The sequence below is a fragment of the Lemur catta genome, chromosome 9 (genome assembly GCF_020740605.2).
Source record: "Lemur catta isolate mLemCat1 chromosome 9, mLemCat1.pri, whole genome shotgun sequence".
Classification (NCBI taxonomy): domain Eukaryota; kingdom Metazoa; phylum Chordata; class Mammalia; order Primates; family Lemuridae; genus Lemur; species Lemur catta.
Window position 1 is genome coordinate 89416416 of NC_059136.1, and position 576716 is coordinate 89993131.

Below are 576716 nucleotides of genomic sequence, written 5' to 3' on the forward strand. Positions count from 1 at the left end.
AAATGGATAAAGAAAATGTGGGATATATACACTCAGACACACACACACGCACACACACACATAGGAACATATTTTAGCCTTAAAAGAGAAGAAAATCCCGTCATTTGTGGAAACATAAACCTGGAGGAGTGAAATAAACCAGACACGAGAACAAATACTGTATGGTCTCAATATGTGGAAATGCTGTGTGATAACACTTAATGTGTAAAATTTTAAAAACGTTGAACTCATAGATGCAGAGAGTCAGGGCCTGGGGAGAGGAGAAATGGGAAGACGTTGGTCAAACAGTATATACTTTCAGGTATAAGATGGACAAGTTCTGGGAGTCTAAAGTACAGCATGGGAACTATAGTTAATAATACTGTATTATTTACTTGAAATTTGACAAGAGAGCAGGTTTTAGGTGCCTTCACTGTGCATGTCTGTACACACATGCACACACACACACACAGAATGGTAACTGGGTGGTGATGGATACAGTAATTAATTTTATAGTGGTAATCATTACATATGTATAGTTATATCAAATCATCACATTGTACATCTGAATATATACAATTTTTATTTGTCAATTAAATATATATGTATATATTTTGAGACAGGGTCTCCCTCTGTCACCCTGGGTAGAGTGCAGTGGTGTCATCACAGCTCACTGCAGCCTCAAACTCCTAGGCTCAAGTGACCCTCCTGCCTCAGCCTCCCAAGTAGCTGGGACTACAGGTGCGTGCCATGACACCTGGCTGATTTTTCTAGTTTGAGTAGAGACAGGGTCTCACTCTTGCTCAGGCTGGTCTTGGACTCCTGAGCTGAACCAGTCCTCCTGCCTCAGCCTCCCAGAGTGCTAGGATTACAGGTGTGAGCCACCGCATCTGGCCTATTTTTTAATAATCTGCTTTCTAGTAGAACCAAGCACTGATTCATTGTTTTTTGAACTCAAGTCATTCCTGAAAAAAAAAAAAAGAAAAATTAAGTTTTGTCTGGAAGAATGAAATATATCCTTACAGGAAAGTTTTGGAAAAATCAGAGAACATAATCCCCCTTCCCTTCTAACCCACCTTACCGTGTTGCTGGCTTTTTACTGCCATCCTTTCCTACAGTGCTCTTCTCTGTTGTCTTTCTCCCCCTTCCTTCCCCACCCATACATTGTTCCTCTGATTTTATTGGTAAGAAAAATAAAATTCCTTGAAAACAGTAACTGATCATAGTCACCAACCTATCCCCAGCATCAAGCACAATGCCAAGAATATAACAGGTACCCAATAAATGCTTACTGGATAAATTTTGAAAGGCCTATATGATATCAAGAAAATAAGCAGAAAGAATCAGAACTCTCTATGCAATATAGTGCATACCCTCAAAGAGAGGAGCCACATTAGGAAATACTCTTAGATTGCTGTGATGAGGAGCCCCAATGAACCAGATTGCCCCACGTCCACACTCCTTTGCAATGAGTTGTCGCTTTTCCCATCGAAAGGTAGAGTCTATTTTTCCACTGTCTTGAATCTGGACTGACTTTGTAAATTTTTTTAACTAATAGAATATAAGGTAAGGCACATCCTACAAATCACAAAGCCTAGTCCTTCAAAGATTTTATAGATTCTTCTCTTGCTTTCTTGGAAGCCAGATGCCAGCATACTACGACGAAGCTGGGTCCAGACTACTGGAGGATGAGAGGCCCCGTGGAGGAGAGCCACGTTGCCCTAGTCAACAGCCAGCACCGACCGCTAGGCACAGGAGTGAGGCCAGCTGGACACCAGCTCTGGTCAAGCCATTTGTGATACGCAGCAGAACCCCCTAGACTCCGATCCCACAGAATTCTGAGAAATGGTCACTGCTGTCTTGTCGGGAGGGCAGTTACCCAGCAGTGGAACTCTGAAGCACTCTACCATGTCCAGGCTGTCAGTACCTCTCCTCCCACCACCACTGTCTGAAGTCTGTGGTCCTTAGGACAAGGCTGCAGCTACTTTCTCAGGTTCAGAACATTCCTCAGGCTCCCCCAGCCAGCTGCTGCTCAGAATCCACTTGCTCTCATCCATTTTCCTAAAATTCTGTGCCTTTGCCTTGAACCTAGATCCTCCGTCTCTGGCTGGCTCCCTCAAACGAATTATTCTGTGGTCTGCTTGATTCTCATTCGAAATTTTCTCCTGTGGACCTGCCACTTAGGTCGTCTCCTGGGTTCCACAAAGTGCAGCCCATGGAGGACTGACCCTCTTCTTGTACACTCGTGTCCCACGCCTGGGAACATTCCTGGGACACACAATGCCTAGGAACTTGGTTCTTTAAAAAGGGGGCTCAGATCAATACTTTAACTTGGGATATTTTGAAGAAGAAAAAAAAAAAAGCTGTGGATAATAGAAAAACAATGGTGAAACATTATCCTGAACACAAAACGGTCCCCTCTCTCTATGTTCCATCAGAAACCTTACCACTTTTTATAGTGAGTTTTTAGCTTTTATATAATATGTGCAAATGCTCAACAGTGATTTCCAGAAAACTCTTCACCAATTGATCGTGTTGTCATTTATTATCCCAGGAATAGCCTTGCCTGTTTATTTGGTTCTGTGGTGGTATTTATAAGCTTCTGACCTGGGTCTAGAGTTTTCTATGGTGACATTCTTCTCTCATTAATTGCCTAGATATTTTGGAAATAATCATTGTTTCAAGTTCCTTTTAGTACCAATAGTCACTATCTGATTGGAATCCCAGCTGAAAATGACAGCAACCCCTTCCAGAGTCGCACCACTAACCTGCCTCCTGGCTGCTACGTAGGGTTGTTCTGCTTGGGTCTTTCACAGCTATAATCACTGCACCTGCAGATTCAGCTGCTGGGCCCGTGGAAGCCCAATATAGCAGGTGTCAGTGGCAATCACTCTGTGTCTGCTCTTCTCTGCTCTCTAGCTTTCTCTCCAGGCCATGCGTGGGCTCCCTCCTGAATACTCATTTATAAACCAAGATCAGAATTTAGGCTCTGAACTTAGCACTAACCTTTCCATTTAGTCTCACCCATTGACAGCCACTCTCCAGAGGAGTGAGGGAGGCTGCAAGTTTTCCTAGAAAAAAATGAGTCACTTGTTGGCAATTATCTTCCTACAGAGACATCATGCGTCTGTGCCAACCGGGAAGGAAAGGGTGTAGCTCAACTTCCACAAATCAAAGTGCATCAGCAGAGTGCATATCCCCATTTTAGTCCAAATTTTAACATTATATATAATAATGTGCATCTGAGTAACAATTCTCACAAGGAAACCAGCAGGCATATGTTACAGGGATGGTGCAAGTATAAACATTATATTTTCTTGGCTCTAGAATTTTGGTGTTCTCTTTAAAGACAGTATTTCTAATTATGCTCTAAATGAGGACTAGTTAGAGGAGAAATGGTTGGGAGAAAATGAGAAGAGCAAGTTTCTCTTCTTCTCATGGTTTCAAGACTGAACCAGAGGAAGATGCTGTGATCTCTACCTATCTGATGCTCATATTTGATCAAACTGCCTGTAAGGAGGAGGCGCTAGAGAAATACCCCAGGGAAAGTGCAACATAAAGTTCCACCTAAGCAGATAGATACGAAGCATCTGTCCCCAGTCCAGGGGCTCCCACGCTTTAGGATTCTGACATTTTCTGGGACACCAAGGGTGTGGCAGAGTAAAAAATTGCATGAGTTTTAGAGTCAGAAAGACCTAGGTCCTAATGCACACTCTGCTACTTTCTGCCTTCTGACTTTGGGCAGCATTTTCATATTTATTAAGACAATGTTGCCTCATAACATGTTATAGCAATGAAGATAAAAATGTAAGTAAAGTGCTTGGGCTTGGTGGCTCACACCTGTAATCCTAGCACTCTGGGAGGCCAAAGTGGGAGGATTGCTTGAGCTCAGGAGTTTGAGACCAGTCTGAGCAAGAGCAAGACCCCATCTCTACAAAAAATAGAAAAATTAGACAGGCATGGTGGTGCACACCTGTGGTCCTGGCTACTCAAGAGGATGAGGGATGAGGATTACTTGAGCACAGGCAGTTGAGGTTGCAGTGAGCTATGATCACACCACTATACTCTGGCCCCAGGTGACAGAGTGAGACCCTGTCTCGAAAAAAATGTAAGTAAAGTGATAAAATATGGCTGTATTTTCACCTGTAACTTATCTTATGAACTAATCAGTTTGCATTAAATATAATTCACAAAACTAACATGCATCCTTTAATAAATTCTCTATAGCTTTTTTAGCTCTCTCAGGATGCTGGGACAGTTTTTTCTACAATGCCTGCTCACCCACCTTAGTTTACTAAAAAGAGAAGTGCCTAAACCAAACTACACCATTATGTCACCCCGGAGCCCACACTCATGAAAAAATACTTCTTGTCTCCAAAACTGTGCTGCTGGTTGTCCAGGAGTCTACTTTCTTGACAACACCACTGTGACAAGGGCCTCTATAGACAGAATCCACAATGGTCCAGGGTTGCATTAAAGACCAGACTCTGCTCTGTGCTAAAGCTGGGCACAAGGATCACTATGACCTTATAATGCTGAAGACCAGTCCAGACCTCTCCTAAACTTCTAGATGCGATGTAATTACAATGGCATTAACAGCCACCATTGTGTATCAGTGCTGTGAGTGCTATATGTCAGGCATTGTAGTAAAAGTTTTATGTTCATTATCAACTCTCATCCTCTAACAACCCTATGAGATATTATTATCTGCATTTTATAAATAGATAATTAAAACTTAGAGGAGTTAAACACCCAAAACCACAGGGCTAGACAGTGGTGGAGCTGGGATTAAAATTCAGGCTTTTAAGCCACTTTATTAGTGTTTTTCAAGTATTTTTTTCAGCGACAAATGCCTTTTATCTAAACAGTGCCCAGATCCATAATAAATAAAATGGACAAACCCAGCTGGTGTGGCTTAAGTGTATGCAGATGCTAAGAAACACCCCCGGACAGAACACTGGGATCTGTAAAACAAAGTGAAAATCACTCACTCACTAAGCTGCCTCCTCCAAATTGTGTGTAGGAAATTACTTTGAGGAGTATCAAGTGCCACAAGTTTTTTTTTTTTTTTTTTTTTTTTGGAGACAGCTGGTCTTGAGCTCCTGACCTCAATCGATCCTGCCACCTCAGCCTCTCCAGTAGCTGGGACTACAGGAGCAGGCCACTGCACCTGGCTAAGTGCCACAAACTTCTTAAGAAAAATTTGAAGCAGTAGAAGTGCTGCAGTGTTGAGAGACCCAGCACACTGGTCGGCTTTCCATCCTCAGTTTAGTCCGAGCACTCTCCTCCCTGCTGCACTGGGCTGGGCTCACCGTGCCATTTCTACTGACCACAGAAGCCCCTTCATGTAACTTACAAAGAGGGAGAAAAGAATGTGGGTCATCCACTGTGACCGTTAATTTTATGTGTCAACTTGACCAGGTTATAGATGCCCAGAGAGCTGCCAAAATACCATTTCTTGTGTTTGTGAGGATGTTTCTGGAAGAAATTCACATTTGAATTTGGGACTCAGTAAAGTAGATGCCCTCCCAGGTGTGAGTGGGCATCACCGGATCTGCTGAGGGTCTGAATAGAACAAAGAGGTGGAGGAAGGTTGAATTCTCTCTCCACCTGTCTGCTTGAGCTGGGAAATCGATCCTCTCCTGACCGCAGCACTCCTTGTTCTCAGGCCTGAAGACCCAGACGGCATAGGCTGTCTACACACCCGTCCGCCCCTCAGAGCCACTCCAGTGGCCTGAGCTGTCAGGACCACCACCCAGGGAAGGGACTGTGCATTCAGCCTGTCACGGCATTACTGCGGGTTTCCAGTGTCTGTGCCAAGGCACCCTCGTGTAGCGCTGACCTTGCACTGCATTTATTCAGCCCAGCCTTTTACTCAACACTGCCAACTTTTTGCTTGACATTTCCATCATTCATGGGTCTCAGTGGTCTATTTCACCCTCTGTTTTCATTTTCACTGCTTTTCTCAACTTCAGCATTTCTGACATTTGATGTCAAAAATGGTCATTTTCTCAGAAACTGGAATTTACAGATTACCTTTGAGAACTGTCAGTTTGCTGGAAAATATAATAGCTCTGGTCCTCAGAGGACTGAGCTCTGTTTATTTGGTGAGCACATGAAGAGGCCCTTCGGCTTGGTCTGCTGATTAGGTATGCTTTGGTGATCACTTTCCAGAGTTGTGGGGGCCCTCGTGGTTCTCAACTTAGGGAAGCTGATGACTCCCCGTCCTGCACCCTGAATGACAGTCTCGCAAACCGTGACAAAGTAGTGCAAGATCTAATAGTTCATGTGCATACCTTTTTACCTTTTTTTTCTGTAATTCATTTGTTAAGGGGACCCAAACAAATTAGTAGTAAAAGATGTGCAACTTTGAATAAAAAGATGTACAACTTGGAGAAGAAATTTTAGAATGAGTTCACAATTATGCACCATGTGTAACACATATTACTGTATAACCCCTGTCTCAGCATTCAATTGCCCAAAAGCTGCTGAAACCAGTACCAACCAAATGGAGCATTAGTATTTACCACATTCAGGAGATATTAAAACTGTAAGGTGTAAATGTGCCTACAGAAAGTGCACAAATTTTAAAATTCTACCTCTTGATCAGTGTGGTGTGTTTCTAGGATAGACCACATATCAGGCACATTACTAGATTATTTGCCTTGACTTTTAAGCAATCTCTCGGGAAATGTCAGGGCTTCTTTAACATCTTTTTCACGTACCTTAGCTGGGAATCATTCCAAAATATTCTGTTCTGCTTACGTATAATCCACATCTGCTCTGTAAACAACCATGACTGTATGCTTGAAAAATAAGCACAGACCTGGATTCTAAAGTTAACCAAATGAATTCTTCATTAGGAAACATAAAATGAGAAGGAAAATATCAAATTTGTTAAAATATTAATAAAATTTTTAAAATATTATTTTACTTATTGAAAAGAAAAAGTAGTTTAAGATAATTATTTTAGAAAGACAAATATATGTGTTTTAAAAAATCAATGTGTATAACCTGAGCTTTTGTACCCCCATGAAGAGCTAAAATAAAAAAAAAAAAATCAATTCCTAAAGTAATAATTCAGAGGAAATACTATCCATTTCACTTAGGGCTTTTGCCATCATTTAATGGATGGGCCTCCTATCACATTTAAAATACTGTTTAAGATATAAAACTAAAGGTAAAATGCAATTGCATCTATGTGAACCCCTGAAAGAACAAATCTAATCTGTAGTGCCGGCAAGCAAATCAGTGGTTGCCCAGGCTGGGAAATAGCGGGAGAGAATAATTGAGAAGAGCCCAAGAGAACTTGTGGGGGTGAGAGCAACATTCTACATCTTGATTGTGGTGGGGGTTTCACGGGTACGCACATTTGTCAAAACCCACGGAATTGTTCGCTTAAAAGGGGTAGTTTTATTGAATGGAAATTATGCTTCCATAAAGATGACTCAAAAGGAAATCTAAGGCACATATATTTTTAAAGTATATTTATTATTTAAACCAAGGTATATCTCTCACCTAATTTTGAGCATCATACTTAAAAACTTTAATGTCTCAAAATTCTTCATAATTATTGTTTCCATGCCTTTCTCTTTTTCTGTCATGTTCCACCACTGACCTCTACTGAGCAGTAAGTAGATTTTATTATAAGAAAATGTTAAAGTTTTTGTCTTGATAGGTTTTCTTCCTCCTAGTTACTGTTTCTCCAGAAATGTTGTTTATTAAAATTGTTACATCTAATCAATGCATTTCTATTAGAATGGGCCATAAAGGAATCTGCACGTCAGGGTAACCGTGAGTCCACTGGAAGTGCTAAGTACACTTAAAACTTATTTGCCTTGGAGTAGAGTCTGTGGAAATCATTCTCCCGTCTCTTTCCAAAGAGCCTTAAATTTTTTATAACATTTTAAAAATAAATGTCCTGTCTTCCAAGATACTGGATAGTTTTCTATTGCTGTTGTAGCAAACTACCACAAACTTTGTGGCTCAAAACAATACCAGTCTATAATCTTATTGGGTGTCGGCAGTCAGAAATGAGTTTTACAGAATTAAAGTCCACGTGTGACAGAGCTGTGTTCCTGTGTGGAAGCTCTAGAGAACAAGCTGTTTCTTTGCCTTTTCCAGCTTCAAGAGGTTGCCTGACTTGTGACTCTTTCCTACATCTTCAAGGCACATCACTGCAACCTCCACTTCCATTGTCACATCACCTTCTCCCCCCGGGCACTCCTGCCCCCCTCTCACAAGTACCCATGTGGTGACGTTGGGCCCACCCAGACGATGCAGGATAATCTTCCCATCTCAAGGTCCTTGACTTAACCACACCTGCAAAGTCCCTTTTCTGTGTAAAGTATCACACTCACAAGTTCTGGGGATTAGGACCTGGACATCTTTGGAGGACCATTCCACCTACCACAGTGTCCAAAATCCATTAGTAATAAATCATTCAAAAATGAAATGGACTAAACAACAAAAGTCAAACAACCAGATTAAAAACTGAACAAAACATTTGAATAGACACTTTTCCAAACAAGGTGTACAAATGACCAACAAGTGCATTAAAAGATGTTTCAGTGACATTTGTCAATAGAGAATGCAAATCAAAACCACAACAAGGCACCATTTCACAATTATGAGGATGGCTATTACCAAATAGTAATGATAATAGCAATAATAGAAAATAAGAGTTGTCAAGTATGTGGAGAGATTGGAACCTTCCTTCATACTTTGGTAATGGCAATGTAAAATGGTGCAGCATCTATGCTAAAGAGATTGGTGATTCCTCGCCAAATTATTATTATTATTATTTTTTTTGAGACAGAATCTTGCTCTGTTGCCCAAGATAGAGTGCCATGGTGTCAGCCTTGCCCACAGCAACCTCAAACTCCTGGGCTCAAGCGATCCTCCTGCCTCAGCCTCCCGAGTAGCTGGGACTACAGGCATGCACCACCATGCCCAGCTAATTTTTTCTATATATATTTTTAGCTGTCCATATAATTTCTTTCTATTTTTAGCTAGAGACAGGGTCTCGTTCTTGCTCAGGCTGGTCTCGAACTCCTGACCTCGAGCGATTCACCCGCCTCGGCCTCCCAGAGTGCTAGGATTACAGATGTGAGCCAATGCGCCCAGCCTTCTCACCAAATTATATATGAAATTACCACATGACCTGACAATTCTACTTCTGTTAATAGGTATAAACACAAAAAAAATTGAAAACAAATGTTCTAACAAAACGTGCACAAGAATGTTCACAGCACCACTGCTCACAGCAGGCTTCCTCCAAGGATCATGCATATAGAAATGAGTGTTGTAAGTAAAGAAAGGAATGTAGACTGTACATAGCCTGAATCATACATTTAAACTGGATGGCAAGTTGATATGAGCTGCTAAATAGCAACAATAACAAAAAAATATATTAAGGCTTGTGTGGACATATATACATGATAATTTGATTTTATTTAAAATGCCCACAGCTCTCAAAATGTGCTTCGAGACACCCCAGAGTGACACCCAAGGGACATTGCAAGATATTTTAAATTTTCAAGGGAAACACTGGGTACTCAATATCTGCTTGACACCCTGCAAATGACTGGCTTGTGGAGAGTGAAGGGAAAGGAAGGGGAGGGACATTTTTCAAAATTTAAAAGTCAGGCTGTGTGTGGGTGATTTCGGTAGCCACACCAGCGATGCGCTGTGATGGGCAGGCTGAGGGAAGCCTTGTCAACAACAGGCAGGCAGAAGGACTGGACCAGAGAGCGGAGAGTGGCTGGGCTGAGGCCACTGTGGTTAATGAGGGGAAAGAGCTCAACACAGGTGACAGCCCTACTCAGGAAGAGGTCTGGTTGGGGCCCTGAAAGGCAGAGAGGATCTGGCCATGCTGTTGCTGTGACCAGTGTTCCCCCAAACGTGGGCACGAGGGACTTAGCTAGAACTGGGGGATGTCCTTTCACTGTAATGGCTATGTACATATTTCTGTGGATTTTAAGTATATACCTAGCACGAGATGCCCAATTTCACAGGATTGTTAATATTTCTAACAGGAGGGCCGATGCAGGCAAGCTTTGTTGCTCATCTGACACATACAGCACGGACTGCACACTACCCCAGAGTTGGTAGGTGGATGTGTCTGAACTCACAAAGATGATAGGTGAGTGTCAGAAATCTGAAAAACCTTGTTTATCATGATTCCCCAAGAAACTGGCCTTGAACTTTCACAAACTGCAGAGCCTCGTTACCAAAATTGTTTTACCATGCACAGCCTAACTTCGGGAGAAAGCAGTTTGCTTGCTGATGAGTCTGGGCAGGAGAATATTTGCTTGGAAATTGTGAAAGAAGCAAGATAAACACTCCATGTCCAGAGAGGTGCAGGCTAGAGATCCCCAGATGTAAAAGTAAAGAACAGTCCATAGGCGTGTATAGAAATGAAATCAGGCTTCTGCATATTTTGAATACCTAACATGGCACAAGTCCAATAGTAAAAATCTTTCTGTAATCATAAACTGCATCATTTTATATCTGATCTCTCTTTTTGCCAAAGGAAAAAAAGAGTTTGCATTTATTAGGAGTTTATCATTCTAAAGGAATAATATAATAATTAAATTCAAGATAAAATATTCTTATTATTAGTTTCCTTCTCTAAAGCACAATCTTCAGAAAGGACTGTAAAAATGTAATATTTTGTGTTATTATTTCCCCACACTGATTTTCAGCAATTTCCAAAGTATTTCCTGTTTTTAGTGCTGTAATCCACTTATACCCTCCTCAGGGAAAATGATGATCAAGGATTATTTCTTGTTAAATGCTCTGGATTTATTCCAGTTTGTTTTGTAATAAAAAACATTCTAGAATATATTAGTTGGTAGGAATGAAGCAGGGGTGGTAAGAACAAGCTTCTTTAACGGGAGCATGTGCCACATGTAGAACATGTTGAAATGCCACTGAAGCAGAAGATAAAAACAGAGCTGAGTGCTGCGAATTACTGAAAACGTGTGTGTGTGTGTGTGTGTGTGTGCGCACGCGCATGTACAGGGAAAGAGAGATATCCCTACTCAATTTTTTAAATGTGGATTGTCTTTTTGTGCTAGAAAGCAGGATAGATTTCAAATATTTTCATTGCTGCTAAGTAGTTTTCCCCAAGGAGAAGAAAACAATGCAATAGAGCATTCATTCATATAATGAATTACTACTGAATTAATAAAATACAAATAAACTCTTGTCTCTATGGATACAAGTGTGATTTGTTCAGCACAAGAAATCGTAACATTCCCAACTCCAAATCCAAATGTATGTGAAAATTAAAAGCAGCAGGTACCTACAGTGTTTACAAACTAACTTCAGAATTCACTCAGCAAGTGGGCTCGTGTATAAATGAAAGTCACAGAACATGATAGGACCCATCCTTGCCAGGATGGGGAATGAGACATGTAGAAGTAATCAGAACAAAAGGTTAGAAGTGCTTGGTTCTAAAATGAGATTATAAATGATGGGTAGTGGGAGATCACTGTGCCTGAGGGCAATCAGGAAGGCTTCGTGGAGGAAGCAGCATTTGATTTGCACTCTGAGGACAAGTATGACTTATTATGTAGAGATAGGTAGGAATGGCAGAAAGAAATTCTGGACAGAGGAGCCAGAATAAGCAAAGCATCAAAGATGGAAAAGCATGGGATGGGCAGCCTTCAGGGAACAATGAATTCAGTTTGGGAAAAGCCAATGTCTATGAAGGAAATTACTCGTCATAGTTAATACTAAGTATAAGGTATATGCCAGTCACTGTTACAACATCTCATATGTAGTGTCTTACTCAGTCATCCCCACAATCCTATGATGTGAGTACTATTTTTGTCACAATGTTAAAAGGAGGAAACTAGAGGGCAGTAAGTTTGAGGAACTTGCTGGAGTTTCCTCAGCTGGGAAGGAGCAAGGCTGGTGTTCAAACCCTAGAAGTCTGATTTCAGAGCCTATATTCTTAACCAAAGCAGTATATTCTACCCCAATATTTTATCCACGCCTTCCGCCCTAGTTGTGCTTCTCCTCCTGGATTCTTTGTCTCCGTAAACAGCACCCCATCCACCCAGGAGCTTGTGCCAGAAATCGGGGGCCATCCTTGACTTCTTCCTCCCCATCACCCCCACATCCCATCCATCAGCAAATCTGGGAGTATCTACACCCCGTATTTGTCTCCAATCTCCTGCTTCTCCATTTCCTCTGCCTCTCTTGTAGTCCAGGTCACCCTCATCATCACCTGGGCTGATATACAGCCTCCTCCACGGCCCCACGCCCTCTAGTCTCCCTTCCCTCAGAACGATGGTCCTCAAAGTTTGGTTCCAGCATCAGCATTTTTAGCACTTCCTGGAGAGGAGCTTGTCAGAGATGCAGATTCTCAGGCTGTCCCAGATCTACTTGGGGTGGGACAGCAATAGTGTTCCAACAACCTCTTCAGAGGATTCCGACCCACAGTGAAGTTTGAGAACCACTGCCTCACATCGTTTATCCACACTGCAACCTCAGCGCACGTTCCAACGTGCAAAGTAGATCAAGCCCTTTCTTGTGCTGATTAATTTTTGCACATTTCAGCTTCTGTTCTTTCTTCGGAGAAATCAGCCTACTCAGTCCAGGTCCCCTGGGCATCCGCCGCTGCTGTCACATTTCCCTAGCAAAGCACTCATCCTGCTCCCTGCTCCCCTGGAACTATTCGTCTATAGATCTGCCTTTTATCTGCACACTCTGCAGAGGAAGGGATGGAATTTGTCTGGCTCATCAACATATCCCTGGCACTTAATAGGGAGGCTTTTATGGTCTGTGATAATCCTTTGTGGAAGAAAGGGAGAAAGAAAAGGAAAGAAAAAAAAAGAGAGAAGAGAAAAAGAGAAGAGGAGAGGAGAGGAGAGGAGAGGAAGTAACAGCTAAGGTCATATCCTGGAAAATCTGAATGTCAGGCTTAAAAATTAAAACTTCAGTAGATAATGGGAGCCATTGAAGGCTTCCGAGCTGGGGCCAGGGGTGGGGGTGAGTGTTGGTTGTAGAGAACAAGGCTACAGTGACCAAATCACAACAGAAGCTTACTCAGTGGGCCACGGTGTGCGGGACAGACTGGGCAGCAAGAGGGCAGCCAGGATGGGCAGAGACATCCTCCAAGCAAAAGACAATGAGGGCCTGAAACGCAGAACAGCTTTTATAGGAAATGGAACAGGAATAAACAAATGTTACTTGGCTCCTGGTTAGCTGGCCAGAGCAATCCAGAGGTAATCAACCCAGAAAATGCTTATATTTCAAATCCAGGTAAATACAGATGGTGATGCTACTAACAAAAAACAATAAATATGGAAGGTAAACTGAGTTCTGACCGAAGGGATCATGAGCTTAGGGATGCGTTTGTCCAAGGCAACCCCACTGTGGGTTGTCTGGATGAAAAAGTCTAGCGTAAATGTGCGAGTGGACTCAGGAGAGGCCTAAAGAGACAGGCTTTGGGCACATCTATCTACAGAGAGTTCAGAGTTGAAGCCACAAGACAGTCTGTTGCCTGAGACAACTGGTAATAAGTAATAATAACCTATAAACCCACAAATTTAAAAATTAAGTCAAGTCAATAGCATTCCCTGCCTCAGTTCCACTCCCTGGGATAATAGTACTAAAGTGTTCACCGTGCATCCTTCTTGTGCTTATTCATATATAGCCCAGGGCTTACCTTGGAATACACTCCCATAGCAAAAATCCATACCCTTCAAATTCATTCTCCAACAACACTTAACAAATACTATTCGGCAAATGGACTCCAGCTCCGAAGCACACAAATCCAAAATTACGTTGCTACAGAGCAAAATACATAAAATCCTAATGTGCCTAATTAATAGGACTAAAGTATCTTATTAAAATGTAGAATTCTTAAACCATACACTCAAATATTCAAATGTCAGTTTTTAATGGAGAAAAGAATTATAAGTATGATGTTCATTAAGCATTTAAACACTTCAGATGGCTGATTTGATATTCAATTGTGGTTGCTTTACCTTCCTATAAATATTCAGATCAAAAAATAATAATTATGCTAAGGAAGCTATAAAAGCTTTTATGAATTTAGCCTTTTTCAGTAGAGGTAGAGGTATAAATATCCAACGAGGATACCTGCATCATTAGCGTGGACCCCACTCCAACAAGCAGGAAAGCTGGCTAATAAATCAGCTCTTTGGACAGTATAAACAAAGACAATAAAGAACATTTTTGTTCCATTCAGGTAGACTTTCTAAATCTTTGATAAGATAGTGTCCATGGGACTAGCAAACTTCAAAAGAGAAAAGTACTTATTTGTTCTACCAGTGGAACGAATGGCTAATGTCTATCCTTCTCTTAGAATATACATTCATGAGGATGTTTCTGTGCTGTTCTCCCCACACCTTAGTAGCAATACACAGGGTAGATGATCAATATAAGTGAAATAGATGAGTGAATGAGGCCTCCCCATCTGAGTTTCCTATCAAAACCCGATCACTTCAGACTACATTCACGTGTGTCAGGTGTATGCTTACTTGTGGATATTTACATTCCTCATGTTTCATTTCAAAGGGGAGAAAGAAAGAAAATTCTAACTTCCCTGGAGGCCTTCTCTTCTGGCCTAATATCTCCAGAGAGCTCTGCTTGACCTGTCCTTTCAAAGATAGCTTCCCAAAGATTATTTTCAAAATTACCAAGTCAGCAATTCCACATTTTGTAAGCATGTGACCTAAGATCTCATTTGTTTTTCCCTTCCATTATTAATAAATTATCACTGTTAGGAAGATATACAAAATAAAGGTCAAAAAAATCTTCTTAGCAGAGCAAAAAATGGTTTACATGTAATATTTATTATGTTTATTTTAGGAAGATGAGAATGTTCCTATTTTGGTTATATTGAAACTAACAGTGAAAATTTTCCTCAATTAATCTGAGCAGCTTTTACAGAAACTATATGAAGGGACTTAAAGTTTGTGGAAAAATGGAATTAAAAGGTAAAAATAAAAAATATAAACTTTATTTCTCAACATAAACTCCATCAAATTCAAGACACTTTTATAAATAACACCAGCCAATTAGCCCATCCCTGAAGAACTGAAGGTTCTGGGAACTTAACCATATTGATGCAGTCTTTTTAGATAAGGAAACAAAAAGAAGTCAGAGGAGCCACATCAGGACTGTAAGGTGGATGTCTAACGAGAGTGTGACGTGACACTCACAAAATTGCCCTTGTTTAGTGAGCGGAATAAGCAGAATCGTTGCTATGGTGGAGAAGGACTCTCTGGTGGAGATTTCCTAGGGTGCTTTTCAGCTAACTCTTCGGCTAACTTTCTCAAAACACTCTCTCATAATAAGCAGATGTTATCACTTTGGCTTTCCTGAACGTTAACGAGCAAAATGCCTTGAACATCCCCAAACGCTCTGACCATGACCTTTGCTCTTCAACGGTCTGCTTTTGCTTTGACTGGACCACTACCTCTCTGCAGCCACTGCTTTGATTGTACTTTGCCTTCCGAACTGTACTGGTGAAGCCGTGTTTCACCTCCTGTTACAATTCTTTGAAGAGATGCTTCAGGATCTTGATCCCACTTGTTTCAAGTTTCCAGTGAAAGTTCTACTCTTCTTTGCAGCCTATCTGGGTGCGATGGTTTTGGCACCCATCAAGTGGAAAGTTTGCTCAACTTTAATTTTTAAGTCAGAATTGTGTAAGCTGAACTAACTGAGATGTCTATGGCATTGGCTGTTGTCTGTGCTATTAATTGTCAGTCTTCTCCAATTAGGACACGAACAAAATTGTTTCCTAACAAATTGATGTGGATGGTCTGCTGCTGCTGCAGGCTTTATTTTCAACATCATCTTGTCCCTTTGTAAAATGAGTTACCATTTGTAAACTGCTGATTTCTTTGAGGTATTGTCCCCACAAACTTTTCATACAGCATCAGTGATTTCACAATTCTTCCAGCCAAGCTTCACCGTCGATGTGATGTCTGTTCTTGCTTGAATTTTAGCAGAATTTATGTTGCTCTTGTAGGGACTCTTTTCAAACTGATGTCTTAACCTTCTTAGTGCCTCAAATTAGATCCTGCTCAGACATGTTACAACAAGTTAGTATGAGTTTATTTGGGTTCAGAAACTTTTGAAATCTGTGTATAACATAATATGCATTTTCCATGAAATTTTTGAAGACTCCTTGTATTTTTTAAATGAAGTACATTCAAATATATTTTGTTTGATGTTCTCAGCAATCATGTGAAAAAATAGGGATTCCTATTTTATAGATAAGAAAATTGAGGCTCAGAAGTGTTTAAAAACATACTTAAAGTTCCAGAGCTAAGAAGAAAAGGAACAGATATATAAACCTTGATCCATCTGCTCTTCCCACCAGCTGAATCTCAGGAAAAGAAAAGGTTGGTTTGTTTGTTGTTTGTTGTTTGTTTTTCAGCTATTTCAAATATTAATTCTTAAACCAGGCAAGCACTGTTTCCACTAGATCTCACTGCCTAATCTCTTGTTAGGGTATTATAGAAGATAATTGCTATGTAGGAATAGATTAAATTCTCCCAGGAAAGTTTCCCATATGTGGCTAAAAACCACACAAGCCATGAATACTTAGGCTTCAAATCACCTGAGCATACAAGAAGTCAGTTCCAGAATGCACAGTTGTAGAACTGCTCTGTCAATTTTATTTGTTTTTAAATTAACATTTGTATACCCTCCCATTGCTAATGCCTCCAGTGACCTTCTAGACTGATATTGCCTCCAAAGAACTAGAAAAACTGCCTGCTCACTAAATTAGTCAGCAACAGAAGGATAACCTACTGTTCCCAGCCCATCAAGATTTTTAGATAACTCCGGCTAGACCTAGCCATTGCACAAATGTCTTAGTTATACGTGAATGGTTGGCAGAGAATTTTTTTTTTATTTCAGAATATTATGAGGGTACAAATGCTTTGGTTACATATAGTGCCTTTGCACGGCCCAAGTTGGAGCTACTAGTGTGACCAACACCCAGACATCATGCACCATATCCATTAGGTGTGAATTTACCCATCCCCTTCTCCCCTCTCTCACCTGCCTGATGCCCTATGAATGTTATTTCCATATGTGCACATAAGTGTTGATCAGTTAGTACCAATTTAATGGCAAGTACAAGTGGTGCTTGTTTTTCCATTCTTGTGATACTTCACTTAGAAGAATGGGCTCCAGCTCCATCCAGGATAGTACAAGGGGTATTAGTTCATCGTTGTTTTGTGTGGCTGAGTAGTACCTAGGTGAAGGAGAAGTTTCAGGTCTCTCATAGTCACAGATGATATGAGGGGTCCTATATCTTCTGTACCCAGGAGACTCTATCCTGTATCTCCAGAGGTCACACTTACTATGGAAATGCCACCAGAAAATATTTGATACTGTAGAAAGTGAGGCAAGCTCTTCTGCAGAGGGTGTTACTTTTTAAGGCATTTTATTCAGGCTCAACATTTTTACTATACTACAGCCCACTTAAAAATAGATCACATATGATGCCATATGGACTTAAATGGAGGTTGTCTGAATTGGGTTAGCTCTTGGGTTCTGGTGCAATGGACAGAGGGCCAGATTTGGAGTAATGCCTGGATATAACCACAGCTCCACCATCTGTTCACTGGTAACTGTAAGTGAGTCCCTTAGTTTCCCTGATCTTGTTTCCTCATCAATAAAGTGAGGGATTTTAGTACAGGGAATTACTAACGTGTCTTTCAGAGCTAATATCTCCAAAATGTATTATCCAGTTCGGGTACCCTCCAGCTGACACAGCTCCATGCTCCACTTCTGAAGAAGCTGAGTTCTTGCGACCTCACCCTGTGTCACCCAAAACAGCAGGAAAAGGATGCAGCAAGTTTGATTCTGTTTGTTCCGAGAATAGGAAAGCCACATAGAAGCAGTGTTTTAAAGAGAAATCTATAGTTAGGAGCGACAAAGATTTGAAACAGATGTTAGCAGAAAAAAAAGGGGGGAGGAGCACAGTTGTAATTACACTTGGCGATGCTTTCTAAACAGCATATATTCAGTTAAATAGGGGGAGTTTGCTGCAGGCCAAGAGAACAAAGGACAAGCAGGTTCAGAAAAGTTCCGTGTTAAGGCAGACTTAAAGAGACAGGGAAAAACCCAAAGGCACAGTGTTGACCTAGTGGAGGGAACAGTGCTGGAAATGTGCAGCAGATGTGAGGAGTGAGGGAGCTGGCACAGAGCTGGCATGTGGGGAGCATCAGCTGATTGCTGGTGAGTGTCATCAGACCATCGCTCTGAGCAGGGATTTCGTCATCAAATGACTCGTCTCTTGGAAAATAAAACAAGAGCTCCTGTCTCTAACAGGGTGACAGATGTATCTCAGTGGAGTGCAGACTAGGCAGGAGTATGAATGGCAGAATAAAAGCTGAAGAATTCATCCAAGATCTGGTCAGGACAGGCTCATGAAAATCTGGGGTAATAATGACAAGAAACACCTTTTTGAAGGAGATGTGTGGATAAACCTACTTTGGGGTGGAAGCTGAGCCCCAGGCCTGTGACAGCTGGAAGGGAGCCGCTCTGCTCCGAGGAGGGGAGAGGAATTTGACTTTGGTGTAGAATCCAGAGGGCAGGAGAGAGGGGTCCAAGGGAGAGCTGAAGGAGGAAGCAGAAAGGAGCCCTGGTGGCCAAAGCCAGGAGGTGGCTGTGCAGAGCGCAGCAGGGACTACCCGGGATTGTGAAGTTGTTCCTGCATAGGGAGTGACATGACGCCCTCCACCACCTCCCCAGGGAAATCCTCAGTAAGCGCTTCAGTCCTCACTCTAGGAAGCCTGTTTGGTGCTCTGAGTCCCATCGCCCAGGCCCCTCGGATTCCAGCCAGCACCATGCTGGCCGTTTCTGTGACAGCTCACACACTCTTCTGATCCTGGCCATCTCAGAGGCCACAGCAACCGCTCTGCGGGCGTGGGACCTGGAAGGACAGGGACCTGGAATGTCCCACCGCGAACAATTCCTGGCGGCACTCTGTACCTTCCACAGAAGCCCTGCTGTCTACAGCGGCGACCTTGATAACAGGCCGTTTGACTTTTCCTCCTTTTGTGACTCACACTCCTGCCCCCTCACCTCAGCTTCCTGAGATCACCTCCCAGATGAACGCCTCGCACTGAGTTCTTGTCTCAGTTTGCTTTGGAGAGAACCCAAACCTAAGACACCATTGTGTTTGTGTGAACCAAGTCTTCACATCACAAGCAGGCACTGTGTCCTGCATTCAGCCTGACAAACAGCGAACCAGCGACTGCCTACATGGATGCAAGTCTCACAGACAAGACACAGTGACATCGGGTGACACTAGGAATTGCTATCAAGGATGCGTCTCCCTTTCTTTCATTCTCTGTACCTTTCCATCAGAGTATCTGGCTGCCTCATTCCCCTATGTCCTGCAAGCAACACCAACTACACAAACATTCAAGTTAAAAAATGGGCAAAAGATTTGAATAGACACTTCACAAAGGAAGACATACAAATTACCAATAAACACATAAAAAATCCTCAACATCATTAGTCACCAGGGGAAAGAAAATTTCCACAAGGATAAACTGCTATACACTCACTAAGGTGGCTAAAATGAAGAATTATAGCATCAAGTTCTGATCTGAGTGTAGAGCAACTGATGGTAGGAATATAAAATGGTACAACTGCTCTGTAAAACAGTTTGGAAGTTTTATACAAAACTAAACAAATACTTATTGCCTAGCAATTCCATTCGAGAAATCTTCCCCAAGAGAAGTGTAAACATAACCCCAAAAGTCTTATACAAGAATGTTCATAGCAGCTTTATTTATAACAGAAAAGCCATGGAAGCAGTCCAGGTGTCCAAAAGTAGGAGAACAAATAAACAAATTCTAGCATTTTTATATAAGCTAATACTACTCAGCAATAAAAACAAAAAATAAATTATTATATAAACGTGGATAAATATGCAACTATTGCTGAGCAAAAGGAGCCTTATAAAGAGAGAATATACTAGATTTCATTTATATGAAGGTTCTAGGATACGCAAAACTAATCTATGTAATTGCAAAAAGGAAAAAGAATGGGGGTAGGTAAGGACAGTGGTTGGCTGGAAAAGGAAGGTAGGAGAGATCTTCCCAGTGTGAAGAAAAATTCTGTATCTTGATGGGGTTTGGAGTTACACATCTTTTTGTGTTTGTCAAACCCAATAGGATGGTACATTTAAGATTTGTGCATTCTACTCAATGTAAATTTTACCTTAAAGAGAGCAAAAAAGAACTGTAAACAAATACTGAATTGTAATTAATGATACATATGATTAAGTATTTAGTAGGAAATACACTAGTATCTGCAACTCACTATGAAATGCAGTAAAAATAGATTAAGATGTGGATAGAGAGGTGATACAGTAAACGTGATAAAATGTGAATTGTAGTATCTAGGTGTTAGTATATGGGTGCTCATTATCCTTTCAACTTTTTGATGTATTTGAAATTTTTTATAATCTGATGTTCAAAAAAATCAGGAATGACAACAAAAAGAGAATATTTCCTTTTATTAAAAAATTACTATGTGCCATGCTCTGTTAGCATCATGATATCTTATTTATTAATCCTCTCAAAATCCTGAGGGGTGGATATGACTACCCCCTTCCCCTCAGGAGAGAAAACTAACATGCAGAGAGGTTAAATTAACTTTTCCAAGATCAAATGGCAGAAAATAAAATGTTGCAACCATTTTGGAAAACACTTTGGCAGTATTATATAAAACCAAAAAAAAAAAGAAAAATACTTTTGAATTTGTTGAGCCATGCATTGTGGCCTAAAATATGATCAATCTTGGAGAATGTTCCATGTGCTGATGAGAAGAATGTATTAATATATTCAGTAGTTTTTGGGTAAAATGTTCTTTAAATGTCTGTTAGGCCCATTTCTTCTAGAGTCCATTTAAGTCCAGCATTTATTTATTTATTTTCTCCTTGGATGGTCTGTCCCATCCTGTCAGTAGGGTATTGAACTCCCCAGCAATTATGATGCTGCTGTTTCTCTCTTTGCTTAGATCTAGTAAAATTTGCTTTATGAATCTGGGCACTGCTGTGTTAGGTGCATAAATATTTTGGATTGTTATGTCTTCTTGTTGAATTGCTCCCTTTGCCATTACATAGTGACTATCTTGGTCTTCCTTTGCTATTTTCGATTTAAAGACAATTTTATCTGATATGAAAATGGCTACACCTGCTTTCTTTTGATTTCCACAGAAATCATATCATGTGTCTTCTCAGACCACAGTGGAACAAATCTAGAATAAAACCAGAAATTGACTCCAAGAGAAACACTCAGTTCTACACAAAGTCATGGAAATCAAACAACTTTGGCAGTATCTTTCACAGAGCAGAAGTTTTGAACTTTAATGAAGTGCAACTTATCAATTATTTCTTTGAATCATGTCCTTGATGTATCTAAAAAAGTCATCATGGTACTCGAGGCCATCAATATTTTCTCCACAGGGCCTAATTTTGAGGACCAGGTTTCCAAGGTACTGGCTACTCCACCTCACTGGAACTCTCCTTTGTAAAATGGGGAAAATAATAGCACATGGTTTGAGTGAGACTAAGTGAAATAATAATATAAGGAGCCTCCTGTAAAGGCACTAGGAATATTACTATGGAACCACGCAAAAAGCAGGAACACTAAGGACACTTAACACTGAAACCATTCCCACTTCCTCCTGTTTTTCTGTGTGGCATGAGAAAATTCTAGCTGGAGCTAAGTTGGGACTTGCAAACAGGGATACCTGTCCTACCAGCTGTGAATACTTGAGCCAACTAATTAATCTCCCCTGCCTCAGTTCCTTCTCTGTAACAGGAATAATGATAGTTTCCAGCACTTGGAATTGTCATATTAAATGAATTAACACATAGAAGAGGTCCTGGAACAAAACAAGGGGTCTTTAGAGGTTGGTAGATATTACTAGTGATGTTGTTGATATTGTTATAGTTGCTGTTGTTTGGCCATTGGAGACCCTGTCTGAGCTGTCAGGACTTAGCAGCTTCTGGTTAGTCCTTCCTGCCACTCTCCTCCTTCTGTCACCCTCTCGGCTGTATGTGTCTTTGTCTCAACTACTCACAATATGAAGCTGAAGTGTGTGTGTGTATGTATGTGTGTTAATTTGTGCCTTATTTATTGCATAATTAACAACTTATTGCACAATAATTTCTTATTTCTAATTTTTACAATGAATTGTAGTTATTATTTTATGTTTCTCTATCCACTCACATTCACTCCTTTCTCCTCAACGTCGTTCCCCTATCATTGCCAAAGTTAAACAAGCTGAATGTAGCTTACGTGGCTTTGTACTGTGAATTGCCTGTGCTGGGTCAACAGCCTTCAACAGAACAAAAATTTTTCCCATCTCTGAAACTTCCTTTCTCTTATTTCTATACCCATTGCATTGCTAAGACAATAATCTTACTTTAAGATTCATTTTTCTTTCAGAGATATTCAAAATGAGCAGATTTGGCTGATGCTCAAAACCAACATCAATTTGGCATTCTAGACATGAAAAAAATAAAAGCGATGTCATCAATTATATAACAGCCTAGCAAACTTCAAGTGCAGAAAACACAGACATCATAGGCAGTATAAAATGGTTTGAAACCCTGACCTGCCACTATTAGCTGTGTGATAGTGAGCAAGTCACTTAACCCCTCTGAACCTCAGTTACCTTATCTATAAAATTAGGATAATAATATGTATCTCTTTGTGCTGTTGTGAAAATTAAATGAGATAATTACATACCTTAAAGTGCTTACTATACAAGCTGGCCTTGTGAAACACTAACAAATGGTTTTAAGCCAATGATTTTAACTGTGAATTGTCACTTTTGTACAAATTTAAACTTTGGACAATACCCAAGCTTTCCTAAAAATCTTTAATTTATTAGATATGTGTACAATATAGGTAGTTTTGTTCTAAACTATTTCAAATGACCTACAGCCGTGGTCTCTCTTGTTTATGGGCCTGACTTATTTCGAGCCCTATTATCATGCATGACCAGGAAGAAATTAAAGTAGCCTTTATTTTTCTTTCTGAAACTTAACACAAGCTGACAGACCATAAGCAGCAATTTCTGCATCCTGTGTCGGTTCCAAGGAGTATACCAGCCACACCCCCTGACCTCCTCCTGACCCATCATTCTCTACCATTCCTCTGGGAACCACAGGAAACTTACTCTCCTTCCCTCCTCTTTGCTTTACCCCCTAAGATCAAATAAAAATTGTGAAACCTCCAAATTCCTTTCAAAACATTGTACAGTACTTGTTTGTTGAAAGAAAGCAGGAGAGAAGAAAAGCCTCTGAGAAGGGGCTGACGAGCAGGACAACCACAGAATCAGCAAGGCGTATGCAATTCTGGAAAGGGGCTTAGCTGAAGATGACTCTGGATTTGGTGGGGACAAGTGTACCCTTAGGACGCATCTATTATTGAAATATCAAGAGGCTAATGAACTGGTTGGTGGAGGAGAAACTTTCAGTCCAGTCCTGGACTGGTAATTGTGTGAGCTTGGACAAATTTGATATGACATCCAGAAGTGGGGATGAAACTTGCTTTCATCCAATTGATGTTTGTAAGATTTCTTTGGGAACTTAGCAAAAACATTTTGAATGCTAAACTCAATTTGATTTTCAAAAAGCGAATCTTGAAGGTCTCCTAATCTACTTTAAAATACACATCTTTGGTGTTAAATTCAGTGTCAAATCTAGTATTCATTTAACAGTGAATTCAGTATGGAATTAAAGATGATTAATGTTTTTACATGAAAAAGCTATGCATGCTGCCTGAAAACTTCTAAAGCCAGTTATTCTTTTTCATTATTAGAAAAGTAATTTGGAAGAATAGGGTTGCCAGACTTAGCCAATAAAATACAGGACTCCTGTATTCTGAGATTCAGATTTGACCAGGGGTCCTGTGTTATATCTGGTAACCCTAAATCAGAGACCAATTCAAAAATAAAGGAAATTTTAAAAATAAAAAAAAAACATGCTGACAATCACATGGAACTAGGCTGGGCTGGGGCTGGTATCAGATTCATTGATAGCAGACAGTGAGATACTGGACTCTGATTCTGCAGATCAAAAAGATCCAGATAGAACAAGAGAAATTAGTTTTAATATTAACAAGTAAAAATTTAATGTCTAGTCCAGGCACGGTTGCTCATATCTATAATCCCAGCACTTCAGGAGGCCAAGACAGGAGGATCATTTGAGCGCAGAAGTTTGAGACCAGCCTGGGCAACATAGTGAGACCCTTGTATCTACAATTTTTTTTTTTAAATTAGCTGGGTGTGGTGGTGTGCATCTGTCCTAGCTACTTGGGAAGCTGAGGTGGGAAAATCATTTGAACTCAGGCATTCAAGGCTGCAGTGAGCTATGATCAGGCCACTATACTCCAGCCTGGAGTGAGACCTTGTCTCTAAAAAAATCAATTTATTTATTCATTCATTCATTAAAATAAAAAATACAAGATTTAACATCAATAATTAACATTTATAAATGCTTAAAAATTTACAAAGATCTGCCAGCAACCTATCAGAAATATGGGAAAAGGCTGTGGAAGTAAAGTTTACAAAAGACTAAGTCCAGATGCCTATGAAACATGAAAAAAGATGGGGAAATACAAAAAAGTAATTGAGCTATTATTACAGCCATCAAGATGACCCTTAAGTGCCCAGCTAGAAAAGCGACAGCATTTTATCCCAAGTAAAATGGCTTTCGGTGGGATGATGTGAATCCATGTTCACCCTGAGAATGTTTGTGTAAAGGACAATTTGAGAAGAACCTTAACTGGCATATTGCTATGTAGTTCTAGCACTAATCACCTGAAGTCAACACAGACCCCACGAGGTAAAGGCTCAGTTCTCTACATACCTGTCCCTACTTCAGATGCCAGCTGTAAGTTCAGAAGGTCCCCAAGCCACCCATACATCTGGCCAACTGACTACAAATTTAGTGTTTCCCAATCCCCCTCAGGTTCGATAATTCACTAGAATGACTCAGAGAACTCAGAAATGCACTATTCTTATGATTCCTATTTGGTTATAAAAGACACAACTGAGAAACAGACAAATAAAGAGAAACACAGAGTCAAATCTGAAAGGGTCCCAAATGCAAAGTGTCTTCCCTCTCCTTATGGAATCAAGGCGTGTCACCTGCCCAGCACGATGATGTGTCCACCAACCAAGAAGGATCACTGAGCTTCAGTGTCTGGAGTTCTTATTAGGGTTTTATTAAGTAGGCACAATTGATTAAATCATTGGCCACATGACTAAATTCAGTCTCCAGCTGTCTTCACCTCCTTGGAAGTTAGGGGTGTGAACTAAAATAAAATTATAAGCCCCCCAGTGAACTGAATGGACCCACTGTTGGCCAAAGAGACCCCAGAAAAAACCTTAAAGCTGAGTTGGCAGCCAGGAGGAGAAGGGAGGTCAGACACACCTAGTTATGCCCTGTTCCTTTTGGAGTTATTCTTTTTAACAAAAAGATACTTAAATCATTAACAGGCCTGAGGCCATGCAAGACAAAGCTTACACCACATCTGCAGGCCATCCATTTACTTAACAGATCGCTGGAGTTTGTGTATATGTGCGGGGGCTTGTCTCTGATTAACAAACTTCCTTATCTTAACTTCAAACATTCCAAACTTTTAGACAAAGTTCCATTTCTTTAACCAATTATAAATCAAAGAATTTACAAACCCACCCATAACCTATAAGCTCCTGCTTCAAGATTGCAAGGTTTTCGGATGGTCGGGGCCAGAGAAAGAAAGATGAGCAGAGTAGAAAGGGGTAAGCAATGAGGCTTTATTGGAGCGCTCCCAGGCAAGGGTAATAGGTCCCAAAAGAGCGGCCCGGGCGAGGTTCATGGGTCCCGGGAGAGAGGGGCCTGAGAAGTCACGCCGCCCAGACATTTTGTGTGGGCTTATATATGTTTTAGAGCTGGGGGATGGGGGGTTTTCTGTGTGAAGAGTTTTGGCACGGAGAGTTAGGAATTTTCCATTACGGTTTTAGGGTGAGTATTGAGAACTAGAAGGGGCTGGTATGTATAGATTCCAGGAACCGAGATCCTTATCAGGGTAACCATCCAGGTGTGGCTATTCTTTAGCTTAGCTGGGCCTTGCAGGCATTGTTTTTGGCAGGTCTCCTGGGCTTCTTCTTTTTTTTCATTACGGAGGGGAGGGTCCCCGCCACCAGCGTTACAAAGATGTCTTGCCTTTTCAGGCCAAACCAACAGATGCCTTCCATGTATTGATTTATGATTTCATATACAATTGCTGTCTCCCTAAAATGTATAAAACCAAACTGTAACCCACCCACAGTGGGTGCTCAAGGCTTCTTTGGTGTGGCTCTCTGGACCATGGTCACACACTTGGCCCAGAATAAGTCTCTACATTATTTTACAGAGTTTGGGTTCTTTTCCATTGACAGGGAGCTGAAAGTCCCAACCTCCTAATCCATGCTTGGCCTTTCTGGGGACCAGCCCCCCTCCTGAAGCTATCTAAGGGCCTACCACAAGTCATCTCATTAGCATAAAGTCACGTGATCCAGGAGACTCATGAATAACAAAGACACTACTATCACTCAGGAAATTCCAAGGGTTTCAGAAGCTCCATTCCAGACACCAAGGCCGAAGACCAAATTCTTTATTACACAGTAAGGAGTGAGGAAGGAGAGAAGAAAGCAGCAAGCACTTGAAAAGGTAAAAGTCTCTAGAACAATGTTTTTGAAACTTGGGATTATAACACATTCATGAGTAAAAAACAAACCAATTTAGTCCATTGAGAACTGGCATTGTCTTTAATAGAATATAACAACAGAATAGGATAGGATAGACCCGAATATATCATGTGTAATAAGGATAAATGTTATTTTGTAAAATTTTATATGTACAAATGTCAGGTAGTTAGCAAGGGATTCTGGGTCTCCTAGTGATAAAAGTTTGTGTGCCTTGCCTTGGTGCAATTGTCCCACCTGGGAAGAGCAAGGGTGGGCATATTAGCCCAGACCACTTCACCCACTATAAGCCGAGTTAGGCCTGAGACAGTTAGGCCTGAGACACTCCCAAGATTATAATCTCCCACGAGGGGGAGGGGGCAGAGGGACAGGGGTAGGGAAAGCACTGCCCAAAGTCAACCCCCACTTATTTTTCTTAGCTCATCTTAAGCACAGAACTTCTGCACTGCTCTAAGTTACCTTCAAAGGGCCTTTAAACAAGAGCTCTAAGTTTCTAGAGGTCTCCAGGTAGGCTCTGTCTGGCCCAAAGCAATAGCATGAAAAGCAAAAGCAGAACTTGGTAGCTTTCTTCTGATTTTATCCACCCACTGCTTCTCCAATACTTCCTACCATTCACTAAAGCCACTCTCCACTCACATACCACCCTGTTCTTCCCCACCCCTGAGTTTCTCAGGTCTTTCAGTTCTTTGTGTTTTCTATCCTTCCTCCAGCATTGATCTCATGTGGGGTGTTAACTAAAGAAAATGACAAGGTTCAAAAATTTGGAAAGGAGAGCTTTATTTTTCATAAAGAGTTGCAGTCCATGGGTGGCCATTCCACAGGTTGGAAAGGAGAGCCCTGGCCAGAAGCCTGGAATACATACTTGAAGCCAGAGACAATGGAAACAGGAATTTATACTGAGTGAGATGACCAAATATACATATTTAACAAGCTATAGGAGGAGACATGAATATTCATGAAAGGAAACATGCACATGCACAATTGAGCTTTATGCCCCTTTATGGGGTCCATAAGGTAGAAAACCGTGGCCTTTTTCTTCAAAAGGTGAAGCAAGGACACAAAAACCCTCTCTATGTGTGCTCCATAGACTGGTTAAAACCATTCCATGGTTGGTAATCTTTTATCAGGAAAGAATGCTGGTTAACTGTGGTGCTGAAACCATAAACATGGAGGAGTAGATCACAAGATTGGTTTCTGTTTAGCTGTTAGATAAAAAAGCCTGATGGCCATTAGCAAAGTATAATGAGGCAAGTCTGACTTCCCAACCCATCATGGCTGGGAACTCAGTTTTAAGGTTTCTCTGGGGTCCCCTTGGCCAAGAGGAGGTCCATTCAGTCTATAGGAGGCTTAGAAATTTATTTTAGTTCACAGGGGATATAACGAAATCGGTGTTTGGGTAGAAACTGGAAACTGATCATTAGTTCCTTAGCACATCCAAATTAAAGGGCTTCTTTTACACACAAGTACAATCTAACACTGCCTCCAGACTTGTCTGGTGCAGCAGAAGAGGAGAGGGCAGGTAAAGGGGAGAAGCCCTAGTGATTCTCAGAAGAGGGCTCTTAGCAGAGGAAGGAAATGATACTCTTTAGTTATAAGATAGCAAACTTCAAGGAGCTATTTGAGTAGGGTGCTGAGAACATGTATTTGCAAAGGATCAGTGTTTGCCCTGTAAGACTTTAAGAGCCTATCATTATGCGGAGACATTAAACTTTCTTTCTCTAAACAGTTACCAGGTGCACTACCTTGTTTCCGAAGCAAACTCTCTTTCATAACAATGCAGGTGTTCAGAAGGCACTTGGCACCATAGGCCTGCCGCTCAGGGATGCACAACATCACCAGGTGACAAGGACAATGGAAGGCATGGCAGCTGATGAAATGTGAGAGAAAGGGACAGAGTAAGAGGTAGAGAAGGTGATGCTAGAACAGTGGTGGACCCCAGTAGGGAGCAGTGAGAGAGAAGGAAGCAAAACCAACAGCAGGGGACTGAAGAAGCCAGGGAAATCAAGTTTTCCATGAAACAAAGAATAGTTGCATGTGTCTAAAGCCCTAGTCAGGCCAAGGTCAGCCAGGAATGAAAGTGTCCTGAGTTTTAGGAACAAGGAGGTTGTGGAATACAGAGTGTTGGAAGCAGAAAGCAAAATTTAATTAGGGGTAAATTGATAGTGAGAGAGGCAACAAGTGTGGGCAACTATTCCAGGAAGTTCTGTTGTCAAGTGGAGGAGGTAGAGAGGAAATGGGAAAAGTTTTATATGTTAAAGAATTGAGCACATTCAAATGACTAAGTCAATAGTTCTCAACCACGGCCACAAAGTAATACCACCTGGGAAGCTTTAAAAAATACCTATAGCCAGACCCTGCCCAGAGATATTCTGATTAAGTCGGTCTAGAGTAAGGCCAATTTTCTCTTTTTTGGGAGCTCCCTAGGTGATTCGGATGCGCAGCCATATTTGGAGCCACTGTGTAAGGGAAGGACACAGGAGAGAGGGAGACAGAGAAAATGCATGAGACAAAAATAATAATCATTGCAATAAAAGGGTCTCAAGCAGAAGCGGAGGACTCAGTTTTAGCGGAGAGAGATTTCTTCCATGGGGAAAAGAGAAAGGGAGGAAAGGATGGGTTTAGAAGTAGGCAAGTTTGTGGCTAAGATATGGAAGGAGGTCCAGAAGTTCCTGTCTGATCGCCTGTACTTTCTCTGTGAAGTAGGAAGAAAAGCCACCCGCCCAGGGGCAGGGGGAGAAGCTGGAGAGGAGATCAGGGAGAGCAGAGAAGGGTTGGAATGGTGGCTACAACAGGAGCCTGAAACAGAATGTCTGACATTGTCAAGGACCCATGGAGGATGTGGTTAGGTGACTTGCTCTGGCAGTGGTGAGACTGCAGGTCTGTGCATACGGGCAAAGCCGACAATTGCAGTTATATGGGTCATGATTGGGAGACTGGGGGTAGGATGGGAAAACTGCAGGCAGAGGGCGTCATAGGTGTGGATTGCAGGATCTGGGCCAAATAGAGGTGGAACTGAAGAGAGAAGGGGGCTGGTGGGAAGGAAATGGAAAAGTCCAGAGGCTGGAAGGGTCAGTGAGGTTGAAAAGTAATGTAGCAAGAGAAGCAAGTAAGAAAGGGGGAAGATAAGAATGTTGCAATCTGAGAACAGGTGTTAGAGTTTGAGTCTTCAGATATGGACAGAGCTGGATGACAACCAGATCTGGGCACAGCCAAGAGTGTGCGTGGCCAGGGCAAAATCGGAAAAAAATAGGAAAAAGCAGCATCAGAACATCCATTCCATTTTCCCAAATATTTCAATGAAGTGAGTTTTACTTATATATAGTATAATAATATATATAATATATACTGTATAGTGTGGATACTTATAAACTATATGTAATGTATATTTATAACTATAGTTCGCCTAGCCCATCCAGCATGTTTTGGAAAACATCAAAGTGAGGAAAGGAAAGAAAACTCCCACATAAATATATATGGATAAAAAGGACCGCATGAACATAAACTAAAATGTTAACAGTGATATCATGGTTATTTTTTTTCCTCTTTATTTTTCCAAATACTGTACAATGATCAAATAGTATTTCCACAATCATAAAAAGCAATACATTTACATTTAAAAAGAGAATGATTTATCCAAAATGAACTTTGCTCATTCAGGATATCTCAGTCCTTAAGGAAGTAACATTATGAACAACAGAACATATTGCAATGTGTCAGTACAGAGTACCTAATGCAAACAAGTAATTCCAATGAGTCACTTTCTTTCCGGCTCATTTTTAACTACGAGATAGCAATCAGGCCCAATTATTTAGACTTATAAATATTTACTCTCAAGACAACTTCCTTATGCCGATAATGTTGACTTACTAAATACAAGTTGACATTGACATATTATAATTCAAGGCTTCCTTTCTTAAGCGTTATATATTGAATTGAGCAAATTTTATGAAGGAGAAAAAGAAGAAAGAGGACAAAGAAGACCTTCTCTAACTGCCCAAATTTAACTTGCAACCTCTCCAACAAACACACACATATATTTCCTATTCCCCTTTTCAGCCTTATTTGCCTCCACGGCACTTATGAACACACTATCTGTGCCACTGGCATGTGTGAAATCTGATACGTACATCCATGTATCTTGGGTATATATTAAATCAGAAATTCTGGTTTACCTGGTCTTTGATAGGACATAAGCCTTGCTGCTTTTTAAAGGCCCAAAGGTGATTCTTGTGAGCAGCCAGCATTCTATATAATCGACTCAGTTGAATCAAAATGGAATTTTGGGAGCCTTAGTCCTTTGTTCCATGAATATCAAGAAACTCTCTTGGCTGTTAACATTCCTGTTAGCTTTAATGTCCCAGCCATTCTGAATACCTGGTTATTTGGTTCCCACCTCATTGCCGGCTGGGAGAACCCTGATGTACCTATCCTTGGCATCTGCCTCTGCATCCCCTTTGGGAACTATAACTTAACAAGCCAATTGAAAATGAGGAAAATGAACTCCCGAGGTACTTCAAAAAGGCAAACTGAAAGAAAAACCGTCGATGGAAAGGTGCACCTGCAGCGACTTGTAAAGCGTTGCTTTAAAATGTTTAGTGGTGACTGGAGAGCCACAGCTGGCAAGGTCACAGAGGAGGGTTGTAATGAGCTTCAGCAGAAACCCTGGAGCGACAGCTGGCAGAGCTTGCAGAGGGCCGCCTTAAGGAAGTTCCTCAGGAATACGAAGCGGCAGCTGGCAGAACTGTTAAAGACAAAACTAACTCAGATGACATTTAACCATGCTTTTAAAAAATCGCTTTATCAATCAGCATCATTTTTTTTAAGTTTTGCTTTTGAAATAATTATAGATTTATAGGAAACTGCCAAAATACAGGAGGTCCCATGTCCCTTCCACTCAGTTTCCCCTAATGGTTGCATCTTGTGTAACCATAGTACGATATCAAAACCAGGACATTGACATTGGAAGAATGAGTGTGTAGTTTGCTGTCATTTTTATCACATGTGTATCATGTAACAATCACTGCAATTGAGATACAAAATTATTCCATCATTTTTTTCATTTCTCTAGGATAAATTCCCAGAAGAGTGATTGCTGCATCTTCTTGGTGGATTGATATTTTTATCATGATGCCCTTCTCTGTACCTGATAATATTATTTGCTACTTTTTAATGTCTACTTCATGTGATTTCCTCTGACTAATGTTGACATAGAATACCTTTTTCCATTATTTTATTTTCAGCCTACCTATATTGTTATATTTGAACTTAACTTCTTATAGATAGCATATAATTGGATCATGTTTTAAATCTTAATAAAAAGCTATCTTTTAGGGCAGTTTTAGGTTTACAGGAAAAATTGAGCAGAAGTAGAGAATTCTGTATACCCTCTGTGTCCTAACTTTCCCCTCTTCTCACAATTTCCCTACTATTAGCATCTTGCATTCGTGTGGAACATCTGTTACAATTTATTAACCAATTTTGATATATTATCATTAACTGAAGTACAATATTTACATTAGGCTCACTGTGTTGTACATTCTGAGGGTTCGACAAATACATCATGTCATGTATGTGCCACTGCAGTGTCATACAGAAGAATTTCACTGTCCTAAAAATGCCATGTGCTCCACCTATTCATCCCTCCCCCACAAGCCCCTGACAACCACTGATATTTCTATTATTACTACCTCTGTGGGAATCATAACCTACCTAACTGTAAAAAAATGATAAACTAGAATGAAGTTAGCTGAAAAATAATTCAAGTGGGATCAAATTTCTATAAGCAAAATAAACAGAGCAAATGATTAGTTCTTATTGAATTAATGAAAAATTACCATCCTATTTTAAGCTCATTTTAAATTTGATATAAATATTTTTGCTTAATGATCACCTTTTAAACCAGGAGTTAATATTTTTCTTTAACTCTCAGTAGTCTGCTTGCCAAAGTACAAATAGGCAATTAGACATTCCAAATATGAAGACAGAGTATGTTCTTTGGGCTCCAACACGCTGATGTTTATAGCAACTTTAACTCAGGAAAAGGTGACTTTGCTACCTCCTATATAATTTGTGTATGCTATTTTCAGCTACTACTGATATTTTGTACAACTGAGAGTAAAATGTTTTCTTATTTAAAATAAGCAATGGCAATAGAGATATTGTAGATTTATCTTGAAAGTGATTGAAACTTTAATAGAAATGGAAGTCTTCAGGAATAATAAAATTTGCTTGTACAATACAAATCAAAAGCTATCCCAGGAAGTATGCAAATTCCACCCATTACCCTCAGCAATCTTGAATCTCCAGTTTATGAAGAGTATGTGATGTCTACTCCGAGCCTGCTTTGTTCCACAGCCCAATTCTCCCCACATCTTCCCCTTCCCAGCTGTCCACATAACCACCCCAACAGGATGTACACCAGTGTGTTAGGGGTTACTACTGCCAGATGCCGTATCCTATATCTCCAAGAACCAAGGAAACCTCAAGTAGCCTCCAGAGAAGAAATGGGACTGGTCAGTCTAACTGAGCCCACTATGCTGTTTCATAAGCCCTCCACCCTCTTTCCAGTGCCCTCTTATCTTAAGCGACTAATTAGACAGGACACAAATTGTCCAGATATTCATTCATTATTTATTCCCTAAATACTTATTACCTACTATGTGCCACGTATGTTTTAGGTATTGGGGAAATGACAGTGAACAAAGCAAATTCTCTGCTCTCTGGCCAGGGACTGGGGACCATAGACTTGGGGTATCCACCTCTGTCCACATCTAAAGACTCAAATTCTAACGCCTGTTCTCAGATTGCAACATTCTCATCTTCCCCCTTTCTTACTTGCTTTTCTCACTAACTTACTTTTCAACCTCACTTATCCTTCCAGCTTCTGGACCTTTCCAATTCCTTCCCACCAGCCCCCTTCTCTCTTCAGTTCCACCTCTATTTGGCCCAGATCCTGCAATTCACACCTATGACACCCTCTGCCTGCGGTTTTCCCATCCTACCCCCAGTCTCCCAATCATGAGCCAATATAACTGCAGCTGTTCTCTTTGCCCATCGGCACAGACCTGGGTGCGGTCTCACCACTGCTAGAAAAAGTCACCTAACCACATAGACAGGTCCCACCACATCCTCCATGGGTCCTTGACAATGTCAGACATTCTGTTTCAGGCTCCTGTTGCAGCCACCATTCCAACCCTTCTCTGCTCTCCCTAATATCCTCTCCAGCTTCTCCCCTTGGCCCTGAGCAGATGGCTTTTCTTCCTACTTCACAGAGAAAATACAAACACCTAATCTGCCGGCACCTTGATCTTGGGCTTCCCAGGTTTCAGAATTGTGAGAAACAAATTTTTATTATTTTTAAATTACCCAGTCTGTGATAGTTTTAAATTAAATACCAGACAGGAGGTGACCATTATAATATCTAAAATTTGTTTTGCTCCCAAGAACCAATTTACACCCTCCTGGGGGCAATATCTCCCCTGCTGAAAGTGCACACTGTAATGTGACTTGAGTTTTAGTTCTTCTTAACTTACTATGCCACCTTTTGCAAGTCACTCTCACTCTTTGAGATTCAATTTTTTCATTTGTAAAATGAAGAGGCTGAACAACATGCTCTTGAAGACTCATTTGCAGCCCTGGAGTCCTAGGACTTTTATTAATGTACGGTATGCATTCAAACACTGCAGCTGGCTCCTCCTGCCCTCCCTGCCCCCTGTCCACACCACCTTTACAGGCAGAGGGAGAAGGTAGCGTGCTGTATTGTGATTGTTAGTTTCCACCCAAGGCTCCCTCAAAAACCATATGAACTTCCTGAGGACAAAGTCCACATGCATGTGGTACAGTACCTGGCACGATGTTAGCACTTGATCAATGTTTGTATCAATAGAACAGGCCACACAGTAGACTCGCAGATTGAACTAGCTGAAAGTGTCAGTGTTAGAACATTTTGACAGTAATTTCATAGCTTAACTCATGTACAGTGGAATTAAATGGCACCTGCCTTGTACCGTAGCTCACAGGGCAGCATCTGACATGTCAAGGGGTCAAGAAATGTTTAAAGAAGGAAAAAAAGTTTAAAGTAAGAGAGAGGGAAAGGTCAGAGAAGACATATCTCTACAAATTTTATGTTTATTTAAAGACTTCTAGTAACTTTAGCTATAGTTGATTGTTCTTCCCTAAACCCAGCAGGTTAGTTAATGAACTTGGTCAAAATTGAGTATGTAGGGATATTACCATTGAAAAATTTTATACTCTTTATAGTATAAACCCATGTCATAAAATTAAGAAGCAAAATTGCTTACATTTGTAAAGCACTTTCTAGTTTCCTAGGGACTGTCTCATTAATTGTCACATTGTAGCCTCCAGAAAAGTTTCATAAGGAAATGCAACTGAATAAATCCACTGAACCAGTAACAGATCATTCCTTTGTTAACCACATTTATATCTTGTGCAGAGATCTCAAGCAATGCTAGTTGATAGTACTCAAAGCTGTCTTCAGTACAAGATAACCCATTTGCCACTGTTGCCCACTAACCCTGTGAATAGACTAAGAAAATGCAAGAGACTGTTTCCAGTAGCGGCTACCAAGACTTAACATCACGGAATGCAAAGGGTAGAAGTTAACTTTATCTTCTAGTGTGGATATTATTAACCTTGGGTATGTGAGTCTCCAAAATTGTCTAGAAAACTTTGTGGCCATGAGAACGTTTCTCATGATGGTCCGTAGCTTCCATCAGATAGATTATCAAAGACTAACGGGCTCCACGATGACAGCCCACTATTTACATATGAGACAAGTGAGCCAGGAGAGGCCAAGGAAGTCTCTTGGAGTTCCACAACACAGCTAATTGGAGGCAGAATCTGATTTATGGCACTTTTAGCTAAATGCTATTTTCCTCTGTTGCTCAAGTGCATTCAGGAGCCGTGAGTTTATGACCCCAGTCAGGGAATAGTTATATCCACGTGTAACTTACAGTATGCAAGGATCTTGCACATGGCTGCCTAGTTTATCCTGAGGACCCAGTATTTAATTGGATGAGTTAGCATTGCCTTAATTATACTATTTCAGAAGTATACAGAAAATGAGTCATTTTCACAAGGAGAAAATTTAGTGTGCAATAAAATTTGAATAGAACTGGTAATGCTTCATGATTACAGATTAACACATATATTCAGTTTCCTTGGAAATGCTTAGGCAGAGGATATTATTTAACTATTAAGAAATTTGGAGCAAATCTAATTTCTAACCTAGAATATAATTAACTCATGTATAAAAAATAGCAGTAAAGATACTGACAAAGCTGATCATACTCATATAAAAGTCAAGGACAAATTTTTAAAGGGCACCAATGCTAATGTTTGAAGTGGGAATATAGGAAATGTTAGTAGAATTATGGGCAATAAAATTTCCTAATTTTTGTATGTGGGAATTTTCTCAAATTATCTGAATAGTACTTTTTTGATGCTAGTTGTCTTATCAAGAAGAATATAATCTAAGGAGAAGCAATTAATTGAATGGTTAGTTTGTGTGAAAATAAGAAAACATTGTAGCTAGTTTTAAAAATAGCCTTTTACACTCTCATTCAGGTTCCTTCCTCCACTCAGATCTTTATATGCTTTCCCCACATCAAAACTAGCTCTCAAGAGAAAGGTCATGGTATAAATATTGTCATGTTTATGTGGCAAATCTCAAAAACTGCAAGAAAACACACACACACTATGTGTGTTACCTTATTATCAAATTGGCACATGTCCACATATTTTCTGATATTACACGGTGCTGAAAATAGGATAAACTCTTCATGGATCTGAGGAAAGAAAGCACCAGCTTCAAAGTGCAGTGGCCACGGTGAGTGCACTCTCTGTGGTTCTTGGGCAGCCAACAAAGTTCCCCAAAGGGTCGTAGGAAGCACCACTCTCCATTCTTTCAAAGCCTTCCAGATCACCCTGAAGTGTGGAGAGAAGGAGATGAACAGAGGGGCCTTGGACCCCAAGATTCCCCCAAGCAGGAAGAGCTTGCTGGGGATGCCAAAGGTGGAGCTGGAGTGAGGTGCTGTGTCCCTGTGGCTTTGCTCCCTGTCCCTTTAGCAGGAAGGGATTACACTGGCAGCCACCTTGAAGAGCCACAGGGTAAGACAAGGACTTCTGAAAACTGTCTTTACAGTTCTTCTAACTGTAATGGGGCTCTCTGGGTGGTATGAGTTGGTGATAAGCAAGTAAGAAAATGTGGGAGAAAGGGTAGGAAGAGACAGAGACAGTGTGGGGTAGCCAACCATTGGTCACTGTCACAAGACAGGAAGGGCAAAGGGCACTTCCCTCTCCCCGTTGTTGTTCCAGTTTTTGGCCATCCAGAAAACTGTAGGAAAGTGTTCAGAACAGTCACAGAATTAGGACCTTGCAACAGGGAATTAGGATCCATGCAACAGGGAATATTTTAGAGACGGTATCACAAAGCGTCATTCCATTAGCCAACACTGGCCCAAGGGCCAGCCGACCATGTGCAAGGCCTTGTGGTAAGGCTGGGAGGATAACAGAAGTGATAACAAGGGGTTCTCTCCCTAAGTGTCTTGAAATCTGATTATGACCTGCAGATGGTAGCAACTGTGAGAAACCCTTCTCTACTCCTGCTAGAATAACTGAGAAGAGTGATGCCAGGTTTGGAGTGAGGGCTTCTGAGATAGTGGTTGTGTTTGCCCTGGGGAAGCAGTGAGCTCCAGAGAGTTGGAATTCTGCCAGTGCTGCTTCCTTGGCAGGCCTTGCACTATTGCCTATTGGCAATGGCTCCCCTTTCCCACTCCTGATTATAAATTCTTTTGGCCAGTGTCTCTGGCATGGTGCCTTACTTATTGCAGAGTTGTTATTTTGTAAGATCAGAGCCACAGGCAGGCCAATTTTTTTGCCAGTCATGCTGAACTTGCCATCCTTCCACTCCCACAACTTGGATTTTCCCTGGGAGTTTTAATAGTGGGGATAGGAAGAAGGAGGGTTTTCTGTTGATTGATGGAGATTCTTCCCAGGAGCTTTAGGTCTTGTAACCTGCCTTCTAGCCTCAGCCATGGAAAACATTTTAATTCTGAGTGCACAGCATATCCCACACCTACACTGGTCACAGGCCAGGGGAAAAGGGCCAGAGGGTAAGGGACCAGAAGGTGACCACACTCTGAATTCTCCTCTTTCCTTTGTGCCCAACATGTATACCAGAGTGATATGAGGTTCCAACAAAGGTGGTTTTGAAGGAGAACAGCCTAGAGAAAACCAGAAGGGCAGAAGGCATAGGTATCCCCTACATGTGTCCTTGATGCTTTGAAGAAGGGGATGATAAAGACTGAGCGGCACATTGTCGTGCTTGCTCATGGCCACTCCTGCTCTCTGACTGTCTGTGTGGGAGTCACCCTGCACACACAGCAGGGAGCAGGCTTGAGTGAGCATAATTCACTGAGAATTGCTATTTATAGATCTGCTCCTTCTGGGCAGCCCATCCTTGACAAGAACCTGAATTTGAGTCTAACGAGTTCAGTTCAATATCTTTAATACTCGAAGTGATTCTTTTACCTTGAGACTTGACTTTCTTTTTTTAAGGATTAGATGAAATATGAACTGACAGTGTACCATAACTTACGTGAAATTTACTAGGCTCTTAATGCACATGTACACACGTCCAACCAACTATAAATGATATTGAATATAATTCTGGTGTTAGATCAACCTCTCCTAACTCAGAAATAGAATAAAAGACTCAGTCAAAGCTAGCTAATGGGGCAAACCTTTTTTCCCTTCTCTCCCTTCCAAGTTTTATGTCATTCATAGATGATCTTCTCTATCCCATGCTGGTCTTATTTGAAAGTCATATCATTTTTGTGAGGTTCTCATTCTAATTTGATAGAGTTTATCTGGGTATAATTGATCAGATTTCATGTTCTAAGTAGGTATTCATTAAATGTAGTTCTCTACCTTAGGCTACCATATTCCCTAAGTGATTACTGCACAGATTCATGTGATGGTTCATTCTCTTCCCATGCTTGCTTTTTAATTTCTTAGTTCACTATTCACTACTGCCCACAGTTGTGTGATGGGATAAAGGTTAAATGGGCTACCTATACCTATTTTTAAGAAAATAATTTCTTTTCCGCATAGTGCTACTTGAAAAGATTTTCCCTTCTGTCAAAAGGACATTGACTTTATATTTCTTCTGTTACTACCAAAAATATAAACCCTTACCTGCAGCTGCCCAGTGTTTTAATGGCTAACCATTTCATATCTACACAGAGTGCTCACCAAGAACCTTTCATCCTGAGGGGTACTACAGAGCTGGAGGGCTAAACTAAAAGGGTGACAAGTGAGGAGTCTGGAGAAAGCATACCCCAGGCAGAGGAACAGCAAGTGCAAAGAACCCAAGATGAAAAGTTTGTGTAATACCAGCTTGACTTTAGACACTGTCCTGCTCACCAGGAATACAGAAATGAGAACGTCAATAGTCCTCATGGTCTGTAGCCTACACATAGTTTCGTAAATATTGTTTATAACTTATTTTCACATAAGCCCTAGCATTATTTTGAGCTGTTCATATTTGATTTCAATTTTCTCAAATTTTGGAAAGAGAAATCTCTTGGGATATATCTAACCAGTGAAAACTTCTGCACTTAGATTTTCACACAAGTGCTTCTGTGTGCACACCTTTTGGTAACTGCATTCCTCAATTCTTCTTTTGTATCACAGCTAGAAATACTAAATGCAATATGGATACCTTAAAGAAGTAGAGAAAACAGAATTTTATACAGCTTGTGAAGTAGCTGCTTGGAAACAATTTCCACTAAATTTTATTAGATTAATATGCTTTTTGGCACTAGGAAAAGGGGCCTTAGTGAACATCTAGGATGTTGGTATCTCTCTAACTCAAAGGGATCTGCCAAGAGAAATGAGTCTGTCATTTGATGAAGTCAGTATTGTAGCAGTTCCATGAAGAATTACAAAATATTCCAGACTACTTGTTTATTAGCCACAATATAATGCTAAACAAGTTTTAAAGTAATGGATACTGCACTTCTTAAAGTAAAGAAATACTGTAGAATTTCAAATATATTAGCAGTAGTCTTTAGGTTAATAAAATCTTGTTGCAAGGATACAGGAAGACGCTCTTTATTTTTTATGCTTGCAAACTCTTTGGCAAAGTCTCAGGATTTTTTTTGTAGGGGCTCAGTAATGTTTGTCATGTGCTTATGAAATTACAGAATAGATTCAAGTCCAAATGATGACAATGTAAAAAGGGCTGAGTTAATACTAATTTTATGTAGTATATGTATGATTTCCCATCAACTATCAAGGATTCAGGTTGACTAATTAATTCAGTTTATACAGTTTCACATATGGTAATAACACTATTCAATGTAAGGCAAATCCATCTGTTTATATATTTAGACTTGGTGAAATTGGAGGATTCTAGAAGCTAGTTTTAGAATACTTTTATTTAGATCAGAGACTTGTTTCCACCTGAAAAGATGATTGTTTTCATTAAAGATATAAAAATAATTAGTTATACACAAATCCCACTCCCCCAACACACACATTAGTTTGATCCTTGAGGCAAAGGATATAGTTTAAGTAAAATTCTTATCTTGCAAACAATTTATTTAATCTTTGCGATTTCGCCACATTTTCTTTTATTTCTCTATTACTTTCTAAACATTCCTAAATCACATTAATATTTCCTGTACACACTATAGAATTGTCATGCATATATTAATAATTAGTAGTTATTTTATAATTATTTGGCTTTTTCTTCATGCCTAAGGTTCTTTCCGGCATTAAGTCTGAGACTTGGGAAGAGTCAGTTAATTCTATCATTTTCCTATGCTAGGAAACTTAAAAACTAGCAATAGCCATTACTTAAATGCTATTTATTAGGAAAGACTTTGACACTAGAAGTACTAATTCTGATACAAAATATAAAGAATTGAAATGAAAAAAGACACAAGAGATTTCTTCAACAATAAAATTTCAGATCATTTCCCCATATTGCAACAATATTTCCAATTCTATTTTTGACTACACTGAAAATTGCTTTTACCTCATATAAATTCATTCTATGTATTTATGATGTAGACTCTAGCCAAGCTTATTTTTTGTAAGATGATATAAAGTCAAAGTGTTTGGTTAAAATGATAGTTTATTTACTTGTGGAGATGTAACTCATAGGGAAAAAACTGCTTTGAGAATACTGAGTACAGAATACCTTAAAAGTGCCCTTGTATAATACTTACCAATATAGATTTCATTGCAACAAATTCCATTAATATAGTATGAAAACATAAAATTGAATCATGAACAGTTGAAATTCAATTTTTTCCCCACTATGGCCCAATTTAGTATGATAAATAAAGATGAAGAAATAATCATTTTTAGTTTGCAATAATAAAATTTCACATTAGGAAGGTTGCATAAAAATGAGAAGCACTTTCTAGGAAGCAGGTTAAAGTGGAACTTCAATGCAATGTTTTCGTAGGTATAAGTAAGGCCAGAAATATTTAATTTGGAAACCATTTGACTGGAGGTTGCAAAAGGTCAAAGTAGGAAAAAAAACAAAAACTAGGGCAAATGGTATTCTCCAGTTCTCACTTGCAAATCCCAGTGAAGCCGATGGAAAGTTTATGGAAATATCCAAAAGACACATTTGCCCTAGTTCAAAAGCTCTATTAAATTAATAATTTAATACATTGTCCTAGTTAAGTCTTGTCTTTATGGTCCTTTTAACATTATTTTACCTAGGATTTGTTCATAGCTTGCTTGGAAATTACAGAAAAGTAGATAAGCTAATAAGGGACATTTGACCTCTGACTTAACTTCAGAGATACTTTGACTCCCTCACCCTCCCCACCCTACAGTGAGGAAAGGTCCTATGTAAAGAAATTCATGAATCCAAGAAAAGCTTTGTGATTTTTAATGCCCACAAAGTGGGAAGTATAGATAGATATAAAATGTATAATTCTGATACTTAGTTTAGGAGAATTTAGTCTCTGAAACTCTAATACTGAGTGCATAAATGTCATTGTAGCTGTTTCCTTGTGGTACAAGGAGGAACTAGTAGCCTCTTACTTTCTGTGATACATATTTACAAAGCCTCTATTTTGGCCTGGTACTGCCCACGGCACACAGCAATGTACCTCATCAATGGTACCAGATTTAGTTTCTGGAAATGCAGGAGCAAAGCATCACTTCATGGCATTTTGGAGTTAGCTGTTAGAGAAATTTGATCTCCTCAGAGAGGTGGACTTTGATAAGTGGCTACCATTGGGCTTTAGACCTATCTTTTCAGGTGGGACCAAGGAGGCTTTCTAGAGACATCTGCTAAGAGAAGAGGAAGCCCGGTGAGACATTCCTCATTCAAAACTACCACAGACTGGGGAGCCAGAGCAACTGAGTTCATACTCCTGCTCTACTACTTACCACTTCTGTGACCTTACTTTAATCTCTCTGAGCTTCAGTTGCCTCGTTCCCTCCAAAATGGACACAATAAAAGGGTTTTGTGAGAATTTGAGAGTTAAAATATTTTGGGGACCAAGAGCATTGTTTTTTGCAGCTTAGCTCTCATTATTATTTTATATTAAGTACTCTCCCTCAGATTTGTTTCTTAGCTCAATACTCTTCCCAACGCCCCCCGCCCCCGAAATAATGTCATAGGGGCTTGTAATGGGGCCTGAATGGCAGAAAGGTTATGTAGAGGCAGAGGAAGATGAGATAGAAGCTGAAAGAGCTGCTTCAGTGAAAACTCTGTGAACTCTCCCCTCCACAACCTCATCTAACACTATTTGACGAAAAGTAGAGAGAGCATGCCCCTCACTGCTGCACACCCCTCGGTGGGCTCTGTGCATCGTTTGAGCAGTGCTCAGCCGCATCTGGCCACCGCAGCTGAAGAGGCAGAGCGGGGGAGCCTGCCAGAGGCGGGGGTGAGTGGTTTGGGGGGCTGGAGAAGAGGAATAAAGCCAGATGTCACACAGCAACCACACTCTCTGGTTCCTGAGCCCTCCTGAGACATTCCCTGGGGGTGATACGAAACATGATCCAGAATAGGGGGCGGACGAGTTCTTAGGAAATTGACACAAATGTATCAAATCATCAAACATAGTTCTTGCTTGTCTATTACACACCAGGCAGGGTATCAGCAATTGGTGACACAAAGATGCTGAGGACGTCCCTGACCTCAAGTCCTCGTCTGGTTCATCCTCGTGCCCATTTTTACTACGCTATTACGATTTCGGAGGAAGCACAGGCCGGGGCACACTCTGTGAGGACACACCAGGCGACCCATGGTTGGGACACCGAGGAAAGATGACTACAGGTGTTGGCCTGGCAGACGGAGATTTCAGATAGAGGGTGCCGTCCAGGGTAAGAAAATGAACTTTTCGTGTCACATTTGCGTTTTCATGTCTTAACTAAGATTCTCTGAAAATATTGATGGCACAAAGGAAGTAAATTCCTGCTTAAAACGCCAAAGGGATGACTGCTATGGCTTACGCGTTGAACTAGTCCTAATATCACCATTTCAGAAATGTCTTAACGTTAATGCTGACAAGAAACAGGCGTCTCTCGCAAGAAGCGGGATCGCATTCCCCCGCGTGTAGGGCAAGCGGACGCGAACAGAACCCCCGGCGCAGGCCAAGGGGCGGCGCGCTCCGCCCAGCGCGGCCCGTGTCCGCCCGCCGCGCCCCGCCCCCCATCCCGGTCGAGCGGGGTGCGCCAACGCTCGCGAGAGCCCTCCCGGCTTCCACGTTTGCCACGTTCCAAAGAACCGGGACAGACGGGAAAGCCAAAAGCCGCCCTCGCTCACAGGCGGCTGTGTCGCGCCAGAACGGCCCCAAGTCTGCAGGGGGCGGGGAAGCGCATCAGGGTACCGCCACCTCATAGAGGCCGTTGCGATTGGCTCGCACCCGCCGTCACTCAGCCCTCAGCGGGCGGGGCGAGGCCGGGAAGGGGCGTGGCCGGGCGGGCGAGCCGCGCGCTCTCGCCTCCGGAGGGAGTCACAGGTCCGGCGCACGCGAGGGCCGGGCGCGCGCAACCGGCACGCGGGTGAAAGTCCTCGGAGGCGCGGCGGGCGGTGCGTAGGCACGGGCTCTGCCGCAGGAGCCGCGGCCCGCACCCGCTCCAGCGCCCGCGGCGGTCAGTGGCCACAGGCCCGCCGTGTCCCCCCGCGCACTGAGGTCCCCACCGGCCCTCGCCAGCCCTCGCGCAGCGTGCGATGGCCCCGCGCAAGAATGCCAAGGGCGGCGGCGGCAATAGCAGCAGCAGTGGCTCCGGCAGCGGCAGCACGAGCGCGGGCAGCAGTGGAGGCAGCAGCAGCCCCGGGGCCCGGAGAGGTCAGAGGCCCTGGGGGTCCGGGGTCCGGGGCCGGGCCTTGGGGTGGGACCCCGGGCGGCGGCGGGCGCTGCGGGTCCATCTCCCCAGGTCCCGCCGCGCGCCTCCTTCATCCTCCGCTTCGCTCCTCCTTTGGGCGCGGGGCGGAGGCCGCGCTCGCCAGGCCGGGCTGGCGGGCGGAGCAGGGTACGCGCCCTGGTGTTGGCCAAGTCGGGAACCCCCTTCCTGGCAGTTCCCACACCTGCAGGGCGCAGCCGAGATGGAGGTCATTGATCGACTCTTTCTTGGCGTACTGTGGACTTGAAGATGGGAGTAGAGAACAATTTATCTTTGCCTTGCATGTTTTGGGGGAGTTTGAAAATGAGCCAAAGTCAGGGAAAGTAAGTTCCTGCCCAACCAGCAGTTTTTCAGTGTACCTCAAAGGAGAGAATATTCCGGGGGTGGGGGCGGGTGAAGTGGGGGGGGGGTAGTTGGGAGTGATTTGAATGTTCTTGCAAAAATGTTTTTGCTTTTATATGACTTTCTTAACAGGCATTTCAAATGCCTTTAAAATATCACAGAATGCCATGAAATACTGGACAAATTTCTCTATTTTTACCTTTTTTGCTTAAAAAAAATCGATTGGTTATTCACCTTTTTCCTTCTCTATGTGCATACCCGGCAGAGCTGAGGACAGATGTTTTAAATCTGTTTCATCTCATATTTCAGTGGTTCTCGGTTTCTTTTATACTTCCTTTGACTCATATTTAGGATATTGAACCTGGAAGACACATGTGTATTGAATGTGAGCTGTAAACTTCACTTGAAATGGTTTAGACTCTTTGCTGACATCTGCATGTAATGGAGTCATAAATATGAAGAAAATAGATAGCTATAATCATGCTTCAAAGAGCTATTTTAATTACAGCACTTGTCGCTATCTGAAATTATCTTCTTATTTTCTTGTGTATTGCATTTGTCGCATTCTCTCCTCTTCATTTCTTATCCCCAATTCCTAGAATGGTCCTGTCCCATAATAGGTGCTCAATAAATATTTGATTAGTGAATGTATGAATTTAAATGGTGAAAGTAATGCAATTAAATCCATTGCACACATTTACATTCTAAGAACTATTAATATTTGTATTCTAAATGGAAAGAGATAAACAGTTTGAAGTTCAGTGCAAGCTTATTAATTCACCTTTGACATAAGTAAAAGTTTGTTCCTTTTTCACTTGTTTTTCAACGTCAGTTACTTTAACATGGAGAGGGGTAGATTAACTGCCTCAGGTGACTGGGCGTACCCTTTTTAACATTTCTAAATGAGAGCCCATTGTGAGCCTTATGTGTGAAGCAGAGGAAGCTGACAGACTTGAATGTTAATTGTTTCAAAAGTTTTTTGTGGCTATTTACAAGTGAAACATTTGTTTGCTCCATTTTATCCTTTGTGCTTTTGAGTAGAGAACTGATTGCATCTGAGGAAGTCACTTTATGTGGTCTGTTACTGGTAAGAATTAATATTGGGAAATGTGTGTCATGTTTCTACCCCAACCAATAAATATTTGAACCTTTTTAACAGACAGATGATAAGTTTAGGAAATGTTATGACCTAAGTTAATTTATCCTGACAGTCATACTCAGGCATTTGAGAGCAAGCTCTGTCCATATGTGAGATCCACACAGCCTTTTAAGCATTTTACACATTGAATCCATAATTGTCTTGAAATAGATATAGTATGTAAAAGAGAGAATATGTAAAAGAGAGAGAAATACCTATGTTACAAAAAACGAACAAAAAGTTGATGTTGGAGCCCTGCATGTTATGTAATGAGTATTCTTTTTCCGCAGCCATTTTTTTTTTTAGTAAATATTGTGTTCTGACTGTGTGTCAGGTAGAAGGCACTAGAAATGGAAACCAGGATTCTTTCCATCATCCTAACCTGAACAGTTACCTTGAAGTGTGAAAGTGTGATTATATTGTTTTCTTACAGCAGGATATACCTCAAAGATAAAGCCAACTTTTATTGCTGTGTTTATCTAGTGGTTGAGGTGTGGACATTGTGCAAACCATTCCCATCTGCTGGAGAAATAAAAGCTGAAGAATTTTCAGCAGTCCCATTACTGTGAGGCCCATCTAGGTCCCTGCTCTAATCATATAGATAAGGAAATTAGTGCTGAGAAAGATTGTCTAGTTCATCGAAGGTGATTTAGTTCATGGAAACTCAACTAGTCACTGGAATAACCAAGACTAGAACCCAAGTTCTCTGTTAGTCATTCATTTTTCCATACTACTTGAATTTTAGGTTCTCTAATATGTAAGATTTTACGGGAATGGGGAGTTAAACTAGATTATCAAATTTCCTTCTGGCACTCTCTCCATGACATTACTACATTTACTTATTGAAGAAAAGTGCACTTTTGTCATATCATCAGTTAAATATCCTTTGACCAAAATTGTGTTTGAAACAGTATATTTGAAAATCTTGGTTTGAGAAGTACATCGATTCATAGTATTTTAAGGTGTTTGCTCTGAGAATCAGAAGTTGATGGCATTGGTCGTACTAAACATTATTATTTTTTATTTTTTGTGTAAAAGTATGGGGTAAAAAGGACCCAGTCCTTTGAAGCATGCATTTTAGGGAAAAGGTGATTTTCTGGCCAGATTGTTTATCTTGGTGGTTGTTTCATTGAAAAGTGATTTGGAAGCTGGAATTATGGGTTTTATATTACAGAGATTTTTAAAGCAAGTGTCTGCCTTTTATTTCCTTCAACTTAAATTAAGAAATGATAAAGTGGTTTTCTACAGAGTTCAATTTCACTTTTTTTAGTTTTATTCTTTATAATGTAAAAGAAACATGAAGAAATAAGATATCTTAACTTTAATTTGTATATAGAATTTAATTTGCCTGGCAAACTGGGACCAGGAGAAGCTTTTTTCAAATTTATTTATTTGAAAATTTTTGGTGAAGGATCATGATGTCCTTTTGGACACTTCTGTGTGTAATGTTTTTTGTTGGTTTAGTTTTTCCCTTTCACCCACTCCTTCCTTGTATCTTCTAGCATGCTTTCTGTCTGCCTGTTTATTTTGTGTGAGTGTCCTGCTACTGTATTACGCTTGACCGGTAGGTGTCACTGTAGAACACTTCCCTCCCCCTTCAATTTGAAGCTTCAGGTTACATAACAGCGATTAGTTTTATTACTATTAAATATTATTTAACCAATCTGTACATACTCAAAAATACTGATGGACAATTACTTAAAAACTCTTAGCTACTACTGCTTTTTAATTCTCTCAAGGTCTCTAACAGTAGATTTTGAAATTTAGTGGTAAGAATTTATCCCAACCAGCCTTTTTATTTAGGCTTAATTAGAATAAAATATAATTCTGTAAAACGGAATATTCAAAGATTCATTTTATGGGTATTAATCATTTAGAAAAACACTTCTCAGTTTTTTTAATTTTTTCTTTCAGTGTTGCCTAGATTATTAAGTAACTAACAGGTGCAGTTCACTGCTGGTTGCATTCTGCAGCCCTTACATGGAGGGGCCCTAGTGAAATTTCCTTTCTTTACCCAGAGACTATCAGTTAGGGGCAGCTGCTTAATCTTCCATTACTCATCCTAGGATGAAAAGATAGGAAGGCCATAATTCTTCCTCAACAAGAATTGTCTATTTTGTGTTCAGTTGAACAGCATTTTATCGAGCCTGGCCAGATCATATGAAACCAAGTACTAAAAAATGTGCTGAGGGGGTTCATGAACACAATTCTAAAAGACCAGTTAACCTCTGGTTGGCTGGGGAAGTGAAAGAAAGATCTGTGTTTTAGTGTGCTTTTAAATCACCTGAGTCATAGAGATTATTAGAAAATGAATGTATGAGGTTTTCATTTTCAGCAAAGTACCAAGAAACTAACTTGGATAAAGGCTTTTGTAGGCTCTCCACCCTATTTTTAGTTAGTATCAGCTATGTAACCTCTGCGCTTTCTGGTCTCAACAGGAAAAAACCTTTTTCTCCAGAAAGGTGTGGTAGTTTGGGAGAAAGAATCTGATGACCTGGATCACGTTCATTTAAGAACTGTGTGGCAAGTTGCTCAAAATCTCTAGTCCCAGATTCCTCAAACCGAATTATTCTCTGCTTTCAGAGTAGCCCTAAGACCTATTTCATGTGACTTCATGCTTCTCCGGTGTTTCCATTAAAGTGCTTCTAATGATAGGGGTGAATGCAAAACTTTGGAGAATATAAAACTGTAGATCTAAGCAGGCCATTGCATGCTTGAAATTTTTTGAATGATTTATTGGATAATATTTATTTTATATTTGATAGCTTCTGTACTTTAAATAATATGGATGCTTTTGAGGTAGTGCTTATACTGTGTCTTTGGGTCCCCCTGATACATTTCTGTCTGCTTTGGGGGGAGGGGTTGTAAGTATTTATTTGCCCCTTAGCCCTCAAGTTGCTGATTTGCCCTCTGATTGCTCAGGGGTCTGTAACATTTTATATTACCAGGGCTCGGATACATTTTAGTCTTTTGATGCTATTCCAGCCACTGTTGCAACATCATGAAAATATGCAACTTAGTTTGACTCTTGGATACTTCTACATCACTTCTAAGTGCTTTGACTTCATTCTGTACCAAGGTATAAAAATGTTTTTTAATGAATCTCCCTTTGATAAAGCCTTTATGGACATAGAACCTATCTACAGCTTAGTCAAATTTCTGGGGAAAAGCGTCAGCCTTCTGTCAGGAGCTGTGGAGGTGCAGGAGCTGGTTTATTGGCTGCAGTGTGTGCTACCCTGGCATCCGCTCTGCACTGCACACACGTCTCTGGGTGAGTGTGTGTCTGCTTTGGGCTGCAGTCCTGGCTATTTCTATTAGAGGACTAGAGATTCAGGGTGTTCATTTCTTCTTACCTCCCCGTGTACCACTGTAAGGGTATATTCTGGAGTCCAGAGCTTTAACCTTTTTACTTTCTTCTGGTGCTGCTAGGAGCCAAGGTGGTATTTTCTTGTCAGTCATCTTTAGTTTTTAAAAAAATTTTATTATTTTATTCCTCTAAGATGAGGGATGCTTCAGGCATTTGTTCTGCTGTTTTCAGGGATGTGTCTTGGTTACCTTTAACTGATGTGGTTATCTTTTAATGGCAAATCGCTGAATGTAATTTAATTCTGATCACATTGATGACAGCTAAGGACAAATTTGTTCTAGATAACCTATTAGATTTAAGGGAAATTTTGAGCTCATTTGGTGATAAATGTTTTCAATAATAGTTGCAGAAGATCTTTTGAAGGATCTGGGCTGTTCTTTGGCTCCCTGTGCGATCCAGGTGGCTTGCCCTGTGTGACTGTTATCGTCTTTCTGTGCTCTAGGGCAGCGAGGGTCAGTGAATCAAATTGGGGTGGGGTAGGGGGCGTTGTCCAGTTATAACAGCGTTCCTCATGGACAGTCCTGGTAGTGGAAACCACTATTGCTGTACTTGGAGAAATGCCAGCACTTCCCTCCTACCTGTGTGACCACACGGGTAACCCAGTGACTCATTCTGTATGGAAGCCAGCAAGGATCAGTCTTAATTTTAAAGCAGGAAAATATTGTTTGATAAAATAATTTTATTCCACAGCCAGCATTGTGTTTACGCAGGTCTGACAGCCATTCATTCTACCATGCCACGATGTAGACTCATTGCTATTTTGTTGTCTGTCCTGTCTATAAATTGTTTCTGGTTTACTATACTGCTGTTATACACATTTTCCCCTCCTATCTTTTACAGTCTGCTTTTGATTTCAATTTTTTTTTGAAGTGGTATACTGGAAATCTTCTTTTTGATCTTAGGTTCACATGTAAATTTTATTTAGGAGCAGTTAATTTTTTTTTTACATGAACTTAAAAATCTGTGTTATAAATGTTTGTTGAAAATAAACTAGTGTTTAACTTTACTTTTCAACTTTTCAATTCTTTGAATCAAATTTTTTTTTTGTTTGTTTGTTTGGAGACAGGGTCTTGCTCTGTCACCCAGTCTAGAGTGTAGTGGTGTCATCATAGCTTAATGCAACCTCAGACTCCTGGCCTCAAGTGATCCTACCACCTTGGCCTCCCAAAGTGCTAGGATTATAGGCTCATGCCTATAATCCTAGTTTTGTAAATTATTCAATGGACTTGCTTTTTGGCAGAGAGCCTTTTCTAACTTCTAGAATAAAAATATTTCCATGTGCTGCTCCTTAAAACCATATCTTCTTGAAATATTACATACTTAGGACCTGTAAATAGATATAAAAGGTAATATAGTGAATACCCATGTACCTATCATATAGATGAAGAAGTGAAACATTATCAGATTCTTCGATTTTCCTCTTCTGTGGCATTCCTTCCCACCCATTCTTACATATTTTATGATAGTCTTTATAATAATAATATATGCACAAAATAAAATGTATTATATAATGTTACATTGGACATTACACATTATATATCCATACATGTAAAATGTACCTATTGTTAAAACAATATATTTGAAAACTGCTTAGAAAGTGTATCTATATTCCTATGTATAGAAATATGTATACACACACACACACACACACACACACACACACTTATTTAGCATGTGTTAAAAGTTTTGTGAATAGGATCTTAGTTGGCAAAGCAGTTTGACACCATTTGTTTGAAATTCCTCCAAACTCTAGTTCTTTATTTTCATATATACATAGTTCTGCACTGTATGAATGTGCCACTTTTCATTTAGCCATCCTGCTGTCGAAAGCCACTTTGGTTTTCTTTTCTTTCAAGCAATGTTGCCTTCAACACTCTTGTATTTTTCTGTTTGTTATTGTTTGTTTTGTATTTGTAGTATTGATTTGTAGAATTTCTTTCTACATCCTGTACTTCTTGAGTATCTGTATGATAAAGGGCTTCTCACAGTCTGATTATTCACATTGTCATTTTCTGTGGTATATTTTGAACAGAATTTTAAGATTTTAATGTATTAATAATACATTTTTAAGTTTCTACTTTACGGTTCATGCCTTTGTGCTTTATTTAATACATCCTTTCTAGTAACACAGAGATCATAAAACATTCTCTTATTTTCTTCTGAAAGATCTGAAATTTTGCCTTTTCACATGTATATCTCTGAACTATCAGGTATAGAATTTTATTATATATATTGTGAATAGGGATTTAATTCAGTATTTTAAAAACATGGATAATGAAAACGTCCTGTGCCACTAATTGATGTCTTCTTTCTACACTAATCTTCAGTATCATTTCTTGTGTATAAATATGTGGGGCTCTACTTTGTTCCAGGCATGTAGGGGCAGCACCTAACTGAGTTGCTCTCTAGAGCTTTGTAGTAAGTATCTGATGGGACATGTCCTTCTATTTTGTCTTTTTCACCATTGTCCTTGCTGATTTAACACTTTTTTATATTCCATATGCTAGAATTTGCTTATTGAGTTTCATGAAAAATATTTGGGTATTTTGGGTGGCATTGTATTGAATTTATAGAACAATTTGACACAGATACACATTTATAATATTAAATCTTTCTATATATGAGCATAGTGTAATTTTTCTATTTAAGTCTTACAATTTTTATAATTTTACCCAAAACTCATGCACATCTTTTATTAGATTTAGTCCAAGTACTTTATATTTCAAAAATAATTTTGATAGTCTTTTTAACCAACATTTTATTATGAAAATTTAAAAATATGTATCTATGTTGAAAGAATTTTACAATGACCCCACCACCTAGATTCTACTGAGGGTAACATCTGGATATATTTGCTTTATGTAATATCCAACAGTCAATTAATCATATTCTTTTTTGCATTTCAAAGTAAGTTATAGAAATCAGTATGCCTCACTCTCGTAAACATTTACGCATGCCTGTCATTAACTGTAGCTCAACATTTGTTTGTTTTCCCTCTGAGGTAAAATTTTCACACAGTGAATTCCACAAATTTTAGTGTGTGATTTGAGGAGTTTTTATAACTGTGTCCAACTGTGAAACTCACAACCTATCAAGATAGAGAGTATTTCCATCACTTCAGAAAGTTCTCTCAAGCCCCTTCCTTGCCCCCACCTCTGCCATCAGAGACAACCATCATATTAATTTTTTTGACCATACATTACTGTTGCCTGTTCTGAAACTTTCTTTTGCAGGTTCTTTTTATGTAAGGGCTTCTTTCACTCAGCATATTTTTGAAGTTCATTTATGTTGTTGTGTATCAGTCCCTTGTTCTGTTTTATTGCGAGGTAGTCTTCCATTGTGTGACTTGTAGCACAGTTTTTTATCCATTATTTTACTGATGGACAGCTGGGCTATTCCTAGTTTTGAACTATCATGAAGAAAATTCTATGACTATTACAGAAACCTTTTCTTTTTTGGACATATGTTTTCATTTCTCTTGAGCAAATAACTAAGAAGGATTACTGGGCTATAGGGTAGGTATATGTTTAGTTTTATTACAAAAACTGCCAAATTTTTACAGAACAGTTGTACAATATATTTTACACTGCTACTGACAACGTGTGGGAATTCTGGTTGTTGTTTACATATGTTACCAATATGCAGTGTTGTCAGTCTTTTTAATTTTAGCCATTCTGTGTACAGTGGCTTCTCATTGCAGTTTACATTTGCGTTTCCCTGATGACTAATGATGTCAAGCATTTTTCTTGGGCTTATTGGCCATACCCATTATCTTCTTTTGTGAAGTTGCTCTTTTGCTCTTTTGCCACTTTTTAATTGTTTTTTTCCTCTTTTTTTTGTTATTGAGCTGTAATGCTTTATATATTCTGGATAGAAGTTCCTCTCAGATATATATATTGCAAATATTTCTCCCAATCTGTAACTTACCTTTTCATTTTCTTATTTTTAATGTTGATATTTACTTTATTTTTTCTTTTCTGTTTTGTTTTCTGTATCCTAAGAAACTTTTCTTCTTCCCAAATCATAAACCTATCTTCCTATATTTTCTTCTACAAGTTTTATAGTTTTATTTTTCATATTTAGGTCTCTGGTCCTTCTCAAATTAATTTTGGTTTAGGTTTCTCCATATGAATTTTCAGTTGTTATGACACCATTTCTGGAAAAGACTTTGCTTTCATCATTGGATTGCTTTTGGTGCCTCTGTCACAAAGCACGTGGCAGTGTAAGTATAGACCTATTTCTGGGCTCCCTATTCTGGTTTATTTATTTATTTTTGTCATCTGTTTGTCCTTATTCCTGTACCCACACAGTCTTGATTACTCTGGCTGTGTAGTTATTATTAAAACCAAGTAGTGTGAATCCTCCAACTTTGTTGATCCTTTTACATAGCTCTGAGTATTCTAAGTACTTTGTATATCTGTATACACTTTAGAATCAGCTTGTCAATTTCTACAGAATATAGCATGCTTGGATTTATGATTAGAATTATGTTAGATGTGTAGACCAAGTTTGGGAGAATTAACAATCCCATTGATGATTGTGTCTTCCACTCCATGGTGATGATGTATCTCTTCATTTATTTAGGTCTTTAATTGCTTTCTGCCTTGTTTTGTAGTTTTTGGTGCAGAGATCTTACATATGTTTTGCTAAATATTTTTCTAAATATTCTATGCTTTTTGATGCTATTGTTAAGTCATAGTTTTAAAAATTTTACTTTGCCATTTGCTGCTATTATATAGACATAGAACTGATACTTGTACCTTATATCATGTACTTTGCTAAATTCATTTATTCATTTTTAGGAGTTTTTAGGGGAATATATTCTTTGGCATTTTCTATGTAAACATCATGTCACTTGTGAATAGAGACAGTCTCACCTCCTTTCCAGTCTTTCTTGCGTTACTTCACTAATTAGGACCTCCAGTATTGTGTTGAATACAGGTGATGACAGTAGACAGTCTGGCTTTTTTCCTGATTTTAGTGGTAAAGTGTTTGGTAAGTAAGTAGAATAGGTGACTCTAGGTATTTTATAGATGCTCTTTATTGGATTGTGGCATTCTTTTGTATTTCTGGATTGAGAATTTTTTTCAAATCCTTTTTTTCATCAAAGCCCTACTCAGTAAAGATGAATTATCCTTTTTATATATTGCTTTATTTGCTAATATTTTGTCCACAGTTTTGCATCTGTGTTTTTGCTGGACATGTCTGTCATTTCCTTCCCTTTGTCTTCCCTTCCTTCTCCTCCCTCCCCCTGTGCCCCTTCCTCCTCTTCTCTCACTTCCTTGCCTTAGTGTAGGAATTATAATTACTACTGTGTATTTTCTCTGCATCTGTTGAGATTATATATGTGGTTTTTTTGTTCTTCCATATTTAATTGGTAAATTATAATAATATACATTGTAATTTAAAACCACCTTTACATTTCTGGAAAAAATCTAACCTAGGGAATTTATAAATATTTTTCAGTATTATTGGATTAGTGAATATATCCATGAGTGAAATTGACCTGAAATTTTCTTTTCTGGTTTTGTTATCAAGGTTATTCTAGCTGCATAAATGAATTTAAGAGTATTTCCTCTTTTTTTCTGTTCTTTGGAATAGTTTGATTTGGAGTAGTTATTTGGCAGAACTCATCTGAACCTTTTTGTCATTTTTATCCTGCACTGGGTGGGGTGTGGGTCTCAGGGAAAACTGCTTTGCTTTTAAAATATTTATGGGACTATTTAAATTTTCTGTTTCTTCTTGAGTCAGGTTGGCTAAGTTAGGTTTTCCGTTTTTTTGTAGAGTAAGTTATATTTTATGAAAACTTTTTGTCTTTTGAAGTTTTAAACGTACAAACAGTTGTGTATGCTTTTACCTGTACCTCTTGTAAACAGAATATAGCCATTGCATGCCTGTTATTCCCTGGCAATAAAGTAAAAATACTCTTAAAAATCGCTAAATAATAAGCTTTTTTAAAGTTTTAGCTGTTTCTTAGACACTAAGCATTTTTGCTGAGTTTATTAAAGTGAAAAGTCTCTCTTTATAAAATAGGTGGAATATTCTAGTATCTGTGAGAAAGTAAGCCATTTAATACTGGCCATTTAGTTTGATTAACTTGATCTGGTGCCCATTTTCCTCCTTAAATGGTAGTGACTAGCACTAGATGTATTGCTTTGTTCAGAATGGAGCTTATTGTTTTCATGAACAAAACATAATGCTTATTTCTTGAACCTTAAGATTTGTTTGATTATTTTGTGGTTTTTAGCAAATCAGTCTATTTATTTGTTACCAGTAAATATATAATACCTGGAGGCCTCGGGTACCCGGCACAGATTCAAGACTCAATTAGTGACAGGTTCTATGGCTTCTCCAGAGGTACTAGTAGATTTATGTGCGAACATAGCCCAATGTTTCAGTTACGTATTTGCTCTGTGTTACTATAGAGATAGAATATTTTAAAGATGAAATTAATATATATGAAGGTGCAAAGCTACTAAGCCACTTGTATTTATTATGTTTTCTTCTAGAGGTAGTGGACTATTTGTGTTGATAAGACCCCAAGGTAACTTTTAGAATTCTCTTGTGATCAGTGAGACATTTAGAATGAATAAGGGTAGAGTAAGATTGAGTAAAAGAGCACAATTTACTAGCTTAAGTAGGTACTGATTTGGAATAAACTTGAAATAAACTGGGTACATTCAAGACCTTCCTCCTTAGCTGGTCCTTCACCAGTATCTTGTGATATTTCTGTGTGTTCTTAGTTTTTACTTACCCGCTTTTTTAACACGAGCTGTTTCACATCTTTAACTCTTTGAGCCAATACCTTGCTTTTTCTCTTTCAATTTTGGCAAATGGCTTCCTCTCATTTTGCAGAGAAACCAGAAGGCATCCTTTAAGAGCTCCCTGGTCTGTTGTATGATGGCCGTGGGTTGGCCTTTGAGTCACACGACATTGAGAGCCGACTGAGTTGAGGCTGATTAACCCCCTCGTGTGTAGACAGGATTGAGGGCCTACAATGGCTACAAAAGCCAGTGCAGTTGAGACTCTTGAGGAGTGATTGCTTTAATTGGACATGAAAATACCCAACAACGGAGCTTTTGGGGCACATCTTTACTCTGTGTAGTTCAGTAAAACTCCTTTTCTTTCTTTGGACTCAGGAGGAGGCCCAAGAGGCTGGTGGGTAAGTAGTGGTGAGCCAGCATCACAGTTAGAACTTAAAATCTTGGCAGTCACAGCTATTAGGGACCTTTGGGTCCCCACCCACCCAAGGGAGAAGCACAGGCTGGGGCAGGAGTGCTGAGCCTCTCTGAGGGAGCCCACAGTGGACTGGGACACCATTTTCTAGGGAATATCGGCTTTTTGCGGGGAGGGGACAGGGTCTTGATCTGTTGTCCAGGCTGGAGTGCCATGGCATCAGCCTAGCTCACAGGAACCTCAAACTCCTAGATTCAAGCAATCCTTCTGCCTCCTGAGTAGCTGGGACTACAGGCGCGCAACCAAGCCTGGCTAATTTTTTCTATTTATAGTAGAGACATGGTTTCGCTCTTGCTCAGCTGGTCTCAAACTCCTAACCTCAAGTGATCCTCCTGCCTCAGCCTCCCAGAGTGCTGGAATTACAGGCATGAGCTACCGCACCTGGCCTAGGACACCATTTTCTTATGGACCTTGAGCTGTCGCGTATCTTCTCCCGCGGAGCTCTCCTTCTCCACCCCCTCCTACAGCATGTACCCCTTGCTTTAGTCTCTCACTTAATGGAAGAAGTAGAGTAGTACAGGTTCCTTTTCTTCTCTCCTTCCCTTCAAGTATTTCTGGCCAAAGTCAACAGAGACTAAGACTTAATCCTAAATCCACTGGGCTCTTCTTGTTGTTTTTTTAAAATCTACTCCTTAAATGATAATCTTCCCAGGATTTTTTGGTTGGCCGCCTTCCAATCTCATGCTGCACACTCTCCATAGCTTTAACTACTACCTTTTCATGGCCCCTAATTCCATTGCACTCCTGAGCTATAGACTTAAATACTAACAATACTAGGGAAAAAAAGCAGCTACCACTGAGTGCTAACTATATGTCAGATATTGTGTACTTCTTTCTGTTTTGGTATTTGATTCTCACAGTAACTCTCTAAATTCTCTTTTTCTGGATGGAGAAATGGAAGGTTAGAGAGACTCACTTGTGAAAGATCATGGAGCTAGTAAAAATCTAAACTGGAGTTAAACCCTAAGTCTGACTCTAGAGCTCCTTTAGTTGAACATTTCAGATTCTCATTGGTGGTTAGATGACTCCTAGCTGGTCCTGTTTCATCCATCTGTCAGAGCCGTCTTTATGAAGTGGAAGTTAGATCATGTCCACTTCTTTATTTGAAAACCCCAGGTAGTTCCACAAAGTGTTCAAGGTGTAGTTCAGATTCCTTGGCATGGTGTAGGAGGTTCTTATGTTCTCCCTGCCCCTAGCGGTTCCTAGCCTTGTCCTCTTTGTGTTGCTGCTCCCACCATATTAAATCACTCTGGCCTCGGCTTGTTCAGGCTGTCTCTTCTTCTAGCACCACTCACTGCCTTGCCTTTCTCATCTGACCTTTGTATTATCCTTCAGGATTCAGTTCCCTCGTCAGATCTTCCTTACTCTCTCCCTCCATCCCCATGGACTGGGTTTGGTAACCTCGCTTCCCCACCCCCACTGTATTCTTCTATAGAACTTCACCGTTTTGGTGATACGGTTCCTTTGGCAGATGAAAGTGTGAGCCAATCATGCTATTAGGCAACAAAACAGCATCAAACTGAACTGGACCTGAGTACTAGCTCTGCCGCTTACTAATTTTTGAACCTTGAGTAAGTCATCAAACCTCTGTAAACATCTTTACATCCTTCTTCATCTTTAAAGTCATGGAGAACTTACAATTATGAAGATTGACTGCAAAGTGACTGCTCATCGTGTTTTGTAGATACAATTATTATATGAGGTGGTGATGATATTACTCTGAACAAAACAGATACTTTGTTTTGTACTGTAATGATTTGTTGTCATTCATTCCTGCTTGATTGTAAGGGCACCATCTATGTTAGGAACGACACTAGACTCAAACTCACATAAGTAACTAGGACATTTATTTCATTTAAAAAGAAAATTAGAGGTAGGGCTGATCAGACGTGGTATGATCAATGGCATGAAATGTCCTCAGGGACTCACAGTCCTCCTGCTTTTCTACTTACTCTCAGAATAGGTGCCACCTAAGGCTGGTTCCCCTGTGGGTCCAAGGTGGCAGCCAGTGGCAGTTGGGATTGTGTACTTCCTTGTTCACATTTAGCAGAAGAAAAGGGGCTTTTTTTTCTCTTATATGTAGAGCAGACTCCCTGCTTCTCATTGGTTCATATTGGCTTAGGCCTGCCTGTCTGAACCGGGCTGCAGAGGGATTACCACGATAGTTTAGATCAGGGGTTGGTATTGCTGGCCATCCAATCTCTGTGGCAGCTACTCAACTCTGCTATTGTAGCATGAAAGCAACTATAGACAATAGGGTGAGCAGATGGGTACAATTGTGTTCCAATAAAGCTTTATTTAAGGGCACTGAAATTTGAGTTTTTCTTCTTTGATTTCTTTTCAATTGTTTTAAAAAGTGAAACTATTCTTAGCACTTGGTCCATACAGAAAACAGGAGGTGGGCCATAGTTTGCTAACCTGGGAAGGTTACTGCTAATGTTTGATATAGGTAACTCCCATATTTTGGTTTCTTTTTATCTCTAGTGCTGAAATGACTGCCTGGACATAGTAGGGGCTCAATAATCAATACTGTTAGTAGGTACTCAGTACACAAAAAGTTATTCAATATCTGTTGGAATGAACAAATATAGGTATCATATTTCCCTCTACTAGGCCAAAAGGACATTGAGGATAAGGGATAAGGGTGGCTGTGTTTTTATTTTTTTTGCACTTCCTTGAATGTAGTAAGTACTCACAAGTTAACGTGTTTCATGGGTAGGTCTTTTTTTGTTTTTTTAAGGTTTATGTTATGGACAAGAGCACAGATCAAAAGCCCTGTTGATGTTTATAAGCATTAGAATTAAAGACAAAGCAAAATTATTATGAATGTGTATACTTCATTACTGTAGAGAATTGTTTAAATAGGTCAAGTCTGTTAAGTAATAGGTACTGCTTAGGCACCATGTTATTAATAGTAGCTTCCACACAGCAAGCTTAAGATGCTGTTCTGACGCCATGAGAGGCATTCCCAATACTCTGTCATCCCTAGTTAGTTATTGTGATTGGGAAGAAGGTTGGGCAGAAGCAGACATTTTATTTGTTCTGGGTTTTTGTGAAATTAGAGAAGCACTACTTACTTTGTAAGATCTAGATTTTCCCCTTACTTTATTTTTAAACATGACTCAAAGATAGGCTAAAATTATTTCTGTGAATACTGAAGTATGGAGTAATTTGCTAAATTTTTTCCCCCTGTTTTTGGCTTTGTCTTTTAAAATTCTCTTGTAAGAATTAAGACTATTTCTTCTTTGACATAAGATTAAAGTATGTGAGTTTTGATTAAAAAATATAAAACTATTAAGTGAACAAGGCTAACATTTGTAAAGAATAGTTGGGAACAGACTTACCTTAGAATGCTGTGTCTTTAAAATTCCACATCATGATTCTCCCCAAATGATTATTTCTATCTGTATTGTCCCATATACCCTTTTACCCTGCCATAGTAGTTACCAAAGTGAATTTTAATTGCCTTTTTATTTTTCTCCTACACTGGATTGTAAGCTAGGTGGGCTCTCTTGTTCATTGCTGTACCACAGTGTAGGGGTTTAAATAGTAATTTCTGGATGAATGAATATTCTGGTGCATAGAGAAAACCATGAAAGCCATTTAAAATTTGCCATTCTAAGATCTTTATGTCTTACAATCCATGTTAGCCTACAGAGCTGGAAGTGCCTTGTGTTGCTGATCTGAATTTTGTGTTGACCAGAAATGCTCCATGTAGAGCAATGCAAGATGGTGTTAAAACTCTTTAACCACTGCCACAGCGGAGGCACCGTGCCCTGGTCAGCACAGCGCCTGGACAGCGTACCTGTGCTGCCCGCCGGAACGTTGGCTTCTCTGTAACTTGCGTAAAGCTCGAAGAGTTCAGCCTTTGCAGCTAGTCAGATCCTTTTGGGGCCATACTCCTGTGAACCTTTGGCAGCAGACTAGTTTATTCTGGAACACAGCCAAAAGACCATCGTCGGAAACAGTTTCCTGCCTGTCAGCACAGATAGTGGGGTGCTTGGTCATTTTTGTTCTGTTGATGGTTGACCTCAGCCAGGGGAAAGTGGGGGTGCATTTGGTGAAGCTGGGGCTGAGGGAGGGCTGTGGAGGGGGTCCAGAGCACCATGAGTCGGGGAGAGTAGGGCGAGGGGGCAGCTCTGAACATGGCGGTGACATTGGCTTGGATTGGGGCACGTTGGAAGGAGAAGCACAGACAGGCAGCCGAGTCTGATGAAGCTGACGGAGCACCAGCTGCACCTGCCCCGGCCGCTCCTGCTCCTCACCCAGTGTGGCCTTCCTTCCGATGTTGTGTGGGTTTGTGTTTGAAATACTCGTGTAGGTTGGGGTTGCTTTGTCATTGAGATGGTACAAAAATAATTTATGTTTATCATCTAGATTGTTGTGGGGATGAGGCATAAACTGTCCAGTGAGAGGAGTGAGCACTTGCTGTGTTCCAAGCTCTGCTCAGGAGTGAGAGGACACAGCAGCAAAACCTAGTGCCCGCCTCTGGGAAAGTTGCCGTCAGGTGGGCTGCAGAGTGGAAAGTATTTGTGGAGTGAATGAGGTGTGCGTGATCAAGGAGCAGGGAATAGAAGACCAAGATGAAGAAGGGCTGAGGCTTTTCAGAAGTCTCCAAACCCCAAATACAGCTTCCTGTGTATTTAACCTTTGGGGAATCACAAAAATTAGAAGAGATTGCAAGGACACTCTAGGGACAAATGTCCCATTTTTCTTAAAGGAAAGAAAGATAAATTCAGAGCAACTATAAACTGATGTCTCATGGCAATCCTAGGCAAATTTTAGAATTAAAAATTATTTTTAAATGCTTAGAAAAGAAAGCCGTGAACACTAGGACACACCACAGGTTTACTGAGTACAGGTTACTTAAAAAAAATTATTTATGCATTCTGTAGACTAGCAGGTCAGGATACAATCTGGTAATTTATCCTGACTTTGCCAAGGCATTTAACACCATCTCTGAAAATCTCCCTGTGCCTGAGATGGTAAACATTGGTCATATGCACAGCTTGAATCGTAGCTGATGGTAGAACTGTGCCCAGAGTGCTGATGTAATGGGTTGATGTCACCCTCAAGAGAAACCTGTCCAATTAATGCTTATTAAATTGTGTTTGGCACAAAGCTGTGAGGGAAATCTAGTACCCGGAGGGAAGGAGATTCTGTGTAAAAGAATGGCCCAGGCTGAGCTGATGGACTTGAACATGGTTAACACAGTTTTGCAAAGCGAATTCACTGCAGAGGATAAAATGAAAGAGGTTTGAAGTAAGTATTTGCAGTTTTTAAAGAGGCCTAGTTTTTTTTGTTTTGTTCTGTTTTTTGTTTTTTTTTAATTGCTTGCAGTCTCAGGGAGTTGCCTGCATGATGTGGCTAAGCAAAAAGGCCCGTTCGGTAGTTAATGTTATTAGTGACTAGAGTTGGGGGTGCAGATCCCATGGTTTCGGTTGGACTGCACATGGGGTAGAGGTTTGAGTTGTGGGCCTGCGGGTTAGGAGGGAGACAGTGATGGAGGTTGCTCAGAGGAGAGCATCTTTTGGTGCTTGGGTGAGGCTGTGTTAACCCCACTGTGAGGGAAAGGAGAACCCTCCTGGGGGCATCACCATATCCCAGGAGTCTGAACGATTTCCATGTGGTGGAGAAGTTAGATTTATTCTCCCAGTTGAATCTGAGCCAAAACTCAGGACATCCACTCGAGAATGTTCAGCAAGCAGCTGGAGATGTGTGAGCAGAAGTTGTATGTAGGGGAGGTCAGGTGGAGCCTGGGTCTCAGAGGCTGATTTGGTATTTCAGGCCTGGCTTAAGAGATTGATCCTTGACTTCTTTTATCTTCTTTTTTTAAAAAAAACCTCATTTTATTTTTGTTTTTATTTTTGATATTTTTTAAGCTTTTAATTTTGAAACTTTTAAACCTATATGACAGCAAAAAGATTAGTACATGGAGACTCACATACTCTTCACCTGGCTTTGGCAACTGTTAGCATTTTGTCGCATTTGCTGTCTGTCTTTGTCATTTTGTCTGTTTTTGGCTTTCTTGGTTTCTCTGTGAAAGTAGGATGTTGTCATCGTGTGTCCCTCACCTAACTCCGTTGCCCACCTATCTCCTAACAACAAGAACATTCTCCTCCACAACTACAACAGTGTTCTCAAACCCAAGAACTTGAACATCAATACTGTATTGTCTAAATGTACTTCATATTCAGATTTTTCTAGTTATCTCTAGAAGCATCCCTAGAACTGGTAGCTTTTTTTTTTTTTTTTTGACTTATCTAGAATCCAATCATGAATGAACCTGGGAAGTTTTTAACATTTCAGATTCTTAGCCCTTACCTCTGGAGATTCCCATTCTTTAGACCTGGAAATCTGTATTTTTCCAGATTTTTAATTTGAAAAATTTAAGTCTTCAAGACAGTTACAAGCGAAGTACGCTGAATAATGTTTTCTTCATTTAGATTTACCAGTTGTTAGCATTTTGATGTGTTTGCATTCTACTTCTCTAGACACATTCATACTTGTCTTTTTTTTTTTTTTTTTTGCTGCTGAACCATTTCAAAATTAAATCAAGATACTTTACCCCTAAATTCTTCCTCATGTTTTCCCTATGAACAAGGATATGTTTCTATTTAGCCACAGTGTGATTATCACGCTAAGGAAATTTAACACTGGTTTACTATTGTTACCTAATATAAAGTCCATATTCACATTTTCATAATTTACCAAACTGCTCATCTAACCTTGATTCATCATATCTCTATTATATAAAAATTTTTATAAGTTTTCTTTAATTACTAAAATATATTTTTTCCTACAAAGTCTCACAGGTAAACTATATGCCTTCCTGTATAATATGTTGCTTTTTGTGATTTTTCTAAAGATTTTATGAGATGAATAGGATCAAAATCACAGTAAAGAGAAACTTTTATTTTTTTCCTGTTTTGACTGTCTGGTAATTTAATTTTAGAAGTTAAGGTTTTTAAGAATAAGAATCATGAATTTTTAAAATTGGAATGGACATGAGAGGTAATATACTTCATTCATTAATTTCATCTTACTGAGGCCCATAAAACAAGGAACTTTCACAAAATATTGTGCTAATTCCCAGCCCACAGAATTTTCCAAGTAGAGTCCAGCAGAAGAGTGTGTTAGATGAGGTGAGAATTTTTTTTTTAATTTTATTTCTGGGGGAGGGATAAGAACAAAGAAAGAAAGAAAAATATATGTGTGCATACATGTAAACAAAGCAAATGTGGCAAAATGTTAATAATTGGTAAATTCAGGTATAGGGTATACAAGTGCTTCATTACACTAATCTTCTTACTGTACATTTGTTTTAAAGTTTCAAAATAAAATATTGAGAAAATATAAAAACAAAACACAAATTAATTTTTTAAAGAAGTCAAGGGTTTTAAGTGTTGCCCTGGCTTTTGGGTGACAGAAGAATAAGACTGATTCTATCCAGTTGAATTTTGATGACTAGCTTAGAAATTTTTTTGACTCATCATAGCTAATGAAAATTCTCCTCAAATTTTTCAAAATTCTCTTGCTTTTACCCTCTGGTATCCTCCACTAGCAGACAATTTTGTTGCCATATTGGCCTCTGATTTTGAGACCTTCCTTTTCACTCTGCGTGGTTGGAGCTAAAAACAGGCTTCTGTTAATGGTTGAATGTCACAGATCCAATGGTTGTGTAGGGTAAGTCCTGAAATAGATACCATGTTTCAGAATGTCAGGCATGGAAACCCTGTTAAGTTTCAAGTAACAATTTTCAACTTAGTGGTACGTTTAAAATATATAAAATTAATACTTTAGATATCATCAAAATTAAAAACTTTTATCCACGGAAGATGTCATTAAGAAAATGAACAGGAAAACCACAGAGTAGGAGAAAATATTGTAACATGCATCTGTTAAAGGACAGGTGTTCAGGAAGTACAAAGAATTCCTATAATTCAATTAAATAAAAATAGGCAAATGTGAAAATGATTTGAACAGATAGTTCACAAAAGAAGAAAAATAAATGTCTAATAAGCACATGAAAGAAATGTTCAACATCATGGGTTGTCAGGGAAATGCAAGTTAAAATTAAAAAGATTAATAAACCAAATGGTAGGAAGGTTATAGAGCAATAGAACTCAAATTCTAGGTGAATACATAAAATGGTAGAACCACTTTGTGAAAAATTCTGGCAGTGTCTTATAATACTAAGTATACATATGCCCTATGACCCAGCAATTCCACTTTTACATGTTTACCTAGGAGAAGTGTAGGCATATGGTGTTCAAGGGAGTCTTGCAGGAGCATATTCCTAGCAGCTTTTTTCATAATAGTTCACAATGGGAAGTGACAAGGTTTCTCCCAGAGGAGAATGGATACACTCTGATGTACTCTGTATATATCACTCAGCTGTACGCATATGTCCCTACATTCATGTACGCTCATATATGCCTACAGCGGAATACTGCCCAGTCATAAAAAGGAATGAACTGCTGCTACAGGTAAGACGTGTGACTCACAGGAACATAAAGCTGAGGGAGAGGAGCCTCAAACAAGTTCATATTGTATGATGCCATTTTTATGAAATTCCAAAAAGTAATCTGTGCAAAAAATAGTAGAACAATGGGGCCACCTCTGAGGGTGGGGATGGGGTGAAATGTTAACGGGAAGGACCGTGAGGGAACATGTTAATGTTCTAGATCTTGATAGAGACTTGAGTTGTACATTTGTTAAAACTCAGGGAATGTAGTATGCTTAAAATTAATACATTTCATTTTATGTAAACTTTACATTAAACTGTAAAAAAATGTTGGAGTATAGTCTATGATATACAAGCTGCATTATTATTTAGGGGGTGTGTACTGATGTCTACAATTTACTTTGAAATGCATTATACAAATAAGGTAGATTAATGGATGGATATAGAGAGATGAATAGATATGACATAAGCAATGTCATTAAATGTTAATATTGTAGTAGAACCTAAGTATTAAGAATTCTTTCAGTTTTATTGTGTTTTGGGGAAATTTTTATAATAAAACATTGGGGAAATATTCATAAGTTAATTGTTTGAGTCATAGGAAATAGCCATTTTTAGGGTCAAAAAATGGTCACATACTGGCAATTTCTTATGGTTGAGCTTACCATGTGACAGCACATTTTGTAGCCATTTTATTTGGCCATCTCTATCCAACAAGGCACTAACAGGAAATAGCTTTGTTTGCCTGCAGTCATTGTGCTCAGTTGGGCTAGATTCATCTCCTCTTTGCTCTGGAGAGCAGAGGCTCTTGACTATCCCTGGGACAGATTCCTTCACATCCTAGTCACTCTCTGTTTTTAAAAGTGTGTCTGGTTTAGATCCGATCTCATTTTCAGTGTGGAAGTTCTTGTCTCCCCTTTGCAGCAGGGCGGGAGGGGCCTGCAGGAGGGAAGGATTGAGTTGTGCTCTCCCACAGTCTGCCTTTGGGCTGTGCCTGGGAGGAAGAGGGGGAAAGGCCTTCCTCACTTCTCAGGCCCCTCTGCTGGTTGATAGTTGAGAAGTCAGTCTCCTTCTAGGCATCCTTGGTCTCTGCAAGGGATTCTCTTGCAGTACCTCTCTCTCACGTGGCTTTAGGAGAGGGAATTTTGGAATTCACAAATGAATATTTGTACCTTACCAAGTTGGTTGAAAACTCAGATTCACTATTCTACAGAAGTGTGGTTATTCAGCTTTTGGCAAAGTTGTGAAATTTCTACTGGAGAGAGATACATGTTTATATGTAAGAAAGGTCACAGTTCATGTAGTTGGGGAGAAGGACACTGTTCACACATCACCAGTTTGTTTGATTGGTCATGATTTTTTTCAAGGAGTTGGGCAAACCATACACTCTGAAGGAGCAGTCCCCACAAGACTGCCCTCACTTCAGACACCAGGTGTAATTTAAGGGGCCCCCAGGGCCACTGTGACTTCAGACCACCTGGCCTCAAATTTGAGGTCCCCATAAACACACTCAGGGTTGGTAATTCACTAGAATGACTCACAGAACTCAGGAAAGTGCTGTGTTTACCATTGCAGTTGTACTGCCGTGAGAGGATACACATTAGCACCATCCAAAGGAGGAGCCAGGAGGGTAAAGTCTGGGCAGGTTCTGAGCACGAATTTCCATTGTCCTCAGGGATGTGGTACCTCCTGGCATCGATGTGCAATGATGCATATGGAGTATTGCAACTGGGGGAGCTCATCCCAGCCCTTGGTAACCTCCCTAGTTCTTGGGGCTTGATCACATGCTGCATGCATGGCTGACCTTGAGTTTCCTCCCTGTCCTCCAGAGATCAGAACTGATACAGTGTGTCCCAAAGCCCACGTGGTTAAGCTGTCCAGTGGCCAAAAACCCCAGGCAAACAAAGACACTCCTATCAGGCAGGACATTCCAGGGACCTAGAAACCCCATTTAAGTAGCTGAAAGCAAAGGCCAGACCTTTCTTTGGATAAAGTTAATTCTTCACTACGCAATTTTTAGTTGCAGCCATTCTTACTTTTTGTTGATTAGTTATTCACCTTCATTATTATTATTTAGTCTTTTGTTTGCTAATGAGACACCTGGTGGCTGGCAGCCCCTAGGTAGCTTCAGAATGGGGCTGGTCACAGGAGAGACCAAAGCAGGTTTCCAGCCCCACCCCCCAACCTTCAGGGAGGAGAGAGGGGCCAAAGGTTAAGTTGATCACCAGTGTCCAGTGGTTTAATCAATCATGCCTATGCAATGACGCTTCTGTAAAAGTTCGGAAGGGCTGGGTTCCTGCAGCTTCCGGATAGCTGAAGAAGGCTGCTGCAGGGTGGCATGCCCAGAGAGGGCATGGGAGCTCCGAGCCCCTTCCCACATACCTTGACCTGTGTGTCTCTTCCATCTGGCTGTTCATCTGTATCCTTTGTAATAAACTAAGTGTTTTTCTGAGTTCTACAAGCTGCTCTAGCAAACTAATTGAACTCGAGAAGGGGGTCATGGGAACCCTGATTTATAGCTTGGTCGTTCAGAAGTTTAGGGGACACTACCTGGGATGGCCATCTGAAGTGGGGGGTAGTCTCGTGGGACTGAGCCCTCAACCTGTGGGGGAGTCATGGCAGATCAGTGCCATGGAACGACAGAGGAGCAGGCAAGTTTCGTGAGTCAGAGAGTGACTTGAATGATGAATTGTGGACTCTAAAATAGATACAGAAATATGTGAAGGCCGGAGGTGAAGAAGGGATAGGAGAGAAGGAGAAGTCAGAGAACTACAGGATCCAAGAAGAAATTATTGAGTAAATACACTGGAAAAATAGGAGATTGTGATCAAAGAGTGAATGTTTCCATTCTATGCATCACCTGGGGATGGAACCTAAACCCTGGCCTGTGAAGGTGGTTTTCCCCAGCTGTGGGGGCATGTTTAGTAGGCTTTGCTCACTGTCTGCAGAGTGGCCGTATTTTACTTTGGTGATACTGGTTATGAGGTTTAAAGTTAGGACTCGCTCATGTTTACTTGGGGTCCTATCTGCAGATGAAACATTTTTTGGTTGTGCCATCCAACAAGAATGCAGATGTGATTAGGAAGGTGAGTCGGGGTGCGTGTATGACAAGATCCATGGTCAGAATGAGTGTTGGATATAGAATGGGGATGGGAGCAAGGTCTCTGGGGATGAAGAACTGAAGGGAAGAGAACCTGTCCTGTTGGCCACGGATCAACATTGAGACCACGTGGTTATTGGCTGGAATTGGCCTGTAGAAGACTGGAGTGTGGGTTGGGGGTGGGGGAGGTGCTGGAGGGGGTAGGTGGCCTTGGTGAGGCACATAGTGGGTCCTCTAATTAGATGACATGGGCCTCAGAGGAGCAGGGTTTTGTTGTTGTCAGCATTTTCTTTTTCAGGGTGTAAGGATATTATGGTCTGGAAATTGGTAAAAACAAGAGCTACTACTTCCTCCTTCCCCCAGCCCCTAAGAATTAGAGAGGAATAGTACAGTATTCCTTATGTTTGGTCCCAAGACCAGCAGCATCAGATCATCTGGGACTTAAAGTACCAGTTCTCAGGTCTGGCTCTAGCCCTACAGAACCAGGAACTCTGGGGGTGGGAGCAGCCATCTGTGTTTTCACACGTCCTCTGTGACTCAGTTTGAGAACCACTGCTGCAATGACAGCCGGTTGAGGGTGGGGAAAGGAAGTATTCAGCGCCGATCCATGAGAAGGCTGGATTTTCACCTCATAGGTTTTTGGGGGCAGGTAGAGCCCTCGACTCAGAGGCCCTGGCTCCTGTGGTCTCCAGTGGTCTCAGGCAGATATTAATGGCCTCAGAACATTTGCTGGAGGTTTGGTCTTTCCTTGGACCTAGGAGTTGCTATTATTTCCAGCAGCTATTACAAGGAATAGTAAAGGAAAATACCACTTTAGTTGTTTTTGCTAGGATTTTAAAACATGATTTGTTATCTACAAATTGCATTTATTTTTAAACTTTTTGTACATTCTTCATCATAAAAATGAATTGCTGTTATAAGAAGTAGTTGCTTGAAATTGTGAATTTTTCCTTATAAAAAGTGTTGTGATAGAATAAGTGATATTTCAGAGAGTTTTTGCCTGATCTCCCTATCTAAATATTAATAAAGGTATGCCATTGTCTTTGTGAACCGAGGAGGAAAGACATTTTATCCAAATAACTATTCAACTATTGCAAAAGATAAGAGAAGGTTAACTATAAGACTTGAGAAAATGTTTGGTAAATATTCCCCTAGAGGAATAACTGGAACTGTGTTGAAGAAGCCTCCAGAGTGAGGTATACCTAGATGTTAACAGCTGTGATTCTTGTGTTAGTTCAGCATGTGACCATTGACCTGTAGTTTAGAATGCAGCTGGCCTTGCCCAGGCCAGTAAAGAGAGAGGTGAAACCCTAGCTATGCTGGCAGTTTCAGAGGAAGGTAGGATTATGAAGAGAGCTGTGAATTGGAGGTGAGATTTGTGCACTAGTCCTGATTGAGTCAATACAAATTTGTTGCACAGATGACTTCTGCAAATATTTGTATGCGTAGTTTGTGTCAAGACACATTGAGGCACAGAACTGATGACTTCCCCCCCCAAAAAATGTAATGGAAAAGCCAGGAAGCAAACCCACTTGTCTGAGTCTGAACCATACCAAGCTGCCCACCTTGTGAGTGTGGCCGTTTGATTTCCAGTGGCCGCACCCATGCAGGCTCTCTTGTCGCTCTCATTCCCCCGCACCAAAAAAAAAAAAAAAAAAAAAAAAAACCACAACAAAAGACAGTTTCCAGAATATTTCTCTAATAAATTTGTATGGCTGTGGGATGGTGGGTCATCTTAAACCTCTATTAACAAGTGATTCGTTATCATTTAATGTTTTAGCAAGCACGAACTTCAGTGGGACAGATCTTGAGGAAAGGAATGGGGGAAGTATAATACTTGGTCAGGGGATACCTAAGACACGTGTCAATTTTGTTCATGTGGCCATGATGCCTGCTTCACTCTGTTCCAAATCTGGGCCACTAAGTATTAATACTGTAGGTTACAGACTCTTCTTGAAAGCATTTAAATGTTTAATTTGCCTGTGAAACCTTCAATTTGAGTGAAAAAATTAAAGACTTATAAACAACTTTGAAAGGTTGCTGCCTTGCTCTAGATACTATTTGTGCTAAATTAATTTAGTATACTAATCAGAACTCTGATGAATTTGTGAACTGCTAATCTTAGATCAGTGAAGAAGGGTGTTAAAATTGGGCTGATTTTATTTCCCAAAAGAGACTATTTGGAGATGGTGTTGGGGAGGAATAGAAAAAAATCAGAATGCAGTTGTATAATCTCTTTCTAGTTCCCTTTCAAGGTAGTGTTTCCTAGGTCACTGTTCTCACTGCTGAAGATTTCTTTCTTTCCTTCTCCTCTCCCAGCCTTCCTCCACTCCCTCCCTCCAGTCCTTCTTTCCTGCCCTCTCTCCCTCCTTCTCCTGTGAAGCATTTGGTGGTGTTGCATTATTTTTGCTGTTGGAGGAATTACTCCTGAGATGACAATATCTGTAAGTCAGAATTCTTGAGCATTAATTAATTTCTTACCATTTATCGTTCTCTTTCGTTCAAACAAACTAAGTCACAGTTTTTTGTTGTAGGCATTTGATTAGATTCTGAAGGGCCAAATGGAGCTGTGTCTGGGCTTGGGGCCACAATTTATAGCAAGAGCTGTTTCTGTTTTGAATGAGTTAGTGCTTAAGCTAAAGCCATTAAAGCCTGCTTCTAAGAAAACAAAACTGCCAGCACAATTTGTTTCATTTCATTTTTTTCCAGCATGCTTGATTTTGAAGGAGTTGGAGTTCGGAGCTAGGACCAACTGAGAATGGAATTTGTAAGTGGGAGAAAGGCTGTCGAGTTGGAGTTGTTAGGAGTACATTTCAGTCTGAGTGATTAGCAGCATTTGGCCATGAGGTAGAGGCCTCTAAAAATAACTGGTGAGCAGAGTTTGCAGTCAGGTCCAATTTCAGCTTTAGCTAGAGGCCTTGGCCAAGCAGGGGTTGGCCATTCTAGAGCTCTGGTAAGGAAGGGCTTGCGGTGTGCCCCAAACCTGCCGATAGTGCTTTGATTTTTTTTTCTTGTATTTATTATTCATGGATTGAAGAAATCAAAATGGCTGAAGATAAAGGTATATTTTTGTTATTTGGGTTAAAAGTGGTTTTGGATTTAGCTGACAGCTTTTTGCTTTTATTTTCAGTTGTGCTGTTAAAGTATTTTTGGCTAAGTGCTTTTAACTGCGTCGTCGTCTTTTTCTATTTTGAACTCCTGGAGACATCAACTTTTCACAGTGGTTGAATTTTTCATGGAATAATCTATCTTTAATTTGAACATGTTTTGGTGTCTTAATTTAAAGTGTCTTTTGGTATATTACACTACTGGAGGCTATATTTTACAAACTTCAAAAAATGTAGAAGCTGCCTTCCTCAGTCTTATAAGTTAATTATAATGAATTTAAAATAATTGAGTATATTCAGATTTTACATAAAATAATAATAAACTTAAGGAATATATATCCAGTCTCATGTTAATGAACCTTAATTGGTTCAAGTAAAGACTTACTATATATGGAAACTGACCTACTGTTCTATTGAGCAGATAATAAATGCAAAGAAAAAACACTAGAATTTTATTTTATTTTAAATCGACTCATTAATCTTCAAGTGTTCTTTGATGATGTGTTGAATTTACTTTTTTATATATGTTTGTTTTTGCTTTCATTTGTAAATTAAGAATCTTTCCACTAATTGATAGTAGACTACATTCATTTACTCCTGATGTTGAAAATTTATATAAGAAAAAAATAGGTATATGAAAACTGCTTCTCGGACCTTTGTAAGCAGTATACGATTCTACTATGAGAATAGAGAATGTGAGCATCTCCACTGGAAATGTGGTTTGGAATAATTGGTTAAAATGGATCACTCACCCAGTCTGAAAAAACATGTATCTGACTTTTAATTCCTTCAGAAGACATTTCTCCCCCACCATGGATTAAAGTAATCTGCATAGTTAGATAAATTCAGCTGTTACTTCTGACCCACTTTGAGCAGTTCTTGGTTCCCAAAGGGCGACATTTTTGTAGCATGGAAAAATAACCAGTTTTTATGGTTTTTAAAAGTTTAAATGTATAGAGTTTATATGTAAATATGAAATTTCCAGCATAATGCTAACTAAAACTTATAAATGGTTGATTTATTTATCATTAACATTAATGGTAGTTCAGTTAGTAGGCCAGTTAAGTAATTGACTACTGTTCGGGTGTTGGAATACATCTTCTATATTCCCTTTCCTTGACCAGATAAAGTTACGTATTGCCCCTAGTCTACTTTTCACTTTGGACTATTTGGACTATGCTTCCCATAATAATTTTCTGTTTCGTACTCTGTGGGAACATTTTCTGATTTGGAGTTTATGTATTTTTGATGGAACAACATAAAAAAATTGAATCACATAGTTCTTGCCATATTCATAACTTCAGTAAAAATTCCTTTTGACTAATGCCTGGGAGTACAGGTTGAACCTGGAATCAGAAAATGAAAAGAAGACTTTTAGGTTTATTCTGATCTTGGAAATTGGGACAACTCCTAGATGTTCTTCCAGAATACCTTTGTAACAAAGTACTGGTGCCAGGTTTGCTTAGGGAGTTATAAACCCTCTTGAAGGGTTTGTCTTACTATGCTTTCATCAATTTCGTTGGGCAGAAACTGATATGCCCTTTGGGACCATGCACACCAAATTTACAAAGTGACATATCAAGAGTATATTATTGGGGCCGGGCGCGGTGGCTCACGCCTATAATCCTAGCACTCTGGGAGGCCGAGGCCGGTGGATCGTGTGAGCTCAGGAGTTCGAGACCAGCCTGAGCAAGAGCGAGACCCTATCTCTACTAAAAATAGAAAGAAATTAGCCAAAACAACTAAAATATATACAAAAAAATATTAGCCGGGCATGGTGGCGCATGCCTGTAGTCCCAGCTACTTGGGAGGCTGAGGCAGTAGGATTGCTTGAGCCCAGGAGTTTGAGGTTGCTGTGAGCTAGGCTGATGCCACGGCACTCACTCTAGCCCGGGCAACAGAGTGAGACTGTCTCAAAAAAAAAAAAAAAAAAAGTATATTATTGGCTGTTGATAAAAAAGTTCTCCAAAAAAGGTGTCTTAGGAAAGATTCCCATTTATAATTTAGTGTTTTATTCCTTTATGGAATTAGTAAACATTAACGGTAATAAGTTGATAAATCTGTTTAATAAAAGTTAGTTTGAATGAAAATATTTCTAAGATTTATTATGCATTTCTTGCATTCTTAAACAGATTGATATTTTAATGACAGAATCAACAGGGATATCAGTTATTACCTTGTACTAAAGATTATTTTAAGGACCTGGGGTCTGCCTACAAGTAATCACAAGGGCTTCGCAGCACTCTGCTTTCCTAGTTCTTGGTCTGCTCTTGCTGCAGGATCCTGCCCTTTACAGATTTTCCCTCAAACAGCGCTTCCTTGCTTTGAGTCATTTGGGTTAGATTGCCTCTGAACTCTAATCTGTAGTTTTGTGCACTGAGTTAGCAAAGTTGATTGAAGTTGTTAGAATTGTGTCTAAAGTAAATATAAACAGATTCTCAGTGAAGATTTTACTGTGTATTTGGTTCTTTCTCTCCTCCTGCTCCCAGTCCCTCTCTGTTTTGGTACATGCATTTATTTAGGTTTTTTTTAGGAAGCCTTTTTCCCACCTTTTCCTTATATTTGGTGTTGCAGGTCAGTAACTTATGTGAATGTCACAGAATTAGCTTGGATAAATGATACGTAACTTTTGAGAGTCTCAGAAACTTTCCTCTCCCATTTCTGCTTTAAGAAAGAGATAGAGGCCGGGGGTGGTGGCTCACGCCTGTAATGCTAGCACTGTGGAAGGCTGAGGCGGGAGGATCGCAAGAGGTCAGGAGTTCGAGAACAGCCTGAACAAGAGTGAGACTCCATCTCCACTAAAAATAGAAAGAAATTATATGGACAACTAAAAATATATATAGAAAAAATTAGCCGGACATGGTGGCACATGCCTGTAGTCCCAGCTACTCGGGAGGGTGAGGCAAGAGGATCTCTTGAGCCCAGGAGTTTGAGGTTGCTGTGAGCTAGGCTGACGCCTTGGCACTCACTCTAGCCCGGGCAACAGAGTGAGACTCTGTCTCAAAAAAAAAATAAAGAGGTAGAAATAGAGAAAATTGAATTTTGAGTTCAAGTTATTATTTTGTTTTATTAGCTATTTCATGATAGACTTTTTTTGAATAGTATCATCTTGAGTATACTTTTATTGATGTACACATTTTGAAAACTTAATTATTGGGTAAAATTTTTCTTGCATCCACATACTGAATAAATATTAAATTAATGAAGGGCTGAACTATATTTAGGCTAGCTATTTTCCAGTTAATGAGGAACAATATAAGAGACTGGTGTCAATTACAGAATGTTCAAGAGAAGATAAGGCAAGAACCCCATTTTACTGAAGTTTCAGTATTCATTTTACATAAAAATTTAAATTTCATTCTTAGAGGCAATGAGAAGCCAAGGCAGGAAGTTCTTAGTCATTAGCTATTATAGTTCTATCTTTACGCTTAGTGTTGTACACAAATGGGTATGTATGCATATATCTATATGTTATGTAGAAATAAGGGTTTCTAAAAAATAATAGTCTTAGAAAAAAGTCTTTATAAAACTTCATAAAAGTTTAATAAATTAAACATATAATATTGCTGCTGAATCTGTGAAACCTCCCTGCCCCCACAGAAGCCTACTCACTTTTATAAATCTTTTCTTGTTTTTAAATTTTAGTGGTGGTTTATTTTGTATTTTTTAAAATAATTTATATGCATAAGACACAAAACATATTGGAAATCATCATTTCCACCACCAGAACTGCAGAAATTCTCACCCAGTCTTCCCCTCCCATGGCTGTGTTGAGGTAATGAAACAGTGATGCCTGTTTGAAGTTGATTTAATATGCAAGAATGTCATCTGTGCCCAGCAAGTATTTTTTTAATGTATAAGTTATGTTTTTATATAGCCAGTTTCTATATAGATCATGTTAGAAACAAAGTTGGTAGCTGTGTGTTATTTGGTAAGCATATTTTTATAAATTTACTGTATGATTATTTAGAAATCTCACCCTTCCTGATGGGTATGTTAATATTTAAAGAGCATCAGAAGATGGAATTATTTGACTTTTTCTTTAAGAAGGAAATTTGTTTTATTTAGTCTTCATAACTGTATGTACTTAGACATAGATAAATATACATATATGTTTGAGTATACATACACACATACATACCCAGACTGACTTAGGTTTTATGGACCCTTTTGAAAAATTTATCTAATGTGGGTTTTAAAAATATATATATTCTTTTAAGAAGAAGAGTTTTATTTTTTCTTCCAGAAGAGTATATTGGCAAATTCTAGATTAGAGCTAGTGAGGCTTTCTGAAATCATGTTATTTGGCCAACTCATAATGGATCAAGGAACTCAGATCAGGTCAGGGTATGTGGAGGTCAGGGTGTGTTCCTAGTTCTACCCAACTTGCACGGGTGGGTTTGGGAGAATCATTTCATCTTTCTTCTGTAAAACAGGTGATTATTCCTGTCCTTACTCGGTGGTTCTCAACCAGGCACTGCCCCCCTGTAGAGGACATGTGGAAATGTTTGGGGTATTTTTATTTATCATAAGCCTTGGAAGCTACTTGCCTTTGGATCCCGAGGAAAGCAGGGAAGCCAGATGTCCTGCAGTGTGAAAAACACTCATACAGGATAAAGCATTGTGTTGCATAAACATCCAGAAATGCCTTCTGGAGCAGCACTGACAAGACACAGTGAGGATCACATGCAGCAATGTATGCGAAAGCACTTTAACAGCAGTTCCACGTGTTGCATAAGTAAATACAAGGCAGTGTCTTTTTTCTACCTGGTTGATACATTTTTTGCTTTCTCCGAGGCATTTTGGGATATGATATATCCTTTTAATTTAGTTATTAATATTTACATATTAATATGTATTCCTTCTTAAGGGAAATTTGAATATTTTATGTCCTTTTAAAGACAATGTTGACTATTTTCTATTAATATCACATGACTTATTGTTTTGTTTATTTTTGACTGTAAGAAGAATATTTACAAAGGAATATGAGTTAAATTAAACGTATTAAGCGTGATAAATGGCAATTTTGGTGGACAGCAGTTTACAGATCTGCTTTCTACATTGAGACAGGTGTGAATGAGCCTTTTCCTGTTTCCTTAGGCCCCAGTGGATCTTGTCAAGGCATAGGAATGAGTTGTGCTGTTTTGCTTCTCTTTGTCCCTGAACTCTTTTTCATATAAATAGTTTCCTTCTTTTTTCTCTCTTTCTCTCTTTGGCTAAGCATATGGAGTAGCTGTGGGGGTAGATATTTTCTTCTGTGTCAGTCAACAGAGTTTTTAAGATTCTACAGAAACAAAATGAGACTGAGAAAAAAATCTGGCTATGTTTCTATTTCTATGTGGTTTCATTAGGTTGTTGATAAGCTCTAAACTTTACAGGAAGTAATATTCAGGTAGTTTTGATAAAGAACTTGGAAGGAAGGAATATACATATTATATCAACTCTTTCTTTTTCAAAAAATCATTAGCCCATAAGTAGTTTATTTCTTCCATTACTTCAAGGTTAGGGCTGTTTTGTGTTGAGTCTAAGAAGAAACTTTTCTGTTTTCAAAAATGTTTATTTTGTGTAACATGTTTTGAGAATTTAAGTAAAACTAATATTTTTGAAATTATCTACCATTGTACGTACTATCAAATTATTGGAGAAACAATTTAGTGTGAAAAGGGGTATCCAATGAAGTGTTTTCGTCTTATATAAGTGACATTTTATATTTATTTCTAAACAGAGACAAAACACAAGAACGGGAAGAAAGGAGGACTTTCTGGAAGTTCATTCTTCACGTGGTTTATGGTCATTGCATTGCTGGGAGTCTGGACGTCCGTAGCTGTTGTTTGGTTTGAACTTGTTGATTATGAGGAGGTTCTAGGTAAGAATTTTTACATCATTTATGTGAATTTATAAGAGAGTAAATGACAGCTTAGTAATCCTAAATATTTGTTGTCTTCTTTTTGGTAGTTAATTTCTGTAGCCTTTCAGTAGATCTCAAGAGACTGGGAATAGAAAGGGATGTGATCAGAGTTGACTTGAAGTAGTAGCTTTTGAATTTCTTTGAACATGACCTGTAGTTTAAAAAAAAAAAAAAGTCTTTATATGTGTGTCTGTCACACAGGGAGTCTTACCAAGCAGTACTCATTTTCACCGTATGCAGTACTCCATAATTTCTATTCAATTTTATTATAAATTTAAAAAATACTTGATCGTAAGCCACTGAATTTATTTAAGGACCTACTAATGGATCAGAGCCACACAATCTGCAAAACCCTCCTTTTCAAAGCGCACCCCTCCGTGTCTCTGTTGGGATAGGGGTATGTGTGTACAGGTGCTGGGGTGGGTGTGTGCGGGGGGGGGGGGGGGGGCGGGGGTGTGTGTGTGTGTGTGTGTGTGTGTGTGTGTGTGTGGTCTGTTTGCTGTTCTAAGGAAGTTGCCATGATACTTCTGATAGTTTCTTCCTTTCTCTTTTTCCTTTTCTCTCCCCATAATCACTGTACTTTTTCATAATTTTTTATGTTAATGATTATTTTTGGAGTCACATTCTTTTTTTTTATGCTTCTCTAAAAATCTTTTTTTTAAATTGAGGTAAAATTCATATAACATAAAATTCTATATCATAAATATTTGAAAATACACACTTCAGTGGTTTTTAGTACATTCATCATTTCATGCAACCATCAGCATTATCTAATTCCAGAATATTTCCATGATCCCCTTCTCCCAAAATATTGAATCCCCTCCTCCTTCTTCTCCTGGCAGACTCTAATTTACTTTCTGTGTATGTGGTTTTGCTTATTCTGGGCATTTCATATAATAGAATCATGCGATATATGGACTTTTGTGTCTGCCTTTTTACACTTAGTATGTTTTTAAGGTTCGATACTTATTCCATCTTCTGGCTGTGTAATATTCCATGATACAGATACACCACATTGTGCTTATCTGTTCATCAGTGATGGACATTTGGGTTGTTCCCACCATTGTGAATAGTGGCCCTTCTCTTTGGTAAGCCGGTGGCAGACGTGGACCTGTCACTGGCAAAAATGCTGCTTGTCTACATACACAGTGTTTGCCTAGAAGATCCCTCTTCCATCAGACCTCCAGTGCTTCTGCTTTACTTGCTAGATTATAGCCATCTTTCGGGGAGGGGGGGGAAGGCAAAGAATAACAAAATATGTTTACATATGATCTGTTTTTCACTGAAGTTTTCCATTTTTTTTTACTTAAAGGAAAATATCTCTAGGTAGATTAATAGACAAATAGAGGGAGAATTTTAGTCAGGAGACAAACTTCTGAGTAGATCTGTGCTTTTACTGACTGACAGTGATATGTTGCTAGGGAATGCATGCATGTTCAATGAAAGAAGGGATTTTAAGTATTTATACCTTTCAGCACAAGTAACAGGTCTCGTGTTTTTACATGCATGCAGCCAAAGCAAAGGACTTTCGTTATAACTTATCGGAGGTACTTCAAGGTAGGCTACTGGAGATACATTTTAAGTCTACTCATGTTCGTCTCTAAAACCTCATTCTACTAATTTAGGGTATCACCTGCATTGGAGGATGTGTGTATTAGGGCCAATTTCACCTTATAAGTTTGTGTGGAAAGATAATATTTTCTATTCTTTAGTGTAGAGCTCTGTACCATGTATAGCCTTGACCTGCACATTAGTACTTTTCATTTTCTTAGCAATGAAATGAGAGCATCCTCATGTCTTTATTATTATTATCATTTTAAATGTGTGTGTGCTTGCTAAGTCGGACTTCTACATAGCAAGATTTTCCTAAGTAGACCAAGGGCTCTGGGGAGATAAAGATTGATCATAGCTATAGCTACCCTGTGCTTGCTCTTATGCAATCTTTTAATATGCTTTGTGCTAAAGAAATGGTAACAGTGCTGCTAATTTTTTTTTAGTACTATTGTTGTATTTGTGAATGCATTTAAAATATTGCTGTACATTATTACGGTTCTCCACAGTCATTGTCCAATGATGAATTGTAAGTCATGATGATTTTAGGATGTTTTTTAGGAGGTTGAATGTATTTAACTATTTGTAATGCTAAACATAACAGTGCTCCTTGTGATAAGGCATTAAAGCCTTAAAATACATGTTTACTAATTTTGAGGGGTAAATTCCTTGGCGGTATCATCTTCTCAGCATACCTGCTTTAATCCCCTTTTTCCCTTAGTAATAGATGGCCAGTGCTGATTAAGCTTGTAAGTAGAATAACCATAAGTTTGTTTGTAATTTCTCGAAGCATCCAGTTTTACATAGTTTATTTCCAGAAAGTCTTTTTTTTTTAAAGGTTGATTCATGATACTTCTGTTGTAAATCATCATTGTAAGATATAAAATTAACTGCCCTTTATTTTTATAACTTATGCTGCATGTTAATTTATTTATATTTAGTCTTTGAGGCTGGGCTGATTCTTTCTTTTGCTTTGGATATTAATAGTTTGATGAAATTTCATACTGTAGACATTAAATTTCATATAACTGTTAGAAATGTATTGATATTGTTTCTTTTATATGTTTAAAACTTTACCTAGAATATTTTTAACGGTATAGTAAAAAATTATTCTGAAGTGATTAGATCAGGGTATTGTCATATTATGTCAGTTTTTAGAATTTATTAGGTGAACATTTCCTGAGTCTCTAAGTGAATTGCCTACCATTTTTAGGTAAGAAATCTATTTGGCATCACTTTGCGGGATTAAAAGAGCAGAGAATTGCATCAGTTGGTAACATTTATGACTGATGGGCAGGACTGCAATAAGTGGTGATAGCTTATTAAATTGGTTTTCCCTTTTGTTCCTGTATCTGTCATTCCTCCCTATTGTAGGAAAACTAGGAATCTATGATGCTGATGGTGATGGAGATTTTGATGTGGACGATGCCAAAGTTTTATTAGGCAAGTACATGTTTTATTTTTTGTTAGTGATGACAAAATTCTGGAAACAAAAGAATATTTTTGCTTTAATAATACCTGTGTCAATAGTATATGTATTTTATGAAAGATATTTTCTCGTTAAATCATATATTTCATTCCTGTTGAAATTTGAAATGGCTTAATTATTTTTCCCATAAACTCTCACATTTCAATTTACTTTTTTAGTATATAAATATATAGCTCTTATACATATATTTTTTAATAAGTATAATAATTTCATGTATGTTTTCAGACTTAAAGTACTTCATATTCTGAGCTTAACATTTGAAAATATAGATAATGGCCTAGTCTTTCAAATATGGTAATTGTAGCCATTCTTCATTGTCATTAGACATAATTCACTTTCATTTGAAAATGTAAATTTCTGTAGGCTTACATAAGTTTGTTTTGAAATAAAATCATGGTAGTAAACATCTTAAATATTCTATGCATATTTTAAAGGTAACATTAAAATAAGGATGCCTAGTATTTTGACCAGGTGTTCTTATTTTGGAAGTCTTGGACTCCTCTATTTGTGATCAGAATTACTTATCTTTATCATTGAGCTGTTGCTTGTAATAAATAATGATGTGGTATTCCCTCATTTGTTTTAAAATGCTGTCTTCCTGAAAAGGATGGTGCTAATTTTAATGTGCAAATTTTGTGTAATCTGGCCCGGTGAGATTTCCTTTGCATGTATATGTAGCAATAATATATATTAAAACTTTTTACGTAAAAGTCTTTAGAAAAATAATGGATATGGCATGGTATTATACACTAAGCTTAATAGAATAATGACCCAAAGAAATTCTTCCTAGGTAGACTATTTTGTGTATATTTCATAGACATAAAAACATGGGAGGATACTACATCTGTAACCAAAGAAACTGTTTTCAGTAGATTAATCTCACCACCTTATAAAGCAATAAGTTCTAAATATGAAAAAGGTTTTAGTTGTGATTAAGTGTCATAAAGCTTCTTAATTTTGACCTCTCTTAGTTTATGTTTTCTTATTACTGCTCAGTGGGAATTAGTGTCTGCTGCTTAACAGTAGAAGCTCCTATCTTAACCTTAATGAGGTTTTCTATGGACTTCTGTCATTGCATATGTAAATATGAGTTTCTGTAAATATATTAAATCCTCAGATAACTATAATCCTGCTATGTGAAAGAAATAAAATTATATGGAACTTAACATATCAGGATGATGGTAATTTCCTTGCCTATAAATGTTCATTACTCCATTATAGTACTTAATCTTAAACGATGAATTCTGAATAGGGAAGCTTTTTATTTTAAAGATAACTTCATGTAGGCCAAGTTCCCTTATTTTTAGAAATAATATTACTTCTCATCTACTGTATTTTATTAAAACATGTTTCTTCAGTGGAACACACTGATTTCTATGACAAATTATTACATTAATAACTTGATTTTTAGTATATTTGAAATTTCAAAAGTTATTCCCTTTATGGCTTTTAATCACTAAGAGGTTAAGTAATTGTACTTTGCAAAGTGCTATTTGCAGGTGTAGCATTAGCAAATTGTAAATTGTCCCTTTTATAAGAATTATATACTCTAAGGTGGAACCAAATTTGTTGAATCTCAAGATCTATTTTGTTAATTTTACTAATAAATGCATAAAGAAAGATAAGGCTAACATGAAGAAACTATTTTACTGTACACAGGTACTAGTTCACAAAAAACAAACCAAAGGTGAACTGTGAGGCTCACTTAACACCTCTAACTTATTTCTACAGTGCTTGAATTCTCTGCAAAAAATATAACCTTAACTTGCATTAAATTTTATGACTAAAGTTCTTTTCTGGTTTGTGAGATCATTGTACCTTAGTTGTGCCTCTGTTACTGCCATGTGATTGCAAAGACAGAACCTGGTGAAATTATTGGGGGAACAGAGGCTTTAGTGGATTCTCTGTGATCAGGAAGAGATTATGGGGGGAGTAAGTTCAGTGAGCATATACCCAGGAAGAAGCCAGACTTCTAGGGTATATTTTCACTGAAGAGGCAGCTTAGGGGTTGAGCTTAAACTTAAGGTAGAAGGAGTCCAAGAGGAGGGAGGATGTTAGGAAATCAGATGAGAGTTTGGCATGGCAGGGCTAGTAATAGTTGAGTTATGTTGAACTTTCATAGATTTAGCATTTATTTCATTAATATTTTTTTCCAGATTCTTAAATCTGCATATACCTAAATCATAGAAATTTGGGGGAAATGTATGCATTCCTGTTTACATTTGTTTCACATTTTGAAGCTTGGCTTTTCTTGTGAAATATAAAGAGAGAATTAAATATGTGTGAGTAAATGAAGATCAATAGCTATCATTAATTTCATTATTATTTCTGTCCAAGGCCTTTCTGATTCTCTTTGAAAATATACCATTTACATAGTTTCCTATTTTCTCTTCTGATTCACTTTGAAAATATACTAAGCCTGTTCTCCATTTACACAACCTCCTATTTTTGTGGCCACATTATCTAAAATAAAAGTCTCTTTGGTTTTAGTTTGGGTTATTGAAAACCACATTGTTTGGAAATAAATATTTTTTAAAAACTTATTTCCCAAATAAAATCAACAGGAAAATGATCTGCGGACTAAATGCTGAGAGTAACATCTTAGAGTAACACCACCTAAGGATTACATGGTTGTCTTTTTGCCCTGTGACTAGCACCTGGCTGGCATCCTATCAGGTATGGCTGGAGAGCAGAAGGGAAGCCAATCAGCACTTCCTAGACACTTGCTAAACATTTGTAGACTGGATGGATGCTTGAGAGAGCTGACAGGAGGAGAGGACTGGACCTCGCCAAGCCAAAGGCATTGATACCATTTTCTTTGCTGGAAGCCTATTCTTAGAGGTTAAGAAGGAATTACATACCCAAAATATTTTCTTTTTCTCTTTGGCCTAGTATTTTGTCTTAAGAACCACAGGAAGGTTGTGTGGCTGGGTAAACAGTTTTGTTCTCATGCTTTTGCATATTTGTTGCACACTTCAACCTGTCATACTGAAGGACAGAACAATTTTATATTCAATACTTGGAAGTACTTATATTGGAAAGTGGAGAAAATAAAAGTGTTTATACTAAATATGCAGCTATAGTGTTTCAATGCAGGAATAAGAAGCAATGTTATTCCCACAGAGACTTGGGTGAGAATACAGACCTTCTCTGTTCAAAGCATTTGTCAACTGTTAAATTCAGTGAAAAAACATGCTGGGCTTGCCAGGAAATAATTTAAATACTGACTGCAATTTGTGTCCACCTCCCCCCCCTCACCAATAACATGAAGAATGGCATGATATCTTCTTTTGACCAAGGTGGAGAAAATCCATTGTAATCTTTAAAACTTAAATTAGTTGTCTTATTATTATTTTTTGTATGCTACCCTTGATTGCCGGTAGTTATATTATGTGGAGAAATTGTGTTTTGCCAAACTTTTAAGTGACTGAATTAGTGGTCATGACTGGAAATCTCTGTGGTTGTGGATGTTCACACTTCTTACAGCCAGAACACTCCACCCAATTTTTCCATCTCGTAATTATGGGGCCATGCTGTAGATAGCTTGGCAGTATTGGTAGATTTTGATACCTACTGGAGCTAAGATACTTTCCTACCCAAAGCCAGTTCTTCACAGGAAAAAAAATATGATAAAAAAAATGTATATATACTGTAATTTCTTTCGATCATGGGGGCCTATTTTGAGTCTAGTACTAAAAATGATAGGATTCAGGGTCTCTGCAGTAGAAGCTGATTTCACAGGTTAATGAGGAGAGGAGCTTGCAATGTTCCTATTGCAAATGGCTGGCTAAGGCCTTGATCAAATTTCATATCAATAGGCAGAGTGAATTATTATTAATAGCTGACTCTTATTAATGGCCAGAATTACAGGGCCATGAGTCAGTTGCCAGAGTTTTATAGAGCTACCATATTTAATAGTGTTAAAATGTAAGTATTTAATTTTAAGTATTAAAGTTATCTAAGTTACACGATTTGAATGCATTTATGCCCGTCTGTAGGTATGGTAAACAGTAATCCTGCTAACATATAAACCCCAGAGTTTCCTAAGTTAACTCTAGGTCTTAAGGGGAAAAGTTTGAGGAAATAGCCTTTTTATTATAAAATAATAAATAAGTATATACATGCACACATACATATATATTAAATATATATACACACACATACATAAATAAACTTTTGTATAACCAACTCTCGATAATGTTGGTAGCTGAGCAAACCCGGAAGCTGTCAGAAGTATACCCATTTTTTCCCCATACTGCTTTTATTTCCTCTTCCCATTATTGTCAACCGATTACCCTCTGTTGATTTTGGCCGATACAATTTTGTCAAGTTTTCAGCTCCAGACTGTCTGATGAGAGAAAGGCAAACTTGGTTAGGGGCTGGTAGGAATGGGGAGAATCGGTCAAACCAAGACTATCCTTTTAGTACATGTGATTGAGGGTTGATTGTAAGGTGTGCATTTTAATTGACTTCTTTATTTTCCAAAGTGTCTTTTCTGTAAACCTCTGTGACCATGATGCACATCCTTTTTGAGATCGACCTTCCTCAACTTCTTTTTTCCACCTAACTACTCTCCTTATTTTCTCTTTCTCTCTTCCTTTATTCTTATGTAGGCCTGACCAAAGATGGCAGTAATGAAAATATTGATTCCCTTGAGGAAGTCCTTAATATTTTAGCAGAGGAAAGTTCAGATTGGTTTTATGGTTTCCTCTCATTTCTCTATGATATAATGACTCCTTTTGAAATGCTAGAAGAAGAAGAAGACGAAAGTGAAACCGCAGATGGTGTTGATGGTACGTCACAGAATGAAGGGGTTCAGGGAAAGACTTGCGTCATATTGGATTTACATAACCAGTAACTTTGATTCAGGGACCGAAGTCATTGGCCTGTGAAAACCTGAAGCAGTCTCCTTTTCCTTTTCTTTCCTTTGCTTATGCAGGGCTTACCGTGCAGTGGGGCAGTTGTGATCTCGCCCAGTGCAGCTATTAGCTAGTCCCTCGCTCTGCTCCCCCACTTCTAGTGAAGGAAGTGGCATTCCTCACTCTTGTAGTTGTCTACAAAGTACACTGAAATTGATGTTCTTGGTGGTATAATTGGTTTCTGTATCGTTTTGTTTCTACTTATGTATTTACTGAACTACATTTGGAAACTTAACAATAGCAAATTGTGTTGTGGTTAACACTTCATGCTTGTCCTGCTAACACTATTAATTAAGATGATTCTAATGGACTTACGAAAATATTTCTGGCATGATTTATAAGTTAAATACTTCTCTGTTGATCCCTAACATGACTGATGTATAAAATGAAGGTTCTTTAAAAAGCTGGTATTTTTTTATTGTGACTTGTTTAGGTTCACTGACTTGTCAGATAGGTCCATACAAATTTCAATGTAAAATTCTGTATTAATGGTGCTTTTAAGATAATTTAAAAATAACTCCATGTTTTTGCCTTCGGGTAGTTAAATTACTGTATTCGGATAGTAATATAAAATTTTTCTGTCTATGAAAGCAAAATTTATTTTTAATTTCATTTCCAAATATACATCCAGAGAAAGTAATTTGTATTTTTTTTTAAGGTAGGCATATTATACGAGAGGGAAAATGTGAATATGTATCTTAACTAATGTTGTACATATTAAAATTATTCATCCTAAATAAAGTCTTTTTCCATTTTTTTCATTCATTAACTTATTAATTCGCTATCAATTCTGGCTCCGATATGATGTGATTTTTAGAATTGTAAATTAAATTTATTATGTGGCAATTCTATTTTAGGAGAATAAATTTTTCCTGTTAGAAAACCTTAAAAAACATCTTTAAGTCAGTTTCTTTAAAATGAGTTTAGTATTGCTTCAATAATAACAAAAACAATTATATCAGCTATATATAAAATGGATTTCTTAAAAGAAGAAATGCATTTCTCACTCATTTCCCCCCTCAAACAAAGCTCTTAAAGGATGAAAATGGGTAAGACCTAAGACCTTTTGGTTTCTGTTACACTTTGAAGGTATGGTGTTTTGTGTTTTTAAATCTCTTTTGAGCTTCTCTAAAATTTTGCTTAGTTTGATTCTCCATAGAGCTTAAAATCTGAAAATGTTTGCATTTTTTTACATTGAACCATAATAATATCTACTTTTCAAATATTTCTTGTTTGTCTATATTTGATCAAATTATTTTCAGTAAGTGGACCATTCATCCATTTATTCTGAGGGGGATATGACAAATTTCGTTTTTGTTAGAAATCACTCTTGTAGGTTATCATAATGATAGCCTGAAAGTAAAAGTCTCAAATCAAAGCACAGGAAATTTATGCCCTCCGCCTGCTACTTATGTGTGTCAGGGATGACTGTCCAATTTGCTGATCTTAGTAAAAAACAAACATTCTGTAGCTACTTTTGGACATGGATATGCATGTGGTACACTGGATAGTGATCTCCTAAAGTTTAAATGGCTATTAAAACTCTAGTTTGTCTTCCTCTTATTATTCAGGAAATATGTTTTATTCTGTTAATGTTTCTGACAACCAAAAGCCTCTGATTTCCAAGTAATCAAGCACTCCAGCTAAGCCATCATTTAGTAGAATGTTCCACAACAAAAGAGTATTTATCATGTAATAATAATCTTTCTGAAAGTTTATTCAGCAATAGTCCATATTTATTGTGTCTTCTACTTTGAATTTAAGTACTAGGAAATATCAGAGTTCATTAGGTTTAAATTCAAAAGCAATCTTAGGCCCCACCCAATGAAATTCACTTAGCCAGGTGTCTGGGATATATTTTTTAAAGCAATCATATTAATGTATCATTACTACTAACACTAGAAGATATTTGATAACTTTATGAGAAGTAATTTGTGTGTTAAAAATGTTTGGAATTATTAATTTCTCATCAGTTTTTTTTTTTTGTCATGATACTAATGCACATTTTATGTACAGAAATTAATTATGCTTTATTTTTGTAAGTGAAAAACAAGAATGTGAGATAATAATTTGCTATTTGTTTTGTACCACCTTCAATTAGCCCCTTTGAAAAGTCTCTGATGAGGGTAAAAATACAGACAACTGATGAACCCCTGACTTCTGTGACTTCCTTCAATTTGTGCCTAAGGCTTTTTGTGTGTGTGAGAGAGAAAATAAAGTTGTTTCCAAAAGTGTGGCATAAGGTGTTTTGAAGCTGATCAAAATTATTTGCTTAAGTTTTATTTATTATGTTATAATTCTTAATTTTCTAGGGTTTTTTTTTAATACCTCTCTGTTTCATAATATAAATATTTTTCTAGCTCGTGTCTTTTAAACTTAGGAAGTAACTTAAAAAGGCAAAATTGTATCCTCTACATTTGAATATTTATTTATAGTTATGGAATTTTAAGTCGTACTATATTTACTCTGTGCTTTTTCAGTTTTGAACAAAGAAACCCTGCAAATGTGCTCTGTATTGAGACGTAGCGATGTTTCCTCAGAGTTGCTGTTCTTGCTTCTTCAAATGTGCTGACATTTCTCCGGTTGAGGAGGCCCTGGGTTCTCTGGAGTGTGGCACAAAAACAAGGCAGTGACACTCCGGGGGTTCATTTCTGCACTTTAGCTTCTTTCAGCCCTGATTTTCTCTGGGACATGAGTGGTGTGTGTCAGTCAGTTGGAGAAGTGACTCCTGGGTGCTCAAGCCACCCAGTCCCTGAGGCCTGGCTATCTGCTCACTGCCTGTGGGGATCCCGCAGACGCCTCGGGGCCCAGGTCGTGATGCAATGCCTGCTTTGTCGTCTTGTCCTTGATTCTTTATTCTAGAAATGACCTCCCTGTCTTATAGAGCTGTATCCAGACATGTAAGAAAATCTTTTGTCTGTTTGATTTCTGGTTTGTTTTTATTTACAGTTAGGCAGACAGAACAAAATGTTTCCTTGTCTATCCTGATGTATGTAACAGGGATGTATCAGAAGCAGATCTAGCCCAGCCGGTTATCCTTAATTTGATCACTTGACAGTTATGCCATTTGGGGATTGATGCTCAGCGACCCTTTCTAAGTAAGACTCTGGGCTAGCTCTGTATGTCTATAAAACATATGGGAAGTTTTCTGTGATTTGGCTGTGGAATCCTCTTTGATCACAATGCATATTTGGAACATTTATAAGAAACTCACTGACTCAGACTGTATTTTTCTGAGTTGATTGATGGAACAAGTTTGCTGAATTGTCTGCCTCTATTATTTGTTGAGATAACCCTGTAAATGCTTAGGAGTAGATACTAACTCACTTGTGGACTTCTTGAATCTAGGAACCAGGTCTTAGGTTTTATTTGAATCCTCCTTTAAAGCTGAATGCCACATATGATATTCATTAATATCACATGAATAATATATGCTGGTCTTAGTCCTGAGGAGGGAGAGTGTCAGGAGCTCCTCATTGCATGATAAAATACTAAGTTTTTTTTTTTTTTTTGAAAAGCAAATTAAATAAGTGATAAAATTATTAGACTATTTTTTGGGGGGGGAAAGAAGTGACATTTTGAAGTTCATACAACAAGCTGATCTATGCTAACAAAGGTCTTCAGGTGACCTTTCCGATATCTCATTTGTATTTGAACCTGGGTTTTACTTTGTTCAAATGCTCAGTCTCTAGATGCGATCCCTTCCTGTTCTTTCTTGCAGTTCTCTTATGTTCTGTTCCTCCTTTCCCCACTTATCATAGAGGGTTGGTGGGTTTTTAGCTTCCTTTTTTAAAGAGAAAAATGTCTATAATATTATCATTACATCTATTTAAAAAGAAAAAGAAAATTGGTGTAGTGTCCTGAGATGCATTTTACCAAAACTAGACATCTGGAGCAAAGTCTGCCTAGCTCACAGGACCATTACTTAGTAGACATTTGGGGCCTCTTTTTGCTGCCTGTAGTAAATGGTGAAATGATTATGATGTTCCAGTAGAGGAAAGAGGAAGATGACAAGCTGCAGCTCAGAACGGCCGTAGGTCTCGCCAGCAACTGTAAGAGTGGCCAAAATGACCTGGGTGTGAGGTGGTGTCCACGCGACTGATTCAAAAGCTCACTGTAAGTTTGCAGTAGCTACTTGGGTGTCTGTAATGGAGCCGGTCTTCTTAAATCATGTCTGTTGCATGTGGTGGAGCCACAGGTCCAGCCATTGGCTTAATAATTCAAACATTTTAGTTTCAGAGAGAACATTTCATTTAGAAAATGCTTGTGGGATAGTGGCTGTAAGGTAGTTGCCAAAACAGCGTAAAGTACCTTTAGGCAATTTGTTCTAAGGGGAGAATGTAAGGCCTGCTTTTTTCAAATTTTTGTCACCCAAGCTATTAATAATAATCACCTTTAAAACCATCAGAATAAACATACAAGTGTGAAAAGAAAGTGTACAACACGGTGGTGCCTTTTGTGCCATTCTTTTTGACTTTAACCACATCCTAATGCCTCTTTGATGACTGCCTTAAATTGGAATGTACTCTGTCAGTAAAAACTTTTAGCCAAATGGATCACAGAATACCAAGATGCTTCCTTTTCAGCTCTAATTGATAGCATTTTCTCCATACTACTTGGAAAGTATTTATAAAAAGCCATCGTGTTTCATGAATTTTATTGTTAGATGGAATTGTTCCTCCCCACCCCAAGCACTGGCTATGGTAGGAAAGAGAGCAAAGAAGAAAAACAGGGCGTGCTTGTTGATTTTTGGCATCAACCATAATTACAAATGATAGGACTGAATTCTGTCAAGAATTAGAAAGAAAAGCGGGTCTTACACACCAGCCTGTGGTTTTCTCTGCGGCCACTTCTCTAATACCCCCAAACTCATGTTTTTTCTCCCTACGTGTTGTCACTAACCCTGGATTACCACTGACCCCTGTCCCAACCACTGCACTTCACATTGTTGCAGGAAAAAAGTCTGTCATAAAGTTACCTGAATTGAACCTCTGGGGCGCTGGTTGCTCTGATGGCCACTCTCTCTGGTGGGTACTCTAAACCTTTTCCACACTCCCCCATCTCCCAGGGCTGTTTCATTCCTCTGTAGAGATGATTTTGCCTTCTGCTTTCCTGAGATACTCACCTCTGGTTCGGGTTCCATTGTCTTCTCTCTTCTGTGTAAAACATTACTATCTCAGAATTTTTTTTGAGCCATCATCTCCTTCTCATTCATTCGTCATTTTCTCAGACATCGCATCTTCTGGTTTCCAGAGCTAACCCTTTCCCTGTGCCTGTTCCTTTTCCTTCTGACCTCATCACTCTTTTCTTTCTCTCTCTCACTACTCCGCTTCTTTTTGTTATAGACATGCCCACATTTCCTCTACCTTCAAAGTACTTGCAGATAAAATCCTTCAAAACTTTGTTTCTTTTCTGCCCCTCAGAATCTTGGGAGAGTCCGTGTACAATCCGTTTTTTTCTAAGGAGGTGTGGGAAGCCTTGTGAGCACCTTTCTTTCCACCTGTGTTTTCTCATCATTGCAGTGTGACTGTCTTCTTTACCACTTGCAAACTGTAATCTGAAGAACCTTAGGGGGGACATTTAGTGACTGACATAATTCGGTAGTGTCCTAAGCTTTTGTTCAGGCCTTTCTTCCTAAAACTGATCATTTCACTTTTAGAACACCACATTTTCTTGACTTCCTTTTGTTTCATAGTCATTTGGGGCTCCTTTGATAACTTCCTGTTTGGGATATTGTGTTTTCTTCTTGTGTGTACACTTTCCTTCAGAGACTGAATATGGTGATTGTTTAAATGATTAGCTCAGTCTTTACAATGTCAAAAATACTGAAAAATTATTGACTATATTTTTTAAGTTCAGAAAAGCTAGCATAAGATGTGTTATGCTTTGTTAGTTTGTATCACTGTAAGGATTTATATCCAAACTGGAAAAGTTTAAAATAAAGCAGAGTACTCATTATTGTTTCATATTTCACTACTAAAATGATGCTATCTAATATTTTGGCTGATTCATGGCAAAAGTTAACTCTAGCCTTTTCATCAGTACAGCTCTTTTTAACTAGAGCATAGCAGTGGGCGGGGAGTGGGATAGTCTGGTCTCTGTCACTCTGCTTTTTAACAGGAAAAATCTGGGCCTGCTGTGGGGGGAACCATGCAGGCATCGGAAGGGGGATGCTAGCAGTCTTAAACGTGTAATTGAATGCTTTATGCTAATATGTTTTACATACTGAATAATACTTGTGTATTTAAAAGTTGGAATTACACAAATAGGTTTGATATTTTATTCTGAGATAAACTTTAGTGAGGAGTGGTCCAAAATAGCATTCAGTTGTATGCTGTTTTTGGCAGAGTTTAAGAAAGAATGCAATGTCTGGAAAATAATTGTTATACACAGACACACACATACACAGGTTATGGTTGTCTATGTATTTCAAGTAATTGGACAGATACAACCACATGGAGTGAGTCACAGTGAGTCACATGTTTTTTTTTTTATGTAGTCAGTGGTAAGATATACTGATACTTTGTTGAAGAAGGGTGATGGTGATATTTTAACCAAAATAAATTGCCATTTTCAAATGGATTACCTCATTTGATGGAAACGAATAGAGAAAGGGGAAAGGAATTTAGGAACAAAGGATGATTTGAACAATATAACAGGAGTACAAACATCTTATAGTGAAAGTGGGAGTATGATTATAGTTTTGAGAAACATACAGAATGGGTTCTACAGTTTACAGCAGGAATAAATGTCAAATGGCTTAGAGGGCTTTCTTGTGACTCCACCTGAAACCTTAGTTCTTGAGTGGCAGGTTGTGAATGGTGCTGCCCATCTCCCTTGGGAGAGGAACATCAAGCACCACACTTCCAGCCCTAATATGCTTAAGAAAGGGATGGGTGACTTAAAATTCAACTTCAGAAGGTTTGTCAGGACATGAATACAAAACAGCATTTATGTGGCCAGAAGATAGAGTTGGGAAGATCAGGTGAGTGGGACGCTAAGTACAGCCTGGTTGGAATAAGACTGCTCTAAAAGCATCCTGTGGTATTGATGTTTATTAGAAGGTCAACAATAAATACGTCATCAGAACTTTCATTTGCCAAGAGAGGAAATAGAAAGCTGTTGGAAAGTTTTTAGAGTGAAAAAGTTAATATGTATCTACATAATAGTGTCATTCTTTCTTGTACAATTTTTTAAAAAAGAAAACTTAGAATGATGGAGAGAAGTAATAATTGTTCAAACAGTAAAGATGAAAATTCTATCAAAATATGCTGTCCCTTTTTGGATGGCATATGTGGTTGTGTAGTGAAGTAAGGTCCTTGGTCCTTCACCACAGTGTTTGTTATTGGTCATCTGTGACCCAAGCAGAGGTCCACAACCAAGAACAAAATGCCATTTTTTGGTGGTATCAGGCATTTCTAATGCCAACAGTTCTTAAAGGTCTAAGGCCAGTTGTGAGGGTGATTAAATCATAGGCTGATTACATGCATTTATCTGAAATAAATAGTGACAGTAAGGCATTAAAGTGACTGACACATAAATAATAGACACTTGTATGTTGAAGGAATATTTTTTAATGGTAAATTTAAGTAACTTAATTTGTTTCATAGAGGCATCAATTTTTAACTATTTTTATAGATACTTATGTTTGAATTGCTTTAACTTTCTGTTCGTAACCTATTTTCATCTTATAAATACCAACAGAAGGACCTGGTGGGGTAGCCAAAAGAAAAGCTAAGGCTAAAGGTATTTTCTATTTTTTAAATTAGCCTTGAATGAATCCAGTTTAATGCTTGAAAATGCATGACATTTTCTGAGTATGTAGCTACTAATGCTAAACATTATTGCTTTTTGGTCTTACCTGGGTGCACCTTAGGTTATAAGTAGTTTTGTCAAGATGTCATTGAAGAATTTTTGGCCTCAAGCCTATAATTTTAAGCAATTGCCATTTCATGTTATCAGAACAGTGTAATAGTCTTTAAACTAAGAACGTATATATTGTACCAATACTATGTATTTTTTATAATATATATGTTACCTTTACATATACACAGCCTACCTTGCTCCCTAAAACCTTTCTTGGTTTGACTTGCTGTTTGAATTACTACTGGAAAAAAGATGAAGTTATCAGTGGTTGATTTTATTTCTCCAAAAGCTCTCAAAAAGTCTGTCTTAGAGCACAATAAAAGCTAGTATATCAAAGGTGTAGTAGTTTTCAATAAAATGAAAACTTAAGTATATAATCTGGAGCAGTGTATTACATTGGTATAGAATTGGCTGTATTTTGTATTGTAATTCATTAAAAATTATTATACCTGTCAACTATTATATATAGACTAACAGCTCAACATTATAGCCTTACTTTATATCCCTCTGGTTTTTCCTGCTGATATGTAAATAGTTGTGTCCTTTGTGGATAGGGGCATGGGGATGTGCATGAATTTCTTTGTAAACTTGCGACATTCTTGTAAGTGTTCAATTCAAGTGCTTGGCATATTGTTTGTGGGTTTTTTTTTGTGTGTGTGTGTGTGTGCGCACGCGAAGTATGAACAGATGAGACTTTTACTGTATTATTTACAAGGTTTTGTGATTTGTTTTTTAAGATTAGGAAATTTTAATGTTTTAACCTTGTATCCCACCTGAATAATTCCTGGGAAGAAAACAATTTTTACTGTTTTATTTTTACATAAATATGATGAAATAAATGACCAATAAGGCATAATTTTACTTCTTGATCTAGACAGGCAAATTAAACATTAAGGATTTAAGTTTTTAAAAACAGTTCGTAGAGTAAGACCCGATAGCCTTGCACAAGCATCTTACCCTTTTGCAATGCCATTATCTATGTTACCATACAAACAGCAGTGAAGCAGAATGAAGACTCAGAGGATGATTCTGAATGAATAATATTCTGTATTCTTACTGGGTTTTAATAAGATTTTCAGGAGGAACTGAAGAATTTCCTCATTGATCACCAGGAAATTCAGTTAATAGAGAAATTCTATGATATTTTTGTTGGTTAATCAAGATTTATTAGATTTCCTAGAAAGATACAATGCTGTTTTTAGTAAGTACCATAAATCTGATACTCATATTGAATAACATTTTGTGCTATGTGAGTTTCACATGATTTTAATGGGTAAAAACATCTTCCACATTTTATCATATTGAAGAAATCTTTCATTTTCTTTGTTGCTGCTTAAATGCTGCATTGTACAGTAAACACTTTACCTTACAATTTCCTAGCACGAGTGCAAACAGGTGAAATTCGTAGCTTTTGCTAACCGCTCTATTAAACTTTATGTAAAGCAAGTTGAAAGCAGTATCTTCTATGAGATTTGGAATTAGCTGTGTGTTCCATTTAATTGCTTTCTCACCCCTATGAACATAGAAGACGTGTACGTTGGTTTGATTGGCTCTGCATAAACTAACAGGGAAGCATACTTAAAGGAATACTAATTTTATGATATTGAATACAAGCAGAAAATTCTAATTTGTCATTTTAAACACTATAGATAATGATTTTAACATTTCATACACATTGAAATTGTTTTTTGCTTAGCTGAAAAATTAAATGATAATTTTCATTTGCACGTATTTGTTTTCAAGGATTGTAAGCACATAATTTAAGGATACAATATTTTGTTTGAGCAAAAACTTTTTAATTATCTTATACATAAATTTACAAGTTATGAAAAATTTGCTCTTGCATTGCCAATGTTCCTTTAATTATGTCATTATAGTTATGAAGTGTGAATTGTTAGCACTTTATGTAAAGTACTACCTTTATGGATGCCCTTGTTTTTATAATGTTGCATGTTAACCTTCTTTTATGACAAGTCATATCATATTTCAAGCTGGAAAAATGTGACCAGCTTCTAGCATTTCTTTTACAATTGATACTTTATAGAGGTTTGCATCTGTTTTTGGCCAACTTAAATAATAGTGAATTAAAGTAAGTTTTTGAATGAGCATTTCCTGTGTGTGGGGAGGTAAATAAACAGACAATACCTTTTCACTAACCCACTGTTTTATGAATTAAGAGATGCTGTCAATAAACATTTTTTCCTTTGATTGGAAAACCTGAAAGTTAAAGAACTCACTAAAGAAGAGCTCAAGAAGGAAAAAGAGAAACCTGAGTCAAGGAAGGAAAGTAAGAATGAAGAGAGAAAAAAGGGGAAGAAAGAAAAGGAGGATGACCGGAAGGAGAAGAAAATTGCTGATGCAGATATGTCCAGGAAAGAGTCCCCTAAGGGGAAAAAGGACAGAGAAAAGGAGAAAGTGGACCTAGAGAAAAGTGCTAAAACCAAGGAAAATAGGAAAAAGTCAACAAATATTAAGGATATTTCTAGTAAAATGGCATCCCGAGACAAAGATGACAGAAAGGAAAGTAGAAGTTCTACCAGACACGCACACTTAGCAAGGGGAAATAACCAGAAAGGAAAGGACTAAAGCTCTGACATACCATCCCAGGAAGTGGTGATATTCTTCATTGTGATTTGCTGCTAAAGGGCATAGAAAATTTAATGTCGCCCTGGGTGGGGAATATGTGTAAATTAACCACTGAATGTGTTTATTGGTGCTCAGCAAGTAAATTTGAAATTTAAATACACTGTCCGTGATTCTAAATTTAAAAGATGAACCTTTTTAAAAAAGTCATAAAATGTGTAATAATTTCTATTTTTAATTTATTGATCGTGTATCAGAAAAATGTATATGTATACTATGAATTATAATGGATTTATTAATATATCGAATACTTCCATTGGAGTTAAATAAAAATATTAAGATTTTAAATAGTATTTCTATGCAGAGTAACTCTTTCAAATATGCCAAATACTTAGGGAAATAAGAAGTTACCCTTTTTCTCTATTTGCCCTTTGATTTTTCCCCTCCTTTCCCTTCCCAAGTCTCTGTTTGCCTCTCCTCTTCTGCGGGTACCTCGCAGGCTCTTGTGCGACCTCCTCTCCCCAGTTCCCCCTCCCCTCATTTTTCAGGGGCCACCCCTTCCTCAGGCTCCTCCCAGGTCCTCCTCTGCCTTTGCCCATCTCTCCCCTTTTCTAATCTCTCCTACCCCAGTTTTGACGTTCTCCTTTCCCTCCCTCCTCACCCCTGACCTCTCCTCAGCCACCCTTCCCTTTCCCACCAGTTTCCATCCCTGCCCTTCTCTTGTCATCCAAAATAGTTATGCCTACTGTGTGCCAGCTACACTGCTCTGGGAACCCTGGATAGAGCCACAAATAAGAAGGGATTTGATTTAAGAACACTTTTATTTATGATGTCTTTGCTGTCTCAGAGTAGTTATAGAAAGGCTTTCATTATTTCAAATTAGGATGTCCTTTCGTTTTATATCACACTGTTTTTCAGTTGTTTTGGTTGAATGGCATATATTTTTCATATTTGATTGTGTTATAATTTACTGTTTCTAAGAAATTGCAAATTTGAGATCTAACTAAAGGTCAGAATTTAGCTCCTCAGAAAACATTTAAAACAAAATTTCAGTAAGAGATACATTTCTACAAATGGTATATACTATTCTGTGCATGAAGTTTTAAATCTCTAATGGTGACTATTGGTTGATAATGAGAAGAGCAGCCTGATTATTTATAAAACCATGCTAATAACAAAAATAAATAAATAAAACTGTTTATATCCAACAGTTTTAAAATCACTGTTTGAATCAAAAGTGCTGCCACAAAGATGTTATTTTGAAAAAATATTTTTCCTATAAAGAGATTAAAAAATAGAGATTTTTAGGCTAATTAAAGATGGTTTCAAGTCAGAAATGAGTAGTTTAAGTGTAAATATTTCTAAAAGTATCATGCACCTTTTTTTTCTATGCTGGTACCTTTTATTCTTTAAAATCAAACAGACGTTTAGTTGACAAAAATTCCAACTAACAAAATTATACAGCAAGGGGGAAATCCTGGAGAAAATCTAATCTAGTATCTCTAATCTAATGCTGTTATTTTATTGCTTAAGAACTAAGGCCCAAAGAACTTGTAATATGTGATGACTTAGAGTTTTATATGTTGATTATTCAGGATTTTGCTCTTGTTTTTATGGAGTATAAGAACACAGTAACCCAAACAGGGAATTTTTTGGCTCCTTTAGTTGACAGATCCGGGAGCACTGGCTTCAGGTGAACAGAGGCCAGTCCAGCTCTGTATCGGAGCTCTCTCTTTCTCACTAGCTCACTTCCCAAATAGAGGCTCTGCTGGTTTCTGCCTGGCTTTATCCTACAGGGAGATGCTGCCATTGATGACCACAATGGTGCTCAGCAGGCCCCAGACTCATCTTTCTGGTTTACCAATCCCAGTGCAGAGGCAGCTTTCTGGAATGGCTCTGGAAGAAAAGTCCCTGGCAGAATTCTGATTGGCCTGGCTAGGCCTGGTGAACGTTTGTGACTGTTTTTGTAGTTGGGGATGGGTTAGTCTTCCCAGGCTGGATCCTGTGCACAAAGGTTTGGGGTGGGAGTTGAGTGAGTCCCACCCAAACTCTATGAAATGTAGGGCTTCTGGGACAAGAAAGAGGAGGTTCTGACTGAGAACTGGATAGAATAAGAAGCAAAACAGATGTTACCACACATGTAAAAGTTAACAAGATTTTCAAAATATATCCAAATGTTAGATCTTGCTGCTGAGATAAATGGATTGATTTTTTGTATGTGTGTATGCAAAATTTTCAGTGTGACTTTCTCTATAGATTTTTTTTTTTTGTTCTCCCTTGCAGAAGGGCAGAGAATTATCATTGGATTTACTGAGAGCATTCTTGTAATTTTTGCCCTGGTTTTTGAAGTTCAGTGGCTAGGGGGCAGAAAATACATAAATGCTAAATTCTAAGCAAATGAGTGAAAACGTTTTAGAATAACCTAATTGGCATAAGTGTAAAAGCATTGTTGCTATTTAGGAAAGTACTTTGAAATGCTTTGGTTCAGTTATTGATTTTTCCATTCTCTTTCAGCTTAAGAGTTCAAACATCTACTAAAACATTTAAAGGTATTTTAAGAGCACTTGTGGACTGAGACTGGCTTTATTTTCTTCCTTTCATTTTATTTTTCCCCTTCCTTTCCTTCAGTAAATGAAGGCTTCAACTGAATTTTATTGAAGTTCAGGTCACACTGTATCCAGGTGCATTTAACACTTAAGATTCAGTGAAACACTTAGTACATAATAAGCTTTCTGTCGTGATTAATGGGTTAAAATTATGCTTCTATTCTTAGTTTTATGTTCTTTATTAAGTAGGTAGTTATTTCTGTATTGTTCAATTTCAGATTGTTTTCTCTAATGATGATTAAAACCAGAAAGGTTACCCTTTTTAAATAAGTCAGCTAAAAACAGGGACAAAGATTTTATAATACCAAGTAGTTGGGAGTCAGAAGTTTTGGGGAAAAGCTGAAAAATTAAAATTAAATACTAAATGTAAGTTTATTTTTTCATATCCCTAACATTTTGAGTTAAATTACATTATGATGTGATACTTTGAGTTTTTAAAAAATGACATTATTAGTATAATTTTCCTTAACACATTTGAGTAGCACGATCATCTTTAAGATGGTCAGTTTTGTGAAAATATTTGAGTGTCTGTCAGTTTTGCCAAGAATCTTTTTCTGTCCTTTAATATTCAGATTACTTACTGAACTCTTTTCTTCATTTGTTGTGACATCTAACTTCTGTTTCATTTCATAATGGCTTTGTGTGGGAATTTTAGTTATTCTGAACATCAGTTGTAATCACCTTATCACCTTGAAACCTTTTAATTTTTTTAATGAGACTTTCAGTTTTACTTTATGGATAATTTGCATTGTATATAGATGATCCTATCAACATTTCACAGTGAGAGAGAGACTGGTAAAGAAATGAACGTGAATCAGCATGATTAGTTGAGTTAACTCAGGAAGACTGCTTGAGTTAATTCTGTAAGTGGTTGGCTGATAGAAAATATTTTATATTATGACCTGTTTAGCCATGCAACTTTGTAACTTCAGAGGTTCTCATAATGAATACTTAGATAATAAAGACTCCCTATAGACATTTCCGTGAAAAAAAAAGGAGTAAACAAGTATGATTTTTTTAAATTTTAAATATTTTAAGTTAACTGTAATGTCATTTTGCATGAAATGGGTGTGGTGACTTAGGCTATGTCCTCTGACTATGGTTTCTTTCTCCTGTACAGTCCTCCACTATTCCTTCTGTTAATGTTCATTGGTAATAATTCTCAAAATTGATTACTCAGAATATTTTACTGTTAAATGCATCTCAGAAATGGTTGTTTTCCTCATTTGTAAATTGGAGATAATAACCTGTCCCTGAGGGTGGTTGTGAGAACCAGCTGATGTTACGTGTATGTAAGCAGCCCTACATTGTTAGACACTCAGTTTTCCATTTTTTTTTGGTATAGAATAATGGTAACAGTTCAACCAAGCCCTGTCAGTCAGTGGTTAAAAATTTGGAAGTGCTGAAACTATGATTCCTACTCCTACTTTTGTCAACAGTTTGTGAGATAAATCCTAAGTTCTTTACCCTTTGTAATGAATGTGTCTTTGTGAAATGATGTACTGGCTCCTAATTTGTTCCGCTGAGATCATTGAGAGGACAAATGAAAATAATTATAAATGTTACATATGTGTAAAGCCATAAGAATGCTTAGTTTTTTTTAAAGGAAACTGCTTCAACGTGAAAACACAAGATATAAAATGTAAAGGTCAGAAAAAAGTTATGACGTTAACTGTAGTCTTAAGTATATGGTACAATTGAGAAGTTTAACCATCTAATTGTGAAAAACATATTTATAGGTTTGTTTTATATTCAGAGAATATTTTTCCTTAGATGTGATTTTATGGTCGTTAGAGATTTTCTGCTCTGGTCCACAAAAACTTTTTTAATCCCTAATATCTAATTCTTCAGGTCTCGTTGTAACTATGTTTCATTGGAAAAAGGTATTTATCATTCTTCCACAGGATAATAGGAACATATTAAGTTTTACTTTTAAATATTCTCCAGAATTCTTTTGGTTATGTCTATGGTGTTAAATCTATTCAAATTAGTTTACATGGACAAAAATCATTGATTGCCTTCTATAATTGTAATGCCCAGGGGTAGTTTTGGTTTTTTTCTTTTGTTATGCTGAATTTGGGTACTCAAGTAATATTCTCAGTCTCTTTCTTATCTCTGCACTCTCCAGGCATTTGGGCTTCCTTCTTAGACAGAGTATCTCCTATGCTCATCTTCAACCCTAATCCTTGTGGGGTGGGAGGTAAGAAAGCTGTGATTGGCAGCTGGGTGATGTGAGTGCCCACTCTTAAAATTGTTGGTAAAGGATTCTGTAAAAGTAAATGGGCTGTTAGAAAAGCAAATGTTGGGTAAAGGAAAAGCGGTTTCCCCAAATTAATGTGCTTTTCCCAGAAGAAGGAAGAATAGGTGCAGGGTAGGCTAACACAGTGGATGTTTGTACACCAGTCTTCATCTGCCCTGAAAGCAGGCAGATTATGGAGTTTGTTTTCCCCTACTGCTCCCCATCCCAGTCCTGCCTCTGCCCCTGCCCAAATACAGAGTTGCGTGAGTTGGGCCAAAGTGGATATATCAGAATAGGAAGCCATGCGGAGTAGAGAGATCTCATCCCAACCCTTGGTCAGCAATACTTATAGACAATTGAAAGAATATAAGAGAATATTGGCATAATGACAAATACTACCCTGTAGTTATCAGGCAAGTTAGGTTTATTTTATTGAGCTCTCTCCATTTTCCCCCTATTCTATCTAAAGGGAAAGTTTCTGTTAATTAGGAAATTAAAGGGTGAGTATTACGTAGCAGACCCATAGAGTCATTTTCATGAAAATCTTGTTTGGGTTAATCTGAAAGAATCCTCAGTAACAATCTTTGATCTCTTTCCCTTCTTCCTCCATTTGCCTAAGGATATAATCGCATGAACTAGATGTTTGTTCCTGGTTTGGCTATCATTTTTACACAGAAACCAGTTTCTACAAGAGCTTTGTAAGCTCTACACAGTAGTAAATCATCCGTTTGTTTTTTCTTTGTTCTCACTTCATACCTCATTTGATTTCACTTTATGTATCTATTTAGGGCTCCATAGTGAGTCAGATATATGCTCATCACAGAGGTCTGCCTTTCATTTACAGCTTGCCTTAAGCATTACTTCTCTTATATCCTAAGAGCTTAGGGGAGGAAGATCAACACTTAACTCAAAGATTTGGTGTTATTTTTGATAATTTTATAAACACCCACATGCTGTGTCTGTAGTTGCCATTTATTGACTCATTCAACAAATACTCCTGTGTACCTGCAGCGCGCGGGGGCTGGTGAGGCACTGGAGATGGAAGGGGTGGTGGTGGCTGTGGTCCCTGCAGTGAAGTGCTAGGAGACAAACAAGGGCTGAGGGAGGAAACAATGAAACTGGAGCTGTTGTCAGTATTGCTCACTGTTTCCTGTGCCTAGAAAGTACGCCGGGCCTGTGTGGTGGGCCGCCCGGGCCTCTCCTGCAGGACTCAGCTCCGTCATTGTGGCTGCACCCAGGTGTCTCTGATCCTCCCCGGTGGCTGGAGTCTGCGTGCTTCAGTTGTCCCACTCACCACCTTGCCTCATTCCTGGACTTTGCTGCTAGGCTGCGATGTATCTCCTGTACCTAGCCTGGTGACTGGCAGTAGGCATTCAGTGCTTGCTTGCTGAAGGATGAGCGTACGAAGCAGCTCGTTTACAAGTATTTCAGGTCCGTATATACTGTTGAAGAACATTAGAAAGAAGAAAAATGTTTTTTTAAAAAAAGAAAACGCTGAAGATTCCTCAGTTAATTGTAGCATGTTTTAACTACCTTGGAAGTTGCCTGTAACCGTGTTTATATCGCTCTGTGTGTGAGTATATGCGCATAAAAAAGGGGGTGTGTGCGTACATAGGTTTCTTTAGAAGAAATAAAGGGAAAAAATAAGTTGTTTTAAAAGTGTATATTTCCTGGATTTAAATTCTCATGTAGTTCTTAAAACCCTTCTAATGGTTACTGTTTTATCTCCTTTTTGTATTTGTGGAAACCGAAGTTGTGGCGGTGGTAATGTCGGTGGAATTCACATGGCCTGCTTGGCTCAAGTGCCAAGCTCCTGCACGCTGTGTCGTGTTTAACTGTACTTTGCAAGATGTTAAAATGAGTCCATTCCTTCCAATCTTTGTGGAGTCCTGCAATGTTTAATTTTTTTGTAGCTTATGTCTTCTTTTTGAAATCTGTCTGTCCATCTCGGGTCATGTAAAGATTCTTTGAATCTGGAATGGCCCTTACTGTATATCACGGGGCAGTTTTTGGTTTGTGGTAGTCTAGGATTTTGGTAAGTTCTGAGACTTCTGTTAGTATACTGAATAAGATCTATATTCACTTTTTATACAAGCTGATACAACAAGGATTGGCATGGTCAATTAGTATGTGTGCCTTTCTGGTGTATTGATTTCCCTGAATATTTCTCAAGTTTCATGTACCTGTTAGCCCTATTCTTGGGGTATATTGGAATACACTACTAGACTACTTGCGATTGAAGCAGTAGCCGTCCTGAGCACTTACCCTTCGTGAATAACTGTAGCTGGAGTAACCTGAATCGGCAAGACCAAAATTTTCATCAATCTGCATGCCATTGATTGCAAACTCCTGTCCTCAAGCAATCCTCCAGCCTTGGCCTCCCAAAGTGCTGGGATTACAGGCATGAGCCAGCTCACCTGGCCTCAGTCTGTACACCATTGAATTAGTAAACCAAAGATTAAAAACCTAATTTTAAAAAATGCCTAGCTTTTTATGGTCTAGGTGTATGAAAGCCTATGAAGCAAAGTAATTTGTAATTCTCTTCCAGATTTTGTTGAGGGATCAGCTTTCTTATAACTCTTAGGAAAAGTCAATTTCTTCATGTTCACTCAGAACGCAGCCCTGCGACCCCGTGTCCCAGGCCTTTCTGATGCTCACTCCTCTCCTGCAGCTCTGGCCCCCTGGCTCCTCCCTCCAGCAGACTTGGTCCCAGCTGAGGAATTTTGTATAGTCATGCGCCTCATAATGACATTTTGGTCAATGACAGACTGTGTATATGATAGTGGTCCTATAAGATTTTCACTGTGCTTTTTTTGTGTTTGGATGTATTTAGTTACACAGATACTCACCATGGTGGTACAGTCACCTACGGTGTTAAATACAGGAACATGCTGTACAGGTGTGTAACTCAAGGGCAATGGGTTCTACCGTATAGCCTAGGTGTGTAATAGACTGTCCCCTCTAGGTTTGTGTAAATACACTCTGTGATGTTCACACAATGACAGAATTACCTAATGACGCATTTCCCAGAATGTATCCCTGTTGTTAAGTGACGCGTGACTGTACATGCTGTTCCCATTACCTGGAGTGCTCTTCCCTGTGTAAGTTACACAGCCGCATCCCTGATTTCCTTCAGGAGTCTCTTCACATGTTATCAGTGAGTCCTTCCCTCCTCAGTTTATTGTAAATAGCCCCTCCCTTCCCTTAACATCCTCCCTGTCTCAAGTCTTCCTCATACCATTTATACTCTAAATAGCTCATGTTTCTTATTTTTAAATTGCTCTCTCCCCCTGGAAGATGGGGGTGTTGTACGTTCATTTACTGTAGAGCAGTGCTTTGCATGAATAGGTGCTGAATAAATATTTGTTGAATGAATGAATGCAATGGGCAATTCAGTAAGTATACGACTATGACATACTCATGGAAAGAAATACATTGATTCTTTGCCATTATGGTCAGGGGTAGCTGGGCAGCAGTGAATAAAGTAAGCTAATCCTGGGCTCAGGTATCCGTGTCAGTTATCAAATTTGCTAGGAGTGGTTGATTTAAAGTGCTAATTTCACTCACTTTTTATAGCTTCTTCTGATTTTAATTAAAATTAGAGGAATAACTATATGGTTATTAAATGCAAATGTCTTTTAATTTCCAAATTTAAAGAACTAAAAGCCAGGTATGTTTTAAGGAAATGAAGTTATTTTCTGAGTCACGTCATGGCCATTGTGGTAGACGTGCGGCATATTTGCAACCCCAGACCATGGCTGTGGGCAGCTGTGATCATCCTGTTCCTCTCGCCAGCCCAGAGAAGGAAGTGGGTTCCGGTTCTGACTGTAAAAACTGAAAGGGAAGGCTCCTGGGAACTTCTAGGAAGATTTCCTCAAGCCTAAGAAAAGCAGAGCAAGAGGTCATCTTTCTACTTCTGGACATCGTCTTGTTTGAAAGAATCTTTCAGTGAGGGGAGCCCGGATTGCCACGGGAGGATGGAGCTAGGCTGAGAGCCATCCAGCCTACCTGTCCGCTTCTCGTTTAGTTAGAGAATGAATTTCCTTCTTGCTCAAGCTGTTGTTGGGTGGTGTTTTGTTAAATGCAGCCCTGGGAACATCAAAACTGATACATCCATTTCGTAACATAAGTTTGAACATTTATTTCACTGTTACTTCCTTGCCATTTGTACCTCAATAAATCCAGTTTGAAAAACATTCCTTTGTGAATTGACCTTATGTGCATTTTTTTCTCTTTTAATTTTTATTTTTTGCCTCAAATCTTAGAAGCAAATGAGTCGCCAAAAGTTTTTTGGAAACACCAAAATAAAAGCTTATAGGGCAGATTTTTCCATATGGGTTACTAAAGCAATTCTAATTAATTTTTTTAAAGTTTATAGGGGTCTGGGGAAGGAGATGTATTAATGTGATCCTCAGCTTCTTTGAGGCTTACAATACTGTTTATTTCTGTGCTGATTTCATCTCTAGAAATAGCTGTGACCAAGTATTAATAAGCTTATAATTCATCTGCCACTTTGGACAGACAAAAATAGCTGCTCAATATTTTCTGCTGTTATATGCTTTCATTTTTATGTTTTTCTTACATTTTGCTATTTCAATTTCAATTTTAGAGACATAACTCCCCATTGCTTTCGAGAAAGCTGACTTTGAGGGGCATTGCATTCTGTATATTGGTATACTAGTAGTTCTCAAATACTTTGGCATCAGAATTTTTTTTTTTTTTCCCCAAATGAAACCTTTCTCAAAATCCCTTAAGGATGGGGTTTTCAGGCATTTAAAATCTTTATTGTTTGGTAGGAAAATATTTCATTGCTTACTTAATCACGGAGTACGGTTTGAGAGCCTGCCACATACAGGGTTAATGAAGAATGACCCTGTAAGTTTTCCTTCAAACTAAGGTACTTTGGAGAGTGAAATAATTATTCCAGGACAACAGACATTGGGACAATTGGGACTGTCCCAGGCAAACCAGGCTCGTGGTACTGAAATGATGGACATCGTAGCAGAGATACGGATCTCTGGTAAAGGGTGGTAGAGAATTGATGTGAGCATCATTCCCACTTCTACAACCCCAAGCCCTCCAGTGCAGCTCAGCAGCCCTGACCCTGGAGGGAACCTCTGCCCCCAGGTACGCAGAGCAGTCACACCGCTGGGGTGTTCAGCCCTCAGCAGGCGTTTGTTGAGCAGTCGCTCTGTGTGTCAGATGTTAGCTGAGGTACTGAGAGTGCAAATTCATTTATTCAACAGAACTTGGAAACGAATAGTTCCATACCACTAACCACTGAGGGATGTAAGAATGGATTATTTAAATGGAAACAGGCAGGGCAGCCCTGAATTTCAATTTAAATGTGATGTCTTTTACCAGGCTTTCTTCCCTACCCTCCACCCCCTGAAATTGAACTACTGTGAGGACCTGTGGATGTTCGTATGTGATCCTTTTGGAATCTGTGTTATAGTTAGAGGTCACAAAGGTGTAGAACACAACTGTATGTGTCATGTTGGGTGTACTAGTGGTAGGTGTCATGTGGAAGTAGTGTTGGAAAGAGTAACTAGAGGAGATACAAGTGATGTGGAGGGGTCTTGTGTGTCTCTATCTCTCTGTCTCTGTAAGATTTGGGAAGAAGAATGTGGAAGTATGTTTTTTTCATTAAGAGAAAAATGAAGAGAGAGAAAAGGGAATGAAAAGGAAAAACAGATAATCAAAAAGTAGAGTAAAGTGCATTGAACTGAGAATTTTCCATACCACAGTAGTACATGAAGAGCTGTGCAAAGATGCTTAAGGTTAGAAAATCGCCTCTCACATCTGGCTTGGCCCTTCCACTGGTACACACAGCACACTCCCTTTAGTGACAGCTCCTGGTGTGACATTCTTAATGACATGCCGTCTTAACGAGTCTAGGATTCAGTAAATGGAATCTTGAGACTCTTGACCCTGGTTTAGTTTTCTAAATAGTTGTATTTAATTGAGGATATTTTTTAGTGATTCACATATAAAATATCAAAGAACTAACTTAGTATAATGGATTTTAGACTGGTGTTTGACTTTAGTTTTCATGTTAATTTACCCTGATGTCTTATTTTCCTTAAGATCAAAAAAAGGAACTTTTTTCCCATATCTTTTAGCCATTGTAAAATAACATGATTACTAGTGTTACTTTTAGAAGATTGTAAATAGTGAGTTATGTATGATTTCTTCTTATTTTGAACAGTTTTTTTCCCCAAGGAGAATAAATAATTATATATAAAACAAAATTTGGAGTGTACCTGAATACCAGAAAGTTCAGGTACATCTTAGTTGTCTCATTGCTGAATTCAAACTTCAGGACTTAGGAATTAATTAGTAACTTATGAACACAAGAGGAGCTTGAACTCATTGAAGTTCTTTTGGTAAGTTTAGACATGCCTGTATTTTAGAGATTCGTGAACACTTAAACAATGATTTTTGTTTTATTTTTAAGTGAAAGGCTAACTTAAACAAAGATACTAAAGGTCCATGTGAAATTAAAGAGCAAACTATTAATATTTTCCTACTGCAGTTTTTAAGCCTGTAATATTAGAAACTATGCATTGTTTGCACTGTGGATTCATTGTTTCAGAATATTATTTTTCCTGGATTAGTATGTCAAAAAAAGCAAAATAAAAAAAAAACCAAAAAAATAAAACTTAAGTTAACTTTGTGAATAAAAAATGCAGGACTTAAAGAAAGATCTGCTTCAGAGCCAACAGTCGCACCAGAAGAGCCCGAGCCATATGCTGACCCAGAGGAGGCTCCCATGAGGGCAGGTAAGTTGTCCTCATCCTTCAAGTCTCACTGGGATGTGCCTTAGCCTGACAGGCATCCCAATTGCAGTTTACAGAACCATGTTTTATCCAGAATTTGTTTCACATTTTTACAGAATATTGAGCTACTTTTTCTTCTCCTTTGAAATCTTATAGTAAACAAAATTTTTCTAGTAAAAATTTGCACAGGATAATTTTAATTTTTGAGAGATAAAAAATCTTAGGCACAGCATTTGTTCTTTGTCCAAGACCACACAGAATCCTCATGAACTGAGTGTTATGTTTCTTGATTCCAATTCTAGCACTACAGTACCATGTTACATTGAAAGTAAAAATACACACGTTATACACTAGTGTCATCATTTGTCACGTGATTTAATAGAGTAGGTCTAGTGGGTTCTCAATCTTTTTTATATGAGGGTCAATTACATCGACACCTGTCCACATCATGTGATCCTCTGTGAAGCCTGTCTTGCATCTGCGTGGATCAAGTATCTCCACAGTTACCCAAGGGCCTCTGATCCATAGGATGGAAAATCCTGAAATATTTTAATAAATCAGTAAATTAAATTTTAATCCATTAGTATCATTTCTTATTTATGGTATGGTATTTATTATAAAGTACTATATGGTTTCTGCACATTTTTCGTTTACCCAGTTCTCAAGAACTTTGGTTTCTTTCCGCCACCTGTTGGAAGTGTTAGGTATGACACGGCATATTTACTGCAGCCGAAGTAAATACGGTCCAGAACCGTACTTTAGGCTGATTTTATCACTGTGTACTGATAAATAATATTGTATTTTCCTTCCTTCTTTTTAAGATAATTGAGTTGCTCTGAGTTTTGTTCAGCTCATAATCCTAGGAGAGTTTACTGTCTCCCTTTCATTCCTGTAGAATTGCTACAATCATACCATGGCTCTGGAACAAGAAATGAATTTTTTTAATTTTTTTTTTAACATACATTTAAATGTGTGTTTGGATTTAGCAACTCAAATTTTACTTTGCACTAAAAAAAAAAAAAAATTATTCTTTAACCCACTGCTGTCCGGCTTCTGCCTCCACTAACCCTTTCCTGGGGTGAGGAAGAGCGCTTACAAAATCATGGAAAATTGAAATGGCGTGGTGTACTCACTAAGTTCAAAGCCAGTGCTGGTAGCAGATGATTCTGGAGAAGTCTCTGAGGGCTCAGTTGTGGAGGTCTTACATTCTCTTCCAAGGAGTTTAGGTTTTCACCTGTTTGGGCAAAGGAAGCCATTAAAGGCTTAGGCAAAAAAGCAGAGTGCACCACTTCTAGTAACGCAAATTATATTCTCTTCAGATGGTGCTTTCAGCAGTTGTGAAACTGGGCATCCAGTTAGGAAGCCAACGTAGGCATTGTGGGAGGATGGGGGAAGAATGGAGATTGGCAGACTCTTCTGTAGTTGTAAGAGAGTACGTATAAAAGTGGCTTGTGAAATATAAATATCTATAAAAATAGAAGGCATTTTTGTGCTTTAGAAATGGTTTTGTAGTATGATTAGCATAATAGATATTAAACTTTTTCCCTACCTGAAGTTCAAATTAACTTCTTCCAATTTTTTCTCGGAAGATTAGCTTTTGTAAATAAGTGATGTCACTGACATCATTTCACATGACAGCATTTATGATACCAAGTCTGGTGCTACTGTTATTCACTGAACATAGAGTATGTTTGTTAGAGAATTTATAATGGTGTCAATGTAATTATAGCTTCTTGTTCCTGTGTCATGTTGCAAGTGAGTCTGATAATCTAATAAGCACCACAGTGGTGGTGTCGGAATGTCATTGTCAGTGTTCATTTTTGTAATTCACATTTATTTGAATCTGTGGATCTGACTGTCAGATGTGTTTCTCCAAAGCTGAAAGGATTGTCTGTTACAATGTAGGGTCTTCCTGACATCTGGGAGTGGTCGGCCAACCCTGAGAACCCTCCGTCCTCACACCAGCAAGGGTGTCCTCTCTCCGCTCAGGGGAGGCAGTGGCTGACCATATACATTAATCTATATTGACTTTGTCATCTAGATTTTTATCTTTAGTTCCCAGTATTTCTCTTTATGAAAGCTTTTGTTATTAGTGTGAATTGTATTATTAATAATTACAAACTGAAGTCATTTTGCTCTTTGTGAGGCTTTTATTTAAAATAAAAATATGAGCCTGAATTACTTTTCTTTCTTTAAAAATCTTATTGGAAGTCTTTTAACACTTACATCTGCTGGGGAAAAAAAACCAATTTATAGTATCTACCATGTTTGTCAACAAAGGAAAAAACATGCTAAACTGATATAAAAAGGATGCATAATTGCTTAGCCACATATATTTATTTTAACATCTAGGCATAAATTCCATATTTGAGTGTTAGAGTTCCACATTAATGTTTGAATTTTTCTACTTAGTTATGTTTTGTAATTATTTTAGAACCCCGATATATCGAAGATGAAGTAACAGAACAAATTCAGCCCCTTCTCCATGACATGGTATACACAGAACATGGTATGAATTCAAATCTATTGTTTTGTCATGAATTACTAATGTATGTTTAGTTACGTGACTTGGACGTTACTTTAAAATTTAACTGTTAGTTGGATGTTTGGATTATTTTCTTAAAATTTTTAAATTCAAAGTTATTAGAGTACAAGTATTACTTTTGAGTAGCCCAGACGTATTTTATTTTACCCCACCTGATGGTGAAGAAGCTTACTCCATACATGTAAGAGAGAAATGGTGGGAATAAATGCACATACGCAAATTGGGACCAGTGATCCATCAGGAGTAGATGGGAAGACAGAGAGGAGGAAAACAGGACACAACTGAGCTATGATGGGTTATCTAGGTGCTGCCATCCACCCTCAGACTTCACTTCCTGCTTGGCTGGGCACCAAAACAAAGCAGAGACGTTTTTAGTAATATAGGCTAGATTACCAGAAAGGAAAAAACACAAGAATATAAAGGATTTTCCCAGCACTTAGAGCTAAACCATTTCTCATGTGGAGCTCTGTGTAGTGGATACTAAATGATAGTTCAGAAACCAGTGTTAGGATTTCATAAGGCTGCTTATTAAAGCCTCCCTTTATGAAAACAGAGACAGTGACCCCAAAATGTAACTCGTGAAGGGATCGTGAGGGGGCAGAACACTGGTATCTTATTACTCCTGATGGTTTGGTAAGGTCCTAAATGTCCTAAAGAAAAAAAAATGAGTTTCTTAAAAATAAACAAACAATCCCTGTCATTTAAACTGTTTTTGCTGATGTTGCTGGGGGTATAGGAGCCTGTGCCCTTTTATTGCCGGCTGCTTTACAGGCCAGAAAGCCACTTCGTCTGCCTGTGTGAGCAAGCACAGGCTTCCCTTCCCTCCAGCTTTTTCTCTAACTTTAACCTAATGCAAGGAAGATGCAGCCTAAATAAGGGATTTCATTATAATGGGTGAGTGGTCTAACCGGGAAACCCAGGATGCTCTGTGAGGCTCACCCCGACTCCAGGTCAGAGAGGCTTCCTGGAGGAAGTGACTGCTTCACTTAGGAGCTGGAGGCTGGTGTAGAACTTACTCGCCGCTGAGGCACGAGGGCATCTGAAGGTATTTCAGAATGGCTGGCACGTGGAACACGTAGGAGGAGTGTGCTGAGAGAAAGGGTATTTTTACCTGATTCTGAGAGTAATCGAAGCCATCGGGGAGGGTGTTGAGGAGTGCTGTGTATTCTGTCTGCAGCATGAAAAACGCATGGGAGGGATGCAGGCGGTCAGCAGGGAGACCGGGTGGAGGGTTGTGCTGGTAACCCAAGTGAGTGGGGATGGTTGGCCAAACTCCGAGTAGCCAACGGTGGGGATGGAGAGCCGCCTTCTTGGACCTGTTCTTTTCTCTGTCGAGACTTTCTCCTTAGGAATCACACATATGGTCCATGGCTTTAAATATTGTTTATATGTTGGTGACTTCTGAATCTATAGCTGCTGCCCTGATCAATCCAGGTTTATCCAGCTGCATAAGACATTTCCATTTGGATGTCTCATCAGTGTTTCAGACTTAAAATATGCCTAACGCAGAACTCGTGATTCTTCCCCATTTCACAGCTCCTCTCTACCCTGAACCCCAGCACCACTCTTAGTCGCCTGCTATGTTTTAGTTAATGGCTTCCTTTCCCACTTAGTTGCTTAAGCTAAAAACCCAGGAGTTTCTGTTGATTTCTCACTCTTCTCCCTTCACATATCTAATCCATCAGCAAGTCCTATCGGCATTGCCGCTGACACCTATCCTGGCCCTCCAGGGCCTCAGCGGTGCCTGTGGCCTCTTGCCACAACTGCTGCTGTAGCACCCGCCTGGGTCTCCCTGTTTGCATCCTTGCTCCTCTATAACCTGTCAGGCGTGGCCCAGCCAGCTGTGCCTTATCTGGTCACAGCCTGCTTCTCCTTATCAGTTATTTTTCTCTAGCCCACTGGCCTCTCCCTTTTCTTTGAAATGGCTCAGCCCACCCCTCCCTTGGAGCCCCTGCACCTGATATGTCTTTGGCTGTGATATTTCTCACCCCACCTGATCTTCACATCTCATGACAGCATGGCTCCCTGTCGTCCGCACCCCGGTGCATCCCACGTTGGGATTCAGGTCCTGCATCTGCCATTGGTTAGCTGCATGGCTTTAGCAAAGTGTCTCTAGTTCTTCATCTGTCCGAGTGAGATACCAGTACCCACCTCATAGGGGTGCTGTAACAGCCGCAGAGCCCTTGCCAATGCCCAGGGTCTACTTAACCCTCGGAAAGGTCTGTTCATACCAGGCTGTCCCTGACTGAGCAGTGGAGGCTCAAAAGTAGTGTACCATGTTTGGCTGGTTTCCCTACTGAAAACAGGGACATTGCCATTGAACAGAGAACTAAGTCCTGCTAATGTAAAACTCATCAAATTGCACTGGCTAGAATGACAGCAGAATAAGAAAAGAGGGATAGGGTAAGAAGAAAAACAGTAGTAAAATTCGCAGCAGGAATTAGAATTGGTGATTGGTTTGCTGAGTAGCAGAAAATCTGAAATGAAGAGGAAAATACAGTAAGCTATGATGAAAAGACAGAAGACAAATAAATAGTGTGACATAAATAGGGCTGCCTGGTTCAGTAACACCTGAGAGCCTAACCATGCCACTGTAAAGGAAGAGTAACCAAGGAAGCCTTCCTGCAGTTTGGGGGTGGGGTCGGAATTCAGCAGCAGTGGGAAGTAGTAGTAATTTTATTACTGAAATGATAATAACACCTAAGTACTTACCATGGGCCATACATTTTTCTAAGTGTTTTAATCTTCCCAACAAGGCTATGAATAGGTACTATTATTCCCATTTTATGTAAGAGAAATCTTAGGCTCTGAGTAGTTAGATAATCTCTCCACAGTCACACAGCTGGTGTGGAAGAGCTTAAATCCAGAACCATGTGTTCCATACCCCACACGCCTACTCTCTGCGCTGCACAGCAAAGTCCAGCTCGTGCAAGGTCTGTAGCTCAAGTGTTGTGTGTGGGAGATAGTCTGCTGGAAGCCACATCACGTTATTGGGGTAATTTTTAGGCCCAGTAACAATGTAAACCGTGTTACAGTGGAATAATGTAGCATGTCCAACATCTACACAAAGGAAGCAGAACAGCGTAGTATATCACAGAAGTTAATCTCAGAAGAAAGAAAGGGCATCTTTGCATAACTTAAAGGCTAACCATAGGAATGTTTGGACACACAGCGTCATACAAGTCAACCTATGACCTAGCATATGATTTCGACAGGTGGCTAGCTGTTCTTTGCTGTAGAATGTTTGAATGGTTCTCTAAAGTTGTTACATAGAATTTTATGTCAATTTTCAGTAAAAGGTCATAGTGTGACCTTTTCTCTGAACCCAGTGAAAATCAGAGGCAAATATGATAATAATTGTGAAGTTTTTATTCATTAATTCATCAGATATTTATTGAGTACGTCCTATGGCTACGCATGGCCCTAGGTGCTGGGCATCCATAGTGAACAATATAATATGAGGTCCCTGTCCTTGGTGAGTTCACGTTCTAATGAGAGGAGACCACCCTCCTCCCCGCTGAGGCAGACTGCACTTGGCCAGAGTGAGGGACAGCAGCATCTGCAGTGGCCAGAGGACAGGCAGAGACTGCCCAGCAGCAGGAGGGGGGTGGCAGCCCTTCCAAGGGGCATCTGTGTCTAAGTTGGCTGTGGCCAGTGGGCCCTCACTGTAGCCTGCTGTCCCTTTGTCCATTGCCATAGCTGAAGGAGAAGACCTGCAGCAACAAGAGGGTGGACCGGTGGGAGAACCACAACCAGAGGATAACGATTTCCTTACAGCAACTGACGTAGATGATCAATTCGAGACCCTGGAACCTGAAACATTTCATGAAGGTAGAGCACTTTTTTTCTGTTTGTTTGTTTCAGAATAAAATACGATAGATGATTTATAATTATAATTACTGAAGCTTTTCTTAAACTCCTTTAAAACTAATATTTAACTTATCTAAATTCTTTTAAGTTGAAGCTTAAAGCTTCAATTAAAGTGATTTTTTCCCCCAAATAAATAGATATTCTGATTTTGCTTCAAAGTACTATTAAGAGAAACTTAAAGTATATAAATTTCTTATGAAAAGCAAGTGAAATACTTTAACAAACTACTTTTCCTATATTCTCCTGCCTAGGTTGCCATTTGTTATGTGAAATTCAAACAACCAGTGAAATATTTGACTTGATAATTTTTCTCAGGCTCTAGTTCAACATGAACTCTGTAACGACTGTGGGTAGAACACATTTCTTAGCTTCTATACCAGGCACCAGCAAGCTGTTTCTGTAAATAGACAGATAGTAAATATTTTAGGCTTTGTGGACCATACAGCCTCTGTCGCAATGACTCAGCTCTGCTGTCAGCACAAAAGCCGCCAGAGACAATACCTAAATGGGTCAATATGGCTGTGTTTCTATAAAACTTTACTTACAGAATCCTACACAATACAGCTGGTAAATGGTTGCAAGGACTTTTTTAAAGCATAAAAGTAATGAAAAAGTAAAGTTCATCTCCTCACAGTGTTTAATATATTGAGAATTTGCTTTAGAAGCAGGCAGCTCCTAATTTATCAGAGGATGTATTTCAAAAAGCTTATATCCATGCTTGTTTGAAAGGCATGGGTAGAAGCTCTCTAGAAAACAGTGGGACAGGTCTGGAAAGTAGAACGCTGTAGTGAAATGTGAAGTGGACTAGAGATTAGCACTTCTCCTGGTCCAGCCTTTGTCACTGTGTTACTCTGTATAAACCGTCCTCTCTCTTTAGCACAATGTGTTGGTGTTCATCAGCCTGGGGTTATTGAGGGGATCAAGTATGAGAATGTGTGAGACATTTCGGAGTGTAGCTCTGGTGAAAGATGAAGTGTTAAGCAGACATTTAATATTTCCATGTTTCATTTTAATAGTTATTTCTTTTGAAATAAAATTAATCATAAGCATAGATTCTGAATATACCAGACTATGTACACCATTTTTTATAAAAGTAGTAATATCAATCTGATGTTTTTTCAGAAACTGTGGACAGTTACCATGGGGAAGAGACAGGTGAGATTTTAATTTAACACTCTTCTTTCTCAATTATAATGAGTCTTTTCCTTTGAGACATCATCATAAGATTATATATTTAATATTACCTACTATTTATTAGTAACAATATAAATTATTTAATATATCACATGATATGTACTTAATAATTTTATTACATATCATGTATTAATATATTATCTTGTGAATATAGCTTTTGTGTTTTGAAGTCTATTTCTTAAGGATAAATTCCTAGTAGTGGAATTATGAGTTTTGTAGCCTTAAGTTACAGAGTCAACGTAATATCAGACTTGTGTTTGGTCACGGTGTCATGCACCCCCGAAGGTACCCTGGAGACGGATGCATCATCTGTCAGTAAGCCTGTGTCGTTGGCTAGTTTTTCTTCCAGTGTGGGAACAGATCATTCTTACTGTGCTTGAGGACCATGCGATATTGTTGACTGGCGTTTAGGACTTGTATCATTTTAACAATATGTATCTGTAAAAACTAGAACTATGTTTTGGTCTAAGAGAAGCATGGAGTGCCCAGTATCGGGTCCAAATGAGGGCAGGCTCGCTCTGCAGCAGGTTCTTGCTGGCTGGGCAGGAAGACTCACCTGCACTGCTCTCTTTTTTTTCTCTCTGTCTCTCTCATTTTTATTTGCTGGCTGTAGTTGAATCTGCATAAACTAAATGAGAATATAGCTTTATTATTCTGTGGTAGGGCTATAAACCCACTGATGATGAGGACTGCCTTATTCATCTTTGTATTTGGCATTTAGCGTAGTTAATAACTATTTGTTCTATGAGTGGACATGTTTGAACATCATTAGGCTTTGATTTCACATTTCTACCATTACTAGAAATTGTACTTTTCTGGTTTCGATGATTGCATGTAATCCTTATTCCAGACACATTTGTAATTTCCTAATTATTTCTCAACTTGTAGTTTCACAGGACTATAATCAGGATATGGAAGAGATGATGTATGAACAGGAAAATCCAGGTTTGTGAATGTTAAAATTATTGATATGTGTTTCTGTTTGAAGCAGTGGTCAAGGCCTTTTAAACCCGGGGTTAATGATTCGCTCTGATGAAACACAGATTTCTTTATACTTATAGTCACTTTTGATTGCCCATATATTTATAGAGATTTTTGAATATGATTTATATTACATGGGGAAATGAGGGAAAAAGGAGTTGTGTTTTTCAAACCACTACAAAGATTTTGGTCTTTGTAGGTAGGATGTTGCAAAGAATATTTGGAAATTGAAGAGGTGGGATGATGTAGCAGAGTCAGGCTGGGTGCAAATCCTTGTTCTGTTTCCTATCTCTTCCTGTCTTTGTGATGTAGCAAATTAGGGAACATTATTCAGCTTAAATTTTATGAAATGATAATGACAATATCTGCCTTACAAGGTTGTGAAGATGAGAATTAATTTGTGAATCTTTTAGAATGGCATCTGGTAATGTGTTTGGTTTTTTCATTTTTGGCAATGGTGTGTTTTTGTTTTTCTAGATTCCAGTGAACCAGTAATAGATGATGAAAGACTGCACCATGATGCAGGTATTAAATGAATGTTTTCATTAGATTTTAAATGTTACTTAATGTTTTTCAATTGCAGTGCGATGTTTACATGGTGATTTTTCTTTTAAAGGAGTCAAAGAAGTAATTTTAGCACCCAATGCATGACATTTTGTCTTGTAACAAAATTAGACTATTAAAAGAACATCAGACTTTCATATTTCATCCTATCTACTAACGCCTCCATAACAAGACATGATGTTAAATCCTAACGCTACTTCTGGGCATCTTTTTCTGTGCCAATTTGAGGAATTTTGTTTGACGATAATTTACCTGCCCTTTTCCTTTAGTTGCTTTTGGGCAGAGGCATTTACTACTGCCTGTGCAGACATTAATGTTTAAAGGAATAGAATTCTGTGTTTGAGATTAAGTTGTTGTTGTTTTTTAGCAAAGCAGTTATACAGAGTGACTCATTTAATATTTTGTGTTTATTCTCTTTTTTTTTTGCAGATGGTGTAACATATCAAGACTATGATGAGCAAGGTTTGAAAATGCTTCTTAATCTTAAGCCACATACTTGTTTTAGAATATGCCATAGTTTGACTATAAAACATAGAGAATTATGTTTTAAGCTATAAATATCATAACTTAAAATATCCCCGTAAATGGTAGTTTTCAAAGAATTCCCTTGGGGAGATTGCCTATTCCAGCAGTTCTGCCAATGGCTAAATAATTTCCTAAATTCCTTACAATCATTAGAAGGCAGTTACCAGTTATTCAAGAAAAGTGATCTCATTATTTTATAGCCATTTCCCTCTTGATTAAAATATGTATGAACTGCTACTTTAGTCAAGAGCTTAACTACTCTTGCTGATTCTACAAATTAATCCTACTCTCAGAGATGACTGATTTGCCAACTTGAGGAAGGTTAAGAAGAATTGGGTTCCAGGCTTAAAGACAACATGGAGAAAATAGTTCTGGCAAATTTGTGGCATGGGCAGCATCTGATTCAGATTTAAGCCATTGTAACTCCTCTGTGTCCAAGCATTTCATGTACTGTTTTATTGAATCCATGAAGTAGATCATATTTTCTCTACTTCCCAGAAATAAGGTTCAAAGAACATAAATAATTTGTCCAAGATTGTATGACTAAGAAATGATACAGCCAGGCATTGTGGCTCAAGTTTATAACCCCAGCAACTTGGGCAGCTTGAGGATCTCTTGAGACCAGGAGTTCAAGAACAGTCTGGGCAACATAGCAAGACCTCATCTCAAAAAAAAAAAAAAGAAAAAGAAAGAAAAGAAAAAAATTAGCCACACATGGTAGTGTGCACCTGTAGTCCCAGTTACTCAGGAGGCTGAGGCAGGGGATCACTTGAGCCCAGAAGTTCTAGGCTGCAGTGAGCTATGATTGTACCACTGTACTTCTTTGAGCCTGGGTGACAGAGTGACAACTCATCTCTTAAAAAAAAAAAAAGAGAGAGAAATGATACAGCCAATGATGTATCCTTTTTATTTCATTATCTTCAAATATGATTCTCCAGAAAGAGGTCAGTTGGGTGTAAGTTTGTGTGTAAAGCAGGAAAGATGAAGAAATATGTCATGATTGAGTGGAATATGGAAGACTTTGCACATTCTATATGGTTTTAGGGCTTGAAGTTCAAATATAAGTAACATAGGATTCCTCCTTTCAAGGAGTTCTGATAGCTGGTGATTCACAATTGAAGAAAATTAGAAATGACTATGTGTAGACCTGATTTTGTTAATTTAAGACTTGAGACCCTACCAAGGTCATCATCCGTAGTGGCTATTTTTAATGGTATATAAATGATACCATTGGAAGAACCCTGGATTGTGTCTGTTGGTACTGATAATTGTTTTCATAAGAAGTTAAAGAACTTGGCCCTGAGATTGTATTTAGATTTTCTTTCCAATCTTGAATTTGAAGAAGAGAATAGGAATTTACAAATTAAATGTGTGTAGAGATGGGATTTGAGATACTTTTTTCATTTCTGCCAACCATTATAGTGTTTTTTGAAAATTTACTAGAAAGAACATGTTTGCAATGCGATTTGCGGACTAGATCTAAAGGAATTTGAAATCAAACCTGTGAGAAGTATAAAATTAGATACGATGCTAAAAAGATTGTAAAAATGAATATATTAATTTTAGAGGTATCAAAATAAATGTAATTTAAATGTTAAGAAAGGATAATTAGTATGACCTAAGGGATCATCAAGATTTGCTAAGATACTTTGGATTACCTTGCTATAGAACATTTTTTTTTTTTTTTTAAAGATAGAGTCTCGCTCTCTTATCTGGGCTAGAGTGCCATGGTGTCAGCCTAGCTCACTGTAACCTCCAACACCTGGGCTCAAGCAATCCTCCTGTCTCAGCCTCCCAAGTAGCTGGGACTACAGGGGTGCCCCACCATGCCTGGCTAATTTTTTTTTTTCTTTCTGTTTTTAGTTACCTGGATACTTTTTTCTATTTTTAGTAGAGACAGGGTCAAACATAAACGTTTTCAAGCCTAATAGATCTAATTAAACAGAGGATTATTCACTATATTGCTAAAAAGATAGCATATCTTTGTGGAATTCGGAACCAGACTAGGGAAACCAAGTAACTGTCATATAAGTGAAGCTATAAGTAGAGTAAAAACAAAACCATCTTTCAGTAAGAGAACAGAATATATTCTGTATTAAACTCCCCAACTTCAGACCCTGGAAAACATATGGATTGCTAGAGCCATCTCAAGAACCAGCTCTCCACTTAAGATACAGAAAGCATCCCACCCACATTGGACAAACCCAGGAAGCAACAGCACAGTCTTGCCATCTGATTGATTTGTTTATTCGTACACTGCATATTTATGTAGTATCTTGTCTCCAAAATGTACAACATTGGAGCAGTTCTAGTGAGGAACACACGCATGGTACGTGTTTGGATATGGATCTGATATTTTAGCAGGGGGGTAGAAATTAAACAATTTCAATGTAGTCTTCAATTATAGTTGTGATAAGTGCTGGGGAGAACAAGTAGAGTGTGTAAGAAGAGCACATAATAGAGACCTTCCCCGGTTTGTGGATGAGGCCAGGCCTTCCGAATTTTGAGCTAAGGTGAGGGCAGTGGGCAGGCAAGGGGAGAGCTTCCAGGACCGTCATGTGAGGTCTCAGAGGTGAACTTGCTAGAAGAGGGACAGGGCTGAGATGGTCCAGAGGATGCCTGTAAAGGAGGCCAAGGACATTCATCTTCACCTTAGGGTGCTGTGCAGGGGCACCCCCAAATCAGACCTGCACTTTGAAAAGATCGAGGGGGTAAAATCAGCAGGGCTTGATGTGCGGGTGTAGCTGGGGAGAGAGCAAGGTGCCAAGAACCATGTCCACTCTTCTGGCTCTGCAGCCGGATGGCTGCGGGGGCTCGTCCTAAGACAAGACAGACCGGAAGACAGGGACAGGGTGGGAGGTCATAAGTTCAGTCTGTGCATGTTGACAGTGATATTTCTTTGAGGCATCTAAGAGGAGAGATCAAATAAGCCATTTGCTGGTGCTTGGCTCTCAGAAGGCAAGTCTAGTTTGTAGTGTGGGGATTACCCGTGTATATGTGGTCATTGGGGCCAAACTCTGAGATCCCTTAGAGCAGATAGAGGGGGACCAGGGGATGTTCTATGGCTGGACTTTGAAGAAGCCCAACATTTAATGCCTGCTAAGAAAAAGATGACGTGATAAGGAAGATTGAGAAGGAGAGTACGGTCACACTGAAGTCCGGGGTAATGGTGTTTGGACAGGAAGGCGTGTTGCAACGAGGCCTAATTCTGTAACTGCTGGCTGGTGCCTCTCGGCTTAGACGAGGTGCTCGCTGGTGGTCCCGGTGGTCAGGGCCTGCGGGCAGGTGGGAGTGGATTGAGGAGGGGAGGTGCAAGGAGGAGCCATTGTCACATGTGGACGCCTCCTTGAGGAAGTTAGATTGTGAAGTGGAGGAAAGAGAGAATGACAGAAGCAAGCTCAAGGAAGGGTCACTTTGTTATTTTTAAGTTGGTAGAGGCGTGAGCGTATTTAAATGTGGGTGCCACTCGGGGACAGAGTGAGCACACGTTCACTGCTTCCTAGTCTTCCTAATGCCTCCAAAAGGACACAGTGATATGTTAAAAATAGTCCCCCCCATACCCAATGCTGGGAATAATTTCTGAAAGATAATAGGTATTTACAAATATTTCTTTATTAAATGAATAAAAGAAAAAATTTATTACTATGCGGGGAAAACAAGAAAGTTTGCTTGTAGTGAACCAGAAAACTGGAGGCATTTTGGAAGGTCAGGCTGACTGAGAAAGCAGCACTCTGGGCACGGGAGAGGACCCCGCAGAGAGGAGCCTGCTTACAGCAGGGCAGAGGAGAAGCACGGAGCCTCGTGCGGGGGAATGAGAGGAGGAACGGGCAGTGCGCCTGGTCAGGGCCGTGCGTTGAGCCTGACAGCTGACCCCGCATTCGTGGGCTGGCGGCAGAGTCCTTTGCCCCCAGGTTAAAGATCTGAGCATTGTTCCATAAACAAAGATCCCTGGTGAAAACTGGGATCCAGGATGATTAGCAGGGTAGAGCTTCAGCTAACTCAAAAGCTCCACCACAAACATGGAGAAAATTTACAAAGGTGATAAGCAGCTAACAGAATTTAAAGCCAGGACTGTTTCGGTCCAGACCAAACTCTTCCCCACCCCTCTCTAGTCTGCTCTTTCCCAGTGACTAAGCCCTGCACGTTCAAAGGTGGATAAAATGTTGTCTCTGCCCTTGAAACATGTTAAGTTTTGTGTTACAATAAAAGTTATGCAGTGCTATAAACGATTATTTTTTTCTGTTTTTTTTAATAGTATATGAACCTTCAGAAAACGAACCTTTGGAAAATGAACCTTCAGAAAATGAAGCGATAGAAATCTCCGGTGAGTTTATTCTGTAAATGGATGTTTCTTGCAAGTTAATACCCCCCTATATTTGTTAAAACTCTTGTAACGTGTGGAACAAAGAATCAATGTAGTGAGAAATACAAGACACTTTCAAGTCATCAAAAAGTAATTGGGTATTGAAATTTAAGTTGAAATTAAAGTTGATATCCTAGTATAAGTACTCTCTATAAAAAGACCCAGTCTAAAAAGAGCCGAATTTAGATATCTGAGTGGATAGGAGTTAATTTAGGAGCCTGAGGGGAGGTGAGTTAATGTAAGATGTGTTTGCTTTTTTTAGATAATGCTGTGGAAGATTCAAGCATAATTTCAGAAGGTAAGTTAATTTCATAGAAATAGTTTTACCTTCCATTGAAGAGTATGTTCATTTATTCAACAAGTATTTATTGAGCATTTTCTACTTGCTATCTCTGCAGTGCTCGAGAGCTAACAGTGTAAGAGTCTAAGGCAGAAGTCCTGTGTTTATTGGGGCAGGCATTCCAGTGGCCAAACAGATGATAAATAAAGTAATTAAAGTTTATGAAAAGTGCAATGCTGGCAATAAAAACAGAATACTGTAACAGGCAACTGCTGAGGGTGTGGAGGCCTGAATGGGGTAGGCGACCTCCTGTGAGGCAGTGATCCAATGAAAAGGGGTTAGAGTGGGTAGAGGTGGGTTGAAAGTTGGGTCCTTTGTGTTGTTTTCAGCTAGAAATAAAACCTTTTTATTGGAAGTGAAGAATGGTTTCTGACAAACAAAAATAGTTGCACATATTAAATAGCGGTGCTTAAATGCAGCTTAGGTTTATGTCGTTCTTAACAGTTTATGATATATTGTAATTCTTTCACGTATATTATTTCAGTTGCCTCTCACAGTAGACACTGAGGAGGAGGTAGAGCAGAGATCTTTGTACTTATTTCACAAATGAAGAACTGAAACCAGAGCAGTCAGGTGACTGGCTGGCCCCAGGCTCCATGGCTGTAAGTGGCCGAGCAGGTGTGTGACCCAGAGTGGAGCCCAAAGTTGACCACGTGGCGACACGTGTGATTTAACAACAATAAGTTGCCGCAGGTAGCATGGAACGGAAAATTTTGTTCATGGAATTACTTTCAGAATTCATTTAAGAGCAGCTGATTGTCAATTTCCAGATTGAATGTTACTGGTTTTGAGCTTGGTTAGGCAGAATGGATAATGGGATGGAACAGGCAACAAATGGAGGAGGTCGGTGTGGAGGGAGGGAGACTACAGTTGCCCTCACTTGGCAGCTGGGGCAGACTCTGCATGGTGCTGCAGGTCCCCTGTGTGCCAGCAGCTTCCTCCCCATGTGGCGGGGCTGGGTGGAGGTGAGATTTCCTCCTTCATACTAATGTTCTGAAGAATATAGCTGAGTCTGTATATTTATTCAGCAGGAATCAGAAAATAGAAACCCCAAATCTCCAGGAAGAACTTCATCCAACCTACCCCACATAGGTTTTGTATAAAAGAACTAACAGCGCATTGTACAATTTGACCCTGCCTTTCTTGGATTAGAAATACAGTTTTTTCTTAAGACTTTTCAGGCATTTTGATAAGCTGAGAGAGGTCATGGCAGAGACTGCTAAGGGAATCCCCTTTGGTGGACGAGGTGCGTGGGGCTGTGCGTGTGCTTCCCAGCCTGCTGCTTCTGGGCTGGGCCCCTGCAGCCCCTGCATGGACAGTGAGGCAGGCACATCTTCACACACCCACCAACCTTCTCTTCCCCCCTCTCCTCTTATCTTGGCTGATTGCTTCAATATCTACTGGGATTCCCAACCCAGAACCCTGAGAGTCATTACTGAGTCCTCCTCTCCCCCTGTCTCTAGACCTAGTCCCAAGCCCTGTTAATAGATGCCTTAAACATTTCCCAAATCCATTCTTTTTCCTAAAGCTCTTGTCCTAGTGATCTGGCTCAGCCCCTTGTCATCTTCCTGGATAATGACAGTCTCGCCTTCTAGCTGGTCATCTTGACTTCTTATTTGTCCCCTTCCTATCCTCCTTGCACATGCCATCAGGATGATGTGTGCAGAAGTACACGTCTCACTGTACCAGTCCTGTGTTTAACTGTCTGTTATTCTCTGTCTGTGTCGGCCGGGTTACTTTCCTTTGCAGATAAATAGATGGACACAGATCCTTCAGGACCTTGCAGGGCCTACTAAGGACTTTGGATTATTTTCTAGACATAGTGTAAATTTGGGAAATACTTAAGTGAGATATGGCATAACCTGATTTATGTTGCAAAGAATTATATCTACTTCTAGCTAAAGAATGATTGGATAGAACAAGGATGGAAGAGGGGACCACCCTGCCAGGAAATTATTTTGGACTACTCCAGGGAAGTGATTGTGGTGGCCTAGAGTAAGATCATGGCAGTGGGAATGGAGGAGAAAGTGGTGAACTTGAGATATATTTTAAAATTAAAATTAATGAACTTTTCTGATAGTTGTGAAGCAAAGAAAAGGAATAGGGGAGGCCTTTGGGGTGGTTTGAGTAACTGCTGAATGATGGGGCCATTTCCTGAGAAGAAGAAAACTAGGATGTAGAAGGAACTGGTTTAGGGCAGAAAATAAGAGGCTCCGTATTAGGCATTTGAAGTCTGGGAGGTAGTGTGAGATATCCAAGCGGAGTGTCAAGTGCAGAGTTGAATATGCTAATCTGAGCTAGTTGGGCAGGATCTAAGATGAATATAAATGTTTGGGAACTGTCACCATGAAGATGGTATTAAATCCGTGGAAACTGACGTGGTCATTTTGGAGGTGAGTGCAGAGAGTAGAGAGGCAGCCCAGTGACTGAGCTCTGAGGAACCCCACTATTGTGAGCTGGGTAAACAACCACTGAGTCAGGAGGAAAACAGAAGAAAAGAAGTAGAGAAGGAAAAGAGGGAATATGTTCCATGGTGCTGACTGGCCCCGGAATTTCAGGACTGGGAAGTATCTGTTGCATTTGGCAATGTGGAAATTGTTGGTGATCTTTCCAAAAACCGTTTGAGTGAATTGGTGGGAGTGAAAGCTGTACTGAATGAAGTGGGTTCAAAAAGCCTTGGAGTAAGGAAAAGTAGGCTGTCTGAATATAATAGTTAACCTTTCAGGTTATGCTGATATAATTAATTCACTATTTCCTTTTTAAAAATCCTCTTACTAAATACATCATATACCAAAAGAAGTTTCAGATGGGTTTGTTGAATGTGTATTTTTCAGAATAAAAATCGATGGTATAACATCAGTGATGGAAATAACAAAGGAAGCAAGTAATACTTTATTATATACCACAGTTTTATACCTACAATGACAAAAATGAAAGAAATTCTGAGAAAAATATTGGCAAAGTTGGTAAAGTACTAATATGTCTCTAAATACTTAAGAACCAAATAAACAGGCAAACCTATTAAGCCAGTCGCAACATGGAAAGCTACTGAGGAATTGCTGTACTGCCACTGTAGGAAGGAAATATGTCAGAACGCTAACAGTGGTTAGTGGGAATATGTGTGATCGTTTTTTGTTTCTTTTACTTTTATGTAAAATATTTCCAAATATTCTATTTTGAGCACATGTCATTTTTATAATTAGAAGCAAATGAATACAAGAAGAAAAATGATTAAAATAGCTGCATAAATATCTTATATTTTAGAAATTGCTATTAAAAAATTCCTCCTTTTGACCAACCTGTTACAATTCTTAAGGAGCAAAAGGAAAGGTGATATAATCTTATTTCTAGGTTAAGGTAATGTTAAATGGGTCGTTAGGTTTAAGCATGTTAAAATGTGATGTAACTTGATACAGCAAATCAGGTCACTATGTCTTTATGTCATTGGATGGGGGTGTCTGCAGTCTCTTCCGTCATAATTGGGTTGAAGCAGCCAAAGAAAAAGACGAGATATTAAAAGTTCACATCTATATCTTTGACTAGTCTTAGAATGTGTTATCTTGAATATTATTTTTCAAAAACAACTTTGTTAAGCATAGTGTTTGTTTTTAAGATTCAATTGCAATTCGATTTCATTGTTTCATTAATGTTAAAACTAGGGTTATGAGGTAAAAACTTTCCAAGAAGAAACTCTTTAATGAAGAACCAGGATACCTTAAGCATCTTTCTTCAGCTTTTTTGTCAAGTGTGATGCAAAATTGTGGTGAAAACCTAGGTTTCAGTCTTATCTCCTTCGCTGGGCAATGGAGTTTTAAGGTTAGTCAGGCAGGTCATGTTGTCAAGCCTGTTGTGCAGAACAGCTGAGAAATACACATTCTGCTAAGCTGTAACTAGCTCTTCCTTGTTGTGAGGGTGCAAAAACCTAATATTTTTATGGCAACTGTAATTGAATTTTTAAACTCTGTAAAAAATACTCACCATAACTTAAATACTGGCGATCAGTATTTTAAGCACTGGTCAGCAATATGTAATGGCTAATACCTTTGTTTATTTCAGAAGTAAGTGTCCCCCCAGTAGAAGAACACCAGGAAGTACCACCAGGTGTGGCATTTTGTTAGTTATATTTAACTCTTTTATTGGATAACTGCTATTAATATCAGCAGTAGCTTTATAACAAGTCTATGAAAGGTAAAACATCTGGAGAGAGAAGGGTTTAACTACTGAAATTTAAAATTTTTCTGTGTTTTGATCAGTTGAGCCAAAGTGATGGAAAGTACACATCAGATTCAGTGTAGTACGTATTTGTTGGGCTAGAATTGGAGGAATATTAATGGTCATATGATTTTGCCATCATAAATGGTGGTAGTAGAAGAAGTTAGGGGTTTTGTTTTCTTTTCCTTTTTGGTTGACAGGCCATTTGACAGAGGATGTGGAGTCAGAATTGCCTTAGGGTGGAAGTCGGATGGTGCATAAATTATGACTCTACTGTTGCTCCCCATTCCCCGCCTTCCTTGAGAGCTTCTTGGGGCCCTGTGGCCATCCAGGCTGCCTGGGGCTTGTCGACACCCTAGGGTCTCTCCTTTCAGCCCACTATATCAAGCCCAGGTTCTCCACCTTTCCCTGCATTCCTCTACCTGTCCGCTCTCCTCGTCAGTGAGTTTAAGGAATGGGAACAGCATTTCCACTGAGGCCCGTACTTTCCAGTGCATTTTAGAGAAGACATAAACTATACCTGCAGTCAGAAATTAGCATATAAACCTGGTTCTCATAGTGGAAAAGAATGTTCTATTAAAAGAGGATTTTTCATTTCTCAAGTATATTTCTTCTCATTTCTGTGTTTCTTTTCTTTTTTTTATCTTGTGTCATATTTATTTGTTCAGTGTTTACTCATACTTTTTGCATTGTGGTTAATGTGAATTTTGTAGCAATGATGTGCGTTACTGTTGATTGAATTTGGTAGAAATAATTGGGCCTGCCAAAATTTATTAAATACTAAAATTTCAGGAAAAAAACAGCAAAATCATCAAAGAATATTTTTAGTTATGCATCAGCTTATCTTTGCTTACTTTGTGGAATTAAATAGTTTAGATTTGATCATTGTCATACTATGTACATCTATGATAATAATAATAATATAGAAACAAATACTTAAGAAACCTGAATTGTTGGTATTATAATATGAATGAGAAAAGGAGTCCATGGAGAAATTGAGTTTTTACATGCTGATTACTAGGCAATGTGCATTTATGTTTAGAAGACATGTACAGGGCAAGGAAAGTGGATATTTACATCCTATAACATTAATATTTTTCAAGTTACAGATCATATTTTTTAATATTGATCTAATTTTTATGAAGGTCTTAAACATAATATTTTCTGACCAGAAATCTCTGTGTTTTTATTTCAATGTTTTTTAAACTGAGCCCAAGAATTTATTTGGACCATGAATATAAAATAACCAAGTGGTCGGGGTGATGAAATAAGGGGCTTTTTAGGTGAGATATTGAACAACCGAAGCACGTAAAAAGATTTGATTAATGTGCATAGTTTCTGACACTTAATAAACTCCTAGTAAATGGTGGCTATGACTACTATTGTTTAGTAATTAATTACGTGATCTTTGAGGTAGATCAAGGGAAGCTAAATTCTGAAAGACCCCTTATCAAGAAGTTGTAACCTGTAACTTGGTATCATAAAAGCTTGATTGACCCTTTGTGTCGTTGTAATTTGACTTTGCCAAAGTGAGTGGAAGGCTGAGAGTCAGCAGTACAGTCATATGTGACTTAATATTTCTGGGAAATGCATTGTTAGGTGATTTTTTTCATTGTGCGAACATCATAGAGCACTTACACAAACCTAGATGGCACAGCCTACCGCACACCTAGGCTGCGTGGCACAGCCTGTTGCTCCTAGGCCACACACCTGTGCACAGGTTACTGTACTGAGTACTCCAGGCAGTTGTAACATGGTGGTACATGTGTATCTGAACATAGAAAAGGTATAATAAAAATATAGTATAAAAGTTAAATGGTGCAACTTTATAGGACACTTACCGTGATTGGAGCTTGCAGGACTGGAAGTTGCTCTGGGTGAGTCAGTGAGTGAGTGGTGAGTGAATTTGAAGGCCTAGGACATTGCTGTACACTGTAGACTTTAGGCTACACTAAATTTATAAAATAAATTTTCCTTCTTTAATAAATTAACTTTAGCTTACTGTAACTTTTTTACTTCATAAACATCTTAATTTTTTAACTTTTTGACTCTTTTGCAGTAATACTTAGCTTAAAACACAAGCCATCTACAGCTGTACAAAAATATTTCCATTCTTTATATTCTTTTCTATAAGCTTTTTATTATTTTTACTTTTTTTTTTTTTTTTTTTTTTTTTCACTTTTTGGACTTTTTGTTCTGAAGTAAGACACAAACACACACAGTAGGCTAGGCCCACACAAGGTCAGGATCATCAACATCACTGTCTTCCACCTCCACATCTTGTCCCACGGGAAGATCTTGGAGGTCAGTAACAAGCACAGAGCTGTCATCTCCTATGGTAACAATGCCTTCTTCTGGAATGCCTCCCGAAGGACCTGCCTAAGGCTATCTTCCAGTTGACTTTTTGTTTTTATTAAGTAGAAGGAGCACATTCTAAAATAATGGTGAAAAGCATAGTATAGTAAATACATAAACCAGTAGTAACATAGTCACTTATTATCATTGTCAAGTATTATGTACTGTACATAATTGTATGTGCTGTGCTTTTATATGACTGGCAGCACAGCAGGCGTATTTATGTCACCACAACCATGCAAGTACTGCGTGCACTGCAGCCTTAAGACAGCTACGACATCAGGAGGCAACAGAAATGTTTCGGCTCCATTAGAATCTTACGGGACCACCACTGCATATTCAGTCTGTCCAAAATGTTGTTATGTGGTGCATGGTTGTGGTTACTTTTAACCATGGTTGTAGTTACTTTTTGCACTTGGGTTGCTTATTTTCCATAAGTCTTAGTCATATTCTTAGTCTTACCTCATATTACAATTTTTTATTATGTGATCAGGCAAAATAATATACATAAACCTATATTCATGATATTTTTTACAGTACATTGACTGCTTTTGTAATAGTGTTTAATTATGTATCTGATTGCAGAAACTGCAGGAATGCTGATTGTAGGGCCTGCCTCCTTACTACCTTTCAATCTTTAAAATTCTCTTATTCAGTGGAAAACTCAAATTGAGGACTTCTGCAAAATGCTGGATATTAGTTCACCTGGCTCTCAGAACCTAACTGATGATTAATTTGCCTTCCCTGATTATTCTGAGAGTAGGTTATACAGTCTTAATATGGTTTACAAAGTTTATAGTAATCTAGTTGTGGGTGTGCTAATCCCATGGGGCATTGTCACCATTGTCTTCAGCCACACTGTGGGAGACAGTGAACTTTCACATTTGTTAAGCATGGTGGAGGTGCTGTTCCAAGCACATTGCATGGATTAACCTTTAATAGAGGTAGACGCGCTGTTGGCCTCTATTTTACAGGTGAGAACCCTGAAGCCCAGCCAGGCAAACTAACCTTCCGCTGGTCACAGCTGACAAGCGGCAGTAGGGCTGATCCCTGCATTTCAGTTCCAGAGTCCACACTCAGCTGCTGTTTTTCAGAGGATTTTAAATAAATGAGCCTAAGAGCCGATGAGACTTTTGAGAGCTATTTTGGTGTGATAAAATTATTATTATTATTATTTTTGGAGACAGTCTTGCTCTGTCACGGGGCTAGAGTACAGTGGTGTCAGCCTAGCTCACTGCAACCTCAAACTCCCGGGCTCAAGCAATCCTCCTGCCTCAGCCTCCTGAGTAGCTGGGTGAGCGTCACTGCCATGCCCTGCTAATTTTTCTATTTTTAGTAGAGTCGGGGTTTCATTCTTACTCAGGCTGGTCTCGAACTCCTGAGCTCAATCAGTCCTCCTGCCTCGGCCTCCTAGAGTGCTAGAATTATAGGAGTGAGCTGCTGCATCTGGCCTAGTGTGATAAAATTAGACACATCATATTCTTTGGCATCTTTCTCTTAATCTATGCTAGTTCATCACTTAGGACTCGGAAGTATCGAAGATTTAATTATCTATGGTAGAAGAATAAATTGCCTGATAATTTAAATTTTGCCTTCATCCCTTTATATTATAAATGAATAAGTGCTTTACAGGTCTATTCTTACCAAGGATGTAGAAGCTCAATCCTAAATTGATTTTTCTGATATTAGAAGTCAACCATTTTGTAAACTGATTCTGGAATTCCTATTCCTTTAGCAGGCACCTTTCCCCTCAAACTCATATTTTTACTTGAAATCATACAGCATATTTCTAGCAACATGACAGCGTAAATGCACATGGCACAAACTGAATGAATTATGAAGGAATCATTTATGAAATTCACTAGCGTAAAATTTCCTGCCAAACAGTACTAAAGGCCCTATGATTAACTGGGTCTATTAACTATTTTTCTGTTATACCATGCCAGAAAAGAGTTTTAAAAGTTAATTCTATGTTTTATATGATCATGTTATTCAGAGTGGGGCTCTGTGAGCATCATGGTTTCTGAGTAATTCTGCTGCCCCCGTCTCTTTGAAAATGAAGATAACGCTTGCAACTCATCCCACTGTTGATGCTCTAGCAGTGGTGACAGTTCTACTCCATTGCATCCTCCCAGCACTTTCACTCAAGCCTTTCTGTCATCCATAAGGCCTATGACCAGTTTTAGGCTAGTAGCATCAGAGGTCTTAGGCAAGGGCAGAGGTTGACATCATGTTCTTAGCAGCCAATGTTAAATAAGTGCTATACACACACACACATATATTTACACACACACAATTTTTATTAATCATTTATTCAAAAACTATAAATCAAGCAACTACTGTGATACAGGTTCTGTGTTGGGCAGTGAAGATACACAGTCAACAACATGGTCCCTGCCCTGGTGTGACTCACAGTCCTGTGGGTGCACAGTGCAGTGTGACAGTCTGATGCCATTGCACTGTCAGAGCGGTGTGCAGGCAGCCCACAGAAGGAGTGGTAACTCACCCAGCTGCAGAGCGGGTGGTGCAGAGAGGGAGGTGAGGCCTCCCGTGTGCTGTCGTGGCCGTGCTAGTTTTAGCTGAGTTGGGCGATGCGGATAGGAGCTACAGGAGCTGGCAGGCGGGGAGCAGGGGAAGCAAGTGCTCACAGAGCACCAAGACCAGGACAGTGTGCCAGGTAGGGGTGCTGGGGGTCAAGGTGGAAACGTAGGCAGGCATCTATCTCTTCCCGGTGTTTAGAAGTTTGGATCTTGCCTAAAAGTGACAGGAAGCCACTGAAAAAGTCCAGACAGGGGTCACATGATCAGATGCAGCTGTGGAAAGAGTGGTTAGGCAAGGAGGTATAGACGCTACACTGTAAGGGCAGCTGCAGGCTAAGCTAGCAATGGCGGGAGCTTGGCCGTGGAAGAGCGCATGGAAAGGAGACCTCGGTTTCAGGGAAACTGGAGTTGGAAAGGATCTGGTGGGAGAGAGGGAGGGCGAGGCTGGTTCCTGGGTGGAGTCCTTGTGAATGATTGGCAGAGCCTCCGTGGAGACAGACGCAGGAGGAATGGAGAGCCGCGGAAGGCTCTCGGGCTGGTGTGGGAGCTGTTGGGTTCGCGCCTAAGGGGCCGCTTCTGAGTGGAGTCTTCTGTAGACATTGAGGAGCGTATATTCGAATTGTCCAGAATGGCAACTGAACTTCTAGTTTGTTTGCCTTTTTATGAATACTCACCCTTATGCTTTGAACAACTTCCCGTTGTCTTAAGGTACTTTTGAAATGTTTCTTCCTCTCAATGTCTGGAAAATTGTTAAATTCAGAGAGAACTTAAAGTCAAGCTCATTTTTCAAAACTTTTTCTACTGAGGTGTAATTTACACACAGGGAAGTAAGTGTTCAAATGTTGAAGTTTTGCACGTGTTATACAGCCTTGTGCCCACTGCTCGGATCAGGATACACAACACTTGTAGCACCCAAACATGTCTCCCTCTTCCTCCTTCTTAGTAATATCCCAACCAGAGGTAACCACTGTTCTGATTTTTATCATCACAGATTAATTTTATCTGCTTTTGAATGTAATATAAATAGAACCATAAACATACACACACACACACACACACACTTGCTTTTGTGATTGGTTTCTGTTGCTCAACGTCATGTGCCTCAGTTTCATCCATCCTGTTAAGTATAGTAATTTGGTATTATGCATAACTCTTTTCTATAAATATATGATAATTTTTTATCCATTCTGCTATCAATGGATATAGTGATTTTTTTCCAGTTTTTTCTTGCGACTATGAGGAAGGCTACTATGAATATTCTTGTCTTTTTGGTGGATCTAACACTCATTCCTGTTGGATTTATAGTTGTTCTACATTAGCATGAAACAATTCTACTTATGTAAAAACTTTGGTTACACATACGTGCGTGTAGATAGATAAATAGATGGATAGAAGTTGAGAGGAAGAAAGGGAGGAAATACCATCATCCAGCTTTAGAAATTATATCAAAGTTTTGCTGGACCTTTCTGTACACCAGCTCCTTTTCCAATCTAATTGTAACATAAATCCAATGCTTAATAGTGAGATAAATCATATACTAAAGTTTGGAATGAAAAAATATTTGTAAAATGTTGGATAGAAATGAGTTTTGCTTCTTTTAAAATACTATATACTTTTCTTATCAACCATTTATATTATCAATAACATTTAAACATTGAAATAAAATTATGAAAATAATATATTTGAAATGTGGCTTACAGTGCCCAGTTGTTCCTTGAAAATTCTTTCTCTATTTTTCAAACACCACACTAGATTTCTATTTATTTCTTTTACAGTGAAAATATTGATGGGAGAAAGAAATATAATGCTTGTGTTTCTCAAAAGATTGAGATGATTTAGTTCAAATGTAATTCTCAAGTGCCCTAAAAAGCCTCCAATTTTCATCAGAAGCTTTGCAAGTGATCCCCAGGGACTTCTGTGGGTAGTAATTCTGTTACCAAGTTATCTTTAAAAATAAAAACAAAAAAGCATTTACTTCTGTTGGTGGGTTTTTAAAAAAGTAGAATGAAAATGAAGCAATTTCACAGTCTATGTCTGGTTGGTCCTTTAATAGATTTCCCCTTATTTTTGCAGATACTTAAAGCTTCAGAAAGACTGCCCCTACTACCACAGGAGGACCAGACTAACCATACGCTCCAAAAGATGGCTGTGATAGATCTTGTGAAGTAATTACTGAGCAGATCAAGATCTTTGGGAAAGAACACTAAAGATGTGTTGAATGCATTATAGTCCACTGGCATTTTAGTGTATTTTTATTTTTTATTTTTTTTTTAGAAACTAATGTTTCTAAAAAATGTAATGTTACATTCCTGCATGTCCTTTTTTGATAGACTTAGTAGATCCATTGGATTTCTTTTCCTTTTTCTCATTTTCTGACACAGCTTTTAGTTTTACCTGAATTTATGTGTGTTTTTTTGGACAATAGTTAATAATTATATTGATGATATAGCAGCAATTGTCTTGGTTAGGGCTTTAATACATTACTAGTAATTAACACTAACTATGTTGGACTGACTTGCGTAAAATCTGCATTAAATGTGATTTAAAAGCCATTAAGAGTGCCTTGCATCAGCACTCTTAAAACACTAACAGATCTTCATTAGCTGTGAAGATCTGAGTTGTAATATGTCTGCACTGGTATTCTTATCAAAAATTTCTACAGTAGCTTCAGGGATTCAGGTTAAAACTCAAATTTTGAGATTTGTGTAGCTTTTAGCTGGTTGATTAGAAAAATTTAATATGTTAATGGAAGTTTTAAATTATCATCATTATTTTGCAAAATGAGAGAAAGTCTAAAGTTTCTTGTTGAGATACAAGGAAAAAGAATGGCCTGCTATATTGTGCAAACATGCTTTCTGACACCTCAGATTGATCATCTAATAGCAATAGCTGTAGTCCATTCAGCCACTTACTTAAATTTTAGAAAATCTGTATAAATCACTGGTGTATAACTTAAAGATTGCTCTGCTTTTGGCTAATTAAGTAATGCCCTTGCAGCACTAGAGACTGCTCAGTGCTCTTACCAGATGAGCTCAGTCACGCCTCTGGTCGGGTTGATTTAGGATTTATGAAAAGCACTCCCAGAGCCCGATGCCTGCTGCTGTTTCACAACGGACGAGCCCTTTCCTTTTTACACTGAAGTTTTTCTGATGTATTTAATGTGGTTTATTTTGGGCTCCGACATAGTTGCTGTGATGAAAATATTCCTTTGTTAGAAAAGAAGGGTAGCCACCACATCATTTTGAAAGAACCATGAGCTATAAGAAAAGCCGTAAGAAGTGGTTTCATTGATAGCTCTTGATTATGTTAACATTAAGATAAAGTGACTTTATTTTTTCCTGCTTTTAGAGTTAAAATTAAAGAGATTCTATATTTTTATCATTATAGATCATAGTTACAATGTGTAGTGAGTTCTGCATGCTGACTCAATGTGTAACGAAACCCAAAATAATAAGTTAGTAAGTAAAGCAATAGTTTTCTAAAGCTGTGATATGGGTGATTCAGAGTTGATACTCAAATTATAATAAAGCTCTTCATATTGTGAACTATAGAACACTACTTTTTATAAAGCCATATTTTTTTAGGAAACTTAGAAGTGACATTAAAACTGATAAATGAGTAAAATAAGTTTTACCAGATTTTTGTATATAATCATCTCTAGAACTCCGGAAATTGAGGATTCATTATGCTGTGATCAACTTCAAATATTTTTTAATTCCAAATATCTGAATTAATGAGCCTTGTCTTTACAAATAAGTGCCGTTGGGCAACATCAATGGATTTTCTAAAAATAATGTAAATGTCTTCTGTTAAAATGTTATTCGAGTGCAATAAAATACAGAAGAATTCTTCTCTATATTGTCATTATTTTTAAGTACATTAAGCATTTTATATATTGTTGCATAATAAAATCAGTTCATTTTATGCTTACTAGTTAGAAGAGAGTTGCATTTTTGATGACTAAAATCACAAAGGAATACCATCAGCCCCTTTTCTTAATGTATTTCTAATAGGTAATGCTTATGTAACATAGACTATTATGCTCCATTGCCAGGGGCAGCATTAAAATGAAATAGCTCCTGCATCCATCCTTTGTAGGCCTTTGTCCTGCACCTAGAAGTTGTGGGTGTTTCCTGGTGAGCACCCGCCCTCCCCCATGGCCGTCAAACTGTGAAAACACTAATTTCATTGTGAGGGGGTGGAAGTGCAGAAGAGGGCATGGAAGGTTCTCTTTCCTTTTCTCTCTCATTTCCAATCTTCATTCTCTGGACAAAAAAGGAGAACTAGACAAGTAAGGAAGAAGTTCCTGAGGTTCTAGAAAGGGTTAGTTTCAACTCCAGCCCATTCAGAAGAAATAATAAGAATAAAGACTTTAAGGGTAAGCAGACCCACTATTACTGAATGTAGCTACTCTGCTGAGTATTTCAGATGTGTTAGGGAGTCGAGTTTTCTCAGCAGATGGTGTTATCCCAGTTTGCAGATGAACAAAGGAAGGGTTGGAGAGGTGGGAGTACCTGCTGGCCTGTGGTTACACACCTGTGTTCTGGAGCGAATTCTCAGGCAGCAGGTGCAAGGTGGAGGCAGTTGGAGGAAGGCCAAAGAGCAGATAGGAGGCCAGTAGTATATGTAATAGTTGATGAAACTGACTAGTAACAAGTGATAGCAATACAGCGCGTGCTAAGGAAATGCTAGCAGAGAGAAGGAGGGAGACAGGAAGGATGTGACTTGAAGACTGGGCAATGTGGGTGCTCAGGGAGAGAGCAATGTGCCAGGTCCAGGTTTGGGGAGTGAACAGATGCCCATGTCATGAGGCACTCGGAAGGGTGAGTATGCCTGGGAGGAAGTTAGCTTAGGACGTGTGTTTCATCCAACAAGAACTGCTCAGAAGCCAGATGAGCACAGTAACTGGAACATAATGAGGGTATAGTACATCTGAATTCACAGAAGAGATTTTTTCAATGGTTGCATGACAGTTTTTAAAAGATCAATATCCCATTTTTTTAAGTAAGGCTCATCTTGTTCTGATAAAATTATGTTGAAAGGAGAAAAAACAATAATGTTAGAAGAGAGAATGCATAGCATCTTTTAATTTTTGGTTATGAATATTTATTTAAACACTAAATATGAGTTACAAGTGAGCTTGTACTTCTGTAATTTTGGGGGGTGGGCTGAGCATATAGCTCCCTTTAATTAATGAACTGGCCATTTTTGGGATATACAGAGTTTGATTAAAGGTAGTATATTAGGAAGTATGGCCTCTGAAATTGGCATTATTCTGTAACCCTAGACAAGATTGCTTAGCCTCTCTAAGTTTCTATGCCTAAATTTCCTTATCTGTAAAATTATAGCTACCTCCTATGGCTGATGAGAAGTTTAAATGGGATAATCTGCATTATGTGCTTAGAAAAATACCTGGCATATAGTAAGTGCTCAATAAGTCATTTTCTTTTTGGGCACAGCAAGGTCCATATGAAGTCCCCCAGAGAAGCATAGGTACAGAAAATAAAGCAGAGTAGCACTTTAGCTGTGCAGAATGCTAGTGAGGTTGGCTGCATCTCGCAGAAAATGCCTTTACCTAAGCTAAATGTAAGCACTACAAACCAGAGAGGCTACAGCATCTCTGCTGTGTATTTTCTCCATATCCAAACATGTCTCAGAGTTCAGCTCGTTACATGAGATGAGGGACAGGGGACACGGGATGAGAAAAAGACCTTTTGCCCTGGGGCCTGGAGTGACCTGGGTCTGGCCTGTCACTCCACCTTTGGAACTGCATGGGAGGATGAGGGAGGGTGGTGGCTCTTGTTTCTGGGAGCATGTCCAGCCACACTCACCCTTCAAACTTCCGGGAGGAAGTAAGTCCAGAGGACGTGGGGAGACCTGGCCAGGGCCCTCATACTGGATCAGCACCTGCCACTTCTATTTGGAATGCGATCAATTCAAACCACTCCCCCCCTTCCTTATTCCCCGCTGAGGGGTGGGGTGATGGCTGAGGGGTGGGGTGATGTGTGGAGAGCTCTGAACTCCCTTCATGACGGCACCCGCCTGTGCTATCTAGTTAGGTTAGACACTTGCATTTGGTGCTTGATTTTTCAAGTCCCACTAGCCACGCGCACTTACTGGTGGACGTGGAAGATTGCAGTCTTCCTGCAGGTACTGCCGACCTACTAGAAAGAGCTTCAGGACTGAGGTTTTTAATGCTTTTCTGCTTTGCTGTATCCCCGATTTTTGCAGAGTGCCAGGCAAACATTAGTAAGTGCTCAGTTAATGTTTACTGAGTGAATGGTACCGAATGATCTAGTTCAGCTACCTAACTTTTTTAAAGAAGGAAGTTGTAGTTAGTAAGATCAGAAATTCTATAACATTCAACAGAGATCTGCAAGTTTGTTCTGTCTTCTTTTAAATATCCTGCATTCCACTCGGAGCACGGCCCAGGAGGTATGTGCAGCCAACTTCGTAAAACCTACGCTTTGCAAAAGTCAAGACCTGTACTTCTCCATCCCTTCATTTCTCTTTCAAGAAGAGTATGGGGTGGTACAGTGGAAAGAACATATGGTTTGGAATCCTGTAAACTGCTGCCTTGATAGCTTCGGGCACTCTAATTTCTCAGCCTCAGCCCCCTCCTGTGCACAAAGGGGGGTAAGGCCTGGCCTGCAGGGTGTGAGGGAACAAGAGGACCCATAAGCGACTTAGCCTGGCGAACTAGACTTCAAAGTTAGTTCCCTTTTCTTCCTCTTATCTAAAGTCTCAAAGGAGCAAAAACATTTGACCTGTAAAAAAGCCCCTCCCTGCATTATAGCCTGCCTCAGATTTATTTTTTACCTCCCCAGATTTAAATGTTTTGTATGAGTGAATGTGGGAGACATGGGGCTGACAAATGGAGTGGTCCGTGTCGGTACCTTTGACCCCGTCTTTAGTGGTACCCATATGCCCCGGCATCTACTGTGGGGAAAGGACAGAGTCTTCAAAACTCTGCCTGATCCCTAACACATGTGTGTATACGTGTATTCCTAGAAATACCCAAAGACTAGATGAGTACCTACTGGGGCCATAATCAACTGGTCTACCTTGAAAATGAACTTGATCCTAATCTACATTAAACACTAGGCCTGATACGAAGTTATAGATGCAGAAATGAGGATGTAGACACATGGTCATCTCATATGCTGTTATTTTCCATGTGAGGGGTGGGTGTTCTTTGGTCCATGCTCTGGGTGGGTGTCACTGTGCTCAGTAACCCCATTCATGGGAGAGACATTGACTGTGATTAACCTAATGTGAGGCATAATGTGACACAGGTGAGCTCTTGGGTTCACCTTGGGCTTCTCAGCAAGTGAGCGAATGGTGTACACCTGGGCTTCAGTGCCAGCTTCCCCAGTGGATCATCTATCTGTGCATGTGACGTCCTTAGAGTAGCAAGACTAATACTGATATTCCAAGTACTGTGACATGCTGCGTTCCTGTAAAGCATACGGTATCAATTATAAAAGTAGTCTTATGGTTTTAGGAGACAATAAAAATGTTGAACAAGCTTTGATGACAGCTCCTCACCCTGTTTGCCTTTGTACCCATAGCGACACTTGGAGTGGGTGGACATCACCCACTCCAACTGCCTTATCGTACAGCCAGGGACCACTTAGCCTGGTGCTGTACCTACCTAGTCTCTGCTTGGTGACTTTTCTAAGTAATTTAAATGAGCCTAAGTCTTGATATTTTGTAATGAATTTCATGTGTAAAGAATTCTGGATTTAGGCAAATTGAATTGTATGCTCAGAATATCTTTCTTAAATTACATTTATTTGAATTCATTCAAATACTGTCCTACATTTTGAGTTATTGAATGGTGACTTACACAGTACTTATTATGTTTTGTCTTTAATTTTCAGAAACAAATAAAAAAATGGATGATCCAGAACCAAAAGAGAAAGGTGAGATTGTCAAATAAACAGCCTTTAAAATATACTTAGAAAAAAGTCATCATACCATCCAAGAATAACATGATTTTATTTTATATCACTAATTAAAAGAAATTACCACTGGGGTTTTCAATGATTTTATCAACAAACATTTACTAATATTTTATGTAAACATTAAGAGCTAAGGCTCAGAGAGAGATTGCCTGTTTTTTTATTCTAGTTTTGTCATCCACTGTATGTGTGTCTTTGGGAGAATTACCTAACCTTTGTGCCTCAGTTTCCTCTTCTGTAATAACAGGAATAATAAGAGTGCCAACTTCAGAAGGTTGTGTTTCCACAATAGTAATTAAATAAAAATATACAAAAAGTGCATAAAGCAATATTTAACACAGGGAAGACACTTAGGAAATATTAAGTATTATTTATTTTTGATATGTTGACAGCTATGCTAGGTATAGGAATCCAAAGATTGCTAGAACATGATATCTTTTTGCAAGGAGCTTTGATTTATTAGAAGGAAAGACATTCAAACAAAGATACAGCCTATAGAAAGAATTAAATCTGCCTTCCAAAAGTTTATTACAAAGGCATTCTAAGAAATTTAATAACACATAGTATTTTAGTTGAACTCTCAGAGAGGTTCATAAACTTACTCAGAGTGAGGAACTATTTTTAATGTCAGCAAATTATATGGATGATCATAGAGTAGTGGTTATATTTTTAGTATCCATTGACTGATAAGCTCTTTAATGATGAGATGTTATTACAATTTCAGGGATGCCTTTAATTGAATTTGTAGTGATGAAAACAGTATCTACATATGAATCTACTTGTACGTACAATGCACAAGATATTACTTAGTGTGTACATACTATTTGGTAACTGTGGAGTTGCTGGCCTCTGGCTGCAATTTCACAACCCACAGGCTGAGAACTAAGCATCTGCCTCATGCAATTTTTTTTGTCACTAGTTGTTTTAAATTTTTGTCAAAGTAATACAAGGATATGGTTTAGAAAGTTAAACGTTAGCATGAAAAACAGCAGTCCTCTCCCCCACCACTCCCTATCCCTGAATTCCACTCACCAACTCTTGTAGCTGTTTCCTTCTAGTACTTCCTAATGCATTTCTAAATGACTTGTTAATTCTGGCATTTTCTCCTCAATATTGGGAACTGTTGGTTGACTTTGTTGTACAGATGATTGGGATTAGCTCGATCATCGTGCTTGCCCAAGCTCTCCAGTGCCTAACTGTAATAGACAGTGATGAATGCCAGAGCAGGAAGGAGCATAGCAGCAGCTTTTTTTTTTTTTTTTTTTTTTTTGAGACAATCTCGCTTTGTTGCCCGGGCTAGAGTGAGTGCCGTGGTGTCAGCCTAGCTCACAGCAACCTCAAACTCCTGGGCTTAAGTGATCCTACTGCCTCAGCCTCCCGAGTAGCTGGGACTACAGGCATGCGCCACCATGCCCGGCTAATCTTTTTTCTATATATATTTTTAGTTGTCCAGATAATTTATTTCTATTTTTAGTAGAGACAGGGTCTCGCTCAGGCTGGTCTCGAACTCCTGACTTCGAGCGATCCACCCGCCTCGGCCTCCCAGAGGGCTAGGATTACAGGCGTGAGCCACCGCGCCTGTCCATAGCAGCAGCTTTTCATAGCTGATCACGTCTTCTGCTTCAGACATGGCCTTCACCTGGCTTGCTGGATGCCACATGCTCTTGGTTTTTCTCCTACTCTCTGCAGTTTGCTTCTTCTCAGGCTCTTTGAATGGATACTGCCCATCTCCCAGAACAGTAAAGATTGGAGTGCCCCAGTATGCAGTCCTTGGAGCATTTCTCCAGCTACACGTACTCCCTTGATGGTCTCATCTCATCTCCTGGCTTTATGCCAAAGACTGTCACATTTACCCACAGCCTGGGTCTCTTCTCTGAACTCTAGACTGGTGTGTCCAGCTGTCTACATGGTACCTACATGGTAACCTCAGTTGGTTGTCTCATAATCACTTCGAACATAACAGGTCTAAAACCTAACTCCTGATCTTCCCCCCTCAAAATGTACTCCTCCTACAAGCCTTCTCTTTCATGCCTCGCTGTCATTCCATCAGCAACTCTTGGTAGAATTCCTTCAACCCAGAATACACTGAGAATCCAGCTACTTCCTGCCACCTTCACTCACTGCCACCAGGTCCAAGCCACACCATTTCTTGCCTAGATCATTCCAGTTGTCTCCTAACTGGTCTTTCTGCTTGCACTTTGGGTTCTCTATAGTCTTTCTCAATGCAGTAGCTACGGTGACCCTTTTTTAAAACCTGAGTCATATCATGTTGCTAAGATTCCTCCAACATCTTTGTATCTTCTTCAGAGTAAAAGCAAAGTCCTTTGCAGTGGTTTACAAGGCCTCATACCATCCGTTCTCCCTTCCTCGTCTTCTACAGGTTTCCCCTCCACCTTCATGTCATGCAATTCTCCCTGTCTGCTCCCTCCATTCTAGCAACACGGGCTTCCACGCCAAGCACACACGCCCACAAGGCTTGCTGCTTTAGTTCTGCTCCACGGCTGCCCTCTCAGTGAGCCTCCCTGACCCCGGTCTTATTTAAGATTGCAACCCCTTACAGCCCATGCTCTCTTTCCTCGCTGTATTTTCTCTATTGCACTGTCATCACGTGATATAGTCGGTAGTTTTGTTCTTTAGTGTTTATTATCTGGACCTCTCATACGTTTCCGTGAAGACATATTTTTCTTTGTTTTGCTCACTGCTGCACCTCCTAGGCCTAGAACCGCGATGGGCACACGGTAGGCACTCAGTAAATCTCCGTTGAATGAATTTCTGTTATTTTTTAATGAATAAGGATCAACATCAAAAGACATAAAAGGCTGTAAAATCCAAACTGAAGGAGTAAGAGCCAGAACCCAGATGGAACTCCTAGGATGAGAATCTGTGGAGACCCGGCCTGAGTGGGTGGTGCGGGCAGGGGCCTCTGCTGCTGCTGGTCCCGCTGTCCCTGGGGGCGCAGCGTCGCATGGTCTGCCGTGGCTCAGTGGGTCAGAGCTCCGTGGTCTCACGCTGTCTAGAGCATGAAACTAACAAGGAAAAGAAAATCTTCATTTAAAAACCGTTTAACCTTAAATGTCTTCATCTAGAAATGACGATAGTGATTCTTACGCCTCACAGAGTACACACCACAGCAGAAAGATAAAATGGAAACAATATCTGTAAATAATGAACACAGTCTGGTACTATTATTATCCAAATATCTGGACTTTGGGTTGCTTTGATTAGCAGTTAGATTGGTTGATTTGGGGATCTAACGTAGGTGTGCATTTAAAAAAAATTAATATCTACTATCATAGTTATTAATAATTATAAAAGCTAAGGTATTTTTAGGCTCCAAAGTAAGTCACACATAATTTAAAAATAAAGGACAGTTTTAAAAATATCAAATAAATATAGCATTATGTAAAAATCACAAATGTGATTCTCATCACTCAGTTTGCCTTGGACCGATGAGCATTTCATTACGTGGCTCCAAGGCAAAGCCACCACTGCTGTAGCAGACTGGGGCCACGTCCCAGCGCCAAGTTCACTCAAGTCTCGCTCCTCACGATCCTGGATTCCAGGGTGTCACAGAGAAGGGTGAGAAAACAAGCCCTCTTTGTCCTTTATTCATATTTTCATTTGCTACATTGGTTAGGGAAATGAACACTTTTAAGGAAAATTCTGGTTTTCTTTTTTCCTTTTCTTTTTTAAGAGATGGTGTCTTGGTACTTTGCCCAGGCTGGACTGGGACTCCTGGGCTCGAGGGATCCTCCTGTCTTAGCCTCCCAAGTAGCTGGGACTACAGGTGGACGCCACTGTGCCTGGCTAAAATCCTAGTTTTCCTAACAAGCCCCCATCTTTACCCTCCTTCCTGCATGGCTTTAAGACTTGAGTTATGTATCAGATTCAAACCAACCCTACAAATCACCACATTCCCATTACAATTGCATTCAGTTACATATAATTTAAAAAAAACTGAAATTTTAGTGTCTTGAAAAGACAGGAGTTTATTACTTACCCTCATAAATAGCCTAGGACTAGTTTAATGGCTCATGAAGGACCCAGTTTCTCTCTTGCCATTCTGCCATCTTTAGTCCCTAACTTCCTGTTCCCAAGGGGCTGTCCTCACCACCAGTCACTATAGCTACATCCGGATAACAGGGAGGAGGACTGCAGCAGGAGTAGGCCTCTTAGAAGAACTACATTTAACTGACAGAATTTTGTTAAAGCTAAAACTCAGGGTTCTAGTTCTAAGGAAGAAGGGAATATTGAATATCACAAGGAAGCAGTAATTAGCAATCTTGGCATGCAGGATTTTACTCCTTTTGTTACCAAAATGTGTTCGACCACCATATTTTAGGAACATACCTACTGTTCCAGGCTAAAAAGCTTGATAGATCATCAGAATATGTATTTTGAAAAACAATAAATTTCCTAACATTCACCAAAAAAAACCCCAAACCCACAGATCCCTTCATCCCCTTAAATGTTTGCATGCCTGCTACACGCCAGGCATTGTTCTGGACAGGCGGGCCCAGGTGAGAGCAGGACAGACACGCTTCCTGCTTTGGGGGAGCTCACACCTCAGCAGGGAGAACAGCAATACACACAAAAACAAATTGTGATGAGGGTTCTGAGGACACAAAGCAGGGGAGTGTGCTGGAGGGAGAAGTTCTCTCTGGTGGTTAGTGATGTGATCCAGGCAGCCGTGCAAGGACTGAGAGCACTTTGAGCTGGGGAACAGTTTGTGCAAAAGTCCTGATAAGGGAGAGAAGGGCCGGAGAGGCTGGAGTGCCCTGAACAAGCCGAGAGTGCGTGAGATACAGTTAAAGAAAGTCTGGGACCAGACTGTTGCAGGAGTCGGACGTGTTTCTCCATACCGAGGGGCGCCATCCCCAGCCCAGGCCTCCTCTGTACCAGCAGAGCCCTTGCTCAGTCACACATTGACTGTTCGCTTCTAGGAGGTCCACGGCAGTGCATTCTTAAAAGGGAGGGCTGGGGAGGCCAGAGTGTAGGTGTGGTTGATTGCAAAGCTGCCCAGACCTGCCGCTCACAGGGCATTCCTGGGCCCACGACTCTGCCCCTCGTGGGCCAGGGCTCCCGGTTCAGCCTCAGCGGCCGGCGCTGCCCTGCCTGGTGTCCTGTGTGCACAGGTCTCACCTCTGGGAGCCCTGATCCCAAAGGGGGTGTTCGTGGGGAGTGGGGGGCCGGGGTCTCTGGAACCTGGTCAGTTCAACAGCTTCTCTTGACAGGTTTGTCACTCTCTGAGCATTTAAAATTGGCAGTTTAGATCAGTACCAACGAAAAGATGTTTGTAACTAAAGTATTTTATTAAGGGTGAAATGCGAGAATAGTAAGAATTAACAGAAATGATGAATCAGTGTTACCATAGATTCACCGAAAATCCTCTTCAAGCAAATTGTCAGCTTTGGGAATCCCATGTATTTTTTACTCAAATAGATTCTCATGATGTTGTTAACTGGTAGGGAAGAGGGAAGGCGAAACATTCCATTTTTGGAATATGTAGTAAAAAAATTGAATGTGCTTCAACAGTCAGACTTTAGTTTCATAATAACAGAAATTGAGATTTTTTTCAATGGCAGTTATAAATTTGTCTCAGGATGAATTATTAGGTTGACAAATTTTACCTGTATTATCTCCCCTCTAGAATATTGATGAGAAACTACTGATGACATTGGGAAGATATTGTTTTCACTTAGAATTAATAAATCTATGATCCCTTTGTTCTTTTAGAGAATCAGATTTAGCCTATTTTGGTGGAGTCACAGGATTGGAATAAGGTTATTTCAAAATAGGCCCTCATTTGGAGATGTCCGATTCTTAAATCGAATCAGATTATTTGTATCTGTTTTAGATAAAATTGCTATATGGGCTTCTCCCCACTGGATGTCATCTTTGCCCGCATATTCCAGATTCCACAGTCACAAAGTGTGTGAACCGCAGAGTAATGCAATGCAAAAATGGCTCATTAGATGCTAAATTTAAACAATTATTTTTATTCATCGATTTATTCAATACACATTGAGTCCTTAATGGGCCAGACACTGTTTTAGGCACTAGGGCTAAACCAGTCAATAAAACAAAGTTCTAGCTCTCTCTGTACTCACATTTTAATGTGTTGGTGTGGGCTGGTAGGGGATGGATATGTTGTTTTTAAAAGTTAGAATATAACAGGCAGGGATAAATGTGCAAAGGAATATAAAACAGGGAAAGAGAAGAGAGAATGACAGTAGATAGGAGGTGTTGCTTAGATGTCACTGAGACAGGCCTCTTGGAGAGTGTCATTTAAGCAGAGATTTTTGAACAGGCAGGGGAGTGAGCTGCTCCGCCATGTGGGCGCAGAGCTTTGCGGGGTGGAGTAGTGTGCTCCTAGTCCCTGCATCATGTGTGTTTAGCCTGTGTGAGGCTCAGAAAGGAGGTGATTGCTGGCGAGAACTGTGTGAAGGTAGAGAGAGTGTAGGAGCGTGAGAGACACAGTTGAAGGCCAAAGTAAGGACTTTGCAGTGAGGTGGGAAGCCGGTGGGAGACTGAGCAGAAGATGGATATGATCTGCCTTATGTTTTCAAAGGCTCATTCCGGCAGGAGGGGTGCAAGATTGGCAGCAGGGAGACCATTAAGAGACTGCTGCCGTAGTCCAGGTGAGATGGCGATGACCCGGATCAGGATGTAGGGTGGAGGTGGTGAGTGGTGTTTAGATTCTGCATGTCTTTGGATATAAAGTCAGTAGGGTCTGCTACTGGGTGGGCTAATGGGGCATGAGAGAGAGAGAGGAGTCAAACACAACTCTAAGCTTCTTAAAAAGGTGTGCTTTGACAAATTCACTGAGCACAAAAATAGGCAGTATGTTACTGATTTAGTATAGATCAAATGTCAGTCATTAGTTGAGGATTTCTGTGCCTTTAAAGAAATTTGAAGAACAATGGAATACCCATACCTACAAAAAGGAAATGTGTTTTTGCTTGTGTATGTGTATATGTTAGATAAAATTATATTTGTATTGTTGACTTTTCCTGAAATTTTTAAAAGTTTAGACTAATATTTATATCCCATTATATTGTTCATTACAATTAAGGATATATTTAAAAAGAATATATTGTGAATGTCTTATTAAAAGGCATTTAAAGATTTCCTGGTTACTGTTTGTAGTCTTTTAAAAAGTACTAATCAGTGCCCTAACAAAACACCAGATGGCACTAGAAAACAAGTCACATTTATACTAACAGCAATCACATTTGTAATGCAACTTAAAAGAAAAGGCTGCGATGGTTATATTATAGCCAGTAAATCAGCTTGATGCAACTAGTAGCTCATATGGTAAGCTCTTAGTTTTCTGTGGTCATAAAAAAAATAGGTAGAACATACATGGTTAATAATCAACATTATTCAGAAGTTTTCTTATTAAAAACAATCTCCGGTGAAGTTTTTCCTATGATTCTTATACATGTACATAACATATTTGTGCAAAGTTGTTCTGCATTGCTCTGAGGATAAAAACTAAACTCCTTAGTACAGCACATAAGGCATGTCAGGATATAGCTCCTGCCTATGGCTTTTCTATTTGCAGTGCTCTTTCTTATCTCTCTGCTTGCCTTTCCTCTCTTTACTCCTATGTACTAGAACTGAGCTTAGAAGTTATCTTTTTCAGGAGGCCTTTTCTGACTGCATTCCTCTCTCCTGCCCCACACCAGGTGTGCTTCTCCTTTGTGTCCTCAAGACACCTTGTGCTTATAGATTTGTAGGGCGTATTTTCAGTTTTTCTCTTAATTTATATGCAAAAAAGCTTATTAAGGGTAGGAGGCATGACCATCCCTTCCCCGTTGTATTAATCATAGTTGTTGGGGTTCTCCAGAGAAACAAAACCAATAGAGTGTGTGTGTGTGTGTGTGTGTGTGTGTTTACAGACAGAGACAGAAAGAGATTTATTTTAAGGAATTGGCTCACATGATTCTAGAAGCTGGCCAGTCTAAAGTCTGCAGGACAGGCTGGCAAGCTGGAGACCCGGAGAAGACTTGATGTTGCAACCTGAGCCCGAAGGCAGACTGGAGGCAGAATTCCCTCTTCCTGGAGGGAAGTCAGTCCTTTTCTTAAGGCCTTCATCTGACTGGGTGAGGCTTACGTACATTATGGATAGTAATCTGCTTTACTCAAAGCACTTAAAAAATACCTTCATAGCAACATCTAGATATATTTGACCAAATATTTGGGTACTGTGGCCTAGCCAAGTTGACACATAAAATTAACCTTCACACCCTTCCAGTGGCATTTAACCGTAACATAGTAGGGGCTGAGTAAATAGTTGTAGTATGAAAAATATACAGTATTCCCATTCCCTTTAATTGCCTCTTCATCTGATGGTAGTAATATGAGACATAAATAGCCTAAACGGTGGGCAGGAAGAGTTTATAAACAGAAAAGTCAAAGTATCAATGTACTTGAAGTATCTATAATGTTACTACATTTCAAGTTATTTTCATATGGGTTCTCATTTAATCCTTACTGTAAAATCTTACGAGTTAAGCATCTTTTTAGCCATTATTTCTTTAAATATTTTTTCTTCTTTATCACTTCTGGGACTTCAATTACTTGTGTATTGGACTGTTTGACAGTGTCCCCCAAGGTCTCTGAAATTTTGTTCATTTTTTTTTTCATTTTTTTTCCTATTGGATTGCATAATTTCTACTGCTCTGTCTTCAAGTTCAGTGATTCTTTCTTCTACCATTAAAAATCTGCTGTTGAGCCCATCTAGTAAAGTTTTCATTTGAGCTGTGATTTTTTTCAGCTCTAGATCTCCAGTTGCTTCTTTTTTATAGTTTCCATGTCACTATTGAGATTCTACATCTGTTTGCTCCTTACTATGTTTTTCTTTAATTCTTTGTACTTATATATAATCACTAATTTGAAGTATTTTTCTAAGAAACCCAATATCTGGATATCCTGGCAAACAGTTGTTATTGGCTACAACATTTTTTTTCCCTGAGTGTGGGTCAGGGGATTCCTGTTTCTTTGCATGTTTAATCTAGTAGTTTTTGGTTGAAAATTGGATTGTTTATATGATATAATATGTTGTAGCAACTTCAGAATTTGTTTTGTTCTTGGGATTGTTCATGTGTGGTAAATAGTTAACTTCTAGACTCAAACTGAAAAATCTGTCTCCCCTGCAGTGCAAAACAGCTATTATCTCTGCTCAGGATTTTTGGCCTCCTTGCTGTTATTCAAGTGTAGCTCTCTGCAGGGCAGGGATAGAGATGTCTTGTGCCTGCAGAGTTTACTGATCTGCCAAAGATTTGGGTGGAATTCATACTTGGATTTTGGGGCTTGCTTCTGGGATTCACTATCTAAATTTCCAGTTGTTTTGCCAGCCCCAAGTTTTTCCCTCTTACACCTCAGGCTACCAGGACTTCTATTTTCTGCTGCCCAAACTATGTACTGGGAAATCCACTCAGGAAAAACATAACAAACTTGTAAATTTCTTTCAGAGTAGGTTTCTGTAGCAGTCAGCCTCCACGAAGGCTCCAGTGATTCTCACCTCCAGGTGTTCATCCTCTGTGTAGTCCTCTCTCTGTGGAGTAGGGCGGACCTGTATGACCAGTAGGATATTGCAGCAGTGACAGTGTGTGGCACCTCCACCCTCCCTCTCTTGCTTTCTTTCTCACCGTGTGATCTCTGCACACACTGGCTCTCCTTCATCTTCTGCCTTCTGCCATGAGTGGAAGCAGCCTGAGCCTCTCACCAGATACAGATGCCAGAGCCATGCTTCTTGTACAGGCTGCAGAACCATGAGCCAAATAAACCTCTTTTCTTTATAAATTAAAAAAGAGAAGAAAAGAAAAGAAGTGATAGAGTGTGACTTCCAAGGTTAGATCATAAAAGATGTTGCAGCTTTCACTTTGCTCTCCTTTGGATCACTTGCTCTGGGGAAACCAGCTGCCATGTCTTGAGAGTATAAACCAGCCAGGTCTATGTAGCAAAAAATTGTCTAAAATAATGTTTACTGTTGTTGCAAGCTGCTAAGTTTGGGGGTGATTTGTTTTTGCTGTCATATGTAGCTAATCCATCCCCCTCAACTCCTTGCTTTTTCACCAGGCTCACTACTGTGAAGGTGGAAAGTTATCAGTGATTGAGGGATTTGGGTAGACTTTATTCTCAGATTTTAGATCTCAGCTCTTCTGCAGCTCTCCTGCTTCCAAAATTTTCTTTTTAAATTTCTGTCTGTCCTGCTGTTCTAAATGCTGTCATCTGCCCCTTCAGTAGGGAAGCCACAGTTTCTCACTGGCTGACTTGGGGTGATTGGAGAATACCCCCCTGCAAGAAAACCACAACTCATTCTTCCTACACAATGTAGAAACAGTCTGTTAGGAATAAACTTACAATGCCTTCAAATAGTTGTTTTAATGTTTCAGTAATAATTCACTGATTTAATGAAATATAAATACTAATACTCTTTGAATACTAGAAAAGTTGAGCATCTCAAATTTGTGAGCCATTCTGGATTCCCTGACTGTGAACTTCTATCTTTTGCCCATTTTCCCTTGAACTATTTTTTTCTTTTTCTTGTTGATTTCAGTGCTTTCATTTATATTACTGATATTACTTCCTTGTTGGTTTTTGATATTGAAAAAACATTTTCCCTATTGGTCTTTTACCTATTAACTTCATATATGATGCCTCACAGCTACATAATGGTTAGAATAAATGAGTTCATGAATGAATTCATGACAGACTGGTGTTCTCTGGTCTGCTATAGTACTTTGAGATCAGACAAGACTGGGCACTTTCAGAGTAGTATAGTTGTAGACTGTTAAAGTACTTTGCATAGGTTCAACAATGTCTCCTGGCTTTCATATATTTTTTTATTCTAAAATAACAAAATATTAATATGTACAAAACCACTGGACAGCCTTGATTCACATGGCTTTGGCTTGGGAGCTAGGAAAGTATGAAATGTGGTCCCTTCCTTGAAGAATTTATTCATTCATTTTCCAGAGGTAAGAACTGTAGTACTTGGCTGCGGAGACGTGTGTCATGAAGTCACAATCATTCAGTCTCTGAGGTCCTTTCCATTGATGGATTGATTCCATCAAGCAAGTCATCTCTGCCTTGAACATAATTTCTACATGATCAATACAGTTAGGTCTTCTGTTTTTTAGCTGCCTAGTGGATTTTTTTTAGCATTGTCTAAGGAGTCCTAAAATACTAGGTATTCCTCATTATTAGCACCAACAGCCCACCTTGATGTTGGAGCACAGGCTGGTGGTTCAGTTTGGGCCCACGATGCCTTAGTAATTGTCGCATATTGTAGAAGAGCAGTGTAGCAATAGTACATTTAAACCAGCTCAGGGAAAAGCTTTGAAAAAACAATCTCTCTCCCACCCTTGCAGCTGTGAAGAGGTTATGAGATAACTGCCGTTAAAGATTTATTATAGTCATTACATTCAACAGCTACAGTAGTTTTAGTGGTTCCTAAAATATACCAGCAGTTATTGTCTGATTACTTCCACAGATAAGTTAATTATAGGAGATTTCTGACTCTTATACAAGTCTGATTTAGAGAGAAGTTTAATTACAGCAATTTTAGTGATTTAAATAAACTCAGCATATATTACCAGTCTCAGCAAGTGTAGTGGAAGATTTTAGCTGTTTTGAAATACACACTCTCTTTGTTTTTATTTTTCATTTCATGACTTTTAACCATAGTAATAATTTAGGATTTGAGGACACCTGTTTTCGCCAGAGTGAATCTTCAGTCAAACACACCACAGGACAATAATAGCAAATTCGTCCTTATCATTAAAATCTCATTCTAGTGCTTCCCAGTGAGTACCCCACATTTTACAAAACTAATTTGTGTAATGATCGTGACAATATGAGTAGGAAAGTAAAATAGGTTTCTTAAGGGGAGAAAAATCAGGTATTAGTGTGTTTTAAAAGTATTGTTAGGATCATAATTTGTTTAATTGATGGGACCTGTGACACTATCATCAAATTAAGCTAATACACTTTACTGTTTATTAACACATTGTCTATTTGTATACTGAGGCAAATTAAAGATTAACATATTACCCACATAGGGGTATTACCCACATAGGCCCCAGCTAGCCTAAAATTAAGCTTTCAAAAAATGTGCCATAAAAAGACAGTGCTATGGGTAGTTGAATATATTCATTTTTTTAAACAAGACTTCAAATTGGAGAGTGCATTAGTTTGAAACATGCATTATTGAAAATTACCTCAGTCTGAGCTCTGTCGAGCTCTTCCCCACAGCATTTTTCCTTCTTCTGTGATCATGGGAGGTTCTGCAGGCATTCACCGCAGTAATTCCTGCCATATTTTTCTATGATTTTTCACTTTAAAAGCAAATATTCATTGACAATAGAAAGTATCAGGAATAGTGAAAACAAATGAAATCCTCTCTCCTGTTTCAGTTGGGGCGATTTTATTACATTCTTCCCTGGAAGCCGGTCTGCCACCTTCCCTAACGCTGTGGAATGTCGGTCAGGCTTTTCCTCTTTGCTAGAATGCTCTTTGTCCTTCGTCTTCATCTGCTGGGATGCTGCAGTCCTTTGCTGTGCCCGCACGTGGTCAGCAGTGCGGTGGAGCAGGGTGGGGGCGGCCGGGACCCGCGCTGGACACTCGGGACGGAGGGGACGCCCAGCACCTGCAGCGGCACGTCTGTCTCAGAGCCACGACAAGCCCAGCCTCGCAGCGCTTTAGGAACACATCACAAGGGGCGCTGTGAGCTGGGGACATTTGCTGACAGAAAGCAGGATTTCCATATGGACAGGCGGCACTGGATGCCCCAGAGGCGCTGGCGTAGCGCAGAGCCGGGTCCCTAGCCCTGCCACGTCCTGCGGAGCTGGGCCGGGATGACCGCAGCGGGGTTCATGCTCGGGGCGGGACGGCAGCCACACTCGTGGTTTATCAACTGCCCTTGCGCTTTTATCTAACCTTCCACTTTCCTCCTCACCCTCCATCTAGAACATCTGAAGCTATATGATATATAATTAACTTCCGTCAAAACCAGTGATGCACCCAACAAAACTATTCTCTATTCAGGCACCATCGTGTACTGCGGCATTTCCCACCCCTGCCTATGTAGTATTAATAGAATCGTATGGGGCAGCTTTCAGACAAGGCCTGGGTCCCCTCCGCCCCCGCCCAGTTCTGAGTTCACAGCTCTGGGTCAGTAATTGCAATGTGCAGTCATGGTCGAGAAGCGCTAGCCAAGGGGCGCTGTTTCCCTGATCGGTCTGGTCTGGGTACCACCAGGCTCTCCGTAACTAAAACTTTTTTATTGGGATCACCTGGTTCAGAGATCATTCTTTGATAATATTTAAATCCCGTTTGAAGAGATTTTGTAGCTTGATGAACTATGAAGACAACAAAAGGATTGTTTGAGAAAAGCTGAACCTATAGCATGGGGAGAAAACTGTTGCGAGTTTATGAGACAGCTGTCTTAAAGGTAACTGTATGAGCCACAAATGGTAAGCAAACATAGCCGTGGTGAGGAGCTGCGGAAAACTTTCAGAGCTTCTCATCGTGATGTGGGCAGGGTGCCGAGCCTGGCTAGGCAGCTGGCCCCGAGTCCTGGTGTGGATCCTTTTCCTCTTTCCTGGTCCACGTCTGTTTCATCTGTGAACTCTCGCCTCACCCTGGCCCATTCCTTTGCTACACCTTACAAGTGTGAATCAGGAATAAGGGAATAATTCTAACACATTCTCAGTTGCCATCTACACAGGCTCAAACCAGGTATTGATTTTTATCAATAATATTTACAAAGGTCTAGCTTTTTCTAGCTTTTTTTTAAAACCATCAGTTACCATTGCTTTGGTGCCAGCCAATGTTGGAAGAAAGATGAGCCTTTTCCACTGCTGCACATGAGCTGCTTGGGAAGGACAGTATCTGTACCCATTTCCAGCTTTGACTAGAAGAGACCCACTTCTGGCTGAATGTTGCCTCAAGCCCCCCAGCCCCACCCCTGCTGTCTTTTTTACCCACCTTCACTGTGGCAGCAGGGGGTAGAAACTGTCATTTGGGGTTTTTGCTGCTTAACTATTTGAGGCAACTAATTTAATCCTTGTTGTGTGTGGGCTACACAGTAGCCAGGGATCTAGGACAAATCGTTTATTGAGGATACATTCCTACATGGGATGAAAATGTTTGGGGAAAAATATAACCCTAAATAATAAATAGCAAATGCATTCCACTTTATTGGTTCACTTTTTACCTTTCCCCAAGGGGCGTGGCTGTGCCTTGTACCCAGAAGGTGCTCAGCATTTACTGGGTCATTGCCATGGACCTATTCTTGAGTTGCCAGGGAGAATTTCTTTTAAACTCTTATCATTAAAGTAATAAGAAAACATCACTGAGGTGCCTAAAGGCCATCTCTTTCATGGTTCTTTCCCCAAATTATTCACTACTAGATATATTAACTACTTAAGGTATACGAATATATAGCAACTTATATTGTAAATTCTAAACTCATTTGAAGTCATGTTTGTCCAGTTGGTTGTTGTAGAATCAGAGACCACTGATTTTTGCCTTTAAGTTCATTTTTAAGAAGTCAACGGGTGTGAGTGAAAGAAGTAGGAGAAGGAATTATGTCTATTCTAACACATTTGCTTTTACAAGGGATTCATTTGTGTCTGGTGAAGGTATAGTTTCATTTGCCATGTCCTGGGACTTCCGCCATGCTGGGACTTCAGCATGGTGACTCTTCTTAAAATGAAAGTGGGAATTGAATTAAAGGGAATAACAAAGGGAGTAATAGCTTCTCGCTAAGAGGGATGATTCATTAATTTAACAAAACATTTGGGCTTCTGTGAGCCATGGGACGCTCTGAAAACAAAGCCAATAACTACAACGTAAGGGGGTAGAGGTTATGAACAAGATGCTGTGGGAGCAGCAAGGAGGGAATGACTCACTGCTGGGGGGTGATGGAAGCAACTGAAGTCTTCATGGAGCGATGACATTTGAGCTGGTCCTCAAGTCGTGGGCAAGGGTTGTGTCCATGCGATAGTCCTGTGAATTCAGATACTGAATTATTTTCAATGACAGGGATGATATGGAAAAAATAAATGTTTCTGCACACAGCAAGCTCATCCTTACTCCAAGAGCAGTACTGCTAGGGTCTCACAGGTAATGCTCCCTAGACAGCAGATTAGATTACAGTCTTGTCCTAAAAGCTTGATGCCACTACTTTTGGAGAAAATTGTTTTAATTCACTTTTTTCTAATATCCAGTGACTTGCATATTTTCACTACTTTGATTCTTTAAAACCATTGATGGTGCCTTCTTCTATTTGTCCCATTCCTGTTAAATGTAATGGATTTAATTAGTGGCTACTTCTAGAACTATCTTTATCTGAAGCCTTCAGAGCTAGCTGGCTATGGTGATTGAAATACCAACTTGGTTCAAGTTGTGCAAAGCACGCTTTAAACTTGAAATAAAGGTGAATAAAATCTATTTATACAGCACGATGCCTTTAATTGATACCCTTTACATAAAAGCCAAGGTTTGATAAAGTTATGTTGCAGATAATAACCTTGATTTTTATGCTTCATTGAAATTTGTCTCCTCTCCCCCAAGGATCACTGACTTCTTTGTGCATTTATACCATCATATTAGTGATGTTATTACTAATGTCATTCAGCTAGTCATAGGGTGGAAGTAGCATTAATTGCAAATTATAGCTTCAACATAAAACCAATGAACTTGGGTGAATGTTTAATTTCTGGGCCTTGTCACTTTGATTCATACTGCGTCTTGCTTTTTAACTGCTGCCGTGAACCCCATGTGCATTTCTCTGCAGTATATTTTTTCATGGCACTTCCAGACAGTCACGGGAGTGGAGCAGTATAGCACCCAGCAGGGTAGATGTTGTTGCGCCATTAATTGCGTACCTCTGTGCCTTGTGAGGAAGGGGGCCACAGGCAGATTGTCTTTTACCCCCTGAGAGTATGATACTTGACAGTGCACTTACTGGAGTATTTCTCCGTGATTATAAAACACAAGTGAAGAGACTTTTTAGAAAGAAAGAGAAAAATGAGGAATATTTTTAAATTGCCTTTTAGATTAATAGTATCATTTAGTGCATTGGTACTAGTGTGATGGAAATACACAACATGTTTCCACTTTTGGTCGTCTGAATTTGGAATTGGATCTGTTTAGTTTTTAGACTGAAGTGTGTGGCTGAATGTGGTGTTTGGAGATTTAGGCCCTTATTGATGTTACAAGAAATTTGGAGATATCAGATTATTATTCTTTGACTTGTGTCAGCCTTTAAAATCGTCAGCATTATTAATTTTGTTCTCTCTCTTCTATTATTTTTTTGGTCTGTATCTTAGGCAGATATATTATTAATTTTTTAAATCCATGAGCATTTTACTTATAGGCAATTAAATTCCTCTTACTTGTGTGAAATCACCTACTCAAAACTAGAAAATTGTTGCAGCACAGTAGAAAGGGTCCTTGACCAGGAGTTTCAGTCTTCTACCAATTCTTATTTCCACTTTGATCTTGAACTAGTCTTGGCCACTCTGAGTTTTTCTTTATCCGTATGTAAAATACAGAGATAATTCTGTCAGCATTCCTGCAGTTTTTGTGCAGGTCACACAACCATTTTGTTTTGTCACTGGTGTCATGCTATACAGATATGAGCAACTATTATCATTACTTTCTCTCCAATGATTATTTTATGTAAACTGCATGTGATCCCCAAATCCAGGTGCAAACTAAGAATAGTCTAATACTGTTTATTTGTGTATGTGGCTTTTTCAAGAGGTTCCTAATGAATATGATAAACTTTGTATGCATGACATCCCAATGTTCTAAGTGCAAAAGAAAGGTAGTAATTCTTCAGGGGTGTTTCTGTAAAAAGTGTTTATGTGTAGAAAATGAACATCTATCTACAACCTGAATACGGTATGAGAATATTGGAGAGCTATTTGAGGAATGCTTGTAGTGGCATCTCATTAAAGAGTAAGTTATGCTTTCTTTCTACCTTGGGTGTTAAAGCTTTATTAACACGGAGTTTGAAAACAGCTAACAAAAAAAGATAAATGCTTAAGGGATTTATTATAAAACTCAGTAGTGCCATTAATTTTCATGTATGCTCTAAATTGCTGGAATAAAATAATGTATTCAGCAAGGAAGCAAGTTCCTTCTTCCTCCCATGAGTCTGCTTGATTGTGCAATTGGTCTCTCATTCTTTAATTAAACTTGTCCAAAGATAGGATCAGCTGAAGTATTTACTGTATAAATAGTTTTCATTCCCAGTGTGCAAGTTTAAAACCGTGGTAAAAAGAGTTTGCCATCTGTTAAAAATGAAAACATATGGTGTGCTGTTGCATAAAAATAAACTGCACATTATTCATAAAAAGGAACACAACATATATCACATCGTTGGGGCTGACAATAATCTGTGATGTTTTGGAATGTCACCCCCCTCCTTCTCTCTAAGTGACAGTATGCTCAGTAATGCATTATGTCAAAAATCATGATCATCTAAAAATGTAATGACATTAACACATGTATTTTTATTTAAGTGAAATAGATTTATCTGACTATGAGTTTTACTGGTAAGTTACAATTTTTTAATTTTTCTTTGATATTTTCAAATTTAATTATCTCTGAGTTTTATTTTCAAGTCTTTTTTTTCCCCTAAGATTTAACCATTTAATTTAGCAGGGAATTTACCCATTCCACTCTCTCTGTACGGCCATTGCCTTAGCCCTGTGACTTCTCTGGCTTGTGCATCACAACAAGAGAATCTTCCTGCCTCTACTTTTTGCCCTTCTGCTTATATGTGCCTACTAAAAAGGAAGCTTCCTGAAACACAGGTTATTTATGCTCGCTCATGAAAGCCATCAGTAATAGCACATTGTCTGAGGGAGGCAAAGTCTAAATTCATCACAATAATGAATTTATTCATTATTCGAGGAACCCCATAATGCGGCTTCAAGCCACCTGTACGGCCTTGCCCCTAATTATCCCTGTCCCAGCACTGTGATAGTCAGGAATTATTGTTAACTTCTTTTTAGATATGATAATAGTATTGTAGGTATGTTTTTATAAGTTTATTATAATAGCTTTATTGAGGTATAGTTAACATACAGTAAACTTCACCTAAAGCATACAATTTGGTAAGTTTTAACGTGTATGAAACTCCATGGAATCCCACCAGAGTGTTCACAAATCTCTGAAATTACCTCTTTCTCATTTCTACCTCCATACTTTCCTCTTTCTTTGGAATATTTTCCCGTGCCCTCCCTCATCCCAAATTAGATCTGTGCTTCCAGACTCAGTTCAAACACCCTTTTACTTCTTGATTCTTTCCTTATTTTTCCAATTAGTAGTAAATTCTTTGCATCTTTGTATTCACACAGCACTTTGTAATTCTTATTTTGACTGATAATTTTCCACCTTTTATTCTAGTCATTAATTTACTCCCCCCACAATTTCTAATGTGTAATGTATTTGAGAATATGGGTTGTGTTTTGTTTATCTTTGTGTATCCCCCATGCTAGTTAGCATAATACCTTGTGGGACACTCAATTAATATGTGTCAAAGTGGTTTGAAAACTGTCATATAATGTTTCTCTAAAGAATCTAATAACCAAATTAATGCAGTGAAAAAATTTTGATTAACAGGTCAGAGCAGGTTATCATTTTCTCGATTGGATTTTTTTTCTATATAGCAGTAGTTATGGATCTCCTAAAATCTTTTTGGCCCTCTTCTGTTTAGTATTTCTTCATGAACAATTAATATCTCACAAAATTTTGTGGGAAGTTCTGACTTATTTGTTTCAGACAAAACCAGTTGCATTCTTTGGTCCTGATTTAGGTCCCATTTCAGATTAACAAACTCTAAAAATATAAATTCTTAAGACAATCAAGGAAATGTAAACACTATGCAGGGCAAGTGTCCAACTGTGACATTCAGGAATTATTGTTAATTTTTTTTAGATATGACAATAGTATTGTGGCTATGTTCTTATATATTTACTATAACAGCTTTATTGAGTTATAGTTGACATACAATAAAGTTCACCTAAAGCATACAGTTTGATAAGTTTTGACATGTATGAAACCATAAAACTCTCGCCACAATCAAGGTAAGGACTGTTGACAATGATCCCAGGTTTCCTTGTGCTCCTCTGCAATCTCTCCTGTGGGTTCATCCTCCATGCCCCTCCCCAAGCCTCCCCAACCACTGATCTCCTTAGGGTACCTACTATTAGTTTACATTTCTCAGAAGTTTGTGTAGGTAGAATCATATAATATCTACCATTTTTTTCTGGCTTCTTTCACTCAACAATTTATTTGTTATAGTATATAGTAACAGTTCATTTCTTTTTATTTATGAGTAGTATCCATTTTATTGATATGGTATAGTTTATCTATTTGCCTGTTGATGGACATTGGGTTGTTTCCAGTTTTTGGCTATTACAAATAAACCTGCTATGAATATTCATGTACAAGTCTGTGTGTGGGCACACGCTTGCATTTCCTTTAGGTAAATACATAGGAGGGGAAGGATTGGATCATACGGTGTGTGTACATTTCATTTTTAAAGAAATTCTCAAACTTTTCTAAAGAGAATGTACAATTTAATTTTATGCTCTCACCAGCAATGTATAGAAATTGCAGTTCTTCCACATCCTTACCAACACTTGATATGATCAATCCTTTTAATTTTAGCCATTCTAATCAGTGTGAAGTGGTATCTCATTTTGGCTTTAACTTGCATTTCCCTAATGGCAACTGATGTTGAGCATCTTTTCATGAAGTTACTTCTCATTCTGTCTCTTGTTTGGTGAAGTATCTGTTCAAACCTTGCCCACTTTTTAAATTGGGTCATTCATTTATCCTGAGTTTTGAGAGCTATTTATATATTCCTTATAAAAGGTATTTATCAAATATAAGACATGCAAATGTTTTCTCCCAGTCTCTGGCTTATCGTTTCATTTTCTTAATAGTGGCTTTGGAAGACCTTTTTACTTTTGATGAAGTCTAATTTGTGAATTTGTCTTTACATAGATTGTGCTCTTGGAGTCATGTCAAAGAGCTCTTTGCCTAACCCAACATCACAAAGATTAATTTTTTGGATATGGTAAAGGTATGGATCACAGTTCATGTTTTTTAAATATTGATATCCAGTTGTTCCAGCAGCATTTGCTGAAAAGACTATTATTTTTTTCCACTAAATTGTCTTTACACATTTGTTGAAAATTAGTTGTCCATTTTTTGTGTGTGAGTCTCTTTCTGGACTCTGTCTATTCAGTTCTACTGATCTGTTTTCCTGCCTCTGTACCAGTACCATACTGTCTTGATTATTAGTACTATAGCTTTATAAGTCTTAAAATCAGGGAATGTTGGTCTTCCAACTTTATTCTTGTTTTTCACAGTTGTTTGGGCTTTAGAAGAGACCTTTGCATTTCCATGTGAATTTTAGAATCAGTTTGTCAATTTCTACCAATTAAAAAAGAAAGCCTGCTGGAATTTTGGCTGTAATTGCATATAATCTATATATTTATTTGGCAAGAATTGACACCTTTACTATATTGAGTCATTTAATCCATGAACATGATATCTCTCCTTTTATTTAGATCTTTCAAAATTTCTTTCAAAGTGTTTTATAGTAAGTGTTCCATGTTTAGGTCGTGCATGACTTTTGTCAGATTAATCCCCAAGTACATTGTATTTTGGGGTGCTATTATAACGAGTGTTATTAATTTCAGTTTCTTATTGCTTGTTACTAATATATAGAAATAAAGTTGATTTTTTTACATTGATCTTTTGTCCTGCAACCTTGATAAACTAACATATTTTCAAATAGATTTTTTTGGTAGATGCTATCAGATTTTCTACAAAGATGTTCATGTCATCTTTGAATAAACACAGTTTTACATTTTCCTTTCTAATTAGGATAATTTTATTCCTTTTTCTTGCCTGATTCCATGGCTAGACCTCCAGTACAATGTTGAAAAGAAGTTATAACAGTGGACATCTTTGTCTTGTTCTTGATCTTAGGGGAAAGGGAGGGTGGGATTCAGTCTTTCACCGTTAAGTATTTTATTGCTTTAGATTTTTTATAGACGCTCTTAATCAGATTGAGAAAATTTCCTTCTATTTATATACTACTTAGAGTTTATTTTTAATTTTTTTATTTCAGTATATTATGGGGGTACAGATGTTTAGGTTATGTATATTGCCCTTACCCCACCCGAGTCAGAGCTTCAAGGGTGTCCATCCCCCAGATGGTACAAACCATACCCATTAGGTGTGAATATACCCATCTCCTCCTCCCCCCTCCCACCTGCCCCACACCCCATGAATGTTATTATTATATGTGCACATAAGTGTTGATCAGTTAATACCAATTTGATGGTGAGTACATGTGGTGCTTGTTTTTCCATTCTTGTGATGCTTCACTTAGTAGAATGGGCTCCAGCTCTATCCAGGATAATACAAGAGGTGCCAGATCACCATTGATTTTTGTGGCTGAGTAGTACTCCATGGTATGCATATACCACATTTTGTTAATCCACTTATGTATTGATGGGCACCTGAGTTGTTTCCACATCTTTGCAACTGTGAATTGTGCTGCTATAAACATTCGAGTACAGGTGTCTTTTTTATAGAATGTCTTTTTTTCCCCTTGGGTAGATGCCCAGTAGTGGGATTGCTGGATCACATGGTAATTCTACTTGTAGCTCTTCTCCATATTACTTTCCACAGAGGTTGTGCTAGTTTGTGGTCCCACCAGCAGTGTATGAGTGTTCCTATTTCTCCACATTCACACCAACATTTATTGTTTTGGGATTTTTTGATAAAGCCCATTGTCACTGGAGATAAGTGACATCTGATTGTGGTTTTGATTTGCATTTCCCTGATGATTAGAGATGTTGAGCATTTTTTCATATGTTTGTTGGCCATTAGTCTATCTTCTTTTGAAAAGTTTCTGTTCATGTCCTTTGTCCACTTTTTGATGGGGTTGTTTGATTTTTTTCTTGCTGATTTTCCTTAGTTCTATATAGGTTCTAGTTATTAGCCCTTTATCGGATGTGTAACATGCGAATATTTTCTCCCATTCTGTAGGTTGTCTGTTTGCTCTCGTGATAGTTTCCTTGGCTGTGCAGAAGCTTTTTAATTTGATCAGGTCCCATTTATTTATTTTTGTTGTTGCTGTGATTGCCTTTGGGGTCTTCTTCATAAATTCTTTCCCTAGGCCAATGTCTATAAGAGTTTTCCTAACATTTTCTTCTACAATTCTTATAGTTTCATGCCTTAGGTTTAAGTCTATTTTCTGTTGTGAGTTGATTTTTGTGAGAGGTGATATAGGTGTGGATCCTGTTTCAGTCTTCTACATGTAGCTGTCCAATTACTTAGAGTTTTTGTCAGGAATGGGTTCTGAATTTAGTAAAAGACTGTCTCTGTGTCTAATGAAATGATTATATGGTTTTTTATTTTTGTTGTATTAATATGATAAATTACACTGATTGATTTTCAGATGTTAAACCAACTTTGTACATTCCTGAGAAAAGCCTTATGATGCATTACCCTTTATATATGTTGTTGGATTTGATTTGGTAAAATTTTGTTAAAAAATTTTTTTCATCTATGTTCATGAGGGATATCAGTTTGTAGTTTTCTTTTCATGTAATATCTTTACCTGGTTTTGGTTTCATAATAATGCTGACCTCATAGAATGAGTTGGGAAACAATTCCTACTCTTCAAGAATTTATGTATCATTTCATCCTTTTTTTAATGCAGTCAATAATATTACATATCTATTACAGTGGATGTTGTGACATGTGTTTATTCTTTGGGGAGTGTTTTTTTTAATTCTCAGAATATTATGGGGGTATAAACATTTTGGTTACGTGAATTATTTTTGTACAGTTTGGGTCAAGGTTGTGTGTCCATCACCCACGTAGTGTGCACTGTACCTGTTAGGTGTGAATTTACCCATCTCCTTCTCCCCCTTTCCCACCTGCTTGATTTCTGTTGAATTTTACTACTGCACATGAGTGTTGATCTATGTTTCAATTTAGTAGTGAGTACATATGGTTTTTGTTCTTCCATTTTCGTGATACTTCTCTTAAAAGGGTGGTCTCCAGTTCCAGTGTTTGATACAGTTTACTTGTGAAGTTGAATAGACCCAAAGTTTTCTTTGTGGTAAAGTTTTTAAACACAATTTCAATTTCTTTGATTGATATGGGATATTCTGGTTATTTATTTCTTCCTGAGTAACATTTGGTAGTTTGTATTTTTTAAGAATTTGGGTTCACCTAATTTGTTGAATTAATTGGCATAAAATTATTCATAATATTCTCTAATTCATTTAATAATTATAGAATCTGTAGTGATGTCACCTAACTCATTCCTGATGTTGGTTGTTTGTGTCTTGTCTCTCTTTTTCTTGATCAGTCCAGTGGGGTGTCAGTTTTATTTGTCTTCTCTCAGAATCAGTTCTAATTTTATGAACTTTAGTATTTTTTGCTTTCTAAGTTATCAATATGTGCTCTGATCTTTATTGTTTCCTTTCTTCCACTTTCTATAGTTTTAATTTGCTCTTCTTTTTCTAGTTCCTTAAGGTGGAAGCTTGGAATATTCCATGTGTACTTGGCAAAGGTGTGTATTTTGCTGCTCTTGGGGACTATGTTCTAGAGATGTCAATTAGAGATGTTGCTTAATACTGTTGTTCAAATCTTCCATATCCTTACTGATACTTTGTCTACTTATATTAATTATTGAGTGAAGGGTATCAAAATCTCTGATGGATTTTTCTATTCTCTTTTCTATTCTCTGTCAATTTTTGATTCATGGATTTGGAAGCTCTGTTACTACATGACTAAACATGTAGATTATTATGTTCTCTTAATGAATTGACTTTTTTGTCATTATGAAATAAACTTCTTTATCACTGGCAATATTCTTTGGCCTGAAATCTACTTTGATATTGACATAGTCACTCCAGCCTACTTTTGTCATTATTATTAAAATGACATACCAATTTCCATGCATTCTCTATTCTGTTCCATTGGTCTATGTGTTCTGTCCCTATACCAGTACAATGCTGTTTTGGTTACTATAGCTTTGTAGTATATTTTAAACTCAGGTATTAATATTGTGATACCTCCAGCTTTGTTCTTTTTACTCAGTTTTCTTTGGCTATTCAGGGCCTTTTGTGGTTCCATACAAATTTTAGGATTGGTTTTTCTTTTTCTGTGAAGAATGTTATTGGTATTTTGATAGGGATTGCATTGAATGTATAGAGTGCTTTGGATAGGATGGTTATTCTAACAATATTAATTCCAGCAATCCATGAGCATGGGATATCATTCCATTTGTGTCATCTTCAATTTCTTTCATCAACATTTTGTAGTTTTTCTATTAGAAGACTTTCACCTCCTTGATTAAATTTATTTCTGGGTATATTTGTGTAACTATTGTAAATGGGATTGCTTCCTTGAATTCTTTTCTAGCTAGTTACTGGTGTATAGAAACACTATGTATTTTTGTATGTTAATTTTTTAACCTGTAACTTCACTGAATTTTTTTATTAGACCTAAGAGTTTTGGGGGGAAGTCTTTAGGTTTCTTTATATATAAGATCATGTCATCTGCAAGCAGGGACAATTTGACATCCTCTTTTCTGATTTGGATGCCTTTTTTTTTTTTCTCTCACCTAATTGCTCTGGCTAGGACTTCCAGTACTGTGTTGAACAGGAGTGGTAAATGTGGGCATCCTTGTCTTGTTCCAGTTCTTAGAAGAATGTCTTTCAGCATTTCCCTATTCAGTGTGATGTCAGCTGTGGTTTTGAAATATATGACCTTCATTATGTTTAGGTATGTTCCTTCTATACCTAATTTGTTCAGGGTTTTTATCATGAAGGAATATTGAATTTTATCAGATGCTTTATCTGCATCTACAGGGTGTCCCAAAAGTCTCTGTACAAAGCAAAAATTTTATAATGAATGTTTTGTAAAGAAAGATACATTTAGCTACAATTTCCCATGTTTCCTATGTATGGTGACTTTTGGGACACCTTGTATTGAGATGGTCATATGGTTTTTGTCTTTCATTCTGTTGATGTGATGTATCACATTTATTGACTTGTATATGGTGCATCCCTGGGATAATTTCCAGTTTATCACAGTGTATTACCTTTTTAATGTGCTGTTGGATTCAGTTTACTAGTATTTTGTTAAGGATTTTTGCATCTACGTGCAACCAGATTTGTTGACCCATAGTTTTCTATTTTGGGTGTGTTTTTGTCTGGTTTTGGTATCGGGGTAATGCTGGTCTCTTAGAATGACTTAGGAAGAATTCCCTCCTCTTCAATTTTTTGGAATCATTTGAAAAGAATTGGTGTTAGTTCTTCTTCATAAATTAGGTGGAAAAAAGCCATCCAGTCCTGGGCTTCTCTTCATTGGGAGACTCAATCCCATTACTCATTATTGGTCTGTTCAAGTTTTCTGTTTCTTCCTGATTCAATTTATTTTATTTCAAAGTATTACAGGGTACAAGTGTTTTGGTTACATAAATTGCTTTTGTACAGTTTGTATGTGGCCAGGAATTTATCAGTTTCCCCTAGGGTTTCTAATTTGTTAACATATAGTTGTTCCTAATAGTCTCTGATGATCATTTGTATTTCTGCAATATCTGTTGTGATGTCTCCTTTTGCATTTCTGATTTTATGTATTTTTGTGTGTGTATTATGTTTTTTGTGTTACTTTTATGTGTTTTCTCTCTCTTTTTGTGATTTCAGTAGCTAGTAGTTTCTCGATTTTGTTATCTTTTCAAAAAAACCAACTTTTCATTTCATTGATCCTTTGTATTGTTTCTTCAGTCTCTATTTTATTTAGTTCTGCTCTGATCTTTGTTACTTCTCTTCTTCTGCTAATTTTTGGTTTGGTTTGTTCTTTCTTTTCCAGTTCCTTAGGTGGTTTATTTGAAATTTTACTTTTTTGATGTAATTGTTTGTTGCTATAAACTTAACTTCATAGCACTGTTTTTACTGTATTCCATAGGTTTTTGGTATGTTATGTTTCTATTTTTGTTTTAAGATTTTTTTTTTATTTTCTTCTTAATTTTTTCATTGACCTAACAATGTTCAGGAGTGTGTTTTTTTAATTTCCATGTATTTGTACAGTTTCCAACATTTCTTTTGTTATTGATCTCCAGGTTTATTCCATTGTGGTCTGAGTAGATACTTGATATGATTTTGATTTTTAAAAATTTGTTGAGACTTGTTTTGTGGCCTAACATATGATTTATTCTGGATAATGTTCCTTGTCCTGATGAGAAGAATGTGATTCTGCAGCTGTTGGATATAAAATATTCTGTAAATGTCTGTTCAGTCCATTTGGTCTAATGTGCAGTTTAAATCTGATGTTTCTTTGTTGATTTTCTGTCTAGATGATCTGTCCAATGCTGGGAGTAGTGTTGAAGTTCCCAACTGTTATTGCATTGGAATCTATCTCTCCCTTTAGATCTAATAATTGCTTTATATGTCTAGGTGCTTCAGTGTTCAGTGCATATACATTTAGAATCATTATATCCTCTTTCTGAATTGATCCCTTTATCATTACAAAATCAACCTCTTTGAATCTTTTTATAGTTTTTGATTTAATGTTTGTTTCGTCTAATATAAACATAGCTACTCTTGCTTTTGGTTTCCATGTGCATAAAATACCTTTTTCCATCCTTTCACTTTCAATCTATATGTATCTTTTCACCTCAGCCTCTCCCTTAGTTATTTCTTGTAGGGTCAGTCTAGTGGTGATTAATTCCCTCAGTTTTTATGTAAAGGCTTTGTCTTTCACTTTTGAAGGATAGCTTTGCTGGGTATAGTATTCTTGACTAAATTTTTGTTCTTTTATCTCTTTGACTATATCATCTCATTCTCTCCTGGCCTGTAAGATTTCTGCAGAAATCTTCTGTTATTGTGATGGGTATTTCCTTATATGTGACTCAGTGCTTTTCTCGTGCTGTTTTAGAATTCTCTCTTTGTCTTTGACTTTTGACAGTTTCACTAGAATGAGACTTGGAGAAGACATTTTTGGTTGAATCTATGTGGGGATCTATGAGCTTCCTCTATCTGGACATCTATATCTGTTGCATGACCTGGGAAGTTTCAGCAATTATTTCATTAAATAGGTTTTATATGTTTTTGCCTATCTCTTCTCCTTCTGGAACTCCCAAAATTCTAATATTTGGTCACTTTATGGTGTCCCATATGTCATGTAGGCTTTCTTTATTACTTTTTATTTCAAAAGACCTGTTTTCAAGTTTAGAAATTATTTCTTCTGCTTCATCTATTGTTGAAGTTCTTGATTTTATTTTTTAATTCATTCATTGAATTCTTCAATTCCAGGATTTCTTTTTGGTTCTTCCTTATGGTATATTTCCCTTTGCTGAATTTCTCATTCAGATCAAGAATTATTTTCCTGATTTCTTTGTATTGTTTTTCAATGTTCTTTTGTATTTCACTGAGTTTCATTCTTTTTCAGACATTTCATAGATTTCCTTTTCATTGGAAGGTATTGCTGGAGAATTATTGTGTTCCATATACTCTTGGTTTTCCATCTTTGTGTCTCCTTCTGTTGATAGCTGCACATCTGGTAAAATAGTCGCTTCCTCCAATCTTACGGATTGGGTTTCATTGGGAAAGACATTTTTCTGTAGATGTATCTATGGTATTGGTTGGGTTGAGCACTTGGCTTTGATTCTGGATGGGTGCAATAGTGTAGTGTAGTCTCCATTTGATTTCTTTGGCTGTGAGTTCTTCAGTAGCTTAGGCTGAGGTTGTTAGTAGAGGCTGTGGTGAGGCTTTTTTGGGCATTGGGACTCTAGATGAGCCAGTCCTTGGTCACAGTGGTGGTAGCATGCTGGTCCTTGGGCCCTTGGACAGCATACATGGGCACCAGTTGTAGCAGGTCCAGGTGGCTAATCCTCAGGCCTCCAGGCAGCTTGCTTGGGTTCTGGCAGTGGCAGTGGTTGGCGGCAGCACTCATGGTATTGGTGATGGCAGCAGCAGTGGTGGGCCAACTCTCGGGCTTCCAAGTGGTACATGCAGGCACTAGCAGTGGCAGTAGCAGCTGAGTGGGCCAGTCGTTGGGATCCCAAGTGTGCATGTAGGTGGATGCCAGTGGCAGTGGTGGCAGGCTGGCTGGCCTGTCTTCACCCCTCTGAAAGGATGTACTAACTGGTGGTGGCGGACAGGATGGGTGGATCACTTGGTTTCCAGGCAATGTGTGAGGGTGTTGGCAGCAGCAGACAGGGTGAGTCAGTTTCCAAACTTCCAGATGATGTGTGTGGGCACTGGCAGGGGTGGTGCTGGGCTGGGTGGGCTTGTCTTCAGGCTTCCCAGTGGTGCACATGAGGACAGGCTGCTGTGGGCAGGGCAGGTTGATCCCCACATTCTCAGATAGCATGCAGGGGCACCAGTGGTGGTAATGGTGGGTTGGAATGGGTTTGTCCTCAGGTCCCCAGATAGCATGTGTGGGTGCCTGTGGTGGTAGGAGGGGCAGGTCAGTTCTCAGGCTTTGAGACAGTGCCCTCAAGCATCAGCGGCAGTGATGGTAAGTAGGGTGGGTCTGTCCTTAGTCCCCTGAATGGCATGCATGGATGCCAGTGGCAGCAGGCAGAGCGGGCGAGTTTTTGCACCCCCTAATGATGTGTGCAGGCCATTGTTATTTTTATTTCTCTATTTGTGACATGTCTATTCTCTCTGTCTGCTTTTAGGTTTCTTATTTTATCACCGGTTTGAGAGTTTGATTCCTGTCTCTCAGAGATCACTGCCCTCTTGCCTGATAGAGTTTCTTGAAAGTCATTGTTTCATATATGATGTGGAAATATCTAGAAATTTGATTTAAAGTACGCCCTCAACCTTAGTATTTGAAGATAGCATCCCCTTCTTTATTGTTATTTTTCATTGCATCTATTTCAGAAAGGCAATAGCTTTGTTTTTCAATATATCAAATAATAGGTCTGGGTCCCTGTCACTGATCTGTAATATCATTTGTCTGTAATGAGAAACCTGCTATTTAAACATGTATCTTCTCTATTTGTTAACTTGCTGTTGTTCAAGTAAACTCAACTATTTCTCACTGCCCAGAGACCAGGATCTTCACAGTTGGCTTGTTCGTTGAAAGTTTGTGATTATCCTATTACTTCTACCACCACTCTTATAATACAACAAGATTAATAAGTTCTGTAAAGTCAGGTTTTCATTCTCATAGCATAGGGAGAAACTCTACAGGTACTCTAGGACTTCTTTCATTGCGATTATCTTATTGTATTTAAAGATTTCCACTTGGGTTTGGTGAAATCTCAGATAATATCTAAAAAAATATGAATCCCATGTAATTTCTGTTTTAAAAGATAAAATAATGAAGGCCAGTCAATATTGGTGCTAACACCAGTCAAACTTATAGACTTTGTTGGCTTCTGAACAATCAAATGAAAAATAAGATTGTATCAGAAACTAAGCTTAAAAATACCTAAATTATCATTCATATAATATTTACAGTACTCTCTCCTTATCTGTAAGGGATTTGTTCCAAGAATCTGAGTAGATTCCTAAAACCACAAATAGTACCAAACTTTATATACACTATGTTTTTTCCTAGACATATATACCTATGACAAAGTTACATTTATAAATTAGACACATTAGTTACATTTATAAATTAGTAAATGACTAATAGCAATAATAAAAAAGTATAATTATATACTGTAATAAAAATTATGTGAATGTGTTCTCTCTCAAAATATCTTATTGTACTCAGCTATTTTGGGGACCGTGGTTGACTGTGGTTAAGTGAAACCTCATGAAGCAATGCCACGGACAGGGGTGACTATTGTACTAATCTTTAGGTATATCTGATATGTTGCAGAGTAGAAGCACCCGTAGCTAATTTTTTTAGTGTTGGGGTTTGGGAATGTCTATTTTGTTTCAGGTTCCCTTGGAGATACTGATGTACAGGCTTAGAAATTATTGTTTTATTTGACATTACTGGGAAATCAGCATTTCATGGAAACAAAGGTGATTTTAAATACCTTTAAACATCACTTAAAATTGTTAAAATCAGGTCGATACTTTACTTTCTAAAATACTTTTTGTGCATCTGTTTCTTTTTATTAATAAAATGTGTCCTGCACATAATTTAACTTTCCCTGGTAATCAGAGACTATAATGCTCCTTTTAGTGAACATCAGTTATTGTGTCATGCAGCGATGGTTTGGGGGACTATTAAACGATGTGGCACCATTCACCTCTACACAGTTTGACCCAGGTTGCAGTGCTGTTTGAGATGGTTTGTTTCTGGTGGTGTTTCTGCTGTCGTTGCTTCCGGTGTGTCAGCTTGTACCTGCTGCTGAGTGTGTAGCTGATTCAGACAACCCTCATGCCTTCTTTTTAATTCATTACCTGTAACAAATTGAGAGCTAGAGAACCAGAGGACCAAGACTGTTAGAACTGCATTTAAAATAAAATTCGAGGAAGGTGGCTATTCTCTCATGGAGCCGTGCATGTGGTGATCAAATTCATAGTGTCTGGAGTGGCCGTTGGTAAGGCTTTGACTGCTTTGGCACTGAAGGGGTTTCCGTTATGTATAGAAAATACATCACTTAGTGTCTCTGAAATTTCTAATGTAACATATGGGGTCACATCTGTTAAAGGATTATTACTCTAGAAGGGAAGGGAGGTGTAATTTATTAAAATAACCCAATGGGGAGACAGCCAACTCCATTTAATAAACTGGAATACTTGCTGTCGCCACTGAATGCTCCCAGCTGAATGTTAGTTCAATAGAGGGGCAGATGAAAACAGTTGCCCTTTATAGAATGTTTACTGTGTTGTATTAGTTAGTATCTCTCAGCTGAAAAATATTTATATTAACTATTTGGTTTAAGCTTTGATTATTGACCTCCTGCTGGTATATAGTTGATATTGATTCTGGAAAGAACAAAAAAAGTTCATTTTTCATTTTGCAGCTATAGGAAGGTGCACCATCCATCCCTAAAGGCTGGCAGATACGAACGTCTCCCAAGAGTTGCCCAAATTCACCTCCTCTTCCAGTAATGGAGTAGATAGCATTAAAGAAAGAAATCTCAGAAGGGGTTATTTTTGGATCAAACACATTAATTTTTCTTTTTCACATAGTGATAACACAAACAAAGGCTCCTGCCAGAAGCACTTCCAGGGCCGTCTGCTGATTGGGTTTCCCGACAGCAAATAACACGACTGTCTCTCAGTGTGACGGCAGACTTCAGACCCCAGTGTGAAGCTAGCAGTAGGGAATGCCTTGCACAATTCCCACTTTTAAATGAAAGAGAAAAGAGCTAATGGCTCCTAGCACGTCTCCTGCCTGGTAGATTCAGGTTGGCTTTCTTTGCCTGTGCCCAGCAGATGGAATTTCATCAAAGATTGTAATACAGGATTCTTGAATGTTTTCCTCTATTGTTTCCTCCTTTTGAATCATTTGCCTTAATTTATAGATTCACCTCATTGTCAGACAAATTTGGAGTGGAGATTTTTTTCCCTTATATTGAAATCTATCGATTTAAAAAAGAAAACCAAAATTAATGTTCAATTCTAATGAAGGAAGACTAAAATAAGTAGGAGGGTCTGTCTTGGGCTAACCGTAATATTAATTACCATGAATGATATTGCAGCAAAGTTGCTTTATGTGACTATACAGACTGCATCTCAGTCAGATATAGAGCACGTTTTTCTTCAATATCTTACTTTGTTCTTGCTTTTCCAAAACTCTCTTAAATCGTTTTGCTTTTTAGATTATTTTTATTAGATTCTACCTTTGGATAACTATAACAAAAAGCAGTCTTCTGTATTTTATGCAGGCCTGCTTGAAAACACATAACAGACTTCAGGGAGCAAGGGAGTTTGGTGTGATCCCAGAGCTCTTTAGTCCTGTGTTGGCTCAGGAAATACAAACTAGATGCAGATATAGTGTGATAAAGTTATTAGTTGCCCAAAATGTCTGCCAGGGAAATGTTTGACCATAGAATAAATCTGGTACCTTAAAAAAATTAGCTGCTGAAACATTTACTGATAAGGTAGATCATATATATTTCTCACGCAATTAAAGAGCAGAATTTTACCATAACTAAAAATATACTGTAGATGAACATCATAATTAACATTTTTGTGATGTTTTATGTTCCATGACTCTCCTTTCTGGTAGGAGGAGGAGGGTCAGCTATTGTCCCCATTTCATGGATAAAAAAATAAGGGCTCAACAAAACTAAGCATGTTCCCTTAGAAGTAGCAGAACCGAGGCTCATGTGCTGCCCTCCACATTCATACTCTCTGGTCTTTCTACCAAGCCAGGGTGTGTCTGATATCTAAATGTTGGGTCTTTTGAGACACAAAATGAAGGAAAATTGCTGTGATTATTTAACTGCCTTTTACCGTTAGAGGCAAGTAATACGAAGTTCAACTACCTCCTTTACAAAACATAATACACACTAATACTTACTTCCATTCTGTCCTCACACTCAAAGCCCTTAGAAACACCCTGGTTTCTTAACTTCTGGGCCAGATATCAAAGACATAGCAAATTGGCTAACAGCATAGACATTGGAAAATATTGGAGGCAACTACAAGCTCCGGTCTTGGCTCCTACTGTTTGCAGTTTGTGCAGCCTGGTTAGTCACACACACTCACAGAAGAATTGCTCCATAAATTTCAACTGTTATTTTCAGCAAAGAGTTGGATGAGGCATTAAGCAGTGACTCAAAACATAAAAGCAAGCTGCTTTGGGAAGTTTTTGTTCTACTAAAATTAGCTGAACTTTGCAATCCAAGAACTTACTGGTTCATTGTACCTTGTGTTGGGCCATGTGTGCCCTAAATTACTCAATATACTGAAAAACCTGAATGGAGTAAGATGTGGGATGAATGTCAGTGTTCTCTACAAGATCTTCAGTGGGAATTATGGTGTGCATGTCTTGCTGCTTTTTCTCTCTCTCTGTCCTCTCCATTGAAAGTTTCAGTTGTCCACTGAAACTTTTGGGGTTAAAACTCTTTATAAAGCAAGTGACTCTCAGTTCATTCTTTATCTTGGTTGCATATAGTTTTCTGGTATTTTTGGACAGCTGATATGCCTACGTTACAAATTGACATCACCATTATTGCCCTCTAGAATGTCTTGATTCATTCATGCTTGCATGCGTTCATGCCTTCAGAAACATTTCTTGAGGATTTCCTATAAGGCAGGCCATGTGTTAAATGCTGGAAATAAATTATGCATAAAACACAGTTCTTTCTTCACAGAAATTAACAATCCAGCTAGCGGAGGAGGCAGGAGTGAGGGGGACAGCCAGTGGATGCTATGTATACAGCCACCTTAAATAGGCCTGAAGAGTTCACTATATCTAAAAACAAAATGTTATCTGAGCACAGGAGAGAAAGGAATTCTTTTGTGCATGAAGGTGTCTTAAATGACTTGATGGAAGAAATGCATTTAAACTAGGTCTCAAAAGTTGAAATACAAAGTGTTCTTTGGTAGAAATAAAGGGAAGTGTTTTCCAGGCAGAGGAAATACCCTGAGAAGAGTCAGAGAAGTGTCACTGTGCATGCCATAGTTGTGAAGCTGCATAAGGAACAGGTAGACCACTTTGCAGGTAAGTAGCTAGAGAGGAAAACGGAGATTAGAGGCCAGTGTGAGAAAGGCAATATAGCTGGTGCAAGCAAGCACAGCTGTGAAAGAGCTCAAGATGCACATTATTGCCCTTGAAGCAGTACAACATTTTAAATGGACTACGAGTTGGTAAGAGAAATTCTCTCTCTCTCTCTTTCTCTCTCTCTCTCACGCACACACACACACTGAGAGACACACACAGAGTTAAAGTCATTATTTAATTAGTCATACAAAGTTGTATCAAAAGCAAAATGGTAGCCCAGGGCAGGAGAAGATAACTGTGTCTGTCCCTCAATGAGGCTTCCCTGGGCATCGAGTCCTTCATCTGGGTGGCGATGGGGAGCCACAGGTGTCCACCCTTTGTCCAGTATGTTTTTAAAAGCCTAATTCTTGTAATGCCACTGGCCCTGTGTAGTCAGTGTGTATATCTTCTCTCGAAGGAACTCATACTCCACTCTGGACTCTACTGGCTCTTGCAGCAGGCTCAGCACCAGTCAGCTTTCCTCTTCAAATATGAGAAAGCAAGTCAGTCCAGGTCCCCAAGCCGCAAAAGGAAAATTTATATGTATATGGCACCAAACTCTAGCATCCAAGCAGGAGATTTTTTTAGCCTTTCACTTACAAGAAAAATAACTAAAGATAAAGGTACAAGTTCCTGATTGTGATTGAATTATAAAATAAATAATCTTTTCTCTGCTACCTCTACCTGGGTAAACTTAAGTTTTCAGTTTCCCCAAGAAGGCTCCCCACTCCCTTCCCAAGTCAGTTAGTACCACTCCTAGTCCACCCTTGTAATTGCCCACATCCCTCTAAATGTTAATTATCCACTTACGTCTTTCTTCCCAATAAGACTGTAGCCTCCTTGAGAAAGTTTTTGTTGAATTCCTAGTGCCTAGCACAATTCTTGGAAGTCAGGGGCATTTTAACAAATTGTTGAGTGAATGCACGAGCCAGTGTATAAGGTTGGTCCCAGTCAGTGGTCCTGGGGCTCCCTGCACTGTATAGAGTCCCACGCTGAGGAACAGCCAGTGTTTCAGAGTAGTTCAGGAGTAGGGTTCTGGATGGCTTGTAAGGAAGAGGGCAGTCAGGAGTAGAAAAGGGAGCTGAAATATGAAATAAGAAAAATATATCAATGTCACTGAGAACCTAGGTAGGTCTAGAATAGCAAGTTTTGGGGGAATTTTTGGTGTAGGGAGGAGCCTCTTAAGTATGGTTGACTTTGAATTATTTCCCAACAGGTTTTTCGGGAGGTTCAAACCAGAATTAATTTTATTTTTGAAAAGTACAATGTTTATATACCCAAATATTTTTCATACTATTACACCTGCAATAAAAGTCTTTGTTGAGAATCATGGGGCTTGTCTTTTTCTTATAAATCTTTTGTTAAAAGTCAGGTTTATTAAGGTATAATTTACATACAATATAACTTACCTTTTGCAGTGTGCATTTCTGTGAGTTTTGACATACGTGTAGGCATCTAAATGCAGTTTATCCACCACAACTAACACATGGAACTTTAGCCCCCAAAATTCTCTTGTGCCCCTTGTAGTCACCCCCTTTCCCTACCCCAGCCTCTGAAGCCACTTAGTTGGTTTCTGTTCCCACAGTTTTTCCTTTTTCGGAATGCTGTATAAGTGGAATCAATTAGTCAGTAGCCTTTTGAATTATGCCCCTTTTACTTAATTTGATCCACTTAAAATTACCCATGCTGTTGCACGTACAAGTGTTATTGCTGAGTGGTGTTCCCCTGTGTGGATGTGCCACAGGTGGTTGATCCATTGTCAGTTGAGGGACTTTGGGTTTTCTCTACTTCAAGGCTATTATGAACAATGCAGTGAATGTACAAGTCTTTGTATATGTTTTCATGTTTGTTTTCATTTCTCTTGGATAGGTAACTAGGAGAAGGATTGCTAGAATGTCATCCTGATGAATTTAGTTTTTATTTTGTATATTCTTGGGATCTGTGGGTGTATTTTAAGCAATGTGGTGACATGAATAGATTGTGTTTCAGAGACATCTTCAAAACAATGTAGAGCATGGGGACAGACTGGAGGCAGGGGGACTGGTTGGGAAATTGGTGCTTTGCAATGTACCTGTGGCAGAAATTGCTGTTGTCTTCAATGGAACCAGCATAGGATGTAAAGTAGTATGAAGATTCTGTGTCTGTTTTTGTTGATGATTAACATCTCCCATGTACCATAGTATGAAAACTTATTACACAAACTAAGTAGAAATGAAAAGGAGTCAACATTAATTTTATACAATCTGAATATGCATCACTAGTACTTTTCTCTTGCCTTCTTTTATTTTCTCTCTTTTCCATTTTATTTGCTCTTAATATTTCAACCATGGCATGGCAAGGGAAGTGAGGCTTTGCAAAGCAAGTGGTCCCTTTTCTTTCCTTCTTTGTGTTTTGGAAAAGGGTAAAACACTTGTAATGGCAGTGATTTAAAAAAAAAAAAATGACTTTTAATGTATGTATGGAATAGACAGCTTCCTCCTAAACCATTTTGGAAAATCCAAGTGCAGCAAAGTTAATAATCCTTTCCAGTACCTTATAGGTCTACTTTGAAATACCATGAACATGATTTAATTCAACTGAAAATTAGAAGTGCAGGATTTCTGAGTTCAAGCAGACCTTAAGAGAACCAGCCTGAGTCAACCACTTGTAGATGAGAAAACTGAGGCCAGAGAGCTTGAGAGAGTTCACAGGGATCCCCTCACCAGCCAGAACGAGGACTTGTTTCTACAGCCCGACCATGTGCCTCCCCAGAACACGGAGGAAGTAGGAAGAGATACAGTTGGGAAAATTGCCTCAGGCTTTTTATACTTTTAAAAATAAAAATAGTTATGATAGAATAAAATTTGAATTTCAAAGCGAGGAGCAATAGTTAGAAACTATTAAATATGAAGATATATGAAAAGATGGGACAAAGTAATTTCTTGGTAACAGGTGCTATGAGAGTTTTAATATTTTAAAAATGGCTATTTTTGTGCCATTAAAATATTATGACACTAAGATACTTACAGTATTGCTCATTAGCAAGCATATTGTTTTACTGTTGACTTTTTGGATGTCCAAAACTGCCATTATTTTTTTTTTCTTGTAAATAAATCTCGTGGTAACTTTATATCACAGGAGACACATTGAGGAAAACCAACTATGCCCACAGTAAAACCCACTATGCAGGGGCACACCTGGCTTTCCGGGAGGTCCCCCTGTCATTCTGTTGACAGATATTTCCAGAAAAGCAAAATGAGCAATTGGGAGACATAAATCTGTGCTGAGATGACAATATACAAACTCCCACCACTGTAAATCTACATCTCAGTCAATTGTCGACTGATTTTCCGTATCAGCATATATGGTAACATATGATGACATACAGTTGAAAAAGCCTGTTATTCTCTATGTTTTCAGTCTCTGCTTTAGACACTTAGATTTTTCAACAATAGAGGGACTGAGGTTTAGAGAAAAGAGTGGAATAAACAAAATAGAAGATCATAGCTGTTTTTTACAAATGCTTAAGTGATGAAATAAAAGGTGATCAGAGTGTGAGCTTTATTACTGATGAGAGCTGAACTGAAGGATGTAGCTTAGAGAATCAGGAATAACAGATTTCTTAATATTGAACCCCAGAACTGGACACACCTGCCCACTCCCTGTGGCATGGGACAGCCCTCATTCTCCCACAAGGGCACCTCTCGTGGTGGGTGTGATCAGGTTGGCTCGGAGAGGCAGAAAGCTTTTGGGAGGCAGCAAAGAGGTGAGACCCAGCTACACAAGTGTGTTCCTTCTCACAACTCAGCAGATGGATAAGTCACATCACCTCCCCTGCAGGGAGAAGCAGGAGACTAAGGTTTTTAGGAAAAAAGAGGTTTCCCTCTTCTTGGAAACCAAGAAGTAAATGTTTCTTTCCTCCCATGTGGGAAAGAGGGGGGAATTTCAGTGGTCTTATCTGTGAAGTTAAATTCCCCCCGTTCAGGAAGTTGAAAGGATAAATGGCAATATAGGTGTAGTGCCAGGCATGGGGACTGGCATGGAGTGCGTGCTAAAAAGACAATAGCGATTCTGTTCAGTCTTCCTGTGGGTGATTCCACATGTTTCTTCTTTGGCCTTATTTTACTTCCATTCCCTAGCCCAGTTTCTGATTTGGACACCTGGGTGCCAGGGCACCATTCTGTGAAATAGGGTAAATACGAGAAAGAATGGATGTGCGAGGAATTGCAGATTCTATGTCTGATCTACCAAGTTTAAGGCATCTATATCAATACGCATTTGGATTTATGGTTTTTGTAATGCAGGAGAAAATGGACTAGTTATTTGTAACTCAGTTTAAGAATGAAGTAGTTAAGGTCCTGTGTTGGGGGGCAGTGAAGACTGACGCTTGAAGAATGTAACATTCAAGGATCGGCAGAGTGAAGGAGCCACAGAGGAGACGAAGAGACAGTGAAGAGGCCGGAGAGTGAGGAGGAAAACTGGGAGCAAGGGCAACACAAAAGTCAAGCAAAGGATCATTTTAGGAAGGAGGAGGAAGGAGTCAGCTGTGTCAGAGGCTGCAGAGGAGTCAGGTAAAATAGGAAGAAAAAGGAGCTGGTAGACTTGCAGGGAAGGCCGTAGGTGTGATTAGCTCTCGGGTACTGGGTACGTATCGTATGCCAGGCGCTGTGCTGATGCGTCACACACAACATGAATTTAATTGTCAGAAACACTACCCCCACTTTATAGAGGAGGAAAGTGAGATTCAGAAGAGTTCAGTCCCAGCTCAGCTTAGGTCACAGAGCCTGGACGTGACAGAGCTGGACGTGACTCCGACTCCTGCTGTCCCACACTGCACCGTGGGGCCCTCCCTCCTCTGGGGGCCTCGCTCCTGCCCTGCGGTGGGTGAGGAAGCCGGGGTGGGCGGGGAGGGGCTGTGGTGAGGAGGCTGCTCTGCGAGGGGAGGGCGGAGAGGACGGCAAGCAGTGGGCAGGCTGAGCTGTGTCCTGGTTGGTCGGTTGGTTTGCTAGGAGATGGCAGAAAGTTCAGAATTATTAAATGCTGATGGGGGCTCAGGAGGGAGCCGGAGAGTGAGGGGACTTTCAGAAGACAGAGTATGGTGGTGGGGGGGCATGTGTATGTGGCGGGAGGCTGACCTGAGGAAGAAGAGCCTTTCTTTGTGACAGGATAGAGCAGATGCTCTTATGTTTGTAGATTTAGTATCAGGAAATTGAGGACGTTCTCTTGTTGTTCTCATTTCTCTCTGTCCCTCCCACTTCACCCCACTCCCCACCACCAGTCCCCTTCTCTATCTGGAACATTCTGCTCACCCTTCAAGCTTCCGTCCTTGTCACTCTGAGCTCCCACATCCACCCACTCCACAGGCATTGGCCGTGTGCACCAGCGGGACCCACCCTCCCACCTGCTGGGCGTGACCTCCTTCCAGGAGGGGGGCTCCTCCCATCCACGGGTGCCAGGGTCATGCACAGAGCCACACACTGTTTGCTAAGCCAGCGTGAATGTGTTCAGTCTGCATTTGGGACATGGGCCACCCTGCAGGAGTTTATGGTTTGGAAAAGGACTAAGATAAGCTCACAAAGGGTTATAATAAGTCTCATGGGGGAAGGACCACAAAAGAGAGATGTACAGGATGCTGTGGAATTAAAGAGACAGAGAAAGGGCGAGTGGAGAGAAGAGTGTGAGAGATTTCAGGAGCAACTTTATAAGGAGTGTGGTTTGGAGCCCGTTGAAGGATGGGCATATTTTTGATTGACAAAGATAAGGAACAGGCCATTTTATTTACATAAGGTAACGTAAGAAATGGCAAAAAGCTTACTTGGAGAACACGGGGCAGTCTAGTTTGGCTGAAGTATGGAATATAGCTGGAGTGGTCTGTCCATGATATACCGGAAAGGTCTCAAATGCTAAACTGAGAAATCCTGCTTTTCTTGATGCCCTGGAGAGGAGCTTTTCACTTTCATCTTTATCTATATCAGAAAAATTTGTGGACATATTCAAAAATGATCTCAAGTAGTCTTTTGGGCTTTCAGTTAAGAAGTTGATCGTGATAGTTCAGAAATCACACGTACCATGTTCATTCCAGAAACTAGCTAGCGTCACTGAGAGTTTCAGAATAACAATATTCACCCAGCCTTGCCAGAAAACCTTTGAGCTTCCTTGTCTTCCTTGGCAGTTACTGACTTTGTCCAACTGTCCGGGGGAGAAAGGAGAAGGTGGGCCTGCCGTGTGCTTTCTCCTGCAGCCGTATGTTGGAGACCAACACCAAGTTTCTCACCACTTGTAAATCACTATGCTTAGTAACTATTTCTAGACAAGAAAAATTAAAAATAAAAACCTCTTTTTTCTTTCAGTTAAGAAAAAGAAGCCTAAACTTTTAAACAAATTTGATAAGACTATTAAAGCCGAACTTGATGCTGCAGAGAAACTCCGTAAAAGGGTAGGTTGATATTTTTGTTTTGCACAGAAATGTGCAATGGTTCTGTTGTTAAATAAATTCAGGCGTTACTCTTGGTTCGTTAAAAAGTAATGAATGTAAGAGAAACAACCTTGAATAGAGTAGATTTTTTCCCCCCAGGCACATCAGCATTCCATGTGAAATGAGCCAAATGGAAAAGAACTGCAGCCACATGGCCGAAGAGCAATAGAACCTTCCCTCAGGCCCGCTGGGGGGTGGGGGGTGGGGGCGTAGGGGGTGGCAGCACCTCCAGCACAAGCTGGTTGTAGTGTCTTTGGGCAAATCACTTGGCTGTTCTGAGCCTGTTTTCTTACTTAAAAGTTAGAGAATGATAAATACTGTTTCTGTCTCCTACCTGGTTTTAGTAAAGATCAAATGAGATTTTTAAAACATCAACACTGTCATGTACCATACAACTGGAAGTTCTTAATTGTATATTAAATACCATCTCGATGCAAAAAGACATACAAGGTCAGACCAATGGTCTTAAGGTGGTGACCGGTAGATGAAATGACATTCTTCTTACTTAGGGTTAACCTTATATGCCCTCAATTTTCAGGGTAAATAATTTATATTTTTGCTTTATTGGTTAATTTGAAATATTATTTGCATTTCTTTCCAGATATTACAGTTTTTTAAAACACTGAATTAAATCTAGATTGAAGTTATTTGTTCCTTACCTTGGTCATATTCAGGTTATTATTCATATTATCAGGCCCTAGAATATTTATTATAATATAATTAATCATGTCTTCAATTAATCATCTACTTGTTTTTGGTAGAAATTTCTTTCTACTCTATACTTGAATGTAAACTCTGTAGAATGCTTATTAGTTTTCCTGTGATAGACTTTTTCATCAGTAGACATTGGCTGCAAAAGAAGGGACAAGGGAACTATAAGTAAATAAAATGACAGTAAAAATGTTCGAGTCAGGAACTGAGGTGGGACGAGAATGCTCTTCCCACGTGTTCACAGCAAATGTACCAACAGGTATAAAGGCTTCTGTTAAACCAGCATTAAACGAGGCTCAAAGCAAAGGTTTGTCTTACCCCATTCACCGGCTGATAAAAACAGTCACTCCAAAGAAAACTGTGGCAAAGTGCCACAAAATTCAGTGTCCCTAAATGTAGCCACATGGAATGATTTATAAGTTTACCCTGTTTAACTTTATGAAGTGAACCCACCTACTGTGTGTAGTCAATTTGTATTTGTCAATGGAAATGAAGTGAGAATCTTCTTTTTCTATCGCCTGGTTTGGTAGCTTCCACCTTCTCCATACTAAACACCGCACACAAAAACGTGGGATGCCTTTTGCACAGGCGCCTTTCAGGTTAAAGAACAAACAACAGCTTTAAAGGAGGATATTTATGTCATTATAATGAATGGTACAGAAGGGTGCAGTTACCAAGGGGAAAGTAAGTCAGTGGGACATAAACTGTTGGAACCGTCCGTGACGTATTCTCCAGTCCTGTCTCTCTGGAGGAATTACGGTGTTTTCCTCAAAGAGCACCCTGAATCTGTAATGGAGTAAATAAAGGAGGAGGAAGTGGCCATACATGCAATTCTTGCTTCTGAAATGACAGGGAGCCATATTATTGACTGAATCCTGAGTGTAATTAAGTCTTTCAGGGTTGTTTTTATAGCTAGCATTTTCAACAGATGCGGCATAGTGCCCTGAAGTAGCTAAGTCCTGAGCTAAGACGTGCCCTGGACATGCCCAGTCCAGCCTCAGGTCACGTCTCAGGTTCAAGGTTTACGCTACGTGAAAGTACGTGGTCACCATTTCCCCCCAAAAAAGTATAGATCAGATCATATTTTAATCATCCATTAAAAAAATAATATTTATTGTTTAAAACTACTCTCTACCCCTAGAAAAATAATTCAAAATAATATATTAAAATATGTTTGTTTATTAAAGTATAGATCAGATCATATTTTAATCATCCATTAAAAAAATAATATTTATTGTTTAAAACTCCTCTCTACCCCTAGAAAAATAATTCAAAATGATATATTAAAATATGTTTGTTTATTAATATCCATTGGAATCATTTATTATTGTATATATTATAAATCAAAAAAAAGAAGACAAAACATAATAAAACACATGAAATGCCACAGGCTCTAAACCATGCTAGGAATGAAGTCAACTGCGCTTCCTTGGTGGTAGAACAGAAAAACAGAATCAGACTGTAAGACGGATATTGTTCATCAGAGTAGCTGTTCTGCACCGAACCCAGAGAGGAACATCGTGCTGCAGACCTTCATGAAGGGTGTGCAGGTGGACTGCACAAATTCCTCTCTAATGTCACACCAGTGGACTCTACAATGTATCTGCTGGCGTGTGTCTTATCCTTCAGCACAGCTCATTGGCCACATGCCCAGATGGTGAGGCCCAAGTCCGTGTCTCTCCAGTGAACTCTCTTGGTCCTAGGACTAAATGTAAGCTGTTTAGGAACAGATCATTTTCAGGCAATTCTTCACAAGCATCATATCTTGCAATTGAGTTTTTTAATAAGAACTGCATAGTAGTGTTAGGAGCTGTATAAGAACCCAGAAAAGGGAAATTCTTTCAGACTGCAAGCAAACACATTTACTTTGCCAGCCAGTGAAGGTGAGAGCAGGACTGATGGCCCCTTAGGAAAGCCACACGGCCTCTGTCTTGAAGGGCTCCAAAGGGTGCCTGGGACAGAGCCGCAATATTCCATTATGTTTTCAACCTTAATAGTGTCAAGCAGGAACAATGTGCTTTGTCAAATTTGTTATAAACACTGTTATTCCTATATTTTAAGTCTGATAATGATACATGTAGCACAATGGTCATAAGGGTAGCTTTGACATTTGCAATTTAAGTTACATAAAGTATGTAGTAGGCTGAAAATGGCCCCTCCTAAGATATGTATGTGCTAATCCCTGGATCCTGTAAATGTTATGTTTTTTGGGAAAAGGATCTTTGCAAATGAGATTAAGTTAAGAATCTTGAGATAGATTATCCTGGATTATGCAGTTGGGCCTTCAATGTAATCATGTTTCCTTGTAAGAAAGGGGCAGAGAGAAATTTGATACAGACTGATTAGAAGGCGGCACAGAGGAGAAGGCGATACAAAGATAAGTGCAGATTGGAGTGATACATCCACACATCAAGAAATACTGGCATAAGATAAGGAACAGATACTCCCGTAGAGCCTCTGGAGAGAGCGTAGCTGCCAACACCTTGATTTCAGCGCAGAGAAACTAATTCTGGAATTCTGTCCTGCAGAACTGCAAGAGAACACGGTTCTTTGTTTTAAGCCACCAAGTTCATGGTCATTTGTGCCAGCAGCCACAGGAAATGAATGCAGATTTTGGTACTGGGCACTGGAGTGCTGCTGTAACAAATACCTGGAAATATGGAAGTGGCTTTGGAATTGGGTCAGGGATAGAGGCTGGAAGAATTTTGAGGTGCATTCAGCCTGGATTGCCTGAAACAGACTGTTGGTAGAAACATGGATGTTAAAGGTGCTTCTGGTGAGGGCTCAGAAGGAGGTGAAAAGAACAGTAGCGAAAGCTTCTGTCACCTTAGAGAATGCACACGCGATCATGAACAGGAGCGTGGAAATATGGACATTAAAGGTACTACTCAGCCATAAAAAGGAATGAAATAATGTCATTTGCAGAAACTTGGATGGAGCTGGAGACCATCATCCTAAGTGAAATATCTCAGGAATGGAAACCCAAACACTACATGTTCTCACTAATAAGTGGGAGGTAAATGATGGGTACACATGGCACAAAGAGATGGAAATGTCGTTGGAAACCAAGGAGGGAGGACAGTGGGAGGGAAGGTGTGGGGTGAAAACTTACCTATTGGGTACAGTGAACACTATTCTGGTTGTCACCAAAAACCCTAACTTAAACATCATACAAGGTATCCATGTAACAAAAGCATTTGTACCCCCTTAATATTTTGAAATTTTAAAAAAGAAGAAACAAAGAAAAATAAAATATGTCCAGGGGAATAAAAGGTACTTCTGGCAGGAGCCTAGATGGAAATGAGAAACATATTATTGAAAACTAGAGAAAAGGTGGCCCTTGTTACATAGCGGCAGAAAACTTATCTGAATCGTGTCTTACGCTTACGTGGAAGGCAGAATTTATAAGCAATAGACTTGAATATTTGGTTAAGGAGATTTCCAAGCAAAGTGTTGAAGGTGTGGCCTGGTTTCTTTTTGCTGCTTATAATGAAATATGAGAGGAAAGAGATAAATTGAAGAAAGACCTGTTAAGGTAAAAAGAACCAGACTTTGATAATTTGGGAGCTTCTCAGTCTATCCAGATTGCAGAAGATGCTAAAATTAGGAAATTCACTGCTAGCAACGCAAAGTCCAAGGGTAGGGCTGGACGTCTTTTTCCTGAAGACATTAGGCATTGTCTCTCGAACCCATTCAAACATTTCGCGAGAAGTCAGGAACAGAGATGAGATTATACAGAAAGCATCCGTGGAGGAGACTCTTGTCTAATGGTGTGAATCCCTGTGACCACACAAGGGACCCAGAGGTTTTTAAGAATATTATGTCAGCAGAGGCACTGCCAGCTTGGACTGGAAGAGATAGGGGACAAAGTGAAAAAGGCTGACACATTCCCCATACAGACTGATAAAACTAATCAGCTGCAGACCTGTGCTACCTTTTCAGTAAAAAGGAAGGATAACTCCAAGAGCAGAGCCTTTTGCCCAGAGGCCAGACCAAGGATCCAGGGGCAGAGCCTCAGGCCACAGGGGATTATTCCCAAACCTTGAAACCTAATGGAGTTTCTCTGCTTGGTTGTGCAATTGCTTGGAACCAGTGACCTTTCTTCCTTCCACTTTCTCCCTTTGGCAATAGGAATGCCCATAACTGTTGTCTTGTGCTTATCCCACCATTGTATTTTAGAAGCAGGTAACTTGATTTCTAGTTTCATCTGTCCAAAGATGGAGAGGAATTTTGCTTCAGGGTGGATCATAATCATAATGTCAACCATACGTGATTTAGATAATTTTGATGACTAGATTTGGGACTTTGCAGCTGTTGAAATTTAGATGAGATTTTAGACTTGAGTTGATGCTATAGTGATTTGAGACTTTTGGGAATGTTGGGTTGAGATGAATGTATTTTTCGTTTGAGACAGACACAAATCTCTGAGGGCCAAAAGGCACACTCTGGTAGGCTGAAAAATGGCGTCCCCAAAATATCCACACCCTAATCCCTGGAACCTATATATCACTTATCTGGAAAGAAGGTCATTGCATATGTGTTTAAGTTAAGGATCTTGCAAAAGAGAGATTTTTCTGGATTATTTGGGTGGGCCCTGAATGTGTCCTAATAAAAGAGGCAGATAGAGATTTGATACAGACAGAAGAGAAGACACACACGGAGGAAAAGGTGATACGAAGATGGAAACAGAGATTGGAGTGACACAGCCACAAGGCCAAGGAATGCTGCAGCCACCAGAGCTGGCAGAGGCAAGGAACGGATTCTTTGCTAGAAACACCAGAGGAAGCCGAGCACAGTGGCTCACACCGGCAGTCCCAGCACTTTCAGAGGCCAGAGGATCACCTGAGCCCACAAGTTCAGGGCTGCAGTAAGCTATGATCATGCCACTGCACTCCAACTTGGGCAACAAAGCAAGATCCTGTCTCTTTAAAAAAAAAAAAAAGAAAGAAAGAAAGAAGAGAAACTCCGGAGGAAATGCAGCTGAGCTGACCCGTGCAACTGATTTTGGACTTCTATTCTCCAGAATTGTGAGAAAATTAATTTCTGTTGCTTTAAACCACCAATTTTGTGGTCATCTCTTACAGTGGCCACAGGAAACAAATACAGGGTTTTATAAGAAAATCATACAGGGGAAAAAAAACATTTAATGTGATTTCTTCAGCACCCCTTAAATTAATTAACAGAAAAAATAAAATAGAGGTTTTTAAAATTAATATTGTGAGAAGGACAGTGTAATTTAAATAGTCATGTAATTATTTATGACAATAAATGTATCTTAGGAAATGTGTTCCTGGCTTGATTTATCCCTACAACTAAGTTCTCATTCTGTTTCCAGTATGCTGCTTTTCTGTCAGGTGAGAGACTTATTTGTGAGGGGCCTCGTTACCTTGTGCCCGCACACGCTCCCCACACGGCACAACAGTAACAGCTGACATCGTTCAATACTTTGTTCTCAGCAGTGTCCGTAAGCACTTTATGTACAACCACCTTGGGAGGCAGTCAGGTACTACTGTCATCCCCATTGTGCAGGTGAGGCACCATAGGTAACTTGCCATAAATCACGTACCTTGTAAGTGGTGGAGCCCAGATTCAAACCAGTCTCGGAACCGCCACTGTAAACATACATTTGCCACCAAGCCCCAGCATCACTTGTAGGCACTTGAGAGGGACTAGAGAACCTCCCTCTCTGACGTTATCTACCTAAAGGAATGAATTTAAGGAGAAACTTTAACGTGGGTGTTGCCTGACTCCTCAATATATTCAGTCAAGTCTTTCAGAAGTAGGTGTGAATAATATTCAGGTAGTACTTTACAGTTTGCTTTGTACAGCCATATTTGTGAAGGAAATTTTATTGTGTAAAAACTCAACTCAGTGAAGGTCAAAACATATCAGTGACAGTGAGCTTGCATTTACATGTGGAGTGAATGGATTCACCAATTTATAGAAAGCTGAAGTGTCTGGGAAGCTTCAACTTGAACAATCTGTCTCTGTCCCATGGTTCCCAATATCCTTGCTCTAAGCAGGTCATCCACTGGAAACCAGGAGCCGTTTGTTTCCACTGTGGATGGCACTACACGGAGTGAGGTGGACAAAGAGCACCTCTCCCCGACACCAGACCTACCTGTTGCACGTCCTCAGTTTCTTTACCTGCGGTAGTGGTCAGAGACCTTCCGAAGGCACTTGGACCATCTTCTTAAGGGCCCACATGAGCCTTGGAATGGGTCACGTGACACAGAGGCAGTGATGCGCTCTAGTTAACCAAATGAGCAGAGTCAACCCTGACATTCAGTGGGTGACAGTACTATGGCCAAATGGCCCTCACATCCTGCATGTTTATTCCCCACCCTTTTAATATCAGCTTCAGAGCTGTGATGAGACATCTCAATGCCTCTCAAAGACCCAAGACATTCTAGCTGCCAGTGGTATTGCCCCCCACCACTTAAAACCTAAATACCTACTTTGAGAATGCAGGTAGGAACTGTATATATATATGGAAGGAAAATGCAATTTCTTTAACAAAGACAGACATTACATCATTTATCAGATGTCTTTTTAATCACTTGGTGAATATTAAATAACCATATTGAATAACCTTATGCATTTGAATTTATTTATTTATGTAGTTGCATCTTCCTAACAGGGAAAAATTGAGGAAGCAGTGAATGCATTTAAAGAACTAGTACGCAAATACCCTCAGAGTCCACGAGCAAGATATGGAATGGCCCAGGTATTCTAAAACCCTTCTACTTAGAAAACCTTTTTTGATGTTCGTATGTTCTATGTAATTGGATTTCCCACTGTTTGCATTTTCTGCTTTCCCCTTCTAATTCCTATACAGAATCAGTTTCTCATGTATATGCATAAACCCAAGCAAGAAGTACTATTTTAAATAAGACAATTAATTATCACTGTTGCATGCTGCCGAATTTAGTAACATTTTTTCTGCTCCCCTTCCATGTGAATTCTCTCTGGTTTTGAAAAGAAAATAAAAGGGTAACGCTTTTGTCATTGATTTCCCATCACCCAGGTCTCATTCCATTTAAACCCACCACACAGTTTTCACTTGAGGCTCTGTGGAGCTTTCAGACTCTCAGTTTATAACCAGAGGTTGCAAGTTTGCTTAGGAAAGACTTTCTTAAAATATAAAGTAGAATGCACTCTGAGTTCTCCATAGTTTCTTTCAACTGACTCATTTCTCACCAGCTAACTTATTCCCATCTCCCACCATCTCCTTTTGTATCCAGCTCTCTCCAATTTCCAATGTCTTTTGTGAAGCTTGTCCACATTCACCTGTAACTGTGTAAACCCACCTTGTGCCAGATACTGTTTTAGGCCCTGAGAGTATCTGTTTTATATTCTTTTATGAGATGGTCCATCAGGTGCAGCCACAGGAGGAGACAAGGAGAGGCTTAGGGAAAAGCGGAATTTATTATACTCACAGGTCCTAGAGACAGGAAGCCCCGTGTGCCACACGGGCCAGAGCCTCTATTGAGGTTTCCATGGGAAAGGCAGGGTTGGGCAACAGTTTAGGATTGGCTGGTTTACATAATTTGGGCAGGCTTTGGGCTATAAGGGTAGCCCCTACTTGCCTGGTACCTGGCCCTGGGGTGATCAAAGCAGAGGAATATTGTCTCCTGGGCCATTGAGGCCAGATGGAGGAGGTGTGGCTTTGGATTGCTTAGTTTGTGTATCAGAGGCTCGCTCTTGGCTGAGAGCTTGCTGTCTCTGAGAACTGGCTAGCTCCAAAGGACAGTCTTCCCCCCAGCCAGACTGGGTTTTTGAGATGTCAAAACATAACAGACAAGAAAAGTTTAAAATATTTACAATGCAATATAATGAACATTCTAGAGGTCCCTGTCCTTGTGGATCTTGTATTCTAGTGGAAGATGTTTTTTAAATTACTCAAAAATATTTAGTGGGATCCTCATATGTGCCAGGTCCTATTCCAGGCATTAGAGATACAGCCATCAACAGAACATATTTTAAAGGCCCCTGCCCTTGTGGAGTTTCCATCGTAAAGGGAAAGACAGGGCATAAGACAGATAAGTACCGTGTATATGCCCGCTAGTGATAGGTGCTAAGGAGAACAGAAATATAGCAAGTTACGACCGACCATTGGACACATGAGGGGGTTAGCATAGTGGACAGGGTGGCAGAAACGGTGTCACCAAAGAGGCAGCATTTATTCAAAGCCCTGAAAGTCTCTATAAAATAAAAATATACTTAAAGAATATGATAACTCTTAGGATTTTTTTGGCTGCAGGTAACATGATGGAAAGGGATGGGGCAGACGGCACTTTGGATAAGGTGGTCAGAAAAGAGCTCTCTAGGGAGGCAGCACATGGCTGAGACGTGAGGAGACTGTGAAAGGAGCTGTCCAGGCAGAGGGAACCACACGGCAAAGGCTGTGATGCACAGAAACATCCCTGGCACGATACACCCGAGGACAAAAAGAAGGACATTGGGGGTGGGGTGACTGCAGTGGACAAGGGAGGCTGGGGCCTTACAGATTTTATTCTACATGTGCTAGAAAGCCACTGGGGGGGGGGGGGTTATGCATGGGCAGGACAGTCTGCTTATTTTTTATAAAGATTGCTTTGGTTGCTGGGTAGAGAATAGGTTCTGGGGGGCAAAAGTAGATGCAGGAAGAATAGGAGGCTGCAGCAAGTATGTGCAAAAGATGCTGGTGGCTTGGACTGTGGGGGTAGCCATGGAGGTGGGGAAAGTGGGCAGGTGGTAGAGCTGAAAAGACTTGAACATGGATTAGATGTGTCAGAGAGCGAGGATTCAAGGCTGACTCCCGGGTTTTTGGTGTGGGCAGCTGAGGAGAGGATAGTGCCAGTTACTGACCAGGAAGCACAACAAGTTTGGAGAGATGCAGGAATTGGGAGTTTGCTATTGGTCTTAGGAAGTGTGTGATGCTTATAAGACATGCCAGTGGATGCGTCAGGCAGACCGTTGGATTCAGGGAGCCTGGAACTCAGGGAAAAGCCAGGGCTGGACATACATACAATTATGCCAGGCAGTAAAGCTCCTGCAGCCCTGCCTGGAGGGATGAGATTGTCAGCCTTGTTGGGAAACTCTAGATTCAGAACTACAGAAATTTTCCAGGTGGAGGAGAAGTTGACAACACCCCTTTGGAAAAGATCCGTGCAGGCACTAACGTGACACACACTGGAACTAACACATCTGTAAATAAAACAAGTGCATTTTGCTCTGAACTAAAAGTGATGACCACTTGAGATCCAGATGCTTAATGTCTTCCTAGCTCCCTATTAAAAATTAACGAATTTTTATTAGTGAAATTTTAATTTAGTCTTTGAAAAATTAATGCAAATAAGTTCCATTTGTCCACGGTACAGATCAAATTTAGCAGATTGCACCTATAATGATTTTTGCAAGTTAATTTGGTCAGTAGTCCTCTAAAATTGCTAAATTATATTGCTATTAAATAAGAGAATATGTTTTTTACCAAAAGATAATGCCTATTCAAATAAGTGATATATTTTGTCACTAGTATTAAGGCATTTGATTAAGGAAAGCATACTAGAGAGAAAAATGGTTTATGTAAATACTAATTTAATTATGGCAAAAATGTTTTATGCTTTAAAATTTTTCTTTACATGTAATGTTAATTGTGAGTACCAAGGTCTAAATAAATGCAGTGCTCCTGAAACACGGTGATTCCTGTATTTACAGTTGGCCCTCCATGTCCTTGGGTTCTGCATCCATGGATTCAGCCAAACACAGATGGAAAATATTTGGGGAAAAAAACAATAAAAAATAACCACACAACAATAAAAAAATAACAATATAAAATAACAGCTATTTACATAGAATTTACATTGTATTAGGTATTATAAGTAATCTAGAGATGATTTAAAGTATTAATATATGGGAGGATGTGCCTAGGCTGTGTGCAAATACTGTGCCATTTTATGTCAAGGACCTGAGCAGCTTTGGCCATTGGTGTCCGAGGGGAGTGGTGGTGGTGGTCTTAGAACCAGTCCCCCGTGGATCCTGAAGGATGATTATGTATCCTGTGGATTTTTTAGGAAGGAATAAATTATGACTTTTTTATTCTTTGTTAGCAGATTAAACAATTACTTTGGAATATCCCAACAAATTAAAAAAACTTAGCGACATTAAGTGAAGTATAAACTACAGTATCTATCATTTCTAAAGTAGCACCAGTATTGTCTTAATCATTACAGCACTGTGAAAATCAATTTTGATCAAATTCCCTGAACATCAGACACAAAATCTTGAATTATAGACTCAATTCACTTCATTATCTTTCCCAAACCATTAATGCCTTTGAGGCAGAAAATGACACATCTCCTAGAAAGATTGGATGGGCAAATTAGTTAGAGTCAACAAAGGGCTTTGCGATGTTAACGTCCTGTAACAAATGTTCAGTTTCAGCTCAGCTCGTTTTATCTACAGATGCTAAACTGATAAAAATCAATCTGTACAATTTTGATTTTCAGTGCAAGTACCTGTCAGTTTCATTCAAGAGACTTTAAAGAATTATGTGCCATTTTAGTAATGATATTTTTCCAATTCTGGAAGTTGTAAAATGTTTATAACTTCATTAAAATGAAGGACCCTGGGGTGCAGGGTGGGGAGAAGGCACACAGATTGCATCATCTTTCTCTTTTCAGACTGAATTTAAAGATATTTATTCCGATCTCTGTAAAGAAGGATTATCTTAGCAGGCATTTGTCCTTCCACTAATCCTGCAGAGAACTCCAGTTCCAGGATCTATTGGGGTGCTTTGTAGGTTCAAAATGAAAAAGGTGAACTACAGACGGTCTCTGACTTATGATGGTTCAATACGGTTTTTCCACTTTATGGTGATGTGAAAGCAATATGCATTCAGTAGAAACTAGAGTTCAGTACAGTATTCAATAAATTACATGACATATTCAACACTTTATTATAAAATAGGCTCTGTGTTAGACGATTTTGCCCAAATCTAGCTAATGTAAGTGTTCTGGGCACATTTAAAGTAGACTAGGCTAAGCTGTGATGTTCAGTAGGTTGGGTCTGTTAAATGCATTTTAAACTTGTAATATTTTCAACTTATGATCAGTTTATTAGGAAGTAACTCCACCATAAGTTGAGGATCATCTGTAGGTGGTCTCAAAAGGACTCTTGGCTCTAGGACTCTATGTTTCTGTGAAGTTATTTTTATCGACATTCATGTTTTGGGGAGTTAACTCACCATAACCAAACTCACAAGAAGCTGATGCCTAAACAGAAAAGCCTATAGACAATGCAAGGCCATCCTGGCATCATGATCAATATGGGTCATTGACACTGGACTTTCTTTCCTGATAGATTAGTCTATTCTGGAGACCATTTACAGACTTGAAAAGGTACTTGAATGGTCTGAAGCATATTTCCATCAAAGAAGAGTGAATTGCCCTTTTCTAATCTAGAGATTGTTGTCCTACTAATTTTCCTTTCTCATGAATCTGTCCACTTCTATTGGCACTGCTTCAATTCTAGCCTTCATCACCTTGAGAAATTTGTCCTAATCACTATGCCTTATTTCATTGATGTGTTATTTTCTGAAGAAATTCCCACAAATGTCTTATTTTATCACTTTGTGCTGATTCTTGTTAGTTTTTCTTATTGGGAGAGGGGAAGGAGGGATCACTTTCTTACCGTGTCCTCACATTGTGGAGTGATGCTTTGTTTTAGTTCTGCAGACATCTCTATGATGACTATAGTGCACACTTTAAGAGGTAAACATGTTAAATAGATAAACATGTTTAAATATTCTGAGAAAGAACTTATATATGCTACTTTTAGCATCGAACTGGTATCATTTTTCCTCAAATGGCAATCTTCAAATTGTAGTCCGCTAGATCTGATGAGAGATGGATGATCATTTTCCACATTCTCCTCTCTCTTCCTACCTCCAGTATTTCACTCCCTGTTCTCAGTTTCCAGCTAAGAATCTGGGTTCTTACTTCATAAGAAAATAGAAGTATCAGAGAATTCCCACATGGCCCCACTGCTGTGCTAACAGCCTGCCTACACCTGTGCCATATGCCCTGCTAGCACCGATGGACTGGTCTGGTGCCCATTCCCCTCTCACCTGTTGAAGGACGTCATTCTAATGTGTGTGTCCCCTTCTGCATCATCAGATTTCCCCTCTCTGCTGGGTCTTTTGCATCTATTGGAAACATGCTGTACCATTTCCCATCCTCATAGAACTCTCTCGTGTCTCCACATTCCCCTCCCCTCTATGTGCCAGCCCCTTTCTCAGCCCCCTTTACGATGAAAGTCCTTGAGAGAGTTGTCTCCACCTCCTTCCCGCCCCTGTTCTCGTGAACCTGCGGTACTCCAGTGCAGGCCCCCACAAGTCCGTGGAAATGCTCCTTCAGGGCTTCCGAGGCTCAGTCCGGTGGGATCCAGCCTCAGTGCTCATCTCGCCAAACCTGACAGCCCGTTTTAACACACCCGAGCTCTGCCTTTTGTTCACTTGGCCTCCAGAGCACCACATTTTTGTTGTTATTTTTGTCTCATCTCACTCATTCTCTGTCCTTTTTGCTGGCCTTTCCTTGTGGTCCTGACCTCGAATGACCTAGAAACATTAGCCTTCCCTAGAGGTTTATTTCTCAGACCTCTCGTTTTATCTGTCCATGCTCACAGTTGCTTCTAGCTTCCAAGCTTTACAAACCATCTCTCCTTGATGGTCCCCAGGTGTTTGCCTCTGACCTCTCAGCTGAACTCTAGGCTCACACATGCACCTGCCTGGTCAGTGTCTCCCTTTGGGGTTTAATATATCAAAACTGAACTGATTCCACACTCCTCCAAACCCACTTCTGCCCTGTCTTCTCATTCCCAGGGGATTGCAGTTTATCTCATAATCACTCAAGCCAAAAACGCTGATGTCATTCCTGGAGCTACTCTCTCTCCCTTTCTCTCATACCCTGCATTCAGACCATCTGCAAATCTGTTGGCTCTGACCTTCAAAATGTGTCTATAATCCAGTCACTTCTTACCACCTTCATTACACTACCTTGGTCCAAGCCACATCGTCCCACGTCTGGATTTCTGCAGGAGCGTCAGCCTGGGCTCTCTGCTGCTCCCCCAAACCCTCAGTCTGTTCCCCATACTGCTGCCGCTAGGATCCCTTCAACACGTGTGTCAGAGCATGTCTTTCCATCTCACTGCATGTGGTAGGACTGGCCATAGTGAGTCAGGCCCCATCCGTCCTCCCCTGCGTCCCCTCCGCTGCACTGGCCTCTCCTCTGAGCCCTGGCGCTCGCTGCTTTCTCTGCCTGAAACACTCTTCCCCCAGACATGCTCCCAGCTTGCTCCCTCCCTTTTCTCAGGCCCTGATCTTTCTGATTAAACTAGCAGCTTCCTTACCTCCCCGCCCAGCACTCACTCCTAAGCCTGCTTTGTTTTTATCCATAGCACTTATGGCCATTAGACACATGATAACTTTATTTGTGTATCATCTTCTTTTCCTTTCCAAAATGAAAGCAAAAAATGTCTGTTTTGTTCAATATGTCTGCCACATTTGTAGAACAGTGCCTCGCTCCCAGGAAATAGTTGTTGAGTGGATGGATGAATGAATGAACACATGAATAAATTAATGAAAGAGCAGGAACTTGGACTCTAGTCCTACCTATATAATTCTACTAACAGGATATATTACTCTTGCTTTTATGATATTTCTTATCTGTAGTTTAGTAGCAAAATTTTCTTCATATTATTAAGACTGTGTTATTTTGCTTTCTTTTGGTTTTTTTTAAATCCGTTAATAAAAAGAAAAGGTTAAGCTGTCTTAAATTTCTTTTAAAGCATGTCAAAAAGTTAACTTTTTATGACTATTTTGCTTAATTATGAATATAGCAAGTCATAGCATATTTATCCAGTCTGGGGGCTTCCTCTAGTGCGAAGATGATTTGGCTGAGAAGAGAAGGAGCAACGAGCTGCTGCGCAGGGCCATCGAGACCTACCAAGAGGTGGCCAGCCTGCCCGACGTCCCCACGGACCTGCTGAAGCTGACTTTGAAGCGGCGCTCAGACAGACAGCAGTTTCTAGGTAAGATGCGGTAAGAGTTAATTCAGTGGGAAATGGCCTGCTTTTATCTTGAACCTGTAGGCCCTGTAGACTCTTAGAAGAATTAAGTTACATGAGAGGAAACCTGAGTTCTATAAATAATTTCAAGTAATTTATCTGACTGTGGTTTAAAATGACCATCTCTAAAACTGAAATCGCAATGCGAATCTTATTACAGGCATACCTTGGAGACATTGCAGGTTTGGTTCCAGAACACTGTGATGAAGCAAATATCACAATAAAGCAAGTCACGTGAACTTTTTGGTCTCCCAGAGCATATAAAATTTATGTTTACATTCAACTGTATTCTGTTAAATGTGCAATAGCATTATAATGAAAAAATAAACAATCTACATACCTTAATTGAAAAATACTTTACTGCAAAAAATGCTGACAATCGTCTGAGCCTTCAGTGAGTCAGTCTATTTGCTGGTGGAGGGTCTTGGCTTGAAGTTGGCAGCTGCCGGCTGGTCAGGGTGGTGGTTGCTGAAGGCTGGGGAGGCTGTGGCAATTTCTTAAAGTGAGACAGCAATAAAGTTTGCCTTACAGATGGACTGTTCTTTTCACAAAAGATTGCTCTGTAGTGTGTGATGCTGTTTTTACCCACAGTAGAACTTCTCAGAATTGAAATCAATCCTCTCAAACCCTGCCACTATTATAGCAACTAAGTTTATGTAACATTCCAAATCCTTTGTTGTCATTTCAACAGTGTTCATAGCATCTTCACCAGGAGTAGATTCCATCTCAAGAAACCACTTACTTTGCTCATCCATAAAAAGCAACTCCTCTTCCAGTCAAGTCTGATCATGAGGTTATAGCAATTCAGTTATATCTTCAGGCTAAATGCCTAGTTCTAGTTCTCTTGCTGTTTCTACTACATCTGCAGTTACTTCCTCCCCTGATGTCTTGAACCACCCAATGTCATCCATGAAGGTTGGAATCAACTTCTTCTAAACTCCTGTTAATATGGATATATTGATCTACTCCCATGATTTATGAATATTCTTAATGGCATCTAGAATGGTGAATTCTTTGCAGAAGGTTTTTAATTTACTTTTCCCAGAACCATCAGAGGAATCACAATCTCTGGCAGCCATAACTTTACAAAATGTATTTCTTAACTATTTGATCCATGGGCTGCAGAATGGATGTTGTATTAGTAGGGATGAAAATAACATTCATCTTTGTCAACCTCCCTCAGAGCTCTTGGGTGACCAGGTGCATTGCCAATGAGCAATAGTATTTAGAAAGGAATCTTTTTTTCTGAGCAGTCGCTCTCAACAGTGGGCTTAAAATATTCAATTAACCATGCTATGAAGCGATATGCCAGGCTTTGTTGTTCCATTTCTAGAGCACAGGCAGGGTAGATTTAACATAATTATTAAGGGTCTTAGTAATTTTTGAATGGTAAATGAGCATTGGCTTCAACCTAAAATTACCAGCTACATTAGCCCCTAACAAGTGAGTCAGCCTGTCCTTTGAAGCTTTAAAGCCAAGCACTGACTTCTCTCTAGCTATGAAAGTCCCAGGTGGCATCTTCTTCCAAAAGAAGGCTGTTTTGTCTGCATTGAAAATCTGTCATTTAGCACAGCCACCTTCACCAATGATCTTACCTAGATCTTCTATATAACTTGCTACAGCTTCTCCATCAGCACTTGCTGCTTCACCTTGCACTTAAGCCTCATAAACCAACCTATGCTAGCTTCCAACTTTTCTTTTGCAGCTTCCTCACCTCTCTCAGCCTTCATATAATTAATGAGGGTTAGGATCTTGCTCTGAATTAGGCTTTGGCTTAAGGGAATGTCGTGGCTGGTTTGTTCTTCCATTCAGACCACTAAAACTTTCTCCATATCAGCAATAAGGCTGTTTTGCTTTCTTATTATTTGTGTGTTCACTGGAGTAGGACTTTTCATTTCCTTCAAGAACTTTTTCTTTGCATTCACATCTTGCCTAAATGTTCAGCACAAGAGACCTAGCTTTTGTCCTGTCTAGGATTTCAATATGCTTTCCTTACTAAGCTTAATTATTTCTAGCTTTTAACTTAAAGTGAGAGACATGTGATTCTTCCTTTCAGTGAACACTTAGAGGCCCTTGTTAGGATTAATTGGTCTAATTTCAATATTGTGTCTCAGAGAATAGGGAGGCCCGAGGAGAGGGAGAGAGACAGGGGCATGGTTGGTCGATGGAGCAGTCAGAACACACACAAAATTTATCCATTAAATTTGTCATCTTATATGGGTGTGGCTTGTGGTGTTCAAAAATATTTAAATTGCAACATCAAAGACCACAGATCACCTATGAAAGACATAATAATAATGAAAAAGTTTGAAATATTGCAAGAATTACCAAAATGTGACACAGAGACACAAAGTGAGCACACGCTGTTGGAAAAATGGTGCCAACAGACTTGCTCATCACCGGGTTGCCATAAACCTTCAATTTGTGAGAAACATAATATCTGCAAAGTGCAATAAAGCAAAATGTAATAAAACGAGGTATGCCCATAATTACAAAGATGCAGAAAGTATTTTTATGCCTTCCCCTTCTCCTTCTCTTCCCATTTTAAAGGTGAGGTGAATAAAATGCTGAAAGCTTGAATAATTTGCCTAAGGAACCATAGCTAATAAATTAATAGATCCGGAATCAGAAATTCCTCCAGTGATGCTAATTCTTTTCTCTCTTAACTAAAACAAACTCATTCATGGAGATTAAAATTTTACATGGAAAATTTTTTAGAGAAGAATGTTAGGAGTTCCAGGAACTCTAAAAATTTTATTTGTAAAATTCAACCCTATACCTAGGAAAATGCTAAGAAGACATTTTAATCATAACGTAGATTTGCAAGTGCCTGGAAAAGAGTGGCATACAGCATCCTTTAGGCTGACCGGGCCCCCAGTGCTGAAGACGGGTGAGACTAGCAGTGAGCCAATGTCATTTAACTGGGCTGTGATTCTCTCCCCGCAACATCTCATGGGTAAACCGGGAGGGAAGGAGCTAAGCCAGGAGTCACCGCCTCACTGCTGAGGTGGGTGCTTGGCTGGCTGGATAGTTGCATGGACAGATTATCAATGTCATTTGAGACCCAAGTGACCCTTTGATCAGTCTTCTAAGGAGTAGAATAAAGGGGAGTTGCAACACCTTTGCAGAAGACCAAAATGTGTGGTAGGAGTAGAGCCCAATTGATGATTAAAAACGAGACGTGATCAGTTAGACTTACATTCGTAGGCAGCCGTCCAGGGGAGGGAAGACGTGCGGCACAAATACGGGTTGGAAAGGCAGGGCCGGGACTCGGGAGGCGATGGAGGCACTCGCCATGGGCGCAAAGTCAGTCTTAGTGAGTTTTCCTTTGCCTTCGCCTCCGATGTGGCTCTGCGTCGCGCTGTTTACTGATTCTGTCTTTCAGCTGTTAATATGTTGTTCATCGTGGATTTTCATATTAATTTCTATTTTTAAAAGGATGCATTAAACTATTCTGCAAATCAAAATTATGGACTTTTTTGGCGTCTTCTTACATTTTACACCGAGTGTCTCCTTGCCTCACCCCATTCTCAGCCCTGGGCATAAGACCCCTGTGAAGCAATCTAACCCTCTAGCACAACCGTCCTTCAGTATTTGAATATGGTCCTTTCCTCTGCATGAGAATGAGGCAGGTTCACCTGAGAGGGCTCTGAGGCAATTGCAGGCAGATTTTAGTGAAAATGGCAAGATGGTGAAATCTGCTCCCGGTAGAACAGATTCCAGAACACAGAGTGGAAGGGGCAGGAGGGAATTTCATCTGCGCCTTTGTTATGGATAATAGGAAGAGTTTAGAAGCAGGTAGGGGGAAGGAAGGGTATAGAAAAGAGACTTATTTATTAGTGAGGGAATTGAGCAAACTCACCCGGAGTTGTGATTGGAATAGATTGAGCAGTAACGGGGTGTGGGCCACACGCTGAGCTGGTGAAGCTTTATGCCAGGTCGCTGGTTAGTGGCGAATGTGACTGCACTAGCTTATTGACACTACGGCCACACTCCTGCCTAAGGTTCAGTTTGTGGGCAACAAAGCCCTTTAGGTAACTTTTTTTTTAATGTATGCTAGTCATGTACACATTTTCTTTTATACCGTTGATTCATTCCAGCTGTGGCAAGAAATAATGATACCTGACCCCAGAAATTTTAAATTTCCATACAGAACTTTAAAATGAATTGAAGCTGGGTTTTTCTGATTCTACAGGAAGTCAGGTAGTGCATAGTATGCTGTCATCCACCAGAGGGTCCCATAATACTGGAGGATGTATCCTGTGCGGTGTTATTACCTAGAAAGGAGTGCATTTTTAATTGGAGACGGTGTCAGCGGTTAAGTCCCGTGTGCCTCAGTGCCCTTTCAGGGTTCACACAGGGTGCTAGACCCTGAAATCTATTTGACCTTTTATTGCTTACCCTCTATTTATAATCTTTAATAAACCAAAAATATCTCGGCAAAACACTTTTTAACAAGGAATTGGTAACTAAAACTTTCTTAAGAGGGAATTTAACCTAAAAAGGTAAATGTTGATGAATTTAGAAAATGAAAATGTCTTTAAAAATGTTTATAGTCAATATTATGTTCAATATCTACTTATGGTAGTTATTGATACCACTGCAACTACATCACGAAATCTTACTAGGTCATTAATAAGCCACTAATATATAAAGTCGGATTTAAGCTGGTTTTCGGGCTCTATCGCATAATCTGTCATGATTTGTGTTCTGAATACAAAGATGTACATAATCTGTTTTTATTTCTGTTGGGCTTTTTTTTTCCTTCCCACCAACTCAGGTCATATGCGAGGTTCCCTGCTCACCCTGCAGAGATTAGTTCAACTATTTCCCAATGATACTTCCTTAAAGAATGACCTTGGAGTGGGATACCTCTTGATAGGAGATAATGACAATGCCAAGAAGGTTTATGAAGAGGTAAGCATCCATCTTCTATTAACGACATCAAATTATTTTGAACATTAAGTTCTAATGCTATTTGTAAATGACATTTAACATGCCCAGTCTCTCTGTTTTAAATTAAGATAAATAACATATATTTTGATAGTTGACATATGCTAAACTTCGTTTTAACGTAGCTTTTTTTTTCCTTGATCAGAAGATTTTAAATCTTAGTTAACACTTGGCACACCAAAACTTTCAATTTGTATTTGTGATATTTTTTAGGGTTTCATATTTATCTTTCCATAAACAGCCTTTTAAAAAGTGTTCTTTATGACAGGAAGAGGAACTCAAGTTCCTGAATATGTAAAAAACTATAATCTTTTTCTTTTTTCCACTAAAAGTATGGTCTGGAGAGAGACGACAGAACATGGGCCTTTCAAGCATAGGGAATAAATCACTAACTTTTCAGAAGGGCATTGACTTGTCAATCCTCTGGCAAGAATACCTTTCAAAGGGTTTCTACTTGGTAATGGATGTTTTAATAGGTAACCTCCAAGTCACAAGTAACTATAAAATCTAGAAAACTGTGACTTCTTTAGTCAATGAAGGAATTCATTTGATACGGGATGAATGGATACCCAGTCAACTTTGATGCTGGAGAAAGTTAATGCCTCTGTAAAAGAAGGATGAACACATTTAGTTGTTATTCTTTAATTTAGGCCTGTCGATCCATGGTTTTCAAGCTAGTGCACTCTGCATCAAAATGCTGCTACTCAGTGATGGCCAATATGATTCCTTCTATGGTATTTTTAAAATGCCGTCAAGTACAGCAATTTCGTATTCAGTCCAAGGGCTGGATCTGCTCTCAAAGTGGCACTTCCCTCTGTTTATTGCTGTTGACATGTAACTGAAAATGGTTGAATTTTGGAGCAGTTGTCTTCTTACCCTTCTCATAATTTTTATGTTTTCTGAGAGAGCGGAAATAAGACTTTTGCTTTTTATAACATCACTAATATCTACACAGTATGGTCTCAACCTACAATTTTGAAAATGTGTGCCATCAGCTAAAGACCTGTTTCAGGTCATAAAATAATTCCATGTGGGACAATGTATTTGCTAATGGCCAAAGCATAACATCCAGTGCCCTGCCTTGCAGCGTTTGGTTAAGGGAAGCATCATGTATCGCAACAGTTCAGGATCTTGTGAATGTAAGAATTCTAAAGCTACAGCAGACATAGCCCTGTATTCCCGCTGTCAGAGGCCACAGAACTGTAGAAAGGATGAATGAATTCATTCATTCCTTTTTGTAGAATTCTTTCCTATTTTCCTTCTCCCCCTCCATGCCTCCCCTTCTCCAGTCTGATATCCCTCTCTCCCTCCCTTCTTTCTATTAATATCGAAAAAACACTATCAAATGTTGACTGGGTACCAAAAACTGAAGTTAGGGCAGGCTCTGAAAGCACACTAGTTTCTCTAACCCACTATGGATTTGTCCTTCCTCACCTTTTAAAACCTCCCTTGAATATATCCCTCTCCTTTACCTGACACTAAATTTCAGATATGCGAAGCATTCTACTTCACCCTGAAAAATAAAATTTACCTGCTGTTATTTATACCTTTGAAGTCATAATGTCATCTGAGTAAGCCTAACAGGAGGCAGAAAGTCTAAAGTGTAGCCATAGTATGCAACTGAGTGGTTTCTTTTTAAAGAAGCATTAATAGATTGAAAATCTATGTGTGGGGTTTACCTTTTTTCCCCTCCCCTCACTTCTACATTAATGAGCTGTATCTAATGGATTCTCTTTCCTTAACCAAAGTTCATCCTGATATGTTTATGTCTCCATCAAAGATCACGTGTAGAAAACTAATACTGTAATTGTGTATTTTTCTTCATGTTGATTTTTATTTTGGGGTAAATTTATAAAAAATCACTGATAGTTTCCTGTCTGGGTTTTTGCTGCTTTTAGTTTCAAGAGGCTGGCTTTAAAATGGTTCCGCGTGGATGGCTACATCTGTCGCGTTTGCGAGCCCCTCCTGTGCAATGCCACCAGCTCCCCAGGCCACCAGGGTGGGAAGTCCTGCACTTTCCTGACTCTCTCCCCACCCGCTGTCACGTGTATGTCCATTCACTCAGTCAACACGCGTTTATAAAACCCATACACACAAGCTTAGGAAATGGCAGTTCATGAAACAAACACAGAATGTGCCCTCATGGAGTTGACAATCGAGTACCAGCTCACTAATTTCTATTCCTTTTCACTTTTGAATATCTTTGCAAGTGTTTTTTAACTCAAGCACTTGTGATCTCTTGCCTGAACGAGGGCAGGTTTGTCCTGCCCTGGCTGGCTCTCCTCTGACCTTCGTCAACACTGAAACACGAATCTGACCATCTCCCCAGCATTGATCCTTCTGTGGTTCCCATTGCTCACAGCTGTGATCTTCAAGCATGTTTAACTGAGAATCCTTCCAGACAAAATGGTCAGGCAAATACTGGGATACGTCTGTGTGTTTATGTATTATGTGTATATATGTACCAATGTATTATGCACATTATAAAGGGCACGTACCCCAAAATAAGTTTTAAGATGAAATATTTAAAATACTTTTGAAATTTTATTTAACTGCCAAAAAATTCTTTCACTCAACAATTAGTATTTTAGTAATATCAATATGTAATGATTATATGATTTTTTTTAATCCTAGCAATGTATCATGTAAAGAGTTTGTACTCAGAGTAGCAATGTCAGCTGCATCAGTTTGTACTGGGGGAAGGGGCATGTGTTATGTATATATAGAGAGAATCTGTGTAATGTCACTATTACATTGACGCTTGAACAATGTAGGGGTTAGGGGCACAGACCTCACGTGCAGTGGAAAATCCACATACAACTTTTGACTCCCAAAAAACTACTAATAACCCACTATTGATGGGAAGCCTTACCGATAAGATAAACAGTTGATTAACATGTATCTTGTATGCGATATGTATTCTCTACTGTATTCTTACAGTAAAGTGAGCTAGAGAAAAGAAAATATTAAGAAAATCATAAGAGAAAATATATTTATCATTCATTAAGTAGAAGTGGATCATCATAAAGGTCTTCATCTTCCTCACATAAAATAGACTATGGAAGAGGAGGAGGAAGAAAAGGAGGTATTGGTTTTGTTGTCTCAGGGGTGGTAGAGGCGGTAGAAAATCCTGTCTAAGTGGACCCGTGTAGTTCAATCCCTTGTTCAAGGGTCAACTGCAGCATCAGTCAGGGTTTCTTAGAAATGGTGTAACACCGCTTGTCATTTTCTAAGGGTTTGCAGATTACAACTAGATAATACAGCCTACACATCCGTTATGCACCCACATGGGAACTGCAATAAGCCCAGTACCTGAAGGTAAAGAATCAAGAGGGGAGGGCAGCTCTGGGTGCCTGAGCCCCCACCCTCCCTCCTGATAGCATCCGTGCTGAATGGGACGTGTGCCTGTCCCTCATGCAGATGATGGGAGAGCCTTGGAGCTTGTTTTATACTAAATGTTATATTTCAGACGCAGATATAAGGAGAAGTGTTTGTAATTTCTTTCTACCATGGGGTCATATTGCAGGTGATATTAAATAGGACTCTTTGTGATTTGACTTGACTTCTGCCCTCTTCTCCACTCTCTTCCACTGTCACCTTTTGTCTGTAATTTAACAACATCCCCTTTTTGTCTTCCTGGCCCACCACCCCCTTTTACTCACTTTCCACTGCGGCTTAGATGCCTTCTCCCTCACTGTCTCCATCCTCCCTTTCCCCGGTGAACTCCTATTCATCCCTAAATACCTTTTGGAACTTGCCACACCCGCACAACCCCTGGAGTGAGCCAGGTGCGCTCCTCCTTGCCCCCTGCACTGCCTCGTGCCTGTTTCTATGCCTGCACCCCCCATCTTCCCTGATCATCGCATACGGGAATGTGTGTTTCTCACTGGACTGAAAACCTCCTGAGAAGAGAGAATATATCTCATTCATGATTTTATGTCCAGCCCTAGAAGAGTTCTGTGTCTTCTAACATGTCTAGCAAGTGAATCAGTTTGCCAACTACTCGAGATGATGGCTGTGTGCCTGCAGTAGGCAGAAGTGTCATCTGCGTAGCTATAATAATTATAATAATCCCTTCATGGTTATGCTGGCAGAACATGATCTGCTTCAATTCCAGAGGTGTTTATTGCGCGCCTGCTGAGCATCTAGCACGGGATGGTGCTGTGGAAGATGCTGGGAAGCAGAGGCATTCAGAGATCTAGGTGAGGGAGGACGGCCCGGCACGCACCTGGCCACGCATTTAGTGCAGATGTCTCGGGGGACTGCTGCTTGCCAGGCATGGTGGATGAGCAGTGAGTGAGACAGACAGAATCCCTGTAGGGCTTACATCTTAGTGGGGGAAATAAAAAATATAATAGGTCAGATGGTGATGACCGCTGTGAAGGAAAATGAGTCAGGACAAAGCAGATGGAGAGTGACCGACTAGATGGGAAGGGTCTGTGTTAATAACAGAGCTGGTGCTCAGGGAGAGGCCTCGCTGAGATGGTGACCTTTGGGCACCGAGGTAAGGGCGTGAGCCACTTGGATGTCCCGTGGGAGAGTTTGAGCCAGAGGAGTGCCGTGAGTGCAAAGGTCCTGGGGCAGGGGTGCCTTGGCTTGATCTGGGGCAGCAAGGCGCCAGCGTGCCTCCTGGGGGGGCAGGGGCAGGAGAGGAGGCCAGAGAGGTGCAGAAGCCACTCTGAGAGAAATGGAACAGAGGATGAGACCTGACCCGGGATATACAGGGTTCACTCAGGGCCCTGTGTAGAGAATGGGCCACAGGAGAGCAGGGCGGGGGGTGCAGAGGGTGGGCCGTTGGATGCTCCCATAGAAGGTGGGGAGAGATGCTGAAATTTGGAGCAGGGTAGCAGCAGTAAAGAAAATGACAAGTGGTGTGATTCTGAACATACTTTTACGGTAGTGTCAGCCGGATTTGCTAGCGGATGCAGCGCAGGACCGGATACAAGCTGAAAGCGCTGACGTTTCAGCAGTGTGTGCCGTGTGGACCCACTCAGGTCATGGCGCACCCTCTCCGTACTCACTGGCTCCTTCTCTGCAGGGCCCCGTGGTAGCCGTGACTGCTCTTTCTCTACTCAGACTCAAGGATGAAGAGAAGAGATGGGAGACACATCTTTTCTCTATATGCACCCAACTCAAACCTTCTTTCTTTGTCTTTGGTTCTATAAATTAGTTTGTCTAAGCAGCTTCACAAGTTGAATGTTGTTGTTGTTTTGATTTCTCATTGCTAATACTTAATTTAGAGGCATCTCGCGTAATTTATCTTTAAATCATAGTAAATGCATATAATAATAAATGATGTGGTTTACATGAAATATTTACCTGGGTTTTATCACAGAATATTAGATTTGCTCACCACTTTATCCTCAGTGCTTAAAACAGTCTGGGCACTCAAGAAGCTGTTGGTGAATGAATGGATTGTGATATATTACAAATGCAAATCTAAATTTTCTTTTAATTAAGGCAACGTCTAAAGCATGTGTATAAAGTAATGTCTAATAACCATTCAGAGTTGTCTTCAAGTATAGCAAATGTAAAGCAATTTCCCCCTGATCACTAAAAACGTACTGAAGTCATATCAATTGACAGATATTTTGCTGATCTGCATTGTTAAAGCAATGCTTTAGTGGTTATTGCCTTTTCATTCATTTCTTCATTCTTGAAGAACCATTGTGTAAATGTGAAAAGCGTATTGAGTTGAGGGGAAATGGGGCCATTTAGGTTTAATGATACTGCCACGAGACTAAAGTGCTATCGGGTTTTAAGCTGTAACATCATAATCCAACCCACGTACGGCAAAGCTAATTAAAATTTGTTTTGACAGCCATTTGTCAAATTTGTAGTCAATCACACCGGCTCTTTGTTTTCTTGGCGTTTAGGTTCTTAGTGTGACACCTAATGATGGCTTTGCTAAAGTCCATTATGGCTTCATCCTGAAGGCACAGAACAAGATTGCGGAGAGCATTCCCTATTTAAAGGTAACTGTCACTGCCCCTCCTCTGCTTTCATCCTCCGAGTCCTCTGAGTCATCAGGACAGGCGTGGCTATGCCTGGCAGCCTGGTGCCCTGCTGAGTCTTGCATGGTCAGGATGCACATCTCTGATGACCAAATCCGTAGCAGTGTGGGCTTCCACCGTGACTGACGGTGCCAGATGTCGAAATACCAACCATGTGAACAGAGACTATTTAGAAAGTATCTTATGAAAAAATTCCTAAAACTGGAGTTGTTATTATTTTTTAAATAAACGGCAAAGGTGGACAAAAGTTATTGCTACAATAATTTAAAATACAGACAGCGCATCAGAGGTTCCTTTTACCAGTTAATTATACACAGAGTCTACTCCACAGGACTCTTGGCTACCTGCACAAGGGGAGGTAACGAATGCACACTGCATATTAACAGGGCAAACCCCAAAAGCCTTTCTGATAGCTCAAAATATTTAGATTAAAATATGCTGTTATTTTTTTCTTATATCTAATTGGATCTTCATCATTTCACCAGAATCACATGTGATTTAGCCCAGGGCTGTGCAGTAGAACTTTCTCCCGTGACGGGGATGTTCCTCATCTGTGTTCTCCCACATGGTGGCCACTGAGCATCTGAAATGTGGCCGCTGCAACTGAGGAAGTGAATTTTTCATTTCATTTAATTTTAATTGAAATAATAACACGTGGCTAGCAGCTACCGTATTGGACAGGTAGCTGGATAGCTGTGAACTGTATTTTTAAAGTAGCAGTGTATTTCATTTTTATGATCTGTTTCTTTCATGTGACTTAAATCAGAGATCCCAAATAACCACCCACTGATTGCAGATAGTTTGCGTCTCATATTTGGCCAGCACAGTTCTATGAAAAATAACTTTAATTGCTTGCCTTATTTGAGAATCTGAACATTTTATGTAATCATGCAGACTTCTAGTTTTTCTTGAAAGGTCACACTGGCCCACTTCCCCACACCTGGAGCTGAGCGGTGGCTCCCCCGCGAGGTGGGCTTGTACCCCTAGTCTGTCCAGGCTGTCGCTGGGCCTCTGCAGACCTTCACAGTCCCTGCCAGGGCCCCGTGGGCATATGGGTGTCTCTGATGTAAAGTGTCCCCTTACATTTCCTTTGACACTGGAGGGCCTGACAGTATCTCCCTGCTTCAGAGATGGGGAGAGCGACTGCTGGGTTGGTCAGTTAACAGGCGAGGACACTTGAGTGTTGGTCGCTTAGGAGCCCTGGTGACAGTTTCCTGGCCTGCGTGCTGCTTCTCCCCTTCCCTCGTGGGACTTGCTTGCTACTTTCCGACATTACGTAAATACAGTTTCTTCCCAGTGAAATATAATGTGCTTCTTGTGAAGAGGCCTCAACGATGCACATTTTTAGAAAGCAGTCCTTGACATTTAAATATTTTTTTACTTTGCTTCTTTTGCTTTTCTAAATTCGTTTTCTTGCTTTAATATTTTCATTTTTTTTTTTGAGATAAATCTCAATTTTAGTCCTTGTGGGAGATGGGAGAATCGGCTAAATGTTTTAGAATAAGGAACTGTCTAATAAAAATGCATTTTTAAAGATTCAAATTGGCTTTAATTCTTCTGTATGTTTTATTAAAAAATTCATTAAAATGTAAGGACACATTTGTTTGGAGTGGAAAGAAACAGGCCTCGCAGTTGGGGTGCCATCACCTCACACGTGAGCAGGTCAACATTTTGGTTCCGGAATAAAAAGCCTCTAGATGAAATGTGGTCAGATTTGGAGATCAAAATACGTGTGAGAGCTGTCTGGCCAGAGAAATTCTTTGGATTATTGAAATATGATTGTTCCCAGAGAGAAGATGCACAAGGTAGCATACAAATTTTACAGGCTATCCCACTAATGATTAATGATAGATGTATCATTATATTTAGCTTTCTGACCTCCGTTTGCTTTTGCATGCAAATGTTGACCAGTAACTTCATTAGTAAATTTTAATATTGAGATGTATTTTTCTGGTTACTAGATTTTCCTGTGTACATTATAGGAAAGTTTATGTAAATCAATAAATGACAACTGGTATTTCATTCTTTCACAAATACTAACAGTGTCCTTTCTACAGGAAGGAATAGAATCTGGGGATCCTGGAACCGATGATGGCAGATTTTATTTCCACCTGGGAGATGCCATGCAGAGGGTTGGGAACAAAGAGGTAATGGGTTTGTGAACTTCTGGTTCTCTCTAACAGAGGATGGAGTTGGGGGAATAAGTATTTCCAAGAGAAAGTTATAATTGAAATAATATTTGAGCACACACTTTTGAAGACAGTAATTGAAACTATTTAGCTCTTTAAACTATGTTTGAAACAACCCAACAACTCTAGCTTAATCATATAAAGAATTCTTGGGGTTGGGTGTGGTGGCTCATGCCTGTAATCCCAGCACTTTAGGAGGTTGAGGCAGGAGGATCACTTGAGGCCAGGAGTTTTAGACCAGCCTGGGCAACATAACAAGACCTGATCTATACAAAAAATTTAAAAAATTAGCCAGGTATGGTGGTGGATGCCTGTAGTCCTAGCTTGGGAGGCTGAGGCAGGAGGATACCATGAGCCCAGGAATTCGAGGCTGCAGTGAGCTATGATCACATCACTGCACTCCAGCCTAGGGACAGAGTGAAACCCTGTATCAAAAAAAAAAAAAAAAAAAAGAATTCTTAGAATTTGGCTTTTACATATTAAGTTTCTTTTAAGAAATCAGCTATGTAATCACAAGAGCAGTCTCTAAATTGATATGTGCTGTATGTGTATAGAAAGATAGACATTGCCTTGGAAAATTATTTTTTAAATTATGAAATGAAGAGATGTCTCTGAAATTATTTAAATTTTTTAAAATACTTTAATAGCTTTCCTAGATTCATTTTTATTTTATTTTGGAACTTTAAAAGTAGTTATTTTTAGAATGAAGTCTTTAGTCAACTGATCCTAATAGTTGCGTAACTTATTACCCTCTGAAATATTTAATGCCAAGTTTAAGATGAACACCCGTGGCCGTGGTAGTGATAGGTACTGACACAGAAATACAGTAGCTAAAACAAGTCACATGTTTTCTATGCGATGATACCTTTTTCTGAGTACAACCTCAGCTTCTATAAACATAACATTGGATTGTTAATCATGACCTCATGTGCTGTAAATTTTGAAACTCTTCCACGTCCACCATGATTTACATGGTGCTGCTGAATGAGGAAGCCCCCCTTTCCTGTCCTGCTCCATTGCAGGGGTGCTAGGCTGGGCAGTCCTTACAGTCATTGGATAAAAGGGTGAAGTGAGACCCTGAATCTTTGTAACCATTGCATTCTGTAGTTGTAATAAAGTGACATCTAAGGATAACACAGCTTCAAGTTTGAAGCACATGGGACCATCTGGACAACTGAGAGTTCAGAGTTTGTGACAGGGGAATCACCTGCTAGAGCCATGCACCAATTTGGGGTAATAGAAGTTTGGATAATTGACACTGTTTTCTTTATACATTTCTACTTATCTGTGCCTTTCCCCCTCTGACCTCCCAGTCCATCAGCTAAAATAGAATCAGCCATTAGGAAGTGAAGAAAAAGAAGGGAGAAGAAATTGCTGATTAGTAATCATTTTGTGTCCCTTCATTCTCTTAGATACAGAGGCCGGTACCTCCTTTGAATGAGAGGGATAAGAAAGATTTTGCCGCAGTGTCTAACACTGGATAAATGTTCATATCTGACTACTATAAATATAATTGTCACCAATTAATTTATTTTTGAACATTTCAGGGTCCAGGGCAAAGACAGATAAAAGAAGTCTATGATTTATCTCACATGTTCAAGGGCAAAGAATTCACTACTAAACACTTGTTAAGGTTTTGGGATTTGAACCTGTGGGACTGTTCTACCATTTTAATTATTATTAATATGCAAAGAACAGCACAGTTGTTGAATTTAAAAAGTTCACAAGGATTCATTCTTACAGGAGAACAGAAGCAAACCTATAAAAACCCCATTTTTATACATTCCATATATTAGCTTTTGAATGTGAATTGGTTGTCACACTCCTGAGTTTGCATGTCGGGAAGCAGCCACCCCGTGTCTTTATGCGTAGAGCATTGCTCCAACTCTGAAAGAGGACGGACCCGTGAAAAGCAAACCTGCAGCCTCTTGCTGCAGAGGCTGACGATAAAATGGGTGTTGAGCAAAATTTTTCTAATGGATTCACTTAGTGTGGAAGACAAACTGTGATAGTCTTGTAGCAATTCAGCTTCCACTGTTGCTGGTATTTCCATAACTTCCAAATCCACCTTCTAGCTAGATCTCGTCTCCTTCTCCAAGTCCAAATTCACATGTCTACGGCCTGCTTGGTGTCACCACACAGATGTCATACAGAAAACTTACTTGTCTTCCTCTAAACCGTTTTCCTCCTGGATTCCTTCTCTCATCCAATGGCATTGCCAACATCCCAGGATCAAGATTTGAGTGAGCTTTAGCTCCTCCCTGTCCCCCGCACTCCAGGCTAGTCAGGCCAGCTCTGGGGATTCAGCCTCCACCCTGTCCTCCCTTGTGCTTAGTCCGTGCTGATTCTGGTCTTTGTTACCTGTAAGAATCTTGCTATTGTTTCTTGCTTCAGTCTCTCTTTCAGGGCACCCTATCCTCAAAACACCTGCAGTACAAAATAAAATAAAGTCATGTTTGCATGTGCAGCATTACCAGTCCTCCACAGGCAGGTTGCAGCCATTGTCCTAATCAGAACTGTCTCCTGGGCCCCACTGGGCAGCAGGCTCCAAGCAGAACCACTTAAGACAGGCCCAATGCACAGGCGTGGCCTGGGCTTTTCTGGGTTGGAATCTTTCAACATGCTATTTCTGTGCGGGGTGTGTGTGTGTGTGTGTGTGTTTGACAGAGAAAACCATACATAGCAATAATTTTAAGAAAGGGGAGATGACATTGATATAAAACACATTTAAGAAGGTGGCCCTGGTGCTCTTGCTGTCTTAGTATTCCTGATTAGACATATAAAATTCCTGATAAGATGAGAAATAGGAAAGAGGAAGTTTTCAGAAGATTCGAACTTGATTGTTGATTTTCTAGCAATTTTTATTGTAAAGTAGTTTAAATGTTTACAAAAAAGCAATCTAGCTGAATTCATTGGATCCTCTATGTCATGTATCATTGAAGGTGAGTTTTAGTTTCTGATATATCATTTTTGCAATTTTGTTTCTCCCAAAATTCAGATGGCAGGAGAGTGTAAAATTAAGGGTTCTATTTGATGGCAGTAGTACAGTTGGAGTGTCAGAAAAGACCTTATGAATAGTGTAAACACACTGTTGTAAGTGAAGTGACTTACCCACGCATCCATCACGTTGAGTGACTAGAGCTATGATATTTGCTTTTTTATTTTCCTATAATTTTTTTCTCATTATTCCAACAATATGCATAGTCTTTAAAATGAATTGCTGATGATTCAAAAATTAATGGACTGTCAGATTAAAAAAATAATAATCTGTTATAATTAATATTGTTGCTCACTTTTACACTGAAAAGTACAGGAAATAAAATCCTAAATTTAAATTGGACAAAAATAACCACAACAGATGAATTAATTGCAGAGGTAAATGCTATTTAAAAAAAAAAAAATTAGGCCGGGCGCGGTGGCTCATGCCTGTAATCCTAGCCCTCTGGGAGGCCGAGGCGAGTGGATCGCTCAAGGTCAGGAGTTCCAGACCAGCCTGAGCGAGACCCCCGTCTCTACTAAAAAAAAAATAGAAAGAAATTATCTGGACAACTAAAAATATATATGGAAAAAATTAGCCGGGCATGGTGGCGCATGCCTGTAGTCCCAGCTACTCGGGAGGCTGAGGCAGTAGGATCGCTTAACCCCAGGAGTTTGAGGTTGCTGTGAGCTAGGCTGATGCCATGGCACTCACTCTTGCCCGGGCAACAAAGTGAGACTCTGTCTCAAAAAAAAAAAAAAAAAATTAGACAACAATTAGGCACTTTAACTTTCTGATTTTTAAAGAATTTCTGGCTACAACTTACATGTATTTTAAGGAAAGTAAATATGTATAAGCATGCTTAATTTGAGATATTTATTAGGAAGATGATTAAATAAGAAAATTGTTTCGATAGTTGTTGTTAAATGATACTAAGACAGGAGAGTAGAACAAGTTGCCAGGAGTCCTGGATTCTAGCTTTACGAGATTTAGCTTTCATTAACGTCAGTTTCAACATTTGTAAAATGGAGATACTTGGGGTAATCACAAAGATCAAGTGAAATTACACATGTAAAAGCAAGTCGTAAATGTAAAGTGCTATTGCAAATATGAGGTGGTATTGCTATTACCCTTTATTTTTCTAATGAAGAAAAATTTGAAATAATGAATTTTAAGAGACTTTTAAAAGTTAATGTTTTTTATTTTTATTAATCAAAAATGTATTTGAAATCACTCTTCAAAAGTGATCATTAAATCAGACATGTAATAACAGAGAGGATAATATTAAGTGTACCATTAGAAACACCACCCATTCCAAAGACAATGGCACATGCACGTTGCAGGAAGCATGTGGGCAGGGACACTTGGGGAGCATATGGTTAGGACGACATTTGAAGGAGCCATCTGGAGCAGCATACTCTGCAGCCAGCTGTCCCTGAAAAGACTAGTCTTGGAGGCAAGTTGTGTCATGTTACCACTAGCCCTAAAGCCACAAATGTTATCACTTATGTCAGGAAAAAAAATACATTACAAACTAAAATTCCCTTTTAAAAAATCTAATATGGACTATCACTATATTTATTGCCAACTCAGCATAATATTTCCCTTCTGTCTACCTAATTTAATGGAGGATTTGCACTCTTGTCCCCTTGAAATAGTGCCTCAAATGTGGACAGGGAAAGAAAGTGCAGGTGAAAGGAAATGGCTCTCCACTTTAGCATTCTAGTCTGGTAAATGCAAATATCTTTGAAGACATTATTAAAATCATAATCCTTTCCTTTTAAAGGAAACATAAAATAGAAATGAAAGCTAAAATATAAAGATAATCTCCTCTGGTGTCTTATTTAACTATTCAACAAGTAAGTCCTAGACTCCATGCTGGACGCTCTGGGGGAGACCTGAATACACAGATCCACTATTCAGGGAGCTCACAGCCTAAGAGTGAAAATAAAATGCACACATTCATTTATACGAATAAGTCATAATCAAAAACCCAGTGAAAGAATATTTTCACCCGATTTCAACAGATTTTCAGCAGATTTAAGTACCTAACAGCAAGCTCTTTATTTAAATGTCTCAAAGTCATACTTATTTTTAATGTCTTTAATTTTAAAATTAATAAAAGTACTTCACTGAGAGAACAGTTTGGAGCACATTCTTCCTGTCCTTCCAGGCATACAAGTGGTACGAGCTTGGGCACAAGAGAGGACATTTTGCATCTGTCTGGCAGCGCTCGCTCTACAACGTGAATGGTCTGAAAGCTCAACCTTGGTGGACCCCAAAAGAAACCGGCTACACAGATCTAGTAAAGGTGAGTGTTACTTAGACATCATCCTCACCGAATCTTTGTTCCCTACTTAAAATCAGAGAATGTTTATCGTAGAAAGGAATGTCAGGGAGGGGACAGATTTTATTTTTAAGGACATTTGCAAAAATATTGGAAAAAGAATCTTTTTATCCCTTTATCCAAAAGTTTTGTTTAGATGATATAGAAGGAAATTTGTCCGAAATAGCGGTTCTCAAATATTTTGGCCTGAGGACCATTTTACACTCTTAAAAATTATTGAGCACCCGAAGGAATTTTTGTTGATGTGGGTTATATTGATCAATACAATCGTTACACATGAAAACTGAAAGAAAGATTTCTATATATTTATGAATTCTTTAACAATAACAACCCCATTACATGATAATATGTATAACTTTTTAAAAAAATAATTATATTTTCAAAACAAAAAATGTAATGAGAAGATTGGAATTGCTTTATATTTTTACAAATCTGTTTTAAAGTCTGGATTAATAAAAGACAAGAGGAGTCTTATGTCTGTTTCCCACGTGTACTCACTAGAACTGTAATGTATATATCACATAGCTTCTGGTAAATTCTCAGTCATGAAAGAATGAGCATATACAATTTACAATCGCAAGGATGTGGAAACAACCCAAGTGCCCATCAATCCACGAATGGATTAGTAAACTGTGGTATATGTATACCATGGAGTACTACTCAGCTATAAGAAATAACAATGATACGACATCTCTTTGGTTCTCCTGGAGAGAGCTGGAACCCATTATACTAAGTGAAGTATCCAAAGAATGGAAAAACAAGCATCACATGTACTCACCAGAAAACTGGTTTCCCTGATCATCACCTAAATGTACATCAGGGAAGGATACCAATTGGATATCAGACTGGGATGGGGGGTGGGGGGAGGGGATGGGTGTATGCCTACATGATGAGTGCGTTGCACACCCTCTGGGGAATGGTCATGCTTGAAGGTGCAGACCCGGGGAGGTGGGGGGGGAGGGGATGGAGGTATGACTACATGATGAGTGCCAGGTGCACTGTCGGGAGAATGAGAACGGACGCGCTTGGGACTCTGACTCGGGGGGATGGGTGGGACATGGAAAATGTATATAACCTAAACTTATGTACCCCCATGATGAGCTGAAATAAAAAAAAAATATATATAAAAAAAAAAAAAAAAAAAAGAAAGAATGAGCATGAAAAAAGCAAATAACACCTTTGTATTACTAAAAAAGTAGTTTTGATCTTACAGACCCCCTCCGAGGGTCTAGGGAATGCTTGTATGACCTTGAACCACATTTTGAGAACCACTGATCCTGAAGCTATGGAAAGAGACAACAGTTATATTTTTAGAAAATGTTTGGTAGACATATAGGATAGAGAAACTAAGTTATTCTAACAACTTAATAGCTATAAAAAAATAGAAGCTTTTATACTGGTAGATTAAATATGAACTTTTAAAGACTGCTTTATGATTTTGATAGGAGCTGGTCAGAAGTTTACTTTTGCTCGGGTAAACCCCCTTCTTAGACATATTAATAAAACGGGACTCAGTTAATTAACTCATAGTTTTAATAATATTGTTTTCTACCAAACATGTAAAAATTGCATGTTATCTTATGGGTAGATGAGCTTTGGCGTTTTGGCCTCAGAATCTAACTGCCATTTACACATGGTTAATAATAAGAAAATATATTCTGATTTTCAAACAATTGATTTTACATCTTCAGGAGGCAGGGAGGGAAGAGAAAGAATGACAAAATATTGATAATTCTAGAATCTGAGTGATGGATATATGGAGATTTGTTGTACTTTTCTTTCTACCTTTAGGTATGTGTTTAAAATTTTTCATATTTTTGTCTTATAGAACATCTAGAATAAAATGTATCTGTAAGACATACAAGATTTCCCTGATTGATTTGGTCCTTTTGGGGAAAAGAGAGGTTCCAATGTGGTTTAATGTATTTGGATTAAATAGGTCTGACTTGACCATGTTTACTCTGTATTTCATTGTGAAAGTACACTTAATAATCATCACAGTCCACTTGTAGAGTAGGCCTCCATCAATTAGCCTTTGAATATTTTATAGATCAGAAAACCATAGCATGGTAACAATGAATGCAGATTGACTTAAAGATGTTCCTTATCCCAAACAGAAATAGTATAGGAACAACATCTCCCTTGATAAATGACTACATTTAGCACTGTCAGTGATTTTTTTTTTTTTTTTGGTAAAATTTCATCTTCCCTCAGATGGAATCACACTGATCTCTTCTGATTCACCTCTACCAATCTTTTTTTCTTGGTCCCTTTGGGAGTTCATTTCCCTACTGTAGCTTTTAGTATGCTTTCAAGTTCAAGTCACAGAAATGCAATTCAAACTCAGCTTAAACAACAAGGAATTGGGTTAACTTAAATAACCAGAATCCGGCAGTGGGGCTGACTTCAGGGGTAGTATAATCAGGGGAAGATTTTCTTGTCTGTGCACTTTGTTTCTGGTCAGCCTTGTCCCTACTGGCTACTGCAAGATGGTGGCCGGCAGCAGCTGATTATGAAGAGGGAAAGAGTGTGGGGCTCCGTAGCATCATTGAGCCCCTCACCAGCCCTCTGTGGCCTTATGGAAAGCTCCTGGCAGACCCTCTTCTGTTGGTGAGAACCGTGTCACATGGGCATCCACAGTCACAAGGGGGTCTGAGATACCAAGTAGCTGGCAAGAGGCTGGGGCAGCAGATGTCCAGGAGGAGAAAGGGAGTGCACCTCTCCACCAACCAGGGGACATAATCCTTCCCTTCAGTCTGCCTGGGCCAAGTTAAGTCACATTTCCACTCCGGGTGAATCCTGGCAAGGGGCTATGAGATTATCTTCAAAATAGATCAACCCCTGAAGCTAGGAAAGGGTCAGTTTCCTCTAATTCAAATGGCTTATCTGGGGGAAGGTGGATGCCCAGAGAAAGGCAGAGTCCCGTGAGGAAGGCAGAGGCGTGATTGAGGTCGAGAAGGCAGCCCGCAGTATTCAAGATATTTGCTGACTGTGGACCTGACTTGTCCCCAAATCTCTCTTCTCCTTTTCTTGTCATTCCTTTTCTAAGATGCTTTTTCCACTGTGTTTCAGCTGCCGTGAAAACTTCTACCAAAGCTATGCTCCTCAAATAGACTTCTCACTCTTCCTAGTCTATCTTCAGCTGTACAGAAACATTAACATTCAATGTGTAAATTAATTCCCCATGTAATCTCTTAGTTAATATGCCTTTCCAACTTTACGATTTCGGTCAGTGTCTTAGTCCTTTTGGGCTGCTGTAACAAAATGCCACAAACTTGGTGGCTTATAAACAAGAGAAATTTATTTCTTACAGTTCTGGAAGATGTGAAGTCCAAGACCAAGGTGCCAGCAGATTGAGTGTCTGGTGAGGGCTGCTTCCTGGTTCATAGGTGGTGTTTCTTGCTGTGAGGGTCTGGGGAGGGCTGCTTTTGGTTCACAGATGATTCATAGACGGTGTCTTCACATGCTGGAAGAGGGAATGCACCTCTCTGGAGCCTGCTTGATAGGGGCCCGTTTACGTGAATCACCTAAACCACCACCTAAAGCCTCACTTCCTAATATCACATTGGTGATTAGATTTCAACATATGAATTTGGGGGGACACAAACATTCAGACCATAGCAGTCAGTGATTCAGTTTCACCCAAAATACCTGGCTTATTAGTGTATCCTCCCTCACCACTGCCCTTCACTGTCTTCATTCCAGCCAGAATTCCTGCGGCCACCAGACCTTTCCATATGATAGTCCTTATTTGTGAGGAACTCTTTCCTTACCCCTTCCCCTTTTCCTTCTCTTCTGTACCCTTCACAGCCAATTCCTATCTATCCTTCCAGACATTAGCTAAGTTGTCACTGCTTCTAGGAATATAAGTTAGGTGTCCCTCCTAGCATGTACCCAGAAGCACCTTATATATCCTTTTTAAGCAGTTAGCACACTGCATTCTAATAACCTCCTAGTTCTCTGAAATTATGTACTTTAAGGCGGCAGGGACTATGTCCATCTTGTTCAGGACTAGCACAGTATCTAACACATGACAGGTTCTCAGAAATTAGATTCATTTTATGAGTTTCTATAAACTTTATTTTCTCTAGCTGTTTCATAGATATATCAGAAATCTCAGGAATATAAAAATAGTACTACTAAGCATTTCTTTACATGTAAGCAGTTGCCGCATTTGGCATCCTTCTTGGTCTTCCTTGAATGTGGGGGAGGTTCTCTCTTACTGCTACTATACCGAGAGGGGGAGGCCTAGAGAGGAAAAAAAAATTCTCTCTACCTGCTATTTCAGGAGCAAGGGATAAAGACATTCTTTTTCTTGAAATTATCACTGCTTAAGAGGAAAGGATATTTAGAATGTACAGAATTCCTGTTGAAACCTCAATCATTTAATTTCTTATAAAATGTTTGGGAATGGGGCAGACATCAGAATGGCAGAGGGAACATCTTCATAAATCACCCTTCCATGAAAACACTGAGAAAAATTATCAAAATCAACTTTTTTAGAACTCATACATTAGTCAAAGGCTTACAACAATCTGAGGAGTGTTTATTCCAGAAAAACTGCTGAACCTCAGTAAGAACAGCAGGGTTTGTGAGGTAGTAACTGTAACTACCACCAGCCATTGCTCCCAGCTTCAAGGTAGCCTTGAAAACTGGCAACCTCACAAGACCGTAGCAGTAAAACCTGCAGATTGGAGGCACTCGGGGCGTGGGGGGACAGATCAGGTTTGCAGTGCCTCACAAAGTCCCATACACAGGGCATTGTCGCTATTTCAACCTATCTCAACCTGGAAAGCTCCATTCTTAGGACATTGTTGTTGTTAATATTTGCCCTTGCTTATAAGAGAAGCTCTATCCCCAGGCTTTTAGTCAGAACAATCATTGGAGGGGTTTTCTTAGCATCACAGATGCCCAGGTCAACAGTATCAACTGGAGCAAATAAGAACCTGGCAAGAAAACAAAGCAAACAATAACAAAAAAAAAAAAAAACCTTAAAAATAATCTGGAGAACAAGATGTCCATGTGAGGCTTTGAAAAGCTCTGACATCTTCCTGGGGATGTTGGAGGCCATGTGCAGGTACAGGCCATGTGCATGCCCAGGAAATACTTGAGAGGATCACAGTTTTTACCTTTGGCTCACCTTGAGGCTCTGCCCAAGCAAGAAGTACAGAAGGCTAGAGCAGAGTTGTCAACAGGCTGAGCATTGCAGACATGCCCTCTAACTCACACAGAGCCCTCAGCAGTGGGAGGAAGAGTTATTGGTTCAAAGCAATTAAGAAAATTGCTGACCAATCATTAGCTGACCACTAAGGTAACATAGAAGAAACGTTAGTGGTCATTCACTATAGGTAATAGAGACTTTATAAAATTAATCCAGAAAGTTAGTGAATAACAACAATAACAAAAATCAACAAGAAACATTGGAGGAGGGGCAGAACTGATTTCCAGAATTGCCACATTATAGTATTTAAAATGTCCAATTTCAACAAAAATTACCTAACACACACAAAAAACAGAAAGGTATATACATACACAGGAAAACATACAGTCAATAGAAACTGTCCACGAGGGGCCCAGATGCTGAACTTACTAGACAGAGGCTTTAAATTGGCTATTATAAAGGTATTTAAATAACTGAAGGAAACTATGTCTAAAGAATTAAAGGAAATTATGACAATGATGTCTCACCAAATAGATAATACCAGTGAAGAGACAGAAATTATAGAAAAGACCCATATGGAAAACCTGGAGTCATAAAGTACAATATCTTAAGTAAAAACTCACTAGAAGGCCTCAGCACCAGATTTGAGCTGAGAAAAGAAATAGCAAACTTGAAGGTAGGTCATTTGATATTATCTATGCCAAGGAGAAGAAGGAAAAGAGAATGAAGAAGACAACCTGTGGGCACTATCAAGTGTATCCATATGCATAACGGGATCCTTAGAGGGAGAGAGGAGAGAGAGGTAGTAGAAAAATTACTTGAAGAAATAATGGCTCCAAATCTGCCAGATTAGATGAAAAACATAACACATCCAAGAAGCTCAATGAATTCCAAGGAGGATAAATTCCAGAAACATACCTAGACACATTGCAGTCAAACTGTAAAAGCCAAAAACAAAGTGATACTTTTAAAAGTACAAAGAGAAAAAACTTACTGCAAAAAAAATTTTTTAAAACCTTCTTTAAGACTTGACTTCACAGCAAAAATCATGGCGGCCAGAAGGCACTGGGATAACATTCAAATACTGAAAGAAAAAGACTGTTAACCAAGAATTCTGTATCTAGGAAAACTCTTTTTCAAAACTAAAGAAGAAGTTAAGACATTTCCAGATAAATTAAAGACTGGGAGAATTTAATGCTAGCCTACCTGCGCAGTAATAAATACTAATGAAAGTCCTTCGGGCTGAAATGAAATGACACTAGATGGATGGTAACACAAACATACAGGAAGAGAAAAGAAAAGAACTGCACTGAAGATAACCATATGGATAAACATAAAAGGGCAAAAATATGTAATTTTTGTTGCTTTTTTCTTCTATCTGACTTTAAAAAAACAATGTATAAAGCAATATTTATAAATTGTGTTCATGGGCTTAAAATACAGAAAGAAAAGAAACAACAAGGGAATTAAATGGTACACTAGTAAATATCTATCTGTTATAAAGGAAGGCAGTAATGGGAAAATAGAGGAACAAACAGACAAAATAAAAAGATATGACATATAAAAAAATAACAAAACAGCAAACTTTATCAGCAATTACATTAAATGTAAGGGGAAGAAATACTCCAGTCAAAAGGTAGAGATTGACAGAAGAAATTTTTAAAATATGATCCAGTTCTGTGCTGTTTACAAGAGACATACTGTAGTCAAGCACGCAAATAGCTTAAAAGTGAAAGAATGGGAAAAGAGTAAACCAAACAGTAACCAAAAGAGAACTAAAGTAGCTGTTACTATATTAATATCAGATAAAATAAATTTGAAGACAAAAGGTGTTACTAGAGGCAAAGAGGGACATTTCATAGTAGTAAAATGGTCAATTCATTAGGAAGACATACAATTGTAAACATATCTGTGTAATAGCAGAACACCAAAATATCTGAAGCAAAATGATAAAACTGAAGTGAGAAATATGTAATTCAATAGTACTAGGTGGAGATTTTAATACATCACTTTTTATAACGTGGACAACTACTAGGCTGTATATCAACAAGAAAATAAAACACTTGAGCATCACTAAACCAACACAAGCCCTCACAGACGTCTAGAGAACACTTCACCCCACAAAAGCAGAATAACATTCTTCTCAGGTGCGTGTGGAACATTCTCCAGGATAGACCATATGCTAGGCCATAAAACAAGCCCCAGTGGATTTAAAAGCATTGAAATCATACAAAGCATGTTCTCTGACCCCAGTGGAATGAAGTTAGGAATAATTAACATGAAGGTCTCTTTGTCCTCAAAATCCATATCCTTGCCAGTACCTGACACTGCCCCCCAAAGCTACCGATCTCTGCTTATGTGTCTTATGTTCTTCTCCTTATGGATATCAAGTGTTATTTTAAACTTCTTTTTCCTTGAGCTTCTTGATTTCAGCCCTGCCTGGTTCAAACTCTTTTATTTAAGAAAAGCAAAGCCGGAGTGTTAATCACAGGGTCCCTCATGGCACGGAATCTCAGTGTGTGTGGCATCTCATGGTTAAAACTCAGTGCCGTGTGATTGTGCTTTACTTCGCTAACTATCTTTATTTGCGGAAATGTTGATATTGATCTGGTTATGACTTAAAAAAAAAGTAGTTTCAAGGGGACCACCTGCCTACTATGGTGACTGTGACATGAGAGAGCCAGCTGTGTGAGGAAACCCAGAGCTCACTGACCATTTAGGTGACAAACACTTGCACATCAAGATATTCTTCTATGGTAATTTTCAAATTACAGATTTGAATATTATGGATCATGGATTGTCACTGAGGCTTGGACATCCTAAAGTGGAAACCTAGATCTGACAGCTACAACATTTGACCAATATACTTTTAGAATAATGACCCAGATTCTGACCCTTAAGTGACTGTAACTACCATGATAACACATTTTCATTCAAATTATTCACACTGTATGTTCCAGTGAGGTGTAGAGTACAGTTTTCTTGAAGGCATTGGACAGTGTTCAGTAAAACGCACCATCTGCGTTTTTTCTTGTGGTTGAATTGTCACGGTTCCCCCTCACTGTGTAGCTTATAGTTTGGCAGTGCTGGTTCAATGGAAAAATTTAGAGAAAAATATTCCAGTGAAGTTTTCTCTTTTCAACATATTTTCATTAAAACTGAGGAGGTGGCTGCCCAAATCACAAATATCAAAGCACTGAATGCCTTTGGGTTATTTAACATACAAATTGAAACAAAAATGGATTAAAATCTTTGCAAGGTTGGAAATAGAAAAGATCTCTTATAGTCAGAGAAAAGCCATCAAACCTTAAGAGTTTTGCTCTTTCCTTTTTGAGATGAGCTATTTGATCCACGCTGTTCCATGACCAATTTAGAGAATAAACCAATTTAGAGATATAAACCTGCATTCATAGAAAACACTATAGTAACATTGAAAACACAACAGCCAATAGCAACTGAAAACTATCTAAAATATCCCTTTTGTATTTGTTTCTCCTGCTGCCTAACTCTGCATTCAACACTGGGAAAAAGGAAAATTCTCGTATCCTTTTCTGAGTTTTTCAGAGCACCTGCTCTGATATAAATAAATAGCATCACAGATAAGTTTGCCTTTTTTCATACTGTAGTTTTATTACAGTTGGAGGAGTGCCCAGGAATATTTTGCCAATGGTGTGACATGGTGCATAGGAATGATTGATTAGAATAGCACCCTCTGTCATTTTCCTTCAGATGTGGCTTTTATTAATTAAGAAATCCATTATGTATGAATAACTTCACCTGGACAAAAATGAGACTTAAACAGTACTAAATTAGCAGTTCAGCATTTCTTTCTGTGTGATTAAATATTTGAGTGTTTTCACCGATTTGCTTTTAAAATGAAATGGATTTGGAAAGAAGCAAACATGTCAGATTTATAATGGAAGGCAGCTGTAAATTAACAGAATTAGCAATTTTATATAAAAGTAAATATCATAGTATAAAGAAGTGCTGAAGGCAACTTCAGATTAACATAATATTTTAATCTTATCTTTCTAAACCAAGCCTTTTTTATTCCAACAATAATTTCACTAACGATGACAACAAAATGACTATCAGGATCCAGAGCTTGATGATTATGTGATTTAAAGCTGAAGTTTTTGAAAGGGGCTCCATTATTAGATTGGTTTGGTTCTTAGCTCTGACACTCTGGGCAAGTCATTTTACCCATTTGAGCCTCAGTTTCTTTACCTCTAAATTCAAAAGGATTTATTTCCTTTGTTCCTCCTCTCCTACAAGGTTTTGATAAGACTCAAAAAATAAAACAAAACAAAACCCGCCACCGTGGATTGTTCTGTGTGCTGTTCAGATATGAGCCCTTAATAAGGGTCAGCACTCTGCTGAGGCCATAGGGTGGCTTGTGATGCCAATTATGGCAATGTAACAAAAGAATAAAATGTTTTATATTCTTTATTTCAAACTGAAAGGCCATTTTCTTTCTGAAAGCAAAATCAGTGAGATTTCAGTATTTGTCAACACAGGGAAAAAATGCCTACGTATTGGCTTTATCTCTGATCCTCTTTGGGAACTCACAGTACAGTGTTTGATATTTCAGGATAATTGCAAAGTGTACCTGTAGGTTGGCACTCCATTAGGGGCTCTAAAATGTTTAATCCAGCAGGTCATGATTTATGTCTTAACATATATTAACACAGATAGATGCCTTAAATGTGAACATGCACATACATATTATAATTTGTTTATCTCTTTATGAAGTGATCTGTTATTTATTTACACAGAAAGTTTCAGCACCTTGAGATTAGGGACTCTGGGCTTCTGCTCATACTGTCACTTCCTCAGGACACAGCTCTGTTCCCAGTAGGTAGGGCAGGAAGGGAAGACGGCACCTCGTCTCCCCTTTTACCTTCTGATGATGATGATGTTGGCTGGTTCCCCTGCCTGTCTGAGCCAGTGGATGAGGAATATGGGTCTCCTTTGCCATCTGAGTCCTTGAAGCCCTCGGGCTGGGTGTTTCTCCTGGTGGCATGGACTATTTTTTTCTCCTCTCTCTCAGGAGAAGAAATCCTTTTTCTCCCACTCTTTAGACAGAGAAAATTCGTTTATTTAAGACTCTTCTCTTGCCCTGGTGCTAGGTGGCTTATGTTATCCTTTTCCTTCAGCAAGGATGATAGGAGAGTGAATACCCAAATGGACAATGGCCAGACCGTATATAAAAATAGAACGCTGACCCACAGCGTGCAGCCCCCTGCCCAGGAAACCAATCCCTTGTCTGCAATGAATGGCCCAGGAAGTGAGACTGCTATCTCTAGTAACAATCCAGGAAGCTAAACAATGACTTCTATAATAATCAGCCCCAAATGGCCTGAATTTGATTAATAACTGACAGCTTCCCCGATTTTGGTCCACAGTTGCAAATTAAAACCAACCAGAGAAAGCCAACACATTCCCATAACCGATCACACAGGATGCCCTCCCTAGTCACCTACCTCCAGCTTCCCGTGCCAAAAGCCTCCACTCAGGACACACCTGAAGCCTTCCCCTTCTTCCACTATAAAGCTTTCCCACTCCTCTGCCTGCCTTTGAGTCTCTGCCAGAACACAAGTGATGGTGGCTGGCTCTCTTGCTGTAGCAAACTCAGAATAAATAGCCCTTGCTTTTCTCATTTATTGGTCTTTTTATTTCCACAATAAGAAATGTCAGCTGTTTTCTTTTATCTTTATATTCAGACTGGAAAAACAAGGAGATCTGATCAAAATGCATTAGGACCAGTGAGGGATTGCTTTTTTAATGCTGCTAATTTCCTTAGGGGTGTTATTAAAATTATTGCAAAGAGAATTTGCTGTGACAGCATTGTAATCACTGCGGTGTTTGCTCTGATTCCATAACCTCAGCTCAGCTCAGCACTGAGGGGGAAGCTCCTGACCCTGTGGTAATTACATTGCTACCTAGGTCTTATCAGGTGTAACGTACAGGCATGCTTTGGCTGAGATTTAAGCAAGCTGATTTTATCTCTAAAAATCAAGATATATAATTCCTAAAATAACAATAGTAAATAACAAGCATATTCTTAACCAGGTAAATAAAATTTAGTATGCATTGTACTAATGCACCATTGTTACCAATTCATTCTAACTCCAATTTAATGAATAAACATTGCCTAGAATATTCTTTGACTACATCGTTTTTTTTTTCTTTTTTTTTTTTTTTCTTTTTTTTTTTGAGACAGAGTCTCACTTTGTCGCCCGGGCTGGAGTGAGTGCTGTGACGTCAGCCTAGCTCACAGCAACCTCAGACTCCTGGGCTTAAGCGATCCTCCTGCCTCAGCCTCCCGGGTAGCTGGGACTACAGGCATGCGCCACCATGCCCGGCTAATTTTTTCTATATAGATTTTTAGCTGTCCAAATCATTTCTTTCTATTTTTGGTAGAGACGGGGTCTCGCTCTTGCTCAGGCTGGTCTCGAACTCCTGAGCAAAAACAATCCACCCGCCTCGGCCTCCCAGAGTGCTAAGATTACAGGCGTGAGCCACCGCGCCCGGCCTACATCTTTTTTCTTAATTTAGAGTCTGAACCTTTCAAGGTCCATGCACATCTCTGAGACTTTTCCCACGTGTCAATGTCTATGTTTCCTCATGGCCTTTTTTCTTAACAGCTAATCACACACAGTTACTTACCTAATCTTGCCTATGTTACTCTGAACCCAGAGAGAGTTCTTATGTTAAGTTTTGCTCACATGTTAAAAACATAGCTCTTCCTGGCTTTCTCCATGACTATGTTTTATTTTGCTTCTGTACATTCACTTTTTCCCATATTGATGTGAATTTATTCCTGATCCCTTTCCATCTGCTGTTTGCTTTCTTAGTGGGAGCCAGTTCTAACTTGAACCTACGTTAGTGTTAAGGGCTGAATTGTGTCTCCCCCAAAGTTCACATATTAAAATCGTACTCCCCAGTACCTCAGAATGTGACTATTTGGTGATTGTGTTTGGGCCTTTCAAGAGGTAAAGTGAAGTTAAAAGAGGCCATTAGGGTGGGTGCTAATCCAGTCTGATTGGTGTCCGTATAAAACAAGGAAATCTGGACACAGAGAGGTACCAGGGATGCCTGGTACAGAGGAAATGCCACATGAGGCCACAGTGAAAAAGCGGCCACCTCCAAGCCAAGGAGAGAGGCCTCCAAAGAAACCAAACTTGACACCTTGACCTTGAACTTTCAGGCTACCGAACTGTGAGAACATAAATTTGTGTTAAGTCGCCCAATCTGTGGTTCTTTGTTACATCAACCCTAGCAAATTATTACTGGTAGTGGCTTTCCTTGTAACTCCCCTTACTTAGCAATGTACAACATTTACTAACTGCCTCAGCAAAATGTTTCTGAAAGGTCCTATTTTCTTCTTACATAGAAGAAAATATTTAAATCTCTGTTAGACCAATTATGTTTCATTAGAACAAAATTAAAGTGATTTCATGTTAAGTTTCAAGCATCACAATCAGTTTTATCATCATCTGAGCACATCATGGAATTGAGGATTTACCTAATGATGTAAGGAAAGTGTATGGACCATGAGGCAAAAAGAAGTTAGGCTGACAAGAAATCAATATATGGATTAGCAGAGTTTGAGTCACAGCGTAAAATATGATGCTGAGGGTTTTGTTGTTGTTTGTTTTTACTTTTCTTTCCACTACATATCTTTATTATATGAAACATTACTTTGAGTTTGGTGATCTTTTAAGACACATTTGAGAGACTGGTAAAAGGTTTTGCAGGCCAACAGGATTTTGCTTCTAAACTTCACTAGACGGTTGGGTTTTATTAAAAGGTCTGTGTAGTGTAGGAGAAAAGATAAACAGCAAAAAACATTAACTGCTAAAGATATACAGAAAATTTGAGTGAAGAAGGAGTAAACAAAACAAAATACATGCATTTAACAGCCCCCCCTATGTGAAACCTCACTGAAGTGACCATAAAAGAATAAAAATGGTACAAATTTTTTTTAAAAAAAGGTAAAGAGAAAATAGCAGCATGAACAATGTCATGAACAATGTCATGAACAATGTCAGCAAGTTTTTTTAAAAATGGAAAACAGAAGTACCTGATTTGGTAGATCCAAGAAAGCAGAAACTGAAGTAATTGCAGACGGGCTTCCGAAGAAGAAATGTAATGCACCTTCTAAAGAGATTGTGTGGCCTAGAAGAATAGGCCTGTCTATACTGATATTTTAGGGTCCCAAATAAAAAAGCTGGCTTTACAATGCACCCAGCGTTGAGGCCTGTCAGACACAAGCCCTGCCCTTCACACAGACATCCAGTCACTGTCTCGGCTTTGCAGAACCAATAGCTCAGGGTCACCACACATTACGGAGACCGTCCAACGTGAAAGATGAGCAAAACAGGAGAGAGGAGCAAGATGGAGGACCAGAGACACCAGCTGCTGGAGAGTCTCAGTAAAAAGGGGAAGTTTCAGATGAAAGAGAAAACATGAACGAACAGACAAACAGAGGTCAGGTGTGGATCTGAGAGAAGGGTGCCAGAACCTTCAGGAGACTCCATGGGAAGAAGTTGCAGAGCAGAACAGGAAAGAGCAAGGTATCCGCACAGATCAACCCCTGAGAGGCTTGGAGTCCAGCGAGAAGGGTAAGTGGAGGGGTTTGTTTCTCCCTCCCTTGCATCTCTGACCCTTGGTGGATTCCTGAACTGCTGGAGAGACTTTCTGCCCACACGAGCCCAGACATTGCTGCCACCAGTGAGCTGGGAGCTTGTTGTGGACAGGGCACCAGGCTCCCAGCCCCCTGGGGAGCCTCCCATCTCCACAGACCCAAGCCAGGACAGCAGGCACCATATTGCTTCTCTACCCACTGTGCACCTTTGTCCTCCCCAGAGGGCTTCAACTCCTCAGGTTTTATCTTGCCCATCTGCACACAGACATTTCCCAGACTTCAGGAGCCACAGGGGTCCAGTGGTTCATGGGTGATCTGTGTGACTCCAATGCCTGGGCATTCTGGGTGGGCAGGGCCTACCAGAGTGAGGGACAGACATGACCAGAGTGCTAGCTTTCCTCCATTTGGACCGTTTTTCTCTCCTTTCCCTCCCCTACCCACAGCTGCCGAGAGAGACAAGAGACAAGATCTGAGCCTTTCCTCTCAGGAACCTGCAGCAGACTGAGGGGTGCTTGGACTGTGAGCTCTCTGCCCACCAGCCCTCCCTGGTGCTGCTTGCCTGGTGACTCCATCAGAGTGGGGCACACCCTGAGGCGGAGGGACATTGAACCTGCTTGGGCACGCTCTGGGCAACTCGAGACCAGTGCACTTCTTCCTGGCATGGTCAGGGATTGATCTTCAGGGACCCAAGGATAGGCCCCCAGGCCAGATCCCATACCCCCAGGTCTTGATTGCATTGCTCAGGGGCAAGGAGCGGTGATATGTGAATTAGTCTTGGGAGGCCAGGAAGCCTGCATGGGCAGATCAGAGGGCAGAGTACAGTGTGGGTTCTAGCTGTGGTGTGCTCATGGGGTACCCCTCCCCCCACAGGAGGACTGTGCTCTCAGCTTAGCCTGGGATCCTGGGCAGGGAACCTCCTGGCCTGCATCACAGTTGCTGGGGAGCTCAGCTGACTTGGGCTCCTGCCTGCCGGCAGATACCAGAAAAAACCATGAGGTAGGAGAAAGGAGAAGAGCTAGGTCCACTCCAGACTGCCAGATTGTGAATCTCAGATGGCCCTGCCTCCAGATCTCAGACTTGCTTGTTGGGTGGCTTCATCCCTTCCCTGGTGGCTTTGCCCAGAAGCTGGAAGCAGACCTTCAACCCCTGCTGAAACTGAAAACTTGCCAGCTTTCTTGGAGCCTGACGGCAAGCTCACCCAACCCAGCCTTGCCCAGCCGCACTCTCTCACCCACTTCTGCTGTGGCAGAGAATAAGGACTCACTTGAAATTCCAGGGCCCCACCCACCACCTGAAACATTGCAGTGCTTCTCCTGAGGGACTAGAGCTGGTCACAGGACCCAAAAACAACAGTGCAGCTTGTTCCTTCCAGCAAGCACTACCTACTAAGAAGGAGGGTAAAATTACCCAAAAGCTAAAGTTCAGAACCAATACAAAATAATGGCTCAACCGGTAAAACAAAGCAGTAAGGTTTTATCCAACAGTATAAAAAAGAATGCATCCCATTTAACAAATCTTTCAATAAATGTGAACAGTTTGAATTCCCCACTCAAGAGAGATAGGCTGGCTGAATGGATAAAAAATACAATCCAACTATTTGCTGTCTCCAGTAAATACATCTAACCCACATGTACTCATTCAGACTCAAGGTGAAGGGATAGAAAAAAATAACCATGCAAATGGAAATCAAAAGAAAACAGGTGTAGCCATCCTCGTATCAGATAACATAGACTTCAAATCAACAATAGTAAAGACAAAGATAGTCATTACATAATGGTAAAAGGAGAAATTCATCAAGAAGACAAAACAATCCTAAATATTTATGAACACAACACAGGTGCACTCAGATTTTTAAAGCAAACCCTACTAGATCTAAACAAAATGATTAATAGCAACATCACAATTGCTCAGGACTTCAACGCCAGGATCCTCCAAGCAGAAAATAAATAAAGAAACACTGGTTTTGCACAAGACTCTGGAGCAAATGGACCTAACAGACATTTATAGAGCATTCCACCCCAAAACTACTTAATATATATTCCTCTCATCAGCACATGAAACATTCTTTAAAATTGATAATATCTTAGGCCACAAAATGTATCTAAACAAATTTTTTAAAAAAATAGAAATTATACCATGTATCTTCTCAACCATAGTAGAATAAAATTAGAAATCAACGCCAACAGAAACACTCAGTTCTACACAAAGTCACAGAAATTAAACAACCTACTGCTGAACGATTTTTGGGTCAAAGAGGAAATTAAGGTAGAAATCAAAATATTCCCCAAACTAAATTACAAAGGGGACATAAGTTATCAAAATCTGAGATTCAGCAAAAGCAATCCTAAGGGGAAAATTCATAGCCTTAAATGCCTACATGAAAGATCACAAATCAACAATCTAATGAATCTTCTCAAGGAACTAGAAATGGAAAAGCAAACCAACCCCAAACCCAGCAGAAGAAACGAAATGACTAAAGTCAGAGTAGAACTAAATGAAATCAAAAACAACAACAACAACAAAAAAAAAAATACAGAAGATTAATGAAACAAAGAGTTGGTTCTTTGAAAAGATAAACGAAATTGATAGACCTTGCATTAGCTTAACCAGAAATAGAAAGAAAGAACCCAGATAAGCTCAATAGGAAATGAAAAAGGAGACATTAGAACTGATACCACAGAAATACAAAACATCATCTATGAATACCATAAAAATCTCTATGCACATAAACTCGAAAACATTGAGGAAATAGACAAATTCCTGGAAACACACAACTTCCCAAGACTCAATCAAGAAGAAATAGAACTCCTGAACAGACCAATTACGAGCAACGAAATTTAAGCAACAATAAAAAATCTTCCAACAAAAAAAATTCCCAGACCCAATGGTTTCACAAATAAATTTTATCAGACCTACAAAGAAGAATTGGCACTCATATTGCAGAAATTATTTCATAACATCAAGAAGGAAGGATCCTCCCCAACTTATTCCACAAAGCCAGCATCACCTCAATACCAGAGTCAGAAAAGGATACAACAAAAAAAGAAAACTGTAGACCAATATCCCTTTTAAATATGGATGCAAAAATTCTAGCAAACCAAAATCCACAGCACCTCAAAAAAATAATCTACCACAACCAAGTGGGTTTCATCCCAGGGGTGCAAGGATGGTTCAACATATGTATATCCATAAATGTGATTCACCACATAAACAGAAGCAAAAACAAAGATCATATGATCATCTCAATAGATGTAGAAAAAGCATTCAACAAAATTCAGCCCTCTTAACAAAATAGGCATAGATGGAACATACCTCAAAATTATAAAAGCCATATAGGGCAAACCTCCACAGCCAGCATCATACCGAATGGGAAAAAGTTGAATGGATTCCCACTCAGAACTGGGCAAGACAACCTCTGTTACCTCTTTCTGTTCAACATAGTGCTGGAAATCCTAGCCAGAGCAATCAAGCAAAAGAAGGAAATTAAGAGTATCCAAATGGGGAAAGAAGAGGTCAAACTATTGTTCTTTGCTGATGATGTGATCTTATATCTAGAAAACCCTAAATATTCCACCAAGAGACTGCTGGAACTGATAAATAAATTCAGCAAAATCTTAGGCTGCAGTATCAATGTACAAAAGTCATTAGCATTCCTATACACTAACAACAGACAAGCTAAGAATCAAATCAAAGACTCAATACCCTTCACAATAACTACAAAGAAAATAAAATACCTAGGCATATATGTAACCAAGAAAGTGAAAAATTGCTACAAAAAGAATGATGACTTACTGAAGAAGGAAATTGCAGATGATGTAAACAAATGGAAAAACATATCATGCTCGTGAATCAGCAGAAGCAAGATTGATAAAACGTCCATACTACTAAAAGTGATTTACATATTCAATGCAATCCCTGTCAAAATGCTACCATTTTTCACAGATCTGGGAGAAATTATCCTACACTTCATTTGGAACCAGAAAGGAGCCCAAATAGCCAAAGAAACTTTAAGCAAAAAGAATAAATTGGGAGGCATCAATTTACCAGACTTTAAGCTATACTAGAAGTCTATAGTAACCAAAATAGCATGGTACTGGCACAAAAATAGAGATATAGGCCAGTGGAACAGAACAGAGAACCCAAATATAAAACCATCCACATATTGCCATCTGATCTTTGACAAAGCATGCAACAATATACACTGGGGAAAAGAATCCCCATTCAATAAATGATTCTGGGAAAACTGGACAGCCACATGTAGAAGATTGAAACAGGATCTATATCTCTCACCACTGACAAAAATTAATTCAAGATGGATAACAGACTCAAATATAAGACATGAAACCATAAGAATTATAGAAGAAAATGTTGGAAGAACTCTTCTAGATATCGGCCAAAGCAAAGAATTTATGAAGAAGACCCTAAGGACAGTCACAACAACAACAAAAATAAATAAATAGGACTTGATTAAGTTAAGCATCTGCACAGCCAGGGAAATAATCAACAGAGCAAATAGACAACCTACAGAATGGGAGAAAAATATTTGCATGCTATATATCTGATAAAGGGCTAATAACCAGAATCTACAAAGAACTCAAGCAAATCAGCAAGAAAAAAATCAAACAACCCCATTAAAAAGTGGGCAAAAGACTTGAACAGAAGGTTTTCAAAAGAAGATAGACTAATGACCAATAAGCATATGAAAAAATGCTCCATGTCACTAATCATCAGGGAAATGCAAATGAAAACTACGATGAGATATGACCTAACCCTAATAAGAATGTTTTTTCTCAAAAGTCCCAAAACCATAGATGCTGGCATGGATGCGGAGAGAAAGGAACACTTACACACTGTTGATGGAACTGCAAACTACTGCAACCTCTATGGAAAATAGCATGGAGATTCCTCAAAGAACTAAAAGTCAACCTACCATTTGATACAGCAATTCCACTGCTGGATATTTATCCAAAGGGAAAAAAAAGTCATTTTGTCAAAAAGGCATTTGCACTAGAATGTTTACTGCAACACAATTCACAATCACAAAGATGTGGAATCAACCCAAGTGCACATCAGTTCATGAGTAGATTAATAAAATATGCTATATATACACCATGGAGTACTACTCAGCAATTTAAAAAAATAAGTTAATACCTTTTGCAACAATCTGGATGGAACTGGAGACCATCCTCCTAAGTAAAGTATCACAAGAATGGAAAAACAAATACCACATTCACTCACTATTAAGTTGTAACTAACTTATCAGCACTCGTGTGCAGAGATGAAAGCAAAACTCAACGGAAATCATGCAGGTGGGTGGAGGTGGAGGGAATGGGTGAAATCATACATAACTGGTGTAATGTGCACTATCTGGGTGATGGGCACACTTATAACTTTGACTCAAGCAATACAAAAGTAATCCTTGTAATCCAAACATTTGTACTCCCATAATATTTTGAAATTAAATAAAAAGAAGAGCAAACAAAAAGAATGAATGCTATAGCTCAGGGGAAACAAAATGTGGGGCACAAAAGCAAACTTAAATAAAACCTCTGATATACTCTGAGCAATAAGAGAAGATAGTGTATCCATAAAACAAGAATAGGATACTATAAAAAGGAACAATGAAAGACCCAGAAAGAGTTCTTATATATTTAAAAATGTGATGTGCACAAATACAGATTCAATAGTGGTATTAGAAGCTAAGTGAAGAATATCGCTCAGAAGGAAAAACAAAAAGGCAAAGATGGAAAATAGAAAAGGTAAAAAAATTAGATAATTTAGCATGTCCAACAGAATGACAAAAGGAGTTCTAGGGAGAATGGGGAAGAAATAGAGACAGAATTATTACATAATGCCCAAGATGGTCCAGAATTCCAAAATGTGAGTCTCCATATTGAAGAGTGCCATTTGGTGTCTAGCCCTTACACCAAAGCACGTTGTCGTAAAATTTCAGGAAACCAGAAAGAGAGAAGATCTTAAAGTCCTCATCGTTATCATCATAGCTGTACTTGTATATGACACAGGCACTTTTCAGCACACTTAATCTCCTCAGAGACTCTTGAGGGAAGTTTTATAAATGAGAAACCTAAAGCACAGCATTAAGTAACTTGCCCCCAAATCACACAGCTAATAAGTGGCAGAGTCAGATTTCCAAACCATGCAGGCTGGCTCCATCTCTTACACCCTTAACCACTATACCATAATGACTTTTATGAAGCTTCCACAGCAGGAAAAATAGTAGAAGTAGGGGCAGCCAGGAAAATCTATAATAAAAGACATGAGATTTCCCAATAGCAACACTGAAAGTTACAATGTAATGGAGCAATGCTTTCAAAATTATAAAAAGACATCGGTCTTGGCAACAGTTTTTTGGATATGCCACCAAAAGCACAGGCAAGATATGCAAAAATAAACAAGTGGGACTACGTCAAACTAAAAAGCTTCTGCAGGTCAAAGGAAACAATCAACAAAATGAAGGAGAAACTACAGAATGGGAGAAAATATTTGCAAACCATATATCTGATAAGGGGTTAATACCTAAAATATATAAGGAACTCATGCAACTCAATAGCAAAGTAAAATAAAATAACCCAATTTAAAAATTGACAAAGGACCTGAATAGACAGTTTTCCAAAGAAGATAAACAAATGGCCAAGAAGTGTATGAAAAGATGCTCAACATCCCTAATCTCAAAGAAATGCAAATCAAAACCACAGTGAGATAACACCTGGCACCTGTTAGATGGCTGTTACTGTGATAAAGGCAAGAGATAAGCGCTGGTGAGGGTGTGGAGAAAAGGGAGCTCCTGTACACTGTTGGTGGGAATGTAAACTGATGCAGCCGTAATAGAAAACAGCATGAGGTTCCTCAAAAAATTAAAAATAGAACTACCACATACACCAGCAATCCCCTTTTGGGTATATATCCAAGGGAAATGAAATCAGTATCTCCAAGAGATACCTGCACCCCCCCCTGTTCATTGCAGCATTATTTAGTCACTATATGAAAACAACCTACATGTCTATCAGCAGATGAATGGATTTAAAAATTGTAGTGTATAAATACAATGAGATATTACTTAGCCTTTATAAAGAATATCTTGCATTTGTGACAACATGAATGAACCTCGAAGTCATTATGTTGAGTGAAATAAGCCAGACACAGAAAGACAAATACTTTATGGTCTCACTTACATGTGGAATATAAAAACGGTCAAACTCACAGAAGCAGAGAGTAGAATGGTGGTTGCCAGGGGCTGAAGTGTAGGGGAAATGGGGAGATGTTGATCAAAGGGTACCAAGGTTTAAGTTACAAGATGAACAAGTTCTAGGGCTCTAATATATCACATGGGTGGTGCTGGGTGTGTTAATTTGATTGTGGTAATCATTGTACAATGTATGCATATCTCAAATCATCATGTACACCTTAAATGTATTCTTTATCAACTAAATATTTTAAAATAAAAATAAAATAGTAATCACACTAGATAACAAGAAAAAGTTATTAAAAGAAATTATTTACTAACAGTAAATTTACTACCTAAATACCTAACTGTACACAGTCAAACCTTCAATCAAGTGTAAGAAAAGAACAGCTTCAGATATTTTTAGAAATTCAGTTTTGCCTGTGGTGTGTCCTTCCTCAGAAACAATTAGCACTGAATGATTAGGGAGCCCAATACCACGTAGAGGCCAAGGGCAGTTCCACGGTGACCTTTGTCCAGCAAGCTCAGACAGCAGATGGTCCAGATGAGAGCAAGGCAGATGGCTGCTGAAGAATTACCTTCAGAAAAGGAGAGAAAGAAAGTAAATAGATTATATGATGTTTTTGGCAAAGGGTAGTATCGAGATTTTATACTCAGAGTATAAAATCGGAGAAGATAAAAATGAGATTTTATCTCAGAGTTAGTGAATAAGTAGTGTTAGGTGCATTAGAAAATTAAACCAACAAAAAAGGGGCAGAATAAAAAAAACTGCATGTGAAATGAAGTGTAATCATTGCAACTCAAGTGTGAATGATACCTCATTGTCATAATATTATAAAACCTGAATGTGAATTTACCCAGAGGTATGAAAGATTTGTGAAATTGACTGTATTGCCAAGGATGGAGAGGAAGGAAAAGAAGACATCAAATTGTTAAATCGTTAACGTTCCCTAATAGCTGAGAGATAAAGTCTAAAATTAACAAATCAAGAATAGCCATATAAACATGTCATTTAGATGAGCGAGCTGTCCGGGAAGGTGAGAAAAGTGCTCTTGACTGGATGGAGGGTTGGGATTCAGGAGAGCTGGGGCATGTGGGATTCACGATGCTTGGAACTGGGAAGTCCATGTATTGATGCCTAGAGTGCCAAACATAGCTGAGGTTTAACGCACATGCAAGTGCTGATGTTGGGTTTATGAAGCCATGTGACCCTGCAGGAGCATCAGATCTCTGTTTTCCAAAGTCTCTTTTACCACAAGAAGAAATGAGAATTAGAAGCCGTTGTCTTCTGGGCAGCCAACTGAAATACCAATACTATTAGTTTGTTTCTCTTTTCAGTTTTATAAAATGGATGAATTTGGAGTCAAGAAAGTAATATATTAGAGGAGACCTTTAAAAATGTAGCCATTGCATGCTCTTTGCGAGGCTTCAAGTTTCTATTGGAATTTCCTTAAAAATGAAATATTTTGCTATCACAGACAACTGAGTAAAATGAATGTAAATTTTATATTCTCTCTCTCTCATACACACATGCCCGCACGTGTGCACGTGCACACACACACACACACACACACACACTCTGCTATGGTGTGAATGTCTGTGACCCCCCCAAAATTCGTATGTTGAAACCTAACCCCCAGCGTGATGGTATTAAGAAGTAGGGCCTTTGGCAGGTGATTAGGTCATGAGGGCAAACCTCTCTTGCATGGGATTAGTGCCCTTCCTAAAGAGACCCCAGGGAGCTCTCTTGCTCCGTCTGCCCCGGGAGAACAGTGAGAGGACGGCTGTCTGTGAACCAGGAAGCAGGTCCTCAGCACACACACACACTCCCTTGTGTAATTAAGTTAGGTCTTTAATTTCCTGTAATCGTGAATTTTATATAAAATGATTCCTTGGTTTGTGCTTTAAAACAACATCCTCAGGTCCCATCCCAGATTTCTCTCCCCATAAGAGCCCCTGTCATATCTTTCCAATGTTGGAAAACACTCCCAAGCACAGCCATTACTTTGGTCAAAAAAATGTTTGCATCAGACATGTAGGAAATTATGATTGTTTTATCTTTGTGTTTTTCTTTATGTCACCAGATTTAACTGGTGGGATCTTTTGGTTCTTCCGGTTTCTCCCACTAGTCAAGGATGTGGACTGCCTTGGAGGCTTGCCCTCTGCACGGTGCCCAGCGGGAAGCTCATTGCTCTTCGGGCACCTCGCTAGTGCTCCATCCTGGCCGGTGCTCACACTGATGGGCGCCCAGTAAATCACTGTGCACGGGAGGCTTTGGGGCCCCACAGTTGGTCTCGTGCTCCAGAGAGGAGCAAGGCCCCCCAGTCCCCACAGCCTGAAACCCTTGTGCCTTTCTCCTCCCACAGGGGCCTTAGGAGTAATCAAGGGACAGCCAGCAGAGCCGACTTCTGGCACTAGCTGTGCTGCCCATCAGACTGGGGGGTGCCTGGTTCATTAACCATCCAAGAGTCATTTTCTCATCCCTAAAGTGAAAAAATTTCATCTAGGTTAACAGTGTGGTTTCTTCCAGTTGCAAAATTCTGTGACAGAGTATTGAACTCAGAAAGTAATAAATGGCTGTTTTTAATGAAAATAAACTAAAATCTATTCAGTGCTTGGTTAGTATTGAGCACGTCTGGTGTCATTTTAGCACAGGTGTTTGGAGACCCTTCTGCACAAATTTGCTCCTTTTGAGCATGAGTCTGTCATCCAACACTTGTGTGCCACAAATAACAAGGGCAAATAAAAAAAGTATTTAAAGAAATTCATTACTACTCATAGAAAAGCACCTTGTCAACCTTTCCCAGGGGAGGCTGGGGGTGAAGGGGCAGGAATGACAACATTTCACATATAAAAAAGACAGCCTATTCTTAAGTAAAAAAAATTTAAATTGTATTGAGTGATGCAATCACTTTAACATTTTTCCCCCAGGGCTTTGTGCCCTATTTTAGTAACAAATGATCAGCTGTTTCAAACCATGCCCCTAAATCAGCTTTCAAAAGAAATAAAAGAAACTTCTAAAATACCAGGAAGCAAGAGAGGAAGAGCTTGCCCTTATAAGGCGCCAATAACCTCATTTGAAAAGTAATTTCATGTGTTAGAGAGGTAATTCTCTCCTCCTCTATGTGACAGTTTAACAAGAATCTAACAGATTTATCTAGCAACACGAACAAGTTACAATAACCACAGTGAGTGCTGGCAATTTAGGTGCATTTGAAAAGATGTGAACCTACTGCAAAACCTTGCAGTGCATTTTTTTTCCTTTTTTGTGCTCTTGGGATTTTTGACAAAACCATTGTATTCTCTCAATCTGGGGGCCTGTCAAAATGAGGGCTTTTGAGTATCTCTTTATTGAAATGCATTCTTTAACTTGCCACTTACTAGCTTCCTAGTTGGAATGAATGTGGAAACTAGTTGGCAAACTGGGCACTAAATGTGGATACCCACCCCAAGCGAGGAGCAGGTGTAGATGTTGACGCACATTAATGGGTGAATGTCACAGAAATAGAATTATAAAATCAATATTTAATCAAAATCTCTCACTTGCCCTAGAATATTTTAATAACCCTAATGTTTTCACATGATATCAAGTGTTCCCTAAGGTAACTGGGTGTGGCACCGTGTTCCACACAAATCACAGAGTGTCTGTCTTTGTCAGAACCCTCTGCCTGTGCAGCCATCACGACTCCTTCTTGTTTTCCTGCATGGACTCATGAACTCACAAAGCATGGCTTGCTAAAGACACCTTACACATTATCTCATGCTTTGCTCTGCCCAGTAATTGGTCATTTCACTTGACTAATTCAAAAGATAGAGAACCATGTTTTACAAGGCAACCCAATCTATTTTTGGAGAGTGCTAATCGTTGTTTTCAATTTTTGCATCAATATCTTTTTCTTGGTTTGTAACTTATTAGCTCTTGTCCCGTGCTCTTGAGTCACTTAAAATCCTTGGGACCAGAAGTGTTTCAGATTTTGGAATTTTTTGCCTTATAGTTACTTCCAAGTTTGCCTTATACTGAGTGGTTGAACATCCCTAATCTGAAAATCCAAAATCAAAAATGCTGTGATTAGCATTTTCTTTGAGCATCAAGTTGGTACTCAAAAGATTTCGGATTTTGAAACATTTCAAATTTTGAATTTTTGGATTAGAAATGTTTAACCTGCATATCTGGCCCCTGATTCTTGTTGAAATTGGCTAGTATGTCCCTCTCTGTCCATGAATCCACATACTCAACTATTTCATGTAACATAGAAATGATTGAAATTATTAACATTTCAAAATCCTACTTTTCTATAAAACTTTGTCTCTTTCCTATGGTAGAAAGCTGTTTTTTATTCTTTTCTCTGGATGGCCCGTTCATCTCAGTTTGCTACTCCGACGCTCAGCCTTGCCTGCCTCCTCCCACCTGCAGCTCCCACCCCTAATCACAACACAGTGCCAGGGTGAAGATTGCCCAGGGCCCTCCGCAGGGTCTGCAGTCACCGCCCCACCCCCAGCACTCCTGGCTCTGCTGGTCACTAACCCGCTTTCTGGCAGGGGCCAAGACTCCCTCATATAGGAGAAGTCAGTGAACTATTTTTATGTGGCTGCATTCTAACCACTAGTACATTTGTTTCTTTTGTTTTGCTGCTAATTTTATAACTTATCAAATGTTCCCATGGGTGCTTTTCTGATGCCTTTGAAAGTTTAATTAATATTTACCATGCTGAATGGCATCTTTGTAAGGAATTCTACTGAAAGGTGAAATGAAATCTGTGAACTGTATTCCAGCTTGGATGCTGGAGTGTCACGCAGAGCTTATTGTAGAGGACCAATGTAGTATGATGAACAAGATCAATACTCTTGTCAGGTTGTTGTGTGAAAAACAAAAGTCTTTTTAGATAAAACATAAAACAAATTGTGGAGGGGGTTCTTTCTTGAGGGTTCTAGGAATTATCGAAATTTTTATGCTGCAAAACATTTGGTTCTGAAAAATAATGAGTTTTTTATATATACCTATGACAAGAGGTCCCAGAGAAAATTGAAATATAAGCAATCTAGATGAGAGCAAAATTTCATTACTTTATTAAACAAACCAAAAAAAAAAAAAATCTGAGAGTCATCATAAAGTGTTCTACCAGGCACATTTTCAGTCTAGTAAAGCCAGATCTTCCCTCTAGTCCTTAGAACGACACTGGAAGTTAATCCGAGATGAAGGCCTTGCAGTGATGGATAAAGCCAAAGGCCTCTTCCTGCCTGAGGATGAAAACCTGAGGGAGAAGGGAGACTGGAGCCAGTTTACACTGTGGCAGCAAGGTGAGCTCCCAATTTCTAGATGGTTCTCTGTGGCCCATGATCTCATAGTATCTTGTGATACTTCCTGGGATTCCCAAACTTAAAGGAGATGGTCCAGAAAACCTAGATTTTTGAAATTCTGTCATTGTTTTTAAAAACTACATCTGAGCTCTTATTTGTGTATGTGTGCACATATATGTGTTTGTGTGTATTCACATGTATATTGGGATAAATATTTATAAATAACATTTTGATTTTCTTGGTCTTTCCTGTTGAATGATGTGTTACTGACAGTAACCCTACTGTGTAGGCATAACTGAAAAGTCTACCACATGTTATCAATGTCTTAGATAGGAGCATCCCAAACCCCATTTGTTCCTGTAAAATGGAGGTGACGTTGCATGCCAAAACAATATCACCATGGGCAAGAGCTGTTAGAAATGGTAACACCCCAGAGTGACAAGTCAATAGTAACTGCTATCGGAGCTCTTCATGAATAAGAAGTGGTTCATATTCAACTTTGTATCTCATGAGCTTGACCCAGGTCCAGGCACACAGATGGGCCTCCAATATGTGTGTGTGTTCAATGAATTAATATATTAATCTATCTTTAAAATAAGAAACATTGAATTTTACCTTCAAGGCTCTTTATAATTGTCTTCTTGAAAAGTTGAGTTGGCCTGTGTTAACAATAGCTAAACAAAAGTACATTCATTTTGAAGACTAAACAGCATGTGCTGCACATCTTCAGCTACACTAAACAAATTCAGAATATGATATGCATTTAATTTACATTAAAGGACAAATACGGACAGTGGTTTATCTCAGTTATGTTTTCAGAATTGTTTCTATGTAAGAACAAGAGGAACTGTGTTAGTAATGTTTTCTAGGATATGTCCACCCAAGGAGAGATCAAGTAATTTCAAGTGACTGTCAGATTTTTGCCAACAAGATTTTTTTTAAATGGAGATACACGGAATAAGATTGACCAAGCAGAAAAAAGAAATAGTGAGCTTGAATACAGGCTATTTGAAAATATCCAGTCAGAAGACAAAAAAGAAATGAGAATGAAGCATGCCTACAAGATCTAAAATGGCCTCAAAATGACTAATCTAATAGTTACCTTACAGAGGAGATAGAGAGAGAGATTAGAGTAGAAAGTTTATTCAAAGAAATAATAACAGGGAATTTTCCAAACCTGGAGAAAAATATTAATATTCAGGTATAAGAAGATCATAGAACACCAAGCAGATTTAATCCAAAAAAGACTACCCCAAGGCATTTAATAATCAAGCTCCCAAAGGACATGGGTAAAGAAAAGGTCCTAAGGGAAGCAAGAAAAAAGAAAAAAATCAATAACATAAAGGAGCTGCAATACATCTGGCAGTAGACTTCTCGGTGGAAACTTTGCAGACCAGGAGAGGAGAGTGGCATGACATATTCAAAGTGCTGAAGGAAAAAAACCTTAACCCTGGAATATTATATCCTGCAAAAGTATCCTTCAAACACAAAGGAGAAATAAAGACTTTCCTAGAAAAAAAAAGCTGAAACATTTCATCGACACCAGACCTGCCCTACAAGGAATGCTAAAAGGAATTCTTTAATCTGAAAGAAAAGGACGTTAATGGACAATAAGAAATCATCTGAAGGTATACAACTCACTGCTAACAGTAAGTACACAAATACAGAATACTCTATTGTAATTCTGGTATATAAACCACTTATATCTGGAGGAGGAAGACTAAAGCACAAACTTGTCAAAAATAACTTTTTGAGAGATAGTATAAAAAGATATGGATGGAAACAATAAAAAATTCAAAAGCAAGGGGGAAGGTATTAAAGGATAGAATTTCTGTTATATTTCTATTTGCTTGTTTATTTGTTTGTAAGCAGAATTGTCACATATTTAAAATAATTGGTTATAAAATGTTTTTTGCAAGCTTCATGGTAACCTCAAATCAAAAGACCTACAACAATTTGTTCTTTTTGCTTAAGATTGCTTTTGCTATACGGGGTCTTCTGTGGCTCCATATGAAGCGTAGAATTATTTTTTCTAGATTGGCAAAAAACGATGTTGGCATTTTAATAGGAATTGCATTGAATCTGTAGATCACGTTGGGTAATACACACATTTTAACAATGTTGATTCTGCCAATCCATGAGCATAGTATGGTTTTCCACCTGTTTACGTCCTCTGCTATTCCCTTCCTCAATGTTTTGTAATTCTCCCTGTAGAAGTCTTTCACCTCCTTAGTTAAAAATATTCCTTGGTATTTTATTTTCTTTGTTGCTGTTGTGAAGGGTATTGAGTCTTTGATTCAGTTCTCATTTCACTGTTGTTGGCATATAGGAATGCTACTGTTTTGTGTACACTGATTTTGTAACCTGAGACTTTGCTGAATTTGTTTATCGAATTGGGAGGCATCAGTTTACCAGACTTCAACCTATACCATAAGGCTATAGTAACTAAAATAACATGATACTGGCACAAGAACAGACATAGACCAATGGAACAGAACTGGGAACCCAGATATAAAACCATCCTCATATAGCCATCTAATCTTTGACAAAGCAGACAAAAACATACACTGGGGAAAACAATCCTTATTCAATAAATGGTGCTGGGAAAACTGGATAGCCACATGTAGAAGACTGAAACAGGATCCACACCTCTCACTTCTCATGAAAATCAGCTCACGGTGGATAACAGACTAAATCCTAAGGCATGGAACTATAAGAATTCTAGAAAAACTGCTGGAAAAACTCTTGTAGACATCGGCCTAGGGAAAGAATTCATGAAGAAGATCCCAAAGGCAATCACAGCAACAATAAAAATAAATAAATAAATGGGACCTGATTAAATTCAAAAGCTTCTGCACAGCCAAAGAAACTATCATGAGAGTAAACAGACAACCTACAGAATGGGAAAAAATTTTTGCATTCTACACATCTGATAAAGGACTGATAACTAAAATCTATTTAGAACTCAGGAAAATCAACAAGAAAAAATCAAACAACCCTATCAAAAAGTGGGCAAAGGACATAAATAGAAATTTTTCAAAAGAAGACAGAAGAATGGCCAACAAACATATGAAAAAATGCTCAACATCTCTAATCATTAGGGAAATGCAAATCAAAACCACAATGAGATATCACTTAACTCCAGTGAGAATGACCTTTACCAAAAAGTCCCATAACAATAAATGTTGGTGTGGATGTGGAGAGATAGGAACACTCATACACTGCTGGTGGGACTGCAAACTAGTACAACCTCTGTGGAAAGCAATATGGAAATACCTTAAACAGATACAAGTAGACCTACCATTTGATCCAGAAATCCCAAAGACATTCTATAGAAAAGACATCTGCACCCGAATGTTTATAGCAGCACAATTCATAACTGCAAAGATGTGGAAACACCTCAAGTGCCCATCAATACATGAGTGGATTAATAAAATGTAGTATATGTATACCATGGAGTATTACTCAGGTATAAGAAATAATGGGGATATAGAATCTCTTATGTTCTCCTGGATAGAGTTGGAACTCATTCTACTAAATGAAGTATCCCAAGAATGGAAAAATAAGCACCACATGTACTCACCATCAAATTGGTTTCACTGATCTTCACCTAAGAGCACATTTAGGAATAACATTAATCACATGTCGGGCAGATGTGGAGGGGGAGGGGATGGGTGTATACATACATAATGAGTGCGATATGCACTGTCTGGGGGATGGACACGCTTGAAGCTCTGACTCGGGGTGGGGGGACAAGGGCAATATGCGTAACCTAAACTTATGTACCCCCATAATATGCTGAAACAATAATAAAAAAAAAAGAAAAAAAAAACTATAGTGAGATATCACTTAACTCTGGTGAGAATGGCTTTTATCAAAAAGTCCTAAAACAATAAATGTTGGCATGGATGCAGAGAGATAAGAACACTCATACAGTGCTGGTGGGACTGCAAACTAGTACACCTTCCATGGAAAGTAATATGGAGATACTTCAAGGAGCTACAAGTAGAACTACCATTTCATCCAGCAGTCCCATTACTGGGCATCTACCCAAAGGAAAAAAAAGACATTTTATAAAAAAGATATCTACACTTGAATGTTTATAGCAGCACAATTCACAATTGCAAAGATGTGGAAACAACCCAAGTGTTCATCAATCCATGAGTGGATTAATGAAATGTGATATATGTATACCATGGAGTTCTACTCAGCCACAAAAAATAATGGTGATCTGGCACCTCTTGTATTATCCTGGATAGAGCTGGAGCCCATTCTCCTAAGTAAAGTATCACAAGAATGGAAAAACAAGCACTACATGTACCCAACATCAAATTGGTATTAATTAATCAACACTTATGTGTACATATAATAGTAACATTCATTGGGTGTTGGGAAGGTGGGAGGAGCGAGGAGGGGATAGGTATATTCACACCTAAGGGCTGCAGTGTGCACCGTCTGGGGGATGGACACACATGAAGCTCTGACTCGGGCGGGGCAAAGGCAATATATGTAACCTAAATATTTGTACCCCTGTAATATGCTAAAATTTAAAAAAACCTACAACAGTTGCACAAAAAAATACAAAGAAAGAAATTAAAACACACTACTGGAGAAAAGCATTTTTAACAAAGGAAGACAGAAAGGAGGCAAAGAAGAAAGAGAGGACCACAAAACAACGAGAAATCAAATAACAACATGGCAGTAGTAAGTCCTTACCTGTCAATAATAAGACTGAATGTGAATGGAGTAAACTCTCCAATCAAAAAACACAGAGTGGATGAATGGATAAAAAAACAAGTGCCAACTATATGTTGTCTGCAAGAAACCTACTTTACTTGTAAAGACACACAATAGAGTGAAAATAAAGGAATGGAAAAAGATATTCTATGCAAATGGAAACCAAAATATTTGATAGGTAGGAGTAGCTATACTTCTATTATATAAACTAGATTTCAAGACAAACTGTAAAAAAGAGTCAAGGAAGATAATTAAATAAGGATAAAGGGATCAATTCAGCAAGACGACATAACAATTCTAAATATATATGTCCCCAACACTGGAGCACCCAAATATATAAAGCAGATATTATCAGAGCTAAAAAGAGGGGTGTAGAAACCAATGCAATAGTTGTTGGCAACCTCAACACTCCACTTTCAACATTGGATAGTTTATCCAGAGAGAAAATCAACAAAGAAGCATTGCTCTTAATCTGCACTTAATAGATATTTATGGAACATTTCATCCAACAGCTACAGAATTCATGTTCTTCTCCTGAGTTCATGCATTATACTCAAGGATAGACCATATGTTAGGCCACAAAACAAGTCTTACAAAATTAAAAAAAAAATGAAATTACACCAAGTATTTTCTCTCACCACAATGGAATAAAACTAGAAATCAATAACAAAAGGAACATTGGCAAATACACAAATACATGCAAATTAAACAATATGCTCCTGAATGACCAGTGGGTCAATGAAGAGATTAATAAGGAAGTTAAAAGAAATTTTTTGAAACAAATGAAAATGAAAACAATATCAAAACCTATGGGATACAGTAAAACCAGTAATAAGAGAAAATTTTGTAGCAATAAGTGCCTACATCAAAAAAGTAGAAAAGCATCAAATAAATAGCCCAATGTTATATTTCAAAGAACTAGAAGAACAAGAGCAAACCAAACCCAAAAGTAGTAGATGTAAAGAAATAATAAAGATCAGAGCAGAAATAAATGAATTTAAACAAAAAAAATACAAAAGATCAATAAAATGAAAAATTGTTTTTTTGAAAAGATAAACAAAATTGACACATCTTTAGACAAACTAAGAAAAAAAAGAAAATCCAAATAAATAAATTCAGAGATGAAAAAGGAGACATTACAACTGATTCTGCAGAAATCCAGAGGATCATTAGGGACTACTATGAGTGACTATATGCCAATAAATTGGAAAATCTAGATGAAATGGGTAAATTCCTAGATGTATGCAATTTACCAAGATTGAACCATGAAGAATTCCAAAACCTGAATCAATCAATAACAAGTAATGAGATAGAAGCAGTAATAAAACATCTCCCAACAAAGAAGAACCCAAGACCCAATGGCTTCCTTGCTGAATTCTACCAAGCATTCAAAGAAGAACTAATACGAATCCTACGTAAACTATTCCAAAAAATCAAGGAGAAGGGAATACTCCCAAACTCATTCTACAAGGCCTGTGTCACCCTGATACCAAAACCAGGCAAAGATACAGCAAAAAAAGAAAACTGTAGGCCAATATTTCTGATAAACATAGATGCAAAAATTCTCAAGAAAATACAAGCAAACCCAATTGAAAAACACATTAAAAAGATTATTCATCATGATCAAGTGAGATTCATCCCAGGGATAGAAGGATGGTTCATCATATGCAAATCAGTCAATGTAATACATCATATCAACAGAACCAAGGACAAAAACCATATGATCATTTCAATTGATGGTGAAAAAGCATTCACTGAAATTTAACATCCCTCATGTTAAACACAATAAAAAAAAATACTGGGTATAGAAGGAACTAACCTCAACACCATAGAAGCCATATATGACAAACCCACAGCTAGTATCTTATTGAATGGGGAAAAACTGAAAGCCTTTCCTCTAAGATCTGGGACAAGACAAGGATGCCTATTTTCACCATTGTTATTTAACACAGTACCTGGAAGTTCTAGCCAGAGCAATCAGACAAGAGAAAAAAATAAGGTCATCCAAATGGAAAGGAGGAAGTCAAATTATCCTTTTTTGCAGATGATATGATCTTGTATCTAGAGAAACCTAAAGACTCCGCAAAAAAAAAAAAAAAAAATACTATCAGAATTGATAAACAAATTTAGTAAAGTTGCAGAATACAAAATCAAAATGAAAAAGAATCAGTAGCATTTCTATATGCCATCAGAAAACAATATGAAAAAGAAATCCCATTTTCAGTAGCTACAAATAAAATAAAATACCTAGGAATAAACTTAACCAAAAAAGTGAAATATCTCTATAATGAAAACTATAAAACACTGATGAAAGAATCGAAGAGGACATACAAAAAAATGAAAAGATAGTCCATGCTCATGGATTAGAATAGTCATTATTGTTAAAATGTCTATACTGCCCAACGCAATCTACAGATTCAATGCAATTCCTATCAAAATATCAATGATATTCTTTGCAGAAATAGAAAAAATAATCCTAAAATTTACATGGAGCCACAAAAGACCCAGAATAGCCAAAGCCATCCTGAATAAAATGAACAAAACTGAAAGAATCATATTACCTGACTTCAAATTATACTAGAGAGCTATAGTAACCAAAACAGCACGGTACTGGCATAAAAACAGACACATAGACCAATGGAACAGAATAGAGAAGCCACAGATAAATCCACACGTCTATAGCGAACTTATCTTTAACAAAGCTAAAAAAATGTACAGTGTACAGGGTGGGGAACCTGTGGCCTTGAGGCCACATGTGGTCTTCTGGATCCCTGAATGTAGCCTTTTGACTGAATCCAATTTTATAGAACAAATCCTGTTATTAAAAGGAATGCAGCAGAGAAAGATGAAGCTTTTCTTGACTCCCTTGGTGCTTAAAAAAGAACAATCTTGAAATCAGAAGGCCACAGGTTCCCCACCCAATCAAATCAAAATGGATTAAAGACTTAAATCTAAGACCAGAAACTACTAAAAGAAAATATTGGGGAATGCTTCAGGACATTGGTCTGGGCAAGGAGTTCTTAAGTAATACCCCCAAAGCATAGTTGGACACATGGTGTTACATCAAGCTAAAAAGCTTCTGCACAGCACAGGAAACAATCAACAAAGCAAAGAGACAGCCCATGGAATGTGAGAAAGCATTTGCAAACTACCCATCTGACAAAGGATTAATAACTAGGCTATATAAGGAGCTACAGCAACTCAATAGGAAAAAAATCAAATAATCTGATTGAAAAATAGGCAGAGGATCTGAATACACATTTCTCAAAAGAAGACATACACATGACCAACAGGTATGTGAAAAAATGCTCAACATCATTAGTCATCAGAGAAATTCAAATCAAAACTACAATGAGATACCACCTCACCCCAGTTAAAATGGCTTTTGTCAAAAACACAGGCAATAACAAATGTTGGCAAGGATGTGGAGAAAGGGAAAGCCTCGTACACTGTTGGTGGGAATGTGAAAGTGCAACCACTGTGGAGAAGTATAGCGATTCCTCAAAAACCAATAATAGAACTATTGAAGGACCTAGCAATCCCACTACCAAGTATATATCCAAAGGAGGGGAATTCAGTACCTCAAAAAGATATCTACACTCCCATGTTTATTGCAGCACTATTCACAGTAGCCAAGATTTAGAATCAACCTAAATGTCCATCAATGGATGAATGGATAAACAAATCATGGTACATGTACGCAATGGAATACTACACAGCCACAGAAAAGAATGAAATCTTGCCATTTGCAAAAACATGGATGGAACTGGAGAACATTATGTGAAGTGAAATAAGCCAAGCACAGAAAGACAAATCTCAGATGTTCTCACTCATATGTGGGAGCTGAATATTGAAAACAATTGATCTCATGGAGACAGAGAGTAGAGTGATGGTTACCAGAAGCTGAAGAAGGTAGTGGGGAGGAGGAGGGATAAAGTGGGGATGGTTAATGGGTGCAAAAATATAGTTAGATAGTTACATAGAATGAACAATACTTGACAGCACAACAAAGTGACTATAATCAGCAGTAAGTTAGGGTATCCTTTAAAATAACTTAAAGAGTGGAACTGGAATGTTTCTAACACAAAGAGATGATAAATGCCTGAGGTGATGGGGAGGAAAAAAAAGATTTTTTTTAAAGGAACTGTACAATCTGTATGTGGGTAACATGCTGATTTATTTTTGGCATGTCACTATAATGAGTCAATTCCATTGACATTTAAGTGTTCACCTGATACTTTGGTTCCGTTAACATCCTTATGCTTCACAGAAGCTACCAGGCCTCTTGGAGCAATGCTTCAGAATAGCACGTATCCTAGAGATAGTTTCCAGAAATTGGTCCCTCCAAAAAAGAAAAAACAATGTTCTTTGATAAAATCGAAATATGTGAAGTATTTTAGGGCATATAAAAGTATTAAGAAAGAAAATATATAATAGAGAAATAATTTGGTTGGAGGTAACATTTTGACATTTAAGTTTTCATATAGGTGGATTATACCTGATTTTCCATTAACTACTCAGTAATTTCTTATGTTTTTTCTTTCTTAGTATCTTTGTTAAGTTGTTCGGAATTCCCATTGAATGGAATGTGCATGTTGTTTTTTTTCTTTTTCAAGTGTGACAGAGTTCTGTTGTTTAGAAAACTCATAATATTAGTTCTCATATATAATATGATTATGTTTTCTAATTCCTGCTTTTATATTTTTTCTTCCTCCTTTCATTCTTTTTGTTGCTTATTTTATTGTTCTTTTAAATATTTTGAGTAGAACACCTTAGTAAATTTATTTTCACTCTTCTTTGTTAATAAAAATGTTTAAGGCTATGGACTAACCTCTAGATACAACTTTAGATGCATTCCATAAGCTATAATGTATGATATTTTTACTTGAGTTATTATCAAATAAAGACTGCATTTCTGTCCTGATTTGTATTTTGAACCAAAATAATTTAGATGTGTGTGTGTATGTGTGTGTATGAGATGAGCATGTGTTTTCCAATCTATACAGTTGCTTCAACTTTTAAAATTAATTTCTAGTTTTGTTTTATTGTCATAAAAGAATATAACATATATAGTTTCTCTTTGGGGAAGATTCATTAAGGTTCTCTGTGGCCTTTGGTTTGTGGTTCCAGGAAATCCAGTAATTATTTTCTGTAAACAAATTTATAGCATAAAGAATACTTTTGGGCTGGGCATGGTGGCTCACGCCTGTAATCCTAGCCCTCTGGGAGGCCGAGGTGGGTGGATCGCTCGAGGTCAGGAGTTCAAGACCAGCCTGAGCAAGACCCCGTCTTTACTAAAAATAGAAATAAAAATTATCTGGACAACTAAAAATATATATAGAAAAAATTAGCCGGGCATGGTGGCGCATGCCTGTAGTCCCAGCTACTTGGGAGGCTGAGGCAGAAGGATCGCTTAAGCCCAGGAGTTTGAGGTTGCTGTGAGCTAGGCTGACGCCACGGCACTCACTCTAGCCTGGGCAACAGAGTGAGACTCTGTCTCAAAAAAAAAAAAAAAAAAAGAATAATTTTGAAGGCAAGCACAGTCATAGCCTACTTGGAAGCAGGATGGAATCCCGGAAGGCAAATGCCATGTCAGGTGCTGTGGCTCAGAAATAGAGGAGAGGGAATCCAGGAATGGAAGGGGCAGGGTAGGGGAGAACCTGGCAGGGTGAAGGGCAGGCAGCAGGCCAGTTTGCCTGGCAGCACTGAGAGCTCAAATTCAGACAGAGAAGCTGTGAACATCTAGCTTAGTGAAGACTTAAAGGTTGTCTAAGTCTAGTGAGCAAAGTGTGCTGCTGGGTAGTTGAAGACCTGAAGCTGTGGCTGAAAGTTTTGTTTCTATCCAAATGGGAAGTGAAATCATGGTAGGTCTCTGCCATGCACGCAGTCGTGTCCCCACAAAAAATCCTATGTTGAAGCCCTAACCCCCAGTGTGACAGTATTTGAGATAAGGCCGTTAAAGAGGTAGTTAAGATGAAATGAGGTCATAAGGGCAGGTCCCTGATTCAATAGGACTGATGTCCTTATAAGAAGAGAAGGAGACACTAGGGATATGCATGCAGAGAGAAGGACACATGAGGACACAGCAAGAAGGTGGCCTTCTGCAAGACAGGAAGAGAGGACTGAGGAGATACGAAACCTGCCAACACCTTAATCTTGCACTTACAGCCTTCACAGCTGTGAGAAAATAAATTTCTGTTGTTTAAGACACCCAGTCTGTGGTGTTTTGTTACGGCAGCCCAAGCAAACTGATACCGTCTCCAAGTAGTTAATAAGTACTGAGCTGTGCTCCTTTTTAAAGGATCAGCTTTTTGGAGTTGAGGGGAGAAAAAAGAATAATCAGCAAATATAAATAATGATTTTTTTTTCTCCACAAATGTGTTTTTAAATTGCTATGTGAACACATTATGGGACATCTGTTTTGTTCACATTTTCATAATTGTCACCAGCAATGATTAAACTATGCCACACATGTGCAGTCCTTTTTTCTTCTAGAGCCTGTGCCATGGAAAATGGTGCTAACCAATCCCAGTAGCCTTTCAGAATGAGCTGAAGCAGGACCACCAAATCCTCCTCCATGTAGCCTTGTTGGCAGCCACTATCAATTGATCAGAGTTGTCGTGCAAGGTGGAACCTGTTGTCACCCCAGCAGTAGAGCCTTGAAACTTAAGAAAGATACAACCCAGAGCCCCAGCCCCATGAGTATCCCTCATAATGTATATTCACATGTAAGTGATAAATTCAAATGATTTTTCACTTTTTCTTTAGCAGATAGATCTCTTTCCCAGGCCATTTCCCAAAGAAACAAAGTTTACTACTTCTTCAGAGTTACTTTAAACTTGATGAGAAATAATAAAAACAACAAAGCCACGCTGAGTCGTAGATGCTGGGCATTCCTCCTCACGTTGCATTAACTGGTATTGCTCCTGCACAGTTGCCCTCTAATCCACGATGCAACAAAATGAGAAATTATACTTCAAAGCATAGGCTTTGGAAACCATCAATTCTAATTTAGAGTCCCGGATCCTGCTTGTTAGCTGTGTGATGTGGGCATGTTCCTGAATCTCTGAGCCTCAAATTCCTCATCTGAAAAATAGCAATGGAAATAGTGCCTCAAGTATGGGATTGGTACTAGGATCAATGAGCACTAGACAACAGTCTGACACACAGTTATCCAATATGTGATAGTGATACCATTAATACATTTTTACTACATAAGAAGAGCACATCATGTAATAATGACAGTAATGGAGGGGTGGTCCCGGTCCTGGTTAAGAGCACGAATTCTGGGTCTAGTCTGGCTGGGTTGGAATTCCCGCTGCGCCATTTACTATGTGACACCTCTGTGCCTCAGTTGCCCTTCCATAAAATACAGAACTAATAGTGCCTCCCTTACTGGGTGCTGTGGACATCAGATGCGTTACTCTCAGCCTGCAGAGCAGTTCCTGGCCCATGGCGAGCACCACAGAACTGTTGTTGCTTTCCTTGGACCCACATGATCGTGTCCGAGTAGTTAAAACTACCAGTGGCAATCTGTGAATGTCAACTGTCTACTGCACAGCTTTTCCCCTACAGAAGATCTGTGTTTATGGGCTAGAAAAAAATGTGTGTGTGTAAAGGGCTAGAAGTTCTCGGTCATCTAGTCCTGACCAAGTGAAAATCTTAGTGATGCAATCTCTTCAGTTACCCGTTCATTACCTGTCACTCAGGTAAGGCACACCCTTTCTCCAAGTGGCACATCTCAGCCGTCACCACTGTGCTTGTGGCAAGTCCTCAAGCCACTGGGCTTCACGCAACTGCTGCCTGAACAGCACAGAACCCAGAATCGGGGCCTCCTGCCAAGCAGTCCCCAGACCCTGTGCATGGGAAGGCATGGAAAGCCAGCATTTAAAAATGCTTTATGATGGCCCATGTGTATGTTTGTGTAATCTTCATCCAAAATGATATTTATCGTTCAATTCATTTGGGGTACTCCATTAATAATGAAAATTAGTGACTAACATTGTACTCAATTAAGAGGTGAAAAGATTACTTAGAAAAAGCTGTTTTCTCAAATGCCAAGCTCCATTTGATTGAGGCAAATACTTTCAAGTTGCATTTTTTGTAATTCATTTTATTCTCAGTATATGATTATCTTAGGACATGACTAACATTAATTAAAAAAAATTAAATTCAGTTTTAGATGGAGCAGTCCCTTTTAGGAATCTTGAGTAAGGAAATACAATGTTTCTGCCTTTTAAAAAATCTATTGTTGCATTCCCCCATGAGAGCAAATGATGCCGTATCCATTCTGAGCACATCCTTCCTAGTAAACAGTGGCTTTATAGAGTGTGAAGAAATCTGCGTAGTCCACGATGCTGAACACATCCCAGAATCTGTGTTCCTGATATGGTCACGCACAGAAAACATCCTCTCTCAGAGAGCTCCTCCCCCTCTTTATGTTAAATCTTATTCTTTTTTTTTTTTTTGAGACAGAGTCTCGCTCTGTTGCCCGGCTACAGTGAGTGCCGTGGCGTCAGCCTAGCTCACAGCAACCTCAGACTCCTGGGCTTAAGCGATCCTCCTGCCTCAGCCTCTCAAGTAGCTGGGACTACAGGCATGCACCACCATGCCCGGCTAATTTTTTCTATATATATTTTTAGTTGGCCAGATAATTTCTTTCTATTTTTAGTAGAGACAGGGTCTCACTCTTGCTCAGACTGGTTTGGAACTCCTGACCCCGAGAGATCCACCCACCTCGGCCTCCCAGAGTGCTAGGATTACAGGCGTGAGCCACCTGGCCCGGCCTAAATCTTATTCTTTATAAATTTATAAAGGATGACCTGAACATTGAAAAAGATATTACATTCCAATTAAAAATAATATTTTGGTAACTCTTTAATATAGTCCTGGAGATGCAGTTTAGGTTAGAAATATAAGCTATTTTCCTTCCTTAGGCTGTATTAGTTTCCTGTGGCTGCTGTAACAAATTACCACAATTTAGCAACTTCAGAAACAAGCACATTTATTATCTTACAGTTCCAGAGGTCAGAAGTCTGCAGGGGTCTTACTTTTATCTGAAGATAAAAGTGTCTTCAGGGATACGTTTCTTCTGCAGGCCCAGCTTCCAGGGGCTGCCCACCTTCCTTGGCTGGTGGCCCCTTCCATCTCCACAGCCAGCAATGGCCCATCGGGTCTTTCTTATTCTGTATCACTCAGACACTAACCCCTCTGCCTCCCTCTCCCACATTTAAGGATGCTGTGATTACATTGGGCCCACCCAATTAATCCTGGATAATCTCCTTATTTTAAGGTCAGCTGATTAGAAATCTCAATGTTATCTGCAACCTTAATTCCCCCTTGCATGAAAGGTAACATATTCACAGGTTCCTGGGATTCAGGTGTGAACATCTTTGGGAGGGGGCCATTATTCTGCCTGCCACAGGGGGAAAAATTAATACAATTGACCTTTGAACCATATAGATTTGAAATATATTGAAATATATTTATATTTCAATAAATATATAGGAAATTTTTTTGGAGATTTGTAACTATGGGAAAAAACTTACAGATGAACCTTGTAGCCTAGAATATCAAAAAATTAAGAAAAAGATATGAATCCATAAAATATATGTAGATACTATTTTATTATTTACTACCATAAAATATCCACAAATCTATTATAAAAAGTTAAAATTTATGAAAACATACACAGACTATACATGATGCCATTTGCAGTCAAAAGAAATGTAAACAAGGATAAAGCTGCAGTATTAAATTGTAACTGCATAAAAATAATTGTAGCACCTACTGTACTTCTGTAATAATTTCATAGCCACCTCCTGTTGCTATTGCAATGAGCTCAAATGTTACGCTTATCTACTTAAAACTCCCTGTGACGCTAATCATCTGTACGTGAGCAGTTCATCTCTCCTGTAAACTGCATATCACAGTAAAAAGTGATCTCTCATGGTTCCTGCATATTTTTCTTTGTGTTTAATAGAGTACCATAAATTTTTAGTAACACCATGGGACTCATATGAAGTGCCACTAGTGATGCTGGAAGTGCTCACAAGAAACAGAGAAAAGTCATGACATTACAGAAGGAAGCTGAATTGCTGAATGTGTCCCGTAGGTAGAGGTCTGCAGCTACAGTTGCCCACATTTCAGACAGATGGCCCATCTTGTAAACAGGTGACATAAACTTACGGTATCAATAAATACAGTACAGCACTGTAAATGTCTTTTCTCTTAAGATTTTCTCAATGACATTTTCATTTTCCTAGCTTACTTTATTGTAAGAATACAGTAGATAATACATATAACATATAAAATATGTGTTAATCAACTGTTTATGTTATCAGTAAGGCTTCTGGTCAACAGTAGGCTATCAGTAGTTCAGTTTTGGGGGAGTCAAAAGTTATATACCAATTTCAACTGCACAAGGGTGGGCAATCCTAACCCCCACGTCGTTCAAAGGTCAACTGTATTTAGCATGTGCCTGGTCCATGAGACACCCTTAGTCAAATAGTGCAGCACTGAGTGGAGAACTGGGATACCCTGTCAGTCACCATCTATGGGAAGAAGACCCTTGGTCTTGTGTTCACTCAGCCTGCTCAATCCTACACTGAAGATGACTATGTAGATCGCATACGGTCCAAAAAGGGTGAGTTAAAGCTTTCCTGTGGTTTGTTTCTGACAATTATTTTGTCATTTATTGTTCTAGGAAGAAAAAATGAAAATGCGTGTAAAGGAGCTCCTAAAACCTGTACTCTACTGGAAAAGTTCCCCGAGACTACAGGATGCAGAAGAGGACAGGTACCGAGAGTCCCAGTGCTGGGGAGAACACAGTGACTTGTTAGGAGTAAGGACGAGCTGACCTTTTCAAAGAAATGCTTATTTCATTGGGCCGGATGAATGCCTCTTTATTCACTCCCTTTTTAATAAACCATAATTTTATGTAGTTGACGTCAGAATGGAGGGTGGAAAACGTTCAGTGTTTATCACTTTGAGGAAAATGTCGAGTGTTTATTTTTAGTTCCTTCACAAAGAAATAAAATGTGAGTATAAATTTGGAGTCTTACAAAGGCTCTAACCCAAACTGACAGTTATTTTGTACTGCCACTTTAATTTAGCAATTCCTCCACATTTCGATGAACGGCTGAACAGAGTGTTGTGTTTTCTACGCAGATCAAATATTCCATCATGCATCCCGGAACTCATGTGTGGCCTCACACGGGGCCCACAAACTGCAGGCTCCGAATGCACCTGGGCTTGGTGATCCCCAAGGAAGGCTGCAGGATCCGATGTGCCAACGAGACCAAGTATGTTCCTCCATCCTCTTGCTTGTCCGTCACCTCTGAGGATGCGTGTTCATTACAATGAAGCTATGTTCAGTTGGATGAGTTCTCTTCCTCTGTAGCTGAAGTGGACTGGAGCAGGGTGATATTAATCCACACTCTTTAGTCTATATCCCTTCTTTGTTCTTAGTCTGGAGATATTGCCAGTGCTAGGGCTGCCCTCCTCTCCCCAGAGCCCTCATCTGGTTGAGGAGCCTTCTTGGTTCTCTCTGTAGGTAGACAGATTTGCATTCAGAGTCAGCCAGCATGTATTGAGCCCTACACGTTAGGCATCGTGCTTGTTGCTTTACAATTTGCATTATTTATAAATACAAGAAGTCCCTCTTCCTGAGAAAAACACCCCATGATATTGATGTTTTGCTCTAGAGGAGACAGCATGGTGCAGCGGAAGCGGCTGCCTTTTTCAAATCCCAGCTCTGCCGGCTAATCCTGTGTAACCTCAGCCAGTTACTTAATCCCTTTGAGCCTCAGCCTCCTTGCTTAGGAAACTGGCAGTGCTAATACCTACTTTGCAGGGTTGTAGTACGGATTAAATGGAATAATGCCTCCAGGCCACTTAGTCCATGTTCTAGCATCAGCAGGAACGTGCTGAATGTGAGAGCTCCCCCTCCCGCCCCTGCCTTTTCCTTTCCTCACAACAGGTTTATTCATGACCTTGTGAACAAGCTACACTTGCTCTGGCTTCTGTACCTGTAACACTGGTACTCCCTTCCCCTGGAACGCCTGTCTTTTCACCTATCCAAGATAAACCTATTACTGAGATCCAACTTAGTTTCATAAAAATGGAACTTTTCTTCTGACTCCTTAGAATATGTGTAATGTATACCCTCAATAATCCTGTTCCTATTTTCTGTTGCCTTTTATTCAGTAATGTATTTTAGCCTTAGCTCCACACTGAGCTGTGTGTAAACTCCTAAAGATCAGAAACCAAACTGTTGCCTTCTTCCGCATTTCTCATTGCCCTTAGCAGAGGTCTGAGTGGAGGCTGAGTGTTCGGGGGTCTGTAGAGTAGTTCATCTGGGTCTTGGCAGATACCTGCCCTCGTCACAGCGCAGCAGCACGTGGTGCTGTGGGAAATTCAGAGATGGGTCAGATGTGGCCTTCCCCTCCCAGGCATGACTAGTCAGGAAGATAATACAAGATGCCACGTGAGTCATCAGAGAGGCACAGGTAAAAATGCTACAGATGGATTGGTGAGGAGGGATCTTGCTTGCAGTTGAGGTTTGGGAATCTTGACAGTGGCAGTTTTTAAAGACAAGAATGATTGGGACATTGAAAGCTGGAGAAGCACATTCTGGAACAGCATCTCTTAAAGGCACAGAGGCCAAAAATTACAGGCCACGTACGAGGAATATGGAATGAGTCAGCAACAACAGTGTAGGGTACGTAAAGAATAAGGTGGGAAAGTGAAAGTATTTTGGAAGCTGAATCACAGAAGCCTTTGAATACCAAACTAGTGGGATCAGACCTCTGTTAGGAAGTTATTGTGGAAGCCGTGGTGAATGCTGTGGGGGAAATGGGCTGAGATCAGCCCACCAAAAAGATAAGAAGAGCTGGAATTGGGATGCTGGAAAGAAACGGAGAATACAGAGCAGGGGCAAGAGGAACTGTGAAGGTGACTCGGGTGAACCTTGAGCGTGTGGTACAAGGGGCAGGAGTCCAAGGTGATGCTGCAATTTCAGTCTTTGGTCATTAGAAGGATGGTGATGCTTTAGCAAATGTTGGGAATTGGGGAGGCGTGGGCAAGTTCAAGGAAAGGAAAGTGAATTCAGTGCTTGTAAATGTTTTGTTTAATTGCTGTTGGACACAGTCATAGAAATATCCAGGAGGCGGCTAGAAATAGAGGTCTGGCATGGGGTGGGGGGAGAAGTGACGTCTAGAGATAAAGATTTGAGAGTCAGGCTTAGCAAGAGCTTCTAGAGGAAGCTTGGGAGACAGTTGAGAAATGAAGAGATTCCTTGGAAACATCTACATTTAGAAGGCGAAGGAGAAAGGAGAACCAAGGAGGAGAGGGGGCAGGAAAGGGCAGAGTTGGGTGGACCAGGAGGAGGAGTCAGGGATGGCTGGACAGGTGGAACTTTCTCCCGAGGTGGGACACATCTTGTCAAACCGTTGGGCACTCAGTTTGGACCTGCAGAGTCTCTCTATCAAAGGGAAGAGGGGCAGGGACGTGGTGGGGGGCCCAGGGAGTTCAGAGAGGACATGGGAGAATGCAAGAGGAGACAGAGAGGGACAAGGCCAGCTCCTCGGGGCTGAACTGAGAGCGTGAGGCATGGAAGACGCAGGAAAGCATGAGGCCTCCTTCCTGAGTGCTGCTCAGGGCTTTAGGACTGACTCGAGCATCCACTTGCTCACTCGCCCTCTTGCCCTCCTCCCGCCTTCCTTTCTCGTTCCCCTGTCCTCTGTTCTGCTTGTAGATGCTTGGGGCAAAACCACTAGATAAAAATCCACTTGGGCACAGGCGGGAGAGGGAAAGGTATGGAATTAATCCTAGTCTTCGGTGGCCTGAGGCAGAAAGAGCAAGTCCAGGTTGGAAGAAGGGGTGTGGCATCAGGAAGAGGAGCAGGTGGATGGTGCCAGAGGCCTAAGAAGAAGAAATTGGGGAAGGGGCTCAAAATGCGTGCTGGGCGTGGTGGCATGCACCTGCAGTCCCAGCCACTCTGGAGGCTGACGCGGGAGGGTCACTTGAGCCCAGAAGTTCAAGGCTGTGGTGTGCCACGATGGTGCCTGTGAATAGTCACTACACTCCAGCCTGGGCAATGAACATAGCAAGGGCCCATCTCTAAAAAACAAACAAAGCAAAGTGCAGGGCTGGTGCTGGGAGACCTGCCTCAGGAGCACATCTGTGGGTGCATTTTTCACCCCAGACTCCCAGCACATGCCTTGTGACCACGCCTGACGAACAAACAACTGCTGACCCCTCCCCTGAAGTGTAAAAGACAATTAAGTTAACCGTCTTCACCTACCCGTGGCAGAGAAGGGCTAGAAGCCCCATTGTGCAGCTCACTCTGAGGGTGACCTTGAATAAAAACATTAACTTGGCAGCCCCTGAGTTTCTGCTGAGCTAAAATACAATGTTCTTCGCGTAACAGTAAGGAGCTGCTGATAACAATAATTTGCAGACGGTGTATTTTGCAAATTCACAGTGATTATTAAAAAGTGCTTGCCACCCACCTGCCTGTTACTGGGCCAGGAGACTGAAAGGCTTCCCGTCCTCTCCTCCCTGAAGAGCCAGGGAGTGCCGGGGCCCTTCGTCGTCGTGAATGCCATCAGCAGTCCTGCTCTGCGTCCTCTGACTGTTCTCGCCTTCTGTCACATTACAGTCTCATCCTTAATAATTCTTGACTCAAGGGTGGTCGAGTCAGGCTTAGGACTTCATTACAAAAACAGAGATACGGGTCAGTGAAAATAAAGTGCTGTGTAATGCTTCTAGTGAAAATAGCTAGGTATCCGAATAGGAGACAGCTTATAAACTCTGGGCACAGAAAGAGTGTGACATGAAATCTGGACGCCCCATGCTGTGGCTGTGGAAGTACTATTAGCACGGGAAGAGAAACACACATACCAGGAAATCAGGTTTCCTTGTGCTCAGCAACAGGAGGCAATTTTTCAGAGCGTCTCAGCTTCCAAAAGAGTAGGTTACCTGTAGCATTTATGCATGGTAGTTCTCAGGTATTAATAATCAGATTGCTGTTTCCCCAGAGCTGCCAGATTCCTGCCAGAGTGTGTGCTGGTTAAGTATTCTATTGCTGCGGAACATGGCACAGTGCCCTGGCAGTGATGAGCTGCCAGGTATGCAGCCTGTGTCACTATAAATAAATGATCATCTCAAATTAATAAATGCCTTCCGGTCACAAAACTCATATATACTCCTTGCACGTAATTTGTATAAAACAGAGAAGCACAATTAAAAAGTATTATTTTTGATCCCAATAACCAGAGGTCTTGCCCAGATGCTTCCCAATGCTTTTATATGTGTATTAATGATGATGATGGTGGTGACTATAGTAATAACGTTACAAAAATACAATGTGCCAAACACAGTGCTAAGCACTGTACATACATGAACTCATTAATCCTCACAACAATCCTATGTAATTAGCATTATTAAAACCCCTATTTTACACCCGAGGAAACTGAGGTATGAAGATGATAAACAACGTGCCCAGAGCGGGTATTTGCGTTAGCGTCCTGGGGCTGCCATAACAAATCGCCACAAACTGAGTGACTTAAAACAACGGAGAATTATTCTCTCATGGTTTGGGTGGCCAAAGCCTAAAATCGAGGTGTTGGTAGGTTGGTTCGTTCTGGAGGCTGTGAGGGAAAATCTGTGCCTCTGTCCCAGCTCCTGGAGACTGCTGGCAACCCTCGGTGTCCCTAGGTTCGTAGACACTTCCCTCCAACCTCTGCCTCTGTGTTCACATCACTTTCTACCTGTGTGTCTTCTCTTTTATAAGGACGCTTACCATTGGATTTGGGGCTTATCCTAATCTAGCGTGATCTCATCTCAAGATCCTTAACTTAATTACGTCTGCAAAGATCTTTTCTCCAAGCCAGGTTCCATTCACAAGTTCCTAGTGGATATATCTTTTTTGTGGGGTGGGCTGGGGGGTGGGGGGGAAGGGGGCGACTCTGTTCAGCCCACCCCAATATTAGAACCAGGGTTCAGTCCTAGGCATTCTGGCTTGAAAGCTTGTGCTCCTAGCGTTGCTTGGGCTTTTTGGATTTTGTTGTTGTTTACAAAATTAGGATCATGCTATACTTATAAGGTAATCATTTTCAATGCTGATTTTTGTTTCCAGACAACTTGGTAGCAAGTAGAGAAAGCAGCTGAGGAGTCTCCATTTCTGGGCCTTTTGTTTGTATCACCCCAGGCAGGCCATGCTTTATGGTTTGTAAGATGAGCTCGTTAGCAATTTTGATCCAGAGCTGAAGAAACTTGTGTCAGTGCATAAGCACGCCCCCTGCAAGTGGGAATGAATTGTTATCGTCATGGAGTGGCTAAGTCGTGTGAGCTTTGGATGATTCCAGAGAGGAAATCATTCTTCCGATTCTTCAGAAGGGCCTTCCGAAACATGCTGGTACCGTGCTAAGAGAATGAACAGTGACCTTGAAGCTTTCCTGCAGACTCAGCGTGATTGCCTGTAAATCCCCAGCCTGAAATGTTGAACAAGACTGATAGGTCGTCAGGAAAAGTACACATTGGCATTAGTGTCCCTTAGCAGTAGACTGAAGAAATGAATTGTCAATCAGTCATTTAATCCCTCTCTATGTTGCTGTAGCAATAATGGCCTTTCTCCACATACCTCAAGTATTTTATAACATATATTTTCATTAATCTCTCAAGGTTCCAATTAGGAAGACTGTGTGAAAGTCATGCTAAAATATTCATAGTGAGAGAGACTTAATCTTTTAATCTACCATGAGTTGTTCATAGGCAATATTTGTTTTGTTTTGTTTTGTTTTCCTAAGGTGTCCAAGAAGATTAAGTAAGTCTTAAAATTTTTGAATCACATTATGGAAGCTATGAATTACTGATTCATTTAGAACCAAATATTTCACCCCTTCTTCTATTTTTTATTTTTTTCTTTTTTTTTCTTTTTTTTTTTTTCTGGCTACTTTTCCTGAAACTGTAGATCTTCTGCTCCACAATATTAACCCACCTTCCATCTGCATTGTGATGTGACCTTATCCACAGGTCACCACTAAAAGCCTGCACATCTGGGACTAGAGAACAAAAAGGGCATTTTTTCACTAGAAGGGACTTTTCCTGAAGGTTTGTTTGTTATTGAACAGTAACATTTTGTCCTCTTTTTTCATTTTAGCAATTTGGTGAATCAAACACATCAGTAAAGTGTCTTGACCCCTGTCCTGTCTGACATGGGTGTGTTTATAGCTCTTCATATACACAGATGCATAGAATGTGCAGACATACATTCCTACACCTTCACAGGGAATGGCAGTTCCCACACTGAGAATAGGTTGTGTTCCAAGCACTTGAATTGATTGTTGGGGAGCTGGGATCCATTTTTCTATGGCAATAGTCAATGATGGGGAGGCTCCTAGGGCGGCCTGCAGAAGCTTTTTAACTAATGATCTCTATTGACAGGGCTCTAGAACCAGTGACTACTTATTACTATGGAAAAAATGCATCCTGAGTCTTTACTTCAGATTTTAACATTCTGTGTCTTCATAAAAGCAGATTAATAGCACTGAAGTCACATGACCTGGGTTCAAATCCTGGCTTTCCCTCTTACCAAGTACTTTAGACATACGTACTAAGTAACTTTAGACAGTTTGCATAACCTCACTGAGCCTCCGTTTCCTCGTCTGTAAAATGGAAAGGATAAAAGTATGTCTTTGTGTGTTTTTGAGTATTAAAGTAATTCATATAAATTCACTCAGAGCTGTATTTACAAAGTGCTATATGGAAAATGCACTCAGTATATTTGAGCGTTTATTATCTCCTTGTCTGATTGCTGCAGAAATGGGACTTCTGTCCTTTATGTTCCAGGGAGTGAGACCAAGCACTCTTTCAGCATTGGAGGTAGTTCTTGCAGCCTAGAGGGTGGGGGCTTTAAGGACTTAGGAAAAAGGGTGAAATAGGAACTTGAAGGTGTGGGGGGCCAGAGCAGGTAAAGGATGGCACAGAGGGGGCTGTGAGTTGATAGGCCTGGGCTGGAAGGGACCCTGGAAGGCAAGCAGGACAACAGTGCAGCAGATAGCTGCCCCCACTCACGTCTCTCCTTATCGCCCCCAGGCCCCCACCCTGGAGCTACAGATACCGGTGGGGCGGGGGTGACGTCCCATCTGTATAGCCCTGTGAGTGTTCCTCTCCCTCTTTCCCTTCTTTTTCTTCCTTCTTCAGCATCCTCATCTGTATTCCAGATCCCTCTACTGCTGGTGACCCAGGGCCAGGAGGAGAAAGTCAGACGCTGTCTGTGTGCACTGGGACGGGGGAGGGAGGACAATGCATTTCACTTACAGCATGTGCCACGCCAGGGTTTCCAATGCAGTCAGAACTGGGGAATTTCAATAGACAGAAGGAATAGAGCTGTGTTCAGTGTCCGTATTCCTGAGCTCTCTACCCCTCTCCTGCATTCCACTCAGCCTGTTTCAGTGCCTTGCAGGCTGCCTCACCATAGTGTCTGCAGGCGCTAAGAATGTCCCTAGGACTGTGATCTTGAGCCAAAGCGTTGGGCTATAATGAAATGTGCCTAGTGGCTTTCTGCTTCTACCACTGAATCCCAGTATCACTACAGACATCTGAGCTTGTTTCCATGGGATTCTTTTGCGTGAAAATGACAACCATGTCCTTTGCCTACCTCAGAACATTTTAGCAAAGATGGCTGAGATAGTATCTATAAAATTTTTAGGTGGAAGACTCTATAAGCACCTAGAATCATTATTTAGCCTTATTAATACTGATGATAATTCTATGGCAAAATTATAGTTATTAATTGTGTGCTGCTGCCATTATATCATTATCGTCAATTATAAGAATTTGAGAAATTGAGAGATTATGTAATATTGCTTTATCTTGTGACCAGATATTCTTGTATCTTTGGGCAAACCAAGGAGAGGTTTTCTTCTCTTAGTGGTAAGAAATTCTAACAGGAAGCCCAAGTGCCCGTTGGGGACGGACAGCAGCCACCGTCCCCCCCATGCCCCCATCCTGCTCCTCTGGGTCCTGGGAGAAGGTCTGTGCAGCACCTCCCAGGGGACCCCTTTCAAAGGCCACTCTGCAGATGTTTTCTCCAGAGAACTGTTTCTGTGTCATAATTGGAGTGTAACTTAATCATATTGATGGAGCTTTGCTCACAAAACAAGTGGCCTGAAAACGATTTCTTTGCATTCTAATGAGAGTCCTTGGTTTTCATTCAAAAGAGATCTAAAGACCTTTGACATCTTTACGCTCTGTCTCTTTTTGTAGTATAACACTCATCCTTTCCCAGGCAGGAGAGAGATCTCCAGCTAAACCCCGAGTCACTTCATTCTGGCCGTGGCTTGGATGAGGTTTTATTGTTCTTCCCTTTTCCCCTTTGAGATTAAGGGTGAATGCACTTTTAGTCATTCTGTCTCTGATAACTAATTGAAAGGCACCATTTTTTAAGTATTCAGAAAGAATCTACATTAAAGAATCTACATTAATTAATTGAGTACTTTGCTATTTTCTGAGAAAATGTATGAAAGAAAATGGAAGGGCAAATAAGAAATCCAACAGGCTACACTTACCCATAGAGTTTTATGATCCTAAAAAAAAAACAAAAAGAAGAAGAAGCCACTTAGCAATCCTTTGGAATACCTCCCAGATTTCTTGTTTAAGAAACTGATTAATTAAGAGTTTACACTAATTCATATTTGACTTAATATATCTGAACAGCCACAGGCCTGTGGTTCTTAAATTCTACTCTTACATGCACTCGTGTTCCCTGAGTGACTAGTGTGTTCCAATGCTAATAACTTTTCCCAATTCACAGGGAATTTAAATTAATGAATGAATGCTTGAGGCTTTTCTCCCATAAAATGTTCCTAAATATTTGGCTTTGTTATACCTGTCAGAATCTAGTGAAAAATGTCATTTTGTGTGCAGCCTAGAATTTGCTGTTTAGTTATTTTAATTACTTCCAGTATTTTAAGTAGCTTCTAGATTCCCTGACACCCAAAAAACTTTGAGAATCACTTGTCATGACTGTACAAAGTGTATTTCACAGGTTCTCTCGGGGTTTTTGATATCTCATCCCTCCTTGGAAGTTTTCAGTTTTCTCAAATGAAGGCCGATTTCATAAGGAATGATGCCAAGGTGATTTTTGGTAACATACCACTTCCCAAAATTTCACCTGTCTTTATCTTTTTCCTGTTTTCCCTATATTTTCCTTCATTCTCTGTTTTATAGTCTCTATCGTTAATTGAATATCCACTATGTGCCAGCCATCTGCTAATCCCCACATCAGCTATGCCAGTGAAGATACAAACAAAGTAAGCTAAGTAACTCACCCCGCAAGTATTAAACACCAGGGACAAGAGGCCTCCTTTCAAAGACCGTGACTTTCCCATCGAGCCAGACTGCTTCTCTCCTGCTTTCTCCTCCCCCACATGCTCTCCCCTGCCTTGCCCTTTTTTCCTGTTATTTAATTGTGGTGAGATACATACAACATAAAATTTCCCATCTCGTGTATTTTTGAGTGTACCGTTTAGTGGCAATAAGTACATTCATATTGTACAACCATCACCATCATCCATCTTCAGAACTCTTTCATCTGGTAAAATTGAAACTGTGAACCCATTGAACGGTAACTCCCCCTTCACCTCCTCCCCCCGGCCCCTGGCAACGACTCTTCTCCTTCTGTCTCTATGAATCTGACTACTCCGGGGACCTCATGTGAGTGAAATCATACAGTATTTGTCTTTTTGTCTGGCTTTTTTCACTTGGCATAGTGTCCTCAGGGTTCATCCAGGTTGTAGCATGTGTCAGAATTTCCTTCCTGTTTAAGGCTGAATAATATTCCGTTGTGTGTATATGCCACATTTTGTTCATTCACATATCTGTTGATGTACACTGGGTTGCTTCCCCTTTTGGCTGCTGTGCACCTGGTGTCCTGCCCTTCATTTTAAATGCACTTCCCCCTCCTCCTCCTCCTCCTCCCTATATCATAGGCTTTCACCTGTTGACCGACATCGCTTAATCCTACTGACAACGCTAAGACCTAGAAAATGACAGCCTAACTGTATAGGCTGTGGATCATCACTTCATTCCTTTCTCTTGTCAGGGTTTTATTTTTTTCTTTTCTTGGCTTTGCCTTTCTTTTCAAGTTGGGTTTTGCATGGTAATGAATGTTTCTGTCAGTTGCTCGTGAGTCCATGTATTTCAGTCCTCTGCTCTCCGTGGGTGGAACTCCAGTGGAACTCTTTAAACCTTCAGAGGAGTTGTATCAAAGAGCCCGGCAATACATGTGTGTTGAATGCAAGGCATTAGGTTGGGGGTCTGAGAACAGCCCACAAGGTGGGGGCCGGGGGGGTGGCAGGAGTGGATATTTGGTTTCCAACTTTAGTGAACATTTAACTTGCAAATATTCATTACCTTATCAGTTAGTTTAAATACCTTGGAAATTTTATGGCCCAATTTATTCAATATGTCAGTATTTCCCACTGGGATGATTTTGCACACACACCCTCCCCCACCCCCCACGTGGCGATGACCAGAGACACTTCTGGAGGGTGCTGCTGCTGTCTGCTGGGTGGAGCCCAGGGATGCCGCTGGACACCTCGCAGTGCACAGAGCAGCCCCACAACGGAGAGTGACCCAGCCCAGATGTCAGTCGTGCCGAGGTGGAGAAGCCCTACTCAACTTACGTTGATTAATCATCTAGTACAGAACATAAAAAGACACCAATAATTTTCCCAAGGAAAACATCTATATGATAATATGGTAACTTGAAATCAAGCTAGCATTTCCCTTGCTATAATTGTAATTATTTGCTAATCCAGGATATAAAATTTCAAATGATTAAGTGGAATTTTAATATCTAAAGAAAATTTCCTAGTAAAAATTTTATTTTAAAAATATGACATTTAATATATTGGTAATTAATATCTTTGAAGAAGAAGAAATCATTGGCATGGCTCATAAACCTTCTTTGGATTTGAAAAGCCTCCTGTAACTGCCTCCTGCCTATTTCTCTCTTGATTGTTTTGTTTAGCCTAATACTATATTTAGATCTTCGTCTCTATACAAATCTCTTATGAGGGGGTGCTGGAGGCTCTAAAGGGTGTTTTGCAGCATTGATTTAAAATATTCCGTGGGTAACCCACTTGCATAGCAGATGACACTAAAAATATAAACAAAATTCATTCCCAATCTGCCGATTTTCGTCATCTAGAATACTAGCTAGGAAACATCTAATTTAGTTATTCACTTTCTGGTCACTGGGTTTAAGTAAAGATCCTTTATTCCATAAAATAGGACTTGAACAAACGGAATGAGCTGAAAAAACAATGTTTGGGGATGTGCAAACCCTGGGCCTGGGATCCTGAGAGATGAGACCCAGTCACCACCCACAGGTCTAAAGCCGTCTGTGAAGGGGCTGGGGAGGGCAGCCATGGAGTCACTGACCGGGAAGTCGTCCTGTGTGTGAGCCTCCAGGGCGTGCGTTTGAATGTTTGCCAGATCCAAGCCTCTCTTAGGGTTTGTGGAGAATAATTGCAGGGCATGTAATGAGATCAACACACCCTCATCACCAGTCCCCTGCCCTCGTGCATCTTCAGTGCGAAGCAGTGAAAATAGATGTTCATAATAAGAATCCTGAAATTCTTAATCATCAAGGGAAAAATAAATTTGGGCTTTGTGTTCTGGTTATCTGGTTAATATCTCAAAGGTAATCATAAAAGGTATTTCCTGAAGTGGGCAGGAGTTGATCCTCAGGCACCTGAATCACCCAAAGCTGTACTCAGGAATCCATGTCTTTCCATTGCAGGATGTGGGAGGAAGGCAAGGTGCTCATCTTTGACGACTCCTTTGAGCACGAGGTGTGGCAGGACGCTTCATCTTTCCGGCTTATATTCATCGTGGATGTGTGGCACCCGGAGCTGACACCCCAGCAGAGACGCAGTCTTCCTGCAATTTAGCAGGAAATTCGTGCAAGCGTGGAACACTGGAGAGAGGCTGCCTTTCTGGCTCCATCTCCTTGGGCGTGAGGATAGAAATTCGAACACCAAGGCTCTTAATTTCTTTGACTTGCGGCCTGAAAAATTCTAAGCCTCCTCCTAGGGTTAGAAGACACTAAAGGGAATATTTGCATTATCGCGATTCAATTAGAAAACACCCTGCTGTGTTTCTCCCATGACAGCACTGGTCTTATGCCCATATTTAAGGTGAACATTTGATAGCTTCTACCTTGCCAGCCAAAGATATTTTTTTGACATAGGATAGGTCTAAATCAGTGTACAATGAGGATATATGTAGAAACTGTGAATGGATTGCTTTAGTTTGTAACTGTCTATGCAGTTATATTTTTCTAGGGTAGCTAGACTAGTCTGTCATCATGTACCACTACTTTTTTGTTGATTTTAATGACAAGCTGTGTAAATGCTTTCTCTCTCGCTGTTTAATGGTAATATTCCTGGTGAACTCAGACCTCCCTCTTTTAATTCTTTTTAGTAAAAGACACTCATGAAAAAAGCAATTTTATTTTCCTAATACAAAAAAGGAAGATATCATCATGCCAACATCTATGAACTGTACTGATCCCTACCCTTGAGTCTGTTTGCTTTTTTATCTTCATTGAGATCAAGATGTGTAATTTCTCCTTTCACTATGCTAATAGTGGAAATATTGTCAAAATCTTATTTCTCTCTAAAAGGAAATTTTTACACTAGAAAAAGGCATAGAATCATTTTATATTAAGTTATACAAATACCACATTGTAAATGCTTTTAATGCAAAGCATTAGGGCTTGGGGGGAAAAAGTCAAATTTATGGAAATAAACATTTTCTCTCAGGATTAGGTGGACTGGTAGCCGCTAGGGTGTCTGACTCCTGCCGCTTTGCCATCTGTGAGACAGAGCCTGGGAATCCAAAGTGCCCTTCCCTATGACGGATCCATGTGAGCGACAGGAAGACAGCCCTTTGGTCCTTGAGATGATTCTTGTCACAATATTATAGAAATATTAAGGACGGCAGAATGGAAGGTCACCAAGAATGCTAGGATCTTTGTAGGGATGTCGAGACTGCTTTCCTCTTTGAGAGAGTTTGGAAGAATCTTCCATCTCTCTGGCTTAAGAAACTTCTGCCATTTAAGCACCACTTTGAAATAACAATTATTATCCATATTTACTGTTAATATTACCCATGACATAGAAATAACAGTTGAAAAATGGTCTTGCCTACTCATTCCAAAGGTGATGGAGCCATTAATTTAGTAAGTATTAGTGCATTAGATGTTGTATTTTTTAAACCAAAGCTAACTGAAAATGTTGGCTGTGAGAATGTCACGATATTCACGCACTGAATTCTAAGCCAATATGAACAAAAATGCTGCAGAAATGGCACATAGGTCACCTCATTTCATTCCTAGGTAGAAAAACCTGTGCTTTCTTTTCGATCTAAGAACAAAGGAGGAGGTTTTCTTTACCTCATTTAAAAAACCGTTCTTCAAAATGGACATTGGCCCTTTTTGCTTGACCTTAAGGGCATTAGCTTTCAGTAGAAGAATTTGCAAAATATTTGTCCTGTTCCTTCCGTTTTGCTGTGTGTTCAAAAATCCCACTAAATCAGGTGAAAAGGCACGGGAGGAAAATTATCAAAGTTAATTACCAAAGTCCGGAAGAGAAGGCAAACTCTTGAAAAATAAAAAGTTGTTATGTCCTTCAGTATTTATTGAACAGAGGAAATGACTGACAAAGGGCAATACAATTCAATGCTCATGTAGGAACATTTGCGTCACTTACTGAATTTGGTTCTTATATGTATATTGCATATACATAAAGAAATTCATACTATAAGTTGTCATTGTTGAGGCATCATCTTACATTCATGTAATGAAATTATGGAATAGAGTAAAAACTAGCTCTTAGTAAATATAACATGGTATTTAAAATCGGGCCACTACAGTAGGATTCTAAATATTGCCAATTGAAAAGCTAGAAGTTATTATTACTGTTGCAAACTGTTGGCAATAATGGACTCCAATAGCATTGTAAATACTTGGATCCCACAACTATTTTATAAACCCAAGCAATAAAATGGATTTTCTAGTTCTTTTAATTCTTTATTTCTCTTACCTATGTCTTGGTCCATAAAAAAAGTGTTTCAGTCACTGCACTGGTAGAATTATTTCAGTGTTATTATTTTGTGATTTGAAATGTCTACACAAAATGAATTGGTTTTATTTATACCGTGATGCAATTATTTGAGAAATATTTTTAATTCTATTTCAATTTTATTTCTCCAAGGGTATAGTATAAAAATTACTTCTGTTATTATTCTCTACTGGTAGGAAAAAAATTAAAACATTAGATCCATTGAGAAAGAGATATAATAAATGGTTAAGACTAGTAATAATATCTATCGGGGGTCATTATGGCCAGCTGAATCACCTCTTTCCTTTGAATAATTCAGCTAACAAATTAACCCTCCCAAATACTGGAAATGTAAAGTCATATTTTACTGGCCATTATCAACTAAAATATTTTTTATTTGACATTGAGCACCAACTGGTCATACTAATAAATGCCCATGTCATGCACATGGCTGGGCAAATAAGAGATATGTAAAAATATGTACTGGTCTTGGGAAACATGGCACAAGAAAGGGTATCATATCCTGTGATATCTGTTTATTTTATATCTGATTTCCTAGTTGGGGACTCCATTTCTAAGGAGAATAGATAAAGAAATAAAATTATCTTTGGCATTTCATCCTGCATTTCTAGTCTTCTCTTATTTCAGTACTTGCATATCTAGTCATCCTTTTGGGTCTTCCCCCATGATTGAGTGTTTACTGTCTCACCAACAGCCATGCTCTTTCTCTATACCTGTAATGGTTTCAGGGAGGGTGGGGTGGGCAGGAAGGGTTAAGTGGTTCGATGGCACTTTTCTTTGCTGTAGTGACCCAAGTGAGGCAACTTGAATGGATTCATTAATCACTGACATGTGTTTTCGATGAGATGTCTCCGCTCTGCAGACACACACTGTACTAATGGGTTCTCAGGCTGCCTGTGGGAACTCATGTTGCTAAGATGAACTAATCGTATTTCAAGTTGTACGTGTCCTCTTTTAAGGTCATGATAGTCAGCTGATGGCCTCACACAAGATGTGATGTCAAAATCATTTTTTGCAGGATATCAAAATAAGCAAATTCTACAAATAGCCAGGCCTATGAGAACATGCTCTTAGGCTGAACAATTTGATGCTGGTGATGAGGTCAAAGAAAATAATTCAATAAGAATGGATATTACTGGAGATACTATTGTCTCAGGGCTTTGCACTACATTAAACTTGACAATCGTGTCTGCACAGTTTGCTGTATTTACTCGGAAATGCACTTAATCTTAAATTTCAAAAACTGAAAAGGGTCCCTGTGTGTGACCTCACAAAAAACCTTGTCCTAATGCAGAGTGTCCATCAAATTTAGTTTTTCATTTTTCTCAGTTCATTTAATACCATTAATATGGAGGGAGGGAGAATCTTTTTTACATAAATGCTTTGCATCATCCTCCAGTCCCCTCACTGAAAAAGAAAGTATCTCTCAAGTCTTTGTCGAACTCTGGCTGCTCAGACCGATGGCTGATGACAGTCATTGCTGGGGTCAGGTGTGGAGGACCTCGTGTCAAGCGGAACACACATGTCTGTGTGGGTCAGTTGCACATGTGCTTCCTGGGTGGCTGATACCACCGATGGCCGGTGTGCAGGAGCATTGGGGTGACTCCGGGTTCAGTCCAGAGCCAGGAGTGGCTGAGTGTTGTCATTCTCTCCCTTCTCCTCATGTTTCAGGGTCCCAGCTTCTACCACAGACTGAGATCTAACAAGAGGGGAGGAAGAAAGACACAATTACATACAATTCATGGTGACAGCAATTTTGGAACTGTTGGGGACATTTGGATTTTATATTCTCCTTTTTAATACAGACACTCAAAATACATAATTTTTCCCTTTTGCATCTGTTTTTCTTACTTGTGTTTTCTATACCACCTTGTTATGGAGAGGGGCATTTTGGAGTCAGGGAATCTTCTTTGAAGTAAGTAACCTCTTCTGTTGATAGAAGGGACACACGTATTCTAGTCACACTCTGCCCCAGTGTCTAAACATCCCATGGATCTTGAGATGTATCAAGTCAGATAAATTTTGCCAAATTTTTAATGTTTCAGTGTACTTTTTAAACACTTGTTTCTCAAAGTCATTGGAAACTATGATGCATGATGTTAAGATCATGAGCTTTGGGATCAGATGGTAAAGTTGGGCTTTGCCCCTTCCTGGTTGGGAAGCTTGAAGGAGTTCTTAAAACTCTCTGGACATTTATTCTCTCACCTGTGTAACAGAATAATACCTACTTCCTACAGTTGTTAAAGACTAAAACTAATAATAAATATAAAGCATTTGCATGGAATTACAGTTAAAACATATGGAGTGTTCTTATCACCATTATTGCAAGAATAGTAGGTAGGGATCTTTAGTTTCTGATGTATCCTTTTATATTGGAGTAATAACAGTTTTTTCCCTAAGTTTATAATATGAATTAAAACTGAAATTGTTTTCCATCTTACAGAGAAAAGGTTATAAGAGCTATGCATGCAGAAGGTATTTAATAAATGTTCACATACTAAAAACAAGTTATTCAAAACATCAAGAAAATGATTAGATTATTCAAATAAGCAAAATTCACATATATGTGCAGTAAAATTGTAAGTAGACCTGGGTTGCCCAAACCCTGCACATTCCAAAGTCTTTAAGATTGGCCTTTGGGCTGGGCGCAGGGGCTCACACCTGTAATCCTAGCACTCTGGGAGGCTGAGGCGGGAGGATTGCTTGAGCTCAGGAGTTTGAGACCAACCTGAGCAAGAGCGAGACCCCATCTCTACTAAAAATATATAGAAAGAAATTAGCTGGACAACTAAAAATATATATAGAAAAAATTAGCCAGGCATGGTGGTGCATGCCTGTAGTCCCAGCTACTTGGGAGGCTGAGGCAGGAGGATCACTGGAGCCCAGAAGTTTGAGGTTGCAGTGAGCTATGACGATGCCACTGTACTCTACCCAGGGCAACAGAGTGAGACTCCATCTCCAAAAAAAAAAAAAAAAAAAAGTCTGGCCTTTGACTGGCTCCTCAGAGCCCTTAGAATATGCTGCCTGATAAGAACGTCTTTGTATGTCTGAGACTTTGAGTCATGCTGATAGTTTATGCTAACAGTGTGATTTATGGTGAATGTCAGCTTTTGTATGCTTGAGCTTTAGGTCACCCCATATCAGTTTGACCTCTTTAGGTCAGTAGGGCAGGGGGAGGCTGAAGACTGAGTAGCTAAGCTCAGTCACAAAAGCACTGCATGCCTATGTGAGTGACCCCACAATAAAAACCCTGGACACTAAGGCATGGGTGAGCTTTCTTGGTTGATGACACTTTGTACATGTCACACATCATTGCTGAGAGAATTAAATTATGTCCATGTGACTACTGGAAGGACAACTGGAAGCTTGCAGCTGGTCTTTCCTGGACTTCAACCCATGTGCCTTTTTCCTTTGCTGATTGTAATCTGTACCTTTTTCTGTAATAAACCATAACGTGAGTATAACAGCTTTTCTGTGTCCTGTGAGTTCTAGTAAATTATCAGACATAGGGTGGTCTTGAGGACCCCAACACGATATATAATAACACTGATGTTTGTTATGGATGCACCTGCTATTGCTCCGACAAGTTCTTTACATGTATTAACTTATTTCATTTTCACAACCCTAAGGGATGGTGCTGTTATTGTCTCCATTTTATAGATGGGGAAAAAGCTAAAGAACCAAAAAGTCAAATAACATAGGAAAGGCAACACAGAGAGTGAAGAAGATGACAGGTTTATTACTGGCACACAGCTCCTGGGTGTACTTAAGGCCACAGAGAGAGCTGTTTAGCTAAAACATTTAGCATTTCTTCCACCTCCCCATAAAAATAATTTTTTGCCTAAGATTATTTCCTTTCAGGATATGTACATACCGTAGAAAGGACAAAATTAAGAAATCAAGAAGCAAATCAGTAGAAGTGTCTCAGAAAAATTGGTTTGTACTGTTAAAATCAATCCATTCAAACAGTCCAACTTTAGATACCAAGTTGAACCTTTGAAAGTGAAATGTATTTATTTACTGCTGGGATGGAGCAAAGGAAAGGAGCCCCAGCTAATAGTTTATCCTCAGATCTTTGACACATTTCTTATGCATATCTTTCTTTGTTCTAGTGAAGGGCCCAGCGTGGATGGGTAGGGAAGGGTGTAGGTTTCTATAAGGAACAGAAAAGCAGAAAATCCAGAAGGCATTACAAGAAACAGCAAACATGAAGAAAACCAGCACAGCACAATTACTCACACGGGTCACCTCCCTCCAGCACTGTGGACAGCTGCCTACCTGCTTTGCCCTAGGGACCCTTGTGAAAATGGGGGATATGGAAGGCCATCTACTTTTAGAGACTTTAAACTGTATTTCTCTTCTTCTTTCATGTGACTTCACTTTATTTCACAACATGGCATGTGAACCACAGCCACAGAGTTATTAACAGAAGGAAACTTAATGACTCATGTAGACCAGCCTGATAAGAATCTTCAGTAAGGGGCCATGTAGCCTCTTCTCGAACACACACAACTTGAGAAACCTGCTCCTCCACGCACCTAAAGGGGCAACTCTGCCAGAAAGTTCTTTCTTACATTGAACTCAAATCTGCCCTTTTGAAACTTCTGTGTACTATTATATTTCTGGTTCTGTCTCCTGGAGCCACCAGAGTATGTGCAAGTTCCTTCTGGCCCTCCCAGCCCTCCTACTCAGGTCAGTCAGATTCCTCTTGTGCCACGGTGTCTAAAACTTTGCATGCCCCTGTTGAAGTCATCTAGAATTGCATTAGCCTTTCTGACTCTGATACAACACAGCCAAAGGAAATTTGGCTGTATCTACACATGCTGCAGTTAATACATTTCTCTCCCATCTTAAAGGTGCTTGGTTGAGTATTAAATCTCATCTTTTTTAAGTTGCCTCATATTTCCAACCTATCTCCATCCTTTTGGATCTTGAAATTTGTTATCCACTCAAATTATTATCTGTGATTTTAATGAATGTTGGATTTGTTTCCAGACTTTCCCTTCCCCCTATTTTGGGAACCCTTATGGGGGCGGGGGGAAATCAACAAAGTCTCAAGTAATGAGTTTTCAAACAATCATTTATTCACACTGACTCATGCTAAGAAATGTTTGTGAGTATCTCCTACTCTACGCCAAAGACTGTGAACAAATATACAAAAACCTTCATTCTTTTGTGGAAACACTGCTTCAGTTACCCAGGCATAGATCCCCAGCAGATATGGGTCACTGTGACAGACATCCGGTTACTCAGCCAGACGAGAGGCAGTTTGGGAGAGGGAAGGTGTTAGCTATGAAAGGAAAGGAAGGAAGGGAAATCTTTCACACAGTGACATTATTCACAGTCCATGTTAAGGTGACTAACTTGCACTCTCTCCTCCACATAGAGTCAAAGTGGAATCTAGATAACTTCTTTCAATAGATACACTGGAACAGAGACCCAGAATGCAGGCTCTCTGATCTCTGCCAAAGAACTGTATGCTTTGGCTGAATGGTGGTAACAAAAGGGCAATTCTGAGGTATAGGAGCATGATGAACCAAACATCACATTTTTTCCTGGTCTACATTTTCCCTGATGACAATAGCCATTTTATTTTCAAAATGACATAATTCCATTTATGTGGTCACAAAACGAACATTTGATATAAGTAACACACTATATTATGAAGTATTTGAAATTCGCTGAAAAAAATAGAAAGCAAATGTTACTTTTCAAAAAATCCAGAAAAAAATGAAGTCAACAGAAACACCCTCCTTAAATCTTGCTCTCAGTCCATTTAGCTGAGTCAAAATACCCACTGAGAAGACTGATCAACTGCTCACTGATAAAAAATGTCTCCACCACTTCTAAACAGAGTGCTTAGGAATTGTCCATTTAGTACATTAACCATGGATAAGACATTGTCTTGAGGCTTTGTTGTCCAGATCACTCTTGGTAGTAATCTCTCCATTCAGTGACTTTTCCTTCTCACAAGAAGCTTAACACATCTGCTAAAGCAAACATTTCTCATGGGTTCTCTTTCCAATACTGAAAGCCAGCTTAACCCCAAGGGCAGGCAGGGCAGTGATTTATTTCAGCCACTATTATCTCAGGTAGCAGCCAACCCTAACAAGTCTTCATTTTAGCCTTGATAACCACATTCTGGTTTCCTGCTATTCTCTCTTTCCCTTCCTCTCTCCCTCTCTCCCACTCTCTCTTCACCTCCCCCCTCAAAAACAGATTGGAATTTTTACCACTTCATGTCATTATATTATTAAAGATCTATGGCTGTGGTTTAATTTTTACTGATTCCAATGGTGATACAATTCCATGAAGATGAAAATGGAAAATGTTGCCCATCAAAATACCAATGACATTTTTAACAGAACAGAAAAAATAATCCCAAAATTTCTATAGAAGCACAAAAGACCCAGAATAACCAAAGCCATCCTGAGCAAAAAAAGAAAAAAACTGGAGGAATCATATTACCTGACTTCAGATTATACTACAGAGCTGTAATAACCAAAACAGCAAGGTACTGGCATAAAAACAGACATGTAGACCAATGGAACAGAATAGAGAATCCACAAATAAATCCACACATCTATAGTGAACTTATTTTCACCAAGATGTGAAGAGCATACATTGGGGAAAGGACAGTCTCTTTGATAAATGGTGCTGGGAAAACTGGATATCCATATGCAGAAGAATGAAACTAGACCCTTAGCTCTCACCAAATACAAAAATTAAATTAAAATGTAAAAACTTAAATCTAAGACCTGAAACTATGAAACTACTAAAAGAAAACATTGAGGAAATGCTTGAGGACATTTGTCTGGGCAAGGACTTCTTGAGTAATACCCCAAAAGAATAGGCAACCAAAGCAAAATTGGACCAATGGGGTCACATCAAACTACAAACCTTCTACATAGCAAAGGAAACAATCAACAAAGGGAAGAGACAACCCACAGAATGGGAGAAAATATTTGCAAACAACCCATCTGACAAGGGATTAATAAGTACAACATATAAAGAGCTCCACCAACTCAATAAGAAAAAATTAAATAATCCAATTAAAAATGGGCAACAGATCTGAATCGACATTTCCTAAAAGAAGACATACAAATGGCTGACAGGTATATAAAAAAATACTCAACATCATTAGTCATCAGAGAAATGCATATCAAAACTACAATGAGATGTCATCTCAACCTAGTTAAAATGATTTTTATCAAAAAGACAGGCAATAACAAATGCCGGTGAAGATGTGGAAAAAGGGGACCCCTTATGCACTGTTGGTAGAAATGTAAATGAGCACAACCACTACAGATAACAGGACTGAAGTTCTCAAAAAAACTAAAAATAGAACTACCATATGGCCCAGCAATCTCACTGCTAGGTATATATCCAAAAGAAAGGAAATCAGTATATCCAAAAGAGATCTGTACTCCCATGATTATTGCAGTACTATTCACACAGCCAAGATTTGGAATCAACCTATGTGGCCATCAATGAATTAATGGATAAAGAAAATGTATACACAATGGAATGTTACTCAGCCATAAAAAGGAATGAAATCCTGTAATTTGCAACAACATGGGTGGAACTGGAGAACATTAAAGTGAAATAAGCCAAGCACAGAAAGATAAATCTTACATGTTCTCACTCATATGTGGGAGCTAAATATTAAAATAATTGATCTCATGGAGATAGAGAGTAGAGAGTAGAATGATGGTTACCAGATGCTGAGAAGGATAGCTTGATGGGGGGGTGCAAATAAAGTGGAAATAATTGATAAGTGCAAAAATATAGTTAGATAGAATGAATAGTATTTGATAGCACAACAAAGTGACTATAGTCAACAGTAAGTTATGATATACTTTAAAATAACTGAAAGAGTGGAATTGGAATGTTCCTAACACAAAGAAATGATAAATGCTTAAGGTGACAGATACCCCAATTACCCTTATTTGATTATTACACATTATAAGCCTGTATCAAAACATCACATGTACCCTATAAAGATATACAACTATTATGTACCCATAATAATTAAAAATTTTAAAAAAGGGAAAACATTGGCCATGAGTCAGTCCATTCTGCACAGACCTACAACTGAACGGAGAGTTCTCTCAGACAGAGGTTTATGTCCAAAACTTTATTTAGCTACTTTATCTCACCAGCTAGCAATCACCTTATATTCTTATTTACCAATGAACTGCCATTGCCTGCTTGAGCTATGTGGACTCCAGTAAGAGCTCAGGAACTCCGCTCTCCGACCCCGGGCATTCACCAATAGTCAAGTGCCAGCGCTGTAAGGATACTCAGAGATGATTCAGTCAAACCCTCATTTGAATCAGGTCCTACCCATTCATTTTCCAGGATCATCCTCGTCAATTTATCAGGAAGTATTCCACAACACTGGTTTTATTTCTTAAAGTCAACAACAGACTTGATTTTGTGAAATAGCACAAAATTGTCTATTATTTTAGTGAGCCTATATAAAGACTTCTGAACAGAAAGTAAAATTTTAAAAAGGATATCTATAAAGAATTCTAAGTAATTCTATTCAATTTTTTTTTTCCTCCCAGTAACTTCAAGGATCAAGGAATGCCCCAGAGAATCTCAGGCCTGGGCTTGAATGATGGCTCTACCACTTGCTTTGTGATCTGTGGTGAATCTCTCTCCTCAGGTGTAAAGTGGAGCTCTGACAGCATCATGGGGGTGCAGGTAATGAGGGTTTGGATGAATTAAGGCACATAAAGTATTTAGCCCAGTATCGGCTGGGTGTACATGCTCATCCTTTTAGCTCTTCTTACTCTTCTGCATTTACAGATAAGAAAGTTGGAGTCAGGAATATTTAGTTCATTTACAAATTTAGCCACAAAGCATGCATTGAATTCAAAGTTCCCAGTAGAAAACTTACAGTTGTGTGTACTGATACATCATGTAATCTGATACCAAATGAAAGACTAAAATTTCAAAATGGATGAAGACCAACATTTTAAAAATTAAAAATAAGTGATGAAATTATTCTACATGAAAGCTACCCTTATTGCCTTACTTAATATCTTGTAATTTTAGAAGCAACACAAATTCCCATCTGCTTAGCATTATTTATGTAGCTTTCGGTATTTGTAGTTGTTTTCAACTGTGTAAAGCTACACGGAGTTTCTTTCTACTACAATGCCTTCAGTAATGACCTTGATAAGGAATGTTAAGGAATATTTGTATGACAGAGATTCTTTTGTTCAGCTACCAAACTCTTCATAATTAGAATCACCCTAGCAGGTAACATGACTTTACTCACTGGGAACAATTAATGTTTATGCAATCTGATGAATAAAATTTTATTCTGAAAAAGAGAAGCCTAAGTATTTCTCATATAAAGCAGCAAATATTTTCCCTATCAAAGTGAATAAATAAAAAATAAACCTCTCTCCACTTTCACAGTAAAATTTGTCATAATTTACTGAACTGGAACCATAAGGACACCAATCCAAAGAAAATTAATAAATATTCTATTGTTTTTGAAGTGGACTATTTTTAGAGCGAGTCAAACATCAACTCAGAGCACCTGCTTACATGTACTATAACTCAAATTTAAATGTATAATGTAGTTCTACTGAAATGTGATGGTCTTGGGCACTGTCTTTATCTTACAGCAAGGAAGGGAGACCCAAAAGAAAACATGTACACCTTCAGAGAGGATGGAAACAGGTTGCTTTCCTGCAGTGCTGCACTGTCCCATACAGAGCCCTAACACAAGAGCTACTGAGGACTTGAACTTGGGCCAGGCTGAATGAAGATGGGCTGTAAAGGTAACGTAAACACCAAATTTCAGAGACTTAGTATGATAAGAAAGAATGTAAAATATCTCATGAATATTTCTTTCAATTACATATTAAAATTATAATATTTGGGTACATTGGGTTAAAGAAAACATATTAAAGTTAATTTCACCTGTTTCTTTGTATTTCTGTAATGTGACTATTAGACAACTCAAAATCACATGTGTGGCTTACATTATATTTCCATTTTACAGCATTGGTCTAAAACCTCATTTACTCCATTATGCTGTGGCTGAACCTAGAATAATCTAATCCTCACTGAGAAATCCATAGTCATGTTAGAGAGCCTCGGCAACAATGCCATTGTCTGTCATTGCTCACATTCACTGTTCTAAGGCCTTTCCAGGTGTTAACGCACCTGTCCTCAGACTAACACATACAAAGCCCCACTTGCCATGAGACCATGTTCCTAGTACCACTGTCGTTTGAACTCTAGCTAGAAAGAAACTTGCTTAGACTCCATGCATCTGTTATCACTTAGACAAAGGTGAAAATGTACCTGTAATTTTATCTCTAAATAAATAAATATGAATAAAATATCAGGAATTAGCAATTGTCTGTGCTCCTTCCATTCCTCAATGTATTTGCTCATGACATTTTTTTTAACCATTTTCCTCTCACTTTTTTGCTCAGGCTAACACTGCCTGGTTTTTAGGGACCCTGAACAACAGGTAGCTTTCTCAGCCCCTTACTCTCAGTTTCCCTCTTCTATAAGGTAGGACCCAGTGCAAACTGCTATTGTAACATGTAGTGCAATATAATGAATCTTCCCCTTCAAATGTAATGTCTCTCAATAAATCATGCATTTCTTGATGAAAAAAAAAGCTTCAGGAAGAAGTTTAAACTTCTCGAAGAAAAATAAGATTTTTTTTAAACATACAGCAAAATTAGCATTAACTTAATGACTACAGATGTTTGTTGCTGTTCCTCATAAGGGCCCTCTGAGGGGTGGATAAACTAAGGCAAGAGTACTAGGCCAGGGGTTAGGTACCGCTTCTCATCTCTCATGTCACTAACTTGCTGTGTCACTATGGAACAGCTCACTCAGCTTCTCTGACCCCATGTAAAATGATGATCTTGGACAAGATGACATTTTTAGCCCCAACCTGTCATGAATGCTACCAGACTGGGTCACCATCACCATTTGGTCTTGAAAAGAATTAGATTTTATTTTTCAAAATTATATAATTCAGACTTTACGCTAATTTGTTCGAATAGTCCAAGTACTTCTCCACCTCAACATTTGTTTGTTGTTTTTGTTTTTGTTTTTGTTTTTGTGACAGAGTCTCATGCTGTTGCCCGGGCTAGAGTGCCGTGGCGTCAGCCTAGCTCACAGCAACCTCAAACTCCTGGGCTCAAGCGATCCTCCTGCCTCAGCCTCCTGAGTAGCTGGGACTACAGGCATGTGCCACCATGCCCAGCTAATTTTTTCTATATATATTTTTAGCTGTCCATATAATTTCTTTCTATTTGTAGTAGAGACAGGGTCTCGCTCTTGCTCAGGCTGGTCTCGAACTCCTGAGCTGAAACAATCTGCCCGCCTCTGCCTCCCAGAGTGCTAGGATTACAGGCATGAGCCGCCACGCCCGGCCTCAACATTTGTTTTAAACTCATTCTAGAAAAGCATAGAAATACTAAAAATGACAGAAATTTTCCAAACATGGAAAGCCTTCCCTGAAGTTAGTATGTGCCCAATACATTAGGTTTCATGAGTTTGAAAATATTTACCTTTTAAAAATATTTTTCACTTCCATAGTCTCTACATTTGAATTCCAAACTGCCGAGTGCTATTTAATAGCTATTTTTCCTGGGCCCTTGTTAAAAACATTTCAGTTTATTTAAAGTACTGTATTGCTACAGGTGGTCTGGCCTCAGGGCATAATTTCCTATTGCAGAGGGGAGTTCCAACCAAGCTCTTTTAAATCTGATCTGTCACCATGGGTATTCCAGATGTGCACAAAAATTCTAATCAGCACTCAGTAACTCTTGTTTGCTGTGTCTGAAATCAGTTTGAGACTATTTTGGAAAAGAAGATTTCAATACACATTTTATTTGGATATTTTTAGAATCATCTCCAGGACAGTTTTCCATCTCCACAGCTATTCATCATCATCAACTACCACAACTATTTCTTGAGCACTTACTATGTGCCAGGTGCTGCACTAAGTATTTAGCTTGCATTTTCTTTGTTTAGTCCTCACAATAATCTTCTGAGATGGATATTGTAATTCCATTTTGCAGATCAAGAAACTGAGACTCCAAGAAGTTAATTAATTTGCTCAAGATTCTATATTTAGTCATGGAACTAGAATTGGAACCCAGATCTGATTCTATAATCCACATTCTTAAACACTGTATCTTGTACTATACTGTATGAGAAATACCTACAACTTAGTAAGAAACCAAAGGGCATGGACTTGTCTATTCATATCATCCAATGTTAACATTCCAGTTCTCACAAAAGAATTTCTCCCATTGATATTAATGAATCCAAGAATTGGCATAATCGTCATCTATTATTTATTTTAAAAATTACTTTAGGCACAGTAAATGAAATCAGAAAATAGATCTTCATTGAGGAAAAAAGTGTTTTAAGAATTATAGGTTATGGAATCATATTTCCAATCTCTAATTACCAGCAGGGTATTTAGTAATACTTTAAAATCCTTTCTTCTAAATGTACCGCATTCACCCAGATAGCTGAGAACACTGTACAGAACTGCAGTCAGTCAATGCTGAAAGCTGGTTAGAGTGGAGAAAGGGAGAAGATGAGGGTTAACCGAGAACAGAGTTCAGCTGCCAGAAGACAAATCAGTCCAGGAACCTGGAGAGAAGGAAGGGGAGCGGGAAGGGGAAGAGAAAGCCACGGTGGGAACTGGCGGCTGCAATTGGACTCGCTGCTTCATTTACTCACAAAAGGGTTTATTGCTCTTCATGAAACTCTGCGTTCCTGCCATATTAACTCACCCACCTCAGTTTTTTATGCGTAAAGTGAGGATAAATGATTGCCATGCTCGCCACAGGGCTATGAAAGATAAAAGATTTAATAAAGTATTTGAAACTCTTTGAAGGAGAAATTATTTAAACTGCAAGTGTTTATCATTTTACTAACACTTCCCTGAGTATGATCTTTCTCAGCATAAACTATTGATACTCTGCCTCATCCGATACACAGACAGCCGTGCTTACCCACTTGCAGAAAGCCAAAGAAAAGACTTAATAGCAGAAAATAGACACAGAGCAGTAGATTATTCACATTACAAACTTAATTTTACTGAGCAATTTACCAAATGATTTCTTGAAACAGAGTCACCCTAGTGCACCTGAAGTGTGAGAGTGTTCAAGGTCATAACTAGTGTGTGTTGTACCCAAATCCTTCATAGGAGCCCCAGGTGTCAGTGTAAGATCTGCGGAAGTTTTAGGGGCCAGTCTGTATCTGAACCAGTCAACTGTCCTTGCAATCATTCAATATTCAGTGTGTGCAGGTTTATTGAGTTTTGAAGAGAGGAATGCACTACTACATGCATTTTGATGTGGGTTCAGGTGTTCTGAGACAGTCAGAAGAAGCGTTAAATTCATGCATTTCTAACATGCAGATATTTCTGGAAAGTTCTTTCCTACCACCAATCATAACTTAAAATAGCAACACAGAAAATGACTGCAGGTGCTTACCCCACCTGCTTTGAAAAGAGTCATCTTTCATTAGAATTAGACTGGCACAAAGAGCTGCCAGTCTGCTTCAGAGCACCCCTGATTGTTACATTCCCTCGTTACTTTGGTGGAGCTAGAATATGATGCTTTGAAGCAGGTAGAGAAAAGCCAGAAGCCGCCAACAACTGAGAAAATGTTGATGACTCTCATTCATTTCATCTGTGGGATGAGTTTGAAAAGGATAGCTAGTGTTCTTGATAAAAAACTACCTTTTGTAGTTCTGTTTTTTTAGTCAAATGACAGTATATAAATGGATCTTTCTTGCCATTAGATTAGCCTGAAGATCTACTTTCTTCTGAATATCTGTATCTTCCCCACTGGAGATGGGGTCTGGGGAACAGCGTAGGGCATGGAACATGTGATGAAGGAAGTTGCTTTTCAACTGTCATAAAGGCAGCATAGAATTTGGTCTGGCAGGGATGGGAAGGGACATTCAAGATGGTAGTGTGAGCAAAGGCAAATGCCCACAGAAGGTGCTCCATAAACCACTGCAGAATGAATGAACGAACGTATAAATACACAAATAGTGTGAAAACAAATGTGATACAGGAGACAGCATTTTACTTGGAATGAGGAGGACTGAGCTTAAAATGTTTTGCCACCTAGTAGATCGGTGATCTGGGGTCAATCATTTAACTGCTGTCCCTTAGGCACTCTATCTGTAACATAAAGATCATAATCTATTTTTATCTAGTTTAAATATATATATATAAATATATATATTTATGTATATTAATATATATATTTAGATTCTCGATACTTGAGTGGATCAATTTTCAAGAACCCTCTGAATGAGTCCAGGGAACATCTGCAATGCAGTCTGGCATGTGGGAGATGACTGTGCTCTAGGACCCTGCCATTCAAAGTGTGGTCCCCAGGTCAGCAGCATGGGCAGGCCTGGGAGCTGGTTAGAGATGCCGATTCCCAGGCCCACCCCAGACCTGAATCTGCATTTTAACACGATCTCAGTGCTTTGTGTGCACATTAAAATTTTCAAAGCTTTGCTCTAGAGCAATCAACAGCTCACACACAGGTAGGAAAAATGCCAAGCGAGTCAGAATTGTGCCTTATGTAATCAACAGATGTTTATCAAGCCCCTCTTAGTGCTGGGCATTAGTCTAGGTGCCAGGCCACAGGACTGCACCAACCAGATAAGGCCCTGTTTACAGGGCCAGTGGGAGCGGACATGGACCATGAATAAACACACAAGCAGATGAGACGTTTAGGAAAGTGTCAGTGCTGGCAAGCAAATGAATCCAGGTGACGTGGCAGGACCTGGGGAAAGTGGATCACGGTGCTTTAGGGAGGATGCAGCTCCACCACAGTGAGTGTCCAGCAATGGATGCATCTGTAGAGGGGCCATTTACCCGCCTCGTTCCATCTGCCACCCGGAGCGAGAATTCGATGTTCCCGTTCTACCTGCTCAGCTCTTCCATTTCAACACCACATTCATCATTCAACTGCAAAGGTGTTTTAGATCTACAATTTAAGCTGCATGCGGGATCACTGAGATTCAGATTGGATCATTGTTTTACTTTGGTTCAAATTACAGGTCATTTTCAAAGTTTTACATAAAATTCAGATTTTGCAATAAAATAAGTAGCCTGAGCTATGATTTTAGTCAAACCGTGAAGACTAACCAGGGTATACCCAAGTTAGGTAAGTTCTTACAAGAATATTTTTATTAACATTGCCTTCTCTTTATTCATTCCTTCCTTCATTCATTCTGCACTCAAGGAATATGTACTGGGCATTTATTTTGGCCTGCTTCTGGGCTAGGCATGAGAAATACAACTAAGCAAAAGGCAAACATGCCATCTGTCCCATTATCTCTTTCCAAAGTGAAGGCCCCTGTCTGTGTTCTTGTTCCTATTCCCTCTGGCCCCCTTAAAGGCGCTGTCCCCCCATTTATCCTCTTTGTTTTATGCCAAATTGCAGAGCCAGGGCTCAGGGTGATGGGCTGCTTGCCTATTTTCCCTTAGATCCTGCTGGTGAGTAACTGGTAATATCTCTGCCTCCCGACTCAGCCCTCCCAGGCCAACACCCGTATCTCCTTATGCGTGAGGCCCCTCCTAGCTTCACTTCCTTTCCCATAAACTGAGATTGTATCATCAAGCACTTCAGTGTTTCTCTTGACCATACACTAAGCTCCTCTCATCAATTCCCAGCCCTGGACGACCCCCAACAATATGACTCCTACAAGTCAGCCACAGAGCAGCTGAGAAATGCAGACCACACTACCCAGGAACACAAAGATCGTTATAAGCCCTTATTCCCTCTCACACCAGCCCTTGAAACTGCATTCCACCTTCTTTGTTTCCTCCATGCCATTTCAAGCCCACCCCGATTCTCCACAAATTTCAGCCCACACCCCTCTGTATCACCTTACCTAAAAATCCGCCTGCACACTAGTCTCACTGTCCAGACTCGCCCTACTTCAGTGGGAAAATAGAAGCCAGCAGACCCCGGGGAGCTCCCCAGCGCTCGGCCACCCCATGCGCAGGTGTCTGGTTCCTGAGAAGGGGGCTTCCTGCTCTCGGAAAGACAGAAACCCCCTCCACTCAGGCCCTGGGTCCTGCCCCATCTCACCGCTTGGTGTCACCAATTGTTCCCTCTCCTACATCTTCAAATTCTGCCTCTTTACTGGATCCTTCCTATTGTCATTGAAATATCCTAGCAGCCCTGTTTTCAATAAAACAGAAAGAAGATAAGAAGAAGAGGAAGATAACGAAGAAAAATAACAGGAAATAAAAGAAAAACAGAACAAAAACAATAAATCCCCTTGGATCCTCACGTGCCTCTTCAGATACAAATATCTCCTCCACCTTCACAGCTGAACTTCACAGAAGTGTTTATATTCTCTTTCTCTGATCTTTACCTATTTCTGAACCTGCTGCATCCTCACGTGCATCCATGTGACTCCGTCACAGCTCTCAGTAAGGCTACAAATGGCCTTCTTGTCATTATGTCCAATGACACCTTTTGACATTCCTCTCACTCAGCGTCTCAGAAGCAGTCAATAGTAGGACACTCAGTATCTCCCTCACTCTATCTCTCTGGCTTTTACAACGCCACGTCTGGTTTACCCCCTACCATTCTCAGTGCTCCTTGGTGTCTTGTGCTCTGTGAACTTCACATACTGGACTTTCTTGCAGCTAAAACCCAAGCACTTATCCCTCTCTTCTCATCCTGCAAGTTCCCCCTGGGAGTTCTCCTCCATTCCCTCCTGCATTCCTTATTTATGCCTTTGAGTCCCTAATTTATAATATATATATTCATTCCAGGATTGTCTCCTGAGCTTTAGAACTGAGTGTCCAACATCCTGCAGGACTGCTCTAACGGGTGCCACACGAGCCCTCACGCTAACCATGCCCAACACTGAACTCATGATCTCCCCGTGAGCAGCTCCTTGCAGAGCTCCTTACCTCGGCAAACAGGAGTACAGTCCATCCAGCTGCACACGCACGCGGCCCCTGGTTGTTCCTAAAGCTTCTTACCCTCATCCCAGTGGCCACTTGCTCATCACTTGTTGATTCTATTCACTAACTATTTCTGAGTCCGTCATCTTCTCTCCACTTCTGCACTGAGCACCCCAATCCAAGGGACGACGGTCTCTCTCAAGCACTATCATGACAGCCCCGGACAGTCTCCCTGCACTTATTGTGCTCGCCCTCAATTTGTTCTCCTCACATCACAGTGAGATTTTTAATAAACTTCTCTATTCATCTTACTCCCCTGCCTAAAACCTTTCTGCAACTTTCCATTGCTCACAGGATAAAATCCAATCTCCTTATCTGCCCTACGGAGGTTGGCACGGTGGGCCCCTGCGTGTCTGCACAGCCAGCCTTACCCTTGCTTTCTGCTCTCCAACATCTCTGCTCTTTCCTTCTTTTAATTCCAAATTTCACTGGATCTAAGATGTCATCAATGGTAGGACTTGTCCTGATTTCAGGGATTTTTACTGTGAAGAAAAATGCATCTTACAAACTGATAGAACATGGAGGTCCCTGGGCCTGGCCCTTCCAACTGCGGGATATTTGCTCCCATTTCCACTCCTTCGCTTTTGCCTCGGGAACTTTTTCTCATCCTCCAAGTCTCAGCTTGCATGTGACTTTCTCAGGAAAGCCCTTTCTGACTCCTACCCAAGTCAGGTTAGGACCCTCCCCATGCATCTGCACCCTCATGGTACACTGTAATTTTTCAAATACGAGGATCATGAAAGAGCTGTTTAAACGGTATTAATGATGTCCTTAAAGTCTGTCTCCCTTCCTGGACCATGGAGGGACATAGAGGCACCGCAGGAGCAGCGTCTGCCCCGTTAACCGCCCGTTGACCACGCTGTCCTCGGCAGGCAGCACTTGCACTTACTTCATTTAAGCCTCACAGCACAATAATAAGGCAGAGCTATTATTACCTGTTTTATAGAGAGGAAAACTGGGTCACAGAGAGATAGCTACTCCGGTCACACAGCTACTAATTTGAACCCATAAAATCCCATTCCAGATTCTGTTCTTTTAATTGCCCTCTATGCTTTTTATGTCCTAGTACTTAGTAGACAATAAATATTGAATAAATGAATACAATTTTCAAAAATATAAGTATTATAAATATTTTTTTTTATTTCAGCTCTTCATGGGGTACAAAAGCTCTGGTTATATACATTGTCCATGTCCCGCCCATCCCCCTGAGTCAGAGCCTCAAGCGTGTCCATTCTCCAGACAGTGTGCCTGGCACTCACCATGTAGTCATATTGTTAACAGAAATTCAGAAACTGAGAGAAATAAGACTGAGAGTTGCTTATCAACAACCTTCAAGATGATGCTAAATTCTCATCCAACATTGATTACAAAGACGGTGCTGCTGTCTTGTGCCATGACGGATGGCTGATGGCATCTTCCTCATCACTCTGCAGAATAAAATGCTCCTAACAGCATGTACTACCACACAAGTTTTCCTTCTTTTCTTCCTTTGTTCTTTCCTCCACCTTTTAAATTTCCCTTATACTCCCTCCCTTATCACTCCCTCTTTCCTTCTCCACCCCAGAAACTATGTAGTGAGCACCTATTATACACCAGGGGAACAGGTGAGGCACAGGCCCCTGATGATGAGGAAAACGGCGCAGTCCAACCCTTGGAGGACACATAATCTACACAAGGGAGATTTACTACGTATGTAAACCAACTGACACAGAATTATAGAACTGTGGTCCCCATTAAGACAGAAACAGAGTTCGGTACTGGACATAGCAGGATGGGCAGGGAGGGGCTCAGGGGCACAGGGAGGGCGAAGAACGTCCCCCGGGGGCCTGGACGTATGAACCAGACCTGACAGACAAGGTGTCGCCCATGAGCGAGGGAGGAGCGTCCAGGGCAAGGCAGTCCCAGAGCGGGAAGCAGCCCCGCACACTGAAGGAAGGGCTAAGTCAGCATGGCCAGGCTGAGTGCACCAGGGAGGGCCTGTGTGAAGGTGAGCAGCCCCCAGGTGACGCAGGACGACAGTGGGAAGCCTTTGGAGGACGTTAGGTGGAGACATGGCATCATTATGAATGTGAAGATGACACTCAAGAGCACAGGGTTACACTGTGGATCTGAGAGTCAGAGCAGGAGCAACACTGATAAGGACCAGGAAAGATGTGGTTGTCATCTAGGCCAGAGCACAGGCTTCACTGGGGACCTGGGACAGGGGAGGTGAGTGGGAACCGAAGGCTCCTGTGAAGACAAAGTTCTCTTGGCAGACAGAGGGGAAGAGAGGCGGGGCTGTGTTGCTAACTGCTCCCTCTCCTGGGCTTGGCCTTTGTGCCCTGCACCCACGGCGCCTGGCCACATTCTGGGTGCAGGGCTCCCAGGGTACAAAAGACCCTATACTGGCCCTATGCATAAACTAAGGCAGAGAAGAGGGAAATGGGCAGTACAGTTCTGACTTCTGATGAGGAGCTCAAAGCATCTCCCTTCAAGCCACCATGCCTAATCATTACCTACATCTCTGTTGCAGGGTTGGGAATTGTTGTTTTGAGTGAGAAACTTCTGTTTGGGAAGAAATAAAAACTGTAACAAAAGGACAGTCCTTACGCACAATGCTGCTCAAGAAAGCTCAGAGCCATCACACTGTTTTTCCACGGTGCTCTGCTGGTGACTTTCCCACCCTGCTGCCCTCTGACCCCAGCAGCAACTCTGAGCTCACACGGATCCTGACATACACTTTGTTGTCAAGGAAGCTGAGACTCAGCGAGGCTAAGGGACTTGCCCAGGGTTTTATAATTAAACTAATCAATGGAAGAAAACGAGCGGATTGGAAAATAAAGACAGAGAGGAAAAGAAAAGCGTAAGCACGGCCTCAATCTCACAGGGCTGAAGCAAGCAGGCCAGGCTTAGGATGGGGAGCCCTGAACATGGAGCCCTGGGCCCACCTTGAAGAGCTGCAGGGGACAGTGAGGGGCCAGTCCGGGACCCAACAGGTGCGTTGTCAGTGGGGCAGCGAAGGAGTTTCCCATGAAAGCCTCAAGTTCAACAATGCTCATTTATAGCCTTTGCAAAAACTCAAATACCACAGTTTGGACATCTTAAACTCAACTGATATCTACAACAAAGTTTGCCTAAACCTAAAAAGAAGCTCGAACACTCTATGCAAGCCACACAATGTTTTTAAGAACGACATTGTGCAGAGACTTCTACCATGTATTACGTCAAATATTTGTTTTCGTCCATATGATCATGAAAGCTTGTGAGGGAGATTCATTGCAGGCTAGATGTTGGGCACAGACAGCATCAGCTTAATTGGAATAGGGCAAAATGTTTGTTTACCAATAGCAATATGTCACAAGAAATAAACATTCCTTGTCTTTCCTGCCTGGGTTATAGCTCCCTCTCCAAGTGATTGTGTCTGAGCGTGGTGCTTCAGCAAACAGCAGTCTTTCCCAGAACGCAACACCGTGAGTAATCAAATGGTTCACTTTTGAAACTACTCCTGGGGAGTTCACATACATCTGTTCATTTCCCCCTAAATTCAACCCTTCTTTGCTTCACTGGTAGCTTAGAACTCTTTATCTAAGAAATTTTCATGCTATTCTTTAAAAAGAAGAGAAACATGCCCCTATACACAACATTTTAACTAGCCTCATTTATTCTCTTGTTGATTAATTCCTTTGTATGGATTTTCTGTCACTCCAATGTTACATGGCGACATAGGATATACTTGTAAGGAGATGCCCCGTTCAATTCCGCCAGAGGAAAGAAAGCTGTATGAAAGCAGAGCATCTATCTCAGCCACATGCACAAGTTACAGTGAGGCTTCGCAGTTAATTTTCTTTGTTCTTTAAAAAATGTTAACAAATTCCTTTCAGCATCTGTGGAACACTCCAGTATCCAATAACCAACATAAAACACCGGGCATCTATGGCTTACCCTAGAAGTCTTGGCTTCTGGAGGTGATGATATCTCAGTCATTAGCTGCCTGAGTAGCAGTGATACGCCAAAACTAAGAAGTTCAATCACATTTGAGCTGGACACCAGACACCAGGCAACTTAGAGGACAGTGAAAGTTGTGGTTCATTTGTGAAGAAATGATGCATTATATAGTGTTATTGAACGAAACAGCCATATGGGACATCTGTCTCTGGGCCACACAGTAAAATGGACCCTTTGCCCTGGCTGCTCAGAAAACAAGGCTCCTCCTGTTCCCACACTGCCACCCCTCATTCTTGTCATACGGGTGGTATTTCATGATGTCTTACATCTACTGGAAATGAGTAGTTATCCAGCAGATGCACAAGTTCACCCTCCAAAAAGAGAACTTCATGCTGAAAGATCACCAAGGTCATGGCCAGTTCTACTGACAGCTGAGAACAGTTAAACTGACTTTTACCACCTAGGCAGGGACCAAGGAGGAAAATATGGCCTAAAATTTCTTTCGGGATCAGAAATTTGAACTCAGTCCAGGCATTCTTCCTTCTCTCCCTGCCCAAATCATACGGTTCGCATATCTTCATGACATCTCACTTCTTCCATGTGGGCTCTAGGAAGGGTGTTTAAGGACTGTAAGGAGGAAGGTATTTGACCAAAAGAATCAAAAGTCGCCTTCCACGGTGCAGCTGGCTCACAAGCTTTGGCCCTTCCATACAAGACTTATTGAGTCATTTCTCTGAAAGTTGTGGATGTTCTTTGCTGATGCAATTGGAGATGAGGCTAGGATCTTTCAGGCTTCCTTCTCTGTGAATATTTTTCTGGATCCCTGATAAGTATTAAAGGTTTAACTTTATGATCAGGCTGTACCAAAAACTTACCTCAGGATTCCTAGAAATTATAAGAATTGGGTTTTGACTTTATATGAATGGTGTTATCATATGGTTTTTTAAAAAAAAAAAAGTCCTGGGAACAAATATCTTTAAATCTAAACGCACACCAAAGGCAGTGGAGTCCCAGCTATGTCGTGCCAACTTAGGAAGTCAGTACAGGATTAATAACCAAAATGTTGTATCTGTGATCTTCTGTAGGAGCAGTGCAATACCGTCACTTTGCTGACACTGGTTTTTTGATTTCATGAAACACAGGAGCATGTGATCTCAGCCCAGAGGAAATGCTCACTCAATGTTTGTTGAATAGACACGGTTGGGGTGGGCATGACCACTGCTCTCTGCCTCAGATCCTGCACACCTTAGAGCACCTCTCTGGGACTCTCCAAAGTCACTCTGGCTCTCCTTTTCCTCAAACTGGCTCCATTTGACCTAAGTGGCTGCTGTGGCTGTGTCACACGCAGAGGCTGGCACCTCGCAAGGCGGAGGTACCGGGCTCCATTCAGCTGTGTTGCAGCACAAGGGAAGCCAAAATGTGCTTTTCTGCCCATGGTAATTTCTAGACTTCCAAGAAGGAGCCATGGCTCCCCTGTCATGAGGCTGGGGTTTCTCTTTTAGTGCTGAGACATGAATGCTTATTCGGTAAATTCATGAGCTGAATGAGGTTGAAATACCAGATAGTATATTTTTTAAAAAAATAATCCTTTTGCTTATATAATAGCAAGGATGCCAGACTGAGCCCGGACAGAAATGCTGATGATTCTGAGCACACCAGGAGGGCCTCCAGGAAACCATGAAGATGGGAATTGTCAGTCAGGGTTCAGCCTGCTTGGGTTTCCATGAACGTAAATCAGCTTCCTGGTTTTCCCTTTCAGTCACTGGAGCAGTGTGTTCCATACTCTAGTCTCTGGGAGACAAGTATAGGGTGAGATGTTAACAGCTGTTCCACCCAGAAAGAATCCTGGGATAAAATAGGTTTGGTAATGCAGCTCTTTTCCCTGTGGGACTTTTTAGGACCTTAGCTAGGATAACTAGAGGAAGAAAAATATTTTCTAAAATCTTGGTACCAGTGTAAAAAGGGCACATCTCTGCACCACACACTTATATTTTTAAACTAAAATATTAAATATGTGTGGAACATCTGCTGTGTACAAGACACCATGCTTTGGAAGAAGCAGTGCGATTGCAAAGAAAAAAATCCCCAGACTCAACGTTAGGGGGCTTGAACTTTTGTCCCAGCTGTTTCACAGAAGTAGCAATGGGGGAAAGGATGGAGCAGGTATTTTTACATTGTCGTTACTATTCCATAAAACTTTACAAAAACTTCCCATTTACCATCTATGAGACTAAAATTTAGATTAGCATTAAGTAACTTCGTTTTTATTAAAATTCAAGCTCTTAGAATAATTTTGTGAAGTAACACTGATTACATTGTGGCAGCATGAATTTGTGATTATTTAATCAATGCAATGTCCTCAGTAGCCAATATCTTTCGACACACACATACACACACACACACACACCACGTGGGGGATGACAGACGAGGTCCTTAGTGTTAGAAATTCTGATGACCCCTAGATGACCTCTAAGGACTCCCTCCAGATCTAAAATTATAAAAGCCCTTGATAATAAGGACAATGATAAAATGTATTTTATACAAAATTTTATGTAAAATGTTTGTCGAGAAAGTTTAGATTGCAAACAGAGGCCGTCTGCCGTGGTACAACAAAGAGAAACCTACGCAAGCTCAACAAAAGGATGGCCCAAGATCCATACGTCCTTTCCCTGACAGCCCTGGCAGGAGCCACCTGCCATCACTACATGGTGGGGACACACACCTCTGAACCGATCCACGCCTCTCCTCTAGGAGGCCATCCACCCCCTCCCTGTACTAATCCTGTGTAGTCCAGGATTGCACCCTGCCCTCCACCAGGGTGGCCACATGCCCTGTCCCTGGCCACGGTGAGGGGTCCACAGGCAGCACAAAGCCTGGCTCTTCAGGGTCCTACTTTTATTTTTGCCCAGAAATATCAGGAAAGATGCTCTTTATTTCCTAGACATCATCATGTCTGTTGTTTGTAGCTGCCATCAGGACAGATAAGATGAAAAGAAACCAATGAGAGAATGAAGTAAGGCATTTGAGAGCAACCTGTGATCTCTAACATGCTTCAAGAGCCCCAGCCATAACCTTCTGAGCGTCGCATGTCATGAGTACGGTTCCCCAGACTTCTATCTCTGGATGAATAATCTACATCCAGATGCCTTCAATTTAGGGGAATGACTCAGGTTTCTCAGTCTGAATCAAAATTACAAGATAAAATTTACATGAGGTTTACCACCAGTAATCTTTAAGAAATGATGTGTATATATGTATGTATATGTACATATATTTGAAAAGCTCTCCCAAAGTGGCTAATCATTCACCAGTACTTACTTCAAGATGGTGTTTCTGTGTGTGTGGACACGTGCCTTTATAATAGCATCTATAGCCATTTTAATTACTTTATCAGTCATAAAGGCTAGAACTAGAATGTAATTAATAAATATGGTCTAATAATGAAAAGAGATATCACAAAATCTACACAGATTAAAAAATCATGCACTTACTTCCTGAGGCAGAAATTTCAGGCCTGCACTCCTAAATACACCTGTAGCCGGCCTGCTGGTTCACAACTCTGCACCTGTGGTCCCCAAACCCCAGGCTGCAGAGCGGTACCAGTCTGTGGCCTGTTAGGAACCAGACTGCACAACAGGAAGTGAGTGATGGGTGAGCAAGAGGAGCTTCGTCTGTATTTACAGTCGCTCCCCATTGCTCACATCACTGAGCTCCGCCTCATGTCAGATCAAGAGTGGCATTGGATTCTCATAGGAGCATGAACCCTACTGTAAACTGTGCCTGCGAGGGATGTAGGTTGCAGCTCCTTATGAGAATCTAATGCCTGATGATCTGAGGTGGAGCTGAGGCAGTGATGCTAGTGCTGGGGAGCGGCTCCAAATACAGATTATCATTAGCAGAGAGGCCTGACTGCGCAACAAATGTAATGTGCTTGAATCATCCCCAAGCCATCCTCCCCACGCCTCCTCCTGTGGAAAAATTGTCTTCCATGAAACCGGTCCCTGGTGCCCAAAGGTAGGGGACTGCTGCTCTATGCCATTTCCTCTCCCTTCTTAGCTGGCAAGAGCCCCTTTTGTTTAGGCACTGCCACCCCCACTGTGAGAATCGGCAGTAGACTCCTGCCTGAGAAGGCTCCAGTTGTGCGGGATACAGTGGGGGAAACCTGGGTTCTCGTGGTCACCACTGAGCCGCTGGAATCACATTGCTGCAGCCGCCTGACTTTGAGACATCTCATATGAAATATAAATGTTCCTTATTGTTTAATGCAGCTCATTCGGGGCTTTCTCTTATTTGCAACAAAAATAATCATAACTAATACAAAACTAATTTACTGTTGTTTGTTGGAGAGTTTTAAATTTGGCTACCTACTGTCCAAACTTAAAACATATTCAAGCAGTGAATTAGGAGAAAACGGGATGCTACAGACACGTACTCCTAAGAACAGAAAGAACAGCTGATGGTGTGGGAGCAAGGAAATGGACTCCTAAAAAATAAAATAAGAAACGGTAATAAAAAGTTAAAAATACAAACTTAAGGTTATTTAGAATCAGAGCAGAGCATGCTTACCTCAACAGCTCACCAAGGCATCACTGTCTTAAAGAAAAAAACAACATTGAAATAATCTGTTTAGAAAAATTTTTATCTAAATCTATCTTGCTTTTTAAAAAGTTTCACTGCTTAAGGGTTGAGCTACAATTATCTGGAGATAAAATAGAGCTTGTTAGAACCACTTATCAGCTGAGAGTTTCAGGCTTCTCCGCTTTCACTCTGCATGTGCACCAGAAAGCATCGCTCAAGAGTACTTGGGAATGCGGTGGCCACTTGTGCTCAGAAGCCACATGATAAAAAGTGATCAGGTCCCAGGGACAGTCCACTTAACTCCAAATGCACCTGAGGCGTGTTGGGAACTATGCAGGGCCTAGGACAATAGGCGATGTGTACCCACTGGAAATTACAGCACTGCCCAGAAGACAGACCCTTGTCATCTGGCTTGGAATAAAGAAGCACTTTCTAACAACACCACCGTGCCACAGGGGACACACTGGCCCAGAAGCTGCCTGCCCTCTCTGGCCAGTGCAAGCTGAGGCTGGCTGACAGTCTGTGCTGGGGAATAGACCACTCTATCTGCTGGGAAACTGGAAAAAATGACCTATAAAATCTTCTTCAATTCTGTTTCCAAGTTTCCCACAGTGGGTTCTGAGGGGTCAAAAATATACAATGAATGACGGCTGCTCTGCTCCTGGCCAGTGAGGCGCCTGCCAGCAGACACACGCCAACAACAGGGCCAGTCCCTCCCGGCCAGGATCTCTGCCCACCCTGCTGTGGCCTGAAATCCCCAGGCAAGGGTCGAGAATATTGTCACAAAGGACAGAGGAGTGGACAGGATACCGTGGCGGCCTTGGTGGGGGAAATGAGAAGTGTACACAATTGCCAGCTTCTCCGGCCAGCTAGTCTTGCATTTTGGCTCCCGTAGCTAAAGGAAAGTACTTATCTTCCAAAGCCCGGGTTTGCCAAGCCTTCCTCTGTGGAGCTCCTCTGAGAATCGTCCTGGCCAAAGTGAGTGACGCTGCCTCAGAACAGTGTGGCAGGCTCCTCCTTTGTAGCAAGTCTCCTATTCTGTGTGGTAGTTATTTGTGCATGTTCTCTCCCTTACTAGGACGTAAATTCGTATCAGCAGGATCTGTGAGAGCCTTATTAAAGATGGGGGACAGGGGTGGAAATTGGCTCTTTCCCTCTGGGAGTTGACTATGACATGCTGATGGCTCAGATGATTGTTAGCATTTTTTAGCAATGAAGTGTTTTTAATTAAGGTATGTACATTTTTAGACATGCTGTTTTGCACTTAATAAACTACAGTGTAGTATAAACATAACTTTTATATGTGCTGGGAAACCAAAACATGCATGTGACTCACTTTATTGTGATATTTGCTTTATTGCAGTGGCTAGAAATGAGCCTGTAGTATCCCTGAGATGTGCCTATATTCTTCTAGCATAGACAGGAGTTTGCTGTGTCTACCATGTGTTGGACATTGAATTGGATTCTTGGGGAGGAGTAAGATGACTAAGAGTTAGACAAAGTATTTTCCCTCCAGAAATCACAATCTAATAGTGGAAGCTGTCACCCCTGTTGACCCTAAATATTAACTCGGAGGTGCAGCTTGGAGGTAGGACATGTCTGTTCACTAGAAAGAGATGTAATGCAGTGATTGGTCACCTGGAAAAAACTGGCAAATTCCTGTTTTACGCCACTTGACTTTGGAAGTTTAGATATCTATGAAGGTATGATGGCCTTATCTAAAATTCTCTAAAGATTAGTAGGAACAAGCACCCAAAGTGTCCCTGTCCCTGCCCATGGAGTGACTGGGGAGAGAGAGCAGAGGCTTCAAAGTGTGAGGAAGAGAAAGTAGCATGCTGTGTCTTATAGTGGGTACAAACACAGAGCTCTGAGCCAACTTGTCCACTTATATGCTGTGTGACCTTAGATGGTTGTTTAACCTCTCTGAGTCTCATTTTCATCATTTGTGAAATGGGAATACCAATAGTACATCTCTCATACAGTTATGGTGAGAATTAAGAGAGATAATTTAGGTAAAGAGCTCAGAACATGCCTGGAACATATCCAGTACTCAGTGGCATGACTCGTTGCCATTATTGTCATTGTGCTGTCATCTGGACTGAAAGTGGGTCAGAACTGGGGCCAGACAATACTATCAGTACCAGTAAGTTCAGTCCCTTCACTGGAGAGACGCAAGCCAACCTCTCAGCCACCATGACCAACACTTCCTAGAGAACACTGATTACTAACCTGGGCATAAATTTCCAGACTCCTCCAGCCCCAACACAAAGGGCCTCCCAGATACTTGCGTGCTATATTCACAACTGGACAGGGAGTGTGGAGACACTCGTCCTCGAGCTCTCCCTTGACTCAGAACATCAATAGACACCCAGGCACCCCAAGGAGACTTGAACGCTGATACTCTTCCTTTTCCATACCCCAATATCACCAGCATGGGGCCCATCTTCCTCTGCTTTGGCATTAGTTCTGACTGTCGTCTTTCCGTCTGAGAGCCTCCACATCAGCCTTCTGATGGCTTTTAATCTCTGCTGCACAAACCATTTCCCTGCTAACTCCAACATCCCTATACAACCCAGAACTTATTACGTCATTTCTCTGCTTGCTGATGTCTGGTGAGGAGATATAGATGAAAACAAAAATGACACAGTGTTTCCCCACCACAGGATTATCATTAGAATTAAAGTCTGGTAATAGCAAGTGTTTTTCCAGCATCTGGAGATTTTCACATGCAGCTGGTGAGAGTGTCAATTGGTATAGTCATTCTGGAGGACCTCTAGGCAGTGTGGACTGGAACTTACAATGCAAATACTTTTTGATCCAGCAATCACAGGTTTCTGAGTCTACCCAGAGGAACCTTCCTAGGAGAATGAAGAAGTCATGCCAAGGACATTTATTGATCCTTGTTTGAAATAGAGAAAAAAACTCAAAACCAGAATTGCCCACCAATGTAGAGATTGCTAAACTGTGGTATATCCACATTCTGAAATAGTATGCAGTATTAAAAATGTGAGATATGAAGGGCCTTCAAAAAGTACATGGAAAATGCTTGGAGTTTGAAATTTTTTTGTGTGCCAAATAAAGTCAGAAAAATTGTTATAATATGTCTGAACAGGATCTAGTTTGAAGCACTAAGAAGGATAAGACACCAGTTTTACAAAAGCCCCTGTCAGAGCAACGTGGATTCTGCTAAAGTCAAAGCAAGAACAAACATCAAATTTATGATGAAGGTTGGGTAGAAGAATGGTGAAATCATTGTTGCTGTATGAAACATTTATGGGAACAATACCCCAAAGATATCAGCAATTTATACCAATGGAAAACTTGTTTTGAGAAGAGATGAGACAATATTGAAGATGAAGGCTGTGGCAGCAGACCATCCACATCAATTTATGAAGAAAAAATTAATCTTGTTCATGCCTTAATTAAAGAAGACTGATGATTAACAGCACAAACAATAGCCAACACCACACACATCTCAAGTGGTTCCGCTTAAACAAATTTGACGGAAAAATTAAAGTTGAGCACACTTTTCACTGAATGGATACCAAAATCATCATGTCCAGATCAGCTGCACACAAGAGCAGAGCTTTCAACGGAAATTTTAAACAAGTGGTATCAAGATCCTGAAGTATTTCTCTAAGGAATTGTAACAGCAGATAAAACAAGGCTTTACCAGTACTATCCTGATGACAAAGCACAATCAAAGCAGTGACTACCAGGAGCTGGCATTGCTCCAGTCAAAGCAAAAGCAGACCAGTCAAGAGCACAGGTCAGGGCAATGGTTTGGGGGGATGCTCAAAGCATTTCCTTGTTAACTTTCTGGAAAGCCAAATAATGATAATATCTGCTTATTGTGGGAGTATTTTCAGAAAGTTAATTAAAGCTTTAGCAGGAAAATTCCCAGGAGAGCATCACCAGAGAGTCCTCCCTTACCATGACAATGCTCCTGCTCAATCCTCTCATCAAACAAGAGCAATTTTGTGAGAGTTTCAATGGGAAATCATCGGGCATCCACCTTACACTCCTGATTTGGCTCCTTCTGACTTCTTTCTTGTTTCCCAATGTTAAATAATCTTCAAAGAGCACCCATTTTTCTTCAGCCAATAATGTTAAAAAGACTGCATTGACATGGTTAAATTCCCAGGACTCAGTTCTCCAGGGATGGATGAAATGGCTTTTACAAAAGTGTCTTGAACTTGATGGAGCTTATGTTGAGAAATAAAGTTTATATTTTGTATTTTATGTTTTAATTACATATTTCCACAAACTTTTTGACATCCCCTTATATGTCTAGGCATACTGACATGGAAAGATGTGACATGCAATGTACTGTGGGCTGAAGTTTTGCCCTCCCAATCCCCAAATTCATATGCTGGAGGCCTAATCTCCATACCTCAGAATGTGACTATATTTGGTGACAGGATCTTTAAAGAGGTAATTAAGGTAAAATGAGGTCATGGTCCTATGGGTGGACCTTAATTCAATATGATTGGTGTCCCTATAAGAAGAGGAGATTAGGACACAGACAGACAGACAGAGGGAAGACCCTGGGAGAACACAGGGAGAAAATGGACATCTGCAAGCCAAGGAGAGAGGCCTCAGGAGAAACCAAATATGCCGACTCCTTGATCTTGGACTTCCAGCCTCCAGAACTGCGAGAAAACAAACTTTCTGCAGTTAAAACTACCCAGTCTGTGGTACTTTATCACAGCTCTAACAAACTATTGCACAATATTAGATGTTTTTTATGTGAGGAAAACAGAATGGAAGGATCCACCCTGGCCTAATAAGAATGGCCATTACTGGAGAGGGACCAGGTTAGGGATGGTAGTCAAAGAGGATTTTTGCCTTAAAAACAAGGTTTAATTTTTATAATGAGAAAATACTCATATGTTATTTGTACATCAATTTATAAAAAAATCAATCCTATTCCTTGGCGTTCCATTGAATACATACTCAGTGGCCTTCACCACCTGGATTGACCTGTCTTTGGAGCTTTATTCCATGCTGACTGCCACCCCCATGCCCTGGCCCACCTGCTCGCCACACCAGACCATCCTGTCACTCTATGCCTCCATGCCTTGGTCTCTGCCCTCTGTTGGAATGCTGTTTCTCTTTTTTAAGTCTGGGTTGCTGATCTTTCTCCTTCAAAGCTCAGACCAAATGCCACCTGCTATTTTATAAATACATTGCCAAAGTCTAACTTGGAAGATTTTCCCGAGGCACACTTCTCCGCTCTTTTCATGACTGATTCATATTTGTACCTCTGGTCCCTAATCAGTGCTACAGGCTTGTAAATGCTCAATAAATGGTTCCAAATGAATGAATTATAGGAATATTTTCTAGCAGGTTGCTTTTCCATCTAGTGTATCTTAAAGGTCCAACATTTTATTATGTATGTATTAACAAACTCCCTAGAGACCATGGCTGTAATCAAGACATGAGCCAGGTCTAATTGTTCCTTTAACACAATGGGGAAAACTATATTTCTGGGCCAGCCAAGCCCCATTTGCTTTCAGTTCTAGTCAAATCAGCTGAAAATGCATTGTAATTTATTTTATTCAAGTTCTGTGCCCATAAATGTCTTCGACTACTTAACCCACAATAGGCCCAAATCAAAAATCACATGGACCTCTGACTGGGAGGCTCTGATAACCCAGGCCTTACCTTTTCATTGGCTTGGGTGAGCATTCTCTCTCCAGATTGGAGGATGTATGTTTCACATGCATTGCATTATAGGAGGTGTGAGTATAGTCATTTTCATCACTGTAGTCAGGACCAAGTAACGTCCGGGCCCAAGTTCCCATGTCATAGGGAGGAAGGGTTCCTCCAAACTCAGAGGGCAAAAATTCAGGGTGTATTAGCTGGTGAAGGCTGTTTAAATTGTTTCCATGCAGGAAAATCTGTAAAGAAAAAAATTATTAGCAATAAAAAATGCAAAACATATGACCAAGTATTTAATCTAATACGCAATTTAGCAATGACAAATTGGATGCACTGCTGGTGATCATAGTGTTTAAAGAGGCATGCATTTTGTGACTGTAGCTTAGCCTTCATAAAATGTTAATTTATTGCTCAGAAAAGGGGCTAAGTTAATAGTCATTAAAAATGAAGTTTATGAACAGATTGAGTATTATTTGGCCATGGGCCAAATTTACACATACAGTCATCTCCTAATTATCCCTGCTGATGAAAGGACCAATAACGCAGACCATCTGAAACCCCAGCCATGCCTGCATCCCAGACTGCTCCATTCCCCAACCTGTGTGCTCTGGCCGGATTGTCCCACCCTTCTCAGGCCTGGGCCAAGTTGTGGCTTCTTCCCAAATCTGTCCTCGTGATACCTGCCCATTCTAGTTCTCCCCACCCACCCTGCATTAACTCTTTGGTATCTGCTGATGTTTAAGTCTTGCTTCCCCAAGGAAGAGATATCTAGGGAAAGAGATGGTGTCTTCTCACTTTTTAAAAACTCTCCTTAGCACCCAGGGTGATGTGGTTCAAGGTAGAAGCTTAATCCATTCTTACTCAGTGGAGTTGAAAACCATGACCTGAGAATTTGTTGCAGGATATTTTTGCAGCAATTTTCCATTTTTTTGTCTGCACTGGGCATGAACGCCCAAACACGTCTGCATCTTCTGAGCATATCATAGATAATGATGGAAGCTGGTCAAACAGGGGAGAAATCCCTCCTTCTACTGCAGTTATTTTCAGACAAATACACAAAGTGGATATGCCACAAGTTGATAATTAGCATTGACTGACTGCAATTTAGAAATTGGCTCTGAAAGATGCTTTAAAGTGCATTTGAGTAATGACATCAGTTCTCGCACATCTTTATGTTGCAGGCATGAAGTAATTATGTGTAACACATAAGCTGCACCCAAGTAGAGGACCATCGATTATACACACATGCATGCACACACGTATACACACATACCACAGTCAACCATGATGACACATAAATGTGATTCTAAAAATACTTAAATATAGGACCTTAGTAATAAACACTTGCTACCTTGTTCTATTGTATTGATTTTAACTTATGATAGAATGACATTATTTAAAGATAAAAGGAACAAGAAGAGCTGATTCTTCACAAGACTGCTGGAGTACTACAGAAAACAATGTACATTTTCTGATGGTTGGAGTTGGGTATGACTGAATTTTAGTAAGAATTATATCTTTTAAGGAAATTCACTTTTTCTGGCTTTTACAAAACTTCTCAGAGGGTGCTGTCATATTTGAACACACTGGAGCTAAATACCAACCCTGGTGTTTATATAAAACATTCGTACCCAACCAACACATCTCATTGTTGAAGGACAAAGAGTGCTGTTGAGGCTGGCCCTCCCTCCAGGGGGTCTCATGGGGTAGAGGAACACAAAAGCAGGAGGCTGGACCCTCCACCTGTCAGATTCTGTCCTGTACCCAGAGCTCCAGAAATTCCCTCGTATGGCCTGGCAGCAAGTGTCCCTTGTGGGAGGAATTCCCACTGGCTCTGTTCTGAGTAGAAAAATAAGCCGTTGGAAAGCCTGAAGCCATATTGAGAACAGTCTAGAACATTTCTGTCCTTAGCACTGTCCTGAGCCCTAGATGAATTGCAAAGTGTCTTAGAATGTCTCTGCCGTCTAACACTGGTGAGTTCTAACTCCTAGTTCCACACTTGTTTGGGGACAAGGGAGCTATGCCTTCCATACCCTACTGCAGTGTTCCCTAGGACTGGAAGCACGTGAGGTCTAGGAGTTAGGAACCTTGAAGGGCATGTGTGTGTGGGAGGTCCCTCACATCATCAGTCCCCCCTGGATACTCGGAGCTCATCCCTAGTGTCAGGTCCACTGGGTGTCAGGGCATATGCAAGGTGCTGTAAGAATGATCCTGGCCAGGAGGTAGGTGAAATCAGAAAGCCTAAAAGATAAGACTGTCTCTTTATTCACAGTAGTCAAGATATGGATGCAACATAAGTGCCCATCAACAGATGAATGGATAAAGAAAACGTGGGGTATACACACAATGGAATACTATTCAGCCTTAAAGAAAAATGAAATTCTATCATTTTTGACAACATGGATGAACTTGAAGAACATTATGTTAAGCAAAATAAGCCAGACACAGAAAAACAAATAGTGCATGACCCCACTTATATGTGTAATCTAAATGAGTTGAATTCATAGAGAGAAGAAGGGTGGTTGCCAGGGCATGGGGAGAGGGGGAAATGTAGAGATGTTGGTCAAAGGGTACAAAGTTTCGGTTATGAGGGATGAATAGATTCTGCAGATCTAATGTACAGCATGGTGACTATGGTTAATAACACTGTATTGTTTACTTGAAATTTGCTGAGAGTAGATCCTAAGTGTTCTTACCACACACACACACAAACGCGCGAATCATAACCGTGAGGTGATGGATGTGTTCATTAGCCTGATTGTGATAATCGTCTCATGATGCGTATGTATATAAAACATTACATTGTATACCTTAAGTATATGCAATTTTTATTTGTCAAATATACCCTAGTAATGTTGAGGGAAAAAAGAAAAGGGAACTAAATGATAAAAGGAAATCAAAGTCACTAAGTCTCTACTACATGAGTGGCATCATGCTACATGCTGTTGTACACTGTCTCATTAAAGTACCCCAACAACTCTGTGATGTGGGTGTCAGTTTACTCATTTTATAAACGAGGACATTGAGATTCAGAGTGGTTAAGGAATGTCCAGTTACTCAGCTAGTTAGAATGCCATGAAAAAGTCCAACTCTGATGGATGGAAGAGGCTGGCTTCTCAAACGCTATCAAATGATGTAATGAAGATTTGAAAAGCCATCTTCATAAGAGCGTTATTATTTCCAATGAAGAATGCTTTCCCAGCCTTACAGGTGATGGAGCTAGTGGTTATTCCCCAAAAGCCATGGGATAGAAAAAAATTATAAACATTCTTTATAGCAATAATACACTTGCAGGACAAAATGCTAGCTATTAAAATATTCCATGAATAGGAGGCAGCTGGACCCAGTATTTCCCATAAGCATTTACAGTAAAATGGGCAGCTGGTACTTGCATGCCTTCAAAGTTTCCTTCAGTTTGTCACTGGGACTCTGCAAATAACCCAGTTCTACTGAATTATTGATTAAATCCAGGCCATTTGCAAACTCCAGCTGAGGCTCAGGGGCTGCAGAAAAACCACAGTGAAAGATAAGGGGTGAGAGAGAGAGAGAGAGGAAGAAAGAGAGAGAGAGAGGAGAGCACCATAATTGTCCCAGGCATTCCCCATTTGGAATTTACATGATGAGTTTGTTTTCATTACCCGTTTCCTGGTCTTATCTTTAAGGAATGGCTTGATAAGCGTGTACAGGGCATGAATGTACCAGGGCTGGTTGACAAAGTGGACTCCTCCAAAGCGTGCAGGAAAGCTGTCCTGGGGTGGAAAGAGAGAAATGCACAGCAATTAGTAAGCACTGCAGATTAGGCTGGACCAGCACGAGCAAAACCTCAAAGAACAACCTGTTTCTTCTGGCTGGTAGAAGCTCTTGCTTCATGGTAGGGAAAGGAAGAAAACCTACCTCCAAGCTGTTAAGGTTTTGATATTCTCTTTGCCTCCCTTTGATGCCACAACTTAAAAATTGTGCACAGGTGCCAGGTCTGTCTTTTACAAATCACAACTGTGTGACTTCCTACATGGCTCAAAAGCATGGGCAGCTGGACAGTGGGGGGAGTCTGAATTCTTCGTTGCATTGGGTAAACAAGGCTGCAGTTCCCACAGGCCCTGAGCACAAGATCTCTCTCTCTACCCCCATTTCCACTCTCCCCCTTCCACCCTCTCCCCCGGCATTATCATGATAATAGTGGAACTTTCTGGGTGAGTGAGCGCTAGCTGTGTAGGAAGTGGTTGCAAAAGGATTTCAAAGGATCTTAGGAGATAGGGCTCTGTGGAATCAACCAAGGTCTAATAATGTTTGCCCACAGCTTTTTCATAGACTGTAGTATTAATACTCTCTCCTACTTCCCTGGGGGCACACAGTAGGTCCCAGGGGAAAAAATACTTGTTGATTGATGGTCTAGTCGATCTCCTTAATTGAGGGAGCAGGAACTTCCTTTGCTGCAGATCAATACATTTTGTAAATATCAGGAAGTAAGAGCATCTTAAAAAAAATGGTTCCAATTTTAGAATCCAGATGAGGGCATTAGAATCCATATCAGCTTAATTTTTAGATGCTGGGAAGATATCTCAGTGCTAATTAGACCTAAAGAACAAGGGACCTTGGCCAGAAAGTCTGAGCTAGTCCCACAGGACCAGGTCCTGGGATCTCCTCATGAATGGCTTCAGCAGATTAGGTTCATCATTGTTAATGGAATTAAAAGAGAAGGAACATCCAAAGACTGTTTGAATTGCCAAGTTCACTGTCAATCAATTTCATTGCAACAAACATCTTTGTAAAATGTTAGCAGGATCAGATGTAAGTGGAGGGAGTCAGGCTGTCTGAGCCAGCAGTTCAGGGAGCTAGCTGCTCCCTGCGGGTGTATGAAACGCCTTACCTGGGTCTTTTTTAGTAACAAGGAAAGAGGGTTATTAACTTTTTTCAGAACCCTTTGAGTCTATAGGATCCCTAGGCATCTTCCACGCTGAGACCTAGTTTCCAACGTAAGTACATGGAACTGCGCTTAAGGGTTGACATTAGAAAAACTTAAAATAATTTTTGCCTCTATCTAGACATTTTACAGGGTAGAAGGGAATTAAATATTTTGAAGGCTAAATGGGACAATTTATTTTTTGTTGTGTTTCTTTTATTTTTAAAAACTTAATGGAACCACCAAGTACAGGGGTAGATAAATTATTTATACTAATTTGTACATTTGTCATGATCTCTCACTACTCTAAATCTAATTTTAGAAATGTGAAAGCTCTTAATAAGGTTATCTTTTTCTTTTAAGTGTAGTTCAGGATCTAAAAGTTCTTTGATTCCTTAAAAAAAAAAAGAAAAAAGACTGTTCCCCAGAGTTTTTTCTATGGAGTAAGTGCTATGCACTAGCTTCTTTCTTTTGGGGCCCTTTTAACACCTTATTCAGAAGTATAATTCATTATCTCAAGCACTAAATGTGGGCTCTGAGGGGCTGTAGAAAAGGAACAAGAGTAAAGGCTTTATTTATAAAACCAAGGCTTCACTATCATTTTAGTAGGACCAATGAGAGGGTCCTAATTATTTCTATAGATGTCTATCACATTATACATTTCTAGGTTCATAGAGTGGAATAAAACTCTAAACAATACTTGAGAGACAATACGCAGAAACCATGAAATATTAACCTTTTGAAAATATCTAGAGACTCTGAGTTTTTGTTTATAAAACTGCAATCATCAAAGACATCAAAAATTGTCTTCCAATTGTGTCAGGGGAGGTTGAAAGAAGAAATTATAGAGCTGAGCCCCTGTCATTTCTCCCTAGGCTGGCCCTGGCTAATGAGTCTGCCAGATCGAAGATGTGGGCTTTTCTCGCTCTCATTCAAGTCAGCAAGTGAATATATGCAGATAAAGACGTGTAACCCTGTTTCTTGGAGTTCTGGGCTTGCACCAGAGTACAAACAGAATCACTTTTCTTCATGTTCCTTCTATAAAATTCAAATGAAAGGCCCTCCTGTCTAATACAGGCAACATGCAAGTGTTCTGATTATCCCCAAATAGGTCTGGCCATGTCATTAACAATAGTGTGTGTGTGTGTTGTGCAGAGGGGAAAGTGAGGGAGGGGAAAATTAGCAAACACAACCCTCTTATGGTCAACGCGTTATTGCTGGTTGCCTTTGCCTGATCACATTAGCTAACTGCAGAAAAGAGGAAGTTGTCAGTCACACAGAAGTCTCCCAGGACCCTAAGGGCATCCACTATGCTCTGAGAGGTACATTTTTAAGGGGCTGGAACAGACCTATCTCAAGATGGTAGGCCTTGATTCCATGACAGTGGAACACCTTGTCTCTCAGAGTTCTTGGAGACTAGAGAGTATGTACCAAGACATATCCTAAGTTCGAGAAAACAGTATTAATTCTGTACATTTCATACATTTATCAATAAAAATATAACATCTTTTCAAATTATAAACATATTTAAATCATAAAATGTGTCTGCTTCCCCAATTTTAAAATAATTGTTTCTTTACTACAACAGTAATACACAGTCTAGAAAACTCAAAAATGAATAAAAACATTATTTTAGGGCCGGGCGTGGTGGCTCACGCCTGTAATCCTAGCCCTCTGGGAGGCCGAGGTGGGTGGATCGCTTGAGGTCAGGAGTTCGAGACCAGCCTGAGCGAGACCCCATCTCTACTAAAAATAGAAATAAAAAAATTATCTGGACAACTAAAAATATATATAGAAAAAATTAGCCGGGCATGGTGGCGCATGCCTGTAGTCCCAGCTACTCGGGAGGCTGAGGAAGTAGGATCGCTTATGCCCAGGAGTTTGAGGTTGCTGTGAGCTAGGCTGATGCCACGGCACTCACTCTAGCCCGGGCAACAACGTGAGACTCTGTCTCAAAGAAAAAAAAAAACAAAACATTATTTTAAAAATTAGAAAATAAATACAAGAACATTTAAGAAAAGAAAAATCACCTATAACCCCACTGCTAAAGACACACTCTTACTATTTCCTATCTTTCAGGATGGGTTACATTTGTTATAGTAAACAGCCCTTGCTTTTTTTATCATTTAAAATGATAAAGATTGATTCCTTGCACACACTAAATGTCTTGTTTGATTTTCATCCTTCCTGATTGATTTTTTGCTCCCACTGATGTCCTGCTCTCCGCCAGGAGTGCAGCCTCCCCCATCTGGAGGGTCCTGCCACAGCCCAGGGAAACTACGTGGAAAAATCATACCTTAGGTCTTAATGTTGGTCCCCAAAGTGACATGCCTCGTCTGTCACATTTTACAGGTCAAACACATGCCTGATTTGTAGGGGCTCAGGAAGTAAAATTCTACCATGTGCCCAGTAAGAGGACCAAAAGTATTGATGAATAGCACTCAGGGTTACCCAACTTTGCTAACCTATCACTTCTCTTCCCTTCTATCCTTTCTAAATGGACCATTTTTAAAAACTTAGACTTAATAACTATTCATTGATAAGAGTCAATACGTCTGACTTAATGTATTGAATAATACAAATATAGAGTTTACAGAATAGAGTGGAAAACCAAAAACAACAGTTATTTAATCATATATTTAGTGTCTTTAACTTTTCTCTAAACCATTAGTTCATGCCTTGAACCTCTTCAATTCAGACGTGTTTATGAGTGTCCACTACATGACAAACACTGTATTTGCCAAGAAATACCACGGACCAGGATGCTCTGTGGTTTTGACCCTCCTCCTGCCTTCTCTAACCTGAGCTCTAACCATGCCCTATGTGGCTGAGGTCAGCAGCTTTCATTTTGTGGTGATCTCAATGTAAAGTTGTGACCTCTCAAAGAATAAAGACCTTAAACTTCGATACGCAGATTTTTTTTGCATTTTCAATAACTTACTAGTTGATTCATACTGCCATTTAATTCACAGTTTCAAACTCCACAGCACAGAAAGCGTTGTGGTTAGCTTACTCTCAGTTGTATGAGATAAAGTGACGTTTGGTGTAGCCCACCTTTACTCAATTTTTAGACTTCTTATTTAAGGTTGCTTCATTCTTGTCTTCTGATTTTGTATGTTTTTAAATTCAAAGCACATCACTCTCTCCAGAGAGTCTATGAGATTAGACCAGGAGGCCATTGTTCAGCAATAAGGTGCTCCCTTGAGGGGCCTCACAAATACTCTTTTGCTCTAATGATGGAGTTCTGCATGTACAGTAGCAACTGAAGGTCCCTGTAATGTACTTCAAGATCTTATAATAAAATATTATTATGAAGTTTCTGTCTCCACAAAGATGTAGTAGACACACCTCTCCCTATTTCTTTGGCTATGCACAGCTAAGCCTTGAATATTGTGTATAAAATAAACATAAAAAAGACTTTGAAGGTGGAGAGAAGACAGAAAAGCCAGGGACTTTGGGACCCAAGGAAGGACATGGTAGAGAGTTCCCTGGGTTTCATTTTTTTTGTTCCATATATACCAGATTTGGGGCAGAGGAAGGCAGTACCCTGGAAACACCAACTGGTGTAGAAAAAAATTTTTAAAAAACCTCCCAAAAGGCTACCCTTTAATCAAATGACCTGTTAAGGGTCAACCTAAGTTAGAAATATTTAAGACAATTATATTGTAAATTAGGGGGTGGGTGGAAGGTATGCAAAGGGAGGTAAGGTTTCTATACTTCACTTGAACTGATAAAATGTCAACATGAAAAGAGTGGGATAAGTTATGAATGTATAATGTAATACCTAGGGTAATCACTAAAACACTATACAAGTAGATATACTTAATAACACTATAGATAAAATCAAAATAGAACACTGAAAAGAAGTGTAAATATAAGTAATCCAGAGGAAGCCAGGAAAGAGAAACCAGAGAAATGCAAAATGGAGAAAACAGATAGAAAGGAAAGAAATAAAATGGCATATGTAAGCTTAACATATCAATAATTAATTTGAACGTAAACAGTCTAAATACACCAATTAAAAAATAGAGATTGGCAGAGTAAATTAGAAAACATCATCCACTATATATGCTGTCTACAATAAATTTGTTTCAAATATAACTATATAGGCTGTACCATATATGAAGCAAAAGCTAATAGAACAGAAAGGAGAAATAGACAAGTACACAATTATTGTTGGAGACTTCAATATCACTCTCTCAACAACTGGTAGACTTTTAGACAGAAAATCAGCCAGGATATAGAATAACTCAAAAACACTATTAATCAGCAGAGTTCAATTGAAATTTATAAAATACTCTGCCCGACAGCAGAATACACTTTTTTTCAAGTGCCCATAGAACATACACTAAGACAGACCATACCTAAGCCATAAAATAAACCTCAACAAATTTTTTAAAAAAATGAAATAATACATTATTTTCTCTGTTCACAATGGAACCAAAATAAAAATCAAAAACAGAAAGATAACAGGAAAATCTCCAAACACTTGGAAACTAAACCACATAATTCTAAATAACCCAGAGATGAATCAAATGAGAAGTCTTGAGAGAAATTAAAAAAAAAATACATGGAACTGAATAGAAATGTAAATAGGATACTACGATTTGAATGCTTGCGCCCTTTGAAACTCATGTTGAAACTTAATCTCCAACATGGCAGTATTGAGAGGCGGGGTCTTTAAGAGGTTATTGGGTCATAAGATCTCTGCCTTCAGGAATAGATTTATCTATTCATGGATTAATGGGTTAATAGATTGATAAGTTATCATGGGAGTGGGACTGGTGGCTTTATAATAAGAGGAAGAGAAACCTGAACTAGCACACCTAGCCCCCTTGACATGTGACGCCTGCACCTCAGGACTCTGAAGAAACAAAAACGGTACCAAAAAAAAAAAAATTACATAGCAATATCATTCATGAATGCATAGGCAAAAGTGCCTAACAAAATACTAGCAAATAGAATTCAACAATATTTAAAAGGAATTATAGGCTATGATCGAGTGGGCTTTATTCCAGAGATGCAAGGTTGGTTTTATATTTTAAAAATCAATGAATGTAATTGTTTTAATCACATTTTCTAGTTTTTGTTTTTGATGCTTTAACATCTGGGGTCTTCTTGGTGGGGAAGGGGCTGTCCTACCTAGGGTTAGTTGATTCTTAGAGATAACAAAGGACTGGCCTGGCCACGCTCCTTTCACATGCAAACTGACCAGTCTAGCACCTCTACCCCCAACAACCTCCTTTGGGCATTTACACTCTAGGCCAAAGATTCCCCTGTCCTAATCACCCCAGGGCCGGGTACCCTATGCCTAGTTTACTGAAATTATTCAAAGTAGCCCATCCTAAACCTGTTTAGCCCCCTTTCCCTGCTTTGCCCATTTCTTCCCATGAAAACCACAATAAAGGCTCTTGTCCAAGTTCTCGCCTCACTCTCTCTGTCTCCTGACTAATCTCAGGAGTTCTTCAAGTGGCCCCTCTGAGGCATGGCATGCTTCCTGCTCCTAGGGATCTGTGAGTATAACAAACTTCTTTCACGGCAGTTATTTCCATGTCTGCATGTCTTATCATACCTGATTAGAAAAAATCCCCTAACAACAGTCATTTATCATATTAACAGTATTAATAATATTAACAATAGTAATTCATCATATTAACAGGTCAAATAAGAAAAATTGCATGATCATATCAACTGATGGAGAAAAAAGCATTTGACAAAATTCAGTTCCTATATATGATTTTAAAAAAACTTTCAGAAAAATAGAAATTGAGATTAAACTTTCTCAACTTGATATAAAAATATCTGCCAAAAATCTACATCTAATGTTATAGTTTATGATACTTTTCGCTAAGATCAGAAACAAGGCAAGTGTATCTGCTCTCATCACTCTTATTTAACACAATGCTGGAAGCTTCAGCCATAGCAATATGCCCAGAAAAGGAGCTAAAATGCCTACAGATTTAAAGGGAAGAAATAAAGCTGTCTCTATTTGCAGATAATGTGATTGTCTATATAGAAAATCCCAAGGAATCTACAAAAAACCTTCCTGAAAGTAATCAATGAGCTTACCAATGTTGCAAGATACAAGATAAACACACAAAAATCAATTGTATTTCTTTATACTAACAACAAACATGGAGAAATCAAAATTAAAAATACATTATCATTTACAGTTGCTCAAAATGTTAAATACTTAAGTGTAAATCTAACAAAACACATTCAGAATTTATATGCTGAAAATTACACACTGCTGATGAAAGAAATCAAAAAAGATCTAAATAAATGGATAGACATATTATGTTTGTGGATTACAAGACAACACATTCCCCTCAAATTGATAGACAGGTTTAATGCAATATCTGACAAAATGTAAGTAATATGTTTTTGCAGATATTGACAGAATTATTCTAAAATTTATATGTAAAGGTATAGGCCCTAGAATAGCTAAAACAATTTTGAAAAAGGATAAAGTGGAAGGCATAATTCTACTAAATTTCAAGGCTTATTATATAGTTATAATAATCAAGATTGTGTGGTATTGGTGGAGGGAAAGATGCATATATGAAGGGAATAGAAAAGAGAACCCAGAAATAGAGCATCTTCAGGATCTAGAGCTAAGCCAAGAATTCTTAGATTTGACTCCAAAAGTATGACCTATACAACAAACAAAAAACAATAAATTGATACTGTAAAAATTAAAAAGTTTTACTCTGTGAAAGTTCATGTGAATTGGATGAAAAGAGAAACTACAGACTGAGAGAAAATATTTGCAAACTACATACCCAACAAAGGACTAGTATCTAGAATATATGATGAGTTCTCAAACATGACAGCATGAAAACAAGCAATCCTATTAGAATATGGGCAAAAGATATGAAGGGACATTTTACTGAAGAAAATATACAGATGTCAAATAAGCACATGAGAAGATGTGGAGAAACTGGATTACTCATATATTGATGGTGGGAATGTGATATGGTATAGCCACTCTGGAAGACAATTTGGTGGTTTTCTAAAAAACTAAACATACAAGTACCATATGACCTAGCATTTACACTTCTGAGCATTTATCTCAAAGAAATAAAAACTGAATATTCCCACAAAAACTGGTACACAGAAGTTCACAGCAGCTCTATTTATAATCACTAACAAATGGAAACTACCCACATGTCCTTCTTTCAACAAGTCAATGGTTAAATAAACTGGTGCATTGATACCACAGAATACTAGTCAACAATAAAAAGGAACAAGCTATTGATATATGTAGAATTCGGAGTTGGAAGGAGAATTTTGCTGAGTGAAAAAAGCAAATTCCACAAAGTTACTTACTGTATAATTCCATTTATGCGACATTCTTAAAACGACAAAATTATAGAAACAGAACAGATTAGCAGCTGCCAGGGGTTAAGGAGTGGGTAGGGCTGAGGGAAGTATATGGCTATGAAAGGTGCCATGAGCCATCCTTGTGGTGATGGAATGTCCTGTGTCTCGAAATACAAAAGAAGACTGGTCTTTTCTGTAATATAGGAATGTTAAAAAACAAACAAAACACACCATGGCAAATTACAAGGTACAAGATACATTTTGGGACATTCTGTCTAAGGGGCTCTTTATTTTCTTTGGGAGTCTTGGACAGTGTTAAGTGATTCTTGCAATCCATTAGAAGTGCACTTCATTTTTTAATGAGCACTTTGTTTGCACTTCATTTTCACACTGGCACTAGGCAAGCAGAGTCTTGTTTTGTGTTTGATCAGAATTTAGGAGCAACACAAGCCAGGCAAAAGTATTTCGTCTCTCTTTCTTTGACAATCAGATACAGATGTTACTGGTGGCAGTTGGTTCAGTTTCCTGCTAGATAATGAAGCACTTACTAGTTTTATTTTCTAAGATTTGTGATGCCTACAGGCTAACATACTTCATAACAGGGTTCAAAACACACCTGAACTAAAAAATCGCATTGCCTTGGGAAGTTTAGGGAGCTTCTTTCACATTGGCTGCCCTGTCTAACTCTCATCTGTCCTTGCCTCCTCCTCCTTCTCTTCTGTGAAAACCAGAACAGGACCACTCAGAATTGCAAATACAATCAACTCCCCCCATCTACTACGATTCCTCTGAAAAACATGAAGAAGAAAAGGGAGTGGCTGACACAGGAGTTGTCTTTTAAACCTTCTGCCTCTTTCCCCTTAGTCTAGGGGAAGATTATCCCCCAGGGTCTGGCAGATACACCCATTCATTCATATAACTGCTTGTATGTAGATCTGCAGGCAATGTAAGCACACAGCAAGAAGTTAGGCTTTATCTATTCAGTTCATTTTTGTCCTACCAATGACACTGATTTCTCACATCAAAGCAGGCAGAAAAAAACATTTTCAGCAGCATAAACCGGCTTCACTGATGTAAAAGAGCCTACTAAAAATGCTGTATTTTATGGTGATGGGTTTCTCTCATACCTCATGGCAGCCATTAGTGTGGAAGTCACATATCCACCCACCTATTTGCAAGAAAATGGAGAGCTCATGCTATAGCAGCTACATAGCAAATGCTTTTTTGTTACATCATAGCAAGCACGAGAGAGAAGAGAATGTGCTCATTAGGGAGGGAGCCGGGCAACTGCTCCGTATCATAACAGTCAACAGATTTTCTTAGAATAAAGGCTCCTAGAAGGCACTGTGACTTCTGAGAAGCTGTGCCAACCCAGTGTTCTCCTGAGGTTAGGAAGGACTTAGGTTTATTCTGCAGGTTCAGCTCGGGGCGCGCTGGAAGGTAAAAGTTTTCTCTACAGACCTTAGAACATTCTAACTCTTTGGCAATTTTCCTAACCATATTGAACAAAACTGGCCTTCTGCCAAGCTGGCCCAGATCAACACATATAGCACTAAATATTTCCTGTCTGCAACCTAAACAGTATCCCTTGACCACGTCTTTTATATTCAACTCTGTTCAGCACTTCAACAAGCAGTTACTGAGATCCTCTTATGAGTAAAATGCAGGTATATGCAAGACACATCCCTTGCCTTCAATCAGTTCATTGTCCAGTGGGAGAGACAGGGGAATGACAATGCTTTCTTTGAAGGAAAAACACAAGATTCAGGGTTTAGATTCTGTGATTTATGGTGTTCCTTAGGGCACAGCTAATCGATGGCTTAGATAACCAGAAGTGAGGATCAGGGGAAGGCTGCATGTCCTGCAGAGGCCGAATAAAATAGTTGTACATAAAAAAGAGTTAGCAAAAGATTTGGCGATGAAGAAGTAAATGTGACTATGCTTGACAAGCTTCAAGGATTGATCTGCCACCAGGCGTCCCCATATTTTACTCAGTCCCACTTTTTTCTAAGGTAAAGCTTATAGATGATCTCTATTTAAAAAAATAAATAAAAGAAGGGAGGGAGGAAAAGAAATAGATGAAAAATCATCTTGTCATGCATACCTGTCAAATTTCTGCCAAGGCAACAGATAATGTGACTACACATTTAAAGAATATCTTGATTACGTTGTTATCTGCCTCACTCCAGGTAGGAAATCCTTTAGTTTCAAGAAAACCAAGATAACCTCAATTGCTACTTTTACTTCCTACTTAATAGAGCTCCAAATAGGAGTACCACATCCTTTCCTGGCTCTGGCAATCCCATGGCTGGCCAGGGAAGATAACCAAGGAGGTGACTGCTACCAGGATTGTGAGGAGAGAAGGGGTGGAATACAGATCTCTCCAGCCTGGTCACTCTGAGTCAGCAGAGATGAGCTCGAGCAAGGAAAACTTAATTTGCTATAAAAATCACTTCCAGCTTCTCTAACCACAGTAACCTTAAAAGGGTTTATATCTGACTATTAAAGAACAAATACATTATGGTTAGTACACAATACTTCATCTTCATTCGAGTTTCCCTCAGGGGCCCTAAGTGGTTAATAGATGATTGTTGCTCATTATTTAAAAGCCAATTCATGGAGAAACCCAGATCGTTTGAATCACTGATTTGCAGAGTAAATCGATGCCAGAAGTGACAGTGTGCTTCATATGATGCAACTGCCAGTTAGTGCTTAAACTTGCAAAATCCTGGTGTCTCCTGGAGAAGGCAGCATGACAGAAGGAGCAGCCACATCATTCAAAGCAAACCTTTTTGGCAGATGTTAAACTTTTAACCACACAAGTATTTTTGGTCTGTAACCAAGTCTGCAATAAGCGTGGATAACAATATTTTAAAGTTTTAATAAGTATAATTTAAGAGAAAACATTAAAATCAATAAAGATAATTTAATAGCTAAGAATTGTTGGACACTTAGTATGCATCAGGAACTGTGCTAAGCACTTTCATATGTGTCATTTCATGTAACACTCACGGCAATATAATGTAGGTACCATTATTATGTTATCTATACTATCCCAGGTTTACAGATGAGAAAACATCGCCTTACTTAGAATGGTTAAACATTTGTCCAAGTACGCACATTAAGAGGGTGAGTAGAACTTGAATCCAGACCTGTCAGATCTTACAGTCCAAACTCTTATCTCCTCTACTAGATTGCTCTACTATTGGCTCATTTAAATTCTATAAATTGGTAAAATTTTGGACTGTTGACCATCTTCATGGGGGCTTTTAAGGATATGTATGGCTACTAATTCAGATAAAACAATGAACATTTCATAAACGTACATCTCAAATCCAAATTAAAAGTCCTATTCTTGTGTTAACTTCATGTACTTGACATGACTTTGACAAGAGGACCATGGTTTGAAGTGCTGTCATTTAAAGAGAGTTAAAGTTGTTATTATATTAGAACAGAATGAACAAGCATTCTTAATAAGCACTCTGGAAGTATTACGGATGAACGTGTATGTCTCCATGTTGGTGCTGCCTAACTGGGAAACAATGTACTTATTATGATACAGATATATTCATGTTAACATGGCCTTATTCTGCAGGAGATTTGAGTCAGCTGTGAATTTTCATATATTGAGTATATTTCATGCTCTAATCACTAAATATACACTGCTTTTCCATATCAAAAATTATCAATAACCATCTCCAAAATAAATAGTAGAGAGAATTCTATCAAGATGGGTCAGATAAAGTCTAAAATTCACTTGTAATGCTGTCCTTCCCCTTTGAATGAAGCTGGTGGAGTTTACCGACACTAGTTCCCTCTTCCCAGCAGCGGGGCTAGGCTGCATTTCCAGCCCCCTCACCTCCAGGGGAGACCGTGGGACCAAGCTCTGGAGAATGGAATGCAGGTGGAAGTAAGGTCCACCACTTTCAGACCCAGACATAAAATAGCTGTACATCTTTCACACCCTTATTCCTTCTCCATGTGATTGGAAGTGAAGGCTTCTGAGGCCCCAGAAGAAGGTAGAGCCCTGGAATGGAAGGATCCCCAACCTAGGAACCACTTGTCGGAGGAGAGCCATACCCAGGAGAGCTGCCTAACTGGGAACAGCAATAGAGGATTTTGTGAGAGTGAAAAATAAACTTTCATTCTGTTAGAAAAACCCAATTCAGCATAGCTTACCCTATCCTGATGAATTCAGACACTAACCACACAGGTTAGGGAATCTCTGGGCTGAGAAAGGGCTTGGGAAGGTAGGGGTGCAGAGAACCATATCCCAAGGTAAGGGGCTTGGGCATGCTGAGCATTTTTGAATTTAAGGAAATTGGAAGACCTTAGAAGTTGCCTCAGAACCAAGGGCTCTAACCTCTTGTTTCTGTCCCCCAAGGGCAGGAAGGGGGCTCTATTTGGAAGTTCCCTTATCTGATTGAGAAAAATTTCTTTCAAAATAAATGCAATTGTCTTAAGACTCCCTCCCTAGGAATCTCATCAAATAACCAGGGAAGATTAACCACTGGAGAAGAGAAGAGAAGAGACTAAAAGTTGTCACTTTTCCCAGATAGACTTTTCATCTATTCTTCTGATGGCACCAAGCGGTTACCTAAAAGATATTATTTGCCTATTAAGCAACCTTGTGCACAGTACAGTTCATACCTTACCTTCCTGTGACTTATTGGTCCCATTCAGCTTCCAAAGAGAATCACTTACAAACTATTGTCGGCTCTTTGGCCTCATTCCTTTCCCCTGGATATTGTTTATTACTATCAAAATTGCCTACATTTCTCCCATCTTCCTCCCCTGTATGAAGAAGGTGTTTAAACCTCAGCTATCTGGCCCTTCTTTGAGTCCCATATTTTCTGTGGCTCCTGTGCTTATACATTTTAATAAACTTGTATGCCTATTCTCCTGTTAGTCTATTGTCAGCTCATTCCAACCAACCTTCAGAGAGGGCAGGAGGGAGTCTTTCCCTCCACCCCTACAGAAGATATCAGCTTGTAGATGATATTTAAAGTGTAAGTTGAGTGAGGTCTCCCAGGAAGTGAATGGAGGTAGAGAAGAGAGGGATCCCAGGACTGAGCCCTCAGCGTCGCCAGCGTTTCAAGGGCTTACCTATGAGACAAATCCAGGACAGATGTCTGAGGGGTGGGGAGTCAGGAAGGAATAAAGGTGGTGTCCCAGAGGCCCAGGGAAAGGTGCATTTTCAGAGTATCTCAGGATTTTCACAATTGACAGAGTGGTCAATGCTGTCAAATGCACCCAAGAGGCTGAATAAGATGAGGGCTGAAAAGTGTCCTTTGGTTAACGTGAAGGTCATTGACATTGACAAGAGCAGTTGCAGTGATGTGGTTGGAAAAAAAGAATGTGCCAAAGAGAGAATATGAGAGTGAGTGCAGATTAATATGTTGAGGAGGGGCTTTTGCAGTGAAAGGGAAGGCAGTTAACTCAAGAAGCATGTGGAATCCAGGGAGATATGTGTTGTGTTGTGTTTTGTTTTGTTTTAAGATGAGATACATTGCAGTGCATTTGTAAGCCGGTGGGAATGATCCAGTAGAGAGTAAATAATTGATTACACAAATGAGAGGGCTATTTTTGCAAGGATAAGGACCTTGAGTAAGGAAGTGGAAATACACCTCCGTACAAGCTATTTTGTATGTTATTTAAATTATGAGATGGTGTTTGAAAAAGCAGGCCGCAAAATGTACTTATAAGATTATACACTTGTGTTAACATTAGGTAAAATATATTTAAAACCTAGAAAATATACACTACAATATGAATAGTGTTTATCTCTGGGTATTACAAATAGGGTGATTCCCCTAGCCCTTATTCTTTTTTTCCTATATTCTATATTATTTTTACAATGAACAATTGTTATAAAATTTTCTGCCTTTATTTTATATTTCTAAGAACTCTGTGTGTATAAGATAGTAGTCCTCAGCCATTTCCCAGCATCACGGTGGGGTTCAAATGAGAAACGGTACGTTAGTGCATCGTAAAGTACCACACATGTGTGAAGCACTTTTCTTTCTATCACTATCATTTCACTATTAGCTAATGTGCTGCCCCTTTCAAGCAACCTAAATCTTGAGACCATTAAAATGAGCTTAATGGAAGAAACGAGCCCTAGAAACTGACTACCTTATAATAAAATTTCAAATGTTTATGGAATTTAATTGAATTGTGCCAAAGAATGAAAATACACTCTAAGGAGATTTTTATTTATTTTTTATTATTGATATTTTTTGTTTCAGCATATTATGGGGATACAAATGTTTATGTTACATATATTGCCTTTGCCCTGCCCAAGTCAGAGTTACAAGCATGTCCATCCCTGAGACAGTACACACTGCACCCATTAGGTGTGAATATACCCATTCCCTCCTCCCTCTCCCAACTGCCTGGCACCCAATGAATGTTACTGCTATATGTGCACTTAAGTGTTGATCAATAAATACCAATTTGATGGCATACACATGTGGTACTTGTTTTTCCATTCTTGTGATACTTCACTTAGGAGAATGGGCTCCAGCTCTACAAGGATAATACAAGAGGTGCTAGATCACCATTGTTTTTTGTGGCTGGGTAGAACTCCATGGTATACATATACCACATTTTATTAATCCACTCATGTATTGATGGGCACTTGGGTTGTTTCCACATCTTTGCAAGTGTGAATTGTGCTGCTATAAACATTCTAGTGCAGATGTCTTTTTTATAGAATGTCTTTTTTTCCTTTGGGTAGATGCTCAGTAATGGGATTGCTGGATCAAATGGTAGTTCTACTTGTTGCTCTTTGAGGTATCTTCATATTGCTTTCCACAGAGGTTGTACTAGTTTGCAGTCCCACCAGCAGTGTATGAGTGTTCCTATTTCTCCATACCCATGCCAAAATTTATTGTTTTGGGAGTTTTTTATATAAGCCATTGTCACTGGAGTTAAGTGATATTTAATTGTGGTTTTGATTTGCATTTCCCTGATGATTAGAGATGTTGAGCATTTTTTCATATGTTTCTTGGCCATTAGTCTGTCTTCTTTTGAAAACTTTCTGTTCATGTCCTTTGCCCACTTTTTAATGGGGTGGTTTAATTTTTTTCTTGCTGATTTTCCTGAGTTCTAAATAGATTCTAATTATCAGCCCTTTATCAGATGTATACAATACAAATATTTTCTCCCATTCTGTAGGTTGTCTGTTGGCTCTCGTGATAGTTTCCTTGGCTGTGCAGAAGCTTTTTAATTTGATCAGGTCCCATTTATTTATTTTTGTTGTTGTTGTGATTGCCTTTGGGGTCTTCTTCATAAATTCTTTCCCTACACCCATGTCTATAAGAGTTTTTTCAACATTTTCTTCTAGAATTCTTATAGTTTCATGCATTAGGTTTAAGTCTATTACCCACTGTGAGTTGATTTTCATGAGAGGTGCAGATCCTATTTCAGTCTTCCACATGTGGCTTATCCAATTTTCCTAGCACTATTTATTGAATAAGGATTCTTTTCCCCAGTGCAAAATTCTAATTCACTACAAATGGCTAAAATCTTTTAAGAACACAGGCCTCCAAAAAGAAACAATCAAACATGCCTCCTAAAATTAAAGTTAAAAAAAGCAAGAAGTCCCTGAGGTCGGGGTCCTTATTTCCTGCTGCTCTTTCTTAGTTTCCCTTTTTAGGACCCCAGACCTCACTTCGTTGCTCGTCACCTGGGAGCCACACATCTCACGTCTCCCAATTCAGATCACTTTGCCTTGGCACATGCTGCTGGCTCCACCTGGAACATCGCTGTTCCTTGGCCCATCTCCACCCCTACCTGCTATCAAACCCATCCAGGGGCAACATCTTCCCAGCGTGCCCACCTGACTGTAAGCCCATGGATTTAGAGGCTCCGGGTCAATCCGCTCCATGGCACTGTGTGAGCATCCCCACCAGGGAAATTATTGCACAGAAGTATAATCATCTATTTCTCTGTCATCTCAAACTTTGAGCTCCTAAGGTCAAGAACAAAATTTTGCTGGATCTATTTATCTAATAGATATTTGTATTAGTTTGCTGAGGCTGCTATAACAAAATATCACAGACTTGAGTGGCTTAAACAAGGGAATTTATCTTCTCACAGTTCTGGAGGTTGGAAGGCCAAGATCAAGGTATAGGCAGGGCTGGGTTCTCCTGAGCCTCTCTCCCTTGCTTGCAGATGTATGCTTTTCTCTGGTGTTTTCTTGTGGTCTTTCCTCTATACCTGTGTCCTAATCTCCTCTTCTAATAAAGACACCAGTCATATTGGATTAGGGCCCACCCCAATGACCTCATTTTACCTTAATTACCTCTTTAAAGACCCTGTCTCCAAATACAGTCACATGCTGAAGTACTGGAGGTTAGAGAGGTTAGATACTGAATTTAGGGAGAACACAATTCATCCTATCTTAATGTTCAATAAAGCTACATTGTGTTTGTTAAATCAACAGTGATTTCATGGGTTCCAGCAAGGTTTACCTTTTTTTTTTTTTTAATTAAACACAAGCTTTATTTTTTTTTCCAGCTTATTATGGGGAAAGCTCAGGTTATATATATTGCCCATGCTCCCTTTTGATTCTAGGTGGGGTCTAGTCCAGGAATTTAGTTCTGATGGTCACCCAAATCACTTGAAAGAGACTTTGCACTTCCTACTCATTCAAATCAGGGTGTTCAATACATTATATAGCTGTTTTTCATGGATCTAAGGAGTACTTTTCCTAAAGCATAGATAAGCACTGTGTTTGGAAAACAGAACCTTGGAGGCACAGCTGGAGGATGTGGATTAGCCAAACCTAGGAGCTGGAAGCACAGAAGCAGCCACATATTTGTCTTCGAGGACAGACAGCATTTTACCAAAGGATATTGACCAAATGTTTTCTACATTTCACTAAAAAGGATGTGTTGACAGTGAGTACAGAACTTGGCACACAGTAGGTATTCAGTAATTATTTAAGTGACCAAACAAATTAACCATGTAGGAAGACACAGGAATTTTCTGGCATGAATAGTTTGAATTTACAGTCTCTTTATTTAACACACATATATTGAGTACCTACATTAACCAGGTAGACTCCTAAAATCCCAGGCCCTCAAAGAACAAAGGAGATAAAAGTTGCCGTGTTCAAAGAGCTTACATTTTAGTTGAAAGAGAGATAATAAACAAAATTAAAAAGCGTTATTTTAAAAAAGCTAGAAGATGCTACACTGGAAAATAAACAGGGTAGAAGGCCAGAAAGAGTTGGAGAAGGGGCCAGAATTTTTAAAAGTTGGCCAGGTAACTATGTGGGAAGCCAGCCATGGGGCTACCTGGAGCATGTTCCAGGCAGAGCAAGAAGGGCAAAAGCCCAGCCGTGGAAGCCTCCCCACCATGTCTCAAGAAAGGGGTGGACTGAACTAGTGTTTCCTGAAGCTCGTGCTGCAGAATGTTAATGCTGAAGGGTTCTCACATACAACAGAAGATTCCAGGTTAAATAATACCTAGTTGGCCTCCTCTTAGGAAGCAAAGGGATACATCAGTCTACTTAATTAATGCCTTTGAGAAAGTCCCATAGATGAGAAACCTGCCCAATTTTGTTTAATACATTGTTTCCCAAGTATTTTCCAACACTTTTTGGAGAGGTTATCTATTGGCCAAAACTAAAATTCTAGAAAATTCACGTGGGGAAATTTTGGACTAACTAGTCTGCATCTGTTAGAAAAGAATGTATTTCAGATATCAGATCTATCAGACTTGAGTTGGCAATGTGACAGTTTAAATATTATTAAATACTATTTTAAGCAAATCTATTATGGAAATCACAGTTCTGAGGAGATCCAAGCATGCAATTTTAGAAGTTATTTTGTCTCTTTTTAAAATTAGAACTGCATTTTAGTCATTTGAAAATCTCTATTATTCACCCAACTTGCCTGTGATCTTTAGGTCTTGAAAGAGAAGCCCACTGATTTCTTACTAGAACCAAACAAGAGCAGAACTAAACCTCCTGGAAAACAGCTGCAGTGTCCATTAGAGTTTCAATGGCACCCACATTTGTCGGAGGTTAGGATGGAGCATAATCTTTCATTTAAATGAACACACTTTGAGCACTAATTTGGTTTTGTCCTGAGAGCAGGCCACTGGCAGTAGCAGAGCTCCTAGAGACAGCTGGTGGGTCACTGGAACCTGGGTCCCCAGAGAAGAGCCAGGCTGGGTTCATCTGTCTGTGAACAAGGCTCCTAATCAAGTCACAGTCATTTCCCACGTGCAGAAAATATTGCTTTTCCATGCCTACATTTGAGCATGTTGGTTTGCTAGGGGCAAAACAGGCCTTAGACGCAGAGGGCAAATAAGTGCCCTTGGGGAGAATTTTATTTCCCCCTCCTCTTTGAAATATACCTCTTCTTTCTGCTCATCCGTCTGCCAGGCTGAAAGGGGCCCACATTGCCTTGTAACTAATTATTCCACTAACCAACAAAAATTTTTCTAAATCACATCGTAACTGCCTCATGTTTCCATAAAATTTAAAATTTGCCTTAATCAGCTCTAGAGAACTGATGCATTCACACATCTGATTCAGAAAGATGTCTGCAAAAGAGTTTTGACAGGTATATAGACCTTACAGTAGTCATGACACATTTATTTGTGTATTAACATTGGTCTGAGTGGGGTTTTAAGGGCACTGTTTAAAAAGCACAACTGGTTCCTTAGTAAATATAAATCATTACACATATTTGAGTACTTTTTGTCATTAAAGTACACCTTATATCGATAGTTAAAAACAAAGCAAAACAAATGTAATAGAAATGATTTCAGAGAAAATAACAGCTCACCAATAAGACTTATTGAGTTTTAAATTCTACTATCTGTGCTTTTAACTCAGCTATGAGAATCTTTGGGAATTTAAGGACCAAGGGAAAAAAGATTATTACTCATAAAATTAGATCTTTTCAATTAGAGAAAATTTACTGCTATTATTATAATATACCTTGGAAAAAGTGGCTTTCCTGTTTTTTTATTAGCAACACAAATTCTCATAAGTATTTTGTATTTTATACTAGGAAAAAACACTGTTTTTGTTGAAAATCATACCATTAAGCTGTTCTCCTTCAGATTACAGGCTTTTAACATTAGCTATTATCTTTAAGAAAATGCTTTTAGATATAATGACTTCATACATACACATTGCTATGGTTTAAATGTGTCTCTCAAAATTCATGTGTTGGAAATTTTAGCCCCAATGCAATGGTGTTGAGAGGCGGGGCCTTTAAGAGGTGGCTAAGTCTTGAAAGCTCTGCCCTCAGGAATGAATTAATGCTGTTATTGCAGGAGTGGATTCAGGACAAAAGGATGAGTTTGGCCCCCTTATTCGGGCATGTTTATTTGCCCTTCCATTATGGAATGACACAGCAAAGAGGGCCCTTGCCAGATGCTGGCGCCTTGGTATTGAACTTTCTAGCCTCCAGAACTGTGAGCCAAGTAAACTTCTATTGCGGCTAAATCACCCAGTCCCAGGTATTTTGTTAATACTAGCACAAATGAACTAAGACACACACATGCACTTACAAATGTATAGACTTATATATGTACAGGTAACTTGAACAACATGGGTTTGGACAGCACAGGCCACTTGCAAGCCAATTTTTTTTCACTCAAATACAGATTGAAAACACAGTATTCATGGGATTTGAAACTCATGTATAGGGAGGGCCAATTTTTCCTCTAAGTGGTTTTGCAGGGCCCACTGTGGGACTCCAGTATGCATGGATTTGGGTATACAAGGGGGTCCTGGAACCAATCCCTGGTATATACCGAGGGATGACTATATTTCTCTGCAGGATAACATCATCAGAGAGCACCTTAATCAGCTACCAGAGGAGGAATGTGTCTTTTTCTATCAGCACAATTCAAATCTGCTGTCCTGGCCACACGCCCTCTACGGAGTACTTACTCAAGGACTGAGAAATCCGCTACTTCGAGGAAAAGACCCTCAAAAGGTGTACAGCATTTCTAGGGCTCTTATTCTGGATGTTATAATGTTATCCTCCTTTCTTACTTCATTTTTTCTTAACATTTTATCCATTTGCTATGGTGTGATTGAACATTGCTCAAGATAAAAGTTTTATTTTGCTCTTTCTCTTCCTCTTTTCTTACACACACATACACACTCTCTCTCTTTCTCTCTCTCTCTCACACACTGCAGACCTCAGCACAGAATTAATACATGTCAATAGTTTTTATATTTTTTTCTTTCTTAGTTACCAATGGGTATCCCAAATTCAGGGCTAAATGCATTCAAATTTACAGAAGAAAATAATTTAACAGTCAGCCTTTTAATGGGTGGACTCAGCTGTGACTTATCGGGTGTTATCTGAAGGACGACCACAACTCTCTACCTCCTCTGAAACTGGCAAATCCATCATGAAAGAGGCTTCCCTTTGCCATAGAGCATTATCTCCTGCTAAAATAAAGACAGCACTGTCAGGGTAACACTTCAATTGTTTTACTCTTGTTATTTCCTGGGAGCAGATTTGGAGTGTGTTTTGTATTTTGTGTTATTGGTGCATATTTTGGGCATGTCTGTGTGCTGGTGGAGGGGCAGAAACATCGATGGCAGTACGTGCAGGGCTCCCCTGAGAAGGATGCCTGCACTGGAAGGTGCAAAGATGCCGACGCAAGCTCTTCCCGCATCACAATTTCCACTAGCTCTGTCCCTCTAATGGTGTTACCCAAAGGGATAAGTTTATGAAAACTTTTAAGAGTGTGACATTGTGTTGCAGGCACAGAAATTTTGCTCCTACTCACAGGTGGCTTTGGAGAAGTTACTTAACCTCTCTGAGCCCATTTCTTTCTGGTAAGATTCTGCAGGGGATTGTGAGGATTCAGCGGGTTGGTGTATATAATCCACAGTGGCTGGCGATTGGCGTATGCCCTGCATGTCCCTCTCTTGAGCTGTTACTCATGTCGTTCCCTCTTTGAGGAAGTCCATGCCCCTGTGACCAGGCCATGTCTGCACCTTGATGTCTATGACTCTTGTCCAGATCCTTATTTTTCCCCACATTTTTCAGTGACACCTGGCACAGAGTGTGTGTGTCATGGCCTATCTGCCCCAGGGTTGGTCCCTCACTAACCCTTCTGCTCTGGGCTGTGGTGCAGGGGGCCAACCCTGCCCCACCTGACCACATCACCCAGACTCCTCTTCAGCCGGAGTTCTTAGTGAAAACTCTGAGGTGGGTAGGGTTGGGGGAGAAAACAGGCTATTTCCCCCATGTGTCTCTACCCAGGGTGGTCTCTCCATGAGTAGCAGGTTCTCCGCTGAGCCTCCAGCCCCAGGTAGTTCTCTGCTTCCTGTTCTTGCTAACCTCTAGCTTGCCCTGTCATCCCTGTTTGGCTTCTCCAATAGGAAGAGATTGTCTACCAGCCATGCAGTCTAGCCAATTCCTTATGTTAAATTAAGTTGCCTCTGTTTTAAACACTTGCAGGGGTTTCTGTTTTCCTGGCTGGACTCTAACTGATACACAGACGCTGTATTATTGGTATCACTGAATGTCAGTCGCTGGGTTGGAAACTCACACCATGGAATTTCACAGCAATGGATCCTTAGACTCCTCAGGAAAATGGACACGAACCCTCACAGGGCCAAGTTGTCATCAGGAGCCTGGTGAATACGGCTCTACACATAGCACAGAAGATGTGTGTGGTCTGTTCAGGCAGGACTTCTGTCTATGCCGGCCCCAGGCTGAACTGAAACAAGGAGCTGAAACTCCCGCAGGAAGGGCTAGTGACAATCTCGCCATTCAGGAGCTCTATGTCGCAGCAGGGCTGAGTGCAGAACAATCCTTCCCGAGATGCATGATTACTATTCTGCATGGGATGAGAGGGCAGGATGTCCCATCAGGTTTCCTAGGCTTAAGTGGTCATCAGTGACATGACTTCTGTGTGTTTGCTGCTACGTGCATCACATCTAGTAGCCTGCCCCAAAGGGAGAGGAAGATTCCTTTCCAGCCCTGCCAGAGTGTCCCCATTTCCCTATCTTATTGCACTTATAGTAAGGACAGAAATTACAAATTCCAGTACCCTAGTATTCTTATTTTCCTTCATACAACTCCTCTTTACTACTCCCCACCCACTTTCCGAAGGGGAGACATTCTCTCGCTCATTGGTGGGCTGCAGGCTGTCTTTGCCGTGCAGACTTGGGGTAACAAGTAGAAGAGGGAAAAGAGGAGGCCAGCGATGCTAGGTCAGTCTGCCACTGGGAGAAACGGATGGGGGAGCCACCCGGAAAGTGGGCGCTGGTTGAGAGTGAGGAGGATTTGGGGACTGGAGAGCAAGGGGCTCATAGTAGAAAAAGTGTAAGAAGATGGGAGGACAAAGAAGGGTGACTTTATGACACGCTGCTGTTGAATGTGAGCTATATCTCCTTTAAGTTTCTTTGAGAGATGCAAATAAAAATCCTACATACTTTAAATGAGTTTTAGTTGTTGGATGGTACTTTAGAAAAATGTTTTGCTAACACTATCCTCTGTGGGTACCTGAAGTTTATTTGGTTTAGAGGTGCCTGATTTACATAATTAGCACCTTGAAGGATGCTAGCCTGTTCTCTCATCCTTTCAAATGTACAGTGTGCTGCTATCTGTGAAGCTAGGCAGAAAGCTGCTAACAGCTGCCTTTTTGTTTGTTTATTCACATAACATTGATAGAGGGCTCTGTGTAAGACTCAATCCTGCCCGTGAGGAGCTCACGGTCTGCAGGAGACAGAAAACCAAACCTCCATTACTCCATGTGGCTGATGTGGATGGAAATGAGGACAGGAGATGAGCACAGAAGAGGGACGCGCCCTCCAAACACCTGCACAGAGCCAGGCATATAACAGGTGCTCAGACACAGGGCACATCCAGCAGTAAAGGGCTGGGCTGCCGACCAAAGGTGGAGATACCGCATCACCAGTTCCATCGAATGCTACAAAGTGGGGTCAATAGAAGAGTTGTTCAACCCATAGCTTTCTACCTGACATCTAAACCCATTCCACCAATCGTCATACATTAAAGGCCTGAGGGCACACCACCATGTGACGGGGCTGCAATAGGTCAGAGACACAGAAACATCCCACACAAGTTCTCTGTTCTTAAGGAAACTTCACTCTATTTGGGAAGATAAGACAAAGACAGGAGACAATTAGCAAATAATATAAGTCCATATACAGTGATACACAAAATCATGAACTAGAAGTGATAATGTACCGTGTGAATTATCTGTCAGGTAAGTCTTTTGTACATCGAAGAATTCACGCAACAGAAACAAATGCCTCAAATAATGTTTTGAGTGTACTACGGTGACACCATGGACCACCCAGGAGAAGGCACCTGTGTGCAGGGATGAGGAATGGGTGTTCATCAGCCATACCCTGGTTGGCCTCTCCTAAAATGGAATTGAATAGAGGCAAGAGTGTGAGACGGAAACCGGCCAGAATTCTTCACTTACACACCTCGTTGTCTCTCCCGGTTGGAGCCAGGTTCTAATCGAATAAACTTGGATGCCATAGGCATAATATGCATCCCTATAAAAATGTGTTTGCAGATCTGTAGGGTTAGAGATATCAAATGATAGTATGTATTCTAGTAACTTAGAACTCTAAGTTCATGCAAAATAGTGTTGTATCTGATCTTACAGCAGTCAAGCACAGAAATAAGATATAGCCTGCATATTCTAAGCTTCCCTATAAAAAGAACTATATCTGACATGCAGAGCTGTCTACTCCCTTTAACCCTTACGCTTTTTTCTCATGACTCATGATCTGTGTACTTTTTTATAATACCATAGTGATTGCTAAGATATTTATGTTTTGATATATTTTAATTATTACAATCTTGTAAAAGAAAACAATTATTTAATACAATATATAGAGAACTATAAAATAAAGGGAATTTCAACGCCAAAGGAAAGGAAGGCACATTGAATAATCTCTTCTAACCCAAATCCTCACACTCATCATGGGGACCTTAACGGGTGTTCGCTGTGTGCCAGATCACTTCACTAGGTGATTTAATGCATTAAATCATTTAAAGAACAAAGCTGTTGTATGACTTTCATCCCAGGTTTATGCATGAAGAAAGAGAAGCTTGGATAAATCAAGGAACTTGCTTAAACCTTAGAGTGGTTAAGAAACCACTTTATCAACAGTTAAGTAGCGGGGTTGAGATCTGACAGGGACAGTGTGACTCCAGAGCTCGGGGTCTCCCCAGCAAGCTGTGTCATTACCCACCGCATCACACCAGACACTTCACAGCACCACGGGCGCTGGGGGGCACGGCCGGGCTGTTACCATAACAAACAGCTGCAAGGAGGTTTCAAATGCTGAAATGAGGGTGCCCCTCATGCCTAAAGGGCAAGGAAGGAGAGGAGAGCATCTAAGGTTTCCGCTTGGTCACAGAGCTTCAGGGTATAGTACCTAAGCCCTATTCTGTTAACTGAAGGAAACTGTCATGTGCACATACAGTGGGTGGCAAGAAGCCATATGCCAGCTGATTCTGTTGTCTTCTCAGTTGCACGATACATCTCCTCAAGACTCCCCAGGCAGAAACTTCTACAGCAGGCGCATCGCACTAGCCTGAGATCACAGGTCAAAGCCTCAAGCTTCCCATCTTGAATCCAGGGCAGGAAGAAGGTCCAAGAAAGGCTAGGTGGGCATCCCGATAATCTGTTTCTTCATCTGTCTTGAAAACACCAACACCAGAACCATCTCTAATGGAATATCGAGTCTCCCCATCTCTTCCTGTGTCCTCATCATGAGCTGACCCTGCCATGCTTGATGAACCAGGAGGGACATCTTTCATACACCCTTTTCCACAAAGCTGGAAAACGCTGGTGCATGTAAGTTCTCATTTACCTCAATTACCTCAACCTCCCCGTAGCAAGTGGAAGACCGAGAAATTGGCTTCTCTTTGTCTTTGGCCCTCATGGTGAGATTATCCACTTGCTCTTCAAAGTCCAACTGTACAGTTCTAACTGCCCCACTGAGCTTATCCACATCAACGTTTCCTTCTCCGTGGTCCACGAGGCTGTATCTCGCCTGACTAGACTGACCTAAATCAGGATCGGGGCTTCTAACCACATGCTTATGGTTCCTTCTGGAAGATCCTCTTGAACTTTCACACAGTAATTATGTGGAGTAAACTTAGATGGGTTGTCATTAACATCTTCTAGTGACACTTTCAAAAGTACACTAGAAAACAACTGGGGCTCCTCTCTGGCTTGGTCCCCAGCTTCACTATTCAATAAACATTTGTAGAGCAAATGAATAGGTGAGTGGCATAGGAGTGATAAACCACCACAACAAAAAAGTACCCTGCCTATTCAAATTACAAAAACTTTAATCTCAGCCTTTAAAATGATTTTTCCAATTGAAATATAGCTACATGGGGCTAGGGGAGAGGAGTATTGGGGAGTGACTGCTAATGGGCAGAGTTTTTCACTGAAGTGATGAAAATGTTCTGAAATTAGACACTGATGGGTGCACAACTCTGTGAATGCACTAAAACTCGCCCCCTTAAAGGAGTGAATTTTGTGGTATGTGAATTATATCTTAATAAAGCTGTTATTTAAAAAATCACAGTTGAGATTCAGTGTTAACTTATAACTCAAGAATCTAAAATACAAGTCATTATGCATAAATTCATTTTACTCTTGAAAACAAGGGGATTTGCATTATAACCCAATGAAAATAATGACCCTGGAATAGAGGAAAAATTATTCTTTTGAAATGCAAAAGCACTTTAAAGAGAAGACCAGCATGCAAATGTGCACGGCCTCAATAACTTAGAGCCAACATTATTTTGTTTGTCAGAGAATTGGTAGGTGGGCTATTGGTTCATTTGGTCTTTCATGCAACAAACATGTTTTGAGAAATCTGAGCAGCAGTATAGGTTGAATGTCCCTTATCCAAAATGTTGTGGAACGGAAGTGCTTTGAATCTCGATTTTTTTCAGATTTTAGAATATTTGCATTATCCAAAATGCTCCAATTAGCATTTACTTTGAGTGTCATGTTGATGCTCAAAAGGTTTTGGATTTTGGAGCATTTAGGATTTTTGATTTTTGGATTAGGGATACTCAACCTGTATTTTTCTAGGATCCTGAAAACCTGTCTTTCTTCTGGTCTAACCATTTAGTCCCAGAAAGGTCTGAAATTCTCTATGACCACTTGTATGTATTACATACCAGCTGTATACATCCATCTCTTACTACAGTCCTACTGTAGTAAGACTCTGGGGCTCTCTGATAAAAACGGAGGGAGAATTATACAGTTGCAGCACAATTGGGTTCATTTCATCTTGACCACAAATCCTGATGCTTCTAGAAACAGAAAAGGCAGTTCTTTCCCTAGTACAGTGGTCTTCCTCTAACATTTATGGCAGAAATTCTGTCAGTTCTCTGTTTATCTGGTGTCCACTGTAAGCTCCTATAGACTGTAGCTGACAGGCAGTTGATTCCTACAAACCTACGCTGCTCAGTAAGGAAGCCAACAGATACATGGTTATTGAACAATTAAAATGTGTTTTGTCCAAATTGAAATGTCTTGTTAAGAGCAAAATACCCACTGAATTTTGAAGGCTTAGCACAAAAAAATCTAAAATATCTCTTTAATATTTAAAAAAATTATTACATGTGAAATGGTAATATTTTAAATATATTGGTTTTAAAAAAATAAACCTCTCCCAAATTTACCTATCCCTTCCTTTAGGATGAAAAACAAAGAGCGAATGGCTCAGTTAAGAAGAACTCAGCCTGTGAAAGCAATCAAAACTAAAATCAGAAGAGGTGAAGGTAGTGACATGGCAAGCCTGTTTACTAACTTCTTATAAATGCCCCCATAATTGGGGGGAAACTTAAGAATCAGGTTTGAGAGGTTAATCTGAAAACTGATTTAACCCTTTAGTCATTCTGAAATTATAACATCACTTTATAACAAAGACTTCTTTCCTGAAAAGGAATCTCAGCTAACCACAGATAGACTGCACACACTCACATACAACAGGCACAACTGGATACTTTGGAGAGCTGAACCAGATTTGTAGGGAAGATCAAAACTGTTGGAGTCCTTTGCTCAGACATAAATAGTCATTTTTCCGACTCTCTTATTAATATCCATTGGATAAAGAGCTCATACTAAGGAGAAAGAGCTAGTTGCATTTGCATTGCATAAAAGGTAGGGATATAATCTTCAAGATTATATTATAATTTTCTATGTACATTTCCTTTATGCAAATAGTCCCAATTTAAGAAAATCCACATTTTGCCAGTGTAATTGGTACGTGCATCAAGTTCTTAGCCACGATTAATCTATTAAGATCCACTGTGTCTAGGGATATTGGAGGTACAAAGATGAAGTGATTGCATAGCCCCCTTGAGAGACACAGTTTGGTTGAGGAAAGACACCAGAGGAAAAAATAACTAAAGCAATATTATACATGCTATAATTGTGATCTCTGTGTACTAGCACATTTAGAAGAACAAGTACAGTTTTATACGTAATAAAGGCAAGTCTACATAGACTACTACTTAGTTAATAAAGCTTCTAGTTCTACATGACAATAAACAAATTATCTGCTAATTGTAACTTATTTATAGAAGTTAATCTAAGCTACTTTGGTGTCTATGTGTTTGTGTTTATGGTTCTTTGCTGCTGAACACATAGAACAAGCAAATTAGGAATCAGTCTTTTGTTTCAGTGCCTTGTGCCAAAGAGTAGCCACTTATCAAGGAAAACTCTGTGCTTTTCTCACAACCTTCAGTACACTTTGGGCTTTGCTCCATGCGTTAGTGTAAAAGCTTTGTGAAATCCAAGCATTCACCACGAAGCACTCATGATGATAATAATGGCAGACAATTTGGGAAAACAGATGAATGATTATAGCTGACAATTTTTAGGAAAAAAATAGGAGCTAATGAGCCAATTTGCTAAGAGTCCTTTCCATTACGATAGAGAGTTCAACAGGTGTATGTGCACGGTGCAATGTCCTGGGTGGCTTTGTGCAGTGTGCTTGAGCGTGTGTGCGTGTATGCGTGTGCGTGGGAGGAGAGACGAGGATAGACGACATGGTGTGTGTGCTGGAGCCTCACGTAACAATCTTATAAAATGTTGATAAATGTTTCCATGTGTCTGCAGATTACTTTTTATTTGTAAATCAGACACCTTTGCTACATATACGAAATTGTTATTTCCATATTTGGAAATTAATCATTTTTACCCTTTAATATTGCTCAAGTTACATTTCCATCTTAATTCAGTCCATTTTTACCTGAGAGACATTCAGTTTGTCCTGTGTGTGTTGGTGGCCAATAAAGAGATTTTATAACACACTAAGAATCTGTATAAAATTTATGTGGGCAGTATCCATATGCCCATTTTGTAGAACTTCGAGCATAGATATAAGTTTTCAATTTTTCCAAACACATTTATAATTGTACACTTATTTTTTGACACATCTTTGGTCAGATTTAGGACACACTCCCCATTACCAGTCATTCCTTTATCAAATAAACGTTTTTAAGCACAATTATATAACATTGCCCAGATTACACTTTGGAAGATATTTTATAATTAGGTGAGAAAAGGAAAGCAGGTGTCCCCTGTAGGGAGAAATCCCTACAGAATATTTCTATGCCTGTCCTGCCCTAGAAAAGATATGAAAGTCATAATGATTTGTTTTGAGTAAGCTAATGAGCATCATTAGTGTAAAGTGTTCTGTGAATGAGATAATTCTCTATATGGCCTGGCTTCGAGAATGCTTTAGCACTGTTACTAAACTCTGCTAAAGTTAAAGCAGTGAGAGCCTCATATGAGTACAGGATTACACAAGGTAATAAAGAAATAAGCACCTGGTCCTGATGCCACAGGCTGGGAGACAGACCAGGGGGAGTGGACCACAGGGAGGTGACCTCTGCAGGGCAGGGCCAGGGGATGAGGGGACGGCACAGAGCAAGGCACGTTGTGCTAGTTCTGATAATGCTTTGAAGTATACTTGATCCATGCAGTTTCCCATTAAGAGCAACCAGTGGACACTGGAAGCCAGTGGCAGTCACGTCATCGTCCCAGAGGGCTACCTCCTGGTCACCCAGCTCTCTGTAGAGGGCATTCCCCACTGGGCAGACGGTCCAGCAGGGATGAGGCTGAGAGAGCAACATGATGGGTGGTGTGGCCACTTCTGCCCTTGTCTGTCTTTTCCTTCTTGAAATGCCTCCTGCTAATTTCACTAACTCATGAGAGTAGACCAGGGGAGACTGCTGATTAGCAGGTTTCCTCTGCTTTTCCTCTTTTAGTTAGTCTTCCAGAGGATAGAAAACTGATTATGGGTTTTAAAGATGTTGCTCAGGGATGAAAATTCACTATATGATTGTCCCAGTGTTTTACTTTTATCCCTTCCCTTGTTTCCCTCTGTATTCTAGGTAACCCCATTCACATAAGAGATGGTTCCTCATTGGAGCATCTGCAGTTTGTGTTTTCACGTGGAAAACTAAGCACTGGTTATAAATTAGGCCTTAAAAAGAAAACAGTTGAAGCAATTAGCCAAAACAACTGAAACTAATAGGAGGAAAGCTTAGTTAAGGATAGTTTTTTACCAAGGCAATTTGCATCGATTCATTTTCTCCTCTTTGTAGCACTGAATACGGTCATTATATTTATTTGTTCTGTGTTTTCCTCTCCTCCAGCCCCCAGTTCCTGAGATGGAGAGATCACATGTGCACTCTGCAAACCTAGCACCCCGCTCAACATCTAGCATGTAGAAGGGGCTTCATAAATAGCTGCTGAATGACTGAATTCATGTTATGCAGATGTGTAATCTCCAATTTCATACATATATGTGTATTTGCATTGACATTAGTTCAGATTATTGAGAGATCCTTGAAGTTTTTATTCCTTGCTTCTAATTAGAAAGTTGAACATAATCGACTCTGAGGGTCTTTAAAGCCAACTGAAAATGTTCTTCAAAAGAAAAAAATAATTCAAGCTGGCAGAAAGAATCACACACTCAGAACTGAGGTGGAAACATGTAGTTCACATTATTTCCCAAGCAAGAAAATTCTCTTTTATTATTTGAACACAGTTCCTTGACTAAAGCCTAACATTTTCAGACGTGAGTCTGGTATTTCAATCTGTGTGTTCACAGCGGGAAGCAGCGCTGTAAGATCCTTGCCTGGTGACAGAGCCACCGTGGCTGGAGCCTTCCATTTCACTCCAGAATGAAGGATCCTAGCCTGACTGCAGAGGAATAAAGTAGCATTTGGCTGTCTTTTCACACTTAACTACATACACTGGCTTCTAGCACAAAGAGCCAGCAACAGCACGTCCTATTGTTTTGTTTCCAGAGAAGAAAAAAAATTGACTAGGGGACTGTGGAGTTGGTCCAAACTGGACTCACTCGGCATGCTGTTCTGCTGGACACTGCGTCCACCAGAGCTGGGGCTGCCTGCTGAGTGCTCAGGAATGGTTATAGCTCGGTAATCATAAACTGAGAACAGTTAGGCCCTTTCATAGTGCAGGGTATTATAGTTAGCTTAGTTTGGAAGCACCCTGAATTCAGCTCAGCAGTGACAAGGACTGCTTCCACCAGAATCAGTCAGCTATGGGCTATCTGCTCCAGAAAGAACCACCCCAGACATTTCCCACAAACTCTGAGAGGACCAGAGCAGACCCTCTGCTTGGTGTAGTGCTGCCTTATTTCTGTCTTTATCCCAGGGAGGAGGGCTTTACCCTGCCCTCAGCTTGTCCACTGTGCTGCCCCACTACAATCACCGTTTGCTGGATGTCAAACAGAGTGATGCTGAGGTTCATAGCTCTTAGGTTCACAGTTTGGGCTGTGGCATCCAGTTGTGGTACCTAGAGGGGGTTGGCCGTAGACATTCTTCTAGCTATTTTCAATATTTCAAAGTCCACCTCAGAATGGAATTTACATCCCAACCAAAACACCAACCACCCCAAACACACAAGCAAAAGCAAACTTACATTTGATGCTAGCTTTAAATTCCTATTTCTCTCAACTTGCATACTGAGTTGCATGTTTTTGAGTATTAAATATAAAAATAATGATTAAAAAACATCATTCCTAAAATAATGACAATGATTTTTTTAAAAGCTTGTTTTTCAAACCTTTATTGGGTGCTTACTATATGCCAGACTCTCTGCTTCATGCTTTTCTGAGTGCATCAATTAAATCTCATATCAGCCCTATGAGAGGCAATATTACTAGTTCCATTGTACAGTTGAGAAAATTGAGGCCTGGCCTGGAGAGGTTAACTAATGTAACTCAAGACCTACAACCAACATACTTTGGAGTCAGGATTTAAATCCAGACAGTCTGGCTCTGGAGTTCCTATGTTGAATATGAGTTCCACGAAATAAAAGGGAGAAAAGTTACTGAAAGATAGCAGAAAATAATAATCAGCTTTGAAAGTTCCAGACTGGTTTAAATAACCAATAGGTTATTTGCCTTTTACCTTATCAAGCCAATATTAACATACTTATTTAACATTACTAATAGGTAAACAGCAAATATCAAGAGGTTAGGAAATTATTCTTAGAAACTCCAGTTTAGAAGTCAGTCTTGGGCCCTTTGGACATCACGTCTTTGACAGGCAGTTTGCAAATATGTAGTTAAGTTCAACACACACAGTGCAGAAGTCTCTAGAACGAGGAAGTTATGCCAAAAAAGCCTGAGAGCCTATGGAGACCTAAAGATAAAGAGGATAATGAAGGCAGCATTCAGCTCCGTGAGTCAGCTGTCTCAGAGGCAGCAGTCCCTGAGGAAGCTTCCGAAGAATTATGTTAAACTGTATTAACGTAAGAGGGTACAGAGATGCTGGTTTCCAATTCAGCTTTCCAGTTCCCTTGGCTGGTGAAACAAGTACAGGTCCCCTGCCATCAGCCTTCAGCATGTCAGCAAATATTTTTTCATTGCTTATTCAAATGAATCCCCAAATCTCTTAGAGAACGTTTCCTGTTTCCCCTCATTATTTTCTTCCTTATTTTTACCGCAACACTTCTTAAGTAAATGACCTTAATTTTTGGTCTTGTTTGTGCCTTCCTTTCTTTTGCTTTTTAAATTCAGTGATTTATTCATTAATTCCTCCAACATCTGTCCTGTCTCATGCCACGTTGTTGGCTGGCCGCTCTGTGCCAGGCCGTGTACTTGGTGCTGAGGGCAGATGCCGACAAAAGGGGCCCGGTGCTCCTCTTCCCCAGCCCCTGGGTCCTCCCGTTGCTCCCACCAATGCACAGTCCATCCAGACCAGGCGCAGGGACAACTTTGCATTCTATGCAACAGCATCATAGACTTCACTGTGCTCAGTAAACTCACTCTTTCCTCACTCAGCTGATTTCTGATTAGGATGCCAACTGGCCTAATTCCCAGATTGCCTGATGGTCTTGTAAGCCTTGAAGAGTGGGGATTACAGTTTACAAAGCTCTTTTACAGGTCTCATTTGCTCCTCAAAACAATAAGACACTGAGTGGGGAAAAAATCTAGTTGTAGAAGAACATATATTTTGTAGATATATTTTGTTACAAATGAAATTCCTCTGTATTTATCCCTGTTTGTGTGAGCAAGGAGAAGGGGTGGAAGGATGTACGCTGGTGCATCATTTGTATCAGGAAGGTGGCAGTGAAGAGGGTAAGGGAGAAAATTGTTTTTGCTTTTATTCAGCATTGTCAGGTAACAGGTGTTAGCACCTGCTTCATTAGGTAAAATAAGCATGTATTATTTTTGTAGGTTGAAAAATATGAAATAAAAATTTTACATTAAAAAAAAACCTAATCCTATGAGGTTGAGACTAGCAATTCCTCATTTTTGTGCTTGAAGAAATTGAGTCTAGGGAAAGCCAGGGTCTGCTCAGGTGGTGGGGGCAGAAAAAGGCAGAGCCGGCTCCATCCCAAATCTGCTGGGTGGGAGGGCAGTGAGATTTCTGCCCATGGCAGCTGTTTCCTTTCTGTAGAACAAGCACACCATGAATTGTTAGGATTTGGGGCAGTGTACAAAGGCAAAATGAAGCTCTCCAGTACTGAGGGATAAGACATTTTGATTGAAGGAATAAATTAGTAGACCAGTTAGCTCTGAGTGCGATGTCAGACACCAGGTTGACTATACCAAGCCCTTCACACCTTTTTCAAGTTTCTTCCTTATGAATCCAGATAGCCTTTGACAACTCCTGGCTCTTGGGCCATGGTACGCAACTCTGACATATGAAAGTAGGTGCAGGATGACTCTTATGTGTAGGTGTGGGCGACTGTGAGTTGTGAGTACTTAGTTGAGAAATGACTTAGGACATTTTTCCTCCCTGATTTTCTGTTTTGAGTATAGTTTTCCATATTTGATGGCAGTGAAAATGAATATACTGAGGGGTCTTTACCATGGAAGTTTCTTCGAAAAGAGGAGCAGAATTATACTGGTAATATCCCATGGTGGCCAAAGAAATTAAATGCATGTGGCATTGAGCAGGTGAGCACCCAGAATCTGGCACTTGAGGCAGCCCTGCCAGAACACCAGAAAGTTCAACAGGTTGGGTTGGGTGCGGCGGCTCACACCTATAATCCCAGCACTCTGGGAGGCAGAGCAGGAGGATTGCTTGAGCTCAGGAGTTTGAGATTGCTGTGAGCTAGGCTGATGCCACAGCACTCACCCAGGCAACAGAGTGAGACTCTGTCTCCAAAAAAAAGTTCAACAGGTAGATCTTTACATGGTTCACTTTCTGCTTGGTATCACATTCAAGTAAACAAACATCTGGCAGAAAAAATACAGCCTAAATAATTCAGATGTATTTAGTGTTTCTCAAAATACAATAGCCATGCATGTATTGGTGGGAGTGGAGGATTGGGGGGGTGTCTTTCTTAATGTTCAGCCAAATTTCTTAACTTTACTTTAGAGATCATTCTCCTGCTCCACCTCATTCCATGCCCTGCAGCAACTCCCAAAGAAGGTTTCTTTTCTCTCTCCAGCCCCCATCTCTCCTTGACATTCACTCTACCTGTCTTCCCCATCTCCATCTTGTCACTCTCCATCTCCCTAGGCCAGGTGTGCCCTTGGGTCATCTCTGCCTTTCCCACCATTGTGTCACCACTGCTGACAATTGTCTCCCCTGCTCCTCAGCGAGGAGTAACTTGATTGCTGTTCTCTTAAGAATCAGCCTCAACCTGCCTTGCCCAAATTCCCCTTCACCCACTCCAGACTCTCCGGAATTCTGGCTGATGGAACTTACCACCTCATAAGACTGAATTTCACCTTAAAGCCCAATGTGTGGGACCATAATCTGGTAGGTCATCATGAATAATCAAAGAAAAGTGGAGCTGCTGCAGCTGGCAACTGCATCAAGGAAGGTTTTTGTGACTGTTTGAGTTGCCCTTTTCCAGCCTTGCCCTCCTGGGAGGAAGCTATGTCCGTCGATCACATGTTTGAGGCTCACTCTTTTTGATGGAGGTAATGCTCAATGTGCAGGGATGTGAGACTCACAGGATGTTTACATAAATATTTCATGCTTTGCAATGGAGCAAAAATAAAGAGGAATGAAGGCCTTGAACACAAGCAACAGATCTTCTTGGGATGAACCAATGCTGAATTCATTATTTTCCCTGCCTATTGTTTCCAGTATGTATTCTAAGCATTGAAATATCTATATATTTATCTATCCATTTATCTATCTTGTTCAAGTAATGCTTTTTAGGAAACCAGTGCTGAAATACAGAAGAAAAATATGGTGTTACACAAACATCACTACTGCAAATAAAGATGTAATTCCCAAATTCCATATTTGGAGGTAGAACCAGAACACCCATTGCTAATCCCAGCAATTAAGCAAAAAAGGAAGATTCTTATTTCTTATTTTCTTCTGTTGCAAATTTCATATCCTTGTTATGCAAGGACACATGTCCACATCTGCAGGTCACTGGGGCTCCTCTTGGCCCTAGTGCAAGCGTTGTCTAGGAACATTCAGTCAACTCACTGCCAGCATAACAAGTCCCTGCACGTATGCTTTGGATGAGTATTGCAGGGCAGTGGTCCCCAATCTTTTTGGTACCAAGGACCGGTTTCATGGAAGGCAATTTTTTCATGGGGGGTGGGAGGGAGAAGAGGATCTCAGGTGGTGATATGAGCGACGGGGAGGGAAGCAGCTGTAAATACAGATGAAGTTTCACTGCTATGCACACCCCCCTTCCTAAGTTTCATGGAAGAAAATTTTTCCAGAGTGGTGGGAGCACAGCAGAGCTCTAAGGCCTAGTCCTTAACAGGCCATGGACCAGTCTGTGGCCCGGGAGTTGGGGACCACAGTTGTAAGGGATTCACCTGGCTTTGTTTTGTACTGGTCAAGTTCTGGCTCAGGGTCTCCAAACTGTTTCAATAGTGTATATTTATGCATACACTGAATGCATGGATAAAATCAATTAAGATAGAAAATACAAATTTTTCTTCCTATACATCAGTGGATCCTCTTGTACACCGTTTGGGACCATTAGTCTGCTCCCTTCTTAATTACAACATGTGTGCTTCAGCTCCTTGAGGAGGAGGGTATGTGGCCACTCATTGGAAATAATTTGCATTTCTGTAGAGCAAACAGCAGGACCATATGATGGCATCTGGGGAAGGTGCTGTGAGAGCTGATGCTGCTCTAAGGTCCCTGGAACTCGACACTCTGCTGGCATTCTGGCAGCTCTGTGATCCCATTAACGGTGGGCCAGGTATTTTTGATGAAGGGGAGGGTGGAATCTATGGAACAGCTGATGGTTTTGATGTGCTTGAATAAAGTTCTTTACCTTGGGATGACTTAGCTATCAACATTTGAAAGACAACTGAGAATCTCCTAGCATCATTTTTTCCTTCTTACAGATTTTATCATTTTACTAGATAACATTCCAGCAGAAATTTATTACTGCAAAATAAAGAGATTGGGAGGCAGATAGCAGTGCAGCCCTAACTGCTGTGAGCTTCAGGGCAGGTGCCCCAACCTCGAGCGTGAGGCCATGCTGGGTGACGGTGACCGGTGACCGCCTGGACTACCACTCAGGAGGCCACCACCGTTGCTCCTGCCCTCAGGAAAGTGTCAACAGGCAAAAATGAATAACGCAAAAAATAGACCTGCTGTGAAGTGACAAAGCCTGAGAGAGCAGGGAAATGCAGAGAGAAGTGGTTTGGGGGCAAAGGTCTCAGCATATAAATGAGGCAAGAGCCGGTGAGGATCATTAAGCCAAAAGCCTTGGGTCTTCACCGGAAGCAGCATTTCAATCTCCTGTTTTCTTGGACTGGGAGACTTGGGTTAACTATTCCCATTTCCCAGCCCCCAGTGGCACTTGCCTTCTGCTTCTCTGTGGCTTACGGTGGGGTACAGAGAATAAGCTAAACCTTATGTGTCTATAATATACGTTAATAAATTGCCTGATAAGGAGGTAGATTGTCCCTGGCTGGGAAACCTGGAGGAAAGGCAGGTGCTGTGGGGATGACAGGCACATTTGACACCTCATCAGTCCGAGCAGGTCTCGGGGAAGCTACCTGCCTTAGAGGATCACTGAGCGTTTGTTCCTGCATATATGGGCTCATTTGAATCACATTAACTCTCAGCACCTTGAGGGTGTTTCTATTTCTCTTCCTCTGCAGACTTTAGCTTTTCTCGGTTGATGACAGGTTGGTAAGAGTGAAGGCAGAGGTAAGAGCTGGTTCCTCACACCACTCTGGAGGGCTCTGAGCCCACCTGCAGCCCAGCCAAGGCAGAGGGCATTTCTCAATCTCTTGGAGATACAACTCAGAGACCTGGCAGGTCACATCTTTGTTTATCAAAATGCCTTACTCTGTTCCCACTTTGTGACATTAAAAAATCTCAGCCCCATATATATATATATATATATATATATATATATATATACATATATATATATATATATATATATATATATATATATATATATATATATATATATAGAGAGAGAGAGAGAGAGAGAGAGAGAGAGAGAGAGAGAGTCTTGCTCTGTTGCCTGGGCTAGAGTGCCGTGGTGTCAGCCCAGCTCACAGCAACCTCAAACTTCTGGGCTCAAGCAATCCTTCTGCCTCAGCCTCCTGAGTAGCTGGGACTACAGGCATGCGTCACCCTGCCTGGCTAATTTTTTCTGTATATATTTTTAGCTGTCCAAATCATTTCTTTCTATTTTTTTGTAGAGACGGGGTCTCGCTCTTGCTCAGGCTGGTCTCGAACTCCTGACCTCGCGTGATCCTCCTGCTTTGGCCTCCCAGAGTGCTAGGATTACAGGCGTGAGCCACTGCGCCCAGCCTCAGCCCCAATATAAGTGGGGGGGAAAAATGAAAAATATGACAAAAAAAGTTTCTGATAAATTCCAAATGAGGCTGAAACCCCCTTTCTGTCTTCTTTATCATTTATAACCTATTTATTGGTCATAATCCCCTGCAGATCCAACTTCAACCTTGGAGCTTTTCTTGATTCGAATCACATAAACTCCCAAGTTATTTATGCATTCCTTTCTCAGAGGGTCATAGCATCTTGGGAATGCCTTTATTATCACACTTTCGCTTTTCTTTGTAAGTATTACTTCATATATCTGTCTTTCTTACAAGGCTATCAGCCACTTTGCAGCAGGAAGCTAGACTTATCTTTTCCCCCTCCCTTCACTTTTACTTCATGTTGTCATTATTATTATTGGTGGTCACACACTGTGTTTGTTGATTGACTAAGTCCCCCAGGCTAATTTATTAATCTGTTGTCTGAAACTAGTCACGCAGCTTCCTTTAAGTTCAAAGTTCAGAATAGCCACCCTGGAATCATCAATAACTCCCTCCAGATATTGATTTGTGATCAAGAAGGCACCATGTATGTTAGCCATGAATAAGCAAAAGCAACTCTATTGCAATACTAATGGAATATATCTTTACATTTTGTGAATATTATCATAGCATATGATTTGCCCCATAAAATAAATCTTTGAACGGAAGTTTCCAGCAGAATTCAAAGGAGTTTGGGATGTAGAGCCTGGTCTGAGTCAGGGCCGCACAGCAGCTAAGTGACATGCTCCTTCTCCAGCCCGGCTAATTCAAAGGCCTCAGCAAAACGACAAATTGCCACAACATTTAAGGATTGTTCATACAGATATTGAATCAAAATGTTAATTCCAAAAAATGCACAAAAGCTTCTGAACATAAATCAGGAAGGCAAAAATTGAAGAGGAAATAATGGGTATTCATTATTAGTCGGGGAGGAAATTGGCATAATTAAAGGAGAATAAAGATTTGCAATTTAGAGACGTCTGCTGTGATTCTCATAGGAAGGTTTAGGAAAACCAGAGGAATTTAGAACTTCATAATACTAATTCTTGACTCTTTAGCTGACATTTAAGGCTGTCTAAAAATAACTCAAACCCAGGTCTTAGCCTTAATTCTCACTGCCTCCCCTTTGGTGCCATCCAGTCTGGCTAAACTGGCTCCTTGCTATTCGTTGAACACGTGGTGTCTGCCCGGACTGTTGTCACGTGAGCAGCGAGGGGAGTGGCGGAGGGGCAGGCATCTGCCCCCTCTCTGGTTGTCATAAGGTGCCCTGCCAGAGTATCTGAGCGCACCTGGGCTTCGTGCAACTGAGGCAGGTTCCCCGATACCACGGAATGCCTCCCGGTCCCATCCCTACCAGTGGTCCTTTCTTACAATCAGTGTGGATGCCTACCCAGAGCTGCTGGCACAATTCAACCTGTTTTCTGAGGTCCCAGTCAAATCTCCCTCCTCCCAAAGTCGCCACTGAGGTCCCCACACTTTCTTTAAGGATGGCACTTTGCCATTCCCATAATTTTATCCCCAGGACCTTGTGTGGTGCGAACCTACAGTGAAAGTTGAGTTAAGCATTTGCTAACGCTGCCTGACGGCTGTTAGGTACAGCAGGGCTTCGGCTGGTCAGCCCCGGCCCTCGGGGCACTTGTGGGGTCGCCTTCACCCGCACGCTCCCTTCAGTGCCCGGCGTGCCTGCTATGTAAATGTTATTGAATTCAGTGAAAACACACGGATTTACTTTTCCCTGATAAAGACAGAACACCAACATAGCTGCTCCAGCTGTGATTAGCGTCGGCTTCTTTTATTAATAATTCCCCCCGCAAAGGGCTGTAATTCGGAGATCAGAGGAACAATTTGGAAAAGGAAGGGTAAAAGGGTCGATAGGGGCGTGTGGGTGAGTGAGCGTGAGAGTGCGTGGAAGCGAGTGAGGAGGGGAAAGTGAGCGAGACTGTGAGCGCGGGAGGCGCGTGACTGAGAGGGAGTGCGTGCGGGCAGGAGGGCGAGAGCCAGGGAGTGCGCGTGCGCGTGCGCGTGCGGCTGGTCGCCTGCGGGCGTGTGAGCACGCGGGTGCGCGGGGCTTTCCCGGGGGACGCGGGGTGGCGGCGGTGCCGGGAGGGCGGGAGCGAGGACGCCCCGCGGGCGGCCCAGGCGAGGCCAGACTTTCCCGCGTAGCCCCGCGCTCGGTGCCTGGCCGGCCTCCGCCCGCACCGCGTGTCGGAAGAGGGGATGAAGGCGACCCTCGGAGCCTGGCAGTGTCGGGGCGGGTGGCGGCGGGCGTTGTATTTGCGTGTTCCAACCCAAACGCGCGGCCACCCCCGGGCTCTGGGTCGCCGCCCAGCACGTGGCGACGTCGCCGCAGCGGGACAGCCTTGCACAGGGCGTGGGGGGGAAGTGAGGCGCCCACCGCGGAAGGGCTCAGGACGAAAACACCAGGCCTCGGTTAGGGGGGCGTTGCTAGGGTCCCCATTCCTGTGACCTGTGACCACGTATGGCAGGTCTGTCCCTCTTTAGAATTACCCACAGAGAAAGTGCTGTGAGTGTCCGAGGGTCTTAAACATGACTGCAGTATTACTAGTTCCGGAGCTGCTGCCTCAGCGGAAGATTTTAAAAGTATTGTTCCGGCGTGTTTAATTTCTCTCCCTGTCACTCTCCTCCTCGCTCCCTCTCTTCTCTCTCTTCCCTCCTATTCTCTCACTCTCTGTCTCTCTCTTTCTCTCATTCTCTCTTTCTCCTCTCTCTCCGGCTCTGCCCCACCTCTGTCTCTGACTCCATTGCTCAGAAAGAGGAGGAGAGGCAGAAGCTAGATTCCTCTGTTCATGTCTTCAAGGTGTCAGGGGCTCATCCGTCCCTTCTCACCGCTGGGGTGGGCGCGGGGCGGGCCGAGGCAGCTTTGCAGACAGGAGCAATTCAGTGCTTTGCTCAAAGCCAAGCAAGCAACAAGCTCTGAAGCCCGAAAAACACTCTTTTTCTTTTTTTCCTTATCCTCTTTATGTCTATGTCTCCTACATACATTCTTGGAAGCATATGTTTCTATAATGAATCTATAAAAAATTAATGGTTATTTGTTCCCCAGAACAACTTTTAGGGTTTGGCTCCAACAGCATGGGATGCAGATCTAGGTCCTCCACATCTGGAAGCTTTAAAGAGCACTGCATTCGAGCATCTTACAAATGGAAGGAAAGCACCAGGGAAGGAGGAGACCAAGGTTCACAGTGCCCACAAATCCCAGCTTTAAGGATGAAATCTGTTGGGGCCCAGAGTGGGGCAGGTGTGCAGAGAATGGAAGTAGAGTGAGATAGGCTGTTCTGATGGAGGCCTTCCTCCCAAGGCAGGCTTCTGACCCAAGAAACCATACAACAGGCTTTGGATAATCAGCTCGATTTCTATTCACAGGAGATGAATTTATACTGTGTAGAATTATTCAAAGAAACTGGATCTACTGGATGTTACAACTTATTTTTAAGCCTCAATAATTAAAGCAGTGTGGTATCTCTGCATGAATAGATGCAAGTGTGTATGGCATATGATGAAGATGTAAGTATAATCAGATGGGAGGAATTGAATATTTCTATAAATTGTGTTGGAACGAGTAGGCAGCCTTCTAGGAAAAACAAACAAACAAACAAACCCCTCACACTATACACTACAATAAATGGCAAATGGATGAAAAATTTAAATGTAAACTAAAATGAACCCATAAAATTTCAGGAGAAAATCCAGAAACCATACAAAATTGATGAACACTATAATAAAAAAATCCTCTTACCCAGCAAAAATAAAACAAAGCAAAAAAAAAAAATCCTGCAAGTAAAGTCAAAAGACAAATGATAGAAAACTATGAGAAATATTTGCAATTCATATCACAAAAAGCTAATCTCCCTTATATAAAGCAGTAAGAAAAAGACCAACAATATAATAAAAATATGGAGAAATGATATGAACAGAAAATTAACAGAAAGGAAATACAAATTCCTTTTAAATATGAAAAATGCTCCATCTCAATCATAATTAGAGAAACACAAAATAAAATTTTACTGTGACAGTCTTCATCTATCAGGTTGTCAAAAATCGAAAAGTGTGAGGATATATTCTGTTGGATAAGTAGGCGTTCTCATACATTATTGATAGTCATGGATACAGTAGTGCATCCCCCAGGCAATCACTCAAGTTGCAAATGGATAATTTTTAATTTATAAAAAAATTCCATTTCTGCAAACTTATCTTGCAGATATAATTGTACATGTGCAAGATAATGTTATGAACAAACGTATTCATTGCTGCATTGGTTGTAATAGCAAAAGATTGAAATTAGACTAAACATCTGTTTATAACGGACTGTGTTTAACAAACTGCGGTACGTGCACATAATGGGACACTATGCACATGAAAAAGAAAACAAGGAGGAAGTTCTCTGTGTCCTGATAGGAAAAGATTTCCTTTCTATGCAACAATATGCCAAAATCTTCAAGACATACTATTTCAATAATAAAGCAAAGAATCTAGCGCCATATATAGTATGGAATGTTTGTGTAAAAGGAGGGAAATAAGAATATATACTTATGTTTCTACAACACAAAAAAACAAAGATAACTAATAAAAGGCTGCCCTAGTGGAAATGAAGGATGGAAATGAAGTAGAAACATTTTGCTGAATACCTCTTTATATTGTTTTGATTTATATGCTATGTGGATGGACTACCTATTCAAAAATGTATATATATTATATATGTCAGTCATACCGAAATATGTCTGATTTTAATAGTATCATGAAAGAAACCTCTTTAAGGAAACCAAAACAAAACTCAAAACTGTTTTTTACAAATTACCCTGTCTCTTTTTATTTTTTCCTGTTCCCATTAGGGCTTTTAAGTCTGACATATTTCTTCCTTTGACTTGGGGAAGAAGATTAATAACTATGCTGATGAGTGCCCTGAGGATTTGGGGTGTTTTGTCAATAACATGAAGACCATCATTTCCCCATTAACTCTGGGTATCTGTCTCTGAGACACCCACTCTTCTTAATGCACTGAGTGTTTTTCTCTATAGATCACTGTTCTCAACCTGCTGACAACACTCAAGTAGATCAACAGCTGTCATGTTTCAGCCCAAGAGAGACTGAAGGTAAAAAGCAATGTGTCTCATCAAGGTGAATAGCGCTGGGATTCCAGGTATTTTACCCCTGGCCTTGTCTATAATTGTTCTTCTCTATAAATTATAGGCTAGAGCTTATTTTCCTCAGTTATAAATAGTGGTTTATAAATTGCTCAATTTAATAATGCTTCCATGCAAAATATAAAAACTCCTAAATACAACTATGTAGATGACATAAAATCAAGTCTGTAATTTGCTGTAGGAATATGAAACCCAGTCCTCTGGTCTGGTGGGTCAATTTCCAGGTCCAGATAAGAGAAGTGGGTCAGGTTCTAATATCAGGTGGAGCGTGCCTAGGGCAGGTGAGATGGAGAATTGGGGGAAGAAGGAAGCTTCCTCTTGCTTACCTCTCCAATCTGATCTCTTTTTAATGCTCTTCTTCTAAAGGCCTTTGCACTTCCTGTTTCCTCTGCCTGGAAGTTCTGCCCTGGTGTTTTGAATGTCTGCCTTCTCCATGTCATTTAGGTCTAAGCTCAAATACTGCCTCTTGAGATGTACTTCTGTTGCTTCCCCACATCCTCTTGTTTTATTTTTTTGAGAGCACTAATCACTGTCTGAAATGGTCTCGTTCATTCATTTGTTTACTTATCATTTATTGTCTTTTTTTTCCTACCACCCAATAGACTATAAACTCCAGAAGAGCAGAGACCTTGCCTGTCTTGCCTTCCCACCAATTGGAAGTGCCTAGAACAGTGTCTCGCTCATAGTAAGACCTTGATAAATAGTTTTAGTATGAATAAGCAGAAGATTAAGGCCCATGTTTTGTACACAAAACCTAGCAATGAAAAACATCTAACAAATCCTCATCCAGTGAATGAATACATTTCAGTAATCTCCCTATTAGACAGTTTTGAAACACCTCAACTGGCAAATAAGAGGCTCTGGCTTGACCCTTACATGCTCAGTGATCATGCTTTGTTATCACACTTAAGACAATTTTTGAGATCCCTGAAATTCTGAGTTAAAAAGAGAAAGTTCTCTTATAATTTTTGTATTGGTTTAAAAGCCCCAATATGCATTCTAAAGCTTATTTAACTATCAGAAGACTTATTTATTGGATATGTAATTTCTTTCTTGAGAATCAATGGAACTTGTACTCAGCTGAATCTATTTTTCCTCCAATAACTTATTTAAAAATCAATTGCACAAAATTCTTTGTCATCAACAATGACATATTTCCTTAGGTACTTCATTCCTATTTCAAATGTCATTTTTAAAAGTATGAAAATAGATTTTTTTTAACCAACAAAACAAAGGCAAAGAAAACAGATTTTTTAAATTGTACAAATGAGTTTACTGATATGCTGATTTAGTAAATCCTAACTACAAGACTATGTTTTCCATATTAATAGTTTGGTTGGCATACTTACGTTTAAAAATACTAATATACATGGTTTTTAAATGAGTCTTACATCTCTTTTTAGAAATAACTCTTTCCTTCTTGAACATATGTCCTTTCTGATGAGGTGAAATTACAGATGGCAAACCAGGTTTCAGAAAGGGGGATGAATATATGTTGCATGTCTAGACATGTTCTAGTCATGGTGCTGGGTATTCTTCATACGTTAAGGAACAACCAAATGTTCCCTGGCGTTTTCTGCCAAACACTGTCTATGAGGAATTCGCCTTGTAGCACTCTTCTGTGTGATATAGTCTACAACACGAGTTGGTGCCTTGGGTAGCCAAATCCCTTTGATCTGGGTCCAAAATAAATCTTATTCTAGTAAGATTATCAGTAATTATAATGGTGTTCGCTATACTGTACAATCCTTAAAACTACAGCATCTTGTCTTTCAGAGAATTTTTAAGATAAATTTTACCTAGAAAGAATTTTTTGTTGAACTTCCTGGAATCATGTAAATTAATCAGGAACTATCTTATGTTCTTTTCCATTCCTATGACTATACATTAAATATTTTTGCCTTGCATTTTGATTACAATGATCATATGCCTAAAAATCACATTTTAGATCAAAGGAGCTGAAACACAACTGATTGCTAGTCCGTGCAGTAAATTAGTGAAAAAGAAGAGTTTTCTTGGAACACAGAGGAAGGAAAGTAAGAGGTCAGGCACTTATTTTTTTCAATGTTTCTTTCCTTCTCCAAATTTATAGATCCATTGTGACAGGTATTGTTTTGGGAGATGGTTTGGAGTTTATGTGAGCAATGTATTGGATGGTTGATTGAGATATCTGAGTTGGGAGAAGTAATGGAAATTGAGGAGAAATTACTGCCTCCGCCTCAGATACACCTGAGCCATTAGTAACAATTTGGACTATATCATACCTATAAACAGGACAGAGTCAGGAACTTTAATTCTGTATTTGTGCAATAAAATGGACTCTCATACATTGCAGAAGGAAAGTACTCGGGTGGACCTTATCTGCAAGGCAATTTGTTTATCTGTATCAGGCACCTGGAAATATTTATAGACTTTGACCTAAGAATTTCAAGATACACACAAGGATTTGTATACAGCAGTAGTCCTTAAATTGTGTTTTGCCTTTTGCAGGAGTCCCTGAGACCCAAGGTCACAACTATTTTCATAATAATATTAAGCTGTTATTTGTCCTTTTCGTTGTGTTGCCTTATGCTAGAACTCGTGGTTCTTCCACACTGCCGTGCCCCAGGGGTAACAGAATGTCAGTTCCACTTAAGAGTATACTTGGTTAAGCATTAAAAATTAGTAACTTTCTTAAATTTTGTCCCTTGAGTACACATCTTTTTAATATTCTGTTGAAGGGAAGTATATGCAAAGCACCGCTCCTGCACACTTAAGTGTGACTGTTGTCTGGAGGAGATGCTCGTGTGTGATTGAGTTGGGAGCTGAACCAGCTGCTTTTTATAGTGAACACCATGGTAATGTGACAGAATGACTGAAAAGCAAACTATGTATATTCAGACTTCGGTTTATAGCAGATATTTTCTGCAAAATGAACAAAATGACCCTGCCACTTCAAGGGAAACAAGTAATAGTGTTTTTAAATAGCTGCTTTAAAATTAGCTAATGAACATATGACCCTATGAATCAGAGGAAGCAGGGCTAGTATAGTAACTAACAGAAATATTTTTAAATGAATTAGTGCATATACTAGTGCATATACATTGCCCCCAGAGAGTTATTTGTAACATTCAAACATAACCGGAAGTGCATTATTAGTGACTCAAGCAGCAGCCATTTCCCCTGAGACCACACTGAACAAAGCCATGACTAGTTCTGGTGACCAACGCTCACTCAGGGGTAGCTAGCTGGCTCAAGCCACTCATGGTGGTCCCTCGGATTCTCCTTCCCAGAGCCTGGGATTGGGCTTGATATTGAATCTCCTCCTCTGCAAAGCATGGTGGTCATCTTGGGGGCTCTTGTGGGGAGGCCAAGCCCAGGGCTCTGCTCTGAAGGATTGGGTACCAAGCGCCAGAAGTCCCTACATCTGAGGTGCAGTGAATGCTTTCGCTCTTTCATCCTTATAAGGTGTGCAACTAACCTAGGCAAATACTGTCACTGCAAATCCGCCAGCCATTCCCCTCTCTTTAATTTATTCATAAAAACCTGGTCTTTTTGTCTATCTTCAAGTTTCCAATATTTCCTTCTTAGCAGCTTTAGGGACTTTTTCCCTGTCACTCGTAGTTGCTGTTTTGAAAAACCATTTTCTGCAATCTTTCTAGTGTGCTAGCTCGTGTAAGGTGGGCTAACTGTAATGGATCTTTCACCTGTTCAATATGACAAGGATTTTTCTTTCAACTAAAAACTCCCATAAACATTGAAATGAAAATATGATTAGGAGATGTGTGTGTCAAATATAATTTATTCTTTGAGAAAATATTTGTTCAACTTCCACTAATGAATCATTGTGGTAGATAAAAATCAAAATATAAGATCTTTGACCTCAAGGAACATACAGTATAGGGAGGCTGAAAGAAAAGTAAATAGAATAGACTCTTAGAATACTCTGGGAAGGTGCTGAGAGGGATGTGTGAACTCTGGCTGCAGAGGGTTCGGGAGGGAGCTCCAGGCTGACCAACGGGCAAGGGGCCTGGCCTACAAGGCCCCCCACAACCTGGCCCAACAGCACCCATCTATGTTTATGCCCCCGTGTCGCCATAAGAATCCTCACTCCAGGCAGGGCACTCTGCTCACTCTCACAAACTTGCCCTGCTTGTTCCTGTTCTAAGGGTCTTGCTTAGATATTCCCTGTGTTTAGAATCCACACTTTTTGTAGCCAAATATTTCCTATTGTTTCATGCCCACATCATTTCCTGAAGCCTCTTGACCATACCAGCCAACCCTGCTCCTTTCTAGAAACAGCATTTCTTATTTCCTCAGGAAGCCTTCAGTAGATGTCTTTTCTGTATGTTCCCATAGAGCCAGCCTCTGCTTGTGTACTTATGTATCCACCTGCCGAAGTGACATCTCCACTTGGAAGATTTCATGCTTACGATGTACAAAACTGAACTCCTGGTCTTGCCGGGCCCATCCCCAGTTGCTTTTACATGAAATCTTTCCCCTCCACCCCCATCCTTCCCCATTCTCCTAAGCAGCAGCCCCCACTAAAACTCTGAATTTATCTTTAACTCCTCTCTTTTTCGAACATCACACATCCAATTCTAGCGGTTCTAATTTTAAATATATCCTGAATTTATTATCTTCCCACCACCTCCACTGTTTCCACCCTGGCCTCAGGCACGAGAATAATCTCAAAACTAGATTATGCCAATGGTTCTCCTAAATGGTTTCCCTGCATCTGCTCTTGTATCTAAGTATTCCTTACAAGCAGCGGAGTAATCTTTTTATACCATAAATTGGATTGCATTACTCTTCTGCTCAAAGCTCTCCAACAGCTCCCCGTTTTACTAAGACTGAAGTCCTTCCAAGGCTGACAGGGCACTCCGACTTCTCCGATCCATCTCTGACCACTGCTCCCAGTCACTCGACTTCAGAACTCGAGCTTCCTTGCTATTCTGTGAATACTCCCTGCATTCTCCCACCTCAGGGCAGTGCTTTGACTGTTCCCTTGCCTGGAACATTCAATAGCTGCATGGCCAACAACCTCTCTTGCTTCAAGTCTTGGCTCCAATGTCATCTCATCAATATGCCTAACCACAATGACGCTACTTTAAATTGCAACCCACGCTTATTCACCCTAACCTGTCTTTTACTTTCTCATAATACTTACCATTTTTATCTATCTATCTATCTATCTATCTTAGTGTATGTATATATATATATATATATATATATATTTATACACATGCACAGTATATTGTTTATTGTCTGCCTCTCCCCACTATAATATATGCTTTATCTGGGCAGAGATTTTGGTCTTTTTTATTCATTGCTGTATCCTGAGCACTGCTAGGATAGTATCTGTGATGATTTTCAGTAAATATGTGCTGAATGAATAATAAATTACACATTAACTTGTGTCACTCCCTTAGGAGACTACATATTCCTTGAGCACACAGATTCTGAATCGTTCAACACTATATACTCACCCTCTAGCCCAGGACCTGGGATATCGCTAGCATGCAATCAATAGTTGTTGATAAATGAGTGTCTCCTTCTCCTGAACTAACATTGTCTGTACTCGTCATTTTAATATATATATTTTTGAGACAGTGTCTCACTGTAGTGCCCAGGGCATAGTGTAGGGGTATCATGATAGCTCACTGCAACCTCAAATGCCTGGGCCCAAGCTGTCCTCCTGCTTCAATCTCCCAAGTAGCTGCGACTATAAGCACATACAACCATGCCCAGCTAATTTTTCTATTTTTTGTAGAGATGAGGTCTCCCTATGTTACTCAGGCTGGTCTTGAACTCACGGCCTCAAGCAATCCTCCTGCTTCAGCCTCCCAAAGTGCTAGGATTACAGGTGTCAGCTACTGAACCCAGACTCATGTTAATATTTAATTATTAGCTGTCTTTAATATATCTCTGAATGTTGTGTGTGAGAGTTAACCACTTGATGAAATTTGGTTTTACTGCAATCATGGGCTACAACTCTTACTTCTTTTGTACATAAATGTGGTTGATTATCTAACATGTGCCCTACCTTATTTTTTAAGTTGAATAGAATGCATAATAACTGGTATTACAGACTGTGGGTGAGAGAGTGGGAGACATGGGGGAATGAGGATCCCTAGGAAGGTATGTCAGAGAGAGCATTATTTTCAGCAATTGAGATAAGTTCTATGGAAACCCTAGCTTCCAGTATCCTTTTTTTTTTTTTTTGATTTGTTTTTACTTGACATGTCTTTTTATTTGCCAACCATTTCCCCCCCAATTTACATTCTGTAGACCCTAGAATAACTCCATTTGCCTTTAAAGTCTCTTGCTTTTTATAGCTGCTAAGAACTTTAGAATTGTGTGAATTTTCTTATGAATTTATGTATGCTCAATACAAAAAAATGGCATAAATCTCAACATATATACATATATCTGTCCACCAATTTACTGAGTGGGTTCCAGGCTGTGTGACTAACATACTTAAGATACAGTCTCTAATTTTAAGAAATTTATTATCCTTGGAGAGGCAGAAACTTAAATCAACAATGCAGAACAGTATGTTGAATTGTAGTGTAGAAATATGTACACCATTTTATGACAATACACAGGAAGAGCACCTAAGCCAGATGTAGTTCATTGACATATTTTTGAAATTAGTAGAACTTGAGCTGTGTCTTGAAGTACAAGTAGGAGATGTGAAGAGCAGGGCAAAAGCAGAAGGAGCATCAGAGAGACATGAAGTGATATAGAATGTTAGGAACTGAATGCAGTTTACTACAGCTGGAGCTTTTTAGAGATGAGGCTAAAAAATGTGGTGCAGAGAAAGTGTCAAGAGATGAGGCTGGAAAGTCAAGCAGGGAGCAAGTTCAAGAGGGTCTCCTGTCATAGGCTATAGAGCTTGAACTTCATCTGATAAGAAGTAAAGATATACTGAAGGATCTTTAAATGAGATGGTGGTGATCAACTGAATGAACTTGGAATAGAAGGCAACTTCCTCAATGTGATACAAGGCATCTATAATAAAACCCACAACTATTAATAATATTACACCTAATTATGAACAACTGAATGCTTTTCACCCCAAATCAGGAGCAAGACAAGGATGTCTATTCTCACTATCTCTATTCAACATTGACTGGAAGTTCTAGCCAGGATGTTTAGCCAAGAAAATAAAATAAAATAAAACAATTTTTGTTTTCAGTTGACATGACCTAGTATTTTTAAAATCCTAAGGAATCCAATTTTAAAAAGCATCAAAACTAATAAATGAGTTCAGCAAGTTTGCAGAATGCAATATTAATATAGAAAATAAATTGTATTTCAATACACTAGCAATGAAGAATCCAAAAATAAAACTAAGAAATTATTTTCATTTAAAATATCAAAAATGCCTACAAATAAACTTAACAAAACAAGTGCAAGACTTATGAAAGAAAAACTATAAAACACTGGTGAAAGAAATTAATGATCTAAATAAATAGAAAGATGTCCATGCTGATGTATGGGAAGAAGTAATATTAAGATGGCAATACTCTTCAGATTGGTCTAGAGATTCAATGAAATATTTATCAAAATCTAAGCTTCTTTTCTTTTTTTACAAAAATTGACATGCTAATCCTAAAATTCAAATTCATATGAAAGTGCAAGAGACCTAGGGTAGCCCAAACAATCTTGAAAAAGAAAAATAAAGCTGGTCAACTCACATTTCCTAATTTAAAACTTATTACAGCTACAATAATCAAGACAGTGTTGTACTAGTACAGGATGGAAATATAGACTGATAGAATAAAATTAAGGGCCCACAAATAAACCCTTACATTTATGGTCAATTGATTTCCAACAAAGAAAGAAATATACAATGGGAAAAGAATAGTCTTTCCAACAAATAATGATAGGACAAGTGGATATCCTCATGCAAAAAAACAAAATCAGAGCCCTACCCCACACCACACACAGAAATTAACTCAAAATGGATTATAGACCTAAATGTAAAATTCTTAGGGAAAAACAGAGGAGTAAATCTTCTTGACCTGAGTTAGGCAATGGTTTCCTGGATATGACAACAAAAGTACAAGCAATGACAACAACAAAATAAATAAGTTAGACTTCATCAAAATTGAAACTTTTTATGCCTGAAAAGATTCTGTCAATAAGGTGAAAAGACAATCTACAGAACGGGAGAAAATATTTGATCTGCAAGGGAATTATACCAGAACATATATGTGCCCCTTACAACTCAATGATAAAAAGACAACCCAATTTAAAATTGGCAAAATATTTGAATAGACAATTCTCCAAAAAGATAAAAAATACCCAGTAAGCACATAAAAAAAAATCTTTGGAATCATTAGTCATTAGAGAAATGCAAAGTAAAACCACAATGAGACACAGCTTCACACCAATAAATATGTTTGGAATTTTAAAAAAACAATAAAACCCCAAATAACAGACAGTAATCAGGGTTGGTGAAGATATGGAGGAAATGGAACCCTCAAACCTTGCTGGTGGAAATATAAAACGACACAGCCATTTTAGAAAACAGTTTGGTAGTTCCTTAAAATGTCAAATACAGAATTACCACGTGACCCAGCAATTCTATTCCTAGTTATATACCCAAGAAAAATGAAAACACGTTCATACAAAAATGTGTGCACGGATGTTCATAGCAGGATTATTCATAATTGCCCAAAGTGGGAAAAATCCAAATGGCCATCAACTGATAAGTGAACTTAAAAATGTGGTGTAGACATACAATGAATATTATTCCACAATAAAAAGGAACAAAGTACTGACACGCGCTACAACATAAATGAGCCTTGAAAACATTGTGCTGAGGGAGAGAAGCCAGTCGCAAAGGACCACATATTATTTGACTCCGTTTATATGAAATGTCCAGAATCAGCAAATCTACAGAGACAGACAGTGGATTAGTGGTTGCCTGCAGCTCTGGGAAAACTGGAGAGAGTAAAGAATGGGGAATGAGTGGTAATGGGTATGAGGTTTCTTTGGGGGGTAATAAAAATGTTCTAAACTTAGATTGCAGTGATGGTTACAAAACTCTGTGAATAGACTAAAACCATCAACTGTATACTTTAAATGGGTGAATCATACAATATGTGAATTATATCTCAATTAAGCTGCTTAATACAAAACAAATTAAAATTTAAAGTATACCTTTGTGACCAAAAGAACGATGAAAAGGAAATACACCAAAATGTGAACTGTGGTTTTTCTCTGAGCTAAAGAATTATAGTTGATTTTTATTTTTTTATTCATACTTTTTGAAAATTTCCAAAAACCTCCAGTAAATTTTTATTACTTTTTAGTTTTTAAACTTACAATAAAAATATTTATACAAAGTAAAATAAAAGGAAATGCTGTATATTAAAAGACAGGTTTGATTTTTAGAAACTTGTGAATGAATCAAAGCAAGCCTGGACCAAGGCATAAAGGAATGTTAAGAAAGTTTGTGTCCTCTAGAAAAGTCCTGAACCTAAGTGGTGGCTCTAGGGATGAAGAGAAAAAGAGGGAAATGTGAAAAAGATTAAGTAAAATCATTTGAAATTAGAAACCAATTGTGTACATGAGAAAAATAATAGATTCATGAATTCAGTACAAGTTCCTATTTGGGATAAGTGAGTGAATGGTAGCACATTTCAGAACCTTAGAAATAACTGACAATTTGGGGGGGAAAAAATATATATATATATTACTTTGGCTGGGCATGGTGGCTCACGCCTGTAATCCTAGCCCTCTGGGAGGCCGAGGCGGGTGGATCGCTCGAGGTCAGGAGTTTGATACCAGCCTGAGCAAGAGTGAGACCCTGTCTCTACTAAAAAAAATAGAAATGATTTGGACAGCTAAAAAAATATATATACATATATAGAAAAAATTAGCTGGGCATGGTGGCGCATGCCTATAGTCCCAACTACTCGGGAGGCTGAGGCAGTAGGATTGCTTGAGCCCAGGAATGTGAGGTTGCTGTGAGCTAGGCTGATGCCATGGCACTCTAGCCCGGGCAACAGAGCAAGACTCTGTCTAAAAAAAAAAAAAATATATATATATATATTACTTCAAAGCCAATTTTTATTAGAGGAGACAAGGGTCTTTATACACAGGTTTGGAGTCACAAAGTCTTACCTTGAAAGCCTGCTCCTGAGGTTTACAATGAAGTTTCTGGTTGTGTCACTAACTACCATTTGTACTGTTGAGCAAATCAGTTTGATTCTTGATTTAAAATGTATATAAGAAGGTGCTTATAAAAAGAGTAGTTCCTGGGCCAGCAACATCAGCATCATCTGCAAGTCTGATAGAAATGCAGATTCTCAGACCCTACCCCAAGCCCTACAGAATCAGAAACTCTGTCGAGGGGAGCAATAATCTTTTTTAAAAAAATTATTAATTTATTTTTAACTGATAATTGTGTATAGTTATGAAATATAATATTATGTTTTGATCTATGTATACATTGCAGAAAGAGTCAATCAAGCTAATTAACATATCTATCACCTCCTCAATTTATCATTTTTTGTGGTAAGGATCTTAAAAATCTATGCTTTTAGCATTTTTGAAGTATACAATACATTATTATTATTAACTGTGGTCACCGTATAGTTCAGTAGATCACTACAGCTTATTCCTCCAGTCTAACTGAAACTTTATACCCTTTGATCAATTTCTTCCTTTTCCCTGTCCCCCCAGCCTCTGGTGACCACTCTCTGTTTCTATGAGATTGACTTTTGAGATTCCACATATAAGTGAGTTCAACAGTATTTCTTTTTCTGTGCCAGGATTATTTCATTTAACATAAGGTCTTTGAATTCCATCCATGTTGTCTCAAATGACAGAATTTCCTTCTTTTTAAGGCTGTATAGTATTCCATTATGTATGTATACCACACATGTGATAAGGGGCAATATCTAAAATATATAAGAAACTCAAGCAATTCAACAGCAAGAAAAAAAGTAACCTGATTAAAAAATGGGCAAAGAATCTGAACAGCTATTTCTCAAAAGAAGAAATATAAATGGCCAACAGATACATGAAAACATGTTTAATCATCAGAAAAATACCAATTAAAACCACAATGAGATATTATCTCACACCTGTTAGAATAGAATGGCTGTAAAAAAAAAGATGAATGATAACTAGTGTTGGTGAGACTGGGAGCAAAGGGAATCCTTGCACACTGTTGGTAATACTGTAACTGGTACAGCCATTATGGAAAACAGAACGGAGGCTCCTCAAAAAACTAAAACTTAGAACTATCATGTGATCTGGCAATGGGTATATATCCAAAGGAACTGAAATCTATATGCCAAAGAGATAGCTACGCTCTCCTGTTCATTTCAGCCTTATTCACAATAGCCAAGATATGGAAACAACCTAAGTGTCCATTAACAAATGAATGAATAAAATAATGTGATACATATGCACAATGGAACACTATACAGAAATCATTTTTGTTTTTAAAACTCTTCTGTAGATTCTGAAGCATGCTGTAACATTTGAGTCCCTTTGATATACACCATCCCAAGGTTCTCTTTTAGACCTAAAATGGAGTGACCTAGAAGAGTTTAAGGGATGAAAAGTTTACCAAGAATTAGAATATCTAGAGAAAGCCTTCCAAGGAGGGGAGGGTTGATCTAGTGATATGCTATCATACTTACCGTAAGTGATGGATAATATTTTAAAAGGAAAAAGGGTAGCAGGATTAGCAACATCACAGGCTGAGGTACCAGTGGGAATGCAGAGATGGGAGTTTTATAATTTATTTATAATCAGGAAATTAGGCAACTGGAGCAGGGAAGGGAACAGAGTTCAGCAGTGCTGATAAGTAAACTTGGATGAGTGGAGTAAGGTAGCTCTTAAATATTGAATACTAGGTTTATGCTTAGAGTTATTTTCCCTATGTATCTATTATACTTGGTGTTAACAGAATTATTATATGCAGCTAACTTTTTAAAGAAAGATGTTATACATAAGGCACTTGGTTTTTAATAAACTCAAGGAAAAGTATTATAGAATAAAATCACAAGAATAATAAAAAAAATTGAACTTTGTACCAAAGTACTCAACACAAACACGCTCTGACCGGAGAAAAGCATTTCAGAATGTTCTCATGCTTTTGATACATCAAGATGTCATTTCCTTCCTAGCTTCCACCTCGACTCTTTTCTTCTATAGATTCTCTTTCAGAACTGACTTTACCTTTCTAAAGTCTTAAAAACCACTTTAATGCTCTTATTTTTCTGGGAATATCTTAATTAAAACCTCATTCAGTTAACTGAAAAAGTTATTCATACTTTCTTCCAAATCTTTAATAAGTCCACAGATTAGGGTATTGGGGATTACTCCTCTCAAATAATGACATTTCAGCTGAGCTGGCATTAGCTTAATCTTCTTGGTTGTCTCACATTGTTCATACCCTCTGCTAAACATCTTTAAATTATTGAAATCTAGTCTATTATTGAAGCAGGACAAATCATCTTTACCACTATATACTTTAGAATTCCTCAGCAGTGGAAGGTATTCCCCAAACTCTTCAACCCAGCTTTTGAGCCCTACAATAACTGCCCTGTGTCTGGCTGACCCGTCTCAGTTTTCCTTTTCTCGCAGGTGGCCCCAAAGAAACACCAAGCTCATCTTCCTCCTGTCCTGGGATTAGGACCAGCTGGGCCCTCCACCTCTGCCGGTTAGAAATTCTGGCACATGGTAAGTTGAATGCACAGTTGTTGAACTGAAGTGAGTCTCATCTCCTCAGCCTTTGCCAATTCACATTACTCATAAAAATTGGCTGCCATTTCTTACAGAAAACATTCAATGAATAACCTAGCTCTGGCATTGCTGTCCCTCTTAATAGGCCCTCAGCATTGATTTATCTGCCTTCTAAAGTGCATTTCAGGATGCATTATCCAATAACCGGTATTAGGGTGAATCAAAACACACAGAGAAACAATTAAGTTAGATTCCTTCCTCATATCTTTTCAGATACAAATTCCAGATACATTAAAATGTTAAATTTAAAAAAATCTAAGTCTAGAGGGAAATACCAGTGAATTATATGTAATGTTTGGGATAAAGACTTTCTAAGTCTTAGCAAAAACAGTTTAACAGACTTGATCATGTAAACTTCTTAAGTGTTTTAAACAAGAACAGAAAAATAAACACTATTCATTGTAAATGCAAGTTGTGAAAAAATATTTGTGACATGAGATAAAATGTTAACTTCCTTAAGGAACAAAAATCTCTCACAAATTAGTAATAAAACAAGATTTTAAAACCCAAATCCAAAAACGGCTGAAGTACATTAACAGGCAATACACAGAAAGAACACAGATGTCTAATAAACATATGGAAAATTGTTCCGCCTCACTAGTGATGAAAGTAATCAAAGCAAATTAAACCAAAAAGATGTTGTGTGGTGTAGGCTTTGTGGAGAGGTTACAAATGACAAAGACTTATTTTTGGTACCCAGTGTCGGTTTTGGTTCAGGAAGCAGACCCTCTCCTACGCTGCTGGTGAATATTAAAAAAAAAAAAAAACCCTTCAGTAGAACATCTTCAAGATGCATTTCACCTCTAGAAGTTTATCCTAAGAAAGTAATTCATGTGGCTGAAAATTTAGCTAAAGAGTTATTCATGTTACCATTTTATACGATACTGAAAAAGCTGGGAACAATCTAAACATTTAATAGTTGGGAATTGGTTAATGTGTTGTCATACAATTAAACAATGGGATGCTATGCAGTCATTGTAAATGATGTTGAAGGACTACAAAGCTGTTCACTGTAAAATGAAAAGAGAAGATATCCATGTTTAAAATGTTTATGTCTAGTAGGGTTGTGTGTAATTTGCACTTTCTTATTTTTATTTACCAGCATTTAAAAAAATAACTTTTTATAGTGAGCAGGTGTAATGAACTCCCAAAAGTGGAGACTTCGGAGCTGAAGCTGAGTTTAGACATTGTTGTAGATTTCAACTGCTGAAGGTGCTTAGCATCTGTTGTTCTTCCATCTTGGGGAATCTAAAAGACAAGTCTTCCAAGGGCTCTCTCTCGGTCATTTGGAAACTATTTTCACTATAAAATATCTATTTTCACTCTATTAACCCTCAGATAATTAATATTTCTGGAAGTCCTAAGATAGACAAGTGACTAAGGGTTTGTTTGGCTCTTAAGCTGTCAAAATTTTTATATCATGTTATAACTATTTTAGATGAAAATCTCTCTAACATTTTACACATTTCCATGATGTCTTCAGTAATGTCTGTTTAAGGTGACTGAGACTCTTCCAGATAGCTCAGGATCATGGGTGCGCCCATCATATCAGATTCTATCCCATGCTGGTGCTCTCGGGGCTACCACAGCATATTAACCTCTCTACTAAATGACCTCAATCATGGTGCTTCCTAGCTTCAGTAGTAAAATTTTATGTTATTTGTGTTTCTTCCTTGGATGTCAGCTGTGATTTCTTGATACAGACTATATGCTAATGTGGATTAACCTCTCAACCAAATTTTTGTCTGAGACTTCTAGTATGTGGTAAGCTTGGAAACCACATGACCAAATCAACAAGAATTATGTGTAAAAGGAGAATAAATAGGCTCTAAGTGAAAGTTTGAGGGATTTTCCTAAGAATAAAGTGTGTACATTATGTTATATCAAATCAACCAGAAACAGAAAGTTAAACACTGCATGTTCTCACTCACATGCAGAAGCTGAAAAAAAAAATGTTGATAGAAATAAAAAGTAGAACAGAGGATACCAGAGCCTGGGGACAGTAGGGGGAAGGGAGAGATAGGGAGAGATTGGTTAAAGGCTACAAAACTACAGCTAGATAGGAAGAATAAGTTCTAGTGTCCTATAGCCCTGTACGATGACATAGTCAACAATAGCATATATTTTCAAATAGTCAGAAGAGAGGATATTGAATGTTTTCAATACAAAATAACGATAGACATTTGAGATGATGGATATGTTAATTACCTTGATCTGATTGCTATACATTGTATGTATTGAAGCATCACTGTATACCTCTTAAATATGTACAGTTACTGTGTCAACTAAAAAAATAAAGAATGATAAAAAAGACATAAAAAAAGAGTAAAATGTGTAAGCTTAATGCACCAATTTTGTAAGACTCATTTGGTGCTGCATATTCTATAAGATGCAATAGCTGTATAATTAAATTCCACAAAGACAATGTACTACTGTGATTTTTAGCCTCAAAATTTCCAAGAATAATTTTATTAAATTTCAAACATAGACATTAATAATTTCAGAACTTTTATGAAAATAGTACAGACAGATATGACACCAAAGTTGTCATACCACAAAAGAACAAATGATTGGCTCAGACAAGAGCACATGAACATAGGCAGTAAGTCACTTCTTTTTCTTCTATAAATTAAACCATAATCTGGCAACACTAATCTATGATTTTGGAAGTCAAGATAATGGCTACCTTTGGGATCGTTACTGGTACCCAGCACCTTTGGCTCACAGGTACTATTTTTTCCTGATCTGCATTTGGTCACTTAGATGCTTTCATCTTCTGAAAATTCACTGAGCTGTGCACTGATAATTCGGGTCATTCTCCAAATGTATCTTACACGTCAAAAAAAAAAGTTTATTACACAAAAGTTAGGTTCTTCTAAATATAAAAATAAGAAACTGCACTTCAGAATTTTTGTCTTTGGGCTAAAAGAGGTTAACAATTCTTGTTGGTTTCTTAGGAACAAATGCTCTCCTTTGACAAAAATGAACCACACTTTACCACCAATTTATTCTAACAAAGTGGTAGAACACAATGAAAAGTCTGGGGTCTTGAGTTGACCTCCATGGCAACTAAAATTTTGTTAGGAATTGATGTTTGATTGCTTGTCTCTATCAATTTTTTTCATATTTTTATTTTGAAGAGCTGATCTGTTGCTTCCCTGCTCTGCTTATTCAAAGGGTTTTTGGAAGGATCAAAGAAAATACTGTGTGTGAAAGTAATTTAAGTGCCAGATTAATATCTACCATCACTACTATCATCATCGTCACCTCCATCATCATGATCATAATCATTACCATCATCATGTTTGTTTATTTTTAACCTAGACTATAGAATATGGGCTTCTTTGAGGTGTTTGTCACTCCCTATGGTTGTTTTCCTTATTTCTTATTTCATGAACACTAGACTATCTCCCGAGCTAGAAATGCTCAGGTGAGGGACAGCCAATGTGCAGCAGGCTTGCCCAGCCACCATCCACGGTGAAGGCAAACCTCACAAATCAACCCTAGTGTTCTTTTCTGCTGAGCATGGAGTTCACTTCAGAATTTCTCTCAACTCTGCATTCTAACTGTTTAGATTTGGCATGTGGGAGCAAACCTACTTCCTATCCCTGACCTAGGCACTTAGGCTACTTCTGTAGAGGTAGAATTACAGATTCACACCATTAGGTGGCAAGAAAGGTTGTAAGGAATTATGTAGACCGGTATTATCAAGTGTGGTCTCTGGACCAACAGCAGCATCACCTGGGAAATTGTTGGAAATGCAAATTCTCACCCCCCACACCTCCAACCTACTGAATCAGACACTCTAAGGTTGTAACCGTGTAATCAAGGTTTTAACAAGTCCTCCTATGATTCTGGGAGTGATAAAGTTTGAGAACCACTGCTCTGGACCAACCCCCTCAGTTTTTGCTGATGAAGAATCTTGGGTCTACAGGTGTTAAGCAATTTCCCCTTGTTTATCTGTGGAATTAAGTTGTCAAACAGAAATAAAACCCAACTTTCAAATTCCCAGGTGCTGTATAGACAGCAAGTCTATACTTGGACAGCAAGTAGAAAACTGCAAGAAAATGTCCCTCTAATTGTCTACCTTAAGTTTCTAAGTGGAAATTTCTGTCATTGCCCAGCATCTTTGGGGAGCCACACCTCTAATATTCTTAGTCTCTGTGGTTCAGGTGTAGAATTTTGGGTGGGTTCATAATCTCATCTGGCCAGAGCACCCCCCAATCCCCTCCCTCCTGCCAAGAATGTAGACAGTGGAGGTCACTTATACCTGCAACTAGCTACCAGTCTTCCTTTTCACCTGGTAGAAAAATTCTGTCTGAAAATGAAGTCAGTAGAGAGAAAATTGTGACTGAGGGGTGGACGGAGAAAGACTGAGTTCTCACGACATCATTGTGACTTCCGCTCCAGGTGTAGCTGAGCCTGGAGGATAGAGTAGCTCTGAACTGATCAGTTATGTAAACCCCACCCCCCCCCCACCACCTTTTGTTTGTTTGTTTTGCTTGAGCCTGGTTTAAGCTGGGAGTTTTCTAGCCCTTAAAACCAAAGAACTCTGATTGATTCTTTTGCAAGGGACATTATTTTAATACTCATGGTTTAATCACTGGAGAATGTGGGTTGTGCAGGGCAAGGATTTCCACAGAGTTTCTTCCCAACAGGGGGCCTTTCGAGAATGCCAGATACTGCTTAACTTTGATGCTGGGTCTCACAGGACACTGACAGGACTAGAAACTTGTAATAGTCTATATTCCTTCTAATATATTACATAATATATTCAGAACATAGTCCCTGGACAGCCATGCCACCCTTCATGTCATAATCATGAGATGCAGAGATCTTTTCTCTGTTGCATTGAGAAATATTAACCTGGAACTAAACAATTCACGAAGGTCAATCATTTGTCAAGACCAATCTTCCACGGCTGTGTGAAGGCCCTTACTATTACGTTATTAAGCATGAAATGTCCAATTTTCTTAAGTACTTAGTTGGACAGTTGCTATCTCTGACATTTCACTTTGACACTTCTTGTTTTATTTTTATTATGAAGGTATATCCTCAATCTTTCAAACACATGTTTTGGCTTGTGAATATCTTTCAAAAGTTTTTTAGAGTGATTTGAGTGAAACTATGGATAAGTAAAAAAATTCATATTATTTTCAAATATGAGTTCCCTCGTGGAACCAATGCAGGGAAGACAGCTAGAAATATCAAACAAGTGTTTGCCTTTCTTTGCTGTCACGACATAAAGGTGAACCATTTCTACACCATATTGTTATATGTGATGAAAAAATGGATTGTTTTTGACAATTGCAAGCTTTTGGCACAATGGTTGGATAAAGAAGAAGTGTGGAAACACAGTCTAAAACTCAATATTCATCCAAAAAAGCTAATGGTGTCCGTTTGGTGGTCCAGGGCTGGTATTATCCACCACAGCTTCATGAAACCTGGTCAATCCATTACAGCAGATGTTTACTGCAACCAGCTGGATGAAATGATGAGGATGCTTGTGATTTAGCAAGAGATTGCTAAATATTGAGATTGGTCAATAGAGACAGGCCAATCCTCTTGCAAGACAATACTTGACCACATGTCACACAAACAATGCTACTCAAACTACAGAAGCTGGATTTGGAAACCCTCTGTCATCCACCATATTCACCAGACCTTGCACCAACTGACTACCACTTCTTGCAGGCTTTGGACCCCTTCTTGCAAAGAAAAATATTCAGTTCTCAAATAGCTGTGGAAAACACCTTTCACGATTTACTCGCCACTTGCTCCTTGGGCTTCTTTGCTGCTGGCATAAACAAGCCACCGTTATGATGGCAAAACTGTGTGGATAGTTTAGGTGCATACTTTGATTAATTGTACTGCTTCTTATATGAGATATAATAAACTACACTTTTGATTTGAAATCCACCATTTCATATTTAATGACCTTTCCTCTGGTGAAGGTCTCGCCAGCAGAAAAGTAAGATGGAATATTGCTTTCACTGGCATCTTCCTGCTCCTTCTCTGGTTCCTTCTGTGCTCTGACCCCCTGTGGTCCATGGACACACTTCATCACAGAGTTACTTTCCTTTCTCCACCTTCCTCCTCAGCGGAGAGCTCTCTAAAGGCACCCCTACCACTGCACTGCGATTGTTTCCTCCTTGAAGCCCTCTCCCTTATTTCTGTCCTGATTCTTCTCACAGACCCCTGTCCTCATGGCCCCTTTCTCCATTGTGGGCTGCTTCTCATCTGACTTGTTCAGTATGTTCATGTGGGTTCTTTCCTCAACCACTGCTTCTCACTCCTTAGTTTTTTCCTGAACGATCTTGTCTTTCTTAGGATTTTAAATACCACTAAATCTATGGATCCAGCCTAGACCTCTCCCCTTGGCTCAGATTTACTGTAAATAATTAAGATACCCCACAGGATCTTAAACTCAACACCTCTAATACTCAAATAATGCTCCTTACTTCCCACGCCTGCCTCTTCTACTCTGCACGATCCCATTGGTTGTCACCACCATCCATGGGCACCTCAGCTGCATACCTGACCTTCCTCCTTAATTCTTCCGCCACCACTTCCCACATATCCAAACCCCAAGCACTGCTTTGTCTAGCTTCCTATTTGGCTATTGAATCCCTTTTATCACAACTATTTTAGATTCTTATCATTTCTTACTTGAGTTATTGTAGTTGTCTTGTAATTGGTTTCCCTGCCTTTGACCCTTCCTTGCTCAGAGCCACCAAATTAATCCCTGTATCTGCATTGCCATCTTGCTTCCATGTGTTCAGTGGCTCCCTATGTCTGCAGGAAGAGACTAAGCTCCTTAGCATGGCACAGGAGCACACCAGCTCCTGCCTGGCACTTGTGCATGCCAGGAAAATGAAATTGATTCTGTTTCTCTCTCTTATTGAGCTCTGTCTCTGTTTCTTTGCCTACATTATTCTCACTGCCTGAAATTTCTTCCACTGTGTTTTCATTTGTCTATTCCCCACTCATCTAACACTCAGTTGAGCTGTGGCCTCACTCAGAGTGCCATTCCTGACTCCTCGTGGCCAGATTGGATTCCTCCTCTGGGGTTTTATTAACTGGGTACATGTCTCCCCTTCTGTACATGGTTTTCATCATTTCTTTACAGGCCTGCTTCTGCTTTGAACCTTGACCTTCCTGAGGGCAGAGACTGTGTCTTTTTACCTTTGTGTCTAGCTGGTCCTGAATGGATGAATCAGAGGATTGGCTAGGTTTATAACAACAAGAGTCTGGAAACACTACTTACCAAAAGTATGCCGGAGATAGACCTATTTAATTGGAGCTGTTTTAAATGGGCCATACTGATCCTGCTATCAGGATCACCAGAGTGTCATTAGCCCTAATTATCTTCCTGAGTTTAATTGATACTTAACAAGGTAGAGCATTAGAGGAGACATTTTATTCCTCTAATAGTTCCATAATAACATATTGCACTGTTGCAAATTCAAAATTACAGCTTGTGACCTGAAAAAGTAAAACATAGTTTGCTTGGAGGAAGTGCTTTTCAAGTATACCTGGAGTGTTTAGAAAACTTGAATTAAAAACTTCTTGATCAAAGAGATAAAATAAAAAAAAAAACTTCTTGACAAAACACAAATATCCTTTTCCTTCAATCTGTTCCTATCTAATACTCTTTAATACATAAAGACTGTAGGGATCAATAAAAGACCTGCAAATGTTACTGCTGAAGAGTCCTACAGGATGAAAGGGTGAGCTTCAGCCCCATCAATCACCTGACTGCTGAGGCATTGGGAATGGATTCGTCCCTCGATGCTCGGCTGATAATGAAAATGATCACACTACACAAATACAAGGACGAAGCACCTCAAGTGCCGATGTATGGGCAGCTGGTACCAAACCCAACCCTAAGTCACTACCTATGGTGAGCAGCGATAAGGAACTCTCCTGGTTAGGGCCCATGAACAGACTGCTGAGGTCTAGTTTTGAGAGATCCAAACTTACAGAGCTGGGGCAGTGGACAGCACATTCATCTAAATGGGTGTATTAGAGCCACAGGGGCCCATGGACAAGGGCTGTCCTCTTCATTCTTTCAATAACATTCTAGCATTCAGTGGGCACTGGCTATCTCCCAGGCACTTTTCATGTACTATTTGATTTCTACCATAAACCTACAGTGTGGGTGCTGTTATCACACCACATTTTACAGATGAGGAAACGGAGACCTAGATAGTGAATGGCTTGCCTGAGGTCTTTAAGAGGCCAGATCCAGGACTGAGGCCCAGACGGTGGACTCTACTCTCACCCACACCAAAATGTGGTTAGTACCAGCAGCATTAGCATCACCTGGAAGGCTTTTTAAAGTGTAAATTCTTGGGCTCTGCTCCAGATTTATAGAATCAGAAACTCTGGGAGTGGAGTCTAGCCATGTGGGTTGTAACAAGCCCTCAAGTGCTTGAGGCCAAGATCCATTGCATTCCACTGCAATACTGCATGTTAGAGTGGTGCTTCTTAAACTCTAATGTGCACACAGATCACTTGGAGCATCTGTTGAAATGCAGCTTCTGACTCCGTAGGTCTGGGGCAGGACCTGAGAACCTGCATTTCTAACCAGCTCCCGGTGCTGCTGATATTGCTGGCTTGTGGACATTTTAAGAAGGAAGGCCCTAGAATGTTTGTTCTGTGCTGTACCCCTGTTTAGAAGAGCACCTGACCCATATTTATGCCGGATGAATGCATCACAGGTCAGTAGTCTGCATGTCTGAAGCATGGACAGTAGAGTCAGTGTGAATCTGCTACTCACTTGACGTGCACCTGCCCAACCTGCCCTTCCAAATTTCTAATCACAGCATGATCCATCCATTTACATTTGGAAACTGTCACGTTGCCTGCTGACGTGACAGACTTTTAACTGTGCTAATCTTTTGAGTAAATATGTCACTTTGGATTCTCCAAGAGCAACTCAATACATCTTATATTTTGGCAAAGGGGGTGAAAAAGTAGGCTGTGGGAAGGGAAGCAGAGAGAATGAACCAAGGTCTGAAAGGGTGTAACAAAAAGAGATGCTAAGGAAATAGACAATTTGCAGTTGGCCAATCCTCTGAGCATTGCTCCAGATTTCTTCCCACCAGGGTTAAGAGTTGGAAAATCGTCATTAGAGTTAAGGGGAAAAAAAGACTGGAAAAGCAGTGGAACCTACTTTTCCACTGGAGTGACTCAAAGCTGTTCGGAGAATTTGAATCAAAGCTTATATAAATATTATTAAAAAATCTTTAACAGAAAAAAAGGTCATGCAATAAACCTTGAATGAGATATTAATGAACTGAGGAAGTGTGCAGATTGGCTGGAGAATACTGTCATGAGCATGGAAACAAGGGGGAAAATAAAAAGAGAGAGACTGCTTTCTGGACCTCCTCTGATGAGTGAAAAACAGCCTTCTCTAAGCCCATACAAATATCTGGGCCCTTAAAAGAATCAAATACTTTGCAAACAGTCTACAGGACACAAGGTTGTAGTTTTTTCTAAACAAAACACTTCAGCACAGTGAGCTCTTGAAGTGTCTGGTTGGCTGAACACTGATAAACATCACGTGCTGATTGTAATAGTTGGGCCTCAGTGATTTACAAGAAGTAATTCCAAAAATTGATTTTGGACACGTTACAAAGCTTCAGAGCAGGATTTCAGCCTGTCCCTCACTCTGCCAGAAATCGCGAATAATGCTGAGCTGTATTAAAATGGTGGCATAAATATTCCTTTAAGTTTGATTAAAATTTAAACAAATTGTAATGAACAGATAACAACGATTCTTTTAAACATTATTGACCACATTCAAAAATCAAACAGCTCAGTGAAAGTAAATGACTTTCAGGCATTCTCAAAATCAGCGTTTTAACTAAAGTATTCTGAACTAATATTCACGGAATATTTATGTAACCAGGACAACTTAACATTCTAAACAATGACATTTCCTCAAAGCACTGCTCTAAAAGGAGGAATATATAGTACATACACTATTAGCATTTCATGACTGGCTGATACAGGGTAACTTTTGATGTAAAAATATAACAATCCTTTTAAGAGCAATTATTATAATAATTCATTAATTCAGCCCATGACGTACATGACCAAAGTTCTGCGTGCATGCCAGTTTTTTTGATGATTGTTGTCAGAGGCGATACAATTACTTTTTAAAGCACAGAAATGCAACTTGTAGACCCAAAGCACATGTTCCTAGACCAGTGCCCACCAGCTCTACATTATCTGGTATCACCTCCCCTTTGGGGTTAATTGAGAATGTGTGTAACCAAGAAAAAGCAGTTATTTATCCTGATTCAGAGTCAGGGAAACTCCTCGATATTCCATTGCAGGAAATGCCAAACATCTTTTGCTTACCGCAGATGCTCTGATATGGAGGCTTTCACACCCTAAGGCCCCAAATTCTCCAGGGGTTCCGGAGTACGTAATCCTAGGCAAATCCTATAAATAGCTGAGAACCCAAACCAGATGGCCTCGCACCAAATTGGTCTATTATTCCCCCTGACAAGGCCACTTTCTCACACCTAGTCCTGCAAAAGGCAGGACAGCAGAGAGAGCAAGTTCACTGCACTGGAACATAAGATTTCCCTTCCCTGTGGTCTCTCACAGGTCCAGGAGACACTTCAAGCCTCTCTGGGGGTGCATGGGAGGAAGGAGGAGAGTAGCTTTTCTTCTCTCATTGATATTGGCCTTGTGTAGCTTTTCCATTCTCTACTGAAGTCTGCCTATGTTGTTGTGGGATTTATCCTGAACCTTCATGGCTAAACAATGGAGACTTGTATGGGACCCTCCTTGTACAACACTCGTGACCACAGAGGGATGAACTCTGCTTAGTAGTAATTATGGTTTTTTCAAGACATCAGAAGATTTAATGGCCACCTAGAGATGGAGACAACAATCTCTGCTATGAAGAAAGGTCACCAGGAGAGCCAGTGGTGGGTTGATCAAGGCATCTAAATGCCCCCAAAGCCAGAAAGAGGATAGCCTGGAGTGAGAAGCTGCCAGTCTCTGGCCAGAGCAGGCTACCCACTGTGAGGCAAAAGCAGATGTCTATAATAACCCCAAGAGCTTCATCAGCACAGCCAAGACAAACTAAAAGCAAGGGATGGGGGCATCTGGGATGGGGACATCCTAGATGGAGGAGCTGCATCCCATCTCAGCTTCCCTGGGACCATGAGCTTCCTCTCCCAGTAGAGGGCTGTTCCTTAACCAGAGCTATAGAACACTGTGGGATTCATTGTGCACCCTGGCGCATGATAAGGGAAGATCTAGATAGGACCCACCTTGCCCCACAAAAGGTCCTCTAGTATTTCTCCCAAGAATAGCTTGCATTTATGTATAGCCTTACCTTTTAAAACACACTCACCATGCACACCTCCGTAAGACCCACATCAGCCTAGTGAGGTTGACAAGGGACATATTACATAATCCACACAACGTCAGGAAGAAAAATTGGGACACAGGGTTGGACAAAGGACATTTTCCTTCCTGATTTATGAAAAAAAATCTTATAAAGGCCTAGAACTTGAATGACAACTACTTACACATGTAAAGAATTGTCTTTTTTTAAAAAAGATAAGATTACATGAAGCTTGTACAGAAATTCCTAAAAATATAGTCAGCATAATTATAGGGCATGAAATAAATCTTGAAGCTTACTTTAAAATTCTGATAAAAGCTTTAAGAAAAGACAGAGGAGATGTTCGGAGGCTTAGATGAGGGGAGGTTGAGAAAAGGAGTCAGAGCTGAAAGGAAGTGACTGACAGAAAGTACACAGAAGTCTACGACTGGGATGTTAAGGCAAGGCGGGGTGTTCCATGTGGTCTATTCATGCAAACACAACTTTACAAATGTACCCCAGATACACTGCACAATGAAGCCACCCAGGACAATGTGGCCTTCCTGGAACAATGTGCACTTGCTCTTCCTCTTCTGAAATGCCTGCTCTACTTCTCCTCCTCTGAAAAATGGGAAATCTGTTAATAAAATAAGATCCATTCAATAAACACATGTTTATCAGAGGTCCACTAGGTGCTAAATATTCTTTGGGGGCCAAATATGAATAAGCCATAGTTTAAGAAACAAACCCAACAATTACCACACTAAAGTATGATGGGTGATTGAAGTAATTCCTAGTCGTGCGCTTTGAGGTGCACGTGTTACCACTGCTTGATCTGAGAGTTATCCAATATCCATATTTTGCTGTGTACATAGCTGCATATAACTTCCATCTATTGGGAGAGAGGGTCACTCCTTTGAGTCAGTCTTTCAATGAAATTAAGAAGGGACATGAGTTTCATCTATGCTGATTCTGAATCTCCCCAAACTATGCCCTTAATTTTGTACTGTAACACCACGTTGCCAGGAAGCTAAGCAGCATGGTCTCTCTGAGTTACATTTGTGGAATCATTGACCCTTACAAAGTAGAACGAACGCTAGAGATTGACCACCCTGGCCTTCATGCAGCACAAAAAACCCTTTTCCAAAATCCTGACAACTGGTCACACAAACAGGAGGTACTTTTTTATCTGCTTCCTTTGTTTGCACCAAAATGATGCACTTAAGCACATTACACTCTGGAAAGCCGTGATCCACAGGGTGCATTTCTGGGCACAAAAATGCTTCTGGAAACCCTGGAAAGCCCCATGCCACCTCTACGCAGGACATGCTCATAAAGCAGATGTTTCTTAGTTTTAATTTTTGTGAGCTCTCAGATGGATTAAGCCAAACATCTCTGAGCTTTATTCATTATATCTACAGTAGGTAATTTGTGCCTGTGGTAACAGTAATTTGGAGTTATTAATGAAAATGAAAGCTAATTAAAAAAAGACAAACATCTAAACTCAGGCTGAGGTAAAAAGGCAGAGTACTCACAGATGAATTTTATCCAAGTTTCCTTTTACCATTCTAAAAGATAAATATTATTTTGATTGCAATAATAAGAAGGAAGTACACTGCTGCACACAGTCTTGTATTGTACAATCATTGAACATACCTGTAGCCCTTCAATGGCCAGTTTAAGGATTGAAGGTGTCAGTTTGGAGGCTTGTTTGAAGGAAAAATTACTCCAGTCTATAATTAAAATGAAGCCATTTATCTGAAGCTCCGGATCTTCAATAAGGACTTCCAATGACAGCAGTATGGCGCGGAGGATGTCTGTGAAGGAGTTCCTGTGGCCAGAGCAGAAAGGAGAGCTGTGTGTGAATATCAGCAGGTGGTAGCACATTGTGTGGCCTCCGCACACCACTGCTCCGTGAGTCCAGCCTGCGGGGTCACACTGGCATCCTGCACCCAGAACTAAAAATACATTTCCTAAACTTCACAGGAACGATGCTTCAAGACTTGCAGGATGGACTCCACCCTTTGATCTGACCCCACTAACACCCTAGACTTAATGGAGTGCTGCTTTTCTGCTTTCCCATGGCTTCCACCACAGCACTGATTGCATTCTGTCAAAACCCATCCCTCACTCATTTCTCTCCCTCACAGAGCTCTGATGTCCTTGAGGGTGGGGACTGGGCCATAATCATAGCTATGGCCCCAGTACTAAGGTGTTCAATGAATCATTGCTGAGCAAATGAGGTGAGACTTCAATCAGAGGTATTTATTTTGATCAAACCTTTTTTATTTCTTTTGTATGTTTAAAATCTTGCTAAAAGTGTAAAACCATTCATGCAATTAATGTTATTTTTTAGCTTCAATTCATGGATAGAGAATAATAAAGCAGGAAGAATAGCTTATTTTCATCGAAGGTCTGCAGAGTGTGATTTGGGAGGGAAATTGCTTTGAGTATATCAGTAACTATGACAACAGGCAGACCTGAATACAAACTAGAGTGACAGCCCTCTGGTATTGTGTGTGTTCCTCCACATCCTATATTCCCATTCACCACTTGATTGTGGTTTTAAATAATTTTCAGACATGAAGAAATGATGAAATATTCACTCCTCTATTTCACTGAGCAAATTATCTGAGCTATAAATCTAAGATCTTAGAAGGTTTCTAAATTCAGTGTTTTTCTTTGCTGAGTAGGAAAATACAAGCTTGGATGGCAAGTAATGGAAAATCTATTTCTCCCTTCAGGATTTTAATAAAATCAGAAGCTAAATCAGTGTGAAATGATCAGATTCTCGAACGTTCCAATCTGGTTCAAATTCTAACCAAGCCTAAGGACTGCAGATTAGAAATGAGAAAATCTGTGATAGAACAGTAAGCCATTAATAATTTATTGAATCCCTGTTATAAGCTCAGTGTTGTGTTTCATGCTTGAATTTATAAATTAGAATGTCTTATTTTTACTTCCAAAGAGGCCTTAATTTAGTAGGGGTGGGATATTAGCAACATGAGTTAAGAAGGATCAATAACATTTGAGTAGTCAGGGAAAAGTTTATGGAGGGATGAAGATTTGGGATAAGTCTGAGGAGTGGACAAGGATTTGACAGACGATTGAGAGAAGTGGGAGCAAGACTTTTCAGGAGAAAGGAGTGACACAAATGAAAAATAAAGATATGCAGCCCATTCTCATTCTATGTAGTTCTTCTTACTAAAAGTTATTTCCTAATATCAAGCTAAACTTTTCCTACCCCATGAAAATGCAAATTAGTGCAACCACTATGGAGAACAGTGTGGAGGTTCCTCAAAAAACTAAATATAGAACTACCACATGACCTAGCAATCCCACTGCTGGGTATATATCCAAAAGAGGAGAATTTAGCATATCGAAAAGATATCTTCACTCCCATGTTTATTGCAGCACTATTCACAACAGCCAAGATTTGGAATCAACCTAAGTGTACCTCAGTTGATGAATGGATAAATAAACTGTGGTACATATACAGAATGGAATATTATAAAGCCATAAAAAAGAATGAAATCCTGCCATTTACAACAACAAGGATGGAACTGGAGAACATTATGTTAGGTGAAATAAGCAAAGCACAGAAGGACAAATCCTGCATGTTCTCACTTATGTGGGAGCTATATAATAAAAACAATTGATCTCATCCAGACAGAGAGAGTAGAATGGTGGTTGGTTACCAGAGGCTGAGAAGGGTAACAAGGAGAGGGAGATAAAGTGGTATGGATGGCTAATGGCTGCAAAAATATAGTTAGATAGTTAGAATGAACAACATTTGATAGCACAACAAGGTGACTATAATCAATAATAAGTTAGGGTATACTTTAACATAACTAAAAGAGTAGGATTGGAATGTTCCTAATACAAATGATAAATGCTGGAGGTAATGGATACCGCAATTACCCTGATTTGATTAATACACACTGTATGCCTGCATCAAAACGTCACATGTACCCATAAAGACATACAAATGCTATGTACCCATAATAATTAAAAATGAAAAAATTAAAAATAAATAAATAATAAAATTTTCCTACCCCAAATCCACCCAGTGGTAATAGTTCTGCTGTACAGAAAAAAACTTCATGTATTCCTACACCACACACTTTCAACTATCTAAACACAGTAGTGGTCATGACACCCTATATAATCTCTAGATTAAAAAAATTATTAGCAACTTTAACCATTTCCCACAGGAAATGGTTCTTAATATGCTTCTTATCATTACTGGTTTCTTTCAGACATGTTCCCTTTTTATTTTTAGAAATGTCTTATTCCTATTAGCATAGAGAAGTTTTCACTGAGGCTCTGTTTTTGTTTTTGCTTTTTACATTCACCTCAAAACAATGATCCAAAGACCCAAGTCTTTTTCAGACATACAGATCTGTATTGGAAAGAAACATTGATTTAAATGGAACATGGGACCAACGATTATGAGTTTGGACAATTCCAAGTGGAAATATGGAGATGCCTGATGGTAAACTGGAAATGATCGTTAGGCCATCAGCGAGTCAGAGCCTGATGAACATTCTTAGGAAGAGCACACACACGGAGAAAAGCAGGATGGAAAGGCTGAGCCTTAGGTAAAGTCTACACATAGCACTGAGGCTGAAGAAAGAAGAATTAAAGAAATAATAAAAGAGAAGAAGATCAAGATGGCACTGTGTTACAATTCACAATTGCAAAGATGTGGAAACAACCGAAGTGCCCACCAATACATGATTGGATTAATAAAATGTGGTATATGTATACCATGGAGTACTACTCAGCTATAAGAAACAATGGTGGCCGGGCGCGGTGGCTCACGCCTGTAATCCTAGCACTCTGGGAGGCCAAGGCGGGCGGATTGTTTGAGCTCAGGAGTTCGAGACCAGCCTGAGTAAGAGCGAGACCCCATCGCTACTAAAAATAGAAAGAAATTATATGGACAGCTAAAAAAATATATATAGAAAAAATTAGCCAGGCATGGTGGCACATGCCTGTAGTCCCAGCTACTCAGGAGGCTGAGGCAGGAGGATTGCTCAAGCCCAGGAGTTTGAGGTTGCTGTGAGCTAGGCTGACGCCACAGCACTCTAGCCCGGGCAACAAAGTGAGACTCTGTCTCAAAACAAAAAAGAGAAGAATGTTTAAGGAAGCAAGGACATAATAGATTGCATTAGTGGCCCCAATTCTCCCTTATCCTTCATCCACACACTAGCTATGGCCTCATTGAGGATACAATGTATTTTCTGTCCCTTGCCCACATGACTTGCTTTGACTAATGGCATGTGGACAGATATGACAGGGTGCCAATTCCAAGCCTAGCTCTTAAAAGAGGGCACATGTTACCACTTGTTCTCCTGAATTTCTGCCATTGCCATGGTAAAAACTTGCCACAGCCAGCATGCTGGAAAAGGGTGAGAGACACAGACCAGTGACTCCCCAGTTAGCTGGCGGGCCTTCCTTAGAACAAGAGCCACCTGACTGAATTCAGCCTAGAAAAGCTGCAACTACCCCACAGAACATGAGCAGTAATAAACGATCGCTTTATGCTTAAATGGCTTCATTGAGTTTTGGGGTGGTTTGTTACACAGAAATAGCTACCCAATACTAAAGGGTAGTTAACAAAGACAAACACAAGACAAAGATCAGGAGAATGAGGAAGGAGAAAGGACCATTCCATTTGACAGGTACTCTTTGAGGAGTTTCAAGAGAGCACTTTTATTAAGAGTTGAATGATAAAGATAGATATCATAAATTATTATATAAAGAAATTTAGCAAATGACTTAATCTTTACCTCATTTTACTCCTTTAAATAAGAGAAAACACCTCCTCCCATTACATATCTACTTGTATCCACTTCCAAGAGAAAGCATTGAATTCTGCCTGGAAACCTTTCTGTGCATGTTGGAGACCAGAATCTTATTGCAAGACAGGTGCCAGCGGTGGAGGAAAGGTTAGATTCATGGGGTGATCCCAGGAGAAAAGTAAAAGGATGATGGACTTCCTTACAGTTTCCAAATGTTCGAATGTTTCACTTTTTCAGAGGAACTGGGTGGGCAGGAAAGAGTCGAGTGGACTTTGTCTGTAGTCATGAGTCTCCACCCCTGATGAGGAGTGTGACCCTACCTCTTACTGTGGCTGCAATCATTACCTTCATTTCGTTAGTTCTTGGCTTCCTCGTATGAATTTCCTCATCATTTTCCTCTTCTCTATTTACAACACACTTTGAGTTGTGGAATCCTCCTAGCTATTTAAAGTTGAAAATAGCTATTAGACCAAATAATTTATGTATCTACATAAAGTAGGGAGTAGCATAACTCCCTACTTTAAATGTGGGCTCAGCATACTGACTTCCTTCCAAAGACTATATATAGTATGGAAGGGGGAAGAAAGAGTAGCTGTAAGTGGAGATATCTGGCAATCATTACCTGAGCTAGGCGATCAAGGTCAACATCACCAGTGATAAATCATGTTGATAGTATTCACCCTTGCTATGGGGGTGAAAATGGGACTTCACCTCTGTGATCTTCCTCCCAAAAAACCATTACCTCAGATTAATCATGAGAAAAACATTAGATGAATTCCAATTGAGGAATATACTAAAAAGTACCTGACTAGTACTCCTCCAAATTGTTAGGTTCATTAAAAAACAATGAAAGTCTGAGAAATGGTTATAGCCAACAGGAGGATAAGGAGACCTGAAGACTAAATGTAATGAAGTATCTTGCATGGGATCCTGAGACAGAAAAAGGGCAATAGGTAAAAATTAAAGAAATCTGAATAAAATATGTACTTTAGTGAATAATAATGTATCAATATCAGTTCATTAGTTGTAACTAATACGCTATGCTAGTGTAAGATGTTAATAACAGGGGAAACTGAATATAGGGTATAAGGGAACTCTGTGCTATCCTCAGAACAATTCTGTAAATCTAAAATTGTTGTAAATAAAAAAATTTTTTTTTAAAGTGCCTATTGGAGTTTGTAATCTGCCATGGTAGGTCTCCATGAATATTAGGATGTTTCTAAGCACACCAAAATGGTCATAAATAGTTGAACTACTTTATACAAATCATGGAAATGAGAACAGAAAACATGTCCGGAATTTGTTCATTCTACCAACACATTTAGACTTACATATTTTTTAATTCTAATGACCCAGAGAAAAAAATGTGATTTTCTTTTTTGCCCACAATCACAAGTCTATCAGATTATTTTAGCACTTGTATCAAAATGAACTAACAGGTGACAAATGGGCATTTCTTCTACACTTTCTAAAATTTGCATAGTATTTGTATAGTCAGTGATGGGTGATATTAGATTTATATTGATTATTATAAGCTTAAATGTGATAATGTATGTGAACTGCAAATCGCCAATGACACACAAAGAACTATATTACCAGAAAATTGAAAACTTAAATTCCCATCCCCCAAAGATTTTATATTAATTAGGACTAAGTAATGGCTTATCTACAGGAGTCTCATCATTGTACTATGAGCAATTAGACATTATGAATAGTGACTCATTTTTAGGTTCTATTGGTGTTTTACTGAATTGAGTACCCAACATCACTACCTGAGACGTTAAAACCTAAGTCAACAGAGCAATACAAATGAGATATAAAAGAGTGAAAATTAGGAAGCTCTTGCCAATGAAAAGGTGTTTCAAGAAGTGATTCATCTGTGCTTTGAATTTTTAATGGAGATTCTAGAACTTGGTCCCAGGGCCAGACTCATATAAGAAAAATGAGGCTATAAGTGACCAAATAATGATGCAAAGATATGGTGAGTTTGTAAGTGACAATATTTTTGAGAAGGAGTGGGGGAAGCCTGTTAGTCAATTCTGAAATCACAGTGCATATCCTTATATTATTTTTGCTGCTGTAGCAAGAAGCCTATTAATACCAGTAGTTAAAGCTCTTTGGCCATTTCTATCTTGAAACCTCTTGATCTTACATTTAATTTGATTAAATGTTTATGATTTTTTTTCTTGAGAATTTTTTAAGGTCTATTATAAACCACAAAGTGGTTTTGCAGATTACTTGCTACCAAATATCTATGTCTCAGTCGTAGGTGCAGAAACATTGCATCTGAGCATGCTTCTTTATCTCTTCATCCCATTTGAAACTTCTTTCCAAATGAATTACTGAAATAACTGTGATGTGGTTCTCACAGTTACAGACTGTGCTTTGCCCTTTACTTGATAATGATGTCTGAGCCAAGGTGGAGAGGAAAATGTGCTCCTTCTGTATCTCCTCTGATGTATTATAGCCTCTAGAAAGGAGAAGGATCCTCTTTTGATATAGTGCAAAAGGGCCTGTACTCAAGGAAGGTGATCAGGCTTAATATTGTGGCTGTGCCTCTTATCAAACATGCAACTGTCCATGCAAGACTAAAGTTCAGCAAGGGACAATTTCTTGTCCCTCTATATGAGAGTTGTTGCTAGCGTTATCCAAAATGATGTATGTGAAGGAGCCTCCTTTTTTTTTTTTTTTTGAGACAGAATCTCACTCTGTTGCCCAGGCTAGAGTGCCGTGGTGTCAGCCTCATTCACAGCAACTTCAAACTCCTGGGCTCAAGCGATCCTCCTGCCTCAGCCTCCAGACTAGCTGGGACTACAGGCAAGTGCCACCATGCCTGGATAATTTTTTTCTAGTTTTAGTTGTTTGGCTAATTTCTTCTATTTTTAGTAGAGACGGGATCTTGCTCATGCTCAGGCTGGTCTCAAACTCCTGAGCTCAAGCAATCCTCCCGCCTCGGCCTCCCAGAGTGCTAGGATTATGGGCGTGAGCTACTGCGCCCGGCCTGAAGGAGCCTCCTAACCCAATAGGAGGCAGTATTTGTATCTGCATGAATTATAGGGATGCTTCTCTTGGTCACACGGTTTTCATGGTGGTGATAGTAGCAGGACAATGGGAAGTGTGCAAAATTCAATTGTGTTATTTCCAGGTAAACCTATTTTCTTTTCTTCTAGGCCTGAGAGTCTCTGAAAAACAATCTAGGATAGGAACTTGTGATGTATTTTCATAAATGGCTTTTAATAATTCTTACATGATTCAAGTTTTAGTTGGATGTGTGTCAGCATGCTCCTAAGCAAATAAATTCTTATTTCTCAATGAGATAATCAACGAAAAGGCAAAAAAAAAAAAAAAAAAAAAAAACTGCTTCTGTTATGAAAATATAAAATTCAAGGAAGATGCTCACAAAACGTGTTTAGCTTTGTTGCAGTAGAATTAATATTGGCAAGAGATTAATCTTAAATTTACTACCCTGAATCTTAGTTGGAAACTCAAATTATTATTTTTATATATTTTTTCTTCTATTGATACATAATATTTTACATATATATGGGTACATGTGGGTATTTTTTACATGCATAGGATGTATACTGATCAAGTCAGAGCATTTGGGGTGTCCATCACCTTGAGTATTTATCATTTCTATGTGTTGGGAACATTTCAAGTCCTCTCTTCTAGCTATTTTGAAATATACAATATATTGTTACTAACTACAGTTACTCTAGTCCGCTTTGGAACATTAGTGCTTATTTCTTCTATCTAACAAAATTTGCACCCATTCACCAGACTCTTTTCATTTTCCCCTCCCACCCTCACACCCTTCCCCATCTCTGGTATCTATCATTCTATTCTCTATCTCTGTGAGGTCAAGTTTTTTAGCTCCCATGTATGAGCAAGAACATGTGTTATTTGTCTTTCTGTGCCTGTGTCATATCACATTACATAATGACCAGTTCCATCCATGTTGCTGTAAATGATATGATTTCATTCTTTTCTTATGGCTGAATAGTATTCCTTTATGGATATGGACCACATTTTCTTTATCCATTCATCCACTAATGAATGCTGAGGTTAATTCCATATCTTTGCTACAGTGATTAGTGCTGTGCTAAACACGAGAGTGCAGGTATCCCTTTGATATATGATTTTCTTTTCCTTTGGATAGATTCCCAGTAGTGGGATTGTTGGATCATATGGTAGTTCTATTTGTAGTTTTTTGAGAAATCTCCATAATTTTCCATAGCAGTTGTACAAATTTACATTCCCACCAAAAGTGTATAAAAATTCCCTTTTCTCCACATCCTTTCCAGCATGTATTTTTTGTGTTTTGTTCGTTTGTTTGTTTGTTTGTCTTTGTGCTAATAGCCATTCTAACAGGGGTAAGATGATATCTCATTGTGATTTTGATTTGTGTTGGAAACTCAAATTAAATAATCATTTTTTTCACCAGTAATGATCACACAAAGAACAGAAGCCTGAATTTAACTCTGTCTCACACAATTTGATGAGGCTTATATTCTCAAGAAGAGAAAAGAAGGAAGAAGAAAGAAAGAAGCAAGAGAAGAGGGAAAAAGAGAGAGGGAAGGAGAGAGGTAGGGAGGGAGAAGGGAGAGAGAAAGTGAGAGAGAAGAAAATAAAGAAAGGAAAAGAAATAAAAGAAAAGAAAAAATCTTGTGAGCAGATTTTCATATCTTTGAACATTATCCTATCCTGATCAGTACAGAAAACTTTTGGATTTGTGTTAGCATAAGAATATAATTCCTTATAATACCAGAATAATGAGTTATCTACTGATTTTTATTAATTATAATGTGAGAATACCTGGCCTTCAAAGCCTGAGCATCAGATAAAAGGAATAATGCATTGAATACTATTCAAACATCTTGTAACATACAAGGCCAAGTTCCTGTATGTGGAGTTTTTGATAGGGGCAAGCTACAGCATTTCATCTGCTTCTGAATTATTAGTTCAGTTCAGTTTACAGAAGCTTGATTAAAATGCTGTATATTTTATAAAAGCAACTAGAGTCATTGCAAATGTTTTTCTCTCTCTACCGAGTATGACAATACATGGAAAGACAATGGGGCACTCATTCTCTGTGCCAACCCACCCCCATCCAACCATCGCTTGTTGAGGACAGAACTCAAAACGTAATGCTCTTGTCTAAAAACAGGCCCTGATCTTGAACTGGTGCAGAGAAAACAGTGATGAAATGGAGAAGACAGTGCTCTCTCATTCGCATAAAGCATGGAGATCAGAGGCTGTGTTTCTCCAGACCAGGCCCGGCAGGCCTATCCATCTCTGGATATAGACGCAGAAGACAAAGTATTCATATCCACCACTTAAAATGACACTTGAAACTAAAGCTTTCAAATTCCAATCTGCCAGGATCCTTTTGTGTGTGTGTCTGTGGAGAACAAGAGTATGAATCATTGTGTGTTTGTGCTCATGCAATAACTCACCATTCATAATGTCCCTAGACACTGTCTTCCCTCTATTCAGTTATTTTGGTTTCAATAAAGCAATAATTTGAATAAATAAAACCAATATTTTATCACATTTGGTCCAAATGCTTCTAAATTCTCCTAAGAATTTAAGAGAATGAAATTAATGTCAAATACATCTATCTCTTCACTTCAACAGTTAATGCAATTTCTTACTATTCAATGTCTTCTTTTAAATTTTGGAAATACCTGGAACTGGATAAGGATTAAGGAGGCTCTGGTTCAAAGACTTAATAATGTTCTTTGTGGAAGACACAAAGAGAAAAGGATATTTTTTACTTTCCTGCTGATAGGTGGAAACCAGTAGAACACATGACACAGTATGTACCTGGGAGGCTGTGTGCATGGGACGCAATGAAGCATAATCATTAAAAGCATGGGGTTTGCAGTTAAGCAGACTCTGGTTCAAATCCCAGCTGTTCTACATGAGCTTAGCAAGTTACTTTATCTCTCTATGGTTTAGTTTCTTCATATGTAATGGAAGATCATAGCGCCTACCTCACTGGTAACGATAAAGTGAGATAGTGTACATAAAGCCTCGTAGAAGGTGCTAATCATCATGATGGTCTTTATTACTATTATGCATAAGTAAATATGATATCAGGTAGAAAGTAATTGGGAGTTATGAGGAGAGATCACTTATGGCTGGGGGCGGGGAGTGGTTTGGGCCACTCAACTGGGCCATAAAAGAGGGAGATTTGGACACAAGCCATAGAAGGGAAAGGGCAAAAGAAGCCACATAAACAACGCTAAGAGCTGAGAGCGTAGACACCATGTATTGGAGCAATAGCGGCTTTGCCTGTGCCATGGGGAGAGTGCAAAGGAATGTAAAATTAAGGTCAGAAATCTGATGGTGATCCATCTCCATTCCACTTGCGGGGAGAACTGCTGACTGTTTAGGCAGAGGAGGAAAATGATTGCAGCTGTGCTTTGGGAAGATTTGGACTGGCAGCAGGGGCTATGTAGTTGGGAGGCAGGGGATTGGAGTCAAGCTGCCCAATTAGGAGGACGTGACTGCAATACATCAGGTGAGAGCTGAATGGAGATGATAGAGATGTGAGAAGAAGCATGAGGAATGGTATCCTGGACTTGGTTACTGAATAGACACGAGTGTGAAGAGAGGAGAGACAGTGGTACCATTAAGGACAAGAGGAACTGTGTCAAATAGGAAGTGAGTCAGAAGTACGGAAGTTTTGTCTAGTTCTTACATAGTTAGGATCAGTACCCAGCACAGTGTCACACAATATTAATATTTTCATTACTTGACATTGGAGCTCTCGAGAGGGTGCCTAGAAGAGAATGATTTGGTGGAGCCTGCACTCCCACCAAATGAGATGAACTACCACTATAAGCAGATGCTATGTCTGCAGAAAATATTTCCTGTCCCATTCATAACAAACGAATACTTGCCCCTCTAGCCCGACCATGCACTCCATCAGAGCTGGGAATGTGATGTTATTCGCCTTTGAATCCATGGCAAACATCAGTACTTATACACAGTAGGTACTCAACAAGTGATTCTTAGTGAAAGAAGGAAGGCAAACATGCTAACCAACCTGCCTTCTGCTGTGAAACACTGAACATAGAAAACACCCACTCTGAGATCACTAGTGGGTAAATATCCTTACTCACCAATGTCTCTCATGTTCATTGCTGATGTCCGATGTGTGCCGTTAAGCACTTTTTCCACGCTGGCTCATATTTACAGAGAACAATGTGCTACTGAGCACCTGGGATCCAAGAAGACGAAAGGAAACTAGACTTTCATATTTGGTTTTGGTTTAGGAGAGGGCTATGCCTGCATTCCCATGAGGTTAATGTAGGCATGAATGAAGTCAGTGAGAAAACGACAATCTAGAGCAGTTAATAATAAATGCTAGACGGGTGCTTGCAAACAGAAAGGCTGGTATACAATGAGATTCTTAGTCCATTGGGAAAGAACCAGTTCTCAAACACCACTTATAGACAGCCCAAAATGCAACTGGGGAAGGGTTTATTTCAATCCAGCTCTGGGGATAGAGATTGGACCAGTGTCTATGCAGCACCAGAAGAATTTAAAAAAACAAAAACCACCCCAATGGAAGTGAGCTATGAGCTTTCCATTTATTACTAAACAACTATGAGAAACTAATTTCATGCTTGTCTATTCTGGGAACTCCCTTGGCTGAGGAGCTGCAGAAAACTAAAAATTAGGAAAAGTTTCAGGAATGCAAATGAGCACTTAATACAGCTAAATAATCATAAATTTAAGCACTTCCACTTTGACTATTCTACCTCCAACCAAAGTTCACACCAGGGCTTTTCTACACCTATAAACCAAAAGCAGATGGTGGGTTGCCAGATGCCTCATCCTTCTTGTCCAGTGACTTAAGAGTGATTTCACAATTCGTGATAAAAAACACACACCATCCCCCCTGCAAAAGCTGGCATCTTCTAAGATCCCCAAAATATCACTTTTAGGTTTATGCATCAATCATTCCATAAACATTTATTGAGCATTAGGCATGGAGCTAGAATCATATCAGCCTAATCAGGGCCACAAGCAGCAAAATCTCTGTCTGATGCTGTGAATTAATGTGGATGGTAACATTACTCTTATTTCCATTGGAATTCAATTGACATTTAGAGATCTTACACTGGGTTCATGGTAATGTGCTAGTCACTACTTGAAATGGAATATTCTTTCTCCTGAACCTATCTGACTCTTATAATCATAAAGTCACTTTCAGGATAAGAAATTGGCAATAACATGAGAAGGCTTTTTAGGAAAACATCCATCCATCAAAACAAAGTACTTGCTTTGAATGATTTTATACTCCTGAGCTTTGTCCCTCTTTGGTGGTATTATGTAATCACTCTTGCAATCAAGAGGTACCTTGCTGAAATCACAAACTCTGATAATAGTGTGCAAGACAACTTGAATTAAATAGCACATTAACATATGCATTTCATGGGAAGCACACCTGTAATTTGAGTTAGAAGTATATAACATCTTTTAATTTTAATTAATTCAGGAAATTGCCTGCCTCCAATGAAAACTCCAAAACTCTGTACTCAATAAACATATCAATATATCCTAGCAGGATAATGAGAGCTTACAACCAAGCAAAGTCTCAAGGCTCTAAAACTAGTTACCTATAATGAGGAACACGAATCCTGAAAATATGGGTAATTCACATCTGAAGGTTTAATAGAAACTGATTGAACTTAGAGAGTCTGCAATCTGACTGAAGTTTTCAAAGCTGGTATCCTTTCTCCTAAAAATTCTAGGCTTCTTACTCATAAGCAACTTAAACAGTAGCAGGCAATCAAATTCATGAATGATTGAAAGGAGCCATAGGAAATCATTATGTAATGAAAAGTCTTATTCTCATAGGTAGTATATTTAGGATAGCTTTGATAGAAATGCAACTTGTTGGCTGGTTTGCAGCTGACATTCTTCTAGCTGGCTATCACCCTTCAACTATTTCATCATCTTTAAGAAACCGCATAGTTATTGAATTCTTGGAGACAGAAGGGCATAAGGCTGCCATGACCTCCACAGCTCTCAGGCTCAGGGAGAACCTGAACACTGATTATGCTGTCTCTGAGTTTTGGCACCAGTAAGGCAAGGTTGGTGGAAGGAAACTTGGCCTTGATCAATTCCTATAATGTGTAGTGATAGCTAACAAATAACAATAAGAACAAGAGGGCTGATCATCCTTCTGAAACCAGGTTAAATATATTTGCATGGCCCAAGGGAAAAGCCACCTACACTTCTTCCAGAACTGAGTTTGCACTTAACTTCAGCAGAAAATCCCCTTTGGAGGTTTCCAAAGACATCTAGAACCTACAGTGCTACGACTGTGAGAATTTGCTGGTAGAACCAGACATGTCAGGATAGGGAGTAGGAGTCCCTAGGATTTTTCCTAGAAAAAGGGCCCACAGGAAACCCACCATGCCCCAGCCTAGCCCAAGTCAGGACAGCTATGGAGACCAAGGAGTGGCAACACCCTCTCCCTGCCCTCTCTTCATACACCATGGGCTGGGAGCTCTGTTGGACCCACTTTTTGGCCCCTTCTCATAACACAAACTCCTTATTTTCATCCAGCCTAGTTCTAGAAATCAGAAGCAAACAAAAGATAACATTTAATAAGCTCATAAAAGAATGAACATAGGCTCAACCTAGTTCAGTTAGCAGCAATGACAAAAAACCCGAAGGACTGATTGACTTTTCCTATGCGAGATGCAGTATGTCTGGGGGGTTAACTTTGCCCTTCCAGGTAACTTTACCCCTGGAAGTTCTGATGCCTCTCTGGGGAATTACTTTATGGAAGTGGTTAAAGACAACACTGGTTTCTTCTACTTAATTACATCACAGATTATCACTGGCAATTCTCTAAGCAATTAGAGCCAGTGGTTATTATTTACTGCTGCCACTAAACAGCTACACTGCAGGAGATACTGTAAAACATCAGCCCACATTTCTCTTCAAAATATCCAAAATATCCTATGCTCTGAATAGCAAACAGAATTTGGAAAATGAATTAAGTGTATATAGAGACACATGATTTATATATTTTACTCACACAAAGAGAAAATACAACATTTTAGGACTTTCATTTTGCTGTAGGAGGATTTCCATGCCTATATTTATCCTAACAAACTCTCAGAGATTGTTGTCAATAGAAAAACTATCACGTAAAGAATTTTCAAAGAAGAAAAGATTTAAATGCTCAACCTCTGGAAAGTTCTACCTTAAATTTCCCCTCTTGCTTTCATCCTTGCCTGCTACATGTTGATCGGATCATTACCTATCCTTTTTCTGTGAACTACGTTACAGGGAGAGTTTTCCTAGTTCTGGCTCATACAGAACATTCTCAGAGGAAAGAATTTCTGTCTTCTTCACCCACATTTATAAATCAGGAATCATACTAACTCACCTACGTGATTCTTTGGGCCCTGAGGCAACATATAAATATTGCAAGTAATTGCTGACTGCTGCAAGCCAAAGGACTGGGGAAGCTGGGAGGGAGTGGGGGCTGGTTCTTCCAGAATGGATTTACAGCTCTAATAGAATGAGGCAGTTGAGAGTTAGGAGGAATCTTTGTGGTTACATGGTGATTCTCAGCTGGAGATAGGATCACCCCTCCCACTTGGGGGACATCTGATAATGTGTGTATGGGGAGATGTCACTGCTGGTTTTTGCAATATTTGGAGAGTGCTACCAGCATTAATTGGGCAGAGGCCAGTAATTCTAAATATCCTGCAATGTGCAGTATAGCCCCAGGAACAATATCCTATCCCAGATGCTACTAACCCTTTTATCTTCTAGAATGAAATTCAGTTATAGAGAAGCTCAGTGATACCACATGAACTGTTAGTAGCACTGAAGACATCTGGCTCCTAGGTCCAGTATGCCTGACATGTCTCTGAGACTCACAGAACATTCAGAGGAAGAAATACTAACTCAAAACGGAAGCTAAGCAATGTATGGAACCAAGAATATTTCTTCTCTCTTCCTCCTCACCTAGAACATTCTCCCCCTTCTCTTCACTGGGCTTATTCTTTCTCATCTTTTAAGTCTTAGCCAAATGTCACTTTCTTAGGGAGGCCTCCCTACCACAGGAAATAGCAGATATTGACAAGGACTCCCATCTGGACCAAACTCTAAGCCCTTTCCTCGACTAGGCCTCATCCTTGGCCCATCGTCTCAGCCTGCGGAGTCCAGTTTTAGCAACGAATCCTGCTACACCAGTTTGTTGAAATCCCTTCACCCTTGATATCTAATCAAGTTCTTCTTCTTCCTCAATCCACCCTTGACATCCAAGTTCCTCTTAGTTATTTTCCATCCATGCTCACCTTGCACATTGGCTATAAATCCCTATTTTCCCTGTTGTATCTGAAGTTGAATTCAATCTCTCTCCCCATTACAACAGCCTTGACCCCCTATTGCAATAGTCTTGAGTAAAGTCTGCCTTGCCATTTTTAGTAAGTGTCTAGTGAATAATTTTTAAAATAGTATTAATAAGTATATAGCCTATAGATGGATTTCTGACATGAGCTGTCTAGATAGGTGTCTCTACATGGGAATGTCAGCCTAAAAGCAAGGAGAAGCCTGGTGGAAGAGTAAAAGATCCTCTAGCAAGGTGACTGCAGTGGAGACTGGGTTGTTCTTTCTGTGATCTGACCTTGGAGAACTCTCCCAGGGATCCCAGGCACTGGCTCTGGGGAAGACTTACTGCATCCACTTGTGCTAGTGAGCTTTCTCTGTAGCAAAGGAAACCAGTGTGTCAACCTATGGGATAAGGAAAGGTAAGTCTCTATGAAGCTTGCAGAATATCCTTTGGGATATTTAATTTATAAAGGAGACAATCTGACATCTTGGATTACATGGATGAAATGAAGGCTGGATACTACCAAGTAGGGCAGGCCCTTTCTGCTATTATTCCACACTCAGTGGATATAGCCATTTCTACTAATTTATGCGTTCTTCGCTGACACATTTGTCATCATTGAAAGATTGAAAAAAATCTCTAAGAGAAAATCAACTGTAACATTTATTGCTTAGTATTTAAGCAAGAGGTAACAAATTCTTCAAGAATCAGTAGAAGAGCTTTTGTTTATTATTCCACACCAGATATTATGAAATGACATCTCACATCTTTATTTTGGCTAATGAAAAGCTGTCAAGAAGAAAATATCATACTCTTTTTTTTTAACTCCTGGCTAATCTTAAAACTTAACAAAATAAGACCTTCTTTTCAATTTATATGGCTCTAATAACTCGGACAGAAGGGCACAGAGCTTATTGGTTCACAAGCCAAAAGACACAGTTTTAGTCCAGCTGGATTTCACTTTCACTTGTGTTGCTCTCTTTTAAAAGAAAGCAACATTTACATTTTTGATTGACTGATGAGTCAGTTTTAAATGCATACACACAAAATGTTTGTTCAACCAGTTTTTTATCAGTATGTGGAATTGCATATGGTATACAATGTAATTATATATTCATTTGACTTCTTGGAAATGACTGACATTCAAAAGGAGGTAGGTGAGGGAAAACAAATAACATTTTTCAAACATTTAAACAATGGAGTACTTTGTCTTTTTCCTTCTTTCTTTATTGGGTCTAGAAGAAGAAAGTTTTTAAATTACTGTTTGAAAGATCCAGGTTGCAAGAAAATTGTGCTGGCATGGAGGGTTGTTCATAGCGTGAATGGGTTACTGAGAGATTTTGAATCAATTTCTCTGGGACCTTAAGATACACAGAATATCAGAGCTGTTCCAAAGCCTTCATCTTTATACATGATAAAAACTGAGGCCCAGAGGACATAGCTAATAAATATCAGAGCCAAAATTTGAACTTTAGTGTCTGAATATCACAGTGGGAAGGGACCTGAAAGATCATCTAATCCCCAGGTGGACAGCAGGGTTTGTTTCTGCCACCTTTTTATTAAGAAAATCTCCAGGCAAACAGAAAAGTTGAAAGAATAGTACAACGATACACTCAGCATTTGATTCAACAATTTTAAACATTTTTCATAGTTGCTTTATCTATCTTATACATACATGTATGCATATACACGGGTACAGCTAAAAGTAAGTTGAAAGAAAGTTTCATACATCATGACTTTTTCAAAAAATGATTTTCATGCCATGTGTCCTGTAAAATGTCTTAGATTTTGGATTGGCCTATTGTTTTCTCTTGATGCCATTTAATTTGTTGCCTTTAAACTGGAGTGAAGTCCACAGGCTTGGTTGGATTCAAGAATATTTGTGGAAGAATATTTTGTATATGATGAGGTGCCAATAGACTTGAATTCAATGCCAATTCTGACCAATTGGTGGTTGCTGCAAGAGCTCTTGTTGAGAAGGTCAAACGCTTTATCAAAGCTCAGCAGAAATTGGTGACAAGATGAATGTGTTGTGGGCACAGGTGGGAGTGGAACCAACTCCATAGTTATGAGAAATGAGGAGGAACAGAATACTTTGTAAATTGAGATAATTATAGATTCACATGCAGTTGTATTAATTGTATGAGTGTGTATTTATTTAGTTCTATACAATTGTATCTGATGTAGGGTATCCTTCAAGATACTGAAGAAAGCCACCACAGTAAGGATCCTACGCATTGCGGTTTCATAACTCCCTGCTCCCATTCCCTAAAACCTGGCAATCACTGATCTGTCCTTTATTTTTTAAATTTTATCATTTCAAAAATATTATATAAATGGAATAGTATGGTGTATAATCTTTTGGGTTTGTATTTTTTTGCTCTATATAATTACCTGAAGAATCACCCAAGTTGTTACATATATAACTAGTTCATTGCTTTTACTGCCAAGTAGTATTCAATCGTGTGGATGTGCTCGTTTATGTAACCAATTTACCTGTTGAAAGACATCTGAGTTGATTAGTTTTTGGCTATTACAAATAAAGCTGCCATGAACATTTGTGTAGATGCTTTTGTGTAAATATAAGTTTTCCTTTCTCTGACATAAATGCCTGAGAGTATAATTTCTGGACTGTATGGTAATTGCATGTACAGATTTTTAAAGAAACTGGCAAATTACTTTCCAGAATGTGATACCATTTTACATTCCCACTAGCAATGTTGATGAGTGATCCAGTTTTTCTGTATTCTCACCATTTGGTGTTGTCACTAATTTTTATTTTAGCTATTCTGATAGGTGTATGGTAATATCCACTGTGGTCTTAATTTGCATCTCTCTGATGGCTAGTGATGGTGAACTGGCCTCATCAAATGAGTCGGACAATGTTCCCTCCTTTTCTTTTTTCCTTGAAGAGATTATGTAATCTTGGGGTTACTCTTTCTTTAAATGTTTGGTAAAATTCTCCAGTGGAACCATGCAAACCCAGAAGTTTCTTTTTCAAGAGTTTTAAATTTATGAATTCAATGAGTTTAAAGATTATAGGGCTATTCAAATGATCTGTTTCACCTTGGTGGAGTTTTGGCATTTTGCAGTTTTTGAGGAATTGCTCCATTTTTTTTCTAAATTATTGACTTTATGAGAATAAAGTAGTTTATAGCATTCTTTTATTTTCTCTTTCATGGATGTAGGATCTGTAATGATAACACCTTCATTTCTGATACTGGTGATTTGTGTTTTCTCTGTTTTTATTTTTGTCAGTCTTGCTGTAGTTTTATCAATTTTATTGATTTTTTTTAAAAAGCCAGCTTTTTGTATTAATTTTTATTTGGTTTTCTACTTTCAATTTCATGGATTTCTAGTCTTTATTGTTCCTTTCTTCTGCTTGCTTTGGGTTTATTTTGTTTCATTCTCACCTAGTTTGCTGAGATAGAAACTTAGACGTTTTTATTTGAGATCCTTCCTCATTTCTACTATCAGCATCTCATGCTATGTATTTCCCTCAGCACTGCTTTAGTTGCAACCCACATAGGTGGATATGTTGCATTTTTATTTTCATTTAATTGTGATTTTTTTTAATGTCCTTTTTTAAATTTATTTTTTTAATCAAAGTAATAATTGTCCATATTTGTGAAGTATACAGTGTTGTTTTGATACATATAATGTATAGTGGTCAGATCAGTATAATTAGCATATACATCATCTCAAATATTTATCATTTCTTTGAATTGGGAACATTCAATATCCTCCTTCTAGTTCTTTAAAACTAATATAATATATTATTGTTAACTATAGTCATCCCACAGTGCTATAGAACACTAGAACTTATTTTCCCTATCTAGCTGTAATTTGTAGCCTTTAACAAATCTCTCCCCAGTCCCTGATGCCCCCTGCCTTTCCCAACCTCTCCTGTCCTCTGTTCCACTTTTTACTTCTATGAGACCAAGTTTTCTTAGCTTCCAAATATGAGTGAGAACATTCAGTGTTTAACTTTCTGTTCCTTGCTTATTTCACTTAAATTCATGTCCTCCAGTTCCATCCATATTGCTGCAAATGACAGGATTTCATTCCTTTTTATGACTAAATAGTATTGTATTGTGTATGTATGCCACATTTTCTTTATCCATTCATCTGTTGTTAGACACCTAGGTTGATTCTATATCTTGGCTATTTTGAATGGTGCTGTGATAAACATGGGGGTACAGATGTCTGTTCAATATACTGATTTCCTTTCCTTTGAAAAAACCTCCAATAGTGGGATTTCTGGATTATGTGGTAGTTCTATTTGTCGTTTTTTGAGGACTCTCCATACTCTTCCCCATAGTGGCTATACTGGTCTACATTCCCACCAACAGTGTATAAAAGTTCCTTTTTTTCTGCATCCTCACCAGCATTTGTTATTATTTGTCTTTTTGATAATCACCATCCTAACTGGGGTGAGATGATACCTTATTATGGTTTTGATATGCATTTCCCTGATGATTAGTGATGTTGAGCATATTTTCATATATTTGCTGGCCACTTGTATGTCTTCTTTTGAGAAATGTCTTTTCAAATCATTTACCTGTTTTTAAATCAGATTGTTTGTTTTTTTGCTGTTAAGCTACTTTGGTTTCTTGTATATTTTAAATATTAATCACCTGCCAGATGAATAATTTGCAAATATTTTCTCCCATTCTACAGGTTGTCTTTTCACTCCAGTGATTGTTTCCTTTGCTGTGCAGAAGCTTTTTAATTTGATATAATCCATTTTGTTTATTTTTGCTTTTGTTGCCTGTGCTTTTGAGACCTTATTCATAAAATCTTTTCCCAGACCAATGTTCTGAAGTGTTTCCCCTGTGCTTTCTTCTAGCAGTTTTATAGCTTGGGGTCTTAACGTTTAGGTTTTTGATCCATTTTAAGTAGATTTTTGTACAGGATGAGAGGTAGGGATCTAGTTTCATTCTCTGCATATGGATATCCAGTTTTCCCAGCACCATTTATTAAAGAGACTGTCCTTTCCCTAATGAGTGTTCTTGGTGCTTTTCTCAAGAATCAGTTGGCTATAGACATGTGGATTAATTTCTAGGTTTTCTATTTTATTCCACTAGACTATGTCAGTATCATGTTGGTTACTATAGCTTTGTAATATATTTTGAAGTCTGACAATGTGATGCCTCCAGCTTTTTTCTTTTTGTTCAGGATTGCTTTGGCTATTCGGGGTCTTTTGTGGTCCCATACAAATTTTAAGATTTTTTTTATATTTCTGTGAAGAATGTCATTGGTATTTTGATAGGGATTGCACTCAGTCTCTAGATTGCTTTAGGTAGTATGGTAACTTAAGCAATATTAATTCTTTCTATCCATAAGCATTGGATGTCTTTCCATTTCTTTTGTGTGTCCTCTTCAATTTCTTTCATCAGTGTTTAGCAGTTTTCCTTGTATTATACAAGTCTTTTACCTCCTTGGTTAGCTTTATTTTGAAGCTTTTTGACCCATAGATTATTTAGAAGTATGTTGTTTAATTTCCATGTCTTTTGAGATTTTTCTGTTGCCTTTCGGTTATTGATTTATAGTGTGATTCTAATAATATTATGGTAAGAGAACACATTTTGCATTTATTTTAATTTGTTAAGGTTTACTTTATGAACTCAGATATGGGCTATCTTGATGAATGTTCCATGGGTGCTGGAAAAAAATGTGTATTCTGCTGTTGTTGGGTGAAGTGTTCTATAAATGTCAAGTATACCCTGTTGGCTGATAGTGTTGTTCATATTTTCTGTCTAGTAGTTCAATCAGTTGCTGGGGGGCAGGAGTTTGAAGTCCTCAACTATAATTGTATTCCTATATATTTATTTGTTAAGCTCTATCAATTTTTGCTTTCTGTATTATGAGACTCTTGTTTGGTGTGCACACATTTAGGATACAGTTGTCCCTCAATATCCATGGAGGATTGATTCCAGGATCCCCAAAGATACCAAATTCTGTAGATGCTCCAAATCCCTTGTATAAAATGGTATAGCATTTGCATTTAACTTACACACATCCTCATATATACTTTAAATCATCCTAGAGTAATTATAATAACTCATACAATGTAAGTACTATGTGAATAGTTATTGGTTTTTAATTCGTATTTTTTTATTGTTGTATTGTTATTTTTTGCTGTTTTTTTGTCAACTATTTTTAATCCATGGTTGGTTGCATCTGTGGAAGCAGAACCCACCGATATAGAGGGATGACTGTATTTATGTCTTCATAATGAATTAATCATGTTATCATTATGCAATTTCCCTCTTTGTCCACAGCAATTTCCTTTGCTCTGAAGTCTATCTTATCCTAATATAGCCATGTTTATTTTTTAAAATCCATCTTTGCATGATATATCTTTTTACTTTTCATCTATCTATGTTATTGAATTTCAACTGATTTTCTTGTAAGCAAAATACTGTTGGGGCTTGCTTTTATAATCTACTGCTAATCTCTGTCTTTTGATTGGTATATTTAGAACAATGACATTTAATATAACTATTTTTATGTTGGTGCTTAAGTCTGCCATTTTATTGATTGTTTTATGTTTACCTCCTCTGGTTATCATTTTTCAGTTTCTCTTTTCTTGCTTGCTTGTGGGTTACTTAAACATTTTTTAGTATTCTATCTTGACTCATTTATAGTGTTTTTGGGTGTACCCCTTTGTCTGGTTTTCATGGTGATTGCCGTAGGGATTGTAGTATACATATGTGATGTAATGATTACAGTATAAACATTTTGCCATTCTCAAGGAAATTTAGAAACCTCACTTCCATTAAAGTTCCTTTACTTTCCTCTCTTTTAAATATCATTGTCTTACATACCAGATGGTGTTAGAATTTGTGTTTCAATGATCAAATATGATTTATAAAACTCATGAGCCTGGGCGCGGTGGCTCACGCCTGTAATCCTAGCCCTCTGGGAGGCCGAGGCGGGTGGATCGCTCGAGGTCAGGAGTTCGAGACCAGCCTGAGCGAGACCCCGTCTCTACTAAAAATAGAAATAAATTATCTGGACAACTAAAAATATATATAGCAAAAAAAATTAGCTGGGCATGGTGGCGCATGCCTGTAGTCCCAGCTACTCGGGAGGCTGAGGCAGTAGGATCGCTTAAGCCCAGGAGTTTGAGGTTGCTGTGAGCTAGGCTGACGCCACGGCACTCACTCTAGCCCCGGCAACAAAGTGAGACTCTGTCTCAAAAAAAAATAAAATAAAATAAAATAAAAATAAAACTCATGAAATAAAAAATAGTCTATTATATGCACCTATGTTTCTGCTCTTCCTGCTGTTCCTTTTTCCTGATGTTCCAAAACCTTTATCTTTTATCTTCCATTTGAAGAAATTTCTTTAGCCAATTTTAAGGGTAGATCGGTTAGGAACAAATTCTTTTATTCTTAATTTGAGAATATCTTTATTATTCTTCACCAAAAGGATAGTTTCACCAGAAATAGAAGTCATGGTTAATAGTTCTTTTCTTTCAGCCCTTGAGAAATGTTGTACATCTTCCTGGTTTCAGATGAAAACTCCACTGTCACTCTCATTGGTGTTCCTCTACATGGAATGTATAGTTTCTCTCTGGCTGCTTTCAAATTATTTCTTTTGTCTTTTGTTTATAAATGTTTAATTATGATGTGTCTTAATTTGTTTTATCCTATTTGGTATTTATTGAGCTTCTTTGATCTGTAAGTTTGTGTTTTGGGAAGTTTTCAGTCATTATTTCTTCAAATACTCTTTCAGCCTACTCTCTCCTCTCGCTCTGGGACTCTGATCATGTGAATATTGGATCTTATGATATTGTCCCACAGGTGCCTGAGTCTCTGTTCAGTTTTGGTTTTTTTATTTTTCCATTTATTTTCTCTCTGTTCTATCAGGTATATTCTATTCACCTGTCCTCAAGCTCACTGATTTTATCCTTTTTCTTCTCCATTCTACTATTGAGCCTATTTACCATTTCATTTATATTTTCCAGTTACATAATTTCCATTTGATTCTCGTTTTTTTTTTATCATTTCTATTCCTTTGCTGAGATTTTCTATTTTTTCATTTGTTTCAAGATAATTTATAATCAATTGCTGAAGCACTTATATGATCCTATTTAGAATTTCCTGGGATGCTCCTATTTTATGGGATTTTTTTTTTTTTTTTGAGGAGTCTACCCTTGGGCAAGTGGAGAGAAAGGACCAGAATCAGAGTACACCACTAAAATGGTTTATAATGGAAAACAAGTTTCTGACCAACCATGGTTCTAACCACTTCATCCTCGGACAGATGAGGACATGCATCCATGCCTTACTGACCCCCATGCACCCCAAATTTTCCTAGGAACTTCCATCAGCCCACTGTGCCTACCTGATAGGCAGTACATCACCTCTATTCAACTCCACAGCCAGAGAGGGGTGCAGAAGCCCTCACAGGAAATGACCAGATGCCCCTGGGTTGCTCTCTGCTCCCGTCACTGTGTGGATGCCTGAGGATCACACAGCTAACTAAAGACTTCCACTCAATGTTATTTCCTTCACTCTACATGGTAATTGCATTGCTCATTTGTGCTTTACTTTGATTTCAGTGCACATAAGCAAAACATAATGACATAAGGGGGGAAAAGAGAACATGTATTTTCTAAGCTGCCTGAGTCTGACGATTGCTTGAACGTGTGTGTACACTTAACAAGGTGGTGGCTTACAGCATTGGCTTACCTTCGGAGTAATAAAAACTGCCATTCAGAAGCCAAAAATCTTCTAATGGTTTATTGAAATGGTCCTCTCTTGCAATGCATTATCACGGTACTTTACGATAAGGAGAAAAGTACATCTGATACAAATCAAATAATGTCAAATAAACAGACTTGTAAGAGAAATAACTCACTTGGGAAATAGAAAGAAGAAGTAAAGAAAATGTGTCCGGTAAAAGATGCTAACTTGACCTCTGGTGAGGGAAGTAAGCAATGACCCAAGGGGGATACCTGATTCTTTGCGGTGGTCAAAAACCCTTAAGAGAAAAACAAATAGAAAGAAGCTACAGGTTAATGTGTTTTAGCTAATTTAATACTCCATAGACTTACTAGTCTATGCAGGAGATAGAATTAAACCTTCCTGACAAAATTCCTTGTCCAGAAAAGAGAGCATAATACCTCAATGACACAGTTCAGGGATTATTTGGATGGGGCTTAAAAGGTGCAAGTTGAAAAAAAAAAAAAAAAAAGGTGCAAGTTGGTAGTGCACACCTGTGCTGCATTTGGGGACCACTAGAGAGCCGGGAGGCAATCCTTCACCAAATGGTGATCGCTTCTGTGTGAAATTTCAATTTAGGTAGGCTTATTCTGTATTTATATATTTTTCTGTTTGGCATTTTCAAACCAGGAGAGTTTGGGAGTTTGGGATCAAGTACACTAGAATTGCAAATCACTTCAAATTGGTTCTTACGACTCCAAGTGGAAAATTAGAAGATTCTAAGCATTCATATGGGGGATCAAAGAGAAAAACAAAACCCAAAACCCAAAAAACAAACCAAAAAAACCCTTCTTGGTATGTATCCTGAACCACCTGCCCACCCACACCTGGTCCTCCCATTGCTCCCGCCTCCAGGGATGCACCCCCGGACATGGGTTCTCATGCAGCAACCGGAGAGGCATGCCAGCCCTCTTATCCCTCCTCTTCCTTTCCATCATTCCCAATCAGTGGCCAAACTCTTGTTGGCTTTACCTCCTAACAGCTTTTCTTTTTATCTTTTAAAAAAAGTTATTATGCTTTAATTGACATGTAAAAATTATAGGGGAAGAGCTCCATGATGTGAATCTGGGCCATGATTTTTTTGGATATAATTCCAAAAGCACAGGCAACAAAAGAGAAAATAGACAAGTAGAATTACCTCAAACTTCTGCACAGCCAAGGAAACTATCAACAGAGTGAAAAGCCAGCATGTAGAATGGGAGAAAATATCGGCAAGCCATGCATCTAATAAGGGGTTAATATCCAAAATACATAAGGAATTCAGCAACTCAATAGCCAGAAAACAAATAACCTGATTAAGTGGGCAGAGGACCTGAAGAAATATTTCTCAAAAGAAGACATGCAAAGGCCAACAGGTAAATGAAAAGGTGCTCAACATCACTAATCATCAGGGAAATGCAACTTAAAACCACAATGAAATATTACCACATACCTGTTAGAATGACTGTTATCAAAAATATGAAAGATAACAAGTGTTGGTGAGGATATAGAGAAAGGAAAACGTTTATTCACTTACACGCTTTTGTTGTAAAGTAGTACAGCCATTATAGAAAGCAGTGTGGCAGTTCCTCAAAAAATTAAAAATATAACTACCATATGATTCAGAAATCCCACTACTGTGTATATATCCAAAAGATATGAAATCAGTACGTCAAAGAGGTATCTGTACTTCTATGCTCAATGCAGCATTATTTACAATACTCAAGATACAGAATCAACCTGAGTATTTATAAATGGATGAATAGATAAAGAAAATATAGTATATATACATGATGTAATACCATATAGCCATAAAAAGAAGGAAATCCTGTCATTTGGAACAACATAGATGAACCTGGAGGACATTATGCTAAGTGCAATAAGCCAGGCACGCAAAGACAAATACTGTATGATCTCACTTATATGTGGAATGTTAAAAAGTCAAACTCATGGAAGCAGGGAGTAGAATGGTAGACAGCAGGGGTTTGGGGACAGGAGTTGGATTTGGGGAGATATTGGTCAAAGAATACAAAATTTTAGGTAGACAGGAAGAGTAAGTTCAATAATCTATTGTACAGCATGGTGACTAATAATAGTGTATTGTATACTTGAAAATCGTTGAGAGTAGTTTTTAAGTGTTCTCACCACAAAAAATGACAAGTATGTGAGGTAATGCATATGTAATTAGCTCAATTTAGCCATGCCACAATATGTGCATATTTCAAAACATCATGTTATACACCATAAAAATGTATATTTTGTACACCATAAAAATATATACAATTTCTACATGTCCATTTTAAAAAATTAAAAATTAAAAAATATGCATATATTGTGGAATGGCTAAATTGAGCTAATAAAATAAGCATGTATTAAACATGTATAAACATGTAATAAATATGTACACCATGTTGTACAATAGATTTCAGGAACTTATCCCTCCTATCTAACTGAAATTTTATATCCTTTGACCAACATCTCCCCAACTTCCCTCAGCTTCATTAGCCTTCTTAAATTCTCTGAATATATAATTACTTTTACCACCTGCGGACATTTGCAGACTGTTCTCTCAGTTCAGAATGCTGACCCTGGCTCTTTCAGATCATACCTTAAATATCTGCCCCAGAGTAGATCCAGAGCCTTTACTTTCCATTCCTTAGCACCCTGTTCTCTCTGAACATTTATCACATTTGTGCGTAAGCAATTAGATGGGACTTTATTTGTGTAACTGTCTCTGCCACTAGAGAAGAAGCCCATGAGGACAGGACTAGCACCTGCCATGCTCCTGGCATCAGGCCTGACACAGGTAGGTGCTCAGTGTTTGTCAAATGAATAGATTTTCTGGGGGGCAAATGTCAAAACCAGTTTACAAAGAAACTTCAGGGGAGGACAATATTGAAGGTCTCCGAGTGAGAAGTGAAGAAAAACAGAAACTAATTGTGTGCTGTGTTTTACCTAATTAGAGAAGTGTAAAGGTTATCATTAGGGTTTGGTAAAAGTTTATTATTCTACTGAGTGAGCACAACATATCTATACAGGCTTTATCAGTCCCCAAAAGACTCCTATCCCTGTTATTTTCTCCAACTATTAGCGTCCTCATCTGTGTCCTCTACCTCTCTATGTGGCATCTACTTAGGGCAGTGGTGTTCAGCCCTGGCTTTACTTCTGGGTAGTTTTTTCCAAAATTCTGATGCATTTGCTCCACCCCCAGAGATTCTGATGTAATCAGTTTAGCACAGGTCCCAGGCAGCCTGGGCTAAAGAAACTCTGACTGGCATTCCATACCAGGTGCAAATGACTCTTCACAGGGAAATTGGAAGTTTATTTATTTTTCAATAAATTTTCTTTAGGAATTGATGGGCAAAGATTTACCTTTCAAGCCATTGAACCAATAAGTTTCTTTTTAAAGTAACTCGTAATAAAGTTAAATGCACCCTCTCTTCATAGTTTAAAATAACAATTAAAGAACAGATATGGGATTGACACAACAGGTTCACTCTCGAGCTGATTCTGGCTGAGTTCCCTGAAATATCTGCCTCCACAACCCAGCTCAGGCCCCTTCCAGCCTTGCCCCAGGGGACCCTGACAGCCTTAAGATCCCATTTTTCTAACACCTGCTGCCACCGACTACAGGCCTTCCTAGCTAAGAATAGAAGCCATTTGATCATGTTTCCTCTTCTCTGCCTCTCTCTTTCCCCCATTTCTTTTCTTGTCAAAGATCTATTCTTTCTCTGTAACAACTGGATAATAACAACACATGTTGTCAAATCAAATGCATACACACAAATACACACCTAGAGCTCCCAACCAAGGGAGAAAAAAAAGTGCAGGCCCAATATTCTAGGGCACATCAAGTCATCCAAATGCAATTAGGAGTTTCTTTCTCCCCCAGGAACTTGCAAGCATTGTTTCTGCTCCTGAGCACCCACTTGCTTTGAAAAGAGGGTGTCCTCTGCCCCTGTGATCTGCCTGTGCCCTTCACCTGTCAGCAGCCCAGCACTGCACTCGCATGGGGGCTCTTGAATATTGCAAATGTCAGCCTAGCCGTTGCTTTGAGAATAAAATAAAAATGTAAATGTGATTTTATAAGTAATTGTCGGTAGAGTTATTATCAGTAACGGGAAAATATAATCACAAAGATTATACTAATGAAAAATGTGATCAAGTGTATGGGGCACGAGAAACCACGTTGAACCTGCTGCATCTTGGCACTTGTGCCTGTGCACTCAGGTGCGGCCGCTCCTCAGGGCCACTGCACTCCCACACACAGGGATTCGTTTTTATTAAAAACCTTGAACATATGGATAGTTTAGAAAATTACCACTAACAAAGCACTGGGAGGGAGGCACCGCAGCAGACGGGCAAATCCCAGCCAACGAAATGCACATTCGCCTTTTGGTACACAGCAGGTCACACGGATATAATTCTCCATTTTACCCAATCCAAGCGGTACTTTTCCACTCTCTTTGGAATAACACTTGTGTTTTGAGCCAATCCAGTCCCCAAATAGTATGCTTTCTTCAAAATCTCAATTAAAATGGTTTTAATATTACAACTTACTAAAGAAGTCTCATGAATAAAAAGTTAAGGCAAGTATTAGAACCAAGGAAAAAAGTAAGGCTGTTTCCTTCAACAAGGGAAAAGGTACATATCCCAAATCCTAGTTGGATATTCATTCATTTGTGTATTCATGGAGCACCCCATTATGTATTAGGCCCTATGCTCCATGCGGGGACAGCTGAGATAGAGGGCAGCTGCACACATCCCAGTCTAAACAGCAAGATGCCGGAAGGGAGAGGTGAACAGATTGCTAAGGGGTCATGGAGGAGGGAGACGTTATTCAGCAGAACCAGGTTGCTCCATTCCCTGAGATGTCTAACTCCACAGTGTTGTGTTGAGCATCACTCCCTACCTGGTCCCAGTAAATCAAGGAGAGATTGATCCTGCCTTGTTCTCTCGACTGTCCTTGGCACGTGTAGGAAATCTGGACCCACACAGTGGGAACTGACTGTTGAATCTGAATCTATCAGTTCTAACCTGGTCAAGTTTTTTCTATTTTTTTTAATTTTCTGTTCCTCAAAGTCCTCAATTTTATAACTTATAGTGCCAAATCCATAGGATTTTTGTGAAAAAAAAATTGATACATTTGGAGAACTTAGAACAGGACCCAGCATAGTAAGTGCTCAATAAATACGGTCCTTTTGCCATATTCTATTTCATATTAATAATGTGTGTATATGTATGTATATATATCATGTTCAATAAACACTTTCGGAACAAGAAATTGATTTTGCTTTTCTTTATACCCTTAGGTCCTAGCATTAAGATTTGAAGTTAATTGAGGATGATAATAGCAGAAATTTTTTATTTTATACAGCATTTTCTTTCTAGGATGTTATCAGAGTATTGATATTTCCTCAAGCATATCACCAAAATCAAAACTTTCATCCCTGAGAGGTAGTCCCTGAGGATTTCAGAGCAATTAGGAATGAGCGAGAGACTCCTATTCAGCATTAATTTTCCATGGGGCTCCAAGACCCAGTACTGCCCCCCAGTAACTCACATTTTTCCCAGATTGTTGACATGTGGTTCCCATTTCTGTGTCTTAGGTTTTGATCCTCCTCTTTGTTTTTGGATGCTTCTCCTCATGACTCAGACTTGCTTGAGATATCAATGACGGCAAAGTGTGCAGTACAAGTGCATTGTCTTTAGCTCTGGAGCTGCCATCCTGAAAGTGCCTGAGGAGCCTCTGTATTAACTGAATCAGGCTGTACCAGGCCATTGGAACAATGTCTCCATCGGTTGTTGAATGACTGACTGACCTGTCAACATACAATGATCTCCTCTCACTTTTTAGACTTGTTCTACAGGTGGCTCCACCTAGAGCCCTAGTAAAACTTGCATTCCAATACTTAGCTGGAACTTCAGCCAGTAAACATCCCCATATATGTTTATCTTTTGAAAAACAAACTTTCTGCTGTAAATCCAAAGAACACCAGAAAATCAGAATGGGTGCAGGCTGATCAATCTGAAGAAAGGACTTTTATGTATTTTAACGGAATTGTGCTGTACCAACTAATGCTAAATAAAATAGACCCAAAGTTACTTTGAAGTCATTTGTTCAATTAAATTGGGTGCAACAATCAGGCCTCTGTTCTGTTCTAATGTAAAGAACCTGAGATCACTTAGATGTTAAAACCTGAAACCGGATGGGCATTTTAAAAATTCAGGTTTTTAAAATCTTGTATCTTTATTTCTCCCTCTCTCCTCCCAACTATGATTTCCTTTGATCATTTTGATGCCCAACACATCTCCTTTTTTGGATGTTATTTCATCTTTTCAAAGTTTAATTATAACACATTATAATCATGCTATGGCTCAAAAAATCTGTTCAGCACACACCGTTGATCTCCTAAAGGCCTCAGAAAGTCCTGCTTCAGGATCTGCTGCTCTAGGGTGACAGAGTTCTTTCCTAAACGGCTCCATGCAACACGTGGAGCAGCTTTCCCAAGCCACCACGCAATTATAATTTGTTATAATTGAACTTCAAAACGGGGCATTCGATAGCACTCCTTTCTCATCAGAGGTTAGCTGCGTTCTGTGTGCCAAGCACTGTGCCAGCTGGGAGGGCCGCAGAAGTGAAGAAGCACAGCTTCTGCTTCACGCTTACCATTAAGGGAGGCCGGAAGGAGCCAAGTGGTACGTATGGCGTGGAACATGCAGTGCTGAGCGAGGCGGGACAAGCCCACGGGCACCTCTGCTCAGGGAGTGCTGCGTGGCGCGGACATGGGCAGTGTGTTCAGGTTCACTGGACACTGGACACTGAAGAGCAAGGAGTCCTCTCCTCTTTCCATGATCATCTCCCTTTAGCATTCCTCGCACTCTGCAGGAGGCAGGATGGAGCCTGAGCGGGGCTGAGCAAGAGGAGGAGGATGCCAAGAAGTGGGTCCGAGGGACATTCCAAGGAGGAGAGAAGAGCATGTGTGGCCCGGTTAACGCACATGCAGCTCCCAGGGAGACTTGGGGCGAACCTTCCAGTGTTCTCAGGAATCTGGGCTGTTCAGAGGTGGCCAGCGAAAGGTCAGAGATTCTATCAATTTCCATCAACAAGCCAACTAACAAATTATCATGACTTTTTGAACCTGCCACTTTTAAAATGCTGAGCACTAACTGTCTCTGGAGGAAATGGCAGTGACCTCAGCATCCGTTCAAAGAGAAGAGAAAGCAGCGGTTTTTCCTCAAGGGCCTTCAAACACTGGGCCTTGCAAAATTCCCTTAAAAGCCATCAATTAGATTCTAGTAGCTCTATCCCAATCTGCTAGTACAACCTTGGCTTTCACCTCCAGCTTTAAAAGGTAGAAAATAGTGTGAGACTGTCTCCCGTGTATGTCCTTTGTGTCTGAAGCAAAATTCTCAACCACAGGGGAAATGTCCATCTTAGTGACTACTCAAAACAAATCAGCCTGGATTGCCGTTCACAGGGGCACACAGCCCCTGGAAGAGAGGCCCGTAGGAGGGGGAAACAGATGGTGGGTGCTGAATTGATTAGGGTCTTCCTGATAGATGTTTGAGGAAATGGACAGACGCAGACGTGAGTTCCGGGCCTGGAAGCTGTGCCTGTGATTTGGGGCATGCATGTTCACAAATGCCCCCAAAAGAGAATGGACAGCCAGCTGTGAACACATTGTACGTCTGGAAAATGGACCACAGAGGACAACGCGTGCTCTTTAGCAGGCCAGAGGACTGCTCCACTCATTTGTGGGTTTTAACACAGGTCTATTATCTTTAACAGCTTCATGCTGCCATCCAATTTCAGCGCCAGTGCAATTTTCAGACCCGGTTCCCTCTAAACAGAGTGATGGACTTATCAACGTGTGGAACAGAATTCATTTTGTTGTGGTGGCTGAAAATGACAAGCACTGAAACAATCACGAAGCCGAAAAGGAGGTATTTTCTATTGTTTCCCTTCTAGACATAATTTATTCTTTTCAGTACGTTTTAAAGGCATATGTTTTTATCAACAACACTTTTAAGAGAAGGCTATTATCTTCAGTGCCTGTGTCCTGCCTGTGATGTTCGCACTGAGCTGACAGCACGGACGTCTAGATTGCAAAACAAAACGAAGCAACAACCAGGAAACACAAGTTGTCTTCAGGTTCCTCAAACTGCCAGTCTGAAAACATTCCACTCCAGGGCTTAAAAATTATTGAACCAATTTAAAAAGAGAGAGAGATTATTCACAAACAAAATTTCCATTTGCTTTCAAACACCATGATATTGAAATTCATCCAAATTAGAAATGTACCCGGCACTAGTACAGCCATCATGGAAAACAGTATGGAATTTCCTCAAACAATTAAAAATAGAGTTACCACATGATCCAGAAATCCCATGACCGGGTAAGCATCCAGAAGAAATGAAATCGGTATCTCTCAAAGAGATATCTACACTCCCATGCTCATTGCTGTAGTATTCAGAATAGCCAAGATATGGAATCAATGTTAGTGTCCACCTATAGATGAATGGATTTTTAAAATATGGCATATATACATAATAGAATACTATTCAGCCTTAAAAAGAAGGAAATCCTGTCATTGGGACAACATGGGTGAACCTGGAGGACAATTATGTTAAGTGAAATAAGCCAGGCGCAGAGACAAATACTGCGTAATCTCCCTTATACGTGGAAGCTAAAAAGTCCAACTTACAGAAGCAGAGAGTGGAAAGGTAGTTACCAGGGGCTGGGGGCTTGGGCAGATGTTGGTCAAAGGATAGAAAGTTTTAGTTATGAGGAATAAGTTCAAGAGATCTCTTGCATATCATTGAGACTACAGTTAATAACGATATATTATATACTTGAAAACTGCTAAGAGAGTAGATTTTAAGTGTTTTCTCCCAAAAAAGAATGATAAGTATGAGAGATAATGGGTATGTTAATTGCCTTGATTTAGCCTTTCCACAATGTGTACATATTTCAAAACATCATGTGGTACAATATAAATACATACAATTTTAATTTGTCAATTAAAACGAAGGAAGGAAGGAAGGGAGGGAGGGAAGGAGGGAGAGAACCCAACAGTGCCTGGAAGTTTAGAAGAAGTGCTTCTTTACTTCTTTTTCTTTCCTTTCTTTTTTTCTACAGACCAGCAGCTCACCTGAGGTTTGCTCTTCTGAACACCTGTTTGCTGATGAGATACAAGTGAAACATTTTGATTTGGGGAGCCATCTCTTAATTATGTCTAGGGGTCCCCTAGAGCAGGCGTGAGCAATCATTCAGTTGGTGTTCCCAGAGGGACATGTGGTGACCTCAAGGACACAGGACACAGGTCACAGTGAATACCCTGAATACCTCACAGGGCTGCCGACTGCCCACAGGTGGTCAGGCTCCACCTGGTTCTTAATTGCTTGAACATAAAGACCTCTTCCATCCTAAGCAAAATACCAGTGCATTAGCGTCCCACTCCTAGACATCTGCCTTACAGCGCTGTCCCTGTGGCTCTGTCCACCATGTAAAGGGCTCAGATTATGTGAGGGTGGGTGATGGGGACAGAAGGGAAGGTCTGATGCTCCATCTCATCTCACTCGAGCACCACCGCCTTCCTGTGTTCACTTACAGAGGATGAGAGACGGTTAGACGGGACCCCGGGCCTGCAGCTCATGCTGGTGGCTGCCCTCACCCCACAAGGGGCAGCAGGTACAGTGTCCCCCATCAGCCCTCAGGAGTCATCCCTCACCTTCTCTCCCCCATCCTCAAAGCATCCTTGGCCCCTTCAAAACAAACACGCATGAGCACAAACAACACGACTCCTTCCATGGCCAAGCCGACTGACCTGGGAGAGCGGGAAGGGCAAGCCGCTGTAAACCAGACCTTGACTGGACCCCTGCTTTGCTGCTGAACACACCCGCACGCGAGGGAAGGTCTCCTCCGTGGGGCAGAAGCAGGCTGAGGTCGTGTTTCCCACCCTCACACCTCAGCGCAGAAGTGTGCGCAGTACCCACACCAGGAAGGACAACCGCCAAGTCCGCTGCTCCTTTGAGAATCTGCTGTTCATGGAGGAGTGTGATTTTTGGAAAGAACAAAGATGGTTTTGGAACCAGAAAATTTGGTGCTAGGATCCTGCAGTCCTTATTTAGCTGTGTAGTCTTAGGAATTCACCTAACATTTCTGAGTCACAATTTCCTCTCCCGTAAATGGAGAGGATAGTAGCATCCTTCTAGGTTCACTGACAGGACAAAGATAAATGGTCTACTCTAGTGATCCTCAAAGTGTGATCTCTTAACCAGCAGCACCGGCACCACTGGGAATTTATGAGAAATGCAAACTCCCAGACTGAGTTAGAAACTCCAGGGATGAGGTCCAGCCATATTTGGTTTTAAGGAGCCTTCGAGGCCACCCTGATCCACATTCAAGTTCGAGAACCACTGGTCAATTTAAAGGTGCCTATTACAGTATCTAGAATGGTAAATGCTTGGCAGATAATAGCCTCTTTTCTCTTTCCACTTCCCCATCCAAAAATAAAGAAGTATAGAGTTTCACAAATTTGCCTTAGCCCATAACAATTCAATTCAATCGAAATACTGGCAGAAATGGAGGCTCCGTGCCTGGCATTAGAGACACGAAATGAAGGGAGAGAAGACGGATCGTGCTGGGCTCCATGTGGAGCTCAGGGTGTGGACTATTCGCTGAGGAAATAAAGAGAGACTGAAAACTGTTGAAACTGCTATATTTTATGGTGCCGAGTGTCAAGATCTTCTGCAGGTTACTCGTCTGGGAATGAGGTGATCTTTTAAAAGTCAAATCTGCCAGTAATCATTTGTATAATATTAGGCAAACCATTTTCTGTGATCTTTGCTTTCTTTATCATCTTTATTTCCTTATGAAAAAATAAGGTCTTCTGAGCAAATGTTCTCTAGCCATCTGTATGCTGTGGTAGAAAAATTAAGCCCTAGATGTCACCCAAATCAGGATCTAGACTCCAGCCCTGCCTTAGCTCTTTGACTTTGAGGGAATTATTTAACGATGCTAGTCTCCATTCCCCCAGCTTGCAAGTAAAAACCACAGGAGCCCCCCTGACACATTTGTTTTGCACATCACATGGTTGTATGGGAAGACACTGAAACAGCAGCCCACATCACAGATCACAATACTGCAACTGGTTGGCTCAGATGGGGCTGATCTAGAAGGCAGACACCACAGGAAATCTCTGAAACATGGCAGGCGTTTTGGCTATGCTTGGGGGATGGTGGAAATCTTAGAGGGGGCAGTTTATTTGAAGCCACCCATTTAACACCTGTGCCAGTCAGGGGGAGAGGGACTGTCAAGGCTAGACTGTGTGAAAGCCCCAACCAGGAACCAGGAACCAGAGTCCAAGTTCATTGGGCAATCATAGGATAAACAAGAACTGCAAGTATCCGGGAGACCTGGTGGCTATTAGGGCAAAAATAAGGCTCTTGGATCCCACCTCAAGGGGAAATTATTTTATAACTCACTCACTTGTGGCACAAGATACCTCAAATATCAACTGACTTGCTTGGGATTGTCTCTGGACATAGGTAGGGCCAAACCTGCCACTTGAAAGTATTCACTACATCGAGCTGGAGTTGACAGGGAGTACAAGCCACCACTTCTGAACTCCTGGTTTCCCTGATCCTGTAGTCAGTGTGGAAATCTGGGTGACGTAGATGATCCATCACCTTTGTTAGTTACTGCAGCCAAGCTCTGGATTACTAACTGACTTCCCAGTCTGAGAAACGGAAGCTGAGAAAGCCATGTAATTTTTACCCTAGAACATTGAATTTTGCACAAAGGAATTGAATTCACCTTATGTTTCTCACTTTGCTCTCTCTGCCATGTTCTATTCCCTCTGTATTTTTGGATACAGAGGGGTTTGGGGGCTTATTTTTTTTTAATTTATTACTGATAGATCATATTTATTTTTTGCACTTCTTTAGATGCCTGTATTTTGCACAACCTACCTTAGTCAACCTGCATGAATGCTCATGTTCCTGGGCTTTTCCTAGCTCTACCTTCTTTTATTCTAGGCTACTGTTGATTTTTTTTAAGACATTGGCTCTTTTTCTTTCCCATTCTGTTTGATTATTATTATTACTACTATTTTCATTAACTTTTAACTCCTGTAAGTCTCCCCTTTCTGCTTTGCTCACCTCCTCCTCCCCCGCACGCATTTCCACCCACAGGCACCACGGTGGACCCGACCCCGCAGCAGAGGCTTCCCAGGCCAGCGAGGGCTGTGGTGGCTTCCGGTGCTCCAGCCGGGGTGCTGGGCAGATGCTTGTCTGGTGGTGAGGACCCTTCGTGCAGGAGGAGGCACGATGCCAAACTCCAAGCCCCTGAAACTCTGCCAGGCTGCAGCCCGACTCTACATGTAGGACATGTTGTGTTTTACTATCCTCTATATTTGGAAAAAGACATTTGCTTCCCTCTTGTTACAAGCGCTACAGCATTTCAGAAGTTAGAATAGAAGCTATGAAGATCAAAAAATAACAAAGCAGAACCCCCTCACTCACAGGAAGGAAATGTGAGTCTCAAATTGGGTTAAATCCTGCAAATTCTCAAGGATGATTTATGGTTAAGACTTTCTCCTCTGTAGAAAGCTGCAAGGGTGTCATAGCAACGGCGGGGGACAGCTCTGGGTTCTGCGGGGTCCCTGACCCGGGCTGGCGTGCAGGGCGGGAATGAGGTTCAGCGGAGTGTGGCAGCGGAGGACACCGCCTCGCGTCCCTCCCTGAATCCTGCTCACCGGGAGGCTGTGCCACTCCCCTCGGACAGCCATCCACCTGTGCCCTGACCCTGTCCCCACCCCGGTGACTCCCCAGGAGTGTCCCTCATCTACCACATTTGATGTCCCTGCTGGTGGAATTCTGACACACAGATAGGTTTCTCACCGGCGAAGCACCCAGACACAAACACCCAGCGCAGGGCAACCGTGCGCCACCCCGTGCCTCGCTGCCCGCTCCCCCGTGCTTTCCGCTGCTTGGAGCGCAGGAGACACTTGCTCTGGCAGCAGTCCCTTTCTCAAAAAGAGTAAAGGAGGAGTTTGACATGTTTTAGAATATGATGTTTGATGCTGGGAGACAACGAAAGCCTTAAATTAGAAAATAAACTCTGGGTAAGTTCTTATGTGTTATCTAGATTTTTACTAGATGTTTACAAATAGGCTCCTACACTGAAGAAAATTGACATAACAGCCCTAAGGAGGAGGAAAATCTCTCATCAGCCAGAAAAGCCTCTTTTTCCCTCGTCCACTTGGATGGAAGCGTGGATGCGCAGAGTTTACAAAGCACGTTCGCCTTTATGGCCTTCGCTGACATTTTCTGGAGAGACCAGGGTCTGCCCCTGGGCCCCAGCTGGCTGAGGCTGCCGGTCCTCTGTGTCACCATGGCAACCTGCACGCGTTTATCCCAGCACTTACTACATCGTCATGAAATACCTTACTCCACTATCGCCTCTTAGCTCTTCCAGCATGGCCGTTTTTCTTATTCGTATCGACAGTGTTAAATTTACCTGTGTCCTGTGATCCCGGAAAACAGCAAAAGCTGGGGAATCCCCCCACCCTTTGCGTTCCAGGGGCCCGCTGACTGCAGAGAGGCCCTCTGCCCAAGGACCTGGGTAAGACTCAGACGCCCCCTCCTTTACCCGGGACAAGGCCAGACACAGACCCTCCAAATTTCCGTTCTGTGTCGCATAGACAGTCAGCTGAGCTGCTTGTCCCCACTGGTCAATCCAAACAAACTGCTTGTTAACCAGATTTGGTTAAGAGTCTCTCCTGCCCCCAGGCCCCTGCACTTTGGCTCCTGCAAGGCTCTTTTCTGGCCTTAGGGTAAAACAATCTCTTGATCTACTGTCCAGTCTTGCCCCACTCCCATCCTGCTTCCCACCCCTCATTCTTTCTGGCCCGAAGATCCTACGGTCACCGAGTTCTTCCTGTTGCACTAGTCCCTCTCCTGCAATTGCAACGTCTTTTTCAATAAAGTCTCTCTTTACTAAGTCCAGATTGATTTTTTTATGTGACAATGTATTTATTCTCACATAGTAAACAGATGGTAAAAAATTTAAACTGCAGTTGCTTTTGTTATTTTTGAAACTCAGTGTTTCTAATTTATAATTATTCCCAAACTTTTCTATTTTATTTTTCTTGCAGGCTGCAGTTATTCTTGCTAATCAGCATCCTCTGCTATTCTTGAGATCTTTACAGGACTCTGCCAAATGTCGCAACTGGATGATTGGGCTTTGATTTTAAAGAGGTTTTCTGATTATAATTACTTCTTACTATGGTGTTTATCTCTTTGTCACTGGGTACGTAGAAACTTTATTAAACTTTCAGATGTCCCCAAATATTTACTTTTTCTTGCCCTAATTCAAAGGATATTTTTAAACATTTTTGTTTCCTAAGCAATATAATAAAAACAATCAATAAATACGTATAAAAAGAAAGGGACTCAAAAGCTTTGACGGCATTAAAAATAATTCATATAAATATTTTAAATGCTAACTCACATTGAAACCACCCTTTATAAAATCAATAAAAGGCCATAGGGTGAGAACTGTGGTAGGGACCTGAACTCTGCAAAGGTATAGACATAATTAAAAAATATATAACCAGCCATTGTCCCCTAGCTTGCTTTGCTATAACTGCTTACTACGCAAAAGTCACATACCTGATAGGCATAAAGATTCTTAGCTTTCGTCATTGCTCCCATAGACGACATCACCCTTAGGAAACCAAGGCTGGTCTCCGGGATGTCTTCCAGACCCTGCCTTCTGGCGAACCAGCTGACCCGCTCAGACCAATGGTCCATACCAAAGAACCAACTCAACCGGTCTTGCAACCTGGGAACTGACTCAACACAAGATGACTATTTCTGCCTCCCAACCCTCTGAGTTCGTCCCCAGCCATTCAGCAGGCCCAATTCCCTAGCCCTGTGCCTGCCAAACTCTCTTTTAAAACCCTGGCTCCCAATTTCTCAGGGAGATGGATTTGAGAAATTCCTCCTGTCTCCTCACATGGTGCCTGTGATATTAAACTCTTTCTCCACTGTAATCCCTGCTGTCTCGGTGTATTTATTGGCTTCCTCTTGAGCAACGGGCAAGGAACCTGGTTGGACTGTAACAACATTCTCAAGAATAGACTCACAGGCAAATACAAAGAAAATAAATGAACTAAACTAAATAAATGTTGGTAAAGAGCTTCTAGTTAAACATGGCTGATGGAACTTGTGACTTTACCTCTTTGTTTAAAACTCCATTTACATAAGAGTAAATGCATTAACCTAGCACACAAAGATAAATATGAAGAGATGATAGCAGATGAGAGGTATGAACAAATTTTGGAAGTTGGCAAGCAGCGGGTCAAGCGGTCACTGCCACAACAGATGAGAGAAAGGGAGCCAGCAAGAAGCAAGTCGGTTTGCACCACAGACTCCTAGAAACGCTAGGGAGTCCCCTCTGAAAGTGGGGACAAGCAGCTAACACCAGGGGAGTCCACAGAAGTGTTTAAAGGAGCCATTTGGTGCCCAGAGGCCCACCCAGCAGAAGAGAAACTGTTTATTCTCTGGGGGGTGGAAAAGAAAAAGGCTTCAGGATGCCAAGCCCAGCAGAGGTCAAGGCCAAGAGGCCAAACAGGGCCAGATGAAGGACTACATCCCAAACTGAGACATCACTTGCCCCCTTTCTCTCAGCCAGGAGATTGGGGGGAACTTCTCTCTGTGGGTGCTGATCTGCTCAGGAAAAAAGACCTACAGATTCTGACATATGGGGTCCTCCAGTGCACAGCCACACTGTGATGCCACCATAAATTTCACCATGTTGGCAGCCCCCCCTCATGCATGCAGAACTTCCAATGGGTTTTTAATGCTTCCACCTGAAGGATGGTTTGTCGGGCAAGGACCAGTGACGTGGGAGGAAACTTTCCAACAAGGAGAGAGCAAACAAGATTACAGTAAAAAAAAAAAAAATTTTTTGCCTGGAGGAAATGAGAATATGTAGGAAGAAGAATTATAATTAATATCCTCAGAGATAAAATAAAAGCTATTGCATCTGGGGGGAAAGGCGAGTAAAGTGTTGATGACAACCACCAAGACAGTACTCTTGGAAAGGAAAAGTATGATACCTCACGTGAAAAATGAAAGGAGGACAGGATGATCACACTAAGGAAATCTCCAGAAAATAGAACAAAAATACAAACCAGAAAAAATGTAAGAAAAGATTTTTGTTTTTAATTTAGAAGATAACTCCAGGAAATAAAACATTCAAATAACAGAAGGTCAAATACAATAAAGACCAGACAAAAATGGAGGAGGGAATTTAACAAAGAAATAAAGTTTCTTCCCCCCTAGAGGGAAGAAACATGATTTTTTGGATTGAATGGGCTCATAGAATGCTCAACTGAGTAAATAAAAAAGACCCAGACCAAAGATTACAATGTCATCGGACTTAACAGCGGCAATATTGGAAGGTTAACAAAAATGAAGCAATGCCTTCAAAATTCTGAATCAAAACAATTTCCAACCTACAAATTTGATACTAAGGTTAGTGAGGATACCATAGATACATATATATGTGTGTGTGTGTATATATATGTATGAATGAATGTACACACATACATAATTTAGAGACAAGGTCTCTCTCTGCTGCCCAGGCTGGGGTGCAGTGCCATGATCATAGCTCACTGTAACCTTGAACACCTGGGCTCAAGCCATCCTCCTGCCTCAGCCTCCTGAGTAGCTAGGACTACAGGCATGGGCCACAACACCCAGATAATTTGTTTTTAATTTTTTTAGAGATGGGGTCTCACTATGTTGCCATAAAATATTTTTCAATCTGCAGTGTATCTCCCATGCACTCCCTCACCAAAACAATGAAATAAATCATGAGAGAAGACTTGGGATCCAGAAAATAGCAGAGACAACACAAAGGAGAAGCAAAAGGGATTCCAAAAATGATGGAGAAGAGAGGTGCTGGTTAATAGCTGTATAGCAAGGCTGGGGCATTTGGACACTGTGAAAGGAGGGAATTGTGCAACAAAACAAAACAAGGATATTGGCTGACCTGTTTGAATGAGCTGAGAGGAGATTTAGTCCCATCATGTGTTGGAGGAGAATTACTCATAGGTGTACATGCACTAGCCCCTAACGTTGGCAGGCCGGGTCAAGAAAGGGAAGAAGGCCTCCAGCCCACAGCCCACACTATCTTCCTGTCCCCCAGCTCTTCTCCCTACCACAGGAGTCAGTAAGTCAGTGAGTCAGTCTGAGAGGGTTAGGGTTAGAGTTAGGATTAGGGTTAGAGGGTCTTGCACAAGTCCGTGGATATTGCTACAACAGTTGCTCATTGGTCAGATCTTGGCCTTAGAGTGTTCATACATCAGCATCATCTGCCTTTGCAAGGAGGGCCTTGGAAGGGGGCTTGGACCATCTGGGCAGGGAATTCTGGGGTCCTGGCAAAACCAATGTCTGGAAGGGCAGAGTGGCACTGGCTGCAGGTGGGCATGCCTCCTTCCCTGTGGCCCCATGGATCCCTTGCTGCATGGGGAGAGGTGAGGCTGGGGCAAAGCCAGAGGGAGCCCTCTAAACTTTAGAGGCTAAAGCTCATGGCCAAAAACAAGGGGTCATTGTTGCCTAGGGCAACTGTCACTAGGGCAACAGTCACTAAATTCTGCTATCCAAGTACTAACCAGGCCTGACCCTACTTAGCTTCCGAGATCAGATGAGATCGGGTGCGGCCAGGGTGGTATGGCCATAGACAAGTCACTAAATTCTTATATAAACAACGACTAACTGAAGGGGTGGCAAAAAGTTGTATAAGGAAGGGAAGGTCATCACAGTCTTTTACTTTAAAGAACATTTAAAAATGTAATTAGATTTTTAATGTGGCTCAGCTATAAATAATATTTATATGGTCATAATAATATAAATATTAAATATTGATTTAACTCCAAATTGTGATTTAACTGTTGCTTTTTGTTTATTTTATTTTGTTTTATTGATACATAATAGGTGTACATATTTGGGGGATACATGTGATAATTTGACACATTCATGCAATCAGATCAGGGTAATTGGGATATCCATCACCTTAAATATGTATCTTTATGCTAAGAACATTTGAATTATTTTCTCTCTATTTAATGTACAGTAGATTAATGTTGACTATAGTGAATCCTATTGAACACCAGATTGATTTAACTGTCTGGAAAGGCTAGGTCGAGGGGAAATTTATGTTCAAGGTGGGGTTAAACTTTCATAGTAGGATTACTAAATAGGAACTAAAACTAAAATAATCAACAAATATCAGTATGTGTGTGTTATTTCAAAATATGCAAGTAAATGCCAGAAGATAAAGTTAAACCTGTTGAAATTGTTTGCCTCTGAGCAAGAAAATTAGAGATGGGGAGGCGTAGGGAGCATATGTCTATTATCAAAAGGCTATTATTTAACTTTTATTTACATTATCTTGATAAAAATTAAAAGAAAGAAGATAATTAGAAGGAAATATAGGGAGAAAATGAATGAAAAAGAACAGGGAGGAAATATAGAAACATTAAAAGGGAGAAACAAATGTTTTTTAATGAAAATAAAGACCAATTAAAACTACAAGAATGCAGAGCTTCACCTTGCAGACACAATAATGAAAATTCCATTTTAGACACGGTGTTCCATTCAGCAAAGCTTTCGTGGGTTTTCACTCGTTAATTTCATTGCCTTCATTTATTTCTCACAACATCCCTGTGACTCAGCTTCTTGGTAACATTTATCGAACATCCAGTATAAATAGAGCACAGGATGAAGACAGAGGGGAGTTAATAACAAGAGAAACATCTTCGCTTCTAGGAGAATTCCCTCCTGCTGAGACAACCAACGTAAGAGGGGAAATATGAAAACACAAGTGAGAGACACATAGAAATCTATCCAAGGCAGATTGGAAATGAACGCACACGCTGGAGAGCTGCTGAGGCGTCGGGGAGTTTGCAGTCTGGAGCAGGCGTTACAGAAGCTATGGATTTGTATAATGCATCCAGCGCATCTCTGGTGGGGCTAAGGGAGGTGATAAAAAAGCATAAGATGGGCCAGAGCAAGGTGCAAGAGAGTACCAGGTGAGTTATCCCACGGGACTAGGACAGTCTGCCCACCTTGAGCTTGCCCATGCGCATCCTGCCCATCCTGTGTGTCCAAGCTGATCCTCACCTTCCAGTTCAAGCTCAGTCTCCACCTTAGCCACAAAATGTGCCCCATTCAGAAAAAAATAATAATTTCTCTCTCCTCTTCTCTATCCTTAGCTGGAGTTCCACATTCGTATTTTGGGCTCTTTTGGGATTTCCTGTCACGTGTCCCTATCCATCTATTCCCTGCATCAGAAGACAGGAAGAGTGTGGCCTTTGACATTGGATTTGAGTTGGAATTTCTGTTTCACCCACTTACTACAGCTGTGGTCTTGGACAAGTTCATGAAACTCCCTGAGCTTATTTCCCAGCACATAAGCTGAACATCATAATTGCCTAACATGCAATGTTCTTGGATGAATGGAAGATAACATATAAAATGCACTTGGCAAAGAGTAGGTGTGCAAGACATAGGCAGCTGCCCTCATTACCAAGATTACTATTATTTATGCAAATCTGCTTTCCTCAATTCAACTACACCTATCTTGAGAGTAGGGACTTTTTCTTTTTCCCTGCCCAGTGTCTTAGTGCCTGCCACGTGGCAAGTGCTATTGAATCCGTGCAGATTGATCAAGCCAGGGCAGGCCACTGCACAGTCTATTGCTTAGAGGAGAAACCCATGCTACTAACATAAGCTGACGGGTGGGCTAAGCCAGTGAATCTAATCCTGACACAGTAACAAGGACACTTAGGTATAGGTTCAATGGCCTTGTGACGCCTCTTTAAATGAGAAAGAGAAAAATTCCTTTGAATATATGTGAAAAATATTTACTTCCAATGTGCACATTGAAATAAAATCATACAGAAAACCTGAAACTTTTAAGTCAAGGGTGAAATTGGAACTAGAAGCTCAATTTGATTTAACTCAGCAAACATTGAGGGGCCAACTAAATGTAATGCTCTGAGCTAGCTATGGGAAAGTAGATAATATATAGTCTTTGCCTTTAAAGTGCCAATTTAGAAGAGAAAATATTTATATGCAAATATTAATAATAGTGATTGGAAATTTCTTGCTCACTATTCTGTCCATTAATAAGCAGAAATGCAAAGTGAGATTCTGGATTTTAAACAATAGAACATTATCATGCCAACTAGAAAATGTGTCAACATCTATACATGTTTATGCTTGACACCAAATACATTTTAAATTGCTGAGTTTTAAAGTCATTTAGATTATTGCAAGATAAAATGTATTGCAATATTTAAACCATGGTTTTCATCCTTTTTTTTCACTGAAGAGAAAAAATTCACCCTATTCCTTAAAAGGTTCACTTTGAGTTCTCTAATGCTCTCTACATTTCTTAGTGGTTTCATTGACCTGGATGTGTATGGCCAGGTATATTCATGTGTGTGAATCTTCTTTGCCTCCAGTATAAAGAGATCTACTTTAGCTCACTCTTAACAATAGCCTGAATATTGTATTCATAAGAGTTGTCAAGTTGAAAATCCTTTAACTGAACTGAACCATGTTTTTAGGGTTTTCAAGTATTAAAAGATAAAATCAGCATTTTTCTGGCTGCATTTATTATGTGGAGTCAAATCCTCCTCAATAATCAGAAGAAAATGCCTTTGAAGTATTGGAATGTTAAGTCTATTCTATATAGAACATCAGATTTGGAATTACTGACCTCAATTCTTCTTTTTCCTTCACTTCAACAAATATCTATTATAGCACTTATTTATGTTAGATGATCTGCTTCATGATGTAAAGAATACAAAAATTAATAGGATTTGGCTTCTGTGATATGTTGTTTAATGGTCACAAATCCTTCCCATCTCAAGCAACGTCCCCCTCTGTAATGTGACTATGCTGCACCCCCACCCCATGATAGGGTGGAGGCTCTTTTTGCATCTCTTCAAACCAGGCTTGTTATGCAACTTGCTTTGACAGATAGAATGTAGTGAAAGAAACCTGTGCGTTCCAGAGCCTATGCCTCAAGAGACCTTGCAGCTTTTGCTCTTTCTCTTTTGGAACCCTGTGGCCACCATACTATATAGAAGTCCAAGATCAAAGACCACTTGGAGATAGAGGTCCAGCTCTCCAGCTGTTGCAGCTAAGTCCAACTAACAGCTGACCCTACACCTGAATACAGCAGCCACATGAGTGAACCCAGGAAAAATCAGCAAAGAACCACCCAGTCAAGTCACAGAATCATGATAAATCATAAATCACTATTACTTTAAACCACTAAATTTTGATGTAGTTTGCTATGCAAAAATAGACAACAGACCCAAATTGGTACCTTTGCTGTAACAAAGACATGTGACATTGGTTTTAGTTCTGGGTTGCAGGTGAAGGCTGAAAGGCAGTGGAAAGGCTACTAGTAAATGCTGGAAGGGCAGTAAGGAAATCATGATTAAAGGCTGGGAAAAGGCAACCCATGTTATGGAATGGTGGATCATTTACAAGACTGTTTACCGAGGTAACAGAGCATAGAAAATGTACCTAATGAACTTGTGAATCTCATGGAAAGTTAAAAGCGTCAATTGACACTTTTTCTTGTGTATGATAAATTATGTCAAGGAAGAGATGAACTAAACAAGGTACTCTTCAGTTTGCAAACATAATTTAGAGGAGGGGTAAAAGGTTAGGATTTGTTGGGTTTGAAAATAAAACTCTTTCATATTCTCAGGCTCTCCTGCTAGCAAACAATTATCAATGCATGAAATGGTCTAAACATAAAGATAAAATGACAGCTGTGGTTGCTGAACTTTTGCTAAAACCTTAGAAAGATTTGAGATGTTGCTCAGCAGACCCTTTCAGTTAGGCAAAAGAGCAACTAAGAAACTCAAGGTACTGTCACACAGCAAATACCCACTTAAAATATAGGGAGGCCTGTCTCAAGAAAAGAATAGATGTGGCTTATGGTGCATGGCATGAACATTGAGAAGATTCATAGTAAACTCATAATGTTTTTAAGAGAATTGTATTGGTAAAAACACTGATAGCTTGGACTAAAATAGACTAACACAGTTCAAAATGAAAAGAGGCTTCTGGGCCTCAATGTTCTATGGGCAAGAAGCAGACTGAGAACAGTACTCAGCTGCAAATATAGGTTCTTTCCTCTTCTTTTTCTTAAGCTTTACTGAGGCAAATTGACAAATAAAATTGTAAACATTAAATTTGATGTATATACACATTGTGAAATGATTACCACAATCAAGTTAATTAACATCCATATCTTTACATAATTACTTTTTGAGTGTGTAAGAACATAGGTCATTTCTTAAAGAAAAGGAAAGATATCTCAGAGAGGGAAACCAAGATCTAGTTGCTGAGGAGGATAATAAACCAGGAAGTCACTTCAATGGAGCAGAAAATGTTTTAAGAACATAACATTTTCTGTCCCCAAAGTACAGGGAACTAGCAATCTGGTCCTGCTGGATTTCAAACTTGCTGTGAATGAGGGGTTGCCGTGTGCTTCCTGATCTTCCTTGTTTTGATTAGGAGTGTCTATTATAATTAATCACACCACAGCATGTTGGGTATGTATGGGCAGATAACTTGACATTTTAGTTCACAGATCTCTAGATTAAGAGTTGTGAACTAGCACAACCTCTATGAAAGTAATATGGAGATACCTCAAAGAGCTACAAGTAGAACTACCATTTGGTTCAGCAACCCCATTATTGGGCATCTACCCAAAGGAAAAAAATACATTCTATAAAAAAGACATCTGCACTCGAATGTTTATAGTGGCACAATTCACAATTGCAAAGTTGTGGAAACAACCCAAGTGCCCATCAATACATGAGTGGATTAATAAAATGTGGTATATGTATACCATGGAATTCTACTCAGCCACAAAAAACAGTGTTGATCTAGCACCCCTTGTATTCTCCTGGATAGAGCTGGATCCCATTCTACTAAGTGAAGTATCACAAGAATGGAAAAACAAGCAACACGTACTCACCATCAAATTGGTATTAATTGATCAACACTTATGTGCACATATAGTAGTAACATTCATCGGATGTCAGGCAGGTGGGAGGGGGGAGGAGGAGATGGGTATGTTCACACTTAATGGGTGCGGTGCACACCATCTGGGGGATGGACACACTGGAAGCTCTGACTCCGGTGGGGCAAAGGCAATGTATGTAACCTAAACATTTGTACCCCTTATACTATGCCGAAATAAAAATGTATATATAAGAGTTGTTGTTCTCAAGACATTGCATCAGAGAAGCCTTCTCTACTTCTGGATCTGATAGAAACCATGGAATCATGACCTTTGAGCTTAACGACAAAAATTTAGGTTAGAATTTTGGAAGAGTGTGAGTACATTTTGCATGTGAGAGAGGTGTGAATTATTTTAGCCAGAGGATAGATCTTATAAATAGTCAAAGCCTCAAAAATTCCTTTCAACCCACATGTTCCTTTGCAATGTCACTTTGCCATTCCTCCCATCAAGAAGTGGCATCAACTTCTTTTCCCTTGAATTTGGACAAATCTTGTGACTTGCCTTGACCAATAGGATGGGAAGGGAATGACACTATTGGAGCATTGGCCTCATGAGGCCTAGAAGCTTCTGCCCTTGCCCTCTTGAAGAACTGCCCTAAGGATATCAGGCCCTGAAGAGAGCTGGAGTGAAAGAGGAGCTCTGCTATCCCACCTATTCCAACTGAACCTGCTGCCCAAATGACACTCCTTTGCTCCCAACTAAACGCATCCACATGATTGGACACAGACAAAGAACCACCTAGTCAACACACAGAATTGTAAGAAATAATAAATGGTTTTTAAAGCCACATTTTGTGGTGGTCTGTTATGCAGCAATGAATAGCTGAGACAGTTCTGTTCTTTAGGCATTGATAAAATATTAGGAAAGAGAAAATGTACACATTTACTTAAGGATTCATTTAAGGATGATTGTGCTAAGTATCGTAAGAGATGCAGCACTAAAATTTGAGAGGTTCAAAGTAAGGGAGACTCAATTTTGTTTAGGAAGACTGGTGAATATCTATACTGAAGACAATTTTTAAACTGAATCTTGAAGAGCATTTTAGTTAGAGGAAGAACAAGCAGAAATCTTGAGTTTTCTTGGAGAGGAGGGTCACTAATTTTCCTTATTGATTAATTGAGGTGAGAAAAGTACTGCTTCCAAAAGGAGGAAGAGTGGGCTTAGAAAGATGGGGAGAATCATTCTGACTTATCAATAGTTCATTTCTCTGTTTCCAGAAGAAAATAAGAGCTGCCCTATCTTTGTATTTCAGTTAATAACAAACTTCCTTTATCTTCATTATTTCATAAGAGGAGGTAAGTAAAACCCTCTTTGGGCAGGCTGGCAGGATTTTGACACCACCAGTGGCACTGGAAGTCCCTAAGGCTCGCTCCTTAAGCAAACTTGCTCCTAGCCACCCACATCAAACACACAGTGGAAGTGGTACAGGAGAGATACGGCACTCCTGTTACTTATCATTCCAGCTCTCATCTCTCACCTCAGGCTGAAAATCCTTGGGATGATGATTACAATTTATAGTCAGCATGCAGTTTCCCTTGCTTATGTCTATCAGGACTTGAAAAGGCTTGCCAAAAATCCACATCAGCTTCCAAAGGGATCTACTATATTTCCATTCTACATGCCTGTAAATGAATATTAGAGAAGAACACATCTGTTTCTGTAAGTATAAGCAAATAGAAAATAAATCACTGAATATTTAGGCATACTGAAGAATTTAATCATTCACCCAGTACATATTTAATGAGCACCTAGTACGTGCCAGGGGATGTTTTGTGTGCCTGGACATATCAGAGAACAGAGCATACGAAGATCTCTGTCTTCCTTCTAAGACTTTGTATTCTAGTGGGGCCGGGGTGGGAGTGAAAGAAGGATAACCATAAAAAATAGATTAAACAAACAAATATATAATATTTTAGAAAGTGACAAGTGTATGGAAAAAGAAACAAATGGAATCAGGTGACGCTGGGGTGGAAGGGTGAGAGAGGGATTACAATCCTAGTTTGGGTGGTCAAGGTCAGCCTCAGAGAATGTGACAGCAGAGCAGAGACTTGAAGGAGAGAAAGGATCAAAGATGTTTCTCCCTCTGAAGTGAATTTATTGTAAGGAACAAGAGAAAATATTCGAAAATAAAATGAAAGTTTCTCATGTATCAGTTTTAAAAAATTGCAAATACAGCAACTCTGGAACTTTAAGAAGCTATTGTGAAGAGGGTCCCTCTGGTGGGAGGCAATGCATGGACTTGTGCAGCACTATTGCAGAATGAGAAATAGCAAAAAAGTAATCAACTGTGGCAATATGGAAAATATTTCCTGAAACAAAGAAATACTCTAGTTAGAAACTGTAGAGTGCACATTATGTCCAAAGAAAACAAAATGGCAGGATAACAACCACCCCTAAGCACAGGCAGTGGGAATTTTTCAGTATCCGAAAGGAAGAGGAAGAAGAGGAAGAACAGGAGAGAATCTTACAGGCAGACAGAAGGAAAAAAAACCAGGTCACCCAGAAAAAAATCCACAACAAAATCAGGTTGTTCTCAGAATCCTCAGCAAGTCACAGTGCTAGAAGGCAAGCCAGCAAAATACTACAGAAGTCTTAACAATAACGCTTGAGAGACCAGTCATCTTTCATGCGGGAAAACAGCAAAAGCAGTTCCTCGCACCCAGAGTGCTATTGCCAAGGCAGACTTCTTAAATAAGCTATTGAAAAATCTATGCCAAAACAATGAAAAACGTATCAAAACAAGTCCAGAATGGGGAAATCTTGGTGGAAGGACAGGCATTGAGCAGAAAAATGAGTAAGATGCAGAAATGAGTTTAAACGTTTGTTTTAAAAGTGTTTTAGATCATTATAAAATTGATTGCAAAAAGGTGTCTTTTAAGTGAATGAAATGATCACTCTTATTTTTAAGACAATAGAAAAGAAATTATGGCATCCATAAGCACAGAGTAAGTAAAGAAAAACTAGGATGTGAGTGGTGGAGTACAAAGGGAAATAGTATTATATTTCTTATCTTCCACAAGAGATGGTGCTACATTTCAATGTCCCCCCAAAATTCACATGCTGAAATCCTAACCCCCAAGGTGAAGGTATTAGGACATGGAGACTTTGGGAGATGACTAGGTCATCAGGGCTCCAGGGAGTAAGTGCCCTTGTGAGAGAGGCACAAGGGAACTTGTTCTATCCTTCCACAGTGTGAGGACACAGTCAGAAGGCACCACCTGTGGACTATGCAACAGGCCCTCCCCAGACACTGAATCTGTGGCACCTTGATCATGGAATTCCCTGGCTCCAGAACTGTGAGAAATAAATTTCTGCTGTTTGTAAGCTACCCAGTTTATGGCATTTTGTTTTAGCAACCTAAACACACTAAGACAGATGGTTTTTGAAATTACTAATTTATAATTCACTGTAAGAGTTAATTTAATACAGATCTAGGATTGTCTTTGAAAAATCTGATTTAAATACTATTAACATTGAAAGCACAAAGCTTGCCTTTTAAATTATTGCCATAAAAATAGCAAATAAAAATAAACGTATACAGCAAAAATGAACAAACAAAACAAGTGCATAAATAAATAGCAAAAAGAAAAAAGCTTTAAACAGTAACACCATCCATAACAATTGTAACTTATAAGAAACACATATAAAACAAAATACAGAAAGCTGAAAATAATTAAGGTGATCAAAGGCAGAACAGATAACTCCAAAGGAAGAGCTGTATGTAGTTAGAATTTTAATATCTGATAAGTCAGAATCATTAAAAATGATGACTAGCACAATTTTATATGGATGAAAGCTACAATAATGCTGAAGACATAATAAATAATCTTGTATTTATAGGAAGTACTACCTAGAGATTGGTAAAAATACAATTATATTGGAAGAATTTGTCATCAGTCAATGGCAGACTATATAGGCAAAAATAATTAAAGATATAAAAGTTTTTGATAAAAATAGAGAACAAATTTATCAATATTTTTAGATTATATGATTGTATGCTTGAGACCCAAGAAAATGAGAGAAATCAGGTGAATATATGTAAGGTAAACATACAAAAACATATTTATTTTTGTATATTAGAAATCCTGTTTAAGGTGGTAGAATAAGCTGGTGTCAAAAAACAATAACCTTCCCCCAACCAAATAAAAATGTTGAATAAATATAATTTTTAAAATGTTAATTCATAACTGGAGTCAAAAGTAAGAAAGGGACATCTCCAGGGGTCACAAATAAGCAGGAATCATCAGAGGGATGAGGGATTTGAGGCTTATGGAGCAAAGGAACCAGGTCTGTCTCTTACGGGTCATGGCTCTAACATCCCCTAGTGATGAGATGGAGGTCAAGGCCTTGATACTGGAAGGAGAACTGGTCTCCCCACAGGAGATGAGGAGCTGGGAAATGAGGACTCTAGTTGTAACAGGGATAAATAGGCACTGCCTGCCTGCCTATGGGCATGACATAGAAAGAGCCTTTCTTTGAGGCTACTGTAAAAGGTACTGCATTTTTGAGTTGAGTTTTGGCTTGACTGTTATTGGTGTATAAGAGTTCCTCTGATTTGTGTATATTAATTTTGTATCCTGAGACTTTACTGAATTCATTTATCAATTTCAGGAGTCTCTTGGTTGAATCCTTGGGGTTTTCTAGATATAATATCATATCATCAGCGAAGAGTGAGTGAGAGTTTGAGCTCTTCTGCCCCTATTTGGACACCCTTAATTCCTCTCGCAAGGACTTCCAGCAGTATGTTGAATAGAAGTGGGGATATGGGCATCCTCGTCTAGTTCCAGATCTAAGTGAGAATGGTTTCAATTTTTCCCCATTCAGAATGATATTGGCTGTGGGTTTATCATACATGGCTTTGATAATTTTAAGGTATGTCCCATCTATGCCTATTTTGCTAAGAGTTTTTGTCATAAAGGTGTGCTAGAGTTTGTCAAATGTAGTTTCTGCATCAATTGAGAGAATCATATGGTCTTTGTTCTTGCTTTTATTTATGAGGTGAAGTACATATATAGATTTGCATATGTTGAAATATCTAGGTATATATTTAATGAAAGAGGTGAGAGACTTATACGGAAAGAACTATGAAACACTAAGAAAAGAAATTGTAGAAGATGTAAACAGATGGAAAAATCTACCTTGCTCATGGATTGGTAGAATCAACATTGTTAAAAATGTCCATACTACCTAAGGTGATCTACAGAATTGATGCAATCCCCATCAAAGTACCAGCATCATTCTTTACTGATTTAGAAAAAATAATTACATGCTTTATATGGAACCAGAGAAGACCTTGTATAGCCAAAGCAATCTTAAGTAAAAAGATCAAACTGGGAAGTATCAGTCTACCAGACTTCAAGCTGTACTACAAGGCTATAGTAACTAAAACAGCATAATGCTAGCCCAAGAACAGAGACATAAACCTTTGGAATAGGACTGAGAATCCAGAGGTGAAACCATCCGCATATTGTCATCTAGTCTTTGACAAAGCAGACAAAAATATACACTGGGGAAAATAATTTCTTTTCAATAAATGGTGCTGGAAAAACTGGATACCTACATGAAGAAGATTGAAACTAGATCCCCACCACTCACCTCTTACAAAAATCAATTCTAGATGGATAACAGACTTAAACCTATGGCATGAAACCTTAAAAATCCTAGAAGAAAATTTAAGGAAGACCCTTTCAGACATTGCCCTAGGCAAAGAATTTATGAAGAAGATGCCCAAAGCAGTCACAGCAACTACAAAAATAAATAAATGGGACCTGATCAAATTAAAAAGCTTTTGTACAGCCAAGGAAACTATCATTAGAGTGAATACACAACCTACAGAATGGGAGAAAATATTTGCTCTCTACACATCCGATAAAGGGCTGATAACAGGAATCTATCTAGAACTCAAAGAAATCAACAAGAAAAAAATCAAACAACCCCATCAATAAATGGGTGAAGGACATGAACAGAAACTTTTTAAAAGAAGACAGAATAATGGCCAGCAAACATATAAAAAAATGCTCAACGTCTTTAATCATTAGGGAAATGCAAATCAAAACCACAATGAGATATCACCTAACTCCAGTAAGATTGGCCTGTATCAAAAAATCCCAAAGGAACAAATGATGGCAAGGATGTGGAGAGATAGGAACACTCTTACACTGCTGGTGGAACTGCAAATTAGTGCAACCTCTGTGGAAAAGAATTTGGAGATACCTCAAAGAGCTACAAGTAGCACTACGATTTGATACAGCAATACCACTACTAGGCATCTAACCAAAGGAACAAAAGTCATTCTATAACAAAAACATCTGCACTCAAATGTTTATGGCAGTACAATTCACTATAGCAAGGATGTGGAAACAACCCAAGTGCCCATCAAGCCATGAGTGGATTAATAAAATATGGTATATGTATACAATGGAATACTACTCAATTATAAGAAACCATGGTGATCTAGTACTTCTTAAATTTTCCTGGATAGAGCTTGAGTCCATCCTCCAAAGTGAGGTATCACAAGAATGGAAGAATAGGCACCACACGTACCCGCCATCAAACTAGAACTCACTGATCAACGCTCACACAGTAGTAATATTCTTTGGGAGTTGGGGGGTTGGGGGTGGGTAAACTCACAACTAATGGATGTGGTGAGCATTGTAAGGGGGGGAAGGGCACATCTCAAATCACAGTTGGGATGTGGCAAAGTCATAACACGTAACCAAAATGTTTGTACCCCCATGATTTCCTGAAATTAAAAAAAAATCCCATTTGACATTTTAATAGAAATTGACTAGTTGGCCTTAAAATTTATACAAAGATGCAAAGGACCTATGTTGACAAAAACAATTTTGAAAAACAAAAATAACGTTGAAGAAAAAAAGAGAAAAAAGAAAGAGGCTTTCACCCGGGCCCATGGCGGGAAGAGAATGAGCCAAAGACAAAAGTTTGTGCTCCCCCAACTGCGGGCAGTGCCCAATTTCTGGTATGGAAACCCTGACACTGACAATCAATATGAAAATAGGTACAGAACCAGTGAGGCCACAGAAGAGGCAATAAGGCTGCTTTCACAGCAGAGGACACACTTAGGAACTCTATAGAAAATAATCCCTCCCAAGCAGGCTCATAACAGAAACTACAAACAACATGACACAGTTCAATGCTGTGATAGAGTCAGCAGACACAAGAGATGGGAGAAAGGGCATCTAGGACTACAACTAATTGAATAATCTGGAAGAAATTTTAAAATATGTGTGTTTAAAATATCCAGATATATAAGAAAGAATAGAAAACATTAAATAAAAAATAAAATATTACAAAAAATAAGTAGATTTGAAAAAAAACTCAAATAGAAATTATAAGAGTGAAAACTATACACATTAAATTCAAAATAGACCAGACTTGGCTTAAAAGAAAATTGGAAAACTGGAATGCAGAACTGAAGAGATCGCCCAGAACTCTAAACAGAAAGATAGAAATATGGAAAATATGAAAGAAAAGTTAAAAGTCTTGAAAATAGAATGAGATGTTACAACAAAAGACAAATAGAAATTTCATATGGAGATAATAAAAATAATAAAAGTGAGTCAGTAATTGAAGAAATAAAAGAGAATTTTCCAGAATTAAAGAAAATTGCATGAGTCCTAAGATTGCAAATCTGAGTGTAAGTAAGACTATGAACTCCTCTGTTAGTATTTAAGCTCCTTAAAATCAAGAATATCTTTTTTGTTCAACTCTGTGTTGACAACACTTCTTTCTTGTGTTCCTGGTCTAAAAAACACCTGGCATGTAGTAAGTGCTCAATAAGTAATTTGTTGAAATGAATAAAATCAGTGAAAAAAAGCATATCAAGTCCCAAGCAGGATTAAATAATAATACTAATAATAATAAAACACCTTGACACAACTGCAGAACACCACAAGCAAAGAGAAAAATTTAAAGCCACCAGAGAAAAAAAGCAGATTGCCTATGAAGGAACAGCAATTGGACTGACAACATGCCTTTTTAAAGCAACCAGAACACAAGTAATTAATATCTTCAAAGTGTTGAGGAAATAATCTTAATTTAGAACCAAATATGCAAACTTATTATTCAAGAGTAAAGAAAAAATAATACTTTCAAACATACAAAGTTGCTAAGAGAGTTTGCTAGCCACAGCCCCTCACTTCAACGGGAAGGGAAATGAGCCCACAAGGAGGCATCAGGTGCAAGATTCAACAGTGAGCAAAGAAACTGGTAAAACGCCTTGGGAATTTGAACAGGCATTAATTGCAAGTAATAACAAGGATACTAACTATGAGGTTGAATACATGGTAGAACTAAAATAATAGACTACAGCAATTTTAAAAATGGAAGAGTTCAGAGTGAAGTTAAAGCATTCTTTCTTATTCTTTCTGGATGAAAACAGATTGATTCCAGACATTTTAAGCAAAATATGTTGGTAAGGATTCATATTAAAATTTTGGAAATAACATGTAAAGTAACAGAAATAGAAAACTTCTAAACAAGAAGGGTAAAAGTGGGAAAAAGCAGGAAAAAAATAGAACTGGATCAGACCAACAGAAAGCAGTGCTCGTTGAGAGTGTGGATGGTAATGCATCGTGCTGAGGCAAGAGAGATGGGTGCTCTCATAGGCTGCTGGTGGAAACAGGCAGTGGAACATTTCTGGAAAGCAATTTAAATATACGTATTAGGAACCACAAAATTTTTATTGCTCATTAATTCAACTTCTCGGTATTAATCCTAAGGGGGAATAATTGAAGATGTGGGAAAATATTTATATATAAAGATGTTTATTGCACCATTATTTATATTGATGAAAACTTGGAAATAGCCTAATGGCCAGCACCAATTGAGTTTTAAACTATCCAGTCATAATTTTGCGCTCAATGAATATTGCTATGATTTGAATGTGTCCCCTCCAAAATTGAGCTGTTGAGACTTAAGGGCCAATGTGATGACATTAAAAGGTGGGGCCTTGAAGATGTGATGAGGTCATGAGGGCTCCTCCCTTTGTGAAGAATGTTAACGTCATTATAAAAGAGGCTTCGGGCAGTACTTGGCTCACTGGCCCATCCGCCTCCCACCACGGGAGGACACAGCTTTCCTGCCCTCCAGAGAATGCAGCCGCAAGATGCCACGTTGAAAGCAGAGAGCAGCCCGCACCAGACAACTGAACCTGCCCGTGCCTGGATCTTGCACTTTGCAGCCCCCAGAACTGGGAGAAATAAATGTCTGTTTTTTTAATAAATTACTCAGGCTCAGATATTTTGTTATAGCAGCATACAAATGAACTAAGACAAATATTTGGTACCCTAATAAAATAACCAGTTGTAATTTGAAGGTTAAATAAAGTAGAACAATAAAAATAGTTGACATCTATTGAGTGCTAACTATAGCATAAGCGCAAACACTTTTCTGAGCCTTTACTTGTATTAACTCCTTTAATTCTCATTACAACTCTTTGAGGTAGACACTAATAATATCCTCATTTTATAGGTGAGGAAATTGAGGCCCAGAGTGTTTAAGTAACTTGCCAGGGTTCGGGTGGCCAGGAAGGGGCCGAGCCCTGACTCAAGCCCAGACCCTCCAGCCACAGCGCTTGAGCTCGTTACTGCCGCGCTGCCCTGTCCAGATTCATAGAGCTGTGCACGGCGTAAGCTCGACTGTGTGTGTGCAAGCAAAGTTAAGTCTCAATTCTCAATGTAACTCATGGTTCTATCTAAGTAGTGAGATTGGATGATTTTTAATGTCTTCACACCTCTGTTTTCATTATTTCTTCTATGAGAATGCTTATTCTTATAAACACACAATACTTAGGATAGAGCAACCTTTCTTATAAACACACAATACTTAGGATAGAGCAACTGAGCCATGTGATAGCCATTCTGTGATACTATCCCAATAGGATATTGGCCTCCCCACTATGCCACAAAACCATATAATGTGGTGGTTCTTAAACTTCTTTGGGTTGTGAACTTCTTAAGAATCTGTCAGAAACTGGGTACCATTTTCTTCGCGAAATGCACGTGTGTCTACAATTTCAAGAGACTCACATATTCCCAGTAGCCAACTGTAGACCGAAGGTTGGTGTCCTCAGGTTAGGAATGAACCAGGTTAAGGTGCCTCACTTATCCAGAAGCTTCACCCACCCAGACCACTGTTTAGAGACCAGGGAAGAAAGCACCACCCATGGCTCTCTCCCCTGCTATGGCATCGTGGAGCCTGTGGCCCTGCCAATGTCCCTGCCTCATACCTACCTGCAGGTATCTGGGTACTGGGGGGACCAAAGCAGTAGAAATTTATATATATAAATGTGAAAGCTGTGGCCATGGTGGTGGGACGGCTGTCATACACATCATGATGACCACTCTGAAAAGGAGAAAGGGCTGTTTGTTTTCTCAGATGAGGGGACCAAAGAGAATGAGCCCAGTGGCAGCGCTATTTGGATTCTCATTGCCTTAGAGCAGGTGTGCAAGGAATACGAGGAGGGTAGTGAAAGATAAACAGAAAGATAAGCTCCTTTATTCCCACTCCCAATATATCCTGGCTGAGAGACAAAGCCTAGACAAATCTAAAAATGAAAATACAAAGGATAGTCACCACCTTGATAAAAATGGATTTTAGTCCAAGTTTGAATGAAAATATCAGTCATTTTCTGTGAGGCTGGGGAGAGTACTAGAAAGGAGAAGAGTACAGAGGTCAGAGGGGGCTGTAGTACATGAATCCAAGGTTGGAGAAACCCTGGAAGAAAACCCGCCTTTCCATTTCATGCAGTTCCAACGAAGACGCTTCATGCCTTGCCTGCTGGTACACTAGGCAGAACTGTATTTCTGAGCATGCTGATGAGATGTTATAAAATGCATGCACTGCCACAGAGCATTTACTTTATTTCTTGTGATTCCCCATAAGTCCTCACCCAAAGCATATCATTCAACAAGCTCAGTTTTCTGGCTTCCTAATCCACAGGAAATTAGAAGGACAGAGGGTTTTGAAACAGGCCAACTAACAGCAAATTGAATGGATCTAAGAGAAGAGAGAAGCAACTTTTTTAAAAGGCATTTAGAGAATTCATAAAACATGGCAGAATGGGCCAAGTAGCTGGGGACAAAGCCTTCCATGTTCTAAGAGTCTTCATCATGAGGGTTGTTTCATAGCCCAGAGTACAATTATTTATATTCATTGTGGTCAGCATTTGCCATGAAGAAAGTATTAAATATATTTAGCAAGGGCAGGGAGTACAGAATGCATTCTAAGATTTCTTTGTTAGCTTTAATCTAGAACTGAATAAAATAAAATTTTAAAATTGGCCCTTAAAAGGCAGCCCTCAACTATCTTGGAAATTCAATAAATGAGGCATTATAGTATTATTATGGGAATTTTCACAGGTCAAACATCAAACTGAAATACTCTACCTACAGTGGTGTGGTACACAAATCAATATGCATGTTATAAAATTATAGGATGGATTCATTTCTCACAAACACAAGAGGAAATGTGTGACCACCAGAATCTGTATGTACCTGTCAGGGCAAAGGGTACATCGAGTAGAAATAGGAAGTGGATCACAAAGAAAAACACGAGGAGTCAGGCCTCTTATTCCTGAGCTCTCCATGGAAGGGAACATCCTGAACCTTTTCTTAACTCTGTCTTGTGCACAATGACACACATAGAACACAGAATTTAAGAGAAAGGGAAAATAATGATACTATTAGATGAGGAAATTGGCACCCAGAGCTCAAGTCACACAGCGGACACAGCTCTGGGCCCCACAGCATTGACTCCCACACTGTGCCCTTGTTACTGCTACTTCTTCTACGACACTCTCTGTCTTCCTTAGGTTGTGCTGAGAATCAGTGGGCAAGGGGTGGACAGGAGCATCCCCTTCCTCTCTCAATTTCAAGTTCAACTGCACACAGCTCAGTCACCTCAACAGGAATATGGTCATTGGGAAGAGTCTAGCAAGAGCCTCCCTCCTCTGGGTTTTCCATTGTTTCCGATTTCTCCCCACAGTCAGCCAGCCAGCAGGACGCCACCAAGCCCTGCTCTGCACCCATGGATACCGAGCATAAAAGACACAGTGTGCTGTGTTCAGGAGCTTCCCTGAGGCATGAGAGAGTGTGTGGCAGAGAAGATCAGTGCATCAGGCATTGGGGGAAGAAAAAAGCAGAGATCAATGCTGCCTCGGCCACGGCAAACTCCTCAGTGTGGCTGTGAGCTTGGAAAGGTGAACAGAACTTGACTTTGCCGTAGCAGAAAGCCCAAATGCCTTCATTCCTGGCCTGAGCCCACTTCCAGCCTTGTCTCTTACCATGTGGCCCCTCTTGTTCCATGCTCAATAGAGCCACCAGAGGCTTTCCTAGCTTGACAGCCCTTTCTCCCCTGAGATCACTAGAGCATGCTCTTTTTGTTTCCAGCAGCCTCCCTCACATTCCCTCCCCTTCTCCTGCTCACGCTCACGTCTCCTTTGGGTTAGATAAGACCCCCAGGAAGATTTCTCCGAGGCCCTGGCATCCCAGCTGGACTGGGGGCCTCTTCTCTGTGGACCTCTCCTGGTCCATGCTCACCTCACCACAGGAGCGAAGCCTGAGCAGGAGGCACTGCAGCCACCAGGGTAGGAAAAGCTGAGATGAAGAGGAAGAAGAACTGGGACAGGAGAGAGACTCGCTTGACTCAAGTGGAACATGTCCTTTGCATCAGGAAGGTCATGCCAAATCATCAAGGTTTTATACGGCAAAATGTATAGCAGAGAGAATGAACCAACTGTATTAGGAAGCCACAAAGATTCCTGAACAAGGATTCTGCAACGAAATTCTGAGCCATCGGAGATTAGGTGGCACAGTCCCCAACAGCAGGGCCCAGACATAATTAGGCAACATGAAGAAGGAGAGAGAGAGATCAAAGCGCTAACTGGCTTTGTGACTGTGCCCGGATTAAATACCCTCTATTTAAAATGAGGATGATAACAGCTCCTTCATAAATTGTTGTGAGGATTAGATATAAAACAGTGTGCACAGGGAGATGCTCAATGCCTGGGAGCATTAGTAATATTAACACTCTCTGATCCAGAAAGGCACAGGGTGTTATTTATGGGAATGCCATATTTGAAATTAGATCCGGAGATACTTATCAGGGGAGTGTTGGAGATAGGGAAGAAATAGAGGCAAAAAGAGAAAAATGGTAAGAAACAGAAAGAATGTGCAAAGAAAAAAACAACCCATCACTATAAACCTTCACAACAAAATTTACCCTCTCTTTATTTTCTTGTCTGACGTTATATTTTGCAGTATAGTAGCAATAACTTCTACTGCTTTATAGCACACTCACAATAAATGGCTTCTGAGCTTGATTTACAACCTGAGCGAAGCACAGGTACTTAATCATTCCCAGCAGCTGTTTAAGGTTCCGTACATCACCATTCAGGAGTGATTATCTGGAAACCACACTGAAGGGGCAGGAGAGCTGGTGGATGGTTGTAGAGGTGAGCTCAGGGCGTGGGGATGGGAGGGGAAGGCTGGGCGTGTGCCAGGGGGTGTCCTTCTCAGTTCTACAGTATCCTCCTTATAAAGTGGTCAAAAGATCCTCTCCTGGTTTACTGAGAACCAGAAAAAGCAATTAACAACCCAGAAGAGCTTCACTACAGGAAAAGAGCCCACAGCTTGCAATGCATTCGCTCAGCAGCCGGCCATACCCATTAGAAAATCCCACAGTGAAGGCAGCACACGGGCAGTGCCGTGATTAAAAATGCCTTTCCTGCATGCCCTCTGTCCCGATACCAGCCCTTTAAAGAGCAAGCACAGGTCATGCCACGGGATTGCAGCGCCATTTCAAGCCAAGTTGCTGAGAGTGAACTCAGCATTGGCTGCCTTAATGGGGACTTGTTCTCAGAAGGAGGAAGTTATTCTTAGGCTCTTACATCTCTAGCCATCAGAGACTTTTTTTTTTTTAACCTACAAGGTAATGAGTGTCATGTCTTTTTAACTCCTGGGTTTATAAGTGAGAGTTTGGGAGGAGCAACTGGCCTGGAAAGGTACACTGTCAATAAAAGTTTATTCTCCAGGTCCTTAAGGCTCATCCGCTGTAAACCCACCTCACCTCTATATTTTAACTGAGGAGTTCAGTCTGTGATTTTGCCCGTTTTAGCCACTTACTAGCTGTGTGACCTTGGGTAGATTACCTAACCTCTCTGAGCCTCAATTTCATCATCTGCAAAATATGGATATTAATAGTGTTTACCTAAGAGCCATTACTGCCTGGCACATGGTAAGCACTTAGTACATGAGCTCTCAATACTGTTTGGTTTTGTGGTCGGAACAACTCTCCTTCTCTTGAGCTCATTTTTTCTCATCCCCAAACTCAAAACAATTGGAAAGCTACCACTACCAGAGGGATTCTGGCAACGTTTTTGAAAGAAGCACAGACAGCTAAACATTTTCTTGGATCTCTGTTAATAAGCTTTGGGATTTGGAAGCAGGGTTCTCTCCTGGCCCTGGTGAGAAGCCGAGCCTCTCCCTGGCCTGCCTGCTCTCTCCTTTCCTCACCAATATTCAGCATGGATACATTAGAAGTCTGTTCCTTTCATGCCACAAGTTCCTATAACTAAGGACAATCAAGCTGAATGAGGCACAGACCTCCTGCTACTTGTAAAAAGCTCTTTAATGCTCTTGCAAAAGCCAAAGGCAGACCTCAATCAACTGGCTTATTTATAGCTTAAAGAGTTATATCCCACCTACGGCCTCAGGGTTTTAATCAGAAGAAAGAACCTGTTTAAAGCTCATCTTCCACTGCCAAATAGCACCACAGAGCTGTGGGGGCTTTTGCCACGTCAGCCCTTTAGAGGTTGCCAGGGGTCAGCAATGATGGGCGACGTTTGAAGGAGCTGCTGTCTTCAGCATATCCATCAAGTAAATTACTGCAAGGCATGAGGGGACCGGGAGCAGCCGACCGCCTTCCCAGAAACAAGGTGAGTGGAAAAGCACCCTTTGCCTGAGAACAGACAGATTCTGGGTTGTTTTCTACATTATAAAGTAAACACGTCCTCACTTTCAGAATTGTGAAGGAGAGAGGGTCAGTATCCTAGGAACATTCATCTTCCCGTCATTTAATGGCTGGAGGGCTTGTGGATGAGGGGACCGCTGTGAGACGCCCTCCTGGGACCCCGGGCTCAGAACAGGAAGGCACAGGGCCAGCCCACCGTCCAGGATGCCCGTCATGGAGCGCATGAAGGAACAAATGAGACTCGCTTCATGCCACTAAGAATAACAAGCGTTGTCACTGCTCAGCACCCCGTCCGGCTTTCTTATTTGCTCAGACTGAACCAATGAGTTCCTCGCCATTTTCTTTCTTCCCACTCACATCGGGAGCTGGACAGGCCCTGGACAGTGTCCCTCCCGAGTCATCTCTACTTCTGGCGCCCCCAGCTTCTAATGCACGTGCGTCACTGTCGCCGCCCCTTAGAACCACGCTGAGGCTGGCCCCGCTTCATTGTTTACACTGAGTCACCTGTGCCTCTTGGCTAGCGGGGAGCGTGGAAAAAAACAAACCTTGAATTCGGGCCCTGGAGCTACTTTGCCACCTAGCAACACGCCAATGGTTCAGATTTTGATTGCAAGATACTTTGGAAACTGAATTCAGGGTTAAATGAGACCACAGATAGGACTTAGAGGGAAGGCACAGTCCTTCCGTTCAGACAGGCGAGGGAATAACCCCATCCTGTTCCGTATTACCTAGGTACAAACGCAGATGCTCGAGGGACTTCGGTCGGCCTTAGAAATGATGTACGTGAAACGCCTGGCACAAGAGCACCCAGCAAAGGGCAATGCTCGGCGCTGACAGTAGGATGTTTCAGACAGTCTCTATCAGGGGCTGTCAAAGTGGGCTCCCGCACCCCTAAGGGTTTTGGAATATAGAGGTCTCTGGTTGTCAGTGCCTGGGACAGGGGAGCTAAACATTCCACAATGCTCGACAAGGTCCTGCCAGTTAAGAGCCAAGTGGCACCCTCGTGACCGTACCCCTATGGAGGGTCACCGCGCCCAGACCTCGGCTCCCCTCCGCCGGACTCGCGGCGCTCATGAACTCCCTCGTCCCCCACCGAGAAACCGCATACAGTCTTCCAGAAGCTCCACAGATATTTTAAACATCCAGCAACTCAGGAGCTGAGCAATTGGCTCCAGATGTCTCTGGAATGAGCTTGGAGGCGGAAGCCCTGAGTCTCAGTCGAAGATTTCCCGTTGATGAGTCATATCGTTCCTCGACTAGAAAGTATCTCCTTCTGACACCCTCATTTGTCATCGGTAACTTAGCGATACTGCAGTTCCCAGGTGGTATGAGCATTAAATGAGAAGACATACAAGGAAATGCTTGGGAACCATACGGCACCAGGCAGCTGTGTGGTCTACGCACGTGCAGCATAAGTAACGTCATGTCATTGACCAGGAGTCCCCTAACGCCGCTTCCCTGGGAATTCGGAAGGGTCTGAGCCACTCTGTGCTGACCCACTCCGGAGCCTGAGGCAAAAGGAAAGTCAGAAATACTTATCCTGCCTTCTTTAAAATTTGGATATTTTGTTCCTCAGTGGGTTTTTTGCATTGATTTTTATAATATTTCATTACAATATTTTTTACTTTGGTTACTGAGTTTATTGGTACCCTCTTAAATTTTGCCCTTGTCCCTCACCTTTGCCCGGCTCTGAGCTTGAGGTCTTGGCTCAGCCTCCCTGAACTTCAGTCCAGTTGGTTGTGCTTCAATCCAAACCTTTTTGTCCCTTGTTCTGTGTCCCGGGGAGAGAGAGACTACCGGATCCTTTGGCTTCTTATAATAACTCTACATGCTTGAAGGTGGCAATCAAGTTGGTTATCAACCTCCTTTTCTCTCTAATAAATTACTCTAACCTAACTCTTCCTTAAATGCCTCATCTTCCTAAAAAAAACTATTTTTCAACTAATCTTCAACCTGGCTGCTGATTTCTGAGCTTTTAGTTGTGACAAACAATATACTGACAAAAGAAAGTTCAGTGTAATTTTCTATATTATGACTTGCAAGGCATTTCCAGTTGTTTTTCCCCATCAAGGTACTCGGGGACCAGCTGGTCTACACATAGCACTAATGGACACTATTATAGTGTATTGTGGGGCTTTTATTACCCAAATCTTCCCCCCACCACAAATGCTTTTGTTATTTCCTGAGAATATAATAAACACAATAGGTGGGGACACTAAGACTAGGTGACTTCTCACAGCCTTCCTGCCACAACTGAGCTATCACAGAGGACTCTGGACAAGGTACCTTGGGGTCTCAGTTATATTTTTTGTGCTTTTCTTGGTGGAGGAAAGTTGGTAAGGGTGTCAAATGCTGCTGCCCTTAGAAAGTACATCTTGTGACCCAGTATCCTAGATATTTGCTTGATTTGATTTTTTTTTCCTTAAGAAACCACTACCATGTATTGAGCGCCAACTAGTGCTAACCTATGACCATTGTCACCCCTATTTTACAGGTGAGAACCTGAGGGTAGTAAGGATTTAAGTAATTTATCAATGTCACATGGCTGGTTAGGAGGCAGCTGGCATTTGGGGCCGGCTGGCTTCCGAGTTTGTGCACTTAATCCCTGTTCTGTGCTGCCTCTTGGACACCACCAAGTAGGGCAATTGAGGTTAATCCTTACCACAGCCCCACAGGCCAGATATTTTGAAATTGCAACTCTGGAAAGTAAAATAACTTGACCAAGTTTAACTCTTTTTTAATGGAGTGAAATCCAGAAAAAGTAGACGTGCCCCTCTGTGCTCATATTCTCTCCTCCAGCCCTGGGCATTCATGGCAAATCAGGCTTATGACAAGGTGCAAGTCTGCACCTCAGAAAGAAGCAAGAAATAGATTTATTTCTGATCAGATCTTAAAGGGGCAAATTGTGAATTCTTGCCAATGCCAATAGGAGTTTAGGTGAGAAAGATCACAGAGCTCGTTGAATAATAGTGTTCCCTTAGGTCTCCATTACATACCAAGCTGGTGACCTGGAATATAAACTCTGCTGACTCTCGGAGGGCCAGGTTCATTTTATGAATGAATACGTGGGTGCTGATTTATTCTACCTATTTCAGTTCAGCCTGGCAGCCTCAGAAAACACAGAAGTCAGACAGCTCTCTGCTCAGGCCCAACTTCTGGACAAGGCCAGTTTACGCTCATGTAGCCCAAGCATGGCCTGTGCCTCAGTTGCCACATCTAACCCAAGCACAGAGAGCCCAGCACGTGCCTTTGAAGGACCGTTCTTCCCATCACCCCCTGTTCTGCACTTTTGTACATGGGTCTGGGTCTAGATGAATGAGATGTATATCATTTTAATAAATATTAATAACCATTTAATCTCAGCAAACCTTTCATATGAGACATTCAAATCACCTCCCAGTCATCTCAGGCCCCTTCGTTCTCACCTTGCAAAGCTGTGCCAACTCTTCCAGGCCTTTTGGGCCCCAATTGTGCTGGGTCTGTGTGACAAGAAACAGGTTTGGGGAGAAAGCAAACAGGTACTTAAGGTGGGCATGCAGGGAGGTCTCCTGCATCACCCCACTCCCATTTGCAAATATTGTACTCCAGTCTCTGGCTCTAGTTTATTTACCACCTGTGCTCCATTATTTTTGTAGTGGAATATTTTATAATATTAGCACTAGTTCTAGAAGGTAAAATCTACAGTGCTTCCTGTGTGCCAAATAATGAGCTATGTTCCTTCAATGCATTTTGTCATTCAATCCTCCCGACCACACTGTTAGATAGACATCATTATCATCCCCACATTACAGGTGAGGACACTGAGTCTCAGAGAGGTTGCTTGTCCAAGGTCATATAACCAGTAAACGACATGACAATATCCAGATGCAGATTGAGGTTTGCTCGCATCTAATGACATTCAGCTGCCAATTGGTTAGCCTTATCGTTACCACCTTTTTGTTAAAACCAGAATGGTTTGGAACAAATGATATTGTACAGTTTTTAAAAAATTGGGGCAGAAGAGAAAGGGGACTGAAAGAAAGAGAGGAAAAGGTCTAGTGAATTGAGAGCCTAAAAAATGAATTTTAAAATCCCTTCCCATCTGTAGGATCAGGATGAATGAGGTGCACATCCACAAACCATTAGAGCTGGAAGGTATCTCTGGTTCAAGCTTCTTATTTTACACATGAGAAAACTGAGGAACAGAGAAGTGAAGTAACTTAATCAAGGTTATCATAACCATAACATTTGGATTATTATTATTTGTTTCCTCTTCTTAACACACATTTTAGGATATATGCAGACCAAATTCTAATACAAAATAAAATATTTTACTATGGTTCATTTTTTTATGTGTACATCACCACTTACTGATATTCTTTGCATCATCTGTCTTAGCAGATGGAAGTTCCAGAACACTGTGACAACAACTAAGCACAAATGAAGTCAGCATGATTATTCCCCAGAATCATCGAAACTTTCCTGTTTCAAAATCCAAAATGTTAATGTGCCATTCTCGGGAGGACAACTGTTCCCTCTAGTTTAACACGAATATCCTGTGTCAGTGGTTTGTGTGTCTCAGAAGGAATCAGCCTATGGTGGACGAGAGTTGGCTGTTTGTATGTTTGCACCATTGCCGGACAATGGGCTGCACAATGGGGTCTTCACTGGCAGGGACCATGTATTCTCATCATTGTCCTCAGTGCTTCAGTACAAGTCCTGGAACAGTCTACACTCACCAAATGTGTGTTGAGTGAATGATATAGATGGATGAATGTAAAGACTTGGAAATCTTTCTCACTGATGGGAGTGATGTAAGGAGAGGCTCATTATTAATTATGTTAATTGTGATATAATCTATGATGAATATGAGATGTTATTCCATATCATTATGGAATATCAGACCAAGATGCAGACCTGACCAAACTCTAAACTGATAGTGTTAAAACATTCAAATACCTTTCCAGGGTTAGATTGCCCTACCTCAAGTTATCAACTAGGAAATAGCCAGTGGTTGCTAAGGTGTTTATGGTATTACTTTTAGGAGGAAGAGTAGAGACATGAGGCCATTAAGGGCATCTTAGAAATTTCTTTGAATAGTATTGGGGAGGGTACTTTGATATACTGTTAAAATTAACCTATGTCTCCCCAAGAAACATAAAAATTTCAGTGATGATATCTCTGTGACAGCTCAAGCCATAGGTGATGTTTCAAAGATTGATTCATTCGTTTTTCCTCATTCAACATTTATTGGATATAGTGCCATGTGCCAATGAGATAAACATGAAAAAGACACAGTGCCCTGCCCTCAAGGAACCTGCCATCTTGGGAGGAGGGGTAAGAATGCACACAGTAAACACACAATTACAATAAAGTTAGCTTAAGACAACTGGCCCTCAAGTCAGACCACCAGGACTCAACTCCCACTGCATATTTCACTAGCTGTGGGACAACGAGTGAGTTCTTTCACTTCTCAAAGCCTTGTGTCATCAAGTGTAAAATAGGGGTAATAGTAATAGTATCCATCATGCAAAGTTCTTTGGTGGATCAAATGAAATAATATATATTAATGCTTAGCAGAGCATGTGATACATATTCAAAAACATTAGCTGTGATAATAGTGGATCTTATATCTCTGTTGCAACTGCGTTTATAGAAATACAGAGGAAGGGCAGCTGACTAAAACAGGGTTAGGGGAGTAGATGAAGACTACCTTCTTCAAGAACCACAAGGATGGATGTAAATCAGTGGGCAGACTGTCAGGATGGTTGGAGTTATGGTGGGGATGGTTGATCTTTCCTTCAGGTGTCTGAGGGGTCAAGTCCAAAGGGTCAGAGGCATGGAAAAGCCTCAGCTCTTCAAGGCAAGGCTTGTGCTCCCAACCAATTGAACCAGAAAACATGAAGAAGAACAGAGGATGAAGCAGTGCAGGAGATGTAAAAGGTGGATCATAAGGGGCCTGCCTTTACCTTGAAGGCCTTGCAGGACATTGAAGAAAGAACTTCAGGGAAGTGACATAACAGACCTTTGGGATGGTCACCCTTGCTACAGAGTAGACTAGAATGGCTCAGAGGATACCAGACCAGAGGCAGGATTGCTGGTTTGGGGGCTGCTGAAGTAACATGGGAAATAATGAGAACCTAAACGAAGGCAATAGCAATGGGAACAAAGAGAGGCATAGAGTTTTGAGAGGTGTTTAAGAAGAAAGGGGTAGGACTTGGCAATTAATAGATGTGAAGACCAAAGCAAGAAGCAGTCAAGTTTGACTCCCAGATTTCTGACTCGAGAGACTGGGTGGATGAAAGAGCAGGTATAGGGGAGAAGAGGATGCTTTCAGTTTGGGACATGTCAAATTTGGGGTTCCTTATAGGACTTTCAGAGAAAAATGTTTAGCAGGCATTTGGAGGCACTCAGGAGAAATAAAGGTTATTCAAGTCATGGAGAAGATCCAGGAAATTTTTGTATGCATTGAAAACACTTGATTTAAGGCCATTGACTGAATCCGTTTTTTGTTATTGTTGTTAATGATGAGAACACTAAAGACAGAATATGTGGTTCTTCTAGAAGATCAGCTTTCAATTTTATTAAAATAAATGACTCACTGGTTAATAGAATGATGCCCTGTAGGTCTCTTACAACTCTAATGCTATGATTCTATTGTAATCCGGAATTGACTTTTGATGACAGCACACCTGTGGCCTTAACTTCCTTTGTAAATGTGTGGAATATATTTTTTAAAATGAAAGCTCATTACCCATAAAGCCATACAACCCCAAACATGCAATGATTATGCTTATAGAAAAGAAAAACCAAGTAAAGACACTATCTACATTTACCTACTCTGATCCCAATTGGCTGCAAACAGCAGAAGAATCTTCCTGCCGTAGTGGTCACGGTTTTCCAGCACCCCAGGGAATCCATCAATCAGAGCCCTCTTAATGCCAGGATCATCCGCCTTGAAGTTTTTGAACATGTCCAGGTTTAGCTGGCGGTACTGGAAGTACTGGGCCAGGAGTCTAAAGGCATCCACTTGGTGAAACTTCCTGGCTCGAAGAAATCTCAGGATGAAGGCATCATCTGTACGTAAAAATCCAATGTCAGGCCTGGTGATGATCATGTCCCTGACTTGCTGAATATCCTGATGTAAAACATCTGGGTTTTCATTCAGTTCCAGACGTGCTTTCTCTATAGTCTCTGGACTGAGTCCAGCCTGTAAATGGGTCATCTTGGCCAAATCTCCTTTCCAAGTGCTTAATTTCTGGTATTTTGGAAGAAGAGAGACTGGTCCCATTCACCTGATGATCTGCTGAAACCGTGGCCCATTCATTCAACAGTTGTTTTACTACCAGACTGCCACTGGAACAGACAAATACAGGGTCTTCTTTCACATTCAGGCCCTATGTGGTGGTGGCCATCCGAAAGAGAAGCAAAACCGAGGCCATTGCTCACTGAAAAACAAATGCACACAAGAGAAACAAAACAAACGTGATACAAAGAAAGCCTGGGCAAATTAATCAGAGTTTAGAGAGAAAAGCAGTGTATTAGGCTGCGAGTCTGATTAGATTGATTATCCAAAGAATAAATGGTAAATTATCCCTAAAATGGAGTATCTAGCAAAAGTTGATTATTGACAACTTGAATTCATAATGTGCAAATATTAGAAATATGTTTGGGAACTTTTTTGTTTCACTAGTTCATAGTGTCCAGTCAGATTAGCAATAAAATGTGCTTTTATTAATTATCCTAAGAAGCAGCAGGAGGAGAGAGAGCCCTTCTCTGTTACAGCGTGCTTTATGGGGCTATTCCCAGGCCTGGCTATAGCAGAGAAATCATAGCTGCTGTACAACTTACTGCTTCCCGTTAACCTCTCCGACAGAAGTATCCTTCACAGAAATACCCCTCCACCACTTTTTTTAAAGGCACCATTTGCATCTTAACAATGAAAAGGACTGATAAAGGTCACCCCACCCTAATCCCATGAGCACCTCCCAACTCAAAAGAGTCCTCCGGAGTGTGTGGGGCCCAGGAGTGAAGACGGGCTGTGGCTGGAAGCCTGACCTTCAATAATCAAATTCAGCAACAAGGAGAAAGGAGGCTTACGTGTGGCCATTTACAAACAGCTATATTCTTTGCATTTTTCACCCTTCTGCAAGGAAGGCAAACGGACTTGAAACTCTTGATTGACGCTCTACCTAACCAAATATCCATATGGGCTTAAATGTCATTCCATTTTATATAATTTTCTGTTGTCCTGAAATACTGTTTTACTTATGATAATGATTGTTTTAATCCCTTCAGATACATCCATTATGATTTCTCCATTTAAATGGTATACAGAGAAACACCCATAATGTTTGCATCTTTCTCATTTTACATATAAATGTTTATACTCTCAGAGACATCTGTTTGGTCTAACCTAGAAGTTCCAAAAATCAGAAGACATATTAGATGTGAATAAACTTGGAGGCACGTACTTTTTCCTAGCTTTCCTAGGTCAGTAGTATCTGCATTCGAGGCAGAATATTTGCTCTCAATCTAGTCAATGTTGGTAATGCTTTTTCATATGAAATAATTTAAATGACAAAATGATTCCTCTGCTTAATTTAGGACTAGCAGAAATTTCTTAAAGGAGACAATCAGCTCAGACATTTCTGCTTTAAACTGACTTTCAGATATGGGTGAGATGAATGACACTCCAAGTAACCAGTATTCATTTTCAAGATAATAGAATAAAAATAATTTTATTTATAAAATGTTGGCTTTGTAAAATAATTTGTAAGAAAATGGCATTTAACTCTGTAATGTGAAACAAGAAACCACACAGTCTTGCTTCTCGCTGATTACAAGGACTCATAGTAGCAAGGAAAAATAGTACTATGAACTGTTCCCAGGATTAGAAGAAACTTCAAAATCTAAGTAGTTCAATGCCCACCTGGTGTCAAAATTTCTTCTCCAATAGCCTCACCACACCCCTTCAGAAAGCGGCCTCACCCGATGTCTCCCTCCTCCAATTCATCCCGACACCCACTGCAGTCTATCTCTTACATGCTGCTGAGATTGCTTACACCAATCAGTGACAGGGATGATGATATAATCTGTTATCCAAACTTAGGCACTAAAGGGTACTAACAATAATGCTGGAACAACAGGCACCAACTGGGACATATCCAAGCAAATCCAGACAGATGGTCGCCCTACCAGTGAATGACATTTTTATTGCTACATCCAATAGACAAATTCAGGACCTCTTGTGCATGACCTCCCTCAGTCTTTGACATTGACTCCTTCATCCTTCTTAGACCTCTTTCTCCCATTCTCCCATTCTTCTCCGTGACTCCACACTCCCTGAGTTTTCTCCTAGCCCTTTGTCCCTTCCCTCTCCATCTTCTCTTTCTATGCTCACCACTTCAATGCCAGTGTTTTCCGGGATCCTGTCCATGATTCCACCATCCACGTGTGGGTAACTTTAGTCTGTAGCTTCCTCCTGATCTTTAGGCTACACCTTCAACTGTCTACTCAACATGTCCACTTCCGTATCCCACAGACACCACACATTAAATGTGTTCAAAGCTGAACTAATCATTCCTCATCCAGAATTTGCTCCTCCACCTCTGTCTCTTAGTGGATGACATCATCTTCCATGCAGTTTCCCACGCTAGACACCTGGGAGTCAACTATTATTCCACCCTCTCACTTATCACCCACTACCAGGCAATCTCTTCCTTAACATTTTTGAAATTTCCCCAATTCTTTCTGTCCCCATTATCACTGTTTTTGTCAGGCCACATCACCACTGGTCTGTGTGGTCCTACGACACTCTCCCTACTGGTGCCCTTGCTGCCAAGCCATTTGCTGTACTACAGTTGAAATATGCTCTTCACTAATCCTTGATTAACACCCGTGATTAGCTTCTAATTGTCCTAGGATAAAGGATACAACTATGCATCATGGTTTCCAAGACCCTCATCGTCTGGGCCCTTTCTGTCTCTCCAGAGTCAACACCTGGCCACGCAGCCACTTGCAGTTTCTTCTCACCTTTGTGTGCCTTGGTAAAAGCTGCCTCTCTGCCTAGAATCAGCATGGATTCACTCCCCTTTGCCCTTCAGGACTTGACCTGAAAGTCATTTTCCCCAGAAAACCCTCCCTGACCTTCAGAGGTCACAGTATCTCCATAGTCCTGGCCACACTACATTTTATTGCCATTTTCCTTTCTCTCTCTTTATGTGGGACACCTTACAGAGAAGGGGTGGGGATCTCATTTGTCTGCGTGTCCCAGTACAATGCCTGCCACAAAGAGGGTCAGCGCCATGAGCAGAGCCACTTCACCGTGTTCATGGCCACATCCTCAGTGCCTAGTGCAGTGCCTGCCACGGGGCCGGCACTCAGTAAATAGACACACAATAAATGCATAAAGAAGATAGTCAAAGTGTTGTTTGAATAAGTGGTTTTGCCCTCTGTCTGAGGCCCTCTAGGACTGTTTTTTTCTTGAATGAGTATAGCAGCTAACATTTAGTTTCCCCCAGTACCTACAAAGTATCCCCCGCTAGAGAGTTTAACCTGAGCACAGTGTGCTTCAGAGCCTCACCTGCCTGACACAGGCTGGGTTACGGTCCCAGTCCCAAGCCCTGCTTACGGCACAAGTCATGGCAACCGCTCATTCCCTACAGAAGATTTAAAGCTTGGAGCAAGTTACTTACCTTCCAGCTCAGGGACTCAACAGTGTTTCCAGGATAAATTACTATGGGTCCAAGGGGAGAGTGGAGGTTGCATTTTTCATGGCCCACGTCCACACCACATAGCTACGCCTCCAATCTATAATATCAGAAATAAATTTGCTTCAATCTACATCTTTATTCTGTGCTCAGCAAAGAGTAGACGCTTCTGCGGAGAAAACCCGGGTCACTGGGTTTCATACTGATGATAAAATAGATACTTTCCATTACAGCAAATCCTTCATACCAGAAGTCTGGATAGACTGCTACTTAAATAGCAACTTCAGTTGGTAATATTCAAGGCACTAGAAAGGCCATATGAAGAATGTTCACCAGGATGTAGCATTTTCAATAGACTATAATCTTTTGTTCACATAAAAAACTTGGTTCTCACTCAACTTTTCTGAATTAGAAAAGGACACATTGGACTTGGTATCACATGAAGAAGTGAAAGTGGTTTTCTGTCCTGGCAGTATTGATAATGATAATAGCTATTATTATATTATTATTTATTATAGCTGTGTATTATGTCCCAAGCACTTGCACACTCTCTTTTATAGACTGCAATATTTAATCCTTAGAAAAATTGTATGAAATGAGTATATTATTGTCCCTATTTTCTCAAATGAGGAAAGTGAGGAACAGAGAGGTTAAATGACTTGCCCAATATTACACAGCTACTAAGAGGCAAAAAGTGAATTCAAGCCCAAGCAATTTTTCTCTAAACCCATGCTCTTTACTCCTATACAGTTCTGCCTCTTACATGTAACAGAGAGATTTTATTATTTACCTACTTAAGACCTATGTGACCATAAGTTAAGTCACCTTACCTCTCAGAATCTCACTCTCCTTCCCTAAATTCCCTTCCAGATTTACCATTGTATGGGCCTAAATATGCCAATGGGTGAGCAGATTTTCTTAGGTAGCCTAATACTGTAATTTACAGATGCCCAGTTGTCATCTCGTCCTCATTTCTTCATTGGAAGGTGATTGGAGCTGTTCAAAATCTAGCTGTCTATGTCCTTTCCAGCTATCACTAATTTTTGCTCTTCCTTTATGTATTTTCGTTTGGCAAAAATAACAGATCAAAGACTCTGGCATTCTATTTGAAGGATCAATACCCCACCATGCCTAGCAGAGTGCCAAGCGAGGCATCAGCATTGAAATGTACTTGATGACCAAAAACAGCACTTAAGGCAGATTCATGTGAGCCTCAGAAATCATCTCCCTGCATTGTGGTTGGGTCCCCAGTGATTCTGTGTTTAGAGACCGTTTCAAATACACAGAGAGTAACTCACGAGCACCCTCTGGGGAGGCTAAGGTAGAAGATATCTTCCACTCTAATCCATGGCTTTTCTCATGAACTAGAAATTTAGGTAGTAATATTTTTGTACAAGGAGGATGAAATAAGAGTCTCCATATCATGATATTTCAAATCATGGCATCCACAGATTCCAGATTCATACTTCTTCTCAAGTTTCTATTAGGAGAAAAATCTATGTATATATTTCCCCATTCAGAATTCAATCTTAAGAAAATGCACCTATAAACACACCATAGTCTTTGAATCAAGGAATCTAAGTATAAAAATCCTTTTAGAAAGTATGGTTATTCAAATTAAATCTATTTTAGTAATTTTATAACCTATGATTCTCATTTATTTTATCATCTTCAGAAACACACATAAAATATATCAGGAAAAAATCAGAATAATGATAGCAATGCCTTATCTGCAAACATGTACCTATATGTGCATTATCTCAAAGCATTTTACATCAATTATTGTTTTTCTTTGTTACAGTGATCCTGAAATAGGTAGTACAAAGATAATTCCCTGAGAATTGCCAAGGTAAAATCATGTGAAATAATGTAGGCAAAAGTGCTTGTGAAATAAAAAGATCCATTTTACATTAACTGTAATATTCTTGTTGCTATCATAATTATGTCTCTAGGTAAATAAACGGATATCGAAGCAAAGAACAGCTAAGCAACTGGCTTAAAGTCAGATAATAAGCTGATATTAAGGTTGGAAAACAAGCAAGCAAATGTTTGTTGAGTACTTATTATGTGCCAAGGGTTTTGATGCTATATAATCTAATATCCATACCAATCTGTAAAGCTAGGTTATTACTTACTGGTCCTAGTCATTAGGACAAATCTGAGATTTAAATAAAGTATACGTGGAAGAACAAGATTTGTACACAAATGTACCTGACCCACGTTTTGTGGGTGGCTGTGCCCTGCCTTTCTGAGCAGGTGCCTTCCCTAACGTCAGTCTGGGTCCCGGTACCCTCGTACTCGCTCACACTCACGTGATAAGCACACCCCCACGCCCCACCAGGCCTAAGGGAGATCATGTAAGGGATACTGTAAAATTGCCCAAATTTGGGGAAGAAAGAGAATATTGTCATGATTAGAAAGATAAAATCTGTAAAGCCTAAATATTATTTGAAATATAACATCAATAATTAATGAACAGTACCTCAAATTTCTGTGGCTTCTGTGTGTTCTCAGTAATACAAGGAACACCTTTAAGCACACATAAAATTAAATAATGCAAATATAAAATAAGAAACTATACGCATATTTTTGTGGGCTTCTCTTACAATAAAAGGGTGAAAAATGAATCTCAGTGATAACACTCTGCACAAGAAAGCCTAATCAACTATCTCATCCATCAGTAAGGGTGAAATTTATGTTCCCAAATTTTAAATATATGTTAAATTAGGCTAACCCTTATAAGTCTTCACCTTTCTGACACCTCACTTGAAATTTTTAAACTGAATATGCACTTTTACCTAGGAATGCCAAAAGGAATTTTTATACTGAATGAAATAAAAATAGATGCTGCTGATACATCTAAACTGAAATTGAAAATCCCAGTGAGCAAAAATCTTTTTTTTTTTTTTAGATATATCTCTATTTGAAATCTTTCCTGAAAGATGATATCCTTCCTTACTGCCAGCAGAGCCTACACTTAAATCTCAGAGTTTGTCTGATTACACATTCTGCGGTACTGGCCAAAAAGAAGTCTTTTTTCCAACTAATGAATTTTCAGATTGACCATTATGACTTGTGGGACTTCTGCATGAGTCCTAGCAAAAGAACATGGACCTGTGAGTAACAAAGTGGCCCCCAATACATTGACTTTCTTTAAAATGTTAGCCAACTTGCAGCTGTGAACTCTCTATACCAGGGACAGAGAGAATAGTCTGGGAGGATAGAGGGGAGACCTTTAGTCATCTGAAAGTGTAACATAACCAGAACACAGTCCACCTTCCACCACCTTTAGCTCACTCCTCGCCCAGGGTTAACTCTTGCCACATAAATATTCATTGTGTAAACTCCCTTGGCTCCCTTTAAAATGCAACCAAGCATATAGTCATCTGCTCCCATTTGCTCCTGCTCCTGAGAAAGGTTAAAAGTAAATTGTGACGAGTTCCATTGGAGTAGAGACATGGAGAACTTCTACCCCAGATAGATGCCAGATCAGAATTAGAACAGATTGGGACTCAGATACACTAGACCTGTTTGACAGAGGATTGTGTCCTGAGTTCTAGAACCATCTACAAAACTTTTATTTTGGTTTGCTTTGGGACAAATAATGCAAGAGGTTGAGGGGAAAACCAACTTGTGAGGAAAACGTGAGATTTTTGTGCTGCCTCATTGTGTTAGGTAGAAAAGTTTTTAATTGAAGTAGCATTTGCTTTACACTTCAATATATGTTAAATAAAGATAATCTATAAGGGAAAATTATTGAGACATAGAAAATTAAACTGGAATGTTTCCCTATGTATTAAACTATCCTCGCAAGAAGTCATCAGTGTAGATGCCCCAAATTTTAAGAGTAGTGGTGCTTCCTAAGAGTACTGGTGGGATGGGAAGGGGGAATACCCCACTTGACCCTTCTGTCATCAAAGGAAAGGGGTATTTCTGTAAGAATAGACTATTTTCTGAGGAAGAAGATCTAGAGGAAAGTAAGAAAGGTACGGTTCACCCAAAGATGGCCATTAAATCTACTTGTCCCCTTGTCCACTCAGTGTTCTCTCCAGCACATCTATGTACCTGGGACACTTCAGGATGTGACTGGGCAGATGACACTAGCAGTGGGAATCAGAGCTAAGAAAGCAGCCTGGTGAAAATGAAACTTAGCAGGATGCTTACTGGTGAGGTGGGAGGAAAGGGACTATTTTTATAACTTTCTCCTCAATTAGAAATACAGTTTCTGAGCTCTTATTACCTCAGACCTTGGAGTGTTTTTTATTTTGTTTTAGAGTGAGTGCTGTTATTTAATAATCAGACGTGAAGGTGGAAATGTTAAAAAAAAAAAAGAAGAAGAAGAAGAAGACTTTTCTTCGCCTTTGCGAAGGGGGGGTCCCTGGATCAGCAGCATCCGCAGCTCCTAGGAGCTCGTTTGGAATACAGAAAGCCAGGACCCACTTCGGCCTAGTGGAGGGATAACACAATCGCCATGCAATTTGTTTGCACATTAATGTTTGAGAAGTGCTGGTCTAGAGGATTAGTAATGACTCAAAGGGTGGAGAAGGTAAGTTAATTGCCCCCAAGGCCAGAGCTCAGACTATCAGTGGACAGCAGTGTTACACAGTCCAAGAGGAGAGTAAAAGCAACCCCAGTATGTTTGTTACTTATGGAGCAGGGGCTCATTATATCACCCCATTAATCACTCACACACACACTTGCGTGCCATATATGTTAACCTCCCCAAAAAAGAAAGAAGGCAGGAAGGAAGGAAAGAAGGAAAAGGTAAAGAGAAGGAGACAGAGAGGGAGGAAGAGAAAAAGGAAAGAGAAAAAGCTCACATTTTATTTTGTTTTGTTTTGACCCCACATCAAGAAGCCTTTTACTTATAGACCTGTGATTTGAACCCCCAACTACTATTCCAGACCCACAACTTCCCTTCTACTTCCTCCAAGGCTATAAAATGATGAATACTGAACAAACCGTGTATGTGACACACATAAAGGTATGGAGTTTTACGTAAGACCTTGGAGCAATAATAGAAGTTGAACTGACGTGATGCTATTTTAAGGACGAGATGAAAACAGGGTCGTAAGTGTTCTTTACAATATCAAGCAATTGGAGCTTTGGCTAAAAGTGTCCTGGACACAAAAGCAGATCATCTCAAACACAGATGGGGAAAATCTTGCTGGCTCAGAAGTCGGGAAGAAGAAAAGCGCAGGAAATTAGCCTGCTGCACAGGAAACTTTCTCTGATACTCCCTGTCACAGAACAGGTCCGTGAAGAGACAGAACACAGGGTGACTTCACCCGAGAAGACATAATAAAGGGCTGTGGGAGGCAGCAGAGGGAGGACAGAAAAATGAACTGATTATCTGAATAAACGAAGGGATTTTTATGGGGCAGGAAATGTTTGACCAGTTTATTTCCACATCCATAAACAATCAAGCAAAAAACCTTCCCTTAAGCTAAGACAAACTGGAATTAAAAATTAAGCATGATTTTCAGTAGAGTGATATAACACTTAGGGCTGGCGTTAGGGGTTGCAGACTTGTAGTAATTCACACTTTGGACCTTCTCCTGAAATAACTTTTTATTCCAGTGAAATCTGGATAAAATGAACAATAATCAAAATAAGCAATATTTGAGAGAGGATGTAAATGGGGAAAGAAGATCTCTCTTGGCAATATTGAGGGATATTTATGTGCTGATTACGTATAGTCAAGTTCTGTATTTTGTACAACCATTCACTCTGCTACCACCTCTGTCTGAGTCATGGTGTAACAGGAACAGTAGAGGAGATCAAAGCTAGGCTGAATCCATTTACTAAGGATGGAAGGCTCTGCTCTGAGGAAACTGTGAAGTTGTAACTAGACTTCTCAGGGATCATAATGCTTTGTAAAGCCTGCAGAAGACAGACACCACCGGTTCTTAAGAGTTCAAGATACTGCCTTTTGGGAAATGGAGAACCTTCCAGCTTTACACTTCATGATTCTAAAATGATGTGCCCTTCTATGGGTATGTCTACAGAAACATACAATGACACTCTGCCGGAAAATGTTTTCTGTTCACCTTTAAAGCCATTATACAAATGAGAAAGCTCTGTTTTTGAAAATGTGGGAAAAAAAAAAAAAAAGCAAAATAGCCCTAAATAGAAAAACTATGTCAGGAAGCCAGAATAGTAGCACTCTATAAAAATTAATAAGCTCAGGGTAACATCTCAGTAAATGCCTGTAAATCTCACCGGAGCAGCATTGTTTTAAAATTTCCCCAGCCGCAGGAGATTGTATTAAGCACAGGAAGGAAGCCAGCAGCTTTGGAGACACTGGATTCCTGGCCTGAGTTTCTGGTGCGAAGCAGCTAGAATTGGCAATATGTACACTTTTAAAAATTATCTGAGCTGAACCATTCTTTGCAGACCAATAAGGGAGTTTTAAGAATTTAAGAAGTTTGAGAGGTCTTGTTTACTGTGGATATGACCAGTCTAAGGACAGTAAGTGAATGACAGAATTTCCTTCTTTAAAATTCATTTCATCACATATTTTTACTAATTTTCTTGGTTTGAATTTAAAACTGAGTGAATTTTACAGGGAGATGCCATTACGCTTATGTTTATGCCGTTAGTAGCACTAAGCAACTTTTGATACAATGTCACTATTCCTCATTCATGAAGACTATTAGGTACAAATTCCTCCTCAAAACTTCCTCTAGAAGATGCCTCTTTGTGACTCTATTTGTGGCAATGCTGCTAGTGAGGAGCTGGTTTAGGTGAAACTTGCTTCACTGTCTCTTTTTAAAGAGGCAGAATAAATGTACAAAGGCCAAGTTTTAAATGAAGCTTTTCTGTGCCCTGATATAAACTTTCTCGTTACATGCGACCTGACATTATTCCCATTTAAATACATCTCATTTTTAATTAAGATGTTGATTTTATGAAAAAATAACTTGTCAAAAAAGAAACCCAATGTTTTTCTGTTTAGTAAAAATCAATTGAACTAGCACCCACCAAAAGATTTTTATTTATGACAGGCTCAGACACTTATTTTCTGGTGTTTGTTAGCTCTTATAAAACAGATGATCCTGGCTAAATCAAATAGGCACTGTAACTTGAGTTTGGACCTTCAAGTTCAAATTAATAAGATATTTGAAAGATGTTCCAACTTCCCTTCGGCTGAGATAGAAAATGATAGCACCCTGAAAGCAGAGCCTGGCAGAACACAGTTACATAAAATGTCTTTTCAATTTTTGCACTCTGTTACCCTTTACTATTATAGGAAAATGGTGTTATCGCCTGATTACTGAGAAAGCACACAAAAATCTCGCCTTCCAAATCTAAGCCAGTCCTTGAGTAGTGATGAACAAAGCCAGGCCATCTGCTCTGAATATCATTACTACTTTGGCCATTTGGGCAAGAGATCTATCTTCTCTGCTTCAAAGAGAGGTTTAAGATTGGAAAATTGAAATAAGTAGACAGGAAGAGGCATTTGAACAAATAGCACTTTCGAATCAAAGCCCCATTTTTTAGGTTATTATGATTAGCATCATTTTCATTTTTTATTCTGGCCACAGGCTTAACCTTTGGAGTCCCCATTTTGCAAAACATTTCAGTAAAAAAACTTAATTCCCGAGTTTCTGCGGTAAACGCTTAGGAAGGAAAACGGACGTGTGGGAGAATATGAGTCATCAGTCACCCCCACCCTGCCTCCTGGTGATTCTCCATTGGCAAACCAGAAACACAGGTTGAGCTCGCATTTCTGTTTTTCTGGAATCACACCATGCCTCGGGCCATGTTAATTTCCTGAACTAAACAGTCCCTAATCTGCTGAAAGGCAGCTGGCTAACTGCTGGTGTCTGGCAAGTGCCCCATCTGTCCCCGAGCTCGGGGTCTCTCCCTTCTGCCTTCACTGTCCCTGTCTCCCAAGCAGGCGCCTCTCTTTGTTTTCTGGGGTGTCGTTCACTTGAACTTTCCTTCCTATGCCTGTGAACTTGAGCTCTTCTCCTCTACCCCGCGGACCCCGGGCTTTGTCTGAGTGACGAGACACAGTTGTGTGACTAGTTACCGCGCCGGTGATGGTGGAGATGATGACAGCGATGGAGATGCGGGTGCCGACGGTGCGAGGGAGCGCGGGCTGAGCGGCGCGGAGGGCGGACCGCAGGCGGCGGCGAGCGGGGCGCGGCGCGGGGGAGGCGGCGCGGGGATTGCGGGGGGAGCTGTCCGCACAGCCCGGTGCTGAACGCCGCGGCCCTGGCATCGCCGGAGCGGGGAAGAGGCGGGGAGGCGCTGCACACGCAGAAGGGAGAAAAAAGGCAACAAATACCTTCACACGGCCGCCCAGCCTTGCTTTGGGAATGTGTTTCTGCAGGTGTCCGCGCCGCTGGACGGGGTGGCTGAGGTCCCCTGCGCTGGCAGGTTCGGGCTCAGATTTCTCTAGAAAGCTGTGAATGAGAGCTCGGGCTCCACACGGGGCTGCGATTTGGGTAGGAGGCGTGTGCGCCCGAGACTCGGTCCTTCTATACCGAGCCTGGCTTTCCCCTGGGTCCTAAATGCCTCCGCACCGCTGTCTCCCCCGCTCCGTCAAGATGTACCAAGAATTATTGTAATTTTGTTAGCACTGGGACAAAACGTCCCGGAACCGTCACTCTCCACACGACCTTAAAAACAGGATCTTTCGAACGGATTAATACAAGCTCTGAAACAGACCGGGGTGTGTGTGTGTGTGTGTGTAAATTTGACACAGGAGAAAGCATTGCAGATCTATGGGAAAAAGGATGGATTATTTTATTAACAAATGGTGTTAAGAAAATGAACTATATGAAAAGGCTCAAAGCCACATCTCACCAAAATAAATTACACATAGATGAAATCGCTCAACAAAAAAGCAAAATTTAAAAAAAAATAGCTAGAAGAACATAAATATTTTACTGATCTCAAGATGGGGAGGTTTTCTAAGCACAAGAGGAATAGAAGAAATTAAAAAGAAAAAGATCAGTAAGTTTGAGTGCATGAAAATAAATACTCTGAATGTCAAAATGTAAAAAAAAGAGTAACTACAAATTACCACTTGCAAAAAATTGCAACAAATATATGTTTTCTACATAAAATATCTCATAAATCAAAAGAAAAAGCTAACAGCCTCATAGAAAAAAGGAGGCAGGGCAAATGACAAAGAATTCAAAGGAGAAAGGAGGATACACAATAAACACATTTTCAAAAATCAACCTCAGTAAACAGAAATATATAGTTTAAAATAGCACTGAGGTGCAGTTTTGGCTCAGGTTTTAAATACACATAGTATCTCCTATTGTTGGAATAATAGTGGGAAAGTGTAATCATTCTACAAGTTTATTTCACAACATACATCAAGTGTCATAGAATATACATGGCATTTAGGTCCAATAATTCCACTTCTAGCATCATACGCTAAAGATATATTCAGACATGCAAAGATTTTTATATATTAATTTCATTAATGATCATAGAAATTGTCAAAAATAATGAAAGCATTGAATTTTGTATATAGGCTGTAATATTTGCAGCCACTAAAAACATATTTTTGAAGATTATTTAAAGACAAAGAGAAAAACTTGCAAAATGGTAAGTGTAAAAAGGCAAGATACTAAGTACAGCACCCCCATTTTCCCTAAATTGCCAGGTTGGTAAGACCATATGATAGTATGATGAGATTACAGGTGAATTTTCTTTTTGCCAGGTAACTTGATTTTCTTCCTTGTATTTGTCTGAAGTTTTCACATTTGCTTAAAAAAAAGAAAACTTATGACATATTTTAAAACAATCTTTCTATCACATATTTCACAGAGACTTTAGAGTTGTCAGAATTCTTCCAACTCTAACACAGTTTTACATGTTTATTTAATTATTTGTTTACTGTCTTTCTCTCCAATAGAATGTAAGCACCATGTGGCAGGTAATTTGTCTATTTGTTCACTACTGCTTCCTAAGCACTTAGAAGTGTGCCTGGAACGGCATAGTTTTTAGCTTATCTATCACCAGAATAAGAGCATCCACTTCTGGATATGATGTAGAGATAAGACAACCACATGAAAACTAAGGATTCAAAACTTGGTAATGGATGTAGTGACTGAAGGAATTTTTGCAGGTTGATTGAGTGTGTTCTATGGTTGGTAAGAGGGGAGTTAAGATATTTTTGGTAACCACAAGGGAAGATTTCTGCAGAAACACTGGCTGATCACCAAATATCCTGATGCTTGCCCACATTTCCCAGCCCCTCACACACAGGCAGGACCGTGGACTTGCTCTTGCTCCACGTGTTACTTCCAGGCTGAAGCACAAGCACAGGAGCAAATTCTCCATGTGTTATTCTTACCTGCTGCGACAATTCCTCACTTGGTTTCTGGGTGACTAGCTGGGACAGAGCCCCAGCTTCCTTCCCAGTCCCTCCCCTAATGGGAACAGAAAGAAGCCGTGGTTATAGGAAGCCACTAGGACTGCACAGTTAATTTGTTCTTTCAGCATTATATAGTGATCCTAAGTAATAGAAACTCAGAAACTTCAAAGTTGGCCTGCACATTAGACGATAGAAACATTAGTGAGAATCTCTTATCATACTATATTGGAATATACAAAACTACAGGGAGAACAAAATATTACCTAGCTAACTAGAATATTCTTACTTTTACAATTTGACCTTACTCCTCATACATTTTTCCCTGCCCTTAAACATCCAAGCTAGGCCCATGTTCAAAAATATGCTTTTTTGACATATTACAATATCACTGTAATACTTCCTTTATAAATATCAAGATTTCTCCAGATATTAAACCCATTCTTCCTGGACTCTCAACTTCAGTGCATCCCCATGTGGATAGAGCCTTTACTTGTCACTGGCCAACCCACAAAAAGCACTCTGCCTGAATCCAAACTTAGATCACAGCAAACCCTACATTAGCAGGGTCCTTAAGGAGGTATAGAAATGAGTGACTGGGCAGTGCCAGGGAAAAGGTCAGACAGCGTGAAGGATGCCTGAGAGGAGGCCACATCTTCACCCTTGCTGTTGACCATTATGTACAAACGGGTACCTGGAGGAATCCTGGCAAAAAAAAAAAAAAAAATACATAGGCTGCTGCCATGTGAGGAGCTGAAATGGAGGTTGAGCAGAGTGTGCAAAATATCAGCATAATGTCAATAAGGATGAGTGAAGGAAAGAAATTTACAGGATTATTCTAATTTGTTCTGGGTAAGGAGCCATATGCTTATCAAAGTAACCCAATGTACTTTGGAATGACCTTAAGAAGTGTAAGATCAAATTAAGTTCCCATCTAGCCAATTTCCCATGTAAGGCAGTTGCAAGCAAGTGGTTACAAACAGGATGAGGCATCCTTTATAATATTTTGAAATATACATACCTCAACCTCCTTGGGGGATTCACTGGTTTTCAGCCTACTCTCTTTCCTTAGGGCACTGGGGGCCCAGGTTATTTTAGTTCTATAAGGAAGGCTTCACAGACCTTTTTACTCCAATCTCATAGTTTCCTTGGAAGCATAACTTTCTGAAGACTTTAAAGGTGCATCTTCCATCTGACTGAATCAATTCTATGTCCCAGTAACCACATCATAGGTCTCTGGAGACACAGATCTCAGGTCTGCTATATTTATTTGCTTTTTCACACCCATATCTTTCTTAATATATGTGAGCCTCTTTGGAGGAAAGGCCAGAACTTTTTCCTGATCATTCTAAACCATTGAGAAGTTTTGTGTAGATATGAAGGTCACACCCTTAATCTAATTCTTTCCAAAAATATTTGGTTTTAATGGACTTTTCCTCAAGTACTTGCTTAATTTTATCTCTTTCTTTGGGAGCACATATTAATTGGCATTTCCAACATGGCAAGATCTTGGATGTCTGGAAGTCTCTATTCTCTTTTATTTCTACTTTAAAGACCAACCATCTTTTTCTTTATTATCTTGCAAAATATAGCAAATAATAACCAATACATGACACTTTGTTTTTTACCCACTTCACCATTGAAATATGAATTCTTTAAGTAAGCAATCTGTTCTTATGATTGACACATAACTGTACAAATTTATGGGGTGTGATGTGATGTTCTGATACATGTATACATTGTGTAATGATAAAATTAGGGTAATTAGCATGCCTATCATCTTAAACATTTATCATTTCTTTGTGATGAGAACATTCAAAAACCTCTCTTCTAGCTATTTTGAAATATACAATATATTATTGTTAACTCTAGTTATCATACTATGCAGTAGAATACCAGAACATATTCTTCCTGTCTAACTATAGTTTTGTACCTATTGACCAATCTCTCACCCTCTCCCCTCTCCCGACCCTCTCTGTCCTCTGGTAACCACTATTCTACTCTCTACTTCCATAGCAACTTTTTAGATTCCACATATGAGTGAGATCACGTGATGTTTGTTTTTCTGTGCCTGGCTTATTTCAGTTAACATAATATCCTCCAGGTTCATCATATTGCCATAGGATTTCATTCTTTTGTGTGGCTGAATAGTATTCCATTGTGTATATATGCCACATTTTCTTTAACCATTCATCCGTTGATGGACATTTTGGTTAATTCTGTATCTTGGCTGTATATGATATTACTTCTACGTTATTGCAGATGATGTTTCTACCAAATGTTTTATCACTGCATAACATAGATTACTCTCTTTCCTACCTTTGATATCCACTTCATAGCCACATGTTGCAAGCCACTAAGTCAACACTACACAATTTATTTTGTAATGCAGCATTTCACTTCCAGGAGATGACAGCATATGCTTCAATAATAAATAAACCAAAGATTTCAAAGGCTTAATACAACAAAGTTTTATGTCTCATGCTGGAGGGTCAATGCTAGTTGGAAAGGAGATGAGGTGTAAGGGAGCTAGAAGGTCTCTACCCCACAAAGTCAGAATCAGGAAAGTTCTATCATTTTGAAAGCCATTGTAATGGGAGAAATGGATACATGAGAACTCACACTCACTCCTAGAAGTGACATATATCATTCCTACTGATAGCCCATGGACCAGAATAAGTCATTTGGTCATATTTAACTGCATGAATCTGGGCAAAGTGGGAGTATTTGATGTACAGTAGAATATCAAAAGGAAGTACAAACTTAAATTCATTTCTGAGAGACTTGAGAGACTAAAAGCTTGAGAGATTAATAACAAAGATCTAATAAGGCATCATCATACACTGATAATCATTCCAGGGGATCGTTGTACAGCATCAAACAGCAGGAGGTGTTCACATTTGAAAATTCTTGACAAGAAGAGTAAAGTAATTCAACCTGTAGTGAATGTCTACAATGTATCAAACAAGGGAGCATAACCACTACCATCAAAATTATCACTTCTACAGCTTGAAAACAAAAGAGCTCAGTAATCGATATCAGTGTGGTTGAGAAAAGAACATGAAAGTTGGAGACAGAGTACTTTGGTTCAAATCTTATTAGCTGTGGGATCTCAGATGGATTACTACACTAAACACATGTGTTCTGTCTGGCCAATACTCTTTTATTGGAACTCCTCTATCCTCATTATCCAATATTCCTGTCCAGACCATGCCATGGGAGTCACTTCACACTGTAAGCAATCATTGCTGCACAGCACCACAATGGGTAAAGAAAGTAGGAAGGAATGAAGCCAGGGAGAGTTTGGAGACCTGTGAAAAGAGAGTACTGTAAGTTCCATTTCCTATCTCAAGGTTTTGGTTCCTACAACTCTTCCTTCAGTTATCTGAGCCACATGAAGCAGCCCATCAAGCTAATTTGAATTAGGTTTCTGTCATTGATTTCAAAACAGTTCTGCCTAGTTCTACTGATTTCTCTGGAATAATTTGAGGAGACTATACAAGTCAGACCATAATTTCCCTATGGGACCTGCTGCTACAGGCAAAGTCTAGCTCCCAGAGAGTAAGTCCTCTTATTGAATACCTAACCTTGGAAGGAGGAAATGAGGAGTGGTGAGTTGCAACTGGCATTGCCCATGCTAGGATTTGCCTAGGAGCCTTGCTACCATCTGGTGAGATTACTTTGGGGAATCCTAACCTTTTCCACACAGGTCTCCTCTTTGGTAGGGCAGAAAGAAGCAATTGAGTATTAGAAACTATACATTAATTCCCACAAACCTCTCCAAAACGTAAGTATACTTTTGAAAGAGGTTACCTATTATGTCATAATAATCATGTGTTAGTCTCTTTCAGGTTGCAAGAAACAAACCCATACTTCTTTAGTTCATCAGATAGAAGTTTATCATAAGGATACACACTTTATAGTAACAATAGTAGTAATAGTGATAATAATAGCAGCTAAAACTTATTAATCTTTCACTATGTATAAGCAATACAGGCAATGTAGTCAAGAACTTTATAAGCAATATGTCATTGAATCCTTTTAGCAATTTCATGAGGGAGGTACTTTTATTGCCTCCATTTTGCCAGGGAAACTGAGTCATAAAAAGGACAAGAAACATGCCTGAATTATTTGGGCAGCTGGGATTATAATCCATGTCTATCTGTTCCCAAGGTCAATGCTCTGAATCACCATTCTATTATGCTATATGAATCCCAGAAGAATTGGGCTATCATGCCTTTTGGAGAATTAAAAGGAATCCTACCACAGTGTCAGTTCCTGTCATTTGGTAATCGGTTCCTATCTTGTCTTCTCCCACCACTTTCTCTGTGTCTACCAGCTGCTTCTTTTCCCCTTCTTCTTTCAACCTCCTGACTTCTGCTTACTTACGGCCTCTGCTGCTCAGGTCTTATGCCCACTGCCACCTCTCTCTGGCTTTCCCCACTCCGTCCTCTACTTACTGAGATCCTCTTGGTGTTTTACATTCAGACTTTCTTAGAATCACAGTCAGATTGGCTTATTTAGTCATTACCAGGCAAAGAGTGTCTTCTCAAGTAAGACTCCTTCACAGGCAGCATGATAAGCCATCCCATCGCTAGTTGCCTTTTGGTCAGGACCAACCCTTGTTCTGATTGGCTGTGTCCAGGGTGATGGTGGGATGACATGATTGTAAGCAAACACCCATCCTATCGGCGTTCTTCTCAAAGGAGATTATGAAGTGTGTCCAGAACTTTATGGGTTGTTAGTTATTTGTTGCTACATGTTCATGAACATATTTGCAGGTTTAATGACTGAATTTGGCAAGCCAGTCACTTGGAAAGGTTCCTAGGGTTTAAGATATAGGAGTAGTATATTTTTGTGGATGGACTGTCAGATACATGGGATTAACAGATGCCTTGTAGGGCCAGGATGCAGCAAGAGGGACTTAGACATCTAGTGGGATGGGGCAGGAAATATGACAGAAACACAGAAAGGGATGAACCAGTTAATAGAAAGACACTCAATTGATCAGTGTGCTAGGCTGCCATGACAAAATACCACACACTTGGTGACTTAAACAACAGAAATTTATTTTCTAGCAATTCTGGAGGTTGGAAATCCAAGAGCAAAGTGCCAGCAGGCTTGATTTCTGGTGAGGGCTCTCTCCTTGGTTTGCAGATAGGGCTACCTCCTTGCCGTGTCCTCATGTGGTCTTTTCTCTGTGCATGCACTGTGTATCTCTTTCTCTTCTTAGAAGGATATCAGTCCTATCGGATTAATACCCACACTTATTACCTCATTTAACCTTAATTAGCTCTTTGAAGGCCCTATCTCCAAATACCATTACATTGGGGGTTACATCATTCAATATATGATTTTAGGGGGGCACAATTAAGTGCTTAATGCCTTTCCTTACCTTTTAGGTTGTGAACAGCCCTGTACTCATCATCCTCATCCTTATATGGTTTAACAATGAATGTTGCTCTTTAACATATCTCATTTCAGGCCTTAAGGAAGAACTACGTTTCTTTAAAGTTTTCTGGAAATGTTTGTAATAATGCAGTTGATTCTGCACAAGAGGAGGAAAATATGTGGAATAAATGTAGCAAATCCAAGTCTCTGGGTGTAGATTTGAGGGCCTTTATCTTTGTCTCCAACACTGAAAAGCACATGCATTTCTCAAGTGAAGTTTAATGGTATTTAGTGGCGAAGACTATGAAGATGAGCATGTGCACATTAATAAGTAAATGACCATTTATGAGGGCTAAAGTATTTTAAAGAACACAGTAGAGAATATTCCAAAACTTCATTTATTTATTTATTTATTTAGCTTTCTTACTTGCAAATAGGGGGCTTTGTCGCCACTAATGAAGCAAAGGCCCAAGGAAATTCATTCTTAGTTTCTTTTAAAAAATACGTTGCTAAGGCCTGGTGCAGTGGCTCACACCTGTAATCCTAGCACTCTGGGAGGCCGAGGTGGTAGGATCACTTGAGGTCAGGAGTTTGAGACCAGTTTGAGACCAGCCTGAGCAAAAATGAGACCTCGTTTCTACAAAATCTCCAAAAATCAGCTATGTGTGGTGGTATGTGCCTGTAGTCCCAGCTACTTGGGAGGCTGAGGCAGGAGGATCGCTTGAGCCCAGGAGTTTGAGTTGCAGGGAGCTATGATGATGCCACTGCACTCTAGCTGGGGTAGCAAAGTGAGACTCTGTCTCAAAATAAATAAATAAATAATAAATAATACCTTGCTGATATATGTTCATGCAGATATTTAATGGTCTTACTTTTTTCCTTTATTTTTTTTCAATTTCAGTATAAAACAATATTTAACATAAAACTCATGATCAAGTAACTCCTCAATACCAAAATGTCAACAGTCTGATTTTAAAAATTTAATTCAGCAGAAATCAGACATCATTTTGAATTCTGAAAGAAAAAGTCTATCTAATATAGAGGATAAACTCTAGCAAGTAAGTATTTAATTATGTTTGTAATTTATTATCCATCTAATTTAAAAATTAATCCTTTTGCCTTTATGCTTTGAATGAGTAATCATGTGTACAGAAAATATTTAAGTATGTTGATTTTTATCTTATTTAAAATAATGTATTTAAAATTCACACTCCCCTTTTATTCAAGCAATTTTATACCTCCATGACAAATGCTATCATACTAGATTAGGCCTCATTTCTTCTAATGAAAATGAATGAATTCAAAGTTACTAGGATTCTGAAATTCACACTAATCTTACCAAAAATTTTATTGAGACCCAGAAACTGGGTAAAATATCTACTAGGTTTTAAAATCAGTATGTTGAACATTTATATTGTATACGTATATTCATTAATAAATATTCAACCAATCAAACATCCAACTTACATGTATATCCTATTGAACCAATATTTCAAATTACATTCTTGCGATATAGTTCAAGTTTGCAACCTTTCAGCCTCCCAAAGCTTTCAGTGGATTCTTAATAGGGGGTCGGAGGAGAGGTACGGTTTCCTATAAATCACCTCCAAAAGGATTCCAGCCACTGTGAGTTTCTTTTTCCACAAAATTTAAATTTATAATTAAGATTGTATTCAAATTTTGTGGAATTATTTCTGCAGATCTTTTCAGCAACTACGAGAGTTTAGTATCTACATCTGTACTTTGCAAGTCAATACTCTGGGGAGCTATTAGGAAAAGAGGGAACCAGTCCTTGGGAAGAGGAAAGGGAGGAAAAGCAAAAGGCAGAGAGGGGCCATGTTTTTGCATGAAGACTCAGGAGAAATGAGGAAACTAAGGCATCTCTGGCCAAAAGTGGCCTTCCCTTCCCTGCCCAATGGGAAGCCAGAGCTGGGATGCGAAGTAGGAGCTGGCTCTGAGTAGGTGCTTGTTATGAACTCATGGGGCAGAGCTGCGTTGTATGGAGGAGGGAGACTGGGGCTGTGAAATACAGCCTTTAACCCCAAAGCCTTTTCCATTCATACCTCAGAGGCTAAGTCAGTCCAAAGGGGAGGCTCTGGCCCCCACACACAAGAAGCTACAGCTGCAGTTCGATTGGCCCACTACAACCAATGTTTCTCCAGCCATATGCTGTCGCTGGGAGCCTGGTCCAAAGCACATGCTGCGGGCCTGCCAGTGAGGACACCTGACCCACTACTGTGGCCTCTGTCCCAGGCTTGGGCACCAGCCTGGCCCGGAGGGCCCAGGAGCATGGGTTTAGGAAGGCAACAGCTATCCTCATGTTCCAGGGCAAAGCCACCCGTAGTAATTCCAAGATGATTACTGCGTCTGAGGGAGACCCACTAAGTCATTCCAAAGGGCTCAGTCCTAAACTGGGGGTGGAGATTGGGGGAAGTGGTTACCTTCAGTGAGTTCAAGGCTCCTATTGCACTAAAGGAGAAAAATATATTTTTATATGAAGACAGACACACACACATTTAATGTCTGGTAACATCCACCAACACACAACCAAATGAGTCTGGTAACTAACACTAGCGGAGAACTTGGAAAGTTGTATCTAATACCTCCAAGTTATAAAATAGAAAAATTATGAACATCTGCTTATATCATGCAGTTGTGGCTTTAATTAACCATATTAATGGAAATCAAATTAAGAAATACCACTGCCTCTACGCCAAACCAAATGATCTTTTTTAAATGAAGTCAATATTGATATAAAGAAATCTTGCATAAGTAACATGATGGCTAAGAGAAGATAATTTCTGAACACGTCGTAAGGTTTCATTTATTTTAATTCAGTGCATTGTTCTTTTGAGGGATTGATGGCATTTTACAGGCAAGCACCTTCTAGAGGTTTATTTGGAAACTGTGATTTTAAGTTTATAGAAAGAAATGCTATAATTTAAACAGTTGTTATTGGCTGCTCCTTTCATTGTGCAAAATGAGCACTAAACCTTGCTTGGATGGGGAGATTGAACTCAAGACTCAAAACTCAGCTTTCTCCTTTAGTTTGATCAAACTGTTCAGCCTCTTGAACCAAGCTTTCTTTTTATTACTCCTTCTTCTAAAATACTTTTGTGATTTCACAAAAGTATGAAATGTTATTCTAATGACCTAGGTTTTTAGTTGGTTCTGACTTTAACCTCTCAGGTGAATATAACCACGCATGCATTAGAAAGGACTCTAAATGCAGAATCAGGATATTTGGGAAGTAAACCACTTGTGAAACCCATTGCTAGTCAGTTACTTTTAAAAATTCCTTAACTCACAGTTTTCTCATTTCCATATCTGTAAAAACTGGGTCACAGATTTAAATGCATCTAGGTGAGGGCAGGTAGTGAAAATGCACACACAGAGTCAGAAGTCAGGCAGTGACAATGGCAGGGAGCGTGCTAGGCTGAAGATCAGTCTGCATTTCCTAAAGACATTCAAAATCAAAGTTAAAAAAGTAAAAGCAATCTGTAGGCCAGACCAAGCCTGGAGGTCTCCCCTTTGCCAGCTCTGGGTTAGATAATATTTTTCTTCCACTCCAGTTGTAATAATTTTGTAGTCTGTTTTTTTTTAGCTTGAAGTCAAAATCTCCCAGCATCTGAGCTATTCCCTGATTGCAAATTGGACACCTTTAAAAACTTCATTAATTCTTCGCACCACCGGAGAGCCATTCCATAAATTATTCAGTTGCACTCTTTATGTATTACTCAATGATTGCAGTCTTTAAAGCTGTCTGACAACCCTATTTGTACTTGGAGAAATGGACAGAGTCTGTAATATGAATTATGAAGGCATAAGAGGCTACAAGTGTTAATCAATTTAAGAGAGTAGCACCCAATTTTAAGCAACTTCATCTGGACAAAAAAGATGTGTTTTATTTCAGTTTTAAGCCACCCAAACTTAAAAATAACCAATGATTGTGTGATTCTTTGCCATGATGTATCCCCAAAATGAAGATAAATTCTTGGGACCTGAAAATCAATTGCAGTGTGATGAAAGAGAGGAGTAGCAATTTCCCTGCTTGGGTGGAAACATCTTAAATTTGCTACATGTTAAAAGACATAAGGTAAAAATAGCAATGAGCTCACTAATCAGAATTTGGTTAAGATGGATGCGGAGAAGCAAGCAACAAGAGAAAACTTCAAAGGAATTAAGGATGTCCTTGGTTAAGTGATTCATTGGGGTAGAGAAATGGCTTTATCTGTAACTATCAAGAAGATTTAAACTCAGGGAAATAGAGCTAATTTTGGCTGGAATAACTGAGTACATCCAGCATTAATGCAGGGAAAATAAAGTCAAAGAATATTTAATTAATCTAAGCAGATGGCAACAAAATAAAATAGATTCCCTAAAACAGTCTTAAAGAATGACTCTTACAGCATCTTTTAATCACCCATTGGCTTGTACGTAGCACAGTCCTGGGCACAAAGAAATGGCCAGTAGATTACGGCTGATTGCCTGTGTCATGTGAAACATTAAAAATAATCTGAATGCTGTTTTTAAGAATTTTTAGCCAGAATAATTTGCCATTTTTAATTCTTACATATTCAGAATGACTCTCTTGTCACCAAATAGCTGGCCTCAAGACTTTTTGTTGTGCTGAGTAACCAGCTGGGCCCGTGAATGGCAAAGTCTCCATCTCTGATCAATCCATCAATAAAGAGTTAATTAATGGCTGTTTTCATGCTCAGTACTGAAATAGATTTCATAATAGCAGTGAGCAGAATTTTCTTAAATAAATTAACTCAAAATGACAATATAGTTACAATAAATTGAAGCATATTTTATGGGTCTTGAAACATAATGATACTAACTTTGAAAATTTGTATTTGTTATGCATAAAAACAGGCAATAAACTCAAATTAGCTATGTAACTCAGTCATGATTATCATTTAATATATTTACAGTTGAGAAGAATGCTTAGATTAGTCACAAGAAGAGGAAAAACTAAACTGGTATGGAAGGTTATTTGTTTATTTAATCACAGCTGTTTAAACAGTATATGGAAAATACAAGCTGTTCTATCTTTTAAAGTTAAAGATAATTTTTTCTATGAAATTATAGTCAGCTATATACTCCATGCTCAAAGACGAGAGACTAAATATGGGTGACCTAAAACAAAGAAAATTTCAAAAACAGCAGAAGGATGTGTGTTCATGTAGGTGTTAGGGGTAGAGAATATATTTATGGCTTATTTTATTCTATTATGCTTTGTTTCTGTTAGTTTTAATTTTTAAATACAGCTAGGAATACAACACAAATTTAGATACAAGGTTTATAAAATACTGAATACCTGCTTAAAAAATGAAAAACCTGGTTTTTTTTTTAAATAATATCTTTTGCATGGATATTTAGCTCCTCTAGATATAAAGACACAACCTGCAAACTACTCTTCATCTTTCTTCCTAGTGGTGTGCGGTGAAGGATCAGGTGGGCAATGAGGAAACTAAAATCTCCAGACGATCAGAAAATGCATTTTTTTCTCCAAGTGCATAAGAATGAAATGAGTGGATGAGTAAATGGCAATTCTATCCCCACCCTCAGCCACTCCTGGGCCTGAATGCCTGATCACTGCTAAGGTTGTGTCTCTGCACCCTGCAGTCAGCCCAGAGTGAAACTGCCCCTGTGTGAATCCACAGGGGTGGGATCTCCGCAGTGAGCACGGGGATTCACCAGGCATAAGAGCTGACATGCAAAAGCTACAATATTTTGGCTAGAATCCCAAAGAGCAATCTATTTTTAACTCCATAACAAATATCCATTAGGCATCTATCATGCACCAGGCACCTTTTAGACACTGGGGACTGTCAAATAAAAAAATAAAACTGGATTTATTAGAGAGATTTTATTTGAAAGGACTCTTGCAAGAGGGGAAAGAAATGATTGCAGTAGGTGAGGGCAGCTTTTGCAATAGGAAAAACACCATGACTGTAAGATTTGTAAGCACATCAAGGGTTATGCAAAAAGGGCTTTTCTTTTATAAGAAGGAGCAAAAAAGCTGGAAAGAACCCAAGTGAAGTAATAGGATGAAATAGTATGCTAATAGGATCTCTACGGATGTGGAAAAATAGGATGAGAGAGTGGTATGATCAGAGAGTAGGTCCGGGAATGTTTTGCCCTGAGGCCAGCTATTCTCACCTGGCATCTGCTGGCTCAGGCTGAGTGTGGGTCAAAGTTCAGTGGCCTGGGGGAAGCAGAGAATATGAACCAGAGTTTGGTTAACAAGCATTTTGGTCTAGTTGATCAGTGGGGATTGACCAGTGTAGGCAAGCAGTTCAGCTAAGGATTTATGAGGCAAAGAAATTTGGAGCCTCTGTGTCTGGCCTAGGTAAACCAGGGAGGGCATTCGTGGGTCTTATCAAAGCCATTTGGGGAAGGTGGCTCTTTTCAAGTAAGCCATTTCCCAGGATACGAAGGGTGAAGGGATTTCTTAACCTTTGCTGTTTTCCAGGATCACAGGAATCGGGTAAAGTTCAACATTGTCAGGACATAGCAACAAAAACAGACAGGCTCCCATCTGACATTCCATAGGGCAAAAACAGGAAGCCTTAGACCTGTCCCTTCATGCAGTCGTTTCAGATCCTGTTGAGTAGGTGCCAGGAATAACGACGGTGGGCAGTGACTGGTGAAGGGGCTTCCCTGACTGTGGAGAAGGGAAAGGTCTCTTGGAAGCAGTGACGTCTGAGTTGAGAAATAATTGATGCATGAGAGCAGTCTTGGCCGGCCACCCCTCCTGAATGAGACAGGGAGTGGCAGGACCCGAGCAGGCCTGGCGAGGCACTGGATCCGGGCTGCCCTGCAGACATGGCAGTGGCAGAGGGAAAGCGAGGCAGGTGGCAAGTTAGGAAGTGCCCAGGAAGTCAACAGAGATAGAATGACGCCGGGCGCGGTGGCTCACGCCTGTAATCCTAGCTCTGGGAGGCCGAGGCGGGTGGATCGCTCAAGGTCAGGAGTTCGAGACCAGCCTGAGCAAGAGTGAGACCTCGTCTCTACTAAAAATAGAAAGAAATTATCTGGCCAACTAAAAATATATATACAAAAAAAATTAGCCGGGCATGGTGGCTCATGCCTGTAGTCCCAGCTATTCGGGAGGCTGAGGCAGTAGGATCGCTTAAGCCCAGGAGTTTGAGGTTGCTGTGAGCTAGGCTGATGCCACGGCACTCACTCTAGCCCGGGTAACAAAGTGAGACTCTGTCTCAAAAAAAAAAAAAAAAAAAGAGATAGAATGACCATCTGGACTGTGGTATTGGGATGGTGAGAAGTCTTCAAATTTAGGGTATATTTTGAAGGCAGAGCTGACAATATTTGCTAGTGAAATTTAGGTGAAGCATGAGGAAATTATCCCCATTTTGCAGATAAGGGAATTGAGGCACAGAAAGATCAAGTAACTAATCGAAAGTCACCACCTAATAAGAAGCACAGCTGGGATTTGAACCCTGGAAGATTCCAACACAGAGTCCAGCGTGGTTGGTTCTTACAATTTGGGCCTGAGCTACTGGGTGAAGGTGGTGCCACCTGGTGAGATAAACGAGGGTTGGTGGGAAGTGAATTTGAGGAGGAGACAGTGGTTCAGTATAGGCCGTGTTAATTTGCTAATGCCTGTTAGACGTCCCTGTGATGGCATTGAAAATTTAACTGGATATATGTTTGGAGCTCAGGGAAAGTTCCAGTTTGGAGCTATAGTTTTCCACATCTGCAGCATACCAATAGCATTTAATGTCATGGGACTGAATGAGATCACCTGGAGAGATAAAGGGGGAAGAAAAAACAAGGTCTTAACCCTGGGTAGCTCAGTGTTTCAACAGTGACACTGCCACTTTGAGCATCTCTTCCAGGTTGTCTTGATTTGGGAATGAGGGTATCTGTCCTGGTACCTCCTTTTTACACTGTTGCGGCTTAAAGAGAACTTTTGAAAGCGCATTGAGAATTCATTTGCAATTATCTGAGGCAGACTATCTCTTTGTATGCAGAAAATCTCACACTTAATGCTTTGACAATTACCACCTTCTCAACCTAAGAGCCCTAGGCTGTTTGCAATGACCCTGTTGCAGCTTACTTAATGCTTTCATATTTACTATCTCATTTGACCTTCATAGCCCCTCCATGAGGTAAGCAGCAGCGTATGGGTGATACTGATGAGGCTCTAATGCTTAGACTAAACGACTTGCTTAAGGCTCTGTGGTTCAGTAGCAGAGCCAGGACCACAATCCACATCTTGTGATGCCAATTCCTCTGCCCTTTCTGCAACACCAGGCCTGCTCAGCACACCCAGTGGGCTTCATCGGAACATTTGCAACTCCCATTCATTTCATCACACACACAAAAAAAGGTAGAAATGCAAACACTTAACTTTACCTCTCCTACTAGCCGAAATGTCTAAAGGTTGATACTGCTAAATCTTAAGACAACATGGATTATAGATAAGAGCACATCAAAGGAGTTGGGCAGGATCCGGGAGCTTTCCAACACCTGCTGAGGGAGAGCTACCCAGTGGGGCTTCATTACTTTGCTAAAAGTGAATTCTCAAAGCATGAAACGTACCCATTTTTATAGGTAAATACAAACTACATTCAAAAGTCAACCAAAAGTAATCTGTGGATTTTTTTAAACATAATTGTATATCTACATTACGACAAATAATTGAGAGCTGATAGTCAAAGGAAAGGATGTGGGTAAAAAATAGCAACATGTGAAACCCAGGCCCCATCCTCTGGGTGCTGGGGAAATGGCAGGGAGGGAGTTTTAGCAGAACTCTTGAGCAAAACTATGCTAAATACAAGGAGGTTTGTAATACCTGATGCCAGCCAAGCAACTACTTAACCGGGGACTTCTCTGGGCCATTTTTCACCTGTCAGCCTTCCCAAGGGGGTGTCTCTCTCTTGCTCCTCCCCTTTCAATTGCTAGCTGATTCAATCACTAAAATGTGCATTCATCTTCCTGCCGCAAGACAATGCTGCACAGCAGGTCTAACGAAATTGCCAGGAAGCCCATCCTAAATCACAGGAACCCTCCTCCACCTCTGCCAGCTCGTGCCTTCAGCAGGCGCAGATGTGTGGCACACCAGATGCGTGGCATGCCGGCTCCTGGAGCAACAAGTGCTCTTTGCTGCTGTGGCTCCGAATCTCCTGGCAGACCCCAGGCAGGAAAAGGCAAGTTAACAGCCAGGAACAGGTAGGGTGGGAGCATGCTGAGTGCCCGTTACCACACACCCTGCCTGCAGCCTGGGAGGTGGGCAGTGGTGTGTCCAGGGAAAACTAGTCCTCATACGAGACGGGCTTTGGGCGGCAGAGGAAGGACACCCAACCTCTGTTTCCCCATGCTGAAATCAAAGGCAAGTTTAGCGCATGTGCTTTCCTCAAAGTGATGCTATTCTCCCATCTCAGAACAAGGAACAAAACCCTTCTAAATTCTTATCAGATATGCACAGGGGACTGTACATTTGACAGGTGGACACTGTTCTATTAGGCAGTCAAGCAGCATCCTATAACGTGCTTTAAAAATACAAGGCAGCGGGAATTGCTGCAAGCGATGGAAGAAAGAAAAGAACCAGTGATTCAACCCAAGGAGAGAGGGTCCCTTGCCCGGGAGCGTGCACTGTGCAGTCCTCACTGTCTTAATATGTTTGGGCTTCCATAGCAGAATACATACACTCAGGGGCTTAGCAACAGTAGAAATTTATTTCTCGCAGTTCTGGAAGCTGAGAAGTCCCAAGATCAAGGAACTGGAAGATTTGGGGTCTGGTGAGGGCTGCTCCAGAGCAGGGATCATAGATGGCAATTATAGCTGTGTCTTCACATGAGAAAAGACCAGAGAGCTCTCTGGGATCCCTTTTATAAGGGCACTAATCCCGTTCAGGAGGGCTCCACCCTCAAGACCTACTCACCTTGCTAAGGCCCCACTTCCTAATATTATCACCGTGGGGGTTAGGATTTCAACGTATGATGGGGGAGGGAGACACAAACCTTTCATCTCTAGCTCTCACACTCTCCAGGGCTTTGCAGCAATCTGAGTTTATGGAGTGGATGGGAATGGTGAACAGGGGCCCTGCCTGAGCTCCCAACCAACCCTAAACTTTCTTTACTCCTTTTTAGTTTTGAAATTAACTTTGTTATCCAAGGGATAGCTGTTTGAGGTTCTAAAATAGTGTTGCTCAGCCAATGCTTCACAACCCTTTTACATCGGGACACTCAAAAGGCATGAGAGCATTTGTAAGGCACAGCAAGGTAAAGGGATGGATGAGGCTGGCGAGGGTGGTCCCTCTGGGCGGGGTCTCCTTGGCTTCCGTGATATCTGAGCACACATCCATCTGTTGGAAGCTCCAGCTTAGATCACAGACCTCAAGCTTGATTCTTTTTTGATGGCTAAAGACGTAAGACTAGCTTTTACAATATTACCAGGATGCCTCTTTAAAATGTAGATTCTGGGGTCCAACCCCCCCACTCACACCTACTGAATCCAAATTTCAAAGGGTTAGAGAAACCTGGGGATTTGCATTGAAACAAGCTCCTCCTGTCACTCTCCAGCGCAGGGAGTTTGCAAGCTTGTGTTTCTGGGTCTCGGCAATCACTTCCCCAGCACTGTCATCTTGCCCCTCCTTTACCCCCTTCCTGGGTGGGGGCGCTTCCTTGTTTCCTTAGGGAAGCTGGCCCTTATCAAGTTAGGATAACAGAAAATGGAAAGGGTGAAAGATTCAGTGTAGTGAAGCACAGGATTGGGCAGAGAGACTGGCAGTGTGTTTGGGCTGCACCAGGAAGGACCACTCTTCTTCAGCTCCTCCTGCAAGCAAGACCTCCTGGCCCTGAGGATCAGACGTGCCTCCCACCCGCACCCAGCTCCTATCAGCCAACAGCTGGACCAGAGGGTTAGAGGAAGAAATGACGGAGCCCTGGTATGGGAAGGTGGGGGGCAGGAAGAGAGAGGGGTCAATGTTGTTTCCCATTCAGCAGGTGTATAGGAAGAAGAGGAAGAGAGAATAGATGTCTGCTGGCAGCCTAAAAGAAAAAACAAAGAAAAGGGTTTTTTTTCTTCCTTGGGACTGTTTGTTTGCTTTATCATCTAATATTTGGTTTTATTTACAAGCAAATGATCTTTCCAATGTCCTTGCCTTTTCAAACGTAGATACAGCTCAGGGCTCCACTCCTGATTAAGGCGAGTAACCTCAAGGTACTTCCCTAACTCTCTGGCCATTAATATCCTCATTTATAAAAGGAAGGGATTGGACTGCACCACATGCAAATAAGCAAAATAGAGCACACAAGCGCTATGCAAGAAGGCAAGAGGAGACCGGGATAGAGAATAATAAAGACAGGAAACTGCCACGCTACTTTAGATGGGGGAGGGGGTGGAAGGGAAGGAGGTGATGTTTAAACTGAAAGCAGGAGAAGTCAGAAACGGAGGATTACATACTCTAGGCAGAGGCAATGTTAGTGTGAAGGGAGGGATCGTGGGGCCCTAGAGTTTCTGCAGCAGCTGTGCTGCAGAAATGGAAAAAAGAGGAAATACAGGATGGAGCCACAGACCTCCAGCAAACGTGCTGCAGCTGGGAGAGCTGGGGCCAGAGCAACCCCTGCATGCAGGGCTATGCCCACAGCTGCAGCCCAATAGCGTGCTGTGCGGGCACCATCCTGCTCAGTGTCCGCTATTGACCATGAATACCATGGACATGCTCATGATGCTCCGTGCTCTAGAGAGCCCAGCAAAGATCAGTCCTCAGAGTCTAGGCCAGAAGGTGACTTTGCAGAGCCGTTGCCACATGCACCACGCTATTGAAATCTCTCTCCTCATGATGCATAGAGCAGCATGCTGCCTGCATCCTCTTGTTCCTCTCTTATCAGATCTGTGATTTTGCCATAAAAACCTTGGCTGTCATATTTAATCAAACCCTGCACAGGACTGCATATGATTGCTGCCTTGCAATAGTTTTCCTGCAAGGAAAATATCATATTAGTGATTCTTACCTGTATAGCATTGTCTTGACATTTCACAGTTATCTGACCTGCTGTGTTCTTGGAATTTCTCCTGATATACCAAGGGCAGGAACTCCTCTGATGTTGCAGCTTATATACTAGTGAATGTACCCTGGTGCTATTATTGCCATAAAATAGCACGATTATGAATGGTACTAGGAAGGGGCCCCTACCACCTTTCCTGTCAGCCCTCACCCAAATGGAAAGCCCACCCAGGAAAGACAGCTTGACTCCCCAAGGTACCTAAACAATAGCTATTGTATTTCATTTTAAAGACATGCTCTCTGGAGTTATTTGCTAATGATATGCTGCAGTTTTTAAAGAGAAATGCTATATGAGTGACTTTAAACACATGCTTTCACTAGAATACTGTCGCAGTTTAGCTGTAGAATTCTTGCCTAAGCCTTCATTAGGAATCTTTAATATGCAACTTTTTAGACACTGGAACTTTTAAATGTCTGTACCTACTGGGCCCCAGAGTTAGGGAATATGCATCACCCTCCTCTGTGTGTATGCTACACCTTTGGAATATATAAAATGAAACCAAAGTTAGGCGGTAACTTCCCTTGAAACATTCTGTTGTGCACAATAAGCTCTTAAGGGAACAGGAATGTTAAACATGTAATCATTTTACTAGACAAGTAAATACAAGTTCTAATCTGAGTAATGCAGAAATTCACTTACACTTGCCTTTACCACATAAACTCAGTGGTGATTTCGAATTCACTGACCAAGGATGTTCTCCGTTGTTTGGGTCAGAGCCACTCAGCAGCCCCAGACAAGGACAGCAGTAAATAACAGCTGTGTCTGCGGCTGTTCAGGGTGGACTGCCTGGGTCACAGGTGGGAATTGATTCTGCTGCTGGCCTTGCCCTTTGTTGGATGCTTCTGTCCCCTGGTCTCCTCCTTCCCTGGGCTGCCTTTATTAGTACTTGGCCCAAGCCTGATTCAAAGAGTTCCTCCTAATACGTATTTGCTAAATACCAGAAATAATATTTTCTTCTCCTCTCCTCACAAGGTGCATGGCACTGCTTTGCACTTTCTAGGATATAGAATAAAAAGTAATCTTTAAAAAAATTTTATCAATACATAATATCTATACATATTTATGGGATACATGTGATATTTTGTTACATACCTAGAATGTGTAATGATGAAGTCAGAGTATTTGGAGTGTCCATCCCCTCATGTATTTTTATCATTTCTATGTGTTGGGAGCATCTCAAGTCCTCTCTTCTAGCTACTTTGAAATACATGATGTAAAATAGATACAAAATAAATCAATCCTTTGAAAAACTGAGGTGGGCCGCTTTCTTGTTGAATACTATTATCTTGGCTACTTGAATACCAACAAATTTTTCTGCATTCTGTTGATGAAAAATCTGCAAGTCTACTTCTTGTTCATTATTAAAATTATTGTAAATGAAAGCTTTTGCAATTAAAATGAGATTTACCCCCATCTAAAGAAAAAAATGCAAGAGTGTTTGCAAAACTGAAACATGGCCACTGGGAGCAGAGCAGAGCGGCAGCATTGGCTGGGTCTGCCCTGTTAGGAGGTTCTGCCCTTGGCTTTTCTTCATGTTTTTTTCTTTTTCTTCCTTTCTTTCCTTCTTTCTTCCTTCCTTCCTCCCTCCCTCCCTCCCTCCCTTCCTTCATTCCTTCCTTCCTTTCTTTCTTTTTCTGTCTTTACTTCCTACCTTCCTTCCTTCCTTTCCTCTCTCTATCTTTCTTTTGTCTTGCCTTTTCTCCTGTTCCTGGATTTCTGAATAAAAGTCATCACCATCATCATCAACATCATCAACATCATCATCACCACCATTGACATTAATAACCATCAATATATATTTAATAAAATAGCAATGCATAGCAAGTCTCCTGTGGATAAAAAAAAGGGACACACAAATAAAATATGCATAGTAATCCAGGATAGCATGAGCCAATGAATGGCATGAGGGCATATTTATTTCCTTAACTCCAGATTTAGGCTAACAGGTCCATTTATAACCATAACATTGAAGCCTAGCCAATCTATTTTTTATTAGGTCCTGGGTTCTTATTTTCCCATTTTCCTTCTCTTACTTGTTCACCTTTCTCTAGCTAAGTTTCCCAACCTTCAACCCTTTAACTTGCTGAAAAATGGTCAGTAGGTCTCCTGGAACATGGATACAAATCTGCTGGTTTTGCAGCCTGTGCCCTGCAATGGTACATACAAAATCCACTCATCCCAACTTTGCAAGCAGACAGGAGCATTTCCAAAGTTAACTTAGTTAGAGGACAGAGAATTGAAATCATTTACCCAGGCTTTTCAAGTATGCTTGAGTCATATATAATTTAAGTGTTTCTGGTCTGGAGTTAAAACATATTTAAGACATACAAAATCTTAAAAGTCAAGATTTTAAATGTGTGGTTTTGCTGAATATAGATCAAATTTATAGGCATTTAAGGTCTGCCTGCCATCAATTTAATGAGTGACAAAACAGCTAAAGATGTCTTACCAGTATTTGTTTGATGCAAAGGGAAAGTCTGCCTATTCAATTAGCACAGAGACAGAAAATGAAAGTGACGCTGCTAATGCATTTGTTGGAGTTATCCTCACAATCTGGCTTTTGTTTAAATCAAATGATGCAGCTGTAATTGATTTTAGCCCATTTTAAAATGCATGTATTATGATCAGTCAGAACTATTTTGGGGGGGTGTTATTTTAGGAGAAAAAATAATGTTGAACCTCAGGAAAATTATTTCATTTGCACCAGAAACATCACACAAAATCATACAATATAAGACCTTACAGGGCTTATAAACTTACATTTCCAATTAGAAAATCAGTAACAATCACATATAAGTAGTTAGATGGCTCTTGCTTCTGAAACTTGCCTTCTTTAATCCAGTTAGAAGCTCTGTATGGCATGAGAAGGCTCTAGTGATTTATTTGGTATAAAATTTTTTAAAATTGTCTTCTTCACTAAAATTACCTTAAAATCTAATTAATTAAAATCTAATAAGCAAAATGCAAAAAATACACAATCGACAACAATGGTCAAAACAGAGTTACATGTGCTAGTAATTTACTATTTGATTCCTATACGGAGCAGGTTATTTTTAAAAACTAATAATATTTTAAAATATTATGATTCCACATACCTGAGGTACCTAGAGTAGTCAAATTCATAGAGAAAGAAAGGTGAATGGTAGTTGTCAGGAGCTAGAGGCACGGGGGAAGAAGGAGTTATTGTTTTATGGGAACGAAGTTTCAGTTTAGGATGATGAAAAGTTCTGGAGACAGACGGTGGTGATGGCTGCAAAGCAATGTGAATGTCCTGAACACCACTGAGCCCTACACTGTAAGATGGTTATAGTGGTAAATTTTATGTTATTTATTTTTTACCATATTAAAAAATAAAATTAAAATAGTATCTTAGCTACCTTGTTCTCAAAGCAGTAATATGTAATTTATGTGAAAGGAAGTTGAGTCATGTATTTCTTAAACCAAAGATGGTAATTTTAAAATCAGTAATAAATGTAAATTTTTTCTCTTGTTTACTTTCACCCTCGCTCTTGCTCTCTCTTTCTCTCCTGTTCTCAGCTTCACAGGATTATAAGAAAAGTTCATAAAGGAGAGAGAATAACACATACCAGTATCTGAAATTGTATAATGTATTTGTTTACTTGTTACTACATATTTCCATTCACACTCACGCACACACACATACACACACAAGAAATTAAACTCAATGATGTTGGGACTTTGTCTACAGTATTTATTGCTATATGCTAGAACCTAGTACTCATAATACTTAGTCCAATATAAAATACGTACAACTCTTTTCTCTCCTCTTTATTATGTGCTCCACCTCCACTAGAATGCAAATTTCATAAATGCAAGAGGCTGGACATTATTCAATGTGTTGTATCCCCAGAGCCTATAAAAGTGCCTTACATATAGTAAAAATACAAAATAACGTTTGTATATATACTCAGTAGTATATTACAGAGTAAATTACTAGAACTTCAGCTCCAGTAATAGCAGGCTATGTGATTTGTACAAATTCTCTTTAGAACAAATTAAAATTCTGGTAAAAAAAATGTTTAATTGACTTGAAGGCAGTGAAAAACTATGGGGCCAAATTCAGAAAGGAAGGAAACCCAGAAAGACGATCTCAAGGTAGTGACTAAGAGACTGCAAAGCTGAGCAGAGCTTGTGACAGCCTCACAAATCAAGAGGGTGAGTATTGAAGGTTCGGTCTGCCAAGGGGTTGCCATGGTCAACATTAAACTTTAGTCTGAGATCAAGTCAGGCCAAAGCCTAGGAATACAAGTGAACCAAAAGTCAGAATGGCCCTCTCAACTTAGGCCTCAATTATAACTATAATATTTTATATCTACTATATGACACTCAATTAATCTTATGAAGAGCCAAGAAATGTGATTGAAAAACAAAAGAAACAGCATAAAGAAAAAAAGACAAGGTCTCTGTCATGAAAATTTTAGATATCCACTTTTAAATGACCATGATTAATATGTGGATGTAAACAAAAATTACAAATTTTTATAGAGAAATTGAAATGAAATATGAAAAGAATGTAATAAAAATTTTAAGCTGACATATACATTATAAAGATATCAATGAAGGAGTTAGCCAAATAAACATAGCTGAAGAAAGAATTAGTGAATGTGAATAAAGACAAAAGAAAATATTCAGAAGAAAGTATGAAGATATAAAAGAATGGAAAATAAAGAGAAGAAGGTAAGAAACATAAGAGTTACACTGAAAATGCTTAACAAAATTGTATTTCCAAGAGAAAAAGAGAGTAAGAAAGAATCAGAAGTGATATTTCAAGGTAATAATTTTCCAAAATCATTTCATCAGACAAAAAACATCAAGCTACAGATACAAAACAAAAAACTCTATTAACCTAAAGTGGAATAATTGCAAAGGAAATCACTCTCAGGATCATCATAATAAAATCCTGGACACCAAAGACCAAGATAAAATCTTAAAAGCAACCAGAGGTGTGGTGGGGAGTAGGGAAGACATAGTTTACTTTCAAATGAGCAACAGTGAGTTGACAGCTGACTTTTAATAAAAACAGTGAAAGATAGAAGATAATAAAACAACATTTTTAAAGTGGCAAAAGAAAATAACTACTAAGCTACAGAAAAAAATATATATATATATATCAAGTATGAAAAAAATGAAGACATTTTCAGATAAACAAAAGCTGGGAGAATTCTCCACAAAAAAAATTTTTATTAAGAATAATACTAAGAGCTGTTGTTTTGCCATAAAGAAAATGACACCGGATAGAAGAATTTTAAGAAAAAAATAGAAGACAATTGAAAGGGTAAATAAATAGATAAATCCAAGTTATTATTGAGTGTACCACGCAATAATAGTGTTTTATGGGATTTTACGTATAGAACTAAAATATATAACAATAATGTAAAAGTTGGGAGGGGGACATATGGGGGTGAAGGATACAAATGTTCTGCCTTGTTTTGGAAAAGATAAATTTACTCATTTATATTAAAATATATAAAACAGATGGTAAATAGTAAGATATAAGATGATAGGTTTGTTGCCCTAGTATATCAGTAATTATATTTAATATAAATGGATTAAAGATTACTATCAAATAAAAAAGATGTCAGAGTTTATTTTTAAATAATGCAACTATATGCTATTTATAAAAGACAGATATAATATATACATATAATATATAAAAATACTTTAAAAGAAAAAAGATGAAAAACAATACACCATAAAAATACTAACCAAAATGAAGCAAGTATAACCATATTAATATATGGCAAAGTAGTCATTAAGTATAAATATTGCTGGAAATATTATTAAAAGTATCATTTTGTGTGAGAAAAATTTGGATATACCACAAAAATATAAAAATTCTGATTATGTTTGCACTTAGTTACATGACCTAAAATATATAAAGCAATTCTTGACAGGACTGTAGAAAAAGTAAACAAATACATAATCATAGGGGAACTTTTTAAAATCAATAGACTTTGTTTTTATTAAGAGCAGTTTTAGGTTTACAGAAAAATTGAGCCAAAAGTACAGAGTTCTCTTATTTCCTTTCACCTCTACCCCACATACACAGTATCCACTATTATTAACATTTTGCATTCACATGGCACATTTGTTACAGTTAATGAGCCAATATGATACATTATTACAAATTAAAGCACACAGTTTACATTAGGATCCTTTCATTGTGTTGTACATTCTATGAGTTTTCATAGTGGACATTTTAACAAATCTCTCTCAGTAACTAATAAAATAGTATGAAAAATATTAGTACGTACATAGAAGAATTGAACAACATTAAAAACTTGACTTACTCATCATATGTAGAGCACTACATCCAACAACTGCAGAAACATATATTTTTAGATGTACAAGAAACATTTACAAAAATTAACTAAACATTAGGCCATAAAACAAGTTTTGACAACTTTCTAAAGATTTTTCTTATATGGAGTATACTTTCTGTCTACAGTGAAACTAAGCAAGAAATTAATAACAAAAAACTTTTTATTAATCCCATATACTTTGGAAGTAAGAAATACATTTATAAATAAGTCATGGATCAAAGAAGAAATCAAAATTAAAATGAAAAATATTTTGAACTAAAGAATAAAAAAAAAAAAAAAAACACAATGTACCACACTGCACTGCCCCCTACTGTCTCTACCCTTGTTCATCTATGTATGAAAGCTGAAACCAGAAGGCACCTCAGCCAGGAATGTGTCACTGGAGGACACAAACTTTTCACCACTCTGTGAGTGTCCACAAATGACCACAAAAGCACAAAAAATATTGATTTGGGGACACAAATACATTTTGATGAATTTGCAAATATGGAAACCACAAATAATGAGGATTAACTGTATTAGAAAAGAAGATTTTAAAATGGATGAGTAAAGTATCCATCTCATGAAGTTGCAGGAAGAATAGCACAAGGAAGGTAACAATGAGAAAGCAGATATTAACGAAATAGAGAACAATCATACAATAGAGATTAATAGCTGATAACTGTTTCCTTGAAAGGCTAAAATGATTGATAACTTTTTTGTGAGACTGACTAAAGGAGGGAAGGTTCAAATAAAAAATATCAAGAATAGAAAAGGGAACATCACTATAGATCCTACACACATTAAAAAATGTCATCAGAATATAATATGAACAACTTTATGCCAACAAATTTACTAATTTAAATGAAATGAACAGTCAAATAAAGCTCAATTTAAAATTAACAGTGAAATAAAAAAAAAATTAGAAGAACATCACAATTTTAAAAAATTGAATCTGAAAGTAAAATCTTCCTATAGGAGTTCCACCCCTGAGATGGATCGATAAGCTCCTAACAAATTGGTCTTCCCTCAAATGATAACTCTAAACTCTTGTTTTAGTCAGTTTTGCATTGCTATAAGGGAATACCTGAGGCTGGGTAATTTATAAAAAAGGAAGGTTTATTTGCCTCACAATTCTGATGGTTGGAAAATTTATAATTGGGCATTTGCATCTGATGAGGGCTTTAGACTGCTTCTGCTCAATTCGGAAAGCGAATGGGAAGCCAGCATTTGCATAGATCACATGGCAAGAGAGAAAGTGAGTGGAGGGAGGGGGGTGCCAGGCTCTTATTAACAACCAGCTCTCAGGGAACTGGTTGTTACAACAAAAATTCACTCACCCCGAAGTAAGACATTAATCTATTCATGAGGGACCTCACCACTCCCCACAAAAATACCTCCCATAAGCCCCATTTCCAACATTAGGCATCAAATTTCAACATGAGATTTGGAAAAGACAAATATTCAAAGCATGGCAACTCTGGATAAAATACAAAACAAGTAACTGAATCCTCCAGAGAGTGAACAAAAGCTGAAAGATTTTAGAGGGAACAGAAACTTGGAGAACACCGTCAGCATGGGGCAAGTTTCATGTGTTTCTGGCTTTATCCTGAGGGCAGCCACAGTGATGGTGGCAGTGACAGACAACTAAATCCCCAATAGAAAACTCTGCATCTTTCAAGCTGGAAGAACTAGATGTGAAAGAGCCTGGGACAAACAGAACCATCAAAGAGTGAGGAGGAAATCCCATAAAGGAGAGATCTAGAGAAGTTAGAGCCAGTCTGTGTACAAACTGCCTGAGCTCCTGTCTTGCCCTGAATCATGCATGTGTGAGTTGGCTTAAAAACAGTCTGATATATGTTAATTTGGTCCACTATAGCAACCATTTTACTATATATATCCACATAAGAGAATCAAGAATAATGTGACCTATTGTTAAAGAAAAAGTCAGAAGATGATAACTATGAGATGAATCAGACTGGAATTACCAGTCTAAGGACTCTAAAGCAGCTATTATTACGATGCTCAATGAGGTCATGTTTAATATGCTTGCAATGAACGAGAGAGGATGTCAGTGGAGAAATAGAAAATATATTTTAAAAGTGAAAATTATAGAAGTGAAAAAGAGAATACCTGAAATAAAAAATCCAGAAGATAGAATAGAAGAAGAGAGATGGAAAGAGAATGAGAGAACTTGAAGGTAAATGAACAGAAATCATCCAATCTAAAAAAGAAAGAAAATAAAGTGTGGAAAAATGCACAGAGACTCAGAAACATGTGGAAGCAATTTTAAAAAGTCTGACATATGAGCAATTGAAGTCTCAAAATGAAAAGAGAGGAAAAATGAGACCAGAAAAAAAATGTGATAAAATAACTTAAAATTTCTTAAATTTGGTGAAAGTTACAAATTTACAGATTCAAGAAGCTCAGCAAACCCTAAACAGGATATATTTGAAGAAACCATCCCTGATCACATCATAGGTAAACCGCTAAAAACCCAAGATAAGGAGAAAATCTTTAAAGAAGCTGAAGAAAAACATTAGATACAGGAAAACAATGATTCAAATGACTGCAAACTTCTCATTAGAAAAAAAACAGAGACCACAGACAGTATAAAAATATGTTGAAAGTACTAGGGAAAAAAACATAACAACTGTGAAACCAGATATCTATAGCCAGTGATATCCTTCAGGAATGAACATATAAAGGAAGACTAAGAGAGGTCATCAACAGCAAATCTGTAACATAAGAAATATTAAAGAAATGTCTTCTGGAGGAACTGGAAGGATTTACAAAGCACACTCAGATTTTAGGAATGAAGAGCATCAGAATTGGTAAATATCTGCATAATTACAAAAACTGTTTTTCCTCTTAATTTAAGATGTATGCTTATTTAAAGCTAAAATTATAACATTGTCTTGCTGGGTTTATAATGTATGTAGATACAGTATATGTCAGGGGGCTTGTACCGAGGGATGAGAAAAAATTCTCAACTCAAAGAATAAGATAGGTTTTGAAGCAAGATGTCTATTCTAGTTTCCAAGGGAGGCATGGGCATGGCATGTAGTAAGAAAGAATGCCAGCCCCGAGGATGAGTGGCTTGGGCTTTTTATTGGGGTTTAGAGAGAGAGCAGTAGTCTTGTGAAATGATAAGGAAAGGCAGTTGTTTTCCAGAACAGTTGTTTTCTGTTAGGCTGGTCTTATTTGACTTCTTGGAAGGTGGTCTGGCAGATGCTGGGAGGTGGCAGCTACATGTCCTTTTCTGTTTGTTCAGTGTTTTTCCAGTTCTGCAAAACAAGCTCATAAAAAAAAAAATAAAAAATAAAAAGTTAACCCCCAGGTAGTCAAGAAAGAAAAGTAATGGGGGCCAGCACACCATTGTGTGTAGTGATGATTTGCTAGCAATGCCATCCTTTCAGTACATATTGAAAATTATAACAAAGAATAGTAGGGGGAGGGTAAATAAACCTGCAATGTTGCAAGGTTTTTATTTTTTATTTTTTTAATTTTTACATTTTTTACATGAAGTGATACAATATTAACCCCAAGTAGAATGTGTAATGTTAGGAATATATGTTGTAATATATAGTCTCCCTAAAGCAACCATTAAAAAAATATTAGCAAACTGAATTCAACAGCATATAACAAAGATAATATATCATGATTGAATTAGCTTATCTCAAAAATGCAAGGATGGTCTAACATTTGAAAATCCATCATAATAATTCACCTCATGAATAGAAAAATGTCAGATAATCACCTTAGTTGCAGAAAAAGCAACTGTTATCCTTCAAATTCTTTTATAATAACAACTCATAATAAACTATGAATTGGGGATTTCCTTAATCTGATAAAGGTTATTTCTATAGACTAAATGTCTAAATGTCTCCACAATTCATATGTTAAAATCCTTAACCCCCAAAATGATGGTGTTAGGAGGTGGGGCCTTTGATAGGTCATGTGAGCATGACTGTCTATGAACCAGGAAATGGGATCTCACCAAACACCAAATATGCCTATTCCTTTATCTTTGATTTTTCAGCCTACAGAACTATAAGAGATAAATTTCTTTTGTTTGTTAGCCACCCAGTTTGTTATAGCAGCCTGAGTGAATGAAGACAATTATTTAACAAAAAACCTACAGCAAACATCATCATTAATATTGGAATTCCTAGAGTTTTACCCCTGATATCAGGACCAAGGCAAGAAAGAACTATTGCCACTTCTGTTCAACATTTCCCTATAGATTTTAGCCAGTGCAATAGAGGGTGGTGGAAGCATACTTGGAAAAAATAAATAAAAGTGTCAGTATTTGCAGATAATATGATATATTTGGGTGCATAAAAAATCCAAAAGAAGTTTACACATTAAGCATTAGAATCAATATGTGAATTTAGCAAAGTAGTGAATGTGGGCACTGAGAACACAACTGTGAATAAAATAGACAAGGCCAAGGTGGGAGGATCACTTGAGGCCAGGAGTTCAAGACTAGCCTGAGCAAGAGTGAGACCCCATCTCTACAAAAAGCAGAAAAATTAGCTGGGCGTGGTAGCACATGCTTGTAAAGCCAGCTACTTGGGAGACTCAGGCAGGAGGATCGCTTGAGCCCAGGAGTTGAAGGTTGCTGTGAGCTATGATGACACCACTACACACCACAGGAAGGAGGTGGCCATGGGAGGTTCTGTGTGAAGGGCAGTCCAAATGGCCTAGGTCAGAGATGAACTTGGCCTGGTAAAGACACAGGAAAACGGCCAATGTGAGGTGAGCACAGTGAGCACAGGGGAGGATGGAGGTCAGAGAAAGGAAAAAGACAGGTCTAATGATGCATGACATGGAGTTTGCTTTTATTTTAATGTTGGTGGGAAGTCAGGGAAGGTTTAAGCAGAAAAGAGCAGAGCTATTTTTCATTGTTTGTTGGTCTTGTTTTTCCCCAAAGATGGGTTTTCTCTACATGGTAGAAGGATGTGGCCACACTGAAAACATCCCAACTGTACAAGGAGTGAGACCACGTACGTGGCTTGCTGGGGAAAAGCACTGTTGTTGATCAGAGGGGCATGAACTATGTCTATGGCCCTGAAGCTGTATGGGCTTGTGACCCTGGCTGGTTACTTGGGCCTTTATTTTCTAAATAAGATGATAAGGGTCTCAATCTCACAGGATTGATGTGAATGTTATATGAAATATTGCACAAAAGCTTAGCCCAAGGACAGGCACAGAAGAAACATTTTCAAAAATAAGTTTTTGTACCGGAAGAACAATATCATAAAAGACTAAAAATTACATATATTAGAACATAAATGATCTCTGGAGAAGGTATGGCTTTTTAAGCATAATAACAATAAAAGAAATCACAAAGGAAAGATGCAGAAATTCCACATGTGATTCTAACAAAGTTTAGCAATATCTCTACAGGGCTGATATGTCTAGTTGTATTGGTTTTACAACAGTATATTTTTTGTAAATTGATAATAAAATTAGAGAGCAGATTAACTGGGTTCAGAAATGAAATAAATAAAGCAGTTAATGCCATACTATTTAAAGAGTTCTTAAAAAGGGCAAATTAGAACAAAAATTATATATTAATAGCATTTTTCAACTGTCAAAATGGCAAAGGTAAAATGCTGAAGAAATTTCAGAAAGATGGACACTCTTCTATTCTCCTGGCAGTGTGGGAGTGTGAATTGGTTTGCTCCTTCCAGAAGGAAATTTGGCGGAATGTATCAACACCACTAAAACATGTGATATCTTTAAACAAGACAATTTTCCTTCTCAGCATGTAGGAGTTTACCTTAGAGAAATAGCCCTAGGTATGGACCAAGACTGATGTATAAAGATATGCATCAAGGCCGGGTGCAGTGGCTCACGCCTGTAATCCTAGCACTCTGGGAGGCCGAGGCGGGTGGATCGTTTGAGCTCAGGAGTTCGAGACCAGCCTGAGCAAGAGCAAGACTCCGTCTCTACTAAAAATAGAAAGAAATTAGCCAAACAACTAAAATATATACAAAAAAATTAGCCGGGCATGGTGGCACATGCCTGTAGTCCCAGCTACTCGGGAGGCTGAGGCAGAAGGATCACCTGAGCCCAGGAGTTTGAGGTTGCTGTGAGCTAGGCTGACGCCACGGCACTCTAGCCTGGGGAACAGAGTGAGACTCTGTCTCAAAAAAAAAAAAAAAAAAAGATATACATCAGAGTGAAAAATTAGAAACTACCTGAATAGCCACAATAGCAGACTGATTAAATAAATGATCTTCATTTGATGAATATTCTTAAATAATATTTAATAGGATGAGAAATTGTTTATAATATAACATTAAGTAAAATTTGAAGATTTTTTTTAAAGAACTATATACAGCATGATGCCAACTGGCAGACTGAATGGCTGGAATGAGAACTCCAGAGCTTGCAAGTGTGGGTGGGCCCTTTGCCTGTCACTTGCATTGAGAAGCAGAGAAAACCCATCCATCCAGAAAACTGGATGAAGTCCGTTTGCCAGGGGAAACAGGGCAGAGATGTCCTGGGTCAGCCCCAGCTCAAGTCTGTCCCTGAGGCCTGGCAACAGCTACTCCCTCTGCTTCAGGAGCTTCACTATAACCTTCTGATATATTAATAGTATCTCTTTGTGGGAGAATAAGAGAAGGAAGGGAGAAAAGAACAACAGAAAGGAGGGAAGGAGGGAAGAGGAAGAGAGTGGGAACCAGAGGAAGACAGGAGGGAAGAAAGGAGAATAGACGAGGGAACAGAGAGGTGGAGGGCGGGGGGAGGAGGAACAAGAAGAGGGACAAAAATGAGACAAAAATGGACAAAAAAGGTACAAAAGTGTTAGCTCCTTTCTGAGAGCTAGAATTCTAGATAATTTTTGTTTCCCTTTTAAAAACATTTATAGCACAGTCTAAAATGATCTCATAACCTCTTTATTTCTTAATACCTGCTCAGACCTTCTATAGGACCCTCTGCTCTGTCAGGAAGAGGTGTGGGCAGGGCAGGAGGAAGCCTGTGAGTGAGGTATTCGCAGATGGAACCAGTAGTTAAACTGTCTCTTTAGCTAATTCAGTCTCTGCTTGGATGACTCAGGTAAACACTCGGTATTGCAGATTTCTGCCCTCTCCCGGGCTCCTCCTCACAGGGGCACCTGAATGGATGGAGAATGGTGGTTTATGTCCCCCGAGGGCAGCAGAAAGTCCACAGCACATCCCCTGTCTCTGAACTCACGTGACTTTGGAGAGGGCCAGATGGTTCTGCCGTTTGCCTCGGTCTGGCCACTAGGGATGTTGCAGCTTCTCAGATGCGACCACAGGCCTGTGCTCGTCTGTGGGTCCTCCCTGCCCCTTCCCCGCCTTTGCGGGATCCCATCAAACCACTGCCTGCTGGAGCCATGCTGTGCCGTGGCCACCCCAACGGCCTAGGGTTTTCGTCACAGCTGGAAAGAGAATTCACTTTACCTCCCGAGACCTCGAGACCCTCAGCTCTTAAATTAGTAATTGAGGAAGTTTGAAGAAATGACCTCTGAGGTCACTTTTAGCTCAGTGACTTCAAGATTCTCAAAATGGAGGACAACTGCTTTTCTCCATGAACCTGCTCCTTTTTTATTTCCTTCCTCACAGTCACTGCCAACAACCTCCTTGAAATCGACTCTATCACTGTGGCCAGTGGCTTGCTACTCGGGCCAGCTGTGCCCAAAATGCAGGTCATCCTGTGGTTGGACTTCAGTTCACTGGACTCCTCTTGGGCTTGGGAGCTAAGCTCCAGCTAATTGAAAGATATTGTCCTTGGCCTAACTGATCATTCTCCCATGGATATATTAATATTCTTCTTTGGGATCTCACATGAAGATAGATTCACTGAAGACAAGATTTAGGTGTTTCTGGGTAGGCCTTCTGGCCAAATTGTTCATGATGCCATATTAATAACACACACGTACACTTTGTTCGTTAGTTACTTGCACTCCATTCCGCTGTCCCCTAGCAGAGGAGAGATCAGGATGCTGGGATGCAGGTGTTGGCTCCCTGACCTCTCGCATTCTAAGTGCAGGCTCAGCCATTCGAGCTCATTCCCCTGCACCAGCCCTGTGACCTGGGGAGGTGACATAGCCTCTCTCGACCACCATTTCCTCATTTGTAAAATGAGGTTGGTGAACTGGATGATCTCTGCAATCCTTTCTATTTAGACACCTGTAATCCTTCTTGGTTTTGTAAATGAAGCCCAGCTGAATCTGGGCCCTGGGGAGCTATTAAAGAGCAGAGCAGGTGTGGAGTGTGGGGAGGAGAGATGGGGTTTCACAAAGAGAAAGGCTGCCCACCCAGGAACAGTGCCACTGCTGCATTCGTAAAATTTGACTCTCAACTCCAGAGCTCTGTTTTTGATCAGATTTCTGGGTCCCAGAGGGATGTCTCCTTGAGCACAGACCATGTGAGGGATGTCAGTATCCCCGCTGCAGGTTACATCTTGGAAGGAGGCCTATGAGGGCCTGCTGCTGTTGGAAATAAACCTACATCAGGTAGGTTTCACTGAAGACCCCATGCAAAGAGAGCTGAATGAATCATCTCCAATTGCCACATCTATTGCCTCTCTGAGCCACTGTGTAAATATCAGTCACATACCCTTTGTGGCTCTCATTCACTCTTTCTCCAGCTGAGGAAGCATCCTGCCCATCTCCCAAGCCCTTGGCCAACGTACTGTTCTCTCTCTACCCTTGGCCCTGGCAGCACATTGCCTCATTTTAGCATCAGGTCAGCACGGCCAAGATGAATGGCAGGAAGCTTGCCTGGGGATCCGTGCCACAGCCAACTCATTACCGACAGTCCTTGCCTTCTCACCAAGTATGGAAAGCGGTCCAGGAGCAACACAAAGGATCCGGATCCTGACAGCGATAGCAACTCTCAACAGATTGGACCCCAGCCTCCAATTTCATGGGTCTGAAACCTGACAGCTCAGTGGTGCCAGGCCCACCTGACCACATGCCAGATGACACATTGCTTTTGTCAACTGGGCTTCCGGCTTAGATTCAGGGACTATTAACATCGAAGGAAAGTCTCAAAAGATCTTAGACCTAGTAGACTCTACCCCCAGCAAAAGAAGTGGCTGATACATTCTGTATTAACTTTAGGACAGAGAATGTGCCAGGGAACAAGGCATTAATATAGTAATGTTCAATTCAATTACCTGACATCTGTGAGTTCCAATATCTTTACAAATGCAGACTGCCTTTTCTTGATATATCAGCCAGGGAAGAGGAATTGTGTATAGATGAACAGAAAACTCTCCTTTCCTCCCTAGTCTCTACTTTCTAGATAATCTTGCTCTCAAAATGCATAATTGCTTTTTTTGAAATTGAAAGATATGTTCAGAAGCTTTAAGGAAATAAAAGTGGTAAGTTGCGCTAAATTTGAATAAAACACACAAAAAACTATTCTACGAAGTGAATAGTTCTCAAGTTCTATTTTCTTGAGCTTTAATCATAGTTATTTGTAGTTATTGGTAATAGCATAGTTTTAGGTAAATGCATCTGTGATTTGAAATTCTTGCCTCCTGAAACCATTTTTTTAAAGCATTTCAGTACAGCTCAGATGGTCTTCTATTGGATTCCTCTGTGGTTCTGCCAGAGCATCACTGTGGAATTAACCTCTGGCATGGGCAGTTTCTCTGTTCACTTTTGGGGCAGCCACAGATTGTTAGGCAACTGGAACACTTTAACATTCTGCTTACACGCTTGCATTTTGACCTTTGAAACCTTTCCTCCACAATCTAAACTGTAATTGCTTGTAGGACAGCTGACTCATTGAGATGCTTGCTCCACAAATTCCATTAGTAATGTCTGTTGGGCCAGGCTCCCTGCATGGCCTGTGTAAGTGGCTACTAGGTTCATCTGTGAGCTGCAATTAGCCCAGACATGTTAAAAAGCATCACTCCTCTTGCTTTCTTTGGGGTGGCAATGATCGTTCTGAAGTGGCCTAGATTGTGTGTCCGATGTGGAGAAGATGGCCCGATCCTTAGAGATCTAGGGTAGAAGACGGCCACCACAGCCATGCTGTCCACTGTGACATTTTTTAAAGACTTAACTATGAATACTGGTGTTACTGAAAGCTCCGTACTAGTCCTGGAGGACACATCAGAAGAACGAGGACAAGTGGTTTGTCGAGAAGGAAAGAGAAGTTTATTAATTTGCCAGCAAATGAGGAGGGTGGAGACTACTGTCTGAAATGCCATTGTCCTAATAATAACAGAAACACAGAGCTTTTAAAGAATGGGTTCCCAGCTCCAGGCAATTGCTGTTCAACTACAGTTGATGATCCTGATCATCCCATCTCCGTCCCATCCCCTCTGAATACAGTGAGCTCTGCTCAGAACCTCCCTCTGCCACTTGGGCTGAGCCATCTCCTGTAGCACAAAGAACAAAAGACACTCCCCTGCCCCTCCCCACTGCTGGACTGAAGCAGGGATGCAGGTTTTAGTTCTCAAAAAGGAGTGAGGGAGGTTTTAAAGAGACACAAAATATTTTTGCCATTTTTTCAGGACATTCTCTCTGTTACATATTCCCCACTGCCAATATTTCCCTTCCATATCTATGGGAGGAGGAGTGACAACCCTGTTACAATAGCAAAATTATATCGCTTATACTGTGAGCTCCAAGCAAACCCACTTGCCTACTGAGATCCATGTCCACTAAGCTGATAAGACTTGGTTAGTATTATGTAAAGGTTAATGGTTAATGTCAACACTAATGACTAGGGACTGACATGGGCTCTGCCATTGTCCACCTGTGTGGTCTTGGGCAGGTTACATACACACTGCAGCTTTAGCTTTCTTATCTGAAAAATGGGGATAATTGAATTATCTAATCTCATAGGGTAGTTGTGGGGATTCAATGGGATGGTGCATAGAAGGTCTTAATATGTGCCCCACCTTGCCTGGGTCTCCCTGGCTTATGGTGACTGGATATACACTCCTAGTTGTCCTCAGCTCGAGAACAGGGACATGTGTCCCCATGCAGTGTACCCTGAACTCCTAGCACAAAATCTGGCATATAAATAGCACTCCACAGATGTAAACTATTATTATTCATGAGAAATATATCAAAGGGACACAGGCTCCTCTGCCAAGATGACACACACCAGCAGGAAGAGCAGAACAAGCGAGGTCAGGCGCTAGTCAAACCAGGCTGTGTCCCTCAAGCCGGGAGGCACACACTGTCCAGCAAGCCAAGGACAGGATCCAGTCCACCTTCACTCCACTCGCCTGGCCTGAGCGGACTCCTGCCCCAGGGCCAGCGCCGCCCCCCCCCCCACCACAGTGATGATCTGTGGTGGGATCCTGGCCTGGGGGCCCTTGAGGCCACTGGGACAGGGAAGAGGATGCTGAGCAGGCCTTCTCCTGTTGCCTCAGGTAGGAGGCTGGGACACAAAGCTGAAGACAAAGGGTGTCACCTGCCCCCATTCTCAAGGAAGTTACCCATGACTAGGGGCCAATCGCCTCTCCAGGGCTTACTAAGAAGCAGATCCACCAACCCTCCTACCCCTCCCACCACCAACTCAGTCCTCCATCTCCCTTTCCCAAGTAGCGTAGGGAGAGAAAAAAAGAATATCATTTACTCCAGGGCAGGGTCTGGCAACCCAATTGTTTCCTCTCTGTCTTTGGGAGACTGCCCTCCAAGAAAAAATAAGAGCAGGAGTCTCCAAGAAAAGCAAACCCAATGCTGGGTGTGCAGAGAGAAGGGGCTGGTTCTCCTTCCGTGGGTGTTGGTCAGCCAGGTGGAGCCAGGGCATCCTCCACTCAAGGAGGCACAGGTTTCCTTGGGGCGAGTGGACACTGTGGATGCTACAGGCCCTTTCCCCAGCCAAGAGGACAGCCTGTTGGGATGGGAGACCCAGCAACAAGAGGCTGGGGTTACCCAGCTTGGGGAGTATCACAGAGGCAGGATTGGAAGAGGTTGGGTTCTGGGAGCAGGAAATTAAGCCAGAAATGAGTGTGAAGTTTTAAACTAGACTGACCTGAACTTTTAAATAACAGAAAGTTACAAAAAGCTATGGGTTCTTCCTGGGACTTCATTAAGGAACGAGAGAGAGTTGATGGAGAATGGCTGACAACAGTGGTGGGGAGAAAAATAAATTCATTCCGTGTTTGTACCTCACCAAACATCATACTGTAAATAACAAATAGCTGGCAATCCTGAGTGCCTCGCAAGACAAATGAGTTCAGAACATGTTGACACCCTGCAAATTCTCATATAGCATATTGGAACACGACAAACTCTTGCTTCACTTTTCTGGTACCTAAACTAATATTTCCTATTACTTTTCAATTATTACAGAGACAGAAGAATGTGTACAATTCCCTCTTAAGTGATTTCCTTATAAAGTTTCAAACCTTCAGATGTTCATATGCCTATTAAGGAGTTTGTCATTTGATTAATAAGTAATACATTTTTTAATAGATATTAGGAAAATTACTGTCTTCTTCATATATGCTAGAAAATAATCACAATATTTTACCCTGTACTAAATTTTTATATGGTTATATAGTTATTATACATTGTTTTACCTTCCAAAGGTTCTAGGAAACTGAGATTAAAAGTGAAGAAAATCCCAAACATCAAGTGAGGGGTTAAAGGGATGATCATATGCAGTTAATTTTTACACAAAACTTCAAGATAAAATATAATTAAGGCTTTTACCCTTTGTCCAAGTGGCCCCATCTATCCTAGGGAGAACATAATGATATTGTCAGACAGTTGCCATGATAACTGCTCAATGTTGGGTCAAAGAGCCCAGGGCAGAGGATATCCAGATATTGATACTGGGGGTATGGGAGGCTCTCATTAAGAAAATTTCTAGATTTGTGAATATTCACACATAAGACGACTATAGATTATTTCATGGCCTCTATTAATAGAAACTAATCCACCACTTGTAGATCTGACCAGTTTCTATTTAGCAATATTTTTTTGAGGATGAATCTCTCAAAGGAAGGAAACTAGTCTGGAAATCCGGAAGCATCCAACATTACTGCAGCAAAATGCATGCACAGAGGACATTGCAACCACCTCCCCAACCCCCCCCCCCAACTCTTGCCTTATGTGGCATGTGTGAGGTTTGAATGAAAGTGACCCTGCCCTCATTTCTAGACATGGGCCCTGCTGGTTTAAGCCAACTGTAGCATGCGCACGTGTCACCTACAGAAGTTAGTTAAACCAGTTGCCTGCCCTCCCCCATCCCCAGTTTTGAATTCAGTTGTCTGGAACAGGACCTGAAGATTTGCATTTCCAGCAAGTTTCCAGGTATTCCTGTTTCTACCAGGATTTCTGTTCTTCACCATCGATGGTACCTTAGATGATACAATAGGTGATTTCCTGAAATGCTCTGCTACACTCGGGAGATGAAAACTCTCCATGTACCAGGAAGGTAGGCAAGGGGGAAGGGACAGGAGCGTGGATTTGCTTTAGAGCAGTGGCTTCCAACCTTGACTGTGCATCAGAATCACCTGCGGAACCTTTGAAAAAAATACTGAGACCTGACCCCTGCTAGCAAGTGATTCTGACGTCTTTGCTCTGGGCAAAGCCTGGGCGTCGGTAGAAGTTCAACTCCCACACAATTGTAATGTGCATCCAGAGTTGAAAGTTACTGCTCTATACAATAAGAGATGTTCCCTAATATTTGGGCTGCGTGTGTGCCTGTGTGTGTGTGTATGCATGTGTTTTGGCGAAGGAGACTGGGGGTGGTCAACCTGAACTGTTTGTTCTTTTATAATGGAAACAAGGGACTCAATGGATTTTGTCATGGGGTTGGCCCTGCTGGCCTGTGGATTCAAATGGCTTTTAGGAGAGTAGATCCCCTGGGTCCTGCTTCTCCAAGTTAACAACTTTGTCCGGTTTTGCATACTGCTGTAGACTAAATATTCTTGTGCCCCCCAAGATACACATGTTGAAACCTACCCCCAAGGTGATGGTATTAGGAGGTGGGGTCTTTCGGAGGAGATGAGGTCGTGAGGGCTGAACCCTCATGAATAGGATTCATGCTCTTGTAAAAGAGACCCCAGAAAGCCCCCTTGCCCTTTCTGCCATGTGAGGACACAGCAAGAAGGCACCATCTATGAACCAGGAAACAGGACCTCACCAAACACCAAATCTGCCAGTACCTTGATCTTTGACTTCCTAGCCTGTGAGAAATAAAACTGTGAGCAATAAATTTCTGTTGTTTCTAAGCCACCCTGTCCATGGTATTTTTGTTATAGCAGCCTTAGCAGAATAAGTCACATACTAAGCCAAGGAGCTAATCCCGCTCCAGTCAAGTAGGAAGCTTGAGTAGATACACAGGAAAAGGGGAAAGTAAAGAAAAGCCAGCAAATTATAAAGTACACTATTAAGATTAATTTAAATAAAAGAAGCAATATTTGCCTTACAAATAGGATCAATACACTTCGGACTTGAATAATTATAGTTAATACTTGTAAGATACCTGCGCTTCACAGACTATCCTTAGAGCTTATATGTATTACCTAATTTATTCCTCTTAATAACCTCTACAGAAGATGCTATTTTTATCATTTTCATTTTATAGATTAGATTACTGAAGCTCAGAGAGGTTAGTCATCAGCCCAATGATGCACAGACAAGAATGGGAGAGCCGGGATCTAAACCTGGGCAGACTGGCTCCAGAGTCTGTGAGATCAACCACTGTGCCAGATACTGACACTCTGTTAACATCAACTTTTTAGATACTTAACTTATTCAGCCAACAACGAACATCAGAAACAGCCTACACAGTAACCTCTGTCGGGGATCAGCAAACAATCTTGAAGACCCTCACCTGTGACTGCTCCCGTCCACCTTAGTTTATTCCTTCCTCTCACTTACCTTTTTTTAACCTAATGTTCTTTTCTCACTCCTGAAGCCCCTCTCCACAGTGTAAGGATTCTTGTCAACAGAGGGCTGCTCAGATCTTAGAGAGAAGGTTCCTTTCACATAGTGCAGTGTGTTCCTCCTAGCTGGTGTGAACATCAAATCACAGCACATACGTGAAGGCTGTTAGCAATGTGCCTGGCGCAATGTGAACCCCCGTGACCTAGGCATTTCTTGAATTCAGGGCTTTGCTCCAGGGATCAGGACTCTCCCTCTGCCAGCATGGCGTGGCATGGCGTGGCGTGGCATCACGCATGGGGGCTTTCATTTCAAACTCAGGTGGCTAAATCCCACCCTCTGCCTTCAGCAAGTTCCTTTGTCCCCCGGAGCCTCCATTTCTCTACAAAGAAAGTGGGGTCAACAGCAGGATTCAATCACCAGCTATTGTGAGGAATGAGTGAGAACACGTGTGACGTGTTTGGCAGGAGAGAAATGCTCAGTGAGGGCCAGGGGTGTCGTTTTGAACGTAAATCTCACAAGAGGAGGCACACTGTTTTGTTCTCTGGCATATTTCTGTTGATAGTGCCTGGCTTAGAGGAGGTACTCAATAAATGTTTTTGAATGAATTAATTAGTGAATGGATGAGACAAACCACTTAGCTTTAACCCATTCATGGAAATTCAGGGAACCTTGACCTGGATAGACATTTCTCAAAAGAAGACATACAAATGGCCACAGGCACACCAAGAAAATGCTCAACATCACTAATCATCAGGGAAAGGCAAATTAAAACCACAATGAGATATCACCTCACACCTATTAGAATGGCTATCATCAAAAAGATGAAAGGTAAGAGTTGGTAAGGATGTGGAGAAAATAGGAACCTCATACACTCCTGGTGGGAATGCAGATTAGTACAGCCATTGTGGAAAACAGTATGCAGTTTCTCCTAAAAGTAGAACTACCACACGATCCAGCAATCCCAGTACTGGGTATATACCCAAAAGAAATGAAATCTATATGATGAAGAGATGTCTGCACTCCTATGTTATTATTGAGACATTATTCATGATAGCCAAAATACAGAACCAAGAACTAAGTGTCCATCAGTGGACGAATGGATAAAGAAAATGTGGCATATATACACACTGGAACACTATTTGGCCTTAAGAAAAGAAATCCTGTCATTTGTGACAACACAAATGAACCTGGAGGGCATTATATTAAGTGAAATAAGCCAGGCACAGAAAGACAAATAATACTTGACACAAATACGAGATATCATTTACATGTGGAGTGTAAAAATGTTGAACTCATAGAAACAGAGGTTAGAGGAGATATTCAACACTTTATCATAAAATAGGCTTTGTGGTAGATGATTTCGCCCAACTGTAGGCTAATGTAAGTGTTGTGAGCATGTCTAAGATAGGTTAGGCTAAGCTAGGACATTTGGTAGGTTAGGGGTATTAAATGCATTTTCAACTTACAATATTTTCATCTTATGATGGGTTTATTCAGACCTAACCCCATTGTAAGTTGAGGAGCATCTGCATATGTTGTAGTTGAAAACTGCTAAGAGTAGATTTTAAAGGTTCCCAACACACAAGAATAAGTAGTTGAGGTGATGTTTATGTTAAATCACTTGATTTAGCCATTCCACGATGTATACATATTTTAAAACCTGTCATGTGCTGTAAATATATACAATTTTTACTTGTCAACTAAAAATTTAAAAATAAAATAAAATAAATTTTTAGGATGGATCATAAAAAATGAATTGCTAGAAAAACAAAATAAAAACAAAGACATACAAAAAAATATCCAGGGAAGCCAGAAACAGATGTTTCTCAGAAAGTCACTTCTCTTTGGAACTCAACACAGACCTCACTTTCTAAGGCTACCAGGTTTTCGTCTTCACACCACTTCTGGTATCATATTTCTGTGTATTTTCTTTGCAAACAGGAAACAGTTCCTCCTCCCACCAGGTTTCTCTCTCTTGCTCCTCACTGCTCCGTTATTCAGTCACTAGATTGACTAACAGTCTTGTCATGCCCAGGACGTTGCAGTTTTAGCACTGAAAGTTCTGTGTCCCAGGAAAACTGCTCATGTCACCCTACTTGGCACCCAGACGTCTTTGAGCATAAAAACTTAACTTTTGGGTACCAATCATTTCAATATAAAATGTCTCCAGATGACTCATTCTTTTGCAACTGACCTTTGCAATAGAGCAAGAGAAGCCTCCTCTCTGTCTCCATTTGCATATGATCACAACAGCAAAACTGTAAACGTGAGAACAAATGTGTTACATTTACAGAAAATAAATACTAATTTTTTGGCAGAATTCAAAACAGAAATTAATATAAAAGGTCCTATCAAGGGACTCATGTTCCTTCAAGGCATTACTTTTTAAGTTGGATTATTTAAACAGAAGAAAACGTGTGACAAAATGCTTTTAACGAGGCAAACAGCAGCAAGTTCTCATGAAAATGTAATGGTGTGGTTTCAGCTCAGGGTACATCAAAGGTTTGCTGGAAATGTGATTATGTGGTTTCCCAGAATCAGATTTTATAGCTATGTGCCTGATCAGAAAGATTATAAAACCTCTCACATAAGAAAGAAATAGTATTTCTCACCTAATCCTTGAAGGCTAATTCCTCAGGTCCAAGAGGCCGTCATTCTTAATGAGAATTGATTCAATACAGCACTGCTGGTCTATGATAGAATCTTGTTTTCTAAGGCAATCTGCCTTGATGTTCATTTTAGGACACATCTAAGGCCATATACAAACATTGTTCACCTATTGACGACACTGCTTTCTTTTACTGTGTGCCTTCCAACTATTTTGTGAGATCTTATCATCAGTTAGAATCAGTCCTTCATATAATATTGAACTGCTTCTGAAAAAGCTAAACTTAACACTGAAGCTGAACAAGGAAAAACATATGTTTTCATAATATAGCAGGTATTCTTCATATAATTCCAAGACCTTGGATCACCAGAAAGGAACTCTCGTTCATTTTAATTACTTTTCATAGGGAAGCTGGCATGACCTCAGCTGCACCATCTTTAGACCTCATTGCTTTCCGATGTCCTCACTGGATGGATGTGAGTTATCTCTGCTGACACCAAGCCAATGACTGCAAATAGGAACCAGTTATCTTTCCCCAAAATTTGACCCTCTTTCCTCCCTAGCCCTAGTGTTGAAATGAAAGTTGATGCCGCAGGATAGCTTGCAGAACTGCCATTGAAGAGACGATGATTTTGATCTAAAAAAGCATAAGACTCCAAGATTATTCTTCATTCACTCTAAATTTCACTGGTTTTAAGGGAAAACTGAGTTCTGTCACAAATGCTATAATACAAGAAGACATCAAGATATAAAAGTAGAGAATTTGATACTTCCTCAACACGCAGGTTCAACGAAGTCAGCTAGGAGCAAAATTAGTGCTTGTGTGTGAAAAATGTCTTACAGTTTAAAGAGCCAGGGCTTGAGTTGGAAAACTTCAAGGGTCTTAAAAGTCTGAAAAATTTATTTTAATTAAAAAAAATTTTTTTGAGTATCTTGCAAGCCAAAAATGCAGTCACTCTTCAAAACCACAATTTCTGATAAAACCTTTGAACAATAAATTGTGGGCTGACTTTTCCTCTAAAAAGTGAATGTATTACTCACTAATTAATTCAGCTATCTTGAAAAGAGCCAGTAGGTTTTAAAAAAATAATTACATGACCAGTTTCTGCTTTTCTGTTTCTGGAGCACATTAATTTTATTTCAGTAAGCATCTCTTCTCCATTTGCACACTTCTAAAGCTGGAACAAGCCTAGTGATTATACCCACTGCAGTCAAAGTTAGTTGGTATCAACCACGTTATCTCAAACTGGAAATTCAGAATTTATTTTTTTCTTCTTAAAAAGCTTACATGAAATGTCTTGAAAAATATCCAAAGATGACTTTGCAGGGGTAATATTAGAAACTCAGTGGTTGCACCATTTTTCATGGTATAATTGGAGGTAGTGGACATGACTTCCTTTGCACTACATTTAGCACTTGCTACCCAGGAGTGAGCACCACCAGCAGAGGCAAATGCATCCCGGGGATTAATAACAGCACAGGAGTTGCCAATAAACTGAGCTGAAGCCCAAATTCCATTAATTGCAACTAATCATTTGCCCCAGGATATACTGTCCAGCTAAGTGACTGAGACCATTGTAGGTCGTAAAAATAGCCTGAAATACACACACTGCCTTATCGAATGGATTTCCCTCCCACAATTTGAATTCCACATTCTGCATAGCAAAAAAAAAAAGAAAAGAAAAGAAAAAAATTTGCTTTTTGTTCAAGTATCATGCTAGTGGTTCATTTTTCTGTAAAATCAGTAAAGGTAACTGTGATATGAATTTAGAAAAATCCCTTTGGAGCTGAAACTGCTCAGATTTGAGAATCCAGTAGAAAATATCACTTTCAAATCCCAACAAGTTCAGAGCATTGAAACAAGACTGCAAAGAATTCCACTTAAAAATAGCAACGCGTGACTGTTTTAAAGCCCATTTCCCAGGGTTTCGTAAGTATAAATGGTGGGTCACCAGTGTTAATAATAATCACCCACTGGGGATAGGGAAGTTTTTGCATTTATATTTTTTTATTTCTATTTTCCAAACTATAAAATTACTTTGGCAAAACACAGATACATCATGTATTTCTATTTCTCCTAAAGCTACAGATGGGAATTCATGGTACACTTAGTGGGTTAGAAAGAAAATACCCTGAAGTCATAAGCTAGATCCTCCCACCCCACCCTTCAGTGACCTTGGACATTCTGGAAATACCTCCATCTGAGCATTAACCACATTCTAGAGAGGTTCTGTTTATTTGTTCATCTCTCTTGCCCCCAAAGACTGTGAGCTCCTGTTTGTTGTGTGTCATCTAATGTCGAGTCCATAGCCTGGCACATAACAGGTGTTTAATTAAAGTGAGTTGAACTGAACCATGAGGTGAGTATATTTAACAATGTACTAAAAGAGGAGCCAAATGGTGAGTTGAGACATACCTTTGGTATCCACAGCATTTACATTTTAGAAGAGCAAAAGGACTTGAGCATTTCTTGCAGGCTACTTCCTCTTCCCCTCCTTTCCTCAACCTTAGCTAGTCTATTAAAAAAAAGAAGGCAATCAGCATAACAGCCCCATTCACCTGACCCCTCATCCCCTTCTGTGGTCCATGGAGTTTATTAATCTCAGTGAACTAGAAATATCTGAAACCCCAACTTTTTAATTTGTAAATATGAGAGATCTTCTATAAATGAAAATCAAATCCTCCCACAGTTATGAGATGCTAATTTATCGCAACACTTGGAAAAAGGAAAAAAAATAATGGAAAAGTCTCAGAAAAGATAATGAAAAATTTTAGAGCAGCTGAGCTCTCAAGACATTTAGGGTCATTAAGACTATATTTTAGGGAAAAAAAGGTGGGAAATGTAGACCGAAATGAGTGATGAGCAAACTTTTATGTGTGATGGAGAACTGAAGAAGGATAAAAATGCTTAAATTCATGCTTTTGTTTCACCATTCAGAATAAAGATGTATTTATAATAGCCCAGGGGTAGAATGTATGTTTTTAAAAAGATTGCACACTGAAGTAGTAGAAGAACACAGGTGAGAAAACTGCCCGGGATCCCACAGTCACTAACTGCGAGGTTGTCAGGATCCAAACCAGGGTCTTGCTCCGAGGCAGAGCCTGAATTCTGCTCAGCCATCCCCTTGCCGTGCAGAGCTTAAGGGGCCAGATCACAATGGAGACAGAAAACTGTGGGTTCAAATCTCTATTATGTCTACAATATTTCTTTCATGGCCTCAGGTAAAATATTATTTCAGAACTACCATCTTACAATCCTGCTTTGAAGGTAATAAACTCAGTCTGGTTCCTCCACCTTCATCCTCTCAAATCAGGCCCACTTCTCCATTCAGATCCGTTCGTGTCACCTGTGATTCAGGGCCCAGCCTCCCAACAGCATCGTGGTCTTTCTGCGGAAGCTGGAAGACAGATCCTGGCCAGATCCACTAAACTCCTCCCGTCAGCCAGACCAGAGGCTGGGGAGGCTGAACAGACCTGTCTGGAGAGTAGATCATGGCTTCTAGAACACGTTTTTGGCCAGCAAGGCTTTGGGGATCTTCTGTCCCTACTCTTAAGGATTCCAGGCTCTCAATCATACCCTCAAGACACCTAGTTTTTGCCATGTGACAGTGAGTTCTGAATGGTTTAAAGAGTAATGAGCCTGTGCTAAGAGTTCATCTATTATCCTGTAAGAGAAGCCAGTATACAGTCCAGTTGGAGACAGTCTTTATTAAGAGGACCCTAAATCCAGGGTGACTGGAAAGAAATTTCAAGCCTCAAGGCAGATTAGGAGAGAAGTAAGTAAAGGCCTAGGGGACACTTTCTATGTCCCTCAAATCCTGCCACTTTGGTCTGATCTGCCCTTGATAAGATGAGTGCCTCTCACAAACTAGAGTTGGGTTCCTACTGCCCAGTTGCTGCTGTGTTCATACCTTGGGAAGGACCCAAGAAGGGGAGTGAACAAGCGGCAGAGTGACTCAGGGACAGTAGGAGATGAGATGCATTTACCCAAGGTCATCTCGCTGGGTAGAAATAGCACTCACACTCCTCTATCCATGGGCACGGCCATGGGATCAAGTTCCCTTCTCAGGTCAGCCTCCTCTTGCCTTGACAAGTCATAACTGTTGTTCTAAAGGCATGTAAAAATTTAAAAAGCTGGAAGACAACAGAGCTCTCCTATTGTCAATTGAATTCCACCTCTGTAGGAGTGACTTGGAGACCTTCATGCATATGAATAAGACGGCATGCAGAAAGCACACACACATTTTCAATTGCAGGGCTATAATTATGCGTTCAACATCATTGAATGCAAAAGGGGAAATATGAGATTTCAAAACTTCTTCTAACTAGTAGGATCCTATTTGTAGACAAATGAAAATTCAAGGGCAAATTATTGATTTTTCTCCATAATAGAGGTAGAAGGGGGGGGGCATTGACTAAGCTTTACCTTCAATCACGAGAAAACAAGCTGGCTCATGACATTGGCCCAGCGTAATAAGGAGCTTTAATTCACACGGTGTCAAACTCAGGTACACAGTCTGACTTTGGTACAATTACTCACCTCTTCAGCAGTTTTGATGTTCATTCCCACTGACCATGTGCTGCATAGCCTTGCCAAAGCAGTGAATTATGATGCTACCATTTTTATTAATATGCAGCCAATTTAAAGTGACTGCTAGGATATTTAATACAGTCTAAAAACAAACTATGAATACCTAACTTTAAGATTTTTTTTTAAACTAAGATCTTTAGTTACCTAACATCCTCATCCTGTACCAAAACCTTATGTCTTCTCTCCATCTCATCTTTGACCCCGAAACTTCAGAAGGTAAGTGGCTAGGGATGGGAGGGAGCTATCTGGCTGTGCAAATTTCTTAGAAAAAAAAAAACATTTGTAAAAGCTGCATGTTTACTTTATGTCACACAATAAGCATCATGATGAAAATATTTCCAGTGTGAAAATGGCTCTTCAGGTCCAGAAACTCAATTTTCTAGCACTCATAAGCATGAGTATGAGAAGGACTCAAAGACTGAACCTTCTTAAACATGCCCGTAAGACGGATGCATTAACCAGAATGCCAGTTAACAAATTCACAGTGGGACATAGAGCTGCCATGTGGGCCAGGATTCTCATGATATGTGATCAATGCATTCTTTCTCCATACAGTGACATTGAAGGTAAAGTAGAACCAGACAGTTACCCCAGGATTCTGAAATCAGGGTGCAAGGAGTTGGATGGATACATGAGTTTGCTAAAGCTGCTGTACGTAACAAAGTACCACAGTCTGGGTGCCTTAAACAAGAAAAACCTTATTTTCTCATAGTTCTGGAGCCTAGAAGTCCAAGGTCAAGGTGTTGTCAGGTTTGTTTCTTCTGAGGTTTCTCTTCTTGGCTTGTAGATGAACACCTTCTCCCGGTGTCCCCACATGGTCTTCCCTGTATACATGTCTGTGTCCTCTTCTTAAAAGGACAACAGTCATAGTGGATTAGGGCCCACTCTAATAAGCTCATTTTATCTTAATTGCCTGTTGAAAGGCCCTATCTCCAAATATCTCCAAATACGGTCACATTCCGAGGTACTGGGGTTAGGACTTGACCATGAGTTTTGGACGGGCACGGTTCAGCCTTTAACAATGGATGACCTGCAAGACTAGTCACCAGTGTTCTGTAGCCTGATGCCCTCGTCCTTGTGCTAAGGTGAGCCCACCCAGAGGGCCCGCACTATGTGGTGTCTTCAGGGCACTCTCTCCCCGGCAGCACTGGCACTGTGGCCCACGGGGTTGCCATTCTGCATTCAGTGATGGCAATCTCTGTGTCACAGTTTTTCTTCAGAGCGTGGTTCAGGAGATAAGCGTATTGCTCTGAGCTACAATTTTATTTCAGTCCTGCCTCTCTCAAACCGCACCTTTTGATTTGGGGTGATGCCTAGTTCTTCTGTCTCATATCTGTCCCTCCCTTAGGTTTCGTCCATAGCCATCTCAACCCAGCCACACAGAGGGTTTCACTGGGCTGACTCACAGAGGGAGGGCAACCCATTTAAAAAGTCTTCATTATACTTTTTGGTTGCCACTAAACCGTTGATTAAACAAATGGGAATTTGAACATTGTTAAAGGAACTCTGTTTATCTATTCACAACACTTCTGACACCAAATGTATGGGTTTTCTACACCAATCAATTCTCTAATTCTCTGCAGACACCAACGGGGTGTCCCACAGTTTAATGCAATTCTGATACCACTCAGAGCTAGTGTAGACCCTACAGGCAAAGGGCTCAGTCCCACAGGACTGCCCCACACTTGAGATGCCAATTGCAAGTAGTGCATTCCCAAGTAACTTCACTCCTGCCCAAGTTGCCCACAAATTGGAGGCCGCCACAACCACTTCTTTAGGTTTGATAGTTTGCTATACCTACTCACAGAACTGCACTTACATTTACCAGTTTATAATAAAGGAATTCATAAAAAATACAGATGAATAGCCAGATGAAGAGGTGCATAACTTATAGTCCAGAAAAGTGCCAAGCACAGGAGCTTCTGGCCCTGTGGAGTTGGGGTGTGACACGCTCCAGCCTTTGGATACATTCACCAAGCCAGAACCTCTCCAAACTGCATCATTTAGGGCTTTTATGGAGATTTCATGATGTAGGCATAATTGATAACATACTTGGCCACTGGTGATTAATTCAATCTCCATTGCCTCTCTCCTTCCTGGAAGTCAGGGGGGTGAGACTCTAATCATGCCTTGGTCTTTCTGGTGACCAGCCTCGTGAAGCCACCTAGGCACCACCCCCCATCACTCTGGAGATTCCAAGGGTCTTAGAAATTCTTACTTTGCTAACACCAAACATTTTAACAAAAGATGCTTCTATCACCCCTATCAAGAAGTTACAATGGTTTTAGGAGCTCTGTGCCAGGAACCAGGGATGAAGACCAAATATATGTTTCTAATATATCACAATAGCCATAAAGACCTTTTATCAAGATGCTGTTATTACTGTAAGTTTCTCTCTTTGTTTTAAACATGTCAATGATCTCAATATCTCTATCTCTATCTCTCTCAATTTGAATAGCTTAATTGCATTTAAAAACAAAAGACACAGTATGTAGACTAGAAATGGGCACAGCTCTAAATAAAACTAACACTATAGAAAAATGAGGCAGAAAAATCAGGGCAGACTGGCCCTGGGCAAAAGTGCCCACTGGTTTGATGACTGGGTCTGCAATGTCTCCAACACCACCATGGAAGTCAAGCTACCAACATACCAGCTGCTTCTAGAGAATGGATGCAGAAGATCAAATGAAGGCAACTTTAGCTACATCAGACAGGGAGGAGAAAACAAAGAAAGGAAAATCTTTGAAAATAACCTACTTATGATACAACTGCAAAGTATCATTTAAAATCACATGAGAAAAATTAATGCTAAGAAAGATAACCAACAAATCACAATGAGGAAATGACTTTACTCCCAACTGAGGTCTGTAGTGTAGTACAGACCTCATCATTCTCAAGTTTCACGTGCATCACAATCAGCAGGGGAGATTGTTAAATTACAGATCACGGGGCCCCAAAGGTGTCAGGCCATGTACACAGTTGCCAGACAGAACCTATATTCAGAACAATGAAAACTTTGTAGCATAAAAATATTGCATGGGACATATTTATGTATGTATACTTAAAACAAAGTTATGCACTGTTGATCTAAAATTCAAGTGATTATCCTAGTTTGTTTTTGTTTTGTTTTGTTTTGTCCTTTTTGCTTCCTGGCAACCCTACTCCCAACAAAATAGAATAATTAAGAGACCAATCTGAAAGGACTTTAACCTAGCATGTTTAAAGTTCTCAAAGAGATTAAAAAAGAAATAGTATCCACTTAAGAAAACCACAGAAGTACGAAATAGAATTGGGCAGACTAGCTAATTACCCCCTGGACACAATAATATATACAGACATGGAAATTAACTTTTAAAAACTTAACAAACTGGATAAACCCATGACAGGATAAAGTTAAAGCAAGAAAGAATGCAGTATTAAACAACTCACCTAGAATGCTGCACAGAGAGATGCAGGAGATAAAAGGTGTAAATGAGACTCTAAGAGACACAGGAGAGAGTGAAAGACGTCCTCGTGCATCTAACGGAAGCTCCACGGGGAAGGCTGGATGGAAGGGCAGAGGGGCTGACAGTGGGGTAATGGCTTAGAATTGTCCACAACTGAATGAGGACAGAGGGACACGGAAGGACACATACCACAGGAGATAAATAAAATGAACACACATAAATCTACCAGTAGAATCCATATACTGTAGTAACACATAGAACACCGAGAACAAAGATTAAAAAAACTTTTAAAGCCACAGGAGAGAAAAGTCAGACTGGCTACCAGGGACCGTTAGTGACAGTGGACATCTCATTGGAGCAAGACATGGGAGAAGAGTAGAAGATGTCCAAACAGGAGAGTTTACTGTCCACATACTCGCTTTGATAAAACTGAGGCATTAGAATCACATGAGGAGATTTTAAACTCTCTGTAGTTCAGGCCACACCCCTTCCCAAAGAGATCAGAATCTCTGAGGATTGGACCACAGATCTGTGTGTGATCCTTGTGTGTGTGTGGGTGGGGGGGAGGTCATTAGTCACTGAAGTACAATGAAATTAAAAATTGTCAATTAAAAGAATTGATTCTACAATGTAAGTGTTCATCAGTGGATGAATGGCTTATGTCACTCAGCATAATGTCCTTCAGGTTCATTCACATTGTCACAAATGGCAGAATTTCCTTCAATTTTAAGGCTGAGTAATTTTACACTATACATATACATATATATCAAATTTTCTTTAAAAACTTTCTTTACAACAATAAACATAACAACAAATATAACAAAAAATATATGTAACCATTCACATACACAAGGGAATATTATTCAGCCATAAAAAAGAATTAAATCCTGTCATTTGCAACAACATGAATGGAACTGGAGGACATTATGGTAAGTGACATAGCCAGGCACAGAAAGACAAATTTTGGATGTTCTCATTCATACACAGGAGCTAAAAATTTTTAAAAAGTTAAACTCTATTTCATGGAGAAAGAGCGTAGAATGACGGTAACCAGAGGCTGGGAAGGGTAGTGGGGGGGGGGGGTGCATAAAATAACAATGGTTAATGGGTGCAAAAATATAAATAGATAGAATTAATAAGATCTAGTATTTGGTAGCACAATGGGCTGACTATAGTTAACAATAATTTATTGCATATTTTAAAATTACTAAAAGAGTGGAATTGGAATATTCTTAAACAAAAAGAAATGATAAATGCTTGAGATGATGGGTACCCCAGTTATCCTTATTTGATCATTACACATTGTATGCCTGTATTAAAACATCAAATGTACCCTATAAATATATCACTGATAATAATTTAAAAAAATTAAAAACTGATTCTAAAATTCATATATTAATAGATGACTATTCCCTGAAAGACCAATAAAAAGGGAGTTTTCCTACTGGATAATAAGACTTCTTTAAAACAAGACAATAATTAAATCTGTGTGTTAGGGACATGGGGATAAATCAATGGCACCGCACAGAAAACCCCCAAGCAAATCAAAGAACATATATAGGAAACTCTGATTCATCATAGAGAAGAAACTACAAACCAATAGGGAAAGGATGAACTATTCAATAAATAACATTGAGAACATTGACTTTCCATGTGGAGGAAAAAATGGGAAAAGATTGCATTCCTATGGCATACCACATACAAAAATTTGCTCAAGTTGTGTTTAAAGACCTAACAGTGAAAAGAAAAATGTGAAAATTCTTAGAACATAGTAAGATATTGATGGATGTCTATAACTTTGAGATGAGAAAGATTTCTTTTAAAAATAAATATAATGCATATATATTTGTTGTTGTAAAGAAAGGTTTTAAAGAAAATTTGATATATATGTATATGTATAGTGTAAAATTACTTAGCCTTAAAATTGAAGGAAATTCTGCCATTTGTGACAATGTGAATGAACCTGAAGGACATTATGCTAAGTGACATAAGCCAAATACAGAATTTGCTAAGAGACTATACCTTAAGTATTCTCATCATAAAAAAAAAGTATCTATGTGAGGTGATGGATATGTTAATTTGCCTGCAGTAATCATTTTAAAACGTGCACCTTGAATATATATAATTTTTGTCAATTATTCCTCAATAAAAGTGAGGAGAAAAAGAAAGTTTTTAAAAAATATCGAAGTAATTAAATGTATTGGTCTAGAAATAAAAGTTATTAAGACAGCAGATTGGAGAAAAAGAATAAAGTCCACAACAAGGTTTTTTTTTTTTAACTTTCCTTACCACAAAAGACAGAATCAACAACATTAAAACACAGTACCACTATGTTTCCTGTGTGCCCTTAAAAATATATAGCTGAGATTTTTAGAATATAGAATGAAAGGGGACATAGACTCCAAATAGCTTCTTAAAGTCAAAGACCATATTGTTGCCCACTTTATAAATGTCACCGCACTGAGGACAGCCATCAGACTCAGCATCCCAGTAGCAGACATTAGCCGAGCACTCCTAAGTGTCAGGTGCTGTATTAAACCATTTTCATGCAGATTTCATTTCAGTTATGAACCCCAAATCCATATGTTGAAGTCCTAACCCCAGTATCTCAGAGTTGACTATATTTAGTGATGGGGTCTTTAAAGAGGTAACTAGGTTAAAATGAGGTCATTAGGTTGGGCCCTAATCCAATCTGACTGGGGTATTTGTAAAAAGAGGAGATCAGAACATAGACTGTGTGAGGCCACAGCAAGAGGAAGGCCACTGGCAGGCCAAGGAGAGAGGCCTCAGAGAAACCAACCTTGGTTTTGGACTTCAGCCTCCAGAACTGTGAGAAAATAAATTTCTGTTTAAGCCACCCAGGGCGCAGTATTTTGTTATGGTAGCCCTAGCAGACTAACACAGTAAGTTACTGGCCCAACGTCACACACCATCAGTAAACTTGCCTCCAAGACCAACGCCCACATACAAATTGTTTACTCCATTGAAACTAGCTCCTATCTCCCTGTTGGGAGGGACGGTTGTCCGCGCACATACACAGAGTGACAGGCGATCCTGGAGATGCACCCCCTCCTCACCCCAAAGACTCTCCTGTGGTTGGCATTGTCAACGTGAGGGGGCCTCCTATGTCTAAAATCTCTTTTCTTCCTCCTACGTACAGAAAGCTAGTTGCAGGGTCTTTTTGCAGCTCTGCACGCTGCCAAGAGTGTTGGAAAGGGAGATCAATCCTTTCCAAGGTTTAGCAGCGGCGATTGGACTCTTCCTAAAAGAAATGCTTAGAAACCGAGAGCAGAGCTGGCCAATGGGAATAGAGCAAGTGCACACCTTGGAGTAACAGGGAGCCTAAATGGAGCCTTGACTATCCCCAGGAGTTGACACTAAACCAGGAAGCTTAGAACAGGGAAGAGCCTCCTCTCCCCTGGCCCAGAGGCCCCCAGGGTGAGGGGAGGAGTAACCTACTCTCACACATGAAACGCAACCTGTGCGGGGAGGAAGTAGTGGGATCAAAACAGCTTTCGGAGGAGTTGGAAGAAACTATTAGCCCAATTCTTGGGCTTGGTCAGATCCTTCACCATTCTTCTAAGCAGGGACCTCCAAGCTCCTTCTCCTCCCCTACCCTGGCCCCCGGCACTCCCAGAGGCTGACCAAGGTGGCAGGGAAACTGAGGCAAGCAGGCACCTGCCACAACACACCTCCCAGCCCTGTGAGGTTTAAACCTGTCCCACCTGCTCCTTCTCCCAGGTGTCTAGTTGTGGCTGCCCGTGGCTTGGCTCGCCCATCTTCTGTCCTTCCTAGGACTGTGCTTTATTCCTTATGCCTCCTTTGCCGCCTTAAAAACGTTTAGCTCCTTCCTTTTCTCTCTGTGTCCACCATGGCCTCAAGCTCTTGTCACTGCAACCCCCATGTGACTGGGCTTCCTGCTTCTGGCCTTCCTCACCCTTCCTCACCATTCCTCACCCTTTGTCCAGAGTTGTTTTCCTGACACCCATACATTACCATGTTTATCCCCCCTGTCAGCCCTTGACTGACTCTTCTGACTCTTCTCACGGTCGGGATCTGGCCCTGGCCAGCCGCAGGGCCTGCTCCACGACCTCTCACCCCCCCACCCCACCCCACCCCCACCACACTCCATCACTGAAGCCACCAGGGGCTCTCCAGCCGTGTCCAGAGTCTGGGTTTTGCCCCTGCTGCGCCCTCCCTCTGAGGTGTCCTCCTGCACCTCACTGGCTACTTCCTCTGAGCCCTTGTCTTCCTTCTGGATGCTTCCCTGGCCTCCCTCCCCAGGTGCACAGCCAGAGTCTGCTCAGGGCCTGTCCCTGGGCTGTCCCACAGCACCCGGTGGTGTCCACTGGGAGCATCACTGAACCAGGGGCAGGAGGGAGGCTGTCTTTGCCCTTAGCCTCTGTTAGCTTCTTATTGCCGCTGTAACAAATTACCACAGACTTAGTGGCTTAAAACCACACAAATTTACTGTCTTCCAGGTGTGGGGGTCGGAAGTCTGACATAGGTTTCACTGGTCAGCGAGGCCGCACTCCCCGGCGGCTGGAGGGCAGATCTGTTTCCTTCCCTTCTCTGGCTTCTAGAGGCCACTGGCTTCCTTCGTGTGTGGTCCCTTCTCCACCTGCAAAGCGCAGCAGAGGCCAGCAATCTCCCCAACTCCACCTGCCTCTGCTTCACGCCTCCTCTCCCTCACTTTGACCCTCTTGCTCCTCTTATAAGGACGCTTGTGGCTATATCGAACCCATCCATACATTCCAGAATAATCTCCTCATCTGAAGATCCATAATTTAATCACATTTGCAAAGTCCCTTTGCCACATAAGAGGTAACATAGTCACAGTCCCAGGGCCTAAGCTGCAGACGCCTCTGAGGGGTATTATTCTGCCTACTGCACCCCCTCAAAGCAAGCGGCAGACCTTCTCTGTATCCAGAGCCCACTGCCCGGCTCAGGGGAAGCTGCAAGTACGAAATGGCTTAGTGAAAGGGGATATTCGGATACCCACTCCCTGGCGGATCTTTTCCCTCAACTCACAAACACCGTACAAATCTGTCCCATTCTGAGAAGGGTAGGGGGAGGAGGAAGAGGAGAGGAAGAGGAGGAGGAGGGGGAGAAAAAGAAAAACTCTTCACTTGATTCTTGTCTCTCTAGGGACTATCTGTCCTTTCGCTCAATCCTGAACATCATCCCACCTTCATTCCCCAGCCCACTGCATGTGACCCCCATGTGTCTCACCACCATCCCTGACTGAAGCTGCCCAGAAGGCCCATCAAGACCCCTGCATTGGCCACATTTTGTTCTCCGCTTCCTGGGTCTCTCTGCTGCTTGGAACATGGTTGACTACTTGGCATTTCTCAAATCCCTCAATCCCATGGGCTTTCCTGACTTTGCTCCCTCCTTGCTCTCCTCATCCCTTTCTGATGGCATCTTCCAGATTCACTTTCTTGATAGCAAATCCTCTCCTCTTTCCTAAAATTTAGGTGCTTCTCCAGGCTCTCTCATTCAACAGGTTCTCCCTGGGTGAGGGCCTCTATTTCTCTGTGTTGTGGACTTCCCTCTGTATATGTCCAGCCCTAATGCTACCTGTTGTAGTTTTCCATGCTGTGAACAAACTTAGCAGCATACGTTTCTTATCTCACAGGTTCAGGAGTGGCTTAGCTTTGCTCAGGTGCAAGTCTAGACATTAGCCAGGCTACTTTCCCTTCTCTAGTTGCGTCCTCTTCCAAGCTTACATGGTCACTGGCAGAATTTAGCTCCTCTCAGCTACAGCACTCAGGCCCTGATTTCTCACTGACTGTCAACTATAGGCCACACTCAACTCCTAGAAGCCCTCCATAGTTGCCGGCCATGTGTCCTTTCTCATGACGTGGCAACCCACTTCTTCAAAGGTAGCAGGGGAGCTGTCTCAGCCTGTTCATGCTGCTATAACAAAACACCTGTGATTGGGTAATTTCTGAACAACAGATGTTTTTGTCTTGTAGTTCTGGAGGCTGGGAAGTCCAAGTTCAAGGTGCTGGCAGATTTGGTGGCTGATGAGGGCCTATTCTTCATATGGCACCTTCGTCCTGCATCTTCACGTGGCAGGAGAGTGGAAGAGGCACCAGAGCCCTCCTTTCTACCTCTTTTATAAGAGCGCAACCCATTTATTAGGGCAGAGCTCTCAGGACTTAGCCACTTCCCAAAAGGTCCCACCTCTTATGCCATCACCTTGGGGGTTAGTACCAACATAGGAATTTTGGAGTGACACGTACATTTAAACCATAGCAGGAATATCTCGCTTTGAGTCTCTTCTTTAAGGGAAGACCTGCATTAAATGCCTGACCTGGTTAGGTCAGGCCCTCCCATGATAATCTCCCTTTTGATGAAGTCAAAGTCAATTGATTAGAGAATATAATTACATCTGCAAAATCTTCACCTCTAGTGTAACCTAGTCATAGGTGTAATATCCCACCACCTTTGCAGTATTCCGTTGGTTAGAAGCAAGTTACAGGTTACCCTCCCCCACCCCCACACACATATAAGAAGAAGCCTGTACAGGGACATCGAAGGCCACCTTAGAATTCTTTCTACCACATTGACCCTGAAGTTTATCCACCCAATTTCCTTCTAGATATCTGTATCTGAAAGATCACGGGCATTGACAAACAAATCATGTCCAAAAGTAAGCCAATCACTTTTTTCTGAAAACTTGCCCTTCCTCTTCTTTTCAGAGGCTCAGTTAATGTGGTCATCATGGACTCCTCCCTCCTTCCTGCCACTCACATTCAGACAACACAGAGTCGAATGGATCCCTTCTTCCATCTCTTCTGCCTCTGCCTTAATCGAGCAGTGGTCGTCTTTGACCTGGACAGCTACAGCACCAAGTCTTTAAGCAGGTCCCTGAGCTTATAGCCTTGCCTGCCCAACTCCACACTATAGTCAATGCTCTGTCATAGTTCAATTTATCCCCTTTTGCAGCTTTGTGTAGCACTATAAAAATGTGACAATGGACATTTTCTATGAGAATGAGATAAAACTTTCTAAACTTTATTCAGCCAGGCTAGGCAGTCAATATAGCAGCCTCCAAACCTAGCTGGGTGCTAGACTCCAAGGCAGCCCTAACTACTCACCGGTGCCTTGAGCCTGCCTTCCACCATCATTCAGTCTATTCATTGTGCATCTTCCTGGGGTTGAAAATGTGATCAATGTTGGTACAATAAAGATGTTATTTTAGAAATGTAGAAGTTTATTAAAATAGCCCTCCAATTTAGGAGATATAGCCTAACTTCTCACACTGTCCTATCACCTGAATAGTTTTTCAGGAATCACTCAGCGTTTTCCACTCTATTTTAATGGGACTATACACCTGCCCACAGCTGTGTCTTAGGAATCCAAGAGGATTTAAGAGGAAAGTCTTCCAATCCTATTAGAAAAATGGGGGGCAATCTATTCACTAAATTATTTTCGTTATCTTGCACATATGTTCTGATTACTTTTACAATTTGTTGAATTTCACATGCAAGCACTGGAAAATATCTTAGTAACTAAAATGTAAAATTCACCTCAGCTTTGCAATTTCTTTAAGCTAATTTCTTGTGCTATTGCAGCTCTTGCCAGGAAAGAGTAAGAATGTAATATTGTTCTGATTTATCTCCTATTTTGTCAGAGCCCTTTCTTCAAAATTAATGATCTGGATACCTTGCTCCAAAGTATATGAAAGATAGGGTCTTTCAGGAATTCTGCCATACAGTTGAAACTAAATCAGCATGTGTGCCTGGAAAAAATCTATCATTTTGTGAAACTAATAAATAACCCCCCTTAGCAAATGTACTGGTGATGGATCACAGAGAAAAATGACTTCATTTATCAGTGTGCAATAAAATAGTTGAAGGCATTTCTATTTTCTAACTTTGCATTTTCAGTTGTGTTGTAAGACTAAGACCCACTGATGAAAGGCGATGGGGATGGATCCCAATCTTCTGCAGAGAAGCTGAGCCCACCACTCACGCCTCGCTTTCATCTTCCTGCGACAACCAAGGCCCGTCCACTCCCATGCCTACTGTAGCTCCTTGTCTACCAGGCAAGGTACTGGTAGACTACTACTCTTTCCAAGGAGCCCCAGTGGCTGAAATGCCAGGTAGACTCGGGCTCCACCTGACCTCCTTATAAACAACGTCAGAGCCAGCCAAGAACCATGGTTGAGAAACTTGTAACAAAGCTTTACCTCATATGTCCTGTGTGGCTGAAAATCGTGTCAAGTTATGAACCAACTACTTCATAATCAGTTTCCCCTCACCAAAACCCCATATACAGATGGGAAACTGAGGCTCAGAGTCCACAGGTGGAGTATCTGAGGTCACACTCCTGACCGGTGATGGAGCCAGGCTTGGAACCCAGGTCTCTGTCCTTGCCAGTAGCTTTCAGACTTAAGTGTGCGTCAGAATCACTGAGTGGCTTTCTAAAAACATGAATGCCTGGCCTGGGCACAGCGCTCCTGGCGCTCTGCAGTCTGTAGTTTCAATGATGCCCCCGACGATTGTGATGTACATCCTACTTGAGGCTCCAGCCCTGTCTCACACCACCCCCCTGTATTTCTTCAGGAAAGCAGAGCTGGTCTCCTCCGCCTGACGCGTCAGCTGCTGAGGCAGCATGGGTCTTACAATTCCTAGAAGTTTCTCGACAGATGGTCTGTCAGGGATGAACAAGCAAAGAAACCGCTCAGGAGGCGGGCCTGCCCCTCCCGCCGGCGTGCCAGGCAACAAGGGCATCCGATGGCCAAATTGACTATGGCAGATCAATTCGGTGGAATATTTTCAGCCACAGAAAACTATAAGACTTTTCTATAAAATCACGATACAATGTTGGGTTATATCTGCAGACACTGAAACTGTATATACATGGATCACAAGAATGTAAAACTTGTGCATGTGCACAGGAAAGACTGAAGAAGGACTTGGAAAGACGGAAAGAGTCTGAATGCTGGGGTCATAGGTAAATGTGTCTCTCTCTCTTTTTGAAATTCTTTTTCAGGAAAATTTAATTTTTTAAAAATTAACTTAGAAGACTACCATGCACTTGTCCCATGCACCATGCACTTGTTGATGGCTCTGCTGCTCTGCTCAGTGCCTGGATCTGTGGCAAGTGTTGGGCGAGATGAATCCACTTATAGCTCATAGCTCCTCTTACGTATGTTCCAGGTCAGGAAGGTCAAGGTTAGCTAATTTTGGAAAAAATCCTGGTTTATCACAATCAATAATTCTATGATCAACACTGGCAAAAGCCCTAGCATCGAAGGTTTCCTGGGACGTGGTAGACGTTCCATAAATATATGACCAGTGAAGGACTCTCTACCAGCATTTCCTAGATGCCTGTCCCTGTCTGGTGACCAGTCTGGTCTGTCTGGCACCCCCTGGGCACACTACCGGGCACCTCACTGTTCTTCACTCAAGTTCTCCCCCACCCCACCCAGCACCTGCTACCACACCTGGCTCTCCATTTTAACTCACGCGCGGCACAGCTCAGAAGCAGCTTTCACTGTGACATCCCAGAGTCCCTCCCTCTGCATTGGAATTACCTTTGCTTCCACAGCAATTTGCTTATGCTACTATATTTGTGATGCTAAGTCATTTTGTGTCTCTCCTGTTAGACTGCAGCCTTCCTAGAACAAAGATACCCTACGAGCTCTTTCATTCAGTCCTCAAATGTCTTGCAACTGACAGATACTGACCAGGCATTTTGCTAGGACTAAAGAAAGAGGTGAATAAAGCACACACAGCCGTGCCCTCCTTGACCTGAGAATCTAGTAGGAAGAAAATCATTCAGTAAAGAATGAAATGAGGCTGAGTGTTGTAAAGCAGTTCAGGGCCCTGAAGAAGAATGGAATAAGTGAGCCTCACCTAGTTCAGGGATTTAGGAAGGCTTCCCTATGCAAGTGATATTTATTTAAGCTGTGAGGGCTAAGTAAAGTATTAATTAGTAGGGAATAGAGATTCCTGAGCATTCCAGACAGAAAGAACTGACAGCCCTGTGTTTTTACCATTCTAGCCATTACTGTACACACCACCTCCTGCTCAAAACCTACTGTGGATTTCTTTGCACATACTCAGTCATGAGTAGATATTCATTGGATCAGTCACCTTTACTGTTGCTATTACTCTGCCAAATTGCCCTTAGTTCTGAAGGTATAGGTTAGGATCTTAACAAAGATAGCCAGTCTAAAGACAACCTCCAAACAAGGATATTTAACCCTATTCTCAAGATACTGTTAAATACAGGATCTGGTAAATGGTAGATGATTATTGAGTTTGCTGAATAGAATGAAAATGAATTAGAAAAAAATGCTGACCTGGGAATTTGTTAATTACTTCAACTATTTGTATACTCAACAGATATTTTATTGAGCACTTACTATGTGCTCAGAATTTTTGCTAACTAGACACAGCCTATACCTTTTGAGCTTACAGACTAATGAGATAGAATTAGTCAAATAATGACACCAAAAAATGTAAAATTACATCTAAAATATAAGCAAAATTAAGATAAGTAGAAATCACTGAGTTTAAAGAACTTTGACAAATAAAAATGTAAAAGAAATGCTTAGTATTAAAAAACATTCCTTTCATGCCCATAAGAATGGATATTATTTTTAAAAAATAATAATTACAAGTGCTGATGAGGATGTGGAGAAATTGGAACCCTTGTGTGTTGCTGGTAGGAATGTAAGATGGTGCAACCACTGTAAAAAACTGTATGGTGGTTCCTCAAAAAATTAAATATAGAATCACCAGATGATCCAGGAACTCCACTTCTGGCTATATACTCAAAGGCAGGGCATACAGAAAGCATGGACTCCAGTAGATATTTGCAGATCAAGTTCACAGCAGCATTATTCACCAGAGACAATAGGTAGAAGCAACCCAAGTGTCTATTGATGAATCAATAGGTAAACAAAATACGGCACACATATGCACTGGAATATTATTCAGCCTTAAAAAGAAAGGAAATACTGACACATGGTACAATATGCATGAACCTTGAAGACATTATGCTAAGTCAAATAGGCCAGACAAGAAAGAACAAATACTGTATGATTCCACTTACATGAGACAGAAGGTAGAATGGTATGGTGGTTGCCAGAGGTGAGGAGAAGGGGGAAATGGGGAGTTCTTGTTTAATAGGTAGAGTATCAGTTTGGGAGGATGAAAAAGCAGAGGAGATGGATGGTGGTGATGGCTGCATAACAGTGTGAATGGACTTAATGCTTGTAAACTTAAAAATGGTTAACATGGTAAATTTTATGTAATATATATTTAAGCACAATTTTTAAACTTTTTTAAAAAGACTGTTTTACAGGCACTTTCTTCATTAGGCATCTGTAATTGCTTTGTGATGTATGAATTCTGGAAACCTGGCAGACATTCAAGTTCTTTCCACTGACTGAACAATTTTATCCACCTCTAAAATTTCTTTTGTAAGCAGTCATTCTTTATGGAAAGTTCAACTATTTCCAATAGCTTAGCAATAGATTTTGAGACATATATTATACATCTTCAAATTGTAGTTTACAAATTTGACATCCATGAATCATTCCCATTTTGCTTTTGTTTAGTTTAGTTTTTGCATATTTTTAGTAGCAAAAAATCTCTTGAAGCAAGACAGGAAATACACTAAGTGCTGCTGGCGATCTGTTAGTGGGATAACTTGACCTTATGAAAGCTTAATGAAGCTGGAGTCCCACCTACAGTGGAAGTTGCTTTAATAGAAAAGTAGCTATACCACGCGATATATGACACTTCACACTTATTTTGTTCTATGAAATTGATTCTTTTCTTTTATGAGGAAATAATATACTTAATGTCATTTGCAGAATGTTTAAGGAGCCTCATTACACTTCTCCCACATTTAACATTTTCTTGCAGAAACAGTCAAGTGCTATAGACATGCTTGAAAATGTTTATACGTTTGGTCTGCTTGAATTTTCCCCAGGAGAAGACAATCACGAACCCAGTAGTTTTATTCCAGAAACCCATCAATTTTGGCTTCAGTGCAAAGGCAATCTCTCTCTACTTGTTTAATTTATTTTTTAAAATCAGGCCTTGCCCGGGAACATAGGCACCATGGGGTTTGGTTAGCAAGAAAAACCAAAATAATCATGATTTTTTTTTTCTCAGTGTCTCTTAATAAGCTCATCAGTCATGATGGGTCTCTGTGCAAAGCTCTTCCACCCAGGATCAGGTTGTGCTGATCCAACAAACGCAGGAGTGTGGGTCTGTGAAAACAGCACCAGCGTTGAAGCTGGGAAACCGGAATTCAAATCCCAGCCCCACTGAGAGTGGAATCTTGAGACGCTGCCTAACTCTTCTTGGCCTCATTTCTGTCATCTGAAAACAGGTCAGTACCTCCTACTTAGCAAGACGGTTTTAAGAATTAAATAAGATATCTCATGTGGAAGCACCTGGCACCTAGCAGTTGCTCAATAAAAATTGGTTGAATCTTTCTGTAGAGCTGCTTTAAGTCATCATTAGATCAAGCAATATGCGTTTACAATAAACCCTGTTGTGCACCTTGCTTTGTGCTGGGGATTAAACTTCTGGTATAGGGGAGCTAACAATCTACATAAGGGGCAAACAAGAATAACATTCAAGGCTGTTCAGAAATCAGGAAAAGATGTAAGATAATCGATGCTCAGTTGGGTGGAACAGGCTGTAGGTGCCGAAACTGTGCCACATGAGCTTGGCTTGCCTGGAAGCCTTCTTGGAATAAGAGGGACTTAGGTGGGATGAGCCTTCTAGAATGACTGGGATTTAGATTGTCAGAAAAAAGTATAAAGGGCACCAAATGTAGTGACTAAAGCACAGAACTCTTAAAAACATGATTTCTTTGGCCCATCACAATACTGACCATAAACTTATAACTTTTCTCATTATGACCAAGTCAGCCTTCTATTTATGCCAGAAAATAACAGTTTGAACATATCCAGCATATCCTGCCACCTCTGTCAACCATAGCTGTCCTACAAAATATACAATAATTCCTACTCTCTTTTCTGGCTCTTTAGATTATTTTTTTCCTCTTCTTTTGCTTTTCAGTTTTGTTTTTTATGATTAGGCTCTGGATTTGTGGTCGGATCTGGGCTCGTGTACTGATTTTTCTCTAGCTCAGAAGCTTTGGAAAATGTATTTCCCATCCTTGCACTAACTTTCCTTACTTGCCACTGTACTGTGCTGCTATCACCAAATCGGCTGGGACTCCTGAGCTTCCACCTTTCAGGCTAGCTAACCCATCATAATTACCTTATTCCTTAATGACAACAGGATCCCAATCTTCACCTGATAAGAAGGGCCTTTAGGCGGTCCTATTATATCGCTTTTTGTTTGATTTATCACAATTATTGGAAGGGTTTATTTTGATCTGCTGGAGTTGTGTTTTTTTTTCCTTGTGAGATATAGGGGCAAATAATTGAAACAGATGTCAAGGAAAAGATTACAATTTGGTAAATTTCACCATGATTACAGCTAATAATATTTTGAAAACATTTTCCAACTCCAAAACCATACTATATGCTGCCAGATGCTTAATTACAATTCAACCCCAATAGGAAACAAATATATAATTCCAAAGAATCAATAATCAATAATGGTAAAAAAATTTTCAAATTCACTAATAAAGAAATAAATGAAATAATAAGATACAGGCAGTCCCTGGGGTTACAGACAACCTGACTCACTGTGTTCTATACTTATGAACGGACTCCCAAGTTTCCCTATAAGGATAATTTATAATTAAATTAATAATTCAGGAACTAATTTCTTCTGCACATGTAAACAAACCCACATGGCGTAAGTGCTTCATCCGCACAGCATCTGTACACTAGCGACTAGGCTCATACGCAGAGAAGCAGCTGATAGAAACACAAGAACAGGAAGAATCAGAAGATCTAGAGCCAAGAAAGTTTATGACAAAAGAATGAGCTGAAGCTTTTAGTCTCACTGAAGCAGGATTTGCTAAGCGTGAGGAGCACAGTGCTGACACTGAGCTGTTTGCAAAGGTTCGCCATACAGTTAGTGAGAACATCAGCTGCTACAAGGCCATTCATGATGAGAACAAGGAACAGGCTGTGCAGACAACCCCACATACCTTTCCCAAGAAACCAGCTTCAGTGGTCAGCTCCTCTCCCCCAGCAACAGAATCGAACCCTGATCCTCCACTCACTCCGTCCTCTCCAGCACTGTCTCCATCACCTTCCCATTAATGTCAGCTACTCTTGCCTCAGAAACGCCCCTTCCAGCAAGCAAGATGATGATACAGCATTAGGTGAGTGTCAGCCTTTAATACTCTTTTTTTGAAATTTTTCCTATATCCTATCTAAACTTTTTGTATCAGTCTGCTTTTATGTTCTGTTTGAGTTAAAAGAAAGAGCACAATTTCTGTAACTTATTATGACAGTACAGGGGTATTATTATTATGGTATTACATTATATTATTATTACCACATATGAACCATTATAGTATTTTTGTTATTGTTATTATTATTACCCTATATGCGCTGTTCATCAGGGATCCAAGTTACATACAAATCCGACCTAAAGACATTCTCAGGAACGTATCTCGTCCATGACTTGGGTACAGCCTGTATTGCTTTTGCCTATTGAATTGGCAAAGCTTAGAAAGAATGATGATAACTGGTACTGGCATAATTGTGGGCAAATGATACCTCATACTTCATTAATGAAAGGAAAATCTGTGAGCCTTTCTGAAGGGAATAAGGCAAATTTTTCATTAATGTGCCGATCTTTGCTCTGTGTGCAAAGTGAAATGACACAGAATACCTGAGAAAAAGAGGAAGAGGATGTCAAGAGTGTAATTGTGGGCTGTGTATTAGATTCCTCTTAATGTCCCTCAACAAACACAAAGACAGAACGGAACTGTACTTTGGGTTAGTAACCTGTGTGTATTAAGGCAAGTCTAAGAAAACAACATGGACCGCTTGGATTTATTGGAATATATTAGGGTAACATTATTTGAGAGGGAGTTTAGAAAGCAGATTAAAAAACAGGTTACAAAACAGTGCACTATTTTTATACATTCATATGTATGTATTTGTACAGGCAAAATTCTGAAAGAATATTGAGCCGAATGTGATACAGAGGCAATCTCTGAATAGTAGGATTTCCAATGATTTTCTCTTTTTGTTTATCTGAATTTTCCAATTTTTCTACAATGAGTATATTATTTATACAAGAAAGGAAGAAGAAAATAAATTACAATTCGATCTGGGAGCTTGGACGCAAACACTCAGAGCTGTGTTGTGTTCAGGATTATGTTTCCATCTTCCCCTGCAAACAGCTGCTTAAGGAACTGTTTGCTTCTTTCAGCCCTGCTGTTTCCACATGGGTGTGCCAGGCTGTGTTTGCTTCCCAAGTGTGAGGCCACTAAACTCCACCACATGCTTGGAATTGAAGGCAATGCCAGCGCTGGGACCACTCTGGGAGTTACCGACTCTTGCATAAAATCTAGCTTGAGTGACAGGCTTGCAGCACACCAAAGGCTAGTGAGGGGGCACAACTGAGTCACCAGGAGAGAAAGAAAACGCGAGCCTGGGATAAATGAAGCATAGCAAGAAAGCTACTGAATCAAACATATTATTCACCATAAGAAGAGCTATTCAACACACAACGATCTACAGGGGTGTTATTGGAAAGGAAAATACAAAACACTAGAAAACGACACTGGAATCTTTAATGTAAACTGCAGAATAAAGGAAGTTGAAAAAATGTCATATATTAGGCATGTGGTTTATCTATATATAATTCCATGTTTACACATTCACATTGCCACCTAAGGGGAAAGTAAATAAAATGAAAGTTGTGTATGTCGTCGTGAGTTAATCTGAAACTTATATGCAATCATATTGTCATCTTCATTGACTGAAAAGAAATGTTTATATTTAAAGGAAAATTCATAATCAAGTAAAGGAAGAGTGTAATGTGCTCTATTACTTCTGACCTAGAAAGGTAATGCTTAGAGCAAAAATGATGACTGCTATTTCTATCATAAACTTTGTAAATGGTAAAACTAACTGTTTCAGCTCTACTGCTGGGTGAGGACTTGTTACAATTATTTTGCTTGCCAAGTAGAGCACTCCACTCTAATTCGTGAGCATTGCCCTTCCCCACTCCCAGTCAATGTTGCTCATCAAGAGCTCACATCACCTTCCAGTTACAGACTGGGGCAATTATTAGCTAAGCCACTGTGACAACAAAGCCCAAGCATGCAGAAAGTAGGTGGCAAAGCCCAGAATTGGCAAGAGATCCAAGACAGGTGTTCTGCTCCACAAGGTGATCCGGGAGCCCAGGTTGTTTTCATCTTGCTATATCCATGCAGGCACTCTCAATTCCCCTAAGTATGACACCTAACTAGTATCATTTTAGATGCATAAAAGATAACTTAATGCATTATATACAATAGATGCCTGAGGGCATTAGGGCTTAATTCTTTTCTGAAACTTCTAGTTGAGAAAGGTTGCTAGAATGCTGTCTACATGGATGAAGCAGGCATAACCAACACCGCGTCTGCATTTTAGCATGTGGAAAAGGGATAAAGGAAAGAGCAAGCGATTTTAAACATGGTATAGAAGTTGCACACACCACTTCCACCCACATTGCATTGTTGAGGAATTGGCCTCACTTAGCTGCAAGGGAGGCTGAGAAACATGTTCTCTAGCTAGGTGACCACATGCCCAGATAAAACTTGTGGTGGTGTTATGAAAAGAGCAAAGGGAAGAATGTCTGACAAATGGCAGTCTGCCTCAGGCAGTTACCTAAATGTAGCAAGCAACAAACACCTTTGTTCTTCCACTGTCCCCTACCACCTCCATGCACACACACTCAAGCTGGAGATAGTGCCTGCTCTCGTGGAACTTACCTCTACTGGTGGGGTAGGGGAAGCAGGTAAAAATAGTAAACTTGATGATACCCTCCAAGACCCTAAGTCCAGCTGTGCCTAAGCCAACCCTGGGCTTCCAAAATACATGAGCAAATTTAATTTCAGTCAGGTTTCCACCTTTTGCAACAAAATGAGTCCTGACTAGAGAACAACAACTCTATATGCTTCTTGTATAAAATTGTGATGTGTTGTTTATCATTAATAATAAGAATCTCAGTTTGCATTTATTAAAAGTTATTATGAGTTAGGCACAGTACTAAAAGTTTATTATGAGTTAGGCATGGTACTAAAAATCTTTCAAACATCTCTGTTAGTCTGTATCACAACACCCTATTACTCATAGACCATGTGTCACAATCCCTGCTTGTTCATACAATATGTTACCGGTTTGGTATCTGCCCCTTTAATAGAAGAGAAATTCTATAGTAAGATAAACTTTGTCCTTGTTCCCAGGGTCTAACACAGTGCTGGCACAAAGTCGTTGTTCAATAAATATTTGTTGAATGAATGAATGAATTCATGACTCTAAAGTCTATGCTTTTAATTATTCCAGAATATTTCCTTTCTAAAGCAATAGCCACCTTATTTGGAAGATTTGGAATTGTCCTGTCTACTCATCTAGTGGAAAAAGAAATGGAAACCCAAAGCACCTATATAATTTTTCCAAAGACGCAAAACAACCGCATAAGATGGTCTCTGCAGAAATGATTGTATACATGTGCTTTAATTACATACTTGTAAATAAAGTGCTTTGCCTGGAATTACTGATTTTCTACTTTTACTCTTTATTGCTGTGGCCATTCAAGTTTACGAATCTCACTATTTCCTCATTATTTCTACCTAACTGCTTTTCCAGTTATTAACTTCTTTGCAATCATTATCTTCACTTTTGTTTCCCTTTTTAAAATTCAAGTGCCATTCACATCTATCAATACATTTTGAACAAAATAATTTCTTACATATTTCTGTCTCATGCTTCTAAACTTTCAGGAATTCATAGTACATGAATCCCATGAAAAACTAATTGCTCTTTTATTATATGGCAGTCATTTATGACTTAAAATAATCCTTAATTCTAAGTAAAATATAATTGAGAAAAAAATACAGTTTTACTTTTGAATAAGCACATTATAGGAAAAAAGCCAGGACGACAAGCTAAGTAGAGCTCTAGCTGTGTGTTCCCCATAATAAGCACTCATTACAAGATGTTAATGTTGAGTGAGAAAATGTATGTGAAAATATTTTATTAGTAAGAATAACTTGTGAAAGTGGAAGAAAATGCAATTTTTGCCAAATTGGTAGTGATATCACATTTTTAATTCCTGATATTAGTAATTTGGACTCTCTCTCTCCTCCCCTCCTCCCTACCAAAGCCTTCTTGATTTCATCGGAGGTTTGTAAATTTTATTGGTCTTAAAAAAAAAAAAAACTTTTGACTTTTGTTAATTCTCCCTATGTTTGTTTTATGTTTTATTAATGTTGGCTGTTATTATTATTTCATTCCTGCTACTTTGAGTTTATTTTGCTCTTCTTTTTCTAACACCTCCATCAAACTTCAGCCTTTCTTCTTTTCTAATGTGTCCACTTAAAGCTATGCATTTTGTAGAGGCTAAGGCAACTCCATCTTGGATGTTAATCCACCATGTTTACTTCTGATTAACTCCAGTTCTGTGAACACCTCTAAGGTTTCTACTTTATCTACTGTTTACTGTCAATCCTGCTCTTAGGTGAATTCCTTCTGTAGCACACACACCCTTTCCCTATGGTTTAATATAAGCCCTGGGTCTGGCAGGTAATAACCGACCATCAGCTTGAAGCCACCAGGAACATGGCTTCTGTTTTTACAAACAGTCCTTTTTAAATGTTTCTTCCTGAGAAACTGGATTTGCCAGCCTCTTTCATCGGCCTCTCAGCTCCCTTGCTCAGCCTTTGGGCGTAGATTGGCATAGACCTGCACACCATGGAACAACTTGCATCTAAATTCTGCTTTGGCTGCATCCCACACATTTTGATATGTAATATTTTCATCATCATTCAGCTCAAAAGACTTCCTAACTTTCATTATGATTTCTCCATTGATCTATGAGTTACTTGAAGTATATTTTTAAATTTCAAAGCATATGAGGATATTTTAGTTTTCTTTTTATTATTGATTTCTAGTGCTGTTGGTCGAAAGAACATACGTGATATGATTTCAATACTTCAAATTTGCCAATGTTTGTTTCATAGCACAATATTTGGTTGCTTTTTAAAAATGTTTCATATGAGCCTCAAAAGAATATGAATTCTGCATATTCTTCAAAAGAACATGAGTCTCTCTCTATATATATATTGTTGTGTTATTTAAATCTTCCACGGCTACACTAATTTTTTTCTGCCTTTGCCATCAATTACTGAGATATGTGTGTTAAAATCTCCCAGTACGATGTTTATTTATCTATTTCCCTTTGGGCAGAGGGGGAATATATGAGCAGATAAATAAAACCTTAAAATTGCTAAATTTTCTCATTAAATTAAACCTTATATCATGAACATTGTATTATGAAATATTTTTATTTATTTTTAATAATACCCCTTGCCTTAATGTCTAATTTCTCAGATATTAATGTATCAGACATTACTCAAAAAAAATGTAAAACAATGCCAGGTTTATTTGGGTTAGTGTTTGTCTATATTTCTCCTATCTTTGGCTTGCAATCTTTCTTTACCCTTAATTTTTAGACGTGGATCTTTTAAACAGCATATAGATAATTTTTGTCTTTTATTCACTCTGGTAATCTTTGTATTTTAACTGGAGCATCTAGTCATTTACATTTAATGGAATTACTGGTCCATTGGGATAAATCTACCATTTTATACCATACTTTCCATTTGTTATGCTCACTCTGTCATTTCTTATTCTTTTTCTTCCTTTGTACTGAATATATATTTTCTCATTCAATTTCTCCCCCCATACTAGTTTGGAATAAATATACTCTCTTTTTAATTATTCAGTATTTATCTGTGCATTACAACATAACTTTTTTAAATTCTAAAAATAATTCATTACTCTCTTTCAAGGTATTACGGGGACTTAGAATACATTCATTTCATCTACTTGCTTTCTAATTTATATGCTACTGATATGTGTTTTATTTCTATCTTCTTTTTAATCCCTTGAGACATTAATACTACTGTTGAGCACAATGTTTATTTAAATTTACCCAAATATTTAACATTTCTTAAGCATTTCCTTTCTCTTTGCATTTTAGATCTTTTATTTGGGTTCATTTTTCTTCTGCTTAAATGCATCCTATAGAATTTCTTTTGGTAGGGTTCTGTTGGTGTCAAAATGTCATTTTGTCTGAAAATGACTTACTTTATTTTACCTTTATTCATGAAAGCTACTCTTACTTTATAGAAAATTCTAGTTGGTGGTTATTTTCTTTGAGCACATTGATACACTTCCTTGTCTTTTGACTTAAGTCTACTGTCACTTCTTTGAGACTGCTTTTAATGGTTTTTCTTTATCTCTAGTTTTCTGTAGTTTTGCTATGATATGTCTAAATGTGCATTCTTTTTAATTTATTCTGCTGAGGACTCCCTGGTATTCTGCAAATGTAATTTATTATTTTTTATCTATTTTAATTAGTCTTAACCATTATTTTTCAAATATTGTCTCTACTTCATTCTTTTTTCTTCTTAAAAGGAAAGTCTAATGGTATTTTAGAGAATTCTAGAACATTTATGTTAATTATGAATTATTATCCTGTACTCTATGGTCCATATTATATACATTCTTTTATGTATTTTCCCTCATTTTGTTGCTCCGTGCTACATGCAAGAAATTTTCTTCTGATTTATCTCCCAGTTCACTAACTACTATTAAACATTCCATTGACTTTTTTATTTTAGAAATTTAAGTGTTTATTTCTAGCAGTTCTATTTATTATTTAATCTGTTGATATTCTTTTAAAAGTTACCTATATTCTATAACCTGCAGATAGTTTTCAAATTTTTCTCTAATTGATATAAGTATAGTATTAGTTTCAAGTTTCTCTCCAATTTATTTACTCATAATCTGTTTCTGATGATTTCAATAACTAAAGTGTTTTCTAGTCTCTTTCTGTTGTCTGTTGTTTCTGCTTATTATACTTCATATACTCTAATTTTCTTGCATTCTTGGTTATCTTTGGGGTCACTATGTCTTCAGAATTATTTGAAAGAGTAATTTGTGGTCTAGAATAAAAATACTTTCTCCAAAAAGCACTTAGTTTTGCTTCTGACCAATACCTGAGGAACTGGTATTGGAACCACCTTAATTGAAATTCAAGATTTGAATTTCCATTCAAGGCCCAAATGATTCAAACTTGGGTTTTAATGCCTTGAGAGGGTTGGTCCACTTCTAGTTTACAACCATAACGAGAGTGTAGTGTTTTGAGTTCCCAGCTCATTTTGAAAGGAATTTCTGTTAGATCTCCTACCTTGTGCAGGTCTGATTTTACTTTCTGTACCCACATCTCATAAAGCCATCAAAATAAGAGTTTAAGTTTGTCAGTCTCAGCAAATTATCTCAAAAGTGACTTCCATGGTGCTTGTGCTATTTTTCTGAGTTGCAGTTATCTTGCAGTGTTGATTAGTGCTTTCTCAGCTCTTTATTTATGGAGACATATGTATACACTATATATATTCTATATTATTCTATATATTTATAAATATATTCTGTATTTATTCTATTTTAAAAATAACTATATGTCTTACATATATGTATATATAAACTATTCATTTTAGCTGTTTTCAGTGAGATGGTTGAGTGAGAGCAACCTAGACTGACAGTGCTGGAAATAGAACATATCCAGCAAAGTCTAAAGGAAGGAGCAGAAGTGTTCAAAATTCTGGCTTTGCAGGCACACTATCAAACGTGTGAGCTTTAGGTATTAAATGAGACATTTGTAAAGACTGAGTGAGATACGTGATGTCCCCCGTACGTCACCGTGTCTGGCACAGCATAGTTGCCTTCCTCCTTTTATTACAGGAAATGATTCCATCAGAAGACTTTTTAATGGGGGAAGACCAGCACATGTCGGGTGAGAGCAAACGTTAGGTGGAAGAAAGGTGGTCTGAGTTGGGAGGCTGAGTGAAAACCAAAGACAACAAGGAAATGAGATTGCTGAGAACAGGTCTTTTATTACTCTGAGCTAGAATAAATACAGAATAGCCTGGCGTGCTTAAACGATGGTCATTTTGTTTCCTCTTGTCTGTCAGTTTACTTAATTTCTATCTTTTTGTCTGTGACCTTTGTAGAGAAGTAAATTTTTGTCTTTTACAACTGAGTTCAAATGTCACATCAGAGTCAAAATGCTCATTAAATGAACAAATGGATGGGACTCTTTATCAACCGGTTTTCTGTGGGAAAAAATATGGTAATGCCTTGGAGAATGTTTGGAAACACTCATGCTGTATAATCACTCTCAGTTTTATACTTTAGGCTTCCAGTTCATTTTGCTGGCTACTTGAGAAAGTAAGTCCAGCTGTGTAGAGCAGCACAGCAGGATCCCAATAAACCAAAAACAGCCTTAAACTTCCTTCCCCACCCTCAGCCGTGTCCACATTCAGCATCCCAGAGTGGTAGGATTGTCTTTAAAGATCTCGGGGAAGATTCTATAATGTTATCCAGTCCAACTACCCTTTCTGTCCAAAATCATCCTCAAACTTCAGTTTTCTCCTTTCTGAAACTACAGAGCTAGATGGAATACATTTGGAGTTTTACATTTCTTAAAGTCCAATTGCCAGACTCTCAAGTCTATTTTAAGGCATCTGTTGTAGCTATCCTCGTTACAGCCTTTTTTCTCCGTCCCTCTCCTTCCCCCCCTCCCTTCCTTCCTTTCTCCCTCTTTCCTCAGACAGGTACCCGTTCCCAGTCCCGGTGCTCCAGTGTACACTCCCCACCTGGCAAATCCCCAGGGACGGTGCCTGTGGGGAAAGCCCGTCTGACTGGCTCTGGTTCTAGAAGGCATTTGTCTGCCACTTTCTTCCCTCTCATCCCTTCTACTTCACACATCCCAGTGCATCCTCAGACACTTGTCCTCACTTGTCTTTCCTCCTCAATATTAACAGTCCTTCAAATATGCAGAGAAGGAACAAAAATTGCACCTTCTCTTGAGGGGGGTTTGCATTTGCATTCCATTTTTATTTCACGATGCGTCTGTGTGGATCTGCAGAGATACGACATCAATGCATTCCGCTGAACGTTTTCATCTCACAGAAGGTAAACGCCAGCTGCAGACCGTGCTTTTGTCCCATTTGCCCTTACTTGATTCTCTTCTTCAATTCCGAGCACATTTATGATAATGAGTTAGCCCGGCTGTGCGCTCTCGGTGACCCTGTTCCCCACAGGCCACGCAGTGTTGGTGTGAGACGTCAGACAGACATAAATTCTCATTACAGGGTTTCTCGTGGAAGGCAGGACCCATCCTCCACCGCTGCTGCGAGCCCTGAGGAACAGCCTCGCTCACTCTGTCCTTATCTCCAGGGCCATGCGCGGGACCAGGTTATGGTCGTCATATTTCAAGTGGCAACTAGGGAGGAAACGAGATTTGGAAAGACAGCGGTAGTACAAACAACTAACATTTGTATAGCCTTTAAACCTCGCAAAGGGTTTTCGTAGTAGCCGATTAAATCATCACGGTCATTCTAGAAGCTGGGTGTTTGTATTATTATTCCCATTTTACAAATAAAGAAATTGAGACCTGGGAAAATATTATAGTCCATAGCCTACACCACAGGTAAATCACTGAGCCTGCTAGCCAAACCCAAGAATTCTGACTCCAGAACCCACAATCTTAGCATTATTCTAGTATGCTACCTGTATCTACCTATATCTCCAGGTATGTTCAACACAACCTACATGGAAGACAACTGGACAATAAGTATAAAAACTCAAAATATGTGCGTCTGTTTTGTTCTAATATATACAACTTCTAGTAATTTATTGCAAAATGTCAGAAATATAAAAAAAGTTTATTTACAGAAGTTTCCAGTACGATGTGGAAATGTGATATAGTTACAAGCTAACTAATGTTTAAAAATAGAGGATAATTTTTAAAAATATTAGACTACATGCATAAGATGTGAAACCATACAGCCATCAAGACTACAAATGGCGTCTAAGCCCTCAGACAGGATTACGCCTTTCGGAAGTCGATGTCCACACAAATGCTTGCTCTCTCCTTCTCTCCTCCCTCCTCCTCCCCTGGTGTTCCACTTCCAGCCCCTTGGCTGGGTGTCCTGACTCCCCGTTTTCCACATGAGGAAGAGGTTTCATCCCCGGTCCTTCCCGTGTCCTGCAAACTCAAGTCCCTCAAGTTTGGACTGGAGGCTAACACAATTTTTCCTTTTCTTAGTCCAAAGGGCACAAGGTGGGCTCTGGCATTGTCGGGGTGGGGAGGGGTGACCAGCGCTCATGCCCGCTCAATCTCCCCACCTGGAGCCGTGGCTGATTTCCTCGTAAGTCGCCTGGGAAGCCGGTTCACTTCCCTAAAGCAACCATCACTTTTCCTGAAACAACACATTATATTCTCCTGCAAGGAAAACACATTTTCCATTAGCATGTCTTTTATTAAGCCCAGACATTGCTGTGCTGAGGATCATCTGATTTTGTCTCCAGCTTGTCATATATATCAAGAACTATTATAGCTAGGAATGCTCTTACTTACTCATTTGGGGTTGGGGGAATACTAGATCCAATTAGGTTCTCTCAGATATTCAAATTTCTTCCCTGATAGAGTGGAGAATAGGAGTTGCAAATGCCAAAAGGAGGAAACATCCACATAAAATATCTTCCTTCTGAAGGTCTGATTGTGCATAAGGCTTCTTCCCCGAGGGCTGTAACTGCAGCTTCTCTGGGAGACCTGCCAGCTTTTCTCTGTCAGTTAGCACTTGCTCATAACAAACCACCCCACATTTTAGCTGCTTGTAACAACATCATTTATTGAGCTCATCTCTTAGGATATAGAGGGTCAAAAAGGAAATTAACTATTCTGACAAATGAAGAGTTGGTTGAGACACTAAATATGACAGGAAACTGAGGACAAGTTTACCATGTCATCTAACTGTTATTAAAAGCCAACAATGAAAATTCAGGGGATAGACTTACAGTTAGATGATCTTTTTTTAACATAAGCATCTTCTTTTAAAATAAAAACATTCATGGCCGGGTGTGGTGGCTTACGCCTGTAATCCTAGCACTGTGGGAGGCTGAGGCAGGAGGATCGCTCGAGTTTGAGACCAGCCTGAGCAAGAGGGAGACCCCATCTCTACTAAAAGTATAAAGAAATTATCTGGACAACTAAAAATATATAGAGAAAAAATTAGCCGGGCATGGCGGCGCATGGCTGTAGTCCCAGCTACTCGGGAGGCTGAAGCAGGAGGATCGACTGAGCCCAGGAGTTTGAGGTTGCTGTGAGCTAGGCTGACACCACAGCACTCTAGCCTGGGCAACAGAGTGAGACTCTGTCTAAAAAAAAAAAAAAAAAAAAAAAAACATTCATAATGACACTTGATAGTAGCTATACTTTTAATATCTACTTATTAATAAAGTTCACAAAGGTAGCTTGGACTGGCCTCAGCTGGGCAGCTCTTCTGGTCCAGGGCAGGCCTTGTCGAACTTGGCCTGGCTCATTTGTGAGTGGGTCAGCTGGAGCTGACCAGTTTATGAAAGCCTCAGCTGGAATGAGTGGGCTGCCTGGGGCTCCTCTCCCCGTGGCCTCTCTTTCCTCAGCAGCCCCTCCCAGGTGGGCTCACACAGCAGTGAGGTTTGAGAACAATAAGAGAGCAAACCCAAGTACACAAGCACATCCTAAATCTCTGCTTGCGTCATATTTGCTGCTATGCCATTAGAAAACAAAAGCAAAAAAGCATCATCTGTTCCAACCCAGCATGAGAGAGCACTTCCAAAGGGCATGGATACAGACAGACATTAAAAATCGGGGTTACCACTGCAATCACCTCTAACTTCAGTACAGGAACTACACATATCTCTGTCTAGAGTGTGTTTGGTTTGGAGAAGGTGGGCGAGTCAGGAAGCACTCTGGAAAAGGAGAGTGACCACTTCTTGTCCCCTTACCAGCTTGGGGGATGAGCATTGATCAGGCAGATTTGGGGCTAAGATGTCACCGTTCCCTAATGCCTTCGTTTCCTAAGGCTGCTGTAACAAATTGCCACAAACTGGGTGGCTTACAGCAGAGATTTATTGTCTCACAGTCCGAGAGGCTAGAAGCCTGCAATCAAAATGTTAGCAAGGCCATGCTCCTTCATTCCATACTGTTTCTAGCTCCTGGTGGTTGCTGGCAATCCTTGGCAGTCCTTGGTTTCTGGCAGCAGAACTCTAATTTCTGCCTGGGTCTTCCCATGGCCTTCTTCCCTGTGTTTCCTCTGTGTCTTCAGATCTCTCTCTCTCTCCTTATAAGGACACTGGTCATTAGATTTAGGGCCCACCTCTAATCCAGTGTGACCTCATCTTAACTTGATAACATCTACAAAACCCTATTTTCAAATAAGGTCCCATTCACAGTGTTTTAGTCCATTTGGGCTGCTATAACCAAACACCATAAACTGGGTGGCCTATAAATAACAAACGTTTGCTGCTCACCATCCTGGAGGCTGGGAAGTCCAAGATCAAGGCACCAGCAGATTCAGTGTCTAGTGAGGGCTGGTTCATGGATGATGCCTTCTACCTCACATGGTAGAGGCAAGGCAACGTTCTGGGGCTCCTTTTGTTAGGGCAGTAATACCATTCATGAATGCTCCTAATCACCTCCCAAATGCCCACCTCCTGATGTAATCACATTGGTGATTAGGTTTCAACATATGAATTTGGAGAGACACAAATATTCAGGATATATCACAGAGTTACTAGGAGTTAAAACATTTTAATATATGTTTTGGGGGAGACACAATTCAACCCACAACACCCATCTATCCATAGCTTACTAAGTAGAGTCACTATTGGGCAACAACAGCCTAGGACTCGCAGGCCAGTAGCAACCTAGAAAATTCAGGCATAAGGTAGTAAGACTGAATTCCCTAATTCCTACATCTCCACCCCTAAGTAACCAGACACATTTTTTATAGATTAAAAAAGAGAGCGAGAAGATCTTTTGATCCTCCAAACCCTCCACTGATGGGACAGAGTAATGGTGAGAAAAGCTGATGAGAGGACAAAAATCTTGGTTCATCTCATCTATTGTTTTGCAGTTATTCTCTTACTACCTTCATTAGTGTTCAGTCTTTCCAAATAAATTGCAAATTCTTGAAGCCAGGTACAATTTTACATTTGTAAAAATAAAAGGACCCTTAACCACTGATGAATTAACATTGGCTTCAACTATCCTCAAGCAACCCCCAAATCCATGATCCACAGCAACTTATAATGATCAAGAAATCCTTTTGAATCCCAACAAGACTAGTTGTAGAACAAATCCTTTAGCTAGAGAGTTTGAGCTGATCACACAGTGTGTAAATTTCACTTCTCACGTTATAGTTTTATCCTTACAAGTTGAATTTGAATCTTTTAAAAATATTTCCTAAGTCTTTACTTAACTTTTTGAACATAAAAAATAGTTATAATAACAGTTTTAGTGTCCTTGTCTGCTAATTCTAAAATCTGTGTCAGTTTGGGGTCAGTTTCAATTGATTTAACCTCCTTATAGGTTGTATTTTCCTGCTTCTTGTATACCTAGGAATTTGTTTTTGGATGTTGGACACTGTGAATATTATGTTGGGTGCTGGATATTTTTGTTCTCTTCTAAATATTCTAGAGCTTTGTTCTAGAATGAAATTAAGTTACTTGAAAACCGTTTGATTATTTCAGATCTTGTTTTTAATATTTGTCAAACAGGACAGGAGTAGTGTTCATTCTCAGGCTAATTACCCCGCTATAGAGGCAAGAACTTGCTGCATACACTGCCCAATGCCCTGTAAATCATGAGGTTTTCCAGATTAGCCAGCAGAAATAGGCAATATTCTCAGCTGTGTGGAAGTGTCAGACATTGTTATGGCTAATCCTTTCAGGTGGCTCTGTCCCCACACATAGGTAGTGTCCTCACATGCATGTGCTGATCAGTCTGCAGCGGAATGCTTGAGTGGACCCTCTGCAGGTACCCAATTTTCTCTGTCTGTACAATCCTCTCCCCTCCAGTACTCTGACCTACAGACTCCAGTCACCTCAGTTTCACTTGCCATAGCCTGGGCTCCCCTCCCCTCTTGGCCTGGCAACTCTCAAGGCAACATGCTGTGACAATCACAGGATGGACCCTGCTTGTTTCCCATCTCTCAGAGATCATCATCCTTTGTTTTCTGATCTCCAGTATCTTAGACTACTTGGGTATTATAAAAAATACCATGGACTAGGTGACTTCAACAACACATATATATTTTTTTACAGTTCTGGAGGCTGGAAGTCTGTGGTCAGGATGACAGCATGGTTGGGTTCTGGTGAGGGGACTCTTCCTGGCTTGCAAATGGCCACCTTCTCACTGTGTCTTCGCATGGCCTTTCCCCAGTGCATACGCGTGAAGAGAGAGAAATTTCTCTCTCATCCTCTTCCAAAAAGGTCGCCAATTCTATAGGATTAGAGCCCCACCCCACCTCATTTAACCTTAATTGCCCCCTAAAAGCCCTGTCTCCTAGTATAGTCACATTGGACCTTAAAGCTTCAACATATAAATTTAGGGAGGACACAACTCAGTCCATAGAATCCAGTGTCTTGCAAATCATTATTTCATACATTTTGTCCAGTTTCTGGTTGTTTCTTTTTTTTTTATTTTTTTTTTTATTTTTTTTTTTGAGACAGAGTGTCACTTTGTTGCCCGGGCTAGAGTGAGTGCCGTGGCATCAGCCTAGCTCACAGCAACCTCAGACTCCTGGGCTTAAGCGATCCTACTGCCTCAGCCTCCCGAGTAGCTGGGACTACAGGCATGAGCCACCATGCCCGGCTAATTTTTTTGTATATATATTTTTAGTTGGCCAGATAATTTCTTTCTATTTTTAGTAGAGACGGGGTCTCACTCTTGCTCAGGCTGGTCTCGAACTCCTGACCTCGAGAGATCCACCCGCCTCGGCCTCCCAGAGCTAGGATTACAGGCGTGAGCCACCGCGCCCGGCCTCTGGTTGTTTCTGATGGGAGTGCGAACCCAGTTCCTGTAACTCTATCTTCTCTGGAAGCAGAAATCATCATCTCTTTTTAAAATGGAAAATTTCACAACCTCACTTGATAATAGCTATACTTATGTCAATTTCTTAACAAAATACACAATGACAAAAGGCTACGATAAACTCAGCAATTCTTTTAAATAAATTTGCATTGTATTTATCTCAACAATATCCATCTATATTTGAAAAATAGTGGCACCTGTATTTGTGAGTCATATCATTTTTTCTGTCTGCAGACAAAATTTAGTATGGATTGAAGATTAAAAGAACTCTTGCAAACATGGTTCTAACATTCAAATTGTAGATTCCAGTAACCAAGGCCAAAAAGAATCCCACATTGATCTCTACAAATTTCTAAAATAAATTTTAATGCAAAGAATGATGCATTGCACTAAAAATTAGAGAGACTGGTTCAGTCAGAACAAATCATTTCAATCTAACTTCGTTTTCTTTAGTACAAGCTTACAAGATTGCTATTCCAGAGGGATGCTTAGATATAATATCTCTGGACTGCCTCAAGGCTACTGGTACTTTATCTACTTAGCTACCTGTGTGTGCAGATACAGAAATATTAGCCAGATAATAATTAATGAATAAACTGAAAAGATGCCAATCCGATGCCATTTCAAAGGGAAAGCACTAAATGCACACACTTGATGCCTGAGGCAGAATTTTCCCAGCTCACCACAAAACCTGTTCCCTCCTCTTACTGGGCACACAGCTAGAATATAAGTTCCCACCTCCATTGCAGTTAAGTGTGCCCGTGTGAATCAGTTCAAGCCAGTGAAATGTGATCATAAGTGAGTTATGCCACGTACAGGCCTGGAGCAAAGAAACATCCCATGGAGAATCTTCCATGCTCTTTATTTTTCTGTCAGCTGAAGAAAACAAGCATAGAAGGCACACATCCAAGATGGTGGAGCCACAGATGGAAGGTGCCGCATCCTTAGCTCTCCCTTGGAGGAAACTGCTCACTAATTAGAAGCACGATTTTGCACTTATATGAAAGAGGACTAAATTTTCATTGTGGTGAGCCATTATACATTTTCAACATTGTGTATGGTAGTTAGAGATATCCTATGTAATGAAGCCTTTAAATTTGATGCTTTGTGTTCACATTTGTATAAGCTAACTAGATCAAAATAAAATTTCACAATGAGTATTAATTTTTAAAACTTTTGGATTTTTTATACAATTTATTATTTTGAAATTTTTTCTACTTTTAAAGTAATGCATGCTCATTACGTGTTTTGCAAAATTTGCTGCTCTTTGCAAAGAGAGAGAAAAAGTGACAAAAGGGAAAATGGCAATCTTCTGTCATAAAACACTCAAAGACATAGAGTTAATTCCACCAGTTGTCTCAAAGTCACTTCAAAGCCAATTTGTTCAACACTGAACTAAGGATCTTTTCCCCAAATAAAGTCTCCTTCCAATGTTTCCTACTTCACTGAATAACACCACCATCCCTCCAACAGCATAAGCCAAAACCCTCAGTCCCCCCTTCCAATGCCCTCTATGTAGCCTGCAAGGTACGGCTAATGTAAAAAAAAGATGCAGTGGTTGATGAAATCTAACAATAGATTGATACGTTGAAATGATGGATGAAATCTAATAATCCTGTCCCAAGATAGCTATGGATTGAGAGGAGTCCTAGTACAGGAGAACCGGGCACAGGAAAATGTGATCAGCAAGACTTAAGAGGTGAATTAGACCTTTCATTCTCTGAGGATTTGCTTTTGCCATTCTCCACGGTCCTCCTAATGAAATCCGACCCTGAGTCCAGCTCGAAATCTCTCTCTCACAGCAAGCTTTGCTTGACTTCCACACCACTGCAACCTGGCTTTAGCTCACGTAATTTCTCTCTTACGAATGTATTTCTTATCTATACCATTCATGTGGTGTTTGTTTTTAGCCATACACTACTATGTATCTTTTTAAAAATGTGAATATACTTACCTGTCCTAGCTAGAATTAAAGAGTTATAACTCGTAAGGAATAAGAACTATGGCTTTTATCTCTTTGTGCACTCAGAGTCCAGTACAGTGCTTGCTCCTAGCATGCTTATTAAAAAGCAAGAAAGGACAAATACCTGCTTCCTCATTTTAGTTTCATATTGCCCTGTGCTAGGGTGTCAGCAAAGCCATATGGGGAGTTGGGGTGAATGAAGAGACTCTTTGTAAGGCCTCTCACCTCCTTATTGAACAGAAGGCAAATGACCAGATTGCTAAAGTAGGCTATTTGCATTCTGATCACTGCCTGGAACATGCCTATAAGACCAAGATTTCCAAGATGAGATTTCAGTTACATTCAAAAGAGATGAATAACCCCGGCTGTGATTATTTCTCATTTGCTTAAAAAAAATCCACTTAAATTGGCCCTCCTCCAACATGCTTTTTATGCTGATTAATTTCTCTCCAGTATTGACCTTCTGATCTCGTCAACATTCAAATTCACTATCTATTTCGATAATAATTCATTAACTTGATTTTTGTCTTGACCACAGGACCTGGAAAATATTTTTCAAATTTCTTGCTGATCTGCTCAGTGATGATTGTGCTCATAGACTGCAATAGAAGCATAGCATTTAAAACCAATAAAATGAGGGCTTAACAGGAAGCTGTGAAAGTCATCCTAGACCTGACGCCTGAGCCATTAGATGGAGACTTTTTTTTTTTAACTACTAACGTCTAAAGAGTTATGCATTTTACTCAAAAAGCTTTTACTAAAAATAAACATATAAACAGAGAAATTAAGCAAGATGTTGACCATTTCCACTTTTCTCTACTTTTCAAAAACATTGTATTTCCCTTGCTCCGGTGTTATGTTAAATGGAAGATTGAGATGTACTCTTGTATGTGTATTTATTTATCTGTGTAGAAACAGGTCAACTCGAAGGAGAAAAATCATTTCTTAATATTTTGAGAGATGCACCATTTTACAATATTGCTATGGTGCTTTTAATAATCGTAGGTACTTCTGGAATACTTGCTGTTATCAAATATTGTGCTAAGTAGATTATTCCGTGAGGTTCTCACACCAGTTCTGAGACAGGCATTAGTACTCTCCGTTTGCCGGTAAGGATGCCAAGGCTCAGAGAGAACGCTCAGATCACCTCGGGTTGTCCCGTCAGTGTGAGGACTAGAGTTGAACCCTCAGTCAGCCTGATTGCAAGGTCAGGTTTTAAAGGCCACATTGCTTCAAATACAGCACCATGTAAAGAACTTGTCAGAGGGATTTGTCATACATACTACCTGTAACTAGCATTGCCAGTTATTGTTATGATGACAATGTTGAGCATCTATTAGTAAATATAGAGCCATGGACACACAATGAGCGTACAAGAATCCTAGAGAGAGAGAGAGACAGAGTGGAAGAAGGAGAGGGGGAGAAGGAGAGAGAGGAAGAGAGTCAGATAGACAGACAGACACAGGCTGATGTAGGAAGAGAGATGGTTCTGAAATCTTGCAGGCACAGCTTCAAGTCCTGGCTCCCTCCACAGCAGCCAGTATAACGTCAACCAAATGAAATCAACTGTTTTATCAGTAAAATGGTGTGAATAATAATAGCTTCTCTGGGGGGATGATGGTATACTCATTATCTTGATTGTGGGGATAATTTCACAGATGTATACATATGTCAGAAATTTACAAATGTGCACTTTAAATGTGTGCAGCTTATTGTGTGTTAATTATACTTCAATAAAGGTATCAGGATAATAATAATAACCCCTGCATCATTAGGAAGCATGAGGAATAGTGTTAATAGATACTTAGATGACCACATAGAAGCAAAGATAATTCCCCCTTCCCTGAAGGTTTGAGTCTGTTAAACAAACTGACAATAGGCAGATAAACTGGAGGAAATGCACACAAATTAATTACATGGCCATGGAAGTCTTGCAAATATCAGACTCAAAGAAAGACCAGATGATTGAAACTTAAACATCCTCTTTACAGGGGCGAGGGAAATGGAAGGTATATGCAATTTTGAGAAGTAGAGAATGATTTTAGGAGAATTGAATGAACCCAAATAACAGACAGTGGCCCGGGACAAAGTATTTCTGAGTTCTGGGGGAGGGGGAGAAGGTGATGGGCAGAACTTTACTGTGAACAATGGTTATCATATGTACATAAAGTCTTCCAGGTAACATTTTGGAGTTGTCCTTAGAAGAATAGATGAAAAGTCTGAGCGTGGTGATAACTTTTAGTCTTTTTTTCCCCCTGGTGGTTAATTATTTTTGGTTATTTGGTGAGATTTCTAAGACAATTGTGCATTTGGGGGAAATCAATTTTTCTCAGTTAGATAAGGGAACTTTCAGGAGTCCCACCCTGCACCTCAGAAGGTGGGAGAGAAGCAAGCGGAGGTTGAAGAAGTCCTTGGTTCTGAGGCAGCTTCTAAGGCCTTCCAATTTCTTTTAATTCAAAAGTGCTCAGTGTACCAAGGCACCATACTTTGGGGTATCAGTCTCTGTGCCCCAATATTCCCTTGTCTTAAACTTCCCCAGAAGTTTTACATAATAAAAGCTGGATTGGTGGCTGGAGAGAGAGAAATTGAATTAGTAGCTGAGTGGCAAAGGCTGTCACTAAACCTGTCTCCCATTCCTGGAAATAGGTCAGTCCAATCCAATAGTTGTCTCTTATTTCAGGAGGTGGTGTTTACGGGGCTTCCATTAAGGTCAGGTCTCCATTGGGTGCAAGCATACAGATATTTAATAACAGACTTTTCTACAGAAGCAAAAGAAAAGCAAGGGTTGACGTTTGGAGCAGTCTGTAAGCTAGTCTGAGTCTGGAGGGCAGTCAGCTGAGATTTTCAGGAGTCCCAGGAAAAGCACTGTTTTAATTTTTAGTGATTCTAACTCAGAGAGTGGGAGAAAATTTTCAAACATTAGTTAGATATTGGAGGTTAGATACTGGAGGAAGTTAAAAGAACTGAGTGTTTAGTCCTGATTGTAGATAAATAAAATCTCAAAAACAATGAACTAGATAGAATCTAATAACAGGTATACTATAGTTTTTTTTTCCTGAAACATTGTTTCTCTCCATCCCCCTAATTCTACCAAAGACAAAATAAGGCCAATTTATTCATAAAATAGATTTAGTTTTATTGTAATTGGCCTTACCATTTATACAACAATAGCAAAACTAGTGATTGATCCTGTAGGCTCATTCAAGTCTGCTTTGCTAGAACTTTTAGTAAGGAATGTCAGATTACATTTTTAAATTGTGCCTATAATACACGTACACTTGGTAAATACCTATCTTTTTCAGGTTCTCCAGGCATTTTGAGGTCCCTGGACCTGCCAGAAAATGATATTTTTTACCTGCTTAAAAGGCATCCATATAAACCATGTATTTAAGGTACTAGGCCAGTTTTTTTTTCCTTCTTTTTTTTTTAATTTCAGCATATTATGGGGGTACAAAAGTTTAGGTTATGTATATTGCCCATGTCACCCCACCCCCCGAGTCAGAGCTTCAAGCGTGTCCATTCCCCTGACGATGCGCATCATCACACTCATCATATACGTATGCATCCATCCCCCCCATCTGCCCGACACCCAATTGGTGTTATTCCCAAATGTGCACTTAGGTGATGATCAGGGAAACCAATTTGCTCCTCACTAGGCCAGTTTTTATAAGATTTTTTTTTTTTTACTCCAAAAAGTCAACCTTAATTCTTTAAAGTATTTTGATCACATTTGAAAATATTACAGTCAAAGCCTTAGTATAGTAACTAGTGTTTTCATTGTGTCCTGTTATAAAGAAAAAAGATTCTTATTGAATTTATGTAAATAACTAGGTTGTCATAAAAATAAGAATATTTACAAATAGTTTCCAGGGAGAAATAAAAGGTAAATGTTTCAATTCTGTTTTTTAAAAAGGTATACTTTATAAAATAAAATTGTTATAAGGTATAGATTACTAAAAATTCCCTTAAATCTAGAACATAAAGCATAAAAATCAGCAATATTTCAAACAAAAAAGTCATTAAAAAATCATTTCAGTCTAATGTAATTAATTCTTATTCTGCTTGGTGTTGAGTTGGCAGTTTTATGAACACGTCAGTTTCTTTATTAGAGTTTTGAAAGTTCTTACTCAGTCCAATGATATGATCCTAAAGTTATCAGATAACTGTGTTCAAGAGTACTTGTTAGTACTTTCCATGAATTTCTTTGAAGAAGAAGCCAATTTTGGACTGTAGATGCTTATAAAATGCTTGTATAAGAAGCATCAAGGCCAGGCATGGTGGCTTACACCTGTAATCCTAGCACTCTGGGAGGCCAAGATGGGAGGATCACTTGAGGTCAGGACTTCAAGACCAGCCTGAGCGAGAGCAAGACCCAATCTCTACAAAAATAGAAAAAATTAGCTGTGTGTGGTGGCACATGCCTGTAGTCCCAGCTACTCAGGAGGCTGAGGCAGGAGGATCACTTGAGCCTAGGAGTTTGAGGCTGCAGTGATCTATAATGACACCACTACACACTACCCAGGGAGATAGAGTGAGACCCTGTCTCAAAAAAAAAAAAAAAAGTCATTGGAATAAGTCAATTAACTGTGGACAATAAGACTTAAAATAGCTACGGTTAAAGATCTAATGAAAGTTTATTATAACCCACAATTGACAAATTTGGTTATTTCTGTGGCATGTAACATTTTAATATATTAATAACAAACAAAAATTATGATTGGTGAAAAATTTTTTTGTAATCCCATACAATTTTGTAATACTCATCAATAATATGCCCGTATAAATATAATCCCCAAAAAGTTAAACATCGTTTCTTATTAGGCAATATTTTTCATGTAATTTAACATATTAAATAAGCTTAATTGGCTTAATATGTCTCTTTTGGACTTTTAGGGGCCCAACTGGAAAATCCACAATTTTTAATTCTAGGTCAAAAAAGATTTAATTTAGACTTTTGATGTCAGGAAGTTTGTCAAAAAAATAAATGTTTAAAATACTTGATCAAAAATAGGTCCACACATGGCTTCCCCTCCCCAGTCAGAGTATTTCAGCCCCAGCCAGCAGCCATTCTGGGCATCCTCTACCACCTCTGCTGCAGCTGGGAATCTGGGTGCTTTTGTGCCCTTGAAGGTCAGACACCACTGTCACTGCTAAGCGAGGGAGATGCGAATAGCTGCCTGCCTCTGCTTATCTCATCAAGAGGGGCCCACGCTGCCCAGTGGTCGGCTCACAGTGCACCCACCCTTCCCCTGCCTGAGCATTCTTCCAGACCAGGAGATCACCCTGCCTCTTCCTGTCACAGTCAGGGCCTAAACCTGGGGAGGAATGAGGACAAGTTCATTAGGCCAGTCTTAGTCTGGCTCCCCCAGGACTCAAGGATCCCACCCAGGGGCCTGAGGGTTGGGGATTACCTAACCGAATCCATCACCGCTGGCACCTGAACACTTCAGGGGTCTCAAGTCTGGCTGACCCAAATTGCCAGAAGCACCACAGTGGGTACTTCCTGGATGAGCCAAAAGGAAGTGCACCTCTCCCTCTCTACACAGGGCAGCAGGGGTCCTCACGGAAGAGATCAGGTGAGCCACAAAGCTATTTGTTTTAAGCTGAGGGAAGAAGTTCTGCCCCAAAACCATTTAGGCAGAAAGCTATCAGAAAGACAGATCACAGTGACAGTGTGGCCTGGAGATAGATGACAGGGTTTGACTGAACTGAGAATCATGAACCTCAGGACGGGGACATGATAGGGAAGTGGATCACTTTCCTACCACAGACCATTCCGTCATCTGAGACAATAGAGAACTCTTCACGGTAAACAAAGTTCAAACACTACCCACCAGCTTCTGCTATAGCTGGCTCTTACCTGTACGTGCCACCTACTGGCCCTTGAGGTTGGAATAAACAATCCAATTTAATACCTGCTGTCAGAAGGGCATAGAGCTGGAGAATGCTATAAGCTTCCTGAGACCTCTGCAATTCTGGTATAGCAGAAGGTCACAGGCCAACTCGTATACCCAGTACATCTCCAGCACAATCAGACTCTGAGAAAGCCACTGCACGAAGACTATGTATAATCAAGGAACTCATACAGAGCCTCAGCTCCCTGAAAGCACCCCAAATCAAAGGCAAACAACATAACACAACACACAATACACTCATACCCTAATGGAGACAAATAAAGTAAAATAATAAAATTTAAAACACCCAAATTGAAGTAAATTTAAAATTAAGAAGTGATAGCTTCTCCAGATGAAAAGGAACAAGCACAATACCTCTGGCAGGATGAAAAACACAGGCCATTTCAATGACCGCAAAGGATCATACTAGCAATCCAGCAATGGATTCTAACCAAAAGGAAATTCTTGAAGTAACAGATAAGGAATTTAAAATACAGATTATAAGTAAGCTCAATGAGATCCAAGAAAAAGTTGAAAATGAACACAAAGAAGTCAAAAAATAATTCAGGAATGAATGAACATTTCATTAAAGAGATAGACATTATTTAAGATACCAGAACTTCTGAAAATGAAAGACTCATTCAGTGAATTACAAAATATAATGGGAAGTTTTAACGAGGGATTAGACTAGGCATAAGAAAGAATTTCAGGGCTTGAAGACAAGGCTTTCAAATTAACCCACTCAGACAAAAATAAATGCAGAGGAATTAAAAGCAATGAATGAAATCTCCAAGGAATATGGGACAACATAAAACATACAAACCTAAGAATCATAAGTATTCCTGAGGGAGAATAAGAAAAAGCAAAAAGTTTGGAAAACTTATTTGAGGGAATAATTGAGGAAAACTTCCCTGGTCTTACTGGAGGTGTGGACATCAGGTACAAGAAGCTCAGTGAGCTACTGAACTACTGGGACATTCATTGCAAGAAGATCTTCACCAAGGCACATAGTCATCAGATTATCTAAAATCAATGTGAAGAAAAAAATCCTAAGAGCAGTGAGACAAAAAGCATCAAATAACTTACAAAAGAAATCCCATAAGACTAACAGCAGATTTCTCGGCAAAAACCTTGCAAGCCAGAGGGATTGGGGTCCTGTATTTAGCTTCTTAAGCAGAATAACTGATATCCAAATATTTGTGCCCTGAAAAACTAAGTTTCATAAATGAAGGAGAAATAAAGTCTTTCTTGGACAAGCAAACACTAAGGGAATTTGTTACTACTAGACTAGCCCTACAACAAATGTTCAAAGGAGTTCTAAACATCAAAACAAAAGGTTGGTATGTGCCAGTATAAAAACACTCAAAAGTGTAAAACTCACAAAAATTATAAAATAGACAATTGAAAATACAAAGCAATTAGGTAACAATCAACATGATGACTAGAACAGTATCACATATGTAAATATTAACTTTAAATGTAAATAGCCTAAATTCTTCAATTAAAAGATATAGATTGGCATATGGATGAAAAAACACAACCCAAATATCTCTTGCCTTCAAAATACCCAATGAATGCATAAAGATTTTTATAGGTTCAAAGTGGTGGAAAAAAAATTTTCAGGTAAATGGAAACCAAAAGTGAGCAGGAGTAGCTATTCTTATATCAGATAAAACAGACTTTAAATCAACAATGGTAAAAAGAGATAAGGAAGATCATGAGACAATGATAAACAGATCAGTGCAACAAAAAGATATAATAATTCTAAATATATACACACCTAACAACAGAGCTCTCAGATTCTTAAAACAAATACTACTAAACTTAAGGAAAGAAATAGACAGCAATACAAAAATAGTGGGGGATTTCAACAACCCACTGACATCACTAGACAAATCATTGAGGTAGAAAGACAAGGAAGAAAGACTGGACCTAAATGGGACTCTAGAACAAATGGACCTAACAGACATTTAAAGAACAATCTACCCAAATACTGCAGAAGAAACATTCTTCTCATCAGTACAGTGAACATTCTCCAAGATAGACCATATATTAGGCCAGAAAACAAGTCTGAATAAATTGTAGAAAAAAAGTTATATCAAGTATCTTCTCAGACCACAGCAAAATAAAACTAAAAATCAATTCCAAGAGGAAATCTCAAAACTACACAAATACATGGAAATGTATTTCTGCTCCTGAATGATCTGTGGGTCAAGGATGAAATCAAAAAGGAAATTTAAATTTTTTTTAAATGAATGATAACAGTAACACGAGTTACCAAAACCTCTGAGATACAGCAAAAGCAGTGCTAAGAAAGAAGTTTATAGGTCTAAAAGCCACATCAAAAAGACAGAAGGATCACAAATAGACAACCTAAAGTCACACCTCAAGGAACCAGAAAAACAAGAACAAACCAAACCAAAGCTAATGAAAGAAAAGGAGTAACAGAGACCAGAGCAAAACTAAATGAAATTGAAACAAAAAAAATACAAAGGATCAATGAAACAAAAAGGAGTTATTTGAAAAGGTAAACAAAATTGAAAGAACATTAGCTAGATTAATCAAAAAATGATAGAAGATTCAAATAAGCTCAATCAGAAATGAGAAAAGAGACATTACAACTGATACCACAAAAATACAAAAGATCATGCCAGACTACTATAAACACAAACTAGAAAAATCTAGAGGCAATGGAAAAATTTCTAAAAACATACAACACCCCAAGCTTGAATCAAAAACAAATACAAATCCTGAACAGACCAATAATGAGCTGTGAGATTGAATCAGTTATTTAAAAAAACTCCCAATTAAAAAAAGTCTCAGAACCAGATGGATTCACAGCCAAATTCTACCAGATGTTCAAAGAAGAACTTATACCAATCCTACTGAAACTTTTCCAAAAGATCAAGAAGGAGAGGAATCCTTCATAATTCATTTTACATAAGCCAGTTTACCCTAATACCAAAGCCAGGAAATGATGCAACAACAAAAAGAGAAAACTACAGACCAATACCTCTAATAAACATAGAGGCAAAAGTCCTCAACAAAATACTAGCATACGAAGTCCAACAACACATCAAAAGGATAATTCACCACAATCAAGTGAGTTTCATCCCAGGAATATAAGAATGGTTCAACATACACAAGTCAATAAGGGTGATTCACCACATAAACGGAATTAAAAACAAAAACCATATGATCATCTCAATAGATGCAGGAAAAGCATTTGATAAAATTCATCACCCTTCAAGTTAAAAAGAACTCAAAACCTTGGCCTACAAGGAACATACTTCCAAATAATAAAATCTACATATGACAAACCCACAGCCAGCATCATACTGAATGGGGAAAAGTTGAAAGCCTTTCTCCTAAGAACTGAAACAAGACAAGGATGCCCACTTTTACAAGTTCTATTCAGCATAGTACTGGAAGTTTCAGCCAGAGCAATCAGGCAAGAGAAAGAAATCAAGGGCATCCAAATTGGAAAAGAGGAAGTAAAACTATCATCGTTTGCCAATGATATGATCTTATATCTAGAAAACTCGAAAGACTCTTCCAAAAGATTCCTAGATCTGATAAATGAATTAAGTCTCATGTTACAAAAACAATGTATGCAAATCAGTAACACTGCTACACACCAATAACAACCAAGAAGAGAACCAAACCAAAACTCAAAAATTCAATTCCATTTACAGTAGCTGCAAAAAAATAAAATACCTATGAATATATTTATCCAGGCAGGTGAGAGATCTCTACAAGGAGATCTACAAAACACTGATAAAAGGAATCGCAGAGGACACAAATAAATGGGAAAACCTATCATGCTTATGGATCAGAAAAATCAATATTGTGAAAATGACCATACTGCCCAAAGCAATGTACAGATTCAATGCAATTCCTGTGAACATACCAACATCAATCTTTCACAGAATTAAAAAAAATAATTCTAAAATTCATATGGAACCAAAAAAAGAATCAAAGTATCCAAAGCAATCCTAAGCAAAAAAAAACAAATCTGGAGACATCACATCACCTGACTTCAAATTATACTACAAGGTGATAGCAAGCAAAACAACATGGTACTTGTATGAAAGTAGACACATAAATAAATGAAGCAGAATAGAGCACCCAGAAGTAAAGCCAAATACATATAACCAACTGATCTTCAACAAAGCAGTTAAAAACATATGCTGAAGAAAGGAATCCCTATTCAATAAATGGTCCTGGGAAAATTGGAGAGTCACATGCACAAGAATGAAACTGGATCCCAATCTCTCATTATATACAAAAATTAACTCAAGATAGATTACAGACTTAAATATAAGACCTGAAACTATAAAAATATTAGGAAAAAACCTAGGAAACACTCATCTAGACATTGGCCTAGGCAAAGAATTCATGACAAAGGCCTCAAAAACACAGGCAACAAAAATAAAAATACACAAATGGGACTTAAGTGAACAAAACTTATGCACAGCAAAAGAAATAATCAACAGAGTGAGCAGACAACTTGCAGAATGGGAGAAAATATTTTCAAGTTATTCATCTGACAAGAGACTAATATCCAAAATTTACGTGGAACTCAAACAACTCAACAACAACAGCAAAAACTAATAACCCCATTAAAAAGTAGGCTAAAGACATAAACAGATTTTTTTCAAAAGAAAGTGTACAAATGGCCAGCAAACATATGAAAAAAATGCTCAACATCACTAATCATCAGGGCAATGCAAATTAAAACCACAATGAGATACCACTTTATCCCTATCAGAATGGCCATTACTAAAATGTCAAGAAACAATAGATGCTGGCATGAATGCAATGAAAAGGAAACACTTATACCCTGTTGGTAGGAATGTAAATTAGTATGACCACTATGGAAAACAGTATGGAGAATTCTCAATGAACTAAAAGTAGAAATACTATTCAACGCAACAGTCTCATTAATGGATATCTACCGAAAGGAAAAGAAGACATTATATCAAAAAGACACCTAGAGTTGTATGTTTACTGCAGCACAATTCACAATTGCAAAGATATGGAATCAACCTAAATGTGCTTTAACCAAGGAGTGAATAAAGAAAATGTGGTATATATACCATGAAATACTACTCAGCCATAAACAAAGAATGAAATAATGTCTTTTACAACAACTTAGGTGGAACTGAAGACCATCATCCTAAGTAAAGTAACATAGGAATGGAAAACCAAATATTACATGTTTTCGCTTATAAGTGAGAGCTAACCTACAAGTATACAGGTCATAAGAGTGGTACAATGGACACTGGAGACTCAGAAGGGGGAGGGAAGAAAACCTACCTATCAGGTGCAATGTACACTGTACACTATTTGAGTAATGGGTACAGTATAAAACCTAGACATCACCTCTATACAACAATCCATCTTACAAAAAACACTTGTACCCTTAAACCTATCGAAATTTTTTAAAAAGGAAAAAATGAACAAATAAAATCACAATACTAATTCATTCACCTTTACATACTTGGATTAAAAAAAGCCTCAAATGCCTGACTGGGTCAGACAGAACTAATGTTCGGCCAGTTATTTTATACAGGCTTCTAAATTTTCTCTTAGGTTCATTATATATTTTCTTGTAAAATCCTGTAATAAATTCCTATGATTTTGTATTACCTTGACATCCATTTTAAGTCTTCCTCTGTGTTCACATCCCTGAATCCTTCTTGAGAAAGAGGATAGGAAGTTGGAGTCTGCCCACTGCAGCGATAACCACTTACTGTAGCTGTTGTCAGTTACCTTTAGCATTGTAGTTGCTGCTGGGCATTTGCCAGTTACCACGCACTCAGGGCTTGAGTGTCCTCTCACGGTGTAAAGTAACCCGTGCCATCCTGAAAGCCAAAGACGTCAGCGAGCTCAATGTAAGAGACAGGAAAGCTTTAGACCTGGGAGGAACCCATTCATGACTCTTGGGGTTCCGCGAGAAAGATACAGAACCCTAAAAGGGCTAGTAGCACCTTTTTTGTGTTTCTTAAAGGTCTCAGGGTTGTTAGACGTCTCCTTTAGGTCCCTTTATGTGGTGGTCAGAACTCTGATGTTTCTTCTCAGTAATTTTTTATTTTCTGGCCCCAAAAAGAGGAGATAGGGGCTGGAAAGGGTACACATAAAAGATTAAAGGGAGCTAGATGGGAAATAATAGGTGGAAAAAGGAGGTGGAAGGAGAAGAAACAAATATAAGAACAAATCTTAAGGGAGCCAGTTTGAGAAGGTCTTAAGTTCCCCAAAAGGCCAGTGAAATTTTGCATCATCCTTGGCAAAATTTAGGTCAGCAAGAAACGAAGTGAACACAGGGACCAAACATATAATTAAAAAGGAGTTTTTGTTGACTGAAAAAAAATTTCATGGAGAAACAGAATCCAAAAGAGAAAAAGTAGAAAGGCCTTTTAAAATATATTTTTAAAAAACTGTAGCCTAATTATTAGTTTTTAATTAGGCTGACTTTTGAAAATGGAGCTCTTAAAAAAAATCTTTTACATATTTTATTCTTACATTTTAGCTGATTAAACAGTAAACATGCTTGTTTTCTAGCTTTTTGTCCCTGAAATTTGCATTTTCAAGGGATGGTTTCTCAGGTAAGGCTGAGGAGAGAATTTACTCTCAAAAAGCACAGAGAAATAATGCAAGCTTTTAGAGGTCCCTGATACTTACTAATCACATTTTTTCTTTTGAGTATAAAGTTTTCTTTCACCTCAGATGAGAAGGCAGAAAGCAAACAAACAAAACAACCCAAGAAAAAGCTTTTATCATGCTCCAAATATAAACCAAACTCTTAAATCAAAGGTACACTTTCAAATGACATAAGACTAAAACTAGCACACCTGAGACCAAAATACATAAGAACTTTTTATGGCTTTTAAGCAAGGTGTCTAAACAGGGAGCAAAAAAATGCAGCCCTTTCAAAATCTAGACCATTCTGAAAGATAGGCAAAAAGAAGAAAAGCTTAGATGTTTAGCATTTCCGGGACTCCCAACCTTTTGGTTGACTGCTTGCACACAAAGGCCTGATTACTCTGTGTCCCCATGGATGAAAAATCAAAACAGACAGTCAGTAAGAAAAACAGGAAATCAAAAGTTGTTCATAGGAAGGAATGGACTACTAACAAATAGGTTCCCCCAAAAAGCCTAGACTCGTAAAAATAAAAATTTAAAACAAATAATCCAAACTAATTTTTATAAATGATTTTAACTAATTTTTATAAATACTTCTTTCCCGAGCTGAAGGAATTTACTTGAGGAAATGGGACTGAATTCAGAGGAAGGGAAGTTCAAATCAGGGGCCCAGAAATTTAAAAGATCTTTCGGTTTAAAGTATTTTCACTTTGTTTTAAACCCGATTTCTGCCTGTAATTTTGTTAAGAGAATTTTTCAGACTAGCCATAAAGCTATTATGTGTCTTTGTTTTAATTTGATGTTTCCATAAATATCAACAGGGCATTGTGGCACACCTGTAATCCCAGCACTGTGGGAGGCCAAGGTGGGTGGATCACTTGAGGTCAGGAGTTCACGACCAGCCTGGGCAACAGAGCAAGACCTTGCATCTAAAAAATATAAGAAAAATTAGCTAGGTGTGGTGGCACGCTCCTGTAGTTCCAGCCTCTCGGGAGGCTTAAGCAGGAGGATTGCTGGAGCCCAGGAGTTCATGGTGACAGTGAGCTATGATTGTGCCGCTGCACTCCAGCCTGGGTGACAGAGTGAGATCCTGTCTCTAGAAAATAAATAAATAAATAGGGCAATTTCTTAGAGATTTTTTTCAAATATCGAAGTCTTTCTAATTTAAAAAGTTCATCATCTGGCTGGTAATGATTAGGATCCTCAATGATGTACTGTTTTCAGTAGAGACTTAATCCAATAAGCCTCTTCCTGGAAGGACCAGGAGGTAATTTTTTAGGCTTAGAATAAATTTTTCATCAAAGTAAGAGGCATTCCCAAAGAGAGCAGAAAAGAGGCAGCCCACATGATCCCCCAAAATTCACTCCCAGAAATAGACTAAGGAGGCCAAACGACCTTTGTTGTCACAGGCGGTTAAGGACAGTGTTTGTGCAAACAGTGGCTCTGGTCTCTCCACAAGCATGAGGGCACATGGACATGGGGACACATGGACCTGTGGGAGTGCCTCCAGCCACAGACTCACCAACCTGCGACGCCAGGCAGGCACTTCTGGGATTGGACTTTCCTAGCAATAACCGGACAACAAAGGTTGAAATGACAAAAGCCCCTTATGGATAAGACTTATTAAGACAAACTCCCCTGAGAGCTTGGCACATTTGGACAAAGACACTGCTGCTTAATAATTTTACGTGTCTCAGGTTCCCCGTCCTTTCAGAAAGGCCACCTGATGTGACCCAATAATCATGCCCGCCCCCTGCCACCAGCTGGCAGAGTATTGTCACTCGGTTACAAAAGGTATGGATTTATATCTCAGTATAGAAAACATGACGAAAGGAGAACCTTATCCAGAGGCCAGCTCAAACGAAAGGCCTGTAAGGGCTTTAGGCCTGTGTTCTACCCAACAGTTCTCTTCTTTATGACAACGACACAAAAAGACAGAGACAAAGGAAACAAAGACCATTTCTGGGAAGAAAAGAGTCAGACAACACGAGTACTCATACCAAAAGCGCCCCTGAGTCACTATACCCAAGGACTAGTCCATACAAATGCTTCTCTCTCTGTTAATCTAACTTTTATAAGGAAAAAGAGACAAATGATATTTTTCACCATCCACTTGCCTGGATTTCACAGACAGAGATCCAGGAGTCTTCTACCCTTTTTGCTGGTTTTTCAGTCCTGTGTTCTCTCGACTGCAGATTCTGGAAGAGCAGAGTGGTTTGGGTGTCCTACCGGCTATGCCAAATCTGTAGGGGTGAAGACAATTTTCCCTCACCCTCTGAAGGTTCAAGCCTGCTAAACAAACTGACAATAAACAAATCAACAAGATTAAAAGCATCTAAATTTATTAATGTTCACATGGACACAGGAGTCCAGCAAATGTGAGACACAAAGAAAGGCCAGGTGGTTGAGGCTGAAATATTTTCTTCTTGAGGCAGAGGGAAATGGGGGGTGCAGGGAATTTTGAGGGGTAGTAAATGATTTTCAGGGTGATTTAATGAGCCCAAAGAACAGACAGTGGCCTGGGACAAAGTTCCTCTGAGCTCTGGGCAAGGTGGCAGGAAGGTGAGGGGATAATTTCTCAGAGCTGCCCTCGGAAGAATGAATGAAAAGTCTGTCTGGTGTGGTAATGACTTTTAGTCTTTCCTCTGGTGGTTAATCTTTCCTGGTTATTTCATGAGATTCTTAAGGACATGATCTTGAGACAATTGAATTTCTTTTGCAAAGAAATTTCCCTCAGTCAGATAAGGAAACGTCCAGAGAGAGCCCCTCCCTGCGCTAGGGAAGGAGAAACAAGGAAAGGTCCTAAAGTCCTTAGTTATAAGGAAGCTGCTAAGATCGTGCAATTTTCTGTAATGCACACGTGCTCAGCATATCGAAGCACCATACTTTCATACGAACATTCTCTATGCTCCAATACTCACGTGTAGAAAGCTCTCAATAAACACAGCTATGGTCCAAAGATTTGTGTATTGTTACTCTTCATTAAAGCTATTTCTTTTTTTAATCAAAAAGTAGTTTGTGACTATAGGATTGTATTTTCTTTCTGTTTTTCTCCAGATTTATTGAGGTATAATTGCCAAGTAAAAATTGTATATGTTTAAGCTATACAATGTGATGTTTTGATACATGTATACAATGTGAAATGCTTGTCACAATTAGGCTAATTAATATACCCATCACCTCACATAGTTACCTTTTTGTGGTAAGAACATTTAAAATCTACTCTATTAGTAAATTTTTCAAGTATAAAATATAGTACTATTATTTTAACTATGGTCACCATGCTGTACATTAAATCTCCAGAACTTATTCATGCTGCATAACTGAAATTTTGTACCCTTTGACCAATATCTCCCCTTCTCCCCAACCCCCAGCCCCTGAAAACCACCCCATTCTACTCAGCTTGTGTGAGTTCCACTTCCTAAGATTCCACATATGAGGGAGAACGTGTAGCATCTGTCTTTGTGTGTCAGGCTTATTTCATTTAGCATAAAGTCATTGAGGTTCACTCATGTCTTCAGAAATGACAGAATTTCCTTATTTTTTAAGACTGAACTGTATGCCTTTGTGTATGTAGAACACATTTTTCTTATACATTCATTCACTGATGAACACTTAGGTTGATTCCATGTCTTTACTATTGTAAATAATGCTGCAATGAACATGAGAGTGCAGACGTCTCTTCAACATATAAATTTCAATTCTTTGGGGTATATACCCAGAAGTGAAATTGTTGGATCATAATTCTATTTTTAGATTTTTGAGAAATATTCATACTGTTTTTCTTAACAGGATCACCAATTTACATACTCACCAACAGTGTACAAGTGTTCACTTTCCTCTATATCTTTACCAACAGTTGTTATCTTTTTCCTTTTTGATTATAACCATTCCAACAGGTGTGAGTTGACATCTCATTGTGGTTTTGGTTTGCATTTCCCTGGTAATTACTAATGTTGAGCATTTTTTCACATACCTGTTGGCTATTTATATGTCTTCTATGTAGAAATGTCTATTTAGGTCTTTTGCCCATTTTTTAATAGGGTTATTTATTTTCTTGCTATTAAGTTATTGGGGTCCCTTATGTATTTTGGATTAACCCCTTATGAGATATATGGTTTGCAAATAATTCTCCAATTTGTAAGTTGTCTCTTTACTCTGTTAATTGTTTTTGATTACTGATTCAATTTCCTTACTCATTATTAGTCTGTTCAGGCTTTCTGTTTCCTCCTAAGTTAGTCTTAGCTTAGTAGGTTGTATGTTTCTAGGAATTTATCCATTTCTTCTATGTTATCCAATTTGTTGGTATATAATTGTTTATAGTAGTCTGTTTCAATCCCTTGCATTTCTGTGATATCAATTGTAATGCCTCCTCTTTCATTTATAATTTTATTTATTTGAAACTTCTCTCTTTTTTCTTATGTAGTCTACCTAAAGGTTTGTCAATTTTGTTTATTTTTTCAGAAAACTTGTCTCTTAGTTTTATTGATGTTTTCTATTCTCTTTCTGTCTTCATTTCATTTATTTATGTTTTAATCCTTATTATTTCCTTCCTTCTGCGGACTTTGGGTACAATCTGTCCTTTTTCTAGTTCCTTGAAGTATAAAGTTAGGTTGCTTATTTGAGATCTTTCTTTTCCTTTAATATAGGCATTTATCACTGTAAACTTCCCTCTTAGAACTATTCTTGCTGCATCCCATAAATTTTAGTATGTTATGTTTCCATTTCCATTTGTTTCAAGATATGTTTTGATTCCCTTTTTGATTTCTTCTTTGACCCATTATTTGTTCAAGAGTTTGTTATTTAATTTCCAGATATTGATGAATTTCCTAATTTTCCTCCTGTTATTGATTTCTAGTTTCATACCATTGTGGTCAAAAAGTATACTTGCTAAGAATTAAATCTTCTTAAATTTGTTAACATTTGTTTTGTGACCCAACATATGATCTACGCAGGAGAATGATCCATGTGCACTTGGAAAGAATGGGTATCCTGCTGCTGTTGGATAGTAGAATGTTCTATGTCTAGTAGCTTCATTTGGTCCATAGTGTCCTTTTTAAAAAAAATAATCAATTGCTGTTTTTATTTTATTTTTTTATTTTTTTTATTTCAGCATATTATGCGGGTACAAATGTTTAGATTACATATATTGCCTTTGCCCCACCTGACTCAGAGCTTCAAGCAAGTCCATCCCCCAGATGGTGCTCACTGCACCCATTAGGGGTATATCCCCACTCCCTCCTCCCCCAGGTCTATAGTGTCTTTCAAGTATGCTGTTTCCTTATTGATTTTCTGCCTGAATGATCTATCCATTCTTTAAATTGGGGTACTAAAGTCCCCTACTATTATTATTTGCTGGCTAATTCTCCCTTCTGCTCTCTTAATATTTGCTTCATATATTCAAGTTCCCCAATGTTGGGTGCATATACATTTAAAATTGTATATCCTCTTGATGAATTTACCCCCTTATCATTGTATAATGGTTTTTTTTTTTCATCTCTTGTGACAGTTTTTGACTTAAGGTCTATTTTGTGTGATAAAAGTATAGCTACTCCTTCTCTCTCTTGGTTATCATATCCATGGACTATATTTTCTATTCCTTCACTTTCATTCTCTATGTGTGTCTCTTGTAGGCAGCATATAGTTGGATCCTGTTTTGTTATCCATTCAGTTAGCCTATGTTTGTTGATTGGAGAATTTAATCCATTGACATTTAAAGTAATTATTCATAGGTAAGACTTAAAATTGTCATTTTCTTTATTGTTTCCTGTTTTGTAGTTCATTTCTTTCTTCCTCTTTTGTCACCTTTCTTAGTGATTTGATAATTTTTTGTAGTGATATGCTTTTTTAAATTTATTTCAGCTTATTATAGGAGTACAAAAGTTCAGGTTATAAAAATTGTCTGTGCCCCCCCATCCCCCCAAGTCAGAGCTTCAAGAGTGTCCATTCCCCAGACAGTGTGCATCGCACTCATGTAGTGATATGCTTTTATTCCCTTCTCTCTTTTTTTAAATCTACTAAAGGATTTTTATTTGAGGTTACCATAAGGCTTACATAAAATATTTTATAGTTATAAAAGTCTGTTTTAAATGGATAACAACTTAACTTCTACCACATCCAAAAATTCTACACTTTAACTTCTCCCCCCACATTTTATATTATTGGTATCCAAATTTATACCTTTTATACATTGTGTTTCCGTTAACAGATTATCATAGCTCATAGCTATAGTTATTTTTGTCTTTTAATTTTATACTGGAGTAAAAAGTGATTTATATACCACAGTTAATATATTAGAATATTCTGAATTTGACTATATTCTCACCTTTACAGTGTGTTTTACACTTTCATATGTTTTCATGTTATTAATTTAATCTTTTAATTTCAACTTGAACAACTTTCTTTAGCATTTTTTGTAAGGCAGATCTAGAGGTGATGAACTCCCTCAGCTTTTGTTTGTCTGGGAAAGTCTTTATTTTGGCTTTATTTTTGAAGTATGGCTTTTCTGGTTATAGATTTTTTTTGTTAGCAGATTGTTTTTCTTTCAGCATTTGACTATATTATTCCACTCTCTCTTGGCCGGCAAAGTTTCTGCTAAGAAATCCACCAATAGTCTTATGGGGATGGTTTCCTTGCATGTGATGAATCTAGATTTGAGGAGTTTTTTATTATTATTTTTTTAAATAAGGTTTCTTCTTCTTTCTCTTTCTTTGCTCCTTCTTAGATTCTCATAATGCATATGTGTTGGTTTGCTTGATGGTGTCCCGTAAGTTCTGTAGGCTTTCTTCACTCCTATTCATTCTTTTTTCTTTTTGTTTCTCTGACTGAGTAATTTCAAATAACCTGTCTTTGAGCTAGCTGCTTCTCGATTCTGCTTGATCAATTGTGCCCTTGAAGCTTTTTATGGAGTTTTCAGTTCAGTTATTGTTTTCTTCAGCTCCAGAATTTTTGCTTTGTTCTTTTGTATGGTTTCTATCTCTTTGCTAAACTTCTAATTTTGTTAATGTGTTGTTTTCCTGATCTTTATTTAGCTGTTTTTCTGGGTCCTCTCGTAGTGTACTGAACTCCTTTAAGATAATTATTTTGAACTTTTTTCAGACAGTTTGCAGATCTCAATTTCTTTAGGATTGGTTATAGCGCTCTGTTTTTCCCTTTGGTGGCATCATGTTTCCCTGATTATTTGGGATCCTTGTGGCCTTACATCACTGTCTGCATATGAAGAAATAGGCACCTCTTCCAGTCTTTACAGACTAGCTTCAGCAAAAACGTCCTTCACCAGGCAGCCTGTCCGGTGATTCTGGGCAAGCTGGCTGGTGGGGTTTATGAGTGTGCTTACTGCTGGAGTCCTTGAATGGCCTGGTCTGGTTCTTGGGCCTGTGGAGGCCTGTCTGGAGCCTGGGGTCAGGGCAGGAGGTGCTGGCCTGGTCCTGGGGCAGGTGTGGAGCCTAGGTCCACAGAGGGCCAACCTGACATTGAGGCTTACTCGGGTGGGCCTGGTACTGCGGATCATGATGAAGTCAGGTACACAGTTCACTTTCCTTTCCCCACACAGAGGGTGTCTCTCTCTCTCTCTCTCTCTCTCTCTCTCTGTGCAGCACTGTGTGGGTTTGGGGGAGGGGTGACACAGGTAATATGAAATTGTTCTTGTGTCATCTTCAATGAATATTTTCTTATTTCTGTGCTCTACCCAGATGCCATAATCTGTCATTTGGATTCCTTAGCTCTTGTCAAAGTATTTTTGTATGTGGATAGTTATTCAAATTGATGTTTCTGTGAGGGGACAAGTGCTGGACACTCCTATTCCAACATCTTGCTCATGTCACTCTCCTGAAGGTATTTCTTAGTCTTATATATTAACATTAAAAGCTATTTGCAACATAGGGCAGAACAAAGAGCAGTCCCTCCATGGAATGTTTCTTACTAGCTGATAGATAAAAACAATAAATACCTTAAGCCATCCAAGGCTTATTTTCTTCTTCTATAAAATGGAAATAAAAACTTACTTCAGTGTTTTTATGAAAGAATCACATGTGATCATTTGTATCAGCATTTGGTTTTTAACAAATCTTTGCTGAGAGAATTCCTGTCACAGTTCCAGTGCTGAGGATACATTAGCAGAACAGAAAGACAAAGCTCTTACTCTCATGGAGCTTTCATATTGTTTAAAACAATTTTTCTACTCTAGCCCAGACAACAGAGTGAGACCCTATCTCAAAAAAATTATCTGACACTTATTAAAACAGTAAAGATTTGGCCAGGTGAGGTGGCTCACGCCTGTAATCCTAGCACTCTGGAAGGCCAAGGCGGGCAGATTGTTTGAGCTCAGGAGTTTGAGACCAGCCTGAGCAAGAGCAAGACCCCGTCTCTACTAAAAATAGAAAGAAATTATATGGACAGCTAAAAATATATATAGAAAAAAATAGCTGGGCATGGTGGCACATGCCTGTAGTCCCAGCTACTCGGGAGGCTGAGGCAGGAGGATTGCTTGAGCCCAGGAGTTGGAGGTTGCTGTGAGCTAGGCTGATGCCATGGCCCTCTAGCCAGGGTGACAGAGTGGGACTCTGCCTCGAAAAAAAAAAAAAACAGTAAAGATTTTATTTAAGACTACTGCAATGTGTTAAGAGTACCATAATAAGGGAAAGAGATTAGGTTCAACTCTGAATACGAAAAGGACAAGTGGGGATTTATAGCCAGGAAGCAGGTCAGGGGTTAGTGAATGGAAACATAAAGGGTTGGGGGGAGTCTTGCTAAGCCAACTTAAAAGTATTCTTGTTGAAGGCAGGCTAGAGTGATCAGATATCAAAGGGGTGTGGAGGAGGATTCTCACTAAACTGACTTAGCAGGATTCTTGCTAAGACCAGGTTATGCAGGCCTCACAAGAACAGGGGCCAAGGTTGAGCACTAGTCAAGAAGAGGACTTAGAGGAGCCTGACTACAGTTTGGTCAAGGAGAGGGTCTTTGTCAATTCCATCCTCTGAATGTAATACTGGGCTCAGGAAATCCCGTTCGAAAAGTAAATGCCCACTGAAAAGGCTATTCATTTCTGTCATTTATACCTGGTTACTAATTTATCTGAGAGAAAACCAAGCTGGTAGAAGAGGTCAGGAGATCATTTAGAAGCACAATATTTAGAAAAGGGTAGGTGGGTATATCCAGAGACCCTGGGGATAAAGATAGGAGTAAGTCTTCTTCCCTTTTTCCATTTTCCTTATGCTACTGGAATCACGACTGCCAGTTCTGCTGGGCTGCTGGTGCTGGCAGGCACTGGGAAGACTGGCAGAATTTTTGTTTTGGGGGACTGCTTGTTTTGTTTTACGTACTAAACATGGATTCCTTTACATAATAAAGAATCATAATGGGTAAAACAAAAACTAAATAAGTAAATATTCCTCATAAATCTGATACTGATTTCAGCAACTTTTTCTTTTTAGTGGCTTATTGACTTAATATTGATACTGATTCTAGAGACAGTGCAATTAATTTCAGTAAGCAACATACATTTAAAAAATTCAAGGTTAAAATCCAGATGAATCCAAGAAATTGTCTAGCGAGGGCCATTCCAGCCTCATCAGAAGGCCTAATCTGTCCTCTGCTCCTTCAGCAGAGCAACTGAGGCCAGAGAAGAAATGGACATGCACCAGCCTTTGGCCCAACTTACAGTGAATGGTGAGATGGAAAGTTCATCCTGAGGAAGTGTCAGCCACTTCTGGTATCTGCAAGAACCTAAGTCCAGATGGAAAGGAACTATAAATAATTCTGAGGGCCTCCCTCAAATTGTCAAAGAATGCAGAGGAAAGTCAAGCTGATCCTAACCACTCAGAATTCCTTTCCTGGGTGTAGACAGTGGTTTGATGTCTCCTTGCTCTTCCATTCTCTGGTTTTTGTTCAGGACACTGCTCATTTTCTTTTGGTTGCACACGTGACAAAGCCCCAGAGGAGTGTCACACCAGTCATCCTCTCTCCTCCTGGCAATAAATTAAAAGCATGAAGCCTTGACTTTCTCTAATTGATTTAGGTCCATGTCCTGACTTACAGCCTTTCATATTCTCAGTGAGCTATTTCATTCATGATAAATGATTTGGGTGCCTGAAAAAGAGCCACCCCAGTAGGAAGGACTAGATAGCTCAGGAAGCTGAGGAAATAAAAGCACTTTTCTCTGGTTCAAATTCAATTTAGTTAACAGAGACAAAGGGCTGTTGTCTAAAAGCTGCTCACCAGGAGGGAAGGAGTAAATCTCGCCATATCCAGCAGTCTTTGCATGGGTTTTCCTCTGGCATAATGGTTTCATCATTCTTTGCTAGCATGACCTCCTCAAACACGGCTTTGCAGCTTGGCCTTAATCATGCCAATCCCAAGACTAGTTAGCTAAACCAGGAAGAGAAGTTTAAGGCAGGTAAGGTAGGTAAAGGTAGAAATGAATGCCCTCCAGAAGAACCTGCATTCAGCAGTATTTGCTTAGCATCCCCTAAACAAGTGGTTCTACCCAACAATGTCAGTTGTAAGCACAGCTTCGGAGCACAAAGAAATCAATTGTATTACTAGCACATCACCTCCACATGTTGCAAAAATTCCCTTATTACTCTCACCATCATCATTCAGTCTTTCAGAATCCATTTCAAGCAAGATTTTTCTCTGGATTTGCTTTATTTTCTAATCTTCACCCCACCTCTGTCTCAGCCTCATTTTGCTGCTGTCTTTTTTGGGTAGGACTGTGAGGGCTACTGTATCCTGGTCCCCAGGCCCTCGAGCTCCTTAATTATCCATGGTCCTATCCCACACCTGGAGCACTTGCAAGACAAAGCTGTCTTTTGCTACCAGTGACCATTTGGCATTCTTTTGGTTGTGGCTTTCATTTTAACTCTCTTTTTTTAATTGAGGTTTATTTTACACACAGTGAAATGCTCAGATCTTAATTGTGCTGTCTGGTCAGTCTTAAGAAATGCACACTGAAGCACAGAGCACTCCCATTGCCCTGGAAAGTGTCCCTGACCCTTCCCAGTCCGTTCTCTGGAGGTAACCGCTGATCTGATTTCCATCACCATGAAATAGAGTTTTGCTTCCTTTAGAATTTTATATGAGTGGAATTGTACAGTGTGTAGTTTTGAGGGGATGGGGGATCTGGCTTCTTTTACTCAACATAATGTTTTTGAGATTCATCTCAGTTGTTGTATATATCGATAGTTTGTTCGTCTTTGTTGTGGAGCAATGTAGCATTATATGAATATACCACAGTTTGTTTATCCAATCCACTGATGGGCATGCAAGATGTTTCCAGTGGGGAGTTATTATGTATAAAGTTGCTATAAACATTCTTCACATGTTGTTTTCATTCCTTTTGGATAAATACTTAGGTTATATGTTAGATGTATGTTAACTTTTAAGAAACTTCTAAACAGGGTGTACCATTTTGCACTCCCGCTAGCAATGTATGAGAGTTCCAACTGGCCCACTTTCTCCCTCATTTTAGCCATTCTAGTGTGTGTGTAGTGGTATTTCATTGTGGTTTTAATTTGCATTTCCTGAATGATATTTTATGCTTTTTCATATGCTTACTTACTGCCATTTGTATATCATCTTTTAAGAACTGTTTAAGTCTTTTGTCCATTTTTTATTTGATTGTCTTTTTTATTATTGAGTTGCAGGAGTTCTTTATATACTAGGGACAAGCCATTTGTCATATATATGTGTTGTGAATTACTTTTCTCAGTCTACGAATTGCCTATCAATTTTCTTGATGCTGTTTTTTAATGCATATGGGTTTTTAATTTTGATAGCCTAGTTTATTAATGGTTGTTCTTTAATGGTTTATGGTTTTTGTGTCCTCTCTAGGAAATCTGTACCTACCTCAAGGTTGTAAAGAGAGCCATGTGTTTTATTCCACTATTTTTATTATTTTAGGTTTTACATTTAGGTCTGATCCATTTTCAATTTATTTTTTTGTACAGTATGAGGTGGGTCTAGGTTTTTTATTTTTCCCACATGGATATTCAGTTATCTCAACATAATTGGTTGAGGAGATTTTCCTTTCCCTATTAAATTGTTTTGGCACCCTTGTTAAAAATCATTTGATTGCATATGTGTGGACTTAGCATTACATTGACATGTTTTATGCAAAAAAAAAGAGCCTCTCCTCACTAGGGGGCATAATCTAGGAGTATTCAACCTGGGGAGGTGATTGGTACAAGCTAGAGAGTGTGTCTAACTGAGACCTGACTTCAGCACCAGTTTTTTATGCTTTCTGATAATAAAAGGAATAAAACCTAAGAGAAAGTCAGTTAAAAGGCTTGTTTGCATTTATGAAGTTTGAAGTCCCCATGCATTGCTTTCCTCCCCCAGTCAAAGAAAAACTGCCCAAGGTGCTTCATGGAGTTCTGCAGTGAGGGGCTTCTTGCTCAAAAATGCAGAATCATTGATTCCCCTTTCTAGAAAACTGCTTGGAAACCTCATCAGTGCCTGGGCACTGAACAGGTATAGTGAGAGTTTTATGCTGCCCTAAATCAAAATTAAGGAGTAAGTAGCATTGCCAATGTTTATTTTCCTATTTCCTCTTCATAAATTCTAAGGAGATTTTTATCACAGGTAAGCTGACATCTTAAGAATAGTATTTTTAAAAATCCATGGCAGATACATCTTTTTGAAGCTCTTAAACAAAAATCTTCCTTCCAATTACTATTGCTAATTATCTAAGTCATAGCATAAGGGCCTTGTAAATATTTAGCAAATACTTGGTGATATTCAGAAAAGAAACTCAAAACGAAAACAAAACAAACAAAATACACAGACACACATCCTCTTTAAATCATATTAACTTTTGGGAACTGTCTTGTGTGAGGAAGTTCAAACTTTCCCTCTGAGGCTTTGAGTCTAAATCTATTGAAATGAATTGTCGAAAGACAGACAACAGACAGGAGAAAGGGTATACAAATTTATGAACATGCACAGGGACACAGAAGCCATACACAAAGTATGAGACTCAAAGGAGGGGCCAGAAGATGAAGCTTTATGCCGTGCTGAGGTTACACAAGGAAAAGGTGCTGGGGATTCTTGGGGAGGAGGGAGGGAGGGAAGCCTGGCACACGCATCCTGGCGTGCAGATAACATCGCCCAGGCAGCAGGACTCAGGAAGAATAGATGGGAGCCTCTGGTGAGTTTCTCTGTCAGACCTTTAAAAGTGTCAGATTTTCATTCTTCTTTTCCTATGAGTTAATCTTTTCTAGATCCAGGTAAGGAGGGCCCCAGAGAAAGCCTGGCTGCTTGGTTCACATATGTGGATTTTCTCCACAGAGGCAGATCTCCCTCAGAAAAGACAGCTTTCCAGAGCTATTCCTGTGGTTTGCAGCCCCCTGCATAGTCACATCAAAACACGCCAAAGAGGTATATTTTGGGGTGAAATATTCTGGTTTCCTTCCATTGAAAGTCTTATTCTAAAATAAGAGGACTGTTCCTAGTGGCATGAAATAAGTTACTGTCTACAGAACAGCTGAATAGTCACCATTAGAGGCCAATCAGAGCTTTATCCCAAAGCATGTGAGGGTTTCGGTGAGGGAAGCATAGATCCCTGGCGTTATGTTCATAAGAAGATACTGTGGTGCTCATTAATAGTTGCCATCCTTTGGCAGACTCAGCAGAGAGGAGGGTTATTTTCTTGTGGGTTGTCTTGTTGAATCCTGAGGCGGGGAAACAGTCCTTGCAGGTTGCGAGCAGCCAAGACAATGCAGAGGTGCTGAGCGCATCCTTTAGGAGAGAGATCCTGGGGGCTTTTGTACACACTCGCAAGCCACAATCCACACTTAGCCTTCTCATACTCAGTGTGAGGTTTATTCAAAAATGTGTACTTCCTGTTTCTGACAACCTCTGTGTGGGCCTGCTCAGCCCAAAGCCCTGCAGCCTCTGATTCTCCTTCCTCTAGGCACACACACACACACACACACACACACACACACACACGTGTACACGCGCACTCAGAGGGCCTGCTGAGCACTTTGAATGGATGTGAGGATAATTAGCATCAGCCGGACTGGACAGCACATGCTTTCTCTGTTTTTCACATTCTTTTTTCTTCCCCCACAGCTGACTTTCCAAGGAAACGATGAATAACAATAGCTAAGATGTGTCACTGACTATGCACTGCCCTGTGCTAAGAACTTTACAGTTAAGTTCTTCATTGTTCTTAAGGAGATACTTCTTGAATTAGCACGGCCAGGATGTGAGAAAGGCTTTATCATTATTACCTGACAGATAAAGAAACAGAGGCTCAGAGACCATGTTCAATAACTTGTCTATGGCTAGGGAGCTAATTAATCCTGAACTTGAACAAAGGGCTATTAGACTCCAATGTGTGCTCCCAACCACGATGATTCTTTGGCATTTGTTTGTTTATTTTATTTTGTTGTAGTTTTTTTTTTTGTCAGATTAAACTATATGTTAAAACAGAACAACCTTTTTCTCCTCCCTCCCCATAAAAAAAAAAAAAACGATATAGTACCTTCATGAGCCTCAGTAGCCACAATTTAAAGACCAGAATGATGTCATGGCCATTTCTGATTTTTGAATTGAAATGTTTTGCAGAGAAAAGATGTTACCTCTATTGAATTTGATTTTGTTATTGAATAGAGCCACTTTCATTTTAGCTTCATTCAGAGCAGACAAAAAATCAATTTCTGCCTGCCTAAAAAAATAAAATGGCATTCTCCACCAGGAAAAAACAAACAAAAAAAAAGCATTTCGGGTTTCATGTTAATATCGTGAACAGCGGAGAGCACCAAAGGGGAAGAAAGACCAAACTGTAGAAAAGAAGCAACAAAAGCAGGAACGATGCCGAGCCTCTGGTAATTGCTGCTTTGGCTTTCCTTTTTTGCTTTCGTTTCTTTGTGGGGAAGAACAAAGTCATGTCTGATTTATAGATTTTTTTTTCAGCTCCCTGGACATTCACTCTTAAAAACCTAGGGATCTAGCTGAAAAACGGCTTCCAAAACACCTAGAAAGGACTCCTTATTTTCTGCATTTAATCGTATTGATGCAATTTTACCTGAAAATGCTCCCAGGACACCAGTTTCAAGACCCTGCCAGGTGGCCTACCTACCTTTGCCCCATCCCCCAGTGTCCTTGAGACTACCTGAGCCACAGGACAAGCCCTGGACCGTCACTGTGCAGGGACAGATGGACCGTGCACACGGCAGGCAGCGCTTAGAGTTTCTAGGCAACCCCGGCCTCCCAGCCCAGACCTGAGGCCGCCAGGCACCTTCCCCCAGGCTGGCTCAGAGACCTGCGAGCCGGCTGCGTCTTGGTCCCAGTCTCTCGGCTCTCCCACTGTGGTGCAAACCTGCCCTCCCATTTGTTTTCATTCTTATTATTAGAGGATTTTATTTTCCTGTCTACTTTGCCAGCTGCTGACAACAAAACAAAACAGCACTTGTGATTTTCTTCACACCCTCTGACCCTGGAGAAATCCCTCGCATGCAGCCACCATCTGGGAGAGCCATTTCTTTCATCCAACTTGTAAACATTTTCAAAAAGCCTCCGAAGGCAGCCATGTGGCACACCATCATGACTGCTTTCCTGCAAACATTGAGATTTCAAATTTTAATGGCAGCTGCTTGATTAGGCATCAGAAGTCCATTTTTGAGCATTTGAACTGGCAATTTTAACATGCAAATCTATCCATTTCAAGTGCTTCTTGGGGATGGCTCGAATACTGAACTTGTTATTGCCCATTTTCCATGCACTATTCATAGAGAAAATACTTCGGTGGTTAGTACAATTTATTCCCGGAGTTAACATTCCTAGTCTTAGGATTCACCATTTCCACATTTGCCATGTGAGTGTCCCTCCAAAACTCACGTATTGAATCCCTAATCCCCAGCGTGATGGTATTTTGAAGTGGGGCCTTTGGGAGGTGTTATGGGTTCATTGTTTGTGTTTCTCCAAAATTCATATTGAGGTGGGGCCTTTGAAAGGTGACTAGGCTATGAGGGCCCCACCCTCAGGAGTAGGATTAGCGCCTTATAAAAGGGCTGAAGGGAACTAGCCAGACCTTTTTGCCCTTCAGCCTTCCACCACGTGAGGACACAGCATCTGCCCCTTCTGCCAGGTGAGGACTCCGTGACAGGGCACCATTTTGGAAGAAGAAAGCAGCCTTCACCAGACAACCGACTTGCTGGCACCTTAATCTTGGACTTCCCAGCTTCCAGAATGGTGAGAAATAAATTTCTATTATTTATCAATTATCCATTCTGTGGTACTTTGTCATAGCAGTACAAACAGACTGAGACAGGAGGTAATTAGGTTTACATGAGGTCAAGAGGGTGGAGCCCTCATGATGGGATTAGTGCCCTTATAAAAAGAGATATGAGAGATATCTTTTGCTCTCTCTGCCATGTGAAGACACAGCAGAAGGCAACTGCCTGCAAACCAGGAAGCAGCCCTCACCACACACCAAATCTGCTGGCACCTTGGTCTTGCACTGCCAGCCTGCAGCATTGTGAGAAAGAAATGTTTGTTGTTTAAGCCACCCAGTCTACAGTAATTGGTTGAAGCAGCCCGAGCTAAAACATATAGATAATCTTAACCCCATGCCAACTAATACAAAAAAAAAAGAAATAGGAAAAAAAAGTAGAAGGAATGAGGTAAAATCTCCTCCCCCTGGCCTGTCCACCAGGCAGAGAGGGGAGAGGAGGTTGGGATGTTCGTCTGGAACCTCTGCCCTCCTCCAAAGCTCTCCAGCTCATTTCTGCAACTGTAATAAACTAGGACCCTAAAGATCTCAGATCTGAAAATCAGCAAGGAAAGGGCCTTCTACTCAACTGGATCACCTTCAGCGAGGGAAACACGCACGAATTGAAAGCTGCTCTTTTCAGGAAATATTTGTGAACCGCTTGTTAGATGTCAGGCACCATCAGAGGCCCTGGGGGAACCAGCAAGGTGCCCCTCCAACTCAGCACAGCCAAAAGTGGACTCATCACCTCTCTCCTGCCCCACTTCGCTCCTGCCTTCCCCCTCTCCCCGCCACGCATGTGGCCTGTCTGTCACAGGAGCACACAGCCCTCCTTAAGGCCTTGATCTCTCGCTCTAAGAAGCCTGTGGGCTGTGAGACAGAACACAACTTTGAAATAAGCACAAGCAAGACTCCAGTAAGACTCTACCTCTTTCTGGCTCTGGGGTCTTGAAAGAGTAACTTTACCCCACTAAGCCTTGGTATTCTTATCACTAAAATGGGGAGACTATCTACTTCATGGGGTTGTTGTGAATGTTAGCAAGATAATGTAGTGAAGACATAGCCCAGGGCCCAGAGATGGTAAATGTCCAATAAATATTAATTAGTTTCATCACTCTGACCCCTGTCCATTTTCTGGTTTACTGTAATATCCTCTGAACAGCCCCCCTGACTTCAATATTTACCTTTCAAATTCCTCCAAGCTGCTATACCACTGTCTCGGAAGCCCAGCTCTCACTCCTCTTTGCCTCTCATTGCCTGTCTCCTGCCGACACGTGCATACAAGAGTTTGTGTCCATCCCACCACCCCCCACCAGCGGGTTAGTTGGGATTCTCTTCCTTGCAAGTGGCAGAAATCTAATTTGGTGAGACATAGTCTGGGGATGCGCTGGCTCCCACAACTGAGAAGTTATTAATGCGTCCTGGCTTACCCAGGGGTCCCAGAGCGTCCCTGGTTCTCTCTGGCTCCGTTTCCCTGTTCTGCTTTCCCCTGTGGGCTGGCCTTTCCGTCTGTGGCCAGGAAGGATGGCTTGCAGCAGCCCCTGTTCTCACCCTCCCAGCACAGCGACCGCTGTGAGAAAAGGACTCGTCGCTCTCAATGTCTGCATATGAACTCCAGACGCCAGCCCTGACTGGCTCTGTCTGAGCTACACCTTTGTGGAGCTGAGGGCAGGGGGGAGGAGACAGAACACAGTGCTTGGGGACACAGGCAAAGAAGGGGCGGTCGTGATATTCCAAAGGCAGACGTTACCTAGACAAGCAGCACACGTGCCCATGCCAGGGATCCCTTGGGCACAGCTGCACACAGCCTCACTCCAGAGCTTTAGAGGAGGGCCCGAGGGATGGGAGCTCTGTAGGATCTGCTGCAAGCCAGCCCCCAGCACCGCCCAGGGGTGGGCACCTGGTCACCTGCAAGAAGTATTAAGGGCCCTGACTCTACGCTGCTTTTCTTTGTCAGCCTCAGTGCCTCCTCCCGCTGAAGTGAGGCCTTCTTGGGCTTTGAGAAGAATCAAACTGGAATGTGGGAAACAAAGCCATGTCCTTCAAGGGTTCTCGTCTCACTGACGAAGGTGACATGGGACTTCTAGCCTGCACTTGGTTGAGTTCATCCATTCACACGAGAGTCACACACACACACACACACACACACACACACACACACACACACACACACGGGCAGGCGCTATGGAGGGGACATTTACCAGGCAAGTGTCTTTAGAGAGAACAAGTGGGTTGTTTGGCCTTTATCAGGTGCCTTTCATCTAAAGATCAAAGGAATACTCTTAAAATATTTAATTAGGTCTCAAAATATGTCTATAAGGAAGGTATTAATATTTGCCTCTCTCAAATGGAAAAACTAAAACAAAAAGTTAAAAGTAACTTTCTCAAAGCTACTCAGAAGTGGGATTTTTAGCAGCGTGACAGTCACAGATTCTGAACATGGTCACATTCCTACCTCTTCCCCTCACCCGCAGCTATGCGGCATCCGTAATAGCCACAGTACGAAATCCACATGGTCGACGCTGATAAGGTTTGGTTGATGTTATAGAATACTCAATTCCCATAAGAGGAGGACAAATTTTAAATATAAAATATATTTTTAGCTTAATCTCAAGGTCAGAATAAATTGCAGGGGTCATTTAATCCATTTCTCATTCTAGTCCTGGGCCATAATATTCTCTTTGAAAATATCCAGTTAGAGGGAACTGTCTCCAGAAAGAACTGGTTCTAACACCAGACAAGTGCAATTATTAGAGCATCCCACCTTGTGTTAAAGTAAAATCAGTCTCCCCATAACTCTGCAATGCTTCTACTTTTGCCCATTGGAATTCATTCATATTCTTTCTTCCTTTCCTTCTTTCGTTTTTTCTTTCTTTCTTCCTTTCTCTGTTCCTTCCTTCAGTCTGTCCTTTCTTCCTTCATTCCTTCCTTCCTTCCCTTCCAGCTATTATTTATTAAGTAGCTCCCATGTGCAACATACTAGCTCAGGCACCTGGGATACAGCACTGAACAGGAAAGACAAGGTCCTTGCCTCGTAGAGATTCTATTTGAGTGGATAAAGATGGTGGGGGGGGTTAGAAAACATACAAACAAAAGTTTCAACTAATGCTAAGTGTTTATAGAGGAAATTAAACAGGATGGGGTGTATGGAGGAGGGGCTACTTTCTATAGATGCCGTAAACAGCTCCTCTGAGCCTCTGAGGAGGTGACATTTGAGCTGCAACTGGAATGTCCCTGGAATCACACAGGGTATTTCCAGTCCTCTTTCCATAGGATGACCCTTCCCATATTTGGGAACCAGATATCATGACACACATGTACATATGTGTGGGCATACACACAAATCAGTCTTCTTTTCTCTTGGTTAAACATCTATATTTCTTGGTCATTCCAAACATACACACCTGTGTATCAGTTTCCCTCTAAAAATATAGTGTTCAAAGCAGGATAGGGAAGTCTAGTTTCGGTCCGACTGTCACAGGAGAGGTGGGCCCACGAGCTAACTCCCTTGTTCTGGACACCACACTTGCATTAACTGTGTTTCTAGACACCCAAGTTCCACACTTGCAATAGTCTTTAAAAACCTGTATGTCATTAATTCTCCCTTTATTAATCTCTCAGCCAACTAAAAGTTATAAGTCTATCACATGCTGCTGTTAAACTTCCTCCTGAGTATCCTGTAATTTTATAATTGTGGGTAGGGAGGGGAAGGCAAGGGTAGGACCTGGGTTTTTACTTTTGTCTATTGAGACCATCTTGCTAGCTGTTTAATACTTTCTCTTTTTACTGCAGATATCATCATGTAGGATTTCAACTGTCCTTCTACATATCATCACAGATTTGATAAGCATGCCACTAACATCCAGTTTTAAGTCATGACAAAAGCATCTCCCCAGCTGGGACAGAGAAGGAGTACAGGCATTGAAGCAGTCATTGATGCAGCTGACAATATTGTGAGCTGGTCCACATAAGTGAGAAATATGCAAAATACCTTGCTAAAATCCAAGTACACCTTACACATTCATTCATGACCCAATGAATAAAGAAAAGAAGGGAAAACTGGATAGCCACATGTAGAAGACTGAAACAGGACCCACAGATTTCACCTTTCACAAAAATCAAATCATGGTGGATAACAGATTTAAATCTTAAATGGGAAACGATTAGAATTCTAGAAGAAAATGTAGGAAAGACTCTTACAGACATTGGTCTAGGCAAAGAATTTATGAAGAAAACCCCTAAGGCAATCACAGCAACAACAAAAATAAACGAATGGGACCTGATTAAATTAAAAAGCTTCTGCACAGCCAAAGAAACAGTCACGAAAATAAACAGACAGCCTACAGAATGGGAAAAAATTTTCGCATACTACACATCAGATAAAGGACTGATAACAAGAATCTATTTAGAACTCAGGAAAATCAGCAAGAAAAAAATCAAACAACCCTATCAAAAAGTGGGCAAACGACATGAATAGAAATTTTTCAAAAGAAGATATAAGAATGGCTAACAAACATATGAAAAAATGCTCAACATCCCTAATCATCAGGGAAATGCAAATCAAAACCACAATGAGATACCACTTAACTCCTGTGAGAATGGCCTTTATCAAAAAATCCCAAAACAACACATGTTGGCATGGATGCGAAGAGACAGGAACACTCATACACTGCTGGTGGGACTGCAAACTAGTGTAACCCCTGTGGAAAGCAGTATGGAGATTCCTTAAACAGATTCAAGTAGACCTACCATTCGATCCAGCAATCCCATTATTGGGCATCTACCCAGAAGAACAAAAGTCATTCTATAACAAAGACACCTGTACCTGAATGTTTATAGCAGCACAATTCACAATTGCAAAGATGTGGAAACAACCCAAATGCCCATCAATCCACGAATGGGTTAGTAAACTGTGGTATATGTATACCATGGAGTATTGCTCAGCTATAAGAAATAACGGTGATACGACATCTCTTTGGTTCTCCTGGAGAGAGTTGGAACCCATTATATTAAGTGAAGTATCCAAAGAATGGAAAAACAAGCATCACATGTACTCACCAGAAAATTGGTTTCCCTGATCATCACCTAAATGCACATCGGGGAAGGATACCAATTTGATATCAGACTGAGATGGGGGGTGGGGGTGGGGGGAGGGGATGGGTGTATGGCTACATGATGAGTGCATTGCGCACCGTCTGGGGAATGGTCATGCTTGAAGGTGCTGACTCGGGGAGGTGGGGGGTGGGGGGAGGGGATGGAGGTATGACTACATGGTGAGTGCCAGGCGCACTGTCTGGAGAATGGACACGCTTGAGGCTCTGACTCAGGGGGATGGGCGGGACACGGACAATGTATATAACCTGAGCTTTTGTACCCCCATGAAGAGCTGAAATAAAAAAATAAATTAATTAATTAAGTGAAATAAAATTAAAAAAAGAAAAGAAGTCAGTGTGAAATGGCATTCTTAGTAGCCGGTGTTGAATCCTGGAAATCACTGCTTCTGACTTTGAGTGCTCAAAAACACCCCTTTTAAAACTATCTTCTAAATATGTGTTCTAGAGTATTGCCTAATCTATATACAGGCTCAGCAGTTCAGGGCACACAGTTCTGATTTTTCTCTTTTGAAAATCCCAACTTTTCTGGGCGCCTGGATCACAATCCAGCATCCCTCAGGGGTTTCTGATAGTGTCGCTACAGTCTAATGTAAGTTATTTCTCAGTTTCCTATGATACAATCCATCTGGGCCAGAGACTTAAAAATGTACAAACCATAACAGGCTCACTTTTATAATCATTGTTCTAACCTTGAGTCCCTTTTCTGGTAGTCAGTCCTACCATTTCCAATAGAAATCTTATAACTGAAAAAAATGTAGGTGGAAAACAGGAAATGAGCACTTCTCCATCTTTTGTCTCTTCATGTATTATTTTTTCTGTTCATACCTTTTATTTGAGAATATAGAGTAGTTTCCAGAGTGTAAAACAGAAAGTGAGAGAAAGGAAACCCATGCAAGAAATGAATGGGATTACACCTATCTACATAAGATATTTTGAAAATTGAATTTCTGAATTCATGTGTGCCTGATCTAACCATTATGCTCAGAAATTTCTTTGTGGCTCAAATGACATTCTTTTTACACCTCAGGTTTCTATAATTACTAAGAACTCTCCTTGCTGATCTGAACTTGCTCCACAGAGCAACACCCATTGTATCTTCTAACTTTTGAGAGATACAACTGCCATCAAAACAAGTGGAAAATCTATCAACTGCTCTGCTTTCATTGAATGAGGCTTCAAGCTGAGGCCTGGATATTTAAAGCCCTCGCTTATGGTTAGATCTGTCCCCAAACCATTTTTGAGGTTTGCATTGGGAACACGTGATTCACTTCCTCTCTCATGAACTTACAATGCCCCTTCTGTTCTCTCTTTTCATCTCCTCTGAGAAGCTCTCCATCCGTCCTATAAAGGGGACACACCCAGTAGAACAAAGTCCTATTTCAGCAAGGGATTGCTGCTGACCTGACCTGATCAATTTAGTCACTGGGAGGGTAACCTCAAATGTGAGTTAAACCTACCTACCTAGTTCAGCTATGTCCCCAAAATAAAACCTAAAGGGTGCTTTTAACTAGGACTTTATAAAGAACCCACCATCATGTTGATGATAAGACTGACTTCACACAGTGCCTTGATGAACATTCAGTATACAATTCACAATGCCAAGGTTTATTTACATGTGTATTTATGCAGACAGACATAGCAAACTACAGATAAAGTTAAGTGAGGTTGCTGACAAAGTTCAGCCAGCATAGCAGGGTGGGGGGACCCCCAACTCAGTGATGCTCTTTGTCAGCTAGCATCACTGGAACAGGAATTTGCCTGGAAATGGGCATAGCCCTCATTTGATTCTGTGCCACATATCTTCTAGGACCAAAACTAATATTTTGCTTGCCGAAATTGTGATCTTTCAAGAACAGTCTTTTTGATCTAAATATATTTTATTTATTTCACCATGCTGTGTGTTTCCTAAATGCCATTCACAAATCCATGATGGCTCTGTTGGGAGTGTGAGTCTTTTCCAACAAGAGGATATCACAGAATGCATCTTCTGTGCATGGGGGTGGATTTCACGGAGAACCCTGACAAAGCATCCCCGGGGGTCCTCCTCATTACTCAGAGTCCTTTCTTGGAGACTGTGTCTTGCCTTCCACTGTCAATTGTACCCCCTTCCTCCTTTTCTATAGCAGTTAGAACTCCATTGAATCCTTACTATGACTAAATATAAGTTAAACGTGGAATATGAGGCTCATAGATTTATACAGAGATATTTATTTTCTTGACTTAGAGTGATACTCTTCCCTCTTTTAAAAAATGTATTTTATATACAAAATTCAGCTAATAAAAATCTGAAGTATTGTGCATGTAACTTTTTTTCAATAAAGCAGCATGTTGCAAGAAAACTAAGATTTTAGAAGTGATATTGATGGTGACGGCAGCCTTCACATATGAATAGCCAAGCAGAGCGTTGCTGATGCTGCCCCTGTAAAACAAAGAAAGAAGCATTTCAAACTCCACAATTACAGCAATAGGTCTGAGAAAACGTGCTGAGGTACAAGCCCATCCACTAACCCAGGACAGGAATTCCCACTGGTTATTTAACCATTCTGCACCTGTGTCCTCAACTGGCAGGAGGAATTTGTAATACCTACTGGACAGGGTTACTATGAGATCAAATGAATGGAGAAGAAGCACACTAGCCTCTACACTGAATACTGTGAAATGTCACATAAGGAAAATGTATCATAACTCTGCCCGTGTCCACCAAGCATGGTTGTTTCCAGCAGCCATGGGCACTTGTATGACTTGCCCAAGGCGACAGGTTGGTAACTGAAAAGGCTGGAGACACTGAGGCAGCTGGAGGCTGGGGGGACAAGCAGGACACTCCCCAAGGACCTGGCCGGGCCTGAGGCAGTGAGCCAAGGGTTCCCCTCATCTTGTCCCCCCGTGTTCAAACCCGTGAGTTGAAAGCTAGTTGTGAGATGTAAACAATACAATGGATCTTTGTATTTACCAGATTGGAAGGGGCACCTTTCCTGCCAACAACATGCCAACCCCAACATCTCTACTCCAGTGGATGGATTTTTTTAAAATATCTGTTATTCAAAATTGAGATTATGGCTTCTGGTTTGTTCTGGTGAGTGTGATGGGTTTTTTCCCTCTTGTTTCTTAGAATTTCAAACTAATTCAAATCTGAAAATTATGCTCACATACAAAGAAAAATTGAGAATCGATATTATATGAACAGCTGACAAGATGTAATGTAACTGATCTAGTTTAGGTAATTCAAACAAAGAATGTTATTAATTTGCATCCTTCAGTAAAATGTTTCAACTCTTCACCTTAATTTGTTTGGGTGGATACTCCCATGTTCTTCATTTTAATAACAAGTATGTCCATTCAAAAATGTCTAAAAGATTTGAAAGATATATTCACTTGCTCTGTGAAAACATCACTAGATCAGAAAACCAGCAAGGAGCAATTACTCCTGGCATAAAAGAAGGCGAGGGTCTGTTTCCCCCTTTTCACCTCTAATCCAAGTTTTATTCTCATGAATTCAAGTCAACAAGACAAGTGTGAGAGGCCTGCATGTCTCAGCTTTGGCAGCTCAACGCAAGGTGAGACAGGCTAAACAAAGGACAGTTGACATAGTGGTCTAGGCACTCTTGCCTGCACATGCTTTATTTGTGATGGCAAGAGACAGACATTTTTCCCTCCTCTGCTTCTCTGGTGACAATTCTGAATCGGCCAGTGAGAATCAAATGAGGCCCATTGCTTGTGGCAAGGCCGGGGTCCTGGCCATTGCGAGAGTTCCAAAGAGGGCAAGCATGGGTTTATAATCCAGAGGTGAGATCTATACTTGTGAAAAGCTATGCCACAGGACAAACTCTTGAGGAAAATAGCAAAGCCCAGCCAAGAAAAAAGATTAGGGTAAGATGACCACTTGCAAATCTGGAAATTTTAGAAAGCAGGATCACGGCCAATGGAACTCAGCTCAAAATAAAAACAGACTTTTTGAAACCATCACATGGAGGACTGGGCTGACTCTGGAGTTATGTCATCCACAGAGACTGGCAGCTATGTGTCCTGTACTGGGGAGTAGAGGCAAGGGTCAGAAGTATCAAGAATTATCAAATGGAATGTGGATAAGATGAGCAAAATCTCTTCTAATCCTGATATTCTATACCAAGGTAACTAACTAAACTAAGTGAAGTATTATTTGTGACTTGGGCTTCACAAAACAGCTTTGTGAGAGCAGGTAGCACTCAGCTCATAAAATACTTATTTCTGAATATTCCTCTCCAGGACAGGAAGAGAGGAAGGAGGAAAGATGGGAGAGAGAATGAATGCTAGTTGTTAGCCTACCCCTATGTGTAGAAATACATTAATATATAAGCCAAAATATTGGCTATTGAGCCAGCATTCAACATAAAAATAAATATAGAATTAAAATATAGAAAATAAATATGTGTATGTACACACACACACAACATACACATATAATCCATTTGTCAAATGTTCCGACTTTTCTTAAGTGAGTTTGTATACAACTAAGGTTACAGGGTCAGTCTCCATTTGTCTCAGTATTTATCTATGGTCTTTGCAAGGGAGGAGAAGGAGGAGGAAGAAGAGGAGAAGGAAGAGCAAAAAGAAAAGGAGAAAGAAGAGAAGAAGCAAGAAGAGGAAGGAAGGCTAGTATTATGGAGGGCCTAACAAGGTTGCAGTTATTTTATATACATTATTTTGCATTCATGATGAGACAGATATTATTACTCACATTCAGATAAATTCAGAAAAGTTCAAATAAGTAAAATAATAAAATTAGTGAACGGCAGAGCCGGGTTTCAGACCCAGCTCCCTCTGACCACAAATCTCTGCGCCACAACCATCCCCTTAGTAACAAGGGGAGATTTAATGACTCACTTAATGTCCCACCACTGTAATGAGTCACCACTGACACATTTTTAAACAATAGAAATTTTTTCAAGGTATTTTAATTCAAAAAAAAAATTAGAGTACATATTCCTAAATATGCTTTGGGTTCGTAGACTAGTTAGAAACATTTCTTTTGCCTGTGCCAGGTAGAAATCTGATGCCACCAGCCATATGCATCACTTCTTATGGGCCAGAAGAAATGCTTTGCTTCCAACCCGAATCACTTAGCAGTAGGAATTTTATGGTCTTCATGATTACCAAACAAGAGGGCTTTCATTTACACCAAGACCATGAGTGCGGGTAAAATTGGGGATTTGAGGGTAATCATCCAGAGGAAAGAATCAATACTATCTGTAAAGAAATAAAGCACACTGGGGAACAGCAAAGATTCCGCTTCCGTAGCAGCAAGGAACCTTCGCCCAGGGATGTAATTATTATTTAATCCGGCTGAAGGAAGAGGACCTCAGCGACGGCCTCCTGCTTTACCCAGCTCTTCCATCTCAGCTTACGTTCCCTTCTTGGTCTCTCTCCATCGAATGCCCCTTTCAGATTGCCTTGACTTTGACAGCTTGTGCACGCGGTGGAGGCAGACCTCAGCGTGTTTTCTGCAAGGGCTCCGCTGAGGGCCAGCTCAGAGTCTGCAACAGCGGCCTCAGCGTCCACAGTGTGGAAACACACACACACACACACACACACACACACACACACAGGAGATAAAAGGACCGCCTCCCTTCTGGCCAAACAGGAAAGGATTCAGGGTCACTTGCAGCCTCATGTTGTGCCCCCGGGAATCTGCGACAGCACGACGGAGGCAGGCAAGGGGAATGGCAGGGCACCAGCGGGTCAGTGGAGACAGCGAGAGGACAAAGAAAATGCTAAACGTTCCTCCCTAAGCATTTCTGATAAGCAGAAATAATATGGAAGAGCGAGCCCGCCCGCCTCCCTCTCCTCCCGCCTTCCCGGCGGCCTTCATCGCGCTGTGTCGCTGTCGCGCCTTCCACCTGGCCGCAGCCTGCCGGAGACGCGCCTCGGCGTCCTTAACCCCCCGCCCCCGCAGGGCCGGTCCCCGCCGCGTCCGCGCTCCCGCCCTCGGCCCCGGGCGCCCCCTCCCGCGGCCGGCTGCGCCCGCATCTCCGCGAGTCCGGCGGCTCCTGCGCCTAAACAAAGCCATCTGAGGCCTGGAAGAACGTGTCACCGGGAGATTAAATGCTAATTGACAACTCATGTTCATTCTGCGGCAAGAACTGTTTCATATTTCCTTCCCAGCACCTGCTCGTGTTCGGGCAGCCGGCACCGCGCGGGGCTCCCGGGGACCCCCAGAAAGGCCAGCGCCTCGGCGGGCGGATCCCGCGCCCGCGCCGCCCGCCGGCGTCTCAATGGCGCCCCCAGCTGGCCGCCGCGCGGAGGGGACACGCGCGCGCCCGCGAGAGAGGGAGGCAGGACGCCCAGGGCTGGGTGTCGTCAAAAGGTGACACAAGGGAAACTCGCCTCTGAGGGCAGCCTGGCCTCCCCGCGAGGCTGCTCGGCGCGGCTGCCCCCACCAGTTCTCAAGCTGTCTGCACTGAGAGTGAGGAGGAGCCACTGTCGCCAACGACTTTGCTCCCTGAAAGCGACTCGATGTAGAATAAACGTGTGTGAGGGGGAGATGCTTCCCGCTAGGAAAGAGCGAACCAACACCTGGTAGCAGAGGGGGCAAACCTGGGGCAAGATTTCTAGATTCAGGGTCCAGGGACAAACCACACTTTCCCCCGGCTGTGCGGCGCGCTCCCAAAGGGAACTCGGCCCCTCCAGGCGCGGCCCTCCTGCCTCCCCGGGCCCAGTCCGGGCCCTGTTCTCCAGGCCAGCGCGAGCCCCACTCCTGGGACCCCCACTCCTGGCACCTCCACTCGACCCCTATCCCCGCCCGCACAGGTCCACCGGTTCCTGCCTCTGCCTGGCCTCCCCTGCCAGTCTCCCCCCGCTCCTACATTCAATGACTCAAATTGACCTGAAGCTCTTAAAACAGTTACATCTGATCAGCCACTCCCTGCCCAGTGGACACTTTTAGGGGCTCCACATCCACTGGATAAAATCAGCAGGCCTCTGCCCCACTGCCAGCCCCACCCTCAAGCACTCTCCGACGGTACAAACCAGCAGTATAATTTTCTGCGGTTCTCTGGAACATACACTGTGACTTCTCTCTGTGGTTGATAATACCAGCCCCTTACCTAACAGGCCCTCTCCTGACCTCTTCACCTATTTATTTATCTTTTAAGACCCAAACGTTCCTGAACACATCCTCTTCTTCAAGAAGTCTTTCCTGACGGGCATAGTCAACCCATCTTCTTGACCTAGGCCTCCTCTTCTTCATTCCCCAGGTACTCCATTCTTTATTAAAACGGCCTCAGAGTTTCACAGTCTGCCTGTGCCTATCTGCTTTCCAGATCTGAGCTCCCTGACTTGCAGGACTGTCTGATTCATCTTTACACCCCCTGGCTCGTATACCCGGGACTCACCGAGTGTTAGTTGCATGAGTGAGTGAATGGAGAAAGGAGGGGATACATCAATGAGAGGGGGTCCCAGAAGCGCCTGCCTGCCCCAGCCACCTCCTTATGCCTGCCCGCTGGAGAGTCCTGTGGCCGGATCTGCTCCTTTGGGGACTGGGAAGGACAAAACAATGACCACCTGGGAGGCTTTGGCCTGTCAAT

General features: G+C 39.8%; 2 protein-coding genes across 6 annotated transcripts; one reads left to right on the forward strand and one right to left on the reverse strand.

Moving 5' to 3' along the window:
• The first annotated feature begins 43746 nt into the window (after positions 1–43746).
• Positions 43747–268546, forward strand: ASPH (aspartate beta-hydroxylase). Of its 5 annotated transcripts, none has more exons than XM_045560957.1 (25): positions 43747–44087; positions 76625–76765; positions 79733–79801; positions 106753–106842; positions 109274–109348; positions 113084–113215; positions 114377–114409; positions 115337–115393; positions 115907–115954; positions 116423–116455; positions 120774–120842; positions 121144–121179; positions 125278–125322; positions 138212–138253; positions 178321–178406; positions 185797–185883; positions 193076–193226; positions 198043–198179; positions 204092–204190; positions 206287–206376; positions 211569–211706; positions 237920–238055; positions 253498–253589; positions 253962–254095; positions 265606–268546. In XM_045560957.1, the coding sequence occupies exons 1-25, from the start codon at positions 43970–43972 to the stop codon at positions 265754–265756; spliced, it is 2289 nt and encodes a 762-aa protein (XP_045416913.1). In that variant the 5' UTR covers positions 43747–43969; the 3' UTR covers positions 265757–268546. The 5 variants fall into 5 exon arrangements, with proteins under 5 accessions (XP_045416913.1, XP_045416915.1, XP_045416916.1 ...); XM_045560961.1 differs by lacking the exon at positions 43747–44087 and adding an exon at positions 70726–70853; XM_045560959.1 differs by lacking the exon at positions 125278–125322 and having other exon boundaries at positions 43816–44087.
• On the reverse strand, positions 267470–453089 carry CLVS1 (clavesin 1). Its single transcript, XM_045560963.1, has 6 exons — positions 452921–453089; positions 440749–441360; positions 371567–371741; positions 302774–302884; positions 299139–299374; positions 267470–269648 (listed from the first exon to the last, which is right to left on the reverse strand). Exons 2-6 carry the CDS (start codon positions 441201–441203, stop codon positions 269561–269563), a joined length of 1065 nt encoding a protein of 354 aa, XP_045416919.1. The 5' UTR covers positions 441204–441360; positions 452921–453089; the 3' UTR covers positions 267470–269560.
• Between the last annotated feature and the right edge of the window lie 123627 nt (positions 453090–576716).

What these genes read in the sequence shown, in the direction of transcription:
- CLVS1 (XM_045560963.1), bottom strand. Translation starts at nt 441,203, where the DNA reads ATGGGACCAGTCTCTCTTCTTCCAAAATACCAGAAATTAAGCACTTGG. An exon ending in TGGCCATTGAAGGGCTACAG is followed by an intron (nt 302,885 to 371,566) that starts GTATGTTCAATG and finishes TTTCCACCCCAG; the next exon opens with GACAGCTTTCCTGCACGCTT. An exon ending in AAGATAAGACCAGGAAACGG is followed by an intron (nt 299,375 to 302,773) that starts GTAATGAAAACA and finishes TTTTCTTTACAG; the next exon opens with ATTTTCCTGCATGGAAACAA.
- ASPH (XM_045560957.1), top strand. Translation starts at nt 43,970, where the DNA reads ATGGCCCCGCGCAAGAATGCCAAGGGCGGCGGCGGCAATAGCAGCAGC. An exon ending in CAGCCCCGGGGCCCGGAGAG is followed by an intron (nt 44,088 to 76,624) that starts GTCAGAGGCCCT and finishes ATTTCTAAACAG; the next exon opens with AGACAAAACACAAGAACGGG. An exon ending in CATGGTATACACAGAACATG is followed by an intron (nt 109,349 to 113,083) that starts GTATGAATTCAA and finishes CCATTGCCATAG; the next exon opens with CTGAAGGAGAAGACCTGCAG.